The following is a 576,716-nucleotide window of genomic DNA, read 5'->3' as shown; positions in this document are numbered from 1 at the left end:
GCAAGCAACCCATACTGGTGAGGAGCTGTTGTCAACTCGCGTCAAGGAACACAAACAGGTGGAGATCTGCTTGCGATTTCAGTCGAGAAATACCTACAGGCAGTGGGTTGATAACGATTTGAGATGTTGAATACTCACAGGGTATGGGATTCTGGACACTTGAGGTGACGAACTCATGCAGGAGGTGGGATGCTGGCCTCTTAAGGCGAGGAAACACTGCAGGTGGTGGGTTGCTGTCACCTTCAGGATAGGAAATCCGGAAGACTGCATACTGCTGGAGAATTGTGTAAGAATCGCAATAGACGCCGGATTGCTGGCCATTCAGGGCAAGCAACCCATACTGGTGAGGAGCTGTTGTCAACTCGAGTCAAGGAACACAAACAGGTGGAGATCTTCTGTCGATTTGAGTCAAGAAATCCCCGCAAGCAGTATGTTGATAACAATTTGAGATGTGGAACACTCACAGGGTATGTGATTCTGGACACTTGAGGTGACGAACTCATGCAGGAGGTGGGATGCTGGCCTCTTAACGCGAGGAACCACTGCAGGTGGTGGGTTGCTGTCACCTCGAGAATAGGAAATCCGGAAGACTGCATGCTGCTGGAGAATTGTGTCGATGAAACGCAGTAGACGCTGGATTGCTGGCCACTCAGGGCAAGCAACCCCCATTGGTGAGGAGCTGTTGTCAACTCGACTCAAGGAACACAAACAGGTGGAAATCTGCAGGCGATTTGAGTCGAGAAATCCCCGCAGGCAGTGGGTTGATAACGATTTGAGATGTGAAACACTCACAGTCTATGGGATTCTGGACACCTGAGGTGACGAACTCATGCAGGTGGTGGGCTGCTGGCCTCTCAAGGTGAGGAACCACTGCAGGCAGTGCGTTGCTTTCACCTTGAGTCTAGGAAGTCCTGCAGGAAGCGTTCTGCTGGTGAATTGTGTCGAACAATCGCAGTAGACGCCGGATTGCTGGCCACTCAGGGCAAGCAACCCCCACTGGTTAGCAGCTATTGTCAAATCGAGTCAAGGAACACAAACAGGTGGAGATCTGCTGGCGATTTGAGTCGAGAGATCCCCGCACACAGTGGGTTTATAACGACTTGAGATGTGGAACACTCACAGGCTATGTGATTCTGGACACTTGAGGTGACAATCTCATGCAGGAGGTGGGATGCTGGCCTCTTAAGGCGAGGAACCACTGCAGGTGGTGGGTTGCTGTCACCTTCAGGATAGGAAATCCGCAAGACTGCATACTGCTGGAGAATTGTGTCGAAGAAACGCAGTAGACGCCGGATTGCTGGCCACTCAGGGCAAGAAACCCCCACTGGTGAGGAGCTGTTGTCAACTTGACTCAAGGAACACAAACAGATGGAAATCTGCAGGTGATTTAAGTCGAGAAATCCGTACAGGCAGTGGGTTGATAACGATTAGAGATGTGGAACACTCACAGGGTATGGGATTCTGGACACTTGAGGTGACTAACTCATGCAGGAGGTGGGATGCTGGCCTCTTAAGGCGAGGAACCACTGCAGGTGGTGGGTTGCTGTCACCTCGAGGATAGGAAATCCGGAAGACTGCATGCTGCTGGAGAATGGTGTCGAAGAAACGCAGTAGACGCCGGATTGCTGGGCACTCAGAGCAAGCAACCCCCACTGGTGAGGAGCTATTGTCAAATCGAGTCAAGGAACACAAACAGGTGGAGATCTGTTGGCGATTTGAGTCGAGAGATCCCCGCACACAGTGGGGTTATATCGATTTGAGATGTGGAACACTCACAGGCTATGGGATTCTGGACACTTGAGGTGATGAACTCATGCAGGTGGTTGGCTGCTGGCCTCTCAAGGCGAGGAACCACTGCAGGTATTTTTTTGCATTCACCTTCGAGGCCAATAATTCCCGCAGGTTGCGTGCGGCTGGAGAATTGTGTCGCAGACTCGCAGTAGATGCTGGATTGCTGGCCAATGAGGGCAAGCAACCCCCACTGGTGAGGAGATGTTTTCAACTCGAGTCAAGGAACACAAACAGGTGGAAATCTGCAGGCGATTTGAGTCGAGAAATCCCTACAGGCAGTGGGTTGATAACGATTAGAGATGTGGAACAATCACAGGCTATGGGATTCTGGACAGTTGAGAAGACGAACCCATGCATGTGTTGGGCTGCTGGCCTCTCAAGGCGAGGAAACATGCAGGTGCAGGGTTGCTGTCACCTCGAGGCTTGGAAGTCCTGCAGGAAGCGTGCTGCTCGAGAATTGTGTCTAAGAATCGCAGTACAGTCCGGATTGCTGGCAACTCAGGGCAAGCAACCCCCCCCTGGTGAACAGCTGTTGTCAACTCGGGTCAAGGAACACAAACAGGTGGATATCTTCTGGTGATATGAGTGGAGAAATCACCGCAGGCAGTGGGTTGATAACGATTTGAGATGTGGAACACTCACAGGCTATGGGATTCTGGACACTTAAGGTGACAAACTCATGGAGGTGGTGGGCTGCTGGCCTCTCAAGGCGAGGAACCACTGCAGTTGGTGGTTTCCTGTCACCTCGAGGCCGATAATTTCAACAGGTTACGTCTGCTGGAGAATTGTGTCGAAGAATCGCAGTAGACGCCGGATTGCTGGCCACTCATGGCAAGCAACCCCCCCTGGTGAGCAGCTTTTGTCAACTCGGGTCAAGGAAAACAAACAGTTGGAGATCTGTTGGCGATTTGAGTCGAGAGATCCCCGCACACAGTGGGGTTATAATGATTTGAGATGTGGAACACTCACAGGGTATGGGATTCTGGACACTTGAGGTGACGAACCCATGCAGGTGGTGGGATGATGGCCTCTCAAGTCGAGGAACCATTGTAGGTATTTGTTTGCAGTTACCTCGAGGCCAATAATTCCCGCAGGTTGCGTGCTGCTGGAGAATTGTGTCGCAGAATCGCAGTAGATGCTGGACTGCTGGCCAATGAGGGCAAGCAACACCCACTGGTGAGGAGCTGTTTTTAACTCGAGTCAAGGTACACAAACAGGTGGAAATCTGCAGGCGATTTGAGTCGAGAAAACCCCGCAGACAGTGGGTTGATAACGATTTAAGAAGTGGAACAATCACAGGCTATGGGATTCTGGACACTTGAGATGACGAACTCATGCAGGTGGTGGGCTGCTGGCCTCTCAAGGTGAGGAACCACTGCAGTTGGTGGGTTCCTGTCACGTCGAGGCCAATAATTCCCGCATGTTGAGTGCTGCTGGTGAATGGTGTCGAAGAAACGCAGTAGACGCCGGATTGCTGGCCACTCATGTCAAGCAACCCCCACTGGTGAGGAGCTGTTGTCAACTCGACTCAAGGAACACAAACAGGTGGAAATCTGCAGGCGATTTGAGTCGAGAGATCCCCGCACACAGTGGGGTTATATCGATTTGAGATGTGGAACACTCACAGGCTATGGGATTCTGGACACTTGAGGTGATGAACTCATGCAGGTGGTGGGCTGCTGGCCTCTCAAGGCGAGGAACCACTGCAGGTATTGGTTTGCATTCACCTTCGAGGCCAATAATTCCCGCAGGTTGCGTGCGGCTGGAGAATTGTGTCGCAGACTCGCAGTAGATGCTGGATTGCTGGCCAATGAGGGCAAGCAACCCCCACTGGTGAGGAGCTGTTTTCAACTCGAGTCAAGGAACACAAACAGGTGGAAATCTGCAGGCGATTTGAGTCGAGAAATCCCTACAGGCAGTGGGTTGATAACGATTAGAGATGTGGAACAATCACAGGCTATGGGATTCTGGACAGTTGAGATGACGAACCCATGCATGTGTTGGGCTGCTGACCTCTCAAGGCGAGGAAACATGCAGGTGCAGGGTTGCTGTCACCTCGAGGCTTGGAAGTCCTGCATGAAGCGTGCTGCTCGAGAATTGTGTCTAAGAATCGCAGTACAGTCCGGATTGCTGGCAACTCAGGGCAAGCAACCCCCCCGTGGTGAACAGCTGTTGTCAACTCGGGTCAAGGAACACAAACAGGTGGATATCTTCTGGTGATATGAGTGGAGAAATCACCGCAGGCAGTGGGTTGATAACGATTTGAGATGTGGAACACTCACAGGCTATGGGATTCTGGACACTTAAGGTGACAAACTCATGGAGGTGGTGGGCTGCTGGCCTCTCAAGGCGAGGAACCACTGCAGTTGGTGGTTTCCTGTCACCTCGAGGCCAATAATTTCAACAGGTTACGTCTGCTGGAGAATTGTGTCGAAGAATCGCAGTAGACGCCGGATTGCTGGCCACTCATGGCAAGCAACCCTCACTGGTGAGGAGCTGCGGTCAACTCGAGTCAAGGAACACAAACAGGTGTAGATCTGCTGGCGATTTGAGTCGAGAAATACCTACAGGCAGTGGGTTGATAACGATTTGAGATGTGGAACACTCACAGGATATGGGATTCTGGGCACTTGAGGTGACGAACTCATGCAGGAGGTGGGATGCTGGCCTCTCAAGGCGAGGAAGCACTGCAGGTGGTGGGTTGCTGTCACATCGAGGAAAGGAAATCCTGAAGAATGCGTGCTGCTGGAGATTTGTGTCGAAGAAACGGAGTAGACGCCAGATTACTGGCCACTCAGGGCAAGCAACCCCCACTGGTGAGGAGCTGTTGTCAACTCGAATCAAGGAACAAAACAGGTGGAAATCTGCTGGTGATTTGAGTCGAGAAATGCCCGCATACAGTGTGTTGATAACGATTTGAGATTTGGAACACTCACAGTCTATGGGATTCTGGACACTTGAGGTGACGAACTCATGCAGGTGGTGGGCTCCAGGCCTCTCATGGCGAGGAACCACTGCAGGTGGTGAGTTGCTGTCACCTCGAGGCAAGGAAATCCGGCAGGCTGCGTACTGCTGGCGAAATGTGTCGAAGAATCGCAATAGACGCCGGATTGCTGGCCATTCAGGGCAAGCATCCCATACTGGTGAGGAGCTGTTGTCAACTCGAGTCAAGGAACACAAACAGGTGGAGATCTGCTAGCGATTTGAGTCAAGAAATCCCCGCAAGCAGTATGTTGATAACAATTTGAGATGTGGAACAATCACAGGCTATGGGATTCTGGACAGTTGAGATGACGAACTCATGCAGGTGGTGGGCTGCTGGCCACTCAAGGCGAGGAACCACTGCACGTGGTGGGTTGCTGTCACCTCGAGGCTAAGAAGTCCTGCAGGAAGCGTGCTGCTAGAGAATTGTGCCTAAGAATCGCAGTACAGTCCGGATTGCTGGCAACTCTGGGCAAGCAACCCCCCCGGTGAGCAGCTTTTGTCAACTCGGGTCAAGGAAAACAAACAGTTGGAGATCTGTTGGCGATTTGAGTCGAGAAATCCCTGCACACAGTAGGTTGATGACGATTTTAGATGTGCAACACTCACAGGCTATGGGATTCTGGACACTTGAGATGACGAACTCATGCAGGTGGTGGGCTGCTGGCCTCTCAAGGTGAGGAACCACTGCAGTTGGTGGGTTCCTGTCACCTCGAGGCCAATAATTCCCGCATGTTGAGTGCTGCTGGTGAATTGTGTCGAAGAAACGCAGTAGACGCCGGATTGCTTGCCACTCAGGGCAAGAAACCCCCACTGGTGAGGAGCTGTTGTCAAATCGAGACCCAGGAACACAAACAGGTGGAGATCTGCTGGCGATTTGAGTCAAGAAATCCCCGCAAGCAGTATGTTGATAACAATTTGAGATGTGGAACAATCACAGGCTATGGGATTTTGCACACTTGAGGTAACGAACTCATGCAAGTGGTGGGCTGCTGGCCTCTCAAGGCGAGGAAACACTGCAGGTGTTGTTTTGCTGCCACCTCGAGGGTATGAAACCCGGCAGGATGCGTACTGCTGGAGAATTGTGTCGAAGAATCGCAGTAGACGCTGGATTGCTGACCACTCAGGGCAAGCAACAACCACTCGTGAGGAGCTGTTGTAAACTCGAGTCAAGGAACACAAACAGGTGGAGATCTGCTGTCGATTTGAGTCGAGAAATCCCCGCAGGCAGTGGGTTGATAACGATATAAGAAGTGGAACAATCACAGGCTATGGGATTCTGGACAGTTGAGATGATGAACTCATGCAGGTCGTAGGCTGTTGGCCACTTAAGGCGAGGAACCACTGCAGGTGGTGGGTTGCTGTCACCTCGAGGCTAGGAAGTCCTGCAGGAAGCGTGCTGCTAGAGAATTGTGTATAAGAATCGCAGTACAGGCCGGATTACTGGCAACTCAGGGCAAGCAACCCCCCCCTGGTGAGCAGCTGTTGTCAACTGGGGTCAAGGAACACAAACATGTGGAGATCTGCTGGTGATTTGAGTCGAGAAATCCCCGCAGGAAGTGGGTTGATAACGATTTGAGATGTGGAACATTCACAGGCTATGGGATTCTGGACACTTGAGGTGAGGAATTCATGCAGGTGGTGGGCTGCTGGCCTCTCAAGGCGAGGAACCACTGCAGGTGGTGATTTCCTGTAGCCCGAGGCCAATACTTCCCGCAGGTTGCGTGCTGCTGGAGAATTTTGTCGCAAAATCACATTAGATGCTGGATTGCTGGCCAATGAGGGCAAGCAACCCCCATTGGTGAGGAGCTGTTTTAAACTCGATTAAATGAACACAAACAGGTGGAGATCTGTTGGCGATTTAAGTCGAGAAATCCCTGCAGGCAGTGGGTTGATAACAATTTGAGATGTGGAACACTCACAGGCTATGGGATTCTGGGCACTTGAGGTGACGAACTCATGCAGGTGGTGGGCTGCTGGCCTCTCAAGGCGAGGAACCACTGCAGGTGGTGAGTTGCTGTCACCTCGAGGGTAGGAAACCCGGCAGGATGCGTACTGCTGGAGAATTGTGTCGAAGAATCGCAGTATACGCCGGATTGCTGGCCAATGAGGGCAAGCAACCCCCACTGGTTAGCAGCTGTTGTCAAGTCAACTCAAGGAACACAAACATGTGGAGATCTGCTGGTGATTTGAGTCGAGAAATCCCCGCAGGCAGTGGGTTGATAACGATTTGAGATGTGGAACACTCACAGGCTATGTGATTCTGGACACTTGAGGTGACGAGCTCATGCAGCTGGTGGGCTGCGGGCCTCTCAAGGCAAGGAAATCCGGCAGGCTGTGTGCTGCTGGAGAATTGTGTCGCAGAATTGCAATAGACGCCGGATTGCTGGCCATTCAGGGCAAGCAACCCATACTGGTGAGGAGCTGTTCTCAATTTGAGTCAAGGAACACAAACATGTGGAGATCTGCTTTCGATTTGAGTCGAGAAATCCCCGCAGGCAGTGGGTTGATAACGATATAAGAAGTGGAACAATCACAGGCTCTGGGATTCTGGACAGTTGAGATGATGAACTCATGCAGGTCGTGGGCTGTTGACCACTCAAGGCGAGGAACCACTGCAGGTGGTGGGTTGCTGTCACCTCGAGGCTAGGAATTCCTGCAGGAAGCGTGCTGCTAGAGAATTGTGTCTAAGAATCGCAGTACAGGCCGGATTGCTTGCAACTCAGGGCAAGCAACCCCCCCTGGTGAGCAGCTGTTGTCAATTGGGGTCAAGGAACACAAACATGTGGAGATCTGCTGGTGATTTGAGTCGAGAAATCCCCGCAGGCAGTGGGTTGATAACGAGTTGAGATGTGGAACATTCACAGGCTATGGGATTCTGGACACTTGAGGTGAGGAATTCATGCAGGTGGTGGGCTGCTGGACTCTCAAGGCGAGGAACCACTGCAGGTGGTGATTTCCTGTAACCCGAGGCCAATAATTCCCGCAGGTTGCGTGCTGCTGGAGAATTGTGTCGCAGAATCGCATTAAATGCTGGATTGCTGGCCAATGAGGGCAAGCAACCCCCATTGGTGAGGAGCTGTTTTAAACTCGATTAAAGGAACACAAACAGGTGGAGATCTGTTGGCGATTTAAGTCGAGAAATCCCTGCAGGCAGTGGGTTGATAACAATTTGAGATGTGGAACACTCACAGGGTATGGGATTCTGGACACTTGAGGTAACGTACTCATGCAGGAGGTAGGATGCTGGCCTCTAAAGGCGAGGAACCACTGCAGGTATTGGTTTGCAGTCACCTCGAGGCCAATAATTCCCGCAGGTTGCGTGCTTCTGGAGAATTGTGTCGAAGAAACGGAGTAGACGCCAGATTGCTGGCCACTCAGGGCAACCAACCCCCAATGGTGAGGAGCTTTTGTCAACTCGACTTAAGGAACACAAACATGTGGAGATCTGCTGGCGATTGGAGTCTAGAAATGCACGCAAGCAGTATGTTGATAAGAAATGTGGAACATTCACAGGCTATGGGATTCTGGGCACTTGAGGTGACGAACTCATGCAGGTGTTGTGCTGCTGGCCTCTCAAGGCTAGGAACCACTGCAGGTGGTGAGTTGCTGTCACCTCGAGGGTAGGAAACCGGGCAGGATGCGTACTGCTGGAGAATTGTGTCGAAGAATAGCAGTAGACGCGGGATTGCTGGCCACTCAGGGCAAGCAACCCCCACTGGTGAGCAGCTGTTGTCAAGTCAACTCAAGGAACACAAACATGTGGAAATCTGCAGGCGATTTGAGTCGAGACATCACCGCAGGCAGTGTGTTGATAACGATTTGAGATGTGAAACACTCACAATCTATGGGATTCTGGACACCTGAGTTAACGAACTCATGCAGGTGGTGGGCTGCTGGCCTCTCAAGGCGATGAACCACTGCAGGTGGTGTGTTGCTGTCACCTCGTGGCTAGGAAATCCCGCAGGCTGCGTGCTGCTGGAGATTTGTGTCGCAGAATCGCAATAGACGCCGGATTGCTGGCCACTCATGGCAAGCAACACCCACTGGTGAGGAGCTGTTGTCAACTCGAGTCAAGGAACACAAACAGGTGGAGATCTGCTGTCGATGTGAGTCGAGAAATCCCCGCAGGCAGTGGGTTGATAAAGATTTGAGATGTGGAACACTCACAGGCTATGGGATTCTGGACACTTGAGGTGACGAACTCATGCAAGTGGTGGGCTGCTGGACTCTCAAGGCGAGGAACCACTGCAGGCGGTGCGTTGCTGTCACCTCGAGGCTAGGAAGTCCTGCAGGAAGCTTTCTGCTGCTGAATTGTGTTGAACAATCGCAGTAGACGCCGGATTGCTGGCCACTCAGGGCAAGCAACCCCCACTGGTTAGCAGCTGTTGTCAAATCGAGTCAAGGAACACAAACAGGTGGAAATCTGCTGGCGATTTCAGTCTAGAAAACCCTGCACACAGTGGGTTGATAACGATTTGAGATGTGGAACACTCACAAGCTATGGGATTCTGGACACTTGGGGTGACGAACTCAATCAGGAGGAGGGCAGCTGGCCACTCAAGGCGAGGAACCACTGCAGGTGGTGAGTTGCTGTCCCCTCGAGGCAAAGAAATCCGGCAGGCTGCGAGCTGCTGGTGAATTGTGTCGAAGAATCGCAATAGACGCCGGATTGCTGGCCATTCAGGGCAAGCAACACATACTGGTGAGGAGCTGTTGTCAAATCGAGTCAAGGAACACAAACAGTTGGAGATCTGCTGGCGATTTCAGTCGAGAAATCCCTACAGGCAGTGGTTTGATAACAATTTGAGATGTGGAACACACACAGGGTATGGGATTCTGGACAATTGAGGAGACGAACTCATGCAGGAGGTGGGATGCTGGACCCTCAAGGCGAGGAACCAATGCAGGCGGTACGTTGCTATCACCTCGAGGCTAGGAAGTCCTGCAGGAAGCGTTCTGCTGGTGAATTGTTTCGAACAATCGCAGTAGTCGCCGGATTGCTTGCCACTCAGGGCATGCGACCCCCACTGGTTAGCAGCTGTTGGCAAATCGAGTCAAGGAACACAAACAGGTGGAGATCTGCTGACGATTTGAGTCGAAAGATCCCCGCACACAGTGGGTTTATAACGATATGAGATGTGTAACACTCACAGGCTATGAAATTCTGGACACTTGAGGTGACGAACTCATGCAGGTGGTAGGATGCTGGCCTCTCAAGGCGAGGAACCACTTCAGGTATTCGTTTGCAGTCACCTCGAGGCCAATAATTCCCGCAGGTTGCGTGCTACTGGAGAATTGTGTCGGAGAATCGCCGTAGATGCTGGATTGCTGGCTAATGAGGGCAAGCAACCCCCACTGGTGAGGAGCTTTTTTCAACTCGAGTCAATGAACACAAACAGGTGGAGATCTGCTGGCGATTTCAGTCGAGAAATCCCTACAGGCAGTGGGTTGATAACGATTTGAGATGTGGAACACTCACAGGGTATGGGATTCTGGACACTTGAGGTGACGAACTCATGCAGGAGGTGGGATGCTGGCCTCTTAAGGCGAGGAACCACTGCAGGTGGTGGGTTGCTGTCACCTCAAGGATAGGAAATCCAGAAGACTGCATGCTGCTGGAGAATTGTGTCGAAGAAATGCAGTAGACGCCGGATTGCTGGTCACTCAGGGCAAGCAACCCCCACTGGTGAGGAGCTGTTGTCAACTCGACTCAAGGAACACAAACAGGTGGAAATCTGCAGGCGATTTAATTCGAGAAATCCCCGCAGGCAGTGGGTTGATAACGATTTGAGATGTGAAACACTCACAGTCTATGGGATTTTGGACAATTGAGGTGACGAACTAATGAAGGTGGTGGGCTTCTCGCCTCTCAAGGCAATGAACCACTGCAGGTGTTGTGTTGCTGTCACCTCGAGGCAAGGAAATCCGGCAGGCTGCGTGCTGCTAGAGAATTGTGTCGAAGAATCGCAATAGACTCTGGATTGCTGGCTATTCAGGGCAAGCAACCCATACTGGTGAGGAGCTGTTCTCAACTCGAGTCAAGGAAAACAAACAGGTGGAGATCTGCTGGCGATTTGTGTCGAGAAATCCACGCAGGCAGTGGGTTGATAACGATTTGAGATGTGGAACACTCACAAGCTATGGGATTCTGGACACTTGAGGTGACGAACTCATGCAGGAGGAGGGCTGCTGGCCTCTCAAGGTGAGGAAACACTGCAGGTGGTGAGATGCTGTCACCTCGAGGCGAGGAAGTCCTGCAGGAAGCGTGCTGCTAGAGAATTGTGTCTAAGAATCGCAGTACAGGCCGGATTGCTGGCAACTCAGGGCAAGCAACCCCTCCTGGTGAGCAGCTGTTGTCAACTCGGGTCAAGGAACACAAACATGTGGAGATCTGCTGGTGATTTGAGTCGAGAAATCCCCGCAGGCAGTGGGTTGATAACGATTTGAGATGTGGAACACTCACATGCTATGGGATTCTGGACACTTGAGGTGACGAACTCATGCAGGAGGAGGGCTGCTGGCCTCTCAAGGCGAGGAAACACTGCAGGTGGTGAGATGCTGTCACCTCGAGGCAAGGAAGTCCGGCAGGCTGCGTGCTGCTGGATAATTGAGTCGAAGAATCGCAATAGACGCCGGATTGCTGGCCATTCATGGCAAGTAACCCATACTGGTGAGGAGCTGTTGTCAACTCGAGTCAAGGAACACAAACAGGTGGAGATCTGCTGGCGATTTCAGTGGAGAAATCCCTGCACACAGTGGGTTGATTACGATTTGAGATGTGCAACACTCACAGGCTATGTGATTCTGGACTCTTGAGGTGACGAACTCATGCAGCTGGTGGGCTGCTGGCCTCTCAAGGCAAGGAAATCCGGCAGGCTGCGTGCTGCTGGAGAATTGTGTCGCAGAATCGCAATAGACCGCGGATTGCTGGCCATTCAGGGCAAGCAACCCATACTGGTGAGGAGCTGTTCTCCACTCGGGTCAAGGAACACAAATATGTGGCGATCTGTTTTCAATTTGAGTCGAGAAATACCCGCAGGCAGTGGGTTGATAACGATTTGAGATGTGGAACATTCACAGGCTATGGGATTCTGGACACTTGAGGTGAGGAATTCATGCAGGTGGTGGGCTGCTGGCCTCTCAAGGCGAGGAACCACTGCAGGTGGTGATTTCCTGTAACCCGAGGCCAATAATTCCCGCAGGTTGCGTGCTGCTGGAGAATTGTGTCGCAGAATCTCATTAGATGCTGGATTGCTGGCCAATGAGGGCAAGCAACCCCCATTGGTGAGGAGCTGTTTTAAACTCGATTAAAGGAACACAAACAGGTGGAGATCTGTTGCCGATTTAAGTCGAGAAATCCCTGCAGGCAGTGGGTTGATAACAATTTGAGATGTGGAACACTCACAGGGTATGGGATTCTGGACACTTGGGGTGATGAACTCATGCAGGAGGAAGGATGCTGGCCTCCAAAGGCGAGGAACCTCTGCAGGTATTGGTTTGCAGTCACCTCGTGGCCAATAATTCCCGCAGGGTGCGTGCTTCTGGAGAATTGTGTCGAAGAAACGGAGTAGGCGCCAGATTGCTGGCCATTCAGGGCAAGCAACCCCCAATGGAGAGGTGCTTTTGTCAACTCGACTCAAGGAACACAAACATCTGGAGATCTGCTGGCGATTTGAGTCGAGAAATGCACGCAAGCAGTATGTTGATAAGAAATGTGGAACACTCACAGGCTATGGGATTCTGGGCACTTGAGGTGACGAACTCATGCAGGTGGTGGGCTGCTGGCCTCTCAAGGCGAGGAACCACTGCTGGTAGTGGGTTGCTGTCACCTCGAGGATAGGTAATACGACAGGCTGCGTGCTGCTGGAGAATTGTGTCGCAGAATCGCAGTAGATGCTGGATTGCTGGCCATTCAGGGCAAGCAACCCATACTGATGAGGAGCTGTTGTCAACTCGACTCAAGGAACACAAACAGGTGGAAATCTGCAGGCGATTTAATTCGAGAAATCCCCGCAGGCAGTGGGTTGATAACGATTTGAGATGTGAAACACTCACAGTCTATAGGATTTTGGACAATTGAGGTGACGAACTCATGCAGGTGGTGGGCTTCTCGCCTCTCAAGGCAACGAACCACTGCAGTTGTTGTGTTGCTGTCACCTCAAGGCAAGGAAATCCGGCAGGCTGCGTGCTGCTGGAGAATTGTGTCGATGAATCGCAATAGACGCTGGATTGCTGGCTATTCAGGGCAAGCAACCCATACTGGTGAGGAGCTGTTCTCAACTCGAGTCAAGGAACACAAACAGGTGGAGATCTGCTGGCGATTTGAGTCAAGAAATCCCCGCAAGCAGTATGTTGATAACAATTTGAGATGTGGAACAATGACAGCCTAGGGAATTCTGCACACTTGAGGTAATGAACTCATGCTGGTGGTGGGCTGCTGGGCTCTCAAGGCGAGGAACCACTGCAGGTGGTGAGATGCTGTCACCTCGAGGCGAGGAAGTCCGGCAGGAAGCGTGCTTCTAGAGAATTGTGTCTAAGAATCGCAGTACAGGCCGGATTGCTGGCAACTCAGGGCAAGCAACCACCCCTGGTGAGCAGCTGTTGTCAACTCGGTTCAAGGAACACAAACATGTGGAGATCTGCTGGTGATTTGAGTCGAGAAATCCCCGCAGGCAGTGGGTTGATAACGATTTGAGATGTGGAACACTCACAAGCTATGGGATTCTGGACACTTGAGGTGACGAACTCATGCAGGAGGAGGGCTGCTGGCCTCTCAAGGCGAGGAAACACTGCAGGTGGTGAGATGCTGTCACCTCGAGGCAAGGAAGTCCGGCAGGCTGCGTGCTGCTGGATAATTGAGTCGAAGAATCGCAATAGACTCTGGATTGCTGGCTATTCAGGGCAAGCAACCCATACTGGTGAGGAGCTGTTGTCAAGTCGAGTCAAGGAACACAAACAGGTGGAGATCTGCTGGCGATTTCAGTGGAGAAATCCGTGCACACAGTTACGATTTGAGATGTGGAACACTCACAGGCTATGTGATTCTGGACTCTTGAGGTGACGAACTCATGCAGCTGGTGGACTGCTGGCATCTCAAGGCAAGGAAATCCGGAAGGCTGCGTGCTGATGAAGAATTGTGTCGCAGAATCGCAATAGACGCCGGATTGCTGGCCATTCAGGGCAAGGAACCCATACTGGTGAGGAGCTGTTCTCAACTCGAGTCAAGGAACACAAACAGGTGGAGATCTGCTTTCGATTTGAGTCGAGAATTCCCCGCAGGCAGTGGGTTGATAACGATTTAAGAAGTGGAACAATCACAGGCTATGGGATTCTGGACAGTTAAGATGATGAACTCATGCAGGTCGTGGGCTGTTGGCCACTCAAGGCGAGGAACCACTGCAGGTGGTGGGTTGCTCTCACCTCGAGGCTAGGAAGTCCTGCAGGAAGCGTGCTGCTAGAGAATTGTGTCTAAGAATCGCAGTACAGGCCGGATTGATGGCAACTCAGTGCAAGCAACCCTCCCTGGTGAGCAGCAGTTGTCAACTCGGGTCAAGGAACACAAACATGTAGAGATCTGTTTTCAATTTGAGTCGAGAAATCCCCGCAGGCAGTGGGTTGATAACGATTTGAGATGTGGAACATTCCCAGGCTATGGGATTCTGGACACTTGAGGTGAGGAATTCATGCAGGTGGTGGGCTGCTGGCCTTTCAAGGCGAGGATCCACTGCAGGTGGTGGTTTCCTGTAACCCGAGGCCAATAATTCCCGCAGGTTGCGTGCTTCTGGAGAATTGTGTCGCAGAATCGCATTAGATGCTGGATTGCTGGCCAATGAGGGCAAGCAACCCCCATTGGTGAGGAGCTGTTTTAAACTCGATTAAAGGAACACAAACAGGTGGAGATCTGCTGGCGATTTCAGTCGAGAAATCCCTGCAGGCAGTGGGTTGATAACAATTTGAGATGTGGAACACTCACAGGGTATGGGATTCTGGACACTTGAGGTAACGAACTTATGCAGGAGGTAGGATGCTGGCTTCTCAAGGCGAGGAACCACTGAAGGTGGTGGGTTGCTGTCACCTCTAGTAAAGGAAATCCGGAAGACTGCGTGCAGCTGGAGAATGGTGTCGAAGAAACGGATAAGACGCCAGTTTGCTGGCCACTCAGGGCAAGCAACCCCCAATGGTGAGGAGCTTTTGTCAACTCGACTCAAGGAACACAAACATTCGGAGATCTGCTGGCGATTTGAGTCGAGAAATACCCGCAAGCAGTATGTTGATAACAATTTGAAATGTGGAACACTCACAGGCTATGGGATTCTGGGCACTTGAGGTGACGAACTCATGCAGGAGGTGGGCTGCTGGCCTCTCAAGGCGAGGAACCACTGCAGGTAGTGGGTTGCTGTCACCTCGAGGATAGGTAATCCGACAGGCTGCGTGCTGCTGGAGAATTGTGTCAAAGAATCGCAGTAGACGCCGGATTGCTGGCCATTCAGGGCAAGCAACCCATACTGATGAGGAGCTATTGTCAACTCGAGTCAAGGAACACAAACAAGTGGAGATCTGCTGTCGATTTGAGTCGAGAAATCCCCGCAGGCAGTGGGTTGATAACGATTTGAGATGTGGAACACTCACAGGGTATGGGATTCTGGACAATTGAGGAGACGAACTCATGCAGGAGGTGGGATGCTGGACTCTCAAGGTGAGGAACCACTGCAGGCGGTACGTTGCTGTCACCTCGAGGCTAGGAAGTCCTGCAGGAAGCGTTCTGCTGGTGAATTGTTTCGAAGAATCGCAGTAGACGCCGCATTGCTTGCCACTAGGGCATGCAACCCCCACTGGTTAGCAGCTGTTGGCAAATCGAGTCAAGGAACACAAACAGGTGGAGATCTGCTGACGATTTGAGTCGAAAGAATCCCGCACACAGTGGGTTTATAACGATATAAGAAGTGGAACAATCACAGGCTATGGGATTCTGGACAGTTGAGATGATGAACTCATGCAGGTCGTGGGCTGTTGGCCACTCAAGGCGAGGAACCACTGCAGGTGGTGGGTTGCTGTCACCTCGAGGCTAGGATTTCCTGCAGGAAGGGTGCTGCTAGAGAATTGTGTATAAGAATCGCAGTACAGGCCGGATTGCTTGCAACTCAGGGCAAGCAACCCCCCCTGGTGAGCAGCTGTTGTCAACTAGGGTCAAGGAACACAAACATATGGAGATCTGCTGGTGATTTGAGTCGAGAAATCCCCGCAGGCAGTGGGTTGATAACGATTTGAGATGTGGAACATTCACAGGCTATGGGATTCTGGACACTTGAGGTGAGGAATTCATGCAGGTGGTGGGCTGCTGGCCTCTAAAGGCGAGGAACCACTGCAGGTGGTGATTTCCTATAACCCGAGGCCAATAATTCCCGCAGGTTGCGTGCTTCTGGAGAATTGTGTCGCAGAATCGCATTAGATGCTGGATTGCTGGCCAATGAGGGCAAGCAATCCCCATTGGTGAGGAGCTGTTTTAAACTCGATTAAAGGAACACAAACAGGTGGAGATCTGCTGGCGATTTCAGTCGAGAAATCCCTGCAGGCAGTGGGTTGATAACAATTTGAGATGTGGAACACTCACAGGGTATGCGATTCTGGACACTTGAGGTTACGAACTTATGCAGGAGGTAGGATGCTGGCTTCTCAAGGCGAGGAACCACTGAAGGTGGTGGGTTGCTGTCACCTCGAGTAAAGGAAATCCGGAAGACTGCGTGCAGCTGGAGAATTGTGTCGAAGAAACGGATTAGACGCCAGTTTGCTGGCCACTCAGGGCAAGCAACCCCCAATGGTGAGGAGCTTTTGTCAACTCGACTCAAGGAACACAAACATGCGGAGATCTGCTGGCGATTTGAGTCGAGAAATGCCCGCAAGCAGTATGTTGATAACAATTTGAAATGTGGAACACTCACAGGCTATGGGATTCTGGGCACTTGAGGTGACGAACTCATGCAGGAGGTGGGCTTCTGGCCTCTCAAGGCGAGGAACCACTGCAGGTGCTGAGTTGCTGTCACCTCGTGGCTAGGAAATCCCGCAGGCTGCGTGCTGCTGGAGAATTGTGTCGAAGAATCGCAGTAGACGCCGGATTGCTGGCCAATGAGGGCAAGCAACCCCCACTGGTGAGCATCTGTTGTCAAGTCAACTCAAGGAACACAAACATGTGGAAATCTGCAGGCGATTTGAGTCGAGACATCCCCGCAGGCAGTGTGTTAATAACGATTTGAGATGTGAAACACTCACAATCTATGGGATTCTGGACACCTGAGTTCACGAACTCATGCAGGTGGTGGGCTGCTGGCCTCTCAAGGCGATGAACCACTGCAGGTGGTGTGTTGCTGTCACCTCGTGGCTAGGAAATCCCGCAGGCTGCGTGCTGCTGGAGATTTGTGTCGCAGAATCGCAATAGACGCCGGATTGCTGGCCACTCATGGCAAGCAACACCCACTGGTGAGGAGCTGTTGTCAACTCGAGTCAAGGAACACAAACATGCGGAGATCTGCTGGCGATTTGAGTCGAGAAATACCCGCAAGCAGTATGTTGATAACAATTTGAAATGTGGAACACTCACAGGCTATGGGATTCTGGGCACTTGAGGTGACGAACTCATGCAGGAGGTGGGCTGCTGGCCTCTCAAGGCGAGGAACTACTGCAGGTAGTGGGTTGCTGTCACCTCGAGGATAGGTAATCCGACAGGCTGCGTGCTGCTGGAGAATTGTGTCAAAGAATCGCAGTAGACGCCGGATTGCTGGCCATTCAGGGCAAGCAACCCATACTGATGAGGAGCTGTTGTCAACTCGAGTCAAGGAACACAAACAAGTGGAGATCTGCTGTCGATTTGAGTCGAGAAATCCCCGCAGGCAGTGGGTTGATAACGATTTGAGATGTGGAACACTCACAGGGTATGGGATTCTGGACAATTGAGGAGACGAACTCATGCAGGAGGTGGGATGCTGGTCTCTCAAGGCGAGGAACCACTGCAGGCGGTACGTTGCTGTCACCTCGAGGCTAGGAAGTCCTGCAGGAAGCGTTCTGCTGGTGAATTGTTTCGAAGAATCGCAGTAGACGCCGCATTGCTTGCCACTAGGGCATGCAACCCCCACTGGTTAGCAGCTGTTGGCAAATCGAGTCAAGGAACACAAACAGGTGGAGATCTGCTGACGATTTGAGTCGAAAGATCCCCGCACACAGTGGGTTTATAAAGATATAAGAAGTGGAACAATCACAGGCTATGGGATTCTGGACAGTTGAGATGATGAACTCATGCAGGTCGTGGGCTGTTGGCCACTCAAGGCGAGGAACCACTGCAGGTGGTGAGTTGCTGTCACCTCGAGGCTAGGATTTCCTGCAGGAAGGGTGCTGCTAGAGAATTGTGTATAAGAATCGCAGTACAGGCCGGATTGCTGGCAACTCAGGGCAAGCAACCCCCCCTGGTGAGCAGCTGTTGTCAACTGGGGTCAAGGAACACAAACATATGGAGATCTGCTGGTGATTTGAGTCGAGAAATCCCCGCAGGCAGTGGGTTGATAACGATTTGAGATGTGGAACATTCACAGGCTATGGGATTCTGGACACTTGAGTTGACGAACTCATGCAGGTGGTGGGCTGCTGGCCTTTCAAGGCGATGAACCACTGCAGGTGGTGTGTTGCTGTCACCTCGTGGCTAGGAAATCCCGCAGGCTGCGTGCTGCTGGAGATTTGTGTCGCAGAATCGCAATAGACGCAGGATTGCTGGCCACTCAGGGCAAGCAACCCCCACTGCTTAGCAGCTGTTGTCAAATTGAGTCAAGGAACACAAACAGGTGGAAATCTGCTGGCGATTTCAGTCTAGAAAACCCTGCACACAGTGGGTTGATAACGATTTGAGATGTGGAACACTCACAAGCTATGGGATTCTGGACACTTGGGGTGACGAACTCAATCAGGAGGAGGGCAGCTGGCCACTCAAGGCGAGGAACCACTGCAGGTGGTGAGTTGCTGTCCCCTCGAGGCAAAGAAATCCGGCAGGCTGCGAGCTGCTGGTGAATTGTGTCGAAGAATCGCAATAGACGCAGGATTGCTGGCCATTCAGGGCAAGCAACACATACTGGTGAGGAGCTGTTGTCAAATCGAGTCAAGGAACACAAACAGTTGGAGATCTGCTGGCGATTTCAGTCGAGAAATCCCTACAGGCAGTGGGTTGATAACAATTTGAGATGTGGAACACTCACAGGGTATGGGATTCTGGACAATTGAGGAGACGAACTCATGCAGGAGGTGGGATGCTGGACTCTCAAGTCGAGGAACCACTGCAGGCGGTACGTTGCTGTCACCTCGAGGCTAGGAAGTCCTGCAGGAAGCGTTCTGCTGGAGAATTGTTTCGAACAATCGCAGGAGACGCCGCATTGCTTGCCACTCAGGGCATGCAACCCCCACTGGTTAGCAGCTGTTGGCAAATCGAGTCAAGGAACACAAACAGGTGGAGATCTGCTGACGATTTGAGTCGAAAGATCCCCGCACACATTGGGTTTATAACGATATGAGATGTGTAACACTCACAGGCTAATGGATTCTGGACACTTGAGGTGACGAACTCATGCAAGTGGTGGGCTGCTGGCCTCTCAAGGCGAGGAACCACTGCAGGTATTGGTTTGCAGTCACCTCGAGGCCAATAATTCCCGCAGGTTGCGTGCTACTGGAGAATTGTGTCGCAGAATCGCCGTAGATGCTGGATTGCTGGCTAATGAGGGCAAGCAACCCCCACTGGTGAGGAGCTGTTTTCAACTCGAGTCAAGGAACACAAACAGGTGGAGATATGCTGGCGATTTCAGTCGAGAAATCCCTACAGGCAGTGGGTTTATAACGATTTGAGATGTGGAACACTCACAGGGTATGGGTTTCTGGACACTTGAGGTGACGAACTCATGCTGGAGGTGGGATGCTGGCCTCTTAAGGCGAGGAACCACTGCAGGTGGTGGGTTGCTGTCACCTCAAGGAAAGGAAATCCAGAAGACTGCATGCTGCTGGAGAATTGTGTCGAAGAAATGCAGTAGACGCCGGATTGCTGGCCACTCAGGGCAAGCAACCCCCTCTGGTGAGGAGCTGTTGTCAACTCGACTCAAGGAACACAAACAGGTGGAAATCTGCAGGCGATTTAATTCGAGAAATCCCCGCAGGCAGTGTGTTAATAACGATTTGAGATGTGAAACACTCACAATCTATGGGATTCTGGACACCTGAGTTGACGAACTCATGCAGGTGGTGGGCTGCTGGCCTCTCAAGGCGATGAACCACTGCAGGTGGTGTGTTGCTGTCACCTCGTGGCTAGGAAATCCCGCAGGCTGCGTGCTGCTGGAGATTTGTGTCGCAGAATCGCAATAGACGCCGGATTGCTGGCCACTCAGGGCAAGCAACCCCCACTGCTTAGCAGCTGTTGTCAAATTGAGTCAAGGAACACAAACAGGTGGAAATCTGCTGGCGATTTCAGTCTAGAAAACCCTGCACACAGTGGGTTGATAACGATTTGAGATGTGGAACACTCACAAGCTATGGGATTCTGGACACTTGGGGTGACGAACTCAATCAGGAGGAGGGCAGCTGGCCACTCAAGGCGAGGAACCACTGCAGGTGGTGAGTTGCTGTCCCCTCGAGGCAAAGAAATCCGGCAGGCTGCGAGCTGCTGGTGAATTGTGTCGAAGAATCGCAATAGACGCAGGATTGCTGGCCATTCAGGGCAAGCAACACATACTGGTGAGGAGCTGTTGTCAAATCGAGTCAAGGAACACAAACAGTTGGAGATCTGCTGGCGATTTCAGTCGAGAAATCCCTACAGGCAGTGGGTTGATAACAATTTGAGATGTGGAACACTCACAGGGTATGGGATTCTGGACAATTGAGGAGACGAACTCATGCAGGAGGTGGGATGCTGGACTCTCAAGTCGAGGAACCACTGCAGGCGGTACGTTGCTGTCACCTCGAGGCTAGGAAGTCCTGCAGGAAGCGTTCTGCTGGAGAATTGTTTCGAACAATCGCAGGAGACGCCGCATTGCTTGCCACTCAGGGCATGCAACCCCCACTGGTTAGCAGCTGTTGGCAAATCGAGTCAAGGAACACAAACAGGTGGAGATCTGCTGACGTTTGAGTCGAAAGATCCCCGCACACATTGGGTTTATAACGATATGAGATGTGTAACACTCACAGGCTAATGGATTCTGGACACTTGAGGTGACGAACTCATGCAAGTGGTGGGCTGCTGGCCGCTCAAGGCGAGGAACCACTGCAGGTATTGGTTTGCAGTCACCTCGAGGCCAATAATTCCCGCAGGTTGCGTGCTACTGGAGAATTGTGTCGCAGAATCGCCGTAGATGCTGGATTGCTGGCTAATGAGGGCAAGCAACCCCCACTGGTGAGGAGCTGTTTTCAACTCGAGTCAAGGAACACAAACAGGTGGAGATCTGCTGGCGATTTCAGTCGAGAAATCCCTACAGGCAGTGGGTTGATAACGATTTGAGATGTGGAACACTCACAGGGTATGGGTTTCTGGACACTTGAGGTGACGAACTCATGCTGGAGGTGGGATGCTGGCCTCTTAAGGCGAGGAACCACTGCAGGTGGTGGGTTGCTGTCACCTCAAGGAAAGGAAATCCAGAAGACTGCATGCTGCTGGAGAATTGTGTCGAAGAAATGCAGTAGACGCCGGATTGCTGGCCACTCAGGGCAAGCAACCCCCTCTGGTGAGGAGCTGTTGTCAACTCGACTCAAGGAACACAAACAGGTGGAAATCTGCAGGCGATTTAATTCGAGAAATCCCCGCAGGCAGTGGGTTGATAACGATTTGAGATGTGAAACACTCACAGTCTATGGGATTTTGGACAATTGAGGTGACGAACTCATGCAGGTGGTGGGCTTCTCGCCTCTCAAGGCAATGAACCACTGCAGGTGTTGTGTTGCTGTCACCTCGAGGCAAGGAAATCCGGCAGGCTGCGTGCTGCTGGAGAATTGTGTCGAAGAATCGCAGTAGACGCCGGATTGCTGGCCATTCAGGGCAAGCAACCCATACTGATGAGGAGCTGTTGTCAACTCGAGTCAAGGAACACAAACAAGTGGAGATCTGCTGTCGATTTGAGTCGAGATATCCCCGCAGGCAGTGGGTTGATAACGATTTGAGATGTGGAACACTCACAGGGTATGGGATTCTGGACAATTGAGGAGACGAACTCATGCAGGAGGTGGGATGCTGGACTCTCAAGGCGAGGAACCACTGCAGGCGGTACGTTGCTGTCACCTCGAGGCTAGGAAGTCCTGCAGGAAGCATTCTGCTGGTGAATTGTTTCGAAGAATCGCAGTAGACGCCGCATTGCTTGCCACTAGGGCATGCAACCCCCACTGGTTAGCAGCTGTTGGCAAATCGAGTCAAGGAACACAAACAGGTGGAGATCTGCTGACGATTTGAGTCGAAAGAATCCCGCACACAGTGGGTTTATAACGATATAAGAAGTGGAACAATCACAGGCTATGGGATTCTGGACAGTTGAGATGATGAACTCATGCAGGTCGTGGGCTGTTGGCCACTCAAGGCGAGGAACCACTGCAGGTGGTGGGTTGCTGTCACCTCGAGGCTAGGATTTCCTGCAGGAAGGGTGCTGCTAGAGAATTGTGTATAAGAATCGCAGTACAGGCCGGATTGCTTGCAACTCAGGGCAAGCAACCCCCCCTGGTGAGCAGCTGTTGTCAACTAGGGTCAAGGAACACAAACATATGGAGATCTGCTGGTGATTTGAGTCGAGAAATCCCCGCAGGCAGTGGGTTGATAACGATTTGAGATGTGGAACATTCACAGGCTATGGGATTCTGGACACTTGAGGTGAGGAATTCATGCAGGTGGTGGGCTGCTGGCCTCTAAAGGCGAGGAACCACTGCAGGTGGTGATTTCCTATAACCCGAGGCCAATAATTCCCGCAGGTTGCGTGCTTCTGGAGAATTGTGTCGCAGAATCGCATTAGATGCTGGATTGCTGGCCAATGAGGGCAAGCAATCCCCATTGGTGAGGAGCTGTTTTAAACTCGATTAAAGGAACACAAACAGGTGGAGATCTGCTGGCGATTTCAGTCGAGAAATCCCTGCAGGCAGTGGGTTGATAACAATTTGAGATGTGGAACACTCACAGGGTATGCGATTCTGGACACTTGAGGTAACGAACTTATGCAGGAGGTAGGATGCTGGCTTCTCAAGGCGAGGAACCACTGAAGGTGGTGGGTTGCTGTCACCTCGAGTAAAGGAAATCCGGAAGACTGCGTGCAGCTGGAGAATTTTGTCGAAGAAACGGATTAGACGCCAGTTTGCTGGCCACTCAGGGCAAGCAACCCCCAATGGTGAGGAGCTTTTGTCAACTCGACTCAAGGAACACAAACATGCGGAGATCTGCTGGCGATTTGAGTCGAGAAATGCCCGCAAGCAGTATGTTGATAACAATTTGAAATGTGGAACACTCACAGGCTATGGGATTCTGGGCACTTGAGGTGACGAACTCATGCAGGAGGTGGGCTTCTGGCCTCTCAAGGCGAGGAACCACTGCAGGTGCTGAGTTGCTGTCACCTCGTGGCTAGGAAATCCCGCAGGCTGCGTGCTGCTGTAGAATTGTGTCGAAGAATCGCAGTAGACGCCGGATTGCTGGCCAATGAGGGCAAGCAACCCCCACTGGTGAGCATCTGTTGTCAAGTCAACTCAAGGATCACAAACATGTGGAAATCTACAGGCGATTTGAGTCGAGACATCCCCGCAGGCAGTGTGTTAATAACGATTTGAGATGTGAAACACTCACAATCTATGGATTCTGGACACCTGAGTTGACGAACTCATGCAGGTGGTGGGCTGCTGGCCTCTCAAGGCGATGAACCACTGCAGGTGGTGTGTTGCTGTCACCTCGTGGCTAGGAAATCCCGCAGGCTGCGTGCTGCTGGAGATTTGTGTCGCAGAATCGCAATAGACGCCGGATTGCTGGCCACTCATGGCAAGCAACACCCACTGGTGAGGAGCTGTTGTCAACTCGAGTCAAGGAACACAAACATGTGGAGATCTGCTGTCGATGTGAGTCGAGAAATCCCCGCAGGCAGTGGGTTGATAAAGATTTGAGATGTGGAACACTCACAGGCTATGGGATTCTGGACACTTGAGGTGACGAACTCATGCAGGTGGTGGGCTGCTGGACTATCATGGCGAGGAACCACTGCAGGCGGTGCGTTGCTGTCACCTCGAGGCTAGGAAGTCCTGCAGGAAGCGTTCTGCTGCTAAATTGTGTTGAACAATCGCAGTAGACGCCGGATTGCTGACCACTCAGGGCAAGCAACCCCCACTGCTTAGCAGCTGTTGTCAAATTGAGTCAAGGAACACAAACATGTGGAGATCTGTTTTCAATTTGAGTCGAGAAATCCCCGCAGGCAGTGGGTTGATAACGATTTGAGATGTGGAACATTCACAGGCTATGGGATTCTGGACACTTGAGGTGAGGAATTCATGCAGGTGGTGGGCTGCTGGCCTTTCAAGGCGAGGATCCACTGCAGGTGGTGGTTTCCTGTAACCCGAGGCCAATAATTCCCGCAGGTTGCGTGCTTCTGGAGAATTGTGTCGCAGAATCGCATTAGATGCTGGATTGCTGGCCAATGAGGGCAAGCAACCCCCATTGGTGAGGAGCTGTTTTAAACTCGATTAAAGGAACACAAACAGGTGGAGATCTGCTGGCGATTTCAGTCGAGAAATCCCTGCAGGCAGTGGGTTGATAACAATTTGAGATGTGGAACACTCACAGGGTATGGGATTCTGGACACTTGAGGTAACGAACTTATGCAGGAGGTAGGATGCTGGCTTCTCAAGGCGAGGAACCACTGAAGGTGGTGGGTTGCTGTCACCTCTAGTAAAGGAAATCCGGAAGACTGCGTGCAGCTGGAGAATGGTGTCGAAGAAACGGATAAGACGCCAGTTTGCTGGCCACTCAGGGCAAGCAACCCCCAATGGTGAGGAGCTTTTGTCAACTCGACTCAAGGAACACAAACATGCGGAGATCTGCTGGCGATTTGAGTCGAGAAATACCCGCAAGCAGTATGTTGATAACAATTTGAAATGTGGAACACTCACAGGCTATGGGATTCTGGGCACTTGAGGTGACGAACTCATGCAGGAGGTGGGCTGCTGGCCTCTCAAGGCGAGGAACTACTGCAGGTAGTGGGTTGCTGTCACCTCGAGGATAGGTAATCCGACAGGCTGCGTGCTGCTGGAGAATTGTGTCAAAGAATCGCAGTAGACGCCGGATTGCTGGCCATTCAGGGCAAGCAACCCATACTGATGAGGAGCTGTTGTCAACTCGAGTCAAGGAACACAAACAAGTGGAGATCTGCTGTCGATTTGAGTCGAGAAATCCCCGCAGGCAGTGGGTTGATAACGATTTGAGATGTGGAACACTCACAGGGTATGGGATTCTGGACAATTGAGGAGACGAACTCATGCAGGAGGTGGGATGCTGGTCTCTCAAGGCGAGGAACCACTGCAGGCGGTACGTTGCTGTCATCTCGAGGCTAGGAAGTCCTGCAGGAAGCGTTCTGCTGGTGAATTGTTTCGAAGAATCGCAGTAGACGCCGCATTGCTTGCCACTAGGGCATGCAACCCCCACTGGTTAGCAGCTGTTGGCAAATCGAGTCAAGGAACACAAACAGGTGGAGATCTGCTGACGATTTGAGTCGAAAGATCCCCGCACACAGTGGGTTTATAACGATATAAGAAGTGGAACAATCACAGGCTATGGGATTCTGGACAGTTGAGATGATGAACTCATGCAGGTCGTGGGCTGTTGGCCACTCAAGGCGAGGAACCACTGCAGGTGGTGGGTTGCTGTCACCTCGAGGCTAGGATTTCCTGCAGGAAGGGTGCTGCTAGAGAATTGTGTATAAGAATCGCAGTACAGGCCGGATTGCTGGCAACTCAGGGCAAGCAACCCCCCCCTGGTGAGCAGCTGTTGTCAACTGGGGTCAAGGAACACAAACATATGGAGATCTGCTGGTGATTTGAGTCGAGAAATCCCCGCAGGCAGTGGGTTCATAACGATTTGAGATGTGGAACATTCACAGGCTATGGGATTCTGGACACTTGAGGTGAGGAATTCATGCAGGTGGTGGGCTGCTGGCCTCTAAAGGGAGGAACAACTGCAGGTGGTGATTTCCTATAACCCGAGGCCAATAATTCCCGCAGGTTGCGTGCTGCTGGAGAATTGTGTCGCAGAATCGCATTAGTTGCTGGATTGCTGGCCAATGAGGGCAAGCAACCCCCATTGGTGAGGAGCTGTTTTAAACTCGATTAAAGGAACACAAACAGGTGGAGATCTGCTGGCGATTTCAGTCGAGAAATCCCTGCAGGCAGTGGGTTGATAACAATTTGAGATGTGGAACACTCACAGGGTATGCGATTCTGGACACTTGAGGTAACGAACTTATGCAGGAGGTAGGATGCTGGCTTCTCAAGGCGAGGAACCACTGAAGGTGGTGGGTTGCTGTCACCTCGAGTAAAGGAAATCCGGAAGACTGCGTGCAGCTGGAGAATTGTGTCGAAGAAACGGATTAGACGCCAGTTTGCTGGCCACTCAGGGCAAGCAACCCCCAATGGTGAGGAGCTTTTGTCAACTCGACTCAAGGAACACAAACATGCGGAGATCTGCTGGCGATTTGAGTCGAGAAATGCCCGCAAGCAGTATGTTGATAACAATTTGAAATGTGGAACACTCACAGGCTATGGGATTCTGGGCACTTGAGGTGACGAACTCATGCAGGAGGTGGGCTGCTGGCCTCTCAAGGCGAGGAACCACTGCAGGTGCTGAGTTGCTGTCACCTCGTGGCTAGAAAATCCCGCAGGCTGCGTGCTGCTGGAGAATTGTGTCGAAGAATCGCAGTAGACGCCGGATTGCTGGCCAATGAGGGCAAGCAACCCCCACTGGTGAGCATCTGTTGTCAAGTCAACTCAAGGAACACAAACATGTGGAAATCTGCAGGCGATTTGAGTCGAGACATCCCCGCAGGCAGTGTGTTAATAACGATTTGAGATGTGAAACACTCACAATCTATGGGATTCTGGACACCTGAGTTGACGAACTGATGCAGGTGGTGGGCTGCTGGCCTCTCAAGGCGATGAACCACTGCAGGTGGTGTGTTGCTGTCACCTCGTGGCTAGGAAATCCCGCAGGCTGCGTGCTGCTGGAGATTTGTGTCGCAGAATCGCAATAGACGCCGGATTGCTGGCCACTCAGGGCAAGCAACCCCCACTGCTTAGCAGCTGTTGTCAAATTGAGTCAAGGAACACAAACAGGTGGAAATCTGCTGGCGATTTCAGTCTAGAAAACCCTGCACACAGTGGGTTGATAACGATTTGAGATGTGGAACACTCACAAGCTATGGGATTCTGGACACTTGGGGTGACGAATTCAATCAGGAGGAGGGCAGCTGGCCACTCAAGGCGAGGAACCACTGCAGGTGGTGAGTTGCTGTCCCCTCGAGGCAAAGAAATCCGGCAGGCTGCGAGCTGCTGGTGAATTGTGTCGAAGAATCGCAATAGACGCAGGATTGCTGGCCATTCAGGGCAAGCAACACATACTGGTGAGGAGCTGTTGTCAAATCGAGTCAAGGAACACAAACAGTTGGAGATCTGCTGGCGATTTCAGTCAAGAAATCCCTACAGGCAGTGGGTTGATAACAATTTGAGATGTGGAACACTCACAGGGTATGGGATTCTGGACAATTGAGGAGACGAACTCATGCAGGAGGTGGGATGCTGGACTCTCAAGTCGAGGAACCACTGCAGGCGGTACGTTGCTGTCACCTCGAGGCTAGGAAGTCCTGCAGGAAGCGTTCTGCTGGAGAATTGTTTCGAACAATCGCAGTAGACGCCGCATTGCTTGCCACTCAGGGCATGCAACCCCCACTGGTTAGCAGCTGTTGGCAAATCAGGTCAAGGAACACAAACAGGTGGAGATCTGCTGACGATTTGAGTCGAAAGATCCCCGCACACATTGGGTTTATAACGATATGAGATGTGTAACACTCACAGGCTAATGGATTCTGGACACTTGAGGTGACGAACTCATGCAAGTGGTGGGCTGCTGGCCTCTCAAGGCGAGGAACCACTGCAGGTATTGGTTTGCAGTCACCTCGAGGCCAATAATTCCCGCAGGTTGCGTGCTACTGGAGAATTGTGTCGCAGAATCGCCGTAGATGCTGGATTGCTGGCTAATGAGGGCAAGCAACCCCCACTGGTGAGGAGCTGTTTTCAACTCGAGTCAAGGAACACAAACAGGTGGAGATCTGCTGGCGATTTCAGTCGAGAAATCCCTACAGGCAGTGGGTTGATAACGATTTGAGATGTGGAACACTCACAGGGTATGGGTTTCTGGACACTTGAGGTGACGAACTCATGCTGGAGGTGGGATGCTGGCCTCTTAAGGCGAGGAACCACTGCAGGTGGTGGGTTGCTGTCACCTCAAGGAAAGGAAATCCAGAAGACTGCATGCTGCTGGAGAATTGTGTCGAAGAAATGCAGTAGACGCCGGATTGCTGGCCACTCAGGGCAAGCAACCCCCTCTGGTGAGGAGCTGTTGTCAACTCGACTCAAGGAACACAAACAGGTGGAAATCTGCAGGCGATTTAATTCGAGAAATCCCCGCAGGCAGTGGGTTGATAACGATTTTAGATGTGAAACACTCACAGTCTATGGGATTTTGGACAATTGAGGTGACGAACTCATGCAGGTGGTGGGCTTCTCGCCTCTCAAGGCAATGAACCACTGCAGGTGTTGTGTTGCTGTCACCTCGAGGCAAGGAAATCCGGCAGGCTGCGTGCTGCTGGAGAATTGTGTTGAAGAATCGCAATAGAAGCTGGATTGCTGGCTATTCAGGGCAAGCAACCCATACTGGTGAGGAGCTGTTCTCAACTCGAGTCAAGGAACACAAACAGGTGGAGATCTGCTGGCGATTTGAGTCAAGAAATCCCCGCAAGCAGTATGTTGATAACAATTTGAGATGTGGAACAATGACAGGCTAGGGAATTCTGCACACTTGAGGTAATGAACTCATGCTTGTGGTGGGCTGCTGGGCTCTCAAGGCGAGGAACCACTGCAGGTGGTGAGATGCTGTCACCTCGAGGCAAGGAAGTCCTGCAGGAAGCGTGCTGCTAGAGAATTGTGTCTAAGAATCGCAGTACAGGCCGGATTGCAGGCAACTCAGGGCAAGCAACCCCCCCTGGTGAGCAGCTGTTGTCAACTCGGGTCAAGGAACACAAAAATGTGGAGATCTGCTGGTGATTTGAGTCGAGAAATCCCCGCAGGCAGTGGGTTGATAACGATTTGAGATGTGGAACACTCACAAGCTATGGGATTCTGGACACTTGAGGTGACGAACTCATGCAGGAGGAGGGCTGCTGGCCTCTCAAGGCGAGGAAACACTGAAGGTGGTGGGTTGCTGTCACCTCGAGGAAAGGAAATCCGGAAGACTGCATGCAGCTGGAGAATTGTGTCGAAGAAACGGATTAGACGCCAGTTTGCTGGCCACTCAGGGCAAGCGACCCCCAATGGTGAGGAGCTTTTGTCAACTCGACTCAAGGAACACAAACATGCGGAGATCTGCTGGCGATTTGAGTCGAGAAATGCCCGCAAGCAGTATGTTGTTAACAATTTGAAATGTGGAACACTCACAGGCTATGGGATTCTAGGCACTTGAGGTGACGAACTCATGCAGGTGGTGGGCTGCTGGCCTCTCAAGGCGAGGAACCACTGCAGGTGCTGAGTTGCTGTCACCTCGTGGCTAGGAAATACCGCAGGCTGCGTGCTGCTGGAGATTTGTGTCGCAGAATCGCAATAGAGGCCGGATTGCTGGCCATTCAGGGCAAGCAACCCATACTGGTGAGGAGCTGTTGTCAACTCGAGTCAAGGAACACAAACAAGTGGAGATCTGCTGTCGATTTGAGTCGAGAAATCCCCGCAGGCAGTGGGTTGATAACGATTTGAGATGTGGAACACTCACAGGCTTTGGGATTCTGGACACTTGAGGTGAGGAATTCATGCAGGTGGTGGGCTGCTGGCCTCTCAAGGCGAGGAACCACTGCAGGTGGTGGTTTCCTGTAACCCGAGGCCAATAATTCCCGCAGGTTGCGTGCTGCTGGAGAATTGTGTCGATGAAACGGAGTAGACGCCAGATTGCTGGCCACTTAGGGCAAGCAACCCCCACTGGTGAGGAGCTGTTGTCAACTCGACTCAAGGAACACAAACAGGTGGAAATCTGCTGGCGATTTGAGTCGAGAAATCCCCGCATACAGTGGGTTGATAACGATTTGAGATGTGGAACACTCACAGTCTATGGGATTCTGGGCACTTGAGGTGACCAACTCATGCAGGTGGTGGGCTGCTGGACTCTCAAGGCGAGGAACCACTGCAGGTGGTGAGTTGCTGTCCCCTCGAGGCAAGGAAATCCGGCAGGCTGCGTGCTGCTGGAGAATTGTGTCGAAGAATCGCAATAGACGCCGGATTGCTTGCCATTCAGGGCAAGCAATCCATACTGGTGAGGAGCTGTTGTCAACTCGAGTCAAGGAACACAAACAGGTGGAGATCAGCTGGCGATTTGAGTCACGAAATCCCCGCAAGCAGTATGTTGATAACAATTTGAGATGTGGAACACTCACAGGGTATGGGATTCTGGACACTTGAGGTGACGAACTCATGCAGGTGGTAGGATGCTGGCCTCTCAAGGCGAGGAACCACTTCAGGTATTCGTTTGTAGTCACCTCGAGGCCAATAATTCCCGCAGGTTGCGTGCTACTGGAGAATTGTGTCGCAGAATCGCCGTAGATGCTGGAATGGTGGCTAATGAGGGCAAGCAACCCCCACTGGTGAGGAGCTGTTGTCAACTCGACTCAACGAACACAAACAGGTGGAAATCTGCAGGCGATTTAATTCGAGAAATCCCCGCAGGCAGTGGGTTGATAACGATTTGAGATGTGAAACACTCACAGTCTATGGGATTTTGGACAATTGAGGTGACGAACTCATGCAGGTGGTGGGCTTCTCGCCTCTCAAGGCAATGAACCACTGCAGGTGTTGTGTTGCTGTCACCTCGAGGCAAGGAAATCCGGCAGGCTGCGTGCTGCTGGAGAATTGTGTCGATGAATCGCAATAGACGCTGGATTGCTGGCTATTCAGGGCAAGCAACCCATACTGGTGAGGAGCTGTTCTCAACTCGAGTCAAGGAACACAAACAGGTGGAGATATGCTGGCGATTTGAGTCAAGAAATCCCCGCAAGCAGTATGTTGATAACAATTTGAGATGTGGAACAATGACAGGCTAGGGAATTCTGCACACTTGAGGTAATGAACTCATGCTGGTGGTGGGCTGCTGGGCTCTCAAGGCGAGGAACCACTGCAGGTGGTGAGATGCTGTCACCTCGAGGCAAGGAAGTCCTGCAGGAAGCGTGCTGCTAGAGAATTGTGTCTAAGAATCGCAGTACAGGCCGGATTGCTGGCAACTCAGGGCAAGCAACCACCCCTGGTGAGCAGCTGTTGTCAACTCGGTTCAAGGAACACAAACATGTGGAGATCTGCTGGTGATTTGAGTCGAGAAATCCCCGCAGGCAGTGGGTTGATAACGATTTGAGATGTGGAACACTCACAAGCTATGGGATTCTGGACACTTGAGGTGACGAACTCATGCAGGAGGAGGGCTGCTGGCCTCTCAAGGCGAGGAAACACTGCAGGTGGTGAGATGCTGTCACCTCGAGGCAAGGAAGTCCGGCAGGCTGCGTGCTGCTGGATAATTGAGTCGAAGAATCGCAATAGACGCCGGATTGCTGGCCATTCAGGGCAAGTAACCCATACTGGTGAGGAGCTGTTGTCAACTCGAGTCAAGGAACACAAACAGGTGGAGATCTGCTGGCGATTTCAGTGGAGAAATCCCTGCACACAGTTACGATTTGAGATGTGGAACACTCACAGGCTATGTGATTCTGGACTCTTGGGGTGACGAACTCATGCAGCTGGTGGGCTGCTGGCATCTCAAGTCAAGGAAATCCGGAAGGCTGCGTGCTGATGAAGAATTGTGTCGCAGAATCGCAATAGACGCCGGATTGCTGGCCATTCAGGGCAAGGAACCCATACTGGTGAGGAGCTGTTCTCAACTCGAGTCAAGGAACACAAACAGGTGGAGATCTGCTTTCGATTTGAGTCGAGAAATCCCCGCAGGCAGTGGGTTGATAACGATTTAAGAAGTGGAACAATCACAGGCTATGGGATTCTGGAGAGTTAAGATGATGAACTCATGCAGGTCGTGGGCTGTTGGTCACTCAAGGCGAGGAACCACTGCAGGTGGTGGGTTGCTGTCACCTCGAGGCTAGGAAGTCCTGCAGGAATCATGCTGCTAGAGAATTGTGTCTAAGAATCGCAGTACAGGCCGAATTGCTGGCAACTCAGTGCAAGCAACCCTCCCTGGTGAGCAGCAGTTGTCAACTCGGGTCAAGGAACACAAACATGTGGAGATCTGTTTTCAATTTGAGTCGAGAAATCCCCGCAGGCATTGGGTTGATAACGATTTGAGATGTGGAACATTCACAGGCTATGGGATTCTGGACACTTGAGGTGAGGAATTCATGCAGGTGGTGGGCTGCTGGCCTTTCAAGGCGAGGATCCACTGCAGGTGGTGGTTTCCTGTAACCCGAGGCCAATAATTCCCGCAGGTTGCGTGCTTCTGGAGAATTGTGTCGCAGAATCGCATTAGATGCTGGATTGCTGGCCAATGAGGGCAAGCAACCCCCATTGGTGAGGAGCTGTTTTAAACTCGATTAAAGGAACAGAAACAGGTGAAGATCTGCTGGCGATTTCAGTCGAGAAATCCCTGCAGGCAGTGGGTTGATAACAACTTGAGATGTGGAACACTCACAGGGTATGGGATTCTGGACACTTGAGGTAACGAACTTATGCAGGAGGTAGGATGCTGGCTTCTCAAGGAGAGGAACCACTGAAGGTGGTGGGTTGCTGTCACCTCGAGTAAAGGAAATCCGGAAGACTGCGTGCAGCTGGAGAATTGTGTCGAAGAAACGGATTAGACGCCAGTTTGCTGGCCACTCAGGGCAAGCAACCCCCAATGGTGAGGAGCTTTTGTCAACTCGACTCAAGGAACACAAACATGCGGAGATCTGCTGGCGATTTGAGTCGAGAAATGCCCGCAAGCAGTATGTTGATAACAATTTGAAATGTGGAACACTCACAGGCTATGGGATTCTGGGCACTTGAGGTGACGAACTCATGCAGGAGGTGGGCTGCTGGCCTCTCAAGGCGAGGAACCACTGCAGGTGCTGAGTTGCTGTCACCTCGTGGCTAGGAAATCCCGCAGGCTGCGTGCTGCTGGAGATTTGTGTCGCAGAATCGCAATAGACGCCGGATTTCTGGCCATTCAGGGCAAGCAACCGATACTGATGAGGAGCTGTTGTCAACTCGAGTCAAGGAACACAAACAAGTGGAGATCTGCTGTCGATTTGAGTCGAGAAATCCCCGCAGGCAGTGGGTTGATAACGATTTGAGATGTGGAACACTCACAGGCTATGGGATTCTGGACACTTGAGGTGACGAACTCATGCAGGTGGTGGGCTGCTGGCTTCTCAAGGCGAGGAACCACTGCAGGTATTGGTTTGCAGTCACCTCGAGGCCAATAATTCCCGCAGGTTGCGTGCTTCTGGAGAATTGTGTCGAAGAAACGGAGTAGACGCCAGATTGCTGGCCACTCAGGGCAAGCAACCCCCAATGGTGAGCTGCTTTTGTCAACTCGACTCAAGGAACACAAACATGTGGAAATCTGCAGGCGATTTGAGTCGAGACATCCCCGCAGGCAGTGTGTTGATAACGATTTGAGATGTGAAACACTCACAATCTATGGGATTCTGGACACCTGAGTTGACGAACTCATGCAGGTGGTGGGCTGCTGGCCTCTCAAGGCGATGAACCACTGCAGGTGGTGTGTTGCTGTCACCTCGTGGCTAGGAAATCCCGCAGGCTGCGTGCTGCTGGAGATTTGTGTCGCAGAATCGCAATAGACGCCGGATTGCTGGCCACTCAGGGCAAGCAACCCCCATTGCTTAGCAGCTGTTGTCAAATTGAGTCAAGGAACACAAACAAGTGGAAATCTGCTGGCGATTTCAATCTAGAAAACCCTGCACACAGTGGGTTGATAACGATTTGAGATGTGGAACACTCACAAGCTATGGGATTCTGGACACTTGGGGTGACGAACTCAATCAGGAGGAGGGCAGCTGGCCACTCAAGGCGAGGAACCACTGCAGGTGGTGAGTTGCTGTCCCCTCGAGGCAAAGAAATCCGGCAGGCTGCGAGCTTCTGGTGAATTGTGTCGAAGAATCGCAATAGACGCCGGATTGCTGGCCATTCAGGGCAAGCAACACATACTGGTGAGGAGCTGTTGTCAAATCGAGTCAAGGAACACAAACAGTTGGAGATCTGCTGGCGATTTCAGTCGAGAAATCCCTACAGGCAGTGGGTTGATAACAATTTGAGATGTGGAACACTCACAGGGTATGGGATTCTGGACAATTGAGGAGACGAACTCATGCAGGAGGTGGGATGCTGGACTCTCAAGGCGAGGAACCACTGCAGGCGGTACGTTGCTGTCACCTCGAGGCTAGGAAGTCCTGCAGGAAGCGTTCTGCTGGAGAATTGTTTCGAACAATCGCAGTAGACGCCGCATTGCTTGCCACTCAGGGCATGCAACCCCCACTGGTTAGCAGCTGTTGGCAAATCGAGTCAAGGAACACAAACAGGTGGAGATCTGCTGACGATTTGAGTCGAAAGATCCCCGCACACAGTGGGTTTATAACGATATGAGATGTGTAACACTCACAGGCTAATGGATTCTGGACACTTGAGGTGACGAACTCATGCAAGTGGTGGGCTGCTGGCCTCTCAAGGCGAGGAACCACTGCAGGTATTGGTTTGCAGTCACCTCGAGGCCAATATTTCCCGCAGGTTGCGTGCTACTGGAGAATTGTGTCGCAGAATCGCCGTAGATGCTGGATTGCTGGCTAATGAGGGCAAGCAACCCCCACTGGTGAGGAGCTGTTTTCAACTCGAGTCAAGGAACACAAACAGGTGGAGATCTGCTGGCGATTTCAGTCGAGAAATCCCTACAGGCAGTGGGTTGATAACGATTTGAGATGTGGAACACTCACAGGGTATGGGATTCTGGACACTTGAGGTGACGAACTCATGCAGGAGGTGGGATGCTGGCCTCTTAAGGCGAGGAACCACTGCAGGTGGTGGGTTGCTGTCACCTCAAGGATAGGAAATCCAGAAGACTGCATGCTGCTGGAGAATTGTGTCGAAGAAATGCAGTAGACGCCGGATTGCTGGCCACTCAGGGCAAGCAACCCCCACTGGTGAGGAGCTGTTGTCAACTCGACTCAAGGAACACAAACAGGTGGAAATCTGCAGGCGATTTAATTCGAGAAATCCCCGCAGGCAGTGGGTTGATAACGATTTGAGATGTGAAACACTCACAGTCTATGGGATTTTGGACAATTTAGGTGACGAACTCATGCAGGTGGTGGGCTTCTCGCCTCTCAAGGCAATGAACCACTGCAGGTGTTGTGTTGCTGTCACCTCGAGGCAAGGAAATCCGGCAGGCTGCGTGCTGCTGGAAAATTGTGTCGAAGAATCGCAATAGACGCTGGATTGCTGGCTATTCAGGGCAAGTAACCCATACTGGTGAGGAGCTGTTGTCAACTCGAGTCAAGGAACACAAACAGGTGGAGATCTGCTGGCGATTTCAGTGGAGAAATCCCTGCACACAGTGGGTTGATTACGATTTGAGATGTGGAACACTCACAGGCTATGTGATTCTGGACACTTGAGGTGACGAACTCATGCAGCTGGTGGGCTGCTGGCCTCTCAAGGCAAGGAAATCCGGCAGGCTGCGTGCTGCTGGAGAATTGTGTCGCAGAATCGCAATAGACGCCGGATTGCTGGCCATTCAGGTCAAGCAACCCATACTGGTGAGGAGCTGTTCTCAACTCGAGTCAAGGAACACAAACAGGTGGAGATCTGCTTTCGATTTGAGTCGAGAAATCCCGGAAGGCAGTGGGTTGATAACGATTTAAGCAGTGGAACAATCACAGGCTATGGGATTCTGGATAGTTAAGATGATGAACTCATGAAGGTCGTGGGCTGTTGGCCACTCAAGGCGAGGAACCACTGCAGGTGGTGGGTTGCTGTCACCTCGAGGCTAGGAAGTCCTGCAGGAATCATGCTGCTAGAGAATTGTGTCTAAGAATCGCAGTACAGGCCGGATTGCTGGCAACTCAAGGCAAGCAACCCCCCCTGGTGAGCAGCTGTTGTCAACTCGGGTCAAGGAACACAAACATGTGGAGATCTGTTTTCAATTTGAGTCGAGGAATCCCCGCAGGCAGTGGGTTGATAACGATTTGAGATGTGGAACATTCACAGGCTATGGGATTCTGGACACTTGAGGTGAGGAATTCATGCAGGTGGTGGGCTGCTGGCCTTTCAAGGCGAGGATCCACTGCAGGTGGTGGTTTCCTGTAACACGAGGCCAATAATTCCCGCAGGTTGCGTGCTGCTGGAGAATTGTGTCGCAGAATCGCATTAGATGCTGGATTGCTGGCCAATGAGGGCAAGCAACCCCCATTGGTGAGGAGCTGTTTTAAACTCGATTAAAGGAACACAAACAGGCGGAGATATGCTGGCGATTTCAGTCGAGAAATCCCTGCAGGCAGTGGGTTGATAACAATTTGAGATGTGGAACACTCACAGGGTATGGGATTCTGGACACTTGAGGTGACGAACTCATGCAGGAGGTAGGATGCTGGCCTCTCTAGGCGAGGAACCACTGAAGGTGGTGGGTTGCTGTCACCTCGAGGAAAGGAAATCCGGAAGACTGCATGCAGCTGGAGAATTGTGTCGAAGAAACGGATTAGACGCCAGTTTGCTGGCCACTCAGGGCAAGCAACCCCCAATGGTGAGGAGCTTTTGTCAACTCGACTCAAGGAACACAAACATGCGGAGATCTGCTGGCGATTTGAGTCGAGAAATGCCCGCAAGCAGTATGTTGATAACAATTTGAAATGTGGAACACTCACAGGCTATGGGATTCTGGGCACTTGAGGTGACGAAATCATGCAGGTGGTGGGCTGCTGGCCTCTCAAGGCGAGGAACCACTGCAGGTGCTGAGTTGCTGTCACCTCGTGGCTAGCAAATCCCGCAGGCTGCGTGCTGCTGGAGATTTGTGTCGCAGAATGGCAATAGAGGCCGGATTGCTGGCCATTCAGGGCAAGCAACCCATACTGGTGAGGAGCTGATGTCAACTCGAGTCAAGGAACACAAACAAGTGGAGATCTGCTGTCGATTTGAGTCGAGAAATCCCCGCAGGCAGTGGGTTGATAACGATTTAAGATGTGGAACACTCACAGGCTTTGGGATTCTGGACACTTGAGGTGAGGAATTCATGCAGGTGGTGGGCTGCTGGCCTCTCAAGGCGAGGAACCACTGCAGGTGGTGGTTTCCTGTAACCGAGGCCAATAATTCCCGCAGGTTGCGTGCTGCTGGAGAATTGTGTCGAAGAAACGGAGTAGACGCCAGATTGCTGGCCACTTAGGGCAAGCAACCCCCACTGGTGAGGAGCTGTTGTCAACTCGACTCAAGGAACACAAACAGGTGGAAATCTGCTGGCGATTTGAGTCGAGAAATCCCCGCATACAGTGGGTTGATAACGATTTGAGATGTGGAACACTCACAGTCTATGGGATTCTGGGCACTTGAGGTGACCAACTCATACAGGTGGTGGGCTGCTGGACTCTCAAGGCGAGGATACACTGCAGGTGGTGAGTTGCTGTCCCCTCGAGGCAAGGAAATCCGGCAGGCTGCGAGCTGCTGGTGAATTGTGTCGATGAATCGCAATAGACGCCGGATTGCCTGCCATTCAGGGCAAGCAAGCCATACTGGTGAGGAGCTGTTGTCAAATCGAGTCAAGGAACACAAACAGTTGGAGATCTGCTGGCGATTTCAGTTGAGAAATCCCTACAGGCAGTGGGTTGATAACAATTTGAGATGTGGAACACTCACAGGGTATGGGATTCTGGACAATTGAGGAGACGAACTCATGCAGGAGGTGGGATGCTAGACTCTCAAGGCGAGGAACCACTGCAGGCGGTACGTTGCTGTCACCTCAAGGCTAGGAAGTCCTGCAGGAAGCGTTCTGCTGGTGAATTGTTTCCAACAATCGCAGTAGACGCCGGATTGCTTGCCACTCAGGGCATGCGACCCCCACTGGTTAGCAGCTGTTGGCAAATCGAGTCAAGGAACACAAACAGGTGGAGATCTGCTGGCGATTTGAGTCGAAAGATCCCCGCACACAGTGGGTTTATAACGATATGAGATGTGTAACACTCACAGGCTATGAGATTCTGGACACTTGAGGTGACAAACTCATGAAGGTGGTGGGCTGCTGGCATCTCAAGGCGAGGAACCACGGCAGGTATTGGTTTGCAGTCACCTCGAGACCAATAATTCCCGCAGGTTGCGTGCTGCTGCTAAATTGTGTCGCAGAATCGCCGTAGATGCTGGATTGCTGGCTAATGAGGGTAAGCAACCCACACTGGTGAGGAGCAGTTTTCAACTCGAGTCAAGGAACACAAACAGGTGGAGATCTGCTGGCGATTTCAGTCGAGAAATCCCTACAGGCAGTAGGCTGATAACGATTTGAGATGTGGAACACTCACAGTCTATGCAATTTTGGACAATTGAGGTGACGAACTCATGCAGGTGGTGGGCTTCTCGCCTCTCAAGACAATGAACCACTGCAGGTGGTGTGTTGCTGTCACCTCGAGGCAAGGAAATCCGGCAGGCTGCGTGCTGTTTTAGAATTGTGTCGATGAATCGCAATAGACGCTGGATTGCTGGCTATTCTGCGCAAGCAACCCATACTGGTGAGGAGCTGTTGTCAACTCGAGTCAAGGAACACAAACAGGTGGAGATCTGCTGTCGATTTGAGTCGAGAAATCCCCGCAGGCAGTGGGTTGATAACGACTTGAGATGTGGAACACTAACAGGCTATGGGATTCTGGACACTTGAGGTGACGAACCCCTAAAGGTGGTGGGCTGCTGGCCTGTCAAGACGTGGAACCACTTCAGGTTGTGGTTTCCTGTCACCTCGAGGCCAATAATTCCCGTAGGTTGCGTCCTGCTGGAGAATTGTGTCGCAGAATCGCAGTAGATGCTGGATTGCTGGCCAATGAGGGCAAGCAACCCCCACTGGTGAGGAGCTGTTTTCAACTCGAGTCAAGGAACACAAACAGGTGGAGATCTGCTGGCGATTTCAGTCGAGAAATCCCTGCAGGCAGTGGGTTGATAACGATTTGAGATGTGGAACACTCACAGGGTATGGGATTCTGGACACTTGAGGTGACGAACTCATGCAGGAGGTGCGATGCTGCCTCTCAAGGTGAGTAACCACTGCAGGTAGAGAGTTGCTGTCACCTCGAGGCAAGGAAATCCGGCAGGCTGCGTGCTGCTGGAGAATTGAGTCGAAGAATCGCAATAGACGCGGATTGCTGGCCATTCAGGGCAAGCAACCCATACTTGTGAGGAGCTTGTTTCAAGTCGAGTCAAGGAACAGAAACATGTGGAGATCTGCTGGCGATTTGAGTCGAGAAATGCCCACAATCAATATGTTGATAACAATTTGAGATGTGGAACAATCACAGGCCATGGGATTCTTCATACTTGAGGGAACGAACTCATGCAAGTAGTGGGCTGCTGGCCTCTCAAGGCGAGGAACCACTGCAGGTGTTGGGTTGCTCTCACCTCGAGGGTAGGCAACCCGGCAGGATGCGTACTGCTGGAGAATTGTGTCGAAGAATCGCAGTAGAGCCGGCTTGCTGGACACTCAGGGCAAGCAACCCCCACTGGTAAGCAGCAGTTGTCAAATCGAGTCAAGGAACACAAACAGGTGGAGATCTGCTGGCGATTTCAGTCGAGAGATCCACGCACACAGTGGGTTGATAATGATTTTAGATGTGGAACAATCACAGGCTATGGGATTGTGGACACTTGAGGTGACGAACTCATGCAGGTGGTGGGCTTCTCGCCTCTCAAGGCAAAGAACCACTGCAGTTGGTGAGTTGCTGTCACCTCGAGGTAAGAATATCCGGCAGGCTGCATGCTGCTGTAGAATTGTGTCGAAGAAATGCAGTAGACGCCGGATTGCTGGCCACTTAGGGCAAGCAACCCCCACTGGTGAGGAGCTGTTGTCAACTCGACTCAAGGAACACAAACAGGTGGAAATCTGCTGGCGATTTGAGTCGAGAAATCCCCGCATACAGTGGGTTGATAACGATTTGAGATGTGGAACACTCACAGTCTATGGGATTCTGGGCACTTGAGGTGACCAACTCATGCAGGTGGTGGGCTGCTGGACTCTCAAGGCGAGGAACCACTGCAGGTGGTGAGTTGCTGACCCCTCGAGGCAAGGAAATCCGGCAAGCTGCGAGCTGCTGGTGAATTGTGTCGATGAATCGCAATAGACGCCGGATTGCTGGCCACTCAGGGCAAGCAACCCCCTCTGGTGAGGAGCTGTTGTCAACTCGACTCAAGGAACACAAACAGGTGGAAATCTGCAGGCGATTTAATTCGAGAAATCCCCGCAGGCAGTGGGTTGATAACGATTTGAGATGTGAAACACTCACAGTCTATGGGATTTTGGACAATTGAGGTGACGAACTCATGCAGGTGGTGGGCTTCTCGCCTCTCAAGGCAATGAACCACTGCAGGTGTTGTGTTGCTGTCACCTCGAGGCAAGGAAATCCGGCAGGCTGCGTGCTGCTGGAGAATTGTGTCGAAGAATCGCAATAGACGCTGGATTGCTGGCTATTCAGGGCAAGCAACCCATACTGGTGAGGAGCTGTTCTCAACTCGAGTCAAGGAACACAAACAGGTGGAGATCTGCTGGCGATTTGAGTCAAGAAATCCCCGCAAGCAGTATGTTGATAACAATTTGAGATGTGGAACAATGACAGGCTAGGGAATTCTGCACACTTGAGGTAATGAACTCATGCTGGTGGTGGGCTGCTGGGCTCTCAAGGCGAAGAACCACTGCAGGTGGTGAGATGCTGTCACCTCGAGGCGAGGAAGTCCTGCAGGAAGCGTGCTGCTAGAGAATTGTGTCTAAGAATCGCAGTACAGGCCGGATTGCTGGCAACTCAGGGCAAGCAACCCCCCCTGGTGAGCAGCTGTTGTCAACTCGGGTCAAGGAACACAAAAATGTGGAGATCTGCTGGTGATTTGAGTCGAGAAATCCCCGCAGGCAGTGGGTTGATAACGATTTGAGATGTGGAACACTCACAAGCTATGGGATTCTGGACACTTGAGGTGACGAACTCATGCAGGAGGAGGGCTGCTGGCCTCTCAAGGCGAGGAAACACTGCAGGTGGTGAGATGCTGTCACCTCGAGGCAAGTAATTCCGGGAGGCTGCGTGCTGCTGGATAATTGAGTCGAAGAATCGCAATAGACGCCGGATTGCTGGCCATTCAGGGCAAGTAACCCATACTGGTGAGGAGCTGTTGTCAACTCGAGTCAAGGAACACAAACAGGTGGAGATCTGCTGGCGATTTCAGTGGAGAAATCCCTGCACACAGTGGGTTGATTACGATTTGAGATGTGGAACACTCACAGGCTATGTGATTCTGGACACTTGAGGTGACCAACTCATGCAGCTGGTGGGCTGCTGGCCTCTCAAGGCAAGGAAATCCGGCAGGCTGCGTGCTGCTGGAGAATTGTGTCGCAGAATCGCAATAGACGCCGGATTGCTGGCCATTCTGGTCAAGCAACCAATACTGGTGAGGAGCTGTTCTCAACTCGAGTCAAGGAACACAAACAGGTGGAGATCTGCTTTCGATTTGAGTCGAGAAATCCCCGCAGGCAGTGGGTTGATAACGATTTAAGAAGTGGAACAATCACAGGCTATGGGATTCTGGACAGTTAAGATGCTGAACTCATGCAGGTCGTGGGCTGTTGGCCACTCAAGGCGAGGAAGCACTGCAGGTGGTGGGTTGCTGTCACCTCGAGGCTAGGAAGTCCTGCAGGAATCATGCTGCTAGAGAATTGTGTCTAAGAATCGCAGTACAGGCCGGATTGCTGGCAACTCAGGGCAAGCAACCCCCCCTGGTGAGCAGCTGTTGTCAACTCGGGTCAAGGAACACAAACATGTGGAGATCTGTTTTCAATTTGAGTCGAGGAATCCCCGCAGGCAGTGGGTTGATAACGATTTGAGATGTGGAACATTCACAGGCTATGGGATTCTGGACACTTGAGGTGAGGAATTCATGCAGGTGGTGGGCTGCTGGCCTTTCAAGGCGAGGATCCACTGCAGGTGGTGGTTTCCTGTAACCCGAGGCCAATAATTCCCGCAGGTTGCGTGCTGCTGGAGAATTGTGTCGCAGAATCGCATTAGATGCTGGATTGCTGGCCAATGAGGGCAAGCAACCCCCATTGGTGAGGAGCTGTTTTAAACTCGATTAAAGGAACACAAACAGGTGGAGATATGCTGGCGATTTCAGTCGAGAAATCCCTACAGGCAGTGGGTTGATAACAATTTGAGATGTGGAACACTCACAGTCTATGGGATTCTGGGCACTTGAGGTGACCAACTCATGCAGGTGGTGGGCTGCTGGACTCTCAAGGCGAGGAACCACTGCAGGTGTTGAGTTGCTGTCCCCTCGAGGCAAGGAAATCCGGCAGGCTGCGAGCTGCTGGTGAATTGTGTCGATGAATCGCAATAGACGCCGGATTGCCTGCCATTCAGGGCAAGCAAGCCATACTGGTGAGGAGCAGTTGTCAAATCGAGTCAAGGAACACAAACAGTTGGAGATCTGCTGGCGATTTCAGTCGAGAAATCCCTACAGGCAGTGGGTTGATAACAATCTGAGATGTGGAACACTCACAGGGTATGGGATTCTGGACACTTGAGGTGACGAACTCATGCAGGTGGTAGGATGCTGGCCTCTCAAGGCGAGGAACCACTTCAGGTATTCGTTTGTAGTCACCTCGAGGCCAATAATTCCCGCAGGTTGCATGCTACTGGAGAATTGTGTCGCAGAATCGCCGTAGATGCTGGATTGCTGGCTAATGAGGGCAAGCAACCCCCACTGGTGAGGAGCTGTTGTCAACTCGACTCAAGGAACACAAACAGGTGGAAATCTGCAGGCGATTTAATTCGAGAAATCCCCGCAGGCAGTGGGTTGATAACGATTTGAGATGTGAAACACTCACAGTCTATGGGATTTTGGACAATTGAGGTGACGAACTCATGCAGGTGGTGGGCTTCTCGCCTCTCAAGGCAATGAACCACTGCAGGTGTTGTGTTGCTGTCACCTCGAGGCAAGGAACTCCGGCAGGCTGCGTGCTGCTGGAGAATTGTGTCGATGAATCGCAATAGACGCTGGATTGCTGGCTATTCAGGGCAAGCAACCCATACTGGTGAGGAGCTGTTCTCAACTCGAGTCAAGGAACACAAACAGGTGGAGATATTCTGGCGATTTGAGTCAAGAAATCCCCGCAAGCAGTATGTTGATAACAATTGGAGATGTGGAACAATGACAGCCTAGGGAATTCTGCACACTTGAGGTAATGAACTCATGCTGGTGGTGGGCTGCTGGGCTCTCAAGGCGAGGAACCACTGCAGGTGGTGAGATGCTGTCACCTCGAGGCGAGGAAGTCCTGCAGGAAGCGTGCTGCTAGAGAATTGTGTCTAAGAATCGCAGTACAGGCCGGATTGCTGGCAACTCAGGGCAAGCAACCACCCCTGGTGAGCAGCTGTTGTCAACTCGGTTCAAGGAACACAAACATGTGGAGATCTGCTGGTGATTTGAGTCGAGAAATCCCCGCAGGCAGTGGGTTGATAACGATTTGAGATGTGGAACACTCACAAGCTATGGGATTCTGGACACTTGAGGTGACGAACTCATGCAGGAGGAGGGCTGCTGGCCTCTCAAGGCGAGGAAACACTGCAGGTGGTGAGATGCTGTCACCTCGAGGCAAGGAAGTCCGGCAGGCTGCGTGCTGCTGGATAATTGAGTCGAAGAATCGCAATAGACGCCGGATTGCTGGCCATTCAGGGCAAGTAACCCATACTGGTGAGGAGCTGTTGTCAACTCGAGTCAAGGAACACAAACAGGTGGAGATCTGCTGGCGATTTCAGTGGAGAAATCCCTGCACACAGTTACGATTTGAGATGTGGAACACTCACAGGCTATGTGATTCTGGACTCTTGGGGTGACGAACTCATGCAGCTGGTGGGCTGCTGGCATCTCAAGTCAAGGAAATCCGGAAGGCTGCGTGCTGATGAAGAATTGTGTCGCAGAATCGCAATAGACGCCGGATTGCTGGCCATTCAGGGCAAGGAACCCATACTGGTGAGGAGCTGTTCTCAACTCGAGTCAAGGAACACAAACAGGTGGAGATCTGCTTTCGATTTGAGTCGAGAAATCCCCGCAGGCAGTGGGTTGATAACGATTTAAGAAGTGGAACAATCACAGGCTATGGGATTCTGGACAGTTAAGATGATGAACTCATGCAGGTCGTGGGCTGTTGGCCACTCAAGGCGAGGAACCACTGCAGGTGGTGGGTTGCTGTCACCTCGAGGCTAGGAAGTCCTGCAGGAATCATGCTGCTAGAGAATTGTGTCTAAGAATCGCAGTACAGGCCGAATTGCTGGCAACTCAGTGCAAGCAACCCTCCCTGGTGAGCAGCAGTTGTCAACTCGGGTCAAGGAACACAAACATGTGGAGATCTGTTTTCAATTTGAGTCGAGAAATCCCCGCAGGCATTGGGTTGATAACGATTTGAGATGTGGAACATTCACAGGCTATGGGATTCTGGACACTTGAGGTGAGGAATTCATGCAGGTGGTGGGCTGCTGGCCTTTCAAGGCGAGGATCCACTGCAGGTGGTGGTTTCCTGTAACCCGAGGCCAATAATTCCCGCAGGTTGCGTGCTTCTGGAGAATTGTGTCGCAGAATCGCATTAGATGCTGGATTGCTGGCCAATGAGGGCAAGCAACCCCCATTGGTGAGGAGCTGTTTTAAACTCGATTAAAGGAACAGAAACAGGTGAAGATCTGCTGGCGATTTCAGTCGAGAAATCCCTGCAGGCAGTGGGTTGATAACAACTTGAGATGTGGAACACTCACAGGGTATGGGATTCTGGACACTTGAGGTAACGAACTTATGCAGGAGGTAGGATGCTGGCTTCTCAAGGAGAGGAACCACTGAAGGTGGTGGGTTGCTGTCACCTCGAGTAAAGGAAATCCGGAAGACTGCATGCAGCTGGAGAATTGTGTCGAAGAAACGGATTAGACGCCAGTTTGCTGTCCATTCAGGACAAGCAGCCCATACTGGTGAGGAGCTTTTGTCAACTCGACTCAAGGAACACAAACATGCGGAGATCTGCTGGCGATTTGAGTCGAGAAATGCCCACAAGCAGTATGTTGATAACAATTTGAAATGTGGAACACTCACAGGCTATGGGATTCTGGGCACTTGAGGTGACGAACTCATGCAGGAGGTGGGCTGCTGGCATCTCAAGGCGAGGAACAACTGCAGTTGCTGAGTTGCTGTCACCTCGTGGCTAGGAAATCCCGCAGGCTGCGTGCTGCTGGAGATTTGTGTCGCAGAATCGCAATAGACGCCGGATTTCTGGCCATTCAGGGCAAGCAACCCATACTGATGAGGAGCTGTTGTCAACTCGAGTCAAGGAACACAAACAAGTGGAGATCTGCTGTCGATTTGAGTCGAGAAATCCCCGCAGGCAGTGGGTTGATAACGATTTGAGATGTGGAACACTCACAGGCTATGGGATTCTGGACACTTGAGGTGACGAACTCATGCAGGTGGTGGGCTGCTGGCTTCTCAAGGCGAGGAACCACTGCAGGTATTGGTTTGCAGTCACCTCGAGGCCAATAATTCCCGCAGGTTGCGTACTTCTGGAGAATTGTGTCGAAGAAACGGAGTAGACGCCAGATTGCTGGCCACTCAGGGCAAGCAACCCCCAATGGTGAGCTGCTTTTGTCAACTCGACTCAAGGAACACAAACATGTGGAGATCTGCTGGCGATTTGAGTCGAGAAATGCCCGCAAGCAGTATGTTGATAACAATTTGAAATGTGGAACACTCACAGGCTATGGGATTCTGAGCACTTGAGGTGACGAACTCATGCAGGTGGTGGGCTGCTGGCCTCTCAATGCTAGGAACCACTGCAGGTGGTGAGTTGCTGTCATCTCGAGGGTAGGAAACCCGGCAGGTTGCGTACTGCTGGAGAATTGTGTCGAAGAATCGCAGTAGACGCCGGATTGCTGGCCAATGAGGGCAAGCAACCCCCACTGGTGAGCAGCTGTTGTCAAGACAACTCAAGGAACACAAACATGTGGAAATCTGCAGGCGATTTGAGTCGAGACATCCCCGCAGGCAGTGTGTTGATAACGATTTGAGATGTGAAACACTCACAATCTATGGGATTCTGGACACCTGAGTTGACGAACTCATGCAGGTGGTGGGCTGCTGGCCTCTCAAGGCGATGAACCACTGCAGGTGGTGTGTTGCTGTCACCTCGTGGCTAGGAAATCCCGCAGGCTGCGTGCTGCTGGAGATTTGTGTCGCAGAATCGCAATAGACGCCGGATTGCTGGCCACTCATGGCAAGCAACACCCACTGGTGAGGAGCTGTTGTCAACTCGAGTCAAGGAACACAAACATGTGGAGATCTGCTGTCGATGTGAGTCGAGAAATCCCTGCAGGCAGTGGGTTGATAAAGATTTGAGATGTGGAACACTCACAGGCTATGGGATTCTGGACACTTGAGGTGACGAACTCATGCAGGTGGTGGGCTGCTGGACTCTCAAGGCGAGGAACCACTGCAGGCGGTGCGTTGCTGTCACCTCGAGGCTAGGAAGTCCTGCAGGAAGCGTTCTGCTGCTGAATTGTGTTGAACAATCGCAGTAGACGCCGGATTGCTGGCCACTCAGGGCAAGCAACCCCCATTGCTTAGCAGCTGTTGTCAAATTGAGTCAAGGAACACAAACAAGTGGAAATCTGCTGGCGATTTCAATCTAGAAAACCCTGCACACAGTGGGTTGATAACGATTTGAGATGTGGAACACTCACAAGCTATGGGATTCTGGACACTTGGGGTGACGAACTCAATCAGGAGGAGGGCAGCTGGCCACTCAAGGCGAGGAACCACTGCAGGTAGTGAGTTTCTGTCCCCTCGAGGCAAAGAAATCCGGCAGGCTGCGAGCTTCTGGTGAATTGTGTCGAAGAATCGCAATAGACGCCGGATTGCTGGCCATTCAGGGCAAGCAACACATACTGGTGAGGAGCTGTTGTCAAATCGAGTCAAGGAACACAAACAGTTGTAGATCTGCTGGCGATTTCAGTCGAGAAATCCCTACAGGCAGTGGGTTGATAACAATTTGAGATGTGGAACACTCACAGGGTATGGGATTCTGGACAATTGAGGAGACGAACTCATGCAGGAGGTGGGATGCTGGACTCTCAAGGCGAGGAACCACTGCAGGCGGTACGTTGCTGTCACCTCGAGGCTAGGAAGTCCTGCAGGAAGCGTTCTGCTGGAGAATTGTTTCGAACAATCGCAGTAGACGCCGCATTGCTTGCCACTCAGGGCATGCAACCCCCACTGGTTAGCAGCTGTTGGCAAATCGAGTCAAGGAACACAAACAGGTGGAGATCTGCTGACGATTTGAGTCGAAAGATCCCCGCACACAGTGGGTTTATAACGATATGAGATGTGTAACACTCACAGGCTAATGGATTCTGGACACTTGAGGTGACGAACTCATGCAAGTGGTGGGCTGCTGGCCTCTCAAGGCGAGGAACCACTGCAGGTATTGGTTTGCAGTCACCTCGAGGCCAATAATTCCCGCAGGTTGCGTGCTACTGGAGAATTGTGTCGCAGAATCGCCGTAGATGCTTGATTGCTGGCTAATGAGGGCAAGCAACCCCCACTGGTGAGGAGCTGTTTTCAACTCGAGTCAAGGAACACAAACAGGTGGAGATCTGCTGGCGATTTCAGTCGAGAAATCCCTACAGGCAGTGGGTTGATAACGATTTGAGATGTGGAACACTCACAGGGTATGGGATTCTGGACACTTGAGGTGACGAACTCATGCAGGAGGTGGGATGCTGGCCTCTTAAGGCGAGGAACCACTGCAGGTGGTGGGTTGCTGTCACCTCAAGGATAGGAAATCCAGAAGACTGCATGCTGCTGGAGAATTGTGTCGAAGAAATGCAGTAGACGCCGGATTGCTGGCCACTCAGGGCAAGCAACCCCCACTGGTGAGGAGCTGTTGTCAACTCGACTCAAGGAACACAAACAGGTGGAAATCTGCAGGCGATTTAATTCGAGAAATCCCCGCAGGCAGTGGGTTGATAACGATTTGAGATGTGAAACACTCACAGTCTATGGGATTTTGGACAATTGAGGTGACGAACTCATGCAGGTGGTGGGCTTCTCGCCTCTCAAGGCAATGAACCACTGCAGGTGTTGTGTTGCTGTCACCTCGAGGCAAGGAAATCCGGCAGGCTGCGTGCTGCTGGAGAATTGTGTCGCAGAATCGCAATAGACGCCGGATTGCTGGCCATTCAGGTCAAGCAACCCATACTGGTGAGGAGCTGTTCTCAACTCGAGTCAAGGAACACAAACAGGTTGAGATCTGCTTTCGATTTGAGTCGAGAAATCCCGGAAGGCAGTGGGTTGATAACGATTTAAGAAGTGGAACAATCACAGGCTATGGGATTCTGGACAGTTAAGATGATGAACTCATGCAGGTCGTGGGCTGTTGGCCACTCAAGGCGAGGAACCACTGCAGGTGGTGGGTTGCTGTCACCTCGAGGCTAGGAAGTCCTGCAGGAATCATGCTGCTAGAGAATTGTGTCTAAGAATCGCAGTACAGGCCGGATTGCTGGCAACTCAGGGCAAGCAACCCCCCCTGGTGAGCAGCTGTTGTCAACTCGGGTCAAGGAACACAAACATGTGGAGATCTGTTTTCAATTTGAGTCGAGGAATCCCCGCAGGCAGTGGGTTGATAACGATTTGAGATGTGGAACATTCACAGGCTATGGGATTCTGGACACTTGAGGTGAGGAATTCATGCAGGTGGTGGGCTGCTGGCCTTTCAAGGCGAGGATCCACTGCAGGTGGTGGTTTCCTGTAACACGAGGCCAATAATTCCCGCAGGTTGCGTGCTGCTGGAGAATTGTGTAGCAGAATCGCATTAGATGCTGGATTGCATGCCAATGAGGGCAAGCAACCCCCATTGGTGAGGAGCTGTTTTAAACTCGATTAAAGGAACACAAACAGGTGGAGATCTGCTGGCGATTTCAGTCGAGAAATCCCTGCAGGCAGTGGGTTGATAACAATTTGAGATGTGGAACACTCACAGGGTATGGGATTCTGGACACTTGAGGTGACGAACTCATGCAGGAGGTAGGATGCTGGCCTCTCTAGGCGAGGAAGCACTGAAGGTGGTGGGTTGCTGTCACCTCGAGGAAAGGAAATCCGGAAGACTGCATGCAGCTGGAGAATTGTGTCGAAGAAACGGATTAGACGCCAGTTTGCTGGCCACTCAGGGCAAGCAACCCCCAATGGTGAGGAGCTTTTGTCAACTCGACTCAAGGAACACAAACATGCGGAGATCTGCTGGCGATTTGAGTCGAGAAATGCCCGCAAGCAGTATGTTGATAACAATTTGAAATGTGGAACACTCACAGGCTATGGGATTCTGGGCACTTGAGGTGACGAAATCATGCAGGTGGTGGGCTGCTGGCCTTTCAAGGCGAGGATCCACTGCAGGTGGTGGTTTCCTGTAACCCGAGGCCAATAATTCCCGCAGGTTGCGTGCTTCTGGAGAATTGTGTCGCAGAATCGCATTAGATGCTGGATTGCTGGCCAATGAGGGCAAGCAACCCCCATTGGTGAGGAGCTGTTTTAAACTCAATTAAAGGAACAGAAACAGGTGAAGATCTGCTGGCGATTTCAGTCGAGAAATCCCTGCAGGCAGTGGGTTGATAACAACTTGAGATGTGGAACACTCACAGGGTATGGGATTCTGGACACTTGAGGTAACGAACTTATGCAGGAGGTAGGATGCTGGCTTCTCAAGGAGAGGAACCACTGAAGGTGGTGGGTTGCTGTCACCTCGAGTAAAGGAAATCCGGAAGACTGCGTGCAGCTGGAGAATTGTGTCGAAGAAACGGATTAGACGCCAGTTTGCTGGCCACTCAGGGCAAGCAACCCCCAATGGTGAGGAGCTTTTGTCAACTCGACTCAAGGAACACAAACATGCGGAGATCTGCTGGCGATTTGAGTCGAGAAATGCCCGCAAGCAGTATGTTGATAACAATTTGAAATGTGGAACACTCACAGGCTATGGGATTCTGGGCACTTGAGGTGACGAACTCATGCAGGAGGTGGGCTGCTGGCCTCTCAAGGCGAGGAACCACTGCAGGTGCTGAGTTGCTGTCACCTCGTGGCTAGGAAATCCCGCAGGCTGCGTGCTGCTGGAGATTTGTGTCGCAGAATCGCAATAGACGCCGGATTTCTGGCCATTCAGGGCAAGCAACCCATACTGATGAGGAGCTGTTGTCAACTCGAGTCAAGGAACACAAACAAGTGGAGATCTGCTGTCGATTTGAGTCGAGAAATCCCCGCAGGCAGTGGGTTGATAACGATTTGAGATGTGGAACACTCACAGGCTATGGGATTCTGGACACTTGAGGTGACGAACTCATGCAGGTGGTGGGCTGCTGGCTTCTCAAGGCGAGGAACCACTGCAGGTATTGGTTTGCAGTCACCTCGAGGCCAATAATTCCCGCAGGTTGCGTGCTTCTGGAGAATTGTGTCGAAGAAACGGAGTAGACGCCAGATTGCTGGCCACTCAGGGCAAGCAACCCCCAATGGTGAGCTGCTTTTGTCAACTCGACTCAAGGAACACAAACATGTGGAGATCTGCTGGCGATTTGAGTCGAGAAATGCCCGCAAGCAGTATGTTGATAACAATTTGAAATGTGGAACACTCACAGGCTAAGGGATTCTGGGCACTTGAGGTGACGAACTCATGCCGGTGGTGGGCTGCTGGCCTCTCAATGCTAGGAACCACTGCAGGTGCTGAGTTGCTGTCATCTCGAGGGTAGGAAACCCGGCAGGTTGCGTACTGCTGGAGAATTGTGTCGAAGAATCGCAGTAGACGCAGGATTGCTGGCCAATGAGGGCAAGCAACCCCCACTGGTGAGCAGCTGTTGTCAAGACAACTCAAGGAACACAAACATGTGGAAATCTGCAGGCGATTTGAGTCGAGACATCCCCGCAGGCAGTGTGTTGATAACGATTTGAGATGTGAAACACTCACAATCTATGGGATTCTGGACACCTGAGTTGACGAACTCATGCAGGTGGTGGGCTGCTGGCCTCTCAAGGCGATGAACCACTGCAGGTGGTGTGTTGCTGTCACCTCGTGGCTAGGAAATCCCGCAGGCTGCGTGCTGCTGGAGATTTGTGTCGCAGAATCGCAATAGAAGCCGGATTGCTGGCCACTCATGGCAAGCAACACCCACTGGTGAGGAGCTGTTGTCAACTCGAGTCAAGGAACACAAACATGTGGAGATCTGCTGTCGATGTGAGTCGAGAAATCCCTGCAGGCAGTGGGTTGATAAAGATTTGAGATGTGGAACACTCACAGGCTATGGGATTCTGGACACTTGAGGTGACGAACTCATGCAGGTGGTGGGCTGCTGGACTCTCAAGGCGAGGAACCACTGCAGGCGGTGCGTTGCTGTCACCTCGAGGCTAGGAAGTCCTGCAGGAAGCGTTCTGCTGCTGAATTGTGTTGAACAATCGCAGTAGACGCCGGATTGCTGGCCACTCAGGGCAAGCAACCCCCATTGCTTAGCAGCTGTTGTCAAATTGAGTCAAGGAACACAAACAAGTGGAAATCTGCTGGCGATTTCAATCTAGAAAACCCTGCACACAGTGGGTTGATAACGATTTGAGATGTGGAACACTCACAAGCTATGGGATTCTGGACACTTGGGGTGACGAACTCAATCAGGAGGAGGGCAGCTGGCCACTCAAGGCGAGGAACCACTGCAGGTAGTGAGTTTCTGTCCCCTCGAGGCAAAGAAATCCGGCAGGCTGCGAGCTTCTGGTGAATTGTGTCGAAGAATCGCAATAGACGCCGGATTGCTGGCCATTCAGGGCAAGCAACACATACTGGTGAGGAGCTGTTGTCAAATCGAGTCAAGGAACACAAACAGTTGGAGATCTGCTGGCGATTTCAGTCGAGAAATCCCTACAGGCAGTGGGTTGATAACAATTTGAGATGTGGAACACTCACAGGGTATGGGATTCTGGACAATTGAGGAGACGAACTCATGCAGGAGGTGGGATGCTGGACTCTCAAGGCGAGGAACCACTGCAGGCGGTACGTTGCTGTCACCTCGAGGCTAGGAAGTCCTGCAGGAAGCGTTCTGCTGGAGAATTGTTTCGAACAATCGCAGTAGACGCCGCATTGCTTGCCACTCAGGGCATGCAACCCCCACTGGTTAGCAGCTGTTGGCAAATCGAGTCAAGGAACACAAACAGGTGGAGATCTGCTGACGATTTGAGTCGAAAGATCCCCGCACGCAGTGGGTTTATAACGATATGATATGTGTAACACTCACAGGCTAATGGATTCTGGACACTTGAGGTGACGAACTCATGCAAGTGGTGGGCTGCTGGCCTCTCAAGGCGAGGAACCACTGCAGGTATTGGTTTGCAGTCACCTCGAGGCCAATAATTCCCGCAGGTTGCGTGCTACTGGAGAATTGTGTCGCAGAATCGCCGTAGATGCTGGATTGCTGGCTAATGAGGGCAAGCAACCCCCACTGGTGAGGAGCTGTTTTCAACTCGAGTCAAGGAACACAAACAGGTGGAGATCTGCTGGCGATTTCAGTCGAGAAATCCCTACAGGCAGTGGGTTGATAACGATTTGAGATGTGGAACACTCACAGGGTATGGGATTCTGGACACTTGAGGTGACGAACTCATGCAGGAGGTGGGATGCTGGCCTCTTAAGGCGAGGAACCACTGCAGGTGGTGGGTTGCTGTCACCTCAAGGATAGGAAATCCAGAAGACTGCATGCTGCTGGAGAATTGTGTCGAAGAAATGCAGTAGACGCCGGATTGCTGGCCACTCAGGGCAAGCAACCCCCACTGGTGAGGAGCTGTTGTCAACTCGACTCAAGGAACACAAACAGGTGGAAATCTGCAGGCGATTTAATTCGAGAAATCCCCGCAGGCAGTGGGTTGATAACGATTTGAGATGTGAAACACTCACAGTCTATGGGATTTTGGACAATTGAGGTGACGAACTCATGCAGGTGGTGGGCTTCTCGCCTCTCAAGGCAATGAACCACTGCAGGTGTTGTGTTGCTGTCACCTCGAGGCAAGGAAATCCGGCAGGCTGCGTGCTGCTGGAGAATTGTGTCGCAGAATCGCAATAGACGCCGGATTGCTGGCCATTCAGGTCAAGCAACCCATACTGGTGAGGAGCTGTTCTCAACTCGAGTCAAGGAACACAAACAGGTGGAGAACTGCTTTCGATTTGAGTCGAGAAATCCCGGAAGGCAGTGGGTTGATAACGATTTAAGAAGTGGAACAATCACAGGCTATGGGATTCTGGACAGTTAAGATGATGAACTCATGCAGGTCGTGGGCTGTTGGCCACTCAAGGCGAGGAACCACTGCAGGTGGTGGGTTGCTGTCACCTCGAGGCTAGGAAGTCCTGCAGGAATCATGCTGCTAGAGAATTGTGTCTAAGAATCGCAGTACAGGCCGGATTGCTGGCAACTCAGGGCAAGCAACCCCCCCTGGTGAGCAGCTGTTGTCAACTCGGGTCAAGGAACACAAACATGTGGAGATCTGTTTTCAATTTGAGTCGAGGAATCCCCGCAGGCAGTGGGTTGATAACGATTTGAGATGTGGAACATTCACAGGCTATGGGATTCTGGACACTTGAGGTGAGGAATTCATGCAGGTGGTGGGCTGCTGGCCTTTCAAGGCGAGGATCCACTGCAGGTGGTGGTTTCCTGTAACACGAGGCCAATAATTCCCGCAGGTTGCGTGCTGCTGGAGAATTGTGTAGCAGAATCGCATTAGATGCTGGATTGCATGCCAATGAGGGCAAGCAACCCCCATTGGTGAGGAGCTGTTTTAAACTCGATTAAAGGAACACAAACAGGTGGAGATATGCTGGCGATTTCAGTCGAGAAATCCCTGCAGGCAGTGGGTTGATAACAATTTGAGATGTGGAACACTCACAGGGTATGGGATTCTGGACACTTGAGGTGACGAACTCATGCAGGAGGTAGGATGCTGGCCTCTCTAGGCGAGGAACCACTGAAGGTGGTGGGTTGCTGTCACCTCGAGGAAAGGAAATCCGGAAGACTGCATGCAGCTGGAGAATTGTGTCGAAGAAACGGATTAGACGCCAGTTTGCTGGCCACTCAGGGCAAGCAACCCCCAATGGTGAGGAGCTTTTGTCAACTCGACTCAAGGAACACAAACATGCGGAGATCTGCTGGCGATTTGAGTCGAGAAATGCCCGCAAGCAGTATGTTGATAACAATTTGAAATGTGGAACACTCACAGGCTATGGGATTCTGGGCACTTGAGGTGACGAAATCATGCAGGTGGTGGGCTGCTGGCCTCTCAAGGCGAGGAACCACTGCAGGTGCTGAGTTGCTGTCACCTCGTGGCTAGCAAATCCCGCAGGCTGCGTGCTGCTGGAGATTTGTGTCGCAGAATGGCAATAGAGGCCGGATTGCTGGCCATTCAGGGCAAGCAACCCATACTGGTGAGGAGCTGATGTCAACTCGAGTCAAGGAACACAAACAAGTGGAGATCTGCTGACGATTTGAGTCGAGAAATCCCCGCAGGCAGTGGGTTGATAACGATTTAAGATGTGGAACACTCACAGGCTTTGGGATTCTGGACACTTGAGGTGAGGAATTCAAGGCGAGGAACCACTGCAGGTGGTGGTTTCCTGTAACCGAGGCCAATAATTCCCGCAGGTTGCGTGCTGCTGGAGAATTGTGTCGAAGAAACGGAGTAGACGCCAGATTGCTGGCCACTTAGGGCAAGCAACCCCCACTGGTGAGGAGCTGTTGTCAACTCGACTCAAGGAACACAAACAGGTGGAAATCTGCTGGCGATTTGAGTCGAGAAATCCCCGCATACAGTGGGTTGATAACGATTTGAGATGTGGAACACTCACAGTCTATGGGATTCTGGGCACTTGAGGTGACCAACTCATACAGGTGGTGGGCTGCTGGACTCTCAAGGCGAGGATACACTGCAGGTGGTGAGTTGCTGTCCCCTCGAGGCAAGGAAATCCGGCAGGCTGCGAGCTGCTGGTGAATTGTGTCGATGAATCGCAATAGACGCCGGATTGCCTGCCATTCAGGGCAAGCAAGCCATACTGGTGAGGAGCTGTTGTCAAATCGAGTCAAGGAACACAAACAGTTGGAGATCTGCTGGCGATTTCAGTTGAGAAATCCCTACAGGCAGTGGGTTGATAACAATTTGAGATGTGGAACACTCACAGGGTATGGGATTCTGGACAATTGAGGAGACGAACTCATGCAGGAGGTGGGATGCTAGACTCTCAAGGCGAGGAACCACTGCAGGCGGTACGTTGCTGTCACCTCGAGGCTAGGAAGTCCTGCAGGAAGCGTTCTGCTGGTGAATTGTTTCCAACAATCGCAGTAGACGCCGGATTGCTTGCCACTCAGGGCATGCGACCCCCACTGGTTAGCAGCTGTTGGCAAATCGAGTCAAGGAACACAAACAGGTGGAGATCTGCTGGCGATTTGAGTCGAAAGATCCCCGCACACAGTGGGTTTATAACGATATGAGATGTGTAACACTCACAGGCTATGAGATTCTGGACACTGGAGGTGACAAACTCATGAAGGTGGTGGGCTGCTGGCATCTCAAGGCGAGGAACCACGGCAGGTATTGGTTTGCAGTCACCTCGAGACCAATAATTCCCGCAGGTTGCGTGCTGCTGCTAAATTGTGTCGCAGAATCGCCGTAGATGCTGGATTGCTGGCTAATGAGGGCAAGCAACCCCCACTGGTGAGGAGCAGTTTTCAACTCGAGTCAAGGAACACAAACAGGTGGAGATCTGCTGGCGATTTCAGTCGAGAAATCCCTACAGGCAGTAGGCTGATAACGATTTGAGATGTGGAACACTCACAGTCTATGCGATTTTGGACAATTGAGGTGACGAACTCATGCAGGTGGTGGGCTTCTCGCCTCTCAAGACAATGAACCACTGCAGGTGGTGTGTTGCTGTCACCTCGAGGCAAGGAAATCCGGCAGGCTGCGTGCTGTTTTAGAATTGTGTCGATGAATCGCAATAGACGCTGGATTGCTGGCTATTCTGGGCAAGCAACCCATACTGGTGAGGAGCTGTTGTCAACTCGAGTCAAGGAACACAAACATGTGGAGATCTGCTGTCGATTTGAGTCGAGAAATCCCCGCAGGCAGTGGGTTGATAACGACTTGAGATGTGGAACACTAACAGGCTATGGGATTCTGGACACTTGAGGTGACGAACCCCTAAAGGTGGTGGGCTGCTGGCCTGTCAAGACGTGGAACCACTTCAGGTTGTGGTTTCCTGTCACCTCGAGGCCAATAATTCCCGTAGGTTGCGTCCTGCTGGAGAATTGTGTCGCAGAATCGCAGTAGATGCTGGATTGCTGGCCAATGAGGGCAAGCAACCCCCACTGGTGAGGAGCTGTTTTCAACTCGAGTCAAGGAACACAAACAGGTGGAGATCTGCTGGCGATTTCAGTCGAGAAATCCCTGCAGGCAGTGGGTTGATAACGATTTGAGATGTGGAACACTCACAGGGTATGGGATTCTGGACACTTGAGGTGACGAACTCATGCAGGAGGTGCGATGCTGGCCTCTCAAGGTGAGTAACCACTGCAGGTAGAGAGTTGCTGTCACCTCGAGGCAAGGAAATCCGGCAGGCTGCGTGCTGCTGGAGAATTGAGTCGAAGAATGGCAATAGACGCGGATTGCTGGCCATTTAGGGCAAGCAACCCATACTGGTGAGGAGCTTATTTCAAGTCGAGTCAAGGAACAGAAACATGTGGAGATCTGCTGGCGATTTGAGTCGAGAAATGCCCACAAGCAATATGTTGATAACAATTTGAGATGTGGAACAATCACAGGCCATGGGATTCTTCATACTTGAGGGAACGAACTCATGCAAGTAGTGGGCTGCTGGTCTCTCAAGGCGAGGAACCACTGCAGGTGTTGGGTTGCTCTCACCTCGAGGGTAGGCAACCCGGCAGGATGCGTACTGCTGGAGAATTGTGTCGAAGAATCGCAGTAGAGCCGGCTTGCTGGACACTCAGGGCAAGCAACCCCCACTGGTAAGCAGCAGTTGTCAAATCGAGTCAAGGAACACAAACAGGTGGAGATCTGCTGGCCATTTCAGTCGAGAGATCCACGCACACAGTGGGTTGATAATGATTTTAGATGTGGAACAATCACAGGCTATGGGATTGTGGACACTTGAGGTGACGAACTCATGCAGGTGGTGGGCTTCTCGCCTCTCAAGGCAAGGAACCACTGCAGTTGGTGAGTTGCTGTCACCTCGAGGTAAGAATATCCGGCAGGCTGCATGCTGCTGTAGAATTGTGTCGAAGAAATGCAGTAGACGCCGGATTGCTGGCCACTTAGGGCAAGCAACCCCCACTGGTGAGGAGCTGTTGTCAACTCGACTCAAGGAACACAAACAGGTGGAAATCTGCTGGCGATTTGAGTCGAGAAATCCCCGCATACAGTGGGTTGATAACGATTTGAGATGTGGAACACTCACAGTCTATGGGATTCTGGGCACTTCAGGTGACCAACTCATGCAGGTGGTGGGCTGCTGGACTCTCAAGGCGAGGAACCACTGCAGGTGGTGGTTTCCTGTAACCCGAGGCCAATAATTCCCGCAGGTTGCGTGCTGCTGGAGAATTGTGTCGATGAAACGGAGTAGACGCCAGATTGCTGGCCACTTAGAGCAAGCAACCCCCACTGGTGAGGAGCTGTTGTCAACTCGACTCAAGGAACACAAACAGGTGGAAATATGCTGGCGATTTGAGTCGAGAAATCCCCGCATACAGTGGGTTGATAACGATTTGAGATGTGGAACACTCACAGTCTATGGGATTCTGGGCACTTGAGGTGACCAACTCATGCAGGTGGTGGGCTGCTGGACTCTCAAGGCGAGGAACCACTGCAGGTGGTGAGTTGCTGTCCCCTCGAGGCAAGGAAATCCGGCAAGCTGCGAGCTGCTGGTGAATTGTGTCGATGAATCGCAATAGACGCCGGATTGCCTGCCATTCAGGGCAAGCAAGCCATACTGGTGAGGAGCTGTTGTCAAATCGAGTCAAGGAACACAAACAGTTGGAGATCTGCTGGCGATTTCAGTCGAGAAATCCCTACAGGCAGTGGGTTGATAACAATTTGAGATGTGGAACACTCACAGGGTATGGGATTCTGGACATTTGAGGAGACGAACTCATGCAGGAGGTGGGATGCTAGACTCTCAAGGCGAGGAACCACTGCAGGCGGTACGTTGCTGTCACCTCGAGGCTAGGAAGTCCTGCAGGAAGCGTTCTGCTGGTGAATTGTTTCCAACAATCGCAGTAGACGCCGGATTGTTTGCCACTCAGGGCATGCGACCCCCACTGGTTAGCAGCTGTTGGCAAATCGAGTCAAGGAACACAAACAGGTGGAGATCTGCTGGCGATTTGAGTCGAAAGATCCCCGCACACAGTGGGTTTATAACGATATGAGATGTGTAACACTCACAGGCTATGAGATTCTGGACACTTGAGGTGACGAACTCATGAAGTTGGTGGGCTGCTGGCCTCTCAAAGCGAGGAACCACTGCAGGTATTGGTTTGCAGTCACCTCGAGACCAATAATTCCCGCAGGTTGCGTGCTGCTGCTAAATTGTGTCGCAGAATCGCCGTAGATGCTGGATTGCTGGCTAATGAGGGCAAGCAACCCCCACTGGTGAGGAGCAGTTTTCAACTCGAGTCAAGGAACACAAACAGGTGGAGATCTGCTGGCGATTTCAGTCGAGAAATCCCTACAGGCAGTGGGTTGATAACGATTTGAGATGTGGAACACTCACAGGGTATGGGATTCTGGACACTTGAGGTGACGAACTCATGCAGGAGGTGGGATGCTGGCCTCTTAAGGCGAGGAACCACTGCAGGTGGTGGGTTGCTGTCACCTCAAGGATAGGAAATCCAGAAGACTGCATGCTGCTGGAGAATTGTGTCGAAGAAATGCAGTAGACGCCGGATTGCTGGCCACTCAGGGCAAGCAACCCCCACTGGTGAGGAGCTGTTGTCAAGTCGACTCAAGGAACACAAACATGTGGAAATCTGCAGGCGATTTGAGTCGAGAAATCCCCGCAGGCAGTGGGTTGATAACGATTTGAGATGTGAAAAGCTCACAGTCTATGGGATTCTGGACACTTGAGGTGACGAACTCATGCAGGTGGTGGACTGCTGGCCTCTCAATGCGAGGAACCACAGCAGGTAGTGGGTTGCTGTCACCTCGAGGGTAGGAAACCCGGCAGGATGCGTGCTGCTGGAGAATTGTGTCGAAGAATCGTAGTAGACGCCGGATTGCTGGCCATTCAGGGCAAGCAACCCATACTGGTGAGGAGCTGTTCTCAACTCGAGTCAAGGAACACAAACAGGTGGAGATCTGCTTTCGATTTGAGTCGAGAAATCCCCGCAGGCAGTGGGTTGATAACGATTTGAGATGTGGAACATTCACAGGCTATGGGATTCTGGACACTTGAGGTGAGGAATTCATGCAGGTGGTGGGCTCCTGGCCTCTCAAGGCGAGGAACCACTGCAGGTGGTGGTTTCCTTTAACCCGATGCCAATTATTCCCGCAGGTTGCGTGCTGCTGGAGAATTGTCTCGCAGAATCGCATTAGATGCTGGATAGCTGGCCAATGAGGGCAAGCAACCCCATTGATGAGGAGCTGTTTTAAACTCGATTAAAGGAATTCAAACAGGTGGAGATCTGCTGGCGATTTCAGTCGACAAATCCCTGCAGGCAGTGGGTTGATAACAATTTGAGATGTGGAACACTCACAGGGTATGGGATTCTGGACACTTGAGGTGACGAACTCATGCAGGACGTAGGATGCTGGCCTCTCAAGGCGAGGAACCACTGAAGGTGGTGGGTTGCTGTCACCTCGAGGAAAGGAAATCCGGAAGACTGCGTGCAGCTGGAGAAATGTGTCGAAGAAACGGATTAGACGCCAGTTTGCTGGCCACTCAGGGCAAGCAACCCGCAATGGTGAGGAGCTTTTGTCAACTCTACTCAAGGAACACAAACATGCGGAGATCTGCTGGCGATTTGAGTCGAGAAATGCCCGCAAGCAGTATGTTGATAACAATTTGAAATGTGGAACACTCACAGGCTATGGGATTCTGGGCACTTGAGGTGACGAACTCATGCAGGTGGTGGGCTGCTGGCCTCTCAAGGCGAGGAACCACTGCAGGTGTTGGGTTGCTCTCACCTCGAGGGTAGGCAACCCGGCAGGATGCGTACTGCTGGAGAATTGTGTCGAAGAATCGCAGTAGACGCCGGATTGCTGGCCACTCAGGGCAAGCAACACCCACTGGTGAGGAGCCGTTGTCAACTCGAGTCAAGGAACACAAACAGGTGGAGATCTGCTGTCGATTTGAGTCGAGAAATCCCCGCAGGCAGTGGGTTGATAACGACTTGAGATGTGGAACACTAACAGGCTATGGGATTCTGGACACTTGAGGTGACGAACCCCTGCAGGTGGTGGGCTGCTGGCTTGTCAAGACGTGGAACCACTTCAGGTTGTGGTTTCCTGTCACCTCGAGGCCAATAATTCCCGTAGGTTGCGTCCTGCTGGAGAATTGTGTCGCAGAATCGCAGTAGATGCTGGATTGCTGGCCAATGAGGGCAAGCAACCCCCACTGGTGAGGAGCTGTTTTCAACTCGAGTCAAGGAACACAAACAGGTGGAGATCTCCTGGCGATTTGAGTCGAGAAATCCCTGCAGGCAGTGGGTTGATAACGATTTGAGATGTGGAACACTCACAGGGTATTGGATTCTGGACACTTGAGGTGACGAACTAATGCAGGAGGTGCGATGCTGGCCTCTCAAGGTGAGGAAGCACTGCAGGTGGTGTGTTGCTGTCACATCGAGGAAAGGAAATCCTGAAGAATGCGTGCTGCTGGAGATTTGTGTCGAAGAAACGGAGTAGACGCCAGATTGCTGGCCACTTAGGGCAAGCAACCCCCACTGGTGAGGAGCTGTTGTCAACTCGACTCAAGGAACACAAACAGGTGGAAATCTGCTGGCGATTTGAGTCGAGAAATCCCCGCATACAGTGGGTTGATAACGATTTGAGATGTGGAACACTCACAGTCTTTGGGATTCTGGGCACTTGAGGTGACCAACTCATGCAGGTGGTGGGCTGCTGGACTCTCAAGGCGAGGATACACTGCAGGTGGTGAGTTGCTGTCCCCTCGAGGCAAGGAAATCCGGCAGGCTGCGAGCTGCTGGTGAATTGTGTCGATGAATCGCAATAGACGCCGGATTGCCTGCCATTCAGGGCAAGCAAGCCATACTGGTGAGGAGCTGTTGTCAAATCGAGTCAAGGAACACAAACAGTTGGAGATCTGCTGGCGATTTCAGTTGAGAAATCCCTACAGGCAGTGGGTTGATAACAATTTGAGATGTGGAACACTCACAGGGTATGGGATTCTGGACAATTGAGGAGACGAACTCATGCAGGAGGTGGGATGCTAGACTCTCAAGGCGAGGAACCACTGCAGGCGGTACGTTGCTGTCACCTCGAGGCTAGGAAGTCCTGCAGGAAGCGTTCTGCTGGTGAATTGTTTCCAACAATCGCAGTAGACGCCGGATTGCTTGCCACTCAGGGCATGCGACCCCCACTGGTTAGCAGCTGTTGGCAAATCGAGTCAAGGAACACAAACAGGTGGAGATCTGCTGGCGATTTGAGTCGAAAGATCCCCGCACACAGTGGGTTTATAACGATATGAGATGTGTAACACTCACAGGCTATGAGATTCTGGACACTGGAGGTGACAAACTCATGAAGGTGGTGGGCTGCTGGCATCTCAAGGCGAGGAACCACGGCAGGTATTGGTTTGCAGTCACCTCGAGACCAATAATTCCCGCAGGTTGCGTGCTGCTGCTAAATTGTGTCGCAGAATCGCCGTAGATGCTGGATTGCTGGCTAATGAGGGCAAGCAACCCCCACTGGTGAGGAGCAGTTTTCAACTCGAGTCAAGGAACACAAACAGGTGGAGATCTGCTGGCGATTTCAGTCGAGAAATCCCTACAGGCAGTAGGCTGATAACGATTTGAGATGTGGAACACTCACAGTCTATGCGATTTTGGACAATTGAGGTGACGAACTCATGCAGGTGGTGGGCTTCTCGCCTCTCAAGACAATGAACCACTGCAGGTGGTGTGTTGCTGTCACCTCGAGGCAAGGAAATCCGGCAGGCTGCGTGCTGTTTTAGAATTGTGTCGATGAATCGCAATAGACGCTGGATTGCTGGCTATTCTGGGCAAGCAACCCATACTGGTGAGGAGCTGTTGTCAACTCGAGTCAAGGAACACAAACATGTGGAGATCTGCTGTCGATTTGAGTCGAGAAATCCCCGCAGGCAGTGGGTTGATAACGACTTGAGATGTGGAACACTAACAGGCTATGGGATTCTGGACACTTGAGGTGACGAACCCCTAAAGGTGGTGGGCTGCTGGCCTGTCAAGACGTGGAACCACTTCAGGTTGTGGTTTCCTGTCACCTCGAGGCCAATAATTCCCGTAGGTTGCGTCCTGCTGGAGAATTGTGTCGCAGAATCGCAGTAGATGCTGGATTGCTGGCCAATGAGGGCATCAACCCCCACTGGTGAGGAGCTGTTTTCAACTCGAGTCAAGGAACACAAACAGGTGGAGATCTGCTGGCGATTTCAGTCGAGAAATCCCTGCAGGCAGTGGGTTGATAACGATTTGAGATGTGGAACACTCACAGGGTATGGGATTCTGGACACTTGAGGTGACGAACTCATGCAGGAGGTGCGATGCTGGCCTCTCAAGGTGAGTAACCACTGCAGGTGTTGGGTTGCTCTCACCTCGAAGGTAGGCAACCCGGCAGGATGCGTACTGCTGGAGAATTGTGTCGAAGAATCGCAGTAGAGCCGGCTTGCTGGACACTCAGGGCAAGCAACCCCCACTGGTAAGCAGCAGTTGTCAAATCGAGTCAAGGAAATAAACAGGTGGAGATCTGCTGGCGATTTCAGTCGAGAGATCCACGCACACAGTGGGTTGATAATGATTTTAGATGTGGAACAATCACAGGCTATGGGATTGTGGACACTTGAGGTGACGAACTCATGCAGGTGGTGGGCTTCTCGCCTCTCAAGGCAAGGAACCACTGCAGTTGGTGAGTTGCTGTCACCTCGAGGTAAGAATATCCGGCAGGCTGCATGCTGCTGTAGAATTGTGTCGAAGAAATGCAGTAGACGCCGGATTGCTGGCCACTTAGGGCAAGCAACCCCCACTGGTGAGGAGCTGTTGTCAACTCGACTCAAGGAACACAAACAGGTGGAAATCTGCTGGCGATTTGAGTCGAGAAATCCCCGCATACAGTGGGTTGATAACGATTTGAGATGTGGAACACTCACAGTCTATGGGATTCTGGGCACTTCAGGTGACCAACTCATGCAGGTGGTGGGCTGCTGGACTCTCAAGGCGAGGAACCACTGCAGGTGGTGGTTTCCTGTAACCCGAGGCCAATAATTCCCGCAGGTTGCGTGCTGCTGGAGAATTGTGTCGATGAAACGGAGTAGACGCCAGATTGCTGGCCACTTAGAGCAAGCAACCCCCACTGGTGAGGAGCTGTTGTCAACTCGACTCAAGGAACACAAACAGGTGGAAATATGCTGGCGATTTGAGTCGAGAAATCCCCGCATACTGTGGGTTGATAACGATTTGAGATGTGGAACACTCACAGTCTATGGGATTCTGGGCACTTGAGGTGACCAACTCATGCAGGTGGTGGGCTGCTGGACTCTCAAGGCGAGGAACCACTGCAGGTGGTGAGTTGCTGTCCCCTCGAGGCAAGGAAATCCGGCAAGCTGCGAGCTGCTGGTGAATTGTGTCGATGAATCGCAATAGACGCCGGATTGCCTGCCATTCAGGGCAAGCAAGCCATACTGGTGAGGAGCTGTTGTCAAATCGAGTCAAGGAACACAAACAGTTGGAGATCTGCTGGCGATTTCAGTCGAGAAATCCCTACAGGCAGTGGGTTGATAACAATTTGAGATGTGGAACACTCACAGGGTATGGGATTCTGGACATTTGAGGAGACGAACTCATGCAGGAGGTGGGATGCTAGACTCTCAAGGCGAGGAACCACTGCAGGCGGTACGTTGCTGTCACCTCGAGGCTAGGAAGTCCTGCAGGAAGCGTTCTGCTGGTGAATTGTTTCCAACAATCGCAGTAGACGCCGGATTGTTTGCCACTCAGGGCATGCGACCCCCACTGGTTAGCAGCTGTTGGCAAATCGAGTCAAGGAACACAAACAGGTGGAGATCTGCTGGCGATTTGAGTCGAAAGATCCCCGCACACAGTGGGTTTATAACGATATGAGATGTGTAACACTCACAGGCTATGAGATTCTGGACACTTGAGGTGACGAACTCATGAAGTTGGTGGGCTGCTGGCCTCTCAAAGCGAGGAACCACTGCAGGTATTGGTTTGCAGTCACCTCGAGACCAATAATTCCCGCAGGTTGCGTGCTGCTGCTAAATTGTGTCGCAGAATCGCCGTAGATGCTGGATTGCTGGCTAATGAGGGCAAGCAACCCCCACTGGTGAGGAGCAGTTTTCAATTCGAGTCAAGGAACACAAACAGGTGGAGATCTGCTGGCGATTTCAGTCGAGAAATCCCTACAGGCAGTGGGTTGATAACGATTTGAGATGTGAAAAACTCACAGTCTATGGGATTCTGGACACTTGAGGTGACGAACTCATGCAGGTGGTGGACTGCTGGCCTCTCAATGCGAGGAACCACAGCAGGTAGTGGGTTGCTGTCACCTCGAGGGTAGGAAACCCGGCAGGATGCGTGCTGCTGGAGAATTGTGTCGAAGAATCGTAGTAGACGCCGGATTGCTGGCCATTCAGGGCAAGCAACCCATACTGGTGAGGAGCTGTTCTCAACTCGAGTCAAGGAACACAAACAGGTGGAGATCTGCTTTCGATTTGAGTCGAGAAATCCCCGCAGGCAGTGGGTTGATAACGATTTGAGATGTGGAACATTCACAGGCTATGGGATTCTGGACACTTGAGGTGAGGAATTCATGCAGGTGGTGGGCTCCTGGCCTATCAAGGCGAGGAACCACTGCAGGTGGTGGTTTCCTTTAACCCGATGCCAATTATTCCCGCAGGTTGCGTGCTGCTGGAGAATTGTTTCGCAGAATCGCATTAGATGCTGGATAGCTGGCCAATGAGCGCAAGCAACCCCATTGATGAGGAGCTGTTTTAAACTCGATTAAAGGAATTCAAACAGGTGGAGATCTGCTGGCGATTTCAGTCGACAAATCCCTGCAGGCAGTGGGTTGATAACTATTTGAGATGTGGAACACTCACAGGGTATGGGATTCTGGACACTTGAGGTGACGAACTCATGCAGGAGGTAGGATGCTGGCCTCTCAAGGCGAGGAACCACTGAAGGTGGTGGATTGCTGTCACCTCGAGGAAAGGAAATCCGGAAGACTGCGTGCAGCTGGAGAAATGTGTCGAAGAAACGGATTAGACGCCAGTTTGCTGGCCACTCAGGGCAAGCAACCCGCAATGGTGAGGAGCTTTTGTCAACTCGACTCAAGGAACACAAACATGCGGATATCTGCTGGCGATTTGAGTCGAGAAATGCCCGCAAGCAGTATGTTGATAACAATTTGAAATGTGGAACACTCACAGGCTATGGGATTCTGGGCACTTGAGGTGACGAACTCATGCAGGTGGTGGGCTGCTGGCCTCTCAAGGCAAGGAACCACTGCAGGTGCTGAGTTGCTGTCACCTCGTGGCTAGGAAATCCCGCAGGCTGCGTGCTGCTGGAGATTTGTGTCGCAGAATCGCAATAGACGCCGGATTGCTGGCCATTCAGGGCAAGCAACCCATACTGGTGAGGAGCTGTTCTCAACTCGAGTCAAGGAACACAAACAGGTGGAGATCTGCTGGCGATTTGAGGCAAGAAATCCCCGCAAGCAGTATGTTGATAACAATTTTCGATGTGGAACAATGACAGGCTAGGGGATTCTGCACACTTGAGGCAATGAACTCATGCTGGTGGTGGGCTGCTGGCCTCTCAAGGCGAGGAACCACTGCAGGTGCTGAGTTGTTGTCACCTCGAGGCAAGGAAAACCGGCAGGCTGCGTGCTGCTAGAGAATTGTGTTGAAGAATCGCAATAGACGCCGGATTGCTTGCCATTCAGGGCAAGCAACCCATACTGGTGAGGAGCTGTTGTCAACTCGAGTCAAGGAACACAAACAGGCGGAGATCTGCTGGCGATTTGAGTCAAGAAATCCCCGCAAGCAGTATGTTGATAACAATTTGAGATGTGGAACAATCACAGGCCATGGGATTCTTCATACTTGAGGGAACGAACTCATGCAAGTGGTGGGCTGCTGGACTCTCAAGGCGAGGAACCACTGCAGGTGTTGGGTTGCTCTCACCTCGAGGGTAGGCAACCCGGCAGGATGCGTACTGCTGGAGAATTGTGTCGAAGAATCGCAGTAGACGCCGGATTGCAGGCCACTCAGGGCAAGCAACACCCACTGGTGAGGAGCCGTTGTCAACTCGAGTCAAGGAACACAAACAGGTGGAGATCTGCTGTCGATTTGAGTCGAGAAATCCCCGCAGGCAGTGGGTTGATAATGACTTGAGATGTGGAACACTAACAGGCTATGGGATTCTGGACACTTGAGGTGACGAACCCCTGCAGGTGGTGGGCTGCTGGCTTGTCAAGACGTGGAACCACTTCAGGTTGTGGTTTCCTGTCACCTCGAGGCCAATAATTCCCGTAGGTTGCGTCCTGCTGGAGAATTGTGTCGCAGAATCGCAGTAGATGCTGGATTGCTGGCCAATGAGGGCAAGCAACCCCCACTGGTGAGGAGCTGTTTTCAACTCGAGTCAAGGAACACAAACAGGTGGAGATCTGCTGGCGATTTCAGTCGAGAAATCCCTGCAGGCAGTGGGTTGATAACGATTTGAGATGTGGAACACTCACAGGGTATGGGATTCTGGACACTTGAGGTGACGAACTCATGCAGGAGGTGCGATGCTGGCCTCTCAAGGTGAGGAACCACTGCAGGTAGTGAGTTGCTGTCACCTCGAGGCAAGGAAATCCGGCAGGCTGCGTGCTGCTGGAGAATTGAGTCGAAGAATCGCAATAGACGCGGATTGCTGGCCATTCAGGGCAAGCAACCCATACTGGTGAGGAGCTTGTTTCAAGTCGAGTCAACGAACAGAAACATGTGGAGATCTGCTGGCGATTTGAGTCGAGAAATGCCCACAAGCAGTATGTTGTTAACAATTTGAGATGTGGAACACTCACAGGCTATGGGATTCTGGACACTTGAGGTGACGAACGCATGCAGGTGGTGGGCTGCTGGCCTCTCAAGGCGAGGAACCACTGCCGGTAGTGGGTTGCTCTCAACTCGAGCCAGGGTATTCCCGCAGGTTGCTTGCTGCTGGTGAATTGTGTCGAAGAATCGCAGTAGAGCCGGCTTGCTGGACACTCAGGGCAAGCAACCCCCACTGGTAAGCAGCAGTTGTCAAATCGAGTCAAGGAACACAAACAGGTGGAGATCTGCTGGCGATTTCAGTCGAGAAATCCCTACAGGCAGTGGGTTGATAACAATTTGAGATGTGGAACACTCACAGGGTATGGGATTCTGGACATTTGAGGAGACGAACTCATGCAGGAGGTGGGATGCTAGACTCTCAAGGCGAGGAACCACTGCAGGCGGTACGTTGCTGTCACCTCGAGGCTAGGAAGTCCTGCAGGAAGCGTTCTGCTGGTGAATTGTTTCCAACAATCGCAGTAGACGCCGGATTGTTTGCCACTCAGGGCATGCGACCCCCACTGGTTAGCAGCTGTTGGCAAATCGAGTCAAGGAACACAAACAGGTGGAGATCTGCTGGCGATTTGAGTCGAAAGATCCCCGCACACAGTGGGTTTATAACGATATGAGATGTGTAACACTCACAGGCTATGAGATTCTGGACACTTGAGGTGACGAACTCATGAAGTTGGTGGGCTGCTGGCCTCTCAAAGCGAGGAACCACTGCAGGTATTGGTTTGCAGTCACCTCGAGACCAATAATTCCCGCAGGTTGCGTGCTGCTGCTAAATTGTGTCGCAGAATCGCCGTAGATGCTGGATTGCTGGCTAATGAGGGCAAGCAACCCCCACTGGTGAGGAGCAGTTTTCAATTCGAGTCAAGGAACACAAACAGGTGGAGATCTGCTGGCGATTTCAGTCGAGAAATCCCTACAGGCAGTGGGTTGATAACGATTTGAGATGTGAAAAACTCACAGTCTATGGGATTCTGGACACTTGAGGTGACGAACTCATGCAGGTGGTGGACTGCTGGCCTCTCAATGCGAGGAACCACAGCAGGTAGTGGGTTGCTGTCACCTCGAGGGTAGGAAACCCGGCAGGATGCGTGCTGCTGGAGAATTGTGTCGAAGAATCGTAGTAGACGCCGGATTGCTGGCCATTCAGGGCAAGCAACCCATACTGGTGAGGAGCTGTTCTCAACTCGAGTCAAGGAACACAAACAGGTGGAGATCTGCTTTCGATTTGAGTCGAGAAATCCCCGCAGGCAGTGGGTTGATAACGATTTGAGATGTGGAACATTCACAGGCTATGGGATTCTGGACACTTGAGGTGAGGAATTCATGCAGGTGGTGGGCTCCTGGCCTCTCAAGGCGAGGAACCACTGCAGGTGGTGGTTTCCTTTAACCCGATGCCAATTATTCCCGCAGGTTGCGTGCTGCTGGAGAATTGTTTCGCAGAATCGCATTAGATGCTGGATAGCTGGCCAATGAGCGCAAGCAACCCCATTGATGAGGAGCTGTTTTAAACTCGATTAAAGGAATTCAAACAGGTGGAGATCTGCTGGCGATTTCAGTCGACAAATCCCTGCAGGCAGTGGGTTGATAACTATTTGAGATGTGGAACACTCACAGGGTATGGGATTCTGGACACTTGAGGTGACGAACTCATGCAGGAGGTAGGATGCTGGCCTCTCAAGGCGAGGAACCACTGAAGGTGGTGGATTGCTGTCACCTCGAGGAAAGGAAATCCGGAAGACTGCGTGCAGCTGGAGAAATGTGTCGAAGAAACGGATTAGACGCCAGTTTGCTGGCCACTCAGGGCAAGCAACCCGCAATGGTGAGGAGCTTTTGTCAACTCGACTCAAGGAACACAAACATGCGGATATCTGCTGGCGATTTGAGTCGAGAAATGCCCGCAAGCAGTATGTTGATAACAATTTGAAATGTGGAACACTCACAGGCTATGGGATTCTGGGCACTTGAGGTGACGAACTCATGCAGGTGGTGGGCTGCTGGCCTCTCAAGGCAAGGAACCACTGCAGGTGCTGAGTTGCTGTCACCTCGTGGCTAGGAAATCCCGCAGGCTGCGTCCTGCTGGAGATTTGTGTCGCAGAATCGCAATAGACGCCGGATTGCTGGCCATTCAGGGCAAGCAACCCATACTGGTGAGGAGCTGTTCTCAACTCGAGTCAAGGAACACAAACAGGTGGAGATCTGCTGGCGATTTGAGGCAAGAAATCCCCGCAAGCAGTATGTTGATAACAATTTTCGATGTGGAACAATGACAGGCTAGGGGATTCTGCACACTTGAGGCAATGAACTCATGCTGGTGGTGGGCTGCTGGCCTCTCAAGGCGAGGAACCACTGCAGGTGCTGAGTTGTTGTCACCTCGAGGCAAGGAAAACCGGCAGGCTGCGTGCTGCTAGAGAATTGTGTTGAAGAATCGCAATAGACGCCGGATTGCTTGCCATTCAGGGCAAGCAACCCATACTGGTGAGGAGCTGTTGTCAACTCGAGTCAAGGAACACAAACAGGCGGAGATCTGCTGGCGATTTGAGTCAAGAAATCCCCGCAAGCAGTATGTTGATAACAATTTGAGATGTGGAACACTTAGAGGCTATGGGATTCTGCACACTTGAGGTGACGAACTCATGCAAGTGGTGGACTGCTGGCCTCTCAAGGCGAGGAACCACTGCAGGTAGTGGTTTGCTGTCACCTCGAGGGTAGGCAACCTGGCAGGATGCGTGCTGCTGGAGAATTGTGTCGAAGAATCGCAGTAGACGCCGGATTGCTGGCCACTCAGGGCAAGCAACACCCACTGGTGAGGAGCCGTTGTCAACTCGAGTCAAGGAACACAAACAGGTGGAGATCTGCTGTCGATTTGAGTCGAGAAATCCCCGCAGGCAGTGGGTTGATAACGACTTGAGATGTGGAACACTAACAGGCTATGGGATTCTTGACACTTGAGGTGACGAACCCCTGCAGGTGGTGGGCTGCTGGCCTGTCAAGGCGTGGAACCACTTCAGGTTGTGGTTTCCTGTCACCTCGAGGCCAATAATTCCCGTAGGTTGCGTCCTGCTGGAGAATTGTGTCGCAGAATCGCAGTAGATGCTGGATTGCTGGCCAATGAGGGCAAGCAACCCCCACTGGTGAGGAGCTGTTTTCAACTCGAGTCAAGGAACACAAACAGGTGGAGATCTGCTGGCGATTTCAGTCGAGAAATCCCTGCAGGCAGTGGGTTGATAACGATTTGAGATGTGGAACACTCACAGGGTATTGGATTCTGGACACTTGAGGTGACGAACTCATGCAGGAGGTGCGATGCTGGCCTCTCAAGGTGAGGAACCACTGCAGGTAGTGAGTTGCTGTCACCTCGAGGCAAGGAAATCCGGCAGGCAGCGTGCTGCTGGAGAATTGAGTCGAAGAATCGCAATAGACGCGGATTGCTGGCAATTCAGGGCAAGCATCCCATACTGGTGAGGAGCTTGTTTCAAGTCGAGTCAAGGAACAGAAACATGTGGAGATCTGCTGGCGATTTGAGTCGAGAAATGCCCACAAGCAGTATGTTGTTAACAATTTGAGATGTGGAACACTCACAGGCTATGGGATTCTGGACACTTGAGGTGACGAACGCATGCAGGTGGTGGGCTGCTGGCCTCTCAAGGCGAGGAACCACTGCCGGTAGTGGGTTGCTCTCAACTCGAGCCAGGGTATTCCCGCAGGTTGCTTGCTGCTGGTGAATTGTGTCGAAGAATCGCAGTAGAGCCGGCTTGCTGGACACTCAGGGCAAGCAACCCCCACTGGTAAGCAGCAGTTGTCAAATCGAGTCAAGGAACACAAACAGGTGGAGATCTGCTGGCGATTTCAGTCGAGAGATCCACGCACACAGTGGGTTGATAATGATTTTAGATGTGGAACAATCACAGGCTATGGAATTGTGGACACTTGTGGTGACGAACTCATGCAGGTGGTGGGCTTCTTGCCTGTCAAGGCAAGGAACCACTGCAGTTGGTGAGTTGCTGTCACCTCGAGTAAGGATATCCGGCAGGCTGCATGCTGCTGTAGAATTGTGTCGAAGAAATGCAGTAGACGCCGGATTGCTGGCCACTCAGGGCAAGCAACCCCCACTGGTGAGGAGCTGTTGTCAAGTCGACTCAAGGAACACAAACATGTGGAAATCTGCAGGCGATTTGAGTCGAGAAATCCCCGCAGGCAGTGGGTTGATAACGATTTGAGATGTGAAAAACTCACAGTCTATGGGATTCTGGACACTTGAGGTGACGAACTCATGCAGGTGGTGGACTGCTGGCCTCTCAAGGCGAGGAACCACAGCAGGTAGTGGGTTGCTGTCACCTCGAGGGTAGGAAACCCGGCAGGATGCGTGCTGCTGGAGAATTGTGTCGAAGAATCGTAGTAGACGCCGGATTGCTGGCCATTCAGGGCAAGCAACCCATACTGGTGAGGAGCTGTTCTCAACTCGAGTCAAGGAACACAAACAGGTGGAGATCTGCTTTCGATTTGAGTCGAGAAATCCCCGCAGGCAGTGGGTTGATAACGATTTAAGAAGTGGAACAATCACATCCTATGGGATTCTGGACAGTTAAGATGATGAACTCATGCAGGTCGTGGGCTGTTGGCCACTCAAGGCGAGGAACCACTGCAGGTGGTGGGTTGCTGTCACCTCGAGGCTAGGAAGTCCTGAAGGAAGCGTGCTGCAAGAGAATTGTGTCTAAGAATCGCAGTACAGGCCGGATTGCTGGCAACTCAGGACAAGCAACCCCCCCTGGTGAGCAGCTGTTGTCAACTCGGGTCAAGGAACACAAACATGTGGAGATCTGCTTTCGATTTGAGTCGAGAAATCCCCGCAGGCAGTGGGTTGATAACGATTTGAGATGTGGAACATTCACAGGCTATGGGATTCTGGACACTTGAGGTGAGGAATTCATGCAGGTGGTGGGCTCCTGGCCTCTCAAGGCGAGGAACCACTGCAGGTGGTGGTTTCCTGTAACCCGAGGCCAATAATTCCCGCAGGTTGCGTGCTGCTGGAGAATTGTCTCGCAGAATCGCATTAGATGCTGGATAGCTGGCCAATGAGGGCAAGCAACCCCATTGGTGAGGAGCTGTTTTAAACTCGATTAAAGGAACTCAAACAGGTGGAGATCTGCTGGTGATATCAGTCGAGAAATCCCTGCAGGCAGTGGGTTGATAACAATTTGAGATGTGGAACACTCACAGGGTATGGGATTCTGGACACTTGAGGTGACGAACTTATGCAGGAGGTAGGATGCTGGCCTCTCAAGGCGAGGAACCACTGAAGGTGGTGGGTTGCTGTCACCTCGAGGAAAGGAAATCCGGAAGACTGCGTGCAGCTGGAGAAATGTGTCGAAGAAACGGATTAGACGCCAGTTTGCTGGCCACTCAGGGCAAGCAACCCCCAATGGTGAGGAGCTTTTGTCAACTCGACTCAAGGAACACAAACATGCGGAGATCTGCTGGCGATTTGAGTCGAGAAATGCCCGCAAGCAGTATGTTGATAACAATTTGAAATGTGGAACACTCACAGGCTATGGGATTCTGGGCACTTGAGGTGACGAACTCATGCAGGTGGTGGGCTGCTGGCCTCTCAAGGCGAGGAACCACTGCAGGTGCTGAGTTGCTGTCACCTCGTGGCTAGGAAATCCCGCAGGCTGCGTGCTGCTGGAGAATTGTGTCGAAGAAACGGAGTAGACGCCAGATTGCTGGCCATTCAGGGCAAGCAACCCATACTGGTGAGGAGCTGCTGTCAACTCGACTCAAGGAACACAAACAGGTGGAAATCTGCTGGCGATTTGAGTCGAGAAATCCCCGCATACAGTGGGTTGATAACGATTTGAGATGTGGAACACTCACAGTCTATGGGATTCTGGGCAATTGAGGTGACGAACTCATGCAGGTGGTGGGCTGCTGGACTCTCAAGGCGAGGAACCACTGCAGGCGGTGCGTTGCTGTCACCTCGAGGCTAGGAAGTCCTGCAGGAAGCGTTCTGCTGCTGAATTGTGTCGAACATCGCAGTTGACGCCGGATTGCTGGCCACTCAGGGCAAGCAACCCCCACTGGTTAGCAGCTGTTGTCAAATCGAGTCAAGGAACACAAACAGGTGGAAATCTGCTGGCGATTTCAGTCTAGAAAACCCTGCAAACAGAGGGTTGATAACGATTTGAGTTGTGGAACACTCACAAGCTATGGGATTCTGGACACTTGGGGTGACGAACTCAATCAGGAGGAGGGCTGCTGGCCACTCAAGGCGAGGAACCACTGCAGGTGGTGAGTTGCTGTCCCCGCGAGGCAAGGAAATCCGGCAGGCTGCGAGCTGCTGGTGAATTGTGTCGAAGAATCGCAATAGACGCCGGATTGCTGGCCATTCAGGGCAAGCAAGCCATACTGGTGAGGAGCTGTTGTCAAATCGAGTCAAGGAACTCAAACAGTTGGAGATCTGCTGGCGATTTCAGTCGAGAAATCCCTACAGGCAGTGGGTTGATAACAATTTGAGATGTGGAACACTCACAGGGTATGGGATTCTTGACAATTGAGGAGACGAACTCATGCAGGAGGTGGGATGCTGGACTCTCAAGGCGAGGAACCACTGCAGGTGCTGAGTTGCTGTCACCTCGTGGCTAGGAAATCCCGCAGGCTGCGTGCTGCTGGAGATTTGTGTCGCAGAATCGCAATAGACGCCGGATTGCAGGCCATTCAGGGCAAGCAACCCATACTGGTGAGGAGCTGTTGTCAACTCGAGTCAAGGAACACAAACAAGTGGAGATCTGCTGTCGATTTGAGTCGAGAAATCCCCGCAGGCAGTGGGTTGATAACGATTTGAGATGTGGAACACTCACAGGGTTGCTGTCACCTCGAGGCTAGGAAGTCCTGCAGGAAGCGTTCTGCTGGTGAATTGTTTCCAACAATCGCAGTAGACGCCGGATTGCTTGCCACTCAGGGCATGCGACCCCCACTGCTAAGCAGCTGTTGGCAAATCGAGTCAAGGAACACAAACAGGTGGAGATCTGCTGGCGATTTAAGTCGAAAGATCCCCGCACACAGTGGGTTTATAACGATATGAGATGTGTAACACTCACAGGCTAAGAGATTCTGGACACTTGAGGTGACGAACTCATGAACGTGGTGGGCTGCTGACCTCTCAAGGCGAGGAACCACTGCAGGCGGTACGTTGCTGTCACCTCGAGGCTAGGAAGTCCTGCAGGAAGCGTTCTGCTGGTGAATTGTTTCCAACAATCGCAGTAGACGCCGGATTGTTTGCCACTCAGGGCATGCGACCCCCACTGGTTAGCAGCTGTTGGCAAATCGAGTCAAGGAACACAAACAGGTGGAGATCTGCTGGCGATTTGAGTCGAAAGATCCCCGCACACAGTGGGTTTATAACGATATGAGATGTGTAACACACACAGGCTATGAGATTCTGGACACTTGAGGTGACGAACTCATGAAGGTGGTGGGCTGCTGACCTCTCAAGGCGAGGAACCACTGCAGGTATTGGTTTGCAGTCACCTCGAGGCCAATAATTCGCGCAGGTTGCGTGCTGCTGGAAAATTGTGTCGCAGAATCGCCGTAGATGCTGGATTGCTGGCTAATGAGGGCAAGCAACCCCCACTGGTGAGGAGCTGTTTTCAACTCGAGTCAAGGAAAACAAACCGGTGGAGATCTGCTGGCGATTTCAGTCGAGAAATCCCTACAGGCAGTGGGTTGATAACGATTTGAGATGTGGAACACTTACAGTCTATGGGATTTTGGACAATTGAGGTGACGAACTCAGGCAGGTGGTGGGCTTCTCGCCTCTCAAGGCAATGAACCACTGCAGGTGGTGTGTTGCTGTCACCTCGAGGCAAGGAAATCCGGCAGGCTGCGTGCTGTTTTAGAATTGTGTCGATGTATCGCAATAGACGCTGGATTGCTGGCTATTCTGGGCAAGCAACCCATACTGGTGAGGAGCTGTTCTCAACTCGAGTCAAGGAACACAAACAGGTGGAGATCTGCTGGCGATTTGAGGCAAGAAATCCCCGCAAGCAGTATGTTGATAACAATTTGCGATGTGGAACAATGACAGGCTAGGGGATTCTGCACACTTGAGGCAATGAACTCATGCTGGTGGTGGGCTGCTGGCCTCTCAAGGCGAGGAACCACTGCAGGTGCTGAGTTGTTGTCACCTCGAGGCAAGGAAAACCGGCAGGCTGCGTGCTGCTAGAGAATTGTGTTGAAGAATCGCAATAGACGCCGGATTGCTTGCCATTCAGGGCAAGCAACCCATACTGGTGAGGAGCTGTTGTCAACTCGAGTCAAGGAACACAAACAGGCGGAGATCTGCTGGCGATTTGAGTCAAGAAATCCCCGCAAGCAGTATGTTGATAACAATTTGAGATGTGGAACACTTAGAGGCTATGGGATTCTGCACACTTGAGGTGACGAACTCATGCAAGTGGTGGACTGCTGGCCTCTCAAGGCGAGGAACCACTGCAGGTAGTGGTTTGCTGTCACCTCGAGGGTAGGCAACCTGGCAGGATGCGTGCTGCTGGAGAATTGTGTCGAAGAATCGCAGTAGACGCCGGATTGCTGGCCACTCAGGGCAAGCAACACCCACTGGTGAGGAGCCGTTGTCAACTCGAGTCAAGGAACACAAACAGGTGGAGATCTGCTGTCGATTTGAGTCGAGAAATCCCCGCAGGCAGTGGGTTGATAACGACTTGAGATGTGGAACACTAACAGGCTATGGGATTCTGGACACTTGAGGTGACGAACCCCTCCAGGTGGTGGGCTGCTGGCCTGTCAAGGCGTGGAACCACTTCACGTTGTGGTTTCCTGTCACCTCGAGGCCAATAATTCCCGTAGGTTGCGTCCTGCTGGAGAATTGTGTCGCAGAATCGCAGTAGATGCTGGATTGCTGGCCAATGAGGGCAAGCAACCCCCACTGGTGAGGAGCTGTTTTCAACTCGAGTCAAGGAACACAAACAGGTGGAGATCTGCTGGCGATTTCAGTCGAGAAATCCCTGCAGGCAGTGGGTTGATAACGATTTGAGATGTGGAACACTCACAGGGTATTGGATTCTGGACACTTGAGGTGACGAACTCATGCAGGAGGTGCGATGCTGGCCTCTCAAGGTGAGGAACCACTGCAGGTAGTGAGTTGCTGTCACCTCGAGGCAAGGAAATCCGGCAGGCAGCGAGCTGCTGGAGAATTGAGTCGAAGAATCGCAATAGACGCGGATTGCTGGCAATTCAGGGCAAGCAACCCATACTGGTGAGGAGCTTGTTTCAAGTCGAGTCAAGGAACAGAAACATGTGGAGATCTGCTGGCGATTTGAGTCGAGAAATGCCCACAAGCAGTATGTTGTTAACAATTTGAGATGTGGAACACTCACAGGCTATGGGATTCTGGACACTTGAGGTGACGAACGCATGCAGGTGGTGGGCTGCTGGCCTCTCAAGGCGAGGAACCACTGCCGGTAGTGGGTTGCTCTCAACTCGAGCCAGGGTATTCCCGCATGTTGCTTGCTGCTGGTGAATTGTGTCGAAGAATCGCAGTAGAGCCGGCTTGCTGGACACTCAGGGCAAGCAACCCCCACTGGTAAGCAGCAGTTGTCAAATCGAGTCAAGGAACACAAACAGGTGGAGATCTGCTGGCGATTTCAGTCGAGAGATCCACGCACACAGTGGGTTGATAATGATTTTAGATGTGGAACAATCACAGGCTATGGAATTGTGGACACTTGTGGTGACGAACTCATGCAGGTGGTGGGCTTCTTGCCTGTCAAGGCAAGGAACCACTGCAGTTGGTGAGTTGCTGTCACCTCGAGTAAGGATATCCGGCAGGCTGCATGCTGCTGTAGAATTGTGTCGAAGAAATGCAGTAGACGCCGGATTGCTGGCCACTCAGGGCAAGCAACCCCCACTGGTGAGGAGCTGTTGTCAAGTCGACTCAAGGAACACAAACATGTGGAAATCTGCAGGCGATTTGAGTCGAGAAATCCCCGCAGGCAGTGGGTTGATAACGATTTGAGATGTGAAAAACTCACAGTCTATGGGATTCTGGACACTTGAGGTGACGAACTCATGCAGGTGGTGGACTGCTGGCCTCTCAAGGCGAGGAACCACAGCAGGTAGTGGGTTGCTGTCACCTCGAGGGTAGGAAACCCGGCAGGATGCGTGCTGCTGGAGAATTGTGTCGAAGAATCGTAGTAGACGCCGGATTGCTGGCCATTCAGGGCAAGCAACCCATACTGGTGAGGAGCTGTTCTCAACTCGAGTCAAGGAACACAAACAGGTGGAGATCTGCTTTCGATTTGAGTCGAGAAATCCCCGCAGGCAGTGGGTTGATAACGATTTAAGAAGTGGAACAATCACAGGCTATGGGATTCTGGACACTTGAGGTGAGGAATTCATGCAGGTGGTGGGCTCCTGGCCTCTCAAGGCGAGGAACCACTGCAGGTGGTGGTTTCCTGTAACCCGAGGCCAATAATTCCCGCAGGTTGCGTGCTGCTGGAGAATTGTCTCGCAGAATCGCATTAGATGCTGGATAGCTGGCCAATGAGGGCAAGCAACCCCATTGGTGAGGAGCTGTTTTAAACTCGATTAAAGGAACTCAAACAGGTGGAGATCTGCTGGTGATATCAGTCGAGAAATCCCTGCAGGCAGTGGGTTGATAACAATTTGAGATGTGGAACACTCACAGGGTATGGGATTCTGGACACTTGAGGTGACGAACTTATGCAGGAGGTAGGATGCTGGCCTCTCAAGGCGAGGAACCACTGAAGGTGGTGGGTTGCTGTCACCTCGAGGAAAGGAAATCCGGAAGACTGCGTGCAGCTGGAGAAATGTGTCGAAGAAACGGATTAGACGCCAGTTTGCTGGCCACTCAGGGCAAGCAACCCCCAATGGTGAGGAGCTTTTGTCAACTCGACTCAAGGAACACAAACATGCGGAGATCTGCTGGCGATTTGAGTCGAGAAATGCCCGCAAGCAGTATGTTGATAACAATTTGAAATGTGGAACACTCACAGGCTATGGGATTCTGGGCACTTGAGGTGACGAACTCATGCAGGTGGTGGGCTGCTGGCCTCTCAAGGCGAGGAACCACTGCAGGTGCTGAGTTGCTGTCACCTCGTGGCTAGGAAATCCCGCAGGCTGCGTGCTGCTGGAGAATTGTGTCGAAGAAACGGAGTAGACGCCAGATTGCTGGCCATTCAGGGCAAGCAACCCATACTGGTGAGGAGCTGCTGTCAACTCGACTCAAGGAACACAAACAGGTGGAAATCTGCTGGCGATTTGAGTCGAGAAATCCCCGCATACAGTGGGTTGATAACGATTTGAGATGTGGAACACTCACAGTCTATGGGATTCAGGGCAATTGAGGTGACGAACTCATGCAGGTGGTGGGCTGCTGGCCTCTCAAGGCGAGGAACCACTGCAGGTGCTGAGTTGCTGTCACCTCGTGGCTAGGAAATCCCGCAGGCTGCGTGCTGCTGGAGAATTGTGTCGAAGAAACGGAGTAGACGCCGGATTGCTGGCCACTCAGGGCAAGCAACCCCCACTGGTTAGCAGCTGTTGTCAAATCGAGTCAAGGAACACAAACAGGTGGAAATCTGCTGGCGATTTCAGTCTAGAAAACCCTGCAAACAGAGGGTTGATAACGATTTGAGTTGTGGAACACTCACAAGCTATGGGATTCTGGACACTTGGGGTGACGAACTCAATCAGGAGGAGGGCTGCTGGCCACTCAAGGCGAGGAACCACTGCAGGTGGTGAGTTGCTGTCCCCGCGAGGCAAGGAAATCCGGCAGGCTGCGAGCTGCTGGTGAATTGTGTCGAAGAATCGCAATAGACGCCGGATTGCTGGCCATTCAGGGCAAGCAAGCCATACTGGTGAGGAGCTGTTGTCAAATCGAGTCAAGGAACTCAAACAGTTGGAGATCTGCTGGCGATTTCAGTCGAGAAATCCCTACAGGCAGTGGGTTGATAACAATTTGAGATGTGGAACACTCACAGGGTATGGGATTCTTGACAATTGAGGAGACGAACTCATGCAGGAGGTGGGATGCTGGACTCTCAAGGCGAGGAACTACTGCAGGTGCTGAGTTGCTGTCACCTCGTGGCTAGGAAATCCCGCAGGCTGCGTGCTGCTGGAGATTTGTGTCGCAGAATCGCAATAGACGCCGGATTGCTGGCCATTCAGGGCAAGCAACCCATACTGGTGAGGAGCTGTTGTCAACTCGAGTCAAGGAACACAAACAAGTGGAGATCTGCTGTCGATTTGAGTCGAGAAATCCCCGCAGGCAGTGGGTTGATAACGATTTGAGATGTGCAACACTCACAGGGTTGCTGTCACCTCGAGGCTAGGAAGTCCTGCAGGAAGCGTTCTGCTGGTGAATTGTTTCGAACAATCGCAGTAGACGCCGGATTGCTTGCCACTCAGGGCATGCGACCCCCACTGCTAAGCAGCTGTTGGCAAATCGAGTCAAGGAACACAAACAGGTGGAGATCTGCTGGCGATTTAAGTCGAAAGATCCCCGCACACAGTGGGTTTATAACGATATGAGATGTGTAACACTCACAGGCTAAGAGATTCTGGACACTTGAGGTGACGAACTCATGAACGTGGTGGGCTGCTGACCTCTCAAGGCGAGGAACCACTGCAGGTATTGGTTTGCAGTCACCTCGAGGCCAATAATTCGCGCAGGTTGCGTGCTGCTGGAAAATTGTGTCGCAGAATCGCCGTAGATGCTGGATTGCTGGCTAATGAGGGCAAGCAACCCCCACTGGTGAGGAGCTGTTTTCAACTCGAGTCAAGGAACACAAACAGGTGGAGATCTGCTGGCGATTTCAGTCGAGAAATCCCTACAGGCAGTGGGTTGATAACGATTTGAGATGTGGAACACTTACAGTCTATGGGATTTTGGACAATTGAGGTGACGAACTCATGCAGGTGGTGGGCTTCTCGCCTCTCAAGGCAATGAACCACTGCAGGTGGTGTGTTGCTGTCACCTCGAGGCAAGGAAATCCTGCAGGCTGCGTGCTGCTGGAGAATTGTGTTGAAGAATCGCAATAGACGCTGGATTGCTGGCTATTCAGGGCAAGCAACCCATACTGGTGAGGAGCTGTTCTCAACTCGCGTCAAGGAACACAAACAGGTGGAGATCTGCTGGCGATTTGAGGCAAGAAATCCCCGCAAGCAGTATGTTGATAACAATTTGAGATGTGGAACAATGACAGGCTAGGGGATTCTGCACACTTGAGGTAATGAACTCATGCTGGTGGTGGGCTGCTGGCCTCTCAAGGCGAGGAACCACTGCAGGTGCTGAGTTGCTGTCACCTCGAGGCAAGGAAATCCGGCAGGCTGCGTGCTGCTAGAGAATTGTGTTGAAGAATCGCAATAGATGCCGGATTGCTTGCCATTCAGGGCAAGCAACCCATACTGGTGAGGAGCTATTGTCAAATCGAGTCAAGGAACACAAACAGGCGGAGATCTGCTGGCGATTTGAGTCAAGAAATCCCCGCAAGCAGTATGTTGATAACAATTTGAGATGTGGAACAATCACAGGCTATGGGATTCTACATACTTGAGGTGACGAACTCATGCAGGAGGTGGGATGCTGGCCTATCAAGGCGAGGAACCACTGCAGGTAGTGAGTTGCTGTCACCTCGAGGCAAGGAAATCCGGCAGGCTGCGTGCTGCTGGAGAATTGAGTCGAAGAATCGCAATAGACGCGGATTGCTGGCCATTCAGGGCAAGCAACCCATACTGGTGAGGAGCTTGTTTCAACTCGAGTCAAGGAACAGAAACATGTGGAAATCTGCAGGCGATTTGAGTCGAGAAATCCCCGCAGGCAGTGGGTTGATAACGATGTGAGATGTGAAACACTCACAGTCTGTGGGATTCTGGACACTTGAGGTGACGAACTCATGCAGGTGGTGGGCTTCCCGCCTCTCAAGGCGATGAACCACTGCAAGTGGTGTGTTGCTGTCACCTCATGGCAAGGAAATCCCGCAGTCTGCGTGCTGCTAGAGAATTGTGTCGAAGAATCGCAGTAGACACCGGATTGCTGGCCATTCAGGGCAAGTAACCCATACTGGAGAGGAGGTGTTGTCAACTCGAGTCAAGGAGCACAAACAGGTGGAGATCTGCTGGCGATTTGAGTTGAGAAATACCCGCAGGCAGTGGGTTGATAACAATTTGAGATGTGGAACACTCACAGGCTATGGGATTCTGGACACTTGAGGTTACGAACTCATGCAGGTGGTGGGCTGCTGGCCTCTCAAGGCGAGGAACAACTTCAGGTTGTGGTTTCCTGTCACCTCGAGGCCAATAATTCACGCAGGTTGCGTGCTGCTGGAGAATTGTGTCGCAGAATCGCAGTAGATGCTGGATTGCTGGCCAATGAGGGCAAGCAACCCCCACTGGTGAGGAGCTGTTTTCAACTCGAGTCAAGGAACACAAACAGGTGGAGATCTGCTGGCGATTTCAGTCGAGAAATCCCTGCAGGCAGTGGGTTGATAACGATTTGAGATGTGGAACACTCACAGTGTATGGGATTCTGGACACTTGAGGTGACGAACTCATGCAGGAGGTGGAATGCTGGCTTCTGAAGGCGAGGAACCACTGCAGGTAGTTAGTTGCTGCCACGTCGAGGCAAGGAAATCCGGCAGGCTGAGTGCTGCTGGAGAATTGAGTCGAAGAATCGCAATAGACACCGGATTGCTGGCCATTCAGGGCAAGCAACCCATACTGGTGAGGAGCTTGTTTCAACTCGAGTCAAGGAACACAAACATGTGGAGATCTGCTGGCGATTTGAGTCGAGAAATGCCCTCAAGCAGTATGGTGATAAAAATTTGAGTTGTGGAACACTCACAGGCTATGGGATTCTGGGCACTTGAGGTGACTAACTCATGCAGGTGGTGGGCTGCTAGCCTCTCAAGGCGAGGAACCACTGCCGGTAGTGGGTTGCTGTCAACTCGAGGTAAGGAAATCCCGCAGGTTGCGTGCTGCTGGTGAATTGTGTCGAAGAATCGCACTAGACGCCGGCTTGCTGGCCACTCAGGGCAAGGAATCCCCACTGGTAAGCAGCTGTTGTCAAATCGAGTCAAGGAACACAAACAGGTGGAGATCTGCTGGCGATTTGAGTCGAGAGATCCCCGCACATAGTGGGTTGATAACGATTTTAGATGTGGAACACTCACAGGCTATGCGATTGTGGACACTTGAGATGAGAAACTCATGCAGTGGGTGGGCTGCTGGCCTCTCGAGGCAAGGAACCACTGCAGGTGGTGAGTTGCTGTCACCTCGAGGTAAGGATATCTGGCAGGCTGCGTGCTGCTGGAGAATTTTGTCGAAGAATCGCAATAGACGCCGGATTGCTGGCCATTCAGGGCAAGCAACACCCACTGGTGAGGAGCTATTGTCATACTGGTGAGGAGCTGTTGTCAACTCGAGTCAAGGAACACAAACTGGTAGAGATCTGCTGTCGATTTGAGTCGAGAAATCCCCGCAGGCAGTGGGTTGATAACGATTTAAGAAGTGGAACAATCACAGGCTATGGGATTGTGGACACTTGTGATGAAGAACTGATGCAAATGGTGGGCTGCCTGCCTCTCAAGGCGAGGAACCACTGCAGGTGGTGTGTTGCTGTCACCTCGAGGCTAGGAATTCCTGCAGGAAGCGTGCTGCTAGAGAATTGTGTCTAAGAATCGCAGTACAGGCCGGATTGCTGGCAACTCAGGGCAAGCAACCCCCCCCTGGTGAACAGCTGTTGTCATCTCGGGTCAAGGAACACAAACAGGTGGAGATCTGCTGGCGATTTGAGTCGAGAAATCACCCCAGGCAGTGGGTTGATAACGATTTGAGATATGGAACACTCACAGGCTATGGGATCCTGGACACTTGAGGTGACGAACTCATGCAGGTGGTGGGCTGCTGTCCTCTCAAGGCGAGGAACCACTGCAGGTGGTGGTTTCCTGTCACCTCGAGTCCAATAATTCCAGCAGGTTGCGTGCTGCTGGAGAATTGTGTTGAAGAAACGGAGTAGACGCCAGATTGCTGGCCACTCAGGGCAAGCAACCCCCACTGGTTAGGAGCTGTTCTCAACTCGACTCAAGGAACACAAACAGGTGGAAATCTGCTGGCGATTTGAGTCGAGAAATCCCCGCTGGCAGTGTGTTGATAACGATTTGTGATGTGGAACACTCACAGTCTATGAGATTCTGGACACTTGAGGTGACGAACTCATGCAGGTGGTGGGCTTCTGGCCTCTCAAGACGATGAACCACTGCAGGCGGTGGGTTGCTGTCACCTCTTGGCTAGAAAATCCCTCAGGCTGCGTGTTGCTAGAGAATTGTGTCGAAGAATCGCAGTAGACGGCGGATTGCTGGCCACTCATGGCAAGAAATCCCCACTGGTGAGGAGCTGCTGTTCACTCGAGTCAAGGAACAAAAACAGGAGGAGATCTGCTCGCGATTTCATTTGAGAATTTCCTGCACACTGTGGGTTGATAACGATTTGAGATGTGGAACACTCACAGGCTATGGGATTCTGGACACTTGAGGTGACGAACTCATGCAGGTTGTGGACTTCTGGCATCTCAAGGCGAGGAACCACTGCAGGTGTTGTGTTGCTGTAACCTCGAGGCTAGGATGTCCTGCAGGAAGCGTGCTGCTAGAGAATTATGTCGAAGAATCGCAGTAAACGCCGGATTGCTGGCAACTCAGGGCAAGCAACCCCCACTGGTGAGGAGCTGTTGTCAACTCAACTCAAGGAACACAAACAGGTGAAGATCAGCTGGCGATTTCAGTCGAGAAATCCCCGCAGGTAGTGGGTTTATAACGATTTGAGATTTGGAACACTCACAGGATGTGGGATTGTGGACACTTGAGGTGACGAACACATGCAGGTGATGGGTTTCTGACACCTCAAGGCAAGGAAATCCCGCAGGCTGCGCGCTGCTGGAGAATTGTGTCAAAGAATGGCAGTAGACACCGGATTGCTGGCCACTCGGGGCAAGCAACCCCAACTGGCAACGAGAGGCTGAAACTCAGGTCAAGAAACACCCGCAGGTGGGGAGCTGCTGGCCGATCGAGACTAGAATCCCACACAGTCGGCGGGCTTTTGATGTCGATCGGCAAGGAACTTCAACGTGCGCAGCATTGCTGGTGTTTTGACCTGAGGAATCAGTGCAGGCAGTGGGTTGATAAAGAATTGAGATATCGAACACTTACAGGCTACAAGATTCTGGACACTTGAGGTGACGAACTCATGCAGGTGCTGGGCTGCTGGGCTCTCAAGGCGAGAAACCACAGCAGGTAGTGGGTTCCTGTAACCTCGAGGCAGGGAAATCCTGCAGGTTGCGTGCTGCTGGAGAATTGTGTCGCAGAATCGCAGTAGATGCTGGATTGCTGGCCACTGAGGGTAAGCAACCCCCACTGGTGAGGAGCTGCTGTTCACTCGAGTCAAGGAACAAAAACAGGTGGAGATCTGCTGGCGATTTCAGTCGAGAATTCCCTGCACACAGTGGGTTGATAACGATTTAAGATGTGGAACACTCACAGTCTATGGGATTCTGGACACTTGAGGTGACGAAGTCATGCAGGTTGTGGGCTTCTGGCCTCTCAAGGCGATGAACCACTGCAGGCTGTGCGTTGCTGTCACCTCGAGGCTAGGAAATCCCGCAGGCTGCGTGCTGCTGGAGAATTGTGTCGAAAAATCGCAATAGACGCCGGATTGCTAGCCATTCAGGGCAAGCAAACCCCACTGGTGAGGAGCTGTTGTCAACTCGAGTCAAGTACCACAAACAGGTGGAGATCTGTTGGCGATTTGAGTCGAGAAATCCCCGCAAGCAGTATGTTGATAACAATTTGAGATGTGGAACACTCACAGGCTATGGACTTCTAGACAATTGAGGTGACGAACTCATGCAGCTGGTGGGCTGCTGGCCTCTCAAGGCGAGGAACCACTGCAGGTGGTGGGTTGCTGTCACCTCGAGGCTAGTAAACACGGCAGGATGCGTGCTGCTGGAGAATTGTGTCGAAGAATCGCAGTAGACGCCGAATTGCTAGCCAATCAGGGCAAGCAACCCCCACTGGTGAGGAGCTGTTGTCAACTCGACTCAAGGAACACAAACAGGTGGAGATCTGCTGTCGATTTGAGTCGAGAAATCCACGCAGGCAGTGGGTTGGTAACGATTTGAGATGTGGAACATTCACAGGCTATGTGATTCTGGACACTTGAGGTGACGAACTCATTCAGGTGGTGGGTTGCTGGCATCTCAGTGCGAGTAACCACTGCAGGCGGTGGGTTGCTGTCACCTCGAGGATAGGAAATCCGGCAGACGGCATGCTCTTTGAGAATTGTGTCGAAGAATCGCAGTAGACGCCAGATTGCTGGCAACTCACGGCAAGCAACCCCCACTGGTGAGGAGCTGTTGTCAATTCGAGTCAAGGAACACAAACATGTGGAGATCTGCTGCCGATTTGAGTCAAGAAATCCCCGCAGGCAGTGGGTTGATAACGATTTGAGATCTGGAACACTCACATGCTATGGGATTCTGGACACTTGAGGTGATGAACTCATGCAGGTGGTGGGCTGCTGGCCTCTCAAGGCGAGGAACCACTGCAGGCGGTGGGTTGTTGTCAACTTGAGGCTAGGAAATCCGGCAGGAAGCGTGCTGCTATAGAATTGTGTATAAGAATCGCAGTAGACGCCGGATTTCTGGCAAGTCAGTGCAAGTAACCCCCACTGGTGAGCAGCTGTTGTCAACTCGGGTGAAGGAACACAAACAGGTGGAGATCTCTGGCGATTTGAGTCAAGAAATCCCAGCAGGCAGTAGGTTGATAACGATTTGAGATGTGTAACACTCACAGGCTATGGGCATCTGGACAATTGAGGTGACAAACTCATGCAGGTGGTGGGCTGCTGGCCTCTCAAGGCGAGGAACCACTGCAGGTGGTGTGTTGCTGTCACCTCGAGGCTAGGAAACACGGCAGGATGCGTGCTACTGGAGAATTGTGTCGAAGAATTGCAGTAGACGCCGGATTTCTGACCACTCAGGGCAAGCAACCCCCACTTGTGAGGAGCTGTTATCAACTCGAGTCAAGGAACACAAACAGGTGGATATCTACTGGCGATTTGAGTCGAGAAATCCCCGCAGGCAGTATGTTGATAACAACTTGAGATGTGGAACACTCACAGGCTATGGGATTCTGGACACTTGAGGTGACGAACTCATGCAAGTGGTGGGCTGCTGCCCTGTGATGGCGAGGAACCACTGCAGGTGGTGGGTTGCTGTCACCATGAGTCAGGGAAATCCCATAGGTTGCGTCCTGCTGGTGAATTGTGTCGAAGAATCGCAGTAGACGCCGGATTGCTGGCCACTCTTGGTAAGCAACCCCATCTGGTGAGTAGCTGTTGTCAACTCGAGTCAAGGAACAGAAACAGGTGGAGATCTGCTGGCGATTTGAGTCGCGAAATCCCCGCAGGTACAGGGTTGATAACGATTTGAAATGTGGAACACACACAGGCTGTGGATTCTCGACACTTGAGGTGAGGAACTCACGCAGGTGGCAGGTTGCTGGCTTCTCAAGTCGAGGATCCCCTGCAGGCATTGGGCTGCTGGCCAGTCGAGGCTAAGACCTCCCACTGGCGATGGGCTGCTGTTGACTCAAGCGAGGAACCACCACAGGTTGAGTAATGCAGTCAAGTCGAGGTGAAGAACCCCCACAGACTGCAGCTGCTGGTGACTTGAGGGAAAGAATGCCCGCAGGTGGCGGGCTGCTGGCCACTCGAGGCTAGGAATCCGCATTAGCATTGGGTTGCTGTCGACTCAAGGTGGGGAACTCCAACAGGCAGTGAGTTTCTCGATATTTTGGTTGAGCAATACCATCAGGCGGTGGGCTTTTAGCGCTTTGAGACGAGGAACCATCACAACTACAGGATGCTGGTGACTTGAGGTGACGAACTCATCAGGTGGTGGGCTGCTGGCCTCTCGAGGCTAGGAACCCCTGCAGGTGGCAGATTGCTGTCACCTCGAGGCAAGGAAATCCCGCATGTGTTGCGCTGCTGCCGATTTGAATTGAGGAATCACAGGAAACAGTGGGTTGATAATGATTTGAGACGAGGAACACTCACAGGCTACGGGATTCTGGACACTTTAGGTGAGGAACTCATGCAAGTGTTTGGCTGCTGGCCTCTCAAGGCAAGGAACTACCATAGGCTGTGAGCTTCTGGCAATTTGAGTCGAGGTACCCCTTCAGGTTATATTCATGGTACAACAAGCAGCTGATTACGAATTTGTAAAGCAAGATATACTCCAATCTTATGAACTAATCCCAGAAGCTTATAGACAAAAGTTCAGGAATTTAAAAAAAGCAGCAACCCAATCTGACCTGGATTTTGCTTTGAGGAAGGTTGTGTGTTTTGATCGGAGATGTGCTGCAATAAAAGTAGAAAATAACTGATCTATTGAGGGAAATCATTCTGATTGAGGAGATTAAAAATTGTATTCTTGACTATATTCAAGTGTACTTGGCAGATAAAAATATAAAAACTTGGCAAGAATTGGCTAAATGCGCAGAGGAATATGTTTTAACCCACAAGCATAAGTGAACACCAGGGAAAACTTTTCAAAGGAATACTGCTGATAATCCAAGTAGAGTAGAAAGAAAATCTAGAAGTGAGTTTAAAGGAAGAGAGGAAGAGAAATGGATGAAGAAAAATTTTTGGACCTACTGAGGTTAGATGAGACACAAACCAGAGGACATGAATTAAGGGTGAATGGGGAAAATTTTAGAGGGAACTTCTTCACACAAAGAGTGGGAGGAGTATGGAATGAGCTGCCAGCTGAAGTGGTGAGAGTGGTCTCAATATTATTATTTAAGAAGAATTTGGACAGGTGCATGAATGGAAAGGGTATGGAAAGCTATGGACTGGGTGGAAGTCAATAGGACAGTGGTGCCCAGGAAGAGAGTGGTAACCTACTTAAATGACTGTCAACCAGTGACACTCACATGAACAGTGACGAAGTATTTTCACAGGCCAGTGTTGAAACATATAATCTCCTGTCTGAGATCTGTTCCATTTTGGCCATTTTAGCAACAGTTCTATAGTGGATTCTATCTCACTGCCTCTACATAACCCCTTGGAACATCTGGATGCTTTTTAAGGACCACAGTTCAGCATTTAACACCATTGGATCAGCAAACTCCAAGACCAAGGGTTCAACACCTCTTTGTGTAGTTGTATCCTGGATTTCCTCACTTCCAGACCACAATCACAGAGGAATGGTGAGAACATCTTCTCCACAAAGTCCATCAGTACCGGTGCACCACAGGGCTGCGTTCTTAGTCCTCTGCCCTACTTGCCATACAGTTAGGCTGCTTGGTTCAGTATAATAGCAACACCATCTAGAAATCCGCTGATGATACCATGGTTGTAGGTTGTATCAAACGGGGCAATGAGCAGGGGGGGAGATTGGAAAACTTGGCTGAATGGTGCACCCACAACAATTTCACACTTAACGTCACCAAAAGCAAGGAGCTGATTGCTGCCTTCAGGAAGGGAAAAGAATAGGTGTAGGTGTATGATGCAGTCATCACTGGGGGATCAGAGGTAGAGGGAGTGATCAAATTTAAGTTTTGGGGGTCACTATCTTGGAGGATTTTTCCTGGACCAACACACTAATGACAACTTGAAGAAATCATGTCAGTGTCTTTTCTTCCTCAGGAGATTGTGTTGGTTTGGTTTGACATCAGAGACCCTCGAAAATTTCTACAGAGGTGTGGTGGAAAATGTGCTGATCGGGTGCATCACAGTCTGGTACGGGGACACCAATACCCCTCAACATAAAGCCCTGAACATCACAGGCAAAACCCTGCCACCATCGAGAATGCTGAAGTCGGACAGCAGCAGCAATCATCAAGGATCCACATCACCTAGAACGTTCCATTCTTGCTGCTACCATCTGGAAAGAGGTACAGGTGCCACAAGACTCGCACCACCAAGTTCAGGAACAGCTACTACCCCTCCACCATCAGATCCTCTTTATTGTTTCCTTGTGTACATTGAGTACAGTTTTCTTTGCTCTGCCAATAAGTTATAATTCTACTTCACCCGTTGTTTATGATGTGTACGTACTCTGACAATAAATCTGAAATCTGATGATGCTTTGCTCCTTTGGTAAAGTCGAACACGTGCGATTGGGGTGGGTGAGGGAGTGGGACAGGGTGACACATTCATCAGACTGATATTGGGGAAGTGTTTAAAATGAAAGGCTTCTTGACTGTTCTTAGTTCTCGCTGACAGTGGAGCAGGGAACAGATTAATAGTTTTTAAGTTGGGGAAGTTAAATCTCTACTGAAGACTAAATCGGGTACTGTTTGAACATTTTTTTTGGTATCACAACCAGGTCAATAGGAACTCATTTTCTTCCTTTTCACAAGTATTTGAGAAACTGTGTTGATCAAGAGCAAATTACAGTGAGATGTCTAAATGGGTGAGGGTCAGAAGTAGCAAGATAAGCTCTACAAATGCAAGAGAAAAAACTCGTAACCAGCATCCTGTCGTACGATATCAGTATCTGGAAAATACTGCAATCTCGAATAAGGGATTTTATATAGATTTTTTTTAATGTATATCTTAAACAAGGAAAACCTGGCATTACAAAAAGGAAAGAATGCTTGACTATTTTGTGTCTGGCAGAGTGGATAAAGGGAAACCAGTGTTTGTTGTGTATATTTGGATGTTCAGATGGCTTTTGATAAGATGCCCCCACAGAAGTTTGCTGATTCAAGTTGGAGCACAAGCATAGGATCCAATGTCTTGGTGATTTCTGGGGATATCTACCATACCGGATTTTCAATGATCTTTATTTTACTTCTTTGCTTGCATGAAAAATCTTGCACCTTATTGTGTAAATGCACACTGGGTTGAATCTGCTGCTCTTTCCTTTCTCTCAATACCACCTAATGATTCTTTGTCTCATTGCAGTACATCACAAAATTTACAGGAAAAATGGCAAACATTGCTGTGCCAATAATTCCTGCTGTGGTTCAGCAAACTATTGGAAATGAGTCTTTGAAGGTAAAGGAGGGTGAGTACAGAGAATTTCAACCCATATAAAATAATGCAGAGGCTAACTTAGGAAAAACACAATGCTAGAAAAACTCTGTATGTCCAAAAGATAAAGATGCATAATTAACATTTTGGGCTTGAGATCTTCATCAGGATTAACCTGCTCAGTTTGACAAGCATTTTGTTTTTACTTCAGTCATGATATCTGTAGACATTTGTGCTTTACTCAGAGGATAACAACCAATAGGACTGTTGATTTCCAAACTAAAGGTCCTATGCTTAACCTGAAATATTCCTCTCTAATGTAATGTCGTTAATTAGTTGCAATTTTTTTAAATTGAGAGATAGAAGCAGAGTAACAGACCCTTCTACCCAATTACACCCATGTAACCAGTTTAACTATAAAACTGTATATCCTTGGAATATTGGAGGAAACAAAGCACCTGAAGGAACCCGACGCTGACATGGAGAGAACATACAATCACCTTACAAGTACTATCAGATTCAAACGAGTCACTGGTACTAAAATAGCTTTCAGCTAACCATGACATAAACTGCCTGCCCCATAATTATAAAATGTGGCAAGCATTCCATTTAGATACCCCAATATTTAGATCTAGTTTTTGTAATTAAATTAAATTTAGACATACAGCACTCTAACAAGATATTTCAGCCCATGAGTCGATGCTGCCCAATTTACACCCCATTAATCTACACCCCCGCTATGTTTTCGAAGAGTTGTCATAAAGTGAAGCTTCTATGTTATTGCTAACAGAACAATTTTCTGCTATTTTCAGTTAAAAGCATAATTAAGGGATAAACTGGGCCCGACAATTACTCTATGGAAGTGTAGTGATGTGGAGATTGATTCGAAAGGGAAACACAGATAAATTTACTTCAGCAATGTATCTCTTACTTTACCTAAGCAGGGATACATAAGTCTGGAAAGAGATGGAATCAGACTTATATGTCAGTATTAATGATCAAATCTGGTCTGATTTGTGTCAGGACTGTATGACAAATACAATAAATGTATGATACAGATTGGTGCAATATAATTTTTTACACCAGTTATATCTCACATCACAAAAATTAAATGAATTAAAATCAGACATTTTGGATCAATGCTTTAGAAATAGGAAGCTTTTTACATTCAACTTGGGCATGTTCCAAGGCAAGATCCTTTTGGATAGATCTGGGGAAACTCTTAAACCAATTTATAGGAATTTAATTTCCATAGAACCTAGATCTACTCTTACTGGAGAATATTGTGAGTGTAAGACCTAAAATGAGGTTGTCCAACATCAAACAATATTTGTCAAAATCACATTGGCAGTGGCAAAAAAATGTATAGCAGTTACTTGGAAATCTGATTCAAATCTAAGTGTGGAACCATAAAATGTTACAGCACAGAAAACAGACCTTTTGGTCTGTGCTGACCAATAAAACTAGCTCATCCCACTGACCTGCTCTCATTCCATAATGCTCCAGACCTCTCCTATTACTTATCTACTTATCCAATTTAGTTATGAAACTCAAGATTGAATCTGCATTCACCTTATCAGATAGCAGCTCATTCCACACTCCTACCACTCTCTGAGTGAAAAACTTTGCCCTAATGTTCCCCTTCTACCTCTCTCCTTTCATTTGGTCTCTTGCATTTATCTCTCCCAATCTAAGGTGAAACATCCTACTCACTTCTACCTGTCTTTTTCTTTGGCTTGGCTTCGTGGACGAAGATTTATGGAGGGGGTAAAAGTCCATGTCAGCTGCAGGCTCGTTTGTGACTGACAAGTCCGATGCGGGACAGGCAGACACGGTTGCAGCGGCTGCAGGGGAAAATTGGTTGGTTGGGGTTGGGTGTTGGGTTTTCCTCCTTTGCCTTTTGTCAGTGAGGTGGACTCTGCGGTCTTCTTCAAAGGAGGTTGCTGCCCGCCAAACTGTGAGGCGCCAAGATGCACGGTTTGAGGCGATATCAGCCCACTGGCGGTGGTCAATGTGGCAGGCACCAAGAGATTTCTTTAGGTAGTCCTTGTACCTTTTCTTTGGTGCACCTCTGTCACGGTGGCCAGTGGAGAGCTCGCCATATAACACGATCTTGGGAAGGCGATGGTCCTCCATTCTGGATCTTCAGCAGCGTGGACTCGATGCTGTCGACCTCTGCCATCTCGAGTACTTCGACGTTAGGGATGAAAGCGCTCCAATGGATGTTGAGGATGGAGCGGAGACAATGCTGGTGGAAGCGTTCTAGGAGCCGTAGGTGGTGCCGGTAGAGGACCCATGATTCGGAGCCGAACAGGAGTGTGGGTATGACAACGGCTCTGTATACGCTTAACTTTGTGAGGTTTTTCAGTTGGTTGTTTTTCCAGACTCTTTTGTGTAGTCTTCCAAAGGCGCTATTTGCCTTGGCGAGTCTGTTGTCTATCTCATTGTCGATCCTTGCATCTGATGAAATGGTGCAGCCGAGATAGGTAAACTGGTTGACCGTTTTGAGTTTTGTGTGCCCGATGGTGATGTGGGGGGGCTGGTAGTCATGGTGGGGAGCTGGCTGATGGAGACCTCAGTTTTCTTCAGGCTGACTTCCAGGCCAAACATTTTGGCAGTTTCCGCAAAGCAGGACGTCAAGCACTGAAGAGCTGGCTCTGAATGGGCAACTAAAGCGGCATCGTCTGCAAAGAGTAGTTCACAGACAAGTTTCTCTTGTGTCTCCCTCATAATCTTATAAACCTCTATCAAGTCTCCTTCATTCTTCATTCCAAGGAGTATAGTCTTAACCTGTAGTCTTAATCTTTCCCAGTAACTCAACTCCTGAAGATCCAGCAAAATCTTAGTAAATATTCTCTGCAGTCTTTCAATCTTATTGATATCTTTCCTGCTGCAGTGTGACCAGAACTGCACACAACATTCCAAGTGTGGTGTTGCCAATGGCTTGAATAACTTCAAAATAACATTGCAACTTCTATACTCGATACTTTGATTTATAAAGCTTTCTTTACAGATCTGTCTACATGCAATGTCACCTTCAGGAACAATGTATATTGTGACAGAATATGTTGTGTTTTATATTGTATAAAGATATGATTTTGGGAGATAAAATATGGCAGGTTTGTTTTAGTATTGCTGACATACAAACACTTCAAAACAGTTCTCATTTAAAATCCTGGAGCTCTGCTCAAGCTAGACAGGCCAGCTCCAAAGCAAAAGCTTTGGGGAGTGCCCAAGGGACTTCACTAATGGATTGTTATTATGAAAATCAACAGATGAAAGAACTCAGAGATTAGGTCCAGAGCTGCAGTCTGTCTGGAGTGCAGCTTGCTGTTCCAAGAGAGTCATGTGTTTTTTTTTGCAAGCAGAGCAGGGAGTAAAACAGGCTTTTTTCTAAGAGAGAGATAGTTCAGTTGTGCAGTTTTACAGTCAGCAGCAACAGCAGGGACTGGATCAGGACAAGCTGACAAGCTTGTGGAAAACCCCTATTTGGAAGACGGATTCTGAGTGCTTAGTTCAGCCTGGTCAAAGCTCTTGAGGTTCATACAAGAGAAGAAGACTGGCTGACTAATGTTTCACTTGAAATAAGAGAAACAAAAAGGAACTCTGTGATGCCCTGTAAGAAAGAGGTTATAATCTGGAAAACCCTGATGGAGGAAAGTTTTTTCGGCAAGACACTGAAGTGGGTGATTAAAAAATGAATCAGGTGTGGGTGTGCAGGTGTCCAACGTACAACATACAACAAATCTCTCTCTGAAAACCGACAAGAACCTTCCTGAGCGATAATGACTTACCTTTCAAAGACCAAAGCCTGGTGAATTTCATAAATGTTAAATTCAGTGCACAGTATAAGAATTGCCTACAACCAGTAAATTTGGAGAAATGAGAAGTGAAATTGGACTGTGAATCAAAGGACTTTTGTAAACTTACATATACATGAACTTAGAAGGGGGTTTAAGTTAGGTTAGTTAAGTTAATAGTAATAAGTTTGTTCCTGTTTTCATGTTTAAAGATAATTAAAAGCATCTTTTGTTTCAGTAACCATTTGTCTTGGTGAATACCTATTTCTGATGGATTTTGAAGTCATCTGGGCTCGTAACAATATCCATTCCCAGATCTCTTTGCTCCTCCACACTCCTTAATGGCCTACCATTACTGTCTACTTCCCTACCCCAATTCAATCTTCCAAGTTGCAACACCTCACAATTCTCTGCATTAAATTCCATCCACTATTTACTGGACCAATTTCCGAGTTGCAAGCTTTGAAAATATTCCTCACAGTCCACGGCACCTCCTATCTTTGTGTAATCAGCAAACTTGCTGATCCAATTCACTACATCATCATTCTGGTCATTTATATAGATAACAAACAATAATGATCCCAACACAGATCCCTGAGGCACACCTCTTGACACAAACCTCCAGTCTGAGAAGCAACCGTCAAGCCCATTTTGAATCCAGTTTGCAACCTCTCTAATGTATACCTAGAGACCTAACCTTCTGAATCAACCTCTCATGTGGAACCTTGTCAAAAGCCATACTAAAGTCCATATAGACAACATCCACATCAGCCTTCCTGCTAATTTCCTCAAAAAAACTCTGCAAGATTTGTTAAACATGACTTATCACGCACAAATCCAAGCTGACTGTCCGTAATCAGCTGATGACGGTCCAAATAACTATATATCCTATCTCTCCGAAATCCTCCAATAATTTACATACTATTGACGTCAGGCTCACTGGCTTATAATTGCCTAGTTTACTCTTGGAGCCCTTCTTAAAAAGGAAGAAAACATGAGCCACCCTCCAATCCTCCGGCAGTTCCCCATGACTAAGGATATTTTGAATATATCCACCAGGGACCCTTCAATTTCAGCACTTGTCTCCCTCAAGGAGGTGGTGGGGGGGGGGGGGTGAGGGAGAAATATCATATCCGGTCCAGGAGATTTGTCTACCTTTATTCATTGCAAGGCAGCAAGTACCTCCTCCTCCTTAAACTCCAACTGGGGCCCCGGTCCACTACCCTTCCATCACAGGTGGACCAGGAGACTCAAGGAGCCCAAGGCCCCCCGGTGCTAAAGCACTCCACCAGGATCAACAGACCCCCGGACCGCCTGAATCTGTAAATAATATTGTAAATATTTATCTTCAGTGTCAATTACTGATTTCTGATCCTTGTTCTCTTCATCCACAGACCCTTAATTCTGGAGGAAGGGGTGAGCGTAGTAAACTGGAATTCACTCCAAGTGTCCTGTACTGACGACTGGTCCTGCTTCCCGGCTCCTCCTCCGGGAGCCCGAATATAACCTTAGTTTCCTGCCTAAACCTTGAACCCTCTGAAATCTGTTCATGAATCCTACCTGTGTTGTAAGTCAATAAAAGTGTTAATTCTCCCTCCAGTCGAGTGTGAGTTTTTATCTACTCTTCAGAGCCAATAATGGAAAGATGTTTAAATGTCAGAAAAATTAATAAGAGTTGATAGATGCTAGCTGATAAAATGTCCATGTTGTGGCAGATGATGTTTGTGCCCATACGCCATCATGTTGAAATAACAAGACCACACGCTGACCGAACACTGGCTTCTGGAAAAGCCAGTGGAGGTGGCATTTGTGTCATCATCAATTCAATATGGTGCACAGATGTGACAGCAATGTCTAGTCCTGCTACCCCAACCTGGAATATTTGGAGATCAAAGGTCACCCATTCTCCCTGCCAAGGGAGTTCACCCCCATCATCCTGGTCACAGTGTACATTTTACCTCAAGCTAACGTCAGGCTGACACTGGAGGGACTGTGCACTGTGATTAACAGCCATGTGACGGCACATCCTGATGCCCTTCCTGATCATTGAATCAGGCCAACAAGAAGAAATCTCTGAAAAACTGCAACCAATACATCCCATGCGAGCCAGGGGAATCAATACACTTGACCATTGGCACACCTCCATGAAGAACACATTTCAAGCCATACCATGACCACACCATGCCAAGTCTGATCACCTGGCTGTACTTTTACTCCTGACGTACAGAGACTGAGGACCAGTGCACCAGAGGTGAAGTCAGTGAAAGTACGGTTGAGGGAGGTGGAGGAGCATCCACAGGACAGCTTTGAATCGGTGGACTGGATTATATTCAAGAACTCATCCATAGACTTGTATGAATATGTAACTAATGTCACTGACTTCATCAAGTCCTGTATGAATGATTTGAATGATTATGTGCCCATGCGCGCAGATACCCATATCAGGTATTCCCCAACCAGAAGCCCTGGATGAATCAGAGAATTTGTAATCAACTGAGGGCGAGAACAAGGGCATTTAAGGATGGGAATCAAGATCTTTACAAGAAGTCTACGTATGACCTGCGGGAGACCATCTCTGAAGCAAGGTGGGAATTCCAGAGGAAGCTAGAGATAGGGACAGATACGTGCCAGCTATTGCAGTGAGTGCAGGACATTACAACCTACAAAGTGACGGTGAACACTAGAAATGGCTGTGATGTTTCATTACCCATTGAACTATACACCTTCTATGCCCAAACAGTGCCTTGGGGTAAGTCTGTGATATCTGTCTCTTAGGACTCTGTCAGAGCATCATTCAAGAGGGTGAACCCTTGCATGGCATTAGGCCCGATGACAAACTTGGCTTAGTACTGAAAATCAGCATTAACCAACTAGCATGGACATTTTCAATTTGTCAGAGGTTCATAGAAACATAGAAACATAGAAGATAGGAGCAGGAGTAGGTCATTCGACCCTTCGAGCCTGCTCCGCCATTCAACGAGATCATGGCTGATCTTAAAGTTCCGTACCCCATCCCTGCCTTCTCTCCGTAACCTTTAATACCCTTATACTGAAGAAATATATCTAATTCCCTCTTAAATATATTCAATGAACCTGCCTCTACTGCCCTCTGTGGCAATGAATTCCACAGATTCACCACCCTCTGGGTAAAGAAATTCCTCCTCATCTCGGTCCTAAATGGTTTGCCTATTATCCTCAAACCATGGCCCCGGGTTCTGGATTTTCCCATCATTGGAAACATCCCATCTGCATCCATTCTGTCCAGTCCTGCCAGAATTTTATATGTCTCTATGAGATCCCCTCTCAATCTTCTAAACTCCAGCGAGTACAATCCCAAATTGTGCAATCTTTCCTCATAAGTCATTCCTGCCATTCCAGGTATCAGCCTGGTGAATCGCCTCTGCACTCCCTCCATTGCAAGAACATCCTTCTTTAGATAAGGTGACCAAAACTGCACACAATACTCCAGGTGGGGGTCTCACCAAGGCCCTGTACAATATGTTCCTATACTCAAACCCTCTTGATATGAAGGCCAACATACCATTTGCCTTTTTAACCGCCTGCTGTACCTGCATGCTCGCCTTCAGAGACTGGTGTACAAGTACCCCTAGGTCTCTCTGCTCTTCCCCATCTTTTAATCTATTGCCATTCAAATAGTAATCTGCCCTCCGGTTTGTATTACCAAAGTGGATAACCTCACTTTTATCCACATTGTAGTGCATTTGCCATGTATCTGCCCAGTCTCTCAATTTATCCAAATCACACTGGAGCTTCCTGACCCCCTCTTCCGTGCACACAACCCCTCCTAGCTTAGTGTCATCTGCAAATTTGGAGATATTACATCCAATCCCCTCATCCAGATCATTAATGTAAATTGTGAACAGCTGGGGTCCCAGTACAGATCCCTGTGGTACCCCACTGGTCACCGCCTGCCACTCAGAAAACAAGCCATTTATCCCAACTCTCTGTCTTCTACCTGCCAGCCAGCTCTCAATCCACATCAATACTTTGCCCCCAATCCCATGAGCCTTGATTTTGTAAGCCAGTCGTTTATGCAGGACCTTATCGAAGGCCTTTTGGAAGTCCAGGTACACCACATCCACTGGCTCTCCCCTATCTATTTTACCTGTCACCATCTCAAAGAATTCCAAGCACGATTTGTCAAGCACGATTTATCTTTTGTACATCCATGTTGACTCTGTCCGATCCCTTCTCTGCTAGTCATATGCTCCGCTATTACATCCTTAATAATGGATTCCATCATTTTGTCCACTACTGATGTAAGGCTCACCGGTCTATAATTCCCCGCTTTTTCTCTACCCCCTTTTTAAATAGTGGGGTAACATTAGCTACCCTCCAATCCATGGGTACTGATCCTGAGTCTATCGAGTTCTGGAAAATAATTCTTAAAGCATCTGCTATCTGAATGGCCACTTCCTTAAGTATCCTAGGATGTAGATTATCAGGCCCTTGGGATTTATCTGCCTTCAATCCCATCAATTTCCCCAAAACCATGTCCTTAGAGATACTGATTTCTTTCAGTTCCTCCCTTGCATTAGTCTCTATGTTTCCCAACATCTTTGGGAGGTCATTTGTATCCTCTCTTGTAAAAACAGAACTAAAGTAAGAATTTAATTGGTCTGCCATTTCCTTATACCCCATTATATATTCCCCTGATTCCAACTGCAAAGGACCTACTCTGGATTTCACCTGCTTCAAAAGAACATCAATCATCCCGGTCCCCAAGAAGAGTAGAGTGCGCTGCCTCAATGACTACTGTCCAGTAGCACTAACATCTACCAAGATGAAATAATTTGAGAGGCTGGTCATGGCCAGAATTAACAAAGATGTGGACCCACTGCAATTTGCCTATTGTCACAATTGCTCCACAGCAGATGCAATGTCAGTGGCTCTCCACTCAGCTCTGGATCACCTCGAAAACAGCAATTCATACCCACGGCTGCTCTTCATCGACTATAGCTCAGCCTTCAAGACTATTATTCCCTCAGGTCAAGAAGTTACAAACTCCAGGCCTCTGCAACTGGATCCTTGAGTTTCTCATCGGAAGACCATGGTCAGTAGGAATTGGAAACAATGTCACAAGCACAGCCCAAGGATGCATGCTTAGCCCACTGCCCTACTCATTATGCGCCAATAATTGTGTGGCCAGACACAATTCCAATGCAATCTACAAGTTTTCTGATGACACCACAGTTGTCAGCAGATCACAAATGGCAATAAGGAAGTACCCAGGAGGGAGATCAATCAGCTAGTTAAATGGTGTAATGACAAACTTGCACTCAATGTTAAAATAACCAAGAAGATGATTGTGGTCTTCAGGAGGAAGCCAGGGGAACACAATTCAGTTCTTATCAAGAGCTCAGTAGTGGAGAGGGTCAAGAACTTCAAATTCCTGGGTGTCAACATCTCTGAGGATCTGTTTTGGATCCACCACGTTGATGCAATCACAAAGAAGGCTTGCCAGTGGCTATACTTTGTGAGGTGTCTGAAGAGGATCGGTATGTCACCAAAGACTCTTGTAAACTTCTACAGGGGTACCGTGGAGAGCATTCTGGCTGGTTGCATCACTGCCTGGTATGGAGGCACCAACTCTCAGGACAATAAACTCCAGGGGATTGTTAACATGGCCTGTAACATCAAAGGCACCAGTCTTCACTCCATCGATGTCACAAAAAGCAGCCTCAATCCTCAAAGACTCCCACCACCCAGGCCATGCCCTCTTCACTCTGCTACCATCAGGAAAAAGGTACAGGAGCCTAATTCGAGCACTCAATGGCACAAGGACAGCTTCTTCCCACTGCCATCAGATTCGTGAATATTCAATGAACCAAAGACGCTGCTTTACCTTTCGAGCACTATTATTTTTATTTTTTTATAGAAATGTTGTAAGATGATTATAATATCAATGTTTTCACTACAAAGCTGAAGCAAAACAACCAAATTTCATGACTTGTACATGAAAATAAATTCTGATTCTGATTCTTGAAGGAAACATTCCTTTCAAGATTTTGCTTATTGCAGATGATGCTCCAGGACATCGCTCTTTCATTCATGACCTTTACCCAAACATCAAAGTGGTGTTCCTTCCACCCAACTTTTAATCCGGCCAATGAACCAAGGCCTGCTACCTGAGGAGGACCTTTGCTCAGGCTGTTGCTGCAACTAATAACACTGGCAAAACACTGATGCAGTTTTGGAAGGAGTCCAACATTTACCACAGCATAACAAACCTTGCTGCAGCCTGGGATGATGTGACCAGGGTGCATGAATGGCATGTGGAAAAAAAATTCCAAAGCAGTATGTGCATGACTTTAATGGATTTGAAAAGGATGATGAGATTGCAAGGAGTAGTAGAGCTGTTATCAGAGAGTAAAGAACAACCTGAATGTAGACATAGATGATGAGGACATTGAAGAACTCCTCGAGGTGGTTCCTGAAGAACTAACAAATTAATAGTTGCTGGAGCTGGAGCAAGAGCGAATAGCTGAAGAGGCAAAGGGAAAGGGAAAGTGCAGAAGGAGGACAGATGCAGAAGAGGTTCACTGTAAAAGGGTTAGCCAAATTCTTTGCAGACATTAACAGCTTGCTGCAGAGTGCTGAAGAGATGGGCATAAACACAGGAATTCTTTTCACTGTTAGAGAGGATTACTCGGGCAGTATTACCCGCATATAAAGAAATTAATGAAGACAAGACAAAGCAAACTAGGCCAACAATACTCGACATGTTCCTGAAGAAGCCGACACCTTCCCAAGAAGAGCCTCAGCCAGGTCCTTCAAGCATTACAGAGTGACAGTTCTTCAATGGAGGTTATTCCACCTGAAACTCTTCCGTTGGAGACTATGAAGGAGTTGAGAGCAGTGACGTGGATGATCCTGCTCCTCTTTGTTAAATTGCTTGTGATATCGGCTAAGAAAGTGTTTACATAAAAGTTTAAAAGTGGAAAAAAATTAAACAGTTTAAAGAAGCGTGAGTTCAGTATCCCATGGATGTTAAGAAGCACATACCTGTATTGATCCACTTGATTGGTATCATTTTTTATAAAACATCTTTTTGATCATTTTTCTTTTCAGTTTTTTATAGTTATAACATGTTCATCGATTATTGATTGTCTTCGTGATGATCGCAGAATAATGTGACTTCCAAGGGGTGAAATGTTGTGTGTGGAGGAAATGTGGCCTCCTTGCCTGTCTGGAATGTGTGTATTGTGGGTGCTAACATTTCCTTCCTGTCTAAAACTTATTTGGAAGTTAAATCACTTGTCAATCAAGGTTAGAGAATGGCCACCCATTAGTGCACACCTTGCTATTGGCTAATTTAAATTATCTCTGCTCATTATAGGATAGAAGCACAGATTATTACTGTATATAACACTAATGCACAGCATATTTTATCTCTCTCCCTCGTGAGTCAAGCCCCGGACATCACTCCATGCCAGGTCACTACTGTGGACATCACTGGATGTGTTATGGGTAAAGTGTGCACTATACTGAATGGAATTGTAGTATTATGATAGATCTTTTTCTTTGGCTTGGCTTCGCGGACGAAGATTTATGGAGGGGGTAAAAAAGTCCACGTCAGCTGCAGGCTCGTTTATGGCTCACAAGTCCGATGCGGGACAGGCAGACACGGTTGCAGCGGTTGCAAGGGAAAATTGGTTGGTTGGGGTTGGGTGTTGGGTTTTTCCTCCTTTGCCTTTTGTCAGTGAGGTGGGCTCTGCGGTCTTCTTCAAAGGAGGTTGCTGCCCGCCAAACTGTGAGGCGCCAAGATGCACGGTTTGAGGCGTTATCAGCCCACTGGCGGTGGTCAATGTGGCAGGCACCAAGAGATTTCTTTAGGCAGTCCTTGTACCTTTTCTTTGGTGCACCTCTGTCACGGTGGCCAGTGGAGAGCTCGCCATATAACACGATCTTGGGAAGGCGATGGTCCTCCATTCTGGAGACGTGACCCATCCAGCGCAGCTGGATCTTCAGCAGCGTGGACTCGATGCTGTCGACCTCTGCCATCTCGAGTACTTCGACGTTAGGGGTGTAAGCGCTCCAATGGATGTTGAGGATGGAGCGGAGACAACGCTGGTGGAAGCGTTCTAGGAGCCGTAGGTGGTGCCGGTAGAGGACCCATGATTCGGAGCAGAACAGGAGTGTGGGTATGACAACGGCTCTGTATACGCTTATCTTTGTGAGGTTTTTCAGTTGGTTGTTTTTCCAGACTCTTTTGTGTAGTCTTCCAAAGGCGCTATTTGCCTTGGCGAGTCTGTTGTAAGAGTCCCTGTTTCCAGTGCACATACTCAAGAGTGTGAGCATATCAATTATAGGTTAATTATTGTCAGAATCCAACCGAAATCCGAGATGACCGCCTATATTGTTGCTTAAGTGAAATAGTAATCGAGTACCATTTAATGTTCACCCCTGTTTGTCTCCTGAGTGTTAATTAAAGTTACGTGTGATTGTAACAATTGTGTCCAGACTGGGCTCTCTGTAAACATACTGAACCTGATACTCTTCCCAACATTACGTCCCCAGATTGAACCACTGAACAACATGAGGGATAATTTTCAGTGGCAAATTAACCAAAATCACATCTTTTGGATGTGGGAGGAAATTGATGAAATCAAAGAAACCCATGAGAAAATGTAAAGTCCAGACACACAAATTTCCAGGTTATTAACAGGAGTCATTCTGCAACTCAATATTTCAAAACTTGAGTGTCATATTGTCTTGGGTAAACTTGTACCTCTCACTTTGTTCGTTTTAGATTGGTCACAGTGTTTGAGCTACCGAAAGAAAATAGACACACACACCGAGAGCAGTTCAGATTATACAAATGTTTATTACAAATTCAAAAGCTGATTTCACACTACAATATGCAAGACCTTCCAAACTATACTTATCAACGCTTTGACTGGTCCCAACTGCCGAAGCGAGGCAACGACTGCACACTTGTAGTAGGTTGTCAGGGCGCCAGTAGCAGCTTCTCCACCTCCCCCGACCGGGACGTTGGCTGGACTCTAGAAGTTCTTCTTGTTGGTGAGAGATGTTGCCACCTCTCGGAGAGTCTCAAACCAGCAGCGGGACCATGGCTTATATTATGCAAAAACTGCTTACCCAAGCACCTATTCCCAGCACAGCAAGAAAGATAAGCAAGCAAGCTAGCATGCTAGGCTTCTAACGAATAACATAATTTTCAGCTTATCACTTTGAATACAATGGTTTATTTTGCATCAAGGCTAGGCCTCTGACAGTCTGTGACCAAAACAAGCAGGAAGATTAAATGTTCTTGGTACACAGATGTCCTTTCGTCAGATAACAGCATCTCTGGCCCCTCGGTGGAATTTAGCTTATGTCTGCTGATTCTAAAAACAAGCAGGTTCTCAGCCTTGCAGGAGAAAGAGCTGAAAAGTAAAAAAAACACAGTTAGAATTTTCCATTACATTCCACCCCTTAGTCACAGGCTGTCAGACACGAGACTTAACAAGCATAAGAGAACAAAAAGAGCATAAAAGAGAAATCAAAAGTACAATAATCACAAAAACAAGCAATAAAGCGAGCAACTAATGGAGAATAGTGTGGCCCAATCCACAAACAAAATATAGGAACCGAGACTGGCAATAATATATCTATATAAGCTGCACTTGAGGCGGGTGACCGAGGACTTCCTTGATGTCATGCATTGGACCGTGTCTCCCACGGGCAACTCCCTCAGAATGTCCATGTCATTACAAATCCAATTGTTGGCACCAAATCAGCTGTTAAGCCAGATCACCAGGAGCGTAAAACGGAGAACCTGGAACAAAGAAGCCTGACACATGTCACTCACGATACCGTAATCGTTCAGTGTATAAACAGACTAAATCATCCTGTCCATCAATAGCTGCCCGCCGAGTGTTACCCTGGGCAGGTGTCATTATTTATCCTTTTACAGGAGGGCCACCACCTGGTGGTGCCACCCATACCTTTTGTCCGGCATTCTCTAGCTCGGGAATGGGGGGAAAAGATTGTTTTTCCTCTGGAATAGGCTGTAATTCAGAAGTGTGAAGTTGGTGGAAAGGTGTACCTCCTTTTAAAGGGCGATGATTCAAATTGTCGACTGCCTGCTGAGGCACATGGCACCACCCGTTCAGGGTCCCTAGTGGTGTTAACAAATGAATTTGTTCCTTCAGTATGCTGTTCATTCGTTCAAATAACCCAGCAGCCTGTGGGTAAAAAGGAATATGGTGAACCCATAAGATACCGTTGTCATTTTCCCAATCACAGATTGCCTTCCCGGAGAAGTGCGAGCCATTATCAGACTGAATCTCCTCTGGAACATCATAACGAGAAATTAAATGGTTTAATCCTTGGCTAGTGCTAGCTTGGTCAACTGTCTTGGTGGGAAAAGCAAAAACCAGGCCCGAAAAGGTGTCAACCATTACTAGGACGTAACGTTTACCCATACAGTCTGGCATGGGGCCTATGTAATCAATTTGCCAAACTGCCGCTGAGCGAGCACCCCGTTTTATTCGGCCATGCAGACCAGGAGGAATGGTACGGGACTTCACAAGCTGACATTCTGGGCATGTATGCACGACCATGCGGATATCATCCTGATGGACGGCTAAAGCATGTGTGTGGGCCCACATAGCTGACCCTTCTCCCCCAAGTGGCCACTCTATTCATGTGCCCATCGAGCCAGGGGGACGGTATCGGCATGGCTGATAGTGGCAAGCAGATCTGTTACTGCATTATGTTGTGCCATGTCAGTCACCACATTGGTATGGGCATCAACGTGATACACGGTTATCTCACGGTGGTGGGAAGCATCCCACAGCAGCTGCCACAACTGTTTGCCCCATACTGGGCGGTCATGTGTCAGCCAGTCGTTCTTTTGCCAATCAGGCATCCATAACACGTCCATTAGCCACAGCCCAGGAATCAGTAAACAGGTGAAGAGGGTGATTATGGGGGTCCAGTGGTAAAGTGACCGACTTCAACTCAGCATAATGACTGGAGCCACCATCCCCCTCTTCCGATACGTGAGTTCCTGACTTGGGATGGTAAGCTACCGCCTTCCACTTTTGCTTTCCTTGCACCCACCCGCTGCTACCATCAGTAAACCAGGCGTCCTCTTGTTCTGCTTCCTGTACCATCTCTTCTGTGGCCTCTTGCATCATCACACCATCAATATAAAGGTGAATTGAGAGGGAAGGTGATACTGGCACCGTCTCCAAATCACGGGCAATTAGGCTGTGGCAAATAGTGGGAGAGTGTACATAGCCCTGAGGGAGGCAAGTGAAGGTATATTGGCGCCCCTTACAGGTAAAGGCAAACTGATCCTATGAGTCCTCAGCTATAAGAATACTGAAGAAGGCGTTAGCGAGATCAATGACAGCATACCATGTTCCTGAGTTCCCAGTAGCAATGTTTTCAATAAGGGTGACAATGTCCGGAACTGCCGAAGCCAGTGGTGGGGCATGTTTGTTCAAAAAACGATAGTCAACTGTCATTCTCCAGGAGCCATCCGGCTTCTGGACCGGCCAAACAGGGCTATTAAAGGGTGACATTGCGGGCCTCACTACCCCTTCTTCTTGCAAAGCACCGATGGTGGCACTAATCTCTTCTTGCCCTCCAGGGAGGCAATATTGTGGAATGCACACTGGTTTTGTGGGGGGTGGCACCATCACAGGATCCCACTTAGCCTTACCCACTACTAGTCTTTTTGTAATAGTTCAAATTCCAAATGCAAATCCCCCTTGGCTGGTATTAAGGGCTGTACCGACCAACATATTAATACCCAGGATACACTCGTCAGTGGAAGCCACCAGGGTATGTAACCATACAGGGGAAGGGCTATCACCCACTGTGGCATGGACTTTTATTTTCTTTGCCAGGGTGACCACTCCTCCCAACCCCTTTATTTGAAATGTTGGTCCAGTCCAGAGGACAGGGTTACCCGGAATCACCAAGTGCTCTGCACCAGTATCGACCAAGGCCAAATATTGGTGGTCATTACCCCCATCCCAATGGATTGTTAACGGTATGTAGGGCTGTGGGTCCCCGTGTATCCGCCGTATCTCAATGGAGTAGACACGGGAGCCCTGCCACACCTTCATGCTTTAGTAGGGTTCGGGGGCTTCCAGGACCACATGCTACTATTATCCATAAGAGCCTTGTTAACCATTTGTTGTATCTCATCACGGGTAACTGGAGCAAGAGAAGCTGGCTCAGTGGGAGCAGCAGTGGGGGCAGAAGGCACAACTGGGACAGGAGGACTCAGCAGCTGGGGATGATGTTCCCCTGCCTTTCTCTTATAAAGGGCATAAAGGACCGCAGTAGGTTTCCCATCAATATCACTTTTAGGTATGTCTCACTTTAACAAGGTTAGAAAAAGGTCCTTTCTTGTCAGTCCATTATTAACAGCAGCCCCTGTCCTTTCATCCTGCTTGTCTGATTTAACCTGGGTTGTACGTGAGTGGATTTTACCTCCCAATTCTTTGGCTCTGTCCTGACTGGTGCGAACAATCTTGCTCACCATGGAACAGCATTGTCGCATGGCTTCTAGCTCCTCCTCTAATTGCTCTCTCTTGCACTGAGATTCTACTTCTCGCTGAACTGATTCTGCTTCATGCTGAACAGAGTGGTGTAAGGCTGTGGCCAGCAGCCAAAAACCATCCGTCAGCGTCCCCTTTTTACCAGGAAATTTACTTTCTCAAAGAAGAGTGGCAACCCGCTCTCCCAGAGGTACACTTGATGGGTCTGACTTCTCATCCCAACTAATGGGTGGTCCCAACAAAGACAAGGTATTGGCCAACATGCCAAACTCATCATCTTTGGAAGTCCAACCCGGAATCAAGAACTGCTTAGGGCTCACCTCTTTCTATCGGCGAAACATCTTGAGACCAACCCTCCTCGCAGCGCCAATTGTCTTGGGTAAACTTATACCTCTCATTTTGTTCATTTTAGATTGGTCACAGTGTTTGAGCTACCAAAAGAAAACAGAGACACACACCGAGAGCAGTTCAGATTATACAAATATTTATTACAAATTCAAAAGCTGATTTCACACTACAATATGCAAGACCTTCCCAACTATACTTATCAACGCTTGGACTGGTCCCAACTGCCAAAGCGAGGCAACAACTGTACACTTGTAGTAGGTTGTCAGGCCGCCGGTAGCAGCTTCTCCACCTCCCCCAACCAGGACATTACCCTGGGAATACACAAACACACTGGGGCTCACCCAACTTTTATACAGTTCATGTCAGTAGAGATATACCCTCCCCCTTACATTCTTCTGCCTCCTGGAAGAGTTTGGCATTAGGCAATCCTATCTGCCTACGTGCTGTTTCTGTGAACTTGGAGGAACAGGGGGTATCCTGTCGGTGTCCCATCATGTCATTGTCCTTATTGTCCTTATTCACAAACCTGCCTTTGTCCTTATTCACACCTTCCCGACCCTCAGAGCTTACTAACTTCTTATATGCAGAACTTGCTGATTCTGTCTAAAGGTTAGAAGACCCTTATCTTATTCAGACTAACTTTACTTCCTATATTCTATTATCTTCTTCTTTGGCTTGGCTTCGCGGACGAAGATTTATGGAGGGGTAATGTCCACATCAGCTGCAGGCTCGTTTGTGGCTGACAAGTCTGATGCAGGACAGGCAGACACGGTTGCAGCGGTTACAAGGGAAAATTGGTTGGTTGGGATTGGGTGTTGGGTTTTTTCTCCTTTGTCTTTTGTCAGTGAGGTGGGCTCTGCGGTCTTCTTCAAAGGAGGTTGCTGCCCACCGAACTGTGAAGCGCCAAGATGCACAGTTTGAGGCGATATCAGCCCACTGGCGGTGGTCAATGTGGCAGGCACCAAGAGATTTCTTTAGGCAGTCCTTGTACCTCTTCTTTGGTGCACCTCTGTCATGGTGGCCAGTGGAGAGCTCGCCATATAACACGATCTTGGGAAGGCGATGGTCCTCCATTCTGGAGATGTGACCTACCCAGTGCAGTTGGATCTTCAGCAGTGTGGATTCGATGCTGTTGGCCTCTGCCATCTCGAGTTCTTTAATGTTGGAGATGAAGTTGCTCCAATGAATGTTGAGGATGGAGTGGAGACAACGCTGGTGGAAGCGTTCTAGGAGCCGTAGGTGATGCCGGTAGAAGACCCATGATTCGGAGCCGAACAGGAGTGTGGGTATGACAACGGCTCTGTATATGCTAATCTTTGTGAGGTTTTTCAGTTGGTTGTTTTTCCAGCTTCTTTTGTGTAGTCTTCCAAAGGCGCTATTTGCCTTGGCGAGTCTGTTGTCTATCTCGTCAATCCTTGCATCCGATGAAATGGTGCATTATCTACCCTTATCCTATTCATACTGGGTTTATTCATTACACATATATCCATACTAGTTTCCTTCATCTTTTATATTTTCATATTAGTTTTACTCATCTCTCACAATCCTCACTTTTCTTTTAGCTACACTTTGTGAATTCTCAACTGGAATGTAACTTGGTCTTTTTCCCAGCGAGTCAGTAAACAAACTGGAGTCTCAGCATCATCAGACAGAATTTCGGAAACATACATATTTTGGGTTATAGTGATCTGACGAGGGGTCTGTGAGAGATGGGAAAATTGATCTAAAATTATGAACATGGAAGAAACTAAAATTCATCAGTTAATGACTGTAACCAGTACAAACAGGATGAGCTTGGGGATTAGGATGCAGGAAAGCAGAGTCAGCACGATTATGACAAGAGCCACCATAAGACTAAGAAAAGGAATGGTAAGGTACAATAGAATGTAGGAAGTTGAGGTAGTCTGGATCAGATAAAGGTCTCCTAGACCTGGACAGAAGTACCAAGTCCTACATATCTAATTAGCTAACCATACACAGATTTATACATATGAAACTAGCCAACCCTAGATAGAATGAGTCAACTCCGCATACCAAGAGGTTGTAGCCCCGAGAATCAGGAAGGTGTGAATAAGGACAATGACATGATGGGACACCCACAGGATACCCCCTGGTCCTCCAAGTGTACTGAAACTGCACGTAGGCAGGAAGGATTACCTATGCCAAACCCATCCAGGGGGCAGAAGAATGTAAGGGGGAGGGCACTCTGATACTGAAATTGACTGTATAAAAGTTGGGTGAGCCCCAGTATGTGTGTGTATTCCCAGGGTAAGGGGAAGCACCCAACTTTGCATTGTTGTTGTAATAAATGTTCTTTGTTCTCAATTTTTGTCTCGAGCAATTTCTTTAAAGGTACTTTAATTTCTAACAGGTCCGTTGAATTAAATGCTGCACACAAGTCTTTAGGCAGGGGAGCACCATAATTGTCAGAATAGCGAGTCCAGCTGCCATAAGGGCTGTGGGTATCAGACTCCAGTTACCAATAAAAAGTCTAGTCCACACATGTCAAACTCTGGCCCACGGGCCAAATTTGGCCCGCGATATAATTATATTTGGCCCACAAGATCATTTCAAAAATGTATTAGAGGTGGCCCGCTGGCGGCCGCGGCAGTATAGCGCATGCACAGCTAATACTATAAATCCCAGAATGCATTGGGGACAGCCCACTAATCGCCCCCACCTCCTCTGTTTACGTTGCAGGGTCTCACTGTGGACTCTAGTTTTGGGGCCTGGCCGGTGTCAGGGGAAGCCAAGGCCGCTTCCCAGCGCCCGGAACCGGAGGCTTCGGGCCTGACCTCGCCAGGACCGTTGCCCACTCCCCCTCCCTGCCACAGGCCGACCCGCGACTCACGGTGACGGGGCCGCTGATCTGCCGAGATGCCGCCCTGCAGTGAGAACCGATGCCCTCACACTGTCGTTGTCCAACCCGATTGCATGCAAACCCCGCCCTCCCACACACAGGCCTGAGTAAGGATTATGAACTTTAATCTCAGGATAAAACGATCTTCCAATAGTTTCATGTCACAGTGATAAATATATTCCTGGTTAAAAATGGTCCTGCACCTGGATACAAGCTCATTAGGCATAAAACTTGAAAAGTGTGTAAATCAAAGGATATCTGTACCAATGGAAAAAGGGCATGGCAAATAACCCTGCTAGAGTTCATGCCCACAATCAGTCACCCATTTGATTGTTTCAGGAATCATGTTATTCTCCCACATTCTCAATAGCCCTCAGATTTTACTATTCAACTGCACACTAGCAACATTTGACAAATCCTCTATAGAGAAATATTATTTATTGAATATTTTATTTCTCATTTTTAATGCTTCTGGAAAGAGTTTATCCAAAACTATTATTAAACATTTATTTTAATAAGAAAAAGTTTAACATTACATATGTTGAAAGAAGAGAAAACATGCAGATGTTGTTGAAAATTTTCAATAAATATTTAGTTCAGCCCTCGACTTAGTCCAAGTTTTTGATTTTGGCCCTCCGTGAATTTGAGTTTGACACCCCTGGTCTAGTCCATCCCATACCGGACCGAGGTTGCCAAGTCTGAACCTGGGCATGGGAAGATTTTCGAACTCCTGAAGAAGTGTCTTTAACCGCCTGACCTTTGTGAGCATTGTCATTAATCAGTTTTTCACAAACGCTGCCTTCAGCAGCCAACGAGTAATCGAGAGCCAGGCGGTTTTGTTGAACTGTGGCTCATATCTGTCGTCTTTCTTCAGCCCATAAATTCAGGGCAATCGCTGTCTGTTCGGTGATGATCTCCAAGGCTGCCTGGAGTCTGATTAAACAATTTAAATGCCAAGCAGCTGTGGTGTTCTGGAGCAGCTTACGTCATTTACAACTGGAACTCCCCTTACAGTGGTGGTTCTTAACATTCCAAATGTCTGTGTGACCCAAAGGATGATTTACAGGAGACCAAGTTGGGGAGGGGTGTTTCTTGTCACTTAACCTGTGAGTTGCAGCTTGTCTGCGAACATTAGCATAAGTATCACTGAACCTGTGAGTTGCAGCCTGTCTGTGAACATTAGCATATGTATTCACTCTATCTCTGCTACATGTACAATCCTGACTAACATTCTGTCTGTCATTGTCCCACCATCTTCTTTGTGCTATCTCTTTAAAACTCCTCTTTTTAATACCTGTAGAGGCTGAAATACAAATCAAATCTACTCCCCTAGGGTCGTTCTGTTCCCCTGGTCCATGTTGGGATCCCATACTAAATAAGGTACCCCACTACGACTATACTCTATACCTGCGCCATGTCTGCATTCTAAAGGTAAATAATTGTCACCTCTGCTGCCCCTATTCCAGGAGGACTTAATACATTTTGAGCAATTTGGTGATTTCCCAAAAATTGGGAACCAACAAGCAAACAAAACAGCAAATGGTAAAAACAACATTATAGCACTTTTTCCCGGCGTAGTGTAACTTTCAGATCAGAAGGATGAAGGACTGCACGCCAGGTGGAGGGTAGATTATCAATGTTGTTAGTCTGTGGTTCAGCAGCTCGTTTAATTCGTTGGATGTGGCTCCATCCCTTTTCTTTCATTTGCACGGCAGTGTCTGTAATCAAAAGTACACAATAGGGGCCATCCCAGGAAGGTTTTAGTTGGTGATCTTTCCATGCTTTTACATATACCCAATCACCAGGTTTAACAGAATGAATAGGATAGTCCAGGGGTGGGTTTGGAGCTAATAAACCCTTCTGTTGTAAGTCATACAGAGAAGTAGTCTTCTTCTTTGGCTTGGCTTCGCGGACGAAGATTTATGGAGGGGGTAAAAAGTCCACGTCAGCTGCAGGCTCGTTTGTGGCTGACAAGTCCGATGCGGGACAGGCAGACACGATTGCAGCGGTTGCAAGGGAAAATTGGTTGGTTGGGGTTGGGTGTTGGGTTTTTCCTCCTTTGCCTTTTGTCAGTGAGGTGGGCTCTGCGGTCTTCTTCAAAGGAGGTTGCTGCCCGCCAAACTGTGAGGCGCCAAGATGCACGGTTTGAGGCGTTATCAGCCAACTGGCGGTGGTCAATGTGGCAGGCACCAAGAGATTTCTTTAGGCAGTCCTTGTACCTTTTCTTTGGTGCACCTCGGTCACGGTGGCCAGTGGAGAGCTCGCCATATAACACGATCTTGGGAAGGCGATGGTCCTCCATTCTGGAGACGTGACCCATCCAGCGCAGCTGGATCTTCAGCAGCGTGGACTCGATGCTGTCGACCTCTGCCATCTCGAGTACTTCGACGTTAGGGGTGTAAGCGCTCCAATGGATGTTGAGGATGGAGCGGAGACAACGCTGGTGGAAGCGTTCTAGGAGCCGTAGGTGGTGCCGGTAGAGGACCCATGATTCGGTGCCGAACAGGAGTGTGGGTATGACAACGGCTCTGTATACGCTTATCTTTGTGAGGTTTTTCAGTTGGTTGTTTTTCCAGACTCTTTAGCGTAGAGAAGTAGAAAGTCCCTGTAAATATTTAGATATGTACTGGTTATTAGCCTCAGGGGTAGGGGTATCAGTGTGGAATCCCATGTAAGAAAGACCAAACATCATTTCATATGGTAAGACAGCAAGGTCCTTACGAGGAGCTGTGCAAGTCCTAATTAAACCTAAGGGTAAGCATTTAATCCAGGAGAGGCCAGTTTCCTCATGAAGTCGAGTGAGCTGATTTTTTAAGGTCTGATTCATTCGTTCAACACGGCCTGAGCTCTGGGGGTGCCATGGGGTATGTAGCTGCCAATCTATTCCCAGTATTTTACACACACCCTGGAGTACCTGAGAGGTAAAATGTGTACCTCGATCTGAGTCAATGGTTTGAATCATACCGTATCGTGGAATCACAGACTCCAGTAGTATCCTGATAACGGTGCTGGCACGATCATTAGGGGTCGGGAAAGCCTCAACCCATCGTGTGAAATGATCTACCATCACCAGGAAGTATTTGTAAACCCCTATCTTAGGTAATTCCGTAAAATCAATTTGTATCTGTTGAAACGGGCGTACAGCTATATCGCGACCGCCAGGCATTACCTGGCGCATAACTTTCTTATTTACTCTCTGACAGATTGGACAATCCCGAGTACTCTGCTTGGCTATAGTGTATATGCCCGAGCAATGAAAAGACCGTAAAAAAGTATCCACAAGTGCCTGTGTTCCCCAGTGTGTCTGCTGGTGGAGTTGATCAATAATTTGCCGAGCCAAGGCTTTGTTCAGCACTTGGTGTCCTTCTGCCGTCCACCACAACCCATCAACAGTTTAACGCATTCCCTGGTCTTTCATGTAAACCTCCTCTTCCCGTGAAAAGATAGGAGTCTTTTGAACCTCATATGGGGTGGGCAGTAACAGCTGCATGTCTATTTTCTCTGTGAGCGCAGCCTGTTTGGCAGCTGCATCTGCCTGTCTGTTCCCCTGTGCTTCAGGACTGTCACCACTTTAATGATCCGTACATGAACTACAACTATTTCCTCAGGTAATGTAAGAGCATCTAGAGATTGGACAATTAAGTTTTCATGGATCAACTTTTGTCCTTTTCCAGTTATCATTCCCCGCTCTTTCCAGATTTTCCCAAAGGTGTGCGCTACACCAAAAGCGTACTTTGAGTCTGTGTAGATCGTGCCCACCTTGTTCTCTAGACCCTGGAGAGCTCTACAGAGGGCATACAATTCACAAGATTGTGCTGACCAATGACCAGGAAGGCGACCGGCTTCAATCACCACTCCTTCCTTCCCATCCACTACACTATACCCGGTATAGCGAGTGCCATCAATGCAACAGGAAGATCCATCAATAAACCACCTTTCACCCTCCTGTAAAGGCTCATCGCTTAAATCCTCTCTAATTTTGGTCTGTAAATCTATTACTTCTAAACAGACATGCTCTAAATCATTTATGGTATTGTCAGAATTTGGAGAAACCAAGAAAGCTACTGGATTGTGTTCTTTATTTGTAATCAGGGTCAAATCATCCCTATCCATTAGGATCACTTCATATTTTAAAATTCTAGAGTCTGTAAGCCACCTTCCAGCACGTTGTAAGAGAATATTGCGGACTGTGTGAGGGGTGTGAACTATCATCGGGGCACCAAACGTAATCTTTCGTCCTTCCTCAACTAAAATAGCAGTGGCTGCAATGGCATGCACACATTCTGGCCAACCACGACAAACAGGGTCTAAAACTTTTGACAGAAAAGCAACTGGTTGTCTATAGCCTGCCCTCTCTTGTATTAGTACTCCGGTGGCTACACCAACTTTCACATTGGTATATAGGTCAAATGGCTTATTTAGGTCGGGTAAAGCCAACACTGGGGTACTAATAAGGCGCTGTTTCACCAAGTTAAAATCTTTAATCTCTTCCTCTGTCCAGACAACAGCTTCGCCCCCTAGAATCGTGAGTTTATCATAGAGAAATCTGACCAGGCTAGAATAATTTTCAATCCAGATTCTACAGTATCCCACTAAACCAAGGAATTTCCTAAGTTCTTGGGCATTCTTGGGAGGTGGGATCTGTAGAATACCACGTATCCTCTCTGGACTTATTTTCCTAGTTCCCTGACTCACCAGATGACCTAAGTATTTAACTTCTGATTGAACAAATTGTAATTTGGATTCGCTCACCCGGAGACCCTTATTCTCCAGAAAATTCAAAGTTCAACAGTATACTGTTTAGCTAATTCATACGTTTTTCCCGTAATTAACAAATCATCAACATATTGTATCAACTGGCAATTCTCTCTCTGAGGAGCCTCGTCTAGTATTTGTTCTAAGACCTGGCCAAATAAATTTGGTGATTCTGTAAAGCCCTGGAGAAGGACCGTCCACCAGTATTGATTCTTGCATCCAGTAAAAGGATTTTCCCATTCAAAGGCAAACATGTCTCTGCTCTCCGTTGCTAACGGATAGGTCCAAAAAGCATCTTTGAGGTCAATCACACTAAACCATTTACTATGGGGATCGATTTTACCCATTATCGTATAGGGATTAGGTACAACCGGATGACGGGTGAGAATAATTTTGTTCAGCTCCCTCAAGTCCTGCACTAATCGATAGGTACCGTCTGGTTTTTGGACAGGTAAAATTGGGGTGTTAAAAGGTGACATATAAGGTTCGAGTATACCATCTTTCACCAACTGGTCAATTACTGGCTGCAGCCCCTTTTGGCCAGCCATTAGGAATTGGGTACTGTTTTTGTCTAATTACTTGCTCAGGATCTTTTAAAGTAACTTGCAGGGGAGGAATATCTAACACTCCTCTATTGCCTCTTTTTGCCCATACTCCAGGATTTATTAGTTCCCGATCCTCCTCGGTTAATACATACAATTGAACCCCGATACCTAATTCCAGTGGCCTGGTGCCGATAGCCAATCGGTCCTGTAAATCTCATCCTAACAAACAAACTCCAGCTTGGGGAACTAGTAAAATATCCTCTGTTATTATCTTTTCTCCCATTTGTATTCTTACATCCCTTAATACAGGGACCGTAAAATCTCTTCCTCCTACTCTCGAAATCATCACGGTCCCCTCTATCTTAACACCCTCGGGTGGTTGTAAAATACTAGACCGGGCTGCCCCAGAATCTACTAAAAAGGTCATCTTGTCACTGTGGGGTCCTATGCTTAAATTTACCAATGGTTCTCCGTGCAGCCCCACAGTGTGTATTGACTGAGAACCGAGACCCCCCTATTCATAATCTGCTTCCATCAGGGCATAAGATCGCGTCTCTCTGGCGCGCATTGGGCATTCTCTCTTAAGATGTCCCTCCTTTTTACAATGGTAGCAAACTAATGCTCCTGTTTCCTAATTCTTACCAGGGTCTCCATGGGGTCCCGGGAATGGTCGTCATCCCCGGAATTCTCCTCTACCTCTGCCTCTGCTCTGGTCTCTACTTCCCCACTCCTGGCGCTCCTCCCAACATCCAGGAGCTGGCACACAGCCCCTACCCTTTCCTTGCTGTCCCTCCACGACTTCCTTGACTGCCTGCATCAAAATCTTAGCCTTTCCTTTCTGGTTATCCTCAGACCTCTGGATGTATGCCCTTTGTGCGATCTGTAAAAGCTGTGTTATTCCCTGTTCATGCCAATTCTCAGTCTTCTGCACTTTCTTTCTAATGTCTGGGACTGAGTTTGTAACGAAGCCCGTTAATACCAATTGTTCACCCACTGGGGATTCTATATCCAGACCCCCATATTGCTATATGGCCATACGCAATCTATTCAGAAATGCAGAGGGGGTCTCCTCGGGACCTTGGGGAACCTCAAATGCTTTCTTAAAATTCTGTCCTTTTGGAACAGATTCCTTGATTCCTTTTATCAGATTAACCCTATATTCCTCCATTAATGTGCAACCATCATTAGTATTCTTATCCCAATTTGGTATTGCCAGGGAGAATTTAAGTTCCCCAGCTATCGCCTCTGGTCCCCCTTGATGTTCCCTATCCCAGACTCTAATCACTGTCTGGTGAATCATTCCATGTTCATCCAAAGTGAACAGAGCCCTAAAGATCAATGTTAACTCATCCCATGTATATATATTTGGTCCCAAAAATTGATCTAATTGTTCGGCACATCCCTGAGGATCCTCTATCAGGGAGGTCATTTCTCTCTTAAAGTTACGCACCTCCGTACTAGTCAGGGGCACATTTACGAAACCGAGACCCCCTCCCATGGGAACTTCCCGTAGAGGTCTCATCCAGTTAATTTCTGGCTTATAATGTCTAGGTTCCTGCTCTCCGGGAAATGAATCAAAGAGTTCTGCCCTTTCCTCCCGGAGGGTCTCACACTGTTCTGAGTCCAAGTCTCTTCCCTCTCTTGTCAATTGAGGTGGTAATCTAGTACTTTGTGAATGGGTCATCATACCACCCTTACTTTCTTCTCCTTTCTTTAGCTGTGGGGAAGGAGGGGAAAGTGAAGAAGGCTAGAGCATAGGAGAGAGGGGAAAGATAGGAGCCGGCATAGGAGGAGCACAAGGTGGAGGAAGGGAATGTAACACATCCCATCCTTGTGTTTCAGGGACAAAAGGTTCCTCATCCTTCTTGTCCTTACATTCCTTTTCATTCAAAGCCAGTTGATCAACCGATCCACTGAGCCAGCAGGCTGCATATTCTCTGCTCTCAATATTATCTCTTTGGTTTTGATAGAGCCAGATGTTCAATGCCTGACATATCCAATCCTCATTGGAACCAAACTTTGGCCAATATACCGAATTCCCTTTTATCGGGCATTTAACCCATTCCAGACAGCAATACCTGACCATGGTCTGTCTTTCCCGCGGGTTCTCCCCGCACCCCAATCAGATAGCATTAATCCTAACGGACTTTGCTTAGTTATCTGATCGTCCCGTCCTTCCTTAGGACTATCTTCCATGCTACTCACACCTCCCATACTAACAGGCAAGTAAAATTCCTCTTACCGGGATCCAGTAGCTATTCCTAGTGCGCTTCCTTAACGTCCTCCCATCATTTGTTCTCAATGCCTCTTCTCGGATATCACTCGCTTCATCCACTGACCAGTCACCCGCCATCCATGAGTCAAGCTGAATCAGCCGGGGTGCACCTACCCTTGTTGTCGGGCACTCTGTCAGTGGAGGGAGTGGGATCCCGGACGATCCCCCATTTGTGAGAAACAGAAGAACCTTCACAGAAATTGTTCAAGACAAAAATTGAGAACAAAGAACATTTATTGTACAACAATGCAAAGTTGGGTGCTTCCCCTTATCCTGGGAATACACACATACACTGGGGCTCACCCAACTTTTATACAGTTTATTTCAGTATAGAAGTACCCTCCCCCTTACATTCTTCTGCCTCCTGGATGAGTTTGGCATTAGGAAATCCTGTCTGCCTACGTGCTGTTTCTGTGAACTTGGAGGACCAGGGGGTATCCTGTCGGTGTCCCATCATGTCATTGTCCTTATTCACACCTTCCTGACTCTCAGGGCTTACTAACTTCTTATATGCAGAACTTGCTGATTCTGTCTAAAAGCCAGAAGACCCTTATCTTATTCAGACTAACTTTACTTCCTACATTCTATTATCTATCCTTATCCTATTCATACTGGCTTTATTCATTACACATATATCCATACTAGTTTTCTTCATCTTTTATATTTTCATATTAGTTTTACTCATCTCTCACACCACTTTTCAGGAACCAGTTCAGTCTGAACTTTGTTTTCCAGCTCCCACAACTTCATTTTCAACACCTCAAATGTTCCTCAGTTTAAAAATTGTCCCAAGTGAATCTGTTCATTGTTTGCAGAGTTACAGAGATATTGGCTTCAGCCTCCTGCTGGGCATCTCCCATGGAGCCCCAGTGAACAACTTGAGAGGAATGTAGAAATCATTCTTATTGCATTCCAGAGCAGCCCTGTGCTCGTTTACAGAATGAAGACTGTTGCAAAACATAATTGCCATCGATCTGTGGAAAAGCAGCTTGGCAGCACCAAAAGCTCACTGTGGGAAAGACCGAAGACGGCAGTCATCAGGAGGGCAATTCCGGACAGTGGAGTCAACTGTGAGAAGCAGACAGACGTAACGAGAGGGAGGTCCTGTGTGACAGAGTATATAGATATGTTTTGGGAGATAAATTGGGAAAGGTTTGTTAGAGCAGGTCACACACAACTACTTTAAAACAGAATTTTTGCAGGAGCTTTTGCAAGAGTTATGATGGACTCCTCTTTGCAAAAGGCAACAACGTAACAACAATCTATGGCAGTTTTGTCTGAAACACACTTTGCTGTCTGGAAGAGCATGTGATCTTTGCAGGCAGTGAGGAGAACAAGCTTTGCTCTCAGTAGCCGCTTTCTGGTGGCCACAAAGCCTGATTGTAAAGCCTCACAAAATAATCCTGTGTGGCAATCGGGTGACCATCTGAAATCAGAAAAGATGGCCAGGAGGGTTATTCACCTAACCCTTCTCCAAGAGGTAGAACTAGCCTGTTCAAAGTATCAATTGTTGCAGCTGAAAGTGGCTGGGCTGCAAGGGGGTGGGATGGTGACATCACGGTGACATCGTCAGCCATTGATTCCATGCACAAGGAAGCCAGACTATAGTAGACTTCTTCAAATTTTATTTTGTACCCTCTCCCCCTGCCAGTCTCCACCCCCTCGCCCACCCAACTTTCTCCCCACTTGCCCGCCCAACTCCTGCTGCCAGTTTCACCCCCCCGACTCCCGTTGCCACGGCCGGTCTTCCTCCCCCCTCGCACACCTGACTCCTGCTGCCGGTTTCCCCCTCCGACTCTCACCTGCCTGACTCCCGATGCCAGTTACCCCCCCCAACCTCGCCCGCCCATCTCCCACTGCTGTTCTCTACCCCCACCCTGGCCCGCCCGACTCCTGCTTTAGGGGTGTGGGGGAGGGAGACCGAAGTGGGAGTCGGGCAGGCCAGGGTGGGGGGGTGTTAACAGGCATCGGGAGTCGGGCAGGCGAGAGTGGGAGGGGGAAACAGGCAGTGGCAGCGGGACTCAGGCGGCTGAGGGGGGGTGTGGGAAACTGGAGGTGGGAGTCAAATCATGCCTGAGCTGTTTGCCAGGCATGTCTTGACATGCTGCTATGACATGAAGTCAGTGTGGGCAGGATTTGCCACTGTCCCGAGTAGCCAGCTTTCGCTGCTAGATGGCTAGCAGTCAGCTGGCACATTTAGGTGCCAGAAAGCTGTCCATTCCATGGCCACCTAAATGTGCTAGCTGACTTCTAGCCATTTAGCAGTGAAAGCACCTAATCTTCTATCAGAACACCTGAAAGCAGCTAATGTGGGAGGGAGTGAAAGAGAGGAGAGACACAGACTTCAGTTCCAGAGGGACAGGCTGGCAAGCTTTGGAAGACGGCCTGGTCAAAGGAAAGGACTGGCTGTCTGGTGTTTCCCTTGCAATAGAGAAAGAGAAAGGAACTCCATAGTGACTTGAAAGAAAGAGGTTATCATCTGGAGAACCTTGAAGGGGGCAGGCTTTGTCGGCAAGACACTGGAGTGTCTGATGAAAAAAGTATCAATTGTGGATGTCCTGGAACAAGAAAAACTCTCTCTCTAAAAACTAACAAGAACCTTTCTGAGTGGTAACCATTTACCTGTTAAGCACCAAAGCCTGGTGAACTTCATTAATATTAACTTCTGTGCACAGTATAAGCATTGCCTGCAACCAGTGAGATTGGACTGTGAACCAAAGAACTTTGCTGAACGTACACATACATTACACACATGTGCACTTAGTATTAGAAGGGAGTTAAGTAGGTTAAGTGAGTCAATAGAGATAAGCTAAAGTTTAATTCTATTTTCATGTTCAAAGATAATTAAAAACAACTTTTGTTTAAGTAACCCTTTGTCGTGATGCATATCTATTGCTGCTGGGTTTTGGGATCCTCTGGACTCGTAACATTTTATGGGGTCTAGTCTGTTCAGGATTTGAAAATTGGAGTTTTTGTGATTTATTAGATAATTGGGGTTTTTCAAGCTAATTTAAAGCTTTTGTGGAAAAACAGCAGCAATGGAGGTTGTTACATTTTTGTCACAACCATCACCTGCAGAACTGCAGAGCAAAAGAGGAACTGATGGTTATTTCTAAGGCATTAAAACTAACTGAAGTCAAGCACTGGATGAGGAAAATACAAATGCAGAGGATTATAGTGAAATATTATATGTGAGGGATATTTGTTAATAATGACTCGGAAACGTTTCCAGAGAATAGACCTTTTGAATTGCAATTGGAATTGGAGAAATTGAGGTTGGAAGAGGAAAGAGAGAAATGGAATTTTGAGTTGCAGAGACAACGATATGAGGCAGAGGAATCTGAAAGACGGAGGAAATTTGAGTTAGAGGGAGCTGTAAAGCAAAACAAGGAAACTGAAAAGGACAGACAGTTTCAATTAGAGAAGTTAAATAATGAGATGGAGAGAAGTAAGAGGATTGAGGCTGTAACTCCTGGGGAGAGGTTTGTGGCTAGTAGAGAGGTAAATCTAGTTCCTCCTTTTGATGAGGGAGATATAGATACATATTTTCAGCTTTTTGAAAAGGTTGAAAAGGTTGCAAAGAAAAGTGGATTGAAGGGAAAATCACAAATTGCATACAGGTTCAGGTGAGGATTCGGAGGAGGCAGCGATTCAGAGCTCAGTCGATCATTATAGAGGAGGAGGAGGTATGAGAGGTCATGGGTTTAATTGGTCAATGGCAATAAAAGGTGGATAAGACAAAAGGAGCAGCCAATGAGGAGCAGCCAGTGAGTGAGTGGCACAGTGAAGGAGTGGGTCTTTGAGGTTTTGGCTTGAGAGGCTTCAATGAGCAGAGGCTGAGGACGAGCATATCTGGACTAAAGGTAAGATGGTCGCATTTTATTTATATATATATATATATATATATATATATATATATATAGCAGGATGAGTGTGAGAGCAGTTTTCTGCTCTCAATGTCACATGTGGGAAGTCATGGAGTCTTCACGTCACCCGGACATCCACATGTGCACAAAGTGTACTGAGCTGCAGCGTCTAAGGGACCGAGTTGGGGAACTTGAGCTGCAGCTCGATGACCTCTCTCTGGTTAGGGAGAGTGAGGCCATCATAGATATGAGTTATGGGCAGGTGGTCACACCAGGGCCACGAGAAGAGGGGCAGTGGGTTACCGTTAGGAGGAAAGGGAGGGGGTCGGGTTCAACAGAAAGCACCTGAGTCTGAGATCCTCAGAAATCAGTCATCCACCTTGAGTACCGAGGAGAGAGGTAGTCAGACTAAGGTAGTAGGGGTGTGGTGTCAACCTCTGTGGCCCAGAAAGGTAGAGATAAGAGGAAAAGGGTGAAAGTCATAGGGTATTCAATGGTCAGGAGGACTGGCAGAGGTTTTTATGGATGGCACCTGTGATGGTGGTTTGCCTCCCTGGTGCCAGGGTCTGGGATGTGACTAGGCATGTCCAGAAAATCCTAAAAGGGGAGGGTAGAGAGCCTGAGATTGTGGTACATGTTGGTACCAATGATGTTGGAAGGAAGGAGGAAGAGATCCTGCAGAATGAATATAGGGAGTTAGGTAGGGATCTTAGAAGAAGGACCACTAAGGGTGTAACTTCTGGATTGCCTTCTGTGCCACGTGACAGTGAGGGCAGGAATAGAATTAGGTGTATGCTAAATACGTGGCTAATGGGGTGGAGTAAGAGACAGGGTTTCAAGTTCTTGGACCACTGGGACCTTTTTTGAGACCTATACCACAATGATGGGTTACATCTAAATCCCAGAGGGTCAAATCTCTTGGTGGGGGCATTTGCTAGGGCTGCCAGGGGAGCTTTATCTAGTATAGTTGAGGACAGGATTTCAAGTAAGGCAGGACAGCAGGGAGAGGCTTGAAGGCAAAGGAAAGAGGCATATTTAAATAATTTGAAGGTGTAATGGCAGGAAGTAATAAGTAGATGCTATAATGACAATTGTGAGAATGGTAGAGAGGGTGATAGGCAGAAGGTAAGGATGTAGGAACATAGGAACACAGGAAGTAGGAACAGGAGTAGGCCAAAAATGGCCCATCGAACCTGCTCCGTCATTCAATACGACCATGGCTGATCTAATTTATGACCTAACTCCACCTACCTGCCTTCTCCCCATATCCCCTAATTCCTCTATCATGTAAAAATTTATCTAACCAAATTTTAAATATGTTTAATGAAGCAGCCTCAACCACTTCCCTGGTTAGAGAATTCCAAACATTCACTACTCTCTGGGAAAAACTATTTTTCCCTCATCTCTGTCCTAAATCTACTCCCCCGAATCTTGAGACTGTGTCCTCTCGTTTTAGTTTCCCCGGCCAGCTAAAAAAACCTTCCTACATCTATCCTATCCATACCCTTCATAATCCTATATGTTTCTATAAGATCTCCTCTCATTCTTCTGAACTCGAGAGAATACAATCCTAGACGATTTAATCTTTCATCATAAGTCAACCTCTTCATCCCATGGATCAACCTAGTAAACCTCCTCTGGACCGTCTCCAAAGCCAGTATATCCTTCCTCAAATATGGAGACCAGAACTGGACACAGTACTCCAGGTGCCATCTCATCAGTACCTTGTACAGTTGCAACATTACCTCCCTACTCCTGAATTCAATTCCTCTAGCGATGAAGGCCAACATTCCATTTGCCTTCTTAATAACGTGCTGCACCTGCAACCTAACTTTTTGCGATTCATGCACAAGCACTCCCAAGTCCCTCTGCACAACAGCATGCTCTAGTTTTTCACCGTTTCAATAATATTCAGCTCTTTTCTTTTTCTTGCTAAAATGGATAACCTCACACTTACTAACATTGTACTCCATCTGCCAAACCTTTGCCCACTCGTCCAGCTTAACTATATCCCTCTGCAGACTCTCCACATCCGCATTACAATTTGCTCTTCCACTCAATTTGGTGTCATCCACAAACTTGGCTACACCACATTTTGTCCCCTCCTCCAAGTCATCAATGTAAATGATGAACAGTTGTGGGCCTAGCACCGACCCCTGCGGCACCCCGCTTACCACTCTCTGCCAACCTGAAAAACTCCCACTTATCCCGACTCTCTGCCTCCTGTCAGACAACCAATTTTCAATCCAGGCCAATATCCTTCCCCGGACTCCACTTTCCTGTAACTTACTGATAAGTCTCTTGTGCGGCACCTTATCAAACACTTTCTGAAAATCCAAATATACAACATCAACCTGTTCACCTCTATCCACCGCACCCATTATATCCTCAAAGAATCCTAACAAGTTTGTCAAACAAGATCTTCCCTTTCGAAAACAATGCTGCGTCTGCCTGAATGAACCCTTACGCTCCAAAAGTTTTACTATTTCATCTTTAATGACGGCTTCAAGCATTTTTCCAATTACAGACGTCAAGCTAATTGGCCGATCATTTCCAGTCTTCTGCCTACATCCCTTCTTAAAAAGAGGCGTGACATTTGCTGTCTTCCAGTATGCCGGGACCTGCCCAGAATCCAAGGAATTTTAGTATATGACCACCAATGCATCAACTATAACTTCTGCCATTTCCTTCAGAACCCTTGGACGCATATCATCAGGACCAGGTGATTTGTATGGTTTTAGTCCCATTAGTTTCTCCATCACTACTTCCTTTGTAACAACTATTTTATCAAGGCACTTCCCAACATTTGCATCCTTAACTCTGCACTTGCGCATGCTGGACGTGTCTTCCACTGTGAAGACTGTCATAAAATATTTATTCAATGCCTCGGCCATTTCCTAATTTTTTGCTATCAGTTTTCCTTTCTCATCCTGCAAGGGTCCTATGTTAACTCTGGCCACCCTCTTCCGTTTTATATATTTATACATTTTTTGCTTTCTGTTTTTATATTTTGTGCCAATTTACTATCATAATCCTTTTTCCCATTTCTTATTACCCGCTTTGTAACCCCTTTTTGTCTCTTAAAGTTATCCCAATCTTCCAGTTTCCCACTGCTCTTTGAAGCTTCGTACACCTGCACCTTCAATTTTATACTCTCCTTTATTTCCTTTGTTAACCACGGTTGATTTTTCCCTCCCTTGCTGCCCTTTTTCCTGACCGGAATATATTTTTGTTGAACACTACAAAATATTTCTTTGAAAATCTTCCACTGTTCCTCAACTGTTTCATCAATTAGCCTGTGCTCCCAGTCCACTCTGCCCAATTCCTCCCTCATCCTATGGTAGTCACCCCTGTTTAAGCATAATATATTAGTTTTAGATCTAACTATTTCCCCTTCCATCTGAATGAGAAATTCAATCATACTATGATCACTATTTCCCAGATGGTCTCTGACTATTACATCATTTACTCTACCTATCTCATTGCACAACACTAGATCCAGGAGAGCATTTTCTCTTGTGGGTTCCTTAACATGCTGCTCAAGAAAGCTATCGCGGATGCATTCTATGAAGTCCTCTTCCAGACTCCCACGACCAACTTGATTTTCCCAATCTATGTAGAAGTTAAAGTCTCCCATGACTACTGCCGTATCATTATTACATGCCTCACTTATCTCTCTATTTATTTCCTGTGCCACTAAACTATTGTTATTTGGTGGGCGATAGATAACACCCACCAATAATTTTTAAAGGGAAAAAAATACTTCCCCGGACAATACAACCTAGTCCTGATGTTATTCTTTATATCTACCCAAATGGACTCAACATTATGCTCTTTAGATCTTATATCATCCCTCACTACATGAGCCTGGAACTCATCTTTGATTAAGAGTGCAACTCCACCTCCCTTACCATCCTGTCTATCTCTTTGCACCACCTGATACCCTTGAAAGTTTAATTCCCATTTAGGGTCACCTTGTAGCCATGTTTCCGTGATGGCTACCAAATCATAGGCATGGGTACCGATTTGCGCCTCAAGTTCACTAACCTTATTTCTAATACTACGGGCATTCGGATAAAGTGCCCTTATGCTCTTTATCCTTTTAATATCTAGTGACTTCTGTAACCTTTTCTTTTGATTTTTTTGCCCACTATTTTTCTTTGTAATTTTCTTAACACTATCATTGACCTGAAAACTCACTGCACCATCTGATTTTTTACTTTCTTCTCCCAACATTACTTTTCCTACTTTACTTTTCCTGGCCATTACTTTATCTTCCCTACCCTTTTCCCTATCACTCTGGTTCCCATACCCCTGCCAAATTAGTTTAAACCTTGCCCCACTGCTGTACCAAACATACTTGCCAAAATGTTGACACCTTTTGTATTTAGGTGCAACCCATCCCTCTTGTAAAGATCATGCCTTCCCCAAAAGAGATCCCAGTGATGCAAGAAGCCAAATCCTTGCCTTGTACACCAGCCCCTCAGCCACACGTTCATTTTCCTTGCTTTTTTCTTTCCCCCCCTGACGGTTATCCTGAAAGTTGAGTCGATTAACTCCTCACTCTCCCTTACAAGCCACAGGTCATCAATCTGCAACTCCATATCCCTAATTTGCTCCCTTAGTAACTGCATCTCTGTACATCTGGTGCAGATGTGGCCATTTGTGAGGGTGGACTTCACCCATTGTTCCCACATCTGATACCCAGTACAGAGCACTAACCCTATTGGCATGACTCTGAATACGAAGGCAAATAACTCAGCTTACCTTTTCTCCTTGCCTGATAAGCCAAAGCCAGGAAGTCTCACTCCTTCACTGCTCCACTTACTCACTGAGCCACTCCTCGCTGGCTGTTCCCTCCCCTTTAACTCCTTTTATTGGCCCCTTGACCAATTAACCCTGTCACTTTCAGCAAGCTCCTCCTCCTCTGACACACTTTCAGCAAGCTCCTCCTCCTCTGACTCACTTTCAGCAAGCTCCTCCTCCTCTGACTCACTTTCAGCAAGCTCCTCCTCCTCTGACTCACTTTCAGCAAGCTCCTCCTCCTCTGACTCACTTTCAGCAAGCTCCTCCTCCTCTGACTCACTTTCAGCAAGCTCCTCCTCCTCTGACTCACTTTCAGCAAGCTCCTCCTCCTCTGACACACTTTCAGCAAGCTCCTCCTCCTCTGACTCACTTTCAGCAAGCTCCTCCTCCTCTGACTCACTTTCAGGAAGCTCCTCCTCCTCTGACTCACAGCCCAACTCTCTCCAAGCTTCTCCTCTGACTCCCAGCCGAACCAAGTAGGCCCAAGCCCCGGTAAGCCCCCGACTTTAATAGCTTACCTTCTCCTCACGTTCAGCAAGCTCCTCCTCCTCTGACTCACAGCCCAACTCTCTCCAAGCTCCTCCTCCGACTCCCAGCCGAACCAAGTAGGAAAGGATGTTCATTGGAAAGGATGGAGAACACACTTAAGATCCGGAATTTTGTAAGTTTATACGGGAACCTATACAAAGTTTTTTGAAGATAAATGTTGATTCTAAATTTATTTTATGGGATGTTTTAAAGGGGACAAATTATTAGTTACATGGCCAAAGTTAAGAAGAAGAAAATGGTTGAAGTTGATAAATTGGAGGAGGAGCTTGAAGTTTTGGAGAAAGATTTACAACGTGTTTCAGTGGAAGAAAAAAAAATACGGTTGGTAAATTAGAAATTGCAATATAATTCATTCCAGACATAAATTTGAAAAACTTATACAGAGGACTAAACAAAGATATTATAAATTAGGGGAGAGAGCACATAAGGCACTTGAAAACAGAACAAATATCTAGGACAATAAATGTTATTAGTCATCAATCAAAAATTACTTTTAAACCTCAGGAAATCAATGATGAATTTTAGAAGTTTTACAAAAGGTTGAAAACATCTGAAGTGAGACAAGATGAGATTGATGACATTTTAGCTGGCTTAAATTTACCTATTTTAAATGATGGGGATGTAAAAGACTTAGATGCCAGTATTACTATTAGTGAGTTAATAGAAGCACTTTGAAATATGCCAAGTGATAAACCTCCTGCTGATGATGGGTTCACTTCTGAATTTTATAAGGAATTTCAGGATCTTTTAAATCCCTTGTTGATGAATGTTTTGGATCAAGTGGCTAATGTTGGTTCTCGACCTGATTCATTTTCTAAAGCAGTTATTACAGTGATTCCTGAGAAGGATAGAGATGTGGATTCCAGTTCGTTTGATGAACTTCGGTGGACAAGCTTTTGTCCTGGTCAGACTCTTTTTATTCTGCAGAATTGTGAGTTATCTGCACAAGGTCTTACAAAGATGCTCTCTTTGTAAAGGCTGGCAGAGACTGACCTCATGTTTCACAGCTTTCCTTTGTTCATTTTACACATGGGTCGGGTTTCATTTGGCCCAATCAAAAGTTTACACAATACATTCTTACTCAATGCAGTTAGTACTAAGTACAAATTCCATTGCTATATAAGATTGACATCCTCTTACCAGACCTGCTTGATGATTGGTTCAGAGTAAATTCCTATAGATAGTCATCATGCTAATTGATCTTTGTGAATTGCCTTGCCCACCTTACTACAATGCTGCAACATCTAGTTTTTAGGCTCATTGGCTTTTAACCACATCCTTCCTCAGAGATCCTTTAAATGTGGGATCATATAGACCTATTTCTTTGTTAAATGTAGAATATATGATAGTAGCCAAGGTCTTTGCCAATATTTACCCAAAATAATTCATGTGGATCAGACAGGCTTTATTAAGAACCATTATTCAGCAGATATTATAGTAAAATGTTTTTTTTATTAATACTTCACAGCAGCAACTCAACCTACGAATGGTAATTTCTTTGGATGCTGAAAAGGCTTTTGATAGAGTTGCATGGGGCTTTTTATTTAAATTTTTGGAAAATTTTAAATTTGGGCTTCCTTTTATTGATTGGGTTAAAGTTTAGTATAAAAATCCTACAGCAAGAGTAGTGACAAATGGACAAATGTTTTCACCTTGTATGTTAACTAGATCAACTAGACAGGAATGTCCTTTGTCACCAGCTTTGCTTGCATTGGATATTAAACCTTTGTCGCAGATGATTAGGCAAGACAACATGATAAAAGGGATTAAAGTGAATTCTAATAAGTATAAAATAAATTTATTTGCAGATGATGTGTTGATATATTTAACTCATCCTTTATGATCCTTGATGAATTTGCATGAACATTTTGAACAGTATGGGATGTTATCTGACTATAAGGTTAATTGGGAGAAGAGTGAAATTATGCTATAGATGGAGATGGATTATTTGTTATGTCGACAGATTGTGAAGTTTAGGTAGTTTGACCAAATTAAATATTAGGGTATCATTATTGATAATAATTATGATAATCTATTGTGTTTAATTATTTACCACTAGTAGCTAAAATTAAAAATGATTTAAATAGCAGGAAAGATTTACCTATAACATTAATAGGAAGAGTCAATTGTATAAAGATGAATGTTTTTCCTCAAATTCAGTACTTGTTCCAGTCTCTTCCATTGTAAGGTACCTTACAAGTATTTTAAACATATTAATTCTTTGATAAGAAAGTTTAAGTTGAAAGATAAAATGGTGAGAGTTTCATTACAAAAATTAACATGGAAATATGCATTAGGTGGTTTACAATGAACTAATATTCAATATTATTATCAATCGACTCAATTAAAATTTATAAATAGAATGTTTCAAGTGGATACTCCATTGATTTAGACAACCATTAAATTAGATCAGATAGGGGAAAAGAGGATGGATAAATTTATTTATTGATGGAATTCTCAATTATTATGTAGTTATAATATTCCGGTGTTGAAACATTTGCTTGAGTTATGGATGAATAAAAATGAACAATTTGGTACAGAAGAAAGAATTTTGGCTAAGACACCTTTATTTCAAAATAAACTTTTACCATTTATGATTAATAATCAATTATTGAGATTATGGAAACAAAAAGATGTGAAATTAGTAGAGGATTGTTATGAAGCAGGACCTTTTATTTATTTTCAACAAATGAGAGAGAAGTATAATGTACCTTCGAGTACTTTTTATCAAGTTAAAGATTTATCGTTAGAAAATGTTGGATGTACTTTGTGTCTTCTGAGAAATTCAAATTTGAGACTTTAATTACTGATGAAAATAGGAAAGGTTTTATATCAAATATGTATAATATATTGGAGGCTAAATCCTTTGACTTCAAAGCTCACCATAGTGGCTGGCGAATTTAAATTCCAATGATTAAGTGGAGTAGGAATTTAAGAAAAAAAAATCTTGCCTCAGAATTGGTAGCTATGTAACAACTTGGTTATTGTAAAAAGGTATCTGTCTAAATTTAAATTAAAAAAAATGATATTCAGTAGCTAGCACTGGCACAGGAAGATTCGGCTGAATGGTCCACTTCTGTGACATATCATTCTATGATGTTGGGATAGAATATGAAGGAGCACTAGAACTCAGAATGGTACATAAACTGAGAAATAATAGATTGAACCTTATCTGTTTCTGCAGAATGGAGTGTAGTCATGAAAGGACACGTGTCATCCCCTTGTGAGGGATCATGGAATATGGGAAGTCAAGCAAGTGCTAATTAGGAATGAATTAGGATGGGGTGAAGGGATAATGGAATATGGGAAGTCAAGCAAGTGCTAATTAGGAATGAATTAGGATGGGGTTAAGTGATAATGGAATATGGGAAGTCAAGCAAGTGCTAATTAGGAATGAATTAGGATGGGTGAAGGGATAATGGAATATGGGATCAAGCAAGTGCTAAATAGGAATGAATTATGATGGGTTGAATAAGGGTGAAGTAAGAATGGTATGTGACGAAGGGTTAAGCAAGTATAATAGAATAGGGGTCTTATAGCAAGTAGATTTAGCAAGTCCTGGGGGTTGAGAAATGAATAAGAACAAAGACATGACACTTCCTGGTAAACAAGTTTTCAGAAAGGCACATAAACTGCACGTAGGCAGAAATACCTAATGCTAAACCAATCCAGGAGGCAGAAGAATGTGAAGGGGGGAGGTACCTCTGTACTGAAATGGAATGTATAAAAAGTTGGGTAAGCTCCAGTATGTGTGTGTATTCCCAGGGTAAAGGGAAGCACCCAACTTTGCACTGTTGTAAAATAAATGTTCTTTGTTCTCAATTTTTGTCTCGAGTGAAATCTGTGAAGGCACATCTGCTTCTCACAACTTGGGGATTCATCCAGGATCGCACTCCCTCCACTGACAGAGCTCCTGACGACGGGGATGGTGCACCCCAACTGATTCAGCTGGACTCCCAGACGACGGGTCAGTGGACTCCCAGACGACTGGTCAGTGGACGAAGCGAGTGGTATCCGAGAAGCGGCATTGAGAACAAATGACGGGAGGATGTTAAGGAAACACGCTAGGAATAGCTACTGGATTCCGGTAAGAGGAATTTAATTTTCCTGCCAATATGGGAGGAGGAAGTAGCAAGGGAAAAAGTCCTAAGGAAGGACGGGAGGATAAAATACTGAAACATAGTCCGTTAGGACTAATGTTATCCAATTGGAGTGCGGGGAAAATCCGTGAGAAGGATAAGCAGACCATGGTCAGGTATTGTTGTCAGGAATGGCTTAAGAATCCGATAAAAGGGCGTTCGGTATATTGGCCAAAGTTCGGATCCTACGAGGACTGGATGTGTCAGGCATTGAACATCTGGCTCTACCAAAATCAAGGAGACAATACCGGGAGTAGGGAATCGTCTAATCAGATGATTTTGGACGTGAAGAAACTTAGAAACAAGAAGGATAAGGAACCTTCTGCCCCCGAAATAAAGGGATGGGATGTGTTACATTCCCTTCCCCTGTGCCAGCTCCCATTCCCCTTTTCCCCTATGTTTTACCCTTCTTTACCTTCCCCTCCTCCTCCACAGTTAAAGAAAGAAGGAGAAAGTAGGAGTGGTATGAGGACTCACTCACAGAGTGCAAGATTTCCGCCTCAATCGACACGAGAGGGAGCTTTGATTGTGAGGGTCATTCAGAAGAACAGTGTGAGGCCCTTTGGGAGGAAGGGGCTGGACTCTTTGATTTATCTCTCAGAGGGCAAGAATCTAACCATCATAGAAGAGAAGATAAGCCAGAAAATAACTGGATGAAACCTTTACGGGAGGTTCCCTTGGGAGGGGATGGAGGGGGTCTCGGATTTGTAAACGTGCCTTTGACTAGTACTGAGGTGCGCAATTTTAAAAAGGAAATGACCTCTCTGGTAGAAGACCTTCAGGGATGTGCAGAACAATTAGATCAATTTTTGGGGCCTAATAGATATATACCTGGGATGAATTAATGTCTATCTTTAAGGCTCTATTTACTTTGGATGACCATGGAATGATCCGCCAGGCAGGGATCAGAGTCTGGGATAGGGAACACCAAGGGGGACCAGGGGTGATACCTGGAGAAGCTAAATTTCCCCTGGTAAACCCAAATTGGGATGACTATTAATGATGGTCGCACGCGAATGAATGAGTACAGGGTTAATCTAATAAAAGGAATGAAGGAGTCTGTTCCAAAAGGACAGAACTTTAAGAAGGCATTTGAGGTTCCCCAAGGTCCCGAGGAGACTTCCTCTGCATTTCTGGCTAGATTACGTGCGGCCATACGCAATATGGGGGGTTGGATATAGAATCCCCAGCAGGTGGACAGTTGGTATTGATGGGTTTTGTTACTAATTCAGCTCTAGATATTGGAAGAAATTACAAAAGACGGAGAATTGGACTATCACAGCTTTTGCAGATCGCACAAAGGGCATACGTCCAGAGGTCTGAAGAAAAACAGAAAGGAAAGGTTAAGATTTGACGCAGGCAGTAAAGAAGTTGTGGATGGAAAGCATGGAAGTGTTAGGAACGTTGTGTCACCTCCTGGATGTTGGGAGGAGCGCCAGGAGTGGGGAAGTAGAGACCAGGGCAGAGGTAGGGGTAGAGGAGGATTCCGGGGATGGCGACCATTCCCAGGACCCCATGGAGACCCTGGCAGAAATTGGGAGACAGGAGCATTAGTATACTATTATTGTAAAAAGGAGGGACACTTTAAGAGGGAATGCCCGATGCGGGCCAGGGAGATGCGATCTTACGCATTGATGGAGGCAGATTATGAATAGGGGGTCACGGTTCTCAGCTAATGCATACCGTGGGGCTGCACGGAGAATCATTGGTAAATTTAAGCGTAGGACTCCACGGTGACTAAATGACTTTTCGAGTAGATTCCGGGGTAGCCCGGTCTAATATTTTATGATGGCCCGAGGGTGTTAAAACAGAAGGGACGGTGATGATTTCGGGGGTGCTGGGGAGAGATTTTGCGGTCCTTAAATTAAAGAATGTAAAGATACAAATGGGAGGAAAGATAGTAATAGAGGATATTTTACTAGTTCCCCAAGCTGGGGTTTGCTTGTTGGGATGTGATTTACAGGACCAATTGGCTATCGGTACCAGACCACAGGGATCGGGTATCAGGGTTCAATTTTATGTGCTGACGGAGGAGGATCGGGGACTAATAAATCCTAGGGTATGGGCGAAAAGAGGCAATAGAGGAGGGTTAGATGTTCCTCCCCTGCAAGTTACTCTAAAAGACCCTGACTAGATAGTTCGACGAAAACAGTATCCGATTCCTATGGCTGGCTGAAAGGGGCTGCAGCCAGTAAGTGACCAATTGGTGAAAGACGGTATACTCGAACCCTGCATGTCACCCTTTAATACTCCAATTCTACCTGTCCAAAAACCAGAAGGAAATACCGATTGGTATAGGATTTGAAAGAGTTAAACAAAATTATTCTCACCCATTATCCGATTGTACCTAACCCTTATACATTGATGGGTAAGATTGACCCCCATAGTATCCTATAATTGATCCTATCACTATAATTGATCTCAAAGATGCCTTCTGGACCTGCCCTTTGGTAATGGACAGTAGGGACATGTTTGCATTTGAGTGGGAAAATCCTTTTACAGGACGGAAAAATCAATACCGGTGGACGGTCCTTCCCCAGGGTTTTACGGAATCACCAAATTTGTTTGGCTAAGTTTTGGAACAGGTACTAGATGAGGCCCCTCGGAGAGAGGATTGTCAATTATTACTAAAATTAGAGGTGATTTCTCCAGGGTTTAGAGGGAAAGGTGGGCACAATCTATACCGACTCCAAGTATGCTTTTGTTCTGGAATATACACCTTAGCCAAACAAAGTACTCGGATTTGTCAGCGAGTGAATAAGAAAGTAATACACCATGTAATGCATGGGGGTTGCGATATGGCCGTATGCCCGTTTCAACGAATACAGATTGACTTCACGGAATTGCCCAAGATAGGGGTCTATAAATATCTCCTAGTAATGGTGGATCATTTTACTCGATGGGTTGAGGCTTCCCCGAACCCTAATGATCGTGCTAACACCGTTATTCGGATATTACTAGAGGTTATTATTCCACGTTATGGTATTGTGCAAACTATTGATTCAGATTAAGGTACACATTTTACCTCTCAGGTATTCCAGGGGGTGTGTAAAATCTTGGGAATAGATTGGCAGTTACATACCCCATAGCACCTGCAGAGTTCAGGCCGAGTCGAGCGGATGAATCAGACCCTGAAAAATCAACTCACTCGACTTCATGAGGAAACCAGCCTCTCCTGTATTAAATGCTTACCCTTAGCTTTAATCAGGATTCGCACAGCTCCTCGTAAGGACCTTGCTGTCTCACCAAATGAGATGATGTTCGGTCTTCCTTACATGGGATTCCACACCGATTCCCCTACCCCTGAGGCTCATGACCAATATATATATCTAAATATTTACAGGGTCTTTCCACTTCTTTATATGACTTAAAACAGAAGGGGTTATTAGCTCAAAACCCACCCCTGGACTATCCCATTCATTCCATTAAAGCTGGTGATTGGGTATATGTAAAAGTGTGGCAGGACCATAAACTAGAATCTATATGGGACGGCACTTATTGTGTACTTTTGATTACAGATACTGCAGTACGAACAAAAGAAAAGGGATGGAATCACATGCAATGCATTAAGCGCGCTAATCCACAGACTAAAGATGTTGATAATATCCCCTCCACCTGGCATGCAGTTTCGCATCCTTCTGGTCTGAAAGTCACGCTCCGCCAACAAAAATTGTAATGTTATTTTTATTATTTGCGGTATTGTTTTCCTGCTGGTTCCCAATTTTTGGGAAGCCACCCAATTGTAAACAATGTATTAAGTCCTCCTGGAATAGAGGCAGCAGAGGTGATAATTACTTTGAAGAATGGACAAGTTTACCTTTAGAATGCAGACAGGGCACAGGCATAGTGGGGTACCTTATTTATTATGGTTTAATTTAGGATCCCAACATGGACCAGGGAAACAGAACTGCCCTAAGGGAGTGGATTGGGTTTGCGTCCCGGCCTCTACGGGTATTAAAAAGACAAGTGCCAAAAATATGGTACAAAGAAGATGGTGGGAGAATAATAAGCAAAATATTAGTCAGGGCTATACCTGGAGTAGGAATAAAGGGGATATATATGCTAATACTCGCAGACAAGCTGGTACTCACCGGTTAGGTGACAATAAATGGGTAGATTTAAGTCAACAAACAGCTGACTTGCTGGGGCTGAAGAATTGTTGGATTTGCGGAGGGCCAACTAAAGATGGTACCTGGCCCAGGCAAGGTGAGCCTTTGGATATATGGGAACTTCTACGCTTTAATGCTACAATGAATAAAATTGAATGCGCCCCCCCCCCCCCCCCCCAAAATTGGCATCTTGTAAATCATCTATTGGGTCACAAATGCGTTCGGAAGGCTAAAGGCCGTCACTATAAGGGGGATTCCAGTTGTAAACGGCTTAAGCTGCTCAAGAATACTACAGCTGTTTGGCATCCTGCAACCCCTACCTGGTATTTCTCTATGGAAAATGATTCAGATTGTGTGCTTTATGAGAGTATCAATGACACCAGTACATATGGAACTGTTCAGGTGAAAATCCTTACTGGGGCATCCCCTCACTTCGGCAGATCTGGAACCAGACTATCAACCTCAATTTGTCTTACTGCCTTTGCATGCCGACCACCACTTTTCCACCAAGCTATATATGCGCCTAATCCCACAATCTCCTCAGGATACTCGTCCAAAGAGAGAATTTAAAATTGGAAATTGGAGTGAAGACTGGCCCCCTGAACATATTATTTCATATTATGGCCCTGCTACTTGGGCTCAGGATGGATCATGGGGATATTGAACCCCCATTTATATACTAAATCGTTTGATCAGACTCCAGGCACTTTTGGAAATTATCCCCAATCAGACAGCAACGGCCTTAGATTTATTGGCTGAAGAGCAGCGACAAAAGCTTATCAAAATCGCCTGGCCCTCGATTACTTGTTGGCTGTTGAGGGCAGCATTTGTGGAAAATGAACCTTACCAATTGTTGCTTGAAGATTGATGACAATGGCCAGGTGGTAAAAAATATTTCTTCAGGAATTCGAAAACTTTCCCATGTCCCGGTCTAGACTTGGCATATGGTGGACTAAAATTTTTACTGGCGGCTGGAGCTGGATACATACAGCGGTTGGACTTTTTATTCTAGTCCTTATAATAATTCCCTGCTTAATGCCTTGTGTGCATTGTTTAATTCAACGGACCCTTCACCAGGTCACTGCAACCCAAATGATGTATGCTTCCCAAACTCCGTTCGATGATGCTGAGGTCGCAGTTTGTTTACTCACTCGCTGGGAAAAAGACCAAGATTAAAATAATACTGCCCGATTGAGTGTTTACTAAGCGTAGCTAAAGAAAAAGGGTGGATTGTGAGGGATAATGGAATATGGGAAGTCAAACAAGTGCTAATTAGGAATGAATTAGGATGGGTGAAGGGATAATGGAATATGGGAAGTCAAGCAAGTGCTAAATAAGAATGAATTATGATGGGTTGAATAAGGGTGAAGTAAGAATGGAATGTGAGGAAGGGTTAAGCAAGTATAATAGAATAGGGGTCTTATAGCAAGTAGATAGATTTAGCAAGTCCTGGGGGTTGAGATTAATAAATAAGAACAAAGACATGACACTTCCTGGTAAACAAGTTTACAGAAAGGCATATAAACTGCACATAGGCAGAAATATCTAATGCTAAACCAATCCAGGAGGCAGAAGAATGTGAAGGGGGGAGGTACCTCTGTACTGAAATGGAATGTATATCAAGTTGGGTAAGCCCCAGTATATGTGTGTATTCCCAGGGTAAGGGGAAGCATACAACTTTGCACTGTTGTAAAATAAATGTTCTTTGTTCTCAATTTTTGTCTCGAGTGAAATCTGTGAAGGCACATCTGCTTCTCACACCCTCTATAGATGCAAAGCACATTTCTGTGGAATGATCATAATCTCCTTTGGGAATCACTATCGACAGTCTTTATTGGTAGGCTTCATTAATTCATTTAAGTATAAAACAGTCTTCTTGAATTAATGATGAGTTGTTGCAATTATAAGATACTGCACAATAATTTTTAAGGAATCATATTTATCAAGGCTTAGTTGATCTCACTGAAAGAATTGCATAGACTTGTACAGCATATCACACATCCCATTATTCTTGAGTTGAGGTTGTGATGTATATTTGCATCATCGATAATGCTTTGAATAAAGCTTTGTGCACAAGCAATTGCATAATTCTTTGAAATATACTCCAGTCACCTGCGTAACTTAGGCATGTCCACGTGCTCATTGTCCAGCTGGAATTGAATAGAATGGAAGTTATAAACAGAAAACAATCAACTAAATATGTCAGCGGGTTCAACTGCTGTAATGAGTAAAGAGTAATGAAAGTTTATAATCAACTACATCAGTGCCAAAATTCAGACTTGCTGTAGCCAAACTGAGGTGGCACTGTTGGCGTAGCGGTTAGCGTGACACTGTTACAGCGCCAGTGACCCTGCATTCAAGGCGAGCCTTGCTGTACTAACATTGGCTGTGCATTATTTCTACTGTGAAGGACACTCCCCTTGGATATAACTGTATATGCATCTATTGTTTTTCATTATTGTAGCATGAGTTTCAGCTAATAAAAGCCATCAATATTGTTTGACTACATCGTCTTTGTCTACTTCATCAACTGGCACTTCTCATACCCACCAATCCACGCAGATACACAACATTAACACGACCACAGCCCACAGTGACACTCCTTCCAACCCACGCAGATTCACGGTATTAACACACCCACAGCTCACACAGACACTCCCACCACCCCATGCAGTTACACGGCATTAACTCACCCACAGCCTACACAGATTCTCCCACCAATCCATGCAGATACACGGCATTAATAATACCTACAGCTCACAGTGACATTCCTACTACCCCAGGCAGATACACAGCATTAACACACCCACAGACCACACAGACCCTCCTTCTCGCCTTCCTCCTCTCTCCTCTCCCCTCCCCTAATCCCTCTCCCCCTTCCCTCCCCTCCTCCATCTTCCTCTCTTCTCTTCCCCCTCCTCCCTACTCTCCTCCTTCCCTAATCCCACTTCTCCTTCCCTCCCTCCTCTTTCTTCTCTATCTTCTCCTCCCCTCCTCCCCTCCCTCTTCCTTCTCCTCCCCATCTCCCCTTTCCCCCTCCCCATCTCTCTCCCCTTCTCCATCTCTCTCCCCACCTTTCTCCCCCTCCCCATCATTCTCCCTCTCCCTCATCCCCACCTCCTTGTAATGGAAGATTTAAACTGTGTCTTTTGCAGTCTTTGCTTCTGCAAGGCTGAGAACATGCCTGTTTTTTTTATAATTAGTAGACACATCTGGTTTACACTATGAGGCCCAGGATGCATATTTAGTAGACACATCTAAATTCCTCCATGGGGCCCAGGATGCAGTTGAATAGGAAGACCTATCTAATTTACACTTATGAGGCCCAGAGATGCAGACTGTCAGGAGATTTTGAAGATAATTAAACCATTTGTTCAAAGAGATAAGATCTGAAGTAAACAACTTTTGGATAATATAAGCCATGGTCCCACTGCTGAAGGGAGAGACTCTCCAAGAGGTGGCAACATCTCTCAGCAAGAAGAAGAACTTCAAGAGTCCAGATAACGTCCCAGTCGAGGGAGGTAGAGAAGCTGCTACCGGCGCCCCGACAACCTACTACAAGTGTGCAGTCATTGCCTTGCTTTGGCACTTGGGACCAGTCCAGGCATTGATAAGTATAATTGGGAAGGGCTTGCATAATGTAGTGTGAATTCAGCTTTAGATTTAGTAATAAAGACTTGTATAAACTGAACTGCTCTCGGTGTGTGTGTCTATTTTCTTTCGGTAGCTCGAACACTGTGACCAATCTAAAACAAACAAAGTGAGAGGTATAAGTTTACCTAAGACAATTGGCGCAGCGAGCAGGGTTGGTCTCAAGATGTTTCGCCGAAAGAAAGAGGTGCGCCCTGAGCAGTTCTTGATTCTGGGATGGACTTCCAAAGATGATGGGTTTGGCATGTTGGCCAATATCCTGTCTTTGTTGGGACCACCCCTCAGTTGGGATGAGAAGTTAGATCCATCAAGTGCGCCTCTGGGAGAGCGGGTTGCCACTCTCCTTCGAGAAAGTAAATTTGCTGTTAAAAAGGGGATGCTGACGGATGGTTTTTGGCTGCTGGCCACAGCCTTACGCCACTCTGTTCAGCGTGAAGCAGAATCAGTTCAGCGAGAAGTAGAATCTCAGCGTAAGAGAGAGCAACTAGAGGAGGAGCTAGAAGCCCTGTGACAATGCTGTTCCATGATGAGTGAGATTGTTTGCACCAGTCAGGACCAAGCCAAAGAATGGGAGGATAAGCATGTCCAAATGATCTGCCGTAATATTAAACTCCGGCAGCAGCTCTGTGCAGATAAAGAAAGGCATGGAGTACAACCCGATCCATATCGTATTCGTGCCATGATAAGGAATGGTGACGATCCTGATGTAATTGAGGATTGGGATGGGAATATCTGGAATGACAATGGTAATAATGCAGATTCTCCTCAGCATGTGTCTAACATACTACCCTCTCCATCTGCTGTTCACGCCCGCCCCATAAGACAGCAGACTTCCCAAACAGACAGAAGGGGGGATGATGTAAGGGTAGAGATTGAAGAGGTAGATGATCCCCTGATCTCACTAGAGGACCCAGGGGAAAATACCCAAACCCCTGCTTATGCTCTATGGCCCACCCCCTCTACGGGATGGCCTAGGCCTCGTCCCGTCCACTGGGCAAAGGACCCTGTGGGCCAAAGTGGGAACAGGGGTTGGAAACAGTGAATGATACATGACTTCTCTATAAAAGAACTGGCTGCCATTGGAGATCGATATAGGCAAAAGGCAGGAGAAACTCTGGCAGCCTGGCTCCTGCGTGTCTGGGAACAAGGAGGGGGTAATGTATTTTTAACCCCTGAGGAATTGTTGGGATTAAGAACATTGTCTACTGATATCAGGGTCACTGCTGAGCTGCGGGGTAGAGGAAGAGAGGTGGATTACTTACTTGCCACTCTAGGGGATGCCCATCACCAGTAGATTGGGATTTACATTTACAGAACAATTGGGGAACTCCAGAGGAGGGCATAGCAGTAATTCGTCAGCAGGCCCTGGCCTCTGCCTTGTATGCAGGGCGTTCGAGGCTGTGGCTACATGGGGGGAGCCCTGATGAAGAGATATTCACTGCCGGAATGCATACCAGATTGATTCGTTATGCCCAACCCACTACACGGGGACTGGTTCTGTCCATAACTAGTCCACTAATTGGGCACCCTGTGTCTGAGGCGGTGTATGCCTTATCTGGGCTTAGAGAATTAGAATTGGGAGGTAAAATCCACTCACGTACAACCCAGGTTAAATCAGACAAGCAGGATGAAGGGAGAGGGGCTGCTGTTAATAATGGACTGACAAGAAAGGACCTTTTTCTAACCTTGTTAAAGTGAGACGTACCTAAAAGTGATATTGATGGGAAACCTACCACGGTCCTTTATGCCCTTTATAAGAGGAAGGCAGGGGAACATCTTCTTCTGCTGTTGAGTCCTCCTGGCCCAGCTGTGCCTTCTGCTCCCACTGCTGCTCCCACTGAGCCAGCTTCTCTTGTTCCAGTTATCCCTGATGAGATACAACAAATGGTTAAAAAGACTCTTATGGATAATAGTAGCATGTGGTCCTGGAAGCCCCCAAACCCTACTAAAGCATGAGGGTGTGGGCAGGGCCCCCATGTCTACTCCAATGAGATACGGCGGATACACGGGGACCCATGGCCCTACATACCATTAACAGTCCATTGGGGTGGGGGTAATGACCACCAATATTTGGCCTTGGTCGATACCAGTACGGAGCTCTCGGTGATTCCGGGTAACCCCGACCTCTGGACTGGACTAACCTTTCGAATAGAGGGGTTGGAAGGAGTGGTCACCCTGGCAAAGGAAATAAATTCCGCGCCACGGTGGGTGATGGCTCTTCCCCTATATGGTTACATGCCCTGGTGGCTGCTACTGACGAGTGTACGGTACGGCCCTTAATACTAGCCAAGGGGGATTTGCATTTGGAATTCGGACTATTACTAAAAGATTAATGGTGGGTCAGGCTAAGTGGGATCCTGTGATGTTGCCTCCCCCCCCAAATCCAGTATGCATTCCACAATATCGCCTCCCTGGGGGGCAGGAAGAGATTACTGCCACCATCGATGCTCTGCAAGAAGAAGGGGTGGTGAGGCCCACAATGTCGCTCTTTAATAGCCCTGTTTGGCCAGTCCATAAGCCGGATGGCTCCTGGAGAATGACAGTTGACTATCGTTTTTTGAACAAACGCCCCACCACTGGCTTCGGCAGTTACGGACATTGTCACCCTTATTGAAAACATTGCTACTGGGAACTCAGGAACATGGTGTGTGGTCATTGATCTCGCTAATGCCTTTTTCAGTATTCTTATAGTTGAGGTCTCACAGGATCAGTTCGCCTTTACCTGGAAGGGGCGCCAGTCTACCTTCACCCGCCTCCCTCAGGGCTATGTACACTCTCCCACTATTTGCCACAGCCTAATTGCCCGTGATTTGGAGACGGTGACAGTATCGCCTTCCCTCTCAATTCACCATTATATTGATGATGTGATGATCCAACGGGCCACGGAAGAGATGGTACAGGAAGGTATGGAGAGTGTCCAAGATACCCTGATGCAAAGAGGGTGGGCCATTAACCCCGCCAAGGTACAGGGCCCATCCCAAACAGTTATCTTCCTTGGAATTCAGTGGCATGCTGGAGAACAGGTGGTTCCTGATAAAGTTTGCAATAAGATCACAGTCTTGGCCACTCCTATTAACAAAAAAGAGACCCAGCATTTCCTGGGGTTATTGGGATACTGGCGACGCCATATTCCACACCTGGCATTGCTTTCACGTCCTCTATATAAGGTTACCCGAAAGAAAACAGACTTTGTTTGGGGTGACGATCAGGAAAGGGCATTCCAGTCTGCCAAGCAGGCTATTCTTCAGGCCCGGCCCATTGCTCCCTGCAACCCAGATACCCCCTATGAAGTACAGGTCTCTGTTACTGATAATGTGGCATCCTGGAGCCTCTGGCATAAACAAGAGGGCCGCCGAGTCCCACTGGAATTCTGGTCATGTACCATGCCCGAGGCTGCCACTCGTTATTCTGCTTTTGAACAACAGTTACTAGCCTGTTACTGGGCCCTGCTAGAGACTGAAAGAATGACAAGTGATGCAGATGTTCAATTACGACCTGCATTTCCAATAATGAACTAGGTCCTGGCTAATGATGCTAATCTAAAGATTGGGCAGGCTCAGCAGTCTTCTATTGTTAAATGGAAGTGGTATATTCAGAGACGTGCAATCAGAGGGCCTGAAGGGGTGGGCCACATACACGAACAGGTGGCTGATCTTCCGTCTCGTCATGAGGATGTTGAACCTGCCTTGCCCCCTTCCCTACCCCCTTCACCAGTTCAGTGGGGTAAACCATATGATTTGCTCACTCCAGCAGAACAAGAGGATGCCTAGTTTACTGATGGTAGCAGCCGGTGGGTGCAAGGAAAGAAGAAGTGGAAGGCAGTGGCTTACCATCCCAGGTCAGGAACTCACTTATTGGATGAGGGGGATGGTAGCTCCAGTCAGTATGCTGAGTTGAAGGCAGTCACTTTACCACTAGACTCCCATGATCACCCTCTTCGCTTGTTTACTGATTCCTGGGCTGTGGCTAAGGGACTAGTGATATGGATGCCTGATTGGCAAAACAACGGCTGGCTGATACATGACCGCCCAGTATGGGGAAAACAGTTGTGGCAGCTGTTGTGGGATGCTTCCCACCACTGTGAGATAACCGTATATCACATTCACGCACATACCAATGTGACAACGAACATGGCACAACATAATGCAGTAGCAGATTAGCTTGCCACTATCAGCCATGCCGATACTGTCCCCCTGGCTCGATGGGCACATGAACAGAGTGGCCATTTAGGGGAGAAGGGATCAGCTATGTGGGCCCGTACACATGCCTTTCATGTCCAACAGGACGATGTCCGCATGGTCATGCGTACATGCCCAGCATGCCAGCTTGTGAAGTTCCGCAACGTTCCTCCTGATCCGCATGGCCAAATAAGACGGAGAGCTCGCTCAGCTGCAGTCTGGCAAATTGATTACATAGGCCCCATGCCAGACTGTATGGGTAAACGTTACGTCCTAGTAATGGTTGACACCTTTTCGGGCCTGGTTTTTGCTTTTCCCACCAAGATGGCTGACCAAGCTAGCACTATCCAAGGACTAAACCATTTAATTTCTTGTTATGATGTACCAGAAGAAATTCAGTCTGATAATGGCTCGCACTTCTCCGGGAAGGCAATCAATGATTGGGCAGCTGACAACAGTATTTTATGGGTCCACCATATTCCTTATTACCCGCAGGCTGCCGGGTTAGTTGAACAAATGAATGGCTTACTGAAGGAACAAATTAGTTTGTTACCACCACTGGGGTCTCTGAAGGGGTGAAGCCATGTGCTGCAGCAGGCAGTCGATAATTTGAATCATCGCCCTTTAAAAGGAGGTACACCTTTCCACCGACTTCTTCACGCTTCTTAATTACAGCCTATTCCAGAGGAAAAACAGTCATTGCCCCCCATTCCCGAGCCAGAGAATCCTGGACAAATGGTATGGGTGGCACCACCAGGTAGTGGTCCTCCTGTAAAAGGGGAAATAGTGATACCTGCCTAGGGTAATACTCGGTGGGTAGCTATTGAGGGACAGGATGATTTAGTTTGTTTAAATACTGAACGCTTACGGCATCGTGAGTGACATATGTCAGGCTTCTTTGTTCCAGATCCTCCATCTTGTGCTCCTGGTGATCTGGCTTAACAGCTGCTTTGATGCCAGCAATTGGATTTGTAATGTCGAGGACGTTCCGAGGAGTTGCGCGTGGGGGACATGGCCCGATGTATCCACTAATATATCTGGTATTGCTAAGCATGTTTCAAAATCTGTTCGTGAGCTTCAGTGTCTGGGTATTGTGGCCCACAAGGATAGTTTGAATCATTTTTCATGGTTAAATGGCATATTTGGGGGATTGGACCACAATATTCTCCGTTGGTTGTTTGCATTATTGTTTATTTTTGTGATTATCATAGTTTTAGTTTCTCTTTTTTGTTCCTTCTGTACTCAAATGCTTGTTAAGTCTCATGTCTGACAGCCTGTGACCAAGGGATGGAATGTAATGGAAGATTTAAACTGTGTCTTTTGCAGTCGTTGCTTCTGTAAGGCTGAGAACTTGCCTGTTTTTTTAGAATTAGTAGACACATCTGGTTTACACTATGAGGCCCAGGATGCATATTTAGTAGACACATCTAAATTCCATCATGGGGCCCACGATGCAGTTGAATAGGAAGACCTATCTAATTTACACTTATGAGGCCCAGAATGCTTTTGTTGGTCGCAGACTGTCAGGAGACTTTGAATTAAAGAGATAAGATCTGAAGTAAACAACTTTTGGGTAATATAAGCCATGGTCTCACTGCTGAAGGAAGAGACACTCCAAGAGGTGGCAACATCTCTCAGCAAGAAGAGTCCAGCTAACGTCCCAGTCGAGGGAGGTAGAGAAGCTGCTACCGCCTACTACAAGTGTGCAGTCGTTGCCTTGCTTTGGCATTTGGGACCAGTCCAGGCAATGATAAGTATAATTGGGAAGTGCTTGCATAATGTAGTGTGAATTCAGCTTTAGATTTAGGAATAAAGACTTGTATAAACTGAACTGCTCTCGGTGTGTTTGTCTATTTTCTTTCGGTAGCTCGAACACTGTGACCAATCTAAAACGAACAAAGTGAGAGGTACAATTTTACCCAAGACACTCCTTCTCACCCCCTTCCCCTTGTCCTCCCCTCCTCCCCATCTCCCTTCCTCCCACTCTCCCCTGCCCATCACTCCCTCTCTCCTCTCCCCTACCACTCCCCATCTCTCTCTCTCCTTTCCCTCCCCATCTCTTTCCCTCTCCCTCACCCCCTCCTCCTCCTCCTCCTCACTGTTATGAGCCCAAAGGACCCCAAAACCCAGCAGCAATAGACATTCACCAAGACAAGTGGTTTTTAAAACAGAAGTTATTTTTAATCAACTTCAAACATGAAAATAGAATCAAACTTTAACTTAACTCTCTATTTAACTAACCCAAAAGTATGTGCAAATTCAAGAAAAGTTCTCCGATACACTGTTCAATCTCACTTCTCCTTCTTCCAAGTTCTCTGACTGCAGGCAATTCTTATACTGTGCTCAGAATTTAACATGTATAAAGTTCACCAGGCTTTGGTGCTTGAAAGGTAAATGTTTACCATTCAGGAAGATTCTTGTAGAAATATTTGTTGTTCCAGGATTTCCACAACTGAGTCACCTCAAGGTCTCATTGATGAAACTTGCCCCATCAGGGTTTTCCAAATGGTAACCTCTTCTTCTAGGCCACCTCAAAGCTCCACTCTGTTCCCCTTATTCCATGAGAAACATCAGTCTGATAGCACTTACAGCCATCCACTGCTTTGGAACTTTTCATCAGTTCTTCCTGGATTGCACTGCTCAGTGTCCCACACACACTGACTGACAGAGTTGTTGCCTCTCTCTTTCTCTCTCTAACTGAAACTCAAGAAACAAGCATGTGACTTGCAAAACCCCCACCTTCTCCAGCAAACAACAGGAGTTCTAACTTCTGGTTAAGTATAAACCAAACCAAGGAGTGACCCTTCTGTGAGCACTTTGCAGAAAGAGTTATAGACAGCCTGATTCCAGCTAGACAATTGTTAGAAATAGAAGTACCTTAAGAAAATTGCTCGAGACAAAAATTGAGAACAAAGAACATTTATTACAGCAACAATGCAAAGTTGGGTGCTTCCCCTTACCCTGGGAATACACACATATACTGAGGCTCACCCAACTTTTATACAGTTGATTTCAGTATAGGAATACCCTCCCCCTTACATTCTTCTGCCTCCTGCTGGAGAGGTTTGGCATTAGGCAATCCTGCCTGCCTACATGCAATTTCAGTATACTTGGAGGACCGGGGGGGTGGGGGGGGGTATCCTGTCGGTGTCCCTTCATGTTATTGTCCTTATTCACACCTTCCTGATTCTCAGGGCTACAGTCTCTTGATATGCAGAGTTGGCTCATCCTGTCTAGGGTTGGCTAATTTAATATGTATAAATCTGTGTAAGGTTAGCTAATTAGATATGTAGGACTTGGTACTTCTGTCCAGGGCTAGGAGACCCTTATCTGATCCAGACTACCTCAACTTCCTACATTCTATTGTTCCTTACCACTCCTTATCTTAGTCTTATGGTCTTGTCACAAAGACTAGAAGATTCTTATGTTAATCGTGCTGACTCTGCTTTCCTGCATCCTAATCCCCAAGTTCATCCTGTTTGTACTGGTTACAGCCATTAACTGATGTATGAATTTTAGTTTCCTTCATGTTCATAATTTTAGATCAGTTTTCCCATCTCTCACAATCCTCACTTTTCTTTTAGATCAGTAATACTGATCTTTCACCATGATCAGTGTTACTGATCTTTGGTTACTGGTCTCAGTGTGACTGAACCCCCCCCCTTCCTCACTTTTCTTTTAGATCAGTATTACTGATGCTGTAAAGTGTAAGGTGTTGTTTTACCCAGCTGGTCAATAACCGAATTGCAGTCTCTGTGTCGTTGGATAGAGTTAGGGAAACATACTTTCTTTGGGGTATAGTGTTCTGACGAGGGGTTCGATGAATTAAAAACTGCAGCCAAGTCTTTAGGCAGGGGAGCACCATAAAGGTCAGAGTAGCGAGTCCAGCTGCTATAAAGGTTGTGAGTATCAGGCTCCAGTTTTCAGTAAAAAGTCTAGTCCATCCCACATCAGTCCAAGGTTGCCAAGTCTGAACATGGGCATGGGCAGATTCTTGTCGAAGTCCTGAAGCAGTGTCTTTAACCACCCGACTGTTGTAAGCATTGTCCTGTAGAAGTCTCTGAGAAATGCTGCCTTCAGCAGCGAACGAATAGTCGAGAGTCAGGCGGTTCCGTTGAATTGTGGCTCGTATCTGCCGTTCCTCTTCAGCCCTGAACCCCAGGGCCACGGATCTCCGAAGGCTGTCTGGAGTCTGATATTGAAATGCCAAGCAGCTTTAGAGTACTGTAGCAGCTCACGTTTGTAACTGGTGCTCCCCTTCACGGGGTGGTGTTTGTCATTTTGAATGTATGAGAGACCCAAAGGATGTTTGAGAAGAGACCAAGCTGGGGAGGATTGTTTCTTGTGATTTAACTGTGTGTTGCAGCTTGTCTGCTAACATTAGCATGGGTATCATTGAACTTGTGAGTTGCAGCCTGTCTGTGTACATTAGCATATGTATTAATCTCTCTCTCTGCGACATGTACAATCCTGACTACCATTCTGTCTGTCTTTGTCCCACCATGTCCTTTGTGCTATTGCTTTAAAACTCCTGTCTTTAATACCTGTGTAGGCTAAGATACAAATTAGATGTACTCCACTAAAGCTGTTCAGTTCCCCTGGTCTGTATTGGAATCCCTTGTTAACCCATACCCCACTATGACTATACATTAAATCTATGCCCTGTCTACATTCTAAAGGAAAATAATTGTGACCTCTGCTGCCCCTATCCCAGGAGGACTTAAAACATTGTGAGTAATTAAGTGATGTCCCAGAAATGGAGAAGCAACAATTAAACAATACAATAAATGGTAAAAACAACATTACGGCACTTTTTCACGGTGTAGTGTCACTTTCAGGTCAGAAGGATGAGGCACTGCACGCCAGGTGGAGGGTTGAGTTTGACTGTCGTGATTCTGTGGTTCGGTAGCTGGTTTAATTCTTTGAATGTGGGTCGAGCCTTTTTCTCTTGTTTGTACTGCGGTGTCTGTAATTAAAAGTACACAGTAGGGACCATCCCAGGCAGGTTTTAGTTGATCCTCTTGCCATGCTTTTACATATAACCAATCACTAGATTTTAATAAAATGAATAACAATCTGACTTTCCTTTGTGTTAGTGTAAAAATTGTAAAATGAAACACAAACCATATTTCCATGGGTTTTGAATATGTTAGACCTTATTAAAATGCAGTTGGAGCTGCTTGTCTGTATGGGGCACAACCCTCCAATTTGTTAGAGTGAGTACATAACAGACATTGCAGCACAAGAGCCCCTGCAAGAGAACTTGAAACATATTCAACCTTTAGTTCTGCCTTAAGTAAAATGCCTTGTGCCACAGCTCACAGGAGCTGGCCTTATTTAAAACAGTCTGTAAAACAGGCACCAAAAAAAGTTAAAAGATGTTCTTATGAAGATTGCACACACAATCATTTAAGTACAGGCTAGTTTCTATTATATTCCACTTAAAAGTTCTGCTGCATGAATCCTGGAGCTTGTGGAGTCATTATTGAATCAAGAAATATTGGTGCCGTGCCAATCTCATTCTAACATGCCAATTTCTCCAGTCCTTAAGTCAAGATGTACTGAATAGCATCTGGTACAAGATCTGTGAGTTCTTAATGATACTATTATTCTTATGCGCCCAATTGTTCTGAACTATGCCACCAATTTAAATCATATTCCACCTATTGCAGTACTCACACAGCACCATAGACCAGTTCGCAGGTTTTACCTCCGTGATTATTTACAATGTAACTTCCGCACTACCGGATTTAAATATAAACCTGATGAATGGGGGAAAGTTATCATGAAGTAAATAACAGCGGCAATACAGAGAAATTGTGCTGAGGCATTAATTTCACTCCAGAGGAAAATGCACCAGAGAAATGAATGATTAAACTTATAGGAATCCCCATAGGAATTCCCAGAGGTATCTTTATTCTCCAGAGGTGGGTGATCTTTCAACTCACGGACCTTGACTGCTGAATGTGTAGAAGAAATGTACTAAATGTATTGATAGGACTCCATACCTCTAACTGCAAGACAAGAGCTTGAAGCCTCAATTTCAAGTGCCACAGTGCACTTAAAGGGACATGCACACTCCCCCTTCAACTGGCTGATCCATACATTTAAAGTTAAGATGTATAGAACTCACCCTATTTGCGCAAACATTTCTCCCTGCAAATGTTATAACATCACTCAACTCTCAGGTACTCCCTGTGCAAAATCACATTTGAATACAATTTATTTCATAAATTGGAATTAACTGGTAGTTAAATTCGCTCATTCTACAGTATTGATAAACGATCCTTTATGACATTTAAATTTTAGCATGAATTTTAATCAATATTGGTCAGAGACTGAAGTGGGAAGTCGTGATTTATGAAATTATCTCTGGTCTCTACTCTCCCACTCCCTGCACTTCTCCCAACATTCAGGAGCTGGCACACAGTCTCTGCCTTTTTTCATGTTACTCATCTACTATTCGTTTAACTGCTTGCATTAAAATTTTAGCCTTTGCTTTCTGCTTATCCTCAGATGTCTGGACAAATGCTTTTTTGTGCTATCTGTAGAAGCTGGGTTATTCCCTGCTCATGCCAATTTTCTGTCTTTTATAATTTTCTTCTAATGTCTGGGGCTGAGTTGGTAACAAAACCAGTTAGTACCAATTGTTCCCCTGCTGGGGATTCTATGTCGAGACCCCCATATTGTATATATATTTGGTCCCAAAAATTGGTCTAACTGTTTGGCACATCCCTGGGGATCTTCTATCAGGGAGGTCAGTTCTTTCTTAAAGTTACGCACTTCAGTACTGGTCAGGGGCACATTTACGAAACCGAGACCCTCTCCCATGGGAACTTCCCGCAGTGGTCTCATCCAGTTGGTTTCTAGCTTATTAGGTCTGGGTTCCTGCTCCCTGGGAAATGAATCAAAGGGTTCTGCCCTTTCTTCCTGAAGAGTCTCACGCTATTCTGAATGAAAGTTACCTCTCTCTCCTGTCAACAGGGGTGGTAATCGAGTGCTTTGTGAGCGAGTCATCATACCACTCCTGCTCTCTTCTCTCTTCTCTAGTGGTGGGGGAGGTGGGGAAGGTGCAGAAGGGTAGGTTATAGGAGGGGGAGGAAAGATAGGAGCCAGCATAGGAGGAACATAAGGTGGAGGGAGGGAATGTAACACATCCCACCCTTGTGGTTTAGGGACAAAAGGTTCCTCCTCTCTCTTGTCCTTGTACTCTTTTTCTTTCAAAACCAATTGATCAAACGATCCCCTAAGCCAGCAGGCTGCATATTCTCTGCTCTCTAGGTTATCTCTCTGGTTTTGATAGAGCCAGATGTTCAATGCTTGACACATCCAGTCATCTCGGATCCGAGTTTTGGCCAGTACACGGAGCTCCGTTTTATCGGGTATTTAACCCAGTCCCTACAACAATACCTGACCATGGTCAGTTTGTCCTTTCCACGGGTCCTTCCCGTGCCCCACTCAGATAACATCAACCCGGGCGGGCTGTATGTAGTTATCTGATCCTCACATCCTGAACCAGGACTCTCTTCCTTGCTACCCATATTTCCCATACTGAGAGGCAAGTAAAATTCCTCTTACCGGGTTCCAGTAGCAATGCTCTAGCGCGCTTCCTTCCGTCGTTTGTTCTCAATGCCTCTTCTCGGATATCACTCGCTTCTTCCACTGACCAGCCACCCGTCGTCCGTGAGTCCAGCTGAATCAGCCGGGGTGCACCTACTCTCGTCGTCGGGGCACTCTGTCAGTGGAGGGAGTGTGATCCCGGACGAGCCCCCATTTGTTAGAAATAGAAGTACCTTAAGAAAATTGCTCGAGACAAAAATTGAGAACAAAGAACATTTATTACAGCAACAATGCAAAGTTGGGTGCTTCCCCTTACCCTGGGAATACACACATATACTGGGGCTCATCCAACTTTTATACAGTTGATTTCAGTATAGGAATACCCTCCCCCTTACATTCTTCTGCCTCCTGCTGGAGAGGTTTGGCATTAGGCAATCCTGCCTGCCTACGTGCAATTTCAGTATACTTGGAGGACCGGGGGGGGGGGGGGGGGGGGTGGTATCCTGTTGGTGTCCCTTCATGTTATTGTCCTTATTCACATCTTCCTGATTCTCAGGGCTACAGTCTCTTGATATGCAGAGTTGGCTCATCCTGTCTAGGGTTGGCTAATTTAATATGTATAAATCTGTGTAAGGTTAGCTAATTAGATATGTAGGACTTGGTACTTCTGTCCAGGGCTAGGAGACCCTTATCTGATCCAGACTACCTCAACTTCCTACATTCTATTGTTCCTTACCACTCCTTATCTTAGTCTTATGGTCTTGTCACAAAGACTAGAAGATTCTTATGTTAATCGTGCTGACTCTGCTTTCCTGCATCCTAATCCCCAAGTTCATCCTGTTTGTACTGGTTACAGCCATTAACTGATGTATGAATTTTAGTTTCCTTCATGTTCATAATTTTAGATCAGTTTTCCCATCTCTCACACAATGGTCAAGCATTGTATGAGCCATTAGCACCTACTGGTGAAATAACAGAGATCCTGCAATGTGAATTCTTCAGTCTTTCAAATAAGATCTGTTTTAAAAATATGTGTATATGTTTAACCTACTCTAAATCTTACAAATTCCCCAAAATATTATAATCATTACATTACCCCCTCCACCTCTTCACCCCCCTTCACCCCCTCATCCTCTCCCCTCTCCCCCTCCCCATCATCCCCTTCCCTACTCCCCTTCCCACTTTGCCTCCTCCTTCCCTCCCATTTCCTCCCCCACTATTTCCCTCCCACTCCCCTTCCCACACCCTCCCAGTCCCCTTCTCCCCTCCACTTGCCTTCCCTTTCCCTCCAACTCACTTCCCCTCCCCTTCTTCCCCTCGTCCTCCTCCCTTTCATCCCCTTCCCTCCCCCACTCTCCCTTCCCTCCTCCTCCTCCCCTTCCCCCCAGCTCCCTGCCCCTCCATTTTCCTCTCCCTTCCCTCCTCCCTCCTCCCCTCCTCCTCCTGTCTGCTTTCCACTCCACATCTCCCCTCATTCCCCTCCTACCCCCTCCCCCAACTCTCCCTCCCCTTCCCCCTCCTCCCACTCCCCCTCCCCTCCTGCACCTCCCCCTCAGCTATGTCCCTCCGTTAGATGCTCCCGCAGCTTGGTGTGAGACTCTCCCTCATCTCTGTCCCTCAGAGTGAGACTCTCCCTCGGAGTGAGACTGTCCCTTGGAGTGAGACTCCCCCTCAGCTTCGTCCCTCGGAGTGCGATAGTGACTCTGCTCCTACCCAGGGTGTCAGACATCCCTACGTACCTTCTCAGCCTTGTCCCAAGGAACATAACTACATATAACCTACTATAGCTGCAGACATAGGCCATTCAGCCCATCGAGTCTGTCCCAATTCAATGATGAGCTGATCTCATTTTCTCATTGAGCCTACTCCCATAAGGTTCGATGCCCTGGCTAATCAAGAACCTATCCATCTCTCCCTTTAATGCACCCATCGACTTGGCATCCACAATTGCCTATAGCAACTAATTCCACAGTTTCTCTGCCGTCGGGCTGCAGAAATTCCTTTGCCTCTCCATTTTTCGTGATGTCATTCACTCGTGAAGTTGTGCCCACTTGTCCTTGTCTCTCTCACGACGGGAAACAACCTTTCTGCATCTACTCTGTCCATTCTGTTCAACATTCAAAACATTCAGTCAGATTCTTCCTCATTCTCCGAAATTCCGAGTCCAGGCCAAGAGCCGTCAAGTTCCTCCTATGAAAACCTTTTCATTCCCAGAATCATCTTTGGCTCCTTGTTCCATCTCTAATGTCAGCACATCATTTCTTAAATAGGAGCCTAAAACTGCTCACAAGTTTGTTATGCTGTGACTGGCTGCTGCCTGCTGGACACGTCTCCCAAGTCCAATCCTATCCATAGTCCTTTACATGCTCCCCATTCCACTCTGCCTCAATCAGTCAATGAGGTTGATGGCTGTTCCAGTCTAGAGTTAATAAAAGCCAAACAGTTTCACAACTTCGGACTTTGGTGATTATTGATGGGGTATCAGTGACGTCCTCACCAGTGCCTTAAAAAGCCTCCATATCACATCCTTGCTCTTATATTCCTATCCTCTTGAATGAATCCCAGCGTTGCATTTGCAAGGTGTCTGACACGAGGACTCCCAGATCCCTTTCAGATTTTCTTCATTTAGAAAATAGTCTGCACACTTTCTGCCACTCTATTTCATTTGCCACTTCTCTGCTCATTGTCCCATCTGTCCAAGACCTTCTACAGCCTTCATGTTTCCTCGACACTACCTGGTCCTCCATCTACCTTTGTATCATCTGCAAACTTGGCCACAAAGCCGTTCATTCCCCAATCTCCGTCATTAAAGTGCACCAGAAAAAGAATTGGATCTAACACTAGTCCTTGAGGAACACCACCAACAACTGGTAGCCAATCAGAATACGATCCTGTGTTCCTCCTTCCTGCCAATCAGCCAATGCTCTACCCACACTAGTATGTTTCCTGCAATACCTTGTTCAGTAGCCTCGTGCGGAACCTTGTCAAAGGCCTTCTGAAAATCCAAATCCACGCATCCACAGCCTTTCCCTTATCCAGCTGGCTTGTTTCTTCCTCAATGAATTCCAATAGGTTTGTCAGGAAACCCTGCTGACTTTGGCCTATCCTGCCACATGCCTGCAAGTACTTTTACGTTGATTCCAACATCTTCCCAACTGCCAGTCCAGAATTTCCTTCTAAAACATGAATGATTTTCCAGTGCTCCGGGACTCTTCCAAGATCTATTGATTCCTGAAAAGTCACTATCCATGCCCCCACAATCTCTACTACTACTTCTTTCAGAACCCAAGTGTGCAATCCATCTGGTCCCAGAGACTTATCCTCTCTTATCAAGTGTATCAGTGTATCAAGCAGCTTCTCCCTTGAAATAGTGACTGCACTCTCTTCCCTTCCCTGATACCCTTCGACCTCTGGCACATTTAGTTGCTCTGCTATCGATTGTCTCCCATCAAGATTCCTCCAGGATCATTTTCTCATGGTCTGAGAATGAAGATCTACTGGGACCAATGCTTGAAGAGGGCGCACAAAATCAGTGAACCGGTGCGGACTCGAAAGGCCAACATGGCCTGTTTCCACACCATAAATGGTTATATGGTTATATCTACTCTCATCTCTCTTTGACCATTTATATTCTTGAAAAGCTTTTTGTATCCTCTTTAATATTATTTCCCAGCCTTACTTTCATACTTCTGTATTTCCCTCCTTGAGAGTATTTTTATTACCATCTACAAGTTTTACAAAATGTCCCAATCCTCGATCTTCCCTCTAATTTAGCTGCCTTGTACTTTTGCTCTTATGTTGGCTTTGACTTCCCTTGTGATCATTTTCCATTTAGAGATTTCCTCTTTTCTGGCCTGTATTTATCCTGCACCTTCCCAATTTCTTGCTGAAACTCCATCCATTGCTGCTCTGGCATTTTCACTACTAATGGCCCCTTCCAATCCACTTTAGCCAGTTCCTCTCATGTAACTGGAATTCCCTTTACTCCACTGAAATACCGACACCTCTGACTTTAGTTTCTCCTGTTAAATCTCAATTTAACCTCAATCATTTTGCGATCACTACCTCTTTCATGGTTCCTTTCCACTAAGCTCTGTAATCATCTCTGGTGCATTGCACATACCCAATCTAGTCCTCTCCTGGGTTCCTCAATGAGCTGCTCTCAAAATCCATCTCACAGGCATTCTGTAAATTCTTTCTCTAGCCATTCACTCTCAGCCTGGTTTTCCCAGTCTACTTGCTTCTTGAAATCCCCCATGACTGCCGTAACATTGCCCTTCTGACATAACTTGTTTTTAATCTGTTGCTACTGTTTGAAGGTCTGTAATATACAGCCCACAGTGTTGTTTTACCCTTGTCAAACCACAATGATTCCATATCTTCTGATCCTATGTTGTGCTCACAATTTTGTGGTGAACCACTGTTATGCTGTGACCGGCTGCTGCCGGCTGAACACGTTTCCCAAAACCAATCCTATCCATAGCTCTTTGCATGCTCCCCATTCCACTCTGCATCGTTTAATCAATGAGGTTGATGGCTGTTCCAGTCTAGAGTTAATAAAAGCCTATCAGTTTCATGCCACCCCCTCTGCTCACCTGCCTATCCTTTCGATACATTGTGTATCCTTGGAAATTCACCTCCCATTAACATGATTCCTTTAGCCATGACTCCGTGACGGCCACAACGTCCTACCTGCCAATCTATGGCTGCACCACAAAGTCATCCATGTTATTCCTTCTGTAGGGGCATTTAAATACAAACCCATGCATCTGCCTTTGTTTTGATTCTGTGTTCCTGTTGCAATACAAGTCATCCCCTTGGCAGCAATTTTGCTCTGTCTGCCCGTCCTTCCACACAAACTCCCTCCCAGCCATTTCCACTTGTGCACCAACCACATCTTAATTTGGGTTCCCACCACCCCCCCTCCTACAAATTTAGTTCAAACTTCCCCCTCACCTCCTCTCTTAACAGCTTTAGCAAACTTTCCTGCCACTATATTCATTCCCCTCCAGTTCAAGTGCAGCCCATCCCACTTGGACAGGTCACCCCCTCCCCAGAAAAGGATCCAATGATCCAAGAACTTGAAACCCTGTCCCCTGCACCATCTCTTCAGCCACTAATTTGTCTGCTCCTGCTCTGTCCTTCCCCAGCTCATGGCAGTGGGAATAATCCACCTCATTTGAACCTCTTTCCTCACTCCCTACATTTACATTGCATTAACCCACTCTGGCCCAGATCATCAGTACCAACATGTACCACAGTTGATTACCCTCCCCTTTAAGAGTATTCTGCACCAGCTCAGAGACATCGTCAACACGAGCACCCGGGAGACATCTCTTTTGCAGATACTGAAGTTGAAATAAAAGCTGTTGGAATGAGAGTCAATTTTTACTGACAGGCCTGGAGGATGGATCAAAGCACAGCAGGTGGCAAAACCCAAGGATCTTCCACTTTGGTTTAAAACTTTATTGAAGTGAATGTTGTTGCTGAGGGGATTGGGGTGTTGGAGTGTGCTGAGGAATGGCTCCTGACTTTGGGCCAACAGTATGAATAAAAAGGAGAACTAACATGAGCGGTGGGCACCTGTGGCCAAGTGCCAGGCAGCTACTCTGCATTTTATCACCTCATTGCCCTTTTTCATTCACAGGATCCAGTTGTAAATTAATTTAAAAACAGGTCAATTGCACTCCAACCTTCACACTCAGTGAGACTTTGACTGAATCCATGTTTAATGTAACACGCAGAGAATTCCTAATGTGCTGCCCAACGAGAATTCCAAGTGCCAGCTGAATCTGATTTAATCTGTTCTTTTTAAACCGTGCCTGGGCACTCTTTCCAGCATCCTATGTCTTGCAATATGGAGCTAGAACCAACCAAAAAACTGCAGAGCAACAAATGAAGTTGGATTTTTATTGGTGAATAAAGAAACCAGATTTTCCTGTAATGGGAACGCATGCAGAGATAGACAGGAAGAGATGACTCTTCATTCACTGGGGAGCTGAAAGAGGAGGTTGCAGCCTGGGCCTGTGACCTGCCATTAGAAAGGGCACTGTGAGGCATCACTCTCCAAAGCCAAGTGGTGAACATGGAGTTACCTGTGCTCTGGAAGGGCAGCTCATATTGTCATTCAGGACCATGCAGTTGGTAGAAATGCTGCAGATAGGTCACAGAAACTGAGAGGTAATTAAATAAGATGCCGGGATTGATCTCACTGAACAGGCCAAAAGCAATAATTACTCAGCAGATGACATCACCCAGACATGAAGCTTCATCTCACTCTGGCAGAATGCAACATCAGAATTGATTGAGAAATTATGATAAAATTATATTACAATGTTTACAATGTACAACTGGAGAAACCCTTTCCACTGAAAGCTTTGATTGATTTCCCCATCGCTGTGGCCTCCCGGGAAATCTTCACCCCTCGCTCTCCTTCCGTGTGGTGACAGCCAGTCCTTGAGGGAGGGGTGCTGCCGGGTTTCTCGACGGTGCTTCGCACTTTGTGGAGACACAACCACACTTGGTCCCGTAGGTGTAGGTGAACCCGGTGGATGTACCACCTGGGCAAAGGAGGGTGATATTTCTCTTGCTGGTTTCTAACTTTTGACAGCAGCTGCAGTTGTATGAGATTACATTTGCTTTGGAAAAAATACCTGTGACAGAACCAAGAGGAACAATTCTCAGGATACAGTGTTTGGAATGAACAATAATTAATCAATTAAACCATTCGCAACAGCTTCACAATGGGCTTTAATGCAGATAAGATCAGCATGTGCCGCATTTGTTTTTGAGTGACATAGAACAGAGAAATCTACAGCTCAATACAGGCCCTTCTGCCAAGTGTTGTGCTAACCTAATAACCTACTCTAACAACTGCCTTGAATTCCCCACTGTATAGCCCTCCATTTTCCTGTTTCATGTACCTATCTGTTTTTTATAAGCACCTTCCTCCACCTCCACTGCCAGCAGCTCATTCCATGCACCCACCTCTCTCTCTCTGTGAAAAACCTGCCTCTTACTTCTCCCTCTACCTTAAAACGACGCCCCCCTCATGTTAGCCGTTTCATTCTCTGACCACACGATCAATGGCTCTCATCAATTTAACTCACACCTGACCTTGCACCCAATGCTTTTTCTTGTGCTTCCAGCATTCATCTGGAGTCAGTGTTGACCACACTGCTGACCACACTGCTGTGTCAGACCTTGCATTGACCTGGCACTGGAGCTTCTTGATGGAAGCTATGACCTTGGCGAACACTCAGAAGATGGGAATTCAGAAGATTGCACTGAGCTCAACTGTGGGTCATCAGCCAAATGAGCATTCATCTGACTGACCTGTACACAATAGCAAGACCACTGCTGATGGCAGCTGTTGTGTGATGTACACCAGCTCTGCGACTTACTGATCAGAGACCAACTCACAGTGAAGTGAGCCCATTGATGGTGAATGCCTGACCAGGGCATCCTCAGGCACAGATGACCCATAAGGGGTACCCATGGGCACATTTTGCCATACAAGGGCACCCACAGTTACAGATGACCCCACAAGGGCACCCACGGGCACAATTAATCCTGCAAGGAGAACCTATGGGTCAGATGGCCCCACAAGGGCCCCACAGACACAGTTAACCCCAGGAGGAGCACCTGTGGACACAAATGAGCCTGCAGAAGCGATGATGACCCTACGAACACGTATGATCCAATGGACAGACCTTTCATGTCTGCCCAATAATTGGAATCGTTTCCAATCCGGATAGCTGATGCTGTAACATCCAGCTGCTAACCACTCTGCTGCCATGCCAACCCAAATGAGGTCTAGACGATGTATTTTTCCTCTCAATCCCATTCCCCTGCCTTCTCACTCTAACCTCTGACACCTCATTAATCAAGAACACTGCTTTAAACCTACCCAGTGATGTCCTCCATAGCTATCTGTGGCAATGAATTCCAGATTCAACCCCCTCTGACTGAAGAAACCGCTCATCTCTGTTCTAAAGGGTCGTCTTTTTATTCTGAGTCTGTGCGCTCTGGTCCCACTTCAGGAAATAATGTTCTCCACATCCACTCTATCTCAACCTTTCAATATTTCATTGAGATCCCCCTTATCCTTCTAAACTCTGGCACTGAGTAAGAGTGAACCGTAGACCACCACAGCACAGAAACAAGCCCTTTGGCCCCATCTAGGCTGCGCCAAACAATTATTTTGCTTAGTCCCATTGACTTGCTCCTGGACCATTATCCTCCATTCCCTCCCATCCATGTATCAACCAAAATGTTCCTTATATATTAAAATCAAGGCCACATTCACCTTCAGCTGGCAGCTTGTTCCAAATTCACCACTCTCTGCATGAAAAGGTTCCCCAAATGTTTCCTTTAAACATCCCAACGTTCACCCTTAACCCATATTCTCCAACACACAATGCTGGAGAAAGTCAGCAGGCCAGTTTCCTTTATAGGTCAAAGGTTATATAATCAAAGCTTTGGGCTTGAGCCCTTCATCAAGGTATAGAAAATTGTCAGCAGGCGTCCGAGCTAAAGAGTAAGTGGGGGGGGGGGGGGGGGTGGGAGAGCCGTGGTCACAAAGGCAGGTGGTGATAGGTGGAGAAGGGAGGGAGGGGCAGCAGTGATCAAGGCAAGGAGAGATGGCTGTGTAAAAGGAGGAAGGAGAACTGGAGACAGAGCAGGTTGGCAAAAACCAGAAAAGTGATTGTTAATGACATCTAGCTGGAGAGTGCCCAGGCGGAAAGTCAGGTGTTGTTCCTCCAATTTGTGGATGGTCCTGGTGGGACAGTACATAAGGCATGTGAGCGCGGGAGTGTGGCACGGAACTGAAAGGGTTGACTACTGAGTCTCTATTACTGTTGTTGACAGAGCAAAGGTGCTGAGCGAAGTGATCTCCCAATCTGCGCCCAGTCTCTCTGATGTAGAGAAGGCCACAAAGGGAGCACCGGATGCACCAAATCAGTCCTGCAAATACACAAGGGAAGTGTTGCTTCACTTGAAAGGCCTGTTTGGTGCCCCAGACTGTGGTAAGGGAGAAGGTGTGGGTGCAAGTGTGAAACCTCCTGCAGCCACAGGGGAAGGTGTTGGGGGTGTGATTGGAGGGGAGGGATGAGTGCATGAGGGAGTCATGGAGGGAGCAGTCCCAACAGAATACAGAGAAGGGAGGAGAGGGGAAGGTGTGTCTCACAATGGGATTATGTTGCAAGTGCCTGAAATTCCAGAGGACAATGTGTTGGATGCGAAGGCTGGTGTGGTAGAAGGTGAGGGTAAGAGGAATTCTATGTTTGTTGCTCCTGTGGGCAGAGGAGACCAGGGCAGATGAGTGGGAAATGGAGGAGATGCAGTTGAGGGTTGAGTTGATGCTGGTGGAGGGGAAGCCACGTTTATGGAAGGAGGCAGACAGTTCGGAAAATCTGGACTGGAAGACCTCATCTTTGGAACAGGTGTGGCATAGATGGAGAAATTGAGAGATGGGGATAGAATCCTTGAAGGGGACAGGGTGTGAGGAAGTGCAGTCCAAGTAATTGTGGGAATTAGTGGGCTTGTAATATTTGTCGGTGGAAAACCTGTCTTCTGAGACAGAGAGAGAGAGATCCAGGAAGGAGAAGAGTGTTGTCGGAGATGGACCAGGCGAGTTTGGGATTGCGGTGGAAGTTGGCCGCTAAGTGGATGAAGTTGCAAGTTCTCACGGGTGCATTTGGACTAGTTTTTGCGTCACCCAACCTCAGTGAAAAACACCTGCTTGCATTCATGATCGATAACCCCTCATAATTTTGCATGCCTCAATAAAATCTCCCCTCATTCTCTGATGCTCTAGGGAATAGAGCCCAAACCTGTTTAACCTTTCCCTGTAACTCAAGTCTGGAATAGCTGGATCACTGGAAATAGTTATGGAAAAGATAGAAGCGTCTTTTGAAGGAATGGGGAGCTGGGGACTGTGGGAAAAAAGATTGAGTGATGAGACAGGTTGATGGGATGAATGGTCTCTCCTGCTGCAGGCTGATACATACACTGAGTAGGTCATGCAACACCCTTCACAGGACGTCACCGGCACCTCTGCTGCTGATCGACATCCTCGGTGATCAATAGAGGTGATTTTCTTTGAAATGCTGCAGGACTTTGGAGTACCTGTGGATGTAATCATAATCAAACTCATTCAGGATCTGTCAGCCTGATGTAGATTCTCCAATTATTTCATTCTTGGACAAAGCACGTGGATTAAGGGAAACATTTCACAATCTAAGTATTCCCCTATTTTCTGCGGTCAGAATGTGCAATTTTGCAAACAGTACATGCCCTTCAGCCCACAATGTTGGCCAACAACAATCCCACCCTTCCCTGCCTCACACCCAAAACCCTCTTTTTCTAACATCCATGTGCCTTTCTCAGCCTTTTGAATGTCCCTGTTGCAACAGCCTCCACTGTTTTATTCACCTTATTGCTTTGCCAGCTTAAAGGAAGTGCTACAAGGGGGAAATGTAAAGGTTGCCCTAGGTCACTGACTAATGTCTGAGCCAAACCATAGACCATTGTCAAACAAACTTGACACTTATTGCAGAATTAGGGAAGTGATGAGAGTCTGGACAGATATCAAAGTGGAAGAGGTGCTGCCAATTAAGAACTAGCCTGTGACTGGACAATGTGATACATTCCAATTCTAAACAGATTGGATAAGAATGCCTGGATTTGTAATCTAATTTCAAAAGGAGTGTCAGTGGAGACCAGCACTCTCTCTCTCTCCTTGATGGCAAGTGAAATAAAGGACCTGGAATGAGAGAATAGAGTCACTTGATAAGTTTGTTTCTAGCAAGCGGAATAGTTTTTCTCTGGCATCAATCTGGGCAACATCCTGGTAAATCTTCTCTGCACCCTCCCTCTCCAAAGCATCTGCATTCTTCCTGTAATGAGGCCAACAGAATGGGCCGCAAAACCCAAAACATCAGATGGATTCCGTTCCCTCAGCATTTCTGTTTTATTACAATCACAGTGTTGCAGCTTTAATGTTTCACCACAGAACCCTTATGTACTGATAGAACATATATGTAGAGTTTGTTTTTACTTGTGGAGAGAATCTGGGTACAAGATCTTTCTTGATTCCTTTCTATAGCTATCAATGTTGAGCATCTCAGTTCTCCGGGAGCAGGGAATGTCCAGAGAAAGGAAACTGTGCCTTTGGACCAGCTTGTTATAATCACTGCAATTTACCCTCTGATTAGGAGACAGTAAAGGAACAAGGCAAAGTTTATTTGTGGAAAGGCCGCAGCTGGTGTAAAGGGAATGGAGGAGCAGAAATTCACAACTCTATAAAATACTGGTGAGACCACACTTGGGCAATTGCATTCATTTCTGGTTGCCTCAATTGACGCGGAGGAGAAGTAGGCTTGGAGGGAGAGTAGGAGGAATCAATAATGATTTCATCCAGGAACAAATCTTTGTATGTGAAGAGAAAGAAGAAGTGTGTGTTTCCCACTGAGTCAGGCAGTGAGTGCTTCCCACTGAGTCGGGCAGTGAGTGTTTCCCACTGAGTCGGGCAGTGAGTGTTTCCCACTGAGTCGGGCAGTGAGTGTTTCCCACTGAGTCGGGCAGTGAGTGTTTCCCACTGAGTCGGGCAGTGAGTGTTTCCCACTGAGTCGGGCAGTGAATGTGTTCCCACTGAGTCGGGCAGTGAGTGTGTTCCCACTGAGTCGGGCAGTGAGTGCTTCCCACTGAGTCGGGCAGTGAGTGTTTCCCACTGAGTCGGGCAGTGAGTGTTTCCCACTGAGTCGGGCAGTGAATGTGTTCCCACTGAGTCGGGCAGTGAGTGTGTTCCCACTGAGTCGGGCAGTGAGTGCTTCCCACTGAATCGGGCAGTGAGTGTGTTTCCCACTGAGTCAGGCAGTGAATGTGTTCCCACTGAGTTGGGTTGTGAAACTCTTCTTTGTTGGATTTGTCCTCATTATAGGGTAATGATAGGTGCTGTGACTGAGCCTGTTCAAATTTACATGTCAGACAACAACTTTTCTGCTACTTGTGTATTGTTCCCTGTAACAAAGAATAAACATTGGTCACATTTAAAGGCACAGTGATGCAGCATGGAACAAATTGGTCATTTCCTCAGTGTTGTGTCTGATAACTTGCAGTTATCGTGGTCCAGTCAAGGACACCACTCATTGGGGATGTTTGTAATAAATTGGCCCTTTATTTTCTCGCATTCATACTTTGTGCAGTTGTTTTTTCCTTCTGATATTGTGTTTCCTGGCTGTCGAGCAACAGGAGAGCAACATATTCAATTGAAATTAACTACATCAGCATATTGGAGTTTTCGACTTGGATATTGCCTTACACTTTGCACTCCAGAACAAGGTGAAGTTCACCTCGATAGATAGGATTTCTCTTTCTCTGCATGTGGGAAACCAACACTGCGTTTTTCACTGCATTCCTGCGTACCTTAGCAGTCCTAACGTGATCCATAACTTCTGGATGCTTACCCTGTGACATCCCAGACCTGGGCACGTGGACATAATGTGCAATCCTGTTGACACTTGATCTTGGTCACACAATCCACTGAGGAATGTGTCTGTCTCCGCTCACTATTGTTCTGCTTTTCTACGCCACCTCACCCTGCCCCTTCTTGGACTCAGAGCTAGTCTCTGTATCAGAGACATGACTGCTCTGACCCTTTCAGCTGGTCATCCTTGAAGAAATTGTCCTGGTGGCCAGTTTTGCTAGTTTGGGTTGTTCAATTCGCATCAAGTTTTAAGCGACCCATGAATATCTCATAGATGTCCCTGGATTATACTGTCCAATAGTTGATCTACTGTTAGGTGGTGAGCAGACTACTCATGTCCATCTTGATCTTCTGAGTCTCCCTTCCCCCCTCCCTCCCACTCATTGACATGGTCTACCAGTACTATTGTCTGAAGAGGGATTGTAAAATAATTGAGGAGCCCTTCAACCGGTACTTAGTATCTTTCAGCTGCTCCTATTGGGGAAGAGAGACAGGAGGATCAGAGCCAGGCTGAGGAACAGCTTTAAGCCAAAGGAACTGCTCACACTAGCCATATGAGACTCTCACTTGTACAATATCCATTTTTATAAATAAATATATTTATAGATATAAAACTTGTCCTGCGTCTGCACTATTTGTCGGTATGTGTGTTATGTCTGGCTGTGTGTCTGCATATTTTTGCACCGAGGACCAGAGAACGCTGTTTCATCGGGATGTACTTGTATGATAAGATGACAATAAACTTGACTTGAATCCAACTCACCAGCTTACCTTACTACCACACTTTAGCAGATGGAATTTAGTATGAGAACTGGTTCTCGCTATGAATGATGTATACCTGGAGGACTATTTGTGGACCATTGGACACTTCAATTACACAGGCAATCTGGGTACAATTTCCACAGCATTGTCTAGTCTCGTCCTTGTATTCGAATCCCTGTGGGGAGATGTCAATCATCAGCACCCATTTCATTGACGATGAAGAGAATAATTCACGATTAGTGGGCTGGGTATTTACCAATGGACAGTGAGAATCACATTTAATTTTAGTGCACTCGATGATGTTGTGTTTGGTTGTTGGATCCACCTTGTTGGTGCACTTGCAACTCCGGCATGCATCCTGAGGAACAGTCATTCCTGGCTGAAACAAAAGGAAAAATCTGAGTTGAGATGTGCTTTAAATTTGGTCCGCAGTTTCAGTGCAGCAGGAGGATGAGTGGGATTTCGGAAAGTGAACTCAATGACCCAAAGGAGCTTAACATTTATTTGGGATCTTGAGCTTTGCATGAAAATCACAGAGTTATCATCTTTGAGCAAGAGTTTGCTGTTCAGTTGGCTCTGCCCATCTGAGAAATCATGGCTCATGTGATGGTCATTCCAACACATTGTGGGCACGGAGGGCTCCGGGTCAAGTGCGGGCATGGAGGGCACTGGGATATTGTGGGCATGGAGGGCTCTGGGCCAAGTGTGGGCACGGAGAGGCTCTGGGCCGTGTGGGCAATGGCATGAACATAGAGGGTGGCCCACTGGTCAGCAAGCACGAGTTGGACTTAATGTAACAAATAGCTGACCACTCAGTGTATGCATGTATACTTTACCTTGTATTCAGTGTCATTGTACACACAGACAGGTTTTGGTTCTGAAAACATAAAAATATAAAAAATTAAACCATGGATCACTGCAGCACAGAATCAGACCCTTTGGCTCTTCTCGTCTATGCTGAACTATTTTTCTGCTGCCCCACTGGCCTGCACTTGGACCATTGTCCTCCATACCCTTCCTGTCCATGTACCTATCCACATTTTGCTGATATGCCAAACTTGATCATGCATTCACTGATTCAACTCGTTCCACACTCCCACCATTCTAAGCATTCCCTCTAATATTCCTTTTACACATTTTCCCTTTCACACTCAACCCATGAACCCTAGTTTTTATCTCACCCAAGCTCAGTCGAAAAAACCTTCTGCCTTTACTCTATATATACCAATCATACTTTTCTATACTTCTCTCTCAAATCTGCCCTCATTTCTCATTTTTCTGCACTCAAGGGAATAAAGTCATAACCTGTTTAATCTTTCCCTGTAACGAAGAGTAAAGTGTTATTCCTCCAACTTGCTGGTACCTCGGTTCATGGCCCTCTCTGATGAATGTTCAATGGCCAACTTGTTGGTGGCCTCGGGTCATTGCCCTCTCTGATGGTCAATGGCCAACTTGTTGGTGGCCTCAGGTCATTGCCCACTCTGATGAATGGTCAATGGCCAACTTGTTGGTGGCCTCGGGTCATTGCCCTCTCTGATGGTCAATGGCCAACTTGTTGGTGGCCTCGGGTCATTGTCCACTCTGATGAATGGCCAATGGCCAACTGTTGGTGGCCTCGGGTCATTGCCCTCTCTGATGGTCAATGGCCAACTTGTTGGTGGCCTCAGGTCATTGCCCACTCTGATGAATGGTCAATGGCCAACTTGTTGGTGGCCTCGGGTCATTGCCCTCTCTGATGGTCAATGGCCAACTTGTTGGTGGCCTCAGGTCATTGCCCACTCTGATGAATGGTCAATGGCCAACTTCTTGGTGGCCTCGGGTCATTGCCCTCTCTAATGAATGGAAAATGACCTGAAGTGTGAACTCTGCCTTTTCTCTCTCTGGGGATATGCCAGCAGCTTCTGATTTTAGAAGGGACAATGCTTTTACTCTCCACACTTGGTTTCTGCACAACAAGGGTCAGTTTGGTCTTTGGTAACAACTGGTACAAATCTTTGTTTTTTGCACACCAATGGTGGGCATTTGTGGGGTTCACAGACAACATTCATCATTGAATTACTGCAGGAACAATCCTGGCAATTGCTTGGCCAGGTCTCACCAATCTGTCAGGAAAACACGACGACATGTAGGAAAGATTATAAGGGCAAAGTTGAAGGAAATCTGAAATTGAAAAACTGATCTCAGCTGCTCATCACAAGAACCTACCTGCCTTGGTTTTCCATCAGGACCGATGCAGTCTGCAGCACATATCAAACAAAATCATCGTTAATGTTTCTTACCACTCAATATGGACAAAGATACCAATAGAATGCACTTTTGCTTGAGCTACTTTCCTTGATTATTTTTTTGTACTACATTCCAATAATCCCAATGAGCAGAATGTAGGGTCCGTCAGCACAAGACTCTGCTCCTCAGGTCTAGCTTGTCCATGCCAATTGACCTACCATCTGCTTTACTTCCACTTGTCCACATTAGGCTCAGTCCCCTCCAATCCTCTCCCATCCATGGAGTTATCCCAGTGTTTCTTAAAAGAAGCTAACGTCCCTGGCTCCAGCACTTTGACAGCTCATTCTATGTTCCCACCACCCAATTGCCCCATCAGATCCCTTACAAATCCCACCCTCATAGTTACTGCCCCTTGTTTTAGATTGTCCTACTCAAGGAAACAGACTGTCACTTTACACCTCATCTATTATTTGATTTGATTTTATAAACCTCGATAAGATCCCCTCTCACCCTTCTCCGTTGAAAGGACCACGGGCCTAGTTTTTTCTAGTTTCTTGTGACAACTCTGGCATAAACTTCATTAACCTCTTCTGTATCCTTTCTAAATTTATAAAATCCTTCCCATAATGGACATCAAAACTGCACATAATATTCTAAGTTTGGCCTCACCACTGTCATGTACAACTTCAATATGATGTCCCAAAAAACATTGGGAGGCATGATCAGTATAGCGATCAGCGCAACACTAAAACATCACCAGCGACTTGTGTTCAAATCTGTTGGTGCTGTGTTAGGAGTTTGTATGTTCCGCCATGTCTGTGTGGGTTTCATTCAGATGCCCACTTTCCTCCCATCTTCCAAAACAAAGAATAGTGTGGAAGGATGGTAACATGAATTCAACTGTATGCATGTGAAGCAATGTTACCTCTTGTGCCTGAGGTTTCTCGTACGTTACAAACCATTACACAGGAAGAGGGTGTAACAGCCCATTACACAGGAAGAGGGCATAGCAGCCCATTACACAGGAAGAGGGCATAGCAGCCCATTACACAGGAAGAGGGCATAGCAGCCCATTACACAGGAAGAGGGCATAGCAGCCCATTACACAGGAAGAGGGTGTTTCAACCCATTTCAGAGGAAAAAAGCATTACAGCCAATTACACAAATCCAGTGATGGGTGAACAAATTTTAAGGGTTGAATGAGTGACAATCTTGGACGTGAGTCAGAACCAAACCATAGGTTTTGTTTACAAGCATGGGGGAGGGGGGGAAATTACACATCAGGGGACACACACACACACACACACACACACGTACATAACATATGAATCATACACATCAGAAACATTAGCTACTAACGATCCCAACTACTAATAGTACAGCAAGGGTTAAAACAAAGAGTACCAGCCACCCCTTCCCTGACAAGCAAACACAGTACACCAATTAGCAAAGAGTATGTCGAGCTACATTTACAAGGGGTGAGGTAAACTCTTTGTGTATGCCACTAATAGTCCCCACCCTTTATCAACACACACGTCACTACCTTGTCCTCTTAGGAAAGGTCTTAAGAGAAAAAGAGAGTGAACTAGCCCAGGTAGGCCCACACAAAAATGATGAGACTGATTGGGTGTCTTTATCTGTGGCTAGGTCTGACTCTGATTGACATGGGGAAATGACTTTCGACCTGCCCCCTGCTTCAGTGGTCAGGTAACCCTCCAGGTGCAAGGACATGGAGTCTCCTTTGTTCTGACCAGCTTCCTGTCTGACCTGTTGGGTAATCCTGTGTTACACAGCCCATTAAACAGCAAGATGGTACTGCAAGCCAACACACACAGGAAAAGACTGAGAAACTGCAAACATTTCACATGTCAGAGAGTGCAAGGATTCATCCTGGCAATAGATGCATTGGAAATCAAGGAATTGGGAGAAGGCAATGGTGTCCCTACAAGAGACTGGTGTGAAGACTAGATCAGGTAAACTGGGGAAGCAGTGGATTTGTCAGAAATATCCATGGATGATTTGTCTCCTGATGTCCAGAAATAGGAGAGAGCAGTCAACAACAGTTCAGATAAATTTAAGAACAAAATCCAACTTGGCAAGGAAGTTGATGAATACAAAGTTCTGCATGGGTACAAGAGGAACCAATCTTTCTTCTTTGGCTTGGCTTCGTGGACGAAGATTTATGGAGGGGGTAAAAGTCCACGTCAGCTGCAGGCTCGTTTGTGACTGACAAGTCCGATGCGGGACAGGCAGACACGGTTGCAGCGGCTGCAGGGGAAAATTGGTTGGTTGGGGTTGGATGTTGGGTTTTTCCTCCTTTGCCTTTTGTCAGTGAGGTGGGCTCTGCGGTCTTCTTCAAAGGAGGTTGCTGCCCGCCAAACTGTGAGGCGCCAAGATGCACGGTTTGAGGCGATATCAGCCCACTGGCGGTGGTCAATGTGGCAGGCACCAAGAGATTTCTTTAGGCAGTCCTTGTACCTTTTCTTTGGTGCACCTCTGTCACGGTGGCCAGTGGAGAGCTCGCCATATAACACGATCTTGGGAAGGCGATGATCCTCCATTCTGGAGACGTGACCCAACCAGCGCAGCTGGATCTTCAGCAGCGTGGACTCAATGCTGTCGACCTCTGCCATCTCGAGTACTTCGACGTTAGGGATGAAAGCGCTCCAATGGATGTTGAGGATGGAGCGGAGACAACGCTGGTGGAAGTGTTCTAGGAGCCGTAGGTGATGCCGGTAGAGGACCCATGATTCGGAGCCGAACAGGAGTGTGGGTATGACAACGGCTCTGTATACGCTTATCTTTGTGAGGTTTTTCAGTTGGTTGTTTTTCCAGACTCTTTTGTGTAGTCTTCCAAAGGCGCTATTTGCCTTGGCAAGTCTGTTGTCTATCTCATTGTCGATCCTTGCATCTGATGAAATGGTGCAGCCGAGATAGGTAAACTGGTTGACCGTTTTGAGTTTTGTGTGCCCGATGGAGATGTGGGGGGGCTGGTAGTCATGGTGGAGAGCTGGCTGAAGGAGGACCTCAGTTTTCTTCAGGCTGACTTCCAGGCCAAACATTTTGGCAGTTTCCGCAAAGCAGGACGTCAAGCGCTGAAGAGCTGGCTCTGAATGGGCAACTAAAGCGGCATCGTCTGCAAAGAGTAGTTCACGGACAAGTTTCTCTTGTGTCTTGGTGTGAGCTTGCAGGCGCCTCAGATTGAAGAGACTGCCATCCGTGCGGTACCGGATGTAAACAGCGTCTTCATTGTTGGGGTCTCATCAGATGCAAGGTTCGACAATGAGATAGACAACAGACTCGCCAATGCAAATAGCATGCCAATAATGCCAAACTAAAATGATAAAAAAAATTTAAAAAGCTGTTGGTGTTCCACACAGCCACTGAAAGGCAGGCCCAAGTGTGTGTTCATCTAGGTGACCTTGGTTATTTCCTGGATTTGAAGAAGATGGGAGGGAATGATAGAAAAGCTATAAAGGGTGAAAACGAGTTCTGCCAAGTGAGGACAGCGTTAGTGCAGATGGTCTGCCTCGAGGCCAAATGTAGTTCACTTGCCCAAGAAATACAAGAGGAAGAATCCTGGGAATTACAGACCAGTGAGTCTTACCTCAGAGGTGGGCAAACTATTGGAGAGTATTCTTGGGGACAGGACTTGTAAGCATTAAGCAAAATATCGTCTTCTTGGGTATCATCAGCGTGGCCTTGTGAGAGGCAGGTTATGCCTTACAAGCCAAACTGCTTTGTCAAGCACGTGATAAAGGAAATTGATAAAGGAAGGTGGTGGATGTGATGCATGTGGATTTTGTTCAGGTGTTTGACAAGGTTCCCCATTATGGATCATTCAGAAAGACGAGGCATCGGAACCAAGGAAAATTTGCTGCTTGTATTTGCAATTTTCTTGCCTGCAGAAAGGAGAGGCTGGTAACAGATGGAACAAAAACTGCCTGAAGACCAGTGACAGATAAAATTCTGAAACTATCAGTTCTAAGACAACTAACCTTTGTGAATTTGATGAATGGCTTGGATTTATGATGGGTCAGTCAGTGCACAGATGAAACAAAGTTTGGAGGTGTTATGGACAGGATCGAAGGTTGTTGTAGATATCAGCAAGACACGGACAGGTGGGTGGACAAGTGGCAGATGGAATTCAATCCACATAAGTGTGAAGTGATGCACTTTGGAAGGTTGTACTAGAAGGTGAGGTGCATGGTTTGTGGCAGGATTTTTAACTGTGTGGATGAACAGAGTTCCTGGAGTCAAGATCCATGGATTCCTCAAGGTTGCTGCAAAAGTTGAGATAGTAGTTACAAAGGCAGATGCTGTGCTGGCATTCATTAGTTGGTGGAATGTGTTCCAAAGCCAAGAGGTACAATATTGTACAGGTTGACCCCTACAATTTCCACCTAAAATGGAGGTATTGAGTGATACCCTTTGTAAAAGATGGCCACCAAATCAGTGGATGGTGTTAAAAGCCAAACCACAATATTTTTTAAACAAATGATCATATAAATTTTATTTGGAGAGTTTGAAATAAACTACTGTCAGCTCCTGTAACAGGCCATTTACAGCCTGTACTGAACTGGACTGAATGGATGGATGCCACGGAGCAGTGCTGAGACTTCGCAAATAACTAATAGGGCATGCACACGATTGCTTCGGAGCTGGCGGGAAGATGGTGGCGGTGATGAGACTTTGTCACCAAGGTAAGAATTTTATACTATTTGCATAAGACAACCCCTAATTTTAAAGTGATATTTTCAAGTTTTGAGGATCATTCTATGCAATGACATATCCGGTAATTTTGCAGCTATATGCACCTCAAGTTATCCACACTTCAAATACTCTATTCAGTTCTGGATGCCTCACTGCAGGAGAGATGTAGGTGCTTTCGAGAGCATTCAGAGATTAACCAGGATGTGCCTGGGCTTGGGAACATGTCATATGAAGCAAGGTTGACAGATTTAGGGGTTTACTCTTGGGAGTGACAAAGGATGAGAGATGATTTCATAGAGTACATAAGATGATGAGTGGTCATCCAGGATCTTATTCCTGGGACGGTAATAATAAAAATGAAAGGACATTTGTTTCAGATGAGTGGAAGATGCTTCAAAGGACATGTTAGATATGTTTTTATATAGAGATTGGTAGCTTTCTGGAATGCATTGCCAGCTGTGATGTGAGATTTGGTATAATGGAGACATTCAAAAGACTCTTTGATTGGCATATAGATATAGAAAAAAAGGGTTACTGGAGTTAGGCAGGGGAAATTTAGATTGTTGTGGATTAAGTTTACACAGGTCAGCACAAGATCATAGGGTGAATGGCCTGTAATGATCTAAGTAAAGAGACAACTGGGGCTGCAAAATCTCTTGTCATCTTAAATATTTCTAATGAATCCACTGCAGATCACTCTCTGAGGAAAGAGTATCAGAGTTAAACAGAGGTGAAATAGGACCTGAGTCCCAACTGGTTCAAGCGGACAAAGCAGTTAGCACTAAAATTACAAGGAAAACAAAACCCAGTCATTCTTTGTGTGAGGCCATCGTGGTCCACTGTACTCACTGTAATCACTGCAGTTTGCAACAGACAGATGAAAAATGTGTTGCAGAGGAAGAATGTCAATACCAAAATCATTACTCTGTGCATGGATTGGTAATCCGCAAGAGATGAGAGTGTCTCCTGGATTGGCTTGACTAGGATCACACTATAAATCATGGAGATGGAAGTTCAACAAGATTTCTAAGAGAGAGGCAGGGGTAGGGGCCAATCATTTTGCATCAACACTTGCAATGATTAGAGCGATGTTTCTCGACTCATTGGGTATACAGGATGTTAAATGACGATGTTTCGGTCGAGGGCCTTATAAATCACATCTCCAGAAACTTATCCATTTCAATGAAAAGCCGCAACGCGAAATTTTGCAATGCTTAATTTCTTGAAAATTAACTTTCTCAGCCTGAACCTACACAGAAATGCATTTCAACTGTGTGGACATACTGCTGAAATCATGAATTGGGGATCTTCTTGACAACCTAAATCATTTGGAGCTTCAACTCTGGTTGGCAGCAGATATTGCTGTCGATCTGTTTTCAATGGATTATAAAACTCCGCCATGGTAACTGGTCCACTTACCTGCTGGCATTTTTTGTTGCAGTTGGTATTGTAGTTACTGTCATGGTTGTTTCTGTTGTTGGGGTTTCGACTGTGCTGGTGGTACTTTCACATGTTCCTTTATACTTCAGAACTTCACAATTGTCCAGACAAAGAGTGAAGTTACAGAGGCCTGATTTACCTGCAGAAGTCACAATCACCTGATCTGGAGACAGAGTAATGATAATGAGTTAATGGTCTTACACTTTGTGCAATGTTGATAGACACAGAAATTTGTCCTTGATGCAGAAAATGAGATTTAAAAAAAAAATATGAATAGATCACTATTAATAATTTTGAAAATTGTATTCATTTGCATTGAGTAAATCGTGCAGCTCCATAAAAAATGGGTAGTCCACCCTTAGAATATTGTCTTCAGTACTGGTATCTTCTTTCTTTTCTACTTTGGCTTGGCTTCGCGGACGAAGATTTATGGAGGGGGTAAAAAGTCCACGTCAGCTGCAGGCTCGTTTGTGGCTGACAAGTCCGATGCGGGACAGGCAGACACGATTGCAGCGGTTGCAAGGGAAAATTGGTTGGTTGGGGTTGGGGTTGGTACTGGTATATCACTCCAGAAAAGGGGTACTTGCTTTGGAATGGATCTGGTGGAGTTTCAATAGAATGCACCTGGGTCAGAGCACATGTCGTATGAAGCAAGGAGAACAGGTTTTGGGATTTTCCTTGGGAGAGTGAAAGGATGAGAGATGAAATCACAGAGGAACACAAGTTTATGAATAATCAAAGGTTTTGAACTTGAAGACGGGTAACATTGATGGTATGAGATGTGAATTGGCTAAAAAAGATTGGCAAATGGTACTTAAAGGACTAACAGCAGAAATGCAATGACAGTCATTTAAGGATAGCTTGGAGCAACTGCAGAAAATGTACATCCCAGGTTATACAAAGAATAAATCGAGGAGAATAACGCAACCGTGGCTAATAAGGGAGATCTGAGGGAGTGTCAAATCCAAAGAAGGAGGTAACAAATTAGCCAAAAAAAATAATATCCCTGATGATTGGGAGAAATTCAGCGTTCTACAGAGGATGACAACATGATTTAAGGGATTATGAGAGGAAGCTGGCAGGGAACATAAAAAATGACTGTAAAAGCATTTATTGATGCGTTAAGAGGATGAGGTTAGTTAAGACAAATGTGTGTCTGTGGCAGACAGAAACGGGTAAGTTGATGATGGGGAACAAGGGTATGGCAGACTGTTTGAATGACGGAGGAACTAAAGGAAATAATTGCAAGTCGAGAAGTTCTATTAGTTAAATTGCAGGGATTAAAGGCGGATAAATCCACGGGGCCTGATGGTCTGCATCCAAGAGTGCTGAAGGATGTAGCCCAGGAAATAGTGGATGCGTTGGTGATAATGTATAAAACTCTTTGGATACTGGATTAGTTCCTAAGGATTAGGGGGTGGTCAAAGTAACCCCACCCTTAAGAAGGGAGGGAGAGAGAAAAATCAGGAAACCATAGACCAGTAGGCCTGACATCGGTAGTAGGGAGGGTGCGAGAATTGGATATTAAAGATGCAATTGCAAAACATTTGGAAAGTAGTGTAATCATAGCAGAGTCAGCATGGTTTTGTGAAGAGAAAATCATGTCTGACGAATCTCATCGAGCTTTTTGAGGATGTAACCAGTAGAGTGGATGGGGGAGAACCAGTGGATGTGGTATATTGGAACTTTAGTAAGGCTTTTGATAAGGCTAGCATATAAACTTTAAGAGCATGATATAGGAGGTATGGTATTAAGGTGGATAAAGAATTGGTTGAGGGACAGGAAGCAAAGAGTAGGAATAAATGGCTTCTTTTCAGAATGGCAGCCAGTGACTATTGTGGTACAGCAGGGCTCAGTGCAGGAGCCGCAGTTGTTTACGATATATATCAACAACTTAGATGTTGGAATAGATAGCCGTATCTTGCAATTTGCAGACGATACAAAGTTGAGTGGCACGGTTAGCTGTGTGGAGGAAGCTAGGAGAGAGCAGGGCGATTTGGACAAGTTAGGCGAGTGGTCCAGGACGTGGCAGATGCAGTATAATGTGGATAAATGCAAAGTTATCCACTTTGGATATAAGAACAGGAAAAAGGATTATTATTAAAATGGTATCTGTTCAGGAAAAGGGGAGATACAGCGAGACTTGGGTGTTGCTGTGCATCAGTCGGTGAAAGTGGGCGTGCAGGTGCAGGAGGCAGTGAGGTGTAGGAATGGATGTTGGCTTCCATAGCAAGAGGATTTGAGTCCAGGAGTAGGGAGATCCTGCTGCAGCTGTACAGGGTCTTGGTGAGACCACACCTGGAGTACTGCGTGCAGTTTTGGTCGCCTTATCTGAGGAAGGATATCCTTGCCTTTGTGGGGTTGCAGAGAAGGTTCACTAGGCGGATACTGGGGATGGAGGGACTCGACTAAGAACAAAGGTTGGATAGAGTAGGCTTGTATTCGCTGGAATTTAGAAGATTGAGGGGGGGATCTTAAATAAACATAAAATTCTCAAGTGTTTTGACAGATTAGACCCAGGAAAGTTGTTTCAAACGCTGGGGAAAACCAGAACAAAACAGATATATCTCGTAAACAACTGCGGCCTTAACGGGGTTGTTTTTTAGGACTGAGATGAGGAAAATTTTCTCCTCTCAGAGAGAGGTAAATGTGTGGAATTCTTTGTCACAGGAAGCAGTTGAGGCCAGTTCCCTGTCAATATTTAAGTGTAGGTTAGATTTGGCCCTTGCCACCAAGGAGATTAGGGTGTATGGGGAGAAAGCAGGAACCGGGTACTGATCAGCCATGATCATAATGAATGGCGGTGTAGGCTTGAAGGGCCAAATGGCCTACTCCTACACCTATTTCTATGTTTCTATTTTAATCATTCAGCATTTTGCTACCTGGTGTGACAATACTAAAACCAGTTACAAAAGGACATCTGTTTCTGCTGAGTGGAGGAATGTTCAGAGGAGATGAACGAGATATGTTTTTTGACACCAATATTTGTGGAGTCCTGGAAAGATTTGCCACTCACGGTGAGGGGGTTTCCTTGAATGGTGACAATCATCCATGATGGCCATATGGATGGAGTAAAAATATGTTGAGGTATCTAGGTGAGAGAAAATTAGATTGTTGTGGTGTACTTTTACATATATATGCACAAATATTGGGATGAATGGCTGGTCTATGTTAGGTATTTGTGGGAAATGTGAAGAAAAAACAGAAGCTACAAATTCAATTGTCATTTGACATCCTTCCAATAAACAACTGCAGATCATTCTCTGAGGAAATTCAAAACAGAGTTGAAAATAATCAAGAGACTCTTTGGACAAAATAGTTCCTGATGACTGAGCTGCTCTCAATTAAATAACGTGGACAGGCAGGACTTGGTCAACCAGTCTGTGAGACCATCACTGTCAACTCGAAGCACTGACATCACAGGAGTTCAGAAGAGATAGAGAAGAGATTTGTTGCAGTGTTTGGAGTGGAGGATAAGTGATAATTGCACAATCATTACTCTATGCAAGGAATGATAATACGCAGGCGATGAGAGTGTCTCCTGGAATGGCTTGACGAGGTTTACACTATGAATCATTGAGTTGGAAGCTCAACAAGATTTCTAAGAGAGAGGCAGGGGCCCATAATTTTGCACCAACAACTTGCAATGATTAGAGCTATGTTCCTTGACTTATTGGGTGTGCAGAATGTTAAATGACGATGTTTCGGTTGAGGGCCGTATAAATCACGAGTCCAGATGTTTATCAGTTTCAATGAAAAGCCTTCACTTGAAATTATGCCGTGTTTAATTTCTTGTAAATTAACTCTCTCAGCCTGAATCTACACAGAAATGCATTTCCACTGTGTGGACATACTGCTGAAATCATGAACTGGGATTCATCTTGACAACCTAAATCATTTGGAGATTCAACTCTGGTTGGCAGCAGATATTGCTGTCGATCTGTTTTCAATGGATCATAAAACTCCGCCAAGGTAACTGATCCACTTACCTGCTGGCATTTTTTGTCTGTCATTTTCACAGGTACAGATTGAAGATGCTGTTGGTGCTGGAGATACTGTCATTAGTGATGCAGTCGTTGCGGTTTCGACGGTGCTGGTGGTACTTTCACATCTTCCTTTATATTTCAGAACTTCACAATTGTCCATACACGGAGTGAAGTTACAGAGGGCAGATTTTCCTGAAGAAGTCACAATCGCCTGATCTGGAGGCAGAGTAATGATAATGAGTTAATGGTCTTACACTTTGTGCAATGTACATAAGCACGGAAATTCGTCCTTGATGTAGAAAATGGGATTTTGTATAAAATAATATGAGAATATATCCCTATTAAAATTTTGAAAATTGTATTCATCTGCAATGAGTTAATATGCAGCTCCATAAAAAATGGGTAGACCACCCCTAGAATATTGTCTTCAGTAGCGGTTTATCACTGCAGAAAAGGGGTACTTGCTTTGGAATGGATCCAGAGGAGTTTCAATCGAATGCACCTGGGTCAGAGCACATGTCGTATGAAGCAAGGAGAACAGGTTTTGGGATTTTCCTTGGGAGAGTCAAAGGATGAGAAATGAAATCACAGAGGAACACAACTTTATGAATAATCAAAGATTTTGAACTTGAAGATGGGTAACTTTGATGGTATGAGATGTGAATTGGCTAAAATAGATAGGCAAATTGTACTTAAAGGACTAACAGCAGAAAACCAATGACAGTAATTTAAGGATAGCTTGGAGCAAGTGCAGAAAATGTACATCCCAGGTTGTACAAAGAATATATCGAAGAGTATAGCGCATCCGTGCATAACAAGGGAGATGCGAGAGAGTGTCAAATCCAAAGAATGAGCTGACAAATTAGCCAAAAAAAAAATAATATCCCTGATGATTGGGTGAAATTCAGAGTTCTAAAGAGGGAGACAAAATTATTAAAGGGATTATGAGAGGAAGCTGGCAGGGAACTTAAAAAATGACTGTAAATGCTTTTATTGATACGTTAAGAGGATGATGTTAGTTAAGACAAATGTGTCACTGTGGCAGACAGAAACGGGTAAGTTGACGATGGAGAACAAGGGTATGGCATTGAATGACTATTTTAGTTCTGTCTTCATCAAGGAAGACATAACTAATCACCAGGAAATTATTCAGGATCTGGGATCTATTGTGACGGAGGGACTAAAGGAAATAATTGTAAGTCGAGAAGTTGTATTAGTTAAATTGCAGGGATTCTTTGGCTTGGCTTCGCGGACGAAGATTTATGGAGGGGGTAAAAGTCCACGTCAGCTGCAGATTCGTTTGTGGCTGACAAGTCCGATGCGGGACAGGCAGACACGGTTGCAGCGGCTGCAGGGGAAAATTGGTTGGTTGGGGTTTGGTGTTGGGTTTTTCCTCCTTTGCCTTTTGTCAGTGAGGTGGGCTCTGCGGTCTTCTTCAAAGGAGGTTGCCTCCCGCCAAACTGTGAGGCGTCAAGATGCACGGTTTGAGGCGATATCAGCCCACCGGCGGTGGTCAATGTGGCAGGAACCAAGAGATTTCTTTAGGCAGTTCTTGTACCTTTTCTTTGGTGCACCTCTGTCACAGTGGCCAGTGGAGAGCTCGCCATATAACATGATCTTGGGAAGGCGATGGTCCTCCATTCTGGAGACGTGACCCATCCAGCGCAGCTGGATCTTCAGCAGCGTGGACTCGATGCTGTCAACCTCTGCCATCTCGAGTACTTCGACGTTAGGGATGAAAGCGCTCCAATGGATGTTGAGGATGGAGCGGAGACAACGCTGGTGGAAGCGTTCTAGGAGCCGTAGGTGATGCCGGTAGAGTACCCATGATTCGGAGCCGAACAGGAGTGTGGGTATGACAACGGCTCTGTATACGCTTATCTTTGTGAGGTTTTTCAGTTGGTTGTTTTTCCAGACTATTTTGTGTAGTCTTCCAAAGGCGGATAAATCCACGAGGCCTGATAGTCTGCATCCGAGAGTGCTGAAGGAAGTAGTCCAGGAAATAGTGGATACATTGGTGATAAATTCTCAAACCTCTTTGGATACTGGATTTGTTGCTGAGGATTGGAGGGAGGCCAACGTAACCCCACCATTTAAGAAGGGAGAGAGAGAGAAATCGGAAACTATAGACCAGTAGGCCTGACATTGGTTATTAAAGATGCAATTGCAGAATATTTGGAAAGTAGTGTAATCATCGCACAAAGTCAGCATGGCTTTGTGAATGGGAAATCATGACTGATGAATCTAATAGAGTTTTTTGAGGATGTAACCAGTAGAGTGGATGGAGGAGAACAAGTGGGTGTGGAATATCGGGACTTTAGTGAGGCGTTTGATAAGGCAAGCATATAAACTTAAAGAGCACATTATAGGAGGTATGGTCTTAAGCTGGATAGAGAATTGGTTGACGGACAGGAAGCAAAGAGTAGGAATAAATGGGTTGTTTTCAGAATGGCAGCCAGTGACTAGTGGGGTACCGCAGGGCTCAGTGCAGGAGCCGCAGTTGTTTACGATATATATCAACAACTTAGATGTTGGAATAGATAGCCGTATCTCGCAATTTGCAGACGATACAAAGTTGGGTGGCAGGGTGGAGGATGCGAGGAGAGAGCAGGGTGATTTGGACAAGTTAGGCGAGTGGTCCAGGATGTGGCAGACGCAGTATGTGGATAAATGCAAAGTTATCCACTTTGGAGGTCAGAACAGGAAAAAGGATTATTATTTAAATGGTATCTGTTTAGGAAAAGGGGAGATACAGCGAGACTTGGGTGTTGCTGTGCATCAGTCGGTGAAAGTGGGCGTGCAGGTGCAGGAGGCAGTGAGGAGGACGAATGGTATGTTGGTTTCCATAGCAAGAGGATTTGAGTCAGGAGTATGGAGATCCTGCTGCAGCTGTACAGGGTCTTGGTGAGGCCACACCTGGAGTACTGCGTGCAGTTTTGGTCGCCTTAACTGAGGAAGGATATCCTTGCCTTTGAGGGGTTGCAGAGAAGGTTCATGAGGCAGATACTGGGGATGGAGGGACTCGACTAAGAACAAAGCTGAATAGAGTAGGCTTGTATTCGCTGGAATTTAGAAGATTGAGGGGGGATCTTATAGAAACATAAAATTCTTAAGGGTTTAAACAGATTAGACGCAGGAATGTTGTTTTAAACGCTGGAGAAAAATCAGAACAAAACAGATATATATCGTAAACAATTGCGGCCATAGTTTAAGGATAAGGGGGTGGTTTTTTAGGACTAAGATGAGGAAAATTTTCTTATCTCAGAGAGGTAAATGTGTGGAATTCTTTGTCACAGGATGTAGTTGAGGCCAGTTCCCTGTCAATATCATAATGAATGGTGGTGTAGGCTTTAAGGGCCAAATGGCCTACTCCTACACCTATTGCTATGTTTCTATTTTAATCATTCAGCATTTTGCTACCTGGTGTGACAATACTAAAACCAGTTACAAAAGGACATCTGTTTCTGCTGAGTGGAGGAATGTTCAGAGGAGATGAACGAGATATGTTTTTTGACACCAATATTTGTGGAGTCCTGGAAAGATTTGCCACTCACGGTGAGGGGGTTTCCTTGAATGGTGACAATCATCCATGATGGCCATATGGATGGAGTAAAAATATGTTGAGGTATCTAGGTGAGAGAAAATTAGATTGTTGTGGTGTACTTTTACATATATATGCACAAATATTGGGATGAATGGCTGGTCTATGTTAGGTATTTGTGGGAAATGTGAAGAAAAAACAGAAGCTACAAATTCAATTGTCATTTGACATCCTTCCAATAAACAACTGAGGAACTCTGAGGAAATTCAAAACAGAGTTGAAAATAATCAAGAGACTCTTTGGACAAAATAGTTCCTGATGACTGAGCTGCTCTCAATTAAATAACGTGGACAGGCAGGACTTGGTCAACCAGTCTGTGAGACCATCACTGTCAACTCGAAGCACTGACATCACAGGAGTTCAGAAGAGATAGAGAAGAGATTTGTTGCAGTGTTTGGAGTGGAGGATAAGTGATAATTGCACAATCATTACTCTATGCAAGGAATGATAATACGCAGGCGTTGAGAGTGTCTCCTGGAATGGCTTGACGAGGTTTACACTATGAATCATTGAGTTGGAAGCTCAACAAGATTTCTAAGAGAGAGGCAGGGGCCCATAATTTTGCACCAACAACTTGCAATGATTAGAGCTATGTTCCTTGACTTATTGGGTGTGCAGAATGTTAAATGACGATGTTTCGGTTGAGGGCCGTATAAATCACGAGTCCAGATGTTTATCAGTTTCAATGAAAAGCCTTCACTTGAAATTATGCCGTGTTTAATTTCTTGTAAATTAACTCTCTCAGCCTGAATCTACACAGAAATGCATTTCCACTGTGTGGACATACTGCTGAAATCATGAACTGGGATTCATCTTGACAACCTAAATCATTTGGAGATTCAACTCTGGTTGGCAGCAGATATTGCTGTCGATCTGTTTTCAATGGATCATAAAACTCCGCCAAGGTAACTGATCCACTTACCTGCTGGCTTTTTTTGTCTGTCATTTTCACAGGTACAGATTGAAGATGCTGTTGGTGCTGGAGATACTGTCATTAGTGATGCAGTCGTTGCGGTTTCGACGGTGCTGGTGGTACTTTCACATCTTCCTTTATATTTCAGAACTTCACAATTGTCCATACACGGAGTGAAGTTACAGAGGGCAGATTTTCCTGAAGAAGTCACAATCGCCTGATCTGGAGGCAGAGTAATGATAATGAGTTAATGGTCTTACACTTTGTGCAATGTACATAAGCACGGAAATTCGTCCTTGATGTAGAAAATGGGATTTTGTATAAAACAATATGAGAATATATCCCTATTAAAATTTTGAAAATTGTATTCATCTGCAATGAGTTAATATGCAGCTCCATAAAAAATGGGTAGACCACCCTTAGAATATTGTCTTCAGTAGCAGTTTATCACTGCAGAAAAGGGGTACTTGCTTTGGAATGGATCCAGAGGAGTTTCAATCGAATGCACCTGGGTCAGAGCACATGTCGTATGAAGCAAGGAGAACAGGTTTTGGGATTTTCCTTGGGAGAGTCAAAGGATGAGAAATGAAATCACAGAGGAACACAACTTTATGAATAATCAAAGATTTTGAACTTGAAGATGGGTAACTTTGATGGTATGAGATGTGAATTGGCTAAAATAGATAGGCAAATTGTAGTTCAAGGACTAACAGCAGAAAACCAATGACAGTAATTTAAGGATAGCTAGGAGCAAGTGGAGAAAATGTACATCCCAGGTTGTACAAAGAATATATCGAAGAGTATAGCGCATCCGTGCATAACAAGGGAGATGCGAGAGAGTGTCAAATCCAAAGAATGAGCTGACAAATTAGCCAAAAAAAAAATAACATCCCTGATGATTGGGTGAAATTCAGAGTTCTAAAGAGGGAGACAAAATTATTAAAGGGATTATGAGAGGAAGCTGGCAGGGAACTTAAAAAATGACTGTAAATGCTTTTATTGATACGTTAAGAGGATGATGTTAGTTAAGACAAATGTGTGTCTGTGGCAGACAGAAACGGGTAAGTTGACGATGGAGAACAAGGGTATGGCATTGAATGACTATTTTAGTTCTGTCTTCACCAAGGAAGACATAACTAATCACCAGGAAATTATTCAGAATCTGGGATCTATTGTGACGGAGGGACTAAAGGAAATAATTGTAAGTCGAGAAGTTGTATTAGTTAAATTGCAGGGATTCTTTGGCTTGGCTTCGCGGACGAAGATTTATGGAGGGGTAAAAGTCCACGTCAGCTGCAGGCTCGTTTGTGGCTGACAAGTCCGATGCGGGACAGGCAGACATGGTTGCAGCGGCTGCAGGGGAAAATTGGTTGGTTGGGGTTTGGTGTTGGGTTTTTCCTCCTTTGCCTTTTGTCAGTGAGGTGGGCTCTGCTGTCTTCTTCAAAGGAGGTTGCCTCCCGCCAAACTGTGAGGCGCCAAGATGCACGGTTTGAGGCGATATCAGCCCACTGGCGGTGGTCAATGTGGCAGGCACCAAGAGATTTCTTTAGGCAGTCCTTGTACCTTTTCTTTGGTGCACCTCTGTCACGGTGGCCAGTGGAGAGCTCGCCATATAACATGATCTTGGGAAGGCGATGGTCCTCCATTCTGGAGACGTGACCCATCCAGCGCAGCTGGATCTTCAGCAGCGTGGACTCGATGCTGTCGACCTCTGCCATCTCGAGTACTTCGACGTTAGGGATGAAAGCGCTCCAATGGATGTTGAGGATGGAGCGGAGACAACGCTGGTGGAAGCGTTCTAGGAGCCGTAGGTGATGCCGGTAGAGTACTCATGATTCGGAGCCGAACAGGAGTGTGGGTATGACAACGGCTCTGTATACGCTTATCTTTGTGAGGTTTTTCAGTTGGCTGTTTTTCCAGACTCTTTTGTGTAGTCTTCCAAAGGCGGATAAATCCACGAGGCCTGATAGTCTGCATCCGAGAGTGCTGAAGGAAGTAGCCCAGGAAATAGTGGATACATTGGTGATAAATTCTCAAACCTCTTTGGATACTGGATTAGTTGCTGAGGATTGGAGGGAGGCCAACGTGACACCACCATTTAAGAAGGGAGAGAGAGAGAAATCGGAAACTATAGACCAGTAGGCCTGACATTGGTTATTAAAGATGAAATTGCAGAATATTTGGAAAGTAGTGTAATCATCGCACAAAGTCAGCATGGGTTTGTGAAGGGGAAATCATGACTGATAAATCTAATAGAGTTTTTTGAGGATGTAACCAGTAGAGTGGATGGGGGAGAACAAGTGGGTGTGGAATATCGGGACTTTAGTGAGGCGTTTGATAAGGCAAGCATATAAACTTAAAGAGCACATTATAGGAGGTATGGTCTTAAGCTGGATAGAGAATTGGTTGACGGACAGGAAGCAAAGAGTAGGAATAAATGGGTTGTTTTCAGAATGGCAGCCAGTGACTAGTGGGGTACCGCAGGGCTCAGTGCAGGAGCCGCAGTTGTTTACGATATATATCAACAACTTAGATGTTGGAATAGATAGCCGTATCTCGCAATTTGCAGACGATACAAAGTTGGGTGGCAGGGTTAGCTGTGTGGAGGATGCGAGGAGAGGGCAGGGTGATTTGGACAAGTTAGGCGAGTGGTCCAGGATGTGGCAGACGCAGTATGTGGATAAATGCAAAGTTATCCACTTTGGAGGTCAGAACAGGAAAAAGGATTATTATTTAAATGGTATCTGTTTAGGAAAAGGGGAGATACAGCGAGACTTGGGTGTTGCTGTGCATCAGTCGGTGAAAGTGGGCGTGCAGGTGCAGGAGGCAGTGAGGAGGACGAATGGTATGTTGGTTTCCATAGCAAGAGGATTTGAGTCAGGAGTATGGAGATCCTGCTGCAGCTGTACAGGGTCTTGGTGAGGCCACACCTGGAGTACTGCGTGCAGTTTTGGTCGCCTTAACTGAGGAAGGATATCCTTGCCTTTGAGGGGTTGCAGAGAAGGTTCATGAGGCGGATACTGGGGATGGAGGGACTCGACTAAGAACAAAGCTGAATAGAGTAGGCTTGTATTCGCTGGAATTTAGAAGATTGAGGGGGGATCTTATAGAAACATAAAATTCTTAAGGGTTTAAACAGATTAGACGCAGGAATGTTGTTTTAAACGCTGGAGAAAAATCAGAACAAAACAGATATATATCGTAAACAATTGCGGCCATAGTTTAAGGATAAGGGGGTGGTTTTTTAGGATTGAGATGAGGAAAATTTTCTTATCTCAGAGAGAGGTAAATGTGTGGAATTCTTTGTCACAGGATGTAGTTGAGGCCAGTTCCCTGTCAATATCATAATGAATGGTGGTGTAGGCTTGAAGGGCCAAATGGCCTACTCCTACACCTATTTCTATGTTTCTATTTTAATCATTCAGCATTTTGCTACCTGGTGTGACAATACTAAAACCAGATATAAAAGGACATCTGTTTCTGCTGAGTGGAGGAATGTTCAGAGGAGATGAACGAGATATGTTTTTTGACACCAATATTTGTGGAGTCCTGGAAAGATTTGCCACTCACGGTGAGGGGGTTTCCTTGAATGGTGACAATCATCCATGATGGCCATATGGATGGAGTAAAAATATGTTGAGGTATCTAGGTGAGAGAAAATTGGATTGTTGTGGTGTACCTTTACATATATATGCACAAATATTGGGATGAATGGCTGGTCTATGTTAGGTATTTGTGGGAAATGTGAAGAAAAAACAGAAGCTACAAATTCAATTGTCATTTGACATCCTTCCAATAAACAACTGCAGATCATTCTCTGAGGAAATTCAAAACAGAGTTGAAAATAATCAAGAGACTCTTTGGACAAAATAGTTCCTGATGACTGAGCTGCTCTCAATTAAATAACGTGGACAGGCAGGACTTGGTCAACCAGTCTGTGAGACCATCACTGTCAACTCGAAGCACTGACATCACAGGAGTTCAGAAGAGATAGAGAAGAGATTTGTTGCAGTGTTTGAAGTGGAGGATAAGTGATAATTGCACAATCATTACTCTATGCAAGGAATGATAATACGCAGGCGATGAGAGTGTCTCCTGGAATGGCTTGACGAGGTTTACACTATGAATCATTGAGTTGGAAGCTCAACAAGATTTCTAAGAGAGAGGCAGGGGCCCATAATTTTGCACCAACAACTTGCAATGATTAGAGCTATGTTCCTTGACTTATTGGGTGTGCAGAATGTTAAATGACGATGTTTCGGTTGAGGGCCGTATAAATCACGAGTCCAGATGTTTATCAGTTTCAATGAAAAGCCTTCACTTGAAATTATGCCGTGTTTAATTTCTTGTAAATTAACTCTCTCAGCCTGAATCTACACAGAAATGCATTTCCACTGTGTGGACATACTGCTGAAATCATGAACTGGGATTCATCTTGACAACCTAAATCATTTGGAGATTCAACTCTGGTTGGCAGCAGATATTGCTGTCGATCTGTTTTCAATGGATCATAAAACTCCGCCAAGGTAACTGATCCACTTACCTGCTGGCATTTTTTGTCTGTCATTTTCACAGGTACAGATTGAAGATGCTGTTGGTGCTGGAGATACTGTCATTAGTGATGCAGTCGTTGCGGTTTCGACGGTGCTGGTGGTACTTTCACATCTTCCTTTATATTTCAGAACTTCACAATTGTCCATACACGGAGTGAAGTTACAGAGGGCAGATTTTCCTGAAGAAGTCACAATCGCCTGATCTGGAGGCAGAGTAATGATAATGAGTTAATGGTCTTACACTTTGTGCAATGTACATAAGCACGGAAATTCGTCCTTGATGTAGAAAATGGGATTTTGTATAAAATAATATGAGAATATATCCCTATTAAAATTTTGAAAATTGTATTCATCTGCAATGAGTTAATATGCAGCTCCATAAAAAATGGGTAGACCACCCTTAGAATATTGTCTTCAGTAGCGGTTTATCACTGCAGAAAAGGGGTACTTGCTTTGGAATGGATCCAGAGGAGTTTCAATCGAATGCACCTGGGTCAGAGCACATGTCGTATGAAGCAAGGAGAACAGGATTTGGGATTTTCCTTGGGAGAGTCAAAGGATGAGAAATGAAATCACAGAGGAACACAACTTTATGAATAATCAAAGATTTTGAACTTGAAGATGGGTAACTTTGATGGTATGAGATGTGAATTGGCTAAAATAGATAGGCAAATTGTAGTTAAAGGACTAACAGCAGAAAACCAATGACAGTAATTTAAGGATAGCTTGGAGCAAGTGGAGAAAATGTACATCCCAGGTTGTACAAAGAATATATCGAAGAGTATAGCGCATCCGTGCATAACAAGGGAGATGCGAGAGAGTGTCAAATCCAAAGAATGAGCTGACAAATTAGCCAAAAAAAAAATAACATCCCTGATGATTGGGTGAAATTCAGAGTTCTAAAGAGGGAGACAAAATTATTAAAGGGATTATGAGAGGCAGCTGGCAGGGAACTTAAAAAATGACTGTAAATGCTTTTATTGATACGTTAAGAGGATGATGTTAGTTAAGACAAATGTGTGTCTGTGGCAGACAGAAACGGGTAAGTTGACGATGGAGAACAAGGGTATGGCATTGAATGACTATTTTAGTTCTGTCTTCACCAAGGAAGACATAACTAATCACCAGGAAATTATTCAGGATCTGGGATCTATTGTGACGGAGGGACTAAAGGAAATAATTGTAAGTCGAGAAGTTGTATTAGTTAAATTGCAGGGATTCTTTGGCTTGGCTTCGCGGACGAAGATTTATGGAGGGGGTAAAAGTCCACGTCAGCTGCAGGCTCGTTTGTGGCTGACAAGTCCGATGCGGGACAGGCAGACATGGTTGCAGCGGCTGCAGGGGAAAATTGGTTGGTTGGGGTTTGGTGTTGGGTTTTTCCTCCTTTGCCTTTTGTCAGTGAGGTGGGCTCTGCTGTCTTCTTCAAAGGAGGTTGCCTCCCGCCAAACTGTGAGGCGCCAAGATGCACGGTTTGAGGCGATATCAGCCCACTGGCGGTGGTCAATGTGGCAGGCACCAAGAGATTTCTTTAGGCAGTCCTTGTACCTTTTCTTTGGTGCACCTCTGTCATGGGGGCCAGTGGAGAGCTCGCCATATAACATGATCTTGGGAAGGCGATGGTCCTCCATTCTGGAGACGTGACCCATCCAGCGCAGCTGGATCTTCAGCAGCGTGGACTCGATGCTGTCGACCTCTGCCATCTCGAGTACTTCGACGTTAGGGATGAAAGCGCTCCAATGGATGTTGAGGATGGAGCGGAGACAACGCTGGTGGAAGCGTTCTAGGAGCCGTAGGTGATGCCGGTAGAGTACCCATGATTCGGAGCCGAACAGGAGTGTGGGTATGACAACGGCTCTGTATACGCTTATCTTTGTGAGGTTTTTCAGTTGGCTGTTTTTCCAGACTCTTTTGTGTAGTCTTCCAAAGGCGGATAAATCCACGAGGCCTGATAGTCTGCATCCGAGAGTGCTGAAGGAAGTAGCCCAGGAAATAGTGGATACATTGGTGATAAATTCTCAAACCTCTTTGGATACTGGATTAGTTGCTGAGGATTGGAGGGAGGCCAACGTAACACCACCATTTAAGAAGGGAGAGAGAGAGAAATCGGAAACTATAGACCAGTAGGCCTGACATTGGTTATTAAAGATGAAATTGCAGAATATTTGGAAAGTAGTGTAATCATCGCACAAAGTCAGCATGGGTTTGTGAAGGGGAAATCATGACTGATGAATCTAATAGAGTTTTTTGAGGATGTAACCAGTAGAGTGGATGGGGGAGAACAAGTGGGTGTGGAATATCGGGACTTTAGTGAGGCGTTTGATAAGGCAAGCATATAAACTTAAAGAGCACATTAAAGGAGGTATGGTCTTAAGCTGGATAGAGAATTGGTTGACGGACAGGAAGCAAAGAGTAGGAATAAATGGGTTGTTTTCAGAATGGCAGCCAGTGACTAGTGGGGTACCGCAGGGCTCAGTGCAGGAGCCGCAGTTGTTTACGATATATATCAACAACTTAGATGTTGGAATAGATAGCCGTATCTCGCAATTTGCAGACGATACAAAGTTGGGTGGCAGGGTGGAGGATGCGAAGAGAGGGCAGGGTGATTTGGACAAGTTAGGCGAGTGGTCCAGGATGTGGCAGACGCAGTATGTGGATAAATGCAAAGTTATCCACTTTGGAGGTCAGAACAGGAAAAAGGATTATTATTTAAATGGTATCTGTTTAGGAAAAGGGGAGATACAGCGAGACTTGGGTGTTGCTGTGCATCAGTCGGTGAAAGTGGGCGTGCAGGTGCAGGAGGCAGTGAGGAGGACGAATGGTATGTTGGTTTCCATAGCAAGAGGATTTGAGTCAGGAGTATGGAGATCCTGCTGCAGCTGTACAGGGTCTTGGTGAGGCCACACCTGGAGTACTGCGTGCAGTTTTGGTCGCCTTAACTGAGGAAGGATATCCTTGCCTTTGAGGGGTTGCAGAGAAGGTTCATGAGGCGGATACTGGGGATGGAGGGACTCGACTAAGAACAAAGCTGAATAGAGTAGGCTTGTATTCGCTGGAATTTAGAAGATTGAGGGGGGATCTTATAGAAACATAAAATTCTTAAGGGTTTAAACAGATTAGACGCAGGAATGTTGTTTTAAACGCTGGAGAAAAACCAGAACAAAACAGATATATATCGTAAACAATTGCGGCCATAGTTTAAGAATAAGGGGGTGGTTTTTTAGGACTGAGATGAGGAAAATTTTCTTATCTCAGAGAGAGGTAAATGTGTGGAATTCTTTGTCACAGGATGTAGTTGAGGCCATATCATAATGAATGGTGGTGTAGGCTTTAAGGGCCAAATGGCCTACTCCTACACCTATTGCTATGTTTCTATTTTAATCATTCAGCATTTTGCTACCTGGTGTGACAATACTAAAACCAGTTACAAAAGGACATCTGTTTCTGCTGAGTGGAGGAATGTTCAGAGGAGATGAACGAGATATGTTTTTTGACACCAATATTTGTGGAGTCCTGGAAAGATTTGCCACTCACGGTGAGGGGGTTTCCTTGAATGGTGACAATCATCCATGATGGCCATATGGATGGAGTAAAAATATGTTGAGGTATCTAGGTGAGAGAAAATTAGATTGTTGTGGTGTACTTTTACATATATATGCACAAATATTGGGATGAATGGCTGGTCTATGTTAGGTATTTGTGGGAAATGTGAAGAAAAAACAGAAGCTACAAATTCAATTGTCATTTGACATCCTTCCAATAAACAACTGCAGATCATTCTCTGAGGAAATTCAAAACAGAGTTGAAAATAATCAAGAGACTCTTTGGACAAAATAGTTCCTGATGACTGAGCTGCTCTCAATTAAATAACGTGGACAGGCAGGACTTGGTCAACCAGTCTGTGAGACCATCACTGTCAACTCGAAGCACTGACATCACAGGAGTTCAGAAGAGATAGAGAAGAGATTTGTTGCAGTGTTTGGAGTGGAGGATAAGTGATAATTGCACAATCATTACTCTATGCAAGGAATGATAATACGCAGGCGTTGAGAGTGTCTCCTGGAATGGCTTGACGAGGTTTACACTATGAATCATTGAGTTGGAAGCTCAACAAGATTTCTAAGAGAGAGGCAGGGGCCCATAATTTTGCACCAACAACTTGCAATGATTAGAGCTATGTTCCTTGACTTATTGGGTGTGCAGAATGTTAAATGACGATGTTTCGGTTGAGGGCCGTATAAATCACGAGTCCAGATGTTTATCAGTTTCAATGAAAAGCCTTCACTTGAAATTATGCCGTGTTTAATTTCTTGTAAATTAACTCTCTCAGCCTGAATCTACACAGAAATGCATTTCCACTGTGTGGACATACTGCTGAAATCATGAACTGGGATTCATCTTGACAACCTAAATCATTTGGAGATTCAACTCTGGTTGGCAGCAGATATTGCTGTCGATCTGTTTTCAATGGATCATAAAACTCCGCCAAGGTAACTGATCCACTTACCTGCTGGCATTTTTTGTCTGTCATTTTCACAGGTACAGATTGAAGATGCTGTTGGTGCTGGAGATACTGTCATTAGTGATGCAGTCGTTGCGGTTTCGACGGTGCTGGTGGTACTTTCACATCTTCCTTTATATTTCAGAACTTCACAATTGTCCATACACGGAGTGAAGTTACAGAGGGCAGATTTTCCTGAAGAAGTCACAATCGCCTGATCTGGAGGCAGAGTAATGATAATGAGTTAATGGTCTTACACTTTGTGCAATGTACATAAGCACGGAAATTCGTCCTTGATGTAGAAAATGGGATTTTGTATAAAATAATATGAGAATATATCCCTATTAAAATTTTGAAAATTGTATTCATCTGCAATGAGTTAATATGCAGCTCCATAAAAAATGGGTAGACCACCCTTAGAATATTGTCTTCAGTAGCAGTTTATCACTGCAGAAAAGGGGTACTTGCTTTGGAATGGATCCAGAGGAGTTTCAATCGAATGCACCTGGGTCAGAGCACATGTCGTATGAAGCAAGGAGAACAGGTTTTGGGATTTTCCTTGGGAGAGTCAAAGGATGAGAAATGAAATCACAGAGGAACACAACTTTATGAATAATCAAAGATTTTGAACTTGAAGATGGGTAACTTTGATGGTATGAGATGTGAATTGGCTAAAATAGATAGGCAAATTGTACTTAAAGGACTAACAGCAGAAAACCAATGACAGTAATTTAAGGATAGCTTGGAGCAAGTGCAGAAAATGTACATCCAAGGTTGTACAAAGAATATATCGAAGAGTATAGCGCATCCGTGCATAACAAGGGAGATGCGAGAGAGTGTCAAATCCAAAGAATGAGCTGACAAATTAGCCAAAAAAAAAATAATATCCCTGATGATTGGGTGAAATTCAGAGTTCTAAAGAGGGAGACAAAATTATTAAAGGGATTATGAGAGGAAGCTGGCAGGGAACTTAAAAAATGACTGTAAATGCTTTTATTGATACGTTAAGAGGATGATGTTAGTTAAGACAAATGTGTGTCTGTGGCAGACAGAAACGGGTAAGTTGACGATGGAGAACAAGGGTATGGCATTGAATGACTATTTTAGTTCTGTCTTCATCAAGGAAGACATAACTAATCACCAGGAAATTATTCAGGATCTGGGATCTATTGTGACGGAGGGACTAAAGGAAATAATTGTAAGTCGAGAAGTTGTATTAGTTAAATTGCAGGGATTTTTTGGCTTGGCTTCGCGGACGAAGATTTATGGAGGGGGTAAAAGTCCACGTCAGCTGCAGGCTCGTTTGTGGCTGACAAGTCCGATGCGGGACAGGCAGACATGGTTGCAGCGGCTGCAGGGGAAAATGGGTTGGTTGGGGTTGGGTGTTGGGTTTTTCCTCCTTTGCCTTTTGTCAGTGAGGTGGGCTCTGCGGTCTTCTTCAAAGGAGGTTGCCTCCCGCCAAACTGTGAGGCGCCAAGATGCACGGTTTGAGGCGATATCAGCCCACTGGCGGTGGTCAATGTGGCAGGCACCAAGAGATTTCTTTAGGCAGTCCTTGTACCTTTTGTTTGGTGCACATCTGTCACGGTGGCCAGTGGAGAGCTCGCCATATAACATGATCTTGGGAAGGCGATGGTCCTCCATTCTGGAGACGTGACCCATCCAGCGCAGCTGGATCTTCAGCAGCGTGGACTCGATACTGTCGACCTCTGCCATCTCGAGTACTTCGACGTTAGGGATGAAAGCGCTCCAATGGATGTTGAGGATGGAGCGGAGACAACGCTGGTGGAAGCGTTCTAGGAGCCGTAGGTGATGCCGGTAGAGTACCCATGATTCGGAGCCGAACAGGAGTGTGGGTATGACAACGGCTCTGTATACGCTTATCTTTGTGAGGTTTTTCAGTTGGCTGTTTTTCCAGACTCTTTTGTGTAGTCTTCCAAAGGCGGATAAATCCACGAGGCCTGATAGTCTGCATCCGAGAGTGCTGAAGGAAGTAGCCCAGGAAATAGTGGATACATTGGTGATAAATTCTCAAACCTCTTTGGATACTGGATTAGTTGCTGAGGATTGGAGGGAGGCCAACGTGACACCACCATTTAAGAAGGGAGAGAGAGAGAAATCGGAAACTATAGACCAGTAGGCCTGACATTGGTTATTAAAGATGAAATTGCAGAATATTTGGAAAGTAGTGTAATCATCGCACAAAGTCAGCATGGCTTTGTGAAGGGGAAATCATGACTGATGAATCTAATAGAGTTTTTTGAGGATGTAACCAGTAGAGTGGATGGGGGAGAACAAGTGGGTGTGGAATATCGGGACTTTAGTGAGGCGTTTGATAAGGCAAGCATATAAACTTAAAGAGCACATTATAGGAGGTATGGTCTTAAGCTGGATAGAGAATTGGTTGACGGACAGGAAGCAAAGAGTAGGAATAAATGGGTTGTTTTCAGAATGGCAGCCAGTGACTAGTGGGGTACCGCAGGGCTCAGTGCAGGAGCCGCAGTTGTTTACGATATATATCAACAACTTAGATGTTGGAATAGATAGCCGTATCTCGCAATTTGCAGACGATACAAAGTTGGGTGGCAGGGTGGAGGATGCGAGGAGAGGGCAGGGTGATTTGGACAAGTTAGGCGAGTGGTCCAGGATGTGGCAGACGCAGTATGTGGATAAATGCAAAGTTATCCACTTTGGAGGTAAGAACAGGAAAAAGGATTATTATTTAAATGGTATCTGTTTAGGAAAAGGGGAGATACAGCGAGACTTGGGTGTTGCTGTGCATCAGTCGGTGAAAGTGGGCGTGCAGGTGCAGGAGGCAGTGAGGAGGACGAATGGTATGTTGGTTTCCATAGCAAGAGGATTTGAGTCAGGAGTATGGAGATCCTGCTGCAGCTGTACAGGGTCTTGGTGAGGCCACACCTGGAGTACTGCATGCAGTTTTGGTCGCCTTAACTGAGGAAGGATATCCTTGCCTTTGAGGGGTTGCAGAGAAGGTTCATGAGGCGGATACTGGGGATGGAGGGACTCGACTAAGAACAAAGCTGAATAGAGTAGGCTTGTATTCGCTGGAATGTAGAAGATTGAGGGGGGATCTTATAGAAACATAAAATTCTTAAGGGTTTAAACAGATTAGACGCAGGAATGTTGTTTTAAACGCTGGAGAAAAACCAGAACAAGACAGATATATATCGTAAACAATTGCGGCCATAGTTTAAGGATAAGGGGGTGGTTTTTTAGGACTGAGATGAGGAAAATTTTCTTATCTCAGAGAGAGGTAAATGTGTGGAATTCTTTGTCACAGGATGTAGTTGAGGCCATATCATAATGAATGGTGGTGTAGGCTTTAAGGGCCAAATGGCCTACTCCTACACCTATTGCTATGTTTCTATTTTAATCATTCAGCATTTTGCTACCTGGTGTGACAATACTAAAACCAGTTACAAAAGGACATCTGTTTCTGCTGAGTGGAGGAATGTTCAGAGGAGATGAACGAGATATGTTTTTTGACACCAATATTTGTGGAGTCCTGGAAAGATTTGCCACTCACGGTGAGGGGGTTTCCTTGAATGGTGACAATCATCCATGATGGCCATATGGATGGAGTAAAAATATGTTGAGGTATCTAGGTGAGAGAAAATTAGATTGTTGTGGTGTACTTTTACATATATATGCACAAATATTGGGATGAATGGCTGGTCTATGTTAGGTATTTGTGGGAAATGTGAAGAAAAAACAGAAGCTACAAATTCAATTGTCATTTGACATCCTTCCAATAAACAACTGCAGATCATTCTCTGAGGAAATTCAAAACAGAGTTGAAAATAATCAAGAGACTCTTTGGACAAAATAGTTCCTGATGACTGAGCTGCTCTCAGTTAAATATCGTGGACAGGCAGGACTTGGTCAACCAGTCTGTGAGACCATCACTGTCAACTCGAAGCACTGACATCACAGGAGTTCAGAAGAGATAGAGAAGAGATTTGTTGCTGTGTTTGGAGTGGAGGATAAGTGATAATTGCACAATCATTACTCTATGCAAGGAATGATAATACGCAGGCGATGAGAGTGTCTCCTGGAATGGCTTTTTTTTTATTTTTTAAATTTTTTATTTTTCACACCATAAATCACATTAGCCATGATATACACTATTTCTTTTTCACACATATACAGTGACTTTTTCTCCCCCCCCTTTCCTCCCAAACCACCCCCCCACCCCCCCCTCTCATCCATTTTAGTTATACAATCTAGGTTGCATTAAGTCAGTCAGACAATGTTGTCATTCAACAAAATTACACCAGAAATTCTACTGAGTCCATTCTTTTCTTTCCTTCTCCTTCCATCAACTTAGGTAATGTTTGTCCCCGGTAGGTTTTCGCTATTGTATTTAATGTAAGGCTCCTATACTTGTTCGAATATTTCAATATTATTTCTTAACCTATATGTTAATTTTTCTAATGGAATACATTTATTCATTTAAATTTAGTAGTTTCTTCCTTTTAATTTGGTTATGTATTCCATTAATATTTAAAGACATATAGTTCAGCGTAGCCCTTTTATATTTTGTTTATCTTCTCTTTCCGTTTTTCCATCATTACCTTTCCTCCTTTTCCATTTCTGTTTTCTTATTTTCAACTCTTTATAAGACAACATTCCTACAACATCCAACATTTTCCTTATTCTCCTATTTCTATCTTATTTATCCCCAATCTCCCCTTCACCTCCTGAGTTGTCCTTTATCCCTTGTCGGACAACCACATCTCCCCTCTCCATTTGGATTTGCGAATCCACTCGCAAGCGTCAACTGATTTTGCAGTGACCGCTATTTCCCCCCACCCCGCCTCCCCCAGAAAAGATTTCACTTTTCATATGTCACAAAGGTCACTCTTTTAATTCCCTCCTTATTCTCTCTATTCCATTACCTTCCCTTATTAATTCTTGTCTATACTATCTATATTTTCCTCTAAGTACAGATACATTCATGTATGCTCATTGTCTCTATTCACTCTTATACCTCTTTACCCGCATACATATCAATCGTGATCATTTTTACTCTCATTACCTGTCTTCATCCCTCAGTCTATTTTTGTCTTTACCCACATACATATCAATCGTGATCATTTTAACTCTCATTACCCGTCTTCCTCCCTCAGTCTATTTTTGTAATTGTTCTGCAAATTTTCGTGCTTCTTCTGGATCCGAGAATAGTCTGTTTTGTTGTCCTGGAATAAATATTTTCAATACTGCTGGATGGTTTAGTATAAATTTATACCCTTTCTTCCATAAAATCGCCTTTGCTGTATTGAACTCTTTTCTCTTCTTTAGGAGTTCAAAACTTATATCTGGATATATGAAGATTTTTTGCCCTTTATACTCCAGTGGTTTGTTGCCCTCTCTTACTTTTTCCATTGTCTTCTCCAGTACCTTTTCTCTTGTAGTATATCTTAGGAATTTTACTACAATAGATCTTGGTTTTTGTTGTGGTTGTGGTTTAGAGGCCAATACTCTATGTGCCCTTTCTATTTCCATTTCTTGCTGTTGTTCTGGACATCCTAGGGTCTTAGGGATCCACTCTTTTATAAACTCCCTCATATTCTTGCCTTCTTCATCTTCCTTAAGGCCCACTATCTTTATGTTATTTCTTCTGTTATGGTTTTCCATTGCATCTATTTTTTGAGCTAGTAGTTCTTGTGTCTCTTTAGTTTTTTTATTAGATTTCTCCAATTTCTTTTTTAAGTCTTCTACCTCCATTTCTGCTGCTACTGCCCGCTCTTCCATCTTGTCCATTTTCTTTCCCATTTCTGTTAAGGTCATCTCCATTTTATTTATTTTCTCTTCTGTGTTGTTTATTCTTTTTCTTAAATCCTTAAATTCCTGTGTTTGCCATTCTTTAAATGACTCCATGTATCCTTTAATAAGAGCAAGTATATCCTTTACCTTGCCTTTCTTTTCTTCTTCTATTTCCCTGTACTCTTCCTCTTCCTCTTCTTCTTCCTCTGGGTTGACCATCTGTTGTTTCTTTGGTGCCCTTTCCTCCTCTTCTTTCTTGTTTCTATTGTCTTCTGTGGTCTCTTCTTGCTGCAGGTGTTTTGCAGCTGTCGTTGCCGGCTGTGGAGATCGACTCCCCAGCTGGTCCACCCTCCCGTCGGTGTGTTTTTTTTCATTCGCATCGCGCACTTTTACTCGGCTCTGCGAGCCATTTTTGCAGTCCATTATTTACCGACCTGAGGGAGCGGGTTTCTCTCTCCGCAGCGGGCCTCTTCGGACAGGTAAGGCCTTCACCTTTTTCCTCATTTGTCTTCTCTTCCTCTCTTCTTACCGTTGCTTTCGATGTTTCTTTTTTTGTCGCCATCTTCTTTCCACCTTTATACTCACTTTTCTGTAACTTTTATTTCTGTGCCTTTGTGTTTTCCTTTGTTTTTCCCGACTTTTCTGGAGAGGGCTGGAGTTCACCGTCCGGCCACTACGCCATCACGTGACTCCCCTTCTCCTGGAATGGCTTGACGAGGTTTACACTATGAATCATTGAGTTGGAAGCTCAACAAGATTTCTAAGAGAGAGGCAGGGGCCCATAATTTTGCACCAACAACTTGCAATGATTAGAGCTATGTTCCTTGACTTATTGGGTGTGCAGAATGTTAAATGACGATGTTTCGGTTGAGGGCCGTATAAATCACGAGTCCAGATGTTTATCAGTTTCAATGAAAGCCTTCACTTGAAATTATGCCATGTTTAATTTCTTGTAAATTAACTCTCTCAGCCTGAATCTACACAGAAATGCATTTCCACTGTGTGGACATACTGCTGAAATCATGAACTGGGATTCATCTTGACAACCTAAATCATTTGGAGATTCAACTCTGGTTGGCAGCAGATATTGCTGTCGATCTGTTTTCAATGGATCATAAAACTCCGCCAAGGTAACTGATCCACTTACCTGCTGGCATTTTTTGTCTGTCATTTTCACAGGTACAGATTGAAGATGCTGTTGGTGCTGGAGATACTGTCATTAGTGATGCAGTCGTTGCGGTTTCGACGGTGCTGGTGGTACTTTCACATCTTCCTTTATACTTCAGAACTTCACAATTGTCCATACACGGAGTGAAGTTACAGAGGGCAGATTTTCCTGAAGAAGTCACAATCGCCTGATCTGGAGGCAGAGTAATGATAATGAGTTAATGGTCTTACACTTTGTGCAATGTACATAAGCACGGAAATTCGTCCTTGATGTAGAAAATGGGATTTTGTATAAAATAATATGAGAATATATCCCTATTAAAATTTTGAAAATTGTATTCATCTGCAATGAGTTAATATGCAGCTCCATAAAAAATGGGTAGACCACCCTTAGAATATTGTCTTCAGTAGCGGTTTATCACTGCAGAAAAGGGGTACTTGCTTTGGAATGGATCCAGAGGAGTTTCAATCGAATGCACCTGGGTCAGAGCACATGTCGTATGAAGCAAGGAGAACAGGTTTTGGGATTTTCCTTGGGAGAGTCAAAGGATGAGAAATGAAATCACAGAGGAACACAACTTTATGAATAATCAAAGATTTTGAACTTGAAGATGGGTAACTTTGATAGTATGAGATGTGAATTGGCTAAAATAGATAGGCAAATTGTACTTAAAGGGCTAACAGCAGAAAACCAATGACAGTAATTTAAGGATAGCTTGGAGCAAGTGCAGAAAATGTACATCCCAGGTTGTACAAAGAATATATCGAAGAGTATAGCGCATCCGTGCATAACAAGGGAGATGCGAGAGAGTGTCAAATCCAAAGAATGAGATGACAAATTAGCCAAAAAAAAAATAATATCCCTGATGATTGGGTGAAATTCAGAGTTCTAAAGAGGGAGACAAAATTATTAAAGGGATTATGAGAGGAAGCTGGCAGGGAACTTAAAAAATGACTGTAAATGCTTTTATTGATACGTTAAGAGGATGATGTTAGTTAAGACAAATGTGTGTCTGTGGCAGACAGAAACGGGTAAGTTGACGATGGAGAACAAGGGTATGGCATTGAATGACTATTTTAGTTCTGTCTTCATCAAGGAAGACATAACTAATCACCAGGAAATTATTCAGGATCTGGGATCTATTGTGACGGAGGGACTAAAGGAAATAATTGTAAGTCGAAAAGTTGTATTAGTTAAATTGCAGGGATTCTTTGGCTTGGCTTGGCGGACGAAGATTTATGGAGGGGGTAAAAGTCCACGTCAGCTGCAGGCTCGTTTGTGGCTGACAAGTCCGATGCGGGACAGGCAGACACGGTTGCAACGGCTGCAGGGGAAAATTGGTTGGTTGGGGTTGGGTGTTGGGTTTTTCCTCCTTTGCCTTTTGTCAGTGAGGTGGGCTCTGCGGTCTTCTTCAAAGGAGGTTGCCTCCCGCCAAACTGTGAGGCGTCAAGATGCACGGTTTGAGGCGATATCAGCCCACTGGCGGTGGTCAATGTGGCAGGCACCAAGAGATTTCTTTAGGCAGTCCTTGTACCTTTTCTTTGGTGCACCTCTGTCACGGTGGCCAGTGGAGAGCTCGCCATATAACATGATCTTGGGAAGGCGATGGTCCTCCATTCTGGAGACGTGACCCATCCAGCGCAGCTGGATCTTCAGCAGCGTAGACTCGATGCTATCGACCTCTGCCATCTCGAGTACTTCGACGTTAGGGATGAAAGCGCTAAAAATGGATGTTGAGGATGGAGCGAAGACAACGCTGGTGGAAGCGTTCTAGGTGCCTTAGGTGATGCCGGAAGAGTACCCATGATTCGGAGCCGAACAGGAGTGTGGGTATGACAACGGCTCTGTATACGCTTATCTTTGTGAGGTTTTTCAGTTGGTTGTTTTTCCAGACTCTTTTGTGTAGTCTTCCAAAGGCGGATAAATCCACGAGGCCTGATAGTCTGCATCCAAGAGTGCTGAAGGAAGTAGCCCAGGAAATAGTGGATACATTGGTGATAAATTCTCAAACCTCTTTGGATACTGGATTAGTTGCTGAGGATTGGAGGGGGGCCAACGTAACCCCACCATTTAAGAAGGGAGAGAGAGAGAAATCGGAAACTATAGACCAGTAGGCCTGACATTGGTTATTAAAGATGCAATTGCAGAATATTTGGAAAGTAGTGTAATCATCGCACAAAGTCAGCATGGGTTTGTGAAGGGGAAATCATGACTGATGAATCTAATAGAGTTTTTTGAGGATGTAACCAGTAGAGTGGATGGGGGAGAACAAGTGGGTGTGGAATATCGGGACTTTAGTGAGGCGTTTGATAAGGCAAGCATATAAACTTAAAGAGCACATTATAGGAGGTATGGTCTTAAGATGGATAGAGAATTGGTTGACGGACAGGAAGCAAAGAGTAGGAATAAATGGGTTGTTTTCAGAATGGCAGCCAGTGACTAGTGGGGTACCGCAGGGCTCAGTGCAGGAGCCGCAGTTGTTTACGATATATATCTCAACAACTTAGATGTTGGAATAGATAGCCGTATCTCGCAATTTGCAGACGATACAAAGTTGGGTGGCAGGGTTAGCTGTGTGGAGGATGCTAGGAGAGGGCAGGGTGATTTGGACAAGTTAGGCAAGTGGTCCAGGATGTGGCAGACGCAGTATGTGGATAAATGCAAAGTTATCCACTTTGGAGGTAAGAACAGGAAAAAGGATTATTATTTAAATGGTATCTGTTTAGGAAAAGGGGAGATACAGCGAGACTTGGGTGTTGCTGTGCATCAGTCGGTGAAAGTGGGCGTGCAGGTGCAGGAGGCAGTGAGGAGGACGAATGGTATGTTGGTTTCCATAGCAAGAGGATTTGAGTCAGGAGTATGGAGATCCTGCTGCAGCTGTACAGGGTCTTGGTGAGGCCACACCTGGAGTACTGCGTGCAGTTTTGGTCGCCTTAACTGAGGAAGGATATCCTTGCCTTTGAGGGGTTGCAGAGAAGGTTCATGAGGCGGATACTGGGGATGGAGGGACTCGACTAAGAACAAAGCTGAATAGAGTAGGCTTGTATTCGCTGGAATTTAGAAGATTGAGGGGGGATCTTATAGAAACATAAAATTCTTAAGGGTTTAAACAGATTAGACGCAGGAATGTTGTTTTAAACGCTGGAGAAAAATCAGAACAAAACAGATATATATCGTAAACAATTGCGGCCATAGTTTAAGGATAAGGGGGTGGTTTTTTAGGACTGAGATGAGGAAAATTTTCTTATCTCAGAGAGAGGTAAATGTGTGGAATTCTTTGTCACAGGATGTAGTTGAGGCCAGTTCCCTGTCAATATCATAATGAATGGTGGTGTAGGCTTGAAGGGCCAAATGGCCTACACCTACACCTATTTCTATGTTTCTATTTTAATCATTCAGCATTTTGCTACCTGGTGTGACAATACTAAAACCAGATATAAAAGGACATCTGTTTCTGCTGAGTGGAGGAATGTTCAGAGGAGATGAACGAGATATGTTTTTTGACACCAATATTTCTGGAGTCCTGGAAAGATTTGCCACTCACGGTGAGGGGGTTTCCTTGAATGGTGACAATCATCCATGATGGCCATATGGATGGAATAAAAATATGTTGAGGTATCTAGGTGAGAGAAAATTAGATTCTTGTGGTGTACTTTTACATATATATGCACAAATATTGGGATGAATGGCTGGTCTATGTTAGGTATTTGTGGGAAATGTGAAGAAAAAACAGAAGCTACAAAATCAATTGTCATTTGACATCCTTCCAATAAACAACTGCAGATCATTCTCTGAGGAAATTCAAAACAGAGTTGAAAATAATCAAGAGACTCTTTGGACAAAATAGTTCCTGATGACTGAGCTGCTCTCAATTAAATAACGTGGACAGGCAGGACTTGGTCAACCAGTCTGTGAGACCATCACTGTCAACTCGAAGCACTGACATCACAGGAGTTCAGAAGAGATAGAGAAGAGATTTGTTGCAGTGTTTGGAGTGGAGGATAAGTGATAATTGCACAATCATTACTCTATGCAAGGAATGATAATACGCAGGCGATGAGAGTGTCTCCTGGAATGGCTTGACGAGGTTTACACTATGAATCATTGAGTTGGAAGCTCAACAAGATTTCTAAGAGAGAGGCAGGGGCCCATAATTTTGCACCAACAACTTGCAATGATTAGAGCTATGTTCCTTGACTTATTGGGTGTGCAGAATGTTAAATGACGATGTTTCGGTTGAGGGCCGTATAAATCACGAGTCCAGATGTTTATCAGTTTCAATGAAAAGCCTTCACTTGAAATTATGCCATGTTTAATTTCTTGTAAATTAACTCTCTCAGCCTGAATCTACACAGAAATGCATTTCCACTGTGTGGACATACTGCTGAAATCATGAACTGGGATTCATCTTGACAACCTAAATCATTTGGAGATTCAACTCTGGTTGGCAGCAGATATTGCTGTCGATCTGTTTTCAATGGATCATAAAACTCCGCCAAGGTAACTGATCCACTTACCTGCTGGCATTTTTTGTCTGTCATTTTCACAGGTACAGATTGAAGATGCTGTTGGTGCTGGAGATACTGTCATTAGTGATGCAGTCGTTGCGGTTTCGACGGTGCTGGTGGTACTTTCACATCTTCCTTTATACTTCAGAACTTCACAATTGTCCATACACGGAGTGAAGTTACAGAGGGCAGATTTTCCTGAAGAAGTCACAATCGCCTGATCTGGAGGCAGAGTAATGATAATGAGTTAATGGTCTTACACTTTGTGCAATGTACATAAGCACGGAAATTCGTCCTTGATGTAGAAAATGGGATTTTGTATAAAATAATATGAGAATATATCCCTATTAAAATTTTGAAAATTGTATTCATCTGCAATGAGTTAATATGCAGCTCCATAAAAAATGGGTAGACCACCCTTAGAATATTGTCTTCAGTAGCGGTTTATCACTGCAGAAAAGGGGTACTTGCTTTGGAATGGATCCAGAGGAGTTTCAATCGAATGCACCTGGGTCAGAGCACATGTCGTATGAAGCAAGGAGAACAGGTTTTGGGATTTTCCTTGGGAGAGTCAAAGGATGAGAAATGAAATCACAGAGGAACACAACTTTATGAATAATCAAAGATTTTGAACTTGAAGATGGGTAACTTTGATAGTATGAGATGTGAATTGGCTAAAATAGATAGGCAAATTGTACTTAAAGGGCTAACAGCAGAAAACCAATGACAGTAATTTAAGGATAGCTTGGAGCAAGTGCAGAAAATGTACATCCCAGGTTGTACAAAGAATATATCGAAGAGTATAGCGCATCCGTGCATAACAAGGGAGATGCGAGAGAGTGTCAAATCCAAAGAATGAGATGACAAATTAGCCAAAAAAAAAATAATATCCCTGATGATTGGGTGAAATTCAGAGTTCTAAAGAGGGAGACAAAATTATTAAAGGGATTATGAGAGGAAGCTGGCAGGGAACTTAAAAAATGACTGTAAATGCTTTTATTGATACGTTAAGAGGATGATGTTAGTTAAGACAAATGTGTGTCTGTGGCAGACAGAAACGGGTAAGTTGACGATGGAGAACAAGGGTATGGCATTGAATGACTATTTTAGTTCTGTCTTCATCAAGGAAGACATAACTAATCACCAGGAAATTATTCAGGATCTGGGATCTATTGTGACGGAGGGACTAAAGGAAATAATTGTAAGTCGAGAAGTTGTATTAGTTAAATTGCAGGGATTCTTTGGCTTGGCTTCGCGGACGAAGATTTATGGAGGGGGTAAAAGTCCACGTCAGCTGCAGGCTCGTTTGTGGCTGACAAGTCCGATGCGGGACAGGCAGACACGGTTGCAGCGGCTGCAGGGGAAAATTGGTTGGTTGGGGTTGGGTGTTGGGTTTTTCCTCCTTTGCCTTTTGTCAGTGAGGTGGGCTCTGCGGTCTTCTTCAAAGGAGGTTGCCTCCCGCCAAACTATGAGGCGTCAAGATGCACGGTTTGAGGCGATATCAGACCACTGGCGGTGGTCAATGTGGCAGGCACCAAGAGATTTCTTTAGGCAGTTCTTGTACCTTTTCTTTGGTGCACCTCTGTCACAGTGGCCAGTGGAGAGCTCGCCATATAACATGATCTTGGGAAGGCGATGGTCCTCCATTCTGGAGACGTGACCCATCCAGCGCAGCTGGATCTTCAGCAGCGTGGACTCGATGCTGTCGACCTCTGCCATCTCGAGTACTTCGACGTTAGGGATGAAAGCGCTCCAATGGATGTTGAGGATGGAGCGGAGACAACGCTGGTGGAAGCGTTCTAGGAGCCGTAGGTGATGCCGGTAGAGTACCCATGATTCGGAGCCGAACAGGAGTGTGGGTATGACAACGGCTCTGTATACGCTTATCTTTGTGAGGTTTTTCAGTTGGTTGTTTTTCCAGACTCTTTTGTGTAGTCTTCCAAAGGCGGATAAATCCACGAGGCCTGATAGTCTGCATCCAAGAGTGCTGAAGGAAGTAGCCCAGGAAATAGTGGATACATTGGTGATAAATTCTCAAACCTCTTTGGATACTGGATTAGTTGCTGAGGATTGGAGGGGGGCCAACGTAACCCCACCATTTAAGAAGGGAGAGAGAGAGAAATCGGAAACTATAGACCAGTAGGCCTGACATTGGTTATTAAAGATGCAATTGCAGAATATTTGGAAAGTAGTGTAATCATCGCACAAAGTCAGCATGGGTTTGTGAAGGGGAAATCATGACTGATGAATCTAATAGAGTTTTTTGAGGATGTAACCAGTAGAGTGGATGGGGGAGAACAAGTGGGTGTGGAATATCGGGACTTTAGTGAGGCGTTTGATAAGGCAAGCATATAAACTTAAAGAGCACATTATAGGAGGTATGGTCTTAAGATGGATAGAGAATTGGTTGACGGACAGGAAGCAAAGAGTAGGAATAAATGGGTTGTTTTCAGAATGGCAGCCAGTGACTAGTGGGGTACCGCAGGGCTCAGTGCAGGAGCCGCAGTTGTTTACGATATATATCTCAACAACTTAGATGTTGGAATAGATAGCCGTATCTCGCAATTTGCAGACGATACAAAGTTGGGTGGCAGGGTTAGCTGTGTGGAGGATGCTAGGAGAGGGCAGGGTGATTTGGACAAGTTAGGCAAGTGGTCCAGGATGTGGCAGACGCAGTATGTGGATAAATGCAAAGTTATCCACTTTGGAGGTCAGAACAGGAAAAAGGATTATTATTTAAATGGTATCTGTTTAGGAAAAGGGGAGATACAGCGAGACTTGGGTGTTGCTGTGCATCAGTCGGTGAAAGTGGGCGTGCAGGTGCAGGAGGCAGTGAGGAGGACGAATGGTATGTTGGTTTCCATAGCAAGAGGATTTGAGTCAGGAGTATGGAGATCCTGCTGCAGCTGTACAGGGTCTTGGTGAGGCCACACCTGGAGTACTGCGTGCAGTTTTGGTCGCCTTAACTGAGGAAGGATATCCTTGCCTTTGAGGGGTTGCAGAGAAGGTTCATGAGGCGGATACTGGGGATGGAGGGACTCGACTAAGAACAAAGCTGAATAGAGTAGGCTTGTATTCGCTGGAATTTAGAAGATTGAGGGGGGATCTTATAGAAACATAAAATTCTTAAGGGTTTAAACAGATTAGACGCAGGAATGTTGTTTTAAACGCTGGAGAAAAATCAGAACAAAACAGATATATATCGTAAACAATTGCGGCCATAGTTTAAGGATAAGGGGGTGGTTTTTTAGGACTGAGATGAGGAAAATTTTCTTATCTCAGAGAGAGGTAAATGTGTGGAATTCTTTGTCACAGGATGTAGTTGAGGCCAGTTCCCTGTCAATATCATAATGAATGGTGGTGTAGGCTTGAAGGGCCAAATGGCCTACACCTACACCTATTTCTATGTTTCTATTTTAATCATTCAGCATTTTGCTACCTGGTGTGACAATACTAAAACCAGATATAAAAGGACATCTGTTTCTGCTGAGTGGAGGAATGTTCAGAGGAGATGAACGAGATATGTTTTTTGACACCAATATTTCTGGAGTCCTGGAAAGATTTGCCACTCACGGTGAGGGGGTTTCCTTGAATGGTGACAATCATCCATGATGGCCATATGGATGGAATAAAAATATGTTGAGGTATCTAGGTGAGAGAAAATTAGATTCTTGTGGTGTACTTTTACATATATATGCACAAATATTGGGATGAATGGCTGGTCTATGTTAGGTATTTGTGGGAAATGTGAAGAAAAAACAGAAGCTACAAAATCAATTGTCATTTGACATCCTTCCAATAAACAACTGCAGATCATTCTCTGAGGAAATTCAAAACAGAGTTGAAAATAATCAAGAGACTCTTTGGACAAAATAGTTCCTGATGACTGAGCTGCTCTCAATTAAATAACGTGGACAGGCAGGACTTGGTCAACCAGTCTGTGAGACCATCACTGTCAACTCGAAGCACTGACATCACAGGAGTTCAGAAGAGATAGAGAAGAGATTTGTTGCAGTGTTTGGAGTGGAGGATAAGTGATAATTGCACAATCATTACTCTATGCAAGGAATGATAATACGCAGGCGATGAGAGTGTCTCCTGGAATGGCTTGACGAGGTTTACACTATGAATCATTGAGTTGGAAGCTCAACAAGATTTCTAAGAGAGAGGCAGGGGCCCATAATTTTGCACCAACAACTTGCAATGATTAGAGCTATGTTCCTTGACTTATTGGGTGTGCAGAATGTTAAATGACGATGTTTCGGTTGAGGGCCGTATAAATCACGAGTCCAGATGTTTATCAGTTTCAATGAAAAGCCTTCACTTGAAATTATGCCATGTTTAATTTCTTGTAAATTAACTCTCTCAGCCTGAATCTACACAGAAATGCATTTCCACTGTGTGGACATACTGCTGAAATCATGAACTGGGATTCATCTTGACAACCTAAATCATTTGGAGATTCAACTCTGGTTGGCAGCAGATATTGCTGTCGATCTGTTTTCAATGGATCATAAAACTCCGCCAAGGTAACTGATCCACTTACCTGCTGGCATTTTTTGTCTGTCATTTTCACAGGTACAGATTGAAGATGCTGTTGGTGCTGGAGATACTGTCATTAGTGATGCAGTCGTTGCGGTTTCGACGGTGCTGGTGGTACTTTCACATCTTCCTTTATACTTCAGAACTTCACAATTGTCCATACACGGAGTGAAGTTACAGAGGGCAGATTTTCCTGAAGAAGTCACAATCGCCTGATCTGGAGGCAGAGTAATGATAATGAGTTAATGGTCTTACACTTTGTGCAATGTACATAAGCACGGAAATTCGTCCTTGATGTAGAAAATGGGATTTTGTATAAAATAATATGAGAATATATCCCTATTAAAATTTTGAAAATTGTATTCATCTGCAATGAGTTAATATGCAGCTCCATAAAAAATGGGTAGACCACCCTTAGAATATTGTCTTCAGTAGCGGTTTATCACTGCAGAAAAGGGGTACTTGCTTTGGAATGGATCCAGAGGAGTTTCAATCGAATGCACCTGGGTCAGAGCACATGTCGTATGAAGCAAGGAGAACAGGTTTTGGGATTTTCCTTGGGAGAGTCAAAGGATGAGAAATGAAATCACAGAGGAACACAACTTTATGAATAATCAAAGATTTTGAACTTGAAGATGGGTAACTTTGATAGTATGAGATGTGAATTGGCTAAAATAGATAGGCAAATTGTACTTAAAGGGCTAACAGCAGAAAACCAATGACAGTAATTTAAGGATAGCTTGGAGCAAGTGCAGAAAATGTACATCCCAGGTTGTACAAAGAATATATCGAAGAGTATAGCGCATCCGTGCATAACAAGGGAGATGCGAGAGAGTGTCAAATCCAAAGAATGAGATGACAAATTAGCCAAAAAAAAAATAATATCCCTGATGATTGGGTGAAATTCAGAGTTCTAAAGAGGGAGACAAAATTATTAAAGGGATTATGAGAGGAAGCTGGCAGGGAACTTAAAAAATGACTGTAAATGCTTTTATTGATACGTTAAGAGGATGATGTTAGTTAAGACAAATGTGTGTCTGTGGCAGACAGAAACGGGTAAGTTGACGATGGAGAACAAGGGTATGGCATTGAATGACTATTTTAGTTCTGTCTTCATCAAGGAAGACATAACTAATCACCAGGAAATTATTCAGGATCTGGGATCTATTGTGACGGAGGGACTAAAGGAAATAATTGTAAGTCGAGAAGTTGTATTAGTTAAATTGCAGGGATTCTTTGGCTTGGCTTCGCGGACGAAGATTTATGGAGGGGGTAAAAGTCCACGTCAGCTGCAGGCTCGTTTGTGGCTGACAAGTCCGATGCGGGACAGGCAGACACGGTTGCAGCGGCTGCAGGGGAAAATTGGTTGGTTGGGGTTGGGTGTTGGGTTTTTCCTCCTTTGCCTTTTGTCAGTGAGGTGGGCTCTGCGGTCTTCTTCAAAGGAGGTTGCCTCCCGCCAAACTATGAGGCGTCAAGATGCACGGTTTGAGGCGATATCAGACCACTGGCGGTGGTCAATGTGGCAGGCACCAAGAGATTTCTTTAGGCAGTTCTTGTACCTTTTCTTTGGTGCACCTCTGTCACAGTGGCCAGTGGAGAGCTCGCCATATAACATGATCTTGGGAAGGCGATGGTCCTCCATTCTGGAGACGTGACCCATCCAGCGCAGCTGGATCTTCAGCAGCGTGGACTCGATGCTGTCGACCTCTGCCATCTCGAGTACTTCGACGTTAGGGATGAAAGCGCTCCAATGGATGTTGAGGATGGAGCGGAGACAACGCTGGTGGAAGCGTTCTAGGAGCCGTAGGTGATGCCGGTAGAGTACCCATGATTCGGAGCCGAACAGGAGTGTGGGTATGACAACGGCTCTGTATACGCTTATCTTTGTGAGGTTTTTCAGTTGGTTGTTTTTCCAGACTCTTTTGTGTAGTCTTCCAAAGGCGGATAAATCCACGAGGCCTGATAGTCTGCATCCAAGAGTGCTGAAGGAAGTAGCCCAGGAAATAGTGGATACATTGGTGATAAATTCTCAAACCTCTTTGGATACTGGATTAGTTGCTGAGGATTGGAGGGGGGCCAACGTAACCCCACCATTTAAGAAGGGAGAGAGAGAGAAATCGGAAACTATAGACCAGTAGGCCTGACATTGGTTATTAAAGATGCAATTGCAGAATATTTGGAAAGTAGTGTAATCATCGCACAAAGTCAGCATGGGTTTGTGAAGGGGAAATCATGACTGATGAATCTAATAGAGTTTTTTGAGGATGTAACCAGTAGAGTGGATGGGGGAGAACAAGTGGGTGTGGAATATCGGGACTTTAGTGAGGCGTTTGATAAGGCAAGCATATAAACTTAAAGAGCACATTATAGGAGGTATGGTCTTAAGATGGATAGAGAATTGGTTGACGGACAGGAAGCAAAGAGTAGGAATAAATGGGTTGTTTTCAGAATGGCAGCCAGTGACTAGTGGGGTACCGCAGGGCTCAGTGCAGGAGCCGCAGTTGTTTACGATATATATCTCAACAACTTAGATGTTGGAATAGATAGCCGTATCTCGCAATTTGCAGACGATACAAAGTTGGGTGGCAGGGTTAGCTGTGTGGAGGATGCTAGGAGAGGGCAGGGTGATTTGGACAAGTTAGGCAAGTGGTCCAGGATGTGGCAGACGCAGTATGTGGATAAATGCAAAGTTATCCACTTTGGAGGTCAGAACAGGAAAAAGGATTATTATTTAAATGGTATCTGTTTAGGAAAAGGGGAGATACAGCGAGACTTGGGTGTTGCTGTGCATCAGTCGGTGAAAGTGGGCGTGCAGGTGCAGGAGGCAGTGAGGAGGACGAATGGTATGTTGGTTTCCATAGCAAGAGGATTTGAGTCAGGAGTATGGAGATCCTGCTGCAGCTGTACAGGGTCTTGGTGAGGCCACACCTGGAGTACTGCGTGCAGTTTTGGTCGCCTTAACTGAGGAAGGATATCCTTGCCTTTGAGGGGTTGCAGAGAAGGTTCATGAGGCGGATACTGGGGATGGAGGGACTCGACTAAGAACAAAGCTGAATAGAGTAGGCTTGTATTCGCTGGAATTTAGAAGATTGAGGGGGGATCTTATAGAAACATAAAATTCTTAAGGGTTTAAACAGATTAGACGCAGGAATGTTGTTTTAAACGCTGGAGAAAAATCAGAACAAAACAGATATATATCGTAAACAATTGCGGCCATAGTTTAAGGATAAGGGGGTGGTTTTTTAGGACTGAGATGAGGAAAATTTTCTTATCTCAGAGAGAGGTAAATGTGTGGAATTCTTTGTCACAGGATGTAGTTGAGGCCAGTTCCCTGTCAATATCATAATGAATGGTGGTGTAGGCTTGAAGGGCCAAATGGCCTACACCTACACCTATTTCTATGTTTCTATTTTAATCATTCAGCATTTTGCTACCTGGTGTGACAATACTAAAACCAGATATAAAAGGACATCTGTTTCTGCTGAGTGGAGGAATGTTCAGAGGAGATGAACGAGATATGTTTTTTGACACCAATATTTCTGGAGTCCTGGAAAGATTTGCCACTCACGGTGAGGGGGTTTCCTTGAATGGTGACAATCATCCATGATGGCCATATGGATGGAATAAAAATATGTTGAGGTATCTAGGTGAGAGAAAATTAGATTCTTGTGGTGTACTTTTACATATATATGCACAAATATTGGGATGAATGGCTGGTCTATGTTAGGTATTTGTGGGAAATGTGAAGAAAAAACAGAAGCTACAAAATCAATTGTCATTTGACATCCTTCCAATAAACAACTGCAGATCATTCTCTGAGGAAATTCAAAACAGAGTTGAAAATAATCAAGAGACTCTTTGGACAAAATAATTCCTGATGACTGAGCTGCTCTCAATTAAATAACGTGGACAGGCAGGACTTGGTCAACCAGTCTGTGAGACCATCACTGTCAACTCGAAGCACTGACATCACAGGAGTTCAGAAGAGATAGAGAAGAGATTTGTTGCAGTGTTTGGAGTGGAGGATAAGTGATAATTGCACAATCATTACTCTATGCAAGGAATGATAATACGCAGGCGATGAGAGTGTCTCCTGGAATGGCTTGACGAGGTTTACACTATGAATCATTGAGTTGGAAGCTCAACAAGATTTCTAAGAGAGAGGCAGGGGCCCATAATTTTGCACCAACAACTTGCAATGATTAGAGCTATGTTCCTTGACTTATTGGGTGTGCAGAATGTTAAATGACGATGTTTCGGTTGAGGGCCGTATAAATCACGAGTGCAGATGTTTATCAGTTTCAATGAAAAGCCTTCACTTGAAATTATGCCATGTTTAATTTCTTGTAAATTAACTCTCTCAGCCTGAATCTACACAGAAATGCATTTCCACTGTGTGGACATACTGCTGAAATCATGAACTGGGATTCATCTTGACAACCTAAATCATTTGGAGATTCAACTCTGGTTGGCAGCAGATATTGCTGTCGATCTGTTTTCAATGGATCATAAAACTCCGCCAAGGTAACTGATCCACTTACCTGCTGGCATTTTTTGTCTGTCATTTTCACAGGTACAGATTGAAGATGCTGTTGGTGCTGGAGATACTGTCATTAGTGATGCAGTCGTTGCGGTTTCGACGGTGCTGGTGGTACTTTCACATCTTCCTTTATACTTCAGAACTTCACAATTGTCCATACACGGAGTGAAGTTACAGAGGGCAGATTTTCCTGAAGAAGTCACAATCGCCTGATCTGGAGGCAGAGTAATGATAATGAGTTAATGGTCTTACACTTTGTGCAATGTACATAAGCACGGAAATTCGTCCTTGATGTAGAAAATGGGATTTTGTATAAAATAATATGAGAATATATCCCTATTAAAATTTTGAAAATTGTATTCATCTGCAATGAGTTAATATGCAGCTCCATAAAAAATGGGTAGACCACCCTTAGAATATTGTCTTCAGTAGCGGTTTATCACTGCAGAAAAGGGGTACTTGCTTTGGACTGGATCCAGAGGAGTTTCAATCGAATGCACCTGGGTCAGAGCACATGTCGTATGAAGCAAGGAGAACAGGTTTTGGGATTTTCCTTGGGAGAGTCAAAGGATGAGAAATGAAATCACAGAGGAACACAACTTTATGAATAATCAAAGATTTTGAACTTGAAGATGGGTAACTTTGATAGTATGAGATGTGAATTGGCTAAAATAGATAGGCAAATTGTACTTAAAGGGCTAACAGCAGAAAACCAATGACAGTAATTTAAGGATAGCTTGGAGCAAGTGCAGAAAATGTACATCCCAGGTTGTACAAAGAATATATCGAAGAGTATAGCGCATCCGTGCATAACAAGGGAGATGCGAGAGAGTGTCAAATCCAAAGAATGAGATGACAAATTAGCCAAAAAAAAAATAATATCCCTGATGATTGGGTGAAATTCAGAGTTCTAAAGAGGGAGACAAAATTATTAAAGGGATTATGAGAGGAAGCTGGCAGGGAACTTAAAAAATGACTGTAAATGCTTTTATTGATACGTTAAGAGGATGATGTTAGTTAAGACAAATGTGTGTCTGTGGCAGACAGAAACGGGTAAGTTGACGATGGAGAACAAGGGTATGGCATTGAATGACTATTTTAGTTCTGTCTTCATCAAGGAAGACATAACTAATCACCAGGAAATTATTCAGGATCTGGGATCTATTGTGACGGAGGGACTAAAGGAAATAATTGTAAGTCGAGAAGTTGTATTAGTTAAATTGCAGGGATTCTTTGGCTTGGCTTCGCGGACGAAGATTTATGGAGGGGGTAAAAGTCCACGTCAGCTGCAGGCTCGTTTGTGGCTGACAAGTCCGATGCGGGACAGGCAGACACGGTTGCAGCGGCTGCAGGGGAAAATTGGTTGGTTGGGGTTGGGTGTTGGGTTTTTCCTCCTTTGCCTTTTGTCAGTGAGGTGGGCTCTGCGGTCTTCTTCAAAGGAGGTTGCCTCCCGCCAAACTGTGAGGCGTCAAGATGCACGGTTTGAGGCGATATCAGACCACTGGCGGTGGTCAATGTGGCAGGCACCAAGAGATTTCTTTAGGCAGTTCTTGTACCTTTTCTTTGGTGCACCTCTGTCACAGTGGCCAGTGGAGAGCTCGCCATATAACATGATCTTGGGAAGGCGATGGTCCTCCATTCTGGAGACGTGACCCATCCAGCGCAGCTGGATCTTCAGCAGCGTGGACTCGATGCTGTCGACCTCTGCCATCTCGAGTACTTCGACGTTAGGGATGAAAGCGCTCCAATGGATGTTGAGGATGGAGCGGAGACAACGCTGGTGGAAGCGTTCTAGGAGCCGTAGGTGATGCCGGTAGAGTACCCATGATTCGGAGCCGAACAGGAGTGTGGGTATGACAACGGCTCTGTATACGCTTATCTTTGTGAGGTTTTTCAGTTGGTTGTTTTTCCAGACTCTTTTGTGTAGTCTTCCAAAGGCGGATAAATCCACGAGGCCTGATAGTCTGCATCCAAGAGTGCTGAAGGAAGTAGCCCAGGAAATAGTGGATACATTGGTGATAAATTCTCAAACCTCTTTGGATACTGGATTAGTTGCTGAGGATTGGAGGGGGGCCAACGTAACCCCACCATTTAAGAAGGGAGAGAGAGAGAAATCGGAAACTATAGACCAGTAGGCCTGACATTGGTTATTAAAGATGCAATTGCAGAATATTTGGAAAGTAGTGTAATCATCGCACAAAGTCAGCATGGGTTTGTGAAGGGGAAATCATGACTGATGAATCTAATAGAGTTTTTTGAGGATGTAACCAGTAGAGTGGATGGGGGAGAACAAGTGGGTGTGGAATATCGGGACTTTAGTGAGGCGTTTGATAAGGCAAGCATATAAACTTAAAGAGCACATTATAGGAGGTATGGTATTAAACTGGATAGAGAATTGGTTGAGGGAAAGGAAGCAAAGAGTAGGAATAAATGGGTTGTTTTCAGAATGGCAGCCAGTGACTAGTGGGTACCGCAGGGCTCAGTGCAGGAGCCGCAGTTGTTTACGATATATAATCAACAAATTAGATGTTGGAATAGATAGCCATATCTCGCAATTTACAGACGATACAAAGTTGGGTGGCACGGTTAGCTGTGTGGAGGATGCTAGGAGAGAGCAAGGTGATTTGGACAAGTTAGGCGAGTGGTCCAGGATGTGGCAGATGCAGTATAATGTGGATAAATGAAAAGTTATCCACTTTGGAGGTAAGAACAGGTAAAAGGATTATTATTTAAATGGTATCTGTTTAGGAAAAGGGGAGATACAGCGAGACTTGGGTGTTGCTGTGCATCAGTCGGTGAAAGTGGGCGTGCAGGTGCAGGAGGCAGTGAGGAGTACGAATGGCATGTTAGCTTCCATAGCAAGAGGATTTGAGTCCAGGAGTAGGGAGCTCCTGCTGCAGCTGCACAGGGTCTTGGTGAGGCCACACCTGAAGTACTGCGTGCAGTTTTGGTCGCCTTAACTGAGGAAGGATATCCTTGCCTTTGAAGGGTTGCACAGAAGGTACACGAGGCGGATACTGGGGATGGAGGGAATCGACTAAGAACAAAGCTGGATAGAGTAGGCTTGTATTCGCTGGAATTTAGAAGATTGAGGGGGGATCTTATAGAAACATAAAATTCTTAAGGGTTTAAACAGATTAGACGCAGGAATGTTGTTTTAAATGCTGGAGAAAAACCAGAACAAAACAGATATATATCGTAAACAATTGCGGCCATAGTTTAAGGATAAGGGGGTGGTTTTTTAGGACTGAGATGAGGAAAATTTTCTTATCTCAGAGAGAGGTAAATGTGTGGAATTCTTTGTCACAGGATGTAGTTGAGGCCAGTTCCCTGTCAATATCATAATGAATGGCGGTGTAGGTTTGAAGGGCCAAATTGCCTACTCCTACACCTATTTCTATGTTTCTATTTTAATCATTTAGCATTTTGCTACCTGGTGTGACAATACTAAAACCAGATATAAAAGGACATCTGTTTCTGCTGAGTGGGGGAATGTTCAGAGGAGATGAACGAGATATGTTTTTTGACACCAATATTTGTGGAGTCCTGGAAAGATTTGCCACTCACGGTGAGGGGGTTTCCTGGAATGGTGACAATCATCCATGATGGCCATATGGATGGAATAAAAATATGTTGAGGTATCTAGGTGAGAGAAAATTAGATTGTTGTGGTGTACCTTTACATATATATGCACAAATATTGGGATGAATGGCTGGTCTATGTTAGGTATTTGTGGGAAATGTGAAGAAAAAACAGAAGCTACAAAATCAATTGTCATTTGACATCCTTCCAATAAACAACTGCAGATCATTCTCTGAGGAAATTCAAAACAGAGTTGAAAATAATCAAGAGACTCTTTGGACAAAATAGTTCCTGATGACTGAGCTGCTCTCAATTAAATAACGTGGACAGGCAGGACTTGGTCAACCAGTCTGTGAGACCATCACTGTCAACTCGAAGCACTGACATCACAGGAGTTCAGAAAAGATAGAGAAGAGATTTGTTGCAGTGTTTGGAGTGGAGGATAAGTGATAATTGCACAATCATTACTCTATGCAAGGAATGATAATACGCAGGCGATGAGAGTGTCTCCTGGAGTGGCTAGACGAGGTTTACACTATGAATCATGGAGATGGAAGCTCATCAAGATTTCTAAGAGAGAGGCAGGGGCCAATCATATTGCACCAACAACTTGCAATGATTAGAGCTATGTTCCTTGACTTATTGGGTGTGCAGAATGTTAAATGACGATGTTTCGGTTGAGGGTCGTAGAAATCACGAGTCCAGATGTTTATCAGTTTCAATGAAAAGCCTTCACTTGAAATTATGCAGTGTTTAATTTCTTGTAAATTAACTCTCTCAGCCTGAATCTACACAGAAATGCATTTCCACTGTGTGGACATACTGCTGAAATCATGAACTGGGATTCATCTTGACAACCTAAATTATTTGGAGATTCAACTCTGGTCGGCAGCAGATATTGCTGTCGATCTGTTTTCAATGGATCATAAAACTCCGCCAAGGTAACTGATCCACTTACCTGCTGGCATTTTTTGTCTGTCATTTTCACAGGTACAGATTGAAGATGCTGTTGGTGCTGGAGATACTGTCATTAGTGATGCAGTCGTTGCGGTTTCGACGGTGCTGGTGGTACTTTCACATCTTCCTTTATATTTCAGAACTTCACAATTGTCCATACACGGAGTGAAGTTACAGAGGGCAGATTTTCCTGAAGAAGTCACAATCGCCTGATCTGGAGGCAGAGTAATGATAATGAGTTAATGGTCTTACACTTTGTGCAATGTACATAAGCACGGAAATTCGTCCTTGATGTAGAAAATGGGATTATGTATAAAATAATTTAATACATCCCTATTAAAATTTTGAAAATTGTATTCATCTGCAATGAGTTAATATGCAGCTCCATAAAAAATGGGTAGACCACCCTTAGAATATTATCACTGCAGAAAAGGGGTACTTGCTTTGGAATGGATCCAGAAGAGTTTCAATCGAATGCACCTGGGTCAGAACACATGTCGTATGAAGCAAGGAGAACAGGTTTTGAGATTTTCCTTGGGAGAGTCAAAGGATGAGAAATGAAATCACAGAGGAACACAAGTTTATGAATAATCAAAGATTTTGAACTTGAACACGGGTAACTTTGATGGTAAGAGACGTGAATTGGCTAAAATAGATTGGCAAATTGTACTTAAAGGACTAACAGCAGAAATCCAACAACAGTCATTTGAGGATAGCTTGGAGAAAGTGCAGAAAATGTACATCCAAGGTTGTACAAAGAATATATCGAAGAGTATAGTGCATCTGTGGCTAACGAGGGAGATGCGAGAGAGTGTCAAATCCAAAGAATGAGCTGATAAATTAGCAAAAAAATAATAATATCCCTGATGATTGGGAGAAATTCAGAGTTCTACAGAGGATGACAAAATGATTAAAGGGATTATGAGAGGAAGCTGGCAGGGAACATAAAAAATGAGTGTAAAAGCTTTTATTGATACGTTAAGAGGATGATATTAGTTAAGACAAATGTGTGTCTGTGGCAGACAGAAACGGGTAAGTTGATGATGGGGAACAAGGGTATGGCAGACTGTTTGAATGACCATTTTAGTTCTGTCTTCACGAAGGAAGACAAAACTAATCACCAGGAAATTATTCAGGATCTGGGATCTATTGTGACGGAGGGACTAAAGGAAATAATTGTAAGTCGAGAAGTTGTATGAGTTAAATTGCAGGGATTCTTTGGCTTGGCTTCGCGGACGAAGATTTATGGAGGGGGTAAAAGTCCACGTCAGCTGCAGGCTCGTTTGTGGCTGACAAGTCCGATGCGGGACAGGCAGACACGGTTGCAGCGGCTGCAGGGGAAAATTGGTTGGTTGGGGTTGGGTGTTGGGTTTTTCCTCCTTTGCCTTTTGTCAGTGAGGTGGGCTCTGCGGTCTTCTTCAAAGGAGGTTGCCTCCCGCCAAACTGTGAGGCGTCAAGATGCACGGTTTGAGGCGATATCAGACCACTGGCGGTGGTCAATGTGGCAGGCACCAAGAGATTTCTTTAGGCAGTTCTTGTACCTTTTCTTTGGTGCACCTCTGTCACAGTGGCCAGTGGAGAGCTCGCCATATAACATGATCTTGGGAAGGCGATGGTCCTCCATTCTGGAGACGTGACCCATCCAGCGCAGCTGGATCTTCAGCAGCGTGGACTCGATGCTGTCGACCTCTGCCATCTCGAGTACTTCGACGTTAGGGATGAAAGCGCTCCAATGGATGTTGAGGATGGAGCGGAGACAACGCTGGTGGAAGCGTTCTAGGAGCCGTAGGTGATGCCGGTAGAGTACCCATGATTCGGAGCCGAACAGGAGTGTGGGTATGACAACGGCTCTGTATACGCTAATCTTTGTGAGGTTTTTCAGTTGGTTGTTTTTCCAGACTCTTTTGTGTAGTCTTCCAAAGGCGGATAAATCCACGAGGCCTGATAGTCTGCATCCGAGAGTGCTGAAGGAAGTAGCCCAGGAAATAGTGGATACATTGGTGATAAATTCTCAAACCTCTTTGGATACTGGATTAGTTGCTGAGGATTGGAGGGAGGCCAACGTAACCCCACCATTTAAGAAGGGAGAGAGAGAGAAATCGGAAACTATAGACCAGTAGGCCTGACATTGGTTATTAAAGATGCAATTGCAGAATATTTGGAAAGTAGTGTAATCATCGCACAAAGTCAGCATGGCTTTGTGAAGGGGAAATCATGACTGATGAATCTAATAGAGTTTTTTGAGGATGTAACCAGTAGAGTGGATGGGGGAGAACAAGTGGGTGTGGAATATCGGGACTTTAGTGAGGCGTTTGATAAGGCAAGCATATAAACTTAAAGAGCACATTATAGGAGGTATGGTCTTAAGCTGGATGAGAATTGGTTGACGGACAGGAAGCAAAGAGTAGGAATAAATGGGTTGTTTTCAGAATGGCAGCCAGTGACTAGTGGGGTACCGCAGGGCTCAGTGCAGGAGCCGCAGTTGTTTACGATATATATCAACAACTTAGATGTTGGAATAGATAGCCGTATCTCGTAATTTGCAGACGATACAAAGTTGGGTGGCAGGGTTAGCTGTGTGGAGGATGCTAGGTGAGGGCAGGGTGATTTGGACAAGTTAGGCGAGTGGTCCAGGATGTGGCAGACGCAGTATGTGGATAAATGCAAAGTTATCCACTTTGGAGGTCAGAACAGGAAAAAGGATTATTATTTAAATGGTATCTGTTTAGGAAAAGGGGAGATACAGCGAGACTTGGGTGTTGCTGTGCATCAGTCGGTGAAAGTGGGCGTGCAGGTGCAGGAGGCAGTGAGGAGGACGAATGGTATGTTGGTTTCCATAGCAAGAGGATTTGAGTCAGGAGTATGGAGATCCTGCTGCAGCTGTACAGGGTCTTGGTGAGGCCACACCTGGAGTACTGCGTGCAGTTTTGGTCGCCTTAACTGAGGAAGGATATCCTTGCCTTTGAGGGGTTGCAGAGAAGGTTCATGAGGCGGATACTGGGGATGGAGGGACTCGACTAAGAACAAAGCTGAATAGAGTAGGCTTGTATTCGCTGGAATTTAGAAGATTGAGGGGGGATCTTATAGAAACATAAAATTCTTAAGGGTTTAAACAGATTAGACGCAGGAATGTTGTTTTAAACGCTGGAGAAAAATCAGAACAAAACAGATATATATCGTAAACAATTGCGGCCATAGTTTAAGGATAAGGGGGTGGTTTTTTAGGACTGAGATGAGGAAAATTTTCTTATCTCAGAGAGAGGTAAATGTGTGGAATTCTTTGTCACAGGATGTAGTTGAGGCCATATCATAATGAATGGTGGTGTAGGCTTGAAGGGCCAAATGGCCAACCCCTACACCTATTTCTATGTTTCTATTTTAATCATTCAGCATTTTGCTACCTGGTGTGACAATACTAAAACCAGTTACAAAAGGACATCTGTTTCTGCTGAGTGGAGGAATGTTCAGAGGAGATGAACGAGATATGTTTTTTGACACCAATATTTGTGGAGTCCTGGAAAGATTTGCCACTCACGGTGAGGGGGTTTCCTTGAATGGTGACAATCATCCATGATGGCCATATGGATGGAATAAAAATATGTTGAGGTATCTAGGTGAGAGAAAATTAGATTGTTGTGGTGTACTTTTACATATATATGCACAAATATTGGGATGAATGGCTGGTCTATGTTAGGTATTTGTGGGAAATGTGAAGAAAAAACAGAAGCTACAAAATCAATTGTCATTTGACATCCTTCCAATAAACAACTGCAGATCATTCTCTGAGGAAATTCAAAACAGAGTTGAAAATAATCAAGAGACTCTTTGGACAAAATAGTTCCTGATGACTGAGCTGCTCTCAATTAAATAACGTGGACAGGCAAGACTTGGTCAACCAGTCTGTGAGACCATCACTGTCAACTCGAAGCACTGACATCACAGGAGTTCAGAAGAGATAGAGAAGAGATTTGTTGCAGTGTTTGGAGTGGAGGATAAGTGATAATTGCACAATCATTACTCTGCAAGGAATGATAATACGCAGGCGATGAGAGTGTCTCCTGGAATGGCTTGACGAGGTTTACACTATGAATCATTGAGTTGGAAGCTCAACAAGATTTCTAAGAGAGAGGCAGGGGCCCATAATTTTGCACCAACAACTTGCAATGATTAGAGCTATGTTCCTTGACTTATTGGGTGTGCAGAATGTTAAATGACGATGTTTCGGTTGAGGGCCGTATAAATCACGAGTCCAGATGTTTATCAGTTTCAATGAAAAGCCTTCACTTGAAATTATGCCGTGTTTAATTTCTTGTAAATTAACTCTCTCAGCCTGAATCTACACAGAAATGCATTTCCACTGTGTGGACATACTGCTGAAATCATGAACTGGGATTCATCTTGACAACCTAAATCATTTGGAGATTCAACTCTGGTTGGCAGCAGATATTGCTGTCGATCTGTTTTCAATGGATCATAAAACTCCGCCAAGGTAACTGATCCACTTACCTGCTGGCATTTTTTGTCTGTCATTTTCACAGGTACAGATTGAAGATGCTGTTGGTGCTGGAGATACTGTCATTAGTGATGCAGTCGTTGCGGTTTCGACGGTGCTGGTGGTACTTTCACATCTTCCTTTATATTTCAGAACTTCACAATTGTCCATACACGGAGTGAAGTTACAGAGGGCAGATTTTCCTGAAGAAGTCACAATCGCCTGATCTGGAGGCAGAGTAATGATAATGAGTTAATGGTCTTACACTTTGTGCAATGTACATAAGCACGGAAATTCGTCCTTGATGTAGAAAATGGGATTTTGTATAAAATAATATGAGAATATATCCCTATTAAAATTTTGAAAATTGTATTCATCTGCAATGAGTTAATATGCAGCTCCATAAAAAATGGGTAGACCACCCTTAGAATATTGTCTTCAGTAGCGGTTTATCACTGCAGAAAAGGGGTACTTGCTTTGGAATGGATCCAGAGGAGTTTCAATCGAATGCACCTGGGTCAGAGCACATGTCGTATGAAGCAAGGAGAACAGGTTTTGGGATTTTCCTTGGGAGAGTCAAAGGATGAGAAATGAAATCACAGAGGAACACAACTTTATGAATAATCAAAGATTTTGAACTTGAAGATGGGTAACTTTGATGGTATGAGATGTGAATTGGCTAAAATAGATAGGCAAATTGTACTTAAAGGACTAACAGCAGAAAACCAATGACAGTAATTTAAGGATAGCTTGGAGCAAGTGCAGAAAATGTACATCCCAGGTTGTACAAAGAATATATCGAAGAGTATAGCGCATCCGTGCATAACAAGGGAGATGCGAGAGAGTGTCAAATCCAAAGAATGAGATGACAAATTAGCCAAAAAAAAAATAACATCCCTGATGATTGGGTGAAATTCAGAGTTCTAAAGAGGGAGACAAAATTATTAAAGGGATTATGAGAGGAAGCTGGCAGGGAACTTAAAAAATGACTGTAAATGCTTTTATTGATACGTTAAGAGGATGATGTTAGTTAAGACAAATGTGTGTCTGTGGCAGACAGAAACGGGTAAGTTGACGATGGAGAACAAGGGTATGGCATTGAATGACTATTTTAGTTCTGTCTTCACCAAGGAAGACATAACTAATCACCAGGAAATTATTCAGGATCTGGGATCTATTGTGACGGAGGGACTAAAGGAAATAATTGTAAGTCGAGAAGTTGTATTAGTTAAATTGCAGGGATTCTTTGGCTTGGCTTCGCGGACGAAGATTTATGGAGGGGTAAAAGTCCACGTCAGCTGCAGGCTCGTTTGTGGCTGACAAGTCCGATGCGGGACAGGCAGACACGGTTGCAGCGGCTGCAGGGGAAAATTGGTTGGTTGGGGTTTGGTGTTGGGTTTTTCCTCCTTTGCCTTTTGTCAGTGAGGTGGGCTCTGCGGTCTTCTTCAAAGGAGGTTGCCTCCCGCCAAACTGTGAGGCGCCAAGATGCACGGTTTGAGGCGATATCAGACCACTGGCGGTGGTCAATGTGGCAGGCACCAAGAGATTTCTTTAGGCAGTCCTTGTACCTTTTCTTTGGTGCACCTCTGTCACGGTGGCCAGTGGAGAGCTCGCCATATAGCATGATCTTGGGAAGGCGATGGTCCTCCATTCTGGAGACGTGACCCATCCAGCGCAGCTGGATCTTCAGCAGCGTGGACTCGATGCTGTCGACCTCTGCCATCTCGAGTACTTCGACGTTAGGGATGAAAGCGCTCCAATGGATGTTGAGGATGGAGCGGAGACAACGCTGGTGGAAGCGTTCTAGGAGCCGTAGGTGATGCCGGTAGAGTACCCATGATTCGGAGCCGAACAGGAGTGTGGGTATGACAACGGCTCTGTATACGCTTATCTTTGTGAGGTTTTTCAGTTGGCTGTTTTTCCAGACTCTTTTGTGTAGTCTTCCAAAGGCGGATAAATCCACGAGGCCTGATAGTCTGCATCCGAGAGTGCTGAAGGAAGTAGCCCAGGAAATAGTGGATACATTGGTGATAAATTCTCAAACCTCTTTGGATACTGGATTAGTTGCTGAGGATTGGAGGGAGGCCAACGTGACACCACCATTTAAGAAGGGAGAGAGAGAGAAATCGGAAACTATAGACCAGTAGGCCTGACATTGGTTATTAAAGATGAAATTGCAGAATATTTGGAAAGTAGTGTAATCATCGCACAAAGTCAGCATGGCTTTGTGAAGGGGAAATCATGACTGATGAATCTAATAGAGTTTTTTGAGGATGTAACCAGTAGAGTGGATGGGGGAGAACAAGTGGGTGTGGAATATCGGGACTTTAGTGAGGCGTTTGATAAGGCAAGCATATAAACTTAAAGAGCACATTATAGGAGGTATGGTCTTAAGCTGGATAGAGAATTGGTTGACGGACAGGAAGCAAAGAGTAGGAATAAATGGGTTGTTTTCAGAATGGCAGCCAGTGACTAGTGGGGTACCGCAGGGCTCAGTGCAGGAGCCGCAGTTGTTTACGATATATATCAACAACTTAGATGTTGGAATAGATAGCCGTATCTCGCAATTTGCAGACGATACAAAGTTGGGTGGCAGGGTGGAGGATGCGAGGAGAGGGCAGGGTGATTTGGACAAGTTAGGCGAGTGGTCCAGGATGTGGCAGACGCAGTATGTGGATAAATGCAAAGTTATCCACTTTGGAGGTAAGAACAGGAAAAAGGATTATTATTTAAATGGTATCTGTTTAGGAAAAGGGGAGATACAGCGAGACTTGGGTGTTGCTGTGCATCAGTCGGTGAAAGTGGGCGTGCAGGTGCAGGAGGCAGTGAGGAGGACGAATGGTATGTTGGTTTCCATAGCAAGAGGATTTGAGTCAGGAGTATGGAGATCCTGCTGCAGCTGTACAGGGTCTTGGTGAGGCCACACCTGGAGTACTGCGTGCAGTTTTGGTCGCCTTAACTGAGGAAGGATATCCTTGCCTTTGAGGGGTTGCAGAGAAGGTTCATGAGGCGGATACTGGGGATGGAGGGACTCGACTAAGAACAAAGCTGAATAGAGTAGGCTTGTATTCGCTGGAATTTAGAAGATTGAGGGGGGATCTTATAGAAACATAAAATTCTTAAGGGTTTAAACAGATTAGACGCAGGAATGTTGTTTTAAACGCTGGAGAAAAACCAGAACAAAACGGATATATATCGTAAACAATTGCGGCCATAGTTTAAGGATAAGGGGGTGGTTTTTTAGGACTGAGATGAGGAAAATTTTCTTATCTCAGAGAGAGGTAAATGTGTGGAATTCTTTGTCACAGGATGTAGTTGAGGCCATATCATAATGAATGGTGGTGTAGGCTTTAAGGGCCAAATGGCCTACTCCTGCACCTATTTCTATGTTTCTATTTTAATCATTCAGCATTTTGCTACCTGGTGTGACAATACTAAAACCAGTTACAAAAGGACATCTGTTTCTGCTGAGTGGAGGAATGTTCAGAGGAGATGAACGAGATATGTTTTTTGACACCAATATTTGTGGAGTCCTGGAAAGATTTGCCACTCACGGTGAGGGGGTTTCCTTGAATGGTGACAATCATCCATGATGGCCATATGGATGGAGTAAAAATATGTTGAGGTATCTAGGTGAGAGAAAATTAGATTGTTGTGGTGTACTTTTACATATATATGCACAAATATTGGGATGAATGGCTGGTCTATGTTAGGTATTTGTGGGAAATGTGAAGAAAAAACAGAAGCTACAAATTCAATTGTCATTTGACATCCTTCCAATAAACAACTGCAGATCATTCTCTGAGGAAATTCAAAACAGAGTTGAAAATAATCAAGAGACTCTTTGGACAAAATAGTTCCTGATGACTGAGCTGCTCTCAATTAAATAACGTGGACAGGCAGGACTTGGTCAACCAGTCTGTGAGACCATCACTGTCAACTCGAAGCACTGACATCACAGGAGTTCAGAAGAGATAGAGAAGAGATTTGTTGCAGTGTTTGGAGTGGAGGATAAGTGATAATTGCACAATCATTACTCTATGCAAGGAATGATAATACGCAGGCGTTGAGAGTGTCTCCTGGAATGGCTTGACGAGGTTTACACTATGAATCATTGAGTTGGAAGCTCAACAAGATTTCTAAGAGAGAGGCAGGGGCCCATAATTTTGCACCAACAACTTGCAATGATTAGAGCTATGTTCCTTGACTTATTGGGTGTGCAGAATGTTAAATGACGATGTTTCGGTTGAGGGCCGTATAAATCACGAGTCCAGATGTTTATCAGTTTCAATGAAAAGCCTTCACTTGAAATTATGCCGTGTTTAATTTCTTGTAAATTAACTCTCTCAGCCTGAATCTACACAGAAATGCATTTCCACTGTGTGGACATACTGCTGAAATCATGAACTGGGATTCATCTTGACAACCTAAATCATTTGGAGATTCAACTCTGGTTGGCAGCAGATATTGCTGTCGATCTGTTTTCAATGGATCATAAAACTCCGCCAAGGTAACTGATCCACTTACCTGCTGGCATTTTTTGTCTGTCATTTTCACAGGTACAGATTGAAGATGCTGTTGGTGCTGGAGATACTGTCATTAGTGATGCAGTCGTTGCGGTTTCGACGGTGCTGGTGGTACTTTCACATCTTCCTTTATATTTCAGAACTTCACAATTGTCCATACACAGAGTGAAGTTACAGAGGGCAGATTTTCCTGAAGAAGTCACAATCGCCTGATCTGGAGGCAGAGTAATGATAATGAGTTAATGGTCTTACACTTTGTGCAATGTACATAAGCACGGAAATTCGTCCTTGATGTAGAAAATGGGATTTTGTATAAAATAATATGAGAATATATCCCTATTAAAATTTTGAAAATTGTATTCATCTGCAATGAGTTAATATGCAGCTCCATAAAAAATGGGTAGACCACCCTTAGAATATTGTCTTCAGTAGCGGTTTATCACTGCAGAAAAGGGGTACTTGCTTTGGAATGGATCCAGAGGAGTTTCAATCGAATGCACCTGGGTCAGAGCACATGTCGTATGAAGCAAGGAGAACAGGTTTTGGGATTTTCCTTGGGAGAGTCAAAGGATGAGAAATGAAATCACAGAGGAACACAACTTTATGAATAATCAAAGATTTTGAACTTGAAGATGGGTAACTTTGATGGTATGAGATGTGAATTGGCTAAAATAGATAGGCAAATTGTACTTAAAGGACTAACAGCAGAAAACCAATGACAGTAATTTAAGGATAGCTTGGAGCAAGTGCAGAAAATGTACATCCCAGGTTGTACAAAGAATATATCGAAGAGTATAGCGCATCCGTGCATAACAAGGGAGATGCGAGAGAGTGTCAAATCCAAAGAATGAGATGACAAATTAGCCAAAAAAAAAATAACATCCCTGATGATTGGGTGAAATTCAGAGTTCTAAAGAGGGAGACAAAATTATTAAAGGGATTATGAGAGGAAGCTGGCAGGGAACTTAAAAAATGACTGTAAATGCTTTTATTGATACGTTAAGAGGATGATGTTAGTTAAGACAAATGTGTGTCTGTGGCAGACAGAAACGGGTAAGTTGACGATGGAGAACAAGGGTATGGCATTGAATGACTATTTTAGTTCTGTCTTCACCAAGGAAGACATAACTAATCACCAGGAAATTATTCAGGATCTGGGATCTATTGTGACGGAGGGACTAAAGGAAATAATTGTAAGTCGAGAAGTTGTATTAGTTAAATTGCAGGGATTCTTTGGCTTGGCTTCGCGGACGAAGATTTATGGAGGGGTAAAAGTCCACGTCAGCTGCAGGCTCGTTTGTGGCTGACAAGTCCGATGCGGGACAGGCAGACACGGTTGCAGCGGCTGCAGGGGAAAATTGGTTGGTTGGGGTTTGGTGTTGGGTTTTTCCTCCTTTGCCTTTTGTCAGTGAGGTGGGCTCTGCGGTCTTCTTCAAAGGAGGTTGCCTCCCGCCAAACTGTGAGGCGCCAAGATGCACGGTTTGAGGCGATATCAGCCCACTGGCGGTGGTCAATGTGGCAGGCACCAAGAGATTTCTTTAGGCAGTCCTTGTACCTTTTCTTTGGTGCACCTCTGTCACGGTGGCCAGTGGAGAGCTCGCCATATAACATGATCTTGGGAAGGCGATGGTCCTCCATTCTGGAGACGTGACCCATCCAGCGCAGCTGGATCTTCAGCAGCGTGGACTCGATGCTGTCGACCTCTGCCATCTCGAGTACTTCGACGTTAGGGATGAAAGCGCTCCAATGGATGTTGAGGATGGAGCGGAGACAACGCTGGTGGAAGCGTTCTAGGAGCCGTAGGTGATGCCGGTAGAGTACCCATGATTCGGAGCCGAACAGGAGTGTGGGTATGACAACGGCTCTGTATACGCTTATCTTTGTGAGGTTTTTCAGTTGGCTGTTTTTCCAGACTCTTTTGTGTAGTCTTCCAAAGGCGGATAAATCCACGAGGCCTGATAGTCTGCATCCGAGAGTGCTGAAGGAAGTAGCCCAGGAAATAGTGGATACATTGGTGATAAATTCTCAAACCTCTTTGGATACTGGATTAGTTGCTGAGGATTGGAGGGAGGCCAACGTGACACCACCATTTAAGAAGGGAGAGAGAGAGAAATCGGAAACTATAGACCAGTAGGCCTGACATTGGTTATTAAAGATGAAATTGCAGAATATTTGGAAAGTAGTGTAATCATCGCACAAAGTCAGCATGGCTTTGTGAAGGGGAAATCATGACTGATGAATCTAATAGAGTTTTTTGAGGATGTAACCAGTAGAGTGGATGGGGGAGAACAAGTGGGTGTGGAATATCGGGACTTTAGTGAGGCGTTTGATAAGGCAAGCATATAAACTTAAAGAGCACATTATAGGAGGTATGGTCTTAAGCTGGATAGAGAATTGGTTGACGGACAGGAAGCAAAGAGTAGGAATAAATGGGTTGTTTTCAGAATGGCAGCCAGTGACTAGTGGGGTACCGCAGGGCTCAGTGCAGGAGCCGCAGTTGTTTACGATATATATCAACAACTTAGATGTTGGAATAGATAGCCGTATCTCGCAATTTGCAGACGATACAAAGTTGGGTGGCAGGGTGGAGGATGCGAGGAGAGGGCAGGGTGATTTGGACAAGTTAGGCGAGTGGTCCAGGATGTGGCAGACGCAGTATGTGGATAAATGCAAAGTTATCCACTTTGGAGGTAAGAACAGGAAAAAGGATTATTATTTAAATGGTATCTGTTTAGGAAAAGGGGAGATACAGCGAGACTTGGGTGTTGCTGTGCATCAGTCGGTGAAAGTGGGCGTGCAGGTGCAGGAGGCAGTGAGGAGGACGAATGGTATGTTGGTTTCCATAGCAAGAGGATTTGAGTCAGGAGTATGGAGATCCTGCTGCAGCTGTACAGGGTCTTGGTGAGGCCACACCTGGAGTACTGCGTGCAGTTTTGGTCGCCTTAACTGAGGAAGGATATCCTTGCCTTTGAGGGGTTGCAGAGAAGGTTCATGAGGCGGATACTGGGGATGGAGGGACTCGACTAAGAACAAAGCTGAATAGAGTAGGCTTGTATTCGCTGGAATTTAGAAGATTGAGGGGGGATCTTATAGAAACATAAAATTCTTAAGGGTTTAAACAGATTAGACGCAGGAATGTTGTTTTAAACGCTGGAGAAAAACCAGAACAAAACGGATATATATCGTAAACAATTGCGGCCATAGTTTAAGGATAAGGGGGTGGTTTTTTAGGACTGAGATGAGGAAAATTTTCTTATCTCAGAGAGAGGTAAATGTGTGGAATTCTTTGTCACAGGATGTAGTTGAGGCCATATCATAATGAATGGTGGTGTAGGCTTTAAGGGCCAAATGGCCTACTCCTGCACCTATTTCTATGTTTCTATTTTAATCATTCAGCATTTTGCTACCTGGTGTGACAATACTAAAACCAGTTACAAAAGGACATCTGTTTCTGCTGAGTGGAGGAATGTTCAGAGGAGATGAACGAGATATGTTTTTTGACACCAATATTTGTGGAGTCCTGGAAAGATTTGCCACTCACGGTGAGGGGGTTTCCTTGAATGGTGACAATCATCCATGATGGCCATATGGATGGAGTAAAAATATGTTGAGGTATCTAGGTGAGAGAAAATTAGATTGTTGTGGTGTACTTTTACATATATATGCACAAATATTGGGATGAATGGCTGGTCTATGTTAGGTATTTGTGGGAAATGTGAAGAAAAAACAGAAGCTACAAATTCAATTGTCATTTGACATCCTTCCAATAAACAACTGCAGATCATTCTCTGAGGAAATTCAAAACAGAGTTGAAAATAATCAAGAGACTCTTTGGACAAAATAGTTCCTGATGACTGAGCTGCTCTCAATTAAATAACGTGGACAGGCAGGACTTGGTCAACCAGTCTGTGAGACCATCACTGTCAACTCGAAGCACTGACATCACAGGAGTTCAGAAGAGATAGAGAAGAGATTTGTTGCAGTGTTTGGAGTGGAGGATAAGTGATAATTGCACAATCATTACTCTATGCAAGGAATGATAATACGCAGGCGTTGAGAGTGTCTCCTGGAATGGCTTGACGAGGTTTACACTATGAATCATTGAGTTGGAAGCTCAACAAGATTTCTAAGAGAGAGGCAGGGGCCCATAATTTTGCACCAACAACTTGCAATGATTAGAGCTATGTTCCTTGACTTATTGGGTGTGCAGAATGTTAAATGACGATGTTTCGGTTGAGGGCCGTATAAATCACGAGTCCAGATGTTTATCAGTTTCAATGAAAAGCCTTCACTTGAAATTATGCCGTGTTTAATTTCTTGTAAATTAACTCTCTCAGCCTGAATCTACACAGAAATGCATTTCCACTGTGTGGACATACTGCTGAAATCATGAACTGGGATTCATCTTGACAACCTAAATCATTTGGAGATTGAACTCTGGTTGGCAGCAGATATTGCTGTCGATCTGTTTTCAATGGATCATAAAACTCCGCCAAGGTAACTGATCCACTTACCTGCTGGCATTTTTTGTCTGTCATTTTCACAGGTACAGATTGAAGATGCTGTTGGTGCTGGAGATACTGTCATTAGTGATGCAGTCGTTGCGGTTTCGACGGTGCTGGTGGTACTTTCACATCTTCCTTTATATTTCAGAACTTCACAATTGTCCATACACGGAGTGAAGTTACAGAGGGCAGATTTTCCTGAAGAAGTCACAATCGCCTGATCTGGAGGCAGAGTAATGATAATGAGTTAATGGTCTTACACTTTGTGCAATGTACATAAGCACGGAAATTCGTCCTTGATGTAGAAAATGGGATTTTGTATAAAATAATATGAGAATATATCCCTATTAAAATTTTGAAAATTGTATTCATCTGCAATGAGTTAATATGCAGCTCCATAAAAAATGGGTAGACCACCCTTAGAATATTGTCTTCAGTAGCAGTTTATCACTGCAGAAAAGGGGTACTTGCTTTGGAATGGATCCAGAGGAGTTTCAATCGAATGCACCTGGGTCAGAGCACATGTCGTATGAAGCAAGGAGAACAGGTTTTGGGATTTTCCTTGGGAGAGTCAAAGGATGAGAAATGAAATCACAGAGGAACACAACTTTATGAATAATCAAAGATTTTGAACTTGAAGATGGGTAACTTTGATGGTATGAGATGTGAATTGGCTAAAATAGATAGGCAAATTGTACTTAAAGGACTAACAGCAGAAAACCAATGACAGTAATTTAAGGATAGCTTGGAGCAAGTGCAGAAAATGTACATCCCAGGTTGTACAAAGAATATATCGAAGAGTATAGCGCATCCGTGCATAACAAGGGAGATGCGAGAGAGTGTCAAATCCAAAGAATGAGCTGACAAATTAGCCAAAAAAAAAATAATATCCCTGATGATTGGGTGAAATTCAGAGTTCTAAAGAGGGAGACAAAATTATTAAAGGGATTATGAGAGGAAGCTGGCAGGGAACTTAAAAAATGACTGTAAATGCTTTTATTGATACGTTAAGAGGATGATGTTAGTTAAGACAAATGTGTGTCTGTGGCAGACAGAAACGGGTAAGTTGACGATGGAGAACAAGGGTATGGCATTGAATGACTATTTTAGTTCTGTCTTCACCAAGGAAGACATAACTAATCACCAGGAAATTATTCAGGATCTGGGATCTATTGTGACGGAGGGACTAAAGGAAATAATTGTAAGTCGAGAAGTTGTATTAGTTAAATTGCAGGGATTCTTTGGCTTGGCTTCGCGGACGAAGATTTATGGAGGGGTAAAAGTCCACGTCAGCTGCAGGCTCGTTTGTGGCTGACAAGTCCGATGCGGGACAGGCAGACATGGTTGCAGCGGCTGCAGGGGAAAATTGGTTGGTTGGGGTTTGGTGTTGGGTTTTTCCTCCTTTGCCTTTTGTCAGTGAGGTGGGCTCTGCTGTCTTCTTCAAAGGAGGTTGCCTCCCGCCAAACTGTGAGGCGCCAAGATGCACGGTTTGAGGCGATATCAGCCCACTGGCGGTGGTCAATGTGGCAGGCACCAAGAGATTTCTTTAGGCAGTCCTTGTACCTTTTCTTTGGTGCATCTCTGTCATGGTGGCCAGTGGAGAGCTCGCCATATAACATGATCTTGGGAAGGCGATGGTCCTCCATTCTGGAGACGTGACCCATCCAGCGCAGCTGGATCTTCAGCAGCGTGGACTCGATGCTGTCGACCTCTGCCATCTCGAGTACTTCGACGTTAGGGATGAAAGCGCTCCAATGGATGTTGAGGATGGAGCGGAGACAACGCTGGTGGAAGCGTTCTAGGAGCCGTAGGTGATGCCGGTAGAGTACCCATGATTCGGAGCCGAACAGGAGTGTGGGTATGACAACGGCTCTGTATACGCTTATCTTTGTGAGGTTTTTCAGTTGGCTGTTTTTCCAGACTCTTTTGTGTAGTCTTCCAAAGGCGGATAAATCCACGAGGCCTGATAGTCTGCATCCGAGAGTGCTGAAGGAAGTAGCCCAGGAAATAGTGGATACATTGGTGATAAATTCTCAAACCTCTTTGGATACTGGATTAGTTGCTGAGGATTGGAGGGAGGCCAACGCGACACCACCATTTAAGAAGGGAGAGAGAGAGAAATCGGAAACTATAGACCAGTAGGCCTGACATTGGTTATTAAAGATGAAATTGCAGAATATTTGGAAAGTAGTGTAATCATCGCACAAAGTCAGCATGGGTTTGTGAAGGGGAAATCATGACTGATGAATCTAATAGAGTTTTTTGAGGATGTAACCAGTAGAGTGGATGGGGGAGAACAAGTGGGTGTGGAATATCGGGACTTTAGTGAGGCGTTTGATAAGGCAAGCATATAAACTTAAAGAGCACATTATAGGAGGTATGGTCTTAAGCTGGATAGAGAATTGGTTGACGGACAGGAAGCAAAGAGTAGGAATAAATGGGTTGTTTTCAGAATGGCAGCCAGTGACTAGTGGGGTACCGCAGGGCTCAGTGCAGGAGCCGCAGTTGTTTACGATATATATCAACAACTTAGATGTTGGAATAGATAGCCGTATCTCGCAATTTGCAGACGATACAAAGTTGGGTGGCAGGGTTAGCTGTGTGGAGGATGCGAGGAGAGGGCAGGGTGATTTGGACAAGTTAGGCGAGTGGTCCAGGATGTGGCAGACGCAGTATGTGGATAAATGCAAAGTTATCCACTTTGGAGGTCAGAACAGGAAAAAGGATTATTATTTAAATGGTATCTGTTTAGGAAAAGGGGAGATACAGCGAGACTTGGGTGTTGCTGTGCATCAGTCGGTGAAAGTGGGCGTGCAGGTGCAGGAGGCAGTGAGGAGGACGAATGGTATGTTGGTTTCCATAGCAAGAGGATTTGAGTCAGGAGTATGGAGATCCTGCTGCAGCTGTACAGGGTCTTGGTGAGGCCACACCTGGAGTACTGCGTGCAGTTTTGGTCGCCTTAACTGAGGAAGGATATCCTTGCCTTTGAGGGGTTGCAGAGAAGGTTCATGAGGCGGATACTGGGGATGGAGGGACTCGACTAAGAACAAAGCTGAATAGAGTAGGCTTGTATTCGCTGGAATTTAGAAGATTGAGGGGGGATCTTATAGAAACATAAAATTCTTAAGGGTTTAAACAGATTAGACGCAGGAATGTTGTTTTAAACGCTGGAGAAAAATCAGAACAAAACAGATATATATCGTAAACAATTGCGGCCATAGTTTAAGGATAAGGGGGTGGTTTTTTAGGATTGAGATGAGGAAAATTTTCTTATCTCAGAGAGAGGTAAATGTGTGGAATTCTTTGTCACAGGATGTAGTTGAGGCCAGTTCCCTGTCAATATCATAATGAATGGTGGTGTAGGCTTGAAGGGCCAAATGGCCTACTCCTACACCTATTTCTATGTTTCTATTTTAATCATTCAGCATTTTGCTACCTGGTGTGACAATACTAAAACCAGATATAAAAGGACATCTGTTTCTGCTGAGTGGAGGAATGTTCAGAGGAGATGAACGAGATATGTTTTTTGACAGCAATATTTGTGGAGTCCTGGAAAGATTTGCCACTCACGGTGAGGGGGTTTCCTTGAATGGTGACAATCATCCATGATGGCCATATGGATGGAGTAAAAATATGTTGAGGTATCTAGGTGAGAGAAAATTGGATTGTTGTGGTGTACCTTTACATATATATGCACAAATATTGGGATGAATGGCTGGTCTATGTTAGGTATTTGTGGGAAATGTGAAGAAAAAACAGAAGCTACAAATTCAATTGTCATTTGACATCCTTCCAATAAACAACTGCAGATCATTCTCTGAGGAAATTCAAAACAGAGTTGAAAATAATCAAGAGACTCTTTGGACAAAATAGTTCCTGATGACTGAGCTGCTCTCAATTAAATAACGTGGACAGGCAAGACTTGGTCAACCAGTCTGTGAGACCATCACTGTCAACTCGAAGCACTGACATCACAGGAGTTCAGAAGAGATAGAGAAGAGATTTGTTGCAGTGTTTGGAGTGGAGGATAAGTGATAATTGCACAATCATTACTCTATGCAAGGAATGATAATACGCAGGCGATGAGAGTGTCTCCTGGAATGGCTTGACGAGGTTTACACTATGAATCATTGAGTTGGAAGCTCAACAAGATTTCTAAGAGAGAGGCAGGGGCCCATAATTTTGCACCAACAACTTGCAATGATTAGAGCTATGTTCCTTGACTTATTGGGTGTGCAGAATGTTAAATGACGATGTTTCGGTTGAGGGCCGTATAAATCACGAGTCCAGATGTTTATCAGTTTCAATGAAAAGCCTTCACTTGAAATTATGCCGTGTTTAATTTCTTGTAAATTAACTCTCTCAGCCTGAATCTACACAGAAATGCATTTCCACTGTGTGGACATACTGCTGAAATCATGAACTGGGATTCATCTTGACAACCTAAATCATTTGGAGATTCAACTCTGGTTGGCAGCAGATATTGCTGTCGATCTGTTTTCAATGGATCATAAAACTCCGCCAAGGTAACTGATCCACTTACCTGCTGGCATTTTTTGTCTGTCATTTTCACAGGTACAGATTGAAGATGCTGTTGGTGCTGGAGATACTGTCATTAGTGATGCAGTCGTTGCGGTTTCGACGGTGCTGGTGGTACTTTCACATCTTCCTTTATATTTCAGAACTTCACAATTGTCCATACACGGAGTGAAGTTACAGAGGGCAGATTTTCCTGAAGAAGTCACAATCGCCTGATCTGGAGGCAGAGTAATGATAATGAGTTAATGGTCTTACACTTTGTGCAATGTACATAAGCACGGAAATTCGTCCTTGATGTAGAAAATGGGATTTTGTATAAAATAATATGAGAATATATCCCTATTAAAATTTTGAAAATTGTATTCATCTGCAATGAGTTAATATGCAGCTCCATAAAAAATGGGTAGACCACCCTTAGAATATTGTCTTCAGTAGCGGTTTATCACTGCAGAAAAGGGGTACTTGCTTTGGAATGGATCCAGAGGAGTTTCAATCGAATGCACCTGGGTCAGAGCACATGTCGTATGAAGCAAGGAGAACAGGATTTGGGATTTTCCTTGGGAGAGTCAAAGGATGAGAAATGAAATCACAGAGGAACACAACTTTATGAATAATCAAAGATTTTGAACTTGAAGATGGGTAACTTTGATGGTATGAGATGTGAATTGGCTAAAATAGATAGGCAAATTGTAGTTAAAGGACTAACAGCAGAAAACCAATGACAGTAATTTAAGGATAGCTTGGAGCAAGTGGAGAAAATGTACATCCCAGGTTGTACAAAGAATATATCGAAGAGTATAGCGCATCCGTGCATAACAAGGGAGATGCGAGAGAGTGTCAAATCCAAAGAATGAGCTGACAAATTAGCCAAAAAAAAAATAACATCCCTGATGATTGGGTGAAATTCAGAGTTCTAAAGAGGGAGACAAAATTATTAAAGGGATTATGAGAGGCAGCTGGCAGGGAACTTAAAAAATGACTGTAAATGCTTTTATTGATACGTTAAGAGGATGATGTTAGTTAAGACAAATGTGTGTCTGTGGCAGACAGAAACGGGTAAGTTGACGATGGAGAACAAGGGTATGGCATTGAATGACTATTTTAGTTCTGTCTTCACCAAGGAAGACATAACTAATCACCAGGAAATTATTCAGGATCTGGGATCTATTGTGACGGAGGGACTAAAGGAAATAATTGTAAGTCGAGAAGTTGTATTAGTTAAATTGCAGGGATTCTTTGGCTTGGCTTCGCGGACGAAGATTTATGGAGGGGGTAAAAGTCCACGTCAGCTGCAGGCTCGTTTGTGGCTGACAAGTCCGATGCGGGACAGGCAGACATGGTTGCAGCGGCTGCAGGGGAAAATTGGTTGGTTGGGGTTTGGTGTTGGGTTTTTCCTCCTTTGCCTTTTGTCAGTGAGGTGGGCTCTGCTGTCTTCTTCAAAGGAGGTTGCCTCCCGCCAAACTGTGAGGCGCCAAGATGCACGGTTTGAGGCGATATCAGCCCACTGGCGGTGGTCAATGTGGCAGGCACCAAGAGATTTCTTTAGGCAGTCCTTGTACCTTTTCTTTGGTGCACCTCTGTCATGGGGGCCAGTGGAGAGCTCGCCATATAACATGATCTTGGGATGGCGATGGTCCTCCATTCTGGAGACGTGACCCATCCAGCGCAGCTGGATCTTCAGCAGCGTGGACTCGATGCTGTCGACCTCTGCCATCTCGAGTACTTCGACGTTAGGGATGAAAGCGCTCCAATGGATGTTGAGGATGGAGCGGAGACAACGCTGGTGGAAGCGTTCTAGGAGCCGTAGGTGATGCCGGTAGAGTACCCATGATTCGGAGCCGAACAGGAGTGTGGGTATGACAACGGCTCTGTATACGCTTATCTTTGTGAGGTTTTTCAGTTGGCTGTTTTTCCAGACTCTTTTGTGTAGTCTTCCAAAGGCGGATAAATCCACGAGGCCTGATAGTCTGCATCCGAGAGTGCTGAAGGAAGTAGCCCAGGAAATAGTGGATACATTGGTGATAAATTCTCAAACCTCTTTGGATACTGGATTAGTTGCTGAGGATTGGAGGGAGGCCAACGTGACACCACCATTTAAGAAGGGAGAGAGAGAGAAATCGGAAACTATAGACCAGTAGGCCTGACATTGGTTATTAAAGATGAAATTGCAGAATATTTGGAAAGTAGTGTAATCATCGCACAAAGTCAGCATGGGTTTGTGAAGGGGAAATCATGACTGATGAATCTAATAGAGTTTTTTGAGGATGTAACCAGTAGAGTGGATGGGGGAGAACAAGTGGGTGTGGAATATCGGGACTTTAGTGAGGCGTTTGATAAGGCAAGCATATAAACTTAAAGAGCACATTAAAGGAGGTATGGTCTTAAGCTGGATAGAGAATTGGTTGACGGACAGGAAGCAAAGAGTAGGAATAAATGGGTTGTTTTCAGAATGGCAGCCAGTGACTAGTGGGGTACCGCAGGGCTCAGTGCAGGAGCCGCAGTTGTTTACGATATATATCAACAACTTAGATGTTGGAATAGATAGCCGTATCTCGCAATTTGCAGACGATACAAAGTTGGGTGGCAGGGTGGAGGATGCGAAGAGAGGGCAGGGTGATTTGGACAAGTTAGGCGAGTGGTCCAGGATGTGGCAGACGCAGTATGTGGATAAATGCAAAGTTATCCACTTTGGAGGTCAGAACAGGAAAAAGGATTATTATTTAAATGGTATCTGTTTAGGAAAAGGGGAGATACAGCGAGACTTGGGTGTTGCTGTGCATCAGTCGGTGAAAGTGGGCGTGCAGGTGCAGGAGGCAGTGAGGAGGACGAATGGTATGTTGGTTTCCATAGCAAGAGGATTTGAGTCAGGAGTATGGAGATCCTGCTGCAGCTGTACAGGGTCTTGGTGAGGCCACACCTGGAGTACTGCGTGCAGTTTTGGTCGCCTTAACTGAGGAAGGATATCCTTGCCTTTGAGGGGTTGCAGAGAAGGTTCATGAGGCGGATACTGGGGATGGAGGGACTCGACTAAGAACAAAGCTGAATAGAGTAGGCTTGTATTCGCTGGAATTTAGAAGATTGAGGGGGGATCTTATAGAAACATAAAATTCTTAAGGGTTTAAACAGATTAGACGCAGGAATGTTGTTTTAAACGCTGGAGAAAAACCAGAACAAAACAGATATATATCGTAAACAATTGCGGCCATAGTTTAAGAATAAGGGGGTGGTTTTTTAGGACTGAGATGAGGAAAATTTTCTTATCTCAGAGAGAGGTAAATGTGTGGAATTCTTTGTCACAGGATGTAGTTGAGGCCATATCATAATGAATGGTGGTGTAGGCTTTAAGGGCCAAATGGCCTACTCCTACACCTATTGCTATGTTTCTATTTTAATCATTCAGCATTTTGCTACCTGGTGTGACAATACTAAAACCAGTTACAAAAGGACATCTGTTTCTGCTGAGTGGAGGAATGTTCAGAGGAGATGAACGAGATATGTTTTTTGACAGCAATATTTGTGGAGTCCTGGAAAGATTTGCCACTCACGGTGAGGGGGTTTCCTTGAATGGTGACAATCATCCATGATGGCCATATGGATGGAGTAAAAATATGTTGAGGTATCTAGGTGAGAGAAAATTAGATTGTTGTGGTGTACTTTTACATATATATGCACAAATATTGGGATGAATGGCTGGTCTATGTTAGGTATTTGTGGGAAATGTGAAGAAAAAACAGAAGCTACAAATTCAATTGTCATTTGACATCCTTCCAATAAACAACTGCAGATCATTCTCTGAGGAAATTCAAAACAGAGTTGAAAATAATCAAGAGACTCTTTGGACAAAATAGTTCCTGATGACTGAGCTGCTCTCAATTAAATAACGTGGACAGGCAGGACTTGGTCAACCAGTCTGTGAGACCATCACTGTCAACTCGAAGCACTGACATCACAGGAGTTCAGAAGAGATAGAGAAGAGATTTGTTGCAGTGTTTGGAGTGGAGGATAAGTGATAATTGCACAATCATTACTCTATGCAAGGAATGATAATACGCAGGCGTTGAGAGTGTCTCCTGGAATGGCTTGACGAGGTTTACACTATGAATCATTGAGTTGGAAGCTCAACAAGATTTCTAAGAGAGAGGCAGGGGCCCATAATTTTGCACCAACAACTTGCAATGATTAGAGCTATGTTCCTTGACTTATTGGGTGTGCAGAATGTTAAATGACGATGTTTCGGTTGAGGGCCGTATAAATCACGAGTCCAGATGTTTATCAGTTTCAATGAAAAGCCTTCACTTGAAATTATGCCGTGTTTAATTTCTTGTAAATTAACTCTCTCAGCCTGAATCTACACAGAAATGCATTTCCACTGTGTGGACATACTGCTGAAATCATGAACTGGGATTCATCTTGACAACCTAAATCATTTGGAGATTCAACTCTGGTTGGCAGCAGATATTGCTGTCGATCTGTTTTCAATGGATCATAAAACTCCGCCAAGGTAACTGATCCACTTACCTGCTGGCTTTTTTTGTCTGTCATTTTCACAGGTACAGATTGAAGATGCTGTTGGTGCTGGAGATACTGTCATTAGTGATGCAGTCGTTGCGGTTTCGACGGTGCTGGTGGTACTTTCACATCTTCCTTTATATTTCAGAACTTCACAATTGTCCATACACGGAGTGAAGTTACAGAGGGCAGATTTTCCTGAAGAAGTCACAATCGCCTGATCTGGAGGCAGAGTAATGATAATGAGTTAATGGTCTTACACTTTGTGCAATGTACATAAGCACGGAAATTCGTCCTTGATGTAGAAAATGGGATTTTGTATAAAACAATATGAGAATATATCCCTATTAAAATTTTGAAAATTGTATTCATCTGCAATGAGTTAATATGCAGCTCCATAAAAAATGGGTAGACCACCCTTAGAATATTGTCTTCAGTAGCAGTTTATCACTGCAGAAAAGGGGTACTTGCTTTGGAATGGATCCAGAGGAGTTTCAATCGAATGCACCTGGGTCAGAGCACATGTCGTATGAAGCAAGGAGAACAGGTTTTGGGATTTTCCTTGGGAGAGTCAAAGGATGAGAAATGAAATCACAGAGGAACACAACTTTATGAATAATCAAAGATTTTGAACTTGAAGATGGGTAACTTTGATGGTATGAGATGTGAATTGGCTAAAATAGATAGGCAAATTGTACTTAAAGGACTAACAGCAGAAAACCAATGACAGTAATTTAAGGATAGCTTGGAGCAAGTGCAGCAAATGTACATCCCAGGTTGTACAAAGAATATATCGAAGAGTATAGCGCATCCGTGCATAACAAGGGAGATGCGAGAGAGTGTCAAATCCAAAGAATGAGCTGACAAATTAGCCAAAAAAAAAATAATATCCCTGATGATTGGGTGAAATTCAGAGTTCTAAAGAGGGAGACAAAATTATTAAAGGGATTATGAGAGGAAGCTGGCAGGGAACTTAAAAAATGACTGTAAATGCTTTTATTGATACGTTAAGAGGATGATGTTAGTTAAGACAAATGTGTGTCTGTGGCAGACAGAAACGGGTAAGTTGACGATGGAGAACAAGGGTATGGCATTGAATGACTATTTTAGTTCTGTCTTCATCAAGGAAGACATAACTAATCACCAGGAAATTATTCAGGATCTGGGATCTATTGTGACGGAGGGACTAAAGGAAATAATTGTAAGTCGAGAAGTTGTATTAGTTAAATTGCAGGGATTTTTTGGCTTGGCTTCGCGGACGAAGATTTATGGAGGGGGTAAAAGTCCACGTCAGCTGCAGGCTCGTTTGTGGCTGACAAGTCCGATGCGGGACAGGCAGACATGGTTGCAGCGGCTGCAGGGGAAAATGGGTTGGTTGGGGTTGGGTGTTGGGTTTTTCCTCCTTTGCCTTTTGTCAGTGAGGTGGGCTCTGCGGTCTTCTTCAAAGGAGGTTGCCTCCCGCCAAACTGTGAGGCGCCAAGATGCACGGTTTGAGGCGATATCAGCCCACTGGCGGTGGTCAATGTGGCAGGCACCAAGAGATTTCTTTAGGCAGTCCTTGTACCTTTTGTTTGGTGCACATCTGTCACGGTGGCCAGTGGAGAGCTCGCCATATAACATGATCTTGGGAAGGCGATGGTCCTCCATTCTGGAGACGTGACCCATCCAGCGCAGCTGGATCTTCAGCAGCGTGGACTCGATACTGTCGACCTCTGCCATCTCGAGTACTTCGACGTTAGGGATGAAAGCGCTCCAATGGATGTTGAGGATGGAGCGGAGACAACGCTGGTGGAAGCGTTCTAGGAGCCGTAGGTGATGCCGGTAGAGTACCCATGATTCGGAGCCGAACAGGAGTGTGGGTATGACAACGGCTCTGTATACGCTTATCTTTGTGAGGTTTTTCAGTTGGCTGTTTTTCCAGACTCTTTTGTGTAGTCTTCCAAAGGCGGATAAATCCACGAGGCCTGATAGTCTGCATCCGAGAGTGCTGAAGGAAGTAGCCCAGGAAATAGTGGATACATTGGTGATAAATTCTCAAACCTCTTTGGATACTGGATTAGTTGCTGAGGATTGGAGGGAGGCCAACGTGACACCACCATTTAAGAAGGGAGAGAGAGAGAAATCGGAAACTATAGACCAGTAGGCCTGACATTGGTTATTAAAGATGAAATTGCAGAATATTTGGAAAGTAGTGTAATCATCGCACAAAGTCAGCATGGCTTTGTGAAGGGGAAATCATGACTGATGAATCTAATAGAGTTTTTTGAGGATGTAACCAGTAGAGTGGATGGGGGAGAACAAGTGGGTGTGGAATATCGGGACTTTAGTGAGGCGTTTGATAAGGCAAGCATATAAACTTAAAGAGCACATTATAGGAGGTATGGTCTTAAGCTGGATAGAGAATTGGTTGACGGACAGGAAGCAAAGAGTAGGAATAAATGGGTTGTTTTCAGAATGGCAGCCAGTGACTAGTGGGGTACCGCAGGGCTCAGTGCAGGAGCCGCAGTTGTTTACGATATATATCAACAACTTAGATGTTGGAATAGATAGCCGTATCTCGCAATTTGCAGACGATACAAAGTTGGGTGGCAGGGTGGAGGATGCGAGGAGAGGGCAGGGTGATTTGGACAAGTTAGGCGAGTGGTCCAGGATGTGGCAGACGCAGTATGTGGATAAATGCAAAGTTATCCACTTTGGAGGTAAGAACAGGAAAAAGGATTATTATTTAAATGGTATCTGTTTAGGAAAAGGGGAGATACAGCGAGACTTGGGTGTTGCTGTGCATCAGTCGGTGAAAGTGGGCGTGCAGGTGCAGGAGGCAGTGAGGAGGACGAATGGTATGTTGGTTTCCATAGCAAGAGGATTTGAGTCAGGAGTATGGAGATCCTGCTGCAGCTGTACAGGGTCTTGGTGAGGCCACACCTGGAGTACTGCATGCAGTTTTGGTCGCCTTAACTGAGGAAGGATATCCTTGCCTTTGAGGGGTTGCAGAGAAGGTTCATGAGGCGGATACTGGGGATGGAGGGACTCGACTAAGAACAAAGCTGAATAGAGTAGGCTTGTATTCGCTGGAATGTAGAAGATTGAGGGGGGATCTTATAGAAACATAAAATTCTTAAGGGTTTAAACAGATTAGACGCAGGAATGTTGTTTTAAACGCTGGAGAAAAACCAGAACAAGACAGATATATATCGTAAACAATTGCGGCCATAGTTTAAGGATAAGGGGGTGGTTTTTTAGGACTGAGATGAGGAAAATTTTCTTATCTCAGAGAGAGGTAAATGTGTGGAATTCTTTGTCACAGGATGTAGTTGAGGCCATATCATAATGAATGGTGGTGTAGGCTTTAAGGGCCAAATGGCCTACTCCTACACCTATTGCTATGTTTCTATTTTAATCATTCAGCATTTTGCTACCTGGTGTGACAATACTAAAACCAGTTACAAAAGGACATCTGTTTCTGCTGAGTGGAGGAATGTTCAGAGGAGATGAACGAGATATGTTTTTTGACACCAATATTTGTGGAGTCCTGGAAAGATTTGCCACTCACGGTGAGGGGGTTTCCTTGAATGGTGACAATCATCCATGATGGCCATATGGATGGAGTAAAAATATGTTGAGGTATCTAGGTGAGAGAAAATTAGATTGTTGTGGTGTACTTTTACATATATATGCACAAATATTGGGATGAATGGCTGGTCTATGTTAGGTATTTGTGGGAAATGTGAAGAAAAAACAGAAGCTACAAATTCAATTGTCATTTGACATCCTTCCAATAAACAACTGCAGATCATTCTCTGAGGAAATTCAAAACAGAGTTGAAAATAATCAAGAGACTCTTTGGACAAAATAGTTCCTGATGACTGAGCTGCTCTCAGTTAAATATCGTGGACAGGCAGGACTTGGTCAACCAGTCTGTGAGACCATCACTGTCAACTCGAAGCACTGACATCACAGGAGTTCAGAAGAGATAGAGAAGAGATTTGTTGCTGTGTTTGGAGTGGAGGATAAGTGATAATTGCACAATCATTACTCTATGCAAGGAATGATAATACGCAGGCGATGAGAGTGTCTCCTGGAATGGCTTTTTTTTTATTTTTTAAATTTTTTATTTTTCACACCATAAATCACATTAGCCATGATATACACTATTTCTTTTTCACACATATACAGTGACTTTTTCTCCCCCCCCTTTCCTCCCAAACCACCCCCCCACCCCCCCCTCTCATCCATTTTAGTTATACAATCTAGGTTGCATTAAGTCAGTCAGACAATGTTGTCATTCAACAAAATTACACCAGAAATTCTACTGAGTCCATTCTTTTCTTTCCTTCTCCTTCCATCAACTTAGGTAATGTTTGTCCCCGGTAGGTTTTCGCTATTGTATTTAATGTAAGGCTCCTATACTTGTTCGAATATTTCAATATTATTTCTTAACCTATATGTTAATTTTTCTAATGGAATACATTTATTCATTTAAATTTAGTAGTTTCTTCCTTTTAATTTGGTTATGTATTCCATTAATATTTAAAGACATATAGTTCAGCGTAGCCCTTTTATATTTTGTTTATCTTCTCTTTCCGTTTTTCCATCATTACCTTTCCTCCTTTTCCATTTCTGTTTTCTTATTTTCAACTCTTTATAAGACAACATTCCTACAACATCCAACATTTTCCTTATTCTCCTATTTCTATCTTATTTATCCCCAATCTCCCCTTCACCTCCTGAGTTGTCCTTTATCCCTTGTCGGACAACCACATCTCCCCTCTCCATTTGGATTTGCGAATCCACTCGCAAGCGTCAACTGATTTTGCAGTGACCGCTATTTCCCCCCACCCCGCCTCCCCCAGAAAAGATTTCACTTTTCATATGTCACAAAGGTCACTCTTTTAATTCCCTCCTTATTCTCTCTATTCCATTACCTTCCCTTATTAATTCTTGTCTATACTATCTATATTTTCCTCTAAGTACAGATACATTCATGTATGCTCATTGTCTCTATTCACTCTTATACCTCTTTACCCGCATACATATCAATCGTGATCATTTTTACTCTCATTACCTGTCTTCATCCCTCAGTCTATTTTTGTCTTTACCCACATACATATCAATCGTGATCATTTTAACTCTCATTACCCGTCTTCCTCCCTCAGTCTATTTTTGTAATTGTTCTGCAAATTTTCGTGCTTCTTCTGGATCCGAGAATAGTCTGTTTTGTTGTCCTGGAATAAATATTTTCAATACTGCTGGATGGTTTAGTATAAATTTATACCCTTTCTTCCATAAAATCGCCTTTGCTGTATTGAACTCTTTTCTCTTCTTTAGGAGTTCAAAACTTATATCTGGATATATGAAGATTTTTTGCCCTTTATACTCCAGTGGTTTGTTGCCCTCTCTTACTTTTTCCATTGTCTTCTCCAGTACCTTTTCTCTTGTAGTATATCTTAGGAATTTTACTACAATAGATCTTGGTTTTTGTTGTGGTTGTGGTTTAGAGGCCAATACTCTATGTGCCCTTTCTATTTCCATTTCTTGCTGTTGTTCTGGACATCCTAGGGTCTTAGGGATCCACTCTTTTATAAACTCCCTCATATTCTTGCCTTCTTCATCTTCCTTAAGGCCCACTATCTTTATGTTATTTCTTCTGTTATGGTTTTCCATTGCATCTATTTTTTGAGCTAGTAGTTCTTGTGTCTCTTTAGTTTTTTTATTAGATTTCTCCAATTTCTTTTTTAAGTCTTCTACCTCCATTTCTGCTGCTACTGCCCGCTCTTCCATCTTGTCCATTTTCTTTCCCATTTCTGTTAAGGTCATCTCCATTTTATTTATTTTCTCTTCTGTGTTGTTTATTCTTTTTCTTAAATCCTTAAATTCCTGTGTTTGCCATTCTTTAAATGACTCCATGTATCCTTTAATAAGAGCAAGTATATCCTTTACCTTGCCTTTCTTTTCTTCTTCTATTTCCCTGTACTCTTCCTCTTCCTCTTCTTCTTCCTCTGGGTTGACCATCTGTTGTTTCTTTGGTGCCCTTTCCTCCTCTTCTTTCTTGTTTCTATTGTCTTCTGTGGTCTCTTCTTGCTGCAGGTGTTTTGCAGCTGTCGTTGCCGGCTGTGGAGATCGACTCCCCAGCTGGTCCACCCTCCCGTCGGTGTGTTTTTTTTCATTCGCATCGCGCACTTTTACTCGGCTCTGCGAGCCATTTTTGCAGTCCATTATTTACCGACCTGAGGGAGCGGGTTTCTCTCTCCGCAGCGGGACTCTTCGGACAGGTAAGGCCTTCACCTTTTTCCTCATTTGTCTTCTCTTCCTCTCTTCTTACCGTTGCTTTCGATGTTTCTTTTTTTGTCGCCATCTTCTTTCCACCTTTATACTCACTTTTCTGTAACTTTTATTTCTGTGCCTTTGTGTTTTCCTTTGTTTTTCCCGACTTTTCTGGAGAGGGCTGGAGTTCACCGTCCGGCCACTACGCCATCACGTGACTCCCCTTCTCCTGGAATGGCTTGACGAGGTTTACACTATGAATCATTGAGTTGGAAGCTCAACAAGATTTCTAAGAGAGAGGCAGGGGCCCATAATTTTGCACCAACAACTTGCAATGATTAGAGCTATGTTCCTTGACTTATTGGGTGTGCAGAATGTTAAATGACGATGTTTCGGTTGAGGGCCGTATAAATCACGAGTCCAGATGTTTATCAGTTTCAATGAAAGCCTTCACTTGAAATTATGCCATGTTTAATTTCTTGTAAATTAACTCTCTCAGCCTGAATCTACACAGAAATGCATTTCCACTGTGTGGACATACTGCTGAAATCATGAACTGGGATTCATCTTGACAACCTAAATCATTTGGAGATTCAACTCTGGTTGGCAGCAGATATTGCTGTCGATCTGTTTTCAATGGATCATAAAACTCCGCCAAGGTAACTGATCCACTTACCTGCTGGCATTTTTTGTCTGTCATTTTCACAGGTACAGATTGAAGATGCTGTTGGTGCTGGAGATACTGTCATTAGTGATGCAGTCGTTGCGGTTTCGACGGTGCTGGTGGTACTTTCACATCTTCCTTTATACTTCAGAACTTCACAATTGTCCATACACGGAGTGAAGTTACAGAGGGCAGATTTTCCTGAAGAAGTCACAATCGCCTGATCTGGAGGCAGAGTAATGATAATGAGTTAATGGTCTTACACTTTGTGCAATGTACATAAGCACGGAAATTCGTCCTTGATGTAGAAAATGGGATTTTGTATAAAATAATATGAGAATATATCCCTATTAAAATTTTGAAAATTGTATTCATCTGCAATGAGTTAATATGCAGCTCCATAAAAAATGGGTAGACCACCCTTAGAATATTGTCTTCAGTAGCGGTTTATCACTGCAGAAAAGGGGTACTTGCTTTGGACTGGATCCAGAGGAGTTTCAATCGAATGCACCTGGGTCAGAGCACATGTCGTATGAAGCAAGGAGAACAGGTTTTGGGATTTTCCTTGGGAGAGTCAAAGGATGAGAAATGAAATCACAGAGGAACACAACTTTATGAATAATCAAAGATTTTGAACTTGAAGATGGGTAACTTTGATAGTATGAGATGTGAATTGGCTAAAATAGATAGGCAAATTGTACTTAAAGGGCTAACAGCAGAAAACCAATGACAGTAATTTAAGGATAGCTTGGAGCAAGTGCAGAAAATGTACATCCCAGGTTGTACAAAGAATATATCGAAGAGTATAGCGCATCCGTGCATAACAAGGGAGATGCGAGAGAGTGTCAAATCCAAAGAATGAGATGACAAATTAGCCAAAAAAAAAATAATATCCCTGATGATTGGGTGAAATTCAGAGTTCTAAAGAGGGAGACAAAATTATTAAAGGGATTATGAGAGGAAGCTGGCAGGGAACTTAAAAAATGACTGTAAATGCTTTTATTGATACGTTAAGAGGATGATGTTAGTTAAGACAAATGTGTGTCTGTGGCAGACAGAAACGGGTAAGTTGACGATGGAGAACAAGGGTATGGCATTGAATGACTATTTTAGTTCTGTCTTCATCAAGGAAGACATAACTAATCACCAGGAAATTATTCAGGATCTGGGATCTATTGTGACGGAGGGACTAAAGGAAATAATTGTAAGTCGAGAAGTTGTATTAGTTAAATTGCAGGGATTCTTTGGCTTGGCTTCGCGGACGAAGATTTATGGAGGGGGTAAAAGTCCACGTCAGCTGCAGGCTCGTTTGTGGCTGACAAGTCCGATGCGGGACAGGCAGACACGGTTGCAGCGGCTGCAGGGGAAAATTGGTTGGTTGGGGTTGGGTGTTGGGTTTTTCCTCCTTTGCCTTTTGTCAGTGAGGTGGGCTCTGCGGTCTTCTTCAAAGGAGGTTGCCTCCCGCCAAACTGTGAGGCGTCAAGATGCACGGTTTGAGGCGATATCAGACCACTGGCGGTGGTCAATGTGGCAGGCACCAAGAGATTTCTTTAGGCAGTTCTTGTACCTTTTCTTTGGTGCACCTCTGTCACAGTGGCCAGTGGAGAGCTCGCCATATAACATGATCTTGGGAAGGCGATGGTCCTCCATTCTGGAGACGTGACCCATCCAGCGCAGCTGGATCTTCAGCAGCGTGGACTCGATGCTGTCGACCTCTGCCATCTCGAGTACTTCGACGTTAGGGATGAAAGCGCTCCAATGGATGTTGAGGATGGAGCGGAGACAACGCTGGTGGAAGCGTTCTAGGAGCCGTAGGTGATGCCGGTAGAGTACCCATGATTCGGAGCCGAACAGGAGTGTGGGTATGACAACGGCTCTGTATACGCTTATCTTTGTGAGGTTTTTCAGTTGGTTGTTTTTCCAGACTCTTTTGTGTAGTCTTCCAAAGGCGGATAAATCCACGAGGCCTGATAGTCTGCATCCAAGAGTGCTGAAGGAAGTAGCCCAGGAAATAGTGGATACATTGGTGATAAATTCTCAAACCTCTTTGGATACTGGATTAGTTGCTGAGGATTGGAGGGGGGCCAACGTAACCCCACCATTTAAGAAGGGAGAGAGAGAGAAATCGGAAACTATAGACCAGTAGGCCTGACATTGGTTATTAAAGATGCAATTGCAGAATATTTGGAAAGTAGTGTAATCATCGCACAAAGTCAGCATGGGTTTGTGAAGGGGAAATCATGACTGATGAATCTAATAGAGTTTTTTGAGGATGTAACCAGTAGAGTGGATGGGGGAGAACAAGTGGGTGTGGAATATCGGGACTTTAGTGAGGCGTTTGATAAGGCTAGCATATAAACTTAAAGAGCACATTATAGGAGGTATGGTATTAAACTGGATAGAGAATTGGTTGAGGGAAAGGAAGCAAAGAGTAGGAATAAATGGGTTGTTTTCAGAATGGCAGCCAGTGACTAGTGGGTACCGCAGGGCTCAGTGCAGGAGCCGCAGTTGTTTACGATATATAATCAACAAATTAGATGTTGGAATAGATAGCCATATCTCGCAATTTACAGACGATACAAAGTTGGGTGGCACGGTTAGCTGTGTGGAGGATGCTAGGAGAGAGCAAGGTGATTTGGACAAGTTAGGCGAGTGGTCCAGGATGTGGCAGATGCAGTATAATGTGGATAAATGAAAAGTTATCCACTTTGGAGGTAAGAACAGGTAAAAGGATTATTATTTAAATGGTATCTGTTTAGGAAAAGGGGAGATACAGCGAGACTTGGGTGTTGCTGTGCATCAGTCGGTGAAAGTGGGCGTGCAGGTGCAGGAGGCAGTGAGGTGTACGAATGGCATGTTAGCTTCCATAGCAAGAGGATTTGAGTCCAGGAGTAGGGAGCTCCTGCTGCAGCTGCACAGGGTCTTGGTGAGGCCACACCTGGAGTACTGCGTGCAGTTTTGGTCGCCTTAACTGAGGAAGGATATCCTTGCCTTTGAAGGGTTGCACAGAAGGTACACGAGGCGGATACTGGGGATGGAGGGAATCGACTAAGAACAAAGCTGGATAGAGTAGGCTTGTATTCGCTGGAATTTAGAAGATTGAGGGGGGATCTTATAGAAACATAAAATTCTTAAGGGTTTAAACAGATTAGACGCAGGAATGTTGTTTTAAACGCTGGAGAAAAACCAGAACAAAACAGATATATATCGTAAACAATTGCGGCCATAGTTTAAGGATAAGGGGGTGGTTTTTTAGGACTGAGATGAGGAAAATTTTCTTATCTCAGAGAGAGGTAAATGTGTGGAATTCTTTGTCACAGGATGTAGTTGAGGCCATATCATAATGAATGGTGGTGTAGGCTTTAAGGGCCAAATGGCCTACTCCTGCACCTATTTCTATGTTTCTATTTTAATCATTCAGCATTTTGCTACCTGGTGTGACAATACTAAAACCAGTTACAAAAGGACATCTGTTTCTGCTGAGTGGAGGAATGTTCAGAGGAGATGAACGAGATATGTTTTTTGACACCAATATTTGTGGAGTCCTGGAAAGATTTGCCACTCACGGTGAGGGGGTTTCCTTGAATGGTGACAATCATCCATGATGGCCATATGGATGGAGTAAAAATATGTTGAGGTATCTAGGTGAGAGAAAATTAGATTGTTGTGGTGTACTTTTACATATATATGCACAAATATTGGGATGAATGGCTGGTCTATGTTAGGTATTTGTGGGAAATGTGAAGAAAAAACAGAAGCTACAAATTCAATTGTCATTTGACATCCTTCCAATAAACAACTGCAGATCATTCTCTGAGGAAATTCAAAACAGAGTTGAAAATAATCAAGAGACTCTTTGGACAAAATAGTTCCTGATGACTGAGCTGCTCTCAATTAAATAACGTGGACAGGCAGGACTTGGTCAACCAGTCTGTGAGACCATCACTGTCAACTCGAAGCACTGACATCACAGGAGTTCAGAAGAGATAGAGAAGAGATTTGTTGCAGTGTTTGGAGTGGAGGATAAGTGATAATTGCACAATCATTACTCTATGCAAGGAATGATAATACGCAGGCGTTGAGAGTGTCTCCTGGAATGGCTTGACGAGGTTTACACTATGAATCATTGAGTTGGAAGCTCAACAAGATTTCTAAGAGAGAGGCAGGGGCCCATAATTTTGCACCAACAACTTGCAATGATTAGAGCTATGTTCCTTGACTTATTGGGTGTGCAGAATGTTAAATGACGATGTTTCGGTTGAGGGCCGTATAAATCACGAGTCCAGATGTTTATCAGTTTCAATGAAAAGCCTTCACTTGAAATTATGCCGTGTTTAATTTCTTGTAAATTAACTCTCTCAGCCTGAATCTACACAGAAATGCATTTCCACTGTGTGGACATACTGCTGAAATCATGAACTGGGATTCATCTTGACAACCTAAATCATTTGGAGATTCAACTCTGGTTGGCAGCAGATATTGCTGTCGATCTGTTTTCAATGGATCATAAAACTCCGCCAAGGTAACTGATCCACTTACCTGCTGGCATTTTTTGTCTGTCATTTTCACAGGTACAGATTGAAGATGCTGTTGGTGCTGGAGATACTGTCATTAGTGATGCAGTCGTTGCGGTTTCGACGGTGCTGGTGGTACTTTCACATCTTCCTTTATATTTCAGAACTTCACAATTGTCCATACACGGAGTGAAGTTACAGAGGGCAGATTTTCCTGAAGAAGTCACAATCGCCTGATCTGGAGGCAGAGTAATGATAATGAGTTAATGGTCTTACACTTTGTGCAATGTACATAAGCACGGAAATTCGTCCTTGATGTAGAAAATGGGATTTTGTATAAAATAATATGAGAATATATCCCTATTAAAATTTTGAAAATTGTATTCATCTGCAATGAGTTAATATGCAGCTCCATAAAAAATGGGTAGACCACCCTTAGAATATTGTCTTCAGTAGCGGTTTATCACTGCAGAAAAGGGGTACTTGCTTTGGAATGGATCCAGAGGAGTTTCAATCGAATGCACCTGGGTCAGAGCACATGTCGTATGAAGCAAGGAGAACAGGTTTTGGGATTTTCCTTGGTAGAGTCAAAGGATGAGAAATGAAATCACAGAGGAACACAACTTTATGAATAATCAAAGATTTTGAACTTGAAGATGGGTAACTTTGATGGTATGAGATGTGAATTGGCTAAAATAGATAGGCAAATTGTACTTAAAGGACTAACAGCAGAAAACCAATGACAGTAATTTAAGGATAGCTTGGAGCAAGTGCAGAAAATGTACATCCCAGGTTGTACAAAGAATATATCGAAGAGTATAGCGCATCCGTGCATAACAAGGGAGATGCGAGAGAGTGTCAAATCCAAAGAATGAGCTGACAAATTAGCCAAAAAAAAAATAACATCCCTGATGATTGGGTGAAATTCAGAGTTCTAAAGAGGGAGACAAAATTATTAAAGGGATTATGAGAGGAAGCTGGCAGGGAACTTAAAAAATGACTGTAAATGCTTTTATTGATACGTTAAGAGGATGATGTTAGTTAAGACAAATGTGTGTCTGTGGCAGACAGAAACGGGTAAGTTGACGATGGAGAACAAGGGTATGGCATTGAATGACTATTTTAGTTCTGTCTTCACCAAGGAAGACATAACTAATCACCAGGAAATTATTCAGGATCTGGGATCTATTGTGACGGAGGGACTAAAGGAAATAATTGTAAGTCGAGAAGTTGTATTAGTTAAATTGCAGGGATTCTTTGGCTTGGCTTCGCGGACGAAGATTTATGGAGGGGTAAAAGTCCACGTCAGCTGCAGGCTCGTTTGTGGCTGACAAGTCCGATGCGGGACAGGCAGACATGGTTGCAGCGGCTGCAGGGGAAAATTGGTTGGTTGGGGTTTGGTGTTGGGTTTTTCCTCCTTTGCCTTTTGTCAGTGAGGTGGGCTCTGCGGTCTTCTTCAAAGGAGGTTGCCTCCCGCCAAACTGTGAGGCGCCAAGATGCACGGTTTGAGGCGATATCAGCCCACTGGCGGTGGTCAATGTGGCAGGCACCAAGAGATTTCTTTAGGCAGTCCTTGTACCTTTTCTTTGGTGCACCTCTGTCACGGTGGCCAGTGGAGAGCTCGCCATATAACATGATCTTGGGAAGGCGATGGTCCTCCATTCTGGAGACGTGACCCATCCAGCGCAGCTGGATCTTCAGCAGCGTGGACTCGATGCTGTCGACCTCTGCCATCTCGAGTACTTCGACGTTAGGGATGAAAGCGCTCCAATGGATGTTGAGGATGGAGCGGAGACAACGCTGGTGGAAGCGTTCTAGGAGCCGTAGGTGATGCCGGTAGAGTACCCATGATTCGGAGCCGAACAGGAGTGTGGGTATGACAACGGCTCTGTATACGCTTATCTTTGTGAGGTTTTTCAGTTGGCTGTTTTTCCAGACTCTTTTGTGTAGTCTTCCAAAGGCGGATAAATCCACGAGGCCTGATAGTCTGCATCCGAGAGTGCTGAAGGAAGTAGCCCAGGAAATAGTGGATACATTGGTGATAAATTCTCAAACCTCTTTGGATACTGGATTAGTTGCTGAGGATTGGAGGGAGGCCAACGTGACACCACCATTTAAGAAGGGAGAGAGAGAGAAATCGGAAACTATAGACCAGTAGGCCTGACATTGGTTATTAAAGATGAAATTGCAGAATATTTGGAAAGTAGTGTAATCATCGCACAAAGTCAGCATGGGTTTGTGAAGGGGAAATCATGACTGATGAATCTAATAGAGTTTTTTGAGGATGTAACCAGTAGAGTGGATGGGGGAGAACAAGTGGGTGTGGAATATCGGGACTTTAGTGAGGCGTTTGATAAGGCAAGCATATAAACTTAAAGAGCACATTATAGGAGGTATGGTCTTAAGCTGGATAGAGAATTGGTTGACGGACAGGAAGCAAAGAGTAGGAATAAATGGGTTGTTTTCAGAATGGCAGCCAGTGACTAGTGGGGTACCGCAGGGCTCAGTGCAGGAGCCGCAGTTGTTTACGATATATATCAACAACTTAGATGTTGGAATAGATAGCCGTATCTCGCAATTTGCAGACGATACAAAGTTGGGTGGCAGGGTGGAGGATGCGAGGAGAGGGCAGGGTGATTTGGACAAGTTAGGCGAGTGGTCCAGGATGTGGCAGACGCAGTATGTGGATAAATGCAAAGTTATCCACTTTGGAGGTAAGAACAGGAAAAAGGATTATTATTTAAATGGTATCTGTTTAGGAAAAGGGGAGATACAGCGAGACTTGGGTGTTGCTGTGCATCAGTCGGTGAAAGTGGGCGTGCAGGTGCAGGAGGCAGTGAGGAGGACGAATGGTATGTTGGTTTCCATAGCAAGAGGATTTGAGTCAGGAGTATGGAGATCCTGCTGCAGCTGTACAGGGTCTTGGTGAGGCCACACCTGGAGTACTGCGTGCAGTTTTGGTCGCCTTAACTGAGGAAGGATATCCTTGCCTTTGAGGGGTTGCAGAGAAGGTTCATGAGGCGGATACTGGGGATGGAGGGACTCGACTAAGAACAAAGCTGAATAGAGTAGGCTTGTATTCGCTGGAATTTAGAAGATTGAGGGGGGATCTTATAGAAACATAAAATTCTTAAGGGTTTAAACAGATTAGACGCAGGAATGTTGTTTTAAACGCTGGAGAAAAACCAGAACAAAACGGATATATATCGTAAACAATTGCGGCCATAGTTTAAGGATAAGGGGGTGGTTTTTTAGGACTGAGATGAGGAAAATTTTCTTATCTCAGAGAGAGGTAAATGTGTGGAATTCTTTGTCACAGGATGTAGTTGAGGCCATATCATAATGAATGGTGGTGTAGGCTTTAAGGGCCAAATGGCCTACTCCTGCACCTACTTCTATGTTTCTATTTTAATCATTCAGCATTTTGCTACCTGGTGTGACAATACTAAAACCAGTTACAAAAGGACATCTGTTTCTGCTGAGTGGAGGAATGTTCAGAGGAGATGAACGAGATATGTTTTTTGACACCAATATTTGTGGAGTCCTGGAAAGATTTGCCACTCACGGTGAGGGGGTTTCCTTGAATGGTGACAATCATCCATGATGGCCATATGGATGGAGTAAAAATATGTTGAGGTATCTAGGTGAGAGAAAATTAGATTGTTGTGGTGTACTTTTACATATATATGCACAAATATTGGGATGAATGGCTGGTCTATGTTAGGTATTTGTGGGAAATGTGAAGAAAAAACAGAAGCTACAAATTCAATTGTCATTTGACATCCTTCCAATAAACAACTGCAGATCATTCTCTGAGGAAATTCAAAACAGAGTTGAAAATAATCAAGAGACTCTTTGGACAAAATAGTTCCTGATGACTGAGCTGCTCTCAATTAAATAACGTGGACAGGCAGGACTTGGTCAACCAGTCTGTGAGACCATCACTGTCAACTCGAAGCACTGACATCACAGGAGTTCAGAAGAGATAGAGAAGAGATTTGTTGCAGTGTTTGGAGTGGAGGATAAGTGATAATTGCACAATCATTACTCTATGCAAGGAATGATAATACGCAGGCGTTGAGAGTGTCTCCTGGAATGGCTTGACGAGGTTTACACTATGAATCATTGAGTTGGAAGCTCAACAAGATTTCTAAGAGAGAGGCAGGGGCCCATAATTTTGCACCAACAACTTGCAATGATTAGAGCTATGTTCCTTGACTTATTGGGTGTGCAGAATGTTAAATGACGATGTTTCGGTTGAGGGCCGTATAAATCACGAGTCCAGATGTTTATCAGTTTCAATGAAAAGCCTTCACTTGAAATTATGCCGTGTTTAATTTCTTGTAAATTAACTCTCTCAGCCTGAATCTACACAGAAATGCATTTCCACTGTGTGGACATACTGCTGAAATCATGAACTGGGATTCATCTTGACAACCTAAATCATTTGGAGATTCAACTCTGGTTGGCAGCAGATATTGCTGTCGATCTGTTTTCAATGGATCATAAAACTCCGCCAAGGTAACTGATCCACTTACCTGCTGGCATTTTTTGTCTGTCATTTTCACAGGTACAGATTGAAGATGCTGTTGGTGCTGGAGATACTGTCATTAGTGATGCAGTCGTTGCGGTTTCGACGGTGCTGGTGGTACTTTCACATCTTCCTTTATATTTCAGAACTTCACAATTGTCCATACACGGAGTGAAGTTACAGAGGGCAGATTTTCCTGAAGAAGTCACAATCGCCTGATCTGGAGGCAGAGTAATGATAATGAGTTAATGGTCTTACACTTTGTGCAATGTACATAAGCACGGAAATTCGTCCTTGATGTAGAAAATGGGATTTTGTATAAAATAATATGAGAATATATCCCTATTAAAATTTTGAAAATTGTATTCATCTGCAATGAGTTAATATGCAGCTCCATAAAAAATGGGTAGACCACCCTTAGAATATTGTCTTCAGTAGCAGTTTATCACTGCAGAAAAGGGGTACTTGCTTTGGAATGGATCCAGAGGAGTTTCAATCGAATGCACCTGGGTCAGAGCACATGTCGTATGAAGCAAGGAGAACAGGTTTTGGGATTTTCCTTGGGAGAGTCAAAGGATGAGAAATGAAATCACAGAGGAACACAACTTTATGAATAATCAAAGATTTTGAACTTGAAGATGGGTAACTTTGATGGTATGAGATGTGAATTGGCTAAAATAGATAGGCAAATTGTACTTAAAGGACTAACAGCAGAAAACCAATGACAGTAATTTAAGGATAGCTTGGAGCAAGTGCAGAAAATGTACATCCCAGGTTGTACAAAGAATATATCGAAGAGTATAGCGCATCCGTGCATAACAAGGGAGATGCGAGAGAGTGTCAAATCCAAAGAATGAGCTGACAAATTAGCCAAAAAAAAAATAACATCCCTGATGATTGGGTGAAATTCAGAGTTCTAAAGAGGGAGACAAAATTATTAAAGGGATTATGAGAGGAAGCTGGCAGGGAACTTAAAAAATGACTGTAAATGCTTTTATTGATACGTTAAGAGGATGATGTTAGTTAAGACAAATGTGTGTCTGTGGCAGACAGAAACGGGTAAGTTGACGATGGAGAACAAGGGTATGGCATTGAATGACTATTTTAGTTCTGTCTTCACCAAGGAAGACATAACTAATCACCAGGAAATTATTCAGGATCTGGGATCTATTGTGACGGAGGGACTAAAGGAAATAATTGTAAGTCGAGAAGTTGTATTAGTTAAATTGCAGGGATTCTTTGGCTTGGCTTCGCGGACGAAGATTTATGGAGGGGGTAAAAGTCCACGTCAGCTGCAGGCTCGTTTGTGGCTGACAAGTCCGATGCGGGACAGGCAGACATGGTTGCAGCGGCTGCAGGGGAAAATTGGTTGGTTGGGGTTTGGTGTTGGGTTTTTCCTCCTTTGCCTTTTGTCAGTGAGGTGGGCTCTGCGGTCTCTTCAAAGGAGGTTGCCTCCCGCCAAACTGTGAGGCGCCAAGATGCACGGTTTGAGGCGATATCAGCCCACTGGCGGTGGTCAATGTGGCAGGCACCAAGAGATTTCTTTAGGCAGTCCTTGTACCTTTTCTTTGGTGCACCTCTGTCACGGTTGCCAGTGGAGAGCTCGCCATATAACATGATCTTGGGAAGGCGATGGTCCTCCATTCTGGAGACGTGACCCATCCAGCGCAGCTGGATCTTCAGCAGCGTGGACTCGATGCTGTCGACCTCTGCCATCTCGAGTACTTCGACGTTAGGGATGAAAGCGCTCCAATGGATGTTGAGGATGGAGCGGAGACAACGCTGGTGGAAGCGTTCTAGGAGCCGTAGGTGATGCCGGTAGAGTACCCATGATTCGGAGCCGAACAGGAGTGTGGGTATGACAACGGCTCTGTATACGCTTATCTTTGTGAGGTTTTTCAGTTGGCTGTTTTTCCAGACTCTTTTGTGTAGTCTTCCAAAGGCGGATAAATCCACGAGGCCTGATAGTCTGCATCCGAGAGTGCTGAAGGAAGTAGCCCAGGAAATAGTGGATACATTGGTGATAAATTCTCAAACCTCTTTGGATACTGGATTAGTTGCTGAGGATTGGAGGGAGGCCAACGTGACACCACCATTTAAGAAGGGAGAGAGAGAGAAATCGGAAACTATAGACCAGTAGGCCTGACATTGGTTATTAAAGATGAAATTGCAGAATATTTGGAAAGTAGTGTAATCATCGCACAAAGTCAGCATGGCTTTGTGAAGGGGAAATCATGACTGATGAATCTAATAGAGTTTTTTGAGGATGTAACCAGTAGAGTGGATGGGGGAGAACAAGTGGGTGTGGAATATCGGGACTTTAGTGAGGCGTTTGATAAGGCAAGCATATAAACTTAAAGAGCACATTATAGGAGGTATGGTCTTAAGCTGGATAGAGAATTGGTTGACGGACAGGAAGCAAAGAGTAGGAATAAATGGGTTGTTTTCAGAATGGCAGCCAGTGAACTAGTGGGGTACCGCAGGGCTCAGTGCAGGAGCCGCAGTTGTTTACGATATATATCAACAACTTAGATGTTGGAATAGATAGCCGTATCTCGCAATTTGCAGACGATACAAAGTTGGGTGGCAGGGTGGAGGATGCGAGGAGAGGGCAGGGTGATTTGGACAAGTTAGGCGAGTGGTCCAGGATGTGGCAGACGCAGTATGTGGATAAATGCAAAGTTATCCACTTTGGAGGTAAGAACAGGAAAAAGGATTATTATTTAAATGGTATCTGTTTAGAAAAAGGGGAGATACAGCGAGACTTGGGTGTTGCTGTGCATCAGTCGGTGAAAGTGGGCGTGCAGGTGCAGGAGGCAGTGAGGAGGACGAATGGTATGTTGGTTTCCATAGCAAGAGGATTTGAGTCAGGAGTATGGAGATCCTGCTGCAGCTGTACAGGGTCTTGGTGAGGCCACACCTGGAGTACTGCGTGCAGTTTTGGTCGCCTTAACTGAGGAAGGATATCCTTGCCTTTGAGGGGTTGCAGAGAAGGTTCATGAGGCGGATACTGGGGATGGAGGGACTCGACTAAGAACAAAGCTGAATAGAGTAGGCTTGTATTCGCTGGAATTTAGAAGATTGAGGGGGGATCTTATAGAAACATAAAATTCTTAAGGGTTTAAACAGATTAGACGCAGGAATGTTGTTTTAAACGCTGGAGAAAAACCAGAACAAAACAGATATATATCGTAAACAATTGCGGCCATAGTTTAAGGATAAGGGGGTGGTTTTTTAGGACTGAGATGAGGAAAATTTTCTTATCTCAGAGAGAGGTAAATGTGTGGAATTCTTTGTCACAGGATGTAGTTGAGGCCATATCATAATGAATGGTGGTGTAGGCTTGAAGGGCCAAATGGCCTACTCCTGCACCTATTTCTATGTTTCTATTTTAATCATTCAGCATTTTGCTACCTGGTGTGACAATACTAAAACCAGTTACAAAAGGACATCTGTTTCTGCTGAGTGGAGGAATGTTCAGAGGAGATGAACGAGATATGTTTTTTGACACCAATATTTGTGGAGTCCTGGAAAGATTTGCCACTCACGGTGAGGGGGTTTCCTTGAATGGTGACAATCATCCATGATGGCCATATGGATGGAGTAAAAATATGTTGAGGTATCTAGGTGAGAGAAAATTAGATTGTTGTGGTGTACTTTTACATATATATGCACAAATATTGGGATGAATGGCTGGTCTATGTTAGGTATTTGTGGGAAATGTGAAGAAAAAACAGAAGCAACAAATTCAATTGTCATTTGACATCCTTCCAATAAACAACTGCAGATCATTCTCTGAGGAAATTCAAAACAGAGTTGAAAATAATCAAGAGACTCTTTGGACAAAATAGTTCCTGATGACTGAGCTGCTCTCAATTAAATAACGTGGACAGGCAGGACTTGGTCAACCAGTCTGTGAGACCATCACTGTCAACTCGAAGCACTGACATCACAGGAGTTCAGAAGAGATAGAGAAGAGATTTGTTGCAGTGTTTGGAGTGGAGGATAAGTGATAATTGCACAATCATTACTCTATGCAAGGAATGATAATACGCAGGCGTTGAGAGTGTCTCCTGGAATGGCTTGACGAGGTTTACACTATGAATCATTGAGTTGGAAGCTCAACAAGATTTCTAAGAGAGAGGCAGGGGCCCATAATTTTGCACCAACAACTTGCAATGATTAGAGCTATGTTCCTTGACTTATTGGGTGTGCAGAATGTTAAATGACGATGTTTCGGTTGAGGGCCGTATAAATCACGAGTCCAGATGTTTATCAGTTTCAATGAAAAGCCTTCACTTGAAATTATGCCGTGTTTAATTTCTTGTAAATTAACTCTCTCAGCCTGAATCTACACAGAAATGCATTTCCACTGTGTGGACATACTGCTGAAATCATGAACTGGGATTCATCTTGACAACCTAAATCATTTGGAGATTCAACTCTGGTTGGCAGCAGATATTGCTGTCGATCTGTTTTCAATGGATCATAAAACTCCGCCAAGGTAACTGATCCACTTACCTGCTGGCATTTTTTGTCTGTCATTTTCACAGGTACAGATTGAAGATGCTGTTGGTGCTGGAGATACTGTCATTAGTGATGCAGTCGTTGCGGTTTCGACGGTGCTGGTGGTACTTTCACATCTTCCTTTATATTTCAGAACTTCACAATTGTCCATACACGGAGTGAAGTTACAGAGGGCAGATTTTCCTGAAGAAGTCACAATCGCCTGATCTGGAGGCAGAGTAATGATAATGAGTTAATGGTCTTACACTTTGTGCAATGTACATAAGCACGGAAATTCGTCCTTGATGTAGAAAATGGGATTTTGTATAAAATAATATGAGAATATATCCCTATTAAAATTTTGAAAATTGTATTCATCTGCAATGAGTTAATATGCAGCTCCATAAAAAATGGGTAGACCACCCTTAGAATATTGTCTTCAGTAGCAGTTTATCACTGCAGAAAAGGGGTACTTGCTTTGGAATGGATCCAGAGGAGTTTCAATCGAATGCACCTGGGTCAGAGCACATGTCGTATGAAGCAAGGAGAACAGGTTTTGGGATTTTCCTTGGGAGAGTCAAAGGATGAGAAATGAAATCACAGAGGAACACAACTTTATGAATAATCAAAGATTTTGAACTTGAAGATGGGTAACTTTGATGGTATGAGATGTGAATTGGCTAAAATAGATAGGCAAATTGTACTTAAAGGACTAACAGCAGAAAACCAATGACAGTAATTTAAGGATAGCTTGGAGCAAGTGCAGAAAATGTACATCCAAGGTTGTACAAAGAATATATCGAAGAGTATAGCGCATCCGTGCATAACAAGGGAGATGCGAGAGAGTGTCAAATCCAAAGAATGAGCTGACAAATTAGCCAAAAAAAAAATAATATCCCTGATGATTGGGTGAAATTCAGAGTTCTAAAGAGGGAGACAAAATTATTAAAGGGATTATGAGAGGAAGCTGGCAGGGAACTTAAAAAATGACTGTAAATGCTTTTATTGATACGTTAAGAGGATGATGTTAGTTAAGACAAATGTGTGTCTGTGGCAGACAGAAACGGGTAAGTTGACGATGGAGAACAAGGGTATGGCATTGAATGACTATTTTAGTTCTGTCTTCATCAAGGAAGACATAACTAATCACCAGGAAATTATTCAGGATCTGGGATCTATTGTGACGGAGGGACTAAAGGAAATAATTGTAAGTCGAGAAGTTGTATTAGTTAAATTGCAGGGATTCTTTGGCTTGGCTTCGCGGACGAAGATTTATGGAGGGGGTAAAAGTCCACGTCAGCTGCAGGCTCGTTTGTGGCTGACAAGTCCGATGCGGGACAGGCAGACATGGTTGCAGCGGCTGCAGGGGAAAATTGGTTGGTTGGGGTTGGGTGTTGGGTTTTTCCTCCTTTGCCTTTTGTCAGTGAGGTGGGCTCTGCGGTCTTCTTCAAAGGAGGTTGCCTCCCGCCAAACTGTGAAGCGCCAAGATGCACGGTTTGAGGCGATATCAGCCCACTGGCGGTGGTCAATGTGGCAGGCACCAAGAGATTTCTTTAGGCAGTCCTTGTACCTTTTCTTTGGTGCACATCTGTCACGGTGGCCAGTGGAGAGCTCGCCATATAACATGATCTTGGGAAGGCGATGGTCCTCCATTCTGGAGACGTGACCCATCCAGCGCAGCTGGATCTTCAGCAGCGTGGACTCGATGCTGTCGACCTCTGCCATCTCGAGTACTTCGACGTTAGGGATGAAAGCGCTCCAATGGATGTTGAGGATGGAGCGGAGACAACGCTGGTGGAAGCGTTCTAGGAGCCGTAGGTGATGCCGGTAGAGTACCCATGATTCGGAGCCGAACAGGAGTGTGGGTATGACAACGGCTCTGTATACGCTTATCTTTGTGAGGTTTTTCAGTTGGCTGTTTTTCCAGACTCTTTTGTGTAGTCTTCCAAAGGCGGATAAATCCACGAGGCCTGATAGTCTGCATCCGAGAGTGCTGAAGGAAGTAGCCCAGGAAATAGTGGATACATTGGTGATAAATTCTCAAACCTCTTTGGATACTGGATTAGTTGCTGAGGATTGGAGGGAGGCCAACGTGACACCACCATTTAAGAAGGGAGAGAGAGAGAAATCGGAAACTATAGACCAGTAGGCCTGACATTGGTTATTAAAGATGAAATTGCAGAATATTTGGAAAGTAGTGTAATCATCGCACAAAGTCAGCATGGCTTTGTGAAGGGGAAATCATGACTGATGAATCTAATAGAGTTTTTTGAGGATGTAACCAGTAGAGTGGATGGGGGAGAACAAGTGGGTGTGGAATATCGGGACTTTAGTGAGGCGTTTGATAAGGCAAGCATATAAACTTAAAGAGCACATTATAGGAGGTATGGTCTTAAGCTGGATAGTGAATTGGTTGACGGACAGGAAGCAAAGAGTAGGAATAAATGGGTTGTTTTCAGAATGGCAGCCAGTGACTAGTGGGGTACCGCAGGGCTCAGTGCAGGAGCCGCAGTTGTTTACGATATATATCAACAACTTAGATGTTGGAATAGATAGCCGTATCTCGCAATTTGCAGACGATACAAAGTTGGGTGGCAGGGTGGAGGATGCGAGGAGAGGGCAGGGTGATTTGGACAAGTTAGGCGAGTGGTCCAGGATGTGGCAGACGCAGTATGTGGATAAATGCAAAGTTATCCACTTTGGAGGTAAGAACAGGAAAAAGGATTATTATTTAAATGGTATCTGTTTAGGAAAAGGGGAGATACAGCGAGACTTGGGTGTTGCTGTGCATCAGTCGGTGAAAGTGGGCGTGCAGGTGCAGGAGGCAGTGAGGAGGACGAATGGTATGTTGGTTTCCATAGCAAGAGGATTTGAGTCAGGAGTATGGAGATCCTGCTGCAGCTGTACAGGGTCTTGGTGAGGCCACACCTGGAGTACTGCGTGCAGTTTTGGTCGCCTTAACTGAGGAAGGATATCCTTGCCTTTGAGGGGTTGCAGAGAAGGTTCATGAGGCGGATACTGGGGATGGAGGGACTCGACTAAGAACAAAGCTGAATAGAGTAGGCTTGTATTCGCTGGAATTTAGAAGATTGAGGGGGGATCTTATAGAAACATAAAATTCTTAAGGGTTTAAACAGATTAGACGCAGGAATGTTGTTTTAAACGCTGGAGAAAAACCAGAACAAAACAGATATATATCGTAAACAATTGCGGCCATAGTTTAAGGATAAGGGGGTGGTTTTTTAGGACTGAGATGAGGAAAATTTTCTTATCTCAGAGAGAGGTAAATGTGTGGAATTCTTTGTCACAGGATGTAGTTGAGGCCATATCATAATGAATGGTGGTGTAGGCTTGAAGGGCCAAATGGCCTACTCCTGCACCTATTTCTATGTTTCTATTTTAATCATTCAGCATTTTGCTACCTGGTGTGACAATACTAAAACCAGTTACAAAAGGACATCTGTTTCTGCTGAGTGGAGGAATGTTCAGAGGAGATGAACGAGATATGTTTTTTGACACCAATATTTGTGGAGTCCTGGAAAGATTTGCCACTCACGGTGAGGGGGTTTCCTTGAATGGTGACAATCATCCATGATGGCCATATGGATGGAGTAAAAATATGTTGAGGTATCTAGGTGAGAGAAAATTAGATTGTTGTGGTGTACTTTTACATATATATGCACAAATATTGGGATGAATGGCTGGTCTATGTTAGGTATTTGTGGGAAATGTGAAGAAAAAACAGAAGCTACAAATTCAATTGTCATTTGACATCCTTCCAATAAACAACTGCAGATCATTCTTTGAGGAAATTCAAAACAGAGTTGAAAATAATCAAGAGACTCTTTGGACAAAATAGTTCCTGATGACTGAGCTGCTCTCAATTAAATAACGTGGACAGGCAGGACTTGGTCAACCAGTCTGTGAGACCATCACTGTCAACTCGAAGCACTGACATCACAGGAGTTCAGAAGAGATAGAGAAGAGATTTGTTGCAGTGTTTGGAGTGGAGGATAAGTGATAATTGCACAATCATTACTCTATGCAAGGAATGATAATACGCAGGCGTTGAGAGTGTCTCCTGGAATGGCTTGACGAGGTTTACACTATGAATCATTGAGTTGGAAGCTCAACAAGATTTCTAAGAGAGAGGCAGGGGCCCATAATTTTGCACCAACAACTTGCAATGATTAGAGCTATGTTCCTTGACTTATTGGGTGTGCAGAATGTTAAATGACGATGTTTCGGTTGAGGGCCGTATAAATCACGAGTCCAGATGTTTATCAGTTTCAATGAAAAGCCTTCACTTGAAATTATGCCGTGTTTAATTTCTTGTAAATTAACTCTCTCAGCCTGAATCTACACAGAAATGCATTTCCACTGTGTGGACATACTGCTGAAATCATGAACTGGGATTCATCTTGACAACCTAAATCATTTGGAGATTCAACTCTGGTTGGCAGCAGATATTGCTGTCGATCTGTTTTCAATGGATCATAAAACTCCGCCAAGGTAACTGATACACTTACCTGCTGGCATTTTTTGTCTGTCATTTTCACAGGTACAGATTGAAGATGCAGTTGGTGCTGGAGATACTGTCATTAGTGATGCAGTCGTTGCGGTTTCGACGGTGCTGGTGGTACTTTCACATCTTCCTTTATATTTCAGAACTTCACAATTGTCCATACACGGAGTGAAGTTACAGAGGGCAGATTTTCCTGAAGAAGTCACAATCGCCTGATCTGGAGGCAGAGTAATGATAATGAGTTAATGGTCTTACACTTTGTGCAATGTACATAAGCACGGAAATTCGTCCTTGATGTAGAAAATGGGATTTTGTATAAAATAATATGAGAATATATCCCTATTAAAATTTTGAAAATTGTATTCATCTGCAATGAGTTAATATGCAGCTCCATAAAAAATGGGTAGACCACCCTTAGAATATTGTCTTCAGTAGCAGTTTATCACTGCAGAAAAGGGGTACTTGCTTTGGAATGGATCCAGAGGAGTTTCAATCGAATGCACCTGGGTCAGAGCACATGTCGTATGAAGCAAGGAGAACAGGTTTTGGGATTTTCCTTGGGAGAGTCAAAGGATGAGAAATGAAATCACAGAGGAACACAACTTTATGAATAATCAAAGATTTTGAACTTGAAGATGGGTAACTTTGATGGTATGAGATGTGAATTGGCTAAAATAGATAGGCAAATTGTACTTAAAGGACTAACAGCAGAAAACCAATGACAGTAATTTAAGGATAGCTTGGAGCAAGTGCAGAAAATGTACATCCCAGGTTGTACAAAGAATATATCGAAGAGTATAGCGCATCCGTGCATAACAAGGGAGATGCGAGAGAGTGTCAAATCCAAAGAATGAGCTGACAAATTAGCCAAAAAAAAAATAATATCCCTGATGATTGGGTGAAATTCAGAGTTCTAAAGAGGGAGACAAAATTATTAAAGGGATTATGAGAGGAAGCTGGCAGGGAACTTAAAAAATGACTGTAAATGCTTTTATTGATACGTTAAGAGGATGATGTTAGTTAAGACAAATGTGTGTCTGTGGCAGACAGAAACGGGTAAGTTGACGATGGAGAACAAGGGTATGGCATTGAATGACTATTTTAGTTCTGTCTTCATCAAGGAAGTCATAACTAATCACCAGGAAATTATTCAGGATCTGGGATCTATTGTGACGGAGGGACTAAAGGAAATAATTGTAAGTCGAGAAGTTGTATTAGTTAAATTGCAGGGATTCTTTGGCTTGGCTTCGCGGACGAAGATTTATGGAGGGGGTAAAAGTCCACATCAGCTGCAGGCTCGTTTGTGGCTGACAAGTCCGATGCGGGACAGGCAGACACGGTTGCAGCGGCTGCAGGGGAAAATGGGTTGGTTGGGGTTGGGTGTTGGGTTTTTCCTCCTTTGCCTTTTGTCAGTGAGGTGGGCTCTGCGGTCTTCTTCAAAGGAGGTTGCCTCCCGCCAAACTGTGAGGCGCCAAGATGCACGGTTTGAGGCGATATCAGCCCACTGGCGGTGGTCAATGTGGCAGGCACCAAGAGATTTCTTTAGGCAGTCCTTGTACCTTTTGTTTGGTGCACATCTGTCACGGTGGCCAGTGGAGAGCTCGCCATATAACATGATCTTGGGAAGGCGATGGTCCTCCATTCTGGAGACGTGACCCATCCAGCGCAGCTGGATCTTCAGCAGCGTGGACTCGATACTGTCGACCTCTGCCATCTCGAGTACTTCGACGTTAGGGATGAAAGCGCTCCAATGGATGTTGAGGATGGAGCGGAGACAACGCTGGTGGAAGCGTTCTAGGAGCCGTAGGTGATGCCGGTAGAGTACCCATGATTCGGAGCCGAACAGGAGTGTGGGTATGACAACGGCTCTGTATACGCTTATCTTTGTGAGGTTTTTCAGTTGGCTGTTTTTCCAGACTCTTTTGTGTAGTCTTCCAAAGGCGGATAAATCCACGAGGCCTGATAGTCTGCATCCGAGAGTGCTGAAGGAAGTAGCCCAGGAAATAGTGGATACATTGGTGATAAATTCTCAAACCTCTTTGGATACTGGATTAGTTGCTGAGGATTGGAGGGAGGCCAACGTGACACCACCATTTAAGAAGGGAGAGAGAGAGAAATCGGAAACTATAGACCAGTAGGCCTGACATTGGTTATTAAAGATGAAATTGCAGAATATTTGGAAAGTAGTGTAATCATCGCACAAAGTCAGCATGGCTTTGTGAAGGGGAAATCATGACTGATGAATCTAATAGAGTTTTTTGAGGATGTAACCAGTAGAGTGGATGGGGGAGAACAAGTGGGTGTGGAATATCGGGACTTTAGTGAGGCGTTTGATAAGGCAAGCATATAAACTTAAAGAGCACATTATAGGAGGTATGGTCTTAAGCTGGATAGAGAATTGGTTGACGGACAGGAAGCAAAGAGTAGGAATAAATGGGTTGTTTTCAGAATGGCAGCCAGTGACTAGTGGGGTACCGCAGGGCTCAGTGCAGGAGCCGCAGTTGTTTACGATATATATCAACAACTTAGATGTTGGAATAGATAGCCGTATCTCGCAATTTGCAGACGATACAAAGTTGGGTGGCAGGGTGGAGGATGCGAGGAGAGGGCAGGGTGATTTGGACAAGTTAGGCGAGTGGTCCAGGATGTGGCAGACGCAGTATGTGGATAAATGCAAAGTTATCCACTTTGGAGGTAAGAACAGGAAAAAGGATTATTATTTAAATGGTATCTGTTTAGGAAAAGGGGAGATACAGCGAGACTTGGGTGTTGCTGTGCATCAGTCGGTGAAAGTGGGCGTGCAGGTGCAGGAGGCAGTGAGGAGGACGAATGGTATGTTGGTTTCCATAGCAAGAGGATTTGAGTCAGGAGTATGGAGATCCTGCTGCAGCTGTACAGGGTCTTGGTGAGGCCACACCTGGAGTACTGCATGCAGTTTTGGTCGCCTTAACTGAGGAAGGATATCCTTGCCTTTGAGGGGTTGCAGAGAAGGTTCATGAGGCGGATACTGGGGATGGAGGGACTCGACTAAGAACAAAGCTGAATAGAGTAGGCTTGTATTCGCTGGAATTTAGAAGATTGAGGGGGGATCTTATAGAAACATAAAATTCTTAAGGGTTTAAACAGATTAGACGCAGGAATGTTGTTTTAAACGCTGGAGAAAAACCAGAACAAGACAGATATATATCGTAAACAATTGCGGCCATAGTTTAAGGATAAGGGGGTGGTTTTTTAGGACTGAGATGAGGAAAATTTTCTTATCTCAGAGAGAGGTAAATGTGTGGAATTCTTTGTCACAGGATGTAGTTGAGGCCATATCATAATGAATGGTGGTGTAGGCTTGAAGGGCCAAATGGCCTACTCCTACACCTATTGCTATGTTTCTATTTTAATCATTCAGCATTTTGCTACCTGGTGTGACAATACTAAAACCAGTTACAAAAGGACATCTGTTTCTGCTGAGTGGAGGAATGTTCAGAGGAGATGAACGAGATATGTTTTTTGACACCAATATTTGTGGAGTCCTGGAAAGATTTGCCACTCACGGTGAGGGGGTTTCCTTGAATGGTGACAATCATCCATGATGGCCATATGGATGGAGTAAAAATATGTTGAGGTATCTAGGTGAGAGAAAATTAGATTGTTGTGGTGTACTTTTACATATATATGCACAAATATTGGGATGAATGGCTGGTCTATGTTAGGTATTTGTGGGAAATGTGAAGAAAAAACAGAAGCTACAAATTCAATTGTCATTTGACATCCTTCCAATAAACAACTGCAGATCATTCTCTGACGAAATTCAAAACAGAGTTGAAAATAATCAAGAGACTCTTTGGACAAAATAGTTCCTGATGACTGAGCTGCTCTCAGTTAAATAACGTGGACAGGCAGGACTTGGTCAACCAGTCTGTGAGACCATCACTGTCAACTCGAAGCACTGACATCACAGGAGTTCAGAAGAGATAGAGAAGAGATTTGTTGCTGTGTTTGGAGTGGAGGATAAGTGATAATTGCACAATCATTACTCTATGCAAGGAATGATAATACGCAGGCGATGAGAGTGTCTCCTGGAATGGCTTTTTTTTTATTTTTTAAATTTTTTATTTTTCACACCATAAATCACATTAGCCATGATATACACTATTTCTTTTTCACACATATACAGTGACTTTTTCTCCCCCCCCTTTCCTCCCAAACCACCCCCCCACCCCCCCCTCTCATCCATTTTAGTTATACAATCTAGGTTGCATTAAGTCAGTCAGACAATGTTGTCATTCAACAAAATTACACCAGAAATTCTACTGAGTCCATTCTTTTCTTTCCTTCTCCTTCCATCAACTTAGGTAATGTTTGTCCCCGGTAGGTTTTCGCTATTGTATTTAATGTAAGGCTCCTATACTTGTTCGAATATTTCAATATTATTTCTTAACCTATATGTTAATTTTTCTAATGGAATACATTTATTCATTTAAATTTAGTAGTTTCTTCCTTTTAATTTGGTTATGTATTCCATTAATATTTAAAGACATATAGTTCAGCGTAGCCCTTTTATATTTTGTTTATCTTCTCTTTCCGTTTTTCCATCATTACCTTTCCTCCTTTTCCATTTCTGTTTTCTTATTTTCAACTCTTTATAAGACAACATTCCTACAACATCCAACATTTTCCTTATTCTCCTATTTCTATCTTATTTATCCCCAATCTCCCCTTCACCTCCTGAGTTGTCCTTTATCCCTTGTCGGACAACCACATCTCCCCTCTCCATTTGGATTTGCGAATCCACTCGCAAGCGTCAACTGATTTTGCAGTGACCGCTATTTCCCCCCACCCCGCCTCCCCCAGAAAAGATTTCACTTTTCATATGTCACAAAGGTCACTCTTTTAATTCCCTCCTTATTCTCTCTATTCCATTACCTTCCCTTATTAATTCTTGTCTATACTATCTATATTTTCCTCTAAGTACAGATACATTCATGTATGCTCATTGTCTCTATTCACTCTTATACCTCTTTACCCGCATACATATCAATCGTGATCATTTTTACTCTCATTACCTGTCTTCATCCCTCAGTCTATTTTTGTCTTTACCCACATACATATCAATCGTGATCATTTTAACTCTCATTACCCGTCTTCCTCCCTCAGTCTATTTTTGTAATTGTTCTGCAAATTTTCGTGCTTCTTCTGGATCCGAGAATAGTCTGTTTTGTTGTCCTGGAATAAATATTTTCAATACTGCTGGATGGTTTAGTATAAATTTATACCCTTTCTTCCATAAAATCGCCTTTGCTGTATTGAACTCTTTTCTCTTCTTTAGGAGTTCAAAACTTATATCTGGATATATGAAGATTTTTTGCCCTTTATACTCCAGTGGTTTGTTGCCCTCTCTTACTTTTTCCATTGTCTTCTCCAGTACCTTTTCTCTTGTAGTATATCTTAGGAATTTTACTACAATAGATCTTGGTTTTTGTTGTGGTTGTGGTTTAGAGGCCAATACTCTATGTGCCCTTTCTATTTCCATTTCTTGCTGTTGTTCTGGACATCCTAGGGTCTTAGGGATCCACTCTTTTATAAACTCCCTCATATTCTTGCCTTCTTCATCTTCCTTAAGGCCCACTATCTTTATGTTATTTCTTCTGTTATGGTTTTCCATTGCATCTATTTTTTGAGCTAGTAGTTCTTGTGTCTCTTTAGTTTTTTTATTAGATTTCTCCAATTTCTTTTTTAAGTCTTCTACCTCCATTTCTGCTGCTACTGCCCGCTCTTCCATCTTGTCCATTTTCTTTCCCATTTCTGTTAAGGTCATCTCCATTTTATTTATTTTCTCTTCTGTGTTGTTTATTCTTTTTCTTAAATCCTTAAATTCCTGTGTTTGCCATTCTTTAAATGACTCCATGTATCCTTTAATAAGAGCAAGTATATCCTTTACCTTGCCTTTCTTTTCTTCTTCTATTTCCCTGTACTCTTCCTCTTCCTCTTCTTCTTCCTCTGGGTTGACCATCTGTTGTTTCTTTGGTGCCCTTTCCTCCTCTTCTTTCTTGTTTCTATTGTCTTCTGTGGTCTCTTCTTGCTGCAGGTGTTTTGCAGCTGTCGTTGCCGGCTGTGGAGATCGACTCCCCAGCTGGTCCACCCTCCCGTCGGTGTGTTTTTTTTCATTCGCATCGCGCACTTTTACTCGGCTCTGCGAGCCATTTTTGCAGTCCATTATTTACCGACCTGAGGGAGCGGGTTTCTCTCTCCGCAGCGGGACTCTTCGGACAGGTAAGGCCTTCACCTTTTTCCTCATTTGTCTTCTCTTCCTCTCTTCTTACCGTTGCTTTCGATGTTTCTTTTTTTGTCGCCATCTTCTTTCCACCTTTATACTCACTTTTCTGTAACTTTTATTTCTGTGCCTTTGTGTTTTCCTTTGTTTTTCCCGACTTTTCTGGAGAGGGCTGGAGTTCACCGTCCGGCCACTACGCCATCACGTGACTCCCCTTCTCCTGGAATGGCTTGACGAGGTTTACACTATGAATCATTGAGTTGGAAGCTCAACAAGATTTCTAAGAGAGAGGCAGGGGCCCATAATTTTGCACCAACAACTTGCAATGATTAGAGCTATGTTCCTTGACTTATTGGGTGTGCAGAATGTTAAATGACGATGTTTCGGTTGAGGGCCGTATAAATCACGAGTCCAGATGTTTATCAGTTTCAATGAAAAGCCTTCACTTGAAATTATGCCGTGTTTAATTTCTTGTAAATTAACTCTCTCAGCCTGAATCTACACAGAAATGCATTTCCACTGTGTGGACATACTGCTGAAATCATGAACTGGGATTCATCTTGACAACCTAAATCATTTGGAGATTCAACTCTGGTTGGCAGCAGATATTGCTGTCGATCTGTTTTCAATGGATCATAAAACTCCGCCAAGGTAACTGATACACTTACCTGCTGGCATTTTTTGTCTGTCATTTTCACAGGTACAGATTGAAGATGCTGTTGGTGCTGGAGATACTGTCATTAGTGATGCAGTCGTTGCGGTTTCGACGGTGCTGGTGGTACTTTCACATCTTCCTTTATATTTCAGAACTTCACAATTGTCCATACACGGAGTGAAGTTACAGAGGGCAGATTTTCCTGAAGAAGTCACAATCGCCTGATCTGGAGGCAGAGTAATGATAATGAGTTAATGGTCTTACACTTTGTGCAATGTACATAAGCACGGAAATTCGTCCTTGATGTAGAAAATGGGATTTTGTATAAAATAATATGAGAATATATCCCTATTAAAATTTTGAAAATTGTATTCATCTGCAATGAGTTAATATGCAGCTCCATAAAAAATGGGTAGACCACCCTTAGAATATTGTCTTCAGTAGCGGTTTATCACTGCAGAAAAGGGGTACTTGCTTTGGAATGGATCCAGAGGAGTTTCAATCGAATGCACCTGGGTCAGAGCACATGTCGTATGAAGCAAGGAGAACAGGTTTTGGGATTTTCCTTGGGAGAGTCAAAGGATGAGAAATGAAATCACAGAGGAACACAACTTTATGAATAATCAAAGATTTTGAACTTGAAGATGGGTAACTTTGATAGTATGAGATGTGAATTGGCTAAAATAGATAGGCAAATTGTACTTAAAGGGCTAACAGCAGAAAACCAATGACAGTAATTTAAGGATAGCTTGGAGCAAGTGCAGAAAATGTACATCCCAGGTTGTACAAAGAATATATCGAAGAGTATAGCGCATCCGTGCATAACAAGGGAGATGCGAGAGAGTGTCAAATCCAAAGAATGAGATGACAAATTAGCCAAAAAAAAAATAATATCCCTGATGATTGGGTGAAATTCAGAGTTCTAAAGAGGGAGACAAAATTATTAAAGGGATTATGAGAGGAAGCTGGCAGGGAACTTAAAAAATGACTGTAAATGCTTTTATTGATACGTTAAGAGGATGATGTTAGTTAAGACAAATGTGTGTCTGTGGCAGACAGAAACGGGTAAGTTGACGATGGAGAACAAGGGTATGGCATTGAATGACTATTTTAGTTCTGTCTTCATCAAGGAAGACATAACTAATCACCAGGAAATTATTCAGGATCTGGGATCTATTGTGACGGAGGGACTAAAGGAAATAATTGTAAGTCGAGAAGTTGTATTAGTTAAATTGCAGGGATTCTTTGGCTTGGCTTCGCGGACGAAGATTTATGGAGGGGGTAAAAGTCCACGTCAGCTGCAGGCTCGTTTGTGGCTGACAAGTCCGATGCGGGACAGGCAGACACGGTTGCAACGGCTGCAGGGGAAAATTGGTTGGTTGGGGTTGGGTGTTGGGTTTTTCCTCCTTTGCCTTTTGTCAGTGAGGTGGGCTCTGCGGTCTTCTTCAAAGGAGGTTGCCTCCCGCCAAACTGTGAGGCGTCAAGATGCACGGTTTGAGGCGATATCAGCCCACTGGCGGTGGTCAATGTGGCAGGCACCAAGAGATTTCTTTAGGCAGTCCTTGTACCTTTTCTTTGGTGCACCTCTGTCACGGTGGCCAGTGGAGAGCTCGCCATATAACATGATCTTGGGAAGGCGATGGTCCTCCATTCTGGAGACGTGACCCATCCAGCGCAGCTGGATCTTCAGCAGTGTGGACTTGATGCTGTTGACCTCTGCCATCTCGAGTACTTCGACGTTAGGGATGAAAGCGCTGAAAATGGATGTTGAGGATGGAGCGGAGACAACGCTGGTGGAAGCGTTCTAGGAGCCGTAGGTGATGCCGGTAGAGGACCCATGATTCGGAGCCGAACAGGAGTGTGGGTATGACAACGGCTCTGCATACGCTTATCTTTGTGAGGTTTTTCAGTTGGTTGTTTTTCCAGACTCTTTTGTGTAGTCTTCCAAAGGCGGATAAATCCACGAGGCCTGATAGTCTGCATCCGAGAGTGCTGAATGAAGTAGCCCAGGAAATAGTGGATACATTGGTGATAAATTCTCAAACCTCATTGGATACTGGATTAGTTGCTGAGGATTGGAGGGTGGCCAACGTAACCCCACCATTTAAGAAGGGAGAGAGAGACAAATCGGAAACTATAGACCAGTAGGCCTGACATTGGTTATTAAAGATGCAATTGCAGAATATTTGGAAAGTAGTGTAAGCATCGCACAGAGTCAGCATGGCTTTGTGAAGGGGAAATCATGACTGATGAATCTAATAGAGTTTTTTGAGGATGTAACCAGTAGAGTGGATGGGGTAGAACCAGTGGGTGTGGTATATCGGGACTTTAGTGAGGCGTTTGATAAGGCAAGCATATAAACTTAAAGAGCACATTATAGGAGGTATGGTCTTAAGCTGGATAGAGAATTGGTTGACGGACAGGAAGCAAAGAGTAGGAATAAATGGGTTGTTTTCAGAATGGCAGCCAGTGACTAGTGGGGTACCGCAGGGCTCAGTGCAGGAGCCGCAGTTATTTACGATATATATCAACAACTTAGATGTTGGAATAGATAGCCGTATCTCGCAATTTGCAGACGATACAAAGTTGGGTGGCAGGGTTAGCTGTGTGGAGGAAGCTAGGAGAGTGCAGGGTGATTTGGACAAGTTAGGCGAGTGGTCCAGGATGTGGCAGACGCAGTATGTGGATAAATGCAAAGTTATCCACTTTGGAGGTAAGAACAGGAAAAAGGATTATTATTTAAATGGTATCTGTTTAGGAAAAGGGGAGATACAGCGAGACTTGGGTGTTGCTGTGCATCAGTCGGTGAAAGTGGGCGTGCAGGTGCAGGAGGCAGTGAGGAGGACGAATGGTATGTTGGCTTCCATGGCAAGAAGATTTGAGTCCAGGAGTATGGAGATCCTGCTGCAGCTGTACAGGGTCTTGGTGAGACCACACCTGGAGTACTGTGTGCAGTTTTGGTCGCCTTATTAACATAAAAAAACATAACAATTACAGCACGGAAACAGGCCATTAGGCCCTTCTAGTCCACACCGAACCAAACACCCCTTTCTAATCCCACCTCCCTGCACAATGCCCATAACCCTCCATCTTCTTCTCATCCATATACCTGTCCAACCTTTTCTTAAATAATACAATTGACTCCGCCGCCACTATTTCTCCCGGAAGATCATTCCACACAGCTACCACTCTCTGAGTAAAGAAGTTCCCCCTCATGTTACCTCTAAACCTCTGCCCCTTAATTCTTAACTCATGTCCTCTTGTTTTAAACTTTCCTCCTCTTAACGGAAATAGTCTATCCACATCCATTCTGTCTATCCCTTTCATAATCTTAAATACTTCTATCAAATCCCCTCTCAACCTTCTACGCTCCAAAGAATAAAGACCCAATCTGTCCAATCTCTCCCCATACTCCAGATTCTTAAACCCAGGCAACATTTTGGTAAACCTTCTCTGCACTCTCTCCACTCTGTTTATATCCTTCCTATAATTAGGCGACCAGAACTGCACACAGAACTCCAAATTAGGCCGCACCAACGTCTTATACAATCTCAACATCACCTCCCAACTCCTATATTCCATGCAATGATTGATAAAGGCCAGCATACTAAAAGCCTTCTTCACCACCCTATTCACGTGAGTTTCTACCTTCAGGGAACGATGTACCGTTACTCCTAAATCTTTCTGCTCTTCTGTATTCCTCAATGCTCTCCCATTTACCACATATGTCCTATTCTGATTCTTCTTACCAAAATGAAGCACCTCACACTTATCAGCATTAAATTCCATCTGCCATTTTTCAGCCCACTTTTCTAAGCAGCCCAAATCCCTCTGCAATCCTTGAAAACCTTCTTCATTATCCACTATTCCACCTATCTTAGTATCGTCTGCATATTTACTAATCCAATTCACCACCCCATCATCTAGATCATTAATGTATATAACGAACAACAATGGGCCCAATACAGATCCTTGAGGCACACCACTGGTCACCGGCCTCCAACCTGACAGACAATTATCCACTACCACTCTCTGGCCTCTCCCTTTCAGCCAATGTTCAATCCATTTGACTATCTCAAAATTTATACCTAAAGACTGCACCTTCCTAACTAACCTTCCATGTGGTACCTTATCGAAGGCCTTACTGAAGTCCATATAGACAACATCCACTGCGCTACCCTCATCCACATTCCTAGTCACCTCTTCAAAAAATTCAATCAGATTGGTCAAACATGACCTTCCTCCCACAAATCCATGTTGAGTGCTCCTGATCAGACCCTGTCTATCCAGATGTTTATAAGTACTATCTCTAAGAATGTTCTCCATTAATCTGAGGAAGGATATCCTTGCCTTTGAGGGGTTGCAGAGAAGGTTCACGAGGCGGATACTGGGGATTGAGGGACTCGCCTAAGAACAAAGGTTGGATAGAGTAGGCTTGTATTCGCTGGAATTTAGAATATTGAGGGGGGATCTTATAGAAACATAAAATTCTTAAGGTTGAGACAGATGAGACGCAGGAAGGTTGTTTGAAATGCTGGGGAAAAACCAGAACAAAACAGATATATATCGTTAACAACTGCGGCCATAGTTTAAGGATAAGGGGGTGGTTTTTTAGGACTGAGATGAGGAAAATTTTCTTCTCTCAGAGAGAGGTAAATGTGTGGAATTCTTTCTCACAGGCAGTAGTTGAGGCCAGTTCCCTGTCAATATTTAAGTGTAGGTTAGATTTGGCCCTTGCCACCAAGGAGATTAGGGTGTATGGGGAGAAAGCAGGAACCGGGTACTGATCAGCCATGATCATAATGAATGGCGGTGTAGGCTTGACGGGCCAAATGGCCTACTCCTACACCTATTTCTATGTTTCTATTTTAATCATTCAGCATTTTGATTCCTGGTGTGACAATACTAAAACCAGTTACAAAAGGACATCTGTTTCTGCTGAGTGGAGGAATGTTCAGAGGAGATGAATGAGATATGTTTTTTGACACCAATATTTGTGGAGTTCTGGAAAGATTTGCCACTCACGGTGAGGGGGTTTCCTTGAATGGTGACAATCATCCATGATGGCCATATGGATGGAGTTAAAATATGTTGAGGTATCTAGGTGAGAGAAAATTAGATTGTTGTGGTGTAATTTTACATATATATGCACAAATATTGGGATGAATGGCTGGTTTATGTTAGGTATTTGTGGGAAATGTGAAGAAAAAACAGAAGCTACAAATTCAATTGTCATTTGACATCCTTCCAATAAACAACTGCAGATCATTCTCTGAGGAAATTCAAGACAGAGTTGAAAATAATCAAGAGACCCTTTGGCCAAAATAGTTCCTGCTGACTGAACTGCTCTCAATTAAATAACGTGGACAGGCAGTACTTGGTCATCCAGTCTGTGAGACCATCACTGTCAACTCGAAGCACTGACATCACAGCAGTTTAGAACAGACAGAGAAGAGATTTGTTGCAGTGTTTGGAGTGGAGGATAAGTGATAATTGCACAATCATTAATCTATGCAAGGAATGATAACACGCAGGTGATGAGAGTGTCTCCTGGAATGGCTTGACTAGGGTCACACTATGAATCATGGAGATGGAAGCTCAACAAGATTTCTAAGAGAGAGGCAGGGGCCAATAATTTTGCACCAACAACTTGCAATGATTAGAACTATGTTTCTTGACTTATTGGGTTATATCAAATTTGTTATCATAACAAAGGAATTGAGGTGACTTAATGGAGATACATAAGATTATGAGGGGCTCAGATAGAGTGCACAGCCAGCGCATTTTTCCTGGGACAGCAACACGAAATACCTGAGCACATAGGTTTCAGTAGTGGAGGAAACTTCAGGGGTGATGCAGAGGTAAGTCTTTTACACAGAAAGTAACCAAGCCATGAAAGACCCCAACAATGAAGACGCTGTTTACATCCGGTACCGCACGGATGGCAGTCTCTTCAATCTGAGGCGCCTGCAAGCTCACACCAAGACACAAGAGAAACTTGTCCGTGAACTACTCTTTGCAGACGATGCCGCTTTAGTTGCCCATTCAGAGCCAGCTCTTCAGCGCTTGACGTCCTGCTTTGCGGAAACTGCCAAAATGTTTGGCCTGGAAGTCAGCCTGAAGAAAACTGAGGTCCTCCATCAGCCAGCTCCCCACCATGATTACCAGCCCCCCCACATCTCCATCGGGCACACAAAACTCAAAACGGTCAACCAGTTTACCTATCTCGGCTGCACCATTTCATCAGATGCAAGGATCGACAATGAGATAGACAACAGACTCGCCAAGGCAAATAGCGCCTTTGGAAGACTACACAAAAGAGTCTGGAAAAACAACCAACTGAAAAACCTCACAAAGATAAGCGTATACAGAGCCGTTGTCATACCCACACTCCTGTTCGGCTCCGAATCATGGGTCCTCTACCGGCACCACCTACGGCTCCTAGAACGCTTCCACCAGCGTTGTCTCCGCTCCATCCTCAACATCCATTGGAGCGCTTACATCCCTAACGTCGAAGTACTCGAGATGGCAGAGGTCGACAGCATCGAGTCCACGCTGCTGAAGATCCAGCTGCGCTGGATGGGTCACGTCTCCAGAATGGAGGACCATCGCCTTCCCAAGATCGTGTTATATGGCGAGCTCTCCACTGGCCACCGTGACAGAGGTGCACCAAAGAAAAGGTACAAGGACTGCCTAAAGAAATCTCTTGGTGCCTGCCACATTGACCACCGCCAGTGGGCTGATAACGCCTCAAACCGTGCATCTTGGCGCCTCACAGTTTGGCGGGCAGCAACCTCCTTTGAAGAAGACCGCAGAGCCCACCTCACTGACAAAAGGCAAAGGAGGAAAAACCCAACACCCAACCCCAACCAACCAATTTTCCCCTGCAACCGCTGCAATCGTGTCTGCCTGTCCTGCATCGGACTTGTCAGCCACAAACGAGCCTGCAGCTGACGTGGACTTTTTACCCCCTCCATAAATCTTCGTCCGCGAAGCCAAGCCAAAGAAGAAGAATGGGTGCCTGGATGCATTGCCAAGGGTGGTGCTGGAGGCTGGTACAATAGGGCCATTTAAAAGACATGGTTAGATAGGCACATGGATGCAAGAAAAATAGAGGATAATGGTGTGTGAGGTCTGGTAAAATTAGATTATTGTGGAGTAAGTTTCCACAGGTCAGCACAACATTGTGGACTGAAGGGCCTGTACTGTATTGGAATGTTCTATCTTTTAAAATACATGACCAACTTGTCCAGAAATAATAAAACTACAGTTGTTGCATTTCTGCCTTGCTCCCTTCTTGCCATCATCCCAAAAACACACACATCTTCCATTCCGTGCTCTGAATTCCTCCGACTCCACTGCGTCTTCTCCCAGGATGAGGCCTTCCACTCCAAGACAACAGAGATCTCCTTCTTCATAATATATGGCTTCTCTTCGACTGCCAACAGCTCAACCCTCATTCACATCTCCTCTATTACCTGCACATCTGCCCTGACCCCTTCTCCCTTAGAGAAATTGTTGACCCCCAAAAATTTTCCAAGAACTTTCATCCCAAAATAAATCAAATAAATGATACTTCTGAAGGAATAAAATAACACAAACAGAAAATAAGGAAGTAAGGTTTTGGCACAGTAAGAATACAAATTTGCATTTTATGCAGTAAAATAAAACTTTCAACCTCATGCAACAACTTGGAAACCCAGCGTAGGATGCAATGAAAATACTGCCCAGAACTGACTCCTGTGGTTACAGTTGGGATCCAAGGCAAGAAGGAAGATCCTGGGCAGGAGCAGGAAGTGACTGATGCCAATGGTTGGATTTCTTCATTCAAACTTTGACTCCATATAACCATATAACCACTTACAGCACAGAACAGGCCAGTTCGGCCCTACTAGTCCATGCCGTAGCATATCCCCACCCTCCTAGTCCATGCTGTAGCAAATCCCCACCCTCCTAGTCCCACTGACCAGCACCCGGTCCATACCCCTCTAGTCCCTTCCTATCCATGTAACGATCCAGTCTTTCCTTAAATGTAACCAATGATCCCGCCTCGACCACGTCTGCCAGAAGCTCATTCCACATCCCCACCACCCTCTGCGTAAAGAAATTTCCCCTCATGTTCCCCCTATAATTTTCCCCCTTCAATCTTAAACCATGTCCTCTAGTTTGAATCTCCCCCTTTCTTAATTTAAAAAGCCTATCCACATTGACTCTGTCTGTCCCTTTTAAAATCTTAAACACCTCTATCAAGTCCCCTCTCAATCTTCTACGCTCCAGAGAAAAAAGCCCCAGTCTGCACAACCTTTCCCTGTAACTCAGACCCTGAAATCCTGTCAACATTCTCGTGAACCTTCTCTGCACTCTCTCTATTTTGTTTATATCTTTTACTCAGCATATCAATGCCTGTGACAGTCTTACAGCTGGGTGAGGTAGACTGGAGACACCACACATCGTTCCTGGTTTTCCCAGTGGCATCACTATTGGAAAACAATTGGTCCAGATTAACAGATCCAGGGTCATCAACCTTGGATCTGTTAATCTGGCACTGGTTCATGATTTGAAATTAGAAACACAACCTCAGCCACATATGGGAGAGAAGGTGCCTGACGCAGATGGTCGCTGGAAAAGAATTGTGAATAATGAATCCACTTACCAGGGAGCAAAAACATTCCATGGAACACACAACAATTCCAGGAATGTGGTGATATGTTGGAAGTCAGTGCTGGTACTGGAGTAGATTCGGATGTGCTGGGTTGGGTCTTCCTGTGTACTTCAGAAGTTCACAATGGTCCGTACACAGAGTGAAGTTTCACAGGCCTGATTTACCCGCAGAAGTCACAATCACCTGACCTGGAGGCAGAGTTAAAAATAAACATAAGGTTGTGTGCACCTACAAGGATGTACATGCTTTGGAGAGGGAGCAGAGGAGATTAGCCTGGATTGGAGTAGATGTCTTACAAAACAAGGTTGGAAGGGTTGGAGCTTTTCCCTTTGTAGCAACAAAGGATGAGAGGTGACTTAACTGAGGCATGTAAGATTATGATGGGGTTAGATATGATGGACAGCTGCCACCAATTCCTGGAACAACATAAAAAATAGGAGAGGTCATATGTTTAAGGTGAGTGTTCTGGGATCTGTTCTGGGTCAAATGTACTTTGAGATTTCAATGAATTATTCGATTTATAGTGGGTCAGTCAATGTGCAGATGAAACACAGTTTGGAAGTGTTGTGGACAGTGGTGACGGTTGTCGTAGGTAGCAATAGGATATGGACATAATGTAGAGTTGGGTCGACAAGTTGTTGATGGAATTCAATGCCGATAAGGGTAAAGTAACCTGGGCTGGAGGCAGAGTAATGACAATGAGTTTATAGTCATACACATTGTGCGAATGTACTGAAATTCTTCCTTGCTGCAGAAAACTGGTAGTTGTAAAAAACGATAAAAACATTCTAATAGTGCACTTAATTGAATGAAATGCATAAATAACAGTAAATATTCACATTCCTCCAAGTTAAAAGAGAATGATTTGCAATGGTTCTAACAAGCTTTTTGTGGGGTCCATAATTAGCATAACAAAGTGAGGTCCATCAGACTGATGGCTGTTGGATATAAACTATCTGAGAAGCTGGAGGTGCTGGTGTTCTCCATAAAGGTAGCAGTGAGAAGAGGTTGTGACCAGGGTGAAGGAGGTGCGTTATGTTATTGGCTGCCTTCTTGAAACAGAAGAACAATGGGAAAGGAGACAGGATGGAACTGAGAATGTGTCTTGAAGGTGGGGAGATCTTAAATGAATACTTCAGTGTTCACTGGGGAGAGTGACCTTGGTGAATGTGAGGTCAGTGTGGAGCAGGCAAATGTGCTGGAGCATGTTAAATTTAAAAATGTTCAAATGAATAAGTCTCTGGACCAGGTGGGATATAACCCAAATTGTTACAGGAAGAGTTTGCTGGAGTGTTGGTGATTAACTTTTCATCCTCCTTGGCCACAGGAGGGTACCAGGGGTTGGGAGAATTCCAAATGTAGTTCACTTGCCCAAGAAATACAAGAGGAAAAATCCTGGGAATTACAGACCAGTGAGTCTTACCTCAGAGGTGGGCAAACTATTGGAGAGTATTCTTGGGGACAGGACTTGTCAGCATGAAGCGAAATATCGTCTTCTTGGGTATCATCTGCGTGGCCTTGTGAGAGGCAGGTTATGCCTTACAAGCCAAACTGCTTTGTCAAGCACGTGATAAAGGAAATTGATAAAGGAAGGTGGTGGATGTGATGCATGTGGATTTTGTTCAGGTGTTTGACAAGGTTCCCCATTATGGATCATTCAGAAAGACGAGGCATCGGAACCAAGGAAAATTTGCTGCTTGTATTTGCAATTTTCTTGCCTGCAGAAAGGAGAGGCTGGTAACAGATGGAACAAAAACTGCCTGAAGACCAGTGACAGATAATATTCTGAAACTATCAGTTCTAAGACAACTAACCTTTGTGAATTTGATGAATGGCTTGGATTTATGATGGGTCAGTCAGTGTACAGATGAAACAAAGTTTGGAGGTGTTATGGATAGGATCGAAGGTTGTTGTAGATATCAGCAGGATACGGACAGGTGGGTGGACAAGTGGCAGATGGAATTCAATCCACATAAGTGTGAAGTGATGCACTTTGGAAGGTTGTACTAGAAGGTGAGGTGCATGGTTTGTGGCAGGATTTTTAACTGTGTGGATGAACAGAGTTCCTGGAGTCAAGATCCATGGATTCCTCAAGGTTGCTGCAAAAGTTGAGATAGTAGTTACGAAGGCAGATGCTGTGCTGGCATTCATTAGTTGGTGGAATGTGTTCCAAAGCCAAGAGGTACAATATTGTATAGGTTGACCCCTACAATTTCCACCTAAAATGGAGGTATTGAGTGATACCCTTTGTAAAAGATGGCCACCAAATCAGTGGATGGTGTTAAAAGACAAACCACAATATTTTTTAAACAAATGATCATATAAATTTTATTTGGAGAGTTTGAAATAAACTACTGTCAGCTCATGTAACAGGCCATTTAAAGCCTGTACTGAACTGGACTGAATGGATGGATGCCACGGAGCAGTGCTGAGACTTCGCAAATAACTAATAGGGCATGCGCACGATTGCTTCGGAGCTGGCGGGAAGATGGTGGCGGTGATGAGACTTTGTCACCGAGTAAGAATTTTATACTATTTGCATAAGACAACCCCTAATTTTAAAGTGATATTTTCAAGTTTTGAGGATCATTCTATGCAATGACATATCCGGTAATTTTGCAGCTATATGCACCTCAAGTTATCCACACTTCAAATACTCTATTCAGTTCTGGATGCCTCACTGCAGGAGAGATGTAGGTGCTTTCGAGAGCATTCAGAGATTAACCAGGATGTGCCTGGGCTTGGGAACATGTCATATGAAGCAAGGTTGACAGATTTAGGGGTTTACTCTTGGGAGTGACAAAGGATGAGAGATGATTTCATAGAGTACATAAGATGATGAGTGGTCATCCAGGATCTTATTCCTGGGACGGTAATAATAAAAATGAAAGGACATTTGTTTCAGCTGAGTGGAAGATGATTCAAAGGAGATGTTAGATATGTTTTTATATAGAGATTGGTAGCTTTCTGGAATGCATTGCCAGCTGTGATGTGAGATTTGGTATAATGGAGACATTCAAAAGACTCTTTGATTGGCATATAGATATAGAAAAAAAGGGTTACTGGAGTTAGGCAGGGGAAATTTAGATTGTTGTGGATTAAGTTTACACAGGTCAGCACAAGATCATAGGGTGAATGGCCTGTAATGATCTAAGTAAAGAGACAACTGGGGCTGCAAAATCTCTTGTCATCTTAAATATTTCTAATGAATCCACTGCAGATCACTCTCTGAAGAAAGAGTATCAGAGTTATACAGAGGTGAAATAGGACCTGAGTCCCAACTGGTTCAAGCGGACAAAGCAGTTAGCACTAAAATTACAAGGAAAACAAAACCCAGTCATTCTTTGTGTGAGGCCATCGTGGTCCACTATACTCACTGTAATCACTGCAGTTTGCAACAGACAGATGAAAAATGTGTTGCAGAGGAAGAATGACAATACCAAAATCATTACCCTGTGCATGGATTGGTAATCCGCAAGAGATGAGAGTGTCTCCTGGATTGGCTTGACTAGGATCACACTATAAATCATGGAGATGGAAGCTCAACAAGATTTCTAAGAGAGAGGCAGGGGTAGGGGCCAATCATGTTGCACCAACAACTTGCAATGATTAGAGCTATGTTTCTCGACTCATTGGGTATACAGGATGTTAAATGACGATGTTTTGGTCGAGGGCCGTATAAATCACATCTCCAGAAACTTATCCATTTCAATGAAAAGCCGCAACACGAAATTTTGCAATGCTTAATTTCTTGTAAATTAACTTTCTCAGCCTGATCCCTACACAGAAATGCATTTCAACTGTGTGGACATACTGCTGAAATCATGAATTGGGGATCATCTTGACAACCTAAATCATTTGGAGATTCAACTCTGGTTGGCAGCAGATATTGCTGTCGATCTGTTTTCAATGGATCATAAAACTCCGCCATGGTAACTGATCCACTTACCTGCTGGCATTTTTTGCTGCAGTTGGTGTTGTAGTTACTGTCATGGTTGTTTCTGTTGTTGGGGTTTCGACGGTGCTGGTGGTACTTTCACATGTTCCTTTATATTTCAGACCTTCACAATTGTCCATACACGGAGTGAAGTTACAGAGGGCAGATTTTCCTGAAGAAGTCACAATTGCCTGATCTGGAGGCAGAGAAATGATAATGAGTTAATGGTCTTACACTTTGTGCAATGTACATTAGCACGGAAATTCGTCCTTGATGTAGAAAATGGGATTTTGTATCAAAAAATATGAGAATACATCCCTATTAAAATTTTGAAAATTGTATTCATCTGCAATGAGTTAATATGCAGCTCCATAAAAAATGGGTTGACCACCATTAGAATATTGTCTTCAGTACCGGATTATCACTGCAGAAAAGGGGTACTTGCTTTGGAATGGATCCAGAGGAGTTTCAATCGAATGCACCTGGGTCAGAGCACATGTCGTATGAAGCAAGGAGAACAGGTTTTGGAATTTTCCTTGGGTGAGTCAAAGGATGAGAAATGAAATCACAGAGGAACTCAAGTTTATGAATAATCAAAGATTTTGAACTTGAAGATGGGTAACTTTGATGGTATGAGATGTGAATTGGCTAAAATAGATTGGTAAATTGTACTTAAAGGACTAACAGCAGAAAACCAATGACAGTCATTTAAGGATAGCTTGGAGCAAGTGCAGAAATTGTACATCCCAGGTTGTACAAAAAATATATCGAGGAGTATAGCGCATCCGTTCCTAACAAGGGAGATGCGAGAGAGTGTCAAAGCCAAGGAATGAGCTGACAAATTTGCCAAAACAAAATAATATTCCTGATGATTGGGAGAAATTCAGAGTTCAACAGAGGATGACAAAATGATCAAAGGGATTATGAGAGGAAGCTGGCAGGGAACATAAAAAAATGACTGTAAAATCTTTTATTGATACGTTAAGAGGATGAGGTAACTTAAGACAAATGTGTGTCTGTGTCAGACAGAAACGGGTAAGTTGATGATGGAGAACAAGGGTATGGCAGACTGTTTGAATGACTATTTTAGTTCTGTCTTCACCAAGGAAATCATAACTAATCTCCAGGAAATTATTCAGGATCTGGGCTCTATTGTGACGTAGGGACGAAAGGAAATAATTGTAAGTCGAGAAGTTGTATGAGTTAAATTGCAGGGATTAAAGGCGGATAAATCCACGGGGCCTGATAGTCTGCATCCGAGAGTGCTGAAGGAAGTAGCCCAGGAAATAGTGGATACATTGGTGATAACTTCTCAAACCTCTTTGGATACTGGATTAGTTCCTGAGGATTGGAGGGTGGCCAACATAACCCCACGCTTTAAGAAGAGAGGGAGAGGAAAATCGGAAACTATAGACCAGTAGGCCTGACATTGGTTATTCAAGATGCAATTGCAGGATATTTGGAAAGTAGTGTAATCATCGCACAGAGTCACCATAGCTTTGTGAAGGGGAAATCATGTCTGACGAATCTAATAGAGTTTTTTGAGGATGTAACCAGTAGAGTGGATGGGGGAGAACGAGTGGGAGTGGTATATCGGGACTTTAGTAAGGCGTTTGATAAGGCTAGCATATAAACTTAAAGAGCACATTATAGGAGGTATGGTATTAAGCTAGACAGAGAATTGGTTGAGGGACAGGAAGCAAAGAGTAGGAATAAATGGGTTGTTTTCAGAATGGCAGCCATTGACTAGTGGGGTACCGCAGTGCTCAGTGCAGGAGCCGAAGTTGTTTACGATATATATCAACAACTTAGATGTTGGGTCACGTCTCCTGAATGGAGGACCATCACCTTCCCAAGATCGTGTTATATGGCGAGCTCTCCACTGGCCACCGTGACAGAGGTGCACCAAAGAAAAGGTACAAGGACTGCCTAAAGAAATCTCTTGGTGCCTGCCACATTGACCACCGCCAGTGGGCTGATAACGCCTCAAACCGTGCATCTTGGCGCCTCAAAGTTTGGCGGGCAGCAACCTCCTTTGAAGAAGACCGCAGAGCCCACCTCACTGACAAAAGGCAAAGGAGGAAAAACCCAACACCCAACCCCAACCAACCAATTTTCCCTTGCAACCGCTGGAATCGTGTCATGCCTGTCCCGCATCGGACTTGTCAGCCACAAACGAGCCTGCAGCTGACGTGGACTTTTTACCCCCTCCATAAATGTTCGTCCGGGAAGCCAAGCCAAAGAAAGAAAGATGTTGGAATAGATAACCGTATCTCGCAATTTGCATACGATTCAAAGATGGATGGCAGGGTTAACTGTGTGGAGGATGCTAGGAGAGAGCAGGATAATTTGGACAAGTTAGGCGAGTGGTCCAGGACATGGCAGATGCAGTATAATGTGGATAAATCAAAGTTATCCACTTTGGAGGTAAGAACAGGAAAAAGGATTATTATTTAAATGGTATTTGTTTAGGAAAAGGGGAGATACAGCGAGACTTGGGTGTTGCTGTGCATCAGTCGGTGAAAGTGGGCGTGCAGGTGCAGGAGGCAGAGAGGATGACGAATGGTATGTTGGCTTTCAGAGCAAGAGGATTTGAGTCCAGGAATAGGGAGATCCTGCTGCAGCTGTCCAGGGTCTTGGTGTGGAGTACTGCGTGCAGTTTTGGTCGTCTTTTCAGAGGAAGGATATCCTTGCCTTTGATGGGTTGCAGAGAAGGTTCACTGGGCGGATACTGGGGATGGAGGGACTCGCCTAAGAACAAAGATGGATAGAGTAGGCTTGTATTCGCTGGAATTTAGAAGATTGAGGGGGGTTCTTATAGAAAGATGAAATTCTTAAGGGTTTAGACAGATTAGATGCAGGAAGGTTGTTTTAAATGCTGGGGAAAAACCAGAACAAAACAGATATATCTCGTAAACAACTGCGGACATAAGGGGGTTGTTTTTTAGGACTGAGATGAGGAAAATTTTTTTCTCTCAGAGAGAGGTAAATGTGTGGAATTCTTTGTCACAGGAAGTAGTTGACGCCAGTTCCCTGTCAATATTTAAGTGTAGGTTAGATTTGGCCCTTGCCACCGAGGAGATTAGGGTGTATGGGGAAAATGCAGGAACTGGGTACTGATCAGCCATGATCATAATGAATGGCAGTGTAGACTTGAAGGGCCAAATGGCCTACTCCTACACCTATTTCTATGTTTCTATTTTAATCATTCAGCATTTTGCTACCTGATGTGACAATACTAAAACTAGTTACAAAAGGACATCTGTTTCTGCTGAGTGGAGGAATGTTCAGAGGAGATGAACGAGATATGTTTTTTGACACCAATATTTGTGGAGTCCTGGAAAGATTTGCCACTCACGGTGAGGGGGTTTCCTTGAATGGTGACAATCATACATGATGGCCATATGGATGGAGTAAAAATATGTTGAGGTATCAAGGTGAGAGAAAATTAGATGGTTGTGGTGTACTTCTACATATATATATGCACAAATATTGGGATGAATGGCCGGTCCCATTCTATGTTAGGTATTTGTGGGAAATGTGAAGAAAAAACAGAAGCAACAAATTCAATTGTCATTTGACATCCTTCCAATAAACAACTGCAGATCTTTCTCTGAGGAAATTCAAGACAGAGTTGAAAATAATCAAGAGACCCTTTGGCCAAAATAGTTCCTGTTGACTGAACTGCTCTCAATTTAATTATGTGGACAGGCAGTACTTGGTCATCCAGTCTGTGAGACCATCACTGTTAACTCGAAGCACTGACATCAAAGGAGTTTAGAACAGACAGAGAAGAGATTTGTTGCAGTGTTTGGAGTGGAAAATAAGTGATAATTGCATAATCATTACTCTATGCAAGAAATGATAATACGCAGGTGATGAGAGTGTCTCCTGGAATGGCTTCACTAGGGTCACATTATGAATCATGGACATGGAAGCTCAACAAGATTTCTAAGAGAGAGGCAGGGGCCAATAATTTTTCACCAACAACTTGAAATGATTAGAGCTATGTTCCTTGACTTATTGGGTGTACAGAATGTTAAATGACGATGTTTCGGTTGAGGGCCGTATAAATCACGAGTCCAGAAGCTTATCAGTTTCAATGAAAAGCCTGCACATGAAATTATGCAATATTTCTTCTTTTCTTTGGCTTGGCTTCGCGGACGAAGATTTAAGGAGGGGGTAAATGTCCACGTCAGCTGCAGGCTCGTTTGTGGCTGACAAGTCCGATGCGGGACAGGCAGACACGGTTGCAGCGGTTGCAGGGGAAAATTGGTTGGTTGGGGTTGGGTGTTGGGTTTTTCCTCCTTTGCCTTTTGTCAGTGAGGTGGGTTCTGCGGTCTTCTTCAAAGGAGGTTGCTGCCCGCCAAACTGTCAGGCGCCAAGATGCACGGTTTGAGGCGATATCAGCCCACTGGCGGTGGTCAATGTGGCAGGCACCAAGAGATTTCTTTAGGCAGTCCTTGTACATTTTCTTTGGTGCACCTCTGTCACTGTGGCCAGTGGAGAGCTCGCCATATAACACGATCTTGGGAAGGCGATGGTCCTCCATTCTGGAGACGTGACCCACCCAGCGCAGCTGAATCTTCAGCAGCGTGGACACGATGCTTTCGACCTCTGACATCTCGAGTACTTTGACGTTAGGGATGAAAGCGCTCCAATGGATGTTGAGGATGGAGCGGAGACAACGCTGGTGGAAGCGTTCTAGGAGCCGTAGGTGATGCCGGTAGAGGACCCATGATTCGGAGCCGAACAGGAGTGTGGGTATGACAACGGCTCTGTATACGCTTATCTTTGTGAGGTTTTTCAGTTGGTTGTTTTTCCAGACTCTTTTGTGTAGTCTTCCAAAGGCGCTATTTGCCTTGGCGAGTCTGTTGTCTATCTCATTGTCGATCCTTGCATCTGATGAAATGGTGCAGCCGAGATAGGTAAACTGGTTGACCGTTTTGAGTTTTGTGTGCCCGATGGAGATGTGGGGAGGCTGGTAGTCATGGTTGAAAGCTCGCTGATGGAGGACCTCAGTTTTCTTAAGGCTGACTTCCAGGCCAAACATTTTGGCAGTTTCCGCAAAACAGGACGTCAAGCGCTGAAGAGCTGGCTCTGAATGGGCAACTAAAGCGGCATCGTCTGCAAAGAGTAGTTCAAGGACAAGTTGCTCTTGTGTCTTGGTGTGAGCTTGCAGGCGCCTCAGATTGATGAGACTGCCATCCGTGCGGTACCGGATGTAAACAGCGTCTTCATTGTTGAGGTCTTTCATGGCTTGGTTCAGCATCATGCTGAAGAAGATTGAAAAGAGGGTTGGTGCGAGAACACAGCCTTGCTTCACGCCATTGTTAATGGAGAAGGGTTCAGAGAGCTCATTGCTGAATCTGACCCGACCTAGTTGGTTTTCGTGCAGTTGGATAATCATGCTGAGGAACTTTGGGGGACATCCGATGCGCTCTAGTATTTGCCAAAGCCCTTTCCTCCTCACGGTGTCGAAGGCTTTGGTGAGGTCAACAAAGGTGATGTAGAGTCCTTTGTTTTGTTCTCTGCACTTTTCTTGGAGCTGTCTGAGGGCAAAGACCATGTCAGTAGTTCCTGTGTTTGCGCGAAAGCCGCACTGTGATTCTGGGAGAATATTCTCGGCGACACTAGGTATTATTCTATTTAGGAGAATCCTAGCGAAGATTTTGCCTGCAATAGAGAGCAGCATGATTCCCCTGTAGTTTGAGCAGTCTGATTTCTCGCCTTTGTTTTTGTACAGGGTGATGATGTTGGCATCACGAAGGTCCTGAGGCAGTTTTCCTTGGTCCCAACAAAGCTTGAAAAACTCATGCAGTTTAGCATGCAGAGTTTTGCCGCCAGCCTCCCAGACCTCTGGGGGGATTCCATCCATACCTGCTGCTTTGCCACTTTTCAGTTGTTCGATTGCCTTATATGTCTCATCCTGGGTGAGGACCTCATCCAGCTCTAGCCTTAGGGGCTGTTGAGGGAGCTGGAGCATGGCAAAATCTTGGACTGAGCGGTTGGCACTGAAAAGAGATTGGAAGTGTTCTGACCAACAGTTGAGGATGGAGATCTTGTCGCTGAGGAGGACTTTGCCGTCTGTGCTGCACAGCGGGCTTTGGACTTGGGGTGAGGGGCCGTACACAGCCTTTAGAGCCTCGTATAAATCCCTGAAGTCGCCAATGTCCGCGCTGAGCTGGGTTCGTTTGGCGAGGCTAGTCCACCACTCATTTTGGATCTCCCGGAGTATGCGCTGAAGATGGCTGCATGCGCGACGGAAGGCTTGATTCTTCTCTGGACAGGACGGCTTTGTAAGGTGAGCCTGGTGGGCAGCTCGCTTTTTTGCCAGCAGCTCATGGATTTCCTGGCTGTTTTCGTCGAACCAGTCCTTGATTTTCCTGGAGGAGAAGCCCAGTACCTCTTCAGTGGATTGCAGTAAATTAAATTTATCAGCCTGAACCTACACAGAAATGCATTTCCACTGTGTGGACATCCTGCTGAAATCATGAACTGGGGATCATCTTGACAACCTAAATCATTTGGAGCTTCAACTCTGGTTGGCAGCAGATATTGCTGTCGATCTGTTTTCAATAGATCATAAAACTCCACCAAGGTAACTGATCCACTTACCTGCTGGCATTTTTTGTCCGTCATTTTCACAGGTACAGATGGAAGATGCTGTTGGTGCTGGAGATACTGTAATTATAGATGCAGTCGTTGCGGTTTCAACGGTGCTGGTGGTACTTTCACATGTTCCTTTATATTTCAGAACTTCACAATTGTCCACACACGGAGTGAAGTTCCAGAGGGCAGATTTTCCTGAAGAAGTCACAATCGCCTGATCTGGAGGCAGAGTAATGATAATGAGTTAATGGTCTTACACTTTGTGCAATGTACATAAACACGGAAATTCGTCCTTGATGAACAATATGGGATTTTGGACAAATAAATTAGAGAACACATCCCCATTAAAATTTTGAAAATTGGATTCATCTGCAATGACTTAATATGCAGCTCCATAAAAAATGGGTTGACCACCCTTGGAATATTGTCTTCAGTACCGGTTTATCACTGCAGAAAAGGGATACTTGCTTTGGAATGGATCCAGAGGAGTTTCAATAGAATGCACCTGGGTCAGAGCACATGTCGGATGAAGCAAGGAAAACAGGTTTTGGTATTTTCCTTGGGAGAGTCAGAGGATGAGAGATGAAATCACAGAGGAACACAAGTTTATGAATAATCAAAGGTTTTGAAATTGAAGATGGGTAACTTTGACGGTATGAGATGTGAATTGGCTAAAATAGATTGGCAAATGGTACTAAAAGCACTAACAGTAGAAATGCAATGGCAATCATTTAAGGATAGCTTGGAGCAAGTGCAGAAATTATACATCCCAGGATGTACAAAGAATATATCGAAGAGTATAGCACATCCGTGCCTAACAAGGGAGATGCGAGAGAGTGTCAAATCCAAAGAATGAGCTGACAAAAAAAAAATAATATCCCTGATCATTCGGAGAAATTCAGAGTTTTAGAGGATGACAAAATGATTAAAGGGATTATGAGAGGAAGCTGGCAGTGAACATAAAAAATGACTCTAAAAGCTTTTACTGATACGTTAAGAGGATGAGGTTAGTTAAGACAAATGTGTGTCTGTTGCAGACAGAAACGGGTAAGTTGATGATGGGGAACAAGGGTATGGCAGACTGAATGACTATTTTAGATCTGTCTTCACCAAGGAAGATATAACTAATATCCAGGAAATTATTCAGGATCTGGGATCTATTGTGACGGAGGGACGAAAGGAAATAATTGTGAGTCGAGAAGTTGTATTAGTTAAATTGCAGGGATTAAAGGCGGATAAATCCACGGGGCCTGATAGTCTGTATCCGAGAGTGCTGAAGGAAGTAGCCCAGGAAATAGTGGATACATTGGTGATAACTTCTCAAACCTCTTTGGATACTGGATTAGTTCCTGAGGATTGGAGCATGGCCAACATAACCCCACCCTTTAAGAAGGGAGGGAGAGAGAAATCGGAAACTATAGACCAGTAGGCCTGACATTGGTTATTATAGATGCAATTGCAGAATATTTGGAAAGTAGTGTAATCATCGCACAGAGTCAGCATGGTTTTGTGAAGGGGAAATCATGTCTGACGAATCTAATAGAGTTTTTTGAGGATGTAACCAGTAGAGTGGATGGGGGAGAACCAGTGGGAGTGGTATATCGGGACTTTAGTAATGCGTTTTCTAAGGCTAGCAGATAAACTTAAAGAGCACATTATAAGAGGTATGGTATTAAGCTGGATAGAGAATTGGTTGAGGGACAGGAAGCAAATAGTAGGAATAAATGGGTTGTTTTCACAATGGCAGCCAGTGAGTAGCAGTGCTCAGTGCAGGAGCTGCAGTTGTTTACGATATATATCAACAACTTTGATGTTGGAATAGATAGCCGTATCTCGCAATTTGCATACGATACAAAGTTGGGTGGCAGGGTTAACTGTGTGGAGGATGCTAGGAGAGAGCAGGGTGATTTGGACAAGTTAGGCGAGTGGTTCAGGATGTGGCAGATGCAGTATAATGTGGATAAATGCAAAGTTATCCACTTTGGAGGTAAGAACAGGAAAAAGGATGATTATTTAAATGGTATCTGTTTAGGAAAAGGGGAGATACAGCGAGACTTGGGTGTTGCTGTGCATCAGTCGGTGAAAGTGGGCGTGCAGGTGCAGGAGGCAGTGAGGAGGACGAATCGTATGTTGGCTTCCATAGCAAGAGGATTTGAGTCCAAGAATAGGGAGATCCTGCTGCAGCTGTACAGGGTCTTGGTGAGACAACACCTGGAGTATTGCTTGCAGTTTTGGTCGTCTTATCTGAGGAAGGATATGCTTGCCATTGAGAGGTTGCAGAGAAGGTTCACTAGGCGGATACTGGGGATGGAGGGACTCGCCTAAGAACAAAGGTTGGATAGAGTAGGCTTGTATTCGCTGGAATTTAGAAGATTGAGGGGGGTTCTTATAGAAACATGAAATTCTTAAGGGTTTAGAGAGATTAGACGCAGGAAGGTTGTTTTAAATGCTGGGGAAAAACCAGAGCAAAACAGATATATCTCGTAAACAACTGCGGCCATAAGCGGGTTGTTTTTTAGGACTGAGATGAGGAAAATTTTCTTCTCTCAGAGAGAGGTAAATGTGTGGAATTCTTTGTCACAGGAAGTTGTTGAGGCCAGTTCCCTGTCAATATTTAAGTGTAGGTTAGATTTGGCACTTGCCACCGAGGAGATTAGGGTGTATGGGGAAAAAGCAGGAACCGAGTACTGATCAGCCATGATCATAATGAATGGTGGTGTAGGCTTGAAGGGCCAAATGGCCTACTCCTACACCTATTTCTATGTTTCTATTTTAATCATTCAGCATTTTGCTTTTAAGGATAACTTGGAGGAAGTGCAGAAAATGTACATCCCAGGTTGTAAAAAGAATATATCGAAGAGTATAGCGCATCCCTGCCTAACGAGGGAGAATGTTCAGAGGAGATGAAAGAGATATGTTTTTTGACACCAATATTTGTGGAGTCCTGGAAAGATTTGCCACTCATGGTGAGGGGGTTTCCTTGAATGGTGACAATCATCCATGATGGCCATATGGATGGAGTAAAAATATGTTGAGGTATCTAGGTGAGAGAAAATTAGATTGTTGTGGAGTAATTTTACATATATATGCACAAATATTGGGAAGAATGGCTGGTCTATGTTAGGTATTTGTGGGAAATGTGAAGAAAAAACAGAAGCTACAAATTCAATTGTCATTTGACATCCTTCCAATAAACACCTGCAGATCATTCTCTGTGGAAATTCAAAACAGAGTTGAAAATAATCTAGAGACTCTTTGGCCAAAATAGATCCTGCTGACTGAGCTGCTCTCAATTAAATAACGTGGACAGGCAGTACTTGGTCAACCAGTCTGTGAGACCATCACTGTCAACTCGAAGCACTGACATCACAGGAGTTCAGAAGAGATAGAGAAGAGATTTGTTGCAGTGTTTGGAGTGGAGGATATGTGACAATTTCACAATCATTATTCTATGCAAGGAATGATAATACGCAGGCGATGAGAGTGTCTCCTGGAATGGCTTGACTAGGGTCACACTATGAATCATTGAGTTGGAAGCTCAACAAGATTTCTAAGGGAGAGGCAGGGGCCAATCATTTTGCACCAACAACTTGCAATGATTAGAGCTATGTTCCTTGACTTATTGGGTGTGCAGAATTTTAAATGACGATGTTTCGGTTGAGGGCCGTATAAATCACGAGTCCAGATGTTTATCAGTTTCAATGAAAAGCCTTCACTTGAAATTATGCAATGTTTAATTTCTTGTAAATTAACTTTCTCAGCCTGAACCTACACAGAAATGCATTTCCATTGTGTGGACATACTGCTGAAATCATGAACTGGGGATCATCTTGACAACCTACATCATTTGGAGATTCAACTCTGGTTGGCAGCAGATATTGCTGTCGATCTGTTTTCAATGGATCATAAAACTCCGCCAAGGTAACTGATCCACTTACCTGCTGGCATTTTTTGTCCATCATTTTCACAGGTACAGATTGAAGATGCTGTTGGTGCTGGAGATACTGTCATTAGTGATGCAGTCGTTGCAGATTCGAAGGTGCTGGTGGTACTTTCACATGTTCCTTTATATTTCCGAACTTCACAATTGTCCATACACGGAGTGAAGTTCCAGAGGGCAGATTTTCCTGAAGAAGTCACAATCGCCTGATCTAGAGGCAGAGTAATGATAATGAGTTAATGGTCTTACACTTTGTGCAATGTACATAAGCACGGAAATTCGTCCTTGATGAAGAATATGGGATTTTGGAGAAATAAATTAGAGAATACATCACTATTAATATTTTGAAAATTGGATTCATCTGCAATGACTTAATATGCAGCTCCATAAAAAATGGGTTGACCACCCAGTACCGGTTTATCACTGCAGAAAAGGGGTACTTGCTTTGGAATGGATTGAGAGGAGTTTCAATAGAATGCACCTGGGTCAGAGCACATGTCGGATGAAGCAAGGAAAACAGGTTTTGGGATTTTCCTTGGGAGAGTCAGAGGATGAGAGATGAAATCACAGAGGAACAAAAGTTTATGAATAATCAAAGATTTTGAAATTGAAGATGGGTAACTTTGACGGTATGAGATGTGAATTGGCTAAAATAGATTGGCAAATGGTACTAAAAGCACTAACAGTAGAAATGCAATGGCAATCATTTAAGGATAGCTTGGAGGAAGCTAATTGTACATCCCAGGTTGTACAAAGAATATATCGAAGAGTATAGCGCATCCGTGCCTAACAAGGGAGATGCGAGAGAGTGTCAAATCCAAAGAATGAGCTGTCAAATTAGCAAAAAAAAAATAATATCCCTGATGATTGGGAGAAATTCAGAGTTCTAGAGGATGACAAAATGATTAAAGGGATTATGAGAGGAAGCTGGCAGTGAACATAAAAAATGACTCTAAAAGCTTTTATTGATACGTTAAGAGGATGATGTTAGTTAAGACAAATGTGTGTCTGTTGCAGACAGAAACGGGTAAGTTGATGATGGGGAACAAGGGTATGGCAGACTGAATGACTATTTTAGATCTGTCTTCACCAAGGTAGATATAACTAATATCCAGGAAATTATTCAGGATCTGGGATCTATTGTGACGGAGGGACGAAAGGAAATAATTGTGAGTCGAGAAGTTGTATTAGTTAAATTGCAGGGATTAAAGGCGGATAAATCCACGGGGCCTGATAGTCTGTATCCGAGAGTGCTGAAGGAAGTAGCCCAGGAAATAGTGGATACATTGGTGATAACTTCTCAAACCTCTTTGGATACTGGATTAGTTCCTGAGGATTGGAGCATGGCCAACATAACCCCACCCTTTAAGAAGGGAGGGAGAGAGAAATCGGAAACTATAGACCAGTAGGCCTGACATTGGTTATTATAGATGCAATTGCAGAATATTTGGAAAGTAGTGTAATCATCGCACAGAGTCAGCATGGTTTTGTGAAGGGGAAATCATGTCTGACGAATCTAATAGAGTTTTTTGAGGATGTAAACAGTAGAGTGGATGGGGGAGAACCAGTGGGAGTGGCATATAGGGACTTTAGTAATGCGTTTGATAAGGCTAGCAGATAAACTTAAAGAGCACATTATAGGAGGTATGGTCTTAAGCTTGATACAGAATTGGTTGAGGGACAGGAAGCAAAGAGTAGGAATAAATGGGTTGTTTTCAGAATGGCAGCCAGTGACTAGCAGTGCTCAGTGCAGGAGCCGCAGTTGTTTACGATATATATCAACAACTTAGATGTTGGAATAGATAGCCAAATCTCGCAATTTGCATACAATACAAAGTTGGGTGGCAGGGTTAACTGTGTGGAGGATGCTAGGAGAGAGCAGGGTGATTTGGACAAGTTAGGCGAGTGGTCCTGGATGTGGCAGATGCAGTATAATGTGGATAAATGCAAAGTTATCCACTTTGGAGGTAAGAACAGGAAAAAGGATGATTATTTAAATGGTATCTGTTTAGGAAAAGGGGAGATACAGCGAGACTTGGGTGTTGCTGTGCATCAGTCGGTGAAAGTGGGCGTGCAGGTGCAGGAGGCAGTGAGGAGGACGAATGGTATGTTGGCTTCCATAGCAAGAGGATTTGAGTCCAGGAATAGAGAGATCCTGCTGCAGCTGTACAGGGTCTTGGTGAGACCACACCTGGATTACTGCGTGCAGTTTTGGTCGTCTTATCTGAGGAAGGATATCCTTGCCTTTGAGAGGTTGCAGAGAAGGTTCACTAGGCGGATACTGGGGATGGAGGGACTCGCCTAAGAACAAAGGTTGGATAGAGTAGGCTTGTATTCGCTGGAATTTAGAAGATTGAGGGGGGTTCTTATAGAAACATGAAATTCTTAAGGGTTTAGACAGATTAGACACAGGAAGGTTGTTTTAAATGCTGGGGAAAAACCAGAACAAAACAGATATATCTCGTAAACAACTGCGGCCATAAGCGTGTTGTTTTTTATGACTGAGATGAGGAAAATTTTCTTCTCTCAGAGAGAGGTTAATGTGTGGAATTCTTTGTCACAGGAAGTTGTTGAGGCCAGTTCCCTGTCAATATTTAAGTGTAGGTTAGATTTGGCCCTTGCCACCGAGGAGATTAGGGTGTATGGGGAAAAAGCAGGAACCGAGTACTGATCAGCCATGATCATAATGAATGGTGGTGTAGGCTTGAAGGGCCAAATGGCCTACTCCTACACCTATTTCTATGTTTCTATTTTAATCATTCAGCATTTTGCTTTTAAGGATAGCTTGGAGGAAGTGCAGAAAATGTACATCCCAGGTTGTAAAAAGAATATATCGAAGAGTATAGCGCATCCCTGCCTAACGAGGGAGAATGTTCAGAGGAGATGAAAGAGATATTTTTTTTGACACCAATATTTGTGGAGTCCTGGAAAGATTTGCCACTCACGGTGAGGGGGTTTCCTTGAATGGTGACAATCATCCATGATGGCCATATGGATGGAGTAAAAATATGTTGAGGTATCTAGGTGAGAGAAAATTAGATTGTTGTGGAGTAATTTTACATATATATGCACAAATATTGGGAAGAATGGCTGGTCTATGTTAGGTATTTGTGGGAAATGTGAAGAAAAAACAGAAGCTACAAATTCAATTGTCATTTGACATCCTTCCAATAAACACCTGCAGATCATTCTCTGTGGAAATTCAAAACAGAGTTGAAAATAATCAAGAGACTCTTTGGCCAAAATAGTTCCTGCTGACTGAGCTGCTCTCAATTAAATAACGTGGACAGGCAGTACTTGGTCAACCAGTCTGTGAGACCATCACTGTCAACTCGAAGCACTGACATCACAGGAGTTCAGAAGAGATAGAGAAGAGATTTGTTGCATTGTTTGGAGTGGAGGATATGTGACAATTTCACAATCATTATTCTATGCAAGGAATGATAATACGCAGGTGATGAGAGTGTCTCTTGGAATGGCTTGACTAGGGTCACACTATGAATCATGGAGATGGAAGCTCAACAAGATTTCTAAGAGAGAGGCAGGGGCCAATAATTTTGCACCAAAAACTTGCAATGATTAGAGCTATGTTCCTTGACTTATTGGGTGTGCAGAATGTTAAATGACGATGTTTCGGTTGAGGGCCGTATAAATCACGAGTCCAGATGTTTATCAGTTTCAATGAAAAGCCTTCACTTCAAATTATACAATGTTTAATTTCTTGTAAATTAACTCTCTCAGCCTGAACCTACACAAAACTGCATTTCCACTGTGTGGACATACTGCTGAAATCATGAACTGGGGATCATCTTGACAACCTAAATCATTTGGAGATTCAACTCTGGTTGGCAGCAGATATTGCTGTCGATCTGTTTTCAATGGATCATAAAACTCCGCCAAGGTAACTGATCCACTTACCTGCTGGCATTTTTTGTCCTTCATTTTCACAGGTACAGATTGAAGATGCTGTTGGTGCTGGAGATACTGTCATTAGTGATGCAGTCGCTGCGGTTTCGATGGTGCTGGTGGTACTTTCACATGTTCCTTTATATTTCCGAACTTCACAATTGTCCATACACGGAGTGAAGTTCCAGAGGGCAGATTTTCCTGAAGAAGTCACAATCGCCTGATCTAGAGGCAGAGTAATGATAATGAGTTAATGGTCTTACACTTTGTGCAATGTACATAAGCACGGAAATTCGTCCTTGATGAAGAATATGGGATTTTGGAGAAATAAATTAGAGAATACATCCCTATTAAAATTTTGAAAATTGGATTCATCTGCAATGACTGCACCTGGGTCAGAGCACATGTCGGATGAAGCAAGGAAAACAGGTTTTGGGATTTTCCTTGGGAGAGTCAGAGGATGAGAGATGAAATCACAGAGGAACAAAAGTTTATGAATAATCAAAGATTTTGAAATTGAAGATGGGTAACTTTGACGGTATGAGATGTGAATTGGCTAAAATAGATTGGCAAATGGTACTAAAAGCACTAACAGTAGAAATGCAATGGCAATCATTTAAGGATAGCTTGGAGGAAGTGCAGAAATTGTACATCCCAGGTTGTACAAAGAATATATCGAAGAGTATAGCGCATCCGTGCCTAACAAGGGAGATGCGAAAGAGTGTCAAATCCAAAGAATGAGCTGACAAATTAGCCAAAAAAAAATAATATCCCTGATGATTGGGAGAAATTCAGAGTTCTAGAGGATGACAAAATGATTAAAGGGATTATGAGAGGAAGCTGGCAGTGAACATAAAAAATGACTCTAAAAGCTTTTATTGATACGTTAAGAGGATGAGGTTAGTTAAGAAAAATGTGTGTCTATTGCAGACAGAAACGGGTAAGTTGATGATGGGGAACAAGGGTATGGCAGACTGAATGACTATTTTAGATCTGTCTTCACCAAGGAAGATATTACTAATATCCAGGAAATTATTCACGATCTAGGATCTATTGTGACGGAGGGACGAAAGGAAATAATTGTGAGTCGAGAAGTTGTATTAGTTAAATTGCAGGGATTAAAGGCAGATAGATCCATGGGGCCTGATAGTCTGTATCCGAGAGTGCTGAAGGAAGTAGCCCAGGAAATAGTGGATACATTGATGATAACTTCTCAAACCTCTTTGGATACTGGATTAGTTCCTGAGGATTGGAGCATGGCCAACATAACCCCACCCTCTAAGAAGGGAGGGAGAGAGAAATCGGAAACTATAGACCAGTTGGCCTGACATTGGTTATTATAGATGCAATTGCAGAATATTTGGAAAGTAGTGTAATCATCGCACAGAGTCAGCATGGTTTTGTGAAGGGGAAATCATGTCTGACGAATCTAATAGAGTTTATTGAGGATGTAACCAGTAGAGTGGATGGGGGTGAACCAGTGGGAGTGGCATATCGGGACTTTAGTAATGCGTTTGATAAGACTAGCAGATAAACTTAAAGAGCACATTATAGGAGGTATGGTATTAAGCTGGATAGAGAATTGGTTGAGGGACAGGAAGCAAAGAGTAGGAATAAATGGGTTGTTTTCAGAATGGCAACCAGTGAGTAGTGGGGTACCGCAGTGCTCAGTGCAGGAGACGCAGTTGTTTACGATATATATCAACAACGTAGATGTTGGAATAGATAGCCGTATCTCGCAATTTGCATACGATACAAAGTTTGGTGGCAGGGTTAACTGTGTGTAGGATGCTAGGAGAGTGCGGGGTGATTTGGACAAGTTAGGCGAGTGGTCCAGGACGTGGCAGATGCAGTATAATGTGGATAAATGCAAAGTTATCCACTTTGGAGGTAAGAACAGGAAAAAGGATGATTATTTAAATGGTATCTGTTTCGGAAAAGGGGAGATACAGCGAGACTTGGGTGTTGCTGTGCATCAGTCGGTGAAAGTGGACGTGCAGGTGCAGGAGGCAGAGATGAGGACGAATGGTATGTTGGCTTCCATAGCAAGAGGATTTGAGTCCAGGAATAGGGAGATCCTGCTGCAGCTGTACAAGGTCTTGGTGAGACCACACCTGGAGTACTGCGTGCAGTTTTGGTCGTCTTATCTGAGGAAGGATATCCTTGCCTTTAAGAGGTTGCAGAGAAGGTTCACTAGGCGGATATTGGGGATGGAGGGACTCGCCTAAGAACAAAGGTTGGATAGAGTAGGCTTGTATTCACTGGAATTTAGAAGATTGAGGGGGGTTCTTATAGAAACATGAAATTCTTAAGGGTTTAGACAGATTAGACGCAGGAAGGTTGTTTTAAATGCTGGGGAAAAACCAGAACAAAACAGATATATCTCGTAAACAACTGCGGCCATAAGAGGGTTGTTTTTTAGGACTGAGATGAGGAAAATTTTCTTCTCTCAGAGAGAGGTAAATGTGTGGAATTCTTTGTGACAGGAAGTTGTTGAGGCCAGTTCCCTGACAATATTTAAGTGGAGGTTAGATTTGGCCCTTGCCACCGAGGAGATTAGGGTGTATGGGGAAAAAGCAGGAACCGAGTACTGATCAGCCATGATCATAATGAATGGCGGTGTAGGCTTGAAGGGCCAAATGGCCTACTCCTACACCTATTTCTATGTTTCTATTTTAATCATTCAGCATTTTGCTACCTGGTGTGACAATACCAAAACTATTTACAAAAGGACATCTGTTTCTGCTGAGTGGAGGAATGTTCAGAGGAGTTGAACGACATATGTTTTTTGACACCAATATTTGTGGAGTCCTGGAAAGATTTGCCACTCACGGTGATGGGGTTTCCTTGAATGGTGACAATCATCCATGATGGCCATATGGATGGTGTGAAAATATGTTGAGGTATCTAGGTGAGAGAAAATTAGATTGTTGTGGTGTACGTTTACATATATATGCACAAATATTGGGATGAATGGCCGGTCCCATTCTATGTTAGGTATTTGTGGGAAATGTGAAGAAAAAACAGAAGCAACAAATTCAATTGTCATTTGACATCCTTCCAATAAACAACTGCAGATCATTCTCTGAGGAAATTCAAGACAGAGTTGAAAATAATCAAGAGGCCCTTTGGCCAAAATAGTTCCTGCTGACTGAACTGCTCTCAATTAAATAACTTGGCCAGGCAGTACTTCGTCATCCAGTCTGTGAGACCATCACTGTCAACTCGAAGCACTGACATCACAGGAGTTTCGAACAGACAGAGAAGAGATTTGTGCAGTTTTGGAGTGGAGGATAAGTGATAATTGCACAATCATTACTCTATGCAAGGGAATGAGAGTGTCTCCTGCATTGGCTTGACTAGGGTCACACTATAAATCATGGAGATGGAAGCTCAACAAGAATACTAAGAGAGAGGCAGGGGCCAATAATTTTGCACCAACAACTTGCAATGATTAGAGCTATGTTCCTTGACTTATTGGGTGTACAGAATGTCAAATGACGATGTTTCGGTTGAGGGCCGTATAAATCACGAGTCCAGATGTTTATCAGTTTCAATGAAAAGCCTTCACTTGAAATTATGCAATGTTTAATTTCTTGTAAATTAACTCTCTCAGCCTGAACCTACACAGAAATGCATTTCCACTGTGTGGACGTACTGCTGAAATCATGAATGGAGATCATCTTGACAACCTAAATCATTTGGAGCTTCAACTATGGTTGGCAGCAGATATTGCTGTCGATCTGTTTTCAATGGATCATAAAACTCCACCAAGGTAACTGATCCACTTACCTGCTGGCATTTTTTGTCCGTCATTTTCACAGGTACAGATTGAAGATGCTGTTGGTGCTGGAGATACTGTAATTATTGATGCAGTCGTTGTCGTTTCGACGGTGCTGGTGGCACTTTCACATGTTCCTTTATATTTCAGAACTTCACAATTGTCCATACACGGAGTGAAGTTACAGAGGGCAGATTTTCCTGCAGAAGTCACAATCGCCTGATCTGGAGGCAGAGCAATGATAATGAGTTAATGGTCTTACACATTGTGCAATGTGCATTAGCACGGAAATTCGTCCTTGATGTAGAAAATGGGATTTTGTAACAAAAAATATGAGAATACATCCCTATTAAAATTTTGAAAATTGTATTCATCTGCAATGAGTTAACAAGCAGATCCATAAAAAATAGGTTGACCACCCTTAGAATATTGTCTTCAGTACCGGTTTATCACTGCAGAAAAGGGGTACTTGCTTTGGAATGGATCCAGAGGAGTTTCAATAGAATGCACCTGGGTCAGAGCACATGTCGTATGAAGCAAGGAGAACAGGTTTTGGGATTTTCCTTGGGAGAGTCAAAGGATGAGAAATGAAATCACAGAGGAACACAAGTTTATGAATAATCAAAGGTTTTGAACTTGAAGACGGGTAACTTTGATGGTATGAGATGTGAATTGGCTAAAATAGATTGGCAAATGGTACTTAAAGGACTAACAGCAGAAATGCAATGACAGTCATTTAAGGATAGCTTGGAGGAAGTGCAGAAAATATACATCCCAGGTTGTACAAAGAATATATCGAAGAGTATAGCGCATCCGTGCCTAACGAGGGAGATGCGAGAGAGTGTCAAATCCAAAGAATGAGCTGACAAATTAGCCCAAAAAAAAAATATCCCTGATGATTGGGAGAAATTCAGGGTTCTACAGAGGATGACAAAATGATTAAAGGGATTATGAGAGGAAGCTGGCAGGGAACATAAAAAATGAATGTAAAAGCGTTTATTGATACGTTAAGAGGATGAGTTTAGTTAAGACAAATGTGTCTGTGGCAGACAGAAACGGGTAAGTTGATGATGGAGAACAAGGGTATGGCAGACTGTTTGAATTACTATTTTAGTTCTGTCTTCACCAAGGAAGACAAAACTAATCTCCAGGAAATTATTCAGGATCTGGGATCTATTGTGACGGAGGGTCTAAAGGAAATAATTGTAAGCAGAGAAGTTGTATTAGTTAAATTGCAGGGATTAAAGGCGGATAAATCCACGGGGCCTGATAGTCTGCATCCAAGAGTGCTGAAGAAAGTAGCCCAGAATATAGTGGATACATTGGTGATAACTTCTCAAACCTCTTTGGATACTGGATGAGTTCCTGAGGATTGAAGGGTGGCCAACGTAACGCCACCCTTTAAGAAGGGAGGGTGAGAGAAATCTGAAACTATAGACAAGTAGGCCTGACATTGGTTATTAAAGATGCAATTGCAGAATATTTGGAAAGTAGTGTAATCATCGCACAGAATCAGCATGGTTTTGTGAATGAGAAATCATGTCTGACGAATCTAATAGAGTTTTTTGAGGATGTAACCAGTAGGATGGGGAGAACCAGAGGGCGGGGTATATTTGGACTTTAGTGATGCGTTTGATAAGGCTAGCATATAAACTTAAAGAGCACATTATAAGAGGAATGGTATTAAGCTGGATAGAGAATTGGTTGAGGGACAGGAAGCAAAGAGTAGGAATAAATGGGTTGTTTTCAGAATGGCAGCCAGTGACTAGTGGGGTACCGCAGGGCTCAGTGCAGGAGCCGCAGTTGTTTACGATATATCAACAACTTTGATGTTGGAATAGATAGCTGTATCTCGCAATTTGCAGATGATACAAAGTTGGGTGGCAGGGTTAGCTGTGTGGAGGATGCTTGGAGAGGGCAGGGTGATTTGGACAAGTTAGGCGAGTGGTCCAGCATGTGGCAGATGCAGTATAATGTGGAAAAGTGCAAAGTTATCCACTTTTGAGTTAAGAACAGGAAAAAGGATTATTATTTAAATGGTAACTGTTTAGGAAAAGGGGAGATACAGTGAGACTTGGGTGTTGCTGTGCATCAGTCGGTGAAAGTGGGCATGCAGGTGCAGGAGGCAGTGAGGAGCACAAATGGTATGTTGGCTTCCAGAGCAAGAGGATTTGAGTCCAGGAGTAGGGAGATCCTGCTGCAGCTGTACAGGGTCTTGGTGAGACCACACCTGGAGTACTGCTTGCAGTTTTGGTCGTCTTATCTGAGGAAGGATATCCTTGCCTTTGTGGGGTTGCAGAGAAGGTTCACTAGGCGGATACTGGGGATGGAGGGACTCGCCTAAGAACAAAGGTTGGATAGAGTAGGCTTGTATTCGCTGGAATTTAGAAGATTGAGGGGGGGAACTTAAATAAACATAAAATTCTCAAGTGTTTTGACAGATTAGACACAGGAAAGTTCTTTCAAATGCTGGGGAAAAACCAGAACAAAACAGGTATATCTCGTAAACAACTGCGGCCATAAGGGGGTTGTTTTTTAGGACTGAGATGAGGAAAATTTTCTTCTCTCAGAGAGAGGTAAATGTGTGGAATTCTTTGTCACAGGAAGTAGTTGACGCCAGTTCCCTGTCAATATTTAAGTGTAGGTTAGATTTGGCCCTTGCCACCGAGGAGATTAGGGTGTTTGTGGAGAAAGCAGGAACCGGGTACTGATCAGCCAAGATCAGAATGAATGGCGGTGTAGGCTTGAAGGGCCAAATGGCCTACTCCTACACCTATTTCTATGTTTCTATTTTAATCATTCAGCATTTTGCTACCTGGTGTGACAATACTAAAACCAGTTACAAAAGGACATCTGTTTCTGCTGAGTGGAGGAATGTTCAGAGGAGATGAACGAGATATGTTTTTTGACACCAATATTTGTGGAGTCCTGGAAAGATTTGCCACTCACAGTGAGGGGGTTTCCTTGAATGGTGACAATCATCCATGATGGCCATATGGATGGAGTAAAAATATGTTGAGGTATCTAGGTGAGAGAAAATTAGATTGTTCTGGTGTAATTTTACATATATATGCACAAATATTGGGATGAATGGCTGGTCTATGTTAGGTATTTGTGGGAAATGTGAAGAAAAAACAGAAGCAACAAATTCAATTGTCATTTGACATCCTTCCAATAAACAACTGCAGATCATTCTCTGAGGAAATTCAAAACAGAGTTGAAAATAAACAAGAGACTCTTTGGCCAAAATAGTTCCTGCTGACTGAGCTGCTCTCAATTAAATAACGTGGACAGGCAGGACTTGGTCAACCAGTCTGTGAGACCATCACTGTCAACTCGAAGAACTGACATCACAGGAGTTCAGAAGAGATAGAGAAGAGATTTGTTGCAGTGTTTGGAGTGGAGGATATGTGACAATTTCACAATCATTATTCTATGCAAGGAATGATAATACGCAGGCGATGAGAGTGTCTCCTGGAATGGCTTGACTAGGTTCACACTATGAATCATGGAGATGGAAGCTCAACAAGATTTCTAAGAGAGAGGCAGGGGCCATTCATTTTGCACCAACAACTTGCAATGATTAGAGCTATGTTCCTTGACTTATTGGGTGTGCAGAATTTTAAATGACGATGTTTCGGTTGAGGGCCGTATAAATCACGAGTCCAGATGTTTATCAGTTTCAATGAAAAGACTTCACTTGAAATTATGCAATGTTTAATTTCTAGTAAATTAACTTTCTCAGCCTGAACCTACACAGAAATGCATTTCCACTGTGTGGACATACTGCTGAAATCATGAACTGGGGATCATCTTGACAACCTAAATCATGTGGAGATTCAACTCTGGTTGGAAGCAGATATTGCTGTCGATCTGTTTTCAATGGATCATAAAACTCCGCCAAGGTAACTGATCCACTTACCTGCTGGCATTTTTTGTCCGTCATTTTCACAGGTACAGATTGAAGATGCTGTTGGTGCTGGAGATACTGCAATTATTGATGCAGTCGTTGCGGTTTCGACGGTGCTGGTGGTACTTTCACAGGTTCCTTTATATTTCAGAACTTCAAAATTGTCCATACGTGGAGTGAAGTTACAGAGGGCAGATTTTCCTGAAGAAGTCACAATTGTCTGATCTGGAGACAGAGTAATGAGATTGAGTTAATGGTCTTTCACTTTGTGCAATATACATAAGCACGGAAATTTGTCCTTGATGAAGAATATGGGATTTTGGAGAAATAAATTAGAGAATACATCCCTATTAAAATTTTGAAAATTGTATTCATCTGCAATGACTTAATATGCAGCTCCATAAAAAATGGGTTGACCACCCTTGGAATATTGTCTTCAGTACCGGTTTATCACTGCAGAAAAGGGGTACTTGCTTTGGAATGGATTGAGATGAGTTTCAATAGAATGCACCTGGGTCAGAGCACATGTCGGATGAAGCAAGGAAAACAGGTTTTGGGATTTTCCTTGGGAGAGTCAGAGGATGAGAGATGAAATCACAGAGGAACAAAAGTTTATGAATAATCAAAGATTTTGAAATTGAAGATGGGTAACTTTGACGGTATGAGATGTGAATTGGCTAAAATAGATTGGCAAATGGTACTAAAAGCACTAACAGTAGAAATGCAATGGCAATCATTTAAGGATAGCTTGGAGGAAGTGCAGAAATTGTACATCCCAGGTTGTACAAAGAATATATCGAAGAGTATAGCGCATCCGTGCATAACAAGGGAGATGCGAGAGAGTGTCAAATCCAAAGAATGAGCTGACAAATTAGCCAAAAAAAATAATATCCCTGATGATTGGGAGAAATTCAGAGTTCTAGAGGATGACAAAATTATTAAAGGGATTATGAGAGGAAGCTGGCAGTGAACATAAAAAATGACTCTAAAAGCTTTTATTGATAGGTTAAGAGGATGAGGTTAGTTAAGACAAATGTGTGTCTGTTGCAGACAGAAACGGGTAAGTTGATGATGGGGAACAAGGGTATGGCAGACTGAATGACTATTTTAGATCTGTCTTCACCAAGGAAGATATAACTAATATCCAGGAAATTATTCAGGATCTGGGATCTATTGTGACGGAGGGACGAAAGGAAATAATTGTGAGTCGAGAAGTTGTATTAGTTAAATTGCAGGGATTAAAGGCGGATAAATCCACGGGGCCTGATAGTCTGTATCCGAGTGTGCTGAAGGAAGTAGCCCAGGAAATAGTGGATACATTGGTGATAACTTCTCAAACCTCTTTGGATACTGGATTAGTTCCTGAGGATTGGAGCATGGCCAACATAACCCCACCCTTTAAGAAGGGAGGGAGAGAGAAATCGGAAACTATAGACCAGTTGGCCTGACATTGGTTATTATAGATGCAATTGCAGAATATTTGGAAAGTAGTGTAATCATCGCACAGAGTCAGCATGGTTTTGTGAAGGGGAAATCATGTCTGACGAATCTAATAGAGTTTTTTGAGGATGTAACCAGTAGAGTGGATGGGGGTGAACCAGTGGGAGTGGCATATCGGGACTTTAGTAATGCGTTTGATAAGACTAGCAGATAAACTTAAAGAGCACATTATAGGAGGTACGGTATTAAGCTGGATAGAGAATTGGTTGAGGGACAGGAAGCAAAGAGTAGGAATAAATGGGTTGTTTTCAGAATGGCAGCCAGTGAGTAGTGGGGTACCGCAGTGCTCAGTGCAGGAGCCGCAGATGTTTACGATATATATCAACAACTTAGATGTTGGAATAGATAGCCGTATCTCGCAATTTGCATACGATACAAAGTTGGGTGGCAGGTTTAACTGTGTGGAGGATGCTAGGAGAGAGCAGGGTGATTTGGACAAGTTAGGCGAGTGGTCCAAGACGTGGCAGATGCAGTATAATGTGGATAAATGCAAAGTTATCCACTTTGGAGGTAAGAACAGGAAAAAGGATGATTATTATCTGTATAGGAAAAGGGGAGATACAGCGAGACTTGGGTGTTGCTGTGCATCAGTCGGTGAAAGTGGGCGCGCAGGTGCAGGAGGCAGAGAAGAGGACGAATGGTATGTTGGCTCCCATAGCAAGAGGATTTGAGTCCAGGAATAGGGAGATCCTGCTGCAGCTGTACAGGGTCTTGGTGAGACCACACCTGGAGTACTGCGTGCAGTTTTGGTCGTCTTATCTGAGGAAGGATATCCTTGCCTTTGAGAGGTTGCAGAGAAGGTTCACTAGGTGGATATTGGGGATGGAGGGACTCGCCTAAGAACAAAGGTTGGATAGAGTAGGCTTGTATTCACTGGAATTTAGAAGATTGAGGGGGGTTCTTATAGAAACATGAAATTCTTAAGGGTTTAGACAGATTAGACGCAGGAAGGTTGTTTTAAATGCTGGGGAAAAACCAGAACAAAACAGATATATCTCGTAAACAACTGCGGCCATAAGAGGGTTGTTTTTTAGGACTGAGATGAGGAAAATTTTCATCTCTCAGAGAGAGGTAAATGTGTGGAATTCTTTGTCACAGGAAGTTGTTGAGGCCAGTTCCCTGTCAATATTTAAGTGTAGGTTAGATTTGGCCCTTGCCACCGAGGAGATTAGGGTGTATGGGGAAAAAGCAGGAACCGAGTACTGATCAGCCATGATCATAATGAATGGTGGTGTAGGCTTGAAGGGCCAAATGGCCTACTCCTACACCTATTTCTATGTTTCTATTTTAATCATTGAGTATTTTGCTACCTGGTGTGACAATACCAAAACCATTTACGAAAGGACATCTGTTTCTGCTGAGTGGAGGAATGTTCAGAGGAGTTGAACGAGATATGTTTTTTGACACCAATATTTGTGGAGTCCTGGAAAGATTTGCCACTCACGGTGAGGGGGTTTCCTTGAATGGTGACAATCATCCATGATGGCCATATGGATGGTGTGAAAATATGTTGAGGTATCTAGGTGAGAGAAAATTAGATTGTTGTGGTGTACTTTTACATATATATGCACAAATATTGGGATGAATGGCCGGTCCCATTCTATGTTAGGTATTTGTGGGAAATGTGAAGAAAAAACAGAAGCAACAAATTCAATTGACATTTGACATCCTTCCAATAAACAACTGCAGATCATTCTCTGAGGAAATTCAAGACAGAGTTGAAAATAATCAAGAGGCCCTTTGGCCAAAATAGTTCCTGCTGACTGAACTGCTCTCAATTAAATAACGTGGACAGGCAGGACTTGTTCAACCAGTCTGTGAGACCATCACTGTCAACTCGAAGCACTGACATCACAGGAGTTCAGAAGAGATAGAGAAGAGATTTGTTGCAGTTTTTGGAGTGGAGGATAAGTGATAATTGCACAATCATTACTCTATGCAAGGGAATGAGAGTGTCTCCTGCATTGGATTGACTAGTGTCACACTATAAATCATGGAGATGGAAGCTCAACAAGAATACTAAAAGAGAGGCAGGGGCCAATAATTTTGCACCAACAACTTGCAATGATTAGAGCTATGTTCCTTGACTTATTGGGTGTACAGAATGTCAAATGACGATGTTTCGGTTGAGGGCCGTATAAATCACGAGTCCAGATGTTTATCAGTTTCAATGAAAAGCCTTCACTTGAAATTATGCAATGTTTAATTTCTTGTAAATGAACTCTCTCAGCCTGAACCTACACAGAAATGCATTTCCACTGTGTGGACATACTGCTGAAATCATGAATGGGGATCATCTTGACAACCTAAATCATTTGGAGCTTCAACTATGGTTGGCAGCAGATATTGCTGTCGATCTGTTTTCAATGGATCATAAAACTCCACAAAGGTAACTGATCCACTTACCTGCTGGCATTTTTTGTCCGTCATTTTCACAGGTACAGATTGAAGATGCTGTTGGTGCTGGAGATACTGTAATTATTGATGCAGTCGTTGTCGTTTCGACGGTGCTGGTGGCACTTTCACATGTTCCTTTATATTTCAGAACTTCACAATTGTCCATACACGGAGTGAAGTTACAGAGGGCAGATTTTCCTGCAGAAGTCACAATCGCCTGATCTGGAGGCAGAGTAATGATAATGAGTTAATGGTCTTACACTTTGTGCAATGTACATAAGCACGGAAATTCGTCCTTGATGTAGAAAATGGGATTTTGTAACAAAAAATATGAGAATACATCCCTATTAAAATTTTGAATATTGTATTCATCTGCAATGAGTTAACAAGCAGATCCATAAAAAATAGGTTGACCACCCTAAGAATATTGTCTTCAGTACCGGTTTATCACTGCAGAAAAGGGGTACTTGCTTTGGAATGGATCCAGAGGAGTTTCAATAGAATGCACCTGGGTCAGAGCACATGTCGTATGAAGCAAGGAGAACAGGTTTTGGGATTTTCCTTGGGAAAGTCAAAGGATGAGAAATGAAATCACAGAGGAACACAAGTTTATGAATAATCAAAGGTTTTGAACTTGAAGACGGGTAACTTTGATGGTATGAGATGTGAATTGGCAAAAATAGATTGGCAAATGGAACTTAAAGGACTAACAGCAGAAATGCAATGACAGTCATTTAAGGATAGCTTGGAGGAAGTGCAGAAAATGTACATCCCAGGTTGTACAAAGAATATATCGAAGAGTATAGCGTATCCGTGCCTAACGAGGGAGATGCGAGAGTGTCAAATCCAAAGAATGAGCTGACAAATTAGCCCAAAAAAAAATATCCCTGATGATTGGGAGAAATTCAGGGTTCTACAGAGGATGACAAAATGATTAAAGGGATTATGAGAGGAAGCTGGAAGGGAACATAAAAAATGAATGTAAAAGCGTTTATTGATACGTTAAAAGGATGAGTTTAGTTAAGACAAATGTGTCTGTGGCAGACAGAAACGGGTAAGTTGATGATGGAGAACAAGGGTATAGCAGACTGTTTGAATGACTATTTTAGTTCTGTCTTCACCAAGGAAGACAAAACTAATCTCCTGGAAATTATTCAGGATCTGGAATCTATTGTGACGGAGGGACTAAAGGAAATAATTGAAAGCTGAGAAGTTGTATTAGTTAAATTGCAGGGATTAAACGTGAATAAATCCACGGGGCCTGATAGTCTGCATCCAAGAGTGCTGAAGGAGGTAGCCCAGAATATAGTGGATACATTGGTGATAACTTCTCAAACCTCTTTGGATACTGGATGAGTTCCTGAGGATTGAAGGGTGGCCAACGTAACGCCACCCTTTAAGAAGGGAGGGAGAAAGAAATCTGAAACTATAGACAAGTAGGCCTGACATTGGTTATTAAAGATGCAATTGCAGAATATTTGGAAAGTAGTGTAATCATCGCACAGAATCAGCATGGTTTTGTGAAGGAGAAATCATGTCTGACGAATCTAATAGAGTTTTTTGAGGATTTAAACAGTAGAGTAGATGGGGAGAACCAGAGGGTGTGGTATATTTGGACTTTAGTAATGCGTTTGATAAGGCTAGCATATAAACTTAAAGAGCACATTATAAGAGGAATGGTATTAAGCTGGATAGAGAATTGGTTGAGGGACAGGAAGCAAAGAGTAGGAATAAATGGGTTGTTTTCAGAATGGCAGCCAGTGACTAGTGGGGTACCGCAGGGCTCAGTGCAGGAGCCGCAGTTGTTTACGATATATATCAACAACTTTGATGTTGGAATAGATAGCCGTATCTCACAATTTGCAGATGATACAAAGTTGGGTGGCAGGGTTAGCTGTGTGTAGGATGCTAGGAGAGGGCAGGGTGATTTGGACAAGTTAGGCGAGTGGTCCAGCACGTGGCAGATGCAGTACAATGTGGAAAAGTGCAAAGTTATCCACTTTTGAGTTAAGAACAGGAAAAAGGATTATTATTTAAATGGTATCTGTTTAGGAAAAGGGGAGATACAGCGAGACTTGGGTGTTGCTGTGCATCAGTCGGTGAAAGTGGGCATGCAGGTGCAGGAGGCAGTGAGGAGCACAAATGGTATGTTGGCTTCCATTGCAAGCGGATTTGAGTCCAGGAGTAGGGAGATCCTGCTGCAGCTGTACAGTGTCTTGGTGAGACCACTCCTGGAGTACTGCTTGCAGTTTTGGTCGTCTTATCTGAGGAAGGATATCCTTGCCTTTGTGTGGTTGCAGAGAAGGTTCACTAGGCAGATACTGGGGATGGAGGGACTCGCCTAAGAACAAAGGTTGGATAGAGTAGGCTTGTATTCGCTGGAATTTAGAAGATTGAGGGGTGGATCTTAAATAAACATAAAATTCTCAAGTGTTTTGACAGATTAGACACAGGAAAGTTGTTTCAAATGCTGGGGAAAAACCAGAACAAGACAGATATATCTCGTAAACAACTGCGGCCATAAGGGGGTTGTTTTTTAGGACTGAGATGAGGAAAATTTTCTTCTCTCAGAGAGAGGTAAATGTGTGGAATTCTTTGTCACAGGAAGTAGTTGACGCCAGTTCCCTGTCAATATTTAAGTGTAGGTTAGATTTGGCCATTGCCACCGAGGAGATTAGGGTGTTTGTGGAGAAAGCAGGAACCGGTTACTGATCAGCCGTGATCAGAATGAATGGCGGTGTAGGCTTGAAGGGCCAAATGGCCTACTCCTACACCTATTTCTATGTTTCTATTTTAATCATTCAGCATTTTGCTACCTGGTGTGACAATACTAAAACCAGTTACAAAAGGACATCTGTTTCTGCTGAGTGGAGGAATGTTCAGAGGAGATGAACGAGATATGTTTTTTGACACCAATATTTGTGGAGTCCTGGAAAGATTTGCCACTCACGTGAGGGGGTTTCCTTGAATTGTGACAATCATCCATGATGGCCATATGGTGGCCATATGGATGGAGCAAAAATATGTTGAGGTATCTTGGTGAGAGAAAATTAGATTGTTGTGGTGTAATTTTACATATATATGCACAAATATTGGGATGAATGGCTGGTCTATGTTAGGTATTTGTGGGAAATGTGAAGAAAAAACAGAAGCTACAAATTCAATTGTCATTTGACATCCTTCCAATAAACAACTGCAGATCATTCTCTGAGGAAATTCAAAACAGAGTTGAAAATAAACAAGAGACTCTTTGGCCAAAATAGTTCCTGCTGACTGAGCTGCTCTCAATTAAATAACGTGGACAGGCAGGACTTGGTCAACCTGTCTGTGAGACCATTACTGTCAACTCGAAACACTGACATCACAGGAGTTCAGAAGAGATAGAGAAGAGATTTGTTGCAGTGTTTGGAGTGGAGGATAGTTGACAATTTCACAATCATTATTCTATGCAAGGAATGATAATACGCAGGCGATAAGAGTGTCTCCTGGAATGGCTTGACTAGGGTCACACTATGAATCATGGAGATGGAAGCTCAACAAGATTTCTAAGAGAGAGGCAGGGGCCAATCATTTTGCACCAACAACTTGCAATGATTAGAGCTATGTTCCTTGACTTATTGGGTGTGCAGAATGTTAAATGACGATGTTTCGGTTGAGGGCCGTATAAATCACGAGTCCAGATGTTTATCAGTTTCAATGAAAAGCCTTTACTTGAAATTATGCAATGTTTAATTTCTAGTAAATTAACTTTCTCAGCCTGAATCTACACAGAAATGCATTTCCACTGTGTGGACGTACTGCTGAAATCATGAACTGGGGATCATCTTGACAACCTAAATTATTTGGAGATTCAACTCTGGTTGGCAGCAGATATTGCTGTCGATCTGTTTTCAATGGATCATAAAACTCCGCCAAGGTAACTGATCCACTTACCTGCTGGCAATTTTTGTCCGTCATTTTCACAGGTACAGATTGAAGATGCTGTTGGTGCTGGAAATACTGTAATTATTGATGCAGTCGTTGCGGTTTCGACGGTGCTGGTGGTACTTTCACATGTTCCTTTATATTTCAGAACTTCACAATTGTCCATACACGGAGTGAAGTTACAGAGGGCAGATTTTCCTGCAGAAGTCACAATCGCCTGATCTGGAGACAGAGTAATGATAATGAGTTAATGGTCTTACACTTTGTGCAATATACATAAGCACGGAAATTTGTCATTGATGAAGAATATGGGATTTTGGAGAAATAAATTAGAGAATACATCCCTATTAAAATTTTGAAAATTGTATTCATCTGCAATGACTTAATATGCAGCTCCATAAAAAATGGGTTGACCACCCCTGGAATATTGTCTTCAGTTCTGGTTTACCACTGCAGAAAAGGGGTACTTGCTTTGGAATGGATTGAGAGGAGTTTCAATAGAATGCACCTGGGTCAGAGCACATGTCGTATGAAGCAAGGAAAACAGGTTTTGGGATTTTCCTTGGGAGAGTCAAAGGATGAGAAATGAAATCTCAGAGGAACACAAGTTTATGAATAATCAAAGATTTTGAACTTGAAGATGGGTAACTTTGACGGTATGAGATGTGAATTGGCTAAAATAGATTGGCAAATGGTACTTAAAGGACTAACAGTAGAAATGCAATGGCAATCATTTAAGGGTAGCTTGGAGCAAGTGCAGAAATTGTACATCCCAGGATGTACAAAGAATATATCGAGGAGTATAGCGCATCCGTGCCTAACAAGGGAGATGCGAGAGAGTGTCAAATCCAAAGAATGAGCTGACAAATTAGCCAAAAAAAAATAATATCCCTGATGATTGGGAGAAATTCTGAGTTCTAGAGGATGACAAAATGATTGAAGGGATTATGAGAGGAAGCTGGCAGTGAACATAAAAAATGACTCTAAAAGCTTTTATTGATACATTAAGAGGATGAGGTTAGTTAAGACAAATGTGTGTCTGTTGCAGACAGAAACGGGTAAGTTGATGATGGGGAACAAGGGTATGGCAGACTGAATGACTATTTTAGATCTGTCTTCACCAAGGAAGATATAACTAATATGCAGGAAATTATTCAGGATCTGGGATCTATTGTGACGGAGGGACGAAAGGAAATAATTGTGAGTCGAGAAGTTGTATTAGTTAAATTGCAGGGATTAAAGGCGGATAGATCCACGGGGCCTGATAGTCTGCATCCGAGAGTGCTGAAGGAAGTAGCCCAGGAAATAGTGGATACATTGGTGATAACTTCTCAAACCTCTTTGGATACTGGATTAGTTCCTGAGGATTGGAGCATGGCCAACATAACCCTACCCTTTAAGAAGGGAGGGAGAGAGAAATCGGAAACTATAGACCAGTAGGCCTGACATTGGTTATTATAGAAGCAATTGCAGAATATTTGGAAAGTAGTGTTATCATCGCACAGAGTCAGCATGGTTTTGAGAAGGGGAAATCATGTCTGACGAATCTAATAGAGTTTTTTGAGGATGTAACCAGTAGAGTGGATGGGGGAGAACCAGTGGGTGTGGCATATTGGGACTTTAGTAATGTGTTTGATAAGGCTAGCAGATAAACTTAAAGAGCACATTATAGGAGGTATGGTATTAAGCTGGATAGAGAATTGGTTGAGGGACAAGAAGCAAAGAGTAGGAATAAATGGGATGTTTTCAGAATGGCAGCCAGTAACTAGTGGGGTACCGCAGTGCTCAGTGCAGGAGCCGCAGTTGTTTACGATACATATCAACAACTTAGATGTTGGAATAGATAGCCGTATCTCGCAATTTGCATACGATACAAAGTTGGGTGGCAGGGTTAACTGTGTGGAGGATGCTAGCAGAGAGCAGGGTGATTTGGACAAGTTAGGCGAGTGGTCCAGGACGTGGCAGATGCAGTATAATGTGGATAAATGCAAAGTTATCCACTTTGGAGGTAAGAACAGGAAAAAGGATGATTATTTAAATGGTATCTGTTTCGGAAAATGGGAGATACAGCGAGACTTGGGTGTTGCTGTGCATCACTCGGTGAAAGTGGGCGTGCAGGTGCAGGAGGCAGTGAGGAGGACGAATGGTATGTTGGCTTCCATAGCAAGAGGATTTGAGTCCAGGAATAGGGAGATCCTGCTGCAGCTGTACAGGGTCTTGGTGAGACCACACCTGGAGTACTGCTTGCAGTTTTGGTCATCTTATCTGAGGAAGGATATCCTTGCCTTTGTGTGGTTGCAGAGAAGGTTCACTAGGCAGATACTGGGGATGGAGGGACTCGCCTAAGAACATAGGTTGGATAGAGTAGGCTTGTATTCGCTGGAATTTAGAAGATTGAGGGGTGGATCTTAAATAAACATAAAATTCTCAAGTGTTTTGACAGATTAGACGCAGGAAAGTTGTTTCAAATGCTGGGGAAAAACCAGAACAAAACAGATATATCTCGTAAACAACTGCGGCCATAAGGGGGTTGTTTTTTAGGACTGAGATGAGGAAAATTTTCTTCTCTCAGAGAGAGGTAAATGTGTGGAATTCTTTGTCACAGGAAGTAGTTGACGCCAGTTCCCTGTCAATATTTAAGTGTAGGTTAGATTTGGCCCTTGCCACCGAGGACATTAGGGTGTTTGTGGAGAAAGCAGGAACCGGTTACTGATCAGCCATGATCAGAATGAATGGCGGTGTAGGCTTGAAGGGCCAAATGGCCTACTCCTACACCTATTTCTATGTTTCTATTTTAATCATTCAGCATTTTGCTACCTGGTGTGACAATACTAAAACCAGTTACAAAAGGACAGCTGTTTCTGCTGAGTGGAGGAATGTTCAGAGGAGATGAACGAGATATGTTTTTTGACACCAATATTTGTGGAGTCCTGGAAAGATTTGCCACTCACGGTGAGGGGGTTTCCTTGAATGGTGACAATCATCCATGATGGCCATATGGATGGAGTAAAAATATGTTGAGGTATCTAGGTGAGAGAAAATTAGATTGTTGTGGCGTAATTTTACATATATATGCACAAATATTGGGATGAATGGCTGGTCTATGTTAGGTATTTGTGGGAAATGTGAAGAAAAAACAGAAGCTACAAATTCAATTGTCATTTGACATCCTTCCAATAAACAACTGCAGATCATTCTCTGAGGAAATTCAAAACAGAGTTGAAAATAAACAAGAGACTCTTTGGCCAAAATAGTTCCTGCTGACTGAGCTGCTCTCAATTAAATAACGTGGACAGGCAGGACTTGGTCAACCAGTCTGTGAGACCATCACTGTCAACTCGAAGCACTGACATCACAGGAGTTCAGAAGAGATAGAGAAGAGATTTGTTGCAGTGTTTGGAGTGGAGGATATGTGACAATTTCACAATCATTATTCTATGCAAGGAATGATAATACGCAGGCGATGAGAGAGTCTCCTGGAATGGCTTGACTAGGGTCACACTATGAATCATGGAGATGGAAGCTCAACAAGATTTCTAAGAGAGAGGCAGGGGCCAATCATTTTGCACCAACAACTTGCAATGATTAGAGCTATGTTCCTTGACTTATTGGGTGTGCAGAATTTTAAATGACGATGTTTCGGTTGAGGGCCGTATAAATCACGAGTCCAGATGTTTATCAGTTTCAATGAAAAGCCTTCACTTGAAATTATGCAATGTTTAATTTCTAGTAAATTAACTTTCTCAGCCTGAATCTACACAGAACTGCATTTCCACTGTGTGGACATACTGCTGAAATCATGAACTGGGGATCATCTTGACAACCTAAATCATTTGGAGATTCAACTCTGGTTGGCAGCAGATATTGCTGTCGATCTGTTTTCAGTGGATCATAAAACTCCACCAAGGTAACTGATCCACTTACCTGCTGGCATTTTTTGTCCGTCATTTTCACAGGTACAGATTGAAGATGCTGTTGGTGCTGGAGATACTGTAATTATTGATGCAGTCGTTGCGGTTTCGACAGTTCTGGTGGTACTTTCACATGTTCCTTTATATTTCAGAACTTCACAATTGTCCATACACGGAGTGAAGTTACAGAGGGCAGATTTTCCTGAAGAAGTCACAATCGCCTGATCTGGAGGCAGAGTAATGATAATGAGTTAATGGTCTTACACTTTGTGCAATGTACATAAGCACGGAAATTCGTCCTTGATGTAGAAAACAGGTTTTGTAAAAAAAAAAGAAATATATATAAAATTTTAATTACTCCGAAGATTGTATTCAACAGCTCAATAAAAAAATGGGTAGACCACCCTGAGAATATTGTCTTCAGTACCGGTGCAACAGTCGACTCTGCAGCCAAGAGATTCCAACACATAAATGTAGACATCGTGGGCCCCCTGGTGGTGTCCAGGTATGCCTGCTACTTGTCGACCGTGGTCGGCTGCGCGACAAGTTGTCCGGAAGCCAATAGGCTGAAAGACACTTCCGCTGAGACCTGTGCCAGGAACCTACTCGCTCACTAGATCGCCAGGTTCGGGGTCTCAGCGTCACACGTGACAAATGAGTGAGGTGCCCAATTCACGTTTGCCCTCTGGGCACTCTTGGCAACCCTCTTGGGTGTCAAGCTCCACCACACCACCGCATATCACCCCCAAGTCAACGGCTTAGTGCAGCGCTTGCACTGACACCTAAGTCGGCTGTCATGGCTTGCCTCACTAGCCCTGGTTGGTTGGACGGACGAGTTGCTATGGATTCTGCTCAGCATCAGAAGGGCCCCGAAAGAGGACCTTCAAGTATCATTTGCTGAGTTGGTTTACAGTGCGCCATTGTCGTGACCCACAGAGTTTTACAGCCTAGACATAGGCTCAGCCTGACTTTATCAGCAGACCTACGGAGCAAGCTCGCCTCGCTAGCCCCCTCCACCTCCGTCCCACCACGGCAGCCGACCATCTCATTTGCCCAAAGAACTGGACTCAGCCGAATATGTTTTCATCCGGCGCGATTCGCACACCGCGCCCCTGCAGCACCCTTATTAAGGCCCCTACAGAGTCCTGCAGCCATCAGGCAAGACTTTCACTTTGGATGTTGAGAGGAAAAGAGTACTGTTCACGATCAACTGCCTCAAGGCGGCGCACCTGGACCACAGTCAGCCGGTACAGATGGCCTAACCTAAAAGCCGAGGCCAGCTGTCCAAGGGGCAAGACGCGTAAGCCAGTTCTGGGGGGGGTTGTGCACATGCTCATGGCGAACTGGCCCCGCTCGTACCACTGCACCGGCGGGTCAGCTGCGAGAAGATGGCAGCGTCGGAGACCTCCTTTCCACATGGTTTGAATGGATTGAGCACCCCGGGCAAGCGTGATGACATCACCGCCCGCGCAGGCGTGGAGCTCACACTGCCCTTAAAGGTTTGAATAAAACGGTCATTGAAACCCCCATTGTGGTGGTTGTGAGTCTCATTTCTTGTAGCTACCGCTGCCCTGTTCTAGAATCCCTTTTCTTTGTCATTTTTATAAACAACCTGGATGAAGAGGCGAGACGAGTGGATGGGTCAGTACGTTTGCGGATGACACAAAGGTTGGAGGATTTGTGGATGAAGCAGAAGGTTGTCCAAGGCTACAAGAGGATATAGACAGGATGCAGAGATGGGTGGAAAAGTGGCAGATGGAGTTCAATCCGGATAAGTGTGAGGTGATACATAAGAGTGTAGATGAACAGAGGTAATTGCGGTCAAATCCATACAGTCATCAAGGTCACCACACAAGTTGATAGGATAGTTAAAAAGGCTTCTGGGATGCTGGGCTTCATTAATAGGGGGATTGAGTTCAGGAGTAGAGAGGTCATGTTGCAACTCTACAAATCTCTGCTAAGACGATAGAGTATTGTGTGCAGTTCCGTTCACCTCTTTATAGGAAGGATGTGGAAGCTATGGAGAGGGTACAGAGGAGATTTGCAAGGAGGTAACATGAATTGGAACACTGATGAGGCAAGGTTACCAGAGCTGGGACTTTTCTCTTTGGAGCATAGAAGGACGAGAGGAGACTTAATAGAGGTCTACAAAATTATGAGAGGCATAGATATGGTGGTTGGCCAGCGCCTGCTTCCCAGGACAGGAGTAGCAAACACCAGACAACATATGAATAAAGTTAAGAAAGGGAAGTTTAGGGGAGACATCAGGAGCAATGTTTTAATTGTCACACAGAGAGTTGTGGTGCCTGGAATGCCTTCCAGTGTTGGTAGTGGAGGCTAAAACATTAATGGTATTTAAAAGTCTCGTCAGACACATGGATTGTGAGAAACGGGAGGGTTTAGTATTTTTTATTAGGGATATACGTGTTGGCACATTAAGGGCCGAAAGATCCTAAGAATTACAGTACTTGACTACTCCCTGCAACTTCAAATGGACATCACTCTAGTTTTATATTGAAGTATAAAAATAACCTCGAAACCCTCTGAAAATCATCTTCCAAACCCCTCCCAATTGTTCTTAAACCTCAACTGTAAAATCAGTTTGTGAACATCTGTGTCACTAAAATTAAGACCATCTAGATACGTTTTCCTACTGCTTCCCTTCCTGCACCAACCTAGTTAGGAATTCTCATCACCAGCCTCATCTTCAATATTTCTCCAGTTGCCCCACTCTCTTCACCAATTTTGTCAATGTCACACCTCCCACATCTGGATCTTTTTCACTGAGTAAGCAATCCCCTTTGAATGGGGTTGAAAAGGATAGCAAATCGACATGATGGAATGGTGGGGCAGACTCGATGGGCCGTATGACATATTCCACTCATATCATATGGTCTTTTTTGCTCTCACATTGACTGACGTTAATAGCTCTTCTTCCTCAGACATTGTGCCTTTTTATTAAAACAAACTATTTTCTCATCTCCCCTGCAAAAAGCCTGTTTCATTACAGACTACACCATCTCTAACCTAGAACGCTTCCACCAGCGTTGTCTCCGCTCCATCCTCAAAATTCATTGGAGCGACTTCATCCCTAACATCGAAATACTCGAGATGGCAGAGGCCGACAGCATCGAGTCCACGCTGCTGAAGAACCAGCTGCGCTGAGTGGGTCACGTCTGCAGAATGGAGGACCATCGCCTTCCCAAGATCGTGTTATATGGCGAGCTCTCCACTGGCCGCCGTGACAGAGGTGCACCAAAGAAGAGGTACAAGGACTGCCTAAAGAAATCTCTTGGTGCCTGCCACATTGACCACCGCCAGTGGGCTGATATCGCCTCAAACCGTGCATCTTGGCGCCTCACGGTTCGGCGGGCAGCAACCTCCTTTGAAGAAGACCGCAGAGACCACCTCACTGACAAAAGACAAAGGAGGAAAAACCCAACACCCAACTCCAACCCACCAATTTTCCCCTGCAACCACTGCAACCGTGTCTGCCTGTCCCGCATCGGACTTGTCAACCACAATCGAGCCTGCAGCTGACGTGGACTTTTACCCCCTCCATAAATCTTCGTCCGCGAAGCCAAGCCAAAGAAAGAAGACACCATCTCTAACTGCTCTCTCCTTGCTAATGCCCAGGAAGGAATTACAGCTTCCTAAATCTGTGTCCTGTTTACTCAACGCTCCTTACGATCCCTTAAATTAGATTCCTCTCTGTGCCACACTATTGATACAGCTCACATCACTGCGGTCATTTGATTTGATTGCAGCAGAATAATCTCTCCCTCCTTCTCAAATTGTCTGCAGTCTACAATAGTCTCACTTCCCTTATCCAACACCCATTCCCTGTTTGTTGGATGCATGGAACTACAGTTACAAACTTTAACCCTGATCTAACCATTCATAGCCAGAGTGTCATCAGCATTTGCACTGTTACGTCTGAGGATCCAGTCTCATCTCCCACCTAATTCTCATACAGCTGCCACTTTGGAAACAGCAGCCCCATATGAAATGACAATGTCAATTTGTACACCAGTAATACCCACTTTTTACCTGACAATCACTCCTCTTCACCCCAGACTTTCTCTAAATGAATGGACTGGCCATTGTTAAGAACCCCTTTTGCACCATTATTTTTACACTCCACTCCAACCCTGCCACAGCTCATCTGCAGCTCAAATATTATCCAATTTCAAATTTTGAAGCCTTAGAAAATCATCCCATCATGACAAGCGTAATCATTCACAATTCCTGAAATTTGGCATACATCCAAAAAACATTAGTTTTAAGGTTTATTTCTTCCTTTGTTTAATGACTTAATCCTTACCTTGCTCTGACAGGGGCTGAACCAACGCTGACCGAGTACCTCTGATTAATGAGAGGAAACTAGATGTGTCTCTCTTTTTGTCCTGCAGAAAGATTAACATCAATTACATTGATGGGTCACCCAATGTAAAACTCTGCCAGACCTCAGTTTGAAACATGGTAGAGTCACTCACATGCAAAACAAACACATTACTCTCATTACATCCACTCAAATCCACTAAAATATTGAAATTGTTTTGCAGTTACAGAGCTCAATAAAATTCTCAATGTGTTTCCTCATTATTGTTCATTGGCACAAGGCACATCATAATATAAAGTGCCAAATCTGGGGGGTGTGGCAAGATGGCATAGGGAGTAGACGTCGGATTCCACCTCTCCCCAGCTGAATAATTAATACCTGAATTTTAAAAACTATTTGTATTTTAAAAGTATTTCTGTCAAGATTTTAAGGAATTCTGAAAGCCACAATGAAGGGTAGTAAAGCTTAAACTTCAAAAAAACAGCACAGTTTAAAAGAGCAGAAAGTGCAGAAGAATTGAAGCCAACCTCGTTAAAAGATCCAGAGATCGATTTTGGAGCAGCCAAAGTCTCAAAGGACAACTCAGGCTAAGGTATTAGAAACACCAGTGCCTTCGACACGAGATGGCGCCGATACTGGTTCTGCTGGAGGAGTCATGGATCACGCTCCCAGGGATGTGGGACCTTGTGGAACTGAGGGCCCTACTCCCAATCGCGTTCGCGCGCATGTCGGACCAGCTGCCGACGTGCCGAGCCTGACCACTGAGATGTCAGGCCTTCGCTATGGAGCCCTCGCTACACTGGGCATGCGCGACTTCCGACCGGGCCCTGACGATCGGGGTGACTCTCTCCTGACGGCAGAACACGTCGGGCCTATGTGGGAGGGAATGCTGACACAGAGTCAGGAGGCCCGGGCAGCAGCGCTCACTTTGGAATCAGAAGAAAAGGAAGAAGAGGAGTTAATGGAACAACCTGAAGAAGATGCAGAAGTAATATTGAAAGCAGCTAAACTTCAAGGTAGGCCTCGAAAACTTAAAAAAGCTTCTAGAACTAAATCTCCCACCTTTCAGACTTCTAAAACAGTACAAGTGGAGGAAGAAACCACTTTGTCTGTTTCTGAAGAGTTTATGCAGTGGATGGATAATATGGCTGTTCAAGTTACCCAAAGTTTCCGATAAAGTAAGCTTCAATTTACTGAATTGAGAGGAGAAGTAGCATCAATTAAGCAGGGTGTGGTTAAATGTTTAAGAGCAGTAGATGTGGTCCGGGGTGAATTGAAATTTATTAAGCAAGCATTTTGTGACTGTACAGATACTGTGTATCGGTATACTGAACGAATAGATTATCTGGAACATTGTCTTACATATTGGAATGTTCAGAAGCGTGAACTTTTGCAGAAGAATGATTCGTTGTAAAATCAAAGTAGACGTAATAATGTTAAAATAGTAGGTTTGCCAAAAGATTTTGAAGGAACAGATCCAGTGAAGTTTTTCAGAAATGGATTCCAGAGGTGTTGGGAAAGGATGCTTTCCCAGAAGGACTGGAACTGGACAGAGCACATAGGGAAATACGAAGAAAACCTTCTCCTGATCAGCCTCCATGGGCAGTTCTTATTTGCTGTTTAAAATATCAAGATCGTGAGTTAATTTTGCGATTGGGTCCAGGAAACTCGGCAGAATCAGGGTCCTATGATGATTCAAGGTCATAGGGGTTTTTTCATGCAGATTTAAGTCAAAATGTGACACAACGTCAGAAGGAGTTTAATCCAGCTAAGGCTGTGTTATGGAAGAAGGGTTACCCGTTTACTTTGAGATACCTTGTCATATTGAAGGTGTTCTAGGGAGACTTTCAGGCTAAGTTTTTTGATGATGAAATTGAAGCTTTATCTTTTGCAATTCTTTGCCGAATAATTCACATAGTTCGGAGTTGCAGAAACAACTGAAATTGCAGGGTTTTTCGAAGCGGAATGGGAATGGGAACAGCAAGAAGAATTCTGAAGAGGAACATTCGACCCAGATGGGAGAAAAGGATTATCTGTCGTGGCAACTGGTCTTCAGGACCAATCTGTTGGAGTTGTGGATGTAGTAGATTGCTATTTAGGTGGTGTTTTGAGATATACAACTATCAGCCGGGGGTGGATGGCACTGCATCTTCTGAAGTCATAACCCACTTGTGGTTTAGAGTGAGTACCACTTTGGTGGTGCTTTTTTTTCTTTCAAAGGGGTTTGGGGGGGGGGGTTTCTTTATTTGTGTTCAGAGAGGGAAATGGGTTTTTTTTCTTCTCTTTGGTGTTTGTTTGACTGTGGGTTGGTTGTGTTGGGAGTTATTGGTTAAGATAAAATTAATAATTTGAATTTTGCGACATTTAATATTAAAGGGATGAATCATCCGATAAAGAGGAAACACGTCTTGGATTACATCAAGAAGATGAAGATTTTCTGCAAAAAATACATTTGACAGAAAAGGAACAGCGGGACTGGGTTGGACATGTTTTGGCATCTTCTTTTAATTCTAAAGTTAGGGGAGAGGCGATTTTGGTACATAAAATCATTTATTTTAGAATCTTTTTTTGAGAATGCTGGAAGAATTTTGAAAGTGAATCGTAAGTTGTTTTCAGAAGCCTGGACTTCATTGAATTTATATACACCGAATGAAGATAATGGACAATTTGTTACTGATGCTTTTTTAAATTTGAATCAATCAAACGAGAATATATTGGTAGGAGGGGATTTTAATTGTTGTTTGGATCCATTGCTGGATAAATCTCCAAAAATTGTTAAGAAAACTAAGATGGCCAAAAGGGTGATAGAATTGATGGAAGAGTTGAATTTAGTTGAAATATGGTGACGAATTCAGCCGACTGAGAAGGATTATTCATTTTATTCTGCTCGTCATGAGTCATTTTCTAGAATAGATCTTTTTTTGTTTTCAGCTCATTTACAGGGTAGGGTTGACTATGCAGAATATAAGAGTAGAATTTTGTCAGATCATTCTTTGCTGTTAATTTCTAGTGAGATTGTGAAGAAGGTGGAAACAACCTATTGTTTGAGGTTTACTGAGATGTTGCTTAGAAGACCTGAATTTGTTGTGTTTTTGAGAAATCAGATTAAATTTTTCTTGGAGACAAATTTATGTTGTGGGATGCTTTGAAAGCATATTTGCGAGGTCAAATTATTAGTTATACAGCTAAAGTGAAGAAGCAATACATGGAGTTAGAGAAAGAAATTGCAGATTTGGAGAAAAAGTTTCAGGAAAATGCAACGGAAGATAATAAGGTACAGTTATCTAATCTGAAGCTTCACTATAATAGGAAGCAAACTTACAATTATGAGAGATTGCTTTTGAGATCAAAACAGCGTTATTATGAATTAGGGGTAAGGGCACATAGAGTATTGGCATGGCAGTTGAAGACTGAACAAGCTTCCAGAACAATTAATGCAATATGATACAGCAATGAGCTCTCTGTCTGAACCCTTCTCCATTAACAATGGCGTGAAGCAAGGCTGCGTTCTCGCGCCAACCCTCTTTTCAATCTTCTTCAGCATGATGCTAAACCAAGCCATGAAAGACCTCAACAATGAAGACGCTGTTTACATCTGGTACTGCACGGATGGCAGTCTCTTCAATCTGAGGCACCTGCAAGCTCACACCAAGACACAAGAGCAAATTGTCCGTGAACCACTCTTTGCAGACGATGCCGCTTTAGTTGCCCATTCAGAGCCAGCTCTTCAGCGCTTGACGTCCTGTTTTGCGGAAACTGCCAAAATGTTTGGCCTGCAAGTCAGCCTGAAGAAAACTGAGGTCCTCCATCAGCCCCCCCACATCTCCATCGGGCACACAAAACTCAAGACGGTCAACCAGATTACCTATCTCGGCTGCACCATTTCATCGGATGCAAGGATCGACAATGAGATAGACAACAGACTCGCCAAGGCAAATACCACCTTTGGAAGACGACACAAAAGAGTCTGGAAAAACAACCAACTGAAAAACCTCACAAAGATTAGCGTCTACAGAGCCGTTGTCATACCCACACTCCTGTTTGCTCCGAATCATGGGTCCTCTTCTGGCATCACCTACGGCTCCTAGAACACATCCACCAGCGTTGTCTCCTCTCCATCCTCAACATTCATTAGAGCGACTTCATCTCCAACATCGAACTACTCGAGATGGCAGAGGCCGACAGCATCGAATCCACGCTGTTGAAGATCCAACTGTGCTGGGTAGGTCACGTCTCCAGAATGGAGGGACATCGCCTTCCAAAGATCGTGTTATATGGCAAGCTCTCCACTGGTCACCATGACAGAGGTGCACCAAAGAAGAGGTACAAGGACTGCCTAAATAAATCTCTTGGTGCCTGCCACATTGACCACTACTAGTGGGCTGATATCGCCTCAAACCGTGCATCTTGGCGCCTCAGCAACCTCCTTTGAAGAAGACCGCAGAGCCCACCTCACTGACAAAAGACAAAGGAGGAAAAACTTAACACCCAACCCCAACCAACCAATTTTCCCCTGCAACCGCTGCAACCGTGTCTGCCTGTCCCACATCGGACTTGTCAGCCACAAACGAGCCTGCAGCTGACTTGGACATTTACCCCTCCATAAATCTTCGACGTGAAGCCAAGCCAAAGAAAAAAAATATAAGCCACAGGAGATTAATGAGGAATTTTGTGCTTTTTAAAATCGGGATTTGTATGCATCTGAAGGCAATGTAGATACTGAACAGATTGATACATTTTTGTCTAAGTTGAATTTACCTTTACTGGAGAAGAATGATATAAAATTGTTAGATGCTTCATTTACAGATTTTGAACTTAAAGAGGCATTACAATCCATGCCGATTGGTATATCACCTAAAGAGGATGGGTTTACAGCAGAGTTTTATAACGTGGATTAGACTGAAGACCTTCACCCTCCAGCATGGTGTAACTGTTGAGACATCACAGAGTAATGTGTCCGGCTGCTGGGCACCTAGACATCATTGAGTTTGAGGTCCGAGATGGTGGCCTGCAAGGTTTGCGTCTCCACATTGTTCCTCTGTGCCTGAGTTAGTTGTTCGTAATCCAAGCCGGGCGCGAGAGTGTTGATTGCTGGATGGGAGAGTGCATCTGCCACGACATTGTCCTTGCCAGTCCTGTGTTGGATGTTGATCGTGAACTCAAACATTTACGAGAGGTGGCGCTGCTGTCTGGTGCACCACAGATCCTTGGCCATTGCCAGTGCTTGAATAAGGGGCTTGTGATCCGTGAAGGATGTGAATGGCCTGCCCTTGAGGAAGTAGCAGAAATGGTGAATGGCCAAATACAGTGCCAGAAGCACCCGGTCGAAGGCACTGTATTTGATCTCCGGCAGGCGCCATTGTACATCAAGCTACTGTTCCAGAACCACCCACACCCCAACCTCACTGCAGCTGAGGCGTCCACGGAGAGCGCTGAGTGCACCTCCGGCCGTGGGTGCACCAGCAGTGTGGCGCTAGCTAGAGCCTCCTTTGTCGCGATGAAAGCCCTGTCTGCCTCCTCTGTCCACAATAAAGTCTTTTCTTTGGTGGCCATGAACACGAACAATAAAAGTTCATTATCCCCACGAACTCTTGGAGGCCTTTCAGGCTGGAGGGTTAGGGGAATCATCGAACAGCCACTACCTTTACCGGCGCCGGCGTGGCCCCAGCCACTGAAATGGTGTGCTCCAGGAACTGGAGGGACTCCTTGCTGAACTGGCATTTGGCCACATTGACCATGAGGCAGAAGTCTGCCAGCCGGGCAAAGAGTGTGCAGAAATGGGCTTTGTGTTCATCGCGGTTGCGACTGGCAATGAGAATATCGTCCAGGTAAAAGAACACAAAGTCCAGGTCTTTTCCAACCGCATCTCTGAGGTGCAGAAATGTTTGGGCCACGTTCTTTAGACCGAAGGGCATACGCAAGAACTCGAAGAGGCCAAAAGGGGTGATAATGGCCATCTCACCCACGTCGTCTGGATGCACCGGGATCTGATGATATACCCACATGAGGTCCACTTTGGAGAAGACCCGTGCGCCGTGGAGGTTGGGAGAAAAATCCTGTATGTGGAGCACCAGGTACCTGTTGGGGGTGGTTGCGTCGTTCAACCGACAATAGTCCCTGCACGGTCTCCGGCCCCCGGACGAATTTGGGACCATATGGAATGGCAATGCCCAGGCACTGTCCGAGCCAATTTTATGGATGCTGACTGGACAAATAGTCCAACTCCAATCAAAAACTCATCTTTCCCCTTTCTCCAAATTACAATATTGTTGAATGAAGCAAGGCTCTGCTGATGAACTTCAGCAGAATTTTGTGGAGTCTGACACATTTATGCTGGTCAAATTTGTTCCTGGCAAGAAAAATATATAATACAGGATGCTGCCAGGATTTGTTCTGGCACAACTAATGTGTAACTGGGCCTCACCTGTAAATTTATAATGTTTTATGCTGGTGGTGAGTTCTAACAAGTGTTATTATAAATTAAATACTGTGATATTAGGTACCAGATATCAGTCGTCCCCGATTTACGATGGGATCCTGTTGCAGAACTCCCCATTCTAAGTAAAAAATCGTAACTTGTAAAGTACTGCACTTACCATTTTTTTCATAATTAAATGTTGAAAACAACATTTGTGTATTGAATGCAGCGACTGCGAGTGTGGTTGAGTCAGCATTGCGAGAGAGTGCTCCATACGCTGATCTCGCGTGATGTTGCTGTCGCCCAGAATCGCGCAGGAGTAGCGTATCGCATATCACAAGCACGGGGACGCATCAGAACTCGAAATCGAAAGTACGGGTTTGGACCATCATAACTTCAAAAAATCAAGCCATCATAAATCGGGGACTATCTGTATCAGTAAATTACTACTTGGATGAGATTACATGATTTTCTCTGAGGTAGAAAGTCGAGGTACAGAAATATCCTCACCTTGTAATTTGAGGAGCATCTTATGGTCAGAGTCGTTGCACTTTTTGACAACGTGAGAGCTAAATGTCAGGGTATCTAAATGGAATGCTTGCCACATTTTCATAACGATGGGTCAGCATAGTTCGTGTAGTTGTTAGCTGAACATGTGTTTTAGTGCCAGTGGCTCGAGTTCAAAGTTGATGGTGTCTGTAAGGAGTTTGTCCGTTCTTCCCGCTACAGCGTGGGTTTCTTCCAAATGTAGAGTGTTATAGGTTAAATGGTTCCATGGGTGTAATTGGGTGGTGTTGGCTCATTGGCCAGAAGGGCCTGTTACTATGCTGTATCTTGAAATTAAAAAATAATTCTCAATGATTAACATTACATTAGCTAGGAACCCTTCAGGTTAAGCACAAGGACTTTGGTTTGCAAATCAACAGTCCTATGGGTTAGGTTATCCGCAGAGTAAACACCAAAGTGTGTAGACACTATGACTGAAATAAAAACACCATGCTGCAGAAATTCAGCAAGTCAAACCTGATGAACAGCAGAAGCCCAAAAACGCTCATTATGTATCTTTATCTTAACTATATAAAGTGCCCTGTTTGACCTGCTGAGTTTCTCTAGCATGGTGTTTTTACTAAGTTATCCTTGGAGTTCCTTGACATATTTGCAAATTCTCTGTGCACAGCCTCCTTTACCTTCAAAGCTTTCTTTCCATGGCTTTCGTGAACCCTGGCAGAAATGGTCGGCACAGGATCGTTTGCCATCTTGCTGGTGGATGGCTTCACGTCGGAATCGTGTAAATTTTGCGAAGTACTGCAATGAAATAGAGAATCGTCAGGTGGTATTGATAGAAAGGAAAAAAGCTGCAGGTTCAACCCAGTGTGCATTAAAGCAATAAGGTGCAGGATTTGTTTTCTGTTTGCGAAAAAATAAAACATAGATAATTGAACTGTCTGGTACAGTAATTATCCCCATAAACCACAAAGAGAACCTTGAATCTTATGTCTGTGCACCAACTGCATCACAGTCTGAGCATAAAGCCCTCCAAAAGATAGTGGATGCAGCCCAGGACATCACAGGCAAAACACTCCCCTTTATCGAAAACATCTACAGGAAACGCAGCCGTCGGAGAGCAGCAGCAATCATCAAAGATCCACACCACCCAGTACATAGTCTATTCTCATGGGTACCATCAGGAAAGGAAGTATAGGTCTCACGACTCACATCGCCAGGTTCAGGAAGAGCTGCTACCCCTCCACCATCAGTCTCCTCAACAATAAACTTAATCAGGGACTCATTGAGGTCTCATAACATAACATAACAATTACAGCACGGAAACAGGCCATTAGGCCCTTCTAGTCCACACCGAACCAAACACCCCTTTCTAGTCCCACCTCCCTGCACAATGCCCATAACCCTCCATCTTCTTCTCATCCATATACCTGTCCAACCTTTTCTTAAATAATACAATTGACTCCGCCGCCACTATTTCTCCCGGAAGATCATTCCACACGGCTACCACTCTCTGAGTAAAGAAGTTCCCCCTCATGTTACCTCTAAACCTCTGCCCCTTAATTCTTTACTCATGACCTCTTGTTTTAATCTTTCCTCCTCTTAACGGAAATAGTCTATCCACATCCACTCTGTCTATCCCTTTCATAATCTTAAATACTTCTATCAAATCCCCTCTCAACCTTCTACGCTCCAAAGAATAAAGACCTAATCTGTCCAATCTCTCCCTATACTCAAGATGCTTAAACCCAGGTAACATTCTGGTAAACCTTCTCTGCACTCTCTCCACTCTGTTTATATCCTTCCTATAATTAGGCGACCAGAACTGCACACAGAACTCCAAATTAGGCCGCACCAACGTCTTATACAATCTCCATGTATTGCAGTTTGTTTACATTCATTATTGGTTTACAGTTCTTTATTTGATTACACGTGCACATGTGTAGTTTTAGCATAACCAATAAGTCGTAACTCTGCCTCACCCACAGGAAAAACAAACATCAGGGTTGTATGTGATGTCGTGCATGTACTCTAACAATAAATCTAAAATCTGAAATTTGGGTCAGCAACCTTCTGTGTGGCATCTTATTAAAAGCCTTTTGAATAGCCAAATACACAACCAACTCTGGTTTCCCTTTATCCACTCTGCTAGAACCAAAATAGTCAAGCATTCTTTCCTTTTCATAACTCCAGGTTAACCTTGTTCAAGATATACATTTTTTTTAAATATCATCAATATAAAATCCCTCATTAGAGATTGCAGTATTTCCCAGAAAATGATGTCATACCAACAGGATGCTGGTTACGAGTTTTCTCTTCTGCACTTGTAGAGCTATCTCTTGCCATTTCTGTCCCTCTTCTATTTGGGCATCTCACAGTAATTTGCTTTTGATTTACTCAATGTTCCAAATACTTGTGGAAAAGGCAGAAAATGAGTTCCTCTTGACCCAGCCGTGGTTTCAAAAACATTTTAATTTCCGATTTCGTCTACAGCAAAGATATAACTCCTCGGGGGAGTGGGGGGCGTCATGTGATGCGGAGGACGTAGGATGTGGGATCCTAAAACACCCGGGAAAATATAAGAAAATTATTATTTAGCTAAAGTAAATAGAGATTAAAATACGAAGGAAGAAGATGAGAATAGTCCATTTACTTTTTAAAAAGCCTTTGAAGAAATGAACTCTTCTTGCTGGAGCTGATGAAGCTGTTGTTCCTGGATATGAGAAGAGGCCTTTGACGCAGAAAAGTCCAGGACCTCGAGTGAGATCAGTAAAATCTGGAGGGTGTACGTAGTTACACTTAGTGACAACTCAGGACCATTGGAGAGTTGAGTTGCCAAACAGATTCTTTAAGCAAGATCAGAGAGTCAACTTTGAATGAGAAGACTGATTACAGTGGTGAATTAACAAGTGTTGCAGAACATGTACAGATAAGCTTTGGAGAGATTCTTTCAACTTGAGAAGATTTTATACAAGATAAAGATAAAATTAAGGCTATAAAAAAGGATAAAAAGAACTCTGAAGGTGAATTGAAACAGATGGTATGGGAAATGTGGGATTATATTAAAATGATGTGGGAAGATATAGATTATTTAAAATCTGAGGTTAAAGAGGTGAAAGAAAAATACGAGCAGTTATCTACCAATATGATGGAAGTACAAGAACAACAGAATGTGAAAAATCAGAATATTATGAAGGCGTATGAAAAGGATAAACTTATAGAGGAGAAGCTGAAAAATTTGGAGTCTGAAGTTAAGGAAGAAATTACTGAGAGGAAGATAAATTCTGAAAAAATTGTTAAGATGGAAAATTTTAGTGGGAGAAATAACATTAAGATTGTAGGCTTGGAAGAAGGGGAAGAAGAACACGATATGATTCAGTTTCTCCAAGGATGGATACCCAAGGTTCTGGGGGTATATCAATTTGAAGATGCAATTGAAATTGAAAAAGAACATCGAGCCCTCAGACCACAACCGCAATCAAATGAAAAACCTCACTCTACAGTAATTAATTGTTCAAAATATCGAGACAAGGAAAAGATCCTAGCCTGAGCAGCAAAGAAAAAGTAAGAATAAAGTCCACCTGAATATCATGGTTCATAGGTTTTTTTTAACCTGGATATTACTGCACAGCTGTTGGCAAAGGGGAGACACTTTAATGAAGTCAAGAGAAGTCTTTGGGAAAAGGGAAACAAGTTTACATTATGGTATTCAGCGATGATGAAGATTGTATTACCGAATGGCAAAAATAATTTTTTTTATGGATTACGAACAGGCATAAGATTTTGTGGAAACTTTAACTTCTAATAAGTCGAATAAATGTGAAGGAATTATTTGGAATGTGAAAATGGACACGTGAATTCGAGACTCTGTTTTGATATAACACAACACCAGGGAAGTGAAGGGTGCCGGAGTCCATTGGCCGCTGTTCATAAGATCATTTGTGGCAATGAGCCACATCCTGTACAATAGAGGGGGGTGATGCTTTGTTCTTTAGTGCCAACGATAGAGGGGGGCATAAGAATGGAGTTGTATTGATGTTTTATTTTACTTTAGAGAATTAATTCAATATTGAATTTAAATTGGATGTTGGAGAGATGTGAGATTTTCAATGGATATATGATTAACTGGGATTATTGTTAGATATATTGGAATTTAACCTTAACGTCATAGAGGGAGATCTATTATTATTAAATATATGTTTATGAATGGTTATATCGATTGCAATGATGTTTATTTGATTTTATAGAATTGATTTAACATGGAATTTAAATTGGATGATGTAAGAGATATGAGATTCCTAACAGATAAATGATTAATTAGGAGTAATATTAGATATATTGGAATTTAACATTTAGAATGAATTTAAAACATAAGATATACATATTTAGATATGTTATCAATATATTTATTTATGAAATCTTTTAAAAAATCCTCTCCATTTTCTTATTTTGTGCTTTCTTTCTTCCTTTGTTTTCTTTCTTTTTGTGGGGGGGGGTAGGGGATAAAATCAAAATTATATATCATTTTGCATTGTGTCTATTCTAACGTATTGTTCAAGATGAAGAAACATATTTATGTTTGATGCAAATGGTAAATAATTTTTTTTTTAAAGTTAACTCCTCCAACTTAAAAACGTTTAATCTGTTTCGTGTACCCCTGCCTTCATGTTAAAAACTTCCCCAATATCAGCTTGATATTCCCATTCCCTCGCCCAATCACACTTTATTCAACTTTACCAAAAGAGCAAAACATCATTAGATTTCAGATTTATTTTCAGAGAACGTACACGATATCACATACAACAGGCCAGGCAGAACTACAACTTATGGACATTGCAAAGAAAACTGTACTCAATGTACAGATGCAAACAAATAAAGAAATGTAAACAAACCGACAATGCAACACAGAGAGAAAAAAGTGCAAACGTTAAGAGTTCTTAAATGCGCCCGATTGTTGTTGAGATGTCCGAAGGTGGAGAGGTAGCAGCTGTTCCTGTATGTGATGGTGCGAGTCTTGTGGCACCTAGACCTCTTTACTGATGGCAGCGGTGAGAACAGATAGTGTTCAGGTGCTGTGGATCCTTGATGATTGCTGCTGCTCTCCAACAGCAACATGCTCAATGGTGGCAGGGCTTTTTTCCTGTGTGCACTACCTTTTGCAGGGCTTTACGCTCAGGGGTATTGGTGTCCCCATACAGCTGGTCAGCACACCACACATCTGAAGAAATTTGCCAGGGTTTCCAATGTCATACCGAACCTCTGCAATCTCCTGAGGCACTGACATGATTTCTTCATGATGCCTTTAGCATGTTGGTCCAGGTAAGATCCTCTGAGATGGTGACTCGCAAAACTTAAATTTTCAAACTTCCTCTTGAATCCTGACTCATTGCCCCTTTTTGTACAATCCACAGCCATGGCATCATCAGATTTGTAGATGGTGTTGTTGTTGTACTGAGCCAAACAGACATAGGTTTGTATGGGTTAGAGCAGGAGCCAAGAATGCAACCCTGAGATGAACAGTACTGATGGAGATTGTAGATATGTTCTTACCAATCCTCACTGATTGTGGTCTGGAGGTGATTAAATCCAGGATCCAATTATACAGTGAGGTGAGGAGTCCCAGTTCTTGGAGTTTGCTGATCAAATTTGAGGGGATGATTGTATTAAATGCCGGACTATAGTCGATAAAGAGCATCCTGATGCATGCACCTTTGCTGCCTAGGTGTTTCAGAGCTTTGTGTAGAGCTAGTGAGATGACATCCTCTGTAGACCTGTTACTACGATAGGCGAATTGGAATGGATCCATGTTGCTGCTCAGACAGATGATACTGTATTCTTCAACAACAGCCTTCGTAAAGACCATCACTGTTGATGTGAGGGCCACTGGTCAAGATTAATTTAAACAGTTTACCACACCCTATGGGGAACCAGTGTGACTGACCTGTTGGAAACAGGTGGGTACCACACCCTGCCAGAATGAGATGTTGAAAATATCCATGAAAACATTGGCAAGTACATTTACATAGGTTTTTTAAATCTCCACTGGTTACTCCGTCCGGACTGAATGCTTTTTTCGGATTAAGTCTCCTGAAGGCAGCCCACACATCATCCTCGGATATAGACAGGAAAGGATCAACAGTGGTATTGGGGTGCATAATGGTGGTTCTTTCTTGTTCTTGTGGTTGAATTGGGCATGGAAGGCATGAAGTCAATCTGCGAGTGAAGCATTGCCATCTCCTACTGCACAAGATTTGGTTTTATAGCAGGTTATGTCAATTAGGCCCTGTCGGGTATCCTTCAAACAGGAACTGATTGATGGAGAAATATTTTAGAATGCCAGATATTTCTCACAAAATTGTCATTATGCTGAGGTTCCATAACAGAGATGATCTCTGCATGAGGTCAGGGGCTGGATTCCTTGATACTCGTCTGTATGGGAATTCTCTGTAACCAGATCCCACATCATTTGCATCAACAAAAACAAGGATTTGTGAAAGGTGACTTTCTGTTGCCCGAATCGTTGTAATGTGGGGAGTGCTAGAACTCTAGAAATTTTTTTAATTGCAGGCCAAGTAAACTGAGACATCTTAAGAATCTATTGTCTCCAATGATTAGACAGTCCCAAGTTATCCCATCCAGACAATACCGTAATAATTTACTTGAGTTGATCTGATTAAATGTAATAATTGATACAATGCTAGCATATACACCTGTTATTGGATGGAATAGCAACTCTGTTTCGGTTGGGTAGAAAAGTTGGAATAAGCACTTACTCTGTTGTCGCTGACCCAGTTAAGAAAAGACTTGTTCTGCCGAATTCAGCACAGTGACCACCTGCAACTTTCTGCAAAATATAGAAATAGCTATTTCATTTTAGCTTCTCCAACATCATCTTCACATTTCTTTCAAAGTGACACTCTCAGAAATATTTTTGTCGCCAATGAGCTTCTTTTTATTGGCCTTCCAATATGGAAGCAAATTTTTATTGTAACCAGTTCAGTTGAATAACAATATGGGCACCATTTTCAGCAAAAATTGCAGTGCCAATTTATTTGATGGTCTGGTAATAAACATCGCTCCATGATTGGGATAGATTATTTAGGACACAAACCAAGCTTGCGGAGTTCAATGCAAACTACCATTCACGTGAACTTCTTCAGGAATGTTCACATAGAACACTGCAGCACAGAAAACAGGCCATTCGACCCATCTAGTCTGTCGACCATTAGTACACTAGCCCCATTGACCTATTCCCATTCCATAACCTTCCAGACCTCTCCCATCCATGTATCTATCCAATTTATGCTTAGAAAAACAAACAATTGAGCCCACACTCACCACATCAAATGGCAGCTTCATTCCACACTCCCACCATTCTCTGAGTGAAGACTTTCCCATAATGTTCCCCCTAAATCTTTCTCCTTTCAGCTTAAAACTATGACCTCTCACATTCATCTTCCCCAATCTAAGTGGAAAAAGCCTTCTCGCATCCACTGTTTACATCTCTCATAACTTTGTAAACCTCTATTAAATCTCTCATTATTCTTCTTTGCTCCACGGAATAAAGTTCCAACCAGCTTAATCTTTCCCTGTAACTTAACTCCTGAAGACCCGGCAACATCCTAGAAAATCTTCTCGGCATCTTATTACTATCCTTCCTTTAGTTGGGCACCCAGAGGTTCTCAGTAAATCAATCTCCCAATTTCTCTCCGATGTAGAGAAGTTCATAAAGGGAGCACCAGGTGTAGATTTGTTTGGGTTTCTGTAAAGTGTTTTTTCCAAGTGAAGTGATTTACTTCCGAATTGCATTTCCATCTCTGGAATCACATGCACGCACTGTTATGAGCATTGAAATGTGTGAGGTGCAACTGGCATCACAGTGAGTGTAGTGGTTAGCGCAGATAACCAATCAATCCAACTCCAAAATCTGAACTACAATATCATTAAGCAAGAAAGTCTGCTGACGCTGTGATTCATGTGCAACACAAAAATTTGTGGAGAAATTCAGCAGTTCACGCAGCATCTATAGGAAGTTAATGGCAACCAACGTTTTGGACGTGACTTTCGTGAATGTATGAGAAAGAAGCAGGAATGCATCACATTAGATAAAAATTAGGGAAGGATTGAAGAGGAGGGAGGAAGGAGCAGGGAGAGGAGTACAGGCTAGCAGATAAACGGTCATAGGTGGGTCTATGTGAGGGGGCAAAAAATAAAAAAAGCAGAATTGATGGGGAGAGGGGATGCTCAATGAATAAGGAGGGGAGGGAAGCTGTAGGAAAGGAGACACAGGGATAGGGAAATTGAGAAACTCAGGGAGGGGTTTAATGGGATCCGGAGGTTCATGTTAATGTCTGGGCAATCTGCAACCAGACAGCATTAATATTCACCACTGCTTCCATAAAACCTCTCCCCGACTTTCTCACTTTTGTCTCCTTTCGGCCAGCTTCCAACCTTCCCCAGACTATTTACCAATTTATTTCCAGCCCAAGACATGGACATTTTATTAGCTAGCATCTACCAACTTCTATGCATTTGTCTGACATTTAAATATCCTTCCATTATTCACTCATTGATGGATTCTCATATTACCTGATCAACCAATGTTGAAATTGAGTAATTGATGATCCCACCATAAGCATTTGAATCTGCTTAATCCCAGAGCAGAAGCAAAATCTTTGAATAGGTACATGACAATATCCAACATTAAAAAACTCTATAAATTATTTATAGAACATTCACGCCTTCCTACCTCCATAGATTGTGATGTTGATTGACCTTCTTCCATTGCAACTGGGCAGTCTGTCGATTGCATTCTGTATTTATGTTTGCATATCCACTTCCGCACTGTCAGGGAAAGAACATATCCAAATTATGTCCAACCTGCAGATTATACACAATTTCAAATGACATCTTGAAAATGTGTAATGCTACTAAAGTTGATTTGCGATGATAATGATGGCCTTGAACAGCAATGAAAAAAAAAATCAAATTTATAAAATGTGACAGGAAACTGAAAAATAACAAAATGCCCTGAAGTATGTGACAAAAATCAAAATTTATTCTTCATAATATTACATTAGACCCTCCTTTTATTAAGGAAAATTTGTGGTTCATCTGGAAAAAGCATGATTTTGGAACTCTCATTCAAACTGTTTCCATGCATAAACTTCAATCGAGGGAAAATTACGGAGATATTTTTCAATTATGTGTTTGTGCATGAATGATTGGCTGTACCTCTCAGAGCATGAAAAAGAACTCTGCCATAATTTCATGAACGGAAACAAAAAACTCACAGGAGAAACCTTGGCTCACAAGATATAATTTACGACTTACTTGCGTGTATCTACAAATTTTACAACCTTGGGTCATGTCTTGGAGCGAATAAAGTACTTCAAGAGCATGGTGACTTTTAGCGCATGGGAAATATAGAAATAAAACTTTTATTTCACCAAGTTTATTCGTTCAAACCTTGCTGCAAAAATCAAAGGCTTCACCCGCTGAGCAAATCCTTTGAATGATGTGTTAAATCGGGGTAAGCTCCGCCTTCTGTGGAGGTCATTAAAGAGTCTTTGGAACTTATCAAAATGATTGCCATTCTGAGTTGGGAATCCTGTGGTCTACTCTGGAAATTGGTTGAGAGTAGACATCAGGATTCACACTGATAAACCCTCCAGAGGAAATTGCCTGTCAACATTTAATAAATTGGGTCACAGGCTGTAAAGGGAACTGACACCACAAAACCATTCTTCAGGGTGGCTTGTATTGAGATATTTCCAAACGGTATTATTCCACTTTGTTTACAGTAGTTGTAAAAGTCCTCACTTCAGAACATATTTTACTCTATTATTTATTACATAGTCATTTAAAGTTTTCATATACATATTTTATGGAATATTTGGAAAGTTTTGGGGAGAAAAATAGGTAAAATTGGAGTAGGTTACATACATATACACACTTTAAAACAGATCTGATTAGAAAAACTGAAGAATTCAAATACAGTGACTTTACCTGTTTGCTGGAGGAGGGGGGAGAGAGAGGGGAGAGGGGGAGGGGGGAGTGGGGAGCAGGGAGGGAGAGGGGGAGGGGGAGGGGGAGGGGGAGGGGGAGGGGGTGGGAGTGGAGGAGGGGGAAAGGGGGGAGGGGGAGAAATATGTATCAGCCAGGAGAAGCTTGTTGCAAGTTTCATCAGCATGACACTGAAGAGACTAATGGTTGTGGAAATCCTGCAACAAAACATCTTTCTGCAAACCTACAAGAAGAGGTTAAGTTGGGTAGTTACGTTAATAGTGATAAGTTAAAGTTTGATTCTGTTTTCATGTATAAAGATAATTAAAAACAACTGTTGTTTAAGTAACTATTTGTCGTGGTGAATATCTATTGCTGCTGGGTTTTGGGGTCTTATGGGCTCGTAACACATAAATTTTATACTTTAAATTTACAAAATCAATCTCATAACATGTACATTGCCAATAAGAATGGAATTATTTGGCCTCCAAATATTTGTTAAAAACCAAGAACATATGAAGGGCAAGGATGGTAATTTCATTTCCTAAAATTGATCTGTCAACCAATCCAGAGTGTACAAAAAGAGTAAAGGCAAATCTGCTCATTTTCATTCTTTGAATCTTTTTCTTATTCTGAAACTGCTTTGATTGATGCTGAAATAAATGATGCTGTTTAAATCAGTTTTATTTTCAATTCTATAATCTGATCTTGCTCAAGAGTTCTACAGAGGATGACAAAATGATTAAAGGGATTATGAGAGGAAGCTGGCAGGGAACATAAAAAATGACGGTAAAAGCTTTTATTTATACGTTAAGAGGATGAGGTTAGTTAAGACAAATGTGTGTCTGTGGCACAGAGAAACGGGTAAGTTGATGATGGAGAACAAGGGTATGGCAGACTGAATGACTGCTCCTACACCTATTTCTATGTTTCTATTTTAATCATTCAGCATTTTGCTACCTGGTGTGACAATACTAAAACCAGTTACAAAAGGACATCTGTTTCTGCTGAGTGGAGGAATGTTCAGAGGAGACGAATGAGATATGTTTTTTGACACCAATATTTGTGGAGTCCTGGAAAGATTTGCCACTCACGGTGAGGGGGTTTCCTTGAATGGTGACAATCATCCATGATGGCCATATGGATGGAGTAAAAATATGTTGAGGCAGGGGCCAATCATTTTGCACCAACAACTTGCAATGATTAGAGCTATGTTTCTTGACTTATTGGGTGTGCAGAATTTTAAATGACGATGTTTCGGTTGAGGGCCATATAAATCACGAGTCCAGTTTCAATAAAAAGCCTGCACTTGAAATTATGCAATGTTTAATTTCTTGTAAATTAACTTTCTCAGCCTGAACCTACACAGAAATTCATTTCCACTGTGTGGACATACTGCTGAAATCATGAACTGGGGATCATCTTGACAACCTAAATCATTTGGAGATTCAACTCTGGTTGGCAGCAGATATTGCTGTCGATCTGTTTTCAATGGATCATAAAACTCCGCCAAGGTAACTGATCCACTTACCTGCTGGCATTTTTTGTCCGTCATTTTCACAGGTACAGATTGAAGATGCTGTTGGTGCTGGAGATACTGTAATTATTGATGCAGTCGTTGCGGTTTCGACGGTGCTGGTGGTACTTTCACATGTTCCTTTATATTTCAGAACTTCACAATTGTCCATACACAGAGTGAAGTTACAGAGGCCTAATTTTCCTGAAGAAGTCACAATCGCCTGATCTGGAGGCAGAGTAATGATAATGAGTTAATGGTCTTACACTTTGTGCAATGTGCATAAGCACGGAAATTCATCCTTGATGTAGAAAACAGGATTTGTAAAAAAAAAAGAAATATATATAAAATTATTCATTACTCCGAAGATTGTATTCAACAGCTCAATAAAAAAATGGATAGACCACCCTGAGAATATTGTCTTCAGTACCGGTGCAACAGTCGACTCTGCAGCCAAGAGATTCCAACACATACATGTAGACATCGTGGGCCCCCTGGTGGTGTCCAGGTATGCCTGCTACTTGTTGACCGTGGTCGCCTACGCGACAAGTTGTCCGGAAGCCAACAGGCTGAAAGACACTTCCGCTGAGACCTGTGCCAGGAACCTACTCGCTCACTAGATCGCCAGGTTCGGGGTCTCAGCGTCGCACGTGACAAATGAGTGAGGTGCCCAATTCACGTCTGCCCTCAGGGCACTCTTGGCAACCCTCTTGGGTGTCAAGCTCCACCACACCACCGCATATCACCCCCAAGTCAACGGCTTAGTGCAGCGCTTGCACTGACACCTAAGTCGGCCGTCATGCCTTGCCTCACTAGCCCTGGTTGGTTGGCCGGACGAGATGCTATGGATTCTGCTCAGCATCAGAAGGGCCCCGAAAGAGGACCTTCAAGTATCATTTGCTGAGTTGGTTTACAGTGCGCCATTGTCGTGACCCACAGAGTTTTACAGCCCAGACATAGGCTCAGCCTGACTTTATCAGCAGACCTACGGAGTAAGCTCGCCTCGCTAGCCCCCTCCACCTCAGACCCACCACGGCAGCCGACCATCTCATTTGCCCAAAGAACTGGACTCAGCCGAATATGTTTTCGTCCATCGCGATTCGCACACCGCGCCCCTGCAGCACCCTTATTAAGGCCCCTACAGAGTCCTGCAGCGATCAGGCAAGACTTTCACTTTGGATGTTGAGAGGAAAAGAGAACTGTCCACGATCAACTGCCTCAAGGCGGCGCACCTGGACCACAGTCAGCCGGTACAGATGGCCTAACCTAAAAGCCGAGGCCAGCTGTCCAAGGGGTAAGACACGTAAGCCAGTTCTGGGGGGGGTTGTGCACATGCTCATGGCGAACTGGCCCCGCTCGTACCACTGCACCGGCGGGTCAGCTGCGAGAAGATGGCAGAGTCGGAGACCTCCTTGCCACATGGTTTGAATGGATTGAGCACCCCGGGCAAGCGTGATGACATCACCGCCCGCGCAGGCGTGGAGCTCACACTGCCCTTAAAGGTTTGAATAAAACGGTCATTGAAACCCCCATTGTGGTGGTTGTGAGTCTCATTTCTTGTAGCTACTGCTGCCCTGTTCTAGAATCCCTTTTCTTTGTCATTTTTATAAACAACCTGGATGAAGAGGCGAGACGAGTGGATGGGTCAGTACGTTTGCGGATGACACAAAGGTTGGAGGATTTGTGGATGAAGCAGAAGGTTGTCCAAGGCTACAAGAGGATATAGACAGGATGCAGAGATGGGTGGAAAAGTGGCAGATGGAGTTCAATCCGGATAAGTGTGAGGTGATACATAAGAGTGTAGATGAACAGAGGTAATTGCGGTCAAATCCATACAGTCATCAAGGTCGCCACACAAGTTGATAGGATAGTTAAAAAGGCTTGTGGGATGCTGGGCTTCATTAATAGGGGGATTGAGTTCAGGAGTAGAGAGGTCATGTTGCAACTCTACAAATCTCTGCTAAGACGATAGAGTATTGTGTGCAGTTCCGTTCACCTCTTTATAGGAAGGATGTGGAAGCTATGGAGAGGGTACAGAGGAGATTTGCAAGGAGGTAACATGAATTGGAACACTCTTGAGGCAAGGTTACCAGAGCTGGGACTTTTCTCTTTGGAGCATAGAAGGACGAGAGGAGACTTAATAGAGGTCTACAAAATTATGAGAGGCATAGATATGGTGGTTGGCCAGCGCCTGCTTCCCAGGACAGGAGTAGCAAACACCAGACAACATATGAATAAAGTTAAGAAAGGGAAGTTTAGGGGAGACATCAGGAGCAATGTTTTAATTGTCACACAGAGAGTTGTGGTGCCTGGAATGCCTTCCAGGGTTGGTAGTGGAGGCTAAAACATTAGTGGTATTTAAAAGTCTCGTCAGACACATGGATTGTGAGAAAGGGGAGGGTTTAGTATTTTTCATTAGGGATATACGTGTTGGCACATTAAGGGCCGAAAGACCCTAAGAATTACAGTACTTGACTACTCCCTGCAACTTCAAATGGACATCACTCTAGTTTCATATTGAAGTATAAAAATAACCTCGAAACCCTCTGAAAATCATCTTCCAAACCCCTCCCAATTGTTCTTAAACCTCAACTGTAAAAACAGTTTGTGAACATCTGTGTCACTAAAATTAAGACCATCTAGAAACGTATTCCTACTGCTTCCCTTCCTGCACCAACCTAGTTAGGAATTCTCATCACCAGCCTCATCTTCAATATTTCTCCAGTTGCCCCACTCTCTTCACCAATTTTGTCAATGTCACACCTCCCACATCTGGATCTTTTTCACTGAGTACGCAATCCCCTTTGAATGGGGTTGAAAAGGATAGCAAATCGACATGATGGAATGGTGGGGCAGACTCGATGGGCCGTATGACATATTCCACTCATATCATATGGTCTTTTTTGCTCTCACATTGACTGACGTTAATAGCTCTTCCTCCTCAGACATTGTGCCTTTTTATTAAAACAAACTATTTTCTCATCTCCCCTGCAAAAAGCCTGTTTCATTACAGACTACACCATCTCTAACCTAGAACGCTTCCACCAGCGTTGTCTCCGCTCCATCCTCAAAATTCATTGGAGCGACTTCATCCCTAACATCGAAGTACTCGAGATGGCAGAGGCCGACAGCATCGAGTCCACGCTGCTGAAGATCCAGCTGCGCTGGGTGGGTCACGTCTGCAGAATGGAGGACCATCGCCTTCCCAAGATCGTGTTATATGGCGAGCTCTCCACTGGCCGCCGTGAGAGAGGTGCACCAAAGAAGAGGTACAAGGACTGCCTAAAGAAATCTCTTGGTGCCTGCCACATTGACCACTGCCAGTGGGCTGATATCGCCTCAAACCGTGCATCTTGGCGCCTCACGGTTCGGCGGGCAGCAACCTCCTTTGAAGAAGACCGCAGAGACCACCTCACTGACAAAAGACAAAGGAGGAAAAACCCAACACCCAACCCCAACCCACCAATTTTCCCCTGCAACCACTGCAACCGTGTCTGCCTGTCCCGCATCGGACTTGTCAACCACAATCGAGCCTGCAGCTGACATGGACTTTTACCCCCTCCATAAATCTTCGTCCGCGAAGCCAAGCCAAAGAAAGAAGACACCATCTCTAACTGCTCTCTCCTCGCTAATGCCCAGGAAGGAATTACAGCTTCCTAAATCTGTGTCCTGTTTACTCAACACTCCTTACGATCCCTTAAATTAGATTCCTCTTTGTGCCACACTATTGATACAGCTCACATCACTGCTGTCATTTGATTTGATTGCAGCAGAATAATCTCTCCCTCCTTCTCAAATTGACTGCAGTCTACAATAGTCTCACTTGCCTTATCCAACACCCATTCCCTGTTTGTTGGATGCATGGAACTACAGGTACAAACTTTAACCCTGATCTAACCATTCATAGCCAGAGTGTCATCAGTATTTGCACTGTTATGTCTGAGGATCCAGTCTCATCTCCCACCTAATTCTCATACAGCTGCCATTTTGGAAACAGCAACCCCATATGAAATGACAATGTCAATTTGTACACCAGTGATACCCACTTTTTACCTGACAATCACTCCTCTTCACCCCAGACTTTCTCTAAATGAATGGACTGGCCATTGTTAAGACCCCCTTTTGCACCATTATTTTTACACTCCACTCCAACCCTGCCACAGCTCATCTGCAGCTCAAATATTATCCAATTTCAAATTTTGAAGCCTTAGAAAATCATCCCATCATGACAAGCGTAATCATTCACAATTCCTGAAATTTGGCATACATCCAAAAAACATTATTTTTAAGGTTTATTTCTTCCTTTGTTTAATGACTTAATCCTTACCTTGCTCTGACAGAGGCTGAACCAACACTGACCGAGTACCTCTGATTAATGAGAGGAAACTAGATGTGTCTCTCTTTTTGTCCTGCAGAAAGATTAACATCAATTACACTGATGGGTCACCCAATGTAAAACTCTGCCAGACCTCAGTTCGAAACATGGTAGAGTCACTCACATGCAAAACAAACACATTACTCTCATTACATCCACTCAAATCAACTAAAATATTGAAATTGTTTTGCAGTTACAGAGCTCAATAAAATTCTCAATGTGTTTCCTCATTATTGTTCATTGGCACCAGGCACATCATAATATAAAGTGCCAATTCTGGGGGGTGTGGCAAGATGGCATAGGGAGTAGACGTCGGATTCCACCTCTCCCCAGCTGAATAATTAATACCTGAATTTTAAAAACTATTTGTATTTTAAAAGTATTTCTGTCAAGATTTTAAGGAATTCTGAAAGCCACAATGAAGGGTAGTAAAGCTTAAACTTCAAAAAAACAGCACAGTTTAAAAGAGCAGAAAGTGCAGAAGAATTGAAGCCAACCTCGTTAAAAGATCCAGAGATCGATTTTGGAGCAGCCAAAGTCTCAAAGGACAACTCAGGCTAAGGTATTAGAAACACCAGTGCCTTCGACACGAGATGGCGCCGATACTGGTTCTGCTGGAGGAGACATGGATCACACTCCCGGGGATGTGGGACCTTGTGGAAGTGAGGGCCCTACTCCCAATCGCGGTCGCGCGCATGTCGAACCAGCTACCGACGTGCCGAGCCTGACCACTGAGATGTCAGGCCTTCGCTATGGAGCCCTCGCTACACTGGGCATGCGCGACTTCCGACCGGGCCCTGACGATCGGGGTGACTCTCTCCCGACAGCAGAACACGTCGGGCCTATGTGGGAGGGAATGCTGACACAGAGTCAGGAGGCCCGGGCAGCAGCGCTCACTTTGGAATCAGAAGAAAAGGAAGAAGAGGAGTTAATGGAACAACCTGAAGAAGATGCAGAAGTAATATTGAAAGCAGCTAAACTTCAAGGTAGGCCTCGAAAACTTAAAAAAGCTTCTCGAACTAAATCTCCCACCTTTCAGACTTCTAAAACAGTACAAGTGGAGGAAGAAACCACTTTGTCTGTTTCTGAAGAGTTTATGCAGTGGATGGATAATATGACTGTTCAAGTTACCCAAAGTTTCTGATAAAGTAAGCTTCAATTTACTGAATTGAGAGGAGAAGTAGCATCAATTAAGCAGGGTGTGGTTAAATGTTTAAGAGCAGTAGATGTGGTCCGGGGTGAATTGAAATGTATTAAGCAAGCATTTTGTGACTGTACAGATACTGTGGATCGGTATACTGAACGAATAGATTATCTGGAACATTGTCTTACATATTGGAATGTTCAGAAGCGTGAACTTTTGCAGAAGATTGATTCGTTGTAAAATCAAAGTAGACGTAATAATGTTAAAATAGTAGGTCTGCCAGAAAATTTTGAAGGAACAGATCCAGTGAAGTTTTTCAGAAATGGATTCCAGAGGTGTTGGGAAAGGATGCTTTCCCAGAAGGACTGGAACTGGACAGAGCACATAGGGAAATACGAAGAAAACCTTCTCCTGATCAGCCTCCATGGGCAGTTCTTATTTGCTGTTTAAAATATCAAGATCGTGAGTTAATTTTGTGATTGGGTCCAGGAAACTCGGCAGAATCAGGGTCCTATGATGATTCAAGGTCAGAGGGGTTTTTTCATGCAGATTTAAGTCAAAATGTGACACAACGTCAGAAGGAGTTTAATCCAGCTAAGGCTGTGTTATGGAAGAAGGGTTACCCGTTTACTTTGAGATACCTTGTCATATTGAAGGTGTTCTAGGGAGACTTTCAGGCTAAGTTTTTTGATGATGAAATTGAAGCTTTATCTTTTGCAATTCTTTGCCGAATAATTCACATAGTTCGGAGTTGCAGAAACAACTGAAATTGCAGGGTTTTTCGAAGCGGAATGGGAATGGGAACAGCAAGAAGAATTCTGAAGAGGAACATTCGACCCAGATGGGAGAAAAGGATTATCTGTCGTGGCAACTGGTGTTCAGGACCAATCTGTTGGAGTTGTGGATGTAGTAGATTGCTATTTAGGTGGTGTTTTGAGATATACAACTATCAGCCGGGGGTGGATGGCACTGCATCTTCTGAAGTCATCTCCCACTTGTGGTTTAGAGTGAGTACCACTTTGGTGGTGCTTTTTTTTCTTTCAAAGGGGTTTGGGGGGGTGGTTTCTTTATTTGTGTTCAGAGAGGGAAATGGGTTTTTTTTCTTCTCTTTGGTGTTTAAGTTTGACTGTGGGTTGGTTGTGTTGGGAGTTATTGGTTAAGATAAAATTAATAATTTGAATTTTGCGACATTTAATATTAAAGGGATGAATCATCCGATAAAGAGGAAACACGTCTTGGATTACATCAAGAAGATGAAGGTTTTCTGCAAAAAATACATTTGACAGAAAAGGAACAGCGGGACTGGGTTGGACATGTTTTGGCATCTTCTTTTAATTCTAAAGTTAGGGGAGTGGCGATTTTGGTACATAAAATCATTTATTTTAGAATCTTTTTTTGAGAATGCTGGAAGAATTTTGAAAGTGAATCGTAAGTTGTTTTCAGAAGCCTGGACTTCATTGAATTTATATACACCGAATGAAGATAATGGACAATTTGTTACTGATGCTTTTCTAAATTTGAATCAATCAAACGAGAATATATTGGTAGGAGGGGATTTTAATTGTTGTTTGGATCCATTGCTGGATAAATCTCCAAAAATTGTTAAGAAAACTAAGATGGCCAAAAGGGTGATAGAATTGATGGAAGAGTTGAATTTAGTTGAAATATGGTGACGAATTCAGCCGACTGAGAAGGATTATTCATTTTATTCTGCTCGTCATGAGTCATTTTCTAGAATAGATCTTTTTTTGTTTTCAGCTCATTTACAGGGTAGGGTTGACTATGCAGAATATAAGAGTAGAATTTTGTCAGATCATTCTTTGCTGTTAATTTCTAGTGAGATTGTGAAGAAGGTGGAAACAACCTATTGTTTGAGGTTTACTGAGATGTTGCTTAGAAGACCTGAATTTGTTGTGTTTTTGAGAAATCAGATTAAATTTTTCTTGGAGACAAATTTATGTTGTGGGATGCTTTGAAAGCATATTTGCGAGGTCAAATTATTAGTTATACAGCTAAAGTGAAGAAGCAATACATGGAGTTAGAGAAAGAAATTGCAGATTTGGAGAAAAAGTTTCAGGAAAATGCAACGGAAGATAATAAGGTACAGTTATCTAATCTGAAGCTTCACTATAATAGGAAGCAAACTTACAATTATGAGAGATTGCTTTTGAGATCAAAACAGCGTTATTATGAATTAGGGGTAAGGGCACATAGAGTATTGGCATGGCAGTTGAAGACTGAACAAGCTTCCAGAACAATTAATGCAATATGAAACAGCAATGAGCTCTCTGTCTGAACCCTTCTCCATTAACAATGGCGTGAAGCAAGGCTGCATTCTCGCGCCAACCCTCTTTTCAATCTTCTTCAGCATGATGCTAAACCAAGCCATGAAAGACCTCAACAATGAAGACGCTGTTTACATCTGGTACTGCACGGATGGCAGTCTCTTCAATCTGAGGCACCTGCAAGCTCACACCAAGACACAAGAGCAAATTGTCCGTGAACCACTCTTTGCAGACGATGCCGCTTTAGTTGCCCATTCAGAGCCAGCTCTTCAGCGCTTGACGTCCTGTTTTGCGGAAACTGCCAAAATGTTTGGCCTGCAAGTCAGCCTGAAGAAAACTGAGGTCCTCCATCAGCCCCCCCACATCTCCATTGGGCACACAAAACTCAAGACGGTCAACCAGATTACCTATCTCGGCTGCACCATTTCATCGGATGCAAGGATCGACAATGAGATAGACAACAGACTCGCCAAGGCAAATACCACCTTTGGAAGACTACACAAAAGAGTCTGGAAAAACAACCAACTGAAAAACCTCACAAAGATTAGCGTCTACAGAGCCGTTGTCATACCCACACTCCTGTTCGGCTCCGAATCATGGGTCCTCTTCCGGCACCACCTACGGCTCCTAGAACACATCCACCAGCGTTGTCTCCTCTCCATCCTCAACATTCATTGGAGCGACTTCATCTCCAACATCGAACTACTCGAGATGGCAGAGGCCGACAGCATCGAATCCACGCTGTTGAAGATCCAACTGCGCTGGGTAGGTCACGTCTCCAGAATGGAGGGACATCGCCTTCCAAAGATCGTGTTATATGGCGAGCTCTCCACTGGTCACCGTGACAGAGGTGCACCAAAGAAGAGGTACAAGGACTGCCTAAATAAATCTCTTGGTGCCTGCCACATTGACCACCGCTAGTGGGCTGATATCGCCTCAAACCGTGCATCTTGGCGCCTCACAGTTCGGCGGGCAGCAACCTCCTTTGAAGAAGACCGCAGAGCCCACCTCACTGACAAAAGACAAAGGAGGAAAAACCCAACACCCAACCCCAATCAACCAATTTTCCCCTGCAACCGCTGCAACCGTGTCTGCCTGTCCCACATCGGACTTGTCAGCCACAAACGAGCCTGCAGCTGACTTGGACATTTACCCCTCCATAAATCTTCGACGTGAAGCCAAGCCAAAGAAAAAAAATATAAGCCACAGGAGATTAATGAGGAATTTTGTGCTTTTTAAAATCGGGATTTGTATGCATCTGAAGGCAATGTAGATACTGAACAGATTGATACATTTTTGTCTAAGTTGAATTTACCTTTACTGGAGAAGAATGATATAAAATTGTTAGATGCTTCATTTACAGATTTTGAACTTAAAGAGGCATTACAATCCATGCCGATTGGTATATCACCTAAAGAGGATGGGTTTACAGCAGAGTTTTATAACGTGGATTAGACTGAAGACCTTCGCCCTCCAGCATGGTGTAACTGTTGAGACATCACAGAGTAATGTGTCCGGCTGCTGGGCACCGAGACATCATTGAGTTTGAGGTCCGAGATGGTGGCCTGCAAGGTTTGCGTCTCCACATTGTTCCTCTGTGCCTGAGTTAGTTGTTCGTAATCCAAGCCGGGCGCGAGAGTGTTGATTGCTGGATGGGAGAGTGCATCTGCCACGACATTGTCCTTGCCAGTCCTGTGTTGGATGTTGATCGTGAACTCAAACATTTACGAGAGGTGGCGCTGCTGTCTGGTGCACCACAGATCCTTGGCCATTGCCAGTGCTTGAATAAGGGGCTTGTGATCCGTGAAGGATGTGAATGGCCTGCCCTTGAGGAAGTAGCAGAAATGGTGAATGGCCAAATACAGTGCCAGAAGCACCCGGTCGAAGGCACTGTATTTGATCTCCGGCAGGCGCCATTGTACATCAAGCTACTGTTCCAGAACCACCCACACCCCAACCTCACTGCAGCTGAGGCGTCCACGGAGAGCGCTGAGTGCACCTCCGGCCGTGGGTGCACCAGCAGTGTGGCGCTGGCTAGAGCCTCCTTTGTCGCGATGAAAGCCCTGTCTGCCTCCTCTGTCCACAATAAAGTCTTTTCTTTGGTGGCCATGAACACGAACAATAAAAGTTCATTATCCCCACAAACTCTTGGAGGCCTTTCAGGCTGGAGGGTTAGGGGAATCATTGAACAGCCACTACCTTTACCGGCGCCGGCGTGGCCCCAGCCACTGAAATGGTGCGCTCCAGGAACTGGAGGGACTCCTTGCTGAACTGGCATTTGGCCACATTGACCATGAGGCAGAAGTCTGCCAGCCGGGCAAAGAGTGTGCAGAAATGGGCTTTGTGTTCATCGCGGTTGCGACTGGCAATGAGAATATCGTCCAGGTAAAAGAACACAAAGTCCAGGTCTTTTCCAACCGCATCTCTGAGGCGCAGAAATGTTTGGGCCACGTTCTTTAGACCGAAGGGCATACGCAAGAACTCGAAGAGGCCAAAAGGGGTGATAATGGCCATCTCACCCACGTCGTCTGGATGCACCGGGATCTGATGATATACCCACATGAGGTCCACTTTGGAGAAGACCCGTGCGCCGTGGAGGTTGGGAGAAAAATCCTGTATGTGGAGCACCAGGTACCTGTTGGGGGTGGTTGCGTCGTTCAACCGACAATAGTCCCTGCACGGTCTCCGGCCCCCGGACGAATTTGGGACCATATGGAATGGCAATGCCCAGGCACTGTCCGAGCCAATTTTATGGATGCTGACTGGACAAATAGTCCAACTCCAATCAAAAACTCATCTTTCCCCTTTCTCCAAATTACAATATTGTTGAATGAAGCAAGGCTCTGCTGATGAACTTCAGCAGAATTTTGTGGAGTCTGACACATTTATGCTGGTCAAATTTGTTCCTGGCAAGAAAAATATATAATACAGGATGCTGCCAGGATTTGTTCTGGCACAACTAATGTGTAACTGGGCCTCACCTGTAAATTTATAATGTTTTATGCTGGTGGTGAGTTCTAACAAGTGTTATTATAAATTAAATACTGTGATATTAGGTACCAGATATCAGTCGTCCCCGATTTACGATGGGATCCTGTTGCAGAACTCCCCATTCTAAGTAAAAAATCGTAACTTGTAAAGTACTGCACTTACCATTTTTTTCATAATTAAATGTTGAAAACAACATTTGTGTATTGAATGCAGCGACTGCGAGTGTGGTTGAGTCAGCATTGCGAGAGAGTGCTCCATACGCTGATCTCGCGTGATGTTGCTGTCGCCCAGAATCGCGCAGGAGTAGCGTATCGCATATCACAAGCACGGGGACGCATCGGAACTCGAAATCGAAAGTACGGGTTTGGACCATCATAACTTCAAAAAATCAAGCCATCATAAATCGGGGACTATCTGTATCAGTAAATTACTACTTGGATGAGATTACATGATTTTCTCTGAGGTGGAAAGTCGAGGTACAGAAATATCCTCACCTTGTAATTTGAGGAGCATCTTATGGTCAGAGTCGTTGCACTTTTTGACAACGTGAGAGCTAAATGTCAGGGTATCTAAATGGAATGCTTGCCACATTTTCATAACGATGGGTCAGCATAGTTCGTGTAGTTGTTAGCTGAACATGTGTTTTAGTGCCAGTGGCTCGAGTTCAAAGTTGATGGTGTCTGTAAGGAGTTTGTCCGTTCTTCCCGCTACAGCGTGGGTTTCTTCCAAATGTAGAGTGTTATAGGTTAAATGGTTCCATGGGTGTAATTGGGTGGTGTTGGCTCATTGGCCAGAAGGGCCTGTTACTATGCTGTATCTTGAAATTAAAAAATAATTCTCAATGATTAACATTACATTAGCTAGGAACCCTTCAGGTTAAGCACAAGGACTTTGGTTTGCAAATCAACAGTCCTATGGGTTAGGTTATCCGCAGAGTAAACACCAAAGTGTGTAGACACTATGACTGAAATAAAAACACCATGCTGCAGAAATTCAGCAAGTCAAACCTGATGAACAGCAGAAGCCCAAAAACGCTCATTATGTATCTTTATCTTAACTATATAAAGTGCCCTGTTTGACCTGCTGAGTTTCTCTAGCATGGTGTTTTTACTAAGTTATCCTTGGAGTTCCTTGACATATTTGCAAATTCTCTGTGCACAGCCTCCTTTACCTTCAAAGCTTTCTTTCCATGGCTTTCGTGAACCCTGGCAGAAATGGTCGGCACAGGATCGTTTGCCATCTTGCTGGTGGATGGCTTCACGTCGGAATCGTGTAAATTTTGCGAAGTACTGCAATGAAATAGAGAATCGTCAGGTGGTATTGATAGAAAGGAAAAAAGCTGCAGGCTCAACCCAGTGTGCATTAAAGCAATAAGGTGCAGGATTTGTTTTCTGTTTGCGAAAAAATAAAACATAGATAATTGAACTGTCTGGTACAGTAATTATCCCCATAAACCACAAAGAGGACCTTGAATCTTATGTCTGTGCACCAACTGCATCACAGTCTGAGCATAAAGCCCTCCAAAAGATAGTGGATGCAGCCCAGGACATCACAGGCAAAACACTCCCCTTTATCGAAAACATCTACAGGAAACGCAGCCGTCAGAGAGCAGCAGCAATCATCAAAGATCCACACCACCCAGTACATAGTCTATTCTCATGGGTACCATCAGGAAAGGAAGTATAGGTCTCACGAGACTCACATCGCCAGGTTCAGGAAGAGCTGCTACCCCTCCACCATCAGTCTCCTCAACAATAAACTTAATCAGGGACTCATTGAGGTCTCATAACATAACATAACATAACAATTACAGCACGGAAACAGGCCATTAGGCCCTTCTAGTCCACACCGAACCAAACACCCCTTTCTAGTCCCACCTCCCTGCACAATGCCCATAACCCTCCATCTTCTTCTCATCCATATACCTGTCCAACCTTTTCTTAAATAATACAATTGACTCCGCCGCCACTATTTCTCCCGGAAGATCATTCCACACGGCTACCACTCTCTGAGTAAAGAAGTTCCCCCTCATGTTACCTCTAAACCTCTGCCCCTTAATTCTTTACTCATGACCTCTTGTTTTAATCTTTCCTCCTCTTAACGGAAATAGTCTATCCATATCCACTCTGTCTATCCCTTTCATAATCTTAAATACTTCTATCAAATCCCCTCTCAACCTTCTACGCTCCAAAGAATAAAGACCTAATCTGTCCAATCTCTCCCTATACTCTAGATGCTTAAACCCAGGTAACATTCTGGTAAACCTACTCTGCACTCTCTCCACTCTGTTTATATCCTTCCTATAATTAGGCGACCAGAACTGCACACAGAACTCCAAATTAGGCCGCACCAACGTCTTATACAATCTCCATGTATTGCAGTTTGTTTACATTCATTATTGGTTTACAGTTCTTTATTTGATTACACGTGCACATATGTAGTTTTAGCACGACCAATAAGTCGTAACTCTGCCTCACCCACAGGAAAAACAAACATCAGGGTTGTATGTGATGTCGTGCATGTACTCTAACAATAAATCTAAAATCTGAAATTTGGGTCAGCAACCTTCTGTGTGGCATCTTATTAAAAGCCTTCTGAATATCCAAATACACAACCAACTCTGGTTTCCCTTTATCCACTCTGCTAGAACCAAAATAGTCAAGCATTCTTTCCTTTTCATAACTCCAGGTTAACCTTGTTCAAGATATACATTTTTTTTAAATATCATCAATATAAAATCCCTCATTAGAGATTGCAGTATTTCCCAGAAAATGATGTCATACCAACAGGATGCTGGTTACGAGTTTTCTCTTCTGCACTTGTAGAGCTATCTCTTGCCATTTCTGTCCCTCTTCTATTTGGGCATCTCACAGTAATTTGCTTTTGATTTACTCAATGTTCCAAATACTTGTGGAAAAGGCAGAAAATGAGTTCCTCTTGACCCAGCCATGGTTTCAAAAACATTTTAATTTCCGATTTCGTCTACAGCAAAGATATAACTCCTCGGGGGAGTGGGGGGAGTCATGTGATGCGGAGGACGTAGGATGTGGGATCCTAAAACACCCGGGAAAATATAAGAAAATTATTATTTAGCTAAAGTAAATAGAGATTAAAATACGAAGGAAGAAGATGAGAATAGTCCATTTACTTTTTAAAAAGCCTTTGAAGAAATGAACTCTTCTTGCTGGAGCTGATGAAGGTGTTGTTCCTGGATATGAGAAGAGGCCTTTGACGCAGAAAAGTCCAGGACCTCGAGTGAGATCAGTAAAATCTGGAGGGTGTACGTAGTTACACTTAGTGACAACTCAGGACCATTGGAGAGTTGAGTTGCCAAACAGATTCTTTAAGCAAGATCAGAGAGTCAACTTTGAATGAGAAGACTGATTGCAGTGGTGAATTAGCAAGTGTTGGATGTCAGAAATAAAACTTCTCACACATGAGTCTCTTTAAAACTGATGACACGACAAGCTTTATTTACAAGTCTGCAGAGTTGGACTCAACTGGTTTCTCACCAGTTAAGCCCCGATACATACAGTGCATTGATTTTTATACCCTTATTGTTTGCCCTTCCCCTTCTTATTAATACTGTTTTAATTGGTTAGTATTGCAAAAGCATTCTAAGTATAACTGCATTTTTAATTATCACGTTCGTTACGTACGCTGTGAACTCTACATACACTAAATTCTGTTTCTCACCCTTCTTATCAATCTTTTGTCTCCTGCATGTCTCTCACTATGACCATGAAAAGATAGGTTTTAAAAAAACATATCCAGCTGAACCTTTTGTCCTTGGCTGCTAGTAAGCTCCCTGTCCGTTCTGGCTTCCCTTTTTATGATTAATCAACACATTTTAACTTAAGTCATTTTAACCTAAATTCTCTATATAACATTGGAGAACATGTACAGATAAGCTTTGGAGAGATTCTTTCAACTTGAGAAGATTTTATACAAGATAAAGATAAAATTAAGGCTATAAAAAAGGATAAAAAGAACTCTGAAGGTGAATTGAAACAGATGGTATGGGAAATGTGGGATTATATTAAAATGATGTGGGAAGATATAGATTATTTAAAATCTGAGGTTAAAGAGGTGAAAGAAAAATACGAGCAGTTATCTACCAATATGATGGAAGTACAAGAACAACAGAATGTGAAAAATCAGAATATTATGAAGGCGTATGAAAAGGATAAACTTATAGAGGAGAAGCTGAAAAATTTGGAGTCTGAAGTTAAGGAAGAAATTACTGAGAGGAAGATAAATTCTGAAAAAATTGTTAAGATGGAAAATTTTAGTGGGAGAAATAACATTAAGATTGTAGGCTTGGAAGAAGGGGAAGAAGAACACGATATGATTCAGTTTCTCCAAGGATGGATACCCAAGGTTCTGGGGGTATATCAATTTGAAGATGCAATTGAAATTGAAAAAGAACATCGAGCCCTCAGACCACAACCGCAATCAAATGAAAAACCTCACTCTACAGTAATTAATTGTTCAAAATATCGAGACAAGGAAAAGATCCTAGCCTGAGCAGCAAAGAAAAAGTAAGAATAAAGTCCACCTGAATATCATGGTTCATAGGTTTTTTTTAACCTGGATATTACTGCACAGCTGTTGGCAAAGGGGAGACACTTTAATGAAGTCAAGAGAAGTCTTTGGGAAAAGGGAAACAAGTTTACATTATGGTATTCAGCGATGATGAAGATTGTATTACCGAATGGCAAAAATAATTCTTTTTATGGATTACGAACAGGCATAAGATTTTGTGGAAACTTTAACTTCTAATAAGTCGAATAAATGTGAAGGAATTATTTGGAATGTGAAAATGGACGCGTGAATTCGAGACTCTGTTTTGATATAACACAACACCAGGGAAGTGAAGGGTGCCGGAGTCCATTGGCCGCTGTTCATAAGATCATTTGTGGCAATGAGCCACATCCTGTACAATAGAGGGGGGTGATGCTTTGTTCTTTAGTGCCAACGATAGAGGGGGGCATAAGAATGGAGTTGTATTGATGTTTTATTTTACTTTAGAGAATTAATTCAATATTGAATTTAAATTGGATGTTAGAGAGATGTGAGATTTTCAATGGATATATGATTAACTGGGATTATTGTTAGATATATTGGAATTTAACCTTAACGTCATAGATGGAGATCTATTATTATTAAATATATGTTTATGAATGGTTATATCGATTGCAATGATGTTTATTTGATTTTATAGAATTGATTTAACATGGAATTTAAATTGGATGATGTAAGCGATATGAGATTCCTAACAGATAAATGATTAATTAGGAGTAATATTAGATATATTGGAATTTAACATTTAGAATGAATTTAAAACATAAGATATACATATTTAGATATGTTATCAATATATTTGTTTATGAAATCTTTTAAAAAATCCTCTCCATTTTCTTATTTTGTGCTTTCTTTCTTCCTTTGTTTTCTTTCTTTTTGTGGGGGGGGTAGGGGATAAAAACAAAATTATGTATCATTTTGCATTGTGTCTATTCTAACGTATTGTTCAAGATGAAGAAACATATATTTATGTTTGATGCAAATGGTAAATAAAATTTTTTTTAAAGTTAACTCCTCCAACTTAAAAACGTTTAATCTGTTTCGTGTACCCCTGCCTTCATGTTAAAATTTCCCCAATATCAGCTTGATATTCCCATTCCCTCGACCAATCACACTTTATTCAACTTTACCAAAGGAGCAAAGCATCATTAGATTTCAGATTTATTTTCAGAGAACGTACACGATATCACATACAACAGGACAGGCAGAACTACAACTTATGGACATTGCAAAGAAAACTGTACTCAATGTACAGATGCAAACAAATAAAGAAATGTAAACAAACCGACAATGCAACACAGAGAGAAAAAAGTGCAAACGTTAAGAGTTCTTAAATGCGCCCGATTGTTGTTGAGATGTCCGAAGGTGGAGAGGTAGCAGCTGTTCCTGTATGTGATGGTGCGAGTCTTGTGGCACCTAGACCTCTTTACTGATGGCAGCGGTGAGAACAGATAGTGTTCAGGTGCTGTGGATCCTTGATGATTGCTGCTGCTCTCCAACAGCAACATGCTCAATGGTGGCAGGGCTTTTTTCCTGTGTGCACTACCTTTTGCAGGGCTTTACGCTCAGGGGTATTGGTGTCCCCATACAGCTGGTCAGCACACCACACATCTGAAGAAATTTGCCAGGGTTTCCAATGTCATACCGAACCTCTGCAATCTCCTGAGGCACTGACATGATTTCTTCATGATGCCTTTAGCATGTTGGTCCAGGTAAGATCCTCTGAGATGGTGACTCGCAAAACTTAAATTTTCAAACTTCCTCTTGAATCCTGACTCATTGCCCCTTTTTGTACAATCCACAGCCATGGCATCATCAGATTTGTAGATGGTGTTGTTGTTGTACTGAGCCAAACAGACATAGGTTTGTATGGGTTAGAGCAGGAGCCAAGAATGCAACCCTGAGATGAACAGTACTGATGGAGATTGTAGATATGTTCTTACCAATCCTCACTGATTGTGGTCTGGAGGTGATTAAATCCAGGATCCAATTATACAGTGAGGTGAGGAGTCCCAGTTCTTGGAGTTTGCTGATCAAATTTGAGGGGATGATTGTATTAAATGCCGGACTATAGTCGATAAAGAGCATCCTGATGCATGCACCTTTGCTGCCTAGGTGTTTCAGAGCTTTGTGTAGAGCTAGTGAGATGACATCCTCTGTAGACCTGTTACTACGATAGGCGAATTGGAATGGATCCATGTTGCTGCTCAGACAGATGATACTGTATTCTTCAACAACAGCCTTCGTAAAGACCATCACTGTTGATGTGAGGGCCACTGGTCAAGATTAATTTAAACAGTTTACCACACCCTATGGGGAACCAGTGTGACTGACCTGTTGGAAACAGGTGGGTACCACACCCTGCCAGAATGAGATGTTGAAAATATCCATGAAAACATTGGCAAGTACATTTACATAGGTTTTTTAAATCTCCACTGGTTACTCCGTCCGGACTGAATGCTTTTTTCGGATTAAGTCTCCTGAAGGCAGCCCACACATCATCCTCGGATATAGACAGGAAAGGATCAACAGTGGTATTGGGGTGCATAATGGTGGTTCTTTCTTGTTCTTGTGGTTGAATTGGGCATGGAAGGCATGAAGTCAATCTGCGAGTGAAGCATTGCCATCTCCTACTGCACAAGATTTGGTTTTATAGCAGGTTATGTCAATTAGGCCCTGTCGGGTATCCTTCAAACAGGAACTGATTGATGGAGAAATATTTTAGAATGCCAGATATTTCTCACAAAATTGTCATTATGCTGAGGTTCCATAACAGAGATGATCTCTGCATGAGGTCAGGGGCTGGATTCCTTGATACTCGTCTGTATGGGAATTCTCTGTAACCAGATCCCACATCATTTGCATCAACAAAAACAAGGATTTGTGAAAGGTGACTTTCTGTTGCCCGAATCGTTGTAATGTGGGGAGTGCTAGAACTCTAGAAATTTTTTTAATTGCAGGCCAAGTAAACTGAGACATCTTAAGAATCTATTGTCTCCAATGATTAGACAGTCCCAAGTTATCCCATCCAGACAATACCGTAATAATTTACTTGAGTTGATCTGATTAAATGTAATAATTGATACAATGCTAGCATATACACCTGTTATTGGATGGAATAGCAACTCTGTTTCGGTTGGGTAGAAAAGTTGGAATAAGCACTTACTCTGTTGTCGCTGACCCAGTTAAGAAAAGACTTGTTCTGCCGAATTCAGCACAGTGACCACCTGCAACTTTCTGCAAAATATAGAAATAGCTATTTCATTTTAGCTTCTCCAACATCATCTTCACATTTCTTTCAAAGTGACACTCTCAGAAATATTTTTGTCGCCAATGAGCTTCTTTTTATTGGCCTTCCAATATGGAAGCAAATTTTTATTGTAACCAGTTCAGTTGAATAACAATATGGGCACCATTTTCAGCAAAAATTGCAGTGCCAATTTATTTGATGGTCTGGTAATAAACATCGCTCCATGATTGGGATAGATTATTTAGGACACAAACCAAGCTTGCGGAGTTCAATGCAAACTACCATTCACGTGAACTTCTTCAGGAATGTTCACATAGAACACTGCAGCACAGAAAACAGGCCATTCGACCCATCTAGTCTGTCGACCATTAGTACACTAGCCCCATTGACCTATTCCCATTCCATAACCTTCCAGACCTCTCCCATCCATGTATCTATCCAATTTATGCTTAGAAAAACAAACAATTGAGCCCACACTCACCACATCAAATGGCAGCTTCATTCCACACTCCCACCATTCTCTGAGTGAAGACTTTCCCATAATGTTCCCCCTAAATCTTTCTCCTTTCAGCTTAAAACTATGACCTCTCACATTCATCTTCCCCAATCTAAGTGGAAAAAGCCTTCTCGCATCCACTGTTAACATCTCTCATAACTTTGTAAACCTCTATTAAATCTCTCATTATTCTTCTTTGCTCCACGGAATAAAGTTCCAACCAGCTTAATCTTTCCCTGTAACTTAACTCCTGAAGACCCGGCAACATCCTAGAAAATCTTCTCGGCATCTTATTACTATCCTTCCTTTAGTTGGGCACCCAGAGGTTCTCAGTAAATCAATCTCCCAATTTCTCTCCGATGTAGAGAAGTTCATAAAGGGAGCACCAGGTGTAGATTTGTTTGGGTTTCTGTAAAGTGTTTTTTCCAAGTGAAGTGATTTACTTCCGAATTGCATTTCCATCTCTGGAATCACATGCACGCACTGTTATGAGCATTGAAATGTGTGAGGTGCAACTGGCATCACAGTGAGTGTAGTGGTTAGCGCAGATAACCAATCAATCCAACTCCAAAATCTGAACTACAATATCATTAAGCAAGAAAGTCTGCTGACGCTGTGATTCATGTGCAACACAAAAATTTGTGGAGAAATTCAGCAGTTCACGCAGCATCTATAGGAAGTTAATGGCAACCAACGTTTTGGACGTGACTTTCGTGAATGTATGAGAAAGAAGCAGGAATGCATCACATTAGATAAAAATTAGGGAAGGATTGAAGAGGAGGGAGGAAGGAGCAGGGAGAGGAGTACAGGCTAGCAGATAAACGGTCATAGGTGGGTCTATGTGAGGGGGCAAAAAATAAAAAAAGCAGAATTGATGGGGAGAGGGGATGCTCAATGAATAAGGAGGGGAGGGAAGCTGTAGGAAAGGAGACACAGGGATAGGGAAATTGAGAAACTCAGGGAGGGGTTTAATGGGATCCGGAGGTTCATGTTAATGTCTGGGCAATCTGCAACCAGACAGCATTAATATTCACCACTGCTTCCATAAAACCTCTCCCCGACTTTCTCACTTTTGTCTCCTTTCGGCCAGCTTCCAACCTTCCCCAGACTATTTACCAATTTATTTCCAGCCCAAGACATGGACATTTTATTAGCTAGCATCTACCAACTTCTATGCATTTGTCTGACATTTAAATATCCTTCCATTATTCACTCATTGATGGATTCTCATATTACCTGATCAACCAATGTTGAAATTGAGTAATTGATGATCCCACCATAAGCATTTGAATCTGCTTAATCCCAGAGCAGAAGCAAAATCTTTGAATAGGTACATGACAATATCCAACATTAAAAAACTCTATAAATTATTTATAGAACATTCACGCCTTCCTACCTCCATAGATTGTGATGTTGATTGACCTTCTTCCATTGCAACTGGGCAGTCTGTCGATTGCATTCTGTATTTATGTTTGCATATCCACTTCCGCACTGTCAGGGAAAGAACATATCCAAATTATGTCCAACCTGCAGATTATACACAATTTCAAATGACATCTTGAAAATGTGTAATGCTACTAAAGTTGATTTGCGATGATAATGATGGCCTTGAACAGCAATGAAAAAAAAAATCAAATTTATAAAATGTGACAGGAAACTGAAAAATAACAAAATGCCCTGAAGTATGTGACAAAAATCAAAATTTATTCTTCATAATATTACATTAGACCCTCCTTTTATTAAGGAAAATTTGTGGTTCATCTGGAAAAAGCATGATTTTGGAACTCTCATTCAAACTGTTTCCATGCATAAACTTCAATCGAGGGAAAATTACGGAGATATTTTTCAATTATGTGTTTGTGCATGAATGATTGGCTGTACCTCTCAGAGCATGAAAAAGAACTCTGCCATAATTTCATGAACGGAAACAAAAAACTCACAGGAGAAACCTTGGCTCACAAGATATAATTTACGACTTACTTGCGTGTATCTACAAATTTTACAACCTTGGGTCATGTCTTGGAGCGAATAAAGTACTTCAAGAGCATGGTGACTTTTAGCGCATGGGAAATATAGAAATAAAACTTTTATTTCACCAAGTTTATTCGTTCAAACCTTGCTGCAAAAATCAAAGGCTTCACCCGCTGAGCAAATCCTTTGAATGATGTGTTAAATCGGGGTAAGCTCCGCCTTCTGTGGAGGTCATTAAAGAGTCTTTGGAACTTATCAAAATGATTGCCATTCTGAGTTGGGAATCCTGTGGTCTACTCTGGAAATTGGTTGAGAGTAGACATCAGGATTCACACTGATAAACCCTCCAGAGGAAATTGCCTGTCAACATTTAATAAATTGGGTCACAGGCTGTAAAGGGAACTGACACCACAAAACCATTCTTCAGGGTGGCTTGTATTGAGATATTTCCAAACGGTATTATTCCACTTTGTTTACAGTAGTTGTAAAAGTCCTCACTTCAGAACATATTTTACTCTATTATTTATTACATAGTCATTTAAAGTTTTCATATACATATTTTATGGAATATTTGGAAAGTTTTGGGGAGAAAAATAGGTAAAATTGGAGTAGGTTACATACATATACACACTTTAAAACAGATCTGATTAGAAAAACTGAAGAATTCAAATACAGTGACTTTACCTGTTTGCTGGAGGAGGGGGGAGAGAGAGGGGAGAGGGGGAGGGGGGAGTGGGGAGCAGGGAGGGAGAGGGGGAGGGGGAGGGGGAGGGGGAGGGGGTGGGAGTGGAGGAGGGGGAAAGGGGGGAGGGGGAGAAATATGTATCAGCCAGGAGAAGCTTGTTGCAAGTTTCATCAGCATGACACTGAAGAGACTAATGGTTGTGGAAATCCTGCAACAAAACATCTTTCTGCAAACCTACAAGAAGAGGTTAAGTTGGGTAGTTACGTTAATAGTGATAAGTTAAAGTTTGATTCTGTTTTCATGTATAAAGATAATTAAAAACAACTGTTGTTTAAGTAACTATTTGTCGTGGTGAATATCTATTGCTGCTGGGTTTTGGGGTCTTATGGGCTCGTAACACATAAATTTTATACTTTAAATTTACAAAATCAATCTCATAACATGTACATTGCCAATAAGAATGGAATTATTTGGCCTCCAAATATTTGTTAAAAACCAAGAACATATGAAGGGCAAGGATGGTAATTTCATTTCCTAAAATTGATCTGTCAACCAATCCAGAGTGTACAAAAAGAGTAAAGGCAAATCTGCTCATTTTCATTCTTTGAATCTTTTTCTTATTCTGAAACTGCTTTGATTGATGCTGAAATAAATGATGCTGTTTAAATCAGTTTTATTTTCAATTCTATAATCTGATCTTGCTCAAGAGTTCTACAGAGGATGACAAAATGATTAAAGGGATTATGAGAGGAAGCTGGCAGGGAACATAAAAAATGACGGTAAAAGCTTTTATTTATACGTTAAGAGGATGAGGTTAGTTAAGACAAATGTGTGTCTGTGGCACAGAGAAACGGGTAAGTTGATGATGGAGAACAAGGGTATGGCAGACTGAATGACTGCTCCTACACCTATTTCTATGTTTCTATTTTAATCATTCAGCATTTTGCTACCTGGTGTGACAATACTAAAACCAGTTACAAAAGGACATCTGTTTCTGCTGAGTGGAGGAATGTTCAGAGGAGACGAATGAGATATGTTTTTTGACACCAATATTTGTGGAGTCCTGGAAAGATTTGCCACTCACGGTGAGGGGGTTTCCTTGAATGGTGACAATCATCCATGATGGCCATATGGATGGAGTAAAAATATGTTGAGGCAGGGGCCAATCATTTTGCACCAACAACTTGCAATGATTAGAGCTATGTTTCTTGACTTATTGGGTGTGCAGAATTTTAAATGACGATGTTTCGGTTGAGGGCCATATAAATCACGAGTCCAGTTTCAATAAAAAGCCTGCACTTGAAATTATGCAATGTTTAATTTCTTGTAAATTAACTTTCTCAGCCTGAACCTACACAGAAATTCATTTCCACTGTGTGGACATACTGCTGAAATCATGAACTGGGGATCATCTTGACAACCTAAATCATTTGGAGATTCAACTCTGGTTGGCAGCAGATATTGCTGTCGATCTGTTTTCAATGGATCATAAAACTCCGCCAAGGTAACTGATCCACTTACCTGCTGGCATTTTTTGTCCGTCATTTTCACAGGTACAGATTGAAGATGCTGTTGGTGCTGGAGATACTGTAATTATTGATGCAGTCGTTGCGGTTTCGACGGTGCTGGTGGTACTTTCACATGTTCCTTTATATTTCAGAACTTCACAATTGTCCATACACAGAGTGAAGTTACAGAGGCCTAATTTTCCTGAAGAAGTCACAATCGCCTGATCTGGAGGCAGAGTAATGATAATGAGTTAATGGTCTTACACTTTGTGCAATGTGCATAAGCACGGAAATTCATCCTTGATGTAGAAAACAGGATTTGTAAAAAAAAAAGAAATATATATAAAATTATTCATTACTCCGAAGATTGTATTCAACAGCTCAATAAAAAAATGGATAGACCACCCTGAGAATATTGTCTTCAGTACCGGTGCAACAGTCGACTCTGCAGCCAAGAGATTCCAACACATACATGTAGACATCGTGGGCCCCCTGGTGGTGTCCAGGTATGCCTGCTACTTGTTGACCGTGGTCGGCTACGCGACAAGTTGTCCGGAAGCCAACAGGCTGAAAGACACTTCCGCTGAGACCTGTGCCAGGAACCTACTCGCTCACTAGATCGCCAGGTTCGGGGTCTCAGCGTCGCACGTGACAAATGAGTGAGGTGCCCAATTCACGTCTGCCCTCAGGGCACTCTTGGCAACCCTCTTGGGTGTCAAGCTCCACCACACCACCGCATATCACCCCCAAGTCAACGGCTTAGTGCAGCGCTTGCACTGACACCTAAGTCGGCCGTCATGCCTTGCCTCACTAGCCCTGGTTGGTTGGCCGGACGAGATGCTATGGATTCTGCTCAGCATCAGAAGGGCCCCGAAAGAGGACCTTCAAGTATCATTTGCTGAGTTGGTTTACAGTGCGCCATTGTCGTGACCCACAGAGTTTTACAGCCCAGACATAGGCTCAGCCTGACTTTATCAGCAGACCTACGGAGTAAGCTCGCCTCGCTAGCCCCCTCCACCTCAGACCCACCACGGCAGCCGACCATCTCATTTGCCCAAAGAACTGGACTCAGCCGAATATGTTTTCGTCCATCGCGATTCGCACACCGCGCCCCTGCAGCACCCTTATTAAGGCCCCTACAGAGTCCTGCAGCGATCAGGCAAGACTTTCACTTTGGATGTTGAGAGGAAAAGAGAACTGTCCACGATCAACTGCCTCAAGGCGGCGCACCTGGACCACAGTCAGCCGGTACAGATGGCCTAACCTAAAAGCCGAGGCCAGCTGTCCAAGGGGTAAGACACGTAAGCCAGTTCTGGGGGGGGTTGTGCACATGCTCATGGCGAACTGGCCCCGCTCGTACCACTGCACCGGCGGGTCAGCTGCGAGAAGATGGCAGAGTCGGAGACCTCCTTGCCACATGGTTTGAATGGATTGAGCACCCCGGGCAAGCGTGATGACATCACCGCCCGCGCAGGCGTGGAGCTCACACTGCCCTTAAAGGTTTGAATAAAACGGTCATTGAAACCCCCATTGTGGTGGTTGTGAGTCTCATTTCTTGTAGCTACCGCTGCCCTGTTCTAGAATCCCTTTTCTTTGTCATTTTTATAAACAACCTGGATGAAGAGGCGAGACGAGTGGATGGGTCAGTACGTTTGCGGATGACACAAAGGTTGGAGGATTTGTGGATGAAGCAGAAGGTTGTCCAAGGCTACAAGAGGATATAGACAGGATGCAGAGATGGGTGGAAAAGTGGCAGATGGAGTTCAATCCGGATAAGTGTGAGGTGATACATAAGAGTGTAGATGAACAGAGGTAATTGCGGTCAAATCCATACAGTCATCAAGGTCGCCACACAAGTTGATAGGATAGTTAAAAAGGCTTGTGGGATGCTGGGCTTCATTAATAGGGGGATTGAGTTCAGGAGTAGAGAGGTCATGTTGCAACTCTACAAATCTCTGCTAAGACGATAGAGTATTGTGTGCAGTTCCGTTCACCTCTTTATAGGAAGGATGTGGAAGCTATGGAGAGGGTACAGAGGAGATTTGCAAGGAGGTAACATGAATTGGAACACTCTTGAGGCAAGGTTACCAGAGCTGGGACTTTTCTCTTTGGAGCATAGAAGGACGAGAGGAGACTTAATAGAGGTCTACAAAATTATGAGAGGCATAGATATGGTGGTTGGCCAGCGCCTGCTTCCCAGGACAGGAGTAGCAAACACCAGACAACATATGAATAAAGTTAAGAAAGGGAAGTTTAGGGGAGACATCAGGAGCAATGTTTTAATTGTCACACAGAGAGTTGTGGTGCCTGGAATGCCTTCCAGGGTTGGTAGTGGAGGCTAAAACATTAGTGGTATTTAAAAGTCTCGTCAGACACATGGATTGTGAGAAAGGGGAGGGTTTAGTATTTTTCATTAGGGATATACGTGTTGGCACATTAAGGGCCGAAAGACCCTAAGAATTACAGTACTTGACTACTCCCTGCAACTTCAAATGGACATCACTCTAGTTTCATATTGAAGTATAAAAATAACCTCGAAACCCTCTGAAAATCATCTTCCAAACCCCTCCCAATTGTTCTTAAACCTCAACTGTAAAAACAGTTTGTGAACATCTGTGTCACTAAAATTAAGACCATCTAGAAACGTATTCCTACTGCTTCCCTTCCTGCACCAACCTAGTTAGGAATTCTCATCACCAGCCTCATCTTCAATATTTCTCCAGTTGCCCCACTCTCTTCACCAATTTTGTCAATGTCACACCTCCCACATCTGGATCTTTTTCACTGAGTACGCAATCCCCTTTGAATGGGGTTGAAAAGGATAGCAAATCGACATGATGGAATGGTGGGGCAGACTCGATGGGCCGTATGACATATTCCACTCATATCATATGGTCTTTTTTGCTCTCACATTGACTGACGTTAATAGCTCTTCCTCCTCAGACATTGTGCCTTTTTATTAAAACAAACTATTTTCTCATCTCCCCTGCAAAAAGCCTGTTTCATTACAGACTACACCATCTCTAACCTAGAACGCTTCCACCAGCGTTGTCTCCGCTCCATCCTCAAAATTCATTGGAGCGACTTCATCCCTAACATCGAAGTACTCGAGATGGCAGAGGCCGACAGCATCGAGTCCACGCTGCTGAAGATCCAGCTGCGCTGGGTGGGTCACGTCTGCAGAATGGAGGACCATCGCCTTCCCAAGATCGTGTTATATGGCGAGCTCTCCACTGGCCGCCGTGAGAGAGGTGCACCAAAGAAGAGGTACAAGGACTGCCTAAAGAAATCTCTTGGTGCCTGCCACATTGACCACTGCCAGTGGGCTGATATCGCCTCAAACCGTGCATCTTGGCGCCTCACGGTTCGGCGGGCAGCAACCTCCTTTGAAGAAGACCGCAGAGACCACCTCACTGACAAAAGACAAAGGAGGAAAAACCCAACACCCAACCCCAACCCACCAATTTTCCCCTGCAACCACTGCAACCGTGTCTGCCTGTCCCGCATCGGACTTGTCAACCACAATCGAGCCTGCAGCTGACATGGACTTTTACCCCCTCCATAAATCTTCGTCCGCGAAGCCAAGCCAAAGAAAGAAGACACCATCTCTAACTGCTCTCTCCTCGCTAATGCCCAGGAAGGAATTACAGCTTCCTAAATCTGTGTCCTGTTTACTCAACACTCCTTACGATCCCTTAAATTAGATTCCTCTTTGTGCCACACTATTGATACAGCTCACATCACTGCTGTCATTTGATTTGATTGCAGCAGAATAATCTCTCCCTCCTTCTCAAATTGTCTGCAGTCTACAATAGTCTCACTTGCCTTATCCAACACCCATTCCCTGTTTGTTGGATGCATGGAACTACAGGTACAAACTTTAACCCTGATCTAACCATTCATAGCCAGAGTGTCATCAGTATTTGCACTGTTATGTCTGAGGATCCAGTCTCATCTCCCACCTAATTCTCATACAGCTGCCATTTTGGAAACAGCAACCCCATATGAAATGACAATGTCAATTTGTACACCAGTGATACCCACTTTTTACCTGACAATCACTCCTCTTCACCCCAGACTTTCTCTAAATGAATGGACTGGCCATTGTTAAGACCCCCTTTTGCACCATTATTTTTACACTCCACTCCAACCCTGCCACAGCTCATCTGCAGCTCAAATATTATCCAATTTCAAATTTTGAAGCCTTAGAAAATCATCCCATCATGACAAGCGTAATCATTCACAATTCCTGAAATTTGGCATACATCCAAAAAACATTATTTTTAAGGTTTATTTCTTCCTTTGTTTAATGACTTAATCCTTACCTTGCTCTGACAGAGGCTGAACCAACACTGACCGAGTACCTCTGATTAATGAGAGGAAACTAGATGTGTCTCTCTTTTTGTCCTGCAGAAAGATTAACATCAATTACACTGATGGGTCACCCAATGTAAAACTCTGCCAGACCTCAGTTCGAAACATGGTAGAGTCACTCACATGCAAAACAAACACATTACTCTCATTACATCCACTCAAATCAACTAAAATATTGAAATTGTTTTGCAGTTACAGAGCTCAATAAAATTCTCAATGTGTTTCCTCATTATTGTTCATTGGCACCAGGCACATCATAATATAAAGTGCCAATTCTGGGGGGTGTGGCAAGATGGCATAGGGAGTAGACGTCGGATTCCACCTCTCCCCAGCTGAATAATTAATACCTGAATTTTAAAAACTATTTGTATTTTAAAAGTATTTCTGTCAAGATTTTAAGGAATTCTGAAAGCCACAATGAAGGGTAGTAAAGCTTAAACTTCAAAAAAACAGCACAGTTTAAAAGAGCAGAAAGTGCAGAAGAATTGAAGCCAACCTCGTTAAAAGATCCAGAGATCGATTTTGGAGCAGCCAAAGTCTCAAAGGACAACTCAGGCTAAGGTATTAGAAACACCAGTGCCTTCGACACGAGATGGCGCCGATACTGGTTCTGCTGGAGGAGACATGGATCACACTCCCGGGGATGTGGGACCTTGTGGAAGTGAGGGCCCTACTCCCAATCGCGGTCGCGCGCATGTCGAACCAGCTACCGACGTGCCGAGCCTGACCACTGAGATGTCAGGCCTTCGCTATGGAGCCCTCGCTACACTGGGCATGCGCGACTTCCGACCGGGCCCTGACGATCGGGGTGACTCTCTCCCGACAGCAGAACACGTCGGGCCTATGTGGGAGGGAATGCTGACACAGAGTCAGGAGGCCCGGGCAGCAGCGCTCACTTTGGAATCAGAAGAAAAGGAAGAAGAGGAGTTAATGGAACAACCTGAAGAAGATGCAGAAGTAATATTGAAAGCAGCTAAACTTCAAGGTAGGCCTCGAAAACTTAAAAAAGCTTCTCGAACTAAATCTCCCACCTTTCAGACTTCTAAAACAGTACAAGTGGAGGAAGAAACCACTTTGTCTGTTTCTGAAGAGTTTATGCAGTGGATGGATAATATGACTGTTCAAGTTACCCAAAGTTTCTGATAAAGTAAGCTTCAATTTACTGAATTGAGAGGAGAAGTAGCATCAATTAAGCAGGGTGTGGTTAAATGTTTAAGAGCAGTAGATGTGGTCCGGGGTGAATTGAAATGTATTAAGCAAGCATTTTGTGACTGTACAGATACTGTGGATCGGTATACTGAACGAATAGATTATCTGGAACATTGTCTTACATATTGGAATGTTCAGAAGCGTGAACTTTTGCAGAAGATTGATTCGTTGTAAAATCAAAGTAGACGTAATAATGTTAAAATAGTAGGTCTGCCAGAAAATTTTGAAGGAACAGATCCAGTGAAGTTTTTCAGAAATGGATTCCAGAGGTGTTGGGAAAGGATGCTTTCCCAGAAGGACTGGAACTGGACAGAGCACATAGGGAAATACGAAGAAAACCTTCTCCTGATCAGCCTCCATGGGCAGTTCTTATTTGCTGTTTAAAATATCAAGATCGTGAGTTAATTTTGTGATTGGGTCCAGGAAACTCGGCAGAATCAGGGTCCTATGATGATTCAAGGTCAGAGGGGTTTTTTCATGCAGATTTAAGTCAAAATGTGACACAACGTCAGAAGGAGTTTAATCCAGCTAAGGCTGTGTTATGGAAGAAGGGTTACCCGTTTACTTTGAGATACCTTGTCATATTGAAGGTGTTCTAGGGAGACTTTCAGGCTAAGTTTTTTGATGATGAAATTGAAGCTTTATCTTTTGCAATTCTTTGCCGAATAATTCACATAGTTCGGAGTTGCAGAAACAACTGAAATTGCAGGGTTTTTCGAAGCGGAATGGGAATGGGAACAGCAAGAAGAATTCTGAAGAGGAACATTCGACCCAGATGGGAGAAAAGGATTATCTGTCGTGGCAACTGGTCTTCAGGACCAATCTGTTGGAGTTGTGGATGTAGTAGATTGCTATTTAGGTGGTGTTTTGAGATATACAACTATCAGCCGGGGGTGGATGGCACTGCATCTTCTGAAGTCATCTCCCACTTGTGGTTTAGAGTGAGTACCACTTTGGTGGTGCTTTTTTTTCTTTCAAAGGGGTTTGGGGGGGTGGTTTCTTTATTTGTGTTCAGAGAGGGAAATGGGTTTTTTTTCTTCTCTTTGGTGTTTAAGTTTGACTGTGGGTTGGTTGTGTTGGGAGTTATTGGTTAAGATAAAATTAATAATTTGAATTTTGCGACATTTAATATTAAAGGGATGAATCATCCGATAAAGAGGAAACACGTCTTGGATTACATCAAGAAGATGAAGGTTTTCTGCAAAAAATACATTTGACAGAAAAGGAACAGCGGGACTGGGTTGGACATGTTTTGGCATCTTCTTTTAATTCTAAAGTTAGGGGAGTGGCGATTTTGGTACATAAAATCATTTATTTTAGAATCTTTTTTTGAGAATGCTGGAAGAATTTTGAAAGTGAATCGTAAGTTGTTTTCAGAAGCCTGGACTTCATTGAATTTATATACACCGAATGAAGATAATGGACAATTTGTTACTGATGCTTTTCTAAATTTGAATCAATCAAACGAGAATATATTGGTAGGAGGGGATTTTAATTGTTGTTTGGATCCATTGCTGGATAAATCTCCAAAAATTGTTAAGAAAACTAAGATGGCCAAAAGGGTGATAGAATTGATGGAAGAGTTGAATTTAGTTGAAATATGGTGACGAATTCAGCCGACTGAGAAGGATTATTCATTTTATTCTGCTCGTCATGAGTCATTTTCTAGAATAGATCTTTTTTTGTTTTCAGCTCATTTACAGGGTAGGGTTGACTATGCAGAATATAAGAGTAGAATTTTGTCAGATCATTCTTTGCTGTTAATTTCTAGTGAGATTGTGAAGAAGGTGGAAACAACCTATTGTTTGAGGTTTACTGAGATGTTGCTTAGAAGACCTGAATTTGTTGTGTTTTTGAGAAATCAGATTAAATTTTTCTTGGAGACAAATTTATGTTGTGGGATGCTTTGAAAGCATATTTGCGAGGTCAAATTATTAGTTATACAGCTAAAGTGAAGAAGCAATACATGGAGTTAGAGAAAGAAATTGCAGATTTGGAGAAAAAGTTTCAGGAAAATGCAACGGAAGATAATAAGGTACAGTTATCTAATCTGAAGCTTCACTATAATAGGAAGCAAACTTACAATTATGAGAGATTGCTTTTGAGATCAAAACAGCGTTATTATGAATTAGGGGTAAGGGCACATAGAGTATTGGCATGGCAGTTGAAGACTGAACAAGCTTCCAGAACAATTAATGCAATATGAAACAGCAATGAGCTCTCTGTCTGAACCCTTCTCCATTAACAATGGCGTGAAGCAAGGCTGCATTCTCGCGCCAACCCTCTTTTCAATCTTCTTCAGCATGATGCTAAACCAAGCCATGAAAGACCTCAACAATGAAGACGCTGTTTACATCTGGTACTGCACGGATGGCAGTCTCTTCAATCTGAGGCACCTGCAAGCTCACACCAAGACACAAGAGCAAATTTTCCGTGAACCACTCTTTGCAGACGATGCCGCTTTAGTTGCCCATTCAGAGCCAGCTCTTCAGCGCTTGACGTCCTGTTTTGCGGAAACTGCCAAAATGTTTGGCCTGCAAGTCAGCCTGAAGAAAACTGAGGTCCTCCATCAGCCCCCCCACATCTCCATTGGGCACACAAAACTCAAGACGGTCAACCAGATTACCTATCTCGGCTGCACCATTTCATCGGATGCAAGGATCGACAATGAGATAGACAACAGACTCGCCAAGGCAAATACCACCTTTGGAAGACTACACAAAAGAGTCTGGAAAAACAACCAACTGAAAAACCTCACAAAGATTAGCGTCTACAGAGCCGTTGTCATACCCACACTCCTGTTCGGCTCCGAATCATGGGTCCTCTTCCGGCACCACCTACGGCTCCTAGAACACATCCACCAGCGTTGTCTCCTCTCCATCCTCAACATTCATTGGAGCGACTTCATCTCCAACATCGAACTACTCGAGATGGCAGAGGCCGACAGCATCGAATCCACGCTGTTGAAGATCCAACTGCGCTGGGTAGGTCACGTCTCCAGAATGGAGGGACATCGCCTTCCAAAGATCGTGTTATATGGCGAGCTCTCCACTGGTCACCGTGACAGAGGTGCACCAAAGAAGAGGTACAAGGACTGCCTAAATAAATCTCTTGGTGCCTGCCACATTGACCACCGCTAGTGGGCTGATATCGCATCAAACCGTGCATCTTGGCGCCTCACAGTTCGGCGGGCAGCAACCTCCTTTGAAGAAGACCGCAGAGCCCACCTCACTGACAAAAGACAAAGGAGGAAAAACCCAACACCCAACCCCAATCAACCAATTTTCCCCTGCAACCGCTGCAACCGTGTCTGCCTGTCCCACATCGGACTTGTCAGCCACAAACGAGCCTGCAGCTGACTTGGACATTTACCCCTCCATAAATCTTCGACGTGAAGCCAAGCCAAAGAAAAAAAATATAAGCCACAGGAGATTAATGAGGAATTTTGTGCTTTTTAAAATCGGGATTTGTATGCATCTGAAGGCAATGTAGATACTGAACAGATTGATACATTTTTGTCTAAGTTGAATTTACCTTTACTGGAGAAGAATGATATAAAATTGTTAGATGCTTCATTTACAGATTTTGAACTTAAAGAGGCATTACAATCCATGCCGATTGGTATATCACCTAAAGAGGATGGGTTTACAGCAGAGTTTTATAACGTGGATTAGACTGAAGACCTTCGCCCTCCAGCATGGTGTAACTGTTGAGACATCACAGAGTAATGTGTCCGGCTGCTGGGCACCGAGACATCATTGAGTTTGAGGTCCGAGATGGTGGCCTGCAAGGTTTGCGTCTCCACATTGTTCCTCTGTGCCTGAGTTAGTTGTTCGTAATCCAAGCCGGGCGCGAGAGTGTTGATTGCTGGATGGGAGAGTGCATCTGCCACGACATTGTCCTTGCCAGTCCTGTGTTGGATGTTGATCGTGAACTCAAACATTTACGAGAGGTGGCGCTGCTGTCTGGTGCACCACAGATCCTTGGCCATTGCCAGTGCTTGAATAAGGGGCTTGTGATCCGTGAAGGATGTGAATGGCCTGCCCTTGAGGAAGTAGCAGAAATGGTGAATGGCCAAATACAGTGCCAGAAGCACCCGGTCGAAGGCACTGTATTTGATCTCCGGCAGGCGCCATTGTACATCAAGCTACTGTTCCAGAACCACCCACACCCCAACCTCACTGCAGCTGAGGCGTCCACGGAGAGCGCTGAGTGCACCTCCGGCCGTGGGTGCACCAGCAGTGTGGCGCTGGCTAGAGCCTCCTTTGTCGCGATGAAAGCCCTGTCTGCCTCCTCTGTCCACAATAAAGTCTTTTCTTTGGTGGCCATGAACACGAACAATAAAAGTTCATTATCCCCACAAACTCTTGGAGGCCTTTCAGGCTGGAGGGTTAGGGGAATCATTGAACAGCCACTACCTTTACCGGCGCCGGCGTGGCCCCAGCCACTGAAATGGTGCGCTCCAGGAACTGGAGGGACTCCTTGCTGAACTGGCATTTGGCCACATTGACCATGAGGCAGAAGTCTGCCAGCCGGGCAAAGAGTGTGCAGAAATGGGCTTTGTGTTCATCGCGGTTGCGACTGGCAATGAGAATATCGTCCAGGTAAAAGAACACAAAGTCCAGGTCTTTTCCAACCGCATCTCTGAGGCGCAGAAATGTTTGGGCCACGTTCTTTAGACCGAAGGGCATACGCAAGAACTCGAAGAGGCCAAAAGGGGTGATAATGGCCATCTCACCCACGTCGTCTGGATGCACCGGGATCTGATGATATACCCACATGAGGTCCACTTTGGAGAAGACCCGTGCGCCGTGGAGGTTGGGAGAAAAATCCTGTATGTGGAGCACCAGGTACCTGTTGGGGGTGGTTGCGTCGTTCAACCGACAATAGTCCCTGCACGGTCTCCGGCCCCCGGACGAATTTGGGACCATATGGAATGGCAATGCCCAGGCACTGTCCGAGCCAATTTTATGGATGCTGACTGGACAAATAGTCCAACTCCAATCAAAAACTCATCTTTCCCCTTTCTCCAAATTACAATATTGTTGAATGAAGCAAGGCTCTGCTGATGAACTTCAGCAGAATTTTGTGGAGTCTGACACATTTATGCTGGTCAAATTTGTTCCTGGCAAGAAAAATATATAATACAGGATGCTGCCAGGATTTGTTCTGGCACAACTAATGTGTAACTGGGCCTCACCTGTAAATTTATAATGTTTTATGCTGGTGGTGAGTTCTAACAAGTGTTATTATAAATTAAATACTGTGATATTAGGTACCAGATATCAGTCGTCCCCGATTTACGATGGGATCCTGTTGCAGAACTCCCCATTCTAAGTAAAAAATCGTAACTTGTAAAGTACTGCACTTACCATTTTTTTCATAATTAAATGTTGAAAACAACATTTGTGTATTGAATGCAGCGACTGCGAGTGTGGTTGAGTCAGCATTGCGAGAGAGTGCTCCATACGCTGATCTCGCGTGATGTTGCTGTCGCCCAGAATCGCGCAGGAGTAGCGTATCGCATATCACAAGCACGGGGACGCATCGGAACTCGAAATCGAAAGTACGGGTTTGGACCATCATAACTTCAAAAAATCAAGCCATCATAAATCGGGGACTATCTGTATCAGTAAATTACTACTTGGATGAGATTACATGATTTTCTCTGAGGTGGAAAGTCGAGGTACAGAAATATCCTCACCTTGTAATTTGAGGAGCATCTTATGGTCAGAGTCGTTGCACTTTTTGACAACGTGAGAGCTAAATGTCAGGGTATCTAAATGGAATGCTTGCCACATTTTCATAACGATGGGTCAGCATAGTTCGTGTAGTTGTTAGCTGAACATGTGTTTTAGTGCCAGTGGCTCGAGTTCAAAGTTGATGGTGTCTGTAAGGAGTTTGTCCGTTCTTCCCGCTACAGCGTGGGTTTCTTCCAAATGTAGAGTGTTATAGGTTAAATGGTTCCATGGGTGTAATTGGGTGGTGTTGGCTCATTGGCCAGAAGGGCCTGTTACTATGCTGTATCTTGAAATTAAAAAATAATTCTCAATGATTAACATTACATTAGCTAGGAACCCTTCAGGTTAAGCACAAGGACTTTGGTTTGCAAATCAACAGTCCTATGGGTTAGGTTATCCGCAGAGTAAACACCAAAGTGTGTAGACACTATGACTGAAATAAAAACACCATGCTGCAGAAATTCAGCAAGTCAAACCTGATGAACAGCAGAAGCCCAAAAACGCTCATTATGTATCTTTATCTTAACTATATAAAGTGCCCTGTTTGACCTGCTGAGTTTCTCTAGCATGGTGTTTTTACTAAGTTATCCTTGGAGTTCCTTGACATATTTGCAAATTCTCTGTGCACAGCCTCCTTTACCTTCAAAGCTTTCTTTCCATGGCTTTCGTGAACCCTGGCAGAAATGGTCGGCACAGGATCGTTTGCCATCTTGCTGGTGGATGGCTTCACGTCGGAATCGTGTAAATTTTGCGAAGTACTGCAATGAAATAGAGAATCGTCAGGTGGTATTGATAGAAAGGAAAAAAGCTGCAGGCTCAACCCAGTGTGCATTAAAGCAATAAGGTGCAGGATTTGTTTTCTGTTTGCGAAAAAATAAAACATAGATAATTGAACTGTCTGGTACAGTAATTATCCCCATAAACCACAAAGAGGACCTTGAATCTTATGTCTGTGCACCAACTGCATCACAGTCTGAGCATAAAGCCCTCCAAAAGATAGTGGATGCAGCCCAGGACATCACAGGCAAAACACTCCCCTTTATCGAAAACATCTACAGGAAACGCAGCCGTCAGAGAGCAGCAGCAATCATCAAAGATCCACACCACCCAGTACATAGTCTATTCTCATGGGTACCATCAGGAAAGGAAGTATAGGTCTCACGAGACTCACATCGCCAGGTTCAGGAAGAGCTGCTACCCCTCCACCATCAGTCTCCTCAACAATAAACTTAATCAGGGACTCATTGAGGTCTCATAACATAACATAACATAACAATTACAGCACGGAAACAGGCCATTAGGCCCTTCTAGTCCACACCGAACCAAACACCCCTTTCTAGTCCCACCTCCCTGCACAATGCCCATAACCCTCCATCTTCTTCTCATCCATATACCTGTCCAACCTTTTCTTAAATAATACAATTGACTCCGCCGCCACTATTTCTCCCGGAAGATCATTCCACACGGCTACCACTCTCTGAGTAAAGAAGTTCCCCCTCATGTTACCTCTAAACCTCTGCCCCTTAATTCTTTACTCATGACCTCTTGTTTTAATCTTTCCTCCTCTTAACGGAAATAGTCTATCCATATCCACTCTGTCTATCCCTTTCATAATCTTAAATACTTCTATCAAATCCCCTCTCAACCTTCTACGCTCCAAAGAATAAAGACCTAATCTGTCCAATCTCTCCCTATACTCTAGATGCTTAAACCCAGGTAACATTCTGGTAAACCTACTCTGCACTCTCTCCACTCTGTTTATATCCTTCCTATAATTAGGCGACCAGAACTGCACACAGAACTCCAAATTAGGCCGCACCAACGTCTTATACAATCTCCATGTATTGCAGTTTGTTTACATTCATTATTGGTTTACAGTTCTTTATTTGATTACACGTGCACATATGTAGTTTTAGCACGACCAATAAGTCGTAACTCTGCCTCACCCACAGGAAAAACAAACATCAGGGTTGTATGTGATGTCGTGCATGTACTCTAACAATAAATCTAAAATCTGAAATTTGGGTCAGCAACCTTCTGTGTGGCATCTTATTAAAAGCCTTCTGAATATCCAAATACACAACCAACTCTGGTTTCCCTTTATCCACTCTGCTAGAACCAAAATAGTCAAGCATTCTTTCCTTTTCATAACTCCAGGTTAACCTTGTTCAAGATATACATTTTTTTTAAATATCATCAATATAAAATCCCTCATTAGAGATTGCAGTATTTCCCAGAAAATGATGTCATACCAACAGGATGCTGGTTACGAGTTTTCTCTTCTGCACTTGTAGAGCTATCTCTTGCCATTTCTGTCCCTCTTCTATTTGGGCATCTCACAGTAATTTGCTTTTGATTTACTCAATGTTCCAAATACTTGTGGAAAAGGCAGAAAATGAGTTCCTCTTGACCCAGCCATGGTTTCAAAAACATTTTAATTTCCGATTTCGTCTACAGCAAAGATATAACTCCTCGGGGGAGTGGGGGGAGTCATGTGATGCGGAGGACGTAGGATGTGGGATCCTAAAACACCCGGGAAAATATAAGAAAATTATTATTTAGCTAAAGTAAATAGAGATTAAAATACGAAGGAAGAAGATGAGAATAGTCCATTTACTTTTTAAAAAGCCTTTGAAGAAATGAACTCTTCTTGCTGGAGCTGATGAAGGTGTTGTTCCTGGATATGAGAAGAGGCCTTTGACGCAGAAAAGTCCAGGACCTCGAGTGAGATCAGTAAAATCTGGAGGGTGTACGTAGTTACACTTAGTGACAACTCAGGACCATTGGAGAGTTGAGTTGCCAAACAGATTCTTTAAGCAAGATCAGAGAGTCAACTTTGAATGAGAAGACTGATTGCAGTGGTGAATTAGCAAGTGTTGGATGTCAGAAATAAAACTTCTCACACATGAGTCTCTTTAAAACTGATGACACGACAAGCTTTATTTACAAGTCTGCAGAGTTGGACTCAACTGGTTTCTCACCAGTTAAGCCCCGATACATACAGTGCATTGATTTTTATACCCTTATTGTTTGCCCTTCCCCTTCTTATTAATACTGTTTTAATTGGTTAGTATTGCAAAAGCATTCTAAGTATAACTGCATTTTTAATTATCACGTTCGTTACGTACGCTGTGAACTCTACATACACTAAATTCTGTTTCTCACCCTTCTTATCAATCTTTTGTCTCCTGCATGTCTCTCACTATGACCATGAAAAGATAGGTTTTAAAAAAACATATCCAGCTGAACCTTTTGTCCTTGGCTGCTAGTAAGCTCCCTGTCCGTTCTGGCTTCCCTTTTTATGATTAATCAACACATTTTAACTTAAGTCATTTTAACCTAAATTCTCTATATAACATTGGAGAACATGTACAGATAAGCTTTGGAGAGATTCTTTCAACTTGAGAAGATTTTATACAAGATAAAGATAAAATTAAGGCTATAAAAAAGGATAAAAAGAACTCTGAAGGTGAATTGAAACAGATGGTATGGGAAATGTGGGATTATATTAAAATGATGTGGGAAGATATAGATTATTTAAAATCTGAGGTTAAAGAGGTGAAAGAAAAATACGAGCAGTTATCTACCAATATGATGGAAGTACAAGAACAACAGAATGTGAAAAATCAGAATATTATGAAGGCGTATGAAAAGGATAAACTTATAGAGGAGAAGCTGAAAAATTTGGAGTCTGAAGTTAAGGAAGAAATTACTGAGAGGAAGATAAATTCTGAAAAAATTGTTAAGATGGAAAATTTTAGTGGGAGAAATAACATTAAGATTGTAGGCTTGGAAGAAGGGGAAGAAGAACACGATATGATTCAGTTTCTCCAAGGATGGATACCCAAGGTTCTGGGGGTATATCAATTTGAAGATGCAATTGAAATTGAAAAAGAACATCGAGCCCTCAGACCACAACCGCAATCAAATGAAAAACCTCACTCTACAGTAATTAATTGTTCAAAATATCGAGACAAGGAAAAGATCCTAGCCTGAGCAGCAAAGAAAAAGTAAGAATAAAGTCCACCTGAATATCATGGTTCATAGGTTTTTTTTAACCTGGATATTACTGCACAGCTGTTGGCAAAGGGGAGACACTTTAATGAAGTCAAGAGAAGTCTTTGGGAAAAGGGAAACAAGTTTACATTATGGTATTCAGCGATGATGAAGATTGTATTACCGAATGGCAAAAATAATTCTTTTTATGGATTACGAACAGGCATAAGATTTTGTGGAAACTTTAACTTCTAATAAGTCGAATAAATGTGAAGGAATTATTTGGAATGTGAAAATGGACGCGTGAATTCGAGACTCTGTTTTGATATAACACAACACCAGGGAAGTGAAGGGTGCCGGAGTCCATTGGCCGCTGTTCATAAGATCATTTGTGGCAATGAGCCACATCCTGTACAATAGAGGGGGGTGATGCTTTGTTCTTTAGTGCCAACGATAGAGGGGGGCATAAGAATGGAGTTGTATTGATGTTTTATTTTACTTTAGAGAATTAATTCAATATTGAATTTAAATTGGATGTTAGAGAGATGTGAGATTTTCAATGGATATATGATTAACTGGGATTATTGTTAGATATATTGGAATTTAACCTTAACGTCATAGATGGAGATCTATTATTATTAAATATATGTTTATGAATGGTTATATCGATTGCAATGATGTTTATTTGATTTTATAGAATTGATTTAACATGGAATTTAAATTGGATGATGTAAGAGATATGAGATTCCTAACAGATAAATGATTAATTAGGAGTAATATTAGATATATTGGAATTTAACATTTAGAATGAATTTAAAACATAAGATATACATATTTAGATATGTTATCAATATATTTGTTTATGAAATCTTTTAAAAAATCCTCTCCATTTTCTTATTTTGTGCTTTCTTTCTTCCTTTGTTTTCTTTCTTTTTGTGGGGGGGGTAGGGGATAAAAACAAAATTATGTATCATTTTGCATTGTGTCTATTCTAACGTATTGTTCAAGATGAAGAAACATATATTTATGTTTGATACAAATGGTAAATAAAATTTTTTTTAAAGTTAACTCCTCCAACTTAAAAACGTTTAATCTGTTTCGTGTACCCCTGCCTTCATGTTAAAATTTCCCCAATATCAGCTTGATATTCCCATTCCCTCGACCAATCACACTTTATTCAACTTTACCAAAGGAGCAAAGCATCATTAGATTTCAGATTTATTTTCAGAGAACGTACACGATATCACATACAACAGGACAGGCAGAACTACAACTTATGGACATTGCAAAGAAAACTGTACTCAATGTACAGATGCAAACAAATAAAGAAATGTAAACAAACCGACAATGCAACACAGAGAGAAAAAAGTGCAAACGTTAAGAGTTCTTAAATGCGCCCGATTGTTGTTGAGATGTCCGAAGGTGGAGAGGTAGCAGCTGTTCCTGTATGTGATGGTGCGAGTCTTGTGGCACCTAGACCTCTTTACTGATGGCAGCGGTGAGAACAGATAGTGTTCAGGTGCTGTGGATCCTTGATGATTGCTGCTGCTCTCCAACAGCAACATGCTCAATGGTGGCAGGGCTTTTTTCCTGTGTGCACTACCTTTTGCAGGGCTTTACGCTCAGGGGTATTGGTGTCCCCATACAGCTGGTCAGCACACCACACATCTGAAGAAATTTGCCAGGGTTTCCAATGTCATACCGAACCTCTGCAATCTCCTGAGGCACTGACATGATTTCTTCATGATGCCTTTAGCATGTTGGTCCAGGTAAGATCCTCTGAGATGGTGACTCGCAAAACTTAAATTTTCAAACTTCCTCTTGAATCCTGACTCATTGCCCCTTTTTGTACAATCCACAGCCATGGCATCATCAGATTTGTAGATGGTGTTGTTGTTGTACTGAGCCAAACAGACATAGGTTTGTATGGGTTAGAGCAGGAGCCAAGAATGCAACCCTGAGATGAACAGTACTGATGGAGATTGTAGATATGTTCTTACCAATCCTCACTGATTGTGGTCTGGAGGTGATTAAATCCAGGATCCAATTATACAGTGAGGTGAGGAGTCCCAGTTCTTGGAGTTTGCTGATCAAATTTGAGGGGATGATTGTATTAAATGCCGGACTATAGTCGATAAAGAGCATCCTGATGCATGCACCTTTGCTGCCTAGGTGTTTCAGAGCTTTGTGTAGAGCTAGTGAGATGACATCCTCTGTAGACCTGTTACTACGATAGGCGAATTGGAATGGATCCATGTTGCTGCTCAGACAGATGATACTGTATACTTCAACAACAGCCTTCGTAAAGACCATCACTGTTGATGTGAGGGCCACTGGTCAAGATTAATTTAAACAGTTTACCACACCCTATGGGGAACCAGTGTGACTGACCTGTTGGAAACAGGTGGGTACCACACCCTGCCAGAATGAGATGTTGAAAATATCCATGAAAACATTGGCAAGTACATTTACATAGGTTTTTTAAATCTCCACTGGTTACTCCGTCCGGACTGAATGCTTTTTTCGGATTAAGTCTCCTGAAGGCAGCCCACACATCATCCTCGGATATAGACAGGAAAGGATCAACAGTGGTATTGGGGTGCATAATGGTGGTTCTTTCTTGTTCTTGTGGTTGAATTGGGCATGGAAGGCATGAAGTCAATCTGGGAGTGAAGCATTGCCATCTCCTACTGCACAAGATTTGGTTTTATAGCAGGTTATGTCAATTAGGCCCTGTCGGGTATCCTTCAAACAGGAACTGATTGATGGAGAAATATTTTAGAATGCCAGATATTTCTCACAAAATTGTCATTATGCTGAGGTTCCATAACAGAGATGATCTCTGCATGAGGTCAGGGGCTGGATTCCTTGATACTCGTCTGTATGGGAATTCTCTGTAACCAGATCCCACATCATTTGTGTGTGTGCATCAACAAAAACAAGGATTTGTGAAAGGTGACTTTCTGTTGCCCGAATCGTTGTAATGTGGGGAGTGCTAGAACTCTAGAAATTTTTTTAATTGCAGGCCAAGTAAACTGAGACATCTTAAGAATCTATTGTCTCCAATGATTAGACAGTCCCAAGTTATCCCATCCAGACAATACCGTAATAATTTACTTGAGTTGATCTGATTAAATGTAATGATTGATACAATGCTAGCATATACACCTGTTATTGGATGGAATAGCAACTCTGTTTCGGTTGGGTAGAAAAGTTGGAATAAGCACTTACTCTGTTGTCGCTGACCCAGTTAATGTATTACATTCAAAGAAAAGACTTGTTCTGCCGAATTCAGCATAGTGACCACCTGCAACTTTCTGCAAAATATAGAAATAGCTATTTCATTTCAGCTTCTCCAACATCATCTTCACATTTCTTTCAAAGTGACACTCTCAGAAATATTTTTGTCGCCAATGAGCTTCTTTTTATTGGCCTTCCAATATGGAAGCAAATTTTTATTGTAACCAGTTCAGTTGAATAACAATATGGGCACCATTTTCAGCAAAAATTGCAGTGCCAATTTATTTGATGGTCTGGTAATAAACATCGCTCCATGATTGGGATAGATTATTTAGGACACAAACCAAGCTTGCGGAGTTCAATGCAAACTACCATTCACGTGAACTTCTTCAGGAATGTTCACATAGAACACTGCAGCACAGAAAACAGGCCATTCGACCCATCTAGTCTGTCGACCATTAGTTCACTAGCCCCATTGACCTATTCCCATTCCATAACCTTCCAGACCTCTCCCATCCATGTATCTATCCAATTTATGCTTAGAAAAACAAACAATTGAGCCCACACTCACCACATCAAATGGCAGCTTCATTCCACACTCCCACCATTCTCTGAGTGAAGACTTTCCCATAATGTTCCCCCTAAATCTTTCTCCTTTCAGCTTAAAACTATGACCTCTCACATTCATCTTCCCCAATCTAAGTGGAAAAAGCCTTCTCGCATCCACTGTTTACATCTCTCATAACTTTGTAAACCTCTATTAAATCTCTCATTATTCTTCTTTGCTCCACGGAATAAAGTTCCAACCAGCTTAATCTTTCCCTGTAACTTAACTCCTGAAGACCCGGCAACATCCTAGAAAATCTTCTCGGCATCTTATTACTATCCTTCCTTTAGTTGGGCACCCAGAGGTTCTCAGTAAATCAATCTCCCAATTTCTCTCCGATGTAGAGAAGTTCATAAAGGGAGCACCAGGTGTAGATTTGTTTGGGTTTCTGTAAAGTGTTTTTTCCAAGTGAAGTGATTTACTTCCGAATTGCATTTCCATCTCTGGAATCACATGCACGCACTGTTATGAGCATTGAAATGTGTGAGGTGCAACTGGCATCACAGTGAGTGTAGTGGTTAGCGCAGATAACCAATCAATCCAACTCTAAAATCTGAACTACAATATCATTAAGCAAGAAAGTCTGCTGACGCTGTGATTCATGTGCAACACAGAAATTTGTGGAGAAATTCAGCAGTTCACGCAGCATCTATAGGAAGTTAATGGCAACCAACGTTTTGGACTTGTGACTTTCGTGAATGTATGAGAAAGAAGCAGGAATGCATCACATTAGATAAAAATTAGGGAAGGATTGAAGAGGAGGGAGGAAGGAGCAGGGAGAGGTGTACAGGCTAGCAGATAAACGGTCATAGGTGGGTCTATGTGAGGGGGCAAAAAATAAAAAAAGCAGAATTGATGGGGAGAGGGGATGCTCAATGAATAAGGAGGGGAGGGAAGCTGTAGGAAAGGAGACACAGGGATAGGGAAATTGAGAAACTCAGGGAGGGGTTTAATGGGATCCGGAGGTTCATGTTAATGTCTGGGCAATCTGCAACCAGACAGCATTAATATTCACCACTGCTTCCATAAAACCTCTCCCCGACTTTCTCACTTTTGTCTCCTTTCGGCCAGCTTCCAACCTTCCCCAGACTATTTACCAATTTATTTCCAGCCCAAGACATGGACATTTTATTAGCTAGCATCTACCAACTTCTATGCATTTGTCTGACATTTAAATATCCTTCCATTATTCACTCATTGATGGATTCTCATATTACCTGATCAACCAATGTTGAAATTGAGTAATTGATGATCCCACCATAAGCATTTGAATCTGCTTAATCCCAGAGCAGAAGCAAAATCTTTGAATAGGTACATGACAATATCCAACATTAAAAAACTCTATAAATTATTTATAGAACATTCACGCCTTCCTACCTCCATAGATTGTGATGTTGATTGACCTTCTTCCATTGCAACTGGGCAGTCTGTCGATTGCATTCTGTATTTATGTTTGCATATCCACTTCCGCACTGTCAGGGAAAGAACATATCCAAATTATGTCCAACCTGCAGATTATACACAATTTCAAATGACATCTTGAAAATGTGTAATGCTACTAAAGTTGATTTGCGATGATAATGATGGCCTTGAACAGCAATGAAAAAAAAAATCAAATTTATAAAATGTGACAGGAAACTGAAAAATAACAAAATGCCCTGAAGTATGTGACAAAAATCAAAATTTATTCTTCATAATATTACATTAGACCCTCCTTTTATTAAGGAAAATTTGTGGTTCATCTGGAAAAAGCATGATTTTGGAACTCTCATTCAAACTGTTTCCATGCATAAACTTCAATCGAGGGAAAATTACGGAGATATTTTTCAATTATGTGTTTGTGCATGAATGATTGGCTGTACCTCTCAGAGCATGAAAAAGAACTCTGCCATAATTTCATGAACGGAAACAAAAAACTCACAGGAGAAACCTTGGCTCACAAGATATAATTTACGACTTACTTGCGTGTATCTACAAATTTTACAACCTTGGGTCATGTCTTGGAGCGAATAAAGTACTTCAAGAGCATGGTGACTTTTAGCGCATGGGAAATATAGAAATAAAACTTTTATTTCACCAAGTTTATTCGTTCAAACCTTGCTGCAAAAATCAAAGGCTTCACCCGCTGAGCAAATCCTTTGAATGATGTGTTAAATCGGGGTAAGCTCCGCCTTCTGTGGAGGTCATTAAAGAGTCTTTGGAACTTATCAAAATGATTGCCGTTCTGAGTTGGGAATCTGGGGGGGGGTTGTGCACATGCTCATGGCGAACTGGCCCCGCTCGTACCACTGCACCGGCGGGTCAGCTGCGAGAAGATGGCAGCGTCGGAGACCTCCTTGCCACATGGTTTGAATGGATTGAGCACCCCGGGCAAGCGTGATGACATCACCACCCGCGCAGGCGTGGAGCTCACACTGCCCTTAAAGGTTTGAATAAAACGGTCATTGAAACCCCCATTGTGGTGGTTGTGAGTCTCATTTCTTGTAGCTACCGCTGCCCTGTTCTAGAATCCCTTTTCTTTGTCATTTTTATAAACAACCTGGATGAAGAGGCGAGACGAGTGGATGGGTCAGTACGTTTGCGGATGACACAAAGGTTGGAGGATTTGTGGATGAAGCAGAAGGTTGTCCAAGGCTACAAGAGGATATAGACAGGATGCAGAGATGGGTGGAAAAGTGGCAGATGGAGTTCAATCCGGATAAGTGTGAGGTGATACATAAGAGTGTAGATGAACAGAGGTAATTGCGGTCAAATCCATACAGTCATCAAGGTCGCCACACAAGTTGATAGGATAGTTAAAAAGGCTTGTGGGATGCTGGGCTTCATTAATAGGGGGATTGAGTTCAGGAGTAGAGAGGTCATGTTGCAACTCTACAAATCTCTGCTAAAACGATAGAGTATTGTGTGCAGTTCCGTTCACCTCTTTATAGGAAGGATGTGGAAGCTATGGAGAGGGTACAGAGGAGATTTGCAAGGAGGTAACATGAATTGGAACACTGATGAGGCAAGGTTACCAGAGCTGGGACTTTTCTCTTTGGAGCATAGAAGGACGAGAGGAGACTTAATAGAGGTCTACAAAATTATGAGAGGCATAGATATGGTGGTTGGCCAGCGCCTGCTTCCCAGGACAGGAGTAGCAAACACCAGACAACATATGAATAAAGTTAAGAAAGGGAAGTTTAGGGGAGACATCAGGAGCAATGTTTTAATTGTCACACAGAGAGTTGTGGTGCCTGGAATGCCTTCCAGGGTTGGTAGTGGAGGCTAAAACATTAGTGGTATTTAAAAGTCTCGTCCGACACATGGATTGTGAGAAAGGGGAGGGTTTAGTATTTTTTATTAGGGATATACGTGTTGGCACATTAAGGGCCGAAAGACCCTAAGAATTACAGTACTTGACTACTCCCTGCAACTTCAAATGGACATCACTCTAGTTTCATATTGAAGTATAAAAATAACCTCGAAACCCTCTGAAAATCATCTTCCAAACCCCTCCCAATTGTTCTTAAACCTCAACTGTAAAAACAGTTTGTGAACATCTGTGTCACTAAAATTAAGACCATCTAGAAACGTATTCCTACTGCTTCCCTTCCTGCACCAACCTAGTTAGGAATTCTCATCACCAGCCTCATCTTCAATATTTCTCCAGTTGCCCCACTCTCTTCACCAATTTTGTCAATGTCACACCTCCCACATCTGGATCTTTTTCACTGAGTACGCAATCCCCTTTGAATGGGGTTGAAAAGGATAGCAAATCGACATGATGGAATGGTGGGGCAGACTCGATGGGCCGTATGACATATTCCACTCATATCATATGGTCTTTTTTGCTCTCACATTGACTGACGTTAATAGCTCTTCCTCCTCAGACATTGTGCCTTTTTATTAAAACAAACTATTTTCTCATCTCCCCTGCAAAAAGCCTGTTTCATTACAGACTACACCATCTCTAACCTAGAACGCTTCCACCAACGTTGTCTCCGCTCCATCCTCAAAATTCATTGGAGCGACTTCATCCCTAACATCGAAGTACTCGAGATGGCAGAGGCCAGCATCGAGTCCACGCTGCTGAAGATCCAGCTGCGCTGGGTGGGTCACGTCTGCAGAATGGAGGACCATCGCCTTCCCAAGATCGTGTTATATGGCGAGCTCTCCACTGGCCGCCGTGACAGAGGTGCACCAAAGAAGAGGTACAAGGACTGCCTAAAGAAATCTCTTGGTGCCTGCCACATTGACCACCGCCAGTGGGCTGATATCGCCTCAAACCGTGCATCTTGGCGCCTCACGGTTCGGCGGGCAGCAACCTCCTTTGAAGAAGACCGCAGAGACCACCTCACTGACAAAAGACAAAGGAGGAAAAACCCAACACCCAACCCCAACCCACCAATTTTCCCCTGCAACCACTGCAACCGTGTCTGCCTGTCCCGCATCGGACTTGTCAACCACAATCGAGCCTGCAGCTGACATGGACTTTTACCCCCTCCATAAATCTTCGTCCGCGAATCCAAGCCAAAGAAAGAAGACACCATCTCTAACTGCTCTCTCCTCGCTAATGCCCAGGAAGGAATTACAGCTTCCTAAATCTGTGTCCTGTTTACTCAACGCTCCTTACGATCCCTTAAATTAGATTCCTCTCTGTGCCACACTATTGATACAGCTCACATCACTGTTGTCATTTGATTTGATTGCAGCAGAATAATCTCTCCCTCCTTCTCAAATTGTCTGCAGTCTACAATAGTCTCACTTCCCTTATCCAACACCCATTCCCTGTTTGTTGGATGCATGGAACTACAGTTACAAACTTTAACCCTGATCTAACCATTCATAGCCAGAGTGTCATCAGCATTTGCACTGTTACGTCTGAGGATCCAGTCTCATCTCCCACCTAATTCTCATACAGCTGCCACTTTGGAAACAGCAGCCCCATATAAATGACAATGTCAATTTGTACACCAGTGATACCCACTTTTTACCTGACAATCACTCCTCTTCACCCCAGACTTTCTCTAAATGAATGGACTGGCCATTGTTAAGACCCCCTTTTGCACCATTATTTTTACACTCCACTCCAACCCTGCCACAGCTCATCTGCAGCTCAAATATTATCCAATTTCAAATTTTGAAGCCTTAGAAAATCATCCCATCATGACAAGCGTAATCATTCACAATTCCTGAAATTTGGCATACATCCAAAAAACATTATTTTTAAGGTTTATTTCTTCCTTTGTTTAATGACTTAATCCTTACCTTGCTCTGACAGAGGCTGAACCAACACTGACCGAGTACCTCTGATTAATGAGAGGAAACTAGATGTGTCTCTCTTTTTGTCCTGCAGAAAGATTAACATCAATTACACTGATGGGTCACCCAATGTAAAACTCTGCCAGACCTCAGTTCGAAACATGGTAGAGTCACTCACATGCAAAACAAACACATTACTCTCATTACATCCACTCAAATCCACTAAAATATTGAAATTGTTTTGCAGTTACAGAGCTCAATAAAATTCTCAATGTGTTTCCTCATTATTGTTTATTGGCACAAGGCACATCATAATATAAAGTGCCAATTCTGGGGGGTGTGGCAAGATGGCATAGGGAGTAGACGACGGATTCCACCCCTCCCCAGCTGAATAATTAATACCTGAATTTTAAAAACTATTTGTATTTTAAAAGTATTTCTGTCAAGATTTTAAGGAATTCTGAAAGCCACAATGAAGGGTAGTAAAGCTTAAACTTCAAAAAAACAGCACAGTTTAAAAGAGCAGAAAGTGCAGAAGAATTGAAGCCAACCTCGTTAAAAGATCCAGAGATCGATTTTGGAGCAGCCAAAGTCTCAAAGGACAACTCAGGCTAAGGTATTAGAAACACCAGTGCCTTCGACACGAGATGGCGCCGATACTGGTTCTGCTGGAGGAGACATGGATCACACTCCCGGGGATGTGGGACCTTGTGGAAGTGAGGGCCCTACTCCCAATCGCGGTCGCGCGCATGTCGGACCAGCTGCCGACGTGCCGAGCCTGAACACTGAGATGTCAGGCCTTCGCTATGGAGCCCTCGCTACACTGGGCATGCGCGACTTCCAACCGGGCCCTGACGATCGGGGTGACTCTCTCCCGACAGCAGAACACGTCGGGCCTATGTGGGAGGGAATGCTGACACAGAGTCAGGAGGCCCGGGCAGCAGTGCTCACTTTGGAATCAGAAGAAAAGGAAGAAGAGGAGTTAATGGAACAACCTGAAGAAGATGCAGAAGTAATATTGAAAGCAGCTAAACTTCAAGGTAGGCCTCGAAAACTTAAAAAAGCTTCTAGAACTAAATCTCCCACTTTTCAGACTTCTAAAACAGTACAAGTGGAGGAAGAAACCACTTTGTCTGTTTCTGAAGAGTTTATGCAGTGGATGGATAATATGACTGTTCAAGTTACCCAAAGTTTCCGATAAAGTAAGCTTCAATTTACTGAATTGAGAGGAGAAGTAGCATCAATTAAGCAGGGTGTGGTTAAATGTTTAAGAGCAGTAGATGTGGTCCGGGGTGAATTGAAATGTATTAAGCAAGCATTTTGTGACTGTACAGATACTGTGGATCGGTATACTGAACGAATAGATTATCTGGAACATTGTCTTACATATTGGAATGTTCAGAAGCGTGAACTTTTGCAGAAGATTGATTCGTTGTAAAATCAAAGTAGACGTAATAATGTTAAAATAGTAGGTCTGCCAGAAGATTTTGAAGGAACAGATCCAGTGAAGTTTTTCAGAAATGGATTCCAGAGGTGTTGGGAAAGGATGCTTTCCCAGAAGGACTGGAACTGGACAGAGCACATAGGGAAATACGAAGAAAACCTTCTCCTGATCAGCCTCCATGGGCAGTTCTTATTTGCTGTTTAAAATATCAAGATCGTGAGTTAATTTTGCGATTGGGTCCAGGAAACTCGGCAGAATCAGGGTCCTATGATGATTCAAGGTCATAGGGGTTTTTTCATGCAGATTTAAGTCAAAATGTGACACAACGTCAGAAGGAGTTTAATCCAGCTAAGGCTGTGTTATGGAAGAAGGGTTACCCGTTTACTTTGAGATACCTTGTCATATTGAAGGTGTTCTAGGGAGACTTTCAGGCTAAGTTTTTTGATGATGAAATTGAAGCTTTATCTTTTGCAATTCTTTGCCGAATAATTCACATAGTTCGGAGTTGCAGAAACAACTGAAATTGCAGGGTTTTTCGAAGCGGAATGGGAATGGGAACAGCAAGAAGAATTCTGAAGAGGAACATTCGACCCAGATGGGAGAAAAGGATTATCTGTCGTGGCAACTGGTGTTCAGGACCAATCTGTTGGAGTTGTGGATGTAGTAGATTGCTATTTAGGTGGTGTTTTGAGATATACAACTATCAGCCGGGGGTGGATGGCACTGCATCTTCTGAAGTCATCTCCCACTTGTGGTTTAGAGTGAGTACCACTTTGGTGGTGCTTTTTTTTCTTTCAAAGGGGTTTGGGGGGGGGGGGGTTTCTTTATTTGTGTTCAGAGAGGGAAATGGGTTTTTTTTCTTCTCTTTGGTGTTTAAGTTTGACTGTGGGTTGGTTGTGTTGGGAGTTATTGGTTAAGATAAAATTAATAATTTGAATTTTGCGACATTTAATATTAAAGGGATGAATCATCCGATAAAGAGGAAACACGTCTTGGATTACATCAAGAAGATGAAGGTTTTCTGCAAAAAATACATTTGACAGAAAAGGAACAGCGGGACTGGGTTGGACATGTTTTGGCATCTTCTTTTAATTCTAAAGTTAGGGGAGTGGCGATTTTGGTACATAAAATCATTTATTTTAGAATCTTTTTTTGAGAATGCTGGAAGAATTTTGAAAGTGAATCGTAAGTTGTTTTCAGAAGCCTGGACTTCATTGAATTTATATACACCGAATGAAGATAATGGACAATTTGTTACTGATGCTTTTCTAAATTTGAATCAATCAAACGAGAATATATTGGTAGGAGGGGATTTTAATTGTTGTTTGGATCCATTGCTGGATAAATCTCCAAAAATTGTTAAGAAAACTAAGATGGCCAAAAGGGTGATAGAATTGATGGAAGAGTTGAATTTAGTTGAAATATGGTGACGAATTCAGCCGACTGAGAAGGATTATTCATTTTATTCTGCTCGTCATGAGTCATTTTCTAGAATAGATCTTTTTTTTGTTTTCAGCTCATTTACAGGGTAGGGTTGACTATGCAGAATATAAGAGTAGAATTTTGTCAGATCATTCTTTGCTGTTAATTTCTAGTGAGATTGTGAAGAAGGTGGAAACAACCTATTGTTTGAGGTTTACTGAGATGTTGCTTAGAAGACCTGAATTTGTTGTGTTTTTGAGAAATCAGATTAAATTTTTCTTGGAGACAAATTTATGTTGTGGGATGCTTTGAAAGCATATTTGCGAGGTCAAATTATTAGTTATACAGCTAAAGTGAAGAAGCAATACATGGAGTTAGAGAAAGAAATTGCAGATTTGGAGAAAAAGTTTCAGGAAAATGCAACGGAAGATAATAAGGTACAGTTATCTAATCTGAAGCTTCACTATAATAGGAAGCAAACTTACAATTATGAGAGATTGCTTTTGAGATCAAAACAGCGTTATTATGAATTAGGGGTAAGGGCACATAGAGTATTGGCATGGCAGTTGAAGACTGAACAAGCTTCCAGAACAATTAATGCAATATGATACAGCAATGAGCTCTCTGAACCCTTCTCCATTAACAATGGCGTGAAGCAAGGCTGCGTTCTCGCGCCAACCCTCTTTTCAATCTTCTTCAGCATGATGCTAAACCAAGCCATGAAAGACCTCAACAATGAAGACGTTGTTTACATCTGGTACTGCACGGATGGCAGTCTCTTCAATCTGAGGCACCTGCAAGCTCACACCAAGACACAAGAGCAAAGTGTCCGTGAACCACTCTTTGCAGACGATGCCGCTTTAGTTGCCCATTCAGAGCCAGCTCTTCAGCGCTTGACGTCCTGTTTTGCGGAAACTGCCAAAATGTTTGGCCTGGAAGTCAGCCTGAAGAAAACTGAGGTCCTCCATCAGCCCCCCCACATCTCCATCGGGCACACAAAACTCAAGACGGTCAACCAGATTACATATCTCGGCTGCACCATTTCATCGGATGCAAGGATCGACAACGAGATAGACAACAGACTCGCCAAGGCAAATACCACCTTTGGAAGACTACACAAAAGAGTCTGGAAAAACAACCAACTGAAAAACCTCACAAAGATTAGCGTCTACAGAGCCGTTGTCATACCCACACTCCTGTTCGGCTCCGAATCATGGGTCCTCTTCCGGCATCACCTACGGCTCCTAGAACACATCCACCAGCGTTGTCTCCTCTCCATCCTCAACATTCATTGGAGCGACTTCATCTCCAACATCGAACTACTCGAGATGGCAGAGGCCGACAGCATCGAATCCACGCTGTTGAAGATCCAACTGCGCTGGGTAGGTCACGTCTCCAGAATGGAGGGACATCGCCTTCCAAAGATCGTGTTATATGGCGAGCTCTCCACTGGTCACCGTGACAGAGGTGCACCAAAGAAGAGGTACAAGGACTGCCTAAATAAATCTCTTGGTGCCTGCCACATTGACCACCGCTAGTGGGCAAATATCGCCTCAAACCGTGCATCTTGGCGCCTCACAGTTCGGCGGGCAGCAACCTCCTTTGAAGAAGACCGCAGAGCCCACCTCACTGACAAAAGACAAAGGAGGAAAAACCCAACACCCAACCCCAACCAACCAATTTTCCCCTGCAACCGCTGTAACCGTGTCTGCCTGTCCCACATCGGACTTGTCAGCCACAAACGAGCCTGCAGCTGACTTGGACATTTACCCCTCCATAAATCTTCGACGTGAAGCCAAGCCAAAGAAAAAAAATATAAGCCACAGGAGATTAATGAGGAATTTTGTGCTTTTTAAAATCGGGATTTGTATGCATCTGAAGGCAATGTAGATACTGAACAGATTGATACATTTTTGTCTAAGTTGAATTTACCTTTACTGGAGAAGAATGATATAAAATTGTTAGATGCTTCATTTACAGATTTTGAACTTAAAGAGGCATTACAATCCATGCCGATTGGTATATCACCTAAAGAGGATGGGTTTACAGCAGAGTTTTATAACGTGGATTAGACTGAAGACCTTCGCCCTCCAGCATGGTGTAACTGTTGAGACATCACAGAGTAATGTGTCCGGCTGCTGGGCACCGAGACATCATTGAGTTTGAGGTCCGAGATGGTGGCCTGCAAGGTTTGCGTCTCCACATTGTTCCTCTGTGCCTGAGTTAGTTGTTCGTAATCCAAGCCGGGCGCGAGAGTGTTGATTGCTGGATGGGAGAGTGCATCTGCCACGACATTGTCCTTGCCAGTCCTGTGTTGGATGTTGATCGTGAACTCAAACATTTACGAGAGGTGGCGTTGCTGTCTGGTGCACCACGGATCCTTGGCCATTGCCAGTGCTTGAGTAAGGGGCTTGTGATCCGTGAAGGATGTGAATGGCCTGCCCTTGAGGAAGTAGCAGAAATGGTGAATGGCCAAATACAGTGCCAGAAGCACCCGGTCGAAGGCACTGTATTTGATCTCCGGCAGGCGCCATTGTACATCAAGCTACTGTTCCAGAACCACCCACACCCCAACCTCACTGCAGCTGAGGCGTCCACGGAGAGCGCTGAGTGCACCTCCGGCCGTGGGTGCACCAGCAGTGTGGCGCTGGCTAGAGCCTCCTTTGTCGCGATGAAAGCCCTGTCTGCCTCCTCTGTCCACAATAAAGTCTTTTCTTTGGTGGCCATGAACACGAACAATAAAAGTTCATTATCCCCACAAACTCTTGGAGGCCTTTCAGGCTGGAGGGTTAGGGGAATCATTGAACAGCCACTACCTTTACCGGCGCCGGCGTGGCCCTAGCCACTGAAATGGTGTGCTCCAGGAACTGGAGGGACTCCTTGCTGAACTGGCATTTGGCCACATTGACCATGAGGCAGAAGTCTGCCAGCCGGGCAAAGAGTGTGCAGAAATGGGCTTTGTGTTCATCACGGTTGCGACTGGCAATGAGAATATCGTCCAGGTAAAATAACACAAAGTCCAGGTCTTTTCCAACGGCATCTCTGAGGCGCAGATTGGGCCACGTTCTTTAGACCGAAGGGCATACGCAAGAACTCGAAGAGGCCAAAAGGGGTGATAATGGCCATCTCACCCACGTCGTCTGGATGCACCGGGATCTGATGATATACCCACATGAGGTCCACTTTGGAGAAGACCCGTGCGCCGTGGAGGTTGGGAGAAAAATCCTGTATGTGGAGCACCGGGTACCTGTTGGGGGTGGTTGCGTCGTTCAACCGACAATAGTCCCTGCACGGTCTCTGGCCCCCGGACGAATTTGGGACCATATGGAATGGCAATGCCCAGGCACTGTCCGAGCCAATTTTATGGACGCTGACTGGACAAATAGTCCAACTCCAATCAAAAACTCATCTTTCCCCTTTCTCCAAATTACAATATTGTTGAATGAAGCAAGGCTCTGCTGATGAACTTCAGCAGAATTTTGTGGAGTCTGACACATTTATGCTGGTCAAATTTGTTCCTGGCAAGAAAAATATATAATACAGGATGCTGCCAGGATTTGTTCTGGCACAACTAATGTGTAACTGGGCCTCACCTGTAAATTTATAATGTTTTATGCTGGTGGTGAGTTCTAACAAGTGTTATTATAAATTAAATACTGTGATATTAGGTACCAGATATCAGTCGTCCCCGATTTACGATGGGATCCTGTTGCAGAACTCCCCATTCTAAGTAAAAAATCGTAACTTGTAAAGTACTGCACTTACCATTTTTTTCATAATTAAATGTTGAAAACAACATTTGTGTATTGAATGCAGCGACTGCGAGTGTGGTTGAGTCAGCATTGCGAGAGAGTGCTCCATACGCTGATCTCGCGTGATGTTGCTGTCGCCCAGAATCGCGCAGGAGTAGCGTATCGCATATCACAAGCACGGGGACGCATCGGAACTCGAAATCGAAAGTACGGGTTTGGACCATCATAACTTCAAAAAATCAAGCCATCATAAATCGGGGACTATCTGTATCAGTAAATTACTACTTGGATGAGATTACATGATTTTCTCTGAGGTGGAAAGTCGAGGTACAGAAATATCCTCACCTTGTAATTTGAGGAGCATCTTATGGTCAGAGTCGTTGCACTTTTTGACAACGTGAGAGCTAAATGTCAGGGTATCTAAATGGAATGCTTGCCACATTTTCATAACGATGGGTCAGCATAGTTCGTGTAGTTGTTAGCTGAACATGTGTTTTAGTGCCAGTGGCTCGAGTTCAAAGTTGATGGTGTCTGTAAGGAGTTTGTCCGTTCTTCACGCTACAGCGTGGGTTTCTCCATATGTAGAGTGTTATAGGTTAAATGGTTCCATGGGTGTAATTGGGTGGTGTTGGCTCATTGGCCAGAAGGGCCTGTTACTATGCTGTATCTTGAAATTAAAAAATAATTCTCAATGATTAACATTACATTAGCTAGGAACCCTTCAGGTTAAGCACAAGGACTTTGGTTTGCAAATCAACAGTCCTATGGGTTAGGTTATCCGCAGAGTAAACACCAAAGTGTGTAGACACTATGACTGAAATAAAAACACCATGCTGCAGAAATTCAGCAAGTCAAACCTGATGAACAGCAGAAGCCCAAAAACGCTCATTATGTATCTTTATCTTAACTATATAAAGTGCCCTGTTTGACCTGCTGAGTTTCTCTAGCATGGTGTTTTTACTAAGTTATCCTTGGAGTTCCTTGACATATTTGCAAATTCTCTGTGCACAGCCTCCTTTACCTTCAAAGCTTTCTTTCCATGGCTTTCGTGAACCCTGGCAGAAATGGTCGGCACAGGATCGTTTGCCATCTTGCTGGTGGATGGCTTCACGTCGGAATCGTGTAAATTTTGCGAAGTACTGCAATGAAATAGAGAATCGTCAGGTGGTATTGATAGAAAGGAAAAAAGCTGCAGGCTCAACCCAGTGTGCATTAAAGCAATAAGGTGCAGGATTTGTTTTCTGTTTGCGAAAAAATAAAACATAGATAATTGAACTGTCTGGTACAGTAATTATCCCCATAAACCACAAAGAGGACCTTGAATCTTATGTCTGTGCACCAACTGCATCACAGTCTGAGCATAAAGCCCTCCAAAAGATAGTGGATGCAGCCCAGGACATCACAGGCAAAACACTCCCCTTTATCGAAAACATCTACAGGAAACGCAGCCGTCAGAGAGCAGCAGCAATCATCAAAGATCCACACCACCCAGTACATAGTCTATTCTCATGGGTACCATCAGGAAAGGAAGTATAGGTCTCACGAGACTCACATCGCCAGGTTCAGGAAGAGCTGCTACCCCTCCACCATCAGTCTCCTCAACAATAAACTTAATCAGGGACTCATTGAGGTCTCATAACATAACATAACATAACAATTACAGCACGGAAACAGGCCATTAGGCCCTTCTAGTCCACACCGAACCAAACACCCCTTTCTAGTCCCACCTCCCTGCACAATGCCCATAACCCTCCATCTTCTTCTCATCCATATACCTGTCCAACCTTTTCTTAAATAATACAATTGACTCCGCCGCCACTATTTCTCCCGGAAGATCATTCCACACGGCTACCACTCTCTGAGTAAAGAAGTTCCCCCTCATGTTACCTCTAAACCTCTGCCCCTTAATTCTTTACTCATGACCTCTTGTTTTAATCTTTCCTCCTCTTAATGGAAATAGTCTATCCATATCCACTCTGTCTATCCCTTTCATAATCTTAAATACTTCTATCAAATCCCCTCTCAACCTTCTACGCTCCAAAGAATAAAGACCTAATCTGTCCAATCTCTCCCTATACTCTAGATGCTTAAACCCAGGTAACATTCTGGTAAACCTACTCTGCACTCTCTCCACTCTGTTTATATCCTTCCTATAATTAGGCGACCAGAACTGCACACAGAACTCCAAATTAGGCCGCACCAACGTCTTATACAATCTCCATGTATTGCAGTTTGTTTACATTCATTATTGGTTTACAGTTCTTTATTTGATTACACGTGCACATGTGTAGTTTTAGCACGACCAATAAGTCGTAACTCTGCCTCACCCACAGGAAAAACAAACATCAGGGTTGTATGTGATGTCGTGCATGTACTCTAACAATAAATCTAAAATCTGAAATTTGGGTCAGCAACCTTCTGTGTGGCATCTTATTAAAAGCCTTCTGAATATCCAAATACACAACCAACTCTGGTTTCCCTTTATCCACTCTGCTAGAACCAAAATAGTCAAGCATTCTTTCCTTTTCATAACTCCAGGTTAACCTTGTTCAAGATATACATTTTTTTTAAATATCATCAATATAAAATCCCTCATTAGAGATTGCAGTATTTTCCAGAAAATGATGTCATACCAACAGGATGCTGGTTACGAGTTTTCTCTTCTGCACTTGTAGAGCTATCTCTTGCCATTTCTGTCCCTCTTCTATTTGGGCATCTCACAGTAATTTGCTTTTGATTTACTCAATGTTCCAAATACTTGTGGAAAAGGCAGAAAATGAGTTCCTCTTGACCCAGCCATGGTTTCAAAAACATTTTAATTTCCGATTTCGTCTACAGCAAAGATATAACTCCTCGGGGGAGTGGGGGGAGTCATGTGATGCGGAGGACGTAGGATGTGGGATCCTAAAACACCCGGGAAAATATAAGAAAATTATTATTTAGCTAAAGTAAATAGAGATTAAAATACGAAGGAAGAAGATGAGAATAGTCCATTTACTTTTTAAAAAGCCTTTGAAGAAATGAACTCTTCTTGCTGGAGCTGATGAAGGTGTTGTTCCTGGATATGAGAAGAGGCCTTTGACGCAGAAAAGTCCAGGACCTCGAGTGAGATCAGTAAAATCTGGAGGGTGTACGTAGTTACACTTTGTGACAACTCAGGACCATTGGAGAGTTGAGTTGCCAAACAGATTCTTTAAGCAAGATCAGAGAGTCAACTTTGAATGAGAAGACTGATTGCAGTGGTGAATTAGCAAGTGTTGGATGTCAGAAATAAAACTTCTCACACATGAGTCTCTTTAAAACTGATGACACGACAAGCTTTATTTACAAGTCTGCAGAGTTGGACTCAACTGGTTTCTCACCAGTTAAGCCCCGATACATACAGTGCATTGATTTTTATACCCTTATTGTTTGCCCTTCCCCTTCTTATTAATACTGTTTTAATTGGTTAGTATTGCAAAAGCATTCTAAGTATAACTGCATTTTTAATTATCACGTTCGTTACGTACGCTGTGAACTCTACATACACTAAATTCTGTTTCTCACCCTTCTTATCAATCTTTTGTCTCCTGCATGTCTCTCACTATGACCATTAAAAGATAGGTTTTAAAAAAACATATCCAGCTGAACCTTTTGTCCTTGGCTGCTAGTAAGCTCCCTGTCCGTTCTGGCTTCCCTTTTTATGATTAATCAACACATTTTAACTTAAGTCATTTTAACCTAAATTCTCTATATAACATTGGAGAACATGTACAGATAAGCTTTGGAGAGATTCTTTCAACTTGAGAAGATTTTATACAAGATAAAGATAAAATTAAGGCTATAAAAAAGGATAAAAAGAACTCTGAAGGTGAATTGAAACAGATGGTATGGGAAATGTGGGATTATATTAAAATGATGTGGGAAGATATAGATTATTTAAAATCTGAGGTTAAAGAGGTGAAAGAAAAATACGAGCAGTTATCTACCAATATGATGGAAGTACAAGAACAACAGAATGTGAAAAATCAGAATATTATGAAGGCGTATGAAAAGGATAAACTTATAGAGGAGAAGCTGAAAAATTTGGAGTCTGAAGTTAAGGAAGAAATTACTGAGAGGAAGATAAATTCTGAAAAAATTGTTAAGATGGAAAATTTTAGTGGGAGAAATAACATTAAGATTGTAGGCTTGGAAGAAGGGGAAGAAGAACACGATATGATTCAGTTTCTCCAAGGATGGATACCCAAGGTTCTGGGGGTATATCAATTTGAAGATGCAATTGAAATTGAAAAAGAACATCGAGCCCTCAGACCACAACCGCAATCAAATGAAAAACCTCACTCTACAGTAATTAATTGTTCAAAATATCGAGACAAGGAAAAGATCCTAGCCTGAGCAGCAAAGAAAAAGTAAGAATAAAGTCCACCTGAATATCATGGTTCATAGGTGTTTTTTAACCTGGATATTACTGCACAGCTGTTGGCAAAGGGGAGACACTTTAATGAAGTCAAGAGAAGTCTTTGGGAAAAGGGAAACAAGTTTACATTATGGTATTCAGCGATGATGAAGATTGTATTACCGAATGGCAAAAATAATTTTTTTTATGGATTACGAACAGGCATAAGATTTTGTGGAAACTTTAACTTCTAATAAGTCGAATAAATGTGAAGGAATTATTTGGAATGTGAAAATGGACACGTGAATTCGAGACTCTGTTTTGATATAACACAACACCAGGGAAGTGAAGGGTGCCGGAGTCCATTGGCCGCTGTTCATAAGATCATTTGTGGCAATGAGCCACATCCTGTACAATAGAGGGGGGTGATGCTTTGTTCTTTAGTGCCAACGATAGAGGGGGGCATAAGAATGGAGTTGTATTGATGTTTTATTTTACTTTAGAGAATTAATTCAATATTGAATTTAAATTGGATGTTGGAGAGATGTGAGATTTTCAATGGATATATGATTAACTGGGATTATTGTTAGATATATTGGAATTTAACCTTAACGTCATAGAGGGAGATCTATTATTATTAAATATATGTTTATGAATGGTTATATCGATTGCAATGATGTTTATTTGATTTTATAGAATTGATTTAACATGGAATTTAAATTGGATGATGTAAGAGATATGAGATTCCTAACAGATAAATGATTAATTAGGAGTAATATTAGATATATTGGAATTTAACATTTAGAATGAATTTAAAACATAAGATATACATATTTAGATATGTTATCAATATATTTATTTATGAAATCTTTTAAAAAATCCTCTCCATTTTCTTATTTTGTGCTTTCTTTCTTCCTTTGTTTTCTTTCTTTTTGTGGGGGGGGGTAGGGGATAAAATCAAAATTATATATCATTTTGCATTGTGTCTATTCTAACGTATTGTTCAAGATGAAGAAACATATTTATGTTTGATGCAAATGGTAAATAATTTTTTTTTTAAAGTTAACTCCTCCAACTTAAAAACGTTTAATCTGTTTCGTGTACCCCTGCCTTCATGTTAAAAACTTCCCCAATATCAGCTTGATATTCCCATTCCCTCGCCCAATCACACTTTATTCAACTTTACCAAAAGAGCAAAACATCATTAGATTTCAGATTTATTTTCAGAGAACGTACACGATATCACATACAACAGGCCAGGCAGAACTACAACTTATGGACATTGCAAAGAAAACTGTACTCAATGTACAGATGCAAACAAATAAAGAAATGTAAACAAACCGACAATGCAACACAGAGAGAAAAAAGTGCAAACGTTAAGAGTTCTTAAATGCGCCCGATTGTTGATGAGATGTCTGAAGGTGGAGAGGTAGCAGCTGTTCCTGTATGTGATGGTGCGAGTCTTGTGGCACCTAGACCTCTTTACTGATGGCAGCGGTGAGAACAGATAGTGTTCAGGAGCTGTGGATCCTTGATGATTGCTGCTGCTCTCCAACAGCAACATGCTCAATGGTGGCAGGGCTTTTTTCCTGTGTGCACTACCTTTTGCAGGGCTTTACGCTCAGGGGTATTGGTGTCCCCATACAGCTGGTCAGCACACCACACATCTGAAGAAATTTGCCAGGGTTTCCAATGTCATACCGAACCTCTGCAATCTCCTGAGGCACTGACATGATTTCTTCATGATGCCTTTAGCATGTTGGTCCAGGTAAGATCCTCTGAGATGGTGACTCGCAAAACTTAAATTTTCAAACTTCCTCTTGAATCCTGACTCATTGCCCCTTTTTGTACAATCCACAGCCATGGCATCATCAGATTTGTAGATGGTGTTGTTGTTGTACTGAGCCAAACAGACATAGGTTTGTATGGGTTAGAGCAGGAGCCAAGAATGCAACCCTGAGATGAACAGTACTGATGGAGATTGTAGATATGTTCTTACCAATCCTCACTGATTGTGGTCTGGAGGTGATTAAATCCAGGATCCAATTATACAGTGAGGTGAGGAGTCCCAGTTCTTGGAGTTTGCTGATCAAATTTGAGGGGATGATTGTATTAAATGCCGGACTATAGTCGATAAAGAGCATCCTGATGCATGCACCTTTGCTGCCTAGGTGTTTCAGAGCTTTGTGTAGAGCTAGTGAGATGACATCCTCTGTAGACCTGTTACTACGATAGGCGAATTGGAATGGATCCATGTTGCTGCTCAGACAGATGATACTGTATACTTCAACAACAGCCTTCGTAAAGACCATCACTGTTGATGTGAGGGCCACTGGTCAAGATTAATTTAAACAGTTTACCACACCCTATGGGGAACCAGTGTGACTGACCTGTTGGAAACAGGTGGGTACCACACCCTGCCAGAATGAGATGTTGAAAATATCCATGAAAACATTGGCAAGTACATTTACATAGGTTTTTTAAATCTCCACTGGTTACTCCGTCCGGACTGAATGCTTTTTTCGGATTAAGTCTCCTGAAGGCAGCCCACACATCATCCTCGGATATAGACAGGAAAGGATCAACAGTGGTATTGGGGTGCATAATGGTGGTTCTTTCTTGTTCTTGTGGTTGAATTGGGCATGGAAGGCATGAAGTCAATCTGGGAGTGAAGCATTGCCATCTCCTACTGCACAAGATTTGGTTTTATAGCAGGTTATGTCAATTAGGCCCTGTCGGGTATCCTTCAAACAGGAACTGATTGATGGAGAAATATTTTAGAATGCCAGATATTTCTCACAAAATTGCCATTATGCTGAGGTTCCATAACAGAGATGATCTCTGCATGAGGTCAGGGGCTGGATTCCTTGATACTCGTCTGTATGGGAATTCTCTGTAACCAGATCCCACATCATTTGCATCAACAAAAACAAGGATTTGTGAAAGGTGACTTTCTGTTGCCCGAATCGTTGTAATGTGGGGAGTGCTAGAACTCTAGAAATTTTTTTAATTGCAGGCCAAGTAAACTGAGACATCTTAAGAATCTATTGTCTCCAATGATTAGACAGTCCCAAGTTATCCCATCCAGACAATACCGTAATAATTTACTTGAGTTGATCTGATTAAATGTAATGATTGATACAATGCTAGCATATACACCTGTTATTGGATGGAATAGCAACTCTGTTTCGGTTGGGTAGAAAAGTTGGAATAAGCACTTACTCTGTTGTCGCTGACCCAGTTAAGAAAAGACTTGTTCTGCCGAATTCAGCATAGTGACCACCTGCAACTTTCTGCAAAATATAGAAATAGCTATTTCATTTCAGCTTCTCCAACATCATCTTCACATTTCTTTCAAAGTGACACTCTCAGAAATATTTTTGTCGCCAATGAGCTTCTTTTTATTGGCCTTCCAATATGGAAGCAAATTTTTATTGTAACCAGTTCAGTTGAATAACAATATGGGCACCATTTTCAGCAAAAATTGCAGTGCCAATTTATTTGATGGTCTGGTAATAAACATCGCTCCATGATTGGGATAGATTATTTAGGACACAAACCAAGCTTGCGGAGTTCAATGCAAACTACCATTCACGTGAACTTCTTCAGGAATGTTCACATAGAACACTGCAGCACAGAAAACAGGCCATTCGACCCATCTAGTCTGTCGACCATTAGTTCACTAGCCCCATTGACCTATTCCCATTCCATAACCTTCCAGACCTCTCCCATCCATGTATCTATCCAATTTATGCTTAGAAAAACAAACAATTGAGCCCACACTCACCACATCAAATGGCAGCTTCATTCCACACTCCCACCATTCTCTGAGTGAAGACTTTCCCATAATGTTCCCCCTAAATCTTTCTCCTTTCAGCTTAAAACTATGACCTCTCACATTCATCTTCCCCAATCTAAGTGGAAAAAGCCTTCTCGCATCCACTGTTTACATCTCTCATAACTTTGTAAACCTCTATTAAATCTCTCATTATTCTTCTTTGCTCCACGGAATAAAGTTCCAACCAGCTTAATCTTTCCCTGTAACTTAACTCCTGAAGACCCGGCAACATCCTAGAAAATCTTCTCGGCATCTTATTACTATCCTTCCTTTAGTTGGGCACCCAGAGGTTCTCAGTAATTCAATCTCCCAATTTCTCTCCGATGTAGAGAAGTTCATAAAGGGAGCACCAGGTGAAGATTTGTTTGGGTTTCTGTAAAGTGTTTTTTCCAAGTGAAGTGATTTACTTCCGAATTGCATTTCCATCTCTGGAATCACATGCACGCACTGTTATGAGCATTGAAATGTGTGAGGTGCAACTGGCATCACAGTGAGTGTAGTGGTTAGCGCAGATAACCAATCAATCCAACTCCAAAATCTGAACTACAATATCATTAAGCAAGAAAGTCTGCTGACGCTGTGATTCATGTGCAACACAGAAATTTGTGGAGAAATTCAGCAGTTCACGCAGCATCTATAGGAAGTTAATGGCAACCAACGTTTTGGACTTGTGACTTTCGTGAATGTATGAGAAAGAAGCAGGAATGCATCACATTAGATAAAAATTAGGGAAGGATTGAAGAGGAGGGAGGAAGGAGCAGGGAGAGGTGTACAGGCTAGCAGATAAACGGTCATAGGTGGGTCTATGTGAGGGGGCAAAAAATAAAAAAAGCAGAATTGATGGGGAGAGGGGATGCTCAATGAATAAGGAGGGGAGGGAAGCTGTAGGAAAGGAGACACAGGGATAGGGAAATTGAGAAACTCAGGGAGGGGTTTAATGGGATCCGGAGGTTCATGTTAATGTCTGGGCAATCTGCAACCAGACAGCATTAATATTCACCACTGCTTCCATAAAACCTCTCCCCGACTTTCTCACTTTTGTCTCCTTTCGGCCAGCTTCCAACCTTCCCCAGACTATTTACCAATTTATTTCCAGCCCAAGACATGGACATTTTATTAGCTAGCATCTACCAACTTCTATGCATTTGTCTGACATTTAAATATCCTTCCATTATTCACTCATTGATGGATTCTCATATTACCTGATCAACCAATGTTGAAATTGAGTAATTGATGATCCCACCATAAGCATTTGAATCTGCTTAATCCCAGAGCAGAAGCAAAATCTTTGAATAGGTACATGACAATATCCAACATTAAAAAACTCTATAAATTATTTATAGAACATTCACGCCTTCCTACCTCCATAGATTGTGATGTTGATTGACCTTCTTCCATTGCAACTGGGCAGTCTGTCGATTGCATTCTGTATTTATGTTTGCATATCCACTTCCGCACTGTCAGGGAAAGAACATATCCAAATTATGTCCAACCTGCAGATTATACACAATTTCAAATGACATCTTGAAAATGTGTAATGCTACTAAAGTTGATTTGCGATGATAATGATGGCCTTGAACAGCAATGAAAAAAAAAATCAAATTTATAAAATGTGACAGGAAACTGAAAAATAACAAAATGCCCTGAAGTATGTGACAAAAATCAAAATTTATTCTTCATAATATTACATTAGACCCTCCTTTTATTAAGGAAAATTTGTGGTTCATCTGGAAAAAGCATGATTTTGGAACTCTCATTCAAACTGTTTCCATGCATAAACTTCAATCGAGGGAAAATTACGGAGATATTTTTCAATTATGTGTTTGTGCATGAATGATTGGCTGTACCTCTCAGAGCATGAAAAAGAACTCTGCCATAATTTCATGAACGGAAACAAAAAACTCACAGGAGAAACCTTGGCTCACAAGATATAATTTACGACTTACTTGCGTGTATCTACAAATTTTACAACCTTGGGTCATGTCTTGGAGCGAATAAAGTACTTCAAGAGCATGGTGACTTTTAGCGCATGGGAAATATAGAAATAAAACTTTTATTTCACCAAGTTTATTCGTTCAAACCTTGCTGCAAAAATCAAAGGCTTCACCCGCTGAGCAAATCCTTTGAATGATGTGTTAAATCGGGGTAAGCTCCGCCTTCTGTGGAGGTCATTAAAGAGTCTTTGGAACTTATCAAAATGATTGCCATTCTGAGTTGGGAATCCTGTGGTCTACTCTGGAAATTGGTTGAGAGTAGACATCAGGATTCACACTGATAAACCCTCCAGAGGAAATTGCCTGTCAACATTTAATAAATTGGGTCACAGGCTGTAAAGGGAACTGACACCACAAAACCATTCTTCAGGGTGGCTTGTATTGAGATATTTCCAAACGGTATTATTCCACTTTGTTTACAGTAGTTGTAAAAGTCCTCACTTCAGAACATATTTTACTCTATTATTTATTACATAGTCATTTAAAGTTTTCATATACATATTTTATGGAATATTTGGAAAGTTTTGGGGAGAAAAATAGGTAAAATTGGAGTAGGTTACATACATATACACACTTTAAAACAGATCTGATTAGAAAAACTGAAGAATTCAAATACAGTGACTTTACCTGTTTGCTGGAGGAGGGGGGAGAGAGAGGGGAGAGGGGGAGGGGGGAGTGGGGAGCAGGGAGGGAGAGGGGGAGGGGGAGGGGGATGGGGAGGGGGTGGGAGTGGAGGACGGGGAAAGGGGGGAGGGGGAGAAATATGTATCAGCCAGGAGAAGCTTGTTGCAAGTTTCATCAGCATGACACTGAAGAGACTAATGGTTGTGGAAATCCTGCAACAAAACATCTTTCTGCAAACCTACAAGAAGAGGTTAAGTTGGGTAGTTACGTTAATAGTGATAAGTTAAAGTTTGATTCTGTTTTCATGTATAAAGATAATTAAAAACAACTGTTGTTTAAGTAACTATTTGTCGTGGTGAATATCTATTGCTGCTGGGTTTTGGGGTCTTATGGGCTCGTAACACATAAATTTTATACTTTAAATTTACAAAATCAATCTCATAACATGTACATTGCCAATAAGAATGGAATTATTTGGCCTCCAAATATTTGTTAAAAACCAAGAACATATGAAGGGCAAGGATGGTAATTTCATTTCCTAAAATTGATCTGTCAACCAATCCAGAGTGTACAAAAAGAGTAAAGGCAAATCTGCTCATTTTCATTCTTTGAATCTTTTTCTTATTCTGAAACTGCTTTGATTGATGCTGAAATAAATGATGCTGTTTAAATCAGTTTTATTTTCAATTCTATAATCTGATCTTGCTCAAGAGTTCTACAGAGGATGACAAAATGATTAAAGGGATTATGAGAGGAAGCTGGCAGGGAACATAAAAAATGACTGTAAAAGCTTTTATTGATACGTTAAGAGGATGAGGTTAGTTAAGACAAATGTGTGTCTGTGGCACAGAGAAACGGGTAAGTTGATGATGGAGAACAAGGGTATGGCAGACTGAATGACTGCTCCTACACCTATTTCTATGTTTCTATTTTAATCATTCAGCATTTTGCTACCTGGTGTGACAATATTAAAACCAGTTACAAAAGGACATCTGTTTCTGCTGAGTGGAGGAATGTTCAGAGGAGATGAACAAGATATGTCTTTTGACACCAATATTTGTGGAGTCCTGGAAAGATTTGCCACTCACGGTGAGGGGGTTTCCTTGAATAGTGACAATCATCCATGATGGCCATATGGATGGAGTAAAAATATGTTGAGGCAGGGGCCAATCATTTTGCACCAACAACTTGCAATGATTAGAGCTATGTTTCTTGACTGATTGGGTGTGCAGAATTTTAAATGACGATGTTTCGGTTGAGGGCCATATAAATCACGAGTCCAGTTTCAATAAAAAGCATGCACTTGAAATTATGCAATATTTAATTTCTTGTAAATTAACTTTCTCAGCCTGAACCTACACAGAAATTCATTTCCACTGTGTGGACATACTGCTGAAATCATGAACTGGGGATCATCTTGACAACCTAAATCATTTGGAGATTCAACTCTGGTTGGCAGCAGATATTGCTGTCGATCTGTTTTCAATAGATCATAAAACTCCGCCAAGGTAACTGATCCACTTACCTGCTGGCATTTTTTGTCCGTCATTTTCACAGGTACAGATTGAAGATGCTGTTGGTGCTGGAGATACTGTAATTATTGATGCAGTCGTTGCGGTTTCAACGGTGCTGGTGGTACTTTCACATGTTCCTTTATATTTCAGAACTTCACAATTGTCCATACACAGAGTGAAGTTACAGAGGCCTAATTTTCCTGAAGAAGTCACAATCGCCTGATCTGGAGGCAGAGTAATGATAATGAGTTAATGGTCTTACACTTTGTGCAATGTGCATAAGCACGGAAATTCATCCTTGATGTAGAAAACAGGATTTGTAAAAAAAAAGAAATATATATAAAATTATTCATTACTCCGAAGATTGTATTCAACAGCTCAATAAAAAAATGGATAGACCACCCTGAGAATATTGTCTTCAGTACCGGTGCAACAGTCGACTCTGCAGCCAAGAGATTCCAACACATACATGTAGACATCGTGGGCCCCCTGGTGGTGTCCAGGTATGCCTGCTACTTGTTGACCGTGGTCGGCTGCGCGACAAGTTGTCCGGAAGCCAACAGGCTGAAAGACACTTCCGCTGAGACCTGTGCCAGGAACCTACTCGCTCACTAGATCGCCAGGTTCGGGGTCTCAGCGTCGCACGTGACAAATGAGTGAGGTGCCCAATTCACGTCTGCCCTCTGGGCACTCTTGGGAACCCTCTTGGGTGTCAAGCTCCACCACACCACCGCATATCACCCCCAAGTCAACGGCTTAGTGCAGCGCTTGCACTGACACCTAAGTCGGCCGTCATGGCTTGCCTCACTAGCCCTGGTTGGTTGGACGGACGAGTTGCTATGGATTCTGCTCAGCATCAGAAGGGCCCCGAAAGAGGACCTTCAAGTATCATTTGCTGAGTTGGTTTACAGTGCGCCATTGTCGTGACCCACAGAGTTTTACAGCACAGACATAGGCTCAGCCTGACTTTATCAGCAGACCTACGGAGTAAGCTCGCCTCCACCTCAGACCCACCACGGCAGCCGACCATCTCATTTGCCCAAAGAACTGGACTCAGCCGAATATGTTTTCGTCCGGCGCAATTCGCACACCGCGCCCCTGCAGCACCCTTATTAAGGCCCCTACAGAGTCCTGCAGCGATCAGGCAAGACTTTCAGTTTGGATGTTGAGAAGAAAAGAGAACTGTCCACGATCAACTGCCTCAAGGCGGCGCACCTGGACCACAGTCAGCCGGTACAGATGGCCTAACCTAAAAGCCGAGGCCAGCTGTCCAAGGGGCAAGACGCGTAAGCCAGTTCTGGGGGGGGTTGTGCACATGCTCATGGCGAACTGGCCCCGCTCGTACCACTGCACCGGCGGGTCAGCTGCGAGAAGATGGCAGCGTCGGAGACCTCCTTGCCACATGGTTTGAATGGATTGAGCACCCCGGGCAAGCGTGATGACATCACCGCCCGCGCAGGCGTGGAGCTCACACTGCTCTTAAAGGTTTGAATAAAACGGTCATTGAAACCCCCATTGTGGTGGTTGTGAGTCTAATTTCTTGTAGCTACCGCTGCCCTGTTCTAGAATCCCTTTTCTTTGTCATTTTTATAAACAACCTGGATGAAGAGGCGAGACGAGTGGATGGGTCAGTACGTTTGCGGATGACACAAAGGTTGGAGGATTTGTGGATGAAGCAGAAGGTTGTCCAAGGCTACAAGAGGATATAGACAGGATGCAGAGATGGGTGGAAAAGTGGCAGATGGAGTTCAATCCGGATAAGTGTGAGGTGATACATAAGAGTGTAGATGAACAGAGGTAATTGCGGTCAAATCCATACAGTCATCAAGGTCGCCACACAAGTTGATAGGATAGTTAAAAAGGCTTGTGGGATGCTGGGCTTCATTAATAGGGGGATTGAGTTCAGGAGTAGAGAGGTCATGTTGCAACTCTACAAATCTCTGCTAAGACGATAGAGTATTGTGTGCAGTTCCGTTCACCTCTTTATAGGAAGGATGTGGAAGCTATGGAGAGGGTACAGAGGAGATTTGCAAGGAGGTAACATGAATTGGAACACTCTTGAGGCAAGGTTACCAGAGCTGGGACTTTTCTCTTTGGAGCATAGAAGGACGAGAGGAGACTTAATAGAGGTCTACAAAATTATGAGAGGCATAGATATGGTGGTTGGCCAGCGCCTGCTTCCCAGGACAGGAGTAGCAAACACCAGACAACATATGAATAAAGTTAAGAAAGGGAAGTTTAGGGGAGACATCAGGAGCAATGTTTTAATTGTCACACAGAGAGTTGTGGTGCCTGGAATGCCTTCCAGGGTTGGTAGTGGAGGCTAAAACATTAGTGGTATTTAAAAGTCTCGTCAGACACATGGATTGTGAGAAAGGGGAGGGTTTAGTATTTTTCATTAGGGATATACGTGTTGGCACATTAAGGGCCGAAAGACCCTAAGAATTACAGTACTTGACTACTCCCTGCAACTTCAAATGGACATCACTCTAGTTTCATATTGAAGTATAAAAATAACCTCGAAACCCTCTGAAAATCATCTTCCAAACCCCTCCCAATTGTTCTTAAACCTCAACTGTAAAAACAGTTTGTGAACATCTGTGTCACTAAAATTAAGACCATCTAGAAACGTATTCCTACTGCTTCCCTTCCTGCACCAACCTAGTTAGGAATTCTCATCACCAGCCTCATCTTCAATATTTCTCCAGTTGCCCCACTCTCTTCACCAATTTTGTAAATGTCACACCTCCCACATCTGGATCTTTTTCACTGAGTACGCAATCCCCTTTGAATGGGGTTGAAAAGGATAGCAAATCGACATGATGGAATGGTGGGGCAGACTCGATGGGCCGTATGACATATTCCACTCATATCATATGGTCTTTTTTGCTCTCACATTGACTGACGTTAATAGCTCTTCCTCCTCAGACATTGTGCCTTTTTATTAAAACAAACTATTTTCTCATCTCCCCTGCAAAAAGCCTGTTTCATTACAGACTACACCATCTCTAACCTAGAACGCTTCCACCAGCGTTGTCTCCGCTCCATCCTCAAAATTCATTGGAGCGACTTCATCCCTAACATCGAAGTACTCGAGATGGCAGAGGCCGACAGCATCGAGTCCACGCTGCTGAAGATCCAGCTGCGCTGGGTGGGTCACGTCTGCAGAATGGAGGACCATCGCCTTCCCAAGATCGTGTTATATGGCGAGCTCTCCACTGGCCGCCGTGAGAGAGGTGCACCAAAGAAGAGGTACAAGGACTGCCTAAAGAAATCTCTTGGTGCCTGCCACATTGACCACTGCCAGTGGGCTGATATCGCCTCAAACCGTGCATCTTGGCGCCTCACGGTTCGGCGGGCAGCAACCTCCTTTGAAGAAGACCGCAGAGACCACCTCACTGACAAAAGACAAAGGAGGAAAAACCCAACACCCAACCCCAACCCACCAATTTTCCCCTGCAACCACTGCAACCGTGTCTGCCTGTCCCGCATCGGACTTGTCAGCCACAATCGAGCCTGCAGCTGACGTGGACTTTTACCCCCTCCATAAATCTTCGTCCGCGAAGCCAAGCCAAAGAAAGAAGACACCATCTCTAACTGCTCTCTCCTCGCTAATGCCCAGGAAGGAATTACAGCTTCCTAAATCTGTGTCCTGTTTACTCAACGCTCCTTACGATCCCTTAAATTAGATTCCTCTCTGTGCCACACTATTGATACAGCTCACATCACTGTTGTCATTTGATTTGATTGCAGCAGAATAATCTCTCCCTCCTTCTCAAATTGTCTGCAGTCTACAATAGTCTCACTTCCCTTATCCAACACCCATTCCCTGTTTGTTGGATGCATGGAACTACAGTTACAAACTTTAACCCTGATCTAACCATTCATAGCCAGAGTGTCATCAGCATTTGCACTGTTACGTCTGAGGATCCAGTCTCATCTCCCACCTAATTCTCATACAGCTGCCACTTTGGAAACAGCAGCCCCATATAAATGACAATGTCAATTTGTACACCAGTGATACCCACTTTTTACCTGACAATCACTCCTCTTCACCCCAGACTTTCTCTAAATGAATGGACTGGCCATTGTTAAGACCCCCTTTTGCACCATTATTTTTACACTCCACTCCAACCCTGCCACAGCTCATCTGCAGCTCAAATATTATCCAATTTCAAATTTTGAAGCCTTAGAAAATCATCCCATCATGACAAGCATAATCATTCACAATTCCTGAAATTTGGCATACATCCAAAAAACATTATTTTTAAGGTTTATTTCTTCCTTTGTTTAATGACTTAATCCTTACCTTGCTCTGACAGAGGCTGAACCAACGCTGACCGAGTACCTCTGATTAATGAGAGGAAACTAGATGTGTCTCTCTTTTTGTCCTGCAGAAAGATTAACATCAATTACACTGATGGGTCACCCAATGTAAAACTCTGCCAGACCTCAGTTCGAAACATGGTAGAGTCACTCACATGCAAAACAAACACATTACTCTCATTACATCCACTCAAATCCACTAAAATATTGAAATTGTTTTGCAGTTACAGAGCTCAATAAAATTCTCAATGTGTTTCCTCATTATTGTTTATTGGCACAAGGCACATCATAATATAAAGTGCCAATTCTAGGGGGTGTGGCAAGATGGCATAGGGAGTAGACGTCGGATTCCACCTCTCCCCAGCTGAATAATTAATACCTGAATTTTAAAAACTATTTGTATTTTAAAAGTATTTCTGTCAAGATTTTAAGGAATTCTGAAAGCCACAATGAAGGGTAGTAAAGCTTAAACTTCAAAAAAACAGCACAGTTTAAAAGAGCAGAAAGTGCAGAAGAATTGAAGCCAACCTCGTTAAAAGATCCAGAGATCGATTTTGGAGCAGCCAAAGTCTCAAAGGACAACTCAGGCTAAGGTATTAGAAACACCAGTGCCTTCGACACGAGATGGCGCCGATACTGGTTCTGCTGGAGGAGACATGGATCACGCTCCCAGGGATGTGGGACCTTGTGGAACTGAGGGCCCTACTCCCAATCGCGGTCGCGCGCATGTCGGACCAGCTGCCGACGTGCCGAGCCTGACCACTGAGATGTCAGGCCTTCGCTATGGAGCCCTCGCTACACTGGGCATGCGCGACTTCCGACCGGGCCCTGACGATCGGGGTGACTCTCTCCCGACGGCAGAACACGTCGGGCCTATGTGGGAGGGAATGCTGACACAGAGTCAGGAGGCCCGGGCAGCAGCGCTCACTTTGGAATCAGAAGAAAAGGAAGAAGAGGAGTTAATGGAACAACCTGAAGAAGATGCAGAAGTAATATTGAAAGCAGCTAAACTTCAAGGTAGGCCTCGAAAACTTAAAAAAGCTTCTCGAACTAAATCTCCCACCTTTCAGACTTCTAAAACAGTACAAGTGGAGGAAGAAACCACTTTGTCTGTTTCTGAAGAGTTTATGCAGTGGATGGATAATATGGCTGTTCAAGTTACCCAAAGTTTCCGATAAAGTAAGCTTCAATTTACTGAATTGAGAGGAGAAGTAGCATCAATTAAGCAGGGTGTGGTTAAATGTTTAAGAGCAGTAGATGTGGTCCGGGGTGAATTGAAATGTATTAAGCAAGCATTTTGTGACTGTACAGATACTGTGGATCGGTATACTGAACGAATAGATTATCTGGAACATTGTCTTACATATTGGAATGTTCAGAAGCGTGAACTTTTGCAGAAGATTGATTCGTTGTAAAATCAAAGTAGACGTAATAATGTTAAAATAGTAGGTCTGCCAAAAGATTTTGAAGGAACAGATCCAGTGAAGTTTTTCAGAAATGGATTCCAGAGGTGTTGGGAAAGGATGCTTTCCCAGAAGGACTGGAACTGGACAGAGCACATAGGGAAATACGAAGAAAACCTTCTCCTGATCAGCCTCCATGGGCAGTTCTTATTTGCTGTTTAAAATATCAAGATCGTGAGTTAATTTTGCGATTGGGTCCAGGAAACTCGGCAGAATCAGGGTCCTATGATGATTCAAGGTCATAGGGGTTTTTTCATGCAGATTTAAGTCAAAATGTGACACAACGTCAGAAGGAGTTTAATCCAGCTAAGGCTGTGTTATGGAAGAAGGGTTACCCGTTTACTTTGAGATACCTTGTCATATTGAAGGTGTTCTAGGGAGACTTTCAGGCTAAGTTTTTTGATGATGAAATTGAAGCTTTATCTTTTGCAATTCTTTGCCGAATAATTCACATAGTTCGGAGTTGCAGAAACAACTGAAATTGCAGGGTTTTTCGAAGCGGAATGGGAATGGGAACAGCAAGAAGAATTCTGAAGAGGAACATTCGACCCAGATGGGAGAAAAGGATTATCTGTCGTGGCAACTGGTGTTCAGGACCAATCTGTTGGAGTTGTGGATGTAGTAGATTGCTATTTAGGTGGTGTTTTGAGATATACAACTATCAGCCGGGGGTGGATGGCACTGCATCTTCTGAAGTCATCTCCCACTTGTGGTTTAGAGTGAGTACCACTTTGGTGGTGCTTTTTTTTCTTTCAAAGGGGTTTGGGGGGGTGGTTTCTTTATTTGTGTTCAGCGAGGGAAAAGGGTTTTTTTTCTTCTCTTTGGTGTTTAAGTTTCACTGTGGGTTGGTTGTGTTGGGAGTTATTGGTTAAGATAAAATTAATAATTTGAATTTTGCGACATTTAATATTAAAGGGATGAATCATCCGATAAAGAGGAAACACGTCTTGGATTACATCAAGAAGATGAAGGTTTTCTGCAAAAAATACATTTGACAGAAAAGGAACAGCGGGACTGGGTTGGACATGTTTTGGCATCTTCTTTTTATTCTAAAGTTAGGGGAGTGGCGATTTTGGTACATAAAATCATTTATTTTAGAATCTTTTTTTGAGAATGCTGGAAGAATTTTGAAAGTGAATCGTAAGTTGTTTTCAGAAGCCTGGACTTCATTGAATTTATATACACCGAATGAAGATAATGGACAATTTGTTACTGATGCTTTTCTAAATTTGAATCAATCAAACGAGAATATATTGGTAGGAGGGGATTTTAATTGTTGTTTGGATCCATTGCTGGATAAATCTCCAAAAATTGTTAAGAAAACTAAGATGGCCAAAAGGGTGATAGAATTGATGGAAGAGTTGAATTTAGTTGAAATATGGTGACGAATTCAGCCGACTGAGAAGGATTATTCATTTTATTCTGCTCGTCATGAGTCATTTTCTAGAATAGATCTTTTTTTGTTTTCAGCTCATTTACAGGGTAGGGTTGACTATGCAGAATATAAGAGTAGAATTTTGTCAGATCATTCTTTGCTGTTAATTTCTAGTGAGATTGTGAAGAAGGTGGAAACAACCTATTGTTTGAGGTTTACTGAGATGTTGCTTAGAAGACCTGAATTTGTTGTGTTTTTGAGAAAACAGATTAAATTTTTCTTGGAGACAAATTTATGTTGTGGGATGCTTTGAAAGCATATTTGCGAGGTCAAATTATTAGTTATACAGCTAAAGTGAAGAAGCAATACATGGAGTTAGAGAAAGAAATTGCAGATTTGGAGAAAAAGTTTCAGGAAAATGCAACGGAAGATAATAAGGTACAGTTATCTAATCTGAAGCTTCACTATAATAGGAAGCAAACTTACAATTATGAGAGATTGCTTTTGAGATCAAAACAGCGTTATTATGAATTAGGGGTAAGGGCACATAGAGTATTGGCATGGCAGTTGAAGACTGAACAAGCTTCCAGAACAATTAATGCAATATGATACAGCAATGAGCTCTCTGAACCCTTCTCCATTAACAATGGCGTGAAGCAAGGCTGCGTTCTCGCGCCAACCCTCTTTTCAATCTTCTTCAGCATGATGCTAAACCAAGCCATGAAAGACCTCAACAATGAAGACGTTGTTTACATCTGGTACTGCACGGATGGCAGTCTCTTCAATCTGAGGCACCTGCAAGCTCACACCAAGACACAAGAGCAAATTGTCCGTGAACCACTCTTTGCAGACGATGCCGCTTTAGTTGCCCATTCAGAGCCAGCTCTTCAGCGCTTGACGTCCTGTTTTGCGGAAACTGCCAAAATGTTTGGCCTGCAAGTCAGCCTGAAGAAAACTGAGGTCCTCCATCAGCCCCCCCACATCTCCATCGGGCACACAAAACTCAAGACGGTCAACCAGATTACCTATCTCGGCTGCACCATTTCATCGGATGCAAGGATCGACAATGAGATAGACAACAGACTCGCCAAGGCAAATACCACCTTTGGAAGACGACACAAAAGAGTCTGGAAAAACAACCAACTGAAAAACCTCACAAAGATTAGCGTCTACAGAGCCGTTGTCATACCCACACTCCTGTTCGGCTCCGAATCATGGGTCCTCTTCTGGCATCACCTACGGCTCCTAGAACACATCCACCAGCGTTGTCTCCTCTCCATCCTCAACATTCTTTAGAGCGACTTCATCTCCAACATCGAACTACTCGAGATGGCAGAGGCCGACAGCATCGAATCCACACTGTTGAAGATCCAACTGCGCTGGGTAGGTCACGTCTCCAGAATGGAGGGACATCGCCTTCCAAAGATCGTGTTATATGGCAAGCTCTCCACTGGTCACCATGACAGAGGTGCACCAAAGAAGAGGTACAAGGACTGCCTAAATAAATCTCTTGGTGCCTGCCACATTGACCACTACTAGTGGGCTGATATCGCCTCAAACCGTGCATCTTGGCGCCTCACAGTTCGGCGGGCAGCAACCTCCTTTGAAGAAGACCGCAGAGCCCACCTCACTGACAAAAGACAAAGGAGGAAAAACCCAACACCCAACCCCAACCAACCAATTTTCCCCTGCAACCGCTGCAACCGTGTCTGCCTGTCCCACATCGGACTTGTCAGCCACAAACGAGCCTGCAGCTGACTTGGACATTTACCCCTCCATAAATCTTCGACGTGAAGCCAAGCCAAAGAAAAAAAATATAAGCCACAGGAGATTAATGAGGAATTTTGTGCTTTTTAAAATCGGGATTTGTATGCATCTGAAGGCAATGTAGATACTGAACAGATTGATACATTTTTGTCTAAGTTGAATTTACCTTTACTGGAGAAGAATGATATAAAATTGTTAGATGCTTCATTTACAGATTTTGAACTTAAAGAGGCATTACAATCCATGCCGATTGGTATATCACCTAAAGAGGATGGGTTTACAGCAGAGTTTTATAACGTGGATTAGACTGAAGACCTTTGCCCTCCTGCATGGTGTAACTGTTGAGACATCACAGAGTAAAGTGTCCGGCTGCTGGGCACCTAGACATCATTGAGTTTGAGGTCCGAGATGGTGGCCTGCAAGGTTTGCGTCTCCACATTGTTCCTCTGTGCCTGAGTTAGTTGTTCGTAATCCAAGCCGGGCGCGAGAGTCTTGATTGCTGGATGGGAGAGTGCATCTGCCACGACATTGTCCTTGCCAGTCCTGTGTTGGATGTTGATCGTGAACTCAAACATTTACGAGAGGTGGCGCTGCTGTCTGGTGCACCACGGATCCTTGGCCATTGCCAGTGCTTGAGTAAGGGGCTTGTGATCCGTGAAGGATGTGAATGGCCTGCCCTTGAGGAAGTAGCAGAAATGGTGAATGGCCAAATACAGTGCCAGAAGCACACGGTCGAAGGCACTGTATTTGATCTCCGGCAGGCGCCATTGTACATCAAGCTACTGTTCCAGAACCACCCACACCCCAACCTCACTGCAGCTGAGGCGTCCACAGAGAGCGCTGAGTGCACCTCCGGCCGTGGGTGCACCAGCAGTGTGGCGCTGGCTAGAGCCTCCTTTGTCGCGATGAAAGCCCTGTCTGCCTCCTCTGTCCACAATAAAGTCTTTTCTTTGGTGGCCATGAACACGAACAATAAAAGTTCATTATCCCCACGAACTCTTGGAGGCCTTTCAGGCTGGAGGGTTAGGGGAATCATTGAACAGCCACTACCTTTACCGGCGCCGGCGTGGCCCCAGCCACTGAAATGGTGTGCTCCAGGAACTGGAGGGACTCCTTGCTGAACTGGCATTTGGCCACATTGACCATGAGGCAGAAGTCTGCCAGCCGGGCAAAGAGTTTGCAGAAATGGGCTTTGTGTTCATCGCGGTTGCGACTGGCAATGAGAATATCGTCCAGGTAAAATAACACAAAGTCCAGGTCTTTTCCAACGGCATCTCTGAGGCGCAGATTGGGCCACGTTCTTTAGACCGAAGGGCATACGCAAGAACTCGAAGAGGCCAAAAGGGGTGATAATGGCCATCTCACCCACGTCGTCTGGATGCACCGGGATCTGATGATATACCCACATGAGGTCCACTTTGGAGAAGACCCGTGCGCCGTGGAGGTTGGGAGAAAAATCCTGTATGTGGAGCACCAGGTACCTGTTGGGGGTGGTTGCGTCGTTCAACCGACAATAGTCCCTGCACGGTCTCTGGCCCCCGGACGAATTTGGGACCATATGGAATGGCAATGCCCAGGCACTGTCCGAGCCAATTTTATGGACGCTGACTGGACAAATAGTCCAACTCCAATCAAAAACTCATCTTTCCCCTTTCTCCAAATTACAATATTGTTGAATGAAGCAAGGCTCTGCTGATGAACTTCAGCAGAATTTTGTGGAGTCTGACACATTTATGCTGGTCAAATTTGTTCCTGGCAAGAAAAATATATAATACAGGATGCTGCCAGGATTTGTTCTGGCACAACTAATGTGTAACTGGGCCTCACCTGTAAATTTATAATGTTTTATGCTGGTGGTGAGTTCTAACAAGTGTTATTATAAATTAAATACTGTGATATTAGGTACCAGATATCAGTCGTCCCCGATTTACGATGGGATCCTGTTGCAGAACTCCCCATTCTAAGTAAAAAATCGTAACTTGTAAAGTACTGCACTTACCATTTTTTTCATAATTAAATGTTGAAAACAACATTTGTGTATTGAATGCAGCGACTGCGAGTGTGGTTGAGTCAGCATTGCGAGAGAGTGCTCCACACGCTGATCTCGCGTGATGTTGCTGTCGCCCAGAATCGCGCAGGAGTAGCGTATCGCATATCACAAGCACGGGGACGCATCGGAACTCGAAATCGAAAGTACGGGTTTGGACCATCATAACTTCAAAAAATCAAGCCATCATAAATCGGGGACTATCTGTATCAGTAAATTACTACTTGGATGAGATTACATGATTTTCTCTGAGGTGGAAAGTCGAGGTACAGAAATATCCTCACCTTGTAATTTGAGGAGCATCTTATGGTCAGAGTCGTTGCACTTTTTGACAACGTGAGAGCTAAATGTCAGGGTATCTAAATGGAATGCTTGCCACATTTTCATAACGATGGGTCAGCATAGTTCGTGTAGTTGTTAGCTGAACATGTGTTTTAGTGCCAGTGGCTCGAGTTCAAAGTTGATGGTGTCTGTAAGGAGTTTGTCCGTTCTTCCCGCTACAGCGTGGGTTTCTTCCAAATGTAGAGTGTTATAGGTTAAATGGTTCCATGGGTGTAATTGGGTGGTGTTGGCTCATTGGCCAGAAGGGCCTGTTACTATGCTGTATCTTGAAATTAAAAAATAATTCTCAATGATTAACATTACATTAGCTAGGAACCCTTCAGGTTAAGCACAAGGACTTTGGTTTGCAAATCAACAGTCCTATGGGTTAGGTTATCCGCAGAGTAAACACCAAAGTGTGTAGACACTATGACTGAAATAAAAACACCATGCTGCAGAAATTCAGCAAGTCAAACCTGATGAACAGCAGAAGCCCAAAAACGCTCATTATGTATCTTTATCTTAACTATATAAAGTGCCCTGTTTGACCTGCTGAGTTTCTCTAGCATGGTGTTTTTACTAAGTTATCCTTGGAGTTCCTTGACATATTTGCAAATTCTCTGTGCACAGCCTCCTTTACCTTCAAAGCTTTCTTTCCATGGCTTTCGTGAACCCTGGCAGAAATGGTCGGCACAGGATCGTTTGCCATCTTGCTGGTGGATGGCTTCACGTCGGAATCGTGTAAATTTTGCGAAGTACTGCAATGAAATAGAGAATCGTCAGGTGGTATTGATAGAAAGGAAAAAAGCTGCAGGCTCAACCCAGTGTGCATTAAAGCAATAAGGTGCAGGATTTGTTTTCTGTTTGCGAAAAAATAAAACATAGATAATTGAACTGTCTGGTACAGTAATTATCCCCATAAACCACAAAGAGGACCTTGAATCTTATGTCTGTGCACCAACTGCATCACAGTCTGAACATAAAGCCCTCCAAAAGATAGTGGATGCAGCCCAGGACATCACAGGCAAAACACTCCCCTTTATCGAAAACATCTACAGGAAACGCAGCCGTCGGAGAGCAGCAGCAATCATCAAAGATCCACACCACCCAGTACATAGTCTATTCTCATGGGTACCATCAGGAAAGGAAGTATAGGTCTCACGAGACTCACATCGCCAGGTTCAGGAAGAGCTGCTACCCCTCCACCATCAGTCTCCTCAACAATAAACTTAATCAGGGACTCATTGAGGTCTCATAACATAACATAACATAACAATTACAGCACGGAAACAGGCCATTAGGCCCTTCTAGTCCACACCGAACCAAACACCCCTTTCTAGTCCCACCTCCCTGCACAATGCCCATAACCCTCCATCTTCTTCTCATCCATATACCTGTCCAACCTTTTCTTAAATAATACAATTGACTCCGCCGCCACTATTTCTCCCGGAAGATCATTCCACACGGCTACCACTCTCTGAGTAAAGAAGTTCCCCCTCATGTTACCTCTAAACCTCTGCCCCTTAATTCTTTACTCATGACCTCTTGTTTTAATCTTTCCTCCTCTTAACGGAAATAGTCTATCCACATCCACTCTGTCTATCCCTTTCATAATCTTAAATACTTCTATCAAATCCCCTCTCAACCTTCTACGCTCCAAAGAATAAAGACCTAATCTGTCCAATCTCTCCCTATACTCTAGATGCTTAAACCCAGGTAACATTCTGGTAAACCTACTCTGCACTCTCTCCACTCTGTTTATATCCTTCCTATAATTAGGCGACCAGAACTGCACACAGAACTCCAAATTAGGCCGCACCAACGTCTTATACAATCTCCATGTATTGCAGTTTGTTTACATTCATTATTGGTTTACAGTTCTTTATTTGATTACACGTGCACATGTGTAGTTTTAGCACGACCAATAAGTCGTAACTCTGCCTCACCCACAGGAAAAACAAACATCAGGGTTGTATGTGATGTCGTGCATGTACTCTAACAATAAATCTAAAATCTGAAATTTGGGTCAGCAACCTTCTGTGTGGCATCTTATTAAAAGCCTTCTGAATATCCAAATACACAACCAACTCTGGTTTCCCTTTATCCACTCTGCTAGAACCAAAATAGTCAAGCATTCTTTCCTTTTCATAACTCCAGGTTAACCTTGTTCAAGATATACATTTTTTTTTAAATATCATCAATATAAAATCCCTCATTAGAGATTGCAGTATTTCCCAGAAAATGATGTCATACCAACAGGATGCTGGTTACGAGTTTTCTCTTCTGCACTTGTAGAGCTATCTCTTGCCATTTCTGTCCCTCTTCTATTTGGGCATCTCACAGTAATTTGCTTTTGATTTACTCAATGTTCCAAATACTTGTGGAAAAGGCAGAAAATGAGTTCCTCTTGACCCAGCCGTGGTTTCAAAAACATTTTAATTTCCGATTTCGTCCACAGCAAAGATATAACTCCTCGGGGGAGTGGGGGGAGTCATGTGATGCGGAGGACGTAGGATGTGGGATCCTAAAACACCCGGGAAAATATAAGAAAATTATTATTTAGCTAAAGTAAATAGAGATTAAAATACGAAGGAAGAAGATGAGAATAGTCCATTTACTTTTTAAAAAGCCTTTGAAGAAATGAACTCTTCTTGCTGGAGCTGATGAAGCTGTTGTTCCTGGATATGAGAAGAGGCCTTTGACGCAGAAAAGTCCAGGACCTCGAGTGAGATCAGTAAAATCTGGAGGGTGTACGTAGTTACACTTAGTGACAACTCAGGACCATTGGAGAGTTGAATTGCCAAACAGATTCTTTAAGCAAGATCAGAGAGTCAACTTTGAATGAGAAGACTGATTGCAGTGGTGAATTAGCAAGTGTTGGAGAACATGTACAGATAAGCTTTGGAGAGATTCTTTCAACTTGAGAAGATTTTATACAAGATAAAGATAAAATTAAGGCTATAAAAAAGGATAAAAAGAACTCTGAAGGTGAATTGAAACAGATGGTATGGGAAATGTGGGATTATATTAAAATGATGTGGGAAGATATAGATTATTTAAAATCTGAGGTTAAAGAGGTGAAAGAAAATTACGAGCAGTTATCTACCAATATGATGGAAGTACAAGAACAACAGAATGTGAAAAATCAGAATATTATGAAGGCGTATGAAAAGGATAAACTTATAGAGGAGAAGCTGAAAAATTTGGAGTCTGAAGTTAAGGAAGAAATTACTGAGAGGAAGATAAATTCTGAAAAAATTGTTAAGATGGAAAATTTTAGTGGGAGAAATAACATTAAGATTGTAGGCTTGGAAGAAGGGGCAGAAGGACACGATATGATTCAGTTTCTCCAAGGATGGATACCAAAGGTTCTGGGGGTATATCAATTTGAAGATGCAATTGAAATTGAAAAAGAACATCGAGCCCTCAGACCACAACCGCAATCAAATGAAAAACCTCACTCTACAGTAATTAATTGTTCAAAATATCGAGACAAGGAAAAGATCCTAGCCTGAGCAGCAAAGAAAAAGTAAGAATAAAGTCCACCTGAATATCATGGTTCATAGGTTTTTTTTTTAACCTGGATATTACTGCACAGCTGTTGGCAAAGGGGAGACACTTTAATGAAGTCAAGAGAAGTCTTTGGGAAAAGGGAAACAAGTTTACATTATGGTATTCAGCGATGATGAAGATTGTATTACCGAATGGCAAAAATAATTTTTTTATGGATTACGAACAGGCATAAGATTTTGTGGAAACTTTAACTTCTAATAAGTCGAATAAATGTGAAGGAATTATTTGGAATGTGAAAATGGACGCGTGAATTCGAGACTCTGTTTTGATATAACACAACACCAGGGAAGTGAAGGGTGCCGGAGTCCATTGGCCGCTGTTCATAAGATCATTTGTGGCAATGAGCCACATCCTGTACAATAGAGGGGGGTGATGCTTTGTTCTTTAGTGCCAACGATAGAGGGGGGGCATAAGAATGGAGTTGTATTGATGTTTTATTTTACTTTAGAGAATTAATTCAATATTGAATTTAAATTGGATGTTGGAGAGATGTGAGATTTTCAATGGATATATGATTAACTGGGATTATTGTTAGATATATTGGAATTTAACCTTAACGTCATAGAGGGAGATCTATTATTATTAAATATATGTTTATGAATGGTTATATCGATTGCAATGATGTTTATTTGATTTTATAGAATTGATTTAACATGGAATTTAAATTGGATGATGTAAGAGATATGAGATTCCTAACAGATAAATGATTAATTAGGAGTAATATTAGGTATATTGGAATTTAACATTTAGAATGAATTTAAAACATAAGATATACATATTTAGATATGTTATCAATATATTTGTTTATGAAATCTTTTAAAAAATCCTCTCCATTTTCTTATTTTGTGCTTTCTTTCTTCCTTTGTTTTCGTTCTTTTTGTGGAGGGGGTAGGGGATAAAAACAAAATTATGTATCATTTTGCATTGTGTCTATTCTAACGTATTGTTCAAGATGAAGAAACATATATTTATGTTTGATGCAAATGGTAAATAAAATTTTTTTTAAAGTTAACTCCTCCAACTTAAAAACGTTTAATCTGTTTCGTGTACCCCTGCCTTCATGTTAAAAATTTCCCCAATATCAGCTTGATATTCCCATTCCCTCGCCCAATCACACTTTATTCAACTTTACCAAAGGAGCAAAGCATCATTAGATTTCAGATTTATTTTCAGAGAACGTACACGATATCACATACAACAGGCCAGGCAGAACTACAACTTATGGACATTGCAAAGAAAACTGTACTCAATGTACAGATGCAAACAAATAAAGAAATGTAAACAATCCGACAATGCAACACAGAGAGAAAAAAGTGCAAACGTTAAGAGTTCTTAAATGCGCCCGATTGTTGTTGAGATGTCTGAAGGTGGAGAGGTAGCAGCTGTTCCTGTATGTGATGGTGCGAGTCTTGTGGCACCTAGACCTCTTTACTGATGGCAGCGGTGAGAACAGATAGTGTTCAGGTGCTGTGGATCCTTGATGATTGCTGCTGCTCTCCAACAGCAACATGCTCAATGGTGGCAGGGCTTTTTTCCTGTGTGCACTACCTTTTGCAGGGCTTTACGCTCAGGGGTATTGGTGTCCCCATACAGCTGGTCAGCACACCACACATCTGAAGAAATTTGCCAGGGTTTCCAATGTCATACCGAACCTCTGCAATCTCCTGAGGCACTGACATGATTTCTTCATGATGCCTTTAGCATGTTGGTCCAGGTAAGATCCTCTGAGATGGTGACTCGCAAAACTTAAATTTTCAAACTTCCTCTTGAATCCTGACTCATTGCCCCTTTTTGTACAATCCACAGCCATGGCATCATCAGATTTGTAGATGGTGTTGTTGTTGTACTGAGCCAAACAGACATAGGTTTGTATGGGTTAGAGCAGGAGCCAAGAATGCAACCCTGAGATGAACAGTACTGATGGAGATTGTAGATATGTTCTTACCAATCCTCACTGATTGTGGTCTGGAGGTGATTAAATCCAGGATCCAATTATACAGTGAGGTGAGGAGTCCCAGTTCTTGGAGTTTGCTGATCAAATTTGAGGGGATGATTGTATTAAATGCCGGACTATAGTCGATAAAGAGCATCCTGATGCATGCACCTTTGCTGCCTAGGTGTTTCAGAGCTTTGTGTAGAGCTAGTGAGATGACATCCTCTGTAGACCTGTTACTACGATAGGCGAATTGGAATGGATCCATGTTGCTGCTCAGACAGATGATACTGTATTCTTCATCAACAGCCTTCGTAAAGACCATCACTGTTGATGTGAGGGCCACTGGTCAAGATTAATTTAAACAGTTTACCACACCCTATGGGGAACCAGTGTGACTGACCTGTTGGAAACAGGTGGGTACCACACCCTGCCAGAATGAGATGTTGAAAATATCCATGAAAACATTGGCAAGTACATTTACATAGGTTTTTTAAATCTCCACTGGTTACTCCGTCCGGACTGAATGCTTTTTTCGGATTAAGTCTCCTGAAGGCAGCCCACACATCATCCTCGGATATAGACAGGAAAGGATCAACAGTGGTATTGGGGTGCATAATGGTGGTTCTTTCTTGTTCTTGTGGTTGAATTGGGCATGGAAGGCATGAAGTCAATCTGGGAGTGAAGCATTGCCATCTCCTACTGCACAAGATTTGGTTTTATAGCAGGTTATGTCAATTAGGCCCTGTCGGGTATCCTTCAAACAGGAACTGATTGATGGAGAAATATTTTAGAATGCCAGATATTTCTCACAAAATTGTCATTATGCTGAGGTTCCATAACAGAGATGATCTCTGCATGAGGTCAGGGGCTGGATTCCTTGATACTCGTCTGTATGGGAATTCTCTGTAACCAGATCCCACATCATTTGTGTGTGTGCATCAACAAAAACAAGGATTTGTGAAAGGTGACTTTCTGTTGCCCGAATCGTTGTAATGTGGGGAGTGCTAGAACTCTAGAAATTTTTTTAATTGCAGGCCAAGTAAACTGAGACATCTTAAGAATCTATTGTCTCCAATGATTAGACAGTCCCAAGTTATCCCATCCAGACAATACCGTAATAATTTACTTGAGTTGATCTGATTAAATGTAATGATTGATACAATGCTAGCATATACACCTGTTATTGGATGGAATAGCAACTCTGTTTCGGTTGGGTAGAAAAGTTGGAATAAGCACTTACTCTGTTGTCGCTGACCCAGTTAATGTATTACATTCAAAGAAAAGACTTGTTCTGCCGAATTCAGCATAGTGACCACCTGCAACTTTCTGCAAAATATAGAAATAGCTATTTCATTTCAGCTTCTCCAACATCATCTTCACATTTCTTTCAAAGTGACACTCTCAGAAATATTTTTGTCGCCAATGAGCTTCTTTTTATTGGCCTTCCAATATGGAAGCAAATTTTTATTGTAACCAGTTCAGTTGAATAACAATATGGGCACCATTTTCAGCAAAAATTGCAGTGCCAATTTATTTGATGGTCTGGTAATAAACATCGCTCCATGATTGGGATAGATTATTTAGGACACAAACCAAGCTTGCGGAGTTCAATGCAAACTACCATTCACGTGAACTTCTTCAGGAATGTTCACATAGAACACTGCAGCACAGAAAACAGGCCATTCGACCCATCTAGTCTGTCGACCATTAGTTCACTAGCCCCATTGACCTATTCCCATTCCATAACCTTCCAGACCTCTCCCATCCATGTATCTATCCAATTTATGCTTAGAAAAACAAACAATTGAGCCCACACTCACCACATCAAATGGCAGCTTCATTCCACACTCCCACCATTCTCTGAGTGAAGACTTTCCCATAATGTTCCCCCTAAATCTTTCTCCTTTCAGCTTAAAACTATGACCTCTCACATTCATCTTCCCCAATCTAAGTGGAAAAAGCCTTCTCGCATCCACTGTTTACATCTCTCATAACTTTGTAAACCTCTATTAAATCTCTCATTATTCTTCTTTGCTCCACGGAATAAAGTTCCAACCAGCTTAATCTTTCCCTGTAACTTAACTCCTGAAGACCCGGCAACATCCTAGAAAATCTTCTCGGCATCTTATTACTATCCTTCCTTTAGTTGGGCACCCAGAGGTTCTCAGTAAATCAATCTCCCAATTTCTCTCCGATGTAGAGAAGTTCATAAAGGGAGCACCAGGTGTAGATTTGTTTGGGTTTCTGTAAAGTGTTTTTTCCAAGTGAAGTGATTTACTTCCGAATTGCATTTCCATCTCTGGAATCACATGCACGCACTGTTATGAGCATTGAAATGTGTGAGGTGCAACTGGCATCACAGTGAGTGTAGTGGTTAGCGCAGATAACCAATCAATCCAACTCTAAAATCTGAACTACAATATCATTAAGCAAGAAAGTCTGCTGACGCTGTGATTCATGTGCAACACAGAAATTTGTGGAGAAATTCAGCAGTTCACGCAGCATCTATAGGAAGTTAATGGCAACCAACGTTTTGGACTTGTGACTTTCGTGAATGTATGAGAAAGAAGCAGGAATGCATCACATTAGATAAAAATTAGGGAAGGATTGAAGAGGAGGGAGGAAGGAGCAGGGAGAGGTGTACAGGCTAGCAGATAAACGGTCATAGGTGGGTCTATGTGAGGGGGCAAAAAATAAAAAAAGCAGAATTGATGGGGAGAGGGGATGCTCAATGAATAAGGAGGGGAGGGAAGCTGTAGGAAAGGAGACACAGGGATAGGGAAATTGAGAAACTCAGGGAGGGGTTTAATGGGATCCGGAGGTTCATGTTAATGTCTGGGCAATCTGCAACCAGACAGCATTAATATTCACCACTGCTTCCATAAAACCTCTCCCCGACTTTCTCACTTTTGTCTCCTTTCGGCCAGCTTCCAACCTTCCCCAGACTATTTACCAATTTATTTCCAGCCCAAGACATGGACATTTTATTAGCTAGCATCTACCAACTTCTATGCATTTGTCTGACATTTAAATATCCTTCCATTATTCACTCATTGATGGATTCTCATATTACCTGATCAACCAATGTTGAAATTGAGTAATTGATGATCCCACCATAAGCATTTGAATCTGCTTAATCCCAGAGCAGAAGCAAAATCTTTGAATAGGTACATGACAATATCCAACATTAAAAAACTCTATAAATTATTTATAGAACATTCACGCCTTCCTACCTCCATAGATTGTGATGTTGATTGACCTTCTTCCATTGCAACTGGGCAGTCTGTCGATTGCATTCTGTATTTATGTTTGCATATCCACTTCCGCACTGTCAGGGAAAGAACATATCCAAATTATGTCCAACCTGCAGATTATACACAATTTCAAATGACATCTTGAAAATGTGTAATGCTACTAAAGTTGATTTGCGATGATAATGATGGCCTTGAACAGCAATGAAAAAAAAAATCAAATTTATAAAATGTGACAGGAAACTGAAAAATAACAAAATGCCCTGAAGTATGTGACAAAAATCAAAATTTATTCTTCATAATATTACATTAGACCCTCCTTTTATTAAGGAAAATTTGTGGTTCATCTGGAAAAAGCATGATTTTGGAACTCTCATTCAAACTGTTTCCATGCATAAACTTCAATCGAGGGAAAATTACGGAGATATTTTTCAGTTATGAGAAGAGGTTAAGTTGGCTAGTTACGTTAATAGTGATAAGTTAAAGTTTGATTCTGTTTTCATATATAAAGATAATTAAAAACAACTGTTGTTTAAGTAACCATTTGTCATGGTGAATATCTATTGCTGCTGGGTTTTGGGGTCTTATGGGCTCCTAACACATAAATTTTATACTTTAAATTTATAAAATCAATCTCATAACATGTACATTGCCAATAAGAATGGAATTATTTGGCCTCCAAAAATTTGTATAAAACAAAGAACATATGAAGGGCAAGGATGGCAATTTCCTTTCCTAAAATTGATCTGCCAACCAATTCAGAGTGTCCAAAAAAAGTAAAGGCAAATCTGCTCATTTTCATTCTTTGAATCTTTTTCTTATTCTGAAACTGCTTTGATTGATGCTGAAATAAATGATGCTGTTTAAATCAGTTTTATGCTCATTTCTACAATCTGATCTTGCTCAAGATCGAACTTCAATATGGAATTTTTTTTTAAGACAAAGTGACAATCCTTTCAGTCTCCTCAGATAATAAAGTTAAATGGGAGCAGCCTATCTCACAGCAGGAGATTGCAACAGCTATTAATTCTTTACAGTCCAGTAAAAGTCCTGACCCGGACTGCAGAGTTCTATAAATCCTTTTCTTATTGACACCTTATTTGGATTTAGTTCTTTTCAATCTTTTAAATAGTGGATAATTCCCGCAAACCTTTTATGAAGCTACTATTTCTCTTATTCTTAAAAAGAATAAGGATCCTCTTGACTCTTCTTCTAATAGGCAATTTCTCTTTTAAATTTTGATGCTAACATTTTATCTAAGGTTACAAAATATAATGCCTCTAATTATGTCTGAGGATCAGACGGGATTTGTCAAAGGACGTTCTTCACAATTCAATGTTCGTCGACTTTTAAGCATTATTTATTCTCTCTCTCTCGAGATACTAGAAAAGCATTTGATAGGATTGATTGGATTTTTTGTGTATTGCAGAAATTTAACCTAGGTTTCCAATTTGTTAATTGGATTAAATGAATATGTTTATCCCTTACAGCTTCAATTTTTTCCTAATTCAATTAAATTGAAACCTATTTTGGGGAACCAGACAGGGTTGTCCTCTAAGTCCACTCCTATTTAATTTGGCTTTGTAGCCCTAGCTTTTGCTTTTTGGCAATCAGCTTCAGGAATCTCAAGAGCATAAAGAGTATCTCTTTATGCTGACGATCTTCTACTACATATTTTTCCAATTCTGACCGTTCAATTCCAAAGATCCTATCAGTTCTCAATCAATTTGGTCAATTCTCAGGTTACAAATTGAATTTGCAGAAGAGTGAATGATTTCCATTGCCTTCTTCCCGCTCTTTTGACCCGTCTATCCCTTTTAAAACTGTTAAAAACCAATTACTAGAAAGATCATTAACTTGTTTAAGGAAAATATTCTTACTTTATTGGATCATGTTAAGAAATCCTTATCTCAATGGTCTCCTCTTTTGATGACATTAACAGGGAGGGTTACTATTATTAACATGAATATACTGCCTACATATTTCAAGCAAAATAAGCACCCCCATTTGAAAAACATTTTCCTTCAAAATACTAAGATAAATGGGGGCTTGGTATTACCCAATTTGAGACTTTATTTCTGGGCAGTGAAGATTACATTTATCGTTATTTGGATAAGTCATAATGAATATTCAGGGGCCTCAGGATGGATTGACAGAGAGATTAAATCCATTGAAAGGCACCTCAATACTTGGAGCACATTTGCCTTTTTCACTCTCCAAACTAACTAATAATTTGGTAGTTGGACATATTTTGTCTATTTGGTTCAAGCCCTTTGGTTATCATAGATTTTTATTAATTAGTCCAATTTTACATCATTCCTTTTTTAAAACCTTCGGTTCAAGACTTCAGATATACTCAATGGTCTAGATATTCAATCTTTCTTGGACTTTTAGAGAGTCCAAAACTTTGCCTCTATTGAGCAATTATCTGCCGAATTTCAATGACCGAATCAACATTATTTTGAGGTGACTTGGGAGAAATTGAAGACTGGTGGTCTAAAAAGGTGACCTGAAGGAAAGAGGATCATCTGGAGAACCTTGAAGGGGGCAAGTTTCGTCAACAAGACTGATTGAGAAGGAATCAGTTGTGGATGTCCTGAAAAAGGAATCTCTCTCTGAAAACCAGCAAGAATCCTCCCGAGTGGTAACCATTTGCCTGTTAAGCAACAAAGACTGGTGAACTTTGTACAAGAATTGCCAGCAATAAGTGAGAATGGACTGTGATCCAAAGAACTTTTCTAATCATATACATTACACACATCTTAGTATTAGAAGGGGGATTCAGTGGGTTAGGTAGGTTAAGTAATAAGTTAAAGTTTAATTGTTTTCTTGTTCAAATATAATTAAAAACTACTTTTGTTTAAATAACCCCATGTTGTAGTGCTGGTATTTGGGGTCCTCTGGACTCCGTATAATGATTTTTTGCTATTTACAGATTAGGAGCTTCCTAAACTCCTTAACATTGAGGCTTCCCCAAGACTTAGATTTTAATCTTATCTGGGAAGTATATCATTTTAGACCTAATCAGAAAGGACTGCCTTCAGCCCTTTATGAATTTACTTTTAAGATCTGGTGATCGTTCTTTATCTAACATTAAGAAAGTTTGGGAACAGGACTTTTCAACAACCATTTGCTGAAGATATTTGAGAGTCTATTTTGAAATGTATTCTCTGTGCTAGACATTCCTTATTACAATTTGAATTAGTCCATAGGGCCCATTATTCCAAAGTTCAATTATCTCAATGTTATCCCAATATATCCTCTAAATGTGATAAGTGGACAACTCAGGAAGGTCCTTTAGATCATATGTTCTGGCAATACACCCCTCCACCCTTTATAACAATTGGAATGAGTGTTCCAATGGATTTAATTTTGACTCTATCTCAATCCCATGTGGTTACTTTTGCTTCCCTGATTGCTAGAGGCTCATTCTGCTATGGCAGAGAGATGTTGTCCCTCCCACATATAAACAATGGTTATTGGATTTGATGACATCCCTCTCTCTAGAGAGAAATCAGATGTTTAACTACGAGTATTACATTTTATTCTCTTTGGGGTTCTTTTTTCAATTATTTTCAAAATTTATAGATCTATTATATTTGGTTTTTATTATTTTTTTCTTTTCCATTTCCTCTTTTTTGAACCTATTAATATTGAAATTAGTAACTGACGCCTGACTTTGACAGTAATCACTCAAATAATAGATTTTTCTTCTTTTTAAAAAAAAAATCGATAACATGGATCAGACGCATCTTGTTTACCGTTGCTTACTATATGTAATTTTAATTTACTGTTACCTGAACATTAGGTCATATGCATCTATGTATCTGATATTATTATTTCAAAAACCAATAAAAAGAAAAAATAATCGATCTTATTGTCAAGAAACACTTTGAGAATGCCGTTATTTGGCCTCAAATTTAAACAAAACCAAGATGGCGATACTGCCAGAGCCATGTAATGGCAGGCTTCCTCTGGTGCGGACCTGCAGAGAGCGAGGGAGCAGAGGTACAGCGCTCCCATGAGACCCATCTGCCCAGTCGACTGGTGTAGGCTCCGCGCAGATTTGTATTGCCTGTTGAGGGAGCCAAAGTGGTTTTAGTTGAAATCCCACAACTGTGGGATGGTGTTGCCTATTAATATGCAGCAGCCATAAGAGGCTGCACCCAGGGGAAGTGGAGGACTGGAGCAGGGCACCAGAGGATGAGAAGATCACGCACTGTCTGAGGAGAAGCGGAGGAGATGACCTGCAGGGTTGGCGACCACAGTGGTGGACCAGAGAGAGGAGCTTTGCAGCTGAGAGACCAGTGCATGTCGCAAGATGCTGGCAATTTGAGGTGAGGAACCCTTGGAAGCTGTGGGCTGCTGGAGTCTGCTGTTGGGAGATTCACACCAGGATATGGACTACTGGAAAGTGGCTCGAGCTGGCTGGAGGGGTGCTAGGTATCGGAACAGGATGCAAGGAGGTGCCGATGACGCTGAAGGGTTCCTGACCGTGTCGGAGGTTCAGAGCTGGAGCTCAGGTTGCCGATGATTTGGACAGGACTCTGCGTGGCTGTGGGGACTGCAGAAGTGCTGGAGGTGAGCCTACGGACACTTGGTGTCTCTGGGGGAGATTCTCTTTTGCTTTTCTCTTTCTGACTCTAAGACTGCAAGGGAAGCTTAGGCAATTCCTGCCCATGGCGAATCTGTCTGCCTTGCAGCTGGCAAAACAAAATTTTATATAACTCTGTTTTATTACTACGATAATAAATTGAATCTTGAACATACAAAGGGGAAGGATGCATTTTCATTTCCTAAAACTGATCTGCCAACCAATTCAGAGAGCATAAAAACAAGCTGCAAGGAGGTTCCGGAGCTGCCCCGAGGTGCTGGGGTGGCACTCCTGTGAGCTCCTGCAGCACTGCACCCCTGTACAAAAAGAACAAAGGCCAAACCTATTCATTTTCATTCTTTGCATCTGTTTTCCTTATTCAGTGACCGTTTTGATTGAGTCAGAATGCGTATAATCTACATTAGTCCAGTCACCTAGATTAATCATCCTAGAAACCAAATGCCACATTACGTTACCCACAGGGTGAGTTCACTAACATATCCATCTTCCTGTCATAGAGATAAATGAGAGGGAATGTCATCTTTAAAGTCTTGAAATGCTTCAGTTTCTTTGAAATTAGATTAGAAAAGGTTAAAAAATATATATTGTTTACCAGCCTGATGTACCTGACAATCCACATGAAATAAAGGTGTCTAGGACAAAATTGCTCTTCAAAATGGATTATTCTTCTGGAAAAATAGGATTGGTCCACTCTACTCTGGTAAAAATCTAATTTCAACAGTCACTAAGCCTATTTTGTACAGTCCGTCACGCTTTCTATGACCTCTCAACGTTAATCTAATGAGCTCACAGCATAGATATTTGATCAAGTTTAACATTTACCTATAATTTAATTTCAGGAAAATCTTTAAGATGTAACATTTACGAGAAGGTAATAATTTCCTTAACACGGTAGATCTTACTGACAAAAAGAGTGCAGTTATTTTCATGTTACTTACAGATGTAAATGTTGTGGCGTAAAAGGTAAATTAGATACAAAAGGACAAGCAGAGATATTGCAGCGGTGATTAAAGTGATGGTCAGAAACACAGGAGTGCTGATATAAACAGGTGCTACTGGTAGAAGGGCAATCCAGGTCTGTGCATCACTGATTGCTGTTGGAATTAAGAGTATAGAACATAATTAATTTAGGAATGTCAGAAGATCAGAGACCAATGGTAGCAAACAGCAATTTCCCTCCTAATGAAATCAAAGGTCACAATCAACACATGAAAAATAAAAATAAAACATGAAAAATCTTCCTGATTATAATGCAATAGGCAAGTGTTCCACAGGAGCTCCAATCACTATCTTCCAATGTTCTCTTGATTCAGAAACCATTCTTTAGATTGGACAATTTCTGTATGCTATTCCAGTATTGAAAGAAAGGACAGCTCTGGGAAACCAAGGGATTACACAACAATTTCCCCAGCATTCCTTTTCAGGAATTTATTAGAGTCTGTCATTAAAGACAGAGTCACTAAAAACCCTGAAGGTATTTTTTGTGCGCCAGCGATTGAGACCGTGCTTTCAGTAAGGAGTTTGTACATTACCCCCATGTCTGTGTGGGTTTTCCCCCAGGGGTTCCAGTTTCCTTCCACCATTCAAAACATATCAGAGGTGAAGGTTAATTGGATGTCAAATGGGTGGCACGGGCTCGTGGCCTGAAATGGCCTGCTCCCGTGCTGTTTAAATTTAAATTTATAAAAATTATTTGATCTGAAAGAACCAGGATGCATCAAAGCTGCCCGGTTAGAGGCTTCTTTAATCTATATGCTCTGGAAGTGTCCTAGCCTTGAAAAAGACTGGAGGGATGGGTTTCAAACTTTATCGTTAATCCGTAATTTAAATCTACAGCTTAATGCTTTTGATACTCTTCTCGGTACACTGGAGAGGATGATCTTCAAACTCTAATTAAATGTCGTATTCTGTCTTTTGCCTTGTGTTTTAGCCTAATGTGTGATACTGCTTAGATGGAAGGATGTTGCCCTGTCCACCCATTCTCAGTGGCTGAGGGACATGGTGTCCTGCTTAAATTTAGAAAACTCAAATACAAGGTTTCAAATGTTGTGGGGACCATTACTGAGTTATTTCCACAACCTCTCGGCACAATATAAATTCTGAATTTCAGTGCTTTGCCGTTTTACTCCAGGAATGAAGTACATTTCTTTTTAGCCATACATCGTTGGTATGGGGATGGGGTTTAGACACATGACTATCCGCGATAATATTATTAGATGTGCGTTTGTATTATGAATGCACTCCATGTGCCTTTTTTATTTTGCTGAGCTATGTAATCTGTCACTGTTATTGTCCATCCCATAAATATTTTGGTCTTATTTTGATTCACGTCAGGGTCACCAATTGTAGCAGCTACTACGGTAGAACTACTAAAGAAATACCAACGCACGCAAGAGTAGTCAACTCAAGACTCATTTATTCAGGGTTTACATGCTTCTTTTTTATACTGTGTGTCCCAGATTCCACGGGACAAGGTGGGACATCACTATGAGATTGCTGGCGATCCACCGGACCGGTAGGTTTAAATCTAGCCTTGTAAGTGTCCCGCACCTTCTGGCAGGAGACTCAATAACTCAACACTCAGTATCCCTCGCACGTGATCCATTAGATGAGTAGGTAGACATCCGTATTAGGGTTCTGCATGCCCACAGAACCGTGCCGGTGACAGTTGGCATTGCCGCACTGTGCGCCCGCTTGGACCGCTACACGGTCGCTACATATGTTTATTTGTGTAAAACCAAAACCAATAAAAATATTGAAGAGAACATTGCCTGGTTGACAACAATCTTTCAGGAAAGGAAATTATCCCATTGATTCTGCTCTGTTTGCACCTTCAGACCAACTCCTCATGACCAGCTCTGGGGATGGAAAGTACATGGTATCCTTGACAGACATCCAATCCTGTGCATGGATACGTTAATAAAAAAAATCCTGCATCATAAATGTGCTGAGACCCTCCTCATGTTTTTATCATCTTTGCGGTCTCAAAGTATTCCTCACAGCTTAATTCCCACCCAGCTTTCCACTGGCCCTGAAATTCATTGATATTAATTGTTGCACACTTCATTCAACCTGCCAGCCTGAAAAAGATTTTAGAGTCTGATTCCCTTTCTTTCTCTTAAATCATCCTCTACCCCAAATGTTACAATATTGAACAAAATTCTGCTGGTACTTGTTATGAAAAAACCAAATGCCTTTTGAAAAATCTGAAGTACAGGCGCTTCAAAACAATCTAATTTTTCTCAACCTCACACATATAACCATCTATTTACATACATGTCCCTACCCAAGTGCATTTTGATTGCCCCGATTGTTCTGCCACACCCCCCACCAATGCATTCCAGCCACATACCATTTTCTATGTAAAAAAAATTACCTTGGACTTCTCCCCAAAACTCCTCCACTCATCCAAAACAGATATCACTGGGATTTGCTATTGTCATTCCAGGAAAGAGTGCTGGCTTTCCACCCTATTTTAGCCCCTCATAATCTTATTTTCCTCGATTAAGTCTCCTCTCATTTATATTGCTCCAAAGGAAAAAGCCCAAGCTCCGTCAAATGACATGTTCTCCAATCCACACTTCACCCACCCCCCCCACCCCCACCCTCACCAAAGCATCTACATCCTTCCTGTAATAAATTTAATCCCATACTCCACATGTGATATTACCAGTTTTATAGAGCTGAAAAATTACCTCATGCCTCTGGAAGTCAAAACCCGATTAATTAAGGCACATTCTTTCTTAAGCTCAACATGCTCCAGCTCATTAGCCTATTGCACACCGGCCCCGTATTCACCAAGGTCCTTCTCACAAATGAACACTGAAGCAACACATTAATTTAGGACCACCCTACCTCCTTATGTGAATTCTCCTGCCATTGCCAGTGCCTTCTTGCAGAAACCTTTTTCTTGCAGGGCTGATGTCACGTGCAACACTTTCTCAGCCTTTGTTTGCCGAAGCTTCAACCCACTCTTACGCTGGCCACTTGCACAGAAATTGGTCCACTTGAGCGATTAATTAGCCAAATCCTGACTAAGCACCTACCTTCACTGGAGTTTTAAAATACTCCTGCCCTTGCGTCAAGTCTCGCAATTGCTAGTTAACTTCTCAAATCATTCAGTTAGACAAGTCAAATATCATTTCATTTTTGTTACACCACATTACTTCCACTGAACTTGTTCAATGATTTGCAAGTGTTACAATTGCTAGTCAGGTAGACACTATTCATATTTTATCAATTTTAGAAAATGAGAAATGACTGCAGTGTATTTGTCAGCTGTTAGTCCCCAAACTTTCTCAGTTACTTTTTAATAGTAATTACTTTAAGTTTCTCATAATTAAGTCTTTGTTTTCCCATTCCTTCTGCTACACATATTAACAACCCTATCAATACAAATATTTAAAAATTATTCAGCAATTTGTTTATTCTCCTTCATAATTTCTCTTCCTCGTCCCTCAAAAGAGCATGTTTATTTTCCTAAACACTATTGATGTGGATGCTCAATTTTATATTTTTACAAAATTTAGTTGTCTTCTTCCACAAAACATTCCATGGAATTTAGAAAAATAAGGGAAAAATTGATCAATGCTATTAATGGAAACTCAACAAGTATTTGGAAGGAAAGCATTTAGGGAAATCTTACATCCGGATACAAAAGTTAAGACCTTATGTGTACGCAGAGTTCTGATAGAATGAGATCAACATAAACTACCATCTCAGTTCCTCTCCCCATAGATGCTGCTTGACCCACTGAGTTTTTTTTTATTGTTTTTCAGACAAGAGGCAATATATGAGACATAATTATGTAGAATGTTCTGGAAATTTCGAATATGCTTCTGCTGATGGATATGAATGCAAGGGGAAAGCGTTATTTTAAATTTAGTACTGAATGAATTTTAAGCAAAGATATTAAGAGATTTGGGGAAAAAGTAATTATGTCATCCCTAAAGACCTCTGGGTCACAGAAACTAGCTTCAGGGACTAAACAGTCTATTACTCTTATGTCAAGGCGAGGTGCTTGCAAAACACTCAGATCTCTTTTAGCACTATTTTTAACTAAATCTATCTTCATTTAGACAGACAGCATGTTAACATGCTCTTCTGATCCATGTGCCCTTGCCCTCCAAGGACACCAATTTACCTACAAACCCCATATATTTTTGAAGGCTGGGAGGAAGTCAGAGTACCCAGAGGAACCCACACAGCCACAGGGAGAATGTACACACTCCTTAAAGGCAGTGTCAAATTTGAACCAAGGTCACTGGTGTTGTAAGTCTTGCACTAACTGCTTGATAACTCTTATTGATTTTGTTTTTACACTTCCTTGTGTCGGACATGTATTGCCCCTCTTCCAATAAAGTGGATAGGCACTGTATGTTTTATGTACATGGGAAACTGCAGCAAGTAGAGGACAATAAACTTCATTCAAATAGGTCTCTCAAATGAAATAATGAGCAAAAACGAGATATTTGCATGAAGTAAATCCGCACACACACACATATAGTGTATACTGAGAATTTTCATGGCCTCAAATCAGTTAAAATTGCTAATTCTATAATGTATGTTAAATAGTACACGGGTGAAATTTCTTGAGACTAACATTCCCATCTGCATGGTATTTCCAAAAAAAGACAATCATATGCTTCATGGCATCCCATGTATTACAAAATATCAAAAAGAAATTTCTAAAAGAGAAATGTAAATCAAAGCTAGCAAATGAGCAAATATTACCCAACGGAAGTGCAGTGTCTTTGTACATGTCCTTGGGGTTCAAGCAATGGAAGAAGGAAAAAAAAATCATTAAAATTCATTCCTTATCATAACTGAGTGGTGGGTATGAGAAAAATACAGAAAATAGAAGAAAGCATCCTTAAAGAATGATCTCATTCAGACAAAGTTAATTAAAATGTGTAGCAAATTAACAGGGAGAGTGACAGAGACATCATATTATTCAAATTAAAGATCAATTAGATAAACTTACTTGCAAATATGTGATGGGAACGAAGCCACTTCCTATTCACCACATATGCAACCAGCACAATGGAGGTAAGGAGGCCCACCAATAAATGGAGAAAGAAACCTGAGATCAGAGCGCCCAGGTAAAACCTACATGAAAAAGCAAATTAAAATTAATACTGAACATTCTATACATATATATTAAACAGTGGACATTGGAAAAGACTTCAGTGCTCAGAATTACTGAATCTCCTTGCAATCCATCAAGATATAAACCAGTTCCTTCAAAATCGAAGGAGTGGCATCCCTGTGGGTTGCCTCTTGATTTTCCAGTTATGTGCCTCTTAATGTGCAGACATTGCAGCCACAGCCTTTCAGGAAAATTCATCCTCATTACCCCCAGGAATTAGAGACAGAAGCCTCATTGCTCTTTTGGCCTTCTCATATATCAAAAAGCCATTGCTGCAGTTTTAAACACTTCTGTTCATCTAAGAAATTCCAAAAATTGAAACAAATATATATATTTTTAAAAGTTTAATCTTAACAGAAGAGAGATATACCCACAGAGAAAGGCCCTTCAACCAACAAATCTGGAACAACCATTAACCACCCACTCACAATAATTCTGCAATTATTCTAATTATTATTCCTCTGTAGCATTCACACTATGTGAGCGTGGAGAAGAATGACGCACATCAAAGTCTTGGAAAGTGAGACTGGTTTTATTGCTCTGGCCATCACACTTATATGGGCCTGGGATTCCCCAGTATTCCCAATCATCCGACTGTGTGGAGGTTACTTGGGAAGAGAGCGAATGTCACTCCAGGTCCATGCAGTCGTCGCGTGTCAGCTATTTTGGGGGATGGTCCGTGTCTCTGTGCATGGACCTCCAACATTTGTGTCAGCTCCCCCCCAGTTTATACCACACAACAAAGTGTTAGGGACATTTTTGACAGTTCCCCCCAGATTATACCATTCAACGATAAATTATGCACATTTTTCTCAGCTCACCACAGATTATACCATTCAACAATAAGTTATGGACATTTTTGTCCGCTCCCCCCAGATTATACCATTCAAGAATAAGTGATGGACATTTTTGTCAGCTCCCCACAGATTATACCATTCAACAATAAGTGATGGACATTTTTGTCAGCTCCCCCCAGATTATACAATTCAACAATTAGTTTACGACACTTTTGTCAGTACCCCCCCAGAATATAGCATTCAACAATAAGTTAGGGACATTTTTGTCAGCTCGTCCAGATTCTACCATTCAACAATGTTTAGGACATTTTTGTCAGCTCCCCCCAGATTATACCATTCAACAATATGTTAGGGAAATTTTTATCAGCTCCCCACAGATTATACCATTCAACGAAAAGTTATGGATACTTTTGTCAGCGCCCCACAGATTATTCCATTCAACGACACGTTAGGGACACCCCCATATTATACCATGCAAGAATAAGCTTGGGACATATTTGTCGGCACCCTGCAGATTCTACCATTCAACAATAAATTACGAACATTTTTGTCAGCTCCCCCCAGAATATAACATTCAACGATAAGTTATGGACACTTTTGTCAGCACTCCACAAATTATACCATTCAACAATAAGATTTGGACATTTTTGTCAGCTCCCCCCAGATTATACCGTTCAAGAATAAGTTATGGACATTTTGTCAGCTCCCCCCAGATTATACCATTCAACAATAAGTTAGGGACATTTTTGTCAGCTCCCCCAGATTCTACCATTCAACAATGTTTGGGACAGTTTTGTCAGCACCCCCCAGATTCTACCATTCAAAAATAAATTATGGACATATTTGTCAGCTCCCCCCAGATTATACCATTCAACAAAACGTTAGGGACATTTTTGTTTAGCTCACCCCAGATTCTCCCATTCAACAATAAGTTAGGGACATTTTTGTCAGCTCCCCCCAGATTCTCCCATTCAACAATAAGTGATGGACATTTTTGTCAGATCCCCCTAGATTATACCATTCAACAATAACTAAGGGACATTTTTATCAGCTCCTCCCAGATTATACCATTCAACAATAAGTTAGGGACATTTTTGTCAGATCTCCCCAGATTATACCATTCAACAATAACTAAGGGACATTTGTATCAGCTCCTCCCAGATTATACCATTCAACAATACATTAGGGACATTTTTGTCAGCTCCTCCCAGATTATACCATTCAACAATACGTTGGGGACATTTTTGTCAGCTCCCCCCAGATTCTCCCATTCAACAATAAGTTAGGGACATTTTTGTCAGCTCCCCCCAGATTCTCCCATTCAACAATAAGTTAGGGACATTTTTGTCAGCTCCCCCCAGATTCTCCCATTCAACAATAAGTTAGGGACATTTTTGTCAGCTCCCCCCAGATTCTCCCATTCAACAATAAGTTAGGGACATTTTTGTCAGTTCCCCCAGATTCTCCCATTCAACAATAAGTTAGGGACATTTTTGTCAGCTCCCCCCAGATTCTCCCATTCAACAATAAGTTAGGGACATTTTTGTCAGCTCCCCCCAGATTCTCCCATTCAACAATAAGTTAGGGACATTTTTGTCAGTTCCCCCAGATTCTCCCATTCAACAATACGCTGGGGACATTTTTCAGCAGCAAATTTACCAGTCGTGGGAGGAAATCGAAGGTCTCGAGCAAACCCCTCCTGTCACTTGGAGAAAGTGCATCGTCCAGACACTAAAAAATATCCCATATTATTACCTGGTGTCGTTCTGCAACTCAATATTTCCAAACTTGAGTGTCGTATTCAGCTTGCTTCAACTGAATGTTGCTGATCTATAGAATGTTAACACAGAGCACCTCCAAAACAGGCCTTTCAGCCCATTTAGTTTTCACAGGTGGTAGAAACAGAACACAACGGAACTACAATGGAATTAAACAAGGCAACATTTCCACAGCAAAATTCTAGAACGGATTCTCTATCATGGCTATTTTTTTAAATGTCAGATTACGATCCATTTGAAATACTTTACATAATGTCAGAGTTGTGTGATAACGACACTCAGCAGTGAGGGGGACAGAATGATCTGAGACTGAAATCTGAAGACTGAAAGGAGAAAAACAAAAGCACAACTGAACTCTCAAAATGAACAAGACGCTTCATACATCAAATGGGTAAAGTGTTTCACAAAAACGTGTTCTACCAAAGAAAGTCCTTTTGCGTCCTTCAGAAGAAGCTCAGGCAAAGCAGCAAGTGAAAAGGGATGAAATTGGGTAAATATGGGGAATATAGAGATTACAAAAGGTGTAGTTTTAAGGCTTTTGAAGAATATAAAGGTGGATAAGTCTCCGGGACCAGACAGGATCTTCCCCAGGACATTGAGAGAAGTGAAGGAGGAAATAACAGAGGCTCTGGCGGTAATTTTTCAAATGTCATTAGATATGGGGATAGTGCCGGAGGATTGGCGCATTGCGCATGTGGTTCCATTATTTAAAAAGGGTTCAAGGAGGAAGCCTGGCAACTATCGGCCTGTAAGTTTGACGTCTGTGGTAGGTAAATTAATGGAGAAAATTCTTAGAGATAGTACTTATAAACATCTGGATAGACAGGGTCTGATCAGGAGCACTCAACATGGATTTGTGGGAGGAAGGTCATGTTTGACCAATCTGATTGAATTTTTTGAAGAGGTGACTAGGAATGTGGATGAGGGTAGCGCAGTGGATGTTGTCTATATGGACTTCAGTAAGGCCTTCGATAAGGTACCACATGGAAGGTTAGTTAGGAAGGTGCAGTCTTTAGGTATAAATTTTAAGATAGTCAAATGGATTGAACATTGGCTGAAAGGGAGAGGCCAGAGAGTGGTAGTGGATAATTGTCTGTCAGGTTGGAGGCCGGTGACCAGTGGTGTGCCTCAAGGATCTGTATTGGGCCCATTGTTGTTCGTTATATACATTAATGATCTAGATGATGGGGTGGTGAATTGGATTAGTAAATATGCAGACGATACTAAGATTGGTGGAATAGTGGATAATGAAGAAGGTTTTCAAGGATTGCAGAGGGATTTGGGCTGCTTAGAAAAGTGGGCTGAAAAATGGCAGATGGAATTTAATGCTGATAAGTGTGAGGAGCTTCATTTTGGTAAGAAGAATCAGAATAGGACATATGTGGTAAATGGGAGAGCATTGAGGAATACAGAAGAGCAGAAAGATTTAGGAGTAACGGTACATCGTTCTCTGAAGGTAGAAACTCACGTGAATCTTTGGCTTGGCTTCGCGGACGAAGATTTATGGAGGGGGTAAAAAGTCCACGTCCGATGCGGGACAGGCAGACACGATTGCAGCGGTTGCAAGGGAAAATTGGTTGGTTGGGGTTGGGTGTTGGGTTTTTCCTCCTTTGCCTTTTGTCAGTGAGGTGGGCTCTGAGGTCTTCTTCAAAGGAGGTTGCTGCCCGCCAAACTGTGAGGCGCCAAGATGCACGGTTTGAGGCGTTATCAGCCCACTGGCGGTGGTCAATGTGGCAGGCACCAAGAGATTTCTTTAGGCAGTCCTTGTACCTTTTCTTTGGTGCACCTCTGTCACGGTGGCCAGTGGAGAGCTCGCCATATAACACGATCTTGGGAAGGCGATGGTCCTCCATTCTGGAGACGTGACCCATCCAGCGCAGCTGGATCTTCAGCAGCGTGGACTCAATGCTGTCGACCTCTGCCATCTCGAGTACTTCGACGTTAGGGGTGTAAGCGCTCCAATGGATGTTGAGGATGGAGCGGAGACAACGCTGGTGGAAGCGTTCTAGGAGCCGTAGGTGGTGCCGGTAGAGGACCCATGATTCGGAGCCGAACAGGAGTGTGGGTATGACAACGGCTCTGTATACGCTTATCTTTGTGAGGTTTTTCAGTTGGTTGTTTTTCCAGACTCTTTTGTGTAGTCTTCCAAAGGCGCTATTTGCCTTGGCGAGTCTGTTGTCTATCTCATTGTCGATCCTTGCATCTGATGAAATGGTGCAGCCGAGATAGGTAAACTGGTTGACCGTTTTGAGTTTTGTGTGCCCGATGGAGATGTGGGGGGGCTGGTAGTCATGGTGGGGAGCTGGCTGATGGAGGACCTCAGTTTTCTTCAGGCTGACTTCCAGGCCAAACATTTTGGCAGTTTCCGCAAAGCAGGACGTCAAGCGCTGAAGAGCTGGCTCTGAATGGGCAACTAAAGCGGCATCATCTGCAAAGAGTAGTTCACGGACAAGTTTCTCTTGTGTCTTGGTGTGAGCTTGCAGGCGCCTCAGATTGAAGAGACTGCCATCCGTGCGGTACCGGATGTAAACAGCGTCTTCATTTTTGGGGTCTTTCATGGCTTGGTTCAGCATCATGCTGAAGAAGATTGAAAAGAGGGTTGGTGCGAGAATAGGGTGGTGAAGAAGGCTTTTAGTATGCTGGCCTTTATCAATCATTGCATGGAATATAGGAGTTGGGAGGTGATGTTGAGATTGTATAAGACGTTGGTGCGGCCTAATTTGGAGTTCTGTGTGCAGTTCTGGTCGCCTAATTATAGGAAGGATATAAACAGAGTGGAGAGAGTGCAGAGAAGGTTTACCAGAATGTTGCCTGGGTTTAAGCATCTGGAGTATGGGGAGAGATTGGACAGATTGGGTCTTTATTCTTTGGAGCGTAGAAGTTTGAGAGGGGATTTGATAGAAGTATTTAAGATTATGAAAGGGATAGACAGAATGGATGTGGATAGACTATTTCCGTTAAGAGGAGGAAAGTTTAAAACAAGAGGACATGAGTTAAGAATTAAGGGGCAGAGGTTTAGAGGTAACATGAGGGGGAACTTCTTTACTCAGAGAGTGGTAGCTGTGTGGAATGATCTTCCGGGAGAAATAGTGGCGGCGGAGTCAATTGTATTATTTAAGAAAAGGTTGGACAGGTATATGGATGAGAAGAAGATGGAGGGTTATGGGCATTGTGCAGGGAGGTGGGACTAGAAAGGGGTGTTTGGTTCGGTGCGGACTAGAAGGGCCTAATGGCCTGTTTCCGTGCTGTAATTGTTATGTTATGTTATATATGTTATGTTAAGAAAAAAAGCTAAAGAGGGTCTCACACAGATGTGCTTACACACCTTGCTGAGAACTTGAGAATACTCTCGGTTTAAACAGCTGGTGTGGCTGATACAGGCAGTTGCCAATTTACTTGCGTGTCATTCCTGTGAACTGTCCATAAATTAATTTGTCTGCTAGTCTGAAATATCCAATTAACATTTCTGTTCATCAGATTTACTCCCTAATATGATCTATAAGTAAATAGAATAGAAACACATTGAAACATTTTATTCTGACTATCTTGAAAATGCTTCACATTTTTCGGAGAATTTGCATGAAGTTGGATATTGCATAAAGTCAGGTTATTCATAACTTGAGGTGGTGCTGTCATATAGTTGGGCTATAACAGTTTGGAATGTCTTCAAAATGAAATAAAATGCATATAACTTGGGGAAACAGTCATGAAGAAGTGATCTGGGAACCAGAGCAAAGGCTGATAGGCAGGGAGTCAAGTTAATCAGTGAAACCAAGTCGACAAGCATGACTATTATAAAATAAATTGGCTTCTTGTAAAACAAACAGCTCAGATCTCAAAATCAAAAGGGAAATCATTCTCACTCTATTATTCAAATGATTTCAAAATGTCTGATGTCTAGCGAAGTTTACACTTTGATTCAGCAGTAAATTTCCTTCTACATAACATTTTTGTGCATCTTAAAAATAATGGTTTACAAGTCTTATAGATAAAAATACATTTATTTGGTTTTGAACGTTCTTGGAACAATTTTCTGAAGAGTGAGGGAGTCCAGCAATGCAAGACAAGTTTAAATCATCTGGGCCTTCCTGTATGAACATCTTAGCAGATATACCAATTTCATGTCAGATGTAGCAAGTTAATACATCATAACCATTCCATCATTAGCACCCATGAATAGCAGGTTTGTGACTTGTATTTGCAGTTATGGTCAGGTTGAAGACTTTTTTTAAACACGCAAACTTGCTTTGGGTTCGGACTGGCTCAGGTTACGTTGAGATTTAATTTAATGAAATTGAAAGTCAATTTGACCACTGCCCCCAAATCAGGATCACCTGAATATACCATATGTATTTCATTTTTTGTTGCAGATCAATAAAAAAAAAAGAGCTCTGTGTGTGTTCTTTTTAAGAACAAACATGCAAAAATCAAACTTACTTGCGATTTTGATGCCCGACACAATTGTTGAGCCATATAGAATGGCAATTAAATTCATCAACACATTTGTTGCATCGGCTGCAGTGCACAGACTTCGATCCACTGTGAATGCAAAATGATATATGGAAATTACCTCCTCACATACTTCACAAAAAAGAGAAATATTGCCCGCAAAGTGTGCATGTAATATTGTTATAATAGCAACAAATCAATTACCCCTTGTCAGCATCTTTAATGCAGTGAAAGCAACTTACAACAAAATGAGAACATGCTTAAACAAAATCTGAACTACACATGATATCCAGACAAATGAACAGAAAGTCAACATTTTAAGGAGTGCCTTTAAAAGCACATATTTTGAGTTATACACGTGGAGCCACTCAAACTGAAGTATTGACAATGGAGTATCACAAATTAACTTTCACTTTCTTCCCTGCTTCCCTCCCTCCAATTTCCTTTGTCCACCAACAAACAAGCACACACGCATCCTTCCACTGACACGGGGAACAAAATCTGCAAAACTAATGAATTATAAATAACTGGAAGTCATAACATAATTGCAGGAAAACAGAAAAGGCTAAATGATGTCTGGAGATTCCCGATTTTGTTTTGGCCAAAAATACGTGGTAATGACTTTTACACAATTATATACGGCATCCTCTACTTCCTCAGGAGTTTGTGGAGGAGCGAGTGGAGTTGTTCAAGTGAACCGGTACGGACTTGAAGGGCTGACATGGCCTGTTTCCGTGCTGTAAACGGTTATAAACTCCACCCCCCCTCCCCCCAATACATGAAAAATTATCAGATTTATAAAGGGTACAATATTTTATTTTATTTAACTCTTTGGATCCTTAAAAGTCAGTCGCCACATTTGTTTTATTGCCATTTGTTGGATTGGATACTTGAAGTATTTCACTCTGTCCCCCTGCTGACTCCTTCAAACAATAATTACTACAAAAGGGTAAAATAATTGCAGCTGTTGGATGCCAACACTGATGATATTCACTGCCAACTGTTGAAACATCCAGGAGATCAGTTTAAAAATTCTCTGTTAAATCTGCACTGTTATTCTTGCGACAAGGCTAAGATGAGCTCCTGACAACTAAAAACTAACCACTAAAGAAATGGGCTCATGCTCCAACATTCAAAACATCCTGCATTGCATATATTCCCCAGCTAAGCAATAAAAGTATTATTCGGCCTGGCACTTACACTTCCACATCACAAATAAAGCAGTACCGATCTCCAATAACTTGGGTTTTTCTTGCTTTGCTCCACACTGGCAGTACTCCTTTATTCTTGATATGTACATTTTCGTGGCTTGCATCGATGGAAATTGCCAAAAAATACAAAAGGATGTGGCCGTAGAGTAGAAGAGCAGTGAACTATCAAAACTGTTAAGGTTAAATGGATAATTAAATGGATAACAACGTAATAGATGTTATCGATACTACAAGATTATTGTCAAACTTTACACATCACTTCTGAATCTTTGACACTAAAAAGGTCATTGAAAAAACAATTTTAAAGCTCATGGGATCAAATACAGTAGTTTTCTTCTCTTTGGCTTGGCTTCGCGGACGAAGATTTATGGAGGGGGTAAAAAGTCCACGTCAGCTGCAGGCTCGTTTGTGGCTGACAAGTCCGATGCGGGACAGGCAGACACGATTGCAGCGGTTGCAGGGGAAAATTGGTTGGTTGGGGTTGGGTGTTGGGTTTTTCCTCCTTTGCCTTTTGTCAGTGAGGTGGGCTCTGCGGTCTTCTTCAAAGAAGGTTGCTGCCCGCCAAACTGTGAGGGGCCAAGATGCACGGTTTGAGGCGTTATCAGCCCACTGGCGGTGGTCAATGTGGCAGGCACCAAGAGATTTCTTTAGGCAGTCCTTGTACCTTTTCTTTGGTGCACCTCTGTCACGGTGGCCAGTGGAGAGCTCGCCATATAACACGATCTTGGGAAGGCGATGGTCCTCCATTCTGGAGACGTGACCCATCCAGCGCAGCTGGATCTTCAGCAGCGTGGACTCGATGCTGTCGACCTCTGCCATCTCGAGTACTTCGACGTTAGGGATGTAAGCGCTCCAATGGATGTTGAGGATGGAGCGGAGACAACGCTGGTGGAAGCATTCTAGGAGCCGTAGGTGGTGCCGGTAGAGGACCCATGATTCGGAGCCGAACAGGAGTGTGGGTATGACAACGGCTCTGTATACGCTTATCTTTGTGAGGTTTTTCAGTTGGTTGTTTTTCCAGACTCTTTTGTGTAGTCTTCCAAAGGCGCTATTTGCCTTGGCGAGTCTGTTGTCTATCTCATTGTCGATCCTTGCATCTGATGAAATGGTGCAGCCGAGATAGGTAAACTGGTTGACCGTTTTGAGTTTTGTGTGCCCGATGGAGATGTGGGGGGGCTGGTAATCATGGTGGGGAGCTGGCTGATGGAGGACCTCAGTTTTCTTCAGGCTGACTTCCAGGCCAAACATTTTGGCAGTTTCCGCAAAGCAGGACGTCAAGCGCTGACACACATTAAAACATAAATTACACTAATCAGTCATGTCAGCATCAATCACATTTCAATATTTTGCATTATTGCTGGAAAGTTAGACAAATTATCACACCCAATCACCAAAAAAAAATAAACTATGTTTAATTCACACAAGATGATGTGTCAAATGATGCTCCCCTTATTGCTTTGGTTGTTCATGTTACTAGTTCAGTTTTATATGCCCTCTATGGTGAAAGCAAAGTAACCACCTGAGTAAGTTTATGCATATAAGTGGTAAAGTTACTATATGCATATTTACACAATACTCAGGAGGCCCCTTCATCTACATTTGGACGGGCAAACTAAACAAGCTGCAGGACAAATTTATAGACAGTCTGGAAACAGGTAGGTGGAGAAATCCATGAGGGATTTTTTTTTAATCTAGTATGGTGGAATGAGAAATTGTTCTTGGATTTAACTCTTGTTAAATTTTCATCAAATTTTCTGATTTAGATCATGACCCACAATTTAGGTCCCAAAGCAAAGTCCCATCTTTGGCATTTCATCGCTTCACCCAACCAAATTCCTCCTCTATTTAAATACATTTTCTTTTGGTGTTTATTGAAATTATTCCATTCATGAACTTATTTTGGTGCAAGAGGCAACGTCATCAACATGAAATACTGAACTGAAACATCCGAGGCTACAGATTAATTCATTTCCTGAAATCTCCACTCCAATAGTCTTCAGACTATTTTAAGAAGGATACAGTATTGTAAATAGCTATCCCCCAAGATGGAAGAAGGGGGATCAGTATTGCATATAAAATAAACCCATAATACAAATAGACCACCCCAGAGATCAGTTGGCACGGGTGGGGTGGCCATTTCCAGCCATTGGCTTTGTAAGTCTGGTTGTTGGAGAATTGATCCGCTGGTGTAATTAGTTTTTTCCGAAACACGTTCATCTGGAATGAATTAGGAAAGCGTTAAAAGTTAATATTTTGAAACAGCCATGAAGTTTCTGACTATTCGAAAAAAATTTCATTCGTCTCCTCCAATGACAATTGGCTTCACCTTTGGAACTTGTGACCAAAGTGTAGAAGCTTTTCCCCATGGAAAGAGCATCTTGCGCCGCCCCCGCGCCGCCCCCCGCGCCGCCCCCCACCACCTCGGGGCCCTGGTCCCGGCCACGACACTCACGTTACTGAACAATCCCGCCCTGAGGGGAGAACGGGATGAAGCAGAAGCAAATGGAGAAACTTGTGCCGGTTTCTTATCGAAACGACTCGCCTCCCGATTCGTTCAAGGCAAATGCAGTCAACGGCCTTGCTGACACCCCCCAGCACATTGGTCGCCATGGTGACCGCCACTTGTTCCCCCACTGCGTCACAAAGGACCCTGGATGACGCCACGTACCACTCGCTGCGCCTGCGCGTCTGTCAGCTGCCAGGCATGTAGCAGGTGTGGGAAAGGGCAGGTTGACCGGGAGCAGGGAAAACACGCTTCATCCTCTTTCCCCTCACCCCCCTCCTCTCCTCACCCTCCCCTCACCCCCCTCCTCTCCTCACCCCTCACCTTCCCCCTCTCCTCACCCTCCTCCATCCTTCCCTTCTCCCCTTCATCCTTCCCCCTCTTCTCCTCAACCCTCCATCCCCTCCACCATCCTTCCCCCTCCTCTCATCACCTCCTCCCCTCCATCCTTCCCCTCCTCTCCTCCCCCCTGCTCCTCCACCTCTTCCCCCTCACCCTACCCCTTCCCCCTCACCTGTTCCCCTTACCTTCCTCCCCTTTCCCTCCTGCTCTGCTTCCCTCCTCTTCTCCTTCCCTTCCCCTCTTCCCTTTCCCTTCCTCCCCTTCTCTTCCTTCCCTCTCCTCGTCTCCCCTCTTTCCAGCTCCACCTCTCCCCCTCCCCATCACCCTCCTCCCCCTCCCCGCCTTCCCCTCTCCCATCGTCCTCCCCAACCCTCCTTCTCACCTCTCTCCCCACTCCTTCCGGTTCCTCTCCTTTTTTCACCTCTCCCTCTTTTTCCCTCCCCCTCTCCTTCTCTCCCTCCCTATCACCCCAACCCTTTGGTTTCCAAGTCGTTTGAAGGAACAGCTCTTTCTTACCTTTGCACCATCTCTTAAAAACGCAGTGCTGCTCCTATCACATTTCAATGCACATCTCCAGAACTTTGATGCAAATAGGAACATTGTTAGATTTTCATATGAAAAAATTAGTGGCTGTACTCTCCACTTTAAATTTGTCCTGGTCCTCTCCATTATTCAACCCCTGTAACACAACCACAATCCGTGAATCTAATTCAATTTCACATCCCACCCGTGGTAGTTGTTCGTTCTCCTGGTCTGATGAGGAGATGTAAATAAAGTTGAATGTTGCTCAACCATAAGGAAATGCACACTCTCTGATTCATGACTGAAGGGTGTTGTTGAGGAAACCACTCAATGGATTTGGGCCAGGAATATGGCCCTGGAGAACCCCTGTCCAGAAACTCCTTCGTGCATCCTTTTGATGCCCACTGTGTTCAATTCAACAGGATACCTTGAGACTGCACACCATTAAATACTGCCTTGCATTTTAGTTGGGGGCGGGGGGTCCTCTCTCACCTCACTGCTGGAATTCTGCTGTTTGAAACATATTTGCAGCAAAATTGAGAGATCCTGGCAAAGCCAAACAAGTGAAACTTTTGCCCAATATCTAGTCATTTCCCTCTCTCCCACTGGTAATTGAGCCAGAGCTGGCCTGGTAATAAATGAGCAGCTGTCTCCAACATCGCACTATGTCTCTTAAATGACCTCTTCGAACACAAATCTACAAGGCTTCGAGTCAAACAGGATTGTTATTTTATACTAATGTTAATAAATGAGTGGTTGTTCTCTGGACTTTAATGTTTCTTTGGTTCTCTCCGAACCCCATCAAAAAAAGGTTTTGGCCACGTGAGCCAGTCACCATCCTGAATCTAATCGAAGTAAACTGTTAACTATTGGGTATAAGCCCACCCTCTGCTGGACCTCTTGACACCCACATCATGATGTCACCCTTCCATTTATATATAACTATGTCAGTAGCCAGGTTAGTCTAATAGAAGTTAAGGATGAGAAAGCATCATGTCTCTGAGTTGTCATTGTGTGAGTGCATACACAACAGTGGCGACGAGGAACCATTTAAGCCCCAGACCTCTAGTTATGGCAGAAAGGGAACAATTCGTTGGAAAGGAGACAAGGACCAGGAGAAACAGTAAGTACCTGGCATCGTTGTGCAAACTGGTGGAGCACTGTCATTTCGAGCAGTTTCTGAATCAGGCACTGAGACACAAATTAGTGATGGGGCTGGCAAGTCGCCAAGCAAGGCAAAAATTATTAGGAATGGATGACATGACAGATAGCATACAGGGCTGCCTGCAGCTCTGAAATGGCAGATAAAAACTTGGATGTGGGTTAACCAGACTTACTGGCTGGGAGGTCTTCCTGCCAACAATGCTTCCATTGTAGGAAATACAACCACCGAACAGAAAGCTGTTTCTTCAAACATTCTAAATGCAACCATTGCATATCAAAGCTAAATGTCTGCTTCTAAAGGGCAGGTGGCCTGCAAATAAACAGGCAGCTCAAGTCAAAACAATTGCAGAAAGAGAGGGTGGCAACCTAGCAGCCCAATGGCTGACCTTCAAACTCCTGAAATTTCAACTCCTGAGATATTACACATTCGGGGAATAAATGAAGGAAACACAGAAATCTTTATACAGCTAAAAGTAAATGGACACCACCTGAAGATGGAGTTAGACATAGGGGCAGAGGTGTACCTAATGCCGTTACATGTAAAGGAATGCTTGCTACCACACCTCCAAGTAAAAACAACGGAAATAACTCTAAGATCTGTTACAGAAGACAGAATCAAAGTGTTTGGAAAAAGTACGGTCCAAGTACAATACAAACAGCAGCAACCTAAAACACTCTCTCTACATCATAGATACCCAGAGACCAGCACTCTTTGGAAGAAACTGGCTATGACACATATCCCTAGACTGGCTAGAAATCAATGTAAACCACGTGGACACCACCAAGCCAGAATGTAACCAAATCCTCAACAACCATGCAATGGTTTTCCAACAAGAAATGGGGAAAACCAAAGGTGTTCAAGCTAAACTGCAATTAAAAGATAATGCAGGACCAAAATTCTTCAAAGCCAGAACACTCCCATTTGCTATGAAAGTAAAAATTGAGGCTGAATTAAACAGACTAAAACGTGAAGGCATATTTGAGCCAATACAATACAGCAATCAGGCAGCACCCATCGTACCCGTATGAAAAACAAACGGTGAAATTCGCATTTGCGGCGATTACAAAATCACCACCGATCCATCCCTCAAAATACCCAAACTCCCAATGCCCAAGGCAGAAGAATTGTTCCAAGTACTAAACGGAGGGCCAAAATTCACAAAACTAGATTTGTGACAAGCATATCAACAATAGACAAAATAAAATAAAATAAAATAGACAAAATAAAATCAAGAGAACATCAATAAAATCAATACCCATCTGGGACTATTCACCTGTACACACCTGCCTTATGGAATTTTAACAGCACCTGTGATTTTTCAAGCAACAATAGACAAATTACTACATGGACTCTCAGTTGGGTGTTATCTCTATAAGTCATCATCATGGGCCGAAACGACAGTGATCACTTTGAAAAGGTTTTAACCAGACTACAACAGGCCAATACGAAAGGACCAATGTGTCTTCATGCGCCCCTCAGTTAACATACCTTGGGTTTACAATCGACAACGAGGGGCTGCGAATGAATCCAGCAGGAATAGAAGCCTTTCGCAAGACCCCATACTCAACCAACAAATCGGAATTACAGTTCTTCCTAGGACTTGTTAATCACTACCGAAAGTGTTAGTGGGTGTGGCTTGCGATCGTGTGATTGATACAGCTCTCAAACATCTGAAGTTTATGTTAAGCAAGTTTGGCCATCCCCTGGTCTAATAGGAGTAAAGAATGAGAAAGCATCACGTCTCCGAGTCTTAACTGTGTGAGTGCATACACAGCACTGACCACCCAATTTCAGCTGCTGTCCCCTGCTGACTGGCATTAACAATACTGCTCGCACCCAACTGCCCCTCACAGAGGGACCATTCACAAACCTACACTCGTCCCTCGCCCCCATCTCATCAGATTCAAGGATTCGGAAGTTGGATTTAAATGTTCAACGTTCACCACGGTAATGGGCCATTTGCTCCCACAAGCCTGTGTCACCCAATTAACCTCCAACCCCCATACATTTTGGAAGGTGGGAGGAAACCAGAGTTCACGGGGAAAACCCACGTAAACACGGTGAGAATTAACCTCCAACCCCCATATATTTTGGAAGGTGGGAGGAAACCAGTGTTCACGGGGAAAACCCACGTAAACACGGTGAGAATTAACCTCCAACCCCCATACATTTTGGAAGGTGGGAGGAAACCAGTGTTCATGGGGAAAACCCACGTAAACACGGTGAGAATTAACCTCCAACCCCCATACATTTTGGAAGGTGGGAGGAAACCAGTGTTCACGGGTAAAACCCACGTAAACACGGTGAGAATTAACCTCCATCCCCCATACATTTTGGAAGGTGGGAGGAAACCAGTGTTTGGGGAAAACCCACGTAAACACGGTGAGAATTAACCTCCAACCCCCATACATTTTGGAAGGTGGGAGGAAACCAGAGTTCACGGGGAAAACCCACATAAACACAGTGAGAATTAACCTCCAACCCCCAATCATTTTGGAAGGTGGGAGGAAACCAGAGTTCACGGGGAAAACCCACGTAAACATGGTGAGAATGGACAAACTCCTTACAGACAGCACAGGATTTGAAGCCGGTCCGGATCACTAGCATCGCAGCGCTGACTGTGATGCTAACCAAGTCCATTCTTTCCTCTGAGTCTGATCGTTGTTTTAAGTAATTCCAATTCCCATACCTGCCCTTTCAACACCCACCAACGACATCCGCTACGTCTGTAAAAGTGCTGTTCTACTTTTCCCTTCTCAACACTTTATTTTCTCCCTCAGCACCTCTGCTGTGTGCCAGGCCTTCTCCTGGTCTATGTGTTACTTATCCAGGCTTCCTGCAGGTGATAACAAGATGATCATCATTGATCGTCACATATATATAACGTATATATACGTACATCTCTTCTGACTTAAATTCTTGATGCAGCCAAACATCTATAATTGAATAGTCCAGTAGGGAAATGTAAAGTAGTTGGTGGCAGTAAATAAAAGTTCAGAAGAGTCTTTTTGTGGATCTGGAGCAGTTTATTGTCCATGGTCAAAATAGGTTGGTACAATGTCGTTGCTAATGGGCCTTTCACGTGGTCTAATGTTCAGTCAAACAAAACACAAATTATTGGGGAAATTCTGCAGATCACGCAACACCTGTTGGGCGTAAAGTGGCACCAACGTTTCGGACCTGAGCCCTTCGTGGAGGTGTGAGCAAAAATCAGACAGGCCTGCTGAGTTTCTCCATCACTTGCGTGCATTGCCCTCAACAGCAGCATCTGCAGACCTCCCAGTTTAACAGCCGGTAGAAACAAGCCTGTTCCTGCACCCAGAGATACTGGAGTTCCGTCTTCTATAGCTTTTCCCGAAGGTAGCAGCAAGAACAGGTTGTGGACAGAGTCATGGGCATTCTTTATCATGTTGGTTCTCCGTTCGGACATCAAAAGAGAAATGTCTTCATCACAGAATTACCAATGCCGAAGCAGCCAATTTCATTCTTCTCCCAGTCAAATCAGACTCTTCACAATCTTTATGTCATATTTCATCCTCCAGGAGAGAAGGCGGGGACGGGGTTCTGAACTTTAAGATCAGGCATGATCTCGTTGAATGGCGGAGCAGGCTCGAAGGGTCGAATGACCTACTCCTGCTCCTATCTTCTATGTTTCTATGTTTAGGTGCTCTCTTTTCAGCAAGAGTGTCGTTTTCTCCTCTTCATTTCACTGTCCGACTTCGCTGCAGTCGTGTTCTTTTTTCTGCCGCGTCTTTCAGCCATTGCTCTCGGTATCTGTAGCCTTGACTCCTCCATTGGGGACAGAGAACCTCTCCCTGCTTTTCAGGGACCAGTTCAGCCTGAACTTCGTTTTTCGGCTCCCACCACTTCATTTTCATCACTTCAAAAGGTTCTTCTGTTTAAACATTGTCATTCTGGTTGATAAATCCCTTCGTTCCTCTGCTTTTCTAATGTAAAATATCTTTTCCCCTACATGACGCCTGTTTCTCACCATCCCGAAATGAACATTTGGCGCTGTCATGATAATGAATATGTATGAGATGTACCGGAAGTCACGTGGTATGAGAGGGAGATAAGAACACAAGCAGGAGAACAAAGGAAACGGGAAAATAAAAAGCCACTGAGAAGTTTACCTGATAAAACTTGTGTTTAATGTTTTATTAACTTTAAATTTTGGGCCACAAATGTGACAGGCGCCAGCAAAACGCAACTCTCAGCTGTCACAGGGTGAGGGGCTCATTGCCATTGCTCATTGCCTGGACCTTGGAAGGGAGAAATGTTGAATCGGACAAGTGATCTGACGAGTTTCTTGCCAATACCCTCAGTTCATTGTTCGCAGAGTTGCGGAGATAATGGCTTCATCCTCCTGCTGGGCATCTCCCGTGGAGCCGCAGTGAACAACTCGAGAGGAATGGAGAAATCATCTGGTTCCATTCCGAGTTCCACGCACTCGCAGAGCAGCCCTGTGCCTTTTTACAGAATTAAGACTGTTGCAGGACAGAAGCACCGTCGAGCTGTGGCAAAGACCAGGAGGGCGATTCCGGACGGCGAAGTCAACTGGGAGAAGCAGGCAGACAGAATGAGAGGGAGATGCTGCAACTCCTAATAACTGAAAAGAAGTCAATGGAGAGGCGAAGAATAAGACGTCCGGCAGTGTCTTTGGAGAGCCGGCTTTCGAAACGAGTGTTGCCTTCCCTCCAGCAGCTCGCGGCGGAGGGCAACGAGCCCCCGCCTCCCAGTGCGCAATGTGCAGGAGAGAGGAGGGGCGATTCTCAGAGGAGAGGGGAAGAGTCATGGGGTGGATAGTGTTGGTTTCGCATCGAACAGCCTGTGGCTGGTATCGTGAATGGGACGAGACTTGAAATCGAGTGGGTTGTGCCACAGACAGGTCGTGGAATGTGGTGGTGGGGGGGCTAGAGGAGGGTGGGGGCTGTAGCCGGAGAGCAGGGCAGTTGTGGGGCTGGAGGACAGGACGTTGTCGGGGTGGAGGGCAATGGTGAGCGGAATCTTTGTCAGGGCTTAAGGCGAGGCTGATGGTGCGAGAAGGGGGAGGTTTTGACTGAAATGCCCAGATTGGTGTTAAAAAAAGCTCGGTGAAGGTCGGCTTCCGTGTCTCTCTGTGATGCTGAATGATTGTGCAATAAAAGGTATATTTACAACACATTTCATCATTTAGTCCACTATTTGCTTGAATAAAATTGTCCCTTATTCTTCCAAATGGCAAAAAAATCCAGACACAAACTCTCTCGCCTCTCTTAACAAGTCCAGTCCGTTTACCTCAGGAATGAGCTGATGGGTCTGTCTCCAATAGAACCACCAGCACAAGGGTCTTGAATGTTATATACTAACAGGATCTTAGGCAAGGGTTTAAAAAAATGCCGCTTTGCTCAAAAATCAGCATCCAACATGTTCTCACACCTCTGTTCTCAAATCTCTGTTGAGATTTTTAAAAATTGCAGATAGGTTTTGCCTCTTCCAATCCCAAGATGTTTCCTCCTGTGTGTTTTCGTTTGGCCTTTTCATAGCCCATGATGCCAGCTAGGTTGTGAGAAGGAGATCCCCAAACTGGCGGGAAGGTAGAAGATCATTTGGCCACCTTCCCAGCTTTTTAACTTGAATCTGCGGCTCATCTTGCCACATTTATCCAATCTCCCTGTGAGATTAACAACATTTTCCCCAACCCTATGATCACCGACCATCTCCAACTCTCCAATGGAGCCAGGCTTGCTCATTACAGCCAGGAAGCCCACCATCACTTTGAGCATGACCGAGTGAGAACCTGGCGCTGGCCGCATTGCTCTGCCTTGTTGATGCTTGTCAGGGCATCGACCAGAACATTCATGTCAGTCGGGCCACATGGCGGAAAGAGGCTTTCTCTTCAATTGTTCACCTCACCGACAAACCCTCTGGAAAGACTAGTTTGCTTGGGCACATGGGTTCCGGTTGACCCCGCTCAAATATTTTATTCTTCTGCTTTTTGAACAAAAATCGTGGTATGTGTTTTCCTAAGTTCTCCTTGTCTACTATCTGCAGACATTTCCCCATGGTGACACTCCCACTAATCAACACAGCTCACAGTGACACTCCCACCATTCCACCCAGATACACAGCACTAACATGCCCATGACCCACTGTGACACTCCCACCAATCCACACAGATACATGATGTTAGCACATCCGCAGACCACACAGACACTCCCACCAACTCACGTAGATATATGGCGTTAACACGCCCACAGCCCACGGTGACTCTCACAACAATCCACGCAGATACACGACTTTAACGCACCAACAGGCCACAGTGGCACTCCCAGCAATCCACGCAGATACACGGCATTAAAACGTCCACAGCCACGATCACACTCCCTCCAATCCATGCACATACAGGGCATTAAAATGGCCACACCCCATGATGACACTCCCACCAACCCACGCAGACACACAGCATTAATATGCCCACAGCCCACAGTGATAATCCCACTAACCCATGCAGATCCACAGCTTTAACATTCACACAAGCCCATGGTGAGACTCCCAACAATCCATGCAGATATATGGCGCTAACACTCCCACGTTGACATTTCAACAATCCACGGCATTAACACGCCCACAGCCCACAGTGACACGCTGTGGTGAATCTCTGCTTAACTGTCTGTCTTCCCTTCGGTTAGCCTTGCTGTACTAACATTCGCTGTGCATTATCTCTCCCCTTAAAGACACTCCCCTCAGGTATAACTGTGTCTTTCATTATAGTACCATAAGTTTCTGCTAATAAAAGCCATGAATATTGTTTGACTGCATCGTCTTTGTCTACTTCATCAACTTCATCAAAAGATATTAGCAGAAATGGATGCAGCACTCAAGCCAGAACGGCTTGAGAAATTTTCTTTTCCAATCTTTTTATTATTATTATAATTTATAAACACATACAGTTCAAAGAGATATGAAAAATACATAGTAAATAATGAATTAATACAGAGATATTAAAAAATAATATTGCAGAATAAAAATATATCATAAAAAAAATTTTAGATCAGTTTGGAGTATGAACTATCTCTAAAAAAATGATATAATTAATAAAAATATATAAAAAAGAGAGAGAAAAAAACCCCAAAAAGGAAGAAAAAATAAATCTGAATTAAAAACTTTTTAAAAAACCTACCGATATAGCTAAATCACGCCGATTACTCCGATCTCATCTAACAGCCCAATTATCATATATAATCATAAAAAGAAAACAGAGCCAGATCAACTCACCACAAATGAAAATATTGAATAAATGGTCGCCAGGTTAACTCAAATTTAGAAGGGGATTCATAGACAGAGTTTCTAATTTTCTCTAAATTTAAACATAGTATAGTTTGGGTAAACCATTGGAAAACAGTGGGAGGATTAACCTCTTTCCAATTCAATAGTATAGATCTTCTAGCCATTAGTGTAAGAAAAGCAATCATACGATCCGCAGGAAGAGATAAATAAGTCAAATCTATCATAGGTAATCCAAAAATTGCAGTAATGGGATGTGGTTGTAAATCAATATTCAAAACGGTAGATATAATGGAAAAAATAGTCCATGATGCCAGCTAGGTTGTGAGAAGGAGATCCCCAAACTGACGGGAAGGTAGAAGATCATTTGGCCACCTTCCCTTTCAACCACTGGATTGCTTGTTTCAATTACTATATGGCTTGAAACAATGTGGTCGATGAGGCGATACAGTGGAGCCACCTGCATTCCCTGCTGGGTGAGGTCCCTTTTGCCATTATGCAAGGAGCTACCACTCTGGCTATAGCCCGGGAATGTCTGACTGTTTACTATGCGGCACCACGGAACGTGGTGCTTGCTCGATACCAGTTGCTGACTAGGTGCCAGAACCCTGGGGAAAGTGATGCTGTCTATGCTCTGGCCCTCGACTCACTGGCAAACAAATGTGATGTCAGGGCAGTCAATGTGCAATAACGCCGCAATGTCTTGAAGCTGGATGCCTTTGTCAACGGAATCGACTGCAGTTAATCCAACAGAGGCTGCTGGAGATGGAGCCCTTAACCTACCATCGGGCAGTCACTCTAGCCAAAACACTGAGAAGTGCTATACTTCTGTGCAGACAGAAGTGCCCGGCTCGATTTGCTACCTACAGCTATTGTGGAAAACTCAGCCACTTCGCTAAAGCGTATAGATCAAAAAGTACTCCCACTGATAAGAAGAAGAAGAGAAGCGTCAAGAAAATTAATCCTGGGGCTGCGGGAATGGAAGACAACTGTGAAAAGGAGGAATCTTCAGATGAGCCGACTGAATCGGCTTCAAGTAACGGTGAAGTGAGATCAACACAAAGTTCCCCTGTGATAGCTTAATTGACTGTAAAGCTTGGGGGATATTACGGACTGCAATGGTCGACTATGAAGGGTGAGGTGAATGGTGAGACTCTCGATTGCCTAATAGACTTGGGCAGTACTGACAGCTACATCCATGAGAAAGTCGCCAAAGCCTTAAATTCGCAGAGATATCGATGGCTTGTAGTGAACTTACAAAAACTGTATGGGACAAGTGTAAAGTTACTTTAAATTTGCAGGAACAATGCCTGGCTGATGTGTGGCTCTTTATTATGCCAGAGCTCTGTGGCCCTGTGTTACTGGGGTTAGATATTCAATCTCAGATGAACAATGTAATGTTAAATTTCAGTGGGCCACTACCCAACACTTATCCCCCGTGCTAGTTACTGCGGTCTGTCCACATTAAAGTTCAAAGCTCCCTCCCTTTTCAGTGATTTATCCCGAGTGTCGGCCGATTGTCACTAAGAGCCGTTCTTACAGCAAAGAGGATCGTGAGTTTATCAAAGCTGAGACCAAGAGATTGCTTAAAGAGAGAGTAATTGAACCCAGTAAGAGTCCATGCCGAGCCAAGGTGGTAGTTGTAAAAAATCACACTAAGAAACGACTGGCTATTGACTACAGCCAGACAATCAACCGTTACACTAACCTAAATGCCTACCCCTGCCACGCATCAATGAAATGATTAATCAGATAGCGCAATACAAAGTGTCCTCCACTATCGACCTCAAAAAAGCTTTCACCAAATCCCCATTACAAAAAGGAACTACCCTATACGGTCTTTGAGGCTGATGGGGGGTTATACCAGTTTAAAAGGGTACCTTTTGGAGTCACTAATGGTGTGTCAGTGTTTCAGAGGGAAATGGATAAGATTGTTAGGACATATGAGTTACAGGGTACATTTCCCTATCTGGATAATGTCACTATCTGTGAGAAAACACAGACTGAACACAACAACAACTTAAAGAAATTTTTAGCTACAGCTAAAGAACTTAACCTTATATTTAACGAGGGCAAATGTGTTTTCAACGTGACAGAGCTGCCCATTCTGGGGTGCATTGTCTGCAAGGGTGACATTTGCCCTGATTCAGAAAGAATGGCTCCGCTTAAGAAGTTACCACCCCCAGACTCAGCAAAAGCCCTTAAAAGGTGTATGGGATTCTTTTCCTACTACTGCAAATGGGTTCGGGACTACACCACAAAAGCACGCCCTCTGCTTGACACTAAATCTTTTCCTCTCTCTCCAATGGCCTTGAAGGCCTTTGAGAGAATTAAAGCTGATACTGCCAAAGCTGCACTCATGTCCATTGACGAGGATGTCCCATTCCAAGTGGAAACTGATGCCACAGATTGTGCCTTGGCAGGAACCCTTAATCAAAAGGGCAGACCTCTGGCATTCTTCTCCCGCACGTTACACGGACCTGAACTTAAACATCCTGCCATTGAAAAAGAAGCACAGGCTATTATTGAAGCTGTTTGCTACTGGAGACACTTTGTAGCTGGCAGAAAATTTACTCTTGTCACTGATCAGAAATCTGAAGCCTACATGTTCAGTACTAAACATAAAAGTAAAATCAAGAACGATAAGATGGCACGCTGGCGAATAGAACTCACAACTTATAATTATGAGATCCAGTACAGACCGGGGCAGGTTAAATGATTCCTCTGACACATTGTCACGAGCTGCTGCCGGTGCTCAGCTGGAGGAGCTAAAAGAGATCCATAGCAGACTGTGCTACCAAGAAGTCATGAGATTTTCCACTACATGAGGGCTAGTAACCTTCATTGCTCTCTGGAAGAAGACAAACAACTGACTAAAAGCTGTCCTGTTTGCTCAGAATGCAAACCGCAATACTTCAAAGCTCCAGAGGCCACACTCATCAAGGCAACCCTATCTTTTGAGAGGATTAGCTGAGATTTTAAAGGGCTGTTACCTACCAACAACAAAAATATATATTTCCTTACATTAATCGATGAATATTCAAGGTTTCCCTTTGTGATACCCTGCCCTAATGTCTCTTCAGCGTCTGTCATTAAGACACTTGACAGAATTTTCAGTGTTTTTGGTATTCCCAGCTACATTCATACAGACAGACGCTCAGCATTCATGAACGCTAAGTTGCGCCAAGCCCTGCTATGAAAGGGGATTGCCACCAGCCACACCACTAGCTACAACCCACAGGGCAATGGGCAGGTCGAAAGGGCTAGCGCTACTGTCTGGAAGACTGTTAAACTTGTGTTAAAGACACATGGATACCCTGTTACCCGGTGGCAGGAGGTGCTGCCTGAGGTGCTACATTCTATTTGGTCTTTATTATATACTGCAACAAATCAAACACCTCATGAACATATGTTTGCTTTTCCTAGAAAATCAGGACCTCTGATGGACTGGCCAGCCTGTTTATCTGAGCCTGGGACCGTGCTGCTGAAGACCCACGCTCAGGCGCGTAAAAACAGACCCTCTGGTCCAACCAGTTCAGTTACTGTATACTAACCCCAACTATACCCATGTTAAATTCCCAGATGGGAGCACTGACGTTGTACTTCTAAGAGATCTGGCGCCACCTGATTCGCCCCTTCCTTGCACCCCTACTCAGAGTGAGCCTGAGAGATTGGACTCACCCAGCCCCCCCAGCCTGTGACCCCTAGTAAGCGTTCAGATGGCCATGCTGAGGCTCCACTGTGTCACGCTGGCGATTCTGGAATGGGTCCAGAAGTCCGACTTTCCCATACTACAGACTCGAGACCTATAACAGTTCCCAAGGATGCAAAGCGTACAAGGCCTGCACCTGTACCTCTCAGAAAATCAACTAGAATTCGCAGACAACCTGAGAGGCTGCAGTATTTATAAAACATCTCATTATATTTTGATTGCTTTGCTAGTTACTGGCGTATTTTGGCTGTCAGAGAATTCTCAATGCCCAATATGGTATCCATGTATTGTTTGCTTAGGTTTTACCTAGCAGCTGTCCTTTTGATTTTAACCCTTCTTCGGCTGGGGGGAGACTGTGGTGAATCTCAGCAAAGCTGTCTGTCTTCCCTTCGGCTAGCCTTCCGCCTCATGGACTCGTCCCCTGAAACCTTCTGGGATCAGCTGAAGACTGCCATACTGCAATCCACTGAAGAGGTACTGGGCTTCTCCTCCAGGAAAAACAAGGACTGGTTCGAAGAAAACAACCAGGAAATCCAGGAGCTGCTGGCAAAGAAGTGAGGTGCCCACCAGGCTCACCTTGCAAAGCCGTCCTGGCCAGTGAAGAAACACTGGCATGCAGCCATCTTCAGCGCAAACTCCGGGAGATCCAAAATGAGTTGTGGACTAGCCTCGCCAAACGAACCCAGCTCAGCGCGGACATTGGCGACTTCAGGGGTTTGTACGAGGCTGTGTACGGCCCCTCACCCGAAGTCCAAAGCCCGCTGCGCAGCTCAGATGGCGAAGTCCTCCTCAGCGACAAGATCTCCATCCCCAACCGATGGTCAGAACACTTCCAATCTCTTTTCAGTGCCAACCGCTCAGTCCAAGAATCCGCCCTGCTCCAGCTCCCTCAACAGCCCTTAAGGCTAGAGCTGGATGAGGTCCTCACCCGGGAAGAGACATATAAGGCAATTGAACAACTGAAAAGTGGCAAAGCAGCAGGTATGGATGGATCCCCCCAGAGGTCTGGAAGGCTGGCGGCAAAACTCTGCATGCCAAACTGCATGAGTTTTTCATGCTCTGCTGTGACCAAGGAAAGCTGCCTCAGGACCTTCGTGATGCCATCATCATCACCCTGTACAAAAACAAAGGCGAGAAATCAGACTGCTCAAACTACAGGGGAATCACGCTGCTCTCCATTGCAAGCAAAATCTTCGCTAGGATTCTCCCAAATAGAATAATACCTAATGTCGCCGAAAATGTTCTCCCAGAATCACAGTGTGGCTTTCGCGCAAACAGAGGAACTACTGACATGGTCTTTGCCCTCAGACAGCACCAAGAAAAGTGCAGAGAACAAAACAAAGGACTCTACATCACCTTTGTTGACCTCACCAAAGCCTTCGACACCGTGAGTAGGAAAGGGCTTTGGCAAATACTAGACCGCCTCAGATGCCCCCCAAAGTTCCTCAACATGGTTATCCAACTGCACGAAAACCAACAAGGTCGGGTCAGATACAGCAATGAGCTCTCTGAACCCTTCTCCATTAACAATGGCGTGAAGCAAGGCTGCGTTCTCGCACCAACCCTCCTTTCAATCTTCTTCAGCATGATGCTGAAACAAGCCATGAAAGACCTCAACAATGAAGACGCTGTTTACATCCGGTACCGCACGGATGGCAGTCTCTTCAATCTGAGGCGCCTGCAAGCTCACACCAAGACACAAGAGCAACTTGTCTGTGAACTATTCTTTGCAAACGATGCCGCTTTAGTTGTCCATTCAGAGCCAGCTCTTCAGCGCTTGATGTCCTGTTTTGTGGAAACTGCCAAAATGTTTGGCCTGGAAGTCAGCCTGAAGAAAACTGAGGTCCTCCATCAGCCAGCTCCCCACCATAACTACCAGCCTCCCCACATCTCCATCGGGCAGACAAAACTCAAAACGGTCAACCAGTTTACCTATCCCGGCTGCACCATTTCATCGCATGCAAGGATCGACAACGAGATAGACAACAGACTCGCCAAGGCAAATAGCACCTTTGGAAGATTACACAAAAGAGTTTGGAAAAACAACCAACTGAAAAACCTCACAAAGATTAGCGTATACAGAGCAGTTGTCATACCCACACTCCTGTTCGGCTCTGAATCATGGGTCCTCTACCGGCATCACCTACGGCTCCTAGAACGCTTCCAGCAGCGTTGTCTCCGCTCCATCCTCAACATTCATTGGAGCGACTTCATCTCCAACATCGAAGTACTCAAGATGGCAGAGGCCGACAGCATCGAATCCACGCTGCTGAAGATCAAACTGCGCTGGGTAGGTCACATCTCCAGAATGAAGGTCATCGCCTTCCCAAGATCGTGTTATATGGCGAGCTCTCCACTGGCCACCGAGACAGAGGTGCACCAAAGAAGAGGTACAAGGACTGCCTAAAGAAATCTCTTGATGCCTGCCACATTGACCACTGCCAGTGGGCTGATATCGCCTCAAACTGTGCATCTTGGCGCCTCACAGTTCGGCGGGTAGCAACCTCTTTTGAAGAAGACCACAGAGCCCACCTCACCGTCAAAAGACAAAGGAGGAAAAACCCAACACCCAACCCCAACCAACCAATTTTCCCTTGCAACCGCTGCAACCATGTCTGCCTGTCCCGCATCTGACTTGTCAGCCACAAACGAGCCTGCAGCTGACGTGGACTTTACTCCTCCATAAATCTTCGTCCACGAAGCCAAGCCAAAAAGAAGAAAGACACTCCCCTTGGATATAACTGTGTATGCACCCATTGTCTTTCATTATTGTACCATAGGTTTCTGCTAATAAAAGCCATCAATATTGTTTGACTACATCGTCTTCGTCTACTTCATCAACTGGCACTTCACACACCCACCAACCCATGCAGATACACGGCATTAACTCACCCACAGCTACACAGATTCTCCCACCAATCCATGAAGATACACAGCATTAATATACCTACAGCTCAGGGTGACATTCCACCACCCCAGCATTATCACACCCACAGACCACACAGACCCTCCTCCTCCCCTTCCACCTCCCTCCTCTCTTCCCCTCTCCCCTCCTCCTCACCTAATCCCTCTCCTCCTTCCCTCCCCTCCTCCTTCTTCTCCCTTTTCTTCTCCCCTCCTCCCACCTCACCCTCCTCCTCCTCCCATAATCCCTCTCCTGCTTCCCTCCCCTCCTCCTCCTTTCCCCACTTCTCCTCCCCTCCTCTCCTCCCCTTCCTTCTCCTCCCCCTCCCCTCCCCATCTCTCTCCCCTTCTCCATCTCTCTCCCCTCCCTTCTCCCTCTCCCCATCATTCTCCCTCTCCCTCACCCCCTCCTCCTCCTTCTCACCCCTTCCCCTTGTCCTCCCCTTCCCCTTTTCCCCTCCTCCTTCTTCCACCCTCCTTCTCCCTCCCCCTCCTCCCCCTCCCCTTCCCTCCTTCTGCCCTCCTTCCCCCTTCCACCCTTCCTCCTCCTCACTTCCCTCCCCTCCTCCGCCCTCCTCCTTCTTCCCCTCCCTTTCTCCTCCTCCCTTCCCCTTCCCCTCTTCACCTTTCCTCTCTACCTCCCCTCCTCCTGCCGCCTCCTTCTTCCCCTCTTCTTCCTCTCCACCTCCCCTTCCCCTCCTACTCCTCCCTATCTCCCCTCCTCCCATCTCCCCTCCTCCCACTCTCCCCTCCCCATCACTCCCCCTCTCCTCTCCCCTACCCCATCCTTCTCCCCTCCCCCTCCCCATCTCTTTCCCTCTCCCTCACCCCCTCTTCCTCCTCCTCACTGTTATGACCAAAGGACCCTAAAACCCAACAGCAATAGACATTCGTCAAGACAAGTGGTTTTTAAAACAATAGTTATTTTTAATCAACTTCAAACATGAAAATGGAATCAAACTTTAACTTAACTCTATACTTAACTAATCCAAATTCTTAGCACGTGTATGCAATGTGTGTGCAAATTCAAAAAAAGTTCTCCGATACACTGTTCAATCTCACTTCTCCTTCTTCCAAGTTCTCTGACTGCAGGCAATTCTTATACTGTGCTCAGAATTTAACATGTATAAAGTTCACCAGGCTTTGCTGCTTGAAAGGTAAATGTTTACCATTCAGGAAGATTCTTGTAGAAATATTTGTTGTTCCAGGATTTCCACAACTGAGTCACCTCAAGGTCTCATTGATGAAACTTGCCCCATTAGGGTTTTCCAAATGGTAACCTCTTCTTCTAGGCCACCTCAAAGCTCCACTCTGTTCCCCTTATTCCATGAGAAACATCAGTCTGATAGCACTTCCAGCCATCCACTGCTTTGGAACTTTTCATCAGTTCTTCCTGGATTGCACTGCTCAGTGTCCCACACACACTGACTGAGAGAGTTGTTGCCTCTCTCTTTCTCTCTCTAACTGAAACTCAAGAAACAAGCATGTGACTTGCAAAACCCCCACCTTCTCCAGCAAACAACAGGAGTTCTTCCTTCTGGTTAAGTATAAACCAAACCAAGGAGTGACCCTTCTGTGAGCACTTTGCAGAAAGAGTTATAGACAGCCTGATTCCAGCTAGACAATGGTCAAGCATTAGCACCTACTGGTGAAATAACAGAGATCCTGCAATGTGAATTCTTCAGTCTTTCAAATAAGATCTGTTTTAAAAATATGTGTATATGTTTAACCTACTCTAAATCTTACAAATTCCCCAAAATATTATAATCATTACATTACCCCCTCCAACTCTTCACCCCCCTTCACCCCCTCATCCTCTCCCCTCTCACCCTCCCCATCCTCCCTCCCCTACTCCCCATCCTCCCTCCCCTACTCCCCTTCCCCTGCCCCATCCCCCTTTTCCTTCTCCTTCACTCTCCTTTCCTCCCCATCATTTCCCTCCCACTCTCTTTCCCACACCCTCACACTCCCCTTCCCACACCCTCCCAGTACCCTTCCCCCTCCTCCCATTCACTCTCCCCCTCCACATTCCCCTCCCTCTCCCCTCCACATTCCCCTTCCACTCCTCCTCCTCAATCCTCCTCGCCTCCCTCCCCCTCCCCTTCCTCCCCTCCTCCTCTTCCCTTCCCTCCCCCTCCCTCCCCCTCACTCTCCCTCTCACCCATCCTTCCCTTCTTCTCCTGTTCCCCCAGCTCCCTGCCCCTCCATTTTCCTCTCCGTTCCCTCCTCCCTCCTCCCCACCTCCTCCTCCTCCCATCCCCTTTCTCCCTCCACAACTCCCCTCATTCCCCTCCTCCCCACCCGCAACTTCTTCTCCCATTCCCTCTCCTCCCACTCCCCTTTCCCTCCTCTGCCTCCCCTCAGTTCTGTCCCTCAGTGTGAGAGTCTGCCTCATTTCTGTCCCTCGGAGTAAGACTGTCCTTCGTAGTGAAACTCTCCCTCAGCTCCGTCCCTCGGAGTGCAATAGTGACGGCTCCTACCCAGGGTGTCAGACATCCCTAAGTACTTTCTCAGCCTTGTCCCAAGGAACATAAGTACATACAACCTACTATAGCTACAGACATAGGCCATTCAGCCCATCGAGTCTGCCCCCATTCAATGATGAGCTGATCTCATTTTCTCATTGAACCTGCTCCCATAACTTTCGATGCCCTGGCTAATCAAGAACCTATCCATCTCTCCCTTTAATGCACCCATCGACTTGGCATCCACAATTGCCTATTGCAACTAATTCCACAGTTTCTCTGCCGTCGGGCTGCAGAAATTCCTTTGCCTCTCCATTTTTCGTGATGTCATTCACTCGTGAAGTTGTGCCCACTTGTCCTTGTCTCTCTCACGACGGGAAACAACCTTTCCGCATCTACTCTGTCCATGCTGTTCAACATTCAAAACATTCAGTCAGATTCTTCCTCATTCTCCGAAATTCCAAGTCCAGGCCAAGAGCCGTCAAGTTCTTCCTATGAAAACCCTTTCATTCCCAGAATCATCTTTGGCTCCTTGTTCCATCTCTAATGTCAGCACATCATTTCTTAAATAGGAGCCTAAAACTGCTCACAAGTTTCTTATGCTGTGTCTGGCTGCTGCCAGTTGGACACGTTTCCCAAGTCCAATGCTATCCATAGTCCTTTGCATGCTCCCCATTCCACTCTGCCTCAATCAGTCAATGTGGTTGATGGCTGTTCCAGTCTAGAGTTAATAAAAGCCAATCAGTTTCAGAACTTCGGACTTTGGTGATTATTGATGGGGTATCAGTGACGTCCTCACCAGTGCCTTAAAAAGCCGCCATATCACATCCTTGCTCTTATTTTCCTATCCTCTTGAATGAATGCCAGCATTGCATTTGCAAGGTGTCTGACACGAGGACTCCCAGGTTCCTTTCAGACTTTCTTCACTTAGAAAATAGTTTGCACACTTTCTGCCACTCTATTTCATTTGCCACTTCTCTGCCCATTCTCCCCATCTGTCCAAGACCTTCTACAGCCTCCGTGTTTCCTCTACACTACCTGCTCCTCCATCTACCTTTGTATCATCTTCAAACTTGGCCACAAAGCCATTCATTCCACAATTTCCATCATTAAAGTGCACCAGAAAAAGAATTGGAACTAACTCTGGTCCTTGAGGAACACCACCAACAACTGGCAGCCAATCAGAATACGATCCTGTGTTCCTCCTTCCTGCCAATCAGCAAATGCTTTACCCAGACTAGTATGTTTTCTGCCATACCTTGTTCAGTAGCCTCGTGCGGAACCTTGTCAAAAGCCTTCTGAAAATCCAAATCCACGCATCCACAGCCTTTCCCTTATCCAGCTGGCTTGTGTCTTCCTCAATGAAATCCAATAGGTTTGTCAAGCAAGATTTTCCCTTCAGTAAACCCTGCTGGCTTTGGCCTATCCCGCCACATGCCTCCAAGTATTGAGTAACCTCATCCTTTACGTCGATTCCAACATCTTCCCAACTGCCAGTCTGGAATTTCCTTCTTAAACATGAATGATTTTCGGGACCCTTCCAGGATCTATTGATTCCTGAAAAATCATTATCCATGCACCCACAATCTCTACTGCTACTTCTTTCAGAACCTGGTCCTAGAGACTTATCCTCTCTTATACCACTCAGTGTATCAAGCAACTTCTCCCTTGAAATAGTGACTGCGCTCACTTCCCTTCGCTGATATCCTTCGACCTCTGGCACATTTAGTTGCTCTGCCATCATTTGTCTCCCATCAAGATTCCTCTAGGATCATTTTTTCATGGTCTGATATCTATTCTCATCTCTCTTTGACCATTTATATTCTTGAAGAAGCTTTTTGTATCCTCTTTGATATTATTTCCCAGCCTTACTTTCATACTTCTGCATTTCCCTCCTTGAGAGTATTTTTATTACCTTCTATAAGTTTTTCAAAACTTCCTAATCCTCGATCTTCCCTCTAATTTAGCTGCCTTGTACTTTTGCTCTTATGTTGGCTTTGACTTCCCTTGTGATCATTTTCCATTCAGAGATTTCCTCTTTTCTGGCCTGTATTTATCCTGCACCTTCCCCATTTCTTGCAGAAACTCCACCCATTGCTGCTCTGGCATCCTCCCTACTAATGGCCCCTTCCAATCCAGTTTAGCCAGTTCCTCTCTCATGCCACTGGAATTCCCTTTACTCCACTGAAGTACCGACACCTCTGACTTTAGCTTCTCTTATTAAATCTCAATCATTTTGCGATCACTACCTCTTTCATGGTTACTTTCCACTAAGCTCTGTAATCATCTCTGGTGCATTACACACACCCAATCTAGTCCCCTCCTGGATTCCTCAATGAGCTGCTCTCAAAATCCATCCCACAGGCATTCTGTAAATTCTCTCAGCCTGGTTTTCCCAGTCTACTTACTTCTTGAAATCCCCCGTGACTGCCGTAACATTGCCCTTCTGACACAGCTTGTTTTTAATCTGTTGCTACTGTTTGAAGGTCTGTATTTTACAGCCTGCAGTGTTGTTTTACCCTTGTCAATCCACAATGATTCCATATCTTCTGATCCTATGTTGTGCTCACAATTTTGTGGTGAACCACTGTTATGCTGTGACTGGCTGCTGCCGGCTGGACACGTCTCCCAAAACCAATCCTATCCATAGCTCTTTGCATGCTCCCCATTCCACTCTGCATCGATCAGTCAATGAGGTTGATGGCTGTTCCAGTCTAGAGTTAATAAAAGCCTATCAGTTTCATGCCACCCCCTCTACTCACCTGACTATCCTTTCGATACATTGTGTATCCTTGGAAATTCACCTCCCATTGACATGACTCCTTCAGCCATGACTCCGTGATGGCCACAACATCCTACCTGCCAATCTATGGCTGCACCACAGGGTCATCCATGTTATTCCTTCTGTCGGGGCTTTAGAATACTAACCCATGCATCTGCCTTTGTTTTGATTCTGTGTCCCTGTTGCAATATAAGTCATCCCCTTGGCAGCAATTTTGCTCTGTCTGCCCGTCCTTCCACACAAACTCCCTCCCAGCCATTTCCACTTGTGCACCAACCACATCTTTATTTGGGTTCCCACCCCCCTGCAAATTTAGTTCGAACTTCCCCCTCCTCTCTCCTCTCTCAACAGGTTTAGCAAACTTTCCTGCCACTATATTCATTCCCCTCCAGTTCAAGTGCAACCCGCCCCACTTGGACAGGTCACCCCTCCCAGAAAAGGATCCAATGATCCAAGAACTTGAAACTCTGTCCCCTGCACCATCTCTTCAGCCACTCATTTGTTTGCTCCTGTTCTGTCCTTCTCCAGCTTGTGGCACTGGGAATAATCCACCTTGGAGGCCCTAATTTGAACCTCCCTACATTTACATTGCATTACCCCACTCTGGCCCATATCATCGGTACCAACATGTACCACATTTGCTTACCCTCCCCTTTAAGAGTATTCTGCTCCAGCTCAGAGACATCGTTGACACGAGCACCTGGGAGACATCTCTTTTGCAGATACTGAAGTTGAAATAAAAGATGTTGGAATGAGAGGCAATTTTTACTGATAGTCCTAGAGGATGGATCAAGGCACAGCAGGTGGCAAAACCCAAGGATCTTCCACTTTGATTTAAAACTTTAGAGAAGTGAATGTTGTTGCTGAGGGGATTGGGGTGTTGGAGTGTGTGTGGAATGTTCTATATAAGTGGTGCTGAGGAATGTCCCCTGTATTTGGGCCAACAGTGTGAATAAAAAGGAGAGCTAACATGAGCGGTGGGCACCTGTGGCCAAGTGCCAAGCAGCTGGTCTGCATTTTACCAGGTCTTCAACTCATTGCCCTTTTTCATTCACAGGATCCAGTTGTAAATTAATTTAAAAACAGGTCAATTGCACTCCAACCTTCACACTCAGTGAGACTTTGATTGAATTCATGTTTAATCTAACACGCAGAGAATTCCTAATGTGCTGCCCAACAAGAATTCCAAGTGCCAGCTGAATCTGATTTAATCTGTTCTTTTCAAAGCGTGCCTGGGCACTCTTTCCAGCATCCTATGTCTTGCAATGTGGAGCTAGAACCAGCCAAAAAAACTGCAGAGCAACAAATGCAGATGGAATTTTATTGGTGAATAACAAAACCGGATTTTCCTGTAATTGGAACACACACAGAGATAGACAGGACAAGATGACGCTTCATTCACTGGGGAGCTGAGGGAAGAGGTTGCAGCCTGGGCCTGTGGCCTGCCATTGGAAAGGGCACCGTGAGGTATCACTCTCAAAAGCCAAGTGGTGAACATGGAGTTACCTGTGCTCTGGAAGGACAGCTAATTTTGTCATTCAGGACCATGGATTTGATAGAAATGCTGCAGATAGGTCACAGAAACTGAGAGGAAATTAAATAATAAGATATCAGGATTGATCTTCCTGAACAGGCCAAAAGCAATAATTATTCAGCGGATGACATCACCCAGACATGAAGCTTCATCTCACTCTGGCAGAATGCAACATCAGAATTGATTGAGAAATTATGATAAAATTATATTACAATATTTAAAATATACAACTGGAGAAACCCTTTCCACTGAAAGCTTTGATTGATTTTCCCATCGCTGTGGCCTCTCGGGGAAATCTTCACCCCTCACTCTCCTTCTGTGTGGTGACAGAGGGGTGCTGCTGGTTTTCTCGACAGTACTTCGCACTTTGTGGAGACACAACCACACTTGGTCACGTAGGTGTAGCTGAAACCGGTGGATGTACCACCTGGGCAAAGGAGGGTGATATTTCTCTTGCTGGTTTCTAACTCTTGACAGCAACTGCTGTTGTGTGAGATGACATTTGCTTTGGAAGGATACCTGCAACAGAACTGAAAGGAACAATTCTCAGGATACAGGGCTCGGAATCAATAATAATTAATCAATTAAATCATTTGCAACAGCTTCACAATGGGCTTTAATGCACAGATAAGATCAGCATGTGGCTCGTTTGTTTTTGAGTGACATAAAACAGAGAAATCTACAGCTCAGTATAGGCCCTTCGGCCCAGTGTTGTGCTGACCTAATAACCTACTCTAACAACTGCCTTGAATTCCCCACTGTATAGCCCTCTATTTTCCTGTTTCATGTACCTATCTGTTTTTTATAAGCACCTTCCTCCACCTCCACTGCCAGCAGCTCATTCCATGCACCCACCTCTCTCTCTCTGTGAAAAACTTGCCTCTTACTTCTTCCTCTACCTTAAAACGATGCCCCCTCATGTTAGCCATTTCATTCTCTGACCACACGATCAATCGCTCTCATCAGTTTGTTAACTCACACCTGACCTTGCACCCAATGTTTTTTCTTGTGCTTCCAGCATTCATTTGGAGTCAGTGTTGACCACACTGCTGTGTCAGACCCTGCATTGACCTGGCTCTGGAGCTTCTTGATGGAAACTATGACCTTGGCGAACACTCAGAAGATGGGTAGAAGATTGCACTGAGCTCAACTGTGGGTCATCAGCCAAATGAGCATTCATCTGACTGACCTGTACACAATAGCAAGACCACTGCTGATGGTAGCTGTTGTGTGATGTACACCAGCTCTGCGACTTACTGATCAGAGAGCAACTCACAGTGAAGTGAGCCCATTGATGGTGAATGCCTGACCAGGGCATCCTCAGGCACAGATGACCCATAAGGGATACCCATGGGCACATCCTGCCATACAAGGGCACCCACAGTTACAGATGACACCACAAGGGCACCCACGGGCACAATTAATCCTGCAAGGAGAACCTATCGGTCAGATAGCCTCACAAGGGCCCCACAGACACAGTTAACCCCAGGAGGAGCACCTGTGGGCACAAATGAGCCTACAGAAGCAAAGATGACCCTACAAACACGTATGATCCAATGGATGAACCTATCATGTCTGCTCCATAATTGGAACTGTTTCCAATCTGGATAGCTGATGCTGTAACATCCGGTTGCTAACCACTCTGCTGCCATGCCAACCCAAATGAGGTCTAGACAATGTATTTTTCCTCTCAATTCCATTACCTTGCCTTCTCGCTCTAACCTCAGACACTTCACTGATTAAGAAAACTGCTTTAAACCTACCCAGTGATGTCCTCCATAGCTGTCTGTGACAATGAATTCCAGATTCAACCCCCTCTGACTGAAGAAACCTCTCATCTCTGTTCTAAAGGGTCATCCTTTTATTCTGAGTCTGTGCACTCTGGACCCACATCAGGAAATAATGTTCTCCACATCTACTCTATCTCGACCTTTCAATATTTCATTGAGATCCCCCTTATCCTTCTAAACTCTGGCACTGAGGAAGAGTGAACCGTAGACCACCACAGCACAGAAACAAGCCCTTTGGCCCCATCTAGGCTGTGCCAAACAATTATTCTGCTTAGTCCCATTGACTTGCTCCTGGACCATTGTCCTCCATTCCCTCCCATCCATGTATCAACCAAAATGTTCCTTATTTTTTAAAATCAAGGCTACATTCACCTTCAGCTGGCAGCTTGTTCCACATTCACCACTCTCTGCATAAAAAGGTTCCCCAAATGTTTCCTTTAAACATCCCAACATTCACCCTTAACCCATATTCTCCAACACACAATGCTGGAGAAAGTCAGCAGGCCAAACAGTGTCCTTTATAGGGCAAAAGTTATATAATCAAACTTTGGGATTGAGCCCTTCATCAAGGTATAGAAAATTGTCAGCAGGCATCCGAGCTAAAGAGTAAGTGGGGGGGGGGTGGTGGAGAGCCGTGGTCACAAAGGCAGGTGGTGATAGGTGAAGAAGGGAGGGAGGGGCAGCAGTGATCAAGGTGAGGAGAGATGGCTGGGTAAAGGGAGGGAGGAGAACTGGAGAGAGAGCAGGTTGGCAAAAACCAGAAAAGTGATTGTTAATGACATCTAGCTGGAGAGTGCCCAGGCAGAAAGTCAGGTGTTGTTCCTCCAATTTGTGAGTGGTCCTGGTGGGATAGTACATAAGGCATGTGAGCGCAGGAGTGTGGCACAGATCTGAAAGGGTTGGGTACTGGGTCTCTGTTACCGTTGTGGACAGAGCGAAGGTGCTGAGTGAAGTGATCTACCAATCTGCGCCTAGTCGAGCTTTTTTTAAATAATGGAACAACAAGAGTTACCCTCCAATTCTCCAGCATCTCACCCGTGGCTAAGGATATGTTAACTATATCTGCCAGGGGCCCTGCAATGTCTACACTCTAATTGAGATTGATACTGCAGACATGTGATCTCCAGTTGTCATCGTGGTGACCCTGAAGTGCCCCCAACACAGATCAGAGCATTTCACTTACCACATTTGTAACCTGGGCAGCATTTGTTTTCATGCACTTGGACCTCTGGCTGAGATCTAGGTCTACAATCCACTCTCACAGAGGGGCAATGAGTGATGTTACATACTGAATGAGCAAAAGTTAACATTTGACATAGAACCCAACACCACAGATGCAGGCCCTTTGGCCTATCAGGTCAGTGCTAAACTATAACACTGCCGAGTCCCAATAGCCCATGGCCTTCCATACCTCTCCCATCCATGTACCTATCCAAATATTCCTTAGATATCACATCATGCCTGTATTCACCACTTCAGCTGGCAGCTCGTTCCACACTCCCACCATGCTGTGCATGAAGAAGCTCCCCCTAATATTCCTCTAATTGTTCCAAGAATAGTGTCCTATCCTGCTTAAGCTGTTACTCAGTTCCTCTTGTCCCAGCAACATCCTTGTCAACCTTCTCTTTCAAGGTTATTTAAACTGGAAGGTCTGCAGCTGCTGTGATTGCAGTGGAGTACACAAACGTGCTAGGGAAATTCAACAGGTCACTCAGCACCCACAGGAAGTAAACATTTCAGGTCCAGACATTCCCACCCACCTTTTTATTCAGGTCCCTGCCTGTTCTTCCGTATAACTGAAGAAAGACCCAAGCTGGAAATGTTGGTTACCCTTTACTTCTGTGCTTCCTTCGTGTATTGCGTAAAGTGTTGTTCCTCGAACTTGTTGGACCTCGGTTCATTGCCCTCTCTGATGAATGGACAATGGCCAACTTATTGGTGGCCTTGGGTCACTGCCCTCTCTGATGAATGGTCAATGGCTAACTTGTTGGTGGCCTCGGGTCACGGCCCTCTCTGATGAATGGTCAATGGCTAACTTGTTGGTGGCCTCGGTTCATGGCCCTCTCTGATGAATGGTCAATGGCCAAATTGGTGGCCTCTGGTCACGGCCCTCTCTGATGAATGGTCAATGGCCAAATTGTTGGTGGCCTCAAGCCATTGCCCTCTCTGATGAATGTCAATGGCCAACAGGTCATTGCCCTCTCTGATGAATGATCAATGGCCAACTTGTTGGTACCTTGGGTCATTGCCCTCTCTTTTTTTTTTAAACTTTATTTAAGATTTTATAACATGAATAACATATAGGATTACATTTAAAAAATTAAGAATAAAATAATAAAATTACAATACAGTATCAGTAATCTAAATGAATTATACCCTCCCCAATAATTATTACACATTAATAACCCAACTCAAATTAGTCCAACCCCCCCCTTCCCCCCCAAAATAAAGAGTGAAGAATTAATAAAGTTAATTATATATGTGAGAAAAAAAACCACTTACAAAAAAAAACATAACCAATTAAAATACTAACAAAAAGAAAAGTAATTAATACTAAGATATCAGAATTAAAAAACATATTTAAATCAAACTTAAATGCATATATTTAACAAATAGAGTTAAGATGAAACATATATTTAACTCAAACTTAATATAAAAAATTAGTAAAGTTAGTAACATTATCTATCAAAAATTCTTAAACAATAATCAATTCTTAAAAAAAATTGTAGCATGAAAAAAAGATGAAAAAAAAACTTTCTCTATAGAGATAAACCTTCACCAAATATCAACTAACTTCACATCTATCATCATATTAGTCACATAAACCACCATCTTAAAACAAAATTCAAACCTCATTAAGCATTGTACAATTCAATTTTAGTACTCTTCCACCATTTTTCCCTTTTACTCTTGAATAGTTATCCAATAAAAGCTCCAATACCACATTTAAATATCCCCAATCATTACGTTAAAATTCAGATATCCAAATAATAAAAACACATCTACAACAAAATCTCTATCTTCAACAAATGGAGCATAAACCACAAACAAAATTCAAGCCTCATTAAGAATTGTACAATTCAATTTATAACTTTCACCATTATTCCCTTCGTTCTATAAATAAAATAGCAAAATAATATACACCAGAATTACCACTCCTTTCACCTTAAAGTTAAAGAAAAAGTATTAAAAAAAAACTTATCCATCCCATTCACATTTAAATTTCAGATATTCCTTACCTACTGAATAAACTTTACAAAAAAACCACATCAATTTTTAGTTTTTTAAACAAATACTTTCTTATGCTTTTTTTATATATTTAAACAAAAAAAAAACCCTTCACTCTTTAATCTAATAATACAAAAAAAAAGGAAAAAAAAAAACGGGTAGGAGGTTAAAATACCCCCACCCCGTCTAAATTGTGCAATGCGGTAACTCCCAAAAAAAATGGGTGTGAGATAACTCACACGTAGCAGATGACTTTCAGGAAATAGTGCCTATCCAGTTCTCTCCCCCAACTCTCACTTCATCTTAAACTAACATCATCATTATTTAATATCCCTTTTTTTAAAAAAATACATTAGAAAAAAAAAGGACAACTCTTCTTTTAATCAGCTCCAACTGCCGAGTCACCATTATAACCATTCCTTCTTGGAGCACGACTCTTTTCTTCCATCTCTTGTCTCCTTAGAGATCGCGGCGGACTATGTCTCTGTTGAAACTGAGTAATTGGCAGCTCTTGAGCAAATGCTATAGCTTCCTTTGGAGAATCAAAGAACTTTGGTTGGTAACCATCTTGAAAAACCTTCAAAACAGCTGGATATCTAAAGGTTGCCTTGTAACCTTTCTTCCACAACAACTCTTTAGCAGGATTGAATTCCCGTCATTGGAACATAACTTCTTGACTCAAATCCGCATAGAAGAAAACTCGATTATTTTGAATCATCAAGTGTGATTTTCTCTGTTGTGCATTTCTAATAGCCACTCGTAAAATTATTTCTCTGTCGTAATAATTCAAGCAACGAACCAAAACAGGTCTTGGACTTTGACCTGAAATAGGTCTTCTACGCAAAGCTCTGTGAGCACGTTCCAGTATTATACCTTCCGGGAAATGTTCTTGACCCAGCACCTGCGGAATCCATTCAGTAAAAAATTTTCTTGGGTCTGGTCTCTCCATACCTTCCGGCAAACCAATAATCTTTATATTGTTCCGTCTGGATTGGTTTTCCAAATAATCAATCTTTTTCACCAAATTTTTATTTTGAGTTTGTAAGTCTTCGACCATTTTGGTCACATCAAAAACTTGATCCCGTATTTCGTCTATATCTTCTTCACATGAATTAAATTTATCTCTCACTTTAAGCTTAAAAGCTCCAAACTCAGCCATCTGTTGAGAATGTATTTTCACCAGAGTATTAAACCTAGTACCAAGTTCAGTCATAATCTTGGATAATCCTTGCATTGTATAAGATAATTTAGATTCAAGATTCACAAAAATCTTTTCAATTGGAAGAGATTTTGGCTCAACAGATTCCTGCTTCTTCTGCATAACCAAAGGATCTTCTGTACCTTCCTTCATTCTGGTTGCCTTCCTTGTAGTATGACTGCGTGTGGAAACCCCAGCCACAGCCTCTCCAGCAATAACTAGAGGACACTGGCCGGGGTTTTCCCCAATCCATAATGTATTAAGTTTTCCCAGTACATCAAGTTGTATAGGTTCTTTTATCTCAAGAGATGCAGTTTACAGCGCCACCTCTACAGTTGACAAATGCCTTTGAGTAACTCTTTGTTCTAAAGGCCCCTCTTTAGGGGGCTCTACCAATGTAACATAGAGCTCTACATCCGAACACTGTACCTCTCTCCTGGGATCCATTTCACGCTGAGTCCTGGTGTCTTTCCTGTAGGTAGGCTCCAAAACTTGAACTTTTGGAAAATGTAGTTTTTTGATGATCTGTTGTCATTTTTTTTTTGCTTTTTTCCACCAATTGTACCATCATAAGTTAAATTAACAGCACTGAAATTATCTAAACTTTTAAAGAATTTTAACGGGCATTTCTAGACAAAACAATAATATAGAGTCAGGAGAGGACTGGAAGGCATGTCAGATCCTTACGCCATCTTGCCATGCCCCGGTCATTGCCCTCTCTGATGAATGGTCAATGACCTGAAGTGTGAACTCTGCCTTTTCTCTTTCTGGGGACATGCCAGCAGCTTCTGATTTTAGAAGGGACATCGGTTTTACTCACCACACTTGGTTTCTGCGCAACAAGGGTCAGTTTGGACTCTGGTAACAACTGGTACAAATCCTTGTTTTTTGCACACCACTGGTGGCGAAGGTGGGCATTTGTGGGGTTCACAGACAATGTTCATCGTTGAATTACTGCAGGAACAGTCCTGGCAATTGCTTTGCCAGGTCTCACCAATCTGTCAGGAAAACACAACGACATGTAGGAAAGATTATAAGGGCAAAGTTGAAAGAAATCTGAAATTGAAAAACTAATCTCAGCTGCTCATCGCAAGAACCTACCTGCCTTGGTTTTCCTTCAGGACCAATGCAGTCTGCAGCAGATATCAAACAAAATCATTGTTAATGTTTCTCACCACTCAATGTGGACCAAAATACCAATAGAATGAACTTTTGCTTGAGCTACTTCCCTCGATTTTTTTTTGTGATACATTCCAATAATCCCAATGAGCAGAATGTAGGGTCTGGCAACAGAGACTCTGCTCCTCAGGTCCAGTTTGTCCATGCCAATCGACCTACCATCTGCTTTACTTCCACTTGTCCACATTAAGCTCAGACCCCTCCAATCCTCTCCCATCCATGAAGTTATCCCAATGTTTCTTAAAAGAAGCAAACGTCCCTGGCTCCAGCACTTTGACAGCTCATTCTATGTTCCAACCACCCTCAGGGTGAAGAATTTTTCCCTCAGATCCCTTACAAATCCCACCCTCATAGTTACTGCCCATTGTTTTAGATTGTCCTACTCAAGGAAACAGACTGTCACTATACATTTTATCTATGGCCCATATGATTTTATAAACCTTGATAAGATCCCCTCTCACCCTTCTCAGCTGAAACGACCACAGGCCTAGTTTTTTCTAGATTCTCGTGACAACTCAAATTAGCCAATCCTGGCATAAACTTCATTAACCTCTTCTGTATCCTTTCTAAATTTATAAAATCCTTCTCATAGCGAGGATCAAAACTGCACATAATAATCTAAGTTTGGCCTCACCACCGTCATGTATAACTTGAACATGATGTCCCAAAAAATATTGGGAGGCATGGTCAATATAGCGATCAGCGCAACATTAAGACATCGCCAGCGACCCGTGTTCAAATTTGGTGCTGCCTGTTAGGAGTTTGTATGTTCTGCCATGTCTGTGTGGATTTCATCCAGATGCCCACTTTCCTCCCATCTTCTAAAACATTCAGGGATTGTAGGTTAATTTGTGTATTTGGACAGCATGGGCTCAAGGGCCATAGGGCCTGTTACCGTACCGTATGTCTAAACACCATCTTCACTGCCCCCGATGAAAGCAAGCCCCAAATGCTCTCTTCACTGTCCAGCTGTGCTGCCATCTTTAAAGCGCTCTGTACCTCCACCCCTTGGCTCCTTTGATCCACAACACTCTTTTGGGCACTGCCATTAACAGAGTAATGCAATGTGATAGCAGCAACTTGTCATTGACTTTCCTATTTGGTGGATGCAAGAATATACTAACCGCAGTTATCGATGCAGATGTCCGATGGCGCAAAGAGGAACTTGCCATCAGGACAGAAAGATCCTTCTTCAGAACCGTTAGGTGCACTTTTGTGAGTCCACCTGGTAAGAACTGCAAATGTTAGCATCACACATCAAATGAGGCAGACAAAGAGAGAAAATATCTGAATTGTCAACGTGTATGTTTTGCTGAATGAATACAACAAACCTTGAAGCACAAGTGGGCTGTTCCTTTGATGCACATGATTTGTATTCCATGGTTGCAGGGCACTGATAGGCTAGGTTAAAGCAAAAAAGAATAAGCATCTGATCTGCTTTTCTATGACTGTCAAACACTTTTCGTTAATGGTTGCAATATTGAATAATCTTCACCATTTGAAAGTGTCCAAATTCTTAATGTAGAGTTCAAAAGGAAAGTCTGCAGACACTGGGGTCAAGTGAAATACACAAACATGCTGGAGAAACTCAGAATGTCACGGACCTTAAGGGTAACCAACATTTTAGACCTAACCCCTTCATAAGACCATAAGACATGGAGCAGAAATAGGCTATTCAGTCCATCAAGTCTTCCCCACAATATAATCATTAGCTGATCCATTTCCACACTCAGTCCCACTGCTCGGCTTTCTCCCCATAACCTTTGATGCCCTGGTTAATCAATATTTGCCGTAAATATGCCTAATGACTTGGCCTTTACCACCACCTGTGGCAATAAATTCGACAGATTTTCTACCTCTGGCTGAAGAAATTCCTACACATCTCTACAGAGGACATTCCATGATATGTTTTGCTATCTCAGCAAGGTTACAGCTGATTATGAAAAGCAACAACAACTCCATATTTGGCAAAGACAGTAACCATTGGGTAAGGTACATGTCCTTGATTAATGAATCCCAAGAGAATTCTAAGTAATATGTACATATGGAGCAGTATTTTTGAATGTTCTAGAAACCTAATAGTCTGAAGGAATAAATATATGTCCTGTAAACCACAAGGCAGACTCTCTTGTGGTGAGATTAGCTGCAGGTGGCAGTATCTCTTGCTGTAATGGAGTTCTCATGTTTTGCAAAGCAAAAATAAACCACTTGGCTGCTGTATTTGAGTTTGCTGAATGCTTGGAGGCCAGCTTTAACATTTCTCCACCTACCTTTGTACCATCTGCAAACTTGGCCACGAAGTCTTTCTTTCCATAATCCAAATCATCAATATACAACATAAAAAGAAGCAACCCCTGTGGCAGCCAATCTAGTAGGTAGAAGGTAGATCCTTCTACCCCAACTCCCTCCTTCTTGCCAATCAGCCAATGCTCTACCCACATTAGTATGTTTCCTGTTATACCATGGGATCTTATCTTGTTAAACAGCCTCATGGGCAGGGCCTTGTGAAAATCCAAAAACACAACATCTATTTTTGTCAAAGTACAGGCAAAGAAACAGGCAGGCATCTGAATAAAAAAAGTGGGGAGTGGGATAGGAGGGGACAGGAGAGGCGTGGAAGGAGGAAGGGATGGGGAAAAGCACAGGTGAACAGGTAAGAGAACATCAGTGGATATAGGTGGGAGGGTAGAAGAGAAAAAAAGCTGAGAAGTGATGGGGAGGGTAGTTCTATGACAGGAGAGGGAAGGGAACTGAGTGGGAATTGAAGGAAAGGAGGCAGGGGAATAGGGAAAGTGAGTTGGGGGAGGGGGCTTAATCAAAATTGGAGAAGTCGATGTTAATGCCATCAGGTTGCAGACTGCCGAGACAGAATACAAGCTGTTAATCCTCCATTTTGGAGGAAGCCATGGTCTGTCAGTGCATAAGGCCAAGAAAAGACATGTTGGTGTGGGAATGACATGTGGAATTGAAATGGTTGGCCACTGGGAGGTTCCTGTTATGGCCACAAATAGAGCACAGGTGCCCCACAGAACAATCTCCCAGGCTGACTCCAGTCCTGCTGATGTACAGGAGGGCACAAAGGGAGCACCAGAGGCAGTAGATGACCCCTGCAGATCCACATGTGAAGTGTTGTTCATTTGAAGGACTGTTTGGGGCCCCAAATGGTGGTGAGGGAGGAGGTGTGCGAACAAGTGTAGCATTTCCTGAGGTTACAGGGGTAGGTACTGAGGGGGCAATTAATGGGAAGGGATGAGAAGATTGGGGAGTGCCAGAGGGAGCGGTCTCTGCAGAGAGAGGGGGGAGGAAGAAGATGTGTCTCATGGTTGGATCATGATGTAGGTGGAGCAAATGTGGAGGATAATATTGGATGGGGAGACTGGTGGGGATGGTGATCAGTGAGGACAAGAGGATTGTCCTTGCTGTGTCTCGGGGCAGAGGGGGTCAGGGCAGATGTATGGGAAGTAGAGGAGATCCAAGTAAAGGCTGAGTTGATGGTGATAGCGGGGAAGCCATGTTTTTGAAGAAGGAGGACATCTCAGAGTTCTGGATTAGAAGACCTCATCCTGGGAGCAGATGCGACAGAGAAGGAGGAATTGAGAGAAATGAATGGAATTCTTACATGAGATAGGGTGTGATGAGGTGTAGTCATGGTAACTTTGGGACTTAGTAGAGTAGAAAACGTCTGTCAAAAATTTGTCTCCCGAGAATGTGGCCAAAGATGGACCGTGAAGTTGAGGTCGGAGTGAAAATTCGCAGCAAAGAGAATAAAGTTGACGATCTCATCATGGGTGCATGGATTCAAGAAAAATAGAGGGCTTTGGGTATGAGGGAGGAAAGGTTTAGCTGCGTAGGTTTATATCAATCAGCACAACATTTTGGGCTAAAAGGCCTACACTGTGTTGGAACGTTCAATGCAGGAGGGGAAGGGGTTCTGAGGTTGGAGGGGTGTTGGTGAAATTACAGGGAGGATCAGTTTAGGCTGATTAAGTTGGGGGTTGTTGAAGAGGAAAAACAAAGAGGATAACAAGATCTCTCCTGGAAGCTCAGTGGTAGTATGTTGGTGGGACTCTGAGATCAGAGAGTTGAGTAGAGGTCTGAAGATCAGGTGACTAGATTGTGAGATCCATGTGCTGGAGGGTTATGTGGGGATCAGTGCAGTGTTAGAGAAGGAAGTGGGGGGATGAAAGTGAAGTAAGTGTCAGTTTAACATGGGCACGATCAGATTGTCATGGGTGGCCCAACAATGATGATGTCAGGACAACATGGCCCAGGATCTCCTGCCACGCTTCAAAGGCACAGGAAGCAGGTGTTAATCAGTCAAGGCAAATGCAAGGCTGCGACTACCTGATCAGAATTCCTGGGAGATGTAAAACAACCGAGTATAATTGTCTCCCTGTCTCCTTGCAGGGAGAAGAACATTTAATCACTTGTAAGTGCTTCATCAGTTAGAGTACTGAGAAATTGGGAAGTCTTGTTCCGGTTTTATAAGGCTTTGGTGAGGCCTCATTGAGTGTTGTGCTCAGGTTTGTTCACAGATGCCATCAAGCTGCAGAGGTGCAGAGGAGATTGATGAGGATGTCGCTAAGGCACTGGGGCCTGAGCTATAGGGACAGAATGAGCAGGCTGGGCTTCATTCCTTGGAGTGCATGAAGAGGAGGGGTGTAGAAAACCATGAGAGGAATAGATCAGGTGAACACAGGCAGTCTTTTGGTCAGAGTATGGGAATCGGTAACTAGAGGATACTGGTTTAAGGTGAGGGGGAGAGATTTAACAGGAACCTGCAGTTAACTTTTTATTTTTACACAGAGTGTGGTGGGTGTATGTATCAGGCTGCCAGAGGAGTTGGTTGAGGCAGGTGCTATTGCAACTTTTAAGAAATATTTGGATGGCTACATGGATAGGATAGGTTTAAAGGCATATAGGCAGGTGAGACAAGTATAGATGAGACATTTTGGTTGAACTGGGCAAGTTGGGCCAAAGAACCTCTTTCCATGTGGTGCGACTGTGACTCCCATTTTCAAACTGTACAATTTTTCTTTAAACACAATATTTTCTTATTGAAGGCACTGACTCAAAGGATGATGGAAAGTGATGCAGCAGTAAATTTGGAAAAAGTATTTGATCAATTATTTGAAGAGAGCTGATTGCTCAAGGCCACAAGATCAGAGTGACAGAGAGACAGACAGAGAGAGAGAGAATGAGAGAGAGAGAGAGAGAGAGAGAGAGAGAGAGAGAGAGAGAGAGAGAGAGAGAGAGAGAGAAGCCATGTTGGAAAGAGCATGTTAAGTTGAAAAAAACTCCTTCGGTGCCAAATAGTTCGATGAAGACATGACCAGTTACTTACAACAAGTTCCATTGGTGTGATCCCACCAGTTCACACAGATTTCACCTTTAGATTTGCACATTTTGGAATACATTGATATACTGGAACATATTATTGTTTAATTCCTGGGATGGCATCCATCATCTACACATGCTTCATAGTATGGGCCTGGAGGAAGGTCATGACATTTTCTGAAGGCTCTATGAAAATAAAAATGATTTTAAAGATTCACAATGTTGGGTTTCTTCATCAAAAGTATGGATTTTTTGTTAACAGACTACATTGGGAAGGGACATCTTTGGGTCAGAGGTTGGAGGTGATTGGGTCCATGAGACATTGGAGAGGAATTAGCCATTCAGCCCATCGAGTCAACCCTGCCATTCTGGACTAGTTTACTATCCTTTTCAACCCCATTTTCCAGCCTTCTCCCCATGACCTGTGATTTACTTCCTGATCAAGAACCTATCTACCCCTGTCTTAAATATACCCATGACTTGAGCCTCTACAGCTGTTTGCGGCAAAGAATTCTACAGATTCGTCACCCTCTGCGTCAAGAAATTCTTCCTCATCTGTATTTGCAAAGGACATTTTTGTATTCTGAGGCTATGCCCTTTGATTCCAGACTCCCCTACTATAGGAAACATCTTCTCCACATCCACTCTATCCAGGGCATTCAGTAATCAACAGGCTTCATGAGATCCCCCTCAACCTTCTCAACTCCAGTATGTGCAGTCCCAGAGCTTTCAAACGCTCCTCATATGACAACCCTTTCATTCCAGGGATCATCCTTGTGAACCTCCTCGAACGCCAAGACATTCAACCTGAGAGAAAGAGCCAAGATTGCTCACAATAGTCCCTGTGTGGTCTGACCAATGCCTTATTACTTTTCTGCCTTTGGCCCTCCATAATATTTGGGACAATGACACTTTTTCCTTCATTTGCCCCTGTGGTCCACACTTTAAATTTGTAATCAAACAATTCACATGTCATTAAAGTGGATATTCCTGATTTCCTTCAAGGTTCTTTGCATACATTTTGGTTTGACCATGTAGAAATTACAGCACTTTTTATACAGTCCCCCCATTTCAACGCTCCATAATATTTGGGACATAGCACTGGTATGTATTTTGGAGAAGTCACATTTAGTACTTTGTTGCATTCCCCTTGCATGCAATGAATGCTTGAAGTCTGCGATTCATAGACATTACCAGATGCTGATTATCTTTGCCAGGCCTCTACTTGCAGCCCTCTTCAGTTCCTGCTTGTTTGGGGGGGCTTGTCCCCTTAAGTTTCCCAGTGCTCAATTGGGTTTAGATGAGCTGACTTACTTGGCCATTCAAGAATTTTCCAGTTTTTTTTAAACCATTATTAAAGAAAATAAGAGATGATTTGGAAAGATGGAATACATTACTTATTACTTTAATAGGTAGAGGAAATTTGTGTTAAGATGCATGTATTTCCTAGAATACAGTATCTTTTTCACTCGATTCCAATTTTGATTCCTCAATTTTTTTTTTAAAGCATTAAATACTTCTGTTAGGAAATTCTTGTGGAAAGGTAAAACAGTGAGGGTTTCTGTGGAAAAAATAACATGGAATTATCAGTTAGGGGATTTGCAGCTCTGCAGTTTTATGAATGTCTATCAAGCACCTCAGTTATGATTTATTCATGTAAAATATGATTTAGATAAAATTCCAGGCTGGGTGAATATAGAACTTAGCAAAATAGGAGAAGCAAATCCACCAGACTTTATTTATAAATGGAATTCAAGATTGATAACAGTGAATAGAGAATCTCTGATGCTGAATTATTTAATTGAGCTTTGGAATAAGGTTGATAAAGAGATTGGAGGAGGAGGTTTAATGTCTGGAACACCTTTATTGCAAACTAGATTTATACCATTTTCTATGGGAAATTGATTTTTAAAGAAGTGGAAACATCAGGGTATTAAGACGAATGAATTTATTGATAGAATGAAAGAAAAGTTTAAGGTATGGAAATACAAGATTTTGTTGTTATCAAGTTAGGAATATTTTGAGTGAAAACTTTGGTCAAGTTCTGTTATTGGCAGGAGAGACAGAGGTGGAGTTATTATTGTGTAATGGAGAAACAAAGACATTTATTTGATTAATGTCTAAGTTGTTACAAAAGAAAGCAGGTAAAATAGGGGTATAAAAATCAAGGCAAAGATGGGAAGAAGATAAATAAATGAATGGAATTATGTAGAGAAAACACGAAAAGTACTGTAGATGTGAGGTACATGTTAAGGCAATGTAATTTTATTCATCAGTTATATTTGACACTACTAAAGTTAACTAAAATGAACCACACTTTTTTGGATATATGTTTTCGATGTGGACAGGAAGTTGGTACTTTATTCATTCTACTTGGCAGTTTCCCAGGATTAAATCTTTTTGGTTGGAAATTGGTAATTTATTAGAAAGAATAATTGGGGTTAAATGCCCACAGAATTCAATATTGTTTATATTGGGTGATATTAAGGGGGTTAAACCAAATTAAAATTGAATATGTTCCAAGTGAAATTTGTAAAATTTGCTTTGGCAATAGCTAGAAAATGTATTGCAATAACTTGGAAGTCAGATATAAATTTGGGAATGGAGAAATGGCATGTGGAAGTTTGGAGTTGTATACCACTTGAAAAATTTACTTACAATTTAAGAGCTAATATTTTGCAAAATATGGAGCCATATTTACAAAGTGGTGGTATGAATATTTACATGAGACTCTGACATTCCCTTCTCTTAAAATAGGTCTTCGTACACTGCAAAGAGTTTTACACTATGGAGTGCTTCTGTTGAGGGTCTCTTGGCCTGTATCATTTCTTCTTTTTCTTTTGTAGGGATTAGAGGGGGAAGGAAAGGATATAATAAGGAGGTCTTTCTTTTTCTTCTATTTCCTTTTTAGATATAAAACACCTATTTATAATGGATATGTAATATAAAATAATTGAATTTTTTGTGGATTTAATTTTATAACTAAAATTTAAAAAAGAATTTTCAGTTTGTAGCTTTGAAAAACTCCTTTGTTGTTTCAGGAGTATGTTTGGGATCAATGTCTTACTGTTGGATGAAGCAACATCCAATAATTTGGAGACATTTCCTCAAAATTGAGCAGATGAGATGTTTCTATACACCTTAGAATTCATTTTGCTACCGCCATCAGCAGTTACAGCTTCAGTAAAAGTAATCATCAGTGGTAAGGTTTTGGTTCAAGAGGCTTCGGCGAGTAGGGGCTGGAGTGGTGGTGCGGGAGTTGAGATAAAGTAAGGGCCAACCTATTCGAGGATTCAGCAGGTGGGCAGAGGTAAGGGCAGGTTTTTATTTATCATGTATATTTTCCGCTACTCATTGGCAGTGGGATTGGCAGCCAGGGAAGGCACATGCTCCTCTTGCAAAATGTGGATCATCAAGGAAGCCAATAGTATTCCCAACAACCTTATCTGCAAGATGTGCTCCTTACCCATCGAGTTAAGGGAATACAGCTTGAATTGGATGAACTCTGGATCATTTGGGAGGCTGAGGGGCTGATAGACAGGAGTTGCAGGGACACCATCACACCAAGGAGGCAGGAAGAAGGCAGCTGGGTGTCAGATAGGAGAAGGAACAGTCAGGCAATGCAGGGCAATCCTGTGGCCATTCCCCTCAATACCAAGTATACCATTTTGGATAATGTTGTGGGGGATGGGGGTGGGGAGGAACCTACCTGAGACAAGCCATGGTGATCAGGTCTCTGGCTTGGAGTCTTGTCCTGTGGCAAACAAGGGAAGGGAGGAGAAGAGGTGAGCTGTAGTGATAGACGATTCCATAGTTAGGAGGTTCTGTTCAATATTTGAGGGAATTAGATATATTTCTTCAGTATAAGGGTATTAAAGGTTACGGAGAGAAGGTGGGGATGGGGTACTGAACTTTAAGATCAACCATGATCTCGTTGAATGGCAGAGCAGGCTCGAAGGGTCGAATGACCTACTCCTGCTCCTATCTTCTATGTTTCTATGTTTCTATGTTGTGGTCCATATAGAGAGCAATGATGTGGGTAGGAAGGGTGATGAGGTCCTGCAAAGAGAGTACAGGAAGTTAGGTGCTAAGTTGAAGGACAGGACCTCCAGGGGTTGTGATCTCAGGATTGCTACCTGTGTCACGTGCTAGTGAGGTTAGAATTAGGAGGGTAATGCAGCTTAACATGGGTCTAAAGAAATGGTGCAGGAGGGAGGGCTTCAGCTTTCTGGATCATTGGGCTCTCTTCCAGGGAAAGTGGGAACTTTCCAATGGCATAGTATGCATCTGATTGGGACAGAGACTAATATATTTGCAGGAAGGTTTGCTATTGCTGCTCTGGGTGGTTTAAACTAGATTTGCAGGAGGATAGGAACTAGATAGAGGATTAGAGGAGGGAAAAGATCACATGAAAATTATGTGTAACATCAGAAGTCAAAGGGATGTATGTGATGGAAATGTTCTCAGGTGGATCTATTTCAATCCAAGGAGTATTGTGGAAAAGACAGAGAAGCTTAAGAGCATAGATTAGCATGTAGAACTATGACATTTTGGCCATCAGTGAAACTGGGTGGCAGTAGGGGCAGGACTGGCAGCTCAGTGTTCCAGGGCTCTGTTGCTTTAGATGTGATAGAAAGAGGGAGGAGTGACAGACAGACCAGATGGCTTGACTACAGGGTGAGCTGCAATCTGGCCCTCCTGTTTCTGTGACAAACTAATGCTTCACATCTTTCAGTGGATCCTCTGTATTTCTGTTCATGAAGTCTTCTGTGGACAGTAGTCCTTGGCACATCGACACCTGCCTCCTAAAGGATGTTTATGATCTGGCGGACGGGTGTTTGGAGATTTTTCTTCATTATGATGAGAGTTCATCTGTCATCAGCACTGGGATTCTTCCTTGATTTACCAATCCCTTTGCAATTACGCAGCTCACGAGTACACTCTATCTTCTTGATGAAGTTCTAAACAGCTGATTTTGGTAATCGTCAGGTTTGGGCGATGTCTCTTACTGTTTTATTCTGGCTTTTCAGCCACATAATGGCTTCTTCAACTCTGATCCTCATGTTGAAAAATGGCAGCTCATACTCCAAAAGTTGGTCAAAAGCTTAGAACCAAGCCGAGGTCTCTCATAACCGCACAAATGAAGCAATTAAACACCAACGAGTAATCACAAACATTTATAAAGATAAATGTCCCAAACATTTTGATGCCCTGAAATGGAAGAATTATGTTTAAAAAGTGTTGTAATTGGCTCTCCAGGTTGCGATACAGGGTGAACTCACACTACACCCGCACATCCCGATACAGGGTGAACACACACTGCACCCACACATCCTGATGGAGGATGAACTCACACATCTTGAGACAGGGTGAACTCACACTACACCCACACATCCAGAGACAGGGTGAACTCACACATCCCGAGACAGGGTGAACTCATTCTGCACCAACACATCCCGAGACAGGGTTAACTCGCACTACACTCGCACATCCCGAGACAGGGTGAACACACACATCCTGAGATAGGGTGAACTCATACATCCCAAGACAGGGTGAACTCATTCTGCACCCACACATCCTGAAACAGGATGAACTCACACTACACCTACACATCCCAAAACAGGATGAACTTACATGACCAGGTGGAGGAGTAGAGGCAAAAGGGTTGGTTGGTCTTTGGCTAATCTTGGTTATTCTGGGAATTTAGGTCAACCTGGTCCATTAATTTTTAAAAAACCAAGACATACAGCAAGGTAATAGACCATTTTGGACTACGGGTCTGTCATGCCCAATTACACCCAATTAACTTACACCCCCTGGTACATATCAAACGGTGGTAGGAATCCAGAGCCTCTGGGGAAAGCTCAAGCAGATACAGGGAGAACATACAAACTCTTTATAGACAACGTGGGATTTGAACCCCGGTCTCAATCGTTGGTGTTGTAGGGCTCCTGTGCTACCCTTAAATGTTAGAACATAGAACATTCTAGAACATTTGAGGCCCTTCAGCCCATGGGCCATACTGTGCTGTAATGTTCTATGTTCCATGAGCCCCTCGTAATCTTATGCACCTTTATTAAGTCCCATTTTCTGTCACTCCAAAAGGAAAAGCCCTAACTCTAGCATGTTCTCCAATCTAGACCACCAACTAGTAAACTTCTGCATGCTCCCGAAAGCATCTGCATCCTTCCTGCAATGAAGTGACTGGAACTGATCCCAAGTCTCTTTGTGCATTGTTTCGAAGATGGTGGCCAGTAACTGTGTTCCGAAACCCACCTTGGTGACAATTTCATTGGGAATATGACTTACGGGCCATAAATGATTTTGCAAACATCTGAAGCAACACAAGGGTTGGTTGGTACTGTAAGTGGGCCAAGTGTGGTCCTTGGAGCTGGTTCAGATGAAGGGTACACTGGGTTTGGGGTTGTGACCCCGTTTCACAATGTGTCCCAGTTTTCCAGTGAGGAGCTGATTTTGTACAGGAAGATGCCACAGATCCGCCGGGTAGTGTGCAGTCATCTGTCTTGTTGTTTGTACAGCTTCCTGCGGAAATGAGAATCGAGGCACAAGTTCAAGGCAGCAGAAAGAAAATACGGAGCAGTTAGCCTGACATCAGTGGCTAGGAAAATGAGTAAGGACGAGGTTATGGAGAACGTGGAGAAAAAGGGCAGCATAAGGTCAAAGCCATCCTGGTTTCCTCAAGCACTAATCTTGCCTGACAAACCTTTTGGAATACTTTGAAAAAGTGACAAGCAGGCTGGATAAAGGATAGACGGAGGTTTTTGGATTTTTCAAAAAGGCATTTGACAAGTTGCCACACCTGAGGCTATTGTACAAGAGCCCATGGTATAACAGGAAACAAACTATCATGGGTAGAATATTGACTGATTGGCAGGAATGCAGAGATCAGGTTCTGGGTGGTTTGTGGTATTTTACCTGGATCAGTGTTGGGGCTGCTTCTTTTTATGCTCTATGCCAATTATTTAGAGTATGAAATGAATGGTTTAGTGACCAAATTTGCAGATGATATGATGGTAGTTGGAGGAGCCGGGGGTGTTGTGCCATCAGGGGACTGCTGAAGGACTTGGACAGATTAGGAGAATGCGCAGAGAAGTGGCAAATAAAATCGAGTGTTGAAAAGACTACAGTCATCCTCTTGGGTAGAAACATTAAATGGTCAAACTATTTCCTAAATGGGAAGTAAACTGGTAATTCCTGGATGCAAAGGGACCCGAGAGTCCTCGCAAAAGATCACCTGAAGGTAAACTTTCAGGTTGAGTCAGTGGTAAAGAAGGCAAATGCAATGTTGGCGTTCATTTCAAGAGGAATAGAATATAAGAGCAGGGATGTGATGCTGAAGCTTTACAAAGCACCAGTGAGTCTTCACTTGGAGTATCATGACCAGTTTTGGGCTTCTCATTTTAGAAAAAATGCATTGACATTAGAAAGGTTTAGGGGAGGTTCACAAGGATGATTTTTGGAATAAAACGGTGAACATGAGGAATGAATGGCTCTGGTCTGTACTCATTGGGAGTTAAGAGAACAAGGGGGTGATCTCATTGAATCATTTCAAATGTTGAAAGGCATGGACAGAGTTTGTTCCCATGGTGGGAGAGTCTGGGACAAGAGAGCACAACTTCAGAATTGAAGGATCTCCACTGAAAATAGAGATGTGGAGTCATTTCCATAGCCAGAGGATAGTGAATCAGTGGAATTTGTTGCCACAGGTGGTTGTGAAGGCCAAGTCATTGGGTATAATTAAGACAGATTGCCAGGGCATCAAAGGTTACGGGGTGAAAGCTAGGGACTGGGCTGAGTGGAAGAATAGTAGGACAGACTCAATGGGATGAAGAGCCTGTTTCTGTTGCTCTATCTGCTAGTCTATACTTACAACCTCAGAAGATGAGAGCACTGCCCAACTTCTCATCCACATGGGTAGACAGCTCACTTCTTCAACATTGCAGTCATAGAACAATCAAACTCTGCAGCATAGAAACAGGCCTTCTGGCCCATCTAGTCTGTGCCAATCTCTTACGCTGCCGTCCCATTGATGTACACTAGGAGTCCCCAGAGTGGTTGATATTGACCCCAGGGTGTGGGGAGGGGTGTGTCAATGGGACCCTCTAAGGCACACATGTCAAACTCAGGCCAGCGGGCCAAATTTGGTCTGTGATATAATTATATTTGCCCCGCAAGATGATATCAAATATGTATTAGAGCTGGCCCGCTGGCCGCCGTACCAGTATAGCACATGCACAGATAATACTACAAATCCCAGAATGCATTGCAAATTCGTTGGTGCCGGCCCGTCAGCCCGCTAATCGCCCCCACCTCCTCTCTTTACTTTCATTAGCACCTGCGACCTGTCGCCCAACTCACATGTAATAAACCCCTTACGAAAAATGGCCAAACGAAAGACAGAAAACAAAACCTTTCAAGACAGGTGGGAGACAGACTATATGTTCATCATTTTAAAAGACAAACCTGTTTGTCATTGAAGCAAGTTGTTATTTTTTTGACTTGTTGGCTTGTGAAAAAAAATACATTTAAAAGGAGCTTAAAGGCTATAGAGAAATATTATTTATTGAATATTTTATTTATCATTTGTTAATGCTTCTTTTGGAAAGAGTTTAATCAAAACTATTATTAAACATTTATTTTAAAAAGAAAAAGTTTAACATTACATATGTTGAAAGAAGAGAAAACATGCAGATGTTGTTGAAAATTTTCAAGAAATATTTAGTTTGGCCCACGACTTAGACCAAGATTTTAATTTTGGCCCTCTGTGAATTTGAGTTTGACACCCCTGCTCTAATGGGTCGACAATGAACGGGGGTGAGGGGGGTTTCGATCGAGGATGGAAGGAGGATTGTGCTCTGTGTTTTATACTCATGTCCTCAACCAATTTTTGTGGCAAAAAATGGGGGGTGGGACATTTACATGGGTCAAACCTTAGATCTCATGAGTACTTGCATCATTCAAGGCTTGGATAGGCAGGATCAGATGGTATGTTCATGGTTGGGGCATCGGGAGCTCAGATGAGTGGGTTGGGTGGGTGGTGCGAGGATCCGTGGTCGGGAGCTTGGATGGGCGGGGGTGTGAGGATCTGTGGTTGGGAGCTCCGATGGGTGAGGGGGTGTGAGGATCCATGGTTGGGAGCTCGGATGGGCAGTAGGGGGAAAAATGGGGGAGACAACTTTTACATGGGATTGACAATTACTCTAGTATATACAGTGGCTATATTAATGCCCTTCTCCCCTGTCCAGCACCACCACCCCCCTCCCCATCCAGCACTGCCACCCCCACCCCTTCCTGCATCCAGTGCCACCACCCAACCCTCTCCCCCATCCAGCACCAGGATTCCATGCCCAGGGGTTGATGAGGGATCAAGTATTCCATGAAGGGGTGAAAGTTCTAAAATATTTGGGGCCCCTGATGTCACCTATATCCCATACCATATCCTCCATGCATGCACTCTCCAAGTTATTCCCAAATGTCTTCTTCTCTCTCCCATCACTCTCTGCGTGAAAAAGATCCCTCTAATATTACCCTGAACATCTCACCTTTAACCCATGTCCAATGGTTTGTATCTCACCTATCCTCAGTGGAAAAAGCCTGGTTGCATTTACGCTATCAATACCCATCATCATTTTGTATACCTCTATCAAATCTCCCCTCATTCTCTGAAACTTCAGGGATAAAGTCCTAGCCCATTTATCCTTTCCCTGTAACTCAGTTCCTGAAATCTGGGCAATATCCTTGTAAATCTTCTCTGCATTTTTCAATTCTATTGATACCTTTCCTGTGGTTATCTGACCAAAACTGCCCACTATATTAACATTGCAATACACAGTATTTAGAAGAGTTTCCTGATCTGCCTCTTTACAAAGACCCCCTGGTTTGAACTTATGCTGTGTCCAGAACAGACTGCAAAGGCTGAGATCCATTTCATCAGATCACCCTTCACTTACAATATTCTCTCTCACTAAAGCAACACCTTTGGAAACAGGGACAGGGAAAGGAGAAGAACAATGGAGTACATGCTGGAGTGAGTAACCCAACAGGCTGGACTGGGCCCGGCATCAGGAATCTAGAAAAACAGGTAGATACCGAAATAAAAAAGTGCAGGTAGCGGGGGAGACAAGGACAGGAGGGAGGAAGAGGTAAGGGGAAGAGCACAGAGACCAGAGGTGGATAAAGCAAAAGGTTAGAAGCAAAGTGAGATCTATGGGAAGAGAGGGCAGAGGGCTATCAAGGGGCAGTTCACTGATAGGAGAAAGGAGGGAAGGGGTGGGGAGCTGGAGGACAGCACACAGAGGGATAGGGAAAGAGAAAGACTTAGGTGATGGGCTTTACAGAAAATGGAGTTCGATGTTAATGCCTTCTGGTTGGAGGGTGCCCAGATGGAATATTAGGTGTTGTTCCTCCAATTTGTGGTTGGGCTTGGTCTGGCAGTGTATTAGGCCTTGGATAGACAAATTGGTGTGGGAAGGGTGCATGGAATTAAAATAGTTGGCCACTGGGAGGTCCCTATTCTTGCAGAGGACAGTGCTCAGTTTGTGTTCAGTCTCCTTGATTTGCAGGAGACCACAATGGAGCACAAGAAAAAAAAACGAACCTTACTTACTGGAAAATTTGATCAGTGAATCCCATGATCACCAGCAAAGTTAACAATGGAGCTTAAACAAATTATCCAACATCTCAAGCAGCCATAAAGTAAATTAAATGAAAGGAAGGGAGCACCACAGACAGAATATTACAATTCTTAAAAGGGAAACTGTCAAGTCCTGTGATACATGCCACACTGTCCTTCAACATTGTGCCCAAAGATCTTGCAGGGAAGGTCGATCATGAACTCCAGGCCATTAAAAGTAATAATAGAATTAATGGCAATGAGCTCAACCTTTTCAGAGATCCCTGAGGAAGTGATCCTTATTTCATTCTGGAAATAAGGTTGCTCAATCTCTTGATCGTTGACCAGTACCTGTAGAAAAAAATGTGCTCCAATCACTGCCTTATTTCCCCACGTTATAACCTTGGCAACCTGACCATTCGAAAAATACACCATCCCCTCCAGCTCTGTATTCAAGCTGCTGCTGGCCACACTCCAAACTGGCCCACTGGCATGGAGGCTTTGCCTGGACACAGGCACTAGGAGTAGGTATGGAGGTGAACTGATTTGGACCGATCCCAATATTTAAGGCTAACCAAGAAGAATACAAAATTAATCTATTTGCTGATGTTTTGATTTATTTGATAGAACCAATAGGTTCATTATGTAAATTATATTCATGACTGGAGGAATATGGTAAGGTATCTTGTTATAAAATAATAGGATAAAAGAGAAATTATGCCCCTTAAATTTATCTCAGCTACGTATACTTTATTGAAGAAAGGGACTTTTAAGCAGGGGAGACATTGATCAAGACATCCTTGGGAGACAGACCTAAATATTAATATTAATGAATCAAATTGGTCAGGTTTGTGACGGGATAGAATGACAAATACTATAAATGTTAGCTATAGATTAACACGATCTTGGGAAGGCGATGGTCCTCCATTCTGGAGACATGACCTACCCAGCGCAGTTGGATCTTCAGCAGCGTGGATTCGATGCTGTCGGCCTCTGCCATCTCGAGTACTTCGATGTTGGTGATGAAGTCGCTCCAATTAATGTTGAGGATGGAGCGGAGACAACGCTGGTGGAAACATTCTTGGAGCCGTAGGTGATGACGGTAGAGGACCCATGATTCGGAGCCAAACAGGAGTGTGGGTATGACAACGGCTCTGTAGACGCTAATCTTTGTGAGGTTTTTCAGTTGGTTGTTTTTCCAGACTCTTTTGTGTAGTCTTCCAAAGGCGCTATTTGCCTTGGCGAGTCTGTTGTCTATCTCGTTGTCGATCCTTGCATCCGATGAAATGGTGCAGCCGAGATAGGTAAACTGGTTGACTGTTTTTAGTTTTGTGTGCCCGATGGAAATGTGGGGGGGCTGGTAGTCATGATGGGGAGCTGGCTGATGGAGGACCTCAATTTTCTTCAGGGTGACTTCCAGGCCAAACATTTTGGCAGTTTCCGCAAAACAGGACATCAAGCGCTGAAGAGCTGGCTCTGAATGGGTGAGCTCTCCACTGGCCACCGAGACAGAGGTGCACCAAAGAAGAGGTACAAGGACTGCCTAAAAACATCTCTTGGTGCCTGCCACATTGACCACTGCCAGTGGGCTGATATTGCCTCAAACTGCGCATCTTGGCGCCTCACAGTTCGGTGGGCAGCAACCTCCTTTGAAGAAGTCCGCAGAGCCCACCTCACTGACAAAAGACAAAGGAGGAAAAACCCAACACCCAACCCCAACCAACCAATTTTCCCTTGCAACTGCTGCAACTGTGTCTGCCTGTCCCGCATCGGACTTGTCAGCCACAAACGAGCCTGCAGCTGACGTGGACATTACCCCTCCATTAATCTTCGTCTGCGAAGCCAAGCCAAAGAGCTATAGATTACACCAATTCAACCTTATACCACAAAAGTTAAGTAGATTTAAGACAGATTTATCAGATCAATGTTCTATATGTGGTCAGGAGATAGGCACATTTTGCATTCAACTGGTCTTGCCCCAAAGTGACATTATTTTGGTCAAATTTGGCGAGTCACAGGAATAAAATTTCCACAAAATCCAATGTTATTTTTATTAGATAATATTGAAGGGATAAGACTTAGATTGAAAATATCTATGTATAAAAAAGAGTTTTTAAAGATTACTTTAACAGTAGCAAGAAAAGGTATAGCAGTAACATGGAAATCAGATCCCCACCTGGGTATAGAGCAGTGGAAAGCAGAGATGCATAGTCGCGTTCCTCTGGAGAAGATTACTTACAATCTGAGAAATAGGTATGATGTATGTTTGAAAATTTGGCACCGTATCTCCAAATTGAGGGAATCATTTTATAATTTTTTTCCTTAATAAAAAGCTTTGACACTCATTAAGCTCCTTTAGTTGTATTAAGGGATATAAATCATTGATGCTGTATGGTGAGGGGTGGGGGGACCTCCAGCAAACAGGATTATATTCTTACTTCTCTTTCCTATTCTTTTTCTAAGCTTTTTTTCTTTATTTCTTCTTCTTTTCTTTATCTAATGGGGCTTATTTTGGGGGAGGGAGTTGGATTTGATAATGATTTTTCATTACTGTATCTGCCTCTTTTTGTATCTGGCGATGATTATCTGGCTATGTGGAAAACTTTGAAATGAAATGTTCAGAAAAAAAACCTGATGACTATCCAAGGGCTTGGTAAGGAGTGGGGGATGGTGCAAGCATCTGCCAGTGACCTACATGCCATAATATTTTAATTTGCAGATGACACAATATTGAACAGCATTGTGAAGGTGGTGATAGATTCCAGCAGGAGATAGGCATCTGGTGCATATGAAGTGGCACTAGGTTTTCTGCAGAACTGTCGCCATTGGCAGTTAAACATGAAAGCCTGCAGATGCTGGGGATGAGTGCAATGCACAAAAGTGCTGGAGAAACTCAACAGATCACTCAGCATCCAAAGGAAGTAAATGGGAACCAACATTTCAGGCCTAGGTCATTTGTCAGGTGGCTGACTGAAAAGGTGAGGGGAGGGAGAAGGAGAAGAGGTAGAAACTCAGGTCAGGCATCTGTTTTGCACCTGTAGTGCACAAACTACTGGAGAGGATTCTTACAAGCAATTGGAGAGGTATCGTCTTCTCAGTGAGTTTTTTGAGGAGGTGACAACAAAAATTGCTGCAGGTAAGGTGCATACTTTCTGCAGCTGAACAGGTCCTCCTGGAGAAAAAAAAATAACCAGAACAGTGCAAATTAAATCAAATAAAAGCAGGCCCTTTTGCTGCCCAATTGACCTCTAACCCTAGAACAATTTGAACAGAGTGCCTGCAGGAAACCCACACAAACATGGGGAGAACATACAATTAGAATCACTGAACATTACAGCACAAAAACAGGCCCTTTTGCTGCCCAATTGACCTCTAACCCTAGTACGATTTGAACAGTGGGAAGAAACCAGAGTGCCTGCAGGAAACCCACACAAACACGGGGATAACATACAATTAGAATCATTGAACATTACAGCACAGAAACAGGCCCTTTTGGCCCTTCTAGTTTGTGCCAAAGCATTTTTCTGCCTAGTCCCACTGACCTGCACCCAGTCCATTGCCCTCCATACCTCTCCCATCTCTGTACCTGTCCAAATTCTTCTCAAATCTTACAGCTGTCCAGTCTGAGAAGCAATCATCCACCACTACACTCTGGCTTCTCTCTTCCAGCCATTGTCGAATCCAATCACTACTTCATCATGAATACCTTGCGTCTGAACCTTGTTGACTAACTCCGCATGCGGTACCTTGTCAAAGGCCTGACTAAAGACCATGTAGACAACATCCACAGTCTTTCCTCCATCGACATTCCAGGTAATCTCCTTGAAACACTTTATAAGATTGGTTAAAAAAAAGACCCACTACCTTAATCAGTCCCTTAAAGGTTGAAACTTAGTGTTTTTGATTCTTAGTTAATTTTGTGCCTGTCTCTTTAAGTGAACTATTGTTTATAACCATAGAGACTATGATGTAATGGGTTAACATTTCTGCTCAGGCTATTTGCTTGCTCATTCTACAAGATGTGAAGGAAGCATGAGCACGAGAAATTTTCCTTTGAATTCATGTATATCTTTAAAGATTGTGTATCTCTTTCAATATTTTCTAACTCTTTAAGCTAGTATCTACATATCTTTGTATCATTATCCAGTAAATACTTTGTTATTCATCATTATGAAAGTCTTATTATGAAGTTATGCAAAATTCTTATCCATCTATCAACAATTTAAAAGTACATTAAGTAACAGCTACAGAGTTTGATTTGTTGGATTAAAGAGATCTAAATTTGGGATATCGTAGCTCATACTTTGGAAGATGACACTTTGATTAGGATATATTAAAATGAGGAAAGTGTTGTCTATATTTTGATTCAAAGAAAAAATTAATTATGAATTTTGTTTGGAAAAAAGGCTCGTAAAATTTGTCTAAAATAATTAACAACTTGATTAGAAGTCAAGAGACATCCACACTACAATAAAAGAATATTCCAGAAGCATGAGAATCTGTCTGTGAGTTGCACAGTTTGAAATTGAGCCAAAGGATTGGCCAGACACCTGTGTCCTTGAAAAAAAATTGGCAGGAATCCCAGAAAATGTTATTGTAAACATAAAACCTTGAAATAAGAAAGCTTGTGTGCAGAGCCACAGAGGCAATTCAGCCAGAAGCAACTCTGTTAATGGGACCAAGTAAGATACAAATTCATTTACATTTCCCAGGAATGAAGAAAATCCAGGGCAGAAGCCTGGTTGCAGTGTGAAGAAGCCCAGATGGATAATAAGAAGTATCGTCAGGTTAAAGACCTCGAGGAAACAGGTCGCCTCAAAAAGCTCTCTGATTATGAGTTGAGCCAAGAAGGCAGACTGACAACGCTTGGCAATAGGTTGGAGCCAGTAGCCAAAGAAGAATCAAGAAGGAGACTCTATAAAGGCACTGCAGGCCTCAATAACTGGCTTTAAATTTAGTGGAACTGGAAAGTCCCATTGGTGCCGTACCAAGCGAAATACAGAAGATAGAGACTCAATCAGCAGTACCTGAAAGTTCAGATGTGAATCCTGATTATGGTATTTCCCAGGTTATAAGCATAGGAAGATCCTCAGTCTTCAAAGGCATCTAGAGCAATACAGCTTCGCATGCTTCAAGCATATCGGCTATGCATGCTAAGGTGCAAACAGACTTGGCTACTGTTTGTTCACAAAAATAGTGGTTGGAGAAAAGATATGCTTCAGAGGATAAGGGAGGTTCAAATCAGGTATCAGCAACTGAGGTTACAAATGGGTAGTGAAGAACAAAATAGATTATTGAAGAGAGGAACAACGTGCTATGAATATGGCCAGAGTATTAGCTCAGGCTTCTGCAAGATTTGTCATTCAAAGTGACATACCCAAAGGGCTAACACCTAACATTCCAGCAGATCCATGGGTAACGCAGCCACAAGAAACAAATATACATGAGCAAGGAGCCTGTTAGTGCTCAAATGACAATGACCAACCCTGTGGAAAGAGCTAGCAACTTTCAATCTCTTCAGAGAGCACAATATTAGGATCTTCCCAAAATGAGGTTACTTCAAAAAATTTCATCCATGTGAGTTGATCATACTCAAACATTGATGTCTCTTCATGTTGCTGGTGAACCAGCTGCAAGTCAAGGTTCTCCACCAATGCCATCAATTACAACCCAAGGATTCCCATCAATGCCAATCCCTACAAATCAAGGTCCTACACCTATGGAACAAGTTCAAGATCAGTTTTCTCCATTAACCTTAAGACATGGTGGACAAGACAATATATCATTTTTCACAAAACAGAATGAAATCTCTGCCATGTTAGCACAGCAACAGGTTCATATGGTTTACCTAAGAAGGAAACTCCAGTTTTTAATGGAGATCCTCAAAATCCGGAAGGGTTAAAAGATATTTCAATGGAGAATCCTGAAATCCAAAATATTAATGTAAATGCTATTCAAATATCGAATGAAAATAATCCGATCACTCAATTAATTTGCTATCACTCTTCATGGTTTCATTTGAAAAAAGGCTGTCGAATGGATTCTTAGGTTAAAATCTATGCTTTTAAATCATATCAAGAGAGAGAATCTGAAGACTCGAAAGAGCTCTTACATAATAGTTGATGAGTTGACAAATGCTGAATTGGAGAAAATTCATTTTTTGACAGAAAAAGACGTTTGATAACAAGATATCAAAATGGAAGAAGAATCTGAATGTTACAAAAACAAGTCGTGTTTACAATCTAAATCATATTCTTGTAAATTATGTATTTAGAGTAGGAGCAAGATTGGAAAAAGCAATAATACCAGAAGCTAAGGAATTTCATATTTATGAATTCTTTGGCTTGGCTTCGCAGATGAAGATTTATGGAGGGGTAATGTCCACGTCAGCTGCAGGCTCGTTTGTGGCTGACAAGTCCAATGCGGGACAGGCAGACTTGGTTGCAGCGGTTGCAGGGGAAAATTGGTTGGTTGGGGTTGGGTTTTGGGTTTTCCTCCTTTGTCATTTGTCAGTGAGGTGGGCTCTGCGGTCTTCTTCAAAGGAGGTTGCTGCCTGCCAAACTGTGAGGTGCCAAGATGCACGGTTTGAAGCGATATCAGCCCACTGGCGGTGGTCAATGTGGCAGGCACCAAGGGATTTCTTTAGACAGTCCTTGTACCTCTTCTTTGGTGCACCTCTGTCATGGTGGCCAGTGGAGAGCTCGCAATATAACACGATCTTGGGAAGGCAATGGTCCTCCATTCTGGAGACGTGACCTACCCAGCGCAGTTGGATCTTCAGCAACGTGCATTCGATGCTGTCGGCCTCTGCCATCTCGAGTACTTTGATGTTAGGGATGAAGTCGCTCCAATGAATGTTGAGGATGGAGTGGAGACAACGCTGGTGGAAGCGTTCTAGGAGCCGTAGGTGATTCCGGTAGAGAACCCATGATTTGGAGCCAAACAGGAGTGTGGGTATGACAACGGCTCTGTATACGCTTATCTTTGTGAGGTTTTTCAGTTGGTTGTTTTTCCAGACTCTTTTGTGTAGTCTTCCAAAGGCGCTATTTGCCTTGGCGAGTCTGTTGTCTATCTCGTTGTCGATCCTTGCATCCAATGAAATGGTGCAGCCGAGATAGGTAATCTGGTTGACCGTTTTGAGTTTTGTGTGCCCAATGGAGATGTGGGCCGTGGGGTGGGGGGGGGGGGGGGGGCTGGTGGTCATGATGAGGAGCTGGCTGATGGAAGACCTCAGTTTTCTTCAGGCTGACTTCCAGGCCAAACATTTTGGCAGTTTCCGCAAAACAGGACATCAAGCACTGAAGAGCTAGCTCTGAATGGGCAACTAAAGCGGCATCGTCTGCAAAGAGTAGTTCATGGACAAGTTGCTCTTGTGTCTTGGTGTGAGCTTGCAGGTGCCTCAGACTAGCAGCAATGAAAACAACAGCACGTGCTGGTAGCGCATGCAGACAAAACCACGTGATTCAAAGTGTCACTGTAGTTGGGTAACAATGACGGCTCTGAATGGAGTGCAGTGGAAGGTTCAAAAAGTAAATGAGCATCGAGTTTTAACCTTGAAAATATATTGATACAGGGCTTACAAAAAATTTTTGTTGTTATGACTACTGGGATATTTTTAGAAAAAATAATAAATTTCTGGTAAAACCACTGCACAAAAATGTTATAGTCAGTCAATTTGGGCATCACCCCCTCTGATGGTGTCACGCAGTGCATTCCGCAATCCCCGCAGCCCCTTAGTGACTCCAGTGTATCAGGGGTTAAACAGATAACCTCAGGCCATTGAGCCTTAGACCAGTGATTTGGAAGTTGTTGCAGAAATTTCAAAGGGACAGGCAATAATACACACAATGGCCTGTCCCCCACAACCACCTGTGGTAACAATTCCACGGATTTACCACCCTCTGGATGGTAAATCTAGAGAAAGCGGATGCCCATTTATCCTGAAGTTGTGCCTTCTTGTCTTAGACCCACAATGACAAACAACCTCTCATCCACACCTTCCAAAATCTTTCAATAAGATTCCCCTCATTCTCCTAAATTCCAATGAATACAAGCAAAAAGCTGTCAAATGCTCCTCATGTGATAACCCTTTCATTCCCGGAATCATCCTGGTGAAGCTCCTTTGTGCTGTCTCCAATGTCAGCACACCCTTTCTTAAATGAGTGTCCAAAACTGCTAACGAAACTCCAAGTGAGGTCTCACCAGTGCCTGAAAAAGCCTCAACATCACATTCCTGCTCTTTTAGTATATACTATTCCTCTTGAAATGAATTGCATTTGCCTTTTCCACCAGCAAATTTACTTCCACGTTATCCTGCACAAGGACTTCCAGATTCCTTTGCATTTGGGTATTTTCAATTTACTCCTCATTTAAAAAATCATCTGCTGATTTATTTTTTTCTACTGAAGTGCATGACCATACACTTTCCAACATTATATTTGTCTCAGTCCTTCTGCAGCCTCCATGTTTCCTCTACACTTTGAATGATTGGAGAAGGAGAATGGTGGTGAGAGGTCATTTTTCTGTGACCAGTGGTGTACCACGTGGAATGATGCTGGAAGCTTTCCTGTGTGCGATTATATAGCGGTGATATGCTGTAAGCAGGGGGTGTGGGAGGCAGTGAGGAATGCTAAAGCAGGTTACAAGTCAGATTGAAATTGGAGTGGAGTAATGTCACATCCAGAGAAGTGTGAGGTTAGTTAGGGATAGGTTACAGACTGTAAATGACAAGGTCCATGCAATGTTGATTAGCCAGGGAGACTTGGACCTTCAAGTCCACAGTTCCCCTGAAAATGGCTCCACCGGTGGAAAAGGTGGTGACAACGCCTATGGCCGTTATAGGTCACAATCGAGATTCTGATCTGGGATGATATGTGACAACTTTACAACATACAGGTTAGGCCGAACTGGAATATCCTGTGAAGTGAAACAGGAATGATTGCAGATACTGGGGTCAAATGTGACACACAAACATGCTGGAGAAATTCACACAGGATCCATGGGATGTGAACTGAAGTTTCCAGCTTGAGCTAATCATCAAAGTAGGAGTTAAACAGGTAGGTGCCTGAATACAATGGTGGGGGGAGGGGGAGATGAGGAGGGTGGGATGGGCAAGGGGAGGATCACAGCCTAACAGGGTGGATGGTCAGGGCTGGATACAGGTGGGATGGGGAAGGGGAGGATCACGGTCTAACAGGGTGGATGGTCAGGGCTGGATACAGGTGGGATGGGGAAGGGGAGGATCACGGTCTAACAGGGTGGATGGTCAGGGCTGGATACAGGTGGGATGGGGAAGGAGAGGATCACGGTCTAACAGGGTGGATGGTCAGGGCTGGATACAGGTGGGATGGGGAAGGAGAGGATCACGGTCTAACAGGGTGGATGGTCATGGCTGGATACAGGTGGGATGGGGAAGGGGAGGATCACAGTCTAAGGGTGGATGGTCAGGGCTGGATACAGGTGGGATGGGGAAGGGGAGAATCACGGTCTAACAGGGTGGATGGTCAGGGCTGGATACAGGTGGGATGGGGAAGGGGAGGATCACAGTCTAACAGGGTGGATGGTCAGGCCTGGATACAGGTGGGATGGGAAAGGGGAGGATCACGGTCTAACAGGGTGGATGGTCAGGGCTGGATACAGGTGGGATGGACAAGGGGAGGATCACAGTCTAACAGGGTGGATGGTCAGGGATGGATATAGGTGGGAGAGAAAAAAGCTGAGAAGTGACAGGGGAGGAGGTGCTTTCAGATAGGACAGAGAAGGGTGGGGTTAGGGAGCTGGAGTTATGGAGAGAGAGGGATAGGGAAAGAGAAAGACAAAATGAGGGGTTTATTGTGAATTGAAGGTCTGGTTGGAGTGTGTCCATCAGACTACCAGGGGCTAGTACTCCAATTTACGGGTCACCTCGGTTTGGCAGTGAATGTGGCCATGGGCGGACATGAAATGCGTGGCCATTAGCAGTTCTTGCTGCTGCAGTGCACAGAATGAAGGTGTTCAACCAAACTATCTCCCAGTCTGTGTCCAGTCTCACCGATGTAGAGGAGGCCACAATCGGGGCATTGACTACATGTAAATTTGAGTGCAACACCTTAAATTCTCTCTTGGCATTCCCTTCAAACAGATGGCCATAACACTGACCTTCCATTTCCATTAACTCCCTCTCCTGAGTCTCTCTCTTTCCCTCTCCCTGTCTCCTTTCCTCCAGCAACCCGATCCTCTTCCCCTCCCTCTCCATTCAGAGAAGACGCTCCATTACTTCTCAGCTTGTTTTCCTTTCCCCTCCCAACAATATACACCCAAGACCTCTGATCTGTTAGCCTGTGGCCACACCCCCTCACCCCATCTTTCCATTCAGGTGCCTGCCTGTTTTCTGTTTATACCTTGAAGATGAGCCTAGACCAGGAACGTTGGTTACCCTTTACTTCCTATGGGCGCTGTGTGACTTGCTGTGTTTCTCCAGCACGTTTGAGTCTTGGGTTTGGATCTGGTGCTGTCTGGAAGGAGTTTGCATGTTCTCAGTGTGATGTGTGTAGGTTTCCTCTGGGAACTCGTTTCCTCCCACATTCCGAAAGATGTATGGGGTTGGTATGTTATTTGATGTAATTGGGCAGCATGGGTTTCATGGACGGGAAGGGCCAACTACCGAGCTGTATAACTGAAAATAAATATGTGTGCATCTTGTGATTGAGTTTGAATTTGGACAACATACCAAACAACTACAGGCTAGTTGTAGAAAGTATCCTTTCGATACTCCAGGAAAAACACAAATAGAAAGATGAGGTAAAACTGAGAAATTTATTTCCTCAACCCAAAGCGCTCTTCAGGCCCTTCAGCTCCCTCATGTCTGGTTGTCCATCTGGACCAGAGTCATGTGCCTCTACCTGGATGTCAGTAGGTAGGTCACCTGCTCCCTCCCCTCAGATGTCAGTAGGTTGGTTGCTGCCTGATCCCTCTCTCCAGATGTCAGTAGATTGGTCGCCCGTCTCTCTCCCCCCCCCCCCACCCCCCAATAGATATCAGTAGGTTGGTCACCTGTGCACCAGTTCTCAATGTGATGGTGCTGGTTTTCCTGCTGTCATATCGGACAGACTGATCTTTCTGCTAAGAAGCCCGGAATCTAGTTCCAAAGAAGGGTACTGAGTCCCAGCGAGGACAGCTTCTCCACCAGCCTCTGGAGAACGATTGTATTAAACACTGAGCTGAAAGTCAATGAACAGCAGCCTGGCATATGAAGTGTTGCTCTCAATGTGGGTGAGGAAGAAGAGAGAGAGAGAGAGAGAGAGAGAGACAAGGTGTACAGGAGTTGGAATCTTATGATGATGTTGTATCAATTATTGGTGAGTTGAATCTTGGAGTATTGTGTGTGCAATTTTGGTCACCTAACTACAGGAAAGGTTTACATTTTAAATTTAGAAATACTGCATGGTAACAGGTCCTTTCAGCCCACGAGCTCGTACTGCCTGATTACTACCTTGGTACGATTTTGAAGGGTGGGAGGAAACTGGAGCACGTGAAGGAAACACCCAAAGGCACGGATAGAATGTACAAACTCCTCACGGACAGTGCTGGACTCAACTCCTGTCACTGGTGCTGTAACTGTGTCGAGGCATACATTAATGAGGTCTAGATAAATGTAAGCAGGCTATTCCCACTGAGGTTAAGTGAGACAAGAACTAGAGGACACGAGTTAAGGGTCAAAGGTGAATGGTTTAAAGGGAAATTTAGGGCCAACTTCTTCACACAACGTAGTGAGAGTGTGAAACAATCTGCCAACAGAAGTAGTGAATGAGGGCTCAACTTCGGCATTTAAGAAAAATTTGGATAGGTACATTGATGGGAGGGTTATGGAGGACTATGGTTTGAGTGCAGGTTAGTGAGACTAGGTAGAATTATAGTTCTTGCCCTGACTAGGTGGGCTGAAGGGCCTTTTACTGTACACTGGTGTTCTTTAGTTCTGTGCTTCTATGGTCAATACTGGAAACATTGGTGACCCTTTACTTCTCATAGATGCTGTGTGACCTGCTGAGTTTCCCCAGCACGTTTGTATATTGCAAAACAAGAGAAAAGGTGCTTCATCCATTGCAAGGAGTTTTGAGGCAGAGATCATGTTGTCCTGGATAATGGACTTTGGGGGGATTGTCAGTGTCCAAATATTGTTTTCAGCTCACAGGCTCATTGTACTGATATGATTGTATGTGCTGGCTGGCCCTTCCTCCAGGTGTCCTTCTATCTCGGCTCCTCCCTCAGTCCTACCCATGTGACCCCGGGCCATAAAGGTCAAGTCCCCTCTCCTTCCCGCTCATTCCTAGCTTTGGCCCCAGGCCAGCAGTCTCTAATACAATAAAGCCTATCATTCCCCTCAGTCTTTGTCCGAGTCATTATTGGGGCTACTGATAGCACCCAACAATTTATTGTACTAGATTTTGGTGGTCTCCGGAAATGGAGCAATTGCTGCGCCGAGAACAGCTAGAAGTGAACCCCTAAGTCCCAGGTGCTTCGGTGCTCTTCGAGCAGTGGATGAACTGCTTCAACAACTTCCTCGAAGCTACTGTTGACTCTGACGAGAAGTTGAAAATCCTTCAGGCACGAATTGGGCAGAGGTCCTTCCTGACCATCCAAGGCAGTGCGACCTGCAATGAGGCAATGGCTGAGCTGCGGGCCCTGTATCAGCCGAAAGTGAACGTGGTCTACTCCCATTACCTGCTGGTGTCCCGAAAACAACAGCTTGGTGAGGCCACTGAACAGTTCGTCTGGTCCCTGGTCACACTGGGAAATGAATGTTTTGGGGTACCCACAGCCACTATATCCCTAACCCAGTGCATGGAATAACTGATTCGAGACACCTGTGTGTCGGGTCTGAGGTCAGATTATATCCAGCAACGACTCCTCGAGGACGACCCGCTCCCACTCAAAAGGGCTTAATCAGAACCTTAGACTTTGCCCAGCGCCACTTGGTGTTGATCACAGACAGAAGTAGGCCATCTCCATATGTTCCACCACAAGGGCCTTCGGCCTGGGACTCTGTATCGGGCGCTACCGACCCGACCACATCCGCAATCACGCCGACGGCATCGTCGAGATGCAACTCCTGTGGGCAGTCCAAGCATTTGTAACACCTCTGCCCTGCAAGAGGGGCTACGTGTTCGTGCTGTGGGAAGAGGGGCCATTAACAGAAAGTCTGCAGGTCCCGACCACAGTCCGGGAGCAGCGCAGTGTGCATTCCTGAGGAGCTTCCGACACTGACCGCGTGCGCGGTAAGGGGAGCGCCACCTTGTCGGCCATTGCTCCCAACCTCAGCACCTCAGCCCAGCGCCCCGATGTCATCACTTCCAACCACCACGACTCCACTTCTGCCTTCTTCCTCATTGAACACTGCGTGGTCAACATGGAGGTCACCATCTTGTGAAGGCCTCCCCACCGCCAACAACGGTGGCATCGGTCACCCTGAATCTAACCTCGAATTCCATGATGCGGATCGAGGTGAATGTGCATAAAACAAACTGTCTTTTCAATAGTGGCAGCACGGAAAGCTTCGTGCACCCCGACGAGGTCCAGAGACTCTCCCTCCCGGTCCAAACAATGACCAGAACTGTTTCAATGGCTGCAAGGGACCAACAGACCAGTCTCCGGGGGTATTGTGTAGCATTGTTGATGGTGGGGGGGGGATGTTATAACAATTTTGTATTGTAAATTATGCGTCGCCTCTGCGCACCGATCCTCCTGGGCATCGACTTTCAGAGTTAGTTCGGGAGTGTGACGATGCATTCAGGGGCCCCCAACCACCGCTGATCATCCACAGCCACCAGACCCCAGCACCGCCTTATGAACCCAGCACGCAGCCACTGACACCATCACTGTGGGCTCAGTACCCAGTCTTCAGCACCGTCCTGCAACCTCACCACTCTACGGATGCCCCCTCCCGTCAATGTTCGCGAACCTTACCCCAGATGGTAAACCGATTGCTACCAAGAGTATGCGCTATAGCTTAGAGGACATGCAGTTCATCCGGGCTGAGGTTCAACGACTCCTGGCAGAGGGGATCATAGCCCTTAGCACCAGTCCCTGGAGGACGCAGATCCTCATGATCAGAGGTGCGGGCAAGCCCCGGATGGTAATTGATTATAGTCAGACCATCATCCGCTTCACCCAGTTGGACGCGTACCCACTTCGCTGTATAGCCCACTTGGTCAATGAGGTTGCTTAGTACAGAACCTATTTGACCATTGATCTCAAGTTGGCCATCAACTCCCCCTCCATCTAGCCAATCAAATATATACAGGCTTTGAGGTGGACGGAGAGTACTTTCACTTCCTGTGGGTACCTTTCGGGGTTACTAACGGTGTTTCTGCCTTTCAGAGAGTGATGGACCAGATGGTGGAGGAAGATGGGCTGACGGCGATGTTCCCTTACCTCGACAATGTCACCACCTGTGGCCATGACCAGCAGGACCATGATGCGAACCTCGCAAAGTTCTTGTGTACAGCCAAGTCCCTCAACTTGACGTACAACATGAAGCACCTGATCCTTCTTGGATGCATCATGGCACATGTTGCCCCCGACCCAGACCACATGCAACACCTTATGGAGCTCTCTGTCCCAAACTCCCTGAAGGCGCTTAAGAGGTGCCTGGGGCTGTTTTCATATTATGCTCAATGGGTGCTCAGCTACGCCAATAAGGCCGACACCCTAATTTGTACAACCACCTTCTCATTATCAGCAGAGGCCCAGGCTGCTTTTGAACAAATTAGAGGAGACATTGCTAAGGCCACGATGCATGCTGTGGATGAATCTGTCTCCATTCAGGTGGAGAGCAATGCCTCCGATGTCGCACTGGCCGCCACATTAAACCAGGCAGGCAAGCTGGTAGCATTTTTTCCTGCATCCTGCATGATCCCGAACTCCGGCACTCCTCGGTCGAGAAGGAGGTTCAAGCTATCGTTGAAGTAGTGCACCACTGGTGACCCTATCTGGCTGGTAAAAGATTTATCCTGTTGACTGACCAGAGGGTAGTGGCCTTCATGTTCAGTGCCAAACAACGGGGTAAAATCAAGAATGACAATCTGAGGTGGAGGATAGAATTGTCCACCTACAACTATGACATCTTGTACTGGCTGGGTAAACTCAATGAATCCCCGGATGCCCTATTCTGAGGGGCATCAACCATCTTTAGATCCTATATGACCACCTATGTCACCCTGGAGTAATGAGGTTGTATTATTTCATCAAACGCGAAACCTCCCGTACTCCGTAGAGGATGTCCGGTCCACAACCAGATGCTGTCAAATCTGCGCTGAGTGTAAACCCCAGTTCTACCGGCCAGAAAAGGCACACCTCATCAAGGCCACCCGCCCTTTTGAACGAGTCAGCATCAATTTCAAGGGTCCCCTCCCAACCACAAAAAGGAAAGCCTACTTCCTGATGGTGGTGGACAAATTCTCCAGGTTCTCCTTTGCAATCCTCTGCCCAGATATGACCGGCACTGAATAGCATCTTTACTCAGGTACCCCGACTACATCCATAGTGACCGGGGGACCTTGTTCATGAGTGAGGAGCTGCGGCAGTACTTTTTGGCCAGAGACATAGCCACCAGCAGGACCACCAGCTATAAGCCCAGTGGTAATGGCCAGGTGGAAAAAGAGAACAGCACCATCTGGAAGGTGACGCTCCTGGCACTCAGATCTAAAAATATGCCAGTATCCCGCTGGCAGGACCTCTTGCCCAAAGTCCTCCATGCCATCCAGTCTTTACTATGCACCACCCCACATGAACGCCTCTTTGCTTTTCCTAGGAGGTTGGCGAATGGTTCCTCCATCCCTCCCTGGCTGACCACCCCAGAGCCAGTGCTGCTTCGGAAACATGTCAGGGGCCATAAGACAGACTCATTGGTTGAAGCGGTGCACCTCATCCATTCAAACCCTCAATACGTCTTTGTGAGGTACCCGGATGGCCACAAGGACATTGTGCCAATATGAGACCTGGCAAGGGCTGGAGATACTGAGACCACCTTGCCGGCTCCTGACCATGCCACAGACCCTATTGTGCTGCATCAGAGCACAACCCTGAAGCCTGAGCTGCCTGCCTTGCAGCCAGACGTCCAGGCCTCTACGCCAGATGCAACAGCAGAGGACCCCCAGCAGTCCAGGAGGGACCGCTGACACCCCTTTTCAGATATTCCCAGCAGTGGACGCTCCCCTGTCAGTCCCCTCCCCGGAGGAGCTTCATATGGACATGCTGGCCCTATGGTGGTCCGGTAAACAGAGGAGGCCATCTGAGTGGCTTAACCCCTAGCTGTTGTTGGGGGGGGGGGGAGGTGGCATCTGCTGTGCTTTTTATTGCTGCTGTTGTATTACTGTATGGTTGTTGTATCACCCCTGGTTGTTGATTATTTTTTGGAAGGTTCCATTTTTTTTTAAAGGGGGGTGAATGTAGTGATATGATTGTATGTGTTGGCTGGCCCTTCCTCCGGGTGTCCTTCTACCTTGGCTGCTCCCTTAGTCCTATCCATGTGACCCTGGGCCATAAAGGTTGAGTCCCATCTCCTTCCTGCTCATTCCTAGCCTTGGACCCGGGCCAGCAGTCCCTAAATAGACAATAAAGTCTATTTAAAATGCATATATAAAATTTGTATATAAAATTCGTATCTAAAGTTTGTATAAAATATTTGCATAAAAAATTTGCATAAAAATTTGTATATAAAATTTGTATTTAAAATGTGTATATAAAAATGTGTATAAAAATGTGTATATAAAAAGATGTGTATAAAGATGTGTATATAAAAAATGTATATATAAAATGTGTATAAAAAATTTGTATATAAAATACGTATCTAAAATTTGTATAAAACATTTGAATATAAAATTTGTATTTAAAATGTGTAGATAAAAATGTGTATAAAATGTGTATATAAAAAGATGTGTATAAAAATGTGTATATAAAAAATGTGTATATAAAAATGTGTATATAAAATTTGTATATTAAAATTTTATATAAAATTTGTATATAAAAAAATTGTATATAAAATAATGTGTATATAAAATATGTATTTTAAAAAATGTGTATATAAAAGGTGTATATAAAAATGTGCATATGAAATGTGTATATAAAATGAGTATATAAAATATGTATATAAAATATTTGTAAATAATTTTTGTATAAAAAATGTGTACATAAAAATTTTTGATGTACAAAATCTGTTTATAAAAAAATTGTATATAAAAAGTTGAATGTAAAAAAATTGTATATATAAATGTGTATATAAAATTTGTATATAAAATAATTTGTGTATAAAATGTGTATATAAAATGGGTATATAAAAATGTGTATATAAAAATGTGTATATAATATGTGTTTATAAAATAGTGTATATGAAAAGACCGTGTAATATGGCGAGCTCTCCATTGGCCACCGTGACAGAGGTGCACCAAAGAAAAGGTACAAGGACTGCCTAAAGAAATCTCTTGGTGCCTGCCACATTGACCACCACCAGTGGGCTGATATCGCCTCAAACTGCGCATCTTGGCGCCTCACAGTTCGGTGGGCAGCAACCTCCTTTGAAGAAGACCGCAGAGCCCACCTCACTGACAAAAGGCAAAGGAGGAAAAACCCAACACCCAACCCCAACCAACCAATTTTCCCCTGCAGCCGCTGCAACCGTGTCTGCCTGTCCCGCATCGGACTTGTCAGCCACAAACGAGCCTGCAGCTGACGTGGACTTTTACCCCCTCCATAAATCTTCGTCCGCGAAGCCAAGCCAAAGAAAGAATGTAAAATGTGTATATGAAAATAGTGTTTATAAAAATGTGTATATAAAAATGCATATATAAAAATAGTGTATATGAAATGTGTATAAAAAAATGGGTATATAAAATTTGTATATAAAAAATGTGTATATAATATATGTATATAAAAATGAGTATTTTAAATGTGTATATAAAACGTGTATATAAAACATTTGTTTATAAAATTTGTATATAGAAAAAGTATATAAAATGTGTTTATAAAAAATGTGTATATGAAAAATGTGTTTATAAAAAATGTGTATATGAAAAAAGTGTATATAAAAATACATATATAAAAATTGTGTATATAAAATGTGTATAAAAAACATGTATATAAAAACGTGTATATAATATATGTATATAAAAATGAGTATTTTAAATGTGTATATAAAACGTGTATATAAAACATTTGTTTACAAAATTTTTATATAGAAAAAGTATATAAAATTTGTATATAATATAATTTGTATATAAAATGTGTATATAAAAATGTGTATATATAAAAAGTGTATATAAAATGTGTATATATAAAAAATTCTAAACAATAAATGTGTATATAAAAGGAGTATACAAAAATGTGTATATAAAATAATGTGTATATAAAATGTGTATATATAAAATGGTCTAAATAAGAAATGTATATATAATATGGTTAATATGTGTATATGAAATGTGAATATAGAAGGTGTATATAAAATTTTTATAAAAAATTGCATATAAAAATTGTATATTAAAACAAATTTCTATATAAAAATGTGTATATAAAATTTGTATATACAAAGTGTATATAAAATGAGTTTATAAAATATGTATATAATATGTGTATATGAAATGTGTATATAAAATGTGAATATAAAATTTTTATATAAAATGTTTAATAAAATTTTTAATAAAAATTTGCATATAAAATTGTATATTAAAACAAATTTCAATATAAAATTTGTATATAAAATTTCTATACAAAAAGTGTATATAAAATGTATATATAAAAATGTGTATATAAAATTTGTATATAAAATTTGTATATACAAAGTGTATATAAAATGAGTTTATAAAATATGTATATCATATGTGTATATAAAATGTGAATATAAAATTTTTATATAAAATGATTAATAAAAATTTATATATAAAATTTGTATTTCAAATGTGTAAATAAAATGTGTATATAAAAAATGTTATAAATGCTAAAAAGAAAGTACAAATATTAAAATAAATGCATTTTTTGTGAAATTTTTAAATATTGTTTCACATCTATGAACTATCATGTTTAAATATTAATAACACATAAAACAATTAAAGAAGTTGAAAAATATTCTTTACAACCAGAAAACCAAATGTAGATAAGGAAATTCGCATTTAAATTTCAATTTTAAAAAGTATAAATAAATGCTAAAATTAAGCAGCAAACATTGAAATAAATGCTTTTTTGGGAAAAGATTAAACATAGTTTTCTCAGTTATGAAATATGTTGTTTAGATATTAACAGCACATGTAAAACATTGTCAGAGGTTGTAAAAGTTATTTTCTACAGGAAAACAAAATGTAAATCAATAAATTCACATCCACATTTACAGTTTTAAAAACATAGTATAAATGCTAAAAAGAAAGCACAAATATTAAAATAAATGCATTTTTGGGAAATGTTTAAATACTGTTTCACATCTATGAACTATCATGTTTAAATATTAATAACACATAAAATGATTAAAGAAGTTGAAAAATATTCTTTACAACCAGAAAACCAAATGTAGATAAGGAAATTTGCACAAATTTCAATTTCATCAAGAATAAATAAATGCTAAAAAGATGCTGCAAACATTGAAATAAATGTTTTTTTGGGAAAAGGTTAAACAGTTTTGTCAGCTATGAACTATGTTGTGTAGACATTAACAGCACATGTAAAATGTTTGTCAGAGGTTGTAAAAGTACTTTTCTACCAGAAAACAAAATGTAGATCAGTAAATTCACATCCACATTTACAGTTTTTAAAACATAGCATAAATGCTAAAAAGAAAGTACAAAGTTGTAAAAGTTCTTTTCTACAAGAAAACAAAATGTAGATCAGTAAATTCACCTCCACATTTACAGTTTTAAAAACATAGTGTAAATGCTAAAAAGAAAGTACAAATATTAAAATAAATGCATTTCTGGGAAATGTTTAAATATTGTTTCACATCTATGAACTGTCATGTTTAAATATTATTAACACCTGTAAAACATTTAAAGAGGTTTAAAGATATACTTTACAATCAGAAAACCAAATGTAGATAAGGAAATTCTTATTTAAATTTCAATTTCATCAAAAATAAATAAATGCTAAAATGAAGTTGGGAAAAGGTTAAACATAGCTTCCTCATCTACGAACTATCTTGTTTAGATATTAACAGCACGTGTAAAACGTTGTAAGAGGGTGGGAAAATATTTTTTGAAAAGAAAACAAAATGTAGATCAAGAAATTCACATCCACATTTCAATTTTGAAAAGTATAATATAAATGATAAAATGAAACTACAAACATTATAACAAATGCTCTTTCGAGAAATGTTTAAACATCATTTCACATCTCTGAACTGTCATGTTTAAATATTAATAAAACTTGTAAAATGTTTAAAGAAGTCTAAAAATATACTTTACAACCAGAAAATAAAGTGTAGATAAGGAAATTCACATTTAAATTTCAATTTCAAAAAGTATAAATAAATGCTAATATGAAGCTGCAAACATTAAAATAAATGCTTTTTAGGAAAAGATTAAACATAGTTTTCTCAGCTATGAACTACATTGTTTATAGTTTAACAGCACATATAAAACATTGTCAGAGGTTGGAATTTTTGAAATTAAATATCGCATCATGTAAAATGTGCATTGCATCCAAACTAGAGGGCATGGTTTAAGATTGAAGGGGGAAAATTATAAAGGGAACATGAGGGGAAATTTCTTTACGCAAAGGGTGGTAGGGATGTGGAATGAGCATACGTAGTTGACGCGGGTTCATTGGTTACATTTAAGGATAGACTGGATAGTTACATGGAGAGGAGAGGACTGGAGGGGTATGGACCGGGTGCTGGTCAGTGGGACTAGGAGGGTGGGAATTTGTTATGACAGGGCCGAACTGGCCTGTTCTGTGTTGTAAGTGGTTATATGGTTATATGGCTATATGGAATAGCATCAACATTTTGTTGCATTAATTAAAATAAAATGAAATATTGCATCCCATCAAATTTGCAATGTTTCAAATTTTGCATCACATCAAATTTGTGCTGCATTAATTTTAAAAAATGAAATATTGCATTGCATCAAATTGTGTATCGCATTAAATTTGCATTGCATCAATTTTGTGTTGCATCAATTGTTTGTCACATCAATTTTATGTCACGTCAAGTGTGTGTTGCATTAAATTTGCATGCATCGATTTTGAGTCACATCAATTTGAAATGTAATATCGCATCGTGTCAAATTAGCTTTTTATCAAATTTTGCATCAGATCAAATTAGTGTCACTTTAATTTTTAAAAAATAACATCCTTCATCACATTAAATTTCCATTGCATCAATATTGCAATTATTATCATATAATAATTATTATCAATTGTTATTGCATCATGTCATTTTTTGCATCAGTTTAACATCTCTTCAATCTTTACATCACATTAAATTTTGAGTTTTATGCAATTTGGATCGCATCAAATTGACGCCGCATGAAATTTGTGCTGCATCACTTTTGCATTGCATCAAATTTGTGTAATATTAAATTTGTGTGGCATTTAAAATAATTAAATATTGCATCATATAAAATTTGTGTTGCATCCAATTTTGTATGGCATTAAATTTGCATTGCTTGAAATTTTTGTAGCATTAATATTTAAAAATGAAATATTGCATCACATCAAATTTGCATTGCCTCAAATTTGCGTCACATTCTTTTTAAAAAAAGAAATATTGCATTGCATCAATTTTGCACCACATCAAATTGGCATTTCATCAATTTTGCATTGCATATAATTTGTGTGGCATCAAATCTGTGACACATTATATTTTCGAAATGAAATATTATGTCACGTAAAATTTGTGTTGAATCCAATTTTGTATGGCATTAAATATGCATCAAACTTTTGTTATGTTAATTTTTAAAAATGAAATGTGCATTGCATGAAATATGCATTGCCTTAAAATTTGCATCACATTAAATTTGCATCGCATCAATTGTTTGTCACATCAATTTTACGTCACATCAAGTTTGTGTTGCATTAAATTTGCATGCATTGATTTTGAGTCATATCAATTTGAAATGTAATATTGCATCGTATCAAATTAATTTTTCATCAAATTTTTCATCTGATCAAATTTGTATCACATTATTAAAAAAAATGAAATCCTGCATCACATTAAATTTGCTTTGAATCAATATTGCAATTATTATCATATAATAATAATAATTATCAATTATAATTGCATCATGTAATTTTTTCACATCAATTTAACATCTCTTCAATTTTTGAATCACATTAAATTTTGAGTTTCATGCAATTTGCATTACATCAAATTGGCACCACATTAAATTTGTGCCGCATTATTTTTGCATTGCATCAAATTTGTGTAACATCAAATTTGTGTTGCTTTTTTAAAAAATAAATATTGCATCACATAAAATTTGTGTTGCATACAATGTTGTATTTAGCATCAATTTAGCATTGCATCAAATTTGTGACACATTATATTTTTGAAATGAAATATTGCATCACATAAAATTTGTATGGCATTAAATAGGCATCACATCAAATTTTTGTTACCTTAATTTTTAAAAATAGAATATTACATTGCATCAAATTATGCATCTCATTAAATTTTGCATTTTATAAAATTTGCATCACATCAAATTTGTGCTGCAGCAAATTTACATTGTATCCAATTTTGTGTGGTATAACATTGGCATCACATGAAATTTGTGTTGCATTAACTTTTAAAAATAGAAATATTGCATCACATCAAATTTGCATGCCATCAAATTTTGCATTGAATCAAATTTTCTTTGCATCAATTTTGTGTTGCTTCAATTGTTTCTCACCCCAATTTTACATCGATTGTCACATTAAATTATGTGTCACATTAAATTTTCCATTGCATCAACTGCATGTTACATTAAATTTGCATGCATCAATTTGTATTGCATCAAATTTGAGTCACATTCATTTTTAAAATGAAATCTTGCTTTGCATCAAATTTTGCATTGCATCAAATTAGCTTTGCATCAATTGTTTGTCATCTCAATTTTACATCACATCAAATGTGTGTCGGATTAAATTTTCCATGCATCAATTTTGTATGATCAATTTTTGTCACATCAATTTGAAATGAAATATTAAATCTCATCAAATGGGCACTGCATTAAATTTTGCATCGCATCAAATTTGTGTCATATTAATTTTTTAAAAATGAAATCTTGCATTATGTTAAATTTATATTGCTTAAATAATGGATCTCATTAATTTAGATTGCATTAATTTTGCGTCATGTCATTTTTCACTTCAGTTTAATTTCTCATCATTTTTGCATCACATTAAGTTTTCCATTGCATAAAACTTGGTTCACATCAAATTTTAAGTAAGATCAATTTTTTGTCGCAACAAATTTTCACGATGTCAAATTTTTGTTGCTTCACTTTTATGTCACATCAAATTTTGCGTCACATTAAATTTGAGTCACAGTCATTTTTAAAAATGAAATATTGTATGACATTAATTTTTTGCATTTCATGTAATTTGAATCACATCAAATTTGTACTGCAGCAAATTTGTATTGCATTGAATTTTGTCAGGTAAAATATTGACATCACATCAAATTTGTGTTGCATAAATTTAAAAAATGAAACATTGCATCAAACCATTTTGCATTGCATCAAATTTTGCATCATATTATATTTGCATTGCATCAATTTTGTGTAACATTAGTTTTTGTCGCAACACTTTGAAATGAAATATTGCATTGTATCAAATTTGCATCGCATCAATTTTGTGTAACATTTTTTTGTCGCATCACTTCGAAATGAAATCTTGCATTGCATCAAATTTTGCATTGCATCAAATTAGCATTGCATCAATTGTTTGTCATATCAGTTTTACATCACATCAAATGTGTGTCAGATTAAATTTTTCATGCATCAATTTTGCATCAGATCAACTTTTGTCACGGCAATTTGAAATGAAATATTAAATTTCATCAAACGGGCACTAAATTAAATTTTGCATCGCATCAAATTTGTGTCATATTAATTTTTTAAAAATGAAATCTTGCATTACGTTAAAATTATATTGCTTAAATAATGGATCTCATTAATTTAGATTGCATTAATTTTGCGTCATGTCATTTTTCACTTCAGTTTAATTTCTCATCATTTTTGCATCACATTAAGTTTTCCATTGCATAAAACTTGGTTCATATCAAATTTTAAGTAAGATCAATTTTTTGTCGCAACAAATTTTCACGATGTCAAATTTTTGTTGCTTCACTTTTATGTCACATCAAATTTTGCGTCACATTAAATTTGAGTCACAGTCATTTTTAAAAATGAAATATTGTATGACATTAATTTTTTGCATATCATGTAATTTGAATCACATCAAATTTGTACTGCAGCAAATTTGTATTGCATTGAATTTTGTCAGGTAAAATATTGACATCACATCAAATTTGTGTTGCATAAATTTAAAAAATGAAACATTGCATCAAACCATTTTGCATTGCATCAAATTTTGCATCATATTATATTTGCATTGCATCAATTTTGTGTAACATTAGTTTTTGTCGCAACACTTTGAAATGAAATATTGCATTGTATCAAATTTGCATCGCATCAATTTTGTGTAACATTTTTTTGTCGCATCACTTCGAAATGAAATCTTGCATTGCATCAAATTTTGCATTGCATCAAATTAGCATTGCATCAATTGTTTGTCATATCAGTTTTACATCACATCAAATGTGTGTCAGATTAAATTTTTCATGCATCAATTTTGCATCAGATCAACTTTTGTCACGGCAATTTGAAATGAAATATTAAATCTCATCAAATGGGCACTGCATTAAATTTTGCATCATATCAAAATTATGTCATATTAATTTATTAAAATGAAATCTTGCATTACGTTAAATTTATATTGCTTAAATAATTGATCTCATTAATTTGGATTGCATTAATTTTGTGTCATGTCATTTTTCACATCAGTTTAATTTCTCATCATTTTTTGCATCACATTAAGTTTTCTGTTGCATAAAACTTGATTCACATCCAATTTTGAGTAAGATCAATTTTTCATCACGACAAATTCGCACGGCAACAATTTCCTGTTGATTCAATTTGATGTCACATCAAATTTGGCATCACATTAAATTTGAGTCACATTCATTTTTAAAAATGAAATATTGCAATGCATCATATATGCATCACATTAATTTCTAAAAATGAAATTTTGCACGACCTTAAATTTTTACATTTCAGGAAATTTGAATCACATCAAATTTGTACTGCAACAAATTTACATTGCATCAAATTTTGTATCACATTAAATTTGCATTGCATCAACTTTGTGTAACATTATTTTTGTCACATCATTTTGAAATGAAATATTGCCATGTACAAAATTTTCTTTCAATCAAATTTGCATTGCATCAATTTTGTGTCTCATTAATTTTTTAAAAAGAAATTATGCACCACATTAAATTTTACATTTCATGAAATTTGCCTTTCATCAAATTTGTTCTGCACCAAATTTGCATTGCATCAAATATTGCATCTCATTAAATTTTGTGTTTCCTGAAATTTCCATCGCATCCAAACTGTGGTGCAGCAAATTTGCATTGCATCCAATTTTGTAAGGGAAAACATTGGCATCACAAAAAATTTGTGTTGCATTAATTAAAAACTGTAATATTGCATCAAATCAAATTTTCATTGCATCAAATTTTGCATCACATTAAATTTGCATTACATCAGTTTTGTGTACATTATTTTTTGTCGCATCACTTTGAAATGAAATATTGCAGCATACCAAATTTGCTTTTAATCAAATTTGCTTTGCATCCAATTTTGTAGGGCAAAACATTGGCATCTCATCAAATTTGTGTTTCATTAATTTAAAAAATGAAAATTGCATCAAACCATTTTGCATTGCATCAAATTTTGCATCACATTAAATTTGCATTACATCAGTTTTGTGTACATTATTTTTTGTCGCATCACTTTGAAATGAAATATTGCAGCGTACCAAATTTGCTTTTAATCAAATTTGCTTTGCATCCAATTTTGTAGGGCAAAACATTGGCATCTCATCAAATTTGTGTTTCATTAATTTAAAAAATGAAAATTGCATCAAACCATTTTGCATTGCATCAAATTTTGCATCACATTAAATTTGCATTGCATCAATTTTGTGTAACATTATTTTTTGTCGCATCACTTTGAAATGAAATATTGCATTGTATCAAATTTGCATCGCATCAATTTTGTGTAACATTATTTTTTGTCGCATCACTTTGAAATGAAATATTGCATTGTATCAAATTTGTATCACATCAATTTTGCGTCCCATTAATTTTTAAAAATGAAATTTTTCATCACTTAAATTTGCATTTTATTAAATTTTGCACATCATTAAATTTTACATTTCATGAAATTTGCATATCATCAAATTTGTTCTGCAGCAAATTAACATTGCATCAAATTTTGCTTCTCAATAAATTTAGTGTTTTGTGAAATTTCCATCGTATCAAAACTCTGCTGCAGCAAATTGGCATTGCATCCAATTCTGTAAGGAAAAACATGTGCATCACATCAAATTTGTTTTGCATTAACTTTTAAAAATAGAAATATTGCATCACATCAAATTTGCATGCCATCAAATTTTGCATTGAATCAAATTTTCTTTGCATCAATTTTGTGTTGCTTCAATTGTTTCTCACCCCAATTTTACATCAATTGTCACATCAAATTATGTGTCACATTAAATTTTCCATTGCATCAACTGCATGTTACATTAAATTTGCATGCATCAATTTGTATTGCATCAAATTTGAGTCACATTCATTTTTAAAATGAAATCTTGCTTTGCATCAAATTTTGCATTGCATCAAATTAGCTTTGCATCAATTGTTTGTCATCTCAATTTTACATCACATCAAATGTGTGTCGGATTAAATTTTCCATGCATCAATTTTGCATCAGATCAATTTTTGTCACGTCAATTTGAAATGAAATATTAAATTTCATCAAATGGGCACTAAATTAAATTTTGCATCACATCAAATTTGTGTCATATTAATTTTTTAAAAAGAAATCTTGCATTACGTTAAATTTATATTGCTTAAATAATGGATCTCATTAATTTAGATTGCATTAATTTTGCGTCATGTCATTTTTCACTTCAGTTTAATTTCTCATAATTTTTTCATCACATTAAGTTTTCCATTGCATAAAACTTGGTTCACATCAAATTTTGAGTAACATCAATTTTTCATCACAACCAATTTGCACGGCGTCAATTTTTTGTTGCTTCACTTTGATGTCACATCAAAATTTGCATCACATTAAATTTGAGTCATTGTCATTTTTAAAAATGAAATATTGCATGGCATTAATTTGTTGCATTTCATGTAAGTTGAATCACATCAAATTTGTACTGCAGCAAATTTGTATTGCATCGAATTTTGTCGGGTAAAACATCGACATCACATCAAATTTGTGTTGCATTAATTTAAAATATGAAACATTGTATCAAACCATTTTGCATTGCATCAAATTTTGCATCACATTAAATTTGCATTGATTGAATTTTGTGTAACATTATTTTTTGTCGCATCACTTTGAAATGAAATATTGCATTGTATCAAATTTGCACCACATCAATTTTGTGTCTCATTAATTTTTAAAAATGAAATTTTGCATCACTTTAAATTTGCATTTTATTAAATTTTGCACCACATTAAATTTTACATTTCATGAAATTTGCATATCATCAAATTTGTTCTGCAGCAAATTAACATTGCATCAAATTTTGCATCTCAATAAATTTAGTGTTTCATGAAATTTCCATCGCATCAAAACTGTGCTGCAGCAAATTTACGTTGCATCCAATTTTGTATGTAATAACATTTGCATCACACCAAATTTGTGTTGCATTAACTTTTAAAAATAGAAATATTGCATCACATCAAATTTGCATGCCATCAACATATGCATTGAATTAAATTTGCAATGCATCAATTTTGTGTTTCTTCAATTGTTTGTCACCCCAATTTTACATTAATTGTCACATCAAATTTTGTGTCACATTAAATTTTCCATTGCATCAACTGCATGCTGCATTAAATTTGCAAGCATTAATTTGTATGGCATCAAATTTGAGTCACATTTATTTTTAAAATGAAATCTTGCTTTGCATCAAATTTTGGATCACATCAAATTAGCATTGCATCAATTGATTGTCATCTCAATTTTACATCACATCAAATGTGTGTCGGATTAAATTTTGCATGCATCCATTTTGCATCAGATCAACTTTTGTCACGTCAATTTGAAATGAAATATTAAATCTCATCAAATTGGCATTGCATAAAATTTTGCATTGCATCATATTCATGTCATATTAATTTTTTAAAAATGAAATGTTGCATTACATTAAATTTATATTGCTTAAATAATGGATCTCATTTATTTGGATTGCATTACTTTTGCATCATGTCATTTTTCACTTCAGTTTAATTTCTCATCATTTTTGCCTCACATTAATTTTTCTGTTGCATAAATCACATCCAATTTTGAGTAACGTCAATTTCTCGTCGCAAAAAATTTGTGCAGCATCAATTTCTTGTTGGTTCACTTTGATGTCACATCAAACTTTGCATCACATTAAATTTGAATCATGTTCATTTTAAAAAATGAAATATTACAATGTATCAAATTTTCATTGCATCAATTTTGTCTCTCATTAGTTATAAAAAATGAAATTTTGCATCATTTGAAATTTGCATTTCATTAAATTTTGCATCACATTATATTTTACATTTCATCAAATTTGTGTTGCATTAATTTTTAAAAGTAGAAATATTGCATCACATCAAATTTGCATGCCATCAACATTTGCATTGAATCAAATTTGCATTGCATCAATCTTATGTTTGGCTTCACCTTGTCCACTTTAAATGATAAGTATGTTAAGGAATTGGATGTTGGTTTTACTGTAAAGAATTAACAGATGCACTTTGATCTATGCTGGGTGGTATATCTCCAGGTGATGAGGGGTTTAGTTCTGAATTTTAGAAGAAATTTCAAGATTTATTAGTCCCTTTGTTGATGGAAATTCTAGATCAGGTGGGGAAAACTGGTTCCTTTCCGGATTCTTTTTCTAAAGCAATTATCACTGTTATACTTAAGAAGGATAGAAAACCTTTGAAGGTGGGATCTTATAGTCCTATTTCTTTGCTAAATGTGGACTACATGGCGAGCTCTCCACTGGCCACCGTGACAGAGGTGCACCAAAGAAAAGGTACAAGGACTGCCTAAAGAAATCTCTTGGTGCCTGCCACATTGACCACCGCCAGTGGGCTGATAACGCCTCAAACTGTGCATCTTGGCGCCTCACAGTTTGGCGGGCAGCAACCTCCTTTGAAGAAGACCGGAGCCCACCTCACTGACAAAAGGCAAAGGAGGAAAAACCCAACACCCAACCCCAACCAACCAATTTTCCCTTGCAACCGCTGCAATCGTGTCTGCCTGTCCCGCATCGGACTTGTCAGCCACAAACGAGCCTGCAGCTGACGTGGACTTTTTACCCCCTCCATAAATCTTCGTCCGCGAAGCCAAGCCAAAGAAAGATTTCTTTGCTAAATGTGGACTATAATATAGTAGCTAATAAGTTGGCTAAATGCTTACCTGATTTGTTTCATGTAGATGAGGCAGGTATTATCAAGAACCATTATTCAGTGGACAATGTGGTAAAGTTGATTTCTTTAATTTATATTACTTGGCAGCAATCCGATCAAATGATGGTCATCTCTTTGGATGTAGAAAAGGCCTTTGACAGAGTGGAATGGAGTTCTTTTTGTTTAAGGTGTTGGAAAAGTTTAATTTTGGGCCTCTTTTTATTGGTTGGATTAAGGCTTTGTATAAAAATCCCACTGTGAGTGTGGTGACAAATGAATAGATGTCATTACCTTTTACATGATCTAGATCAACCAGACAGGGCTGCCCTTTGCCACCAGCTCTGTTTGCATTGGTTATTGAACCTTTGGTGCAGATGATTTGGCAGATTAGTGCTATTAAAGGTATTAAGATGAATTCTGAGGAAAATAAGTTAAATTTGTTTGCGGATGATATTTTGATATATTTAACACATCCTTTACAATTGTTGGGAGATTTTACATAAATGTTTGGAACAGTCTGGATATAAAGTAAATTGGGAAAGAGTGAAATCATGCCTTTAGCTGATAGGGATTACTCGTCATGTAGAAAAGTTGTGAAGTTTAAACAGTCTGATCGTATTAAGCATTTGGGTATTATTATTGACATTAATTATAATCATTTATTTGTATTGAATTTGTACCCTTATTGACTAGAATTAAATGTGATTTGAATAGGTGAAAGGATTTACCTATAATGTTTATGGGACAGGTGAATTGTATAAAAATAAACATCTTCCCCCGAATTCAATATTTGTTCCAATCTATTCAATGTAAGATTCCTCATAAATCTTCTAAAGATTTGAATACTTTTGTGGAAAGACAAAATGGCAAGTGTTTCACTACAGAACTTAACTTGGAAATATGCATTCGGAGGTCTACAACTTCCTAATTTTCAAACTTATTATGAATCAGCTCAGTTAAAATTCATTAATAGGATGTTTCATGTGGACAGCCCCTTAGTATGGGCTAATATTGAATTATCCCAGATTGGAGAACAGAGGACCGATCAATTTATTTACCGATGGAATCCTCAGTTATAGGGGGCTTGGGGAATCCTCAGTTATAGGGGGCATGGGGAATCCTCAGTTATAGGGGGCATGGGGAATCCTCAGTTATAGGGGGCATGGGGAATCCTCAGTTATAGGGGGCATGGGGAATCCTCAGTTATAGGGGGCATGGGGAATCCTCAGTTATAGGGGGCATGGGGAATCCTCAGTTATAGGGGGCATGGGGAATCCTCAGTTATAGGGGGCATGGGGAATCCTCAGTTATAGGGGGGATGGGGAATCCTCAGTTATAGGGGGCATGGGGAATCCTCAGTTATGGGGGCATGGGGAATCCTCAGTTATGGGGGCATGGGGAATCCTCAGTTATAGGGGGCATGGGGAATCCTCAGTTATAGGGGGCATGGGGAATCCTCAGTTATAGGGGGCATGGGGAATCCTCAGTTATAGGGGGCATGGGGAATCCTCAGTTATAGGGGGCATGGGGAATCCTCAGTTATAGGGGGCATAGGGAATCCTCAGTTATAGGGGGCATGGGGAATCCTCAGTTATAGGGGGCATGGGGAATCCAGTTATAGGGGGCATGGGGAATCCTCAGTTATAGGGGGCATGGGGAATCCTCAGTTATAGGGGGCATGGGGAATCCTCAGTTATAGGGGGCATGGGGAATCCTCAGTTATAGGGGGCATGGGGAATCCTCAGTTATTAAATAATAATAAGTTACTGCTGCTGAAACACTTGATTGAATTATGGATTAACATGAATTAAATTGTAGGTACCATTTCAACTAAAACACTTTTGTTTCAAAATAAGCTTTTCCCTTTTACGGTTAATAATCAACTTTTGAAGTTAAGGGAGCAAAAAGGAACTAAATTGATAGAAGATTGTTATGAGGTGGGATATTTTATTTCCTTTGAAAGAATGAGATGGAAATATGATATACCTTTGAGTATCTTTTCTTATTATCAAGTTAAAGATAATTTTGGATGTACTTTGAGGCTTTCTAGAAGATCTAAATTTGAGATCTGGTAAGAAAGGTTTTCTTTCGGATGTGAATACTTTATTGCAGGCTAAAATGCCCAAGCTAGATAAAACTAGAGTGAAATGGGGAAAAAGATTTGAAAATATCTATTTCCCCAGATGATTGGGTATCAATATGTGAGGACAGTGTGACTAAAATTGTAAATGTAAGGTATAGATTGGTTCATTATAACTTTGCACTTGACTCCAGAGAAATTAAAGAAATTTAAATATACTTTTTTTCAATTTATGTTTCAGATGCCACAAAGAAGTGGGAACTTTTTTTTTACATTCAATTTGGTTATTTAAGATGGGGGAGTTAAAAAAAGGTTAAGCCTTTTTTGGAATAAAATTAAAGAAATTTTGGAAGTTATGTTTAAATTTAAAACTCCATTTCATCCTATTGGGTCCAAACATTGAGTTTGGAGTTAAAATTAGATCAGTTTCAAATTGCCTTAGCAGTGGCCAGGAAATATCTTGCAGTTTCATGGGAAAATGAGACTAAATTGAATATGGAGATGGAGATGAGATCATGTATCCCTTTAGAAACAATTACATATAATCTACAAAATAACTGTTCCTCTTTTTCCCTTTACTTGGGGGTAGTTTAGAGGGATTGAGTGGGGTGGGAGGGAGAGGGATGGGGTGGGAGTTTTATGGGATAAAGTATGCATTTTGAATTTTTTAATAAAATTATTTGCATCATTACAGGAGAAAATGAATAAAACATTAATTAAAAATCCATACAAAAAAAAGTTCTTTTATATATTTTCTCCACATTCCCCCCCCCCCACCCAAAAGTAAGAAAAGAGAAAAACACCTACCATTTAATATACAATAATATTAGCAAATACAATCATTAATTGTTATTAAAAATCACTAATTAAGAGGAGTGGATAAGATAGAAGAGGTGCACTATATTACGAGCCCAAACCCCAGCAGCAATAGATATTCACCAAGACAAATGGTAACTTAAACAAAAGTTGCTTTAAACATGCAAACGGGATCAAACTTTAACTTGTCACTATTGATTTAACTAACCTAACTTAACCCCCTTCTAATTCTAAGCACACATGTGTGTAAATTCAGAAAAGTTCTTGGATTCACAGTCCAATCTCACTTCTCACTCCTCCAAGTTCCCTGGTTGCAGGCAATTCTTATACTGTGCGCAGAATTTAACATTTATGAAGTTCACCAGGCTTTGGTGATTGAAAGGTAAATGGTTACCACTCAAGAAGGTTCTTGTCGGTTTTCAGAGAGATTTTGTTGAACGTTGGACACCCACAACTGCTTCCTTTTTTAATCAGCCACTTCAGTGTCTTGCCTGTTACAGAGTTCTGTGTTGTGTGGTTTTATGTTAAAAAGTGACAGTTTACCTTTGAGAGCCAAGGTGAAGGTGGACTGTTGAGGGTGAGAGAGGGAGTGTGGGAGATGGATTGGACATATGCAAAAGATGATCTAGAGAATTCTGGACTTGGAAAACAAGCCATGGCTGGGTGTGGCTGTGGAGTGGAAGGAGGCCCAAGCAGAGACATTGTCTAGGAGGCAGTTTGGAATGTTGGTCATTTTAAAAGGGATGAAGATTCCAGAGGCTGCCAGAAGGATCCGGACCAAGCTTTTTTTTTTCTTTCACTCTGCAAGCAACACAAGAAGAACACTTCAAATTTTGTGCTTTCACAAAGATCTTTTGGCTTCAGTTTACCAAACAAACTGAATTTTGTTTACGATTTTTACTTCGATTGTAATTTAGTTTTGTGAGTCTTAAATGTCTTATGTTTGTTTTGTGTCTAAGTTTTTTTCTGTGGGCAGGTTGGAAATATAACAGACTTTGATTCTTCTTCTTTCTTTGGCTTGGCTTCGCGGATGAAGATTAATGGAGGGGTAATGTCCACATCAGCTGCAGGCTCGTTTGTGGCTGACAAGTCCGATGCGGGACAGGCAGACACGGTTGCAGCGATTGCAAGGGAAAATTGGTTGGTTGGGTTTGGGTGGTGGGTTTTTCCTCCTTTGTCTTTTGTCAGTGAGGTGGGCTCTGCGGTCTTCTTCAAAGGAGGTTGCTGCCCGCCGAACTGTGAGGCGCCAAGATGCACGGTTTGAGGCGATATCAGCCCACTGGCGGTGGTCAATGTGGCAGACACTAAGAGATTTCTTTAGGCAGCCCTTGTACCTCTTCTTTGGTGCACCTCTGTCTCGGTGGCCAGTGGAGTGCTCGCCATATAACACGATCTTGGGAAGGCGATGGTCCTCCATTCTGGAGATGTGACCAAACCAGCACAGTTGGATCTTCAGCAGCATGGATTTGATGCTGTCGGCCTCTGCCATCTCGAATACTTCAATGTTGGTGATGAGGTCACTCCAATGAATGTTGAGGATGGAGACAACGCTGGTGGAAGCATTCTAGGAGCCGTAGGTTGATTACATATGTTATATTTAGGCTGTGGAATTTATTAGTTTTACACTGTTATAGAAATTTGTATATTTGCATTGTTATAAAAGGGAAGCTTTTGAATTAAAGTTTGAAGGTGACATTTTGTTAATTATGTAATTGTTCATCTTCACCCTTGTGTGATATGCCTTCTTTGTGGTTGCTGGTTTGATCTTGTAACATGCCAAAGAAACTTTCCATCTCAGGGTTCTCCAGATGATGACCTCTTTCTTTCAGGTCATCACAGAGTTCATTTTTGTTTCTCTTATTCCAAGTGAAACATTAGACAGCCAGCCCTCTCTGCTTGCCTGAACCACAAGGGCTTTGACCAGGCTGAACTAAACACTCACAACCTTTCTTCAAAATGGGATTTTCCACAAGCTTGCCAGCTTATCCTCTTCCAGTCCCAGTTCCTGCTGCTAACTGTAAAATTGTAGAACTGATCTATCTCTCCCCCTCTGAAAGAAAGCCTGTTTGACTCTCTCTGCTTGCAAAACCACATGACCCACTTAGAACAGCAAGTTCCCCTCCAGACAGAATGTGGCTCCAACAAGTTCTTTCACCTGTTGTTTTTGTAAACAATCCATTAGTGAAGTCTCTTGGGCACTCTCCAAAGCTTTTGCAAAGGCTCCGGGGCCCTGACATGTTTAGCATGAGCAGAGCTCCAGTGTTTTATATAAAATCTGTTTTAAAGTATTTGTATTTGACCTACTTGAACTAAACCTTGCCCCAATATATCTCCCAAAAACATATCTATATTCTGTCACAATGGAAAATTATCCATATCTACAGATGATTCTCAAATACTTTCAAAATGTTCAATTCAATTCCTTAAACTATACATAATTTTTCTTCCAAAGGTATACAATTTCACATCTCATTATCTTTTTTTTCTTTGGCTTGGCTTCGCGGACGAAGATTTATGGAGGGGGTAAAAAGTCCACGTCAGCTGCAGGCTCGTTTGTGGCTGACCAGTCCGATGCGGGACAGGCAGACACGATTGCAGCGGTTGCAAGGGAAAATTGGTTGGTTGGGGTTGGGTGTTGGGTTTTTCCTCCTTTGCCTTTTGTCAGTGAGGTGGGCTCTGCGGTCTTCTTCAAAGGAGGCTGCTGCCCGCCAAACTGTGAGGCGCCAAGATGCACGGTTTGAGGCGTTATCAGCCCACTGGCGGTGGTCAATGTGGCAGGCACCAAGAGATTTCTTTAGGCAGTCCTTGTACCTTTTCTTTGGTGCACCTCTGTCACGGTGGCCAGTGGAGAGCTCGCCATATAATACGATCTTGGGAAGGCGATGGTCCTCCATTCTGGAGACGTGACCCATCCAGCGCAGCTGGATCTTCAGCAGCGTGGACTCGATGCTGTCGACCTCTGCCATCTCGAGTACCTCGACGTTAGGGGTGTGAGCGCTCCAATGGATGTTGAGGATGGAGCGGAGACAACGCTGGTGGAAGCGTTCTAGGAGCCGTAGGTGGTGCCGGTAGAGGACCCATGATTCGGAGCCGAACAGGAGTGTGGGTATGACAACGGCTCTGTATACGCTTATCTTTGTGAGGTTTTTCAGTTGGTTGTTTTTCCAGACTCTTTTGTGTAGTCTTCCAAAGGCGCTATTTGCCTTGGCGAGTCTGTTGTCTATCTCATTGTCGATCCTTGCATCTGATGAAATGGTGCAGCCGAGATAGGTAAACTGGTTGACCGTTTTGAGTTTTGTGTGCCCGATGGAGATGTGGGGGGGCTGGTAGTCATGGTGGGGAGCTGGCTGATGGAGGACCTCAGTTTTCTTCAGGCTGACTTCCAGGCCAAACATTTTGGCAGTTTCCGCAAAGCAGGACGTCAAGCGCTGAAGAGCTGGCTCTGAATGGGCAACTAAAGCGGCATCATCTGCAAAGAGTAGTTCACGGACAAGTTTCTCTTGTGTCTTGGTGTGAGCTTGCAGGCGCCTCAGATTGAAGAGACTGCCATCCGTGCGGTACCGGATGTAAACAGCGTCTTCATTGTTGGGGTCTTTCATGGCTTGGTTCAGCATCATGCTGAAGAAGATTGAAAAGAGGGTTGGTGCGAGAACACAGCCTTGCTTCACGCCATTGTTAATGGAGAAGGGTTCAGAGAGCTCATTGCTGTATCTGACCCGACCTTGTTGGTTTTCGTGCAGTTGGATAATCATGTTGAGGAACTTTGGGGGACATCCGATGCGCTCTAGTATTTGCCAAAGCCCTTTCCTGCTCACGGTGTCGAAGGCTTTGGTGAGGTCAACAAAGGTGATGTAGAGTCCTTTGTTTTGTTCTCTACACTTTTCTTGGAGCTGTCTGAGGGCAAAGACCATGTCAGTGGTTCCTCTGTTAGCGCGAAAGCCGCACTGTGATTCTGGGAGAATATTCTCAGCGACACTAGGTATTATTCTATTTAGTAGAATCCTAGCGAAGATTTTGCCTGCAATGGAGAGCAACGTGATTCCCCTGTAGTTTGAGCAGTCTGATTTCTCGCCTTTGTTTTTGTACAGGGTGATGATGGTGGCATCACGAAGATCCTGAGGCAGTTTACCTTGGTCCCAACAAAGCTTGAAAAACTCATGCAGTTTGGCATGCAGAGTTTTGCCGCCAGCCTTCCAGACTTCTGGGGGGATTCCATCCATACCTGCTGCTTTGCCACTTTTCAGTTGTTCGATTGCCTTATATGTCTCATCCAGGGTGGGAACCTCATCCAGCTCTAGCCTTAGGGGCTGTTGAGGGAGCTGGAGCAGGGCGGAATCTTGGACTGAGCGGTTGGTACTGAAAAGAGATTGGAAGTGTTCTGACCATCGGTTGAGGATGGAGATCTTGTCGCTGAGGAGGACTTTGCCGTCTGAGCTGCGCAGCGGGCTTTGGACTTGGGGTGAGGGGCCGTACACAGCCTTTAGAGCCTCGTAGAAACCCCTGAAGTCGCCAATGTCCGCGCTGAGCTGTGTTCGTTTGGCGAGGCTAGTCCACCACTCATTTTGGATCTCCCGGAGTTTGCGCTGAAGATGGCTGCATGCGCGACGGAAGGCTTGTTTCTTCTCTGGACAGGACGGCTTTGTAAGGTGAGCCTGGTGGGCAGCTCGCTTCTTTGCCAGCAGCTCCTGGATTTCCTGGCTGTTTTCGTCAAACCAGTCCTTGTTTTTCCTGGAGGAGAAGCCCAGTACCTCTTCAGTGGATTGCAGTATGGTAGTCTTCAACTGATCCCAGAGGGTTTCAGGGGACGGGTCCGTGAGGCGGGTTGCAACGTCGAGCTTTGCTTTGAGGTTTGCCTGGAAGTTTCCTCTCGCTTCGTCTGACTGCAGTTTTCCAACATTGAACCTCTTTCTGGGGGCTTTATTGTTCCTGGGCTTTGGCTTGAAGTGAAGGTTGAGCTTGCAGCGAACCAGCCGGTGGTCAGTGTGGCATTCCGCGCTAGGCATGACCCTGGTGTGGAGCACATCTTGTTTGTCACTTTCTCGCACCAGGATGTAGTCCAGGAGGTGCCAGTGTTTGGATCGGGGATGCATCCAGGTGGTCTTAAGGCTGTCCCTCTGCTGAAAAAGGGTGTTTGTAATGACAAGCCGCTGTTCTGCGCAGAGCTCCAACAGGAGGCGCCCATTGTCGTTGCACTTGCCGACGCCATGCTTGCCCAGGATTCCTGGCCAGGTTTCTGAGTCTTTGCCGACACGAGCGTTGAAGTCGCCCAGGATGACAACCTTGTCGGCTGTAGGGGTACGTTGGATGAGGTTGCGCAGGTCGGTGTAGAACTTGTTCTTTTCTGCTGGTTCCGCCTGGAGGGTTGGAGCATAGACACTGATGAGGGTGATGTGACGCTTGTTTTGAAGTGGGAGTCGCATGGACATGATTCGGTCCGAGAGGCCTGTCGGAAGGTTTTCGAGTTTGGAGGCAATGAAGCTCTTGACCATGAAGCCTACACCAGATAGGCGTCGTTCATCCGAAGGCTTGCCAGACCAGTAGAGTGTGTAGCCCGCGCCGCGTTCTTGGAAGCTGCCTACATCTGCCAGGCGGACTTCACTGAGAGCGGCTATGTCGATGTCAAGTCTGAGGAGTTCATGTGCAATGAGGGCAGACCGACGTTCAGGTCGATGGCTGTCAGTCTTATCTAGCATGGTTCTGATGTTCCAGCATGCTAGCTTGAGTTTGTGAGCATCTTTTGAGGGGGAGGACGTGGAGGGGGAGGACGTGGAGGGGGAGGACGTGGAGGGGGAGGACGTGGACCTGTCCTCGGGCCTGCGCAAAGGAGCTTTTAGGTGGAGTGCAGTGCGCGCAGTACTGGCCCCACCCTTTACACCCATGGTTCGTGTGCCGTGGCCAAGCAAGCTGGGACGTGGCAGCGAGGTCCTTGGGTCGTAGGTTTTATATCGGAGTGGCCTTCTCCTATGCAGGTTTCTTACCCGGGCTGGAGGGGCCTGCCTCCCCTCCTAGGTCGGTCCATACTGCCCGGACCGGGGCCTCCGTCTGCCTCACTCGACCGAGGCCGGGGCCGCCGGCTCCCCCTTGCTCCTGCCCGTATCGGGGCCGCCGCCGTCTCACATCTCATTATACCTTCTACTTAATAACACTTTCCTATCATCTTTCCATGATATCACTATGCATTTCTTTGCAGTTGCTATTGCAATACTTAAAAAAATTTTTGGCATTGGTCCAATTTCAATTTTATATCCTTTTCATAAATATCTCCAAGTAAAAATATTCTTGGATTCTTTATCTTCATAACTTGCCCAAATAATAAACTCAGTTTATTCCAAAATCCTTTCCCCTTTTTCACAATAGCACGCTGAGTGCAAAAAAGTCCCTATTTCTTTTTCAGATTGAAATCACTTCTTTGAATAATTAGGATTGTCCATTTAACATGTGGAGTATAATACAATTGAAGAGGTAAATTTATATTATATCTTTGTCGTCGTAAATAAGCCTTCTGAATCATCCCACAAAACAAATTTAGAGTCAACTGAACCTACAATTATTTTCAAAAAACTCTGAATTTGGTCTTGTATAAATTTACAAAATTCCAGATCTTTCAATAAGAAAGAATTGAAACAGCAACAATGAACATTCTCCTCCCTCTCTGAAGCAGTACAATTAACAGCAAGGAATGATCAGGTTTGTACTCAGCTTCAGAAATTTGACCTTGCAATTGTGCCAATACTAAAAACAAATCTATTCTCGAGAAAGAATCGTGATGAAATGAATAGAATGAAAATTATTTTTGCTTAGGGCTCAATTTTCTCCATATATCTACTAAATTCATCTCCCTCATTAGTATTATCAACTCTTTAGCCATCTCAGTTTTAATGACCATTTTAGGAGATTTGCCCAATAATGGAACAAAACAACAATTAAAATCACCTCCTACCATAATTTTATCATAAGCCTGATTCAAATTAAGAAGAGACTCCATCATAAATTGTTTATCATCAGTATTCGGAGCATAGACATTCATTAAAGTCAGAAAAAAATTGTACAATAAACAATCAAAATCCTACCAGCCGCTTCAAAAACTGATACCAATTTAAAAGGAAATTTCTCATTAATCAAAATAGCAACCCCCCTTGCTTTTGAATTAAAAAAGGATGATATAACTTGCCCAACCAATCTCTTTTTAATTTTTGATGGTCTTTACTGCTCTGGAATTCTCCAGTTTCCATTAAGTTTCCATTAAGCCCTGCTCTCTTTGCTCTGTCACTCTCTCTTTCTCTCCCCATTCCCCCTCTCCTTTCTCCCAGCTCTTCCCCAATCAATTCTCACCTTCCCTCTCTCCATTTATCTGTAGGCCTACACCCCACCTCCTGCCCATTCTTCCCTCCTACCCCAGCCTTTTAATTCAGGCTCCTGTCTGCTTTATACCTAAACTATGAGAAAGGACTCAGGTCCGAAACATCGGTGAAACATCTTTACCTCCTATCGATGCTACGAGACTAGCCGGGTTACTCCAGCATCTCTGGCCCTTCAGCCCACGAAGTTGTGCCAACCCTCATAAACCATCTAATCCTTCCCTCCCTCACGCCCATGACCCGTCATGGTCAGCGTAGCAGTCACTGCACCAGTGACCCACTGTTGGTAAGGAGTTTGTACGATCTCTCTGTGTCTGTGTGGGTTTCATCCCAGGGGGGCTCCGGTTTCCTCCCACAGGGGGTGTTGTAGGTCAATTGGACTCGTGGGCTGGAAGGGCTTGTTACCGTGCTGTGTGACTCTAGCATGTATAAAAGCTTTCAGAGCTGCAGGGAGAGCATATGCTTTCATTAGCTTATAACTGAGGGAAGGGTCATACAGTGGCCTTCAGAGGGACTCAGTGTTTAGGCAGGTATGGGTAGATGGGGGCAGAGCCGGGAGACAAAACCATCATAACATGCCACCATTGAATCTCAGTTCACTTCATTGATTCAATTTAAAATTTAGATTCTTGTTCCTGTCCTTTAAATATCCCCATTTTCCCACCTCCACTGTTGCACCAGCCCCCCCACAACTCTCTCTGTAAAAAAAACCTACCCTCCACTCACCTTATTTGCAGCCAATAGCACCTGTTACCATGCTGAAAAATCCTAATTTAGTGTGAATTCAGGATCTCAGGGCTGTTATCTCTCCTTTTTCTCCATGATGGCTTCTTGTTGGCTGCTTTTGGCCCTCAGCTTTGCCTTGATGCTCAATGGATCACACTGTGGTAAGACATAGTTCCCTGTTGTGGATGAAATGGTGACAGAGCTTGGGGGAAGGCCCTTTGGCCCATCCACTCCACACTGACCAACAACTTCCAATCCCTACTTTATTCTCCCCGAGTTCCTGTCACCTGCACCCCAACACCCCCTGGCCCTCCCATCCAGAAATTGACCCCCTTCGCTCACACGGGTGGAATGGGGACAATTTACCATGGGGGGGATGTGGGTGGAAACCTTAGCATGAGGAGGGGTCACGGGGAGAGCATGCAAACTCCACACAGACAGTGCCGGAGGTTGGGATTGAACCTGTTGGTCTCTGGAGATCCACTGGTTGTGGCACTGGGCCAATCCATAGGGGTAAGTCAGTGAATATGTGTGTGTGTGTGTGTGTGTGTGTGTGTGTGTGTGCACGTATGTGTGCATGTTTGTGTGTGGATGTGCATGTGTGCACATGGGAGGAAGGGTGGGTGTGTGTGTATGCATGTATGTGTTTGTGTGCATGTGCGTGCGTGTGAGTGGTGTGTGTGAGAGAGGGTGTGCATGCATGTGTGTGTGAAAGTGAGGGCATGTGAGAGGGATAAAGTGTCTGCGTGTGTGTGTGTGTGTGTGTGTGTGTGTGTGTGTGTGTGTGTGTGTGTGAGAGAGAGAGAAAGAGAGATAAAGAGTGCAGGAAGGTCCCCACACGCACGCACACACACACACACACACACACACACACACACACACACGCGCACACACACACACCACACACACACACACACACACTAGAGGGATAGAGAGAGAGATGGGGAGGCGAGGAGGAGAGGAAAAGTGGGAGGGAGGGAAGGATAAAGAGAAAGGAGAGGAGAGGGGGGGTGAAGGGGATATGTGTTTTGTGTGTTGTGGAGTGTACACGATCAGGAAGCCTTCAGTGCCCTCAGGAGCCCCTCCCACCATCGGCACCCTCTCCCCTTCCCGGGACCCAATATCTGGGACACCTTTGGCTCGTCTCGAGCCCGTCACCAGTGGTCGCGAGTCCCTCAAGCCACCAGCAGCAGCCCGCACGCTGCCCGAGTGCATCAGAGCCTTTGAACCCTCAAATTCCCAAACTGGGCAGCCAGTCTGCTTCGCACGGTGCCTCTGCAGAAGTTTGAGGGATAAACCAAATCTCTCCAGGCTTCCCGGGAAGTAAAAGTTTCCATTTTCAACAGTGGCGACACAAGGGCTGGTGTCACCCAGTGCGATAACTCATGGTCTCACCCCCCCCACCACCATGGTCCTCCTCCATACCAGTAATGTTAATCTTAATTTCCATAAATCACTGAACGTAACGGCGATAGTAGGGAGATAAACAACCAGTAAAATTAAAATGACACCTTTAAACTACAATATCATACACTCCGGCAGCAACAAAAACAGCAACAGGTGCTTGCTGATGGGCAAGTGCAGATGAGACCATGTGATTCGAAGCGCCATTGCCATTGGGTCATAACGACAGCTCTGACCGGAGCGCAGTGGAAGGTTCAAAAAGTAAATGAGCATTGGCTTTTGGCCTTTTAGCTGGGCTGGCAGAAAATGGTTTTGTTGTTATAATGAACGATGGGGGTATCTTTATAAAAAGAAATAAATTTCTGCTGAAACTCGCACAGATATTTGACAGACCGTCTGTCATTTTGGTGTCACCTCCTCTCTGATAGGGTCACCCGATGTGGTCCACACCTCCCATCCCCACCCCCCTCATGATGCCAGTGCTTCTCCGGGTTGAGTTCCTAAACCGGGCCACAGTTAACAGCGAAGGAGGGGGTGGGGGAGGGAAAGAGGGTGGTGTTTCCATTGCCTTTGACAGACTTTACTTGCTCTCGATTTAGTTTTCTGTAGAGCGCGTAATAGCCATGGAGGGGAGTCGGGCTATTTTGCTCTGCACATTCACTTACCTCAGGAACGGGAGCATAGATATCTTTTTGGTCTGGCAGATTGACAACAAGAGCCCATTCCTACAAGCCAACTCAAAGGCGAAGAAGATCTGGAACAAGTTCCACGAATGTGTGGAACAAGGTTGGCAATGGCACATTGTTGATTTTCAACTTGAAGATCTCGGATTCTGGAAACTATACTTGCGCCGTGAGAGGGGACGGTCCCGCGGAGTGGAGCTGGTGGTGAAATCTGGTAGGGAACATCTCGGAACATTTTCTCTGAGGAGGCGAAGGGTGGGGCAGAGGGATGGCTGGCAGGAGTCAAACCAAGGAGAGAGGAGCAAGAGGGAAAAGGACTCAGCTTCCTCCACCTCTCCTCTTCCTGAACCCCAGTGGATAAAAGCTCTAGGCTGATTGGCCAAAGGTTCCTTTTAGGGGAATGTAAAAATACACTTCAAGCTTAGGCTGTCCCAAGGCAAACATAGGATCACCATGAGCATTGCCCGGTGCCCCTAACAATAGGAAAAAGAGACACCGAGCCTCCATGGATTAGCCTCTGCCACTCCCGCAGCCGCACAGGCTACCATCTGATCCAGCAGCTGCTTGAGCTCTGGATCTGGATCTCCCGACACAGCCGGGAAGTCCTTCAGTGCCTTTGGGAGGTCCTTCTTGCCCCCACGAGTCAGTCTCCAGCCGTCCATGTGGGGTTCCCCCCTCCCCAACACAAGCAGCTTTCAGCCCAGCGGTTGAAACCACTGCCTCGGGTTCTATCCCGATCTCCGCCACTGTCTGCGCAGAGTTGGTACATTTTCCCCAGGGTGGGCGAGGGGAAGTGAATGGAGATTCCCGTGATCCTCTCTTACCACTAATCCAATGCCCAAGGAGCTGCTGCTGGCCAGGATGCTCTCCTGTAGAAAGTTGACAGATAGACATTCGCAGTTGCAGACAGATCTTCTGTTGGTCCTGGAGTGGTTTCTGGTCAGAGTTAGTATTGTAGGGGAGGTTCAAGAACCTGATGGCTGTTGGAAAGAAACCATTCTTCAGCCTGGAGGTGCTGGTCTTCAATCCTCTGTACCTTCTGTCAAAAGGGGGCAGTGAGAAGAAGTTGTGATCAGGCTGCCAGCCCGTGATGATGTTGGCTGCCTTCTTGAGGCAAGACCTCACACAGAGTTTGCTGCTTCCCTCCCTGACCCTCAGTTTCTAATTCTCTCTGCTTTCTCCGTGAACAGCTGGCACTTTCCAACTCCGTCAACTGTCCTGCGTCTGGATTCCCCTCCTGTTGCTGTCCTGGACCAGCCTGTTGCTCTGATTCGCTGAAAGGACGGGAAGCAGAATAAAAGTGGTGTGGTGCCTGCCCCCTCCAAAAGAGGATGCCTCTGTCTTTGCCCTCTGTGACAGAGTTCTATGTTGTGTGGTTTTATGTCTCACACCCTCCCTCTCTGAGAGCAAAAACTGCAAGGTTATGGCACAATATCGGGTTATAAAATTAATTGGGATAAAAGTGAAGTCATGCCATTGGTAGAAGGGAATTATGATCGATGTAAAAAGTTTGCTCAATTCAGATTGACAAATAATCCGATTAAATATTTGGGTATTAGATTAGAATTAGAAAATTAGAAAATTTATATATGTTAAACTATACTTCACTATTTGATAAAATTAAACACGATTTAAATAGATGGAATTATTTACCTATTACTTTAATAGGGAGAGTGGATTGTATTAAAATGAATATTTTTCCAAGGATTCAGTATCTTTTTCAATCTATTCCTTGTTTTGTTCTGCAAAAAATTTTAAGGATTGCAGCAGCGGCTGCTCTGTTACTGAGTGATCTCACAACCAAATGGGTTGAGTTCAGTGAGCAAAAACTCATTTATTGAGATCTGCTTGGCTGGTCTTATGCTCCCAGCCCAGACCTGGCTGAGAACCACACCAGGGGCCCTGACATTGCAGGGGCATCATGTGGGCCACAGAGTGCAGGCTTCTGAGCCTGGTGCAGAGGTCGGGGAGAAACCCCCAATGGCACAATTTTGGCAGGTCACGTGTGTGACCTGCGGGGCTCGTTCACCTGCCTAATGGCGTTCCACCACACAGCAACCCCCCCCACCCCCAGAACTGGCGCCAATGTCCTTTTTTGCTGGGCGGCCTCGCTTCTTGGGTTGAGCCGCAACCACTGACTCATTGGGGTCGAGGCAATCTGCCCACAGTAAACAGTTCCCTCTTACCACCGATGTCCAGTGTGAAGGTGGATCCTGAATGCTGGATTGCTCTGTACGGCTCTTCATATAGTCGTTGAAGGGGTGCTATGGAAGGGCTTCGCCTGATAAAAACATATTCTGCGGAATACAGCTCACTGGGGACATAAGAGGCCTGAGTGCCATGTCAGGGTGGTGGTGGGGGTGTGAAGGAGTCCAACTAGGCCCAGAGGCAGGGAAGTAAACTGTGCGGTGACTGTTGTGGGTTGTGAGGTGCATTGATAAACTCATCGGGCAAGACTCAGCCGATGACACCCGCAGGTCTTCTTTGGGTGCCCAGGAGTACACAAGGCAGCTCATCCACCCAGTCGGTGCCAGTGAGGTGGGCCATAAGTGCCGACTTAAGGTGGCAGTGCAATTGCTCAACCAGTCCATTGGCCTGTGGGTGATAGCCCATTGTGTGATGCAGCTCGATTCCCAGTCTGTTGGTGAGCTGTACCCAGAGCGCGGAGGTGAACTGCGCGCCATGGTCTCTGGTGAGGTGGATCGGGACGCCGAACCAGGCAACCCAACTGGTCAAAAGTGCTTGGGAGCAGAGTTCGTGGAGGCATCTGTCATCGGGATTGCCTCACGCCAATGTGTGGTACAGTCTACCACCATGAAAAGGTAACGGTTACCTCAGGAAATGGGTAAGGGTCTGACGATGTCGACATGTATGTGACTGAACCGTTCTCAGACATGTTAAAAATCCTGCATGGGTGCTCTGGTGTGCCTGTGTACCTTGGAATGTTGGCAATGGGTGCAGGTTCCGGCCCAGTCCGCAATCTGCTTTCGAAGCCTGTGCCAGGTGAAGCGTTCTGCAACCATATGAATGTGGACCTGATGGAAGGGTGGGAAAGGTCATGGATATGGTGGAAGACTTGCCTGTGCCATTGCTGGGGAACCACTGGTCATGGGGTATTCATGGAGACATCACACAGGATGGTATCATCACCGAGAGGAGTCGGGAGGTCCTGGAATTGCAGGCCTGTGATGGCAGTCCTAAAGGCCTGCATCTCCTCATCAGAGTTCTGATCCCAGGAAAGCTGGTCGTATTCTAGGCCGGGTGTCAGTGAGCAAATGACCGGTCAGGAGAGAGCATCGGCGACCACGTTGTCTTTCTCCGCCTTGTGCTAAATGTCGGTGGTGAACTCCGACACAAAGGAAAGGTGATGCTGTTGGTGGGCCGACCAGGGATCTCTAGCCATAGTGAGGGGTTTGTGGTGGGTAAAAATGTTGAAAGGCCTCCCCTCCAAGAAATAGCGGAAATGACACACAGCAAGGTACATGCCCAGCAACTCTCGGTCGAAAGCACTATACTTGCGCTCTGGCGGACGAAGAAGTCAGTTAAAGAATGCCAGTGGTTTCCTCTGTCCATTAACCTACTGCTCCAGGATGGCACTGATGGCAGTGGCAGAGGCATCGACAGAGATCGCCATATGAAGGTCAGTGCATGGGTGGACGAGCAGGGTGGCCTTCGTGAGGGTAACTTTCGTGGCTTCGAATGCCCTGTAGGCCTCTGAAGTCCAGGTGGGTATCTTGTCCTTGGCCGTGATGAGGGCGAAGAGCGGCTGCATGATGTGTGCAGTGCCTGGAATGAATCAGTTATAGAAGTGGACTCTTTCCCAAACCGGCATTTGGCCGGGTTGATCGTTAGGCCGAAGTCGGCCAGTCAGGAGAAGAGGGTGTGCAAGTGAGACTTGTGTTGTGCCTGGTCTCTGCTGGCAACAAGAATGTCATCCAGATAAGGGTACATGAAATTTAAATCCATGCCCACCGTATCCATGAGGCGCTGGAAGGTCTGGGTTGCATTCTTAAGCCTAAAAGGCATGAGTAGAAATTCGAACAAGCTGAAGGGGGTGATGATGGCTGTTTTGGTTATGTCCTTGGGGTGATACCCATGCACCAGGTCAACCTTGGAGAACACCCTTGCGCCATGCAGGATAGCTGTAAAGTCTTGAATGTGAGGAATGGGTAACGGTCAGGTAGTGTCGCGTTGTTAAGCTGTTGATAATCTCCGCAGGGGTGCCAGCCACCCGAGGCTTTCTGGACCAGGTGGAGCGGCGAGGCCCAAGGACTGTCGGAGCGTCAAATGATCCCCAGTTCCTGCAGATGCGAGAACTCCTCTTTCACTATCTGAAGCTTATCCGCCGGGAGTCGGCGTGCCTTAGCATGGACAGGTGGGCCTTGGGTGGGGATATAATGAAACACCCTGTGGCATGGTGAAGCGGTGGAAAACTGCGGCTTGAGGAAGGACGGGAACTCGTCCAGGATGCGCTGAAACTCATTCATGTGTGCGCTGACCGTGGCCATTTGCGGATGTTCTGTGCAGGAGGTGTTGAGGCAAACGGATTGGAAGGTATGGGCATTGACAAGTCACCTACCTTGGGGGTCAACCAGGAGTCCATGGGCGAGGATGAAGTCAACATCCAGAATGGAGGTTGGGAGGGACGAAATGGTGAACCTCCATGAGAACTGCTGCTGGCCAATCCGGAAGTAGATGGTCTTGTTACCATACATTCAGATCTCTGTGGAATTGGCTGCATGGAGGGGAGGTCCTCGAGGCCGGTTCTGGAACTCGATGGCTGTGGCCGGAATGATACTGTTCTGTGCCCCAGTGTTGATGAGGAAGCATCAGCCGCTGATTGCATCCTGCAGGTAGAGAAGGCTGTGTTCTTGGCCAGCCGCCGCAGCCATTAACAGTGGCTGGCCTGCTCTTTTCCCTGGAATGATCAGGGCTAATGACACTTCTGAGCCTTGGCTCCCCAGCGCTGGTGGAAGAAGCAAAGACCTGAAGTGGATGACTTGCTTCTGGCTATGCACTTTGAGACCCCTCCAGGGGCCAAATGTTCCTCCACAGCGCTAGAGGAAGGTTTGGTGTGGTCATGCCTGGGACTCATAACTTGCTGGACTGCTGAGCCCTCTGGGAATCATTCAAGCCATAGCTCCTGAGCCTTTTGAGCGACGTTTCTAGGGTCATCAAAGCTCTCCTGGGACAGTAACAGCTGGATGTCTTCAGGTATATGGTCGAGGAAGATGCGCTCGAAGAGTGGGCAGTTGGTGAGATCACCCATGTGTGCTAGCATCTCATCCATCAACTCGATTGGAGTTCTGTCCCACAAGGCGTCGAGGCGCAGCATCCGAGCGGCATGCTGGTGCCTGGAGAGGCCGAGGGAGCCGGTGAGCACCCGTTTGATGGTCCCGTACTTATCTTCCGTGGGTGGGTGCTGAACGAGGTGCAGCACCTGTTTGGCGGTGGCCTGGTTCAGGGCGGCGACCACATGATAAAACTTGGTCGTATCTGATGAAATCTGGCGGAGGTGAAACTAAGCTTCTGCGTGGCTGAACCAGGTCTCAGGCTCCTGAACCCAAAAGTCAGGAAACTTGATAGCTGTAGCATTGATCAAAGAGGCGCTCATATGGGTTCAAAGATGTTTGAACCTGTTGGGGTCACCAATGTAGCGGTGGCTACTCTGCTTACTGAATAACTCCACAACCAAACATGTTGAATTCAGTGAGCAAAAACACGTTTATTGAGATCTGCCTGGCAGGTCTTATGCTCCCAGCCTGGACCTGGCTGAGAACCATGCTGGGGGCCCTGACGTTATTGGGGCATCACGTGGGCGGCAGAGCACAGGCTTCTGAGCCTGGTGCCATTTTGTCCGGCTGCCCCGCTACATGTGTGACATGTGGGGCCAGTTCGCCGCCTAATGGCGTGCCGCCACAGGATCTTAATTTAGTTATACAAAAATGTTCATGGAAAGGAAAAATGAATAGGGTATCTTTAAAAAGAATTACTCAGAAATTTGAGCTGGGGGCTTTGCAAATTCCTCATTTTGAGAATTACTATAAAGCAGCACAATTGGAATTTATTATTAATGCAATGTTTACAATGAAATTTTCTGTTTGGGCTAAAATAGAGTTGGATAAAATTGATGAAAAATCTATAGTAGAATTTATTTATAAATGGAATTTAAAATTATTAATTGGCATTGACCCATCAATTTAAAAACATTTAATTGAAGTATGGAATAAAATTGATTACCAGATTGGTGAGAAAGGAAAGATTTCAATGAAAACACTCTTATATCAGAATAAACTCTTTCCTTTTACTGTGGATAATAAGTTTTTGAAAGTTTGGAACCAAATAGGAATTTTAAAAGTTGAAGATTGTTTTGTAGCAAGGAAATTTTTGTCTTTTATTTGTATGAAAGATAAGTTTCAAATCCCTTCAAACATCTTTTTTTGTTATTATCAGGTTTTAAAAAATTATCAGAGAAATTGAGTTACAGTTTGAAATCACCTAAGCAAACTTCTTTCTGAATTATTAATTACTAAAGATGATTCAAAAAGTATTTCTGAGATGTATAAATAATTACAAAATAAAATGCCTAAATCAGATATTCATAAATCAAGAATGAAATGGGAAGTGGATTTAGATAAAAAGATTGATGAAAATGTTTGGAGAAATTTATGTGGAGATAGCATGACTAAAGTAATAAATGTACGCTATAGGTTAATGCAGTATAACTTTTTACATCAATTGTATTTAATGCCACAGAAATTTAAAAACTTTCAACTTAGTTCTTCAGATTTATGTTTTAGGCGTGGTCAATAAATAGGTTCTTTTTTTTCATTTGACTTGGTCTTGTCCTAAGGTTAGAAGCTTTTGGTTACAAATTAAATTATTTTTAGAACAGATCTTAAATTTAAATTTGTATCCATTGTTGTTTTTTCTAGGAGACATCAAGTCAATAGCTCTAAGATTGAGGTTGACTATATATCAAATTGAATTTTCACGTTTGGCCCTGGCCATTTCAAAAAAGTGTTTAGCCATTACATGGAAATCTGATACATTTTTAGGTATGAAAAGATGGCATAATGAAATAAAAGCTTGTATTCCTTTAGAAAAGATTACATACAATTTAAGAGACAAATATTTTTTTCATTTTTTTTTAAATTTGGAGCCCTTATTGTAAAATTATTAATGTTAAAATTTTACTCTCTCAGTCTGCTTCAATGGATGCCACTGTTTCTGAAGCCAAAAAGTTTAAATATGTTTGTAGTAAATGATGATCTCCTTTTTCTTTCTTTTGTAGATTATAAAGGGAGGAGGGAGGGTATTAGTAGGGTGCTTAGGGAGGTTATGGGTGGGTTTTATATATAAATTACTAATCACATTATGTTCCTATCAATATGTAGTAACTAATGTTATGTTATGTGATTTTACATTTTAAATATTTTTTTAAAAAGTTAACAGAGTCCTTTAAGATTACCATACTTGATTGACTGATTGATATTATTTTTGACATTCTGTCTGGGGAAGGCAGACTCTTTTTTTTCAATTTTCTCCTTACTTCTCGTAATGAAGGGGATTAGTGCTGAACCTAATCAATATTTTTTGGGTTTTTTTTAATTCTTTTATTTTTTATTATTTGGGAATTTCTTACTTTCTATCTTTGGAGATATTGTTTCTTTTTAAGATTGGCTGTGGAGCTGAGGCATGCAGGGTGGAAATTGGAGTTGAATATTTTTGAAATTATATTGTGGGAGTGCATAGTTTGAATTCTGTAACATTTTATGTGAATGCGTTCAATAATTCAATTAAAAGGAAAAGAGTTTTAGCTCATATTAAAAAGTTGAAAGCAGATATTGCTTTTTTGCAGGAAACTCATTTAACTAAGAAAGAGCATCAAAAGTTTGAGAGAATGGGTTGGTCAAGTTTTCACTTCATCTTTTAATTCTAAAGCAAGAGGACTAGCTACATACATTAATAGAAAGTTACCATTTAAATTAGAATCAATAGTTACTGATCCTGTGGGAAGATTTGTTTTGACGAATTGTCAAATTTATTCAGAGTCTTAGACTTTTATGAATGTCTATGCAGATGATGAGAAATGTTATTGAAGATGCTCTTTTAAATTTGGTAGAAACAAATAAAAATATAATCAATGTTGGAGATTTTAATTGCTGTTTAGATCTAATTTTAGATAAATCTCAAAAATCTTAAATAAAAACAAAAACTGCTAAAAGAATTTTGATGTGAATGAAAGATTTGAATTTGGTAGTCATGGAGAAAACTGAATCCAAGGGAAAGAGATTATTCATATCAATTTGACTCTCATTCTAGGATAGATTTCTTTTTAATTTCAGCTCATTTGCAAGGAAGAATTGAATGTGTACAATATAAACCTAGAATTGTATCAGATCATTCACCATTACTGATGTCATGTTTAAGTTCTGACAAAGTTGATTTAATTCATAGATGGAGATTTAATTCTTCATTTTTTTAAAAATGTAGAATTTTGTAATTTTATGACAAACCAAATACAAATATCAAATAAATATGTTGATAATAAATTTGTTTTATGGGATGAATTAAAAGCTTATTTAAGAGATCAAATAATAAGTTATTCAACTAAGATTAAGAAAAATGATCTTGAAGAGATAGATAAATTAGAGAAAGAAATAGCAATTTTGGAAAAAAAATGTACAAAAAGATCCATCTGAGAAAAAGAGGTTGGAATTAATAAATAAGAAAATGCATTATAATTCGATACAGACATATAGAATGGAGAAATGAATTGAAAGAACTAAACAGAAATATTTTGAACTAGGACAGTGGTTCCCAATCTTTTACTTTCCACTCACATACCACTTTAAGTATTCCCTATGCCATAAGTGTTCTGTGATTGGTAAGTGATTGCTTAGGGTGGTAGATGAGTAGGAAGGGAAGGTTGAGAATCACTGCTCTAGACCCAATTATTACTGAAATATTTTGCTTGAGAAAAATTCTCATTGGCCCATTTCCTTTGGAGTTATGAAACTGTGCACATAACGAATCAATTTGGAATGATTAAAACAGTGATTTTCAAACTTTTTCTTTCCACCCACATACCACCTTAAGCAATCCCTTATTGATCACAGAACACTTATGGCATAGGGAATACTTAAAGTGGTATATGAGTGGAAAGTAAAAGGTTGGGAACCACTGAACTAGGAGAAAGAATCGAGACAAAGTTAATGCATTTTTACATAAGCTTCAACTTCCATATTTAAATTGTTAAGTTTGTAAAGATTTAGATTCTCTGTTTATGTTGAAAGAAGTTGCTAAGGCTTTAAATACTATGTAAAAATGATAAATCTCCATGTGAAAATGGGTTTATTTGTGAATTTTATTAAAAAATTTAAAGATTTATTCATGTCTTTATTAATGGAAGTATTAAAACAAGCAACCCAAACTTGTTCATTACCAGGGTCTTTTTCAAACGCTATAATAACAGTAATACCTAAAAAAGATAGAGATTCATTAAAATCAGAGTTATAGACCTGTATCTTTATTAAATGTCAATTATAAGATTGTAGCTAAAGTATAAGCCAATAGATTGAATGTATACTTACCAGAATTGGTTCATTTAGATCAATCTGGATTTGTTAAAAAGAGATACTCTGCTGAGAATATTGCTAAATTAATTAGTTTAATTCATGTTTCTCAGAAGAAGTCAGATTTAGCTTTAATTTTATCATTAGATGCTGTAAAGGCTTTAGAATGGAATTATTTATTTAAAGTTTTAGAAAAATTTCAATTTGGATCAATATTTATTAATTGGATTAAGACTTTATATAGAAACCCTTTGGTTAGAGTAGTTATTAATGGACAAATTTCTTCTTTTTCATTAACTAAAAAAGGTTGTCCTTTGACTCCAGCATTATATGTTTTGGCAATTGAACGACTAACACAATTAATAAGACAAGATATTTGTATTAAAGGAATTAAAGGAATTAAAGTCAATAAAGAGGAATATAAGATGAGTATATTGGCTGATATTTTAACACATCCTGAAAATTCAATATCTTCTTTATATAAGAAATTAGAAGATTATGGGGAAATATCTGGTTATAAAATTAATTGGGATGAAAGTAAAGTTATGCTGTTAGTTGTGGGAGATTATGATCAATGTAAACAAATTGCTCTATTGAAATGAACACAAAATCCAATTAAATATTTAGGTTGTGGTGGTCGTTTAGTGGGCCGAGCTGACGCATAGTGCAGTATTGTGAACCGTTGCCAGTGCGGTTCACCAGCAGATATGTTGAGCCATGGGCCACTATTCACTCACCTGGGCAATGGACAACGTACACGCGGTACTGCATGCTGAGTAGCGGCACACTGGGTTGCTATGCCTCTCTCTAGAGGGTTCAGGGCTCCCACCATGTTTACTTTAAACATACCAGCCCCACAGATTGGCAGCAAACACCTGTAGAATGGGAGGGATATAAAAGAAGGATGGCAAATTCAAATAAACAGTCTTTGGCTGACTAACCTCATGTATATGTGTTGATTTAGTAGCTCTACCTGAGTAATCGCTACAATTGGTGACCAAGACTGCAAAATTCAGCCAAAGCTTGAATCTACAGTTGTAATGGACGCAGTGACAGCAGCAGCAATGGCTGATGCCACAGCTGCAGTTAATCACAGTGGGACTTCACTTGCCTCCTTTTTGGACCCACTAATTCAGACTGAAACCCAGTTTTGTGAGGACACAAAATGTTGGCACGTTGTTGGGGCATTGGATGCTGCTACTGCAGATACAGTAACTGAATTTATTGCACATCCCCTGGCAGACAACCAATACATCAGGTTCCGCCAGTTCCTCCTGGAATTGACCAGACATGAGAGCGGTATGCAGCTTTTGAAGATGGAGGGGCAAGGCAACTCGAATCCATCCAATCTGATGAATGAGATGCTCGCGTTAGTAGACAATCATTCCCATTGCTTACTTTTTGAAACACTATTCCTGTTGAAACTCGCAGGTTGTGTCTCAATACCAATACCAATAGCTAACATGTGGCTCAGGAGGCTGACAGCTCTAGGATACACCAATGCAAGAGTCTGTTCCTATACAGCCCGTGTGCACAGCAGATACATCTCCTGTGCCTTGTGCGCCACTTGTGTTGGCGGTTCAAACAAAGAAGGAGTAACGTACCAACGGTCGCTGAGAATGTTTTTAGCATTTGCAGTGGGGAAAGATGCCCATAGATGTATGCCCCCATGTAGCTAACACAAAAAAGAGGTCAGGAAATGACAGAGCTTGCTTCCAGTAGTGGCCTCGGCAGCTGGCAACAGTACTGACCTCCTGTATCTTCAAGATGCCGCTGGTAAACACAAGTTTCTCGTAGACACAGGGGCTGAGGTCAGCTTGCTCCCACCAACAAGACCTTTCTCTTCAAGCCGCAAACAGGACTTCTATTCCCAGCTTTGGTACATGACATGTCACAATTAGGATAGGAGGAGCGACATTCCATTGGGATTGTGTTTTGGCTTCCGTCGCGCAGCCAATTTTGGGTGCAGATTTCTCACGATCCCATGACTTGCAGGTCAATATGAAGTGGAGGAAATTAGTTAATGCCACTACTTTCCAAACATACCCATTGATGTGCAGCAAAGGGCATGTTTCCCAGTTCAGGGTGCATACCCTACACAAAGACACCTATGCTGCCCTGCTCAACAAATTTCCTGGTGTGTTCTCTCTTAATTTCAATACCTCCAAAAGATCCCACTACATCCCATTACATCAACACCTCAGGCCCGCCGATTTATGCCAGGGTTCGTTGTCTCCCACCAGATAAGCTCCAGCAGGCGAAGGCAGAATTTACTGCCATGGAAGAATTAGGTATCATTTGACATTCCAACAGTCCTTGGACATCGCCATTACACAAGAACACTGGTTGATGGAGGCCCTGCAACGTTTACCGCAGGCTCAATAATAACTCCACCCGACATATACCCCATTCCTCATATACAAGATTTTGCAGCCCATCTGTACAATTGCTGTGTTTTCTCCAAAGTTGATCTCATCGAGGGATATCATTAAATCCCAGTCCATGTGGATGACATTCCCAATACAACAATTATTGCTTCTTTCGGACTGTTTGAATTCCTTAGGATGCCATTTTGGTTGAAGAACGCTGCTCATACATTCCAGATGCTAATGGATGCTTTGGGCAGGGATTTAGAGTTTGCTAGCATCTACCTAGATGACATTTTCATTGCAGCCAGTCAGAATGAGCAGGATCACCACCTGCACTTACGCCACCTTTTCCAGCAGCTGGATGAATTCGGACTTACCGTCAACCCTAGAAAATGCCAGTTTGGCAAGTCAATCATCGATTTTCTGGAAAACAAGATCACGGCCGAAGGTGTCTTTCCCTTATCTGGAAAATTGGACGCAGTCCGTGCCTTTCTGAAGCCTAACATGGTTAAGGGATGCAGAAATTCTTGGGCATGATAAATTTCTATCACTGCTTCATTCCAGCAGCCACTGACTTTCTCCGACTACTGTTTCAGCTCCTCACCATGAAGCTCAAGGAAGTTACTTGGACCACAAAGGCAGAGCTTGCATTCAAAACTGCTAAACACACTCTGGCCAACTCAGCAATGCTCGTGCATCCTAATCCCAGTGCTACCCTGGCACTCACCATCGAACGCCTCAGATACGGTGGTGGGTGCAGTTCTTGAACAGTCTGTCAATGGCTATTGCCAACCCCTGGTTTTCTTTAGCCGCCACCTGTAGCCTTTGGAGATGATATACAGCACATTTAATCATGAGCTGTTGGCATTGAATCTATTCACATGACACTTACAATATGTTTTGGAAGGTCACCATTTCACCACTTTTATGGACCATAACCTATTGCTTTGCCTTCAGAAAAATATTGGACCCATGGTCAACCAGGCAGCAATACCACTTGTCATGCATTTCTGAATTCACAATGAATGTGCATCACATCTCGGGGGATAAACAATCTTGTCACTGACTTGCAATCCAGACCGACAGTACATCATATCCAGGGTGGCGTTGATATCTCTGCCTTGGCCAGTGCACAGGCCGAGAATCGCGATGTTCAGCCATTACAAACTTGGACATACAGCAGGTGGCACTACAACTAGGAGGTCAAACTCTGCATTGTGACATGTCTTTGGGCTACCCTAGATGGTGATTCTAGCATCTTGGATGCAATTTCTTTTTGACCAAGTTGACAACTTGTCTCATCCCTCCATCAGATCAATTGACAAGCTCGTGAATACCCAGTATGTATGGCATGGACTTAAGTAAGATGATGTGCAGGGGGCCCAGACATGTATCCACTGCCAGACATCAAAAATTCAGTGGCACACCAAAGCAACTCTCCAACTTTTCCTGGCGGTATGCCAGCATTTTGAACATATGCATATAGACCTGGTCAGACCATTGCCAGTATCTCAGAACATGATGGTCATAGACCAGTTCACGCTGATACGAGCCCAGAGGACTTCAAAACCCAACAGCAACAGATATTTACCAAGACAAATGGTTACTTAAACAAAAGTTGTTTTTAATTATCTTTAAACATGAAAACAGAATCACACTTTAACTTATCATTATTGACTTAACTAACCTAACTTAACCCCCTTCTAATTCTAAGCGCATGTGTATGTGACATGTGTGTGTAAGTTCAGAAAAGTTCTTTGGTTCTCAGTTCAATCTTACTTCTCATTTTTCCATGTTCACTAGGTGCAGGAAATTCCTATACAGAATTTAACATTTATAAAGTTCACCAGGTTCTGGTGCTTGAAAGGTAAATGGTTACCACTCAGGAAGGTTCTTGTCAGTTTTCAGAGAGAGATTTGTTATACTCTGGACACCCACAAATGATTTACTTCCATCAGCCACTTTGGTGTCTCCCCGAAAAAACTTACTCCTTCAGGGTGCTCCAGATGATAACCTCTTTCTTTCAGGTCACCACAGAGTTCCTTTTTGTTTCTCTTATTTCAAGTGAAACATTAGACAGCCAGTCCTCTCCTCTTGCGTGAGCCTCAAGGGCTTCGACCAGGCTGTCTTCCAAAGGCTTGCCAGCTAGGGGTTCTTGTGCACCAGTGACTGAAGGCGAGCATGCAGGTACAGCAGGCGGTTAAAAAGGCAAATGGTATGTTGGCCTTCATATCAAGAGGGTTTGAGTATAGGAACAAGGATACCTTACTGCAGCTGTACAGGGCCTTGGTGAGACCACACCTTGGAGTATTGTGTGCAGTTTTGGTCACTTTATCTAAGGAAGGATGTTCTTGCAATGGAGGAAGTGCAGAGGCGATTCACCAGGCTGATACCTGGAATGGCAGGAATGACTTATGAGGAAAGATTGTGCAAATTGGGATTGTACTCGCTGGAGTTTGGAAGATTGAGAGGGGATCTCATAGAGACATATAAAATTCTGGCAGGACTGGACAGAATGGATGCAGATGGGATGTTTCCAATGGTGGGAAAATCCAGAACCCGGGGCCATGGTTTGAGGATATTAGGCAAACCATTTAGGAACGAGATGAGGAGGAATTTCTATACCCAGAGGGTGGTGAATCTGTGGAATTCATTGCCACAGAGGGCAGTAGAGGCAGGTTCATTGAATATACTTAAGAGGGAATTAGATCTATTTCTTCAGTATAAGGGAATTAGGGGTTATGGAGAGAAGGCGGGGACGGGGTACTGAACTTTGAGATCAGCCATGATCTCGTTGAATGGCGGAGCAGGCTCGAAGGGCCGAATGACCTACTCCTGCTCCTACCCTCTATGTTTCTATGTTTGTCCTGTTCCAGTCCCAGCTGTTGCTGCTGACTGTAAAACTATAGAACTGATTTCTGTGTGTGTCTCTCCCTGAGAGAGAAAGCCTGTTTCACTCTCTCTGCTTGCAAAACCACATGACCCTCTTAGAACAGCAAGGTCCACTCCAGACAATCTGCGGCTCCGACAAGTTATTTCATCTGTTGCCTTTTAGTAAACAACAGTCCATTAGTAAAGTCTCTTGGGCACTCTCCGAAGCTTTTGAAAAAGGTGTTGGCTCCGACATGTCTACATGAGCAGAGCTCCAGTATTTTACATAAGATCTGTTTTAAAGTATTTGTATGCGGCCTACACTAAAAACCTTGCCCCAATTTATCTCCCAAATGCATATCCATATTCTGTCACAATGCACTGGTCAGAGGCCATCCCATTGCCATTCAGCATCACTGAGACATGCACCAGAGCATTCATTGCCAGTTGGATCTCGAGATTTGGAGTTCCCACACACATCACTTCAGACCACGGAACTCAATTCACCTCTGCATTGTGGACTAACCTTGTGCGCTTTTTTGGCACACAACTGTATCACACTACAGCATGCCACCCACAGTCCAACAGTCTTGTGAAACTTTTCCACCAACAACTCAAGTCTGCACTCAAAGCCCAACTCACTGGGCCCAATTGGATTGATGAGTGCACGCCACTCCCAAGGAAGACATGCCGGCCTCATCCGTGGAGATGGCTTACGGTTCGGTTCTCTCATTTCCAGGTGACATTCACTTCTCATCCAACTCTGACATGGACATCACGAACACCTTTTCTCCTTTCCTAGGAAATCAGCGACTGGCATCTCCGGGACCAGTACTCCTCTACAAACATGAGGACCCACAAATCCAACACCCTGGTAGAGCAGGTGTATCTCCTCCATAAAAACCCAAATAACGCCTACTTCAGGTACCCCAGGGACCTGACACCGGCAGGAGTCAGGCACCCCTGCCCATCCAGGATCCCCTGGGACCCAATCTCCACCTCTCCATGAGGCTCCACTCCCCACAGAACTACCCCACACCTACACTCCCTCTCTGCCAGACACTATCCCACCCACACCACAGAACCAGCCAACCCTCAGGCAGCCCTGCACCTACCAACCATTGACCTCCTGTGCCTGTCCTGTGATGGTCCCAGAGGCACAGATGACCACTAGACCACCTGAACTTGTAGATACTACCCAGGACTGAGAGCACTGTCGTCACTCCACCCCACCCCACATCTCGCACCCCCCTCGCCCGAGGACTAATTTTAAGAAGGGGATGAATGTTGTGATACACTCCTACCAGCCTCCTGTAGGCAGCAACCACTGTAACTGCAAATAGGCAATCTGGGAGGCTGAAACCACCTGCCGGCTGTTAATCACCGGCCGTATAATGACTCAAGCCGGCCCTTTCAGGGGACAGTCAGATGTGGAGCCAGCAAAGATACTAGCTAATTAAAGCCTATTGTACAGTCTGTGAACTTCGTGTCAGAATCATTTGCACAGCAGCAACCACATTACCTCAATCACGTGCAATATGATCTGTTTAGGAAATACATCTGCTGTGAATTAGTACTGCATTTAATTCAGGAGGTAGTTTTCCACACACAACACACTGCTTCACAGCCAATTGATTTTTATAGAATTTCTGTGAATGTACAGTCTCAGTTCTCAGGTGTTAGTTCTCAGCGCTGTTACTTGAGAAATAGGAACTAGGATTGAGCTCAAGGTAAAGTTTTGGATCGTTAAATAGGAAGGTTCTATGAGTTCTCTCTTTCTGGTCTTTTTTCTCTGTGGTTAATGGGGAGAGCTGGTCTCAGTGCTGGTCAGATATTATATGGTGGGCCAGACTCTCAGACCTCCACCTTCGAAACTTGCAAATGTGCCGGGCACTTCTGCCTACACCTTGAGAGGGCTGGAATCTTCTGCCAACACCCCAATAGTGCTGAAGCTCTGGCCCACGCCATGATAGGGCTTAAAGCTCCTGCTAATAATGTGATAGGTTTTGAAACTCTTGGCAACAGTGAAAATGGCGATGGGGTGGGGGGTTCTGGCAGACCATGGAATAGGACTCAAAATTCTTGCTAACACTGTGGTAGGCTTTGAAGCTCCTGCCAGTACAGTGATAGGCCTTGAAGTGAACTCGGCTGTAGGGATGGGAACTGCTGCCAATCAAACAATGGGCTAGGAACTCCTGCCAACACTGTGGTAAGACTGGGAGCTCCCGTCAACTCCATGATAGGCCTTAAAGCTCCTTCCAATACTCCTATAGGTCAGGGACCTGCTGTCGACACCACAACAGGGAATGAGCGTGAAACTCTGAGCTGGTGACTGCAGGTGAAACAAAAGCAGGCGAGAAGGAAAGAGATGGTAAATGTATCGAGATGCACCTGACCTGGGGAAAGAGCCAGCACTCATGGCTGGGTGACCTAAACCCTACATAAACCAATATGAGAGGCAGACATCCTCATCACATTCAACATGGAATCAATTACCCAAATCCACCATCCCCTCCCCAGAAGTGGTGAAGGTGGGTTCAATTTTAACACTAAAGAAGAATTTGGACAGGTACATGGATGGGAGAGGTATGGATGATAATAACTGAGTACAGGTCAGTGCGACTAAGCAAAACAAAATGGTTCAGCACAGACTATAGAGGCCAAAGGGGTCAGTTTCTGTGCTGTAATGTTAGGAATTTTAAAAAAATTGACACACAACATGGTAACGGGCCACTTCAGCACATGAGCCTGTGCTGCCCAATTACACCCAATTAACCTACACCCCTGTATGTTTTGAATGATGGGAGGAAACCAGAGCCCCCGGGGAAAACTCATGTTGATACAGGGAGAGCGTACAAACTCCATAAAGACAGTGCAGGATTTGAACCCCAGTCCCGATCACTGGCGCTATAATAATGTTGTGCTAACAGAAATGCTAACTCTGACGGCCCTCTTTCTTCATGGGAGTAGGCTAAAGATATGGTGTGATGGATGGGAAGTGTCATCAATAATTGTTTGAGTCTTATTTTGAGGGTGTCACAGTTGGCGTAGTGGTTAGCGAAATGCCTTTACACTGCCAGCAATCGGAACTTGAATCCCATATTGTCTGTAAGGAGTTTGTATTTTCTCCCTGTGTCTGTTTGTGTTTCCTCTGGGGAAAAGGGGTTCTGGTTTCCTCCCAATGTTCAAAACATACTGTGAGGGTGGTTAATTGGGTATAAATTTGGCGGCACAGACTTTTGAACTGAAATGGCTTGTTCCTGTGCTGTATGACTAATTTTTTTTAAAATTAGGCAATGCTCCCAGTTGATGTACCGGTGAATAGAGGAAAGAGAGACCCCAGTGATCTTCTCAGCCATTTTCATGATCCTGTAAGAGGAAAAGAAAGATGATACACAATCCCAGGTGCAAGATGACAGATTTCTGCTCAACATTAAATTCCCTTCCTGAAATAAAGGCCAACAAAATGAAATTCTTCAAGAATGTTTCTGTTCATTGACAGAGGGAATTAAAAATAGAAAAAGCAACATCAGACTGTCATCTCATTTCACTTCCTACATTATTTATCCTGGAGTGCCCTCAACTTTAGTTTTCACATTTCCTCAGGGCCAACACCTCGGACGGTTCAGCAGAGGATTTGGATGTTTTCATCTCAGCTTTCACTTCTTCTTTCCCATTTAACTTGTTTGACCAGCCATGGAACTTGTCATTATATGATCCCTCAAACTGGGTGAGTAATGGATTCAACATCTGCTCAGAGAGGTATGGGACAGGATGCCCATGGTTAGATAATAAGGCACATTTTATCTTTGGGCACGTTGCACTGTCAGTGTCTGAGTTAATGTGCTGGCAACAGGACACTGGGAGTCTCCATCAATGTAAAGTGGACACAGGGCAAGGAATGATGCAATGGGATGAATATCCTACTTCTGTTCCTCGAATTTACAGCCTGAGTGTGTGCGGGAAAGAGCACGAGAGGGAGAGAGAGGAATGGTGTGAAAGAATATGGAGAGAGAGGACAATGTCAATGGGAAAGTGTGAAGGGACGACGACAGTGTAAAGGCAGAGTTTTTGGGAGAGAGGGATGGAGAGAGGGGAAATGTGGAGGCAGTGAGTCTGAGGGGTGATGGTAACAAGAGAGGATGAGTCGGTGTTTATATGCAAATATGATGCCAATGGAGGATGGGTGTGTGTGTCTGTGTGTGTGTGGTTACATGTGCATGTGTGTGTATGTATGTATGGTTGCATGTGTGTGTGTGTGTATAGTTGCTGTGTGTGTGTGTGTATCTATGTATGGTTGCATATGTGTGTGTGTGTATGTATGGTTGCTCTGTGTGTGCATGCTTGCACGTGTGTGTATGTATGGTTGCATATGTGTGTGTGTATGTATGTAGGTATGGTTGCTCTGTGTGTGTGTGTGTGCATGTGTGTGTGTGTGTGTGTATGGTTGCATATGTGTGTGTGTATGGTTGCATGTGTGTGTGTATATGTAGGTATGGTTGCTCTGTGCATGTGCGTGTGTGTGTGGTTGCACGTGTGTGTGTATGTAGGTATGGTTGCTCTGTGCGTGTGCATAAGTGTGTGTGTATGTATGTATGTATGGTTGTTCTGTGTGTGCATGGTTGCACGTGTGTGTGTATCCATGTATGGTTGCATGTGTGTGTGTGTGTATGGTTGTATGTGTGTGTCTATATATGTAAGCCTGCAGCTGACTTGGACTTTTTACCCCCTCCATAAATCTTCGTCCGCGAAGCCAAGCCAAAGAAAAAGATATATGTAGGTATGGTTGCTCTGTGTGTGCGCATGTGCCTGTTATGGTTGCACGTGTGTGTGTGTTTGTGTGTGTGTGTGTGTGTGTGTGTGCGCGTGTGTGTGTGTGTGTGTGTGTGTGTGTGTATGTGTGTGTGTGTGTCTGTGTGTGTGTGTGTGTGTGTGTGTGTGTGTGTGTGAGTGTGTGTGTGTGTGTGTGTGTGAGAGAGAGAGAGAGAGAGAGAGAAAGAGAGAGAGCGTGCCAGGGAGATAGGGATTGTGTCAAGAGAGGATTGATAGGTCCTGCAATATGCAGAGGAAGATGTGAGGGAGAATGTGATGAGGCGAGATGGATAGAATGTGGAAAGAGGGAGAGAAAAAAACATGATGGGAAAGAGAGTGGACATAGGAGAGACAAGTGTAGAAAGAGGGAAGGCGTGTGGATGGAAAGGGAGGAATGGAGGTGTCAAGGAGAATGTGGAAAGAGAGGGGAAGAGTGCTCAGTGTGTTAGACAGAGTTTGTGGGCGATGGAGAGTGGAGAGAAAGATCATGTGAGGGAGGAGGTGTGGGTCTATGGTGGAAGTGTGAAAAGAGAGAGGAAAAGTGTGAGAACAGAGTGGGTCCCAGTGGAGAGTGCAGTGTTCAGGAACAACTCATCCTGTGGTAATATGTAATTACACCACTAGGTCACCAGGGGTCATCCCAGTCCAGAGCTACAGTCTATCCTTCCAGGTTCATCTTGCAGAGAGACAAGACCTCTTAGTGTACATATTAGTTTATTAAAGCTGTCTTATACTCGCACTGCTGGTGTGGTTATTGTCAGTACACACCCTACACAAACTAGTGTTACGGAGCAAAAAGTGTTCATGAATGAACGTTTAATTCTGAAGGTCTTGTCAAGAACACATGATCACAAGATCTAGGAACAGAAGTTGGCCCATCGAGTGTGCTTCGCATTTTAATCATGAGCTGATGCATCCTCCCACTCAGCTCCACTCCCCTGGTTGTCCTCGAAACCCTTTCTTTCCTGACTAATCAAATACCCCTCAATCCCTGCCTTAAGTACACCCAATGACCTCAATTCTACAACCTCTGGTAAAAAGTTTCACAGACTCATGTCCCTCAGACTTAAGAAATATTTCTGGATCTCTGTTTTAAATTGACACCCTTTTCCTCAAGTTATGTCCACTTGTCCTTGAATCCCCAACAAATGGAAACAACCTTTCTATATCTACACTCTCCAGGCCTTTCAGAACTCAAAATGGTTCTATGAGCTTCCCCCCTCATCCTTCTGTACTCCAACAATGTTGGTGAGATCGATAAATAGAGTATTCCTGATTTTACTCCATTCATGTGGAATGTGATCTGTTTAGGAAATATATCTGCTGTTGATGACTGCATTTAATTCAAGTGGAAGCTTTCCACATATGACACACTGGTTCACAGCCAATCAATTTTATTATTTCTGTGAACATAAGGTGAAAAATATATGGTATCAGTTCTCAGTACAGTTACTTCATATATAGGAACTGAGACTGTGCTCACGGCAGGTTCTGTGAGTTCTTTCTTTATGGACTTTCCTCTCTGTCGTCCCTGGTGAGAGCTGGTTTCGGTGCTGGTCAGATCCTGTGTGGTAAACTGGACTCTCAGACCTCCACCCTTGAAACCCCCGTCAACATCACAAAAGTGCCAGGCATTCCTGCCCACCCTGCAATAGGGCTGGGGTCTTCGGCCCACAACATATAGGGCTTGAAGCCATTGCTAATCTTTTGATAGGTTTGAAGCTCCTGGCAACAATGCAAATGGCCTTGGAGCTCCTGCCAACACCGTAATAGGGCAGGGGGCTTCAGCAGACCATGTGATAAGGCTGGAATCTCTTGCTAACACTGTGATAGGCTTTGAGCTCCAGCTAACATGGCAGTAGGGCTGGAAGCTGCTTCCAACAACACAATAGGGCTGGGTCCTCCTGCAACACCATGAAAGGGCTGCAAGTTCCAGCCAGTTTCACAATATGCCTTGAGGTTCCAGCCAGTACTCCGATACAGAAGGGACCTGCTGCCAACACTGTGATAGGGACTAAGGGTGAAGCTCTAAGCTGGTGGCTGCAGGTGAAACCACAACAAGTGAGGAGGAAACAAATGGTAAAGGTGTCAAGATGCACCTGACCCAGGGAAAGAGCCAGCACATATGGCTGGATGATGTATACTCTACACAAACCAATGGAAGAGTAGAAAAAAAGCGCTGGCTCATAAACAGACAAATATGAGAGGCAGACATCCTCATCACATTCTACAGGGACTTGCTTACCCAGATATCCCCCCCATCCATCCATCCTTACACCAAAGCAGTAGCCTGTTGGCCCAGACTCCCAGTGCTGGTCAGTAGCAGAATGTGCTGCCAGCTGTAGTGGTGAATGTGGATCAATTTTAACAAGAAAGAAGAATTTGGACAGGTACATGGATGGGAAAGGTATGGACGACTATGAACTGGGTGCAGGACAATGGGACTAGGCAAAAAAAATAGTTTGGCACAGATTACAAACGTCAAAGAGGCCTATTTTTGTGCTGTAACATTATAATTTTTTTTTAATTTAGACATTCTGCATGGTAACAGGCCATTTCAGGACACGAGTTCATGCTGCCCAATTACACTCAATTAACTTAATACCCCATACATTTTGAATGATGGGAGGAAACCGGAGGTCCCAGAGAAAACCCATGCAGACATGGGGAGAGGGTACAAATTCCTTACAGGCAGTGCAGGATTCAAACCTGGGTTTTGATTGCTGGTGCTGTAAAGGTATTGCGATATCCTCTACACCAATCGTGTCACCCCAATTGGGGTGTATGAGGAAAATGAATGAATGGTCTCTTGTGTTATAAATTAACCATCCTCCTGTATATCCAGAGAACCATTTTGTCCTGAGATAACGAGAAAGCTTGCAGATGGTCGGGTCAACTCCAATACACAAATGTACTGGAGAAACATAGCAGGCCATGCAGCATCAACAAGAAGGAAAGGGTAACCAACCTGTCAGACCTGGGCCCTTTGTCAGATTTATACCATTTACTTCCTATGGAAGCTGTGTGGCCCGATGAATTTCTCCAGCATGTTTGCAGCCACTGGATCTGGCACAGATATAAAAGGTTTGTCGGAAACCCTGGAAAATTTGTGTTGTGTGCTGACCGTCTGCATCATGGTCTGGTCAAGGGACACCAATCCCCCAAGCATAACGCCCTGCAAAAGGTAGTGGATACAGCCCAGGGCATCACAAGCAAAACCATCTCCACCACCGAGATCATCTACAGAGAAGGCTCCCATCAGAGAACAGCAGCAATCATTAAGGATTCACTCTACTCAGCAAACCCTCTGTTCTCGCTGCTGCCATCAGGATTCATACTTTTGCACTCTATTAATTTTTTTTCTCTCTGTATTGCCGTCAGTTTGTTTACATCTTTATTTGTTTACATGTGTACATTGAGTAAAGTTTTTTGCAGTACCTATAAGTGGTAATTCTACCTCTCTCACAGGAAAAAGAATCTTAGGGTTGTATGTGATGTCATGAAGGTACTCTGACAATAAATCTGAAATCTGAATCTGTTGATTGTCCTTTTCACCAGAGACGGACCAAAACTTGGAACACGCATGACCTTGGGATAGCATATGGGGAGGAATCCCAAGGGCCAGTTCCATGGTCACTTACCAGATGGCTCATGTTTCTCATATGCTGCTCCACTGTGCTGCAAGGCTTGTGGAGATGGTAGAACCATAGCTCACTACAGCACAGAAACCAGACCCTTCAGCCCTTCTAGGCTGTGCCAAACTATTATTGTGCTGTGCCCCACTGACCTGTACCTATCCCATATCCCTCCATACCCTCCCATCCATTTATTTATCCAATCTTCTCTAATAGGTAGAAATGGAATGCACATCCACCATTTCCTGGCAGTTAGTTCCACACCCCCACCACTCTCTGAGTGAAGAAGGTCCACCTCATGTTTCCTTAAATCTTTCACTTTTCACTCTCCACCCATGTCCTCCAGTTCTTGTCTCATCCATCCTCAGTGGAAAAAGCCTGTTTGCCTTTACCCTGCCTATTCCCTTCATAATTCTGTATTCCTCCTTCACCTAAAGGTTGAGATTTAATTTAATTTAGACATACAGCATGGAAACAGGCCCTTCCAGCCACAAACACCCATGCTGCCCAATGACACACAATACACCTACAACCCCTGTATGCTTTTGAATGATGGGAGGAAACTGGAACACAGCAAGAAACCCACGCAGAACGTACAAACTCCTTTCAGACAATGCTGGATTTGAAACCAAGTTGCTGGTGCTGTAACAGAGTTGCACTAACTTGTTGAGCTTTCAGAAGGAGAGATGGTGAGAGAGCAGCATATCAAACACAGCTTTTATCTTCTGTCATTTACACATTGATGCATTTGCCTCAGCAATTAACAGGTCCTTAATGGTGCCTGTTGCTGTTGGCAGGCACCAACATTCCTTCTGTTCTGCCATAATACAAGAGGAAATGGCAAGATCCGAAATTTGTGGTGAAGGAACAGTGGTTTATTTCCAAATCAGTGATCACGATACATTTTTTCGCTAGCCACAGTGCTATTTTTATAAATGAGATTTGATATTTGGTCAATTTGTCACTTATTTCCATGAAATTACCTAATAGATATAGCTCCGGGCCGCCTGTGAAGGCCACTCCTGTCATTCTGGTTTATTTTTCTGCGATTTCTTGCCAAAACGGCCTTACCTTCACGCACGACTATGTGGCATGTAAAAAAAAAGTTCCTGTGGGCTAAGATATAATTGGTATAAAATAATTATACTGCACCAATCCATATCTTGTATTTATAGCTGATGTTGTGCTGTCCTTACACCAATCTAAACAGCTTCTTTCTGAAATCCCCACACCCAAGTCTAACTCCCATCTTTCCCTTGACCTCTGCAACCCTGGTTTTCCACTTTCACTCTGGAGAGCATAGTAGATTTTTGTTATAAATTTGGATGTATTCCCCAGTTCAGTTTCACTAATTTCAGATGGGGTCAACGTTGGTCCCCATCATTCTCTTAAGAATGATCTAAGCTTACCTTTGTCATACCATGAATTTAAAATTTACTGCCCATGTTAATGGGCAATAGCACATTTTACACAATGGTGCTTTTATTGATATCCCTACTTTTATTCTGATACATTCATTAATTTGTTGCCACATTCCAATCATGTGTACTAGAATGGAGTTGTACATCATTTTATTTAGTGATTTGAAACTCCATTTATAGATAAATGTACTTTGCTTCCCCTCCTCCATTGAGTACATTCCCATTTGAAACCAAGATGGAGTTTGTCTTCAGTGAGGAAAGCTGCAATAAATCTAGCCTGTGCAGGAAGGTAATATATTTTGAAATCTGGAAGACTAAGTTTTCCCAGCTTATAGTCCAATGTCATTTTTTTCCAGTGTGATTCTTGGTACCTTATTGTTCCACAGGAATCATCTAATATGGTTGCTTAACAGATTAAAAAAGATTTTAGTTAATGAAATAGGCAGCGATTGAAAAAGGTATTGCAGTCTTGGCATCACTTTCATTTTGATGCAGTTAACCCTTCCCACCAAAGTAATCAGTAAGTCTCTCCATTTCTGTAGGTCTCTTTCTATCTTCCCAAGAAGAGGAACATAATTTTGTTTGTACAGATTTTGCAAGTTCTTGTCAGTTGCTGTTTCAAGATATTTTATTCCTTCTGTCTTCCATTTACTTCCTTTTTGGTATCTTTCATATTCAAAATGTGTTAATGGCATTTTCTCACTTTTATCCATATTTATTTTGTAGCCTGATATTCTTCTATATTTTTCTAGTCTTATGTAATTTTCCCACCGATTTAGCCAGTTCTGATAGGTTCAATAGCATGTCATTGGCAAATGGACTGATTTTGTGTTTTCTTGCCTGACTTTGAAGCCTTTTATATGTGGATACATTCTTATTGTCTCCACTAGAGGTTCATTCACTAAAATAAAAAATCTACTCAATGGAACACTGCCTACATCTGATTATGTGTTATTATTTTAGCTTTTTGTTAATGGTATAAAGTTTTTATCCAATTTATAAATGTTCTGCCTATACCAAATTTTCCACTGTTTTAAATAAAAAGAGCCATTCTAAATAGTTTATTGCTTTTTCCTCATCTAGGGAGACTGTAATACTTGGATTTCATTCAGAATTTGCCATGTGTATTATATTAAATAATCTTCCTAGACTATTTGATGAATGTCTTCCTTTAACAAATCCTACTTGGTCCATATGTATCAGTTTTGGCAAGTATTGTCCTAACCTATTAGCCAATGCTTTCACTGGTATCTTATAATCAGCATTTAACAGGGATGTTGATCTGAATGATGAAGTTTTTTGTGGGTCCCTATTCTTTTTTTGTACCACTGTAATAATTGAAGTTGAGAATAACTCTGGTAGGATCTGTGTTTCAACAGTTTGGTCCAGGACATCCATTGAAAGGGGCATTAATAATTCTTAGAATTGTCTATAAAAGGTGGAAATCCATCCTCTCCAAGTGATTTATTAGCCTGTAGGGTGCCCAGGGTCGTTTCGATTTCTTCCCTTGTGAAGGGAATATTTAATTATCTCTGAAGGTCTGGTGAGCCCATTTGATTTGAAGCTTTGCATTTAACTTACTTTGTCCCAGCATTTGTGGGATCCATGTTTCAAAGAAATTCACCATGTCTTTTCCCTATATTCCCTCTCTCAGTCCAATGATTCTTATGTTGTTACATCTGTTAAAATTTCCATATGGTCATCTTGTCCATCAGTCCTTTCTTTTCTGTGTCCCATATCTTTGCTTTTTCTTCCAATGCCTTCAGCCTGTCTTTTGTTTTGTCCAGCACAGCCTCTGAATAAGTCATTCATTCACTTTAGTCTTCCACAACTTCTTTAATTTCCATTACCTTTTCTAATATATCTCTCATCATTGATTCCATACTCGTAAAGTGACTGCATAAAGTTTCCAATATGTTTAGGATGGAGGCTATATCATGGGCCAACTCCCCAGCTCTGCTGCCTTCAGCCAGTCCCAAGGTCTGGCTGAGTCATTCCTCATCAGTCTTGCACTCGATGTTCCTGGCTGATCTGTTACTTCTTCCATTTTTGTTCTTGGTTGCCTCAGTTGTTTAACACTTGCTTTATCCATTTTGATGATAAAATTCTGCTCTTTGAGATTTTAAACTGTCTTTTTAATACTTTCTGTGGAGAGCTCTTCAAAATACCTGCTCAGCTGATTAGCATGGCCACACCCCCTATCAATCAGATGGATTGATAACTGCATTAACATATTGCAACTGAATTACATTTTAAACTTTATCAATTGCTATAATTCTGTTAGCTACAAAAGTCCAAAATCTTGTAGTTTTATTGTTAATATTTTTAAGTACAGAAGAGCTATCGGTCCAAAAAATTGAGTCTAATAGTTCCATCATTTTCAACATTGTGTTCATTCGACTATCCATGCTAGCTGCTACCAATTCCATTTGAGCAATTGTGGTGGCTTTAATGCAGCCAACCTTTCTTTGGTCATTACAAATCCACAATGATACTCATCCATGTTATTGCACAATAACAGACAGCTGACAGTATAATGGCCCATGGCTGTCGCCGCAGGCCGACAATGAAGATGTCGTACGAACATGGAAATCGAGCAGGCTGCACAAGGCATCAGCGGCCTCTTCCAATAGTGTGCTGCAAAACGGGATCTGCCAGCCAATCACCGGTGATGGATCGCCAAGGGCTAATCGGCACCCAGGGCAGCACAAACCACACCCGACAATGATACTGCAGCAGAACAGGCCAATCCAGCCAATTGCCAACTGCAAGTCATAATGACACCAATCGGAGCCTGAGGGACATAGATTACATCCATCGGTCACATGGCAGCCAGGTTCTGCCTGACCATTTAAAAGAGAGTAGCCAGTTCATTAACTCAGTGTCAACTGCACTGCTTGTTGTGGGTGTCCTATTTCTGAGCTAGAACCTCGAGACACGCCACAACTGGTCCATAACCATCTTCAAAGGGCAAAAGGGATAAGGAAAATAATAAGATATAATTTTTCTTGACAGTTTTTATATAATGCAAGGATAGATAACAAAGCAATATAGCACATACGTTAAGGGATGTAACAACAATAGGAGGAGACAAGGACAGTCAATGAAAATAATGTAAATATACATAATGAGGAGTGGGAAAGAGAACCAAATAGAAGGGGAAAAGCTTCAATGGAAGCGGCGGGTGGACCCGGCAGGTGGACTCGGCAGGTGGACCCAGCAGGTGAAGCCAAGGGATTAGCTGTTGGCACCAAAACAAATTATTTTAAAAATATATTAACCATGACCATTCGCCAAAGTCCAATTATTCAAAATTTTACCACATCACTTCTCTCCAACTTCTTTAATGAGAGTGAAAAGTGAAAGATTTAATCCAGTAAAATTAACTCTGCTTAACCAAAAAGAAAAGTAAAAAGAAATAATAAAATTAACACACATCTTAAACACCACCCACAATCTTGTGACACTCTTTCAGCCATATTTCTCAGCCACAGGCAGCTGTTCTTCTTGACTGATCACAGGTTTCTTCTTGGTGGTTGATATCTTCTCTGCTTCTATTGCATCCAACAGTGTTTCCATCAGAGCTGCTTTGGTTCCATCCATGTTTAAACCATGCTGTCACAATTCATCCTTCAGCTCCTGAACCCTCATGTCCATGAAGAATCAGAAGCTGGCAAATCACAGCAGCTTGTCTTCAGCTAGTAACCTGGCTCCTCCAACCTGGTTTCGACACGAAACCTTTCCTTTGTAGAAATCCTGGCACGAAGCAGTTGTGTGGCTCCATTAAGGAACTTCATAAGCTGGTAGCTACACACAGAGCAAAATTATTATCTTAAAGGTCATTTACAAAACTGTAAGCTGGGTTTTGCTCAATTTCAAACTCTAAACACCCCAAAGTTTGCAGACGGATTCCATTGTTTTACATTCAAATTTCACTTTCCTAATAACAGATTTTTATCCACAATCAGTCATGTTTGTTGACAAATGTAGAGACTTATTCTCTTCTGAATGTGGGTATGTTTAACTTAGATTATTAACACTCATCTTATTCTCTCTCCTATAACTAATCCAATGATAAATTTAAATTAATGTAGTTATGAACAGCATGTAGCTAACAGCAATAGGCAATGAACCAGACAGTGTTCAATTTAAAAAAAACAATAATTTTATTTGAAACTCTTAAAAATACCCTCAACACTAAATCCAGGTGTCTATTGTGTGTGTGTGTGTGTGTGTGTGTGTGTGTGTGTGTATCTCCAAGAAAATTCACTGCTAGTCACACTTAAAATGAAGCAGTCTCTCCAAGTGACCTTCACTATTAGTCACAATCAAAATTAAACACTTTTCATCCCTAAAATGACCCTCCTGGCACAGGTCAATCTACCAAAAAAAGCCAAGTCATTCACAAAGCATGCTTTGCTCTGAATTCCACAAAAATGTCTGGTGACAAGAGCTGTTTCAAAAAGCTGTTTTCCCTTCAGCCGTCAACATGGTTCTCCCTTTGCAAAATGACAATGTCTTTGCAAATGTATCAAATCCTGGGACAGACTGTGACAAACCTTCTTCCCATGTATCAAATTATCAATGAGCTGTGACTTGTGTTGTGCTTGTGTGAAATGTTAAATATTAAACACTGACCATTCTGTCCCTCCTGCGATACTATCCTTTCCATTAATAATCCCATTTTACTAAAACAGGAGCTCATGAAACCTCCCCCTAACAAAGAAAATTTTGAAACTTAAGAACAAAATTTTAACTACAATCTACAACATTAAATACCTTCATTATTGTTATATAATATAATACAGACAAATAACATTCTTTTAGAAGCCTATACAACTAATAAGTTTATTTTTGCTATGAAACATTTCAATCGTAACATCTGGAAAGGCAATCAGCAATTACATTATCTCTTCTTCTTTGGCTTGGCTTCGCGGACGAAGATTTATGGAGGGGGTAAAAAGTCCACGTCAGCTGCAGGCTCGTTTGTGGCTGACCAGTCCGATGCGGGACAGGCAGACACGATTGCAGCGGTTGCAAGGGAAAATTGGTTGGTTGGGGTTGGGTGTTGGGTTTTTCCTCCTTTGCCTTTTGTCAGTGAGGTGGGCTCTGCGGTCTTCTTCAAAGGAGGCTGCTGCCCGCCAAACTGTGAGGCGCCAAGATGCACGGTTTGAGGCGTTATCAGCCCACTGTCGGTGGTCAATGTGGCAGGCACCAAGAGATTTCTTTAGGCAGTCCTTGTACCTTTTCTTTGGTGCACCTCTGTCACGGTGGCCAGTGGAGAGCTCGCCATATAATACGATCTTGGGAAGGCAATGGTCCTCCATTCTGGAGACGTGACCCATCCAGCGCAGCTGGATCTTCAGCAGCGTGGACTCGATGCTGTCGACCTCTGCCATCTCGAGTACCTCGACGTTAGGGGTGTGAGCGCTCCAATGGATGTTGAGGATGGAGCGGAGACAACGCTGGTGGAAGCGTTCTAGGAGCCGTAGGTGGTGCCGGTAGAGGACCCATGATTCGGAGCCGAACAGGAGTGTGGGTATGACAACGGCTCTGTATACGCTTATCTTTGTGAGGTTTTTCAGTTGGTTGTTTTTCCAGACTCTTTTGTGTAGTCTTCCAAAGGCGCTATTTGCCTTGGCGAGTCTGTTGTCTATCTCATTGTCGATCCTTGCATCTGATGAAATGGTGCAGCCGAGATAGGTAAACTGGTTGACCGTTTTGAGTTTTGTGTGCCCGATGGAGATGTGGGGGGGCTGGTAGTCATGGTGGGGAGCTGGCTGATGGAGGACCTCAGTTTTCTTCAGGCTGATCTATGCTATCATTAAATTATATTCTTGCAGAATTAAACTCCAGTTTAATAATCTTCGATTTTTGTCTTTCATTTTAGTTAAGAACACCAAAGGATTATGGTCAGTATACACAATAATTGGACTCTGAGCTATGCAGATATAAACATTGAAGTGCTGCAAAGCCAATACAAGGACAATAGTTTTTTTTCTCTGTGGGAGAATAATTTTTTGGATGTTCATTGAATTTCTTGGAAAAGTAAGCCACTGGATGATCAATTCCATCATAATCATTCTTTTGGAATAACACCTCTCCCGCAGCCCCTTCCCTCACATCCACAGCTAAAGAACATATTTTGTACAAATCAGGAGATTTTAAAACAGGGTTATGGCACAATATCTTCTTTAAATTTTCTGAAGCTCTCGGACATGATTTTGTCCACACAAATTTCTCCCCCTTCTTCAGGTTAAAGGAAGAGCAATTTCTGCAAAATTCTTGCAAAACATCCAAAAATATCCTGTCATTCCTAAAATCCTTCTCACTGCTTTCTTGCTATTGGGAATAGGAAATTCAGAAATCACCTGCACTTTGCTTGAATAGGTGCAACTTTGCTCTGACCAACTATAAAGTATGTCACAGTAACATGTCCAAATTGTCTTTTAGCTAAATTGACAGTTAAGTTGGCTTCAGATAATCTTGCAAACAATTTCTCCAATTCCATCAGATGTTCCTCCCCGTGTCATTTTTTTTGTACCAAGTCATCAATCTGTATTTTTTAAACCTTGGATTACAGAATTTATCATCCTTTGGAAACTCTCTGGGGCATTTTTCATGTTAAAAGGTAGCACACTATATTTGTATAAGCCTGATGGTGTCACAAATGTGGAAATATCCCTTCCTCTTTTGGATAGTGGCACGTGCCAGTAAGCCTTCAGCAGATCCACCTTACGAAGAGATTTAGCTTTCCCAATTTCATCAATATAATCATCAATTCTGGGAATGGGCTAAACATCTGTTTTGGTTAATGCATTAACTGTGCTGTATTTGGTACAAAATCTAACAGTTCCATCTGATTTAGGTACCAGACACAAGGAGAACTCTCATCTGAGTTTGAAGGTCAATTTCCAAAATGTCAATTTGAAATATCAATTTCTAAAATGTATTTCACCTTCTGATCCATTATTTTACCATGTTCAATGTTTATTCAATAGGGGACTCATTTCTCCCACATCCACCTCATGACAAATCACTGGTGTCCTTTGAGGGACATCTGGAAAATAAATTTTAAATTTTAAAATTATCACTGGGCTGTGACTTGTGTTGTGCCTGTGTGAAATGTTAAATGTTAAATGTTAAATGTGACCATTCAGTCCCTCCTGTTTATCCCTTACAATGGTAATCCCATTTAACTAAAATGGGAGCTCATGATAATGTAAATACAATTTAAAACTGTGTTACATTTCATGTTTGATAATATACAATTTCTGCAGTTGTTAATTGAAATTACTTGATAACTTGAAATAGTTAAGATAGCTTGAGATATTTGAAATACCACAACGAGATTGAGGCCAACATACAGTATCAAAACATGTTCTTACTGACCATTAAACAAGACTTCTTGCTTGTTCCACAGTCCACTTGTCCCTCACATTCTCTCAAGCCCAGACACTCTATATCCTTCACAGAATTGGTAAAAATTCTAAACAAGAAGTACCGTAAATATCTTTCTTTCTTTGGCTTGGCTTCGTGGACGAAGATTTATGGAGGGGTATGTCCACGCCTGCTGCAGGTTCGTTGGTGACTGACAAGTCCGATGCGGGACAGGCAGGCATGGTTGCAGCGGTTGCAAGGGAAAATTGGTTGGTTGGGGTTGGGTGTTGGGTTTTCCTCCTTTCTCTTTTGTCAGTGAGGTGGGCTCTGTGGTCTTCAAAGGAGGTTACTGCCCGCCGAACTGTGAGGTGCCAAGATGCATGGTTGGAGGCGCTATCAGCCCACTGGTGGTGGTCAATGTGGCAGGCACCAAGACATTTTTTTAATCATTCCTTGTACCTCTTCTTTGGTGCACCTCTGTCTCGGTGGCCAGCGGAGAGCTCGCCATATAACACGATCTTGGGAAGGCGATGGTCCTCCAATCTGGAGATGTGACCCACCCAGCACAGTTGGGTCTTCAGCAGCATGGATTCGATGCTTGCGGACTCTGCCAGCTCGAGTACTTCGATGTTGGTGATGAAGTCATTTCAATGAATGTTGAAGATGGAGCGGAGACAGCACTGATGGAAGCATTCTAGGAGCCGTAGGTGATGCCGGTAGAGGACCCATGATTCGGAGCCGAACAGGAGCGTGGGTATGAAAACAGCTCTGTACACGCTGATCTTTGTGTGTTTCTTCAGGTGGTTGTTTTTCCAGACTCTTTTGTATAGTCTTCCAAAGGCGCTATTTGCATTGGTGAGTCTGTTGTCTATCTCTTTGTCGATCCTTGCATCAGATGAAATGGTGCAGCAGAGGTAGGTAAACTGGTTGACTGTTTTGAGTTCTGTGTGCCCGATGGAGATGTGGGGGGGGGGGGGGAACTGGTAGTCATGGTGGGGAGCTGACTGATGGAGAACCTCAGTTTTCTTCAGGCTGACTACCAGGCCAAACATTTTGGCAGTTTCTGCAAAACAGGACATCATGCACTGGAGAGTTGGCTCTGAATGGGCAACTAAAGCGGCATCGTCTGCAAAGAGTAGTTCATGGACAAGTTGCTCTTGTGTCTTGGTGTGAGATTGCAGGCGCCTCAGATTGAAGAGACTTCCATCCATGTGGTACCGGATGTAAACAGCGTCTTCATTGTCGAGGTCTTTCATGGCTTGTTTCAGCATCATGCTGAACAAGATAGTAAAGAGGGTTGGTGCGAGGATGCAGCCTTGCTTCATGCTGTTGTCAATGGAGAAGGGTTCGGAGAGTTCATTGCTGTATCTGACCCGACCTGTTGGTTTTTGTGCAATTGGATAACCATGTTGAGGAACTTGGGGGGGGGGCATCAGAGGCACTCTAGTATTTGCCAAAGGCCTTTCCTGCTCATGGTGTCGAAGGCTTTGGTGAGGTCAACAAAGGTGATGTAGAGTCCTTTGTTTTGTTCTCTGCACTTTTCTTGGAGCTGTCTGAGGGCAAAGACCATGTCAGTAGTTCCTCTGTTTGCGCGAAAGCCACACTGTGATTCTGGGAGAACATTTTCGGTAACACTAGGTATTAGTCTATTAAGGAGAATCCTAGCGAAGATTTTGCCTGCAATGGAGAGCAGCGTAATTCCCCTGTAGTTTGAGCAGTCTGATTTCTCACCTTTGCTTTTGTACAGGGTGATGATGATGGCATCACGAAGGTCCGGATGCAGCTTTCCTTGGTCCCAGCAGAGCATGAGTTTGGTATGCAGAGCTTTGCCATCAGCCTTCCAGACCTCTGGGGGGGGTGGGGGGATTACATCCATACCTGCTGCTTTGCCACTTTTCAGTTGTTCAATTGCCCTATATGTCTCTTCCCGGTTAAGGACCTCATCCAGCTCTAGACTCAAGGGTTGTTGATGGAGCTGGAGCAGGACGGATTCTTGGACTGAGTGGTTGGCACTGAAAAGGAATTGGAAGTGTTCTGACCATCGATTGAGGATGGAGATCTTGTCGCTGAGGAGGACTTGCTGAGGAGCTGCGCAGAGGACTTTGGACTTGGGGTGAAGGGCCGTACACAAAAACTATATAATTTTAGTCTCTACAGACTAATTAGTTGGAACATTAGTGGTCTTAATCATCCTGTAAAAAGAAGCAACATATTTGCACATGTTAAACATTTAAGGATACAGTTATATTTTTGCAAGAAACACACATTTGATATGGTGATAATTTGCAGCTTATCAGACAATGGACATGGCAGAATTTTCATTCTTCATTTCAGGCTAAAGCCAGAGAGTTGTCGATCCTTATGGACCAAACCATTCCCTTTGTTCAACATAATGTTCTGCCTGGCAGTAATAGTAATGGTTGTTTTGTGATGATGTCAGATAAATTATTCAATAACATGGTGATTTTGCCAATGTCTATGCTCCTAATATTGATGATCTTGGATTTTTTGAACATTTGTGTTTTTTTTGTTTCTTGTTGCCTGATTTGAGTGAATATTCCCTTGTGCTGGGTGGAGACATTAATTGCTGGTTTGACCCTATTTTAGACCATTCATCCTCCAACCCAGTGGTTCTGAGCCAATCAGCCTCATTTATTCATTCTTTTTTTATTAAAATGTGATATTTTAGATGTTTGACGTACTTTAGCATCCAAAGGACAGGGAGTATTCTTTTGTCTCCAAGTCCACCATAATTATTCGCAGATTGATTATTTTTTATTGATTGTCAAATGGTTCCATTAACTCAGTCCTGTGAAACATACTGATTTCTGATCATGCTCCCATGTTATTATCATTAAATTTCCTGATATATCTCAAATTAGTAGACATTGGCATTTTAATTCAACCTTATTAGCTGGTAATATCTCTGATAAATCTTCCATTCTGATTTCCTGGGATGCTTTGAAGGCATCTTCAGAGGCCAAGTTATATCTTACACTGCAAATGTCAAGAAAAAAAAAAGGCTAATAGGGAAAAAATGAATTAGCTGACAAATTCAAATAATTAGATCAATAATATGCTTTGGCTCCAAACCCTGACTTGTATAAGAAGTGAGTTTAATTTAAATCTAAATTTGATCTTCTCTTGACATATCCAACCAATCATCAACTCTTTAAAATTAAGAATCAATTTTATATACATGGAGAAAATTCTGGAAAACTTTTGGCCAGGGTTTGCTGTTAACTGGCAAATGACAGAGGTCCGAAAAGGCGATGTTAATATCACTATTGGCCATGTCAAAATAAATTATACATTCAGAACAAATTATTCAAAATAATATATTTCTAAATTTCATAATGATACCATTTTAAGGAAGAGCTTTTTAGATTAGATAATCAAAAGTGGCTAGAGGATCCTATATCACTTGAGATAGTGAAGGCAATTTTTTCTTTACATTTTGCAAAAGCACCCAGTCCAGTTTTTTAAGACATTTTCAATCTCTCTGATTGTGAATAAATTGCGGCTCCTATCAGCCAATTCCTTTTCTAAAAGTAGATGTGAAAATTTAAGCTTAAAATTTTATCCCACAGATTATAGAATATCATGTCATCTATCATTTCAAAAGACCAGATGAGTTTTATTAAAAATCATTACTCACACTATAATATACGTAGGTTATTGAATATTATATATTCACCCTGCACTGTTATTTCTTTAGATGCAGAGAAAGCCTTTGACCGAGTTTAGTGGAAATATTTGCGATTTTAAAAAGATTTAAATTTGGATTTGGATTCATTTCAGGGATCAAACTACAGGTATTATATTTATCTCTGACAGCATCTATCATTACCAATTTTCAACAGTCAAAACCAATCTTCATTGTGGTTCTGGATAAGGCTGTCCTCTCAGTCCTTTACTATTCGATTTGGCTTTCAAACCTTCAGCTATTAAATTTTAAGAATCTGAGAACATTTCAGGGATTTGTAGGAAGGAGATTGTTCATAAAGTCTCCATTTATGCAGGTGATCTGCTTTTCATTTCCAATCCTGAAACTTCTGTCCTTCCATGCTGTCTCAATTTAGTCAATTTTCAGGTCATAAATTTAATCTTCAAAAAAGTGAGCTCTTTCCTTTAAATACCACTTATACTGATCTTCCTTTTAAGTTACGTAATGTAGCGGCAGCTACAAACTGTGAAACACACCACAGGACATGGAGAGGTTTCAGTTGAACTGATTTATTTGAACTTTGCGCACGCCTTTTAAGGGCAGCATGAGCTCCACCCCGCAAGGGTGGCGACATCATCACGTTGCCTGAGGTGCACGCTATGGCCTGAGCCACAAGGCACTGAGATATCCCCAATGGTGCCATCTTCCCACAGCTGCCCCGCCAGTGCCGCGAAACAAACTAGGGCCGGTTGGTCACAAGAGATGTGTGCCACCGCAGAACCCCTCCCAGGACTGGCTTGCACGTCTCACAACTTGGGCGGCCGACCCTGTTCTTTGGGTTGGGCCGTTAGCACTGGCTGGCTAAGGTCCAAGTGTGCCACCTTGAATCTATCGACCGTAAACAGCTGCTCCAAGGTGAATGTCTTGCCAGAGCATTTCAGGACTTTATAGGGACCCTCGTAAGGGCATTGCAGGGGTGCAGGGTGTGGGCCTCACCAGATGAAAACAAAATCTGTTGTAGCCAGCTCCTTGGGGGTGCAAGTCAAGCTGTTGCCATGATGGGATGGTGGCGGAGGTGCAAGTGAGGCGAGCTTGTCCTGCAAGTCTGCAGGAGGGTGTGGTTCTTGGTCCCAGATCCTGTGCTTGGGCCAAAGAACAGCCCTGGCACCGACAAAGGTGCACCGTAGACTAGCTCTGCAGATGATACCTGTAGGTCTTCCTTCAGGGACATTCTGATGCCGAGCAGGACTCAGGGCAATTTGTCTGTCCAGTTGGGGCTGGTGAGGTGTGCCGTGAGAGCCGAATTGAGGTGCCGGTGGAAGCACTCTTTGAGTCCGTTGGCCTGGGGATGATAAGCGGTTGTATGGTGAAGCTTATTCTCCAGGAGATTTGCCAGCTGCGACCAGAGGGCAGATGTGAACTGGGCGCCCCTGTCATGTGTCATGTGCACTGGGATACCAAACCTGGCGATCCAATGGGCAAGCAGAGTTCTAGCGCAGGACTCAGTGGAAGTGTCTTTTAGTGGGATGGCTTCGGGCCACCTTGTCATGCGGTCGACCACAGTCAATAAGTAGCGGACATCCTTGGACACCAGTAGGGAGCCCACAATATCAATATCAATGTGCTCAAACCTCTTGACCGGGGGGCCGAATTCCTGCACTGGAGCTTTAACATGGTGCTGGACCTTAGAGGTTTGGCACTGTTTGCAGTTCCTCACCATCTGGACCACTTGCTTTTTTGAGGCTGTGCCACATGAAAGGTTCTGCCACCATGCGCACCAACGCCTTGATTGAGGGGTGAGCCAAATCATGGACCATTCTGAAGGCCTGCAGCCTTCATTGCACTGGGACTACCGGGCGCAGTGAGCTAGTGGAGACATCGCAGAGTAGCGTGTTGGGACTGTTCAGCAGCTTCAGATCTTCGAGGTTGAGGCCTGTAATGGCGGTGTGGAAGGCTTGCATTTCCTCATCCCCTTTCTGCGCCTGTGCTAGTTGGGCGTAGTCCAGGCGAGGAGACAGGTTCTGGATCATGGGCTGCGAAAGCACATCGGCAACGACATTGTCCTTACCTTCCCCCACTGGTGTGGATGTCGGTAGTGAATTCTGAGACATAGGACAAGTGTCGCTGCTGGTGCACTGACCAGGGGTCTTTGGCCATGGTGAGGACTTGGGTGAGCAGCTTGTGGTCAGTGAACACCGTAAATGGCCCGCCCTCCAGGAAGTACCGATAGTGCCTGATGGAAAGGTACAGTGCCAGAAGCTTCCTGTCGAAAGCGCTGTATTTAAGTATAGGAGGGCGGAGGTGCTTGTTAAAGAATGCGTGAGCACCACTAGCCATTCACCAATTGCTCTAGGATGCCCCCGATGGCCGTGGCTGAAGTGCCCACTGAGAGTGTAGTGTAGATATTGGGCCGCGGGTGGGCCAGTAGTGTGGCACTCATTGTAATAGAAGATTTAAACTGTGTTTTTTACTTTTGAAGCCTTTGCTTCTGCAAGGCTGAGAACCTGCTTGTTTTTTTAGAATCAGCAGATATAAGCTAATTTACACTATGAGGCCCAGGGATGGATATGAATTAGTAGATACACCTAAATTCCATCATGGGGCCCAGGATGCAGTTGAATCGGAAGACATAATCTAATTTACACTATGAGGCCCAGGGATGCATATGACACATCTAAATTCCACCATGAGGCCCAGAGATGCAGTTTTCTTTTGTTGGTCACAGACTGTCAGGAGACATTGAAGATAATTAAATCATTTGTTCAAAGAGATAAGCTATGAAGTAAACAACTTTTGGGTAATATAAGCCATGGTCCCACTGCTGAAGTTTGAGACACTCCGAGAGGTGGCAAAATCTCTCAGCAAGAAGACCTTCTAGAGTCCAGCTAACGGTCTGGTCGAGGGAGGTGGAGAAGCTGCTACTGGCGCCCAGACAACCTACTACAAGTGTGGAGTCATCGCCTCGGTTCGGCAGTTGGAACCAGTCCAGGCATTGATAAGTATAGTTGGGAAGGGCTAGCATATTGTAGCTTTTGAATTTGTAATGAACATTTGTATAAACTGAACTGCTCTCGGTGTGTGCGAATATTTTCTTTCAGTAGCTCAAACACTGTGACCAATCTAAAACAAACAAATTGAGTGGTATAAGTTTACCCAGGACACTCGTCAGGGCATATTTTGTCGCAGCGTAGGCTGTTTCGGTCTCTTTCGACTACTCTAGGGTCTTATTTTTGGCAACGATTAAAACGAACAATGGTCGCATGATACAGGCTGCCTCCGGCATGAAACGGTGGTAGAAATTGACCATCCCGGTGAATTCCTGTAGACCCTTGAGGGTGTCGGGTTTTGGGAACTGCCGTACAGCCGTGACCTTTTCTAGTGATGGGGCGGCCCTGTCCGTGGAGATGGTGTGGCCCAAGAACTGTAAGGACTCTTTGCTGAACTGGTATTTGGCCACGTTGACAGTGAGGCCAAATTCTGCCAGGCAGGAAAATAGTGCGCAGAGATGGATTTTGTGTTCGTTGTGGTCCCAATTTGCGATGAGGATATCATCAAGATAAATAAAACACAAAATCCAGATCCCTGCCTGCTGCAACCATTAACCATTGGAAAGTCTGGGCCACATTTTTAACGCCAAAGGGCATCCGCAGAAACTTGAATAGGCTGAAAGGAGTGATGATGGCAGTTTTGCCAATATCGTAAGGGTGGACCAGGATTTGATGGTAACCCCGTACCAGATCGACCTTTTGGGGCCATGTAAGTTGGCCGTAAAGTCTTGTATATGTGGGATGGGGTATTGATCTGGCATGGTCGCATTGTTTAAACAGCAGTAGTCTCCACATGGGCACCAATCCCCAGAAGCCTTCAGGATCATGTGGAGCAGGGATGCCCAAGGGCTATTCGACCTGCGGATGATCCCCAGCTCTTGTTGTCAGGAGAATTCCTCCTTCGCCAGTTGTAGCTTTTTGAGGGGAAGCCACTTGGCTTTGGTGTGGAGGGGGGGCTCTGGGTCGAGATATGATGGTGGATGCCATGGGGCATAGTGGAGGTAAACTGAGGCCACAGGATGGTGGGAATTCATTAAGTATGTGGGTATATTTGTCTTTGAGAGCGTTGATGGTAGCTATACCTGGGTCACACATGCCTGTGGAATTGAGGTGGACAGTTTGAAAAGTGCAGGCATGCATAAACGTTGCCTTTTATGTTGACCAACAAGCTGTGTGCCCAGAGGTATTCAGCTCCCAGCGTGGCCAGCACAAACCTCCAGCAAAATTTATCTTTGCCAAGCTGAATCTGGACGTTGCACATGCCAAAGGCCTTGATCACAGATCTGTTGCCCGCTTGTAGCTCGGGGCCTCATGCTCGGGTACGGATCTCAAGGGTGGTCGGGGGGGAGCACACTCAGCTTGCCTCCAGTGTCCACCAGGAAACGTCGGCCACTGGTCTTGTAGGTTATGTGCAGGAGGCTGTTATTGTGGCCAGCCATTGTAGCCATCAATGGCGGCTGGCTGGGTTATTTCCCTGAAATAAGCAGGGCTGCCTGCACTCGTGGGCTTGAGCCACCCAGCGTTGATGGTAGAAACACCAGATGGCGTGCGGCTCTTCTGGTTTGTGCTTGGGGGGCGCGTGCGGTCAGCTGGGTCCAGAGCGGGTGACTTGACTGAGGGCAGCCTCGTTTTCTTGTTTCGTTCGCCAGAGTACATCAGCCTGGGCTGCAATTCTCCGTGGATCTGAGAAGTCCTCATCTGCCAATAGGAGTTGGATGTCTTCTGGCATCTGTTCAAGGAAGGCTTGCTCAAACATCAGGCAGGGTCTGTGGCCCTCTGCCAGTGCGAGCATCTCGTCCATGAGGGTGAACAGGGTTCTATCCAGGTGCAGGAGCCTGGCAATGTGCTGTCGGCGGGAGAGGCCGAAGGTGCCAAGGAGGAAGTTTTTGAGGGTGAGGTATTTACCCTCCTCCGGTGGGTCATGGATCGGGTCAGTTTCTTGGTCGAGGGCACTCACGATGTGGTAAAATCTCATGGAGTCTGAAGTGATTTGTCTGAGGTGAAACTGTGCCTCCACCTGCCTGAATCAAGTGCGTGGGCAATGTGATCACCATCACCACATTGACTGCTACTGAATCCATGTCGTGAGGCCAGAAAAATGTCTGGACTCGCTGGGGTCACCATTGTAGCAGCAGCTACAAATTCTGAAACATACACAGGA

The 576,716-nt window shown here is 44.1% G+C and overlaps 2 protein-coding genes across 8 annotated transcripts; both read right to left on the bottom strand.

The window, feature by feature from the left end:
- Positions 1 to 156,609: 156,609 nt before the first annotated feature.
- LOC138740925 (uncharacterized) lies at positions 156,610 to 447,066 on the bottom strand. Of its 7 annotated transcripts, XM_069894280.1 has the most exons (43): positions 446,909 to 447,066; positions 446,476 to 446,673; positions 444,446 to 444,618; positions 443,234 to 443,335; positions 436,057 to 436,181; positions 431,012 to 431,167; positions 425,441 to 425,535; positions 423,448 to 423,533; positions 417,339 to 417,456; positions 409,709 to 409,790; positions 405,411 to 405,623; positions 402,630 to 402,724; positions 400,652 to 400,722; positions 394,073 to 394,190; positions 386,440 to 386,521; positions 382,570 to 382,664; positions 380,577 to 380,662; positions 373,990 to 374,107; positions 366,351 to 366,432; positions 362,039 to 362,251; positions 359,258 to 359,352; positions 357,282 to 357,352; positions 350,703 to 350,820; positions 343,064 to 343,145; positions 338,752 to 338,964; positions 335,965 to 336,059; positions 333,989 to 334,059; positions 327,899 to 328,016; positions 320,276 to 320,357; positions 315,965 to 316,177; positions 312,050 to 312,262; positions 308,126 to 308,338; positions 304,232 to 304,444; positions 300,321 to 300,533; positions 296,541 to 296,753; positions 172,324 to 172,507; positions 166,171 to 166,202; positions 164,802 to 164,842; positions 164,222 to 164,344; positions 164,042 to 164,140; positions 161,776 to 161,924; positions 160,727 to 160,844; positions 156,610 to 157,366 (listed from the first exon to the last, which is right to left on the bottom strand). In XM_069894280.1, exons 2-37 carry the CDS (start codon positions 446,671 to 446,673, stop codon positions 166,187 to 166,189), a joined length of 4,731 nt encoding a protein of 1,576 aa, XP_069750381.1. In that variant the 5' UTR covers positions 446,909 to 447,066; the 3' UTR covers positions 156,610 to 157,366; positions 160,727 to 160,844; positions 161,776 to 161,924; positions 164,042 to 164,140; positions 164,222 to 164,344; positions 164,802 to 164,842; positions 166,171 to 166,186. The 7 variants fall into 7 exon arrangements, with proteins under 7 accessions (XP_069750381.1, XP_069750372.1, XP_069750362.1 ...); XM_069894271.1 differs by lacking the exon at positions 161,776 to 161,924 and having other exon boundaries at positions 163,975 to 164,140; XM_069894261.1 differs by lacking the exon at positions 161,776 to 161,924.
- LOC138751256 (uncharacterized) lies at positions 269,610 to 292,836 on the bottom strand. The gene is made up of 5 exons (XM_069913324.1): positions 292,621 to 292,836; positions 288,689 to 288,901; positions 282,083 to 282,266; positions 278,125 to 278,321; positions 269,610 to 269,697 (listed from the first exon to the last, which is right to left on the bottom strand). Exons 1-4 carry the CDS (start codon positions 292,775 to 292,777, stop codon positions 278,294 to 278,296), a joined length of 582 nt encoding a protein of 193 aa, XP_069769425.1. The 5' UTR covers positions 292,778 to 292,836; the 3' UTR covers positions 269,610 to 269,697; positions 278,125 to 278,293.
- Positions 447,067 to 576,716: the final 129,650 nt, after the last annotated feature.

Source organism: Narcine bancroftii, chromosome 1 (genome assembly GCF_036971445.1).
Source record: "Narcine bancroftii isolate sNarBan1 chromosome 1, sNarBan1.hap1, whole genome shotgun sequence".
Lineage (NCBI taxonomy): Eukaryota > Metazoa > Chordata > Chondrichthyes > Torpediniformes > Narcinidae > Narcine > Narcine bancroftii.
The sequence above is the reverse complement of the archived record's forward strand: the minus strand, read 5'-3'. Positions and strand labels throughout refer to the sequence as shown.

Excerpts from the sequence above, each read along its gene's own strand:
- LOC138751256 (XM_069913324.1), bottom strand. The coding sequence starts at position 292,777 with ATGGACAATTGTGAAGTTCGGAAATATAAAGGAACATGTGAAAGTACC. Across the intron at positions 282,267-288,688 it reads CGGACAAAAAATGCCAGCAG|ATCAGGCAATTGTGACTTCT; the intron begins GTAAGTGGATCA and ends CTCTGCCTCCAG. Across the intron at positions 278,322-282,082 it reads GCAGCAAAAAATGCCAGCAG|GTCAGGTGATTGTGACTTCT; the intron begins GTAAGTGGATCA and ends CTCTGCCTCCAG.
- LOC138740925 (XM_069894271.1), bottom strand. The coding sequence starts at position 446,673 with ATGAACGTGTTTCGGAAAAAACTAATTACACCAGCGGATCAATTCTCC. Across the intron at positions 374,108-380,576 it reads ACTGGGTCAGCGACAACAGA|TACTTCGCAAAATTTACACG; the intron begins GTAAGTGCTTAT and ends ATTTCATTGCAG. Across the intron at positions 172,508-296,540 it reads AGGACAAAAAATGCCAGCAG|ATCAGGTGATTGTGACTTCT; the intron begins GTAAGTGGATCA and ends CTCTGTCTCCAG.